This window comes from Triturus cristatus, chromosome 3_1 (assembly GCF_964204655.1).
Source record: "Triturus cristatus chromosome 3_1, aTriCri1.1, whole genome shotgun sequence".
In the NCBI taxonomy this organism is placed as follows: Eukaryota; Metazoa; Chordata; class Amphibia; order Caudata; family Salamandridae; genus Triturus; species Triturus cristatus.
Window position 1 is genome coordinate 366,308,811 of NC_140583.1, and position 576,716 is coordinate 366,885,526.

General features: G+C 45.6%; 2 protein-coding genes across 4 annotated transcripts in view; both read left to right on the forward strand.

Moving 5' to 3' along the window:
* The first annotated feature begins 220,687 nt into the window (after positions 1-220,687).
* On the forward strand, positions 220,688-451,190 carry PRTG (protogenin). Of its 2 annotated transcripts, XM_085644135.1 has the most exons (20): positions 220,688-220,854; positions 226,463-226,765; positions 339,984-340,128; positions 342,449-342,582; positions 343,010-343,147; positions 344,891-345,049; positions 345,461-345,620; positions 347,553-347,800; positions 351,720-351,884; positions 352,783-353,088; positions 361,950-362,138; positions 408,798-408,893; positions 409,830-410,016; positions 420,301-420,428; positions 427,789-427,959; positions 439,797-439,979; positions 440,930-441,050; positions 441,799-441,964; positions 449,489-449,593; positions 450,323-450,866. In XM_085644135.1, the coding sequence occupies exons 1-20, from the start codon at positions 220,794-220,796 to the stop codon at positions 450,713-450,715; spliced, it is 3,558 nt and encodes a 1,185-aa protein (XP_085500261.1). In that variant the 5' UTR covers positions 220,688-220,793; the 3' UTR covers positions 450,716-450,866. The 2 variants fall into 2 exon arrangements, with proteins under 2 accessions (XP_085500261.1, XP_085500262.1); XM_085644136.1 differs by lacking the exons at positions 220,688-220,854; positions 226,463-226,765 and adding an exon at positions 276,678-276,775 and having other exon boundaries at positions 450,323-451,190.
* Positions 451,191-531,836: 80,646 nt separating this feature from the next.
* The window catches only part of PYGO1 (pygopus family PHD finger 1), a 243,699-nt gene continuing 198,819 nt past the window's right edge, over positions 531,837-576,716 (forward strand). The window contains exon 1 of one of the 2 annotated variants that reach the window (XM_085644137.1): positions 531,837-531,983. In XM_085644137.1, the coding sequence (XP_085500263.1) occupies positions 531,959-531,983 (25 nt within the window). In that variant the 5' untranslated portion in view covers positions 531,837-531,958. Of the gene's footprint in view, positions 532,097-576,716 lie in introns of both variants that reach the window. The other variant, XM_085644138.1, reaches the window with a different exon arrangement.

Genomic DNA, 576,716 nt, shown 5'->3' on the forward strand with positions numbered 1-576,716 from the left:
CACATAAGGGAGGGTTGTTAAGATATTCAACCGTTCCATCAACAGTGCAGGAAGGTCCTCTCCTCCCATTATTCCTTCCAGCATTCGTTTCGCCCTGTTACTTCCTTCGGCCAACCAACTGGCTGCATGCTGCATTGTGGCTGTAAAATAGTAATACTCTAGCTGTGGTGCTCCTAGTATGCCCTCCTCATAAATCCTCATTAATGTGTCTCTGGCCACCCTACTGTGCCTGCCCACCCAGAGGAGTGAAGTAAGGAAGTAATCCAGCTACCTAAAAACTCTAGAGGGCAGGGGGCAGCAAGAGTTCTGTATTGTGTAAAGACAACGCTGGAGGAGCACCATCTTGGAGACAGCTATCCTGCCTATAAGCGACAGCTGTAGTGTATTCCAAAATTTTACAGAGGACTGTAGTGAGTCCAGTACTCTGCTCATATTATATTGCATCCGCTTCTTTTTTGAGTGGGCGACCAAGATTCCTAGGTAGTGAAAACAATCCAGCTCCCACCTGAATCCCAAATCCCACAGAATATCCCTTGGGATCCCCACCAACACCGCCAATGGGAACAACGATTTCCTATCTAAGGGCCTGATTACGATCTTGGCCGATGGGATACTCCATCACAAACATGACAGATATCCCGCCTGCAATATTACAAGTTCCATACGATATCGTGGAATTGTAATTTGGTGGACGAGATATCCGTCATGTTTGTGATGGAGTAACCCTGTCCACCAAGATTCTAATCAGGCCCAAAGTCTTATTATTAATGCAGTTGTGTGTGATATTTTAAAGGACAAAACGAGGTTTTTCAAATTACCACTACTTTCCCAGATCCCTGTTTAGGGACTGGTAATAACCTAAAAAAACTTACAGCATTTCAACTATGTAAAGAATGGGGTTTTGTGGGGCTACAACAACCTGCTTCTTCATATTCAGTTGCTGGTGTATTGAACTAAGTTTACTCGTTGCACCCGTGGGTGTGAAGGCAAACCTTGTAGAACTAAGCCAGAATCTTAGTTTACACAACATTGGTGCCCATCATAGGACATGATTTATTTTGTTGGACCCTTGAGCAGTTTCTTTTAATATTCTCACACAAGTGAACCATCATTACATCATTGCAAATACGTCCACAGTAATCATGGTTATCCCCAACAGAGAATAAGGGAGCGTCTATTGCAGTAGGTTTGTCACCATCTGTGGGTTTCCATTTCTTTTTATTCCAATGCACTTGAATCCATTTGGTTGACATGGCAGCACCTATTGCGATAAGAGTAAATTACTGGAAAGTAGTTACCCAGCATTTCAAAACGATAGGTGTCCCTTTTGTTGGTGGGGCAGTTATATTTGTGATAGCTGCTCACACGGCATGTGCCTTTGAGACATTTTACTCGTGGGTGGAATTCATGTCTATAGACACTTTCTCAGGGCATTTTCAGGTTATAAACTTGCAGCACCGCCGGCACACTAGAGGGCATACCAGGGTGTGGAAATCCTTTTAACTTACCAAGAGCACCACAACTGGTTTTCTGGTGGTTACCACATACACACAGGAATGTCTGATTAGGACACCTCAGTAATGAAGGGGCTACATGTCCAGTACTAGCTGGATAAACACACTTTCCATGTAAGGAGACATTAGCACTCACTGATGTTGTAGGGATTTTGAATTGTACAGTCTCCTAATACAGGAAATTACTGCAAATCCATTAACTTTAGAAAAGCTCCAGTGACTGGGCCAATAGTTTAGGACAAGTACAATCAATCAGTTAGGAGACGATAAATGCTATCATGGGAAAGATGCCGCTGAAGCATGATAAGATTGCGTTCTAGATTGCTTGAAAGACCAACCAGTTGGAAGCAGTCTATCCACACACAACACCACAAGACAAACATAGAATATTAACTATGTGTTTTCCTCTTTTGATGGTACCACCTGAAGAGGAATGTAAATCTGGGGAAGCATATTTACATGCATCTATGCTAGCACACATGGCACACCATTATTGGCAGTTCTCCCTGAGGTACTGAAACAAGTACAAAATAAGCACAGGCTGCTCCATCTTAGGACTTGGGTATGACGTTGATGGCAAACTTCTCTAAAGTTTCCTCAATCATCCTGAACAATGTTAAGGGAGAAGCTTTGGTTCTGATGATACGTCGGAGACTTGAAACAGTTTCCGTTCAAAATTGTGAATGAGAATTTCTGAAAATAATTGCATACTTTTATACCTCTGTGGGTCGTAATTCATGGGTACACAGGTTGTTAAGCCACATTTAAAACCTAAAAGTGACATTAAAGGTTCCATTAAGGAGAAATCTGCAATAGCAGGTAAGAAGAAACAGAGGTAGTGGGAGCAAAGACGGACCGGATCTACCGTATTTCTAGAATCCAGTAGGGGTGGTAATAATATATGGGTCCGCAATAAGATTTAAAAACCTGAACGGTACCAGTATTCTCATAGCTGCGCTTCATGTTCTTTTCAGGACTCTGCCCGTAAACAAGCAGAGAGAGGGAGTTGATCCAAGTACAGAAGAAAAGAGTATGGCAGGCAAGGTAAAACTGGACGGGAGACAGAAGTCAGCGTAAAGAGGGAAGAGAAGGGATTGGAATCTAAACTCCAATTAAGAAGCAGAAAGTAGAAGGAGTTTCTGAGAAACATGCTGATACAGCTACGGACACTCCTGCAAAACAGGACTTGGGTGAAAGCTTTTCTAGACAGTGCAGCAGAAGCCACTTTAGTGCATCAGACTCTCCAGAGATTTCTGGTGGCGAGTCCACTGATCCAGAGATAAAGATTGAGGGGAATATACCATGCATCATTAAAGCAGTCTTCTGACCACATTTATCTTAAGAGCTGAAGAGGATTCGCTTCAAATCTTTATTAGGGAAGCGCCCTGGGGAGGAGGTAATTAGAGAAGCTTTTTCTCACATAGTACCTGAAGATAGAGAAATATATACCAGTGAATGGGCTGTTAAGCCGGCTCCAGCCTTATACAGAAACTAAGTGTAGTGGGATCAACACTCTGTTCCACGTGTTATTACTTTATACAGTACACCTCAAGTGAAGGCTCAATACCCTTTACAGCCAGAAGCATAGCACAGTATAAAGGCAATATTAGATCAACTGCAATATCACAGCATTATAGTGCCTTATGTTTCACCAATGAATGTGCCCCTTTTTCCCATCTCAATCGGACAGAACCTATAGGATAGTTTTAGGCTACAGGAATTTAAACACACATGTGTGGTGTAAAATGCGCATAGCACAGGTTTAATGACAAAACTGGTGCGGAAATTATACAAAATAACCTTGGACATCTCTAATGATTTTTGTAGTCAGAGCATAGCACAGTACTCATTTACACGCTTGCTTATGGGGTATAAGAACAAACCTGGCTTAACAGCACACATCATGGAGATCTTACAACCATATCAAGAAGTATCATCATACATTGATGATAGATATCTCACTGATGATGATTTAGATGTGCACCTAACTAGGGTGGACAGAGTTGAAGCAATATTATAATCACATGATTACAAGATTAACTTTAAAAATCTAAGATTGCCTACCATAAGGTGAGCTTTCTCAGATATGAGTTATCTAATGAGGACAAGTGCTTGCTATCTGATTTCCTTCAGAAATGTGCTAACTTGCAGCCTCCTGACAAACTGAAGAGTTACAATCCCTTTTGGTATTCCTTAATTTTGTATGCACATATTTGCCGTACTATGCTGAGGGATTGTATAACTTGACTTCTCTCCATGTTTTCATCGAAACAGCGAACGAACAAACGCACTGATATCTTACAAGCAGATATTATAGACAAAAATATTTACGTACTAGGGGCCTCATTTATGAGCACTTTTGTGCCAATGAGACGTAAATTTTTGACGTTCCGGTGGCGCATTGAGCCCTGGAATATTTATAAGGCCACATAAACCCACTTTATGTGACTGTTCATGGTCTTGTAAATATGTACTTCACGCAGAACACTGCCTTAAAGGGGCGTTCCTTCCCTGATTTACAAGAAATCTTAGGGAGGCGCAACGAGGACAATTGTTTCAATTTCTCCTCGTTTTTTAGGTCTCGCCTGACCCAGCGCATGCGCTGGTCTGGCGAGACTTATTGAGAGGGCTCCAAAAAGTGCTACCAGGCCAGCCTAGAGCTACAGTGCATGTGCGCAGGCGCGCGCGCCGCACTTTACCAAGATTACTTTTGCGGCCGCACGGCCCCTTGGCATAGCCAATAGGTCTCGCTTTTGGGACCTTATAAGTATTTAGTTATGCAACTGTTGCATGGCTAAACACTTATAATGTCCCAAAGGCGAGACCTATTGGCTATGCCAATGCTTGTTATCTTTTCCAATGTGTGCTGCATTCTGCAGCACACACAGAAAGAGGAAATCACCTAGATTGATTGGTTGTGTGCAGGAAGGTGTCCCTTCCTGCACAAAAGCAATCAGCCAAGCATCGCAGGCACCTTTGCAGCATGGCGCAAGGATGCCTGCATTGGCGCATGGCAGCCCACTGTGCGCCAGCAGGGAAAAGGACAGGAATGCGCCCTATATCCTATATATGGCGCATTCCTGTTCTTTTGTTTTGACGTAGGACAGTGCAGCAAGATTTCTTACGGTGCTGCCCTATGTCAAAACCTCCTAAATGAGGCCCTAGGTATAGTAAAACCAACCGAGTGTTCAGCGTCATACTGTTCCACCACTGCGGTGCTTCCTCGCCCTCCCGCCCCCGGCACCAGCAGTGAACGCTGACACGGGGTGGGGTGTTTTGCCACAGTGATTCGTGCTTCACCCATTGCTATCAGCTGGAGAAGCCCACCACCGAAGGGGCGCGTTGCTGCCTCTGGGTCTTGGGGGAAACAGGGAGAGCCAGCGCGCTGCCTCCCTTCATGAGACTTACCTTTCGGCGGCTGGCCCGCCGGTGCTGCCATCCAGCTCGGCATTCCTCTCCCTGGGGCTATGTTAGGAGACAGGTTTCCCTCCTCAGAGCTTCCTCGTACCAGAGTGCTTTGCTCGTGTCGCTGAGAAGATTTATAATTTCCCAATGCAGATTAAGAAGGAGCATTAAGCACTTTCTGCTTTTTTCCCCACATAAGAGACAAACGCTGGTTACTCGTTACGTCTCAACGCTTTGAGTATCTAGTCTCGGTGTTTTTGCTCCTTCTCCAGCGGTGTGGCGATTGCTACTTTTTTTTTTAACCTTTGTTTTAGTCGTTTCTGAAAGTAAACACAAAGAAACCTACAGTGCAAGAGTACAGCTTCACCAGTGCTTTAAGTGGGAAAAAAAAACTGGGGGTGATCTAAAAGGGGTGTGGTTAATGACTTGAAGGGGCGTGGCCTATCCGAGTAGGGGCGTGGTCTAAATCAAAATAACTAGCACTGTGTGCTTAAGAAAATCATGAGTACCGGCACTTCTCTGTGTTCTCCCATTCAGTACCGGGACTTCTCCTTGTGTTAAGAGTGTACCGGTACTCCTAGTGGCATGCTGTGGTCAGTCTCTAGGTTATGGGTGCTTGACAGTTAATGTCGAGTGGATTCCGGCGCTAGGTTGCGGCTGCAGCCCTACACTCCGAGCCGGCATTTGATAAGATAGCGCCTTAGGCGGAGAGAAATTTGGCGCCCTTGCTAATAGAGACTGAAATGCGGCAGCAGGGGGTCCTTTTTGAGTTGAGCTAAGCAGTGACTGCCCCCTGGCCTGAACCCATATGCCTCGGGACCTCCCCAGCTCACCTAAATCACTGATAGTTTAGCTGCCTCACGGTGATGGGTCTGTTGGTGTGTGTATCAGCAGGGGTGAGACGGTGAAAGGAGCGCGAAGAAAGGGACAATGAGGTGTTAAAACAGGCCGGCCCTGCTCACACCCTGACAGCGCAACAGGACAGGAAGACACCTGTGTTTTTCTAAGCTAGAGGTCTCGACATTGGAACTGTCGCGCTGTGAGTTATAGGGAAAGTTTGCAGATCCGTTGTTTGTCAGAGTGCCTTGAAAAAAAAAAAAAAGTCTGCTTTCGCGTAAAACTTCTGCTTCTCATGTTAATGCCCTCGGGCTAAGTTCACGCTATATATAGTTACAACAAACGCTAATTACACCCTGCAGCTATGGGCAGAACTTGGCCAAAGGCACTTTGAACAGTGAAGAAGAAAATGCTGATAGTGTACAAGGCGGCCTTGAAGCCACGCCCCCAGACACGCACCTCCCAGGCTCACCCCTATCAATTTGGTGAGTACCGGCACTTCTCTTTTTCCATTTAAAGCACTGCCTAACAGTACAGCAACAGTGGGCAGAGTCTGAGCACCGGCAGTTTTTTTTTGGGCCCTCAAAACGGGTCCGAAAAAAAAAAAAAAAAAGAACGGACTACCTTTAGTAGCCACGAAAATAGATCCCGATAGAGACCCGTTTCGAGGGCCCCAAAAAAAAACTGCCGGTGCTCAGACCCGGACAGACCCGGCCCACTTAAAGCCCTGAGCTTCACACATATTATCCCAGCGAGTACAAAATACAGATGGTTACAGACATAGAATCACGTCAACCACAGATGCCCCAACTGTAAAGCATTACATACAATAAATAGTGCACATAGGAAATCAACCAAGTCATCAAACAAACACATTCAAGAGGGAATACCTTAATTTCTCACTCGCTTGCCATAAACTCAGGAAAGGTGACATTGATCAGTACATTTATCCCTCAGTGTCAGAGCTGTTATCTGCGCTCAAGTCGCCATCCTCACTGAATTCTCGAGCAATTGGGCCAGATCAGTACCTCCTCCTCCGCCCCCTCATCAGTGCGTGACTTCCTCATATGTTGTTCCTCCGCCACACCCCATTCCAACAGGTCCCTAAGCCACTGAGCTACCAACTGACCTTTAGTGCCCAGCAACCCAATGACCATGCGATGATTCACCAGAAAGAGGTTCAGGTGTGCAAGTTTGTAAGGAATCTTATGTCCCTGAAGACTAAACAGCACACCCAGTAAGCAAGCGAACAGCATTGGTGGGATCACCACTCCAGTGGCTACTCGGTACTTGGCAACACCTGCCCCCAGTAGGACTGGACCCAACAAATGTCCAAGGCAACTGGAGAGAGGAAGCACCCACACCTCCCCACTGCCCACACACCTAGCTCCCCTAGTAGAGTTTATTTTATTCAGTTTATAAGGTATCACATAGGTGGGGTGCAGAAAGTGAAACAGTTTCAGCTTGAATCTGTTGTTACAAGGCACTGTTTGGACCAAGGCAGCTGCCTGAGCCCAATAAGTGTCAGAAACAGGCTCTCACAATCCTCTCTACCAGGCCCCTCGCGCTGTGATTGACTATTTATGACCGCCCCCAAGGGCCCTGTAAAAAGCAGATTAAAAGCCACCCCTACTCGATTAGGCCTTCTAATAGCTCCAAAGGCTGTGGCGCTGCAGGGAAGTCACTCCACATCTCCCTCCCGACACTCTCTAGTTTGGCACAGTGTAAGAAGTGGGCAAGTCTGGCCCCAAAGGTGTCCTGAGCGTCTTGAAAGGAGATAAAGGTTTCTCCAGGATAGAGATCTCCTGCAACCTGACACCCTCCAGTCTTCCATTGACATGTCTGTGTCAATAGCTTGAAAGGGAGCTGGATCCCACAGCTGCAGCCTCCTGCTGAAGGGGACCTTATGGATAACCCTCTAGTTTAGGCCACCTTTTCCCAAATCCCAGCCATAGTTCTGATAAAATACAAAACTTGATGCTGCAACCGACCCCCTCGCATTAAGGTGTCCCCTCCCTCCATCGTCCCCAGAAGTCGTTTCTCCCAGTTATCAGTCTCTGTCAACCATCTGGCGGCATGCTGCAGATGTGCTGCATAATAGTAGAATTGCATATCTGGCAGCCATCCGTCCTCCATGTCTCTCTTAAGCACCACTAATGCTACCCTCCTGCGCTTCCCCGTCCATATTAGAGAGACTAACAGGCTATCTAGTTTGCGAAAGAACCCGGCCTTCAGCTGGAAAAGTGAGTTCTGAATGAGGTACAGACAGCGCAGGAGGAAGACCATTTTCGTTGTGACGGCCCTGCCCATTACAGAAAGAGCGAGGCTATTCCAGAACATAATGTAATTTTCAAGGCTGGATATAACCCTATCCCTCTCCATATTGAGCTTGCATTGTGTCTCGGCTAGTGTGACCCAGATCCCTAGATACCAGAACCCCTCCAACTCCCAGCAGAGTTCCACAGCAGACAGTTGTTCCTGATGTTTCCTAATCATCCCACCCAGGGGAAACAGGAGCAAATTGCGAGCATATACCCAGAGGCCGGAGACCTCACTGAATGATACCAGCGGTCGCATCAAAAACAGAACAGACTCCCTGGGAGATTGTACTTAGACTAGTGCGCCATTCGCATATAGAGAAACAATATGAGTGAAACCACCCACCGGATACCCCAAGGCTCCACCTCTCTACACAATAACAGAGCAAGTGGCTCATTTGCCAGTGCGAAAAAGAGGGGGGAACCCAACCTAGGCTGGCACGTGTTGGCTGTTCTAATCATTCAATTATCATTTGATGTATGTTACCATGACTACGCTTTAGATCTGACATTTGACAAGTGAATAGATTCTATTCACTGATGATTACAGACTCACTATTTTGAGCAATGAACATTTTTCTCAAACCATCAAGATTAAACATATATGTTAACAAAAATCCAGGCAACCATGAAGGGTAGAAAGCGTATTGTGGCATTTCTTCCTAAGTATTCTTACACCCCTAGTTCAGACAAGACTCCTGTAGTTCCTTTACCAAGAGTGTGAGATAAAATAATCCCTAATAAAATGTCCAGATTAAATTTAATCAGGGAAGCACATGAGGGGTTGGTATCTACCCATCCTGGTATTACTGCAACCGTAGCAGTGCTACAGCAACTCTGCTGGTGGCTCAGTTTATATAAACAAACTGAAGTTTATGTTAGACAATGCAATATTTGTCAACAGATCAAACCTTCTACTGTTAGAAGACCCTGCCAACTTCCCTCCCAGTCTACAACATCCCATTCAGGATGATTTATTTGGACCATATCGGGCCAATATATTTTGTTAACCAGTATAAGTACATATTGGTAGCAATTGATTCATGTTCTCGATTTTTATGGGTGTGGCCACAGAGAAATGCAAGTGCTCAAGTAGTCGTAAAGGATTTGCAGTGTCTAGTAGTGATGGAAACAGTTAATTCCTCCCATTCAAATAATGTCCCAGCATTCACTTCCAAGCGAGAGGAGTTGGCCTAATGGCTAGGGCGCTCGACCTCGGACCTCGGACCTCGGACCTGGGGAACTGGGTTCGAGTCTCGGTAATGACGCTGAACATCCTGTGATTCTGGGCAAATCACTTAATCTCCCTGTGCCTAACAAAGAATGAATGTGTGTCCTAATGTAACGTAACTGGTGCTATGTAAAGCGCTCTGATACCCGATTGGATTCGGGTCAAGTTCGAGCAATATAAAACTCTGAAAGAGAAAAGAAAGAAAGCCTTACAGGGATGCTATGTCTGCTGTTGGCGTGTGCTTGCAATTGCGATTCTCCTATTAACATGACTAGTGAATCTGGATTTTATTAAAGACACGGAGGCTATCATTATGTATTAATCCTTTAATACAGTCACAAGCAGCCGCACTACATCACAAAGAAAGAAACAGTTCCAGAATGTAGTGAGCAGGGTACAAATGGCATGAGGCACAAACAGACTGCCTCTTTTAAAAGCGATGAAGTAAATAAAGTTCAGAGATGAGGTCCAACTTGATCTTGAAAATGAAGGTAGTGAGAAGCCCGAAGAGAGGTAAAGGTGAAATTAGGTGTTCATGCGGGATTATCTGAAAGAAAGAGAAGAATCATAAGAGAATCATAAGGTAAGAAGGATAATAAAGTCATAAGTTAATATTCAATGCAAAATACACACAGAAAAAAAATATATATAGTTCAAGAATTCCTCCAACCAAAGGGGGGAAAAAGGGTGGGATAATGATAGCCTCCGTGTCTTTAATGAAATCCAGATTCTCTAGTCATGTTAATAGGAGAATCGCAATTTCATTACAAGACCGGAGGCTACATTATGCATGTTGGTAGCCTTGAAGTACAACATCAGACATATGTTCAATAGGTTTACAGTAATGGTGAGCGAAGGTTGAAGCATTGGACCAATCGGCCGCTTTAAGAATATCATTCAACTTACCTCCGGACCAAAAGGATTTGCTTGCCATAGCACCTCTGAGAGAATGAGCTTGGAATTTAGATAGGTCAATTCCAGCTAGATTCATTACTTACTTGACCCATCTAGCAATGGAGGAGGAAGCAACTGGTTTAAAGGGTTTAACAAATGCGATAAGGAGTTGTTTGGCATCTAAAGGACGAACGACCTTCATTCTGAAGTCATATTCTCTCATACAGTCTACGACACACAACCTTTTGCAAAGATCAAAACGAGGATAAAAAATAGAATCCAACATGGTTTTAGTCCTTCTAAATATATCAAATTTAACTCCAAACATATCATAAGATCTATAAGAAATATCCATATCGGAAACTCTACGACAAGAGATTAGACATAAAAGAGTAGCAAGTTTAAGCAAGAGGCATTTTCTGTTAAGATAAGCATTATCTGGACAAGAAGAGAAAAGGTCTAAGATAGCTTTAACATCCCACATGGACTGGTATTTGGGTCTGGGAGGTCTTTTAAGTTTAATGCTTTTCATAACTCTACAAATAATATTGTTCTTACCTACCGTCTTACCATTGACGAGGGAATGTCCAGCGGAGATTGCTGATCTGTAGCAATTAATAGATCTATAAGATAATCCCCAGTCAAATTGTTCGACAAGGAAATTAACTATATCGACGATAGGAGCTTCCAAGGGATCCACGTTCCTCTCCAAGCACCAACAAAACCATTTTTTACAAATGTTATTGTATCTATAGTGCGTTTCAGGTGCCCATGATTCTCCGAGGAGAGAAAGAGCTGATGACGAAAGGCCAGACAGTTCGTTGGATTGCCTGACACTTTCCAAGCAAGAAGGTTCAAATTCCCTGAAGTGATTAGGTGGTGATCTTCTCCGTCTGCGTTTGTGACCAGACCCTTGCTCGCTGGAATGAGGAAGGGAATGTCGCAGGAGAGTTCCAGAGTGGTCGGGAACCATGCCTGAGAGGGCCAGAATGGGGTTATCAGAACCAAGGAGCATTGGTCTATTCTGACTTTCTGTAGGACCCTTTGTATCATAGCAAAGGGAAGGAAGGCGTAACCCCGAAGGTTGGACCAGCATTGGAGAAAGGCATTCACCGCTAGAGCTCCCGGGTCTGGCATCCAGCTGAAATATTTTGGGAGTTGGAATGACAGTCTGCTGGCGAACAGATCCACGTCTTGTGGACCCCAAAAAAGACAGAGAGTATTGAAAATGTTCACGTTGAGTTTCCAATCGGTACGGTCTGAAAGGAATCTTGAGTTCCAATCTGCAGAGAGGTTTGACTTCCCGGGAAGGTATTCCGCCTTCAGAGAAATGTTGTGTTCTAGACAGAACATCCAGAGTTTCTTCGCTAAAGCGGATAGGTCTGCTGATTTGGTACCGCCAAGGCGGTTGATATATGATACTGCAGAGATGTTGTCCATCTTGAGAAGGACAGATCTCCCTTGAAGAGAGTGTCTGAAGCTCATTAGGGAGTATAAACCCGCTGTAAGTTCTAAGAAATTTATGTGGTGGGAAGATTCCGCAAGTGACCATGCCCCACCAGTGTTTTGTTCAAGGAAACGAGCGCCCCAACTGTGGAGGCTGGCGTCTGATTCCAGAACGAATTCCGGGACAGAACCAAAGATTGCTTTCCCATTCCAGGCATCCAAGTTCTCCAGCCACCAGGAAAGTTCCGATCTGGCCTCCTGGTCCAGGGTCACGGAGTCTCCGTACCAGAGACCAGACTTGAGAGCTTTCCCTTTTAATCTCTGAAGGGTACGGTAATTCAGGGGGCCCGGGAAGATAGCTTGGATGCTGGAGGAAAGGAGGCCTATAAGTCGGGCTAATTCTCGTAGGGTTATAGAATCTTGTTTTAGAACGTACCTGATCTCTTTCCGAATTTTGGCAATTTTCTTGGTAGGGAGAAGGAGAAGACAGCTCGAGGTATCTACAGTGAATCCGAGGAATTCTAGAGACTTGGAGGGTGTAAGGATATATTTCTCCCTGTTTATAATGAAGCAGAGACTTTCGATAAGATGGATGGTGGTATTGAGGTCTTTCGTGATTTGGGAGTAGAGTTGAGACATGATGAGGATGTCGTCTAAGTAAATAATTAGGCGAATACCCCTCTCTCTCAGGATAGAGACAATGGTCCTCATGATCTTGATAAAACACCAGGGGACAGAGGAAAGACCGAAGGGAAGAGCTTGGAATTGGTACAGACGTTTTTTCCAGGTGAATTGGAGAAAACGCTGGTGTTCTTGTGCCATAGGAATGGTAAAGTAGGCGTCCTTTAGGTCTAGTTTTACTAACCAGTCTCCTTTCAAAAGAAGGTCCCTCAGAAGGTGAATACCTTCCATTTTGAAGTGTCTGTAAACTAAGTATTTGTTCACTTCTCGAAGGTTTATCACTGGTCTCCACCCTTTTTCCTTTTTTTGAACTAAGAAAAGAGTGCTGATAAATGTTTTTAAAGACCAAGGTACTTGTATGATGGCTCCTTTTTTGAGCATTGAAGAGATTTCCTCTTCGACGATCTTCTGATGTTCCTCTGAAAGAGTTAAAGGATTTGGGGGGTGAGATTGAAAGGGAATATCTATAAAGTCTATTTTGAAACCCTGAACGGTCTCTAGAACCCAAGGGTCTTGAGTTAGGGATTCCCATATATGGTAGAAGAGTTTTAGTCTGCCCCCTACTTGGGAATAGGAAGAAAGAGGAGGAAGACTTACTTGGAAGGTTGGAGATGTTTGGATTTCCGCGGGATCCGTAGCCTCTGTTACGTGGTCCTCTGGCTCGATGAGAGTAGAATTGTTGATTGGAGGGGCAGAAGCCTCTACCAGAACCTCTGAAGGATGAAAAGGGCCGCTGGATACCGCGGCCGGAAGAACGGCCCCTTCTTTCAGCCTGTCCAAAAAGGTTGGTGTTGAAAACACGCTTCATATTTGTTTGGGCCCTATCGAGGGCGGTAAAGGCGGCGCCGTATTTGCCGATTGATTTGATCATGTCCTCTCCAAAAAGAAGACTTTTAGGGTTGTCGGATGGTTCTTTTTCGGCTAGGTTACTCAGTTTAGGGCTAATCTTGGTAAGGATAGTTCTCCTTCTTTCAATGTTTAGGCTCGAATTCGCATTTCCAAGAAGGACAATGGCTCTTTGGCTCCATCCGCGGATGAGGTTGATATCGAGAGGTGTATTAGAAATGTGTGATTCTTCAGCTAGGTCTAGAATCCTAGTGAGGGGGCCGAGGATGTCGAGCAGGCGGTCCTGGCAGCCCTTGAGCGCTCTCTCGAGACCTCTTCTAGGGTCTTTCCCTAGTTTAAATAAATAAAAGTTTTATTAGGTCGGGGTCGAGGTTAGGGGTTTGTGAGACCTTATCATGAATAGAGGGTCTTGGGCACTCTGATTTAAGAGTATTCCTTGTTTCTCTTTCGAGAGAGTTTCTTAGCCATCTCTTAATGAACTTAGAAACATGTTCCTGAAGGAACCATTTCGAGCTATTTGGGTGGGAGATACTGAGGGGGGAGAACATTTCTTCTCCTAAGGGATTGAGTATAATATTATCAGAAGAGGAGGGAGATTCTCCTTCGCCAGGATTATTAAATTCTAGGTCTTGGTTTTGGTCGTCTAGATCCAGAACGAATTCGTCATAAGGATTATGAAAATGTTCTTCCTCTGAATCAGAGTCTGCGTCATCCTGAGCACTATAACGAATTGTACCATGAGGGGCACTAGTCATATTTGTGCCGCTAGGGACACCCATCAAATTTGTGTCGCGATGGACACCCTTTCCATTTGAGGCGCGAGGGCCTCCCATCGTAGATGAGGTGCTAGGGCCTCCCAAATCTAATGAGGTGCTACGACCTCCGATAGTGCAATCAAAAGGATGTTCGCAGTTTTTTGATTTTTTATTCTTTTTGCCAGGAAGTTTGAGGTCATAGATGGGATCATCATGATCAGAGGGGAGAGATCTTTTTGTAGACATGACTTCTTTTAGAGTAGATAACATGCAAGATCGCATTTCTTTCTGCAAAAATTGTTTAAAAGAATCATTGTTGTGAAGGGGAGAACTAGCAGTGGCATCATCAGAGTCAAGGTCTGACATTTTGGCAGTAATTGTGTAAGAAAATAAGTTCAGAGGGAGTTATATTAATTTATGGTAATCTTAAAAAAAAATTTTGGTTGGTAATATTAAAATTTCCCCCTTTTTTTTTTTTTTTTTTGTGCTTGAATAGAAGTAAATGAAAGGATGGCAAGTGTAATAGCGCCCTTTGAGATAAGGAGCTTTTAGTAAGGATGTAGCTGAGAGAGGGCTAAATCAACTCTATTTTAGCCTGTTTATGAGTATCTCCTTGAGTTTGAAGCTGGAACAAGGTTTCTCCCTTTAAAAATAAATTCACACGCGATCTCCGGCAGCAGCTGATCGGAGCAGAGTAACTGAAGCTCTCGCTCGAGCTCAGCTGCTGTCGGAGAAGGGAACTTTAGAAGAAAGTTCCTAGTGCATAAGCTTACGTGGCGGCACCGTTGCTAGGGTGCTTTCGTATAATAGGCGTGACGCGCTCGCTCCGATTTGGCGAGCGCGTCGAGGAAATACCAAAAAGACGCGAACATTAAGGAAAAGGGCGAGAAATGAAATCTCTCGGATTAGAAAGGGAGCGCGCCTTAAGGGGTTTAGAAACAAAAATGGACAAGGTAATTTAAATAGAATTAGATAGGTACGGGGGAGATAGAAAAGGGCGACGACCTAAATAGGAAGTCGGTGGGGAGGAGGTATGGAGGCCCATAGTCACCCACGCGAAGGAAAGCGAGGAGCTGTGAAGTAAAGAGCCTTAAACAAGCTATAAAAATAGGCATAACAAGCAGTAAATCGTTAGATACAAGTATAGCATGTTATTCAGTAGATCGTTTGTAAATCAAGTAAGAAGAATTGTTACAAAGCAATTTCTAAAACAGAGAGGAAAAGGTGTTGTTACTTATCTGCCTGTGAGCCGCATTTAAAAGAGGCAGTCTGTTTGTGCCTCATGCCATTTGTACCCTGCTCACTACATTCTAGAACTGTTTCTTTCTTTGTAATGTAGTGCGGCTGCTTGTGACTGCATTAAAGGATTAATGCATAATGTAGCCTCCGGTCTTGTAATGAAATTCAACAATCTGTTTTGAGCTGAGTCCAACAGATTATTTGAGCATGCTAACGATGTGCTTAAACAAGCCTTGACTGCTAGGGCACTAAATTCAGGTCTTAGTTGGTACCATATCTGTATGTATAAGTTGAATAACTTGCCAAGACGACTATTGGAAGGTCACACTTCATACAAAGTAATCTTTGGAGGGCCTATGTACGTATCTGGCCTAGATAATCCCAGGAAGGTGGCTGATGTGAAAAAGCCTGCCCAGTAACGTTTGAATGTTGTACAGAGTGTCCAATATGCCAGAGTCAAGCTGTCTAATGTAAACCATTCTGAAGCCGCTTTCAATGAAGAGAAGGTTCTAACACATGCTGAGGGGTGGGTCCTTAAAGTATTGGATCTAGTTAGTGAAAAGAACCACCGCAAACAAGCTTTGAACCATCCTACAACCCACCCATCCAGTCTTTGGGATAAAAGGCAAATGAACTGTCCATTGTCTGATTCAATGAGAAACCTACCAATGTTTATTAACCACATGAAGAAGCACTATGTTTCCACCACCACTACGGCTACACCAAGTCGCTTCAATACAACTTTCTTTGAATGAGACTGGGCCCAGCTGAGAGTAAAGAATATATTGCCAACTTCGAGATAATCCCTGAGAAACGTTTAGCTGAAGAGGAAACCTCCAAGGGATTCATATGTTTATTGGTGGCCATATAAGTTTTTTTGGAGTCTAGTCACAAGAGGTTACATTTCCGATATTCACCAGAAAGTATAGCATTGGAATCATAATGCCCCCTCCACCTTGCACCCAGCTCTAAAGCCTGGGGAGGTTAGCTGATTCAAAGCAAGAAAATACCCATGTTTCAGCATATCCAGAAGCCTAACTAAATGGCTGGTTACATGGCTGGACATGAACCTGGCAACATTTTAGTGGGTGGTTGATGCTCTTCCAAAGATCACAGCCTACAAAAAGGAGGAAGGAGAGCAGTTTGTGCATGCTTTATCCCCTAATGTGATTTTGGAGCATTCAGTCTTGAAGAGTGTAAGATTTTTCTGAGGATTTAAGCAGACAGTGTCATGTGCCATATGCTAAAAAATAAACTACTTGCAGGACTTTGGGTAGTGAGGGTCCCAGAGATCAAATTAAGGCTCACCATTAAGATCTAGAAAGTAGGAATTATTTTAAGTGAGAGAGCTCTGACAGGAGTGTGTGCCCGACATGGTAGGCAGTGGTGGTAAATCATCAATAAATTCACAATGGGAGCTAACATTCACATCCAAATCTTCCTTGGAATGGCTCTAGTGGCATAGCAGAGTATAATGAATTTTTAAATTAGCAGAAGGGAACACTATAGAAAGTTGGGGAGGGTGGCTTAAGTTGGACAGGTCAACACTTTTTTAATGGCAGAGATAAGATTTTCTGTATTTAACGTACTGATGGACGACCCATGGTGTGATCACCAGAAGGTTGCAAAGATTGCTAGGTTGAGTATCAATAAGACCAACTTACATAGTGTCACTATGCTCCCTGTATATAACAATACTTAAAGGTCCTGTTTCCATTCCTGACACACCCTCCCAAAGTAAGTTGAGTTCTCTCAATGCTTTTAATGAACTCAGCTTCTTCTCACTTTGTACAGAAATAGAATGACAGAGAGGTGGATTTTGACTGCATGCAATATGGCAGCTTTCTGTTATAGATCCAAAAGTGAGAAATTCTAGACAACATCAATACCATCCAGTGAGAGTCTCTGACATCGGTAGAGTGACAGGTTCACAACTCAATCATCACTACCCCTAGAATACCTTATCTGCAGTGCCTTCCCTTTGTTCTGCTTAGGGTGATGTTCACTTTACCAGACAGCATTGATGCAGTGCCCCAAGAACACATATGCTACAGCCTAACTATTAAGATGCACTCAAGAGAACTTCATCTGACTTAAATGTATGGCTTTTTCCACTCTATCTGAAAGGTGGTCTGTTTAAAACTAGCTGTGTGAAATTGCTGAAAATTGTTGTACCAAAATAAGGTCTGGTAGTGCATTCTATAAGGTATTGCCAAATTACAACTCAGGCCCCAGATTGATGCCAAACGTTTGTGGTTTATTCGATGTAATCATTCTACAACTACCTGTGAGAGAGGTGAGGGGAGTGACGAGCTGAAAGACTAGCACCTAACAACTACCCACTCCCATTGTCTTCATCCCAACCAACATGACAACTGCTTTTATGGTGGGAGTGAATAAAGGGAAGCAGCTGTAATTCACTTACTCAAAACTTAAATTGGTTGCGGCTCATACAACTAGAAACAATTATAAGGGTAATAATGGCAACTGAGTATCGTTCATACTAGATTGATTAAACTGACCTCTGAGATCAAATCATGCATAACAACATGACATTCTTCCATGCTATACTTGCAACCCTGGAGAAGAGGGCAGAGAAATCACAGGAGCATCTGCCCAAAGTCCCAGACTGGGGCCAGAAAATATGACATCTACGCCAGAAGGTGGTGGACCGATCTAGGTGGCACAGCACTCACTTCTGTGGTGTTGCGGAACAGCCAAGAGAGAGAAGACATAAAGAGCCGTCTGATGAATCTCTTATCATGATTGCTAAATATATCCTTTGACCTGCCACTGGAATTCCACAGAGTACAAAGAATTCAACCAAGAACACCATTTGACTCTTCACATTTTATACCATAGTAGCCTATTTCTTGAGACACAAACAAGCCCGACAAGTCAACCAAGCGGCACATAAGCGTGGTCCTTATACCTTGGATGGCCATACAATTAATATAGCAGCAGGCTTTTTGTTAGAAACTAATGTTAACCGAAAGGCATTCTTAGATCTATGGCCCAAACTGCAGTCATCAAATATAGCCTTCTGGAACCGGTAACAAAGTGGATCACCATTGATGTCAAATCTTTAGACTACATTGACCTAAAAGACTTTAAGAGGCTCCACAACCATCTATGTCTGGGCTAAAATTCCCCCATGCAATCCAGACTGACCCAACGTCCTGCCTGATAACTTCCCAAACCCTCCTTGACATACTGCTCTTTATTCTCTACCAAGCCCCTACCACACAGATATTCACTCCCTACTGCACAGTCACTGATCCATCATTGCCTCTGAGTCCTACACTACATGCTTGACATGCCCTCAATCTGACAGACTTCAGAGCTTTTGACTGTCAACATGAGTGGCTTGTCTCATTACATTAAGAGGAAAAAGATTCTACACTATTTGGAAACTAAGTAGACTAACATTATTCTCATACAAGACACATATCTACCCCCAAAGGACACTTACAGCTTAAAGCAACACTAGACGAGAAGGTTGATGTTTGGCTGTTGAGCAGCCCCTCCACAAACAGCACTACAGATGATACCGCCCCCAGCACCAGAAAATGCGAAGTTCTCATCCTTATCAATAAATCTCTGCTGTGCAGAGTCCCGAAGACATGGTCTGATGCGGAGAGAAGATACAACTTTGCTAAATTTGCTATTCTCAATCAATTCTTAATAGTCTGCACAACCCACCCACTTAACCATCTTAGCACACTATTCCTCTCTCGCATCTCCAGATTGCCTGCTGAATTTAGCTGTACATGGCTAATCATGGGAGACAACAGGAACATAGCCACAGACACTGTCTTAGACAGAGGTGGCCCATTCACCAATGTCTTCTCTTAACTACAGGATTGTGGATGCATGGTGACTCCTACATCTTCCAGATCAAAAATACTCATACTTGTCAAAATTGCTTGCATCTGACTCACGACTAGACCATTTCTTTGTCACATTATTATCGTTGCCATTGATGACTAATTTTTCACATCTTATATCACCCGATATCACTGTCCCTGGACTATGGTTTGCAAGTTGTTGCATGCAAACACAAACCCTGGTTATTGAATGTCTCATACTGCAAGTTACTTTCGGAAAGTAAAAAACTTGAAGACCCCATCAGGTTGTAAATGTCAGAAAACAAGGGCTAAGTGACATCCATGCAAATGCTGTGGGCCACTGGCAAGGTGTAACCCTAAGAGGTTCACTAATGATAAATGCAGTCATTCTGAAGAAGCATACTGAACTGAAACAAAAAGACCTGCAAATGACAGTCAAAACCCTGACTCAGAAATAACTCAATCATCAACAACTGCCAATTGTACCCTTCTAACAGGCAAACCTTATAGAAGGGTTCCAATGGGTACCAGCAAGGTCCCAGCTCCATATCAAGCTTATGGAGCTGAGGGCCACCCACTTGGAGTTAAGAGCCTTTCTTCCATCCATCAAGGGAAGGCTGGTACATGTGCTCACGGACAACACCACCAACATGTTGTACTAGAACAACCAGGATAGGGTGGGGTCACAGACCCTGTGCCAGGAGGCCCTGCACCTCTGGAAATGGCTGGACCACCAAAGAATTTTCCTGGTGGTGAACAACCTGGCAGGATCATTGAATGCCAGGGCAGACGAGCTCAGCCATCGGAGCCAAGCAGACTAGGAGTAGCAGTTACAGCTGAAGGTAGCACAAGGTCTGTTCTGTGAAAGGGGGGAACCTTGGCTCAATCTGTTTACTACTACAGAGAATGTGGAATGTCAGCACCTTTGCCTGTTGAAGTTTTTCAAGGAGTCTTTTGCTCAGAGACACATTCCGCCTCAAGTAGAACTCTGGACTTCTATAAGCCTTCCAGCAAATATAACTCCTTCCCGAGTTCTCAAGAACATCAGGACCGACTGGCCCAAGTCATCCTTGTTTCCCAAGACTGGGCACGGAGAGTATGATATTCAGAACTCCTGGACTTGAAGATCTGCCCTCTGGTCAGGCTGACCCTCCGGGAGGACCTTCTGTTGCAGCAACAGGAAAGGGTTCTGCACTCGGGTCTTCACAATCTCCACCTTCATGCTTGGAGTTTTCGTCGCAACAGCTGAACATCTTCGACCTTCCTCCAGAGGTGGTTGATGTCATGATAGCAGCCAGACGCCCCTCGACAGAAATGGTATACTCCTGATGCGGGACTCAATTTGTGGCTTGGTGCTGTGCTTGGCAGAGAGACCCCCACAAGGCAGAGTTATCCGTTGTTATGTTGTTGTGCGTTTTTTAAAATGTTTACATTTGTTTCCTCCCTCTGCCTTTGTGCTGCCACAGTAGGACCTCGACTTTTGAGGAAAGCAAATGTTTACGCTTTTAGTAACAAATTAAAGTGCGAGGAGTTGGAGGCAGACTTTATAAGCCATTTATTATGCTAGCGGGGACAATACACAACTCGCACTCCTCAGGCAAGCGTACAAATGCACAAAGATCAACATTTACTCTGCCATATTTATACACAACTCAAAGCAGAGCTTACGTGACTTCATACAAAATTGCTTAGCAGTAGAAATTCCTCATATCAGCTTGAGGTCAGTTCCAAAGTTGCATCCCCGCAGATAAGAATTGAGTATCAGTGGAAAGACCTTCTAATTCTGTGGTCTATCAGCTACATGTCATAAACAGAGGCGCAAATTAGGGAACAAGGTTCATCTTCCAGCGTGTACCAAAAAGAGTTGCATAAATGAACAAGGTTCGTAGCTGACTAAAACAAACTTAGGAGCAAAGAAGCTTTTCTTCTGAAGGAGAGCTGTATTTGAGTTGAACGACTTTTGTAGGCCTATTATATGAAATGAATATGCTTTTGGTTCACTCTATCATCCATGTCCTAAAACCAATATTTTACACTTTGTCCTCACATTCCTGATGTGTGCCCATTTTGAGCTACTTCCCAGCTGTTTCTTCTGGCTTCTTACCCTCAAGATAGTGATTCTTATCACCATAACATTGGTGCAGCATGTGAGTGAGCTTCAACATCTTTGTGTGAACCTGCCAGACACCACCTTATTCCCAGATAAACTGGTCTTGCGGACAAGGGCATCTTTCTTGCCTAAAGTTGTTCCACGTAGGTCAAAATATCATCTTGTGGGTATTCTGAGCTCCACCCATCCCTCTAACAAGGAGAGACTCCATCTCTTAGACCCTAAAAGAGTGTTGAGTTTTGACATTAACCGTACCAAAGAACATCAGGTGGGTGGTCAGGCGCGAAAAAGGGCAAGGTGGTGCAGAAGAGAATCATCTCCAGCTGGATCGAGCTCTGCTAAGCACTGGCTAAAAAGCAGCATCTGGAAGGACTGCGTGCCCATCGTACCAGGGCCATATCTTAAGCCACTGTATTATCACGCAAAGTCGCTAACCTGGACATTTGCCAGGCAGCTTCATAGGCGTCCCTCCATACATTCACATGTACCGTTGTCTGGACAGTTAAGTGGCATTTTGTCTGCTCAGTCCTGCAGGACTTTCTGATTTGAGGCCATCCACATACTCACCTCCAAATAGACACTGCTTTGGTATCTATTCAGAAGTTGAGGAACCTGCGGCTAGAAGTCTCTATCAGAAGAATGTGTGTCTTACCTTTGGAAACGCTCTTTCTGGTCGAGAGTCTCTCTAGCTGCAGATTCCTCACCGACCCTCCCATCCTGCCCGATCTGTTAGTGGCACATACATATAGGCTCTTAATCTCACTTTTGGAGCAGAACGCCATCAGTGTGGACCTGCACAATGCCACCTACTGTTGGGAAGAGGTACTGCTGAAACGTTCATGGATTCAGACTGTATTCTGGGAAATTCAAAATGTGAGGAATCTGCAGCTAGATCATGTCTTGATTAGAAAAAGTGTTACCTAAGGTAAGTAACTTGTTCTTTACTGCTCCAACATCAGCCAGATGGGGCATTTTGTTGCTCACACCATGGACCATGAAATCCTTGCTACACTACAGGGGATAATGATGTGATGCCTCATATGACAATAAAAATATGGATTGAAAGGAGTTACTGCGGTGTGGGTGAGGGGTGAATGGGATCATCCTTGGGACAAGCTGGTGAGGGCTCTGGATTCTTGCTCTTCCAATTGGACAGTGACTAGTGTATCTGCCACCTGGTATGGAACTGGAAAATGACAAAGTATGCACGCCTGCCAAGTGGCACATGTAAGTGGCAGCCAAAACCTAGGAGCGTAGCAGTGACTCTGTCTGCTCACCCCTGCATCAGAGCTAGTACTGCCCTACGTTGCTGTCAGCCCTTTCTAAGTAACCGCAGATCCTGCCCTGCCTCTAGCTCCACTCAAGCTGACCTTCAACTGGACCCACGCTTGCAGCCCCACCTGCTACTAATGAAGGTGATGCCGGATTCCCAAACAGGTCATCGAGCTCAGGTGTAAGTAGTGCCCTCTTGGAGCTTCAGTCCAATCACCAAACAGCATGTGGCAGGTAACCAGGGTGCGTGTGTTCTGCGCACCCACCCTGAATGTCATTCAATTAATCAATCAATCATAGTTTATATGTTATGTTATAAGTTTGTTGAGCGTGACAGCTGCCCCAGCAATGGGGCGTCCCGGCGCTAAGAACCCTAGCACAACCTACTGGGGGGGGGGGGGGGGGTAGGGAGAGTAGAGGCTACAAAGGTGGGAAGAGGTGAGTTTTTATCGCTTTGCGAAAAGCGGACAGAATGTCGAGGCGGCGGATGTGGAGGGGTAGGGAGTTCCATAGTTTTGCTCCCAATAGTCTGAAGGAGCGACCCCCGATACGGCAGAGCTTCGTGCGGGGGACCACTACTAAGTGTTGACCCATGGAACGAAGATTGCGTTGGGGGGTGTAAGGTGTTAGCAGCGATCGGAGAAGTTCGGGGCCATCAGTTTTAAGGATTTTGAAAGCAATGGTAAGGGCCTTAAATTGAATGCGGGCTTCCACAGGAAGCCAGTGGAGTCTCTGTATGGTGGCTCTAGCAGAGCACCTTCTGGGAAGGCCTACAATTGCCCTGGCCGCTGAGTTCTGAATTCGCTGAAACCTGGTTGTCTCGGCTTTGTTAGCGCCTAATAATAGGACGCTCGCATAATCCAACCGGGCAAGGATGGTGGATTGGACAATGAGCTGCCGTGTTTTGGGGTCAAAGAAGCCTAGAATGGGGTTGAGGCTTCTCAGCAGCCCAATGCATGTAGCTGCTACTTTTTTGGTGTGAGTTTGGTAGTTCAGCGCGGAATCCAGCCATACTCCTAGTTTTTAACCAGAGATTTGGGAGGGGGGATGGGGCCCAGCAAGGGGGGCCACCAGTGATCATTCCAGCAACTGGTGTTCTTGCCCAGAAGTAGCACCTCGGTTTTCCCTGCATTCAGTTGTAGGTAGTTTGCAGTCATCCAGTTGGGGACTGCGGCCAACCCATCCCTAAATCTTGTGGCAGAGGTAGAGGGCACCTCAGTGAGGGTGATTACCAGCTGTGTGTCGTCGGCATACGACACCAGCGTGAGATCCCATTCTTTGGCCACTGCCGCAAGAGGCTGCATATACAAATTAAAAAGGGATGGACTGAGGGCAGAGCCCTGCGGGACTCCTTGGCCGATAGCATGTGATTGGGAGATAAATGGGGGGGCTGACACGCGAAAGGATCTGCTCGTGAGGAACGAACGGAACCATTCAAGTGCCAGATCACTGATCCCAATGCTTTCCAGGCGGCTCAGTAGGATATTATGGGAGACCGTGTCAAAGGCTGCACTGAGATCGAGCAATATCAGCGCAGCACTCTGACCGGTGTCCATAATCCTCCGGAGGTGTTCAGTGGTGGAAAGAAGGGCGGACTCCGTACTATGTCCAGGCCTAAACCCGTGTTGGGAGGGGTCCAAGATGTTATTTTTTGCCATATGGTCAGTGAGTACGGTGTTCGCATGGGCTTCTGCTAATTTGGACACCCAAGGGAGCAGTGAGACGGGCCTGTAGTTCTCCGGCTTTGTGGGGTCTATATTGGGTTTTTTAATAATGGGAGTGACCCAGGCCTGTTTCCAACATATGGGTACTGTGGCCGATGAAAAGGAGAGATTAAGGAGCGTGGCCAAAGAGGGAAGAAAGAAGTCCAGAGCTCCTAGAAAATGGGCTGGTCTCATGGGATCTGAAGGGGCACCGGTTTTCACCTTTCTGCAGAATTTAGCTAGGTCCTCAAGAGTGATAGCTGGCAGATAGGTGAGTCTGGAACCTTTGAATGAGAAATTGGGGGAGCTAGTGCGGTCAGAAGGGATATGTGAGAAGGTGTTGTAAATCTTCCTCACCTTTTCTGTAAAGAAAGTGGCGAGGTCCTCGCACCGCTGAGTGGAGGAAATACACGAGGCAAGGTTGCCACTGTTTTGTAGTTTTTGGACCAGTTTATAAATTGTTTTCGTGGGGTTGGGGCTGGAGTCAATTTCCTTGGCATAGAAGGATGCGCGAGCAGTGCGTATAGCTTTATGATATAACTTGAGTGTGGCCAAATAATAAGCTTTGTCCTTGTCCCTATAGTCTTTCCTCCAATAACGTTCCGCTCTTTTGCATTCCTTTCTAAGAATTTTCAAGTTCTCGTCATACCATGGGTTAGAGGGGGTTCTCCGTCCTCTAGTCCATTTGGCTGGTATGATAGTGTCGAGTCGAGCGTGACTACTCACATGTGAGGCTCTCAAGACGTTGAAGGGGGAGGGCTACTGATCCGTCTGGGTGCTGGGGTTCAGTCGAAGAGTCAGGTGTTGAGATCTTTCCTGATTTGGGTCAGCGACGGGGCTTGCCTGAGGTGGAGAGGTAGGGTGTTCCAGGTCTTAGTGATGAGGTAGGAAAAGGATCTTCCTCTGGTCCTGTGGATCCATGGGGGGTGGACAGGGCCAGTTGGGCAGAGCAGAGATGTCTGGTGGGTACGTGGAATGTGAAGCGGTGATTCAGATATGCTGGTCCTGCATCGTGGAGGGCTTTGTAGGCATGTGTGAGGAGCTTGAAAGTTACTCTTGTTGACTGGGAGCCAGTGGAGTTCTCACAGGTGTTCGGTGATGTGGCTGTGGTGGGGTACGGTGAGGATCACTCCTGCTGCAGCGTTTTGAACGTTCTGTAGTTTTCTGAGGAGTTTGTGGGTGACGCCGGCTTAGAGTGCATTGCCGTAGTCCAGGCTGCTGCTGATGAGCACGTGGGTGACCGTCTTTCTAGTTTTGTGGGAATCCATCTGAAGGTCTTTCAAAGGAGGCGAAGCGTGTGGTAGCACGATGAGGAGATGGCGTTGATCAGGTGGTTCATTGTGAGCGAGAAGTCCAATATGATGCCGAGGTTTTGTGCGCGGGCCGTGGGTGTTCCTAGTGTGGTGAGTCGCCAGGAGTCGTCCCAAGTAGAGGGGGTGAGTCCCATGATGAGGACTTCCGTCTTTCCCAAGTTAAGTTTGAGGCAACAGTCTCTCATCTAGGTGGCGACGGCCTTCATCCCATCGTGGAAGTTGTCTGGTGGCTGTGGGTTCGTTGGTGAGGGAGAGGATCAACTGGGTGTCGGCAGCGTGGGAGAATATGTTGAGTCTGTGGATTGTAAGAGGTGTTTAATGCCCTCTTTGGCCGGTGTACAGGCACATGTCCAAATTCTAGATGTGTACATCTAAATAATCAGGGAAAGTGACATGTATTTCCAATATTGTAACACGGTAGCAGCTCACTGATATTACGGCAAATAATTCTGTGACACCCTCTCATTTTTCATCTGTGAGGTCCTGTTTTGATCTATAAGAAACTTTTTTTATGGATGTTGCATTAAACATAATGACAACATTTCTCTGCAAAATGTCTGTAATAGACTCTTACACATCACCCATATTAAAAATACATTTATTGAAAATGGTATTTAAAAAGATCTGTTTAAGAAGTATTCACGGTCATTTGGGCAAGACTCTCTGCAGAACAGAGCTGGCTCTGTCAGGAGGGGCCCCCTGAACGGCTGGGGCCCTGGGCCAGAGCCCACTTTGCATATGCCTTAAAACACCTCTGCTCCAGCATTCTGAAAAGTGCACATTTCAGAAAGTAAAATTGATTTAGCTAAATAATTCTAGACAGTAATTCCAGAAAAAAAGCATAGCGGGAAACTATGAAGTATATGCGCATTACCAAACTTTTCAAAAATCTTTCTGTTTAGATTATTGGGAAACGTTGAACATTTTGCATGTATGAGGTCTGTAAAGATATATTGTATTTTTGCACATCTTGGTTTTTTTCAGGGATGGCAGTGCTAACTTCTTTAGTTGTATCCAAAATAAACGTATCACTGTAATTCTTTACAAGTGGAGCATCTGCCTGCTGTACTAGTAATGAGCGGTCTCTAGAATTGCCATTGCGCTGTATTAACTGCGGGCCTACGCACAATTGATCTAACTTATTTTGTGATGAAATAGTAAAAACATTTCAGATGCTTATTGTAGGATCAGAAGATCTGCATCTTAAGTCAACAACACTTGCATGTTGGAACAGATAAGCCAATTCCTTAAATGGGAAAAATCGGGTATCAAAGAAAGCAATGTGCTGTGCAAAAAAAACCAGAACTGGGAGATATCAAACGCTACCTGGGGTCACTTGGCTGCAATTCTTTGACTCCAGGCCAAACTAGCAAGATGGATTTTCTGTTAGGTTTCAAAGCTTGTTCCATTTGCGGAATTGTTACATAACTTCTAATATGCAAGGAGTGCTGCTCAATATTTTGTCTGTTTCAAGGAGATATATTGTATAACTGGTTATTTGAGTGATTTGTGGAGATGATATTGATCCAGCGCAAAAACAGGAAATGGGGAACAACTTATATCGATATCCTCCCTGCGTCGCAGACCCATCGTCACACACACTCATTCATACATGCATTCATTGGTGGGGCCCATAACACCAACACTCACACAACCTATTCAAGTGTCCGCACACAGGAGGGATGAATAATTCATGCACTGGACATGTGGGGAAAAACACCTTATAACCTATAGGGAAGGAAAAGTCATTTACAAAATATACATTAATGCCCTTTTGCCTATAGATCCTTAATCCTAAACATCAAGGCACTCCTCCCACTTCAGTCAAATGGAACAAATTAGTTGGATTGGTTGATGGTGATTTAGAACCAGCTAAAACACATTTAAGACCTCAGAATCTATTTCTTAAATGAAACTCACAACTCATGAATTCTCGTTCATCAATAATTGTTTATCTAAAATTTCATAATGATTTAGTTTGCATTTGTCTCGTCAAAGTTTAGAAAGTTTTATATCAAAATTTTTTTGATCAGCACGTTACAGTCCCAAAGATCGGCAAAGGACCAGAGACGTGCAAGCGTCTATCATTGCCCATAGATTTTAGGAAAGGTTCGCAGTAATCAGATGATCAGGCAGCATCTGGACCTTCGTAGATGAAGCAACATGCGATCGTAAGTGTTCGTGGGGTTCGTTCGTTCGTGAGCGAGTGTTCGAAAACAAGCGAGTGCGCCTGCCTATTCTATCACCCCCTTTTATAAAACAAAGAAGTAAAGATGATATAATTTAATATTTTAGGACAGTCGTGATTGGCTGGTTGAGATCGTTCGATGTCAGTTTTTAAGTTTTAGTTCAGTTCCAGGGGTGAGGTCATAAGTAAGTCCAAAGTCGGCTTGTTCCGGTTTTTTGTAAGGTTGGTTGTTCTCTAGTTTTTGGCAAGAGTCCCATGCTACATCCTTGACCGGGAACATTCAGTACAGAGGTTGTCACAAGGTTTAGGAGTTTTCTTTGTACCTGCGCAGCTCACTCCGTGCCTCGTGGAACAGTGGCCACTTCGTCGTGTGGTGTCAGTGGCCATCTTGGATTTAGGCCCAAAGGCTAACTTAAGCGAAACAAACACAACAGAGTAATTAATACATATAAACAATAAATCTAATGTTAACTCCTTACTAATCCCTTTATGTGCTTGTATTTATCTAGCATATAGCAACAATTAAAGCCATTATATTCACCTTTTCGGTCCTCCTCTTGGGCAACATACAAAAGCGACATATATCATGCAGTATTCTAATTACCGCTTATACTACTGTTAATATTTTGTACAAATTTTAGTCATAAAGGTTATTTTAGCCATGCAAATGCAAATCCCACGTGTAATTTTAATATTAATAATGTTGATTAATAAACATGCAAACTTATTTAATAATATTATAGTTAATAGACTATTTAATTAGTACTTTCATGCAGAATAGGGGAGGTATACAAAATGTTGTACTACCCACTCCATCAATCGCCCCTTTGGTGATTTTTATCACCACACCATTAAAATTGTGTATCAATTTGTCATAAGAAGCGAGATGAATTCTTTAGTTTAGTTCACATTTCCGTTTCCCCAATTTCTTCTCTTCTTGCAGTTTTATACATATTATCTTTTGTTTCTTCTAATTCTACTTCTTCAAATTCCCTTTCTTGTCTCTTATTTTGTCTTCTTTTAAAATGTTCTCTTTTTAACTTTTTCTGAATTTTCTTCCTTTTATAACATAAACATCCTAATCTTAAAATTAATACTAGAAAAATCACACATGTTAATGGAAATAAGATCCTACCTATAAATGTACCACCTAAGTTAAATAAGAAATATTTAATGTAAGAAAGTTTCTTTCCAATCTTTTCCCAAACACTTTCAACCTCCAGTGGTGTAATTTCCTCATGCAATTCAGTTATATTTTTAATGTAGATTTTCAGCTCTTTACTTTCGTCCGGAATGTAAGTACAACAATGTTGAACTTTCAGCATTCCACAGACTCCACCCCGTTTTGCAAATATTATATCAAGGGCAAGTCGATTTTGCATCACCATGGCACGCATGGCAACCATTTCAGTATTTACCAAAAAGAATCCTCTAGCGGTGCTTGTTGACAAGCGATCCACTACTGTTGATAATATTCTAATTTTATGTGCATTCAGAGATATTCCCACTGCTGGTATCAATGCTCCAAAAATGTCTCCTACAATTTCTGACCAAAATTATCTCTTTCTACGTGTTAGTAGACTTCCTAACTTATGTACACCATCTTCTCCTCTTCCCATGTGGAATATCTTTGGAAAAACCAGACCTACATAACATGTGCCATACCAATGATCTGGCAACCGATAATATGCCTTGTTCCCGCAGATAAAATATAATCCAGGAAAAGCTGGATCATTTCCGCCTTCAAATCCACATCCACCCATGATTTGATATGTATCATGGCAATCACTGTTACCTACAAAGTAATTATCATATGCAGTTTGATTCCTTCTAATACACAACTTCCCTTTCTGAGGCCAATCTAAAGCCATTGTTGGACTAGCTTCTCCTTTCAAGTGCTTTTCCATTTCAACATCCCAGACTGTCTTTTCCTCTCTTCCCTCAGGTACTTTCTTTTGCATTGTTAATCTCCTTTCTTCAACCATATCCAAGAACTCTTTCTCCTCCTTCTTTAAACTACAAGTTAGATTATTCCTAAATATAGATTCTAATGTTAATTCTTTAGTTTCTAAGAAAAATTCACCTAATACCTTTGCAGGTTTTACTTTATTCAATTTGTTAATTACAGGTACTTGTGAAAATACGTTATCTACATCTGAAAAGTAATATTATAATTTCCCTATTTTGTAAAATAGACTAGCTATCACACTACATGTTGTTATTCCATACGTTACTGGGAGGTGATGATAGGTCATTCCCTCAGATACAGATGCAGGTAACTGCATGCAGACGTAGCAATCCCTCACATCCATTGTCTTTACATATTCATACAGTTGTTTCGAAAATACATTGTTAGAAAAATCATTTATAGACCTGTCTTTATGAAGATAGTTTCTATCTATTTTTATCGGATATACTTTCTGAATCTTTTCTATATTAGTTTTATTTTCACTATGTCCTTCTATTGTTTCTAGCATAACTTTAAACGAGATCATCAACGCTAATACACTCCATAAGAGCATTATTAATCCTGTACAACAACAACACATTTTAAACCACCTTCTAAGAAACGTACACCTAGCTTTTCTACTTTCTGTGTTTGCCATTTTCATAAAATGATCAGTGTCTTTTGACTTAGCCTCTTCTACTTCACAACTAGTTTTGTCTAACCCAAGGCTCTAAGCACCTACTTGGTTCTATCAGTTATCTCTTTCTCCGTATTTTATAGTCTTTCCATTTACAGCATTTTTGGCGTATTCAGTTTGGCATTTGATCGTCTTTCACTTTTCTCTCGTAATCTTGATACAGAACTTCCTGAACATCCGTTTCTTCCCCAATATCGGACAAGATAACTCTCAGGATTTCCGATTCTTCGTCTTCCTCAACTTCTTGTACAGTCACCTCTGGGTTTTCTTGGCTATCTGCCTCTTCTTTAATTTCAGGCAGGGCCACATACGACCATTCCGCCGACTTATACTTATGGTTAGGTTTTCTCGTTCTTTTGTTTTCCTCTTCTGTAGTTATTTTCTCATTTTTCGATTTTTCTTGACTAGATACTTCATTCACTTGTTCTGCTCTTGGTGAATTCACTCGTGTCAGTCTGTATCTCAATCTCTTTATTTTGTTTGGCCAAATTTCATCTCTTGCTGATCTTTTCGATTTATTTCCTTTATCATTCTTTTCAGTTCTCCATGCTCTTTTTCTCAAGACTCGACCTTCTGGTACTTCTTCATCATTATCCTCTGATTCTGTTACAACTTGCTTTTTACTTTCAGCTGTTCTTCTTTCCACCACTTCTTTAATTTTTCCTACTTCTGTCCCTCATCGTGGTTCTTGCACACAATTTTCCTGCTGACTAACTATCCCTTCTTCTAACTGGGTGTTAGAATTCCCTACAACTCCTCGGGGGTCTTCCGCAAGAATCTTTCCCTCACTTTCTGTATCTGGCACGTGTCCATCTACTTTTGTTATTTGAGGTGGAATTTCTCTCTGTTTTCCATCAAAAACATCCGTTTCAACAATTTCTTTGATTGTCTCTTCACTGCTTTTCTCTTTTCTCCAATGTACCTGTGCTTGTTCAGTCTCTCAGTCTGAGCTGGTATCAGAAATCTGTAATTTCCTTCTCAAGAGAATATTTTCTGGGGCAATAGTCAAATCTGGTTCTGAATCCCCCCTTTCAGGATTTTCTCTTGTTCTTGTTTCCTAAGCATCCGATTCAGAACCAGTCTCTGACTCTTCAAAATATTATCCTTCCTTGTTATCCACTGGATTTGGGATTCTCAATGTGTCACTAGCATGTATCCAGTTCTTTATTCCAGCACACTTTACAGCTGTTGTTGTGGTCAAAATCACTTGTCGTGGTTTTCTCCAACGTGAGACCAGACAGTTCCTTCTTCTGTGTACTTTAATTCTCACCCAGTCTCCTGGGCTCAGATCATGAGCTTGCTTCTTTTCAAGGGTGGTGGCATCCGGTCCAACCTGATGAAACACAGAATGAACTGCGTCAGCCAGCCCCTTACAGTAATCCAACACCAAGTCATCAGTTATAGGCAACAGCTTGTTGACTGGTATGAAAACATGTCGCATTGCTCTTCCCATTACAATTTCATGGGGACTCAGACCTGTGTTCCTATCTGGAATAGATCTAATAGTCATGAGTACCAGAGGCAAGACATCAGGCCATTTCAAACCTGTGGCTAAACACATTTTTCCTAATCGGTTTTTAATGGTGCCGTTCATTTGTTCCACCACACCAGAAGCCTCTGGGCGATAGGCACAATGTAGTTTCTGTTGTACATTCAATGCTTCACTAATCAATTTCATGATCTCATTATGGAAATGTTTTCCTCTATCTGATTCAATCGTGACTGGGAACCCAAATCTAGGGATGAATTCCCTCAAAAGCAGTTTTGCTACTGTGATTCCATCACTCCTTCTTGTGGGATATGCTTCTACCCATCTAGAAAACAAGCAGACCATCACTAGAACATACCCCAACCTGTTACAAGGAGGCATTTCAATGAAATCAACCTGCATTCTGGTGAAAGGCCCTCCTTCTCAACCTACCGTTCCTAGACTTACCACTGTCTTCCTTCCAGGATTGAACTGCTGACATATAAGGCATCTTTGACAAAGGCTCTCAGCTACAAGTCTGAATTTTGCATTATACCATGTTTGCTTAAAGGACCTAACCATCGCGTCTCTCCCTATGTGTGCTTGTCCATGATACATCCGTGCCATGGCAGACACCATGCTATCAGGCATGACTGGTCTTCCATCTTGATAGATCCACACATCATCTGTTTCTCTGGGTGCACACCCCGCTTTTACCCATTGTCTCATTTCCTCATCTCCTGCTTCTTCCTGCAATTGCCTCACTTCTTCCCAGGTACTCACAATGTTAGTAAACAGTAGGGGACAAGAAATCATCTCCCTTTCTGTTGCCCTGTTGATCGAATTCTGATTACGAGCACAAAATTGAGCCACATCGTTGGCATACTTATTACCAATTGCGACATAATCTCCTGTCTGAACATGCGCAGCACACTTCACAATGGCCAATTGCTTAGGCAGCTGTATCGCCTCAAGCAACTTCCCAACCACTTCAGCATTCTTTATAGGAGTTCCACTTGAAGTCAGAAATCCTCTCTGCAGCCATATCTGACCGAAATCATGCACAACACCAAAGTCATACTGACTATCAGTTACCACAGTCACTCTCACATTCTTTCCCAACTTGCATGCTCTAGTCAATGCTATAAGTTCAGCAACCTGGGCTGATTTTACTCCCTTTAGGTAAGATGCTTCCATTACTGCTGCAACTGTGCATACTGCATATGCTGCACTTAGAATTCCTTCATCTGTTCTCAAGCATGACCCGTCCACAAACATCACAAAGTCACTTTCTGACAATGGTACATCTTTTATATCAGGACGTGGATTGGTACAGAAATCAAGTACATCCAAACAATCATGATCCACTTCATCTTTGACTTCCACATTCTCAGCATCAGGCAGTAACGTCGAAGGATTCACATTCAAGCATCTCGTAAGGCTCACATTTGTTGCACCTATATGACCTTCTCATATTTAGTCAGCCGACTATGTGTCATGAACTGAGTGCGGCTCCTTGTTAAAAGGATTGCCACATCATGAGGTACAAACACTCGCACAGGATATCCCATCACAATTCCTTCACTCTGTTCCAGACTCTTACAAGTAGCAGCTACTGCTTTCAAACAACCTGGCAACGCTACAGCTACAGGGTCTAGCATAGCTGAAAAATATGCAATCGGTCCTCTCAATTTTCCATGTTTCTGTATTAGTACAGAGAGTGCACATCCATTCCTTTCACTGCAGTACAACTCAAATTCCTTATCATAATCAGGCATTCCTAATGCTGGTGCTTCACACAAACTGTCTCTCAATTGTTTAAAAGCGGCTAATTCTTCCCTATTTAAGTCAATGGGGTCTTTATATCACTTCTGGTCAGGCGTACCAAAGGTTTTGCCATTAGGGAAAAGTTACTTATTCACTGAAGACAATATCCAACCATTCCAAGAAACATTCTCACTTCTCTTTGGGTCATTGGGGCTCTCATTCCTTTTATTATCTTGATTCTGTCTGTAGCTATTTTCCTCAGTCCCTTTTCAATTTTGTGGCCTAAATATTGTACTTCTTTCTGACAAAATTGTAATTTCGATGGGGATACCTTAAGTCCTCCATCTGCCAAGTGGTTTAGCAATGCTATGGTGTCCATTACACAAGCTTCTCGAGTCTTTGACGCCACAAGTAGGTCATCATTATATTGAACTAGCACTAAATTCTCGGGCATTTCTAGGTCTTCTAAGGACTTTTTCAATATCTGATTAAATATCGAGGACAACATGACACAACAATTTTGTTTATCTTTCGCAAATCTTGCACTATTCTTAACTTTCCATTAGGCTTTTTAGTCCCATAATTGGTGAATCACATGGACTACTCATTATTTCTCTCAAAATACCTTGTTTAACCATTTTCTCAATTATAGGAGTAACTCCTTCAATAATCTCAGGTGTCAATTTATATTGAGGAACATTTGGGTAACTTATTCCTTCCCTGTTATTTTTACAGGATCCACATTTTTCATTAATCCTACATCTTCTCCTGTGAAATCCCAGACTTCTGCTTTTACTGTCTTTTTCCATTCTTTTGGTAGTTTGTCAGGGTTGAATACAGCAAATGCTTCAGTAATCTCAAATGCTATACCATCAGGGGTACAAAATATGGTGCAATCCATCTTGCACAGTAAGTCTCTCCCTAATAAGTTTACAGGACTTGAATCGCACACAACAAAGCGGTGCATTTCTGAAAATGTCCCTATTGACTTTCACTGGTTCTGTGAGATACGTTTTAATCTGTCTGTCGGATACTCCAACCACTTGGATTGTTTTGTCCGAGAGAGGAAGATTCTTAACATCAGCTGACCTAACAGTTGATCGAGTAGCACCAGTATGTACTAGGATAGTAATATTTTCATCATTTACCTTTCCGTCCACAAAAGGGCCTGTCTGGTCTACTTCTAGAGTTGCGCCAAGTATGCACTCTTCTTCCTCCCTTTGGCACTGTCAATAACCTTCTTCTGACTCACTCTCATCGCGTTTTAGCCTATACTGCGAAACAGTGCTAGTGCGCGGCAGCTTAGTTACCTGTTCTTCGTTGTAGAATCCCCGTCTCATTACTGTATTTCTGTGAATTTACGCTCTGTGGAAAAGGCGGTTTTGGCGCCTGATTCTGTTGGACAACAACCTGCTGCGGTCGCTGTGGTGGACAACTCACCTCTTTCTGCACCTGCGGATTCAATGACGCAATATCATTATTAGTATTCGGGGGAAACTTACACTCGAATTTCCAGTGCCCTATTCTTCCGCAATTATGACATGGCCATTTCTTTTTGGCTTCTTCTATATTAAATTGTCCCTTTCCTTTTCTGCTATTAAATTTTTGTTTCATATCTGCACCAATTGAGCTTCCTGTCTTTCTGCTACCTTGAGCTGTGCCCACATGGCTTTTTCTTTCAACTTACACTGCTTGGCTTCAATTTCATCACTAAAATACTTTGCATGTCTCAGTACTTCATCTATTTTCTTATTTTGCCAGTCTACTGTATGCTGTTTAATAATTTCACTTATCTCTGGACGCAGTCCATATACAAATCGGTATACAAAGTGACTTAAATCCTTTTCACTAAAGTTTTCTTCACCACTAAACTGCTTAAAGGCGAGGATCAACCTCTCATAATAAGCATGTATCGATTCCTTAGCTTCCTGATGAGTCCTGTCGATTTTTACCCAATCAGTCTCTTTGGGAGTTATCTTATTTTTCAGCAAAACCATTACTTGTTCATATTTTTTCATGACTTCCGGGTCAGGGGCTCCCGTTTTTGGGTCTCTAGGGTATTCTTGTGTAGGCCAATTTATCATTAGTTTACACTCTGTCCATAGATCTGCTGGTACTATTATATCAAATAGACTATTTAGATCAATCAACAAAACTTTCGATAATTTTACAAACCTATCCACTTGCCTATACCACTCGACTGGTTTTTCGCGTAGTCGAGGGAAATCATTGGTAAATGACAAAATATCTTGTCTAGTCCAAGGGACATGTACATATCCCCCTCCTGGAATTTCTCTCATGGGACATTCTGTTACTACCTTTTCCTTTTCCCTTACGGGGAAAGCAGCAAATGTTTTGTCCGAGACATCATCTCGTTTTCTAAACATCTACTTTTCCATTTATCTACATCTCCCCATTTTCTCAACAAAATGATTATGTCTTTGATCTGAGTTGTTCTTCCTGTGGTATTCAGATTTTCGATATCCTTTTCAGAAAAATCTACTCTATATGGCTTTTGTAAAGCTTTTACTCTTTCGAAGTCTATACCCATTTCGTTTGCCACTTCTTCTAGTCTTTCATGTAGACTCTTTGCTCTCCATGTTATGCTTTTGCATAGAAATAGTAATTCTTCATCCTGATAATGTTGTAGCTTTTCTGTGGGGATAGTCCCTACTATTAATTCTTCCAAAACCATCCTTAGCTTAGCCACATCTATAGATTGGGATTCTTTATCTTTTTGCTACAAACTCCTTAGCCATTCACTTAATTCTTCTGAAGTAGGACCTACACTATCTTTCACAGTATTTTGTTGCGCTAATCTCTCTGGGGTTTTCTGGGACCGATTCTGTCGTCATTATTATCCTATCCACTAAACTTTGATTTACTGTCAAATTTTTAGGTGTATTCTGTTCTAATATACTTGTTGTTTGTCTCCATGGGTTCTTGTCTATATTCTTTTCTGGCCTCTCTGTTTGTTTATTACTGTTATAAGGAATCGTCAGACAATACTCACTATCCTTCTGTTTATCAAAAATAGGCATTACAGGTCCTATGGTCACTGGAACAGTTACGGCTTTTAAGTTTTTGGTTAATTCCCTAATCTTCTCAGTTAATTCTAAAGTGGTTTTTGCTAGTTCAGTTGAATTTTCATTACCCATTTTACCATGTTGTGTTTGCTCTAATTCTTTAAAAGGATTGTTCTTTCCTGTCTCTGGTAATACTGATTCAAATTTTATATTCTGTGAAGTCTCTCTCATTGGGGCACTTGGTGTCAATATGGTGGAATCTGACTGATAACGGGGTGGATTTTTATAAAACATGTCGTCAAGAACATCATCCTCCGAATCATGCACACCATACCCTTTTGACTCGACATTATTTCTCTTTTCCATACATTTTCTACTGCTAGCTTCTTCAGTATGTCTCACAGGGAACAAACCATCAGCCATATTTGCACTTCGCTATCTCCTCATTCTATCATCATGATTCTCCTGTCCATATGATCTACCAAACATGTACTTATACCTTCCGCCACTTCTCTGTATCTCTCTGTCATGCATCTCATCTTCCAATTCTGTCAATGCTTCAAACTGGGTTGGTCTAGGTCTCGGTTCTAGATTCATCATTCTCTCTCTCAAATTTCTTAAAACCGCTAAATTAAATGAACCATGTTCTGGAAATTCCAAGACTCCATCATCTTTTGTATACTTTGCCCAATTGTCCAACCAAATACAAGTGTGATACCCATATTTCGCAACCATAAAGGATGCGGGCGATTTCGGTGGAGGAAGCAACTGTCCCTCTCTAGTCTTAATCGGTTTGTCCTTTTTAAATAAACTCTTGATCTTTCCAAACCAGGACTTTTTCTAGTGGTTCGTAATACATCATCTTGTCTTCCGTGTATCGCTAGATTTTCCCTATGACTATTCTGTTGTTTTAACCAATCGTAGCGCGACTCACACTAACGCACCAATCCGGAGCGTCTACGTCACCCTGTAATTCTCCACTCTCAGCGCGGCATACACTAACGCACCAATCAGGAGCGTCTACATTTCTTACTGACTGGCCAATCCCAGCGCGGTCTTTCTGACGTAAGCTTTTCTCGCTACTCCTGCTTCTGCTGACCCCTCCTTTACAAAAAAATTTGGCAAACTCTTTACATTCACTGTTTACTAAAATGCTATTAGTAACGACATAAAAACGCCACCATTATCTGTTTCGCTAACAAAGGAATAGTCAATTACCTTTCGTACAAGAATTCCGTCTTTCCCGAGAGCAGCGCTTACCTCTGCCCTACTACGGAATCGTTACTTCCGTTGATAAAGTAGCACATCCCTCTACTTTACCCTTCTAGCAAGCATTAGCTAACCGTTTCTCCAGAATTAAGACACCTAGTTGGAGACGCTCTGCTCCTGAGAAATAAAACCAGAGTTTCACAATTAACCTGAATGCTATTTCATTCACGCACTTTCATACGGAAAATGTAGTTCATTCACTCAGAATTCTGTCTTTCCCGAGAACAGCGAACAGTCTGTCCTACTACAGAATTATGACACACGTTAATAAAGTAGCACTTCCCTCTACTTTATTCTTCTATCAAGCTTAGGGAACACCTATTACTTTTCCAGTGATAAGCGTAATCAGAGTACCTTTTGGACTCCTGGTACCTAAGACCAAAATTTCACAGGTCACCTTCGCTATCCTACATTTCTCTCATACAGAAAATGTCTCTAGCAGTAACACACGACGATGTTACCAAATCGAACCCAGACAATGCATTGTGCAACTTCAATCATCACACGTTTTCCCTGTGTACCTATAGGGCAACAACAATTCCGTCTTTCCCGAGAGCAGCGTTTACCTCTGCTCTACTACGGAACCGTTACAAACTTCCAACTTCCTACATCCCAGAAGCCGTCAAACAACATAGAACTCGACGCGACTCAACATAGAGTGTTAATACATAAGCCAATTCTTATCCACAATCAATAATCAATAAGCAATTTACAAGCAATAATCACCAAACCAAAACAATAAAAACCATAACTCTGCTACCAGAAAAACTGATCCAGCGCAAAACCGGGAAATGGAGAACAACATATATCGATATCCTCCCTGCGTCCCAGACCCGTCGTCACACACACTCATTCATAAATGCATTCATTGGTGGGGCCCATAACACCAACACTCACACAACCTATTCAAGAGTCCGCACACAGGAGGGATGAATAATTCTTGCGCTGGACGTGTGGGGAAAAAACACCTTATAACCTATAGGGAAGGAAAAGTAATTTACTAAATATACATTAATGCCCTTTTGTCTATAGATCCTTAATCCTAAACTTGAAGGCACTCCTCCCACTTCGGTCAAATGGACCAAATTAGTTGGATTGGTTGATGGTGATTTAGAACCAGCTAAAACACATTTAAGACCTCAGAATCTATTTCTTAAACGAAACTCACAACTCATGAATTCTCGTTAATCAATAATTGTTTATCTAAAATTTCATAATGATTTAGTTTGCATTTGTCTCGTCAAAGTTTAGAAAGTTTTATATCAAAATTTTAGTAAATCGCAGAACTTCATATTTACCTAATCTGGCTATTTGGAGTCCTCTAATTCATTGGCTCTTTGTCATAGATCGTCCGAAAGCAAGCCAAAGCTCAAAGTTCTTTGCTCAGCACGTTACAGTCCCAAAGATCGGCAAAGGACCAGAGACGTGCAAGCGTCTATCATTGCCCATACATTTTAGGAAAAGTTCGCAGTCATCAGATGATCAGGTAGCATCCGGACCTTCGTAGATGCAACATAGTGCGATCGTAAGCGTTCGTGGGGTTCGTTCGTTCGTGAGCGAACGTTCGAAAACGAGCATGTGTGCCTCTCTATTCTATTACCCCCTTTTATAAAACAAAGAAGTAAAGATGATACAATTTAATATTTTAGGACAGTCGTGATTGGCTGGTTGAGATCGTTCGATGTCAGTTTTTAAGTTTTAGTTCAGTTCCAGGGGTGAGGTCATAAGTAAGTCCAAAGTCGGCTCGTTACGGTTTTTTGTAAGGTTGATTGTTCTCTACTTTTTGGCAAGAGCCCCATGCTACATCCTTGTCCGGGGACATTCGGTACAGAGGTTGTCACGAGGTTTAGGAGTTTTCTTTGTACCTGCGCAGCTCACTCCGTGCCTCGTGGAACAATGGCCACTTTGTCGTGTGGTGTGAGCGGCCATCTTGGATTTAGGCCCAAATGCTAACTTAAACAAAACAAACACAAAAGAGTAATTAATACATAGAAACAATAAATCTAATGTTAACCCCTTACTAATCCCTTTATGTGCTTGTATTTATCTAGCATATAGCAACAATTAAAGCCATTATATTCACCTCTTCGGTCCTCCTCTTGGGCAACATACAAAAGCGACATATATCATGCAGTATTCTAATTCCCGCTTATAATTCTGTTAATATGCGTACACATTTTAGTCATAAAGGTTATTTTAGCCATGCAAATCCCACGTGTAATTTTAATATTAATAATGTTGGTAAATAAACATGCAAACTTATTTAATAATATTATAGTTAATAGATTATTTAATTAGTACTTTCATGCAGAATAGGGGAGGTATACAACATTTTGTACTACCCGCTCCATCAATATTTTGTTTGACAAACTGATTGACATGATATCTATTTATGAAACGGTAGATCAGTATTTTGACCCCTTGCAACCATACCCAAAATGTTCTCACAGTTCAATCCTGGCAGGGCCTACTCTGCTTTTCATCCATCCAAGATCAATAAAATAATTTCTTTTGACTAAAAAATGTCTACATTTAACATTGACATTAGCGGAGAGGGAACGTGTGAAAGGAAAGTGGCAAGTCCATCACAGAGCTGCCAAATAGCCCCACGACCAGTGTGACCAATACATTTGCCTTTTCCGCCTTTATAGTTAAAGTCACTCTGTATTCTGAATTTTTATTGGCCAAATGTAGAACTTTGCATTGCCCAAATGAAAGTTCTTTCTGATCTTAATCGTATTACATCTGGACATAACTGCTTTATTCAAGGCGCAAAGAAGTGCCACTACAGTGCCACACCTCACATTCAAATGTCACACCTAAGCACACCGAAATGATGAAAATATCTCACGTGGTGAACTAAAATCTTGGCAGTGATGCCTGTTTTGATGCAAAGAAGCAGATTTAGCAGGCTAACTTGATCGCGGAGCGTGTAACTTCGTTGCCAGTCATATGGTAAACCGGCCGCTACCCTAAATCCGTCTCTGCCTGTGCTGACCCGGAAGTAACTCCCCTCGACCCGGACCCCTCTCCGGAGTCAAAGTAGCCATGTTATGCTACCTGCCCATTGGCCAAGCACTGGTAATCCAGAGATGCTGCTGCCCGTGTTTCTGCGATCAGCACCATCTTCGAGGAAAGTGCTTTTATTTTCGGGGATCCTTCGCCGTAGTATGTAAGTATGGGGCAGCCGGCCTCAGCAAGATGTGCTGTTCTCGCGCGGTCACACTGTTTCCCGCACCTCGCGCTTGTTTGTTAATCAGGACAAGCGTGCTGGAAATCTGTACTACCACATGTGAGAGAAATACACTGCTAGTGCTATGCCACATCAGCCGCAGGTGTGGATTTGTGCAAACCACCTTATATTTCTAGCATTCGGTGCCTGCTGTGCAGGCTTGCTTCTGTACCGAGTTGGCTCTGGTTGATTCCATGAGCTACGGTCTCGGGGCTGCATACATCTGAAAACCTCGTTTCAGCAATGTACAGGAAGTCCCCGCTTGTTATCGCTACGGCTTAGAGTCATAAACCCATGCCGGTGCTCTTAACAGAGTCATTACAGCCACTTACCCGGACTTACATATGTCCGTGGTCCTCGAAGGGCACCTAATGCGGGGTTCGCAGCATCCTCTCCAATATTCTCCTTCTCGGGGACAGCAGTCGATCGAAGGCGTTTGGTTAGCATGGGAGCCTGCCTCACTGGACGAGCTTCATATCTTCCCTTGGCAGACCTATGAACTACCTACCTTCCCCTGCGGAATCTCGAGGCAAAAGAGACAAGTTTCGGGCGGGTGGTGATTTTTTATAAATAACTTAATTTGCATTTTCATATTTGTACAGTTTACATTTTCTCTCGTGGATACTGTAGCGGTCTAGTTGTTAGCGCGTCACGTCACGTGACGCGGGTACGCAGGTTGACGCCAGGAGGCGCGCGAAGGAGTAAGCGGCAGCGGGGAGAGAGGCGTGCGCGGCAGCGAGCGGACAGAGAGAGGTGGCCGGCGCTCCTGGGTGTAACTGCTCAACTGTTGTGCCAATAAACATAGCGGAAAGATAACACTTGTTCCGAGTGCTCATTTACCAACATTACAGTGGCGACGAGGTCGGGACGGAAACCGGACCGACGGGGAAGCGCAGTAGAGGGCAACACTCCACGTGGCCCCACGAGTCGAAGGAAGACACGCTACCAGGCCATCAAGCCCGAACAAAACACCGCACAGGCCGCCTGGAAGGGGGAAGCCACGGGACACGCCCCGGCCGACTGCAGAGATCGACCCCAGGCACAGAGCACCCGAGGAGCGTGGCAGTGCCACGGTACGATAACCAAACCACAAACAGGCCACAGAGACGACGCCGTCCACAACCAACAAAAGCACACGAGCGGCCCTCGCACGTAATCAAGCACAGTAAACGCTGCACTGGCTACCAAAGAGGAGGAAGTGGGGTCCAGTGACAAGAGCCCCCAGAGGATCAAGCACACAAGAAACAACGACAACACCCCAGGCAGCCCCCCGAGCAAAGCCACCGACGAAACGAGCGCCAAGGAAGCAAAGATGAGTACCCCGGCAGGGTATGCGATTGCACCGGTGCAATTCCTAACGAAACCTGGTGAACCAATGATGAAATGGGAGGACTGGAAGGAATACATAGACAATTTCATAGGGGTTTTGGAGGACGAGAACGAAGAGAAATTCACGCCCCAGAGGAAAAAACGCATCCTGCTACTAAATCTAGGGCCTGAAGGTCTGAGAATATACAAGAGCCTAGTGCCCACGAAGAGAGAAGACACAGACGATGATGTGTATGCGCACGCGGTGGAGGACCTGGATGAGCGGTACCGCCCCACCGTTTGCGTTTCGGTAGACAGATACAATTTCCAGCAACGGAAACAAAAGGTGGGAGAATCCATCGAAGAGTATGTAGCAGCACTGAGGAAGCTAGCAGCCCCGTGCAGGTACGCACTGTGGGAAGACGAATTTATAAAAGATCAGGTGATCATGCACACCACCAGTACAAACGTGCAAGACAAGCTGTGGGCGAGTGGGGACACCACACTCAAGGAAGTAATGGTCATAGTGAAGAGGGCGGAACTTTCAAAGAGGTGCGCCGATGCTACCAGAAAAGACACAGGCACCCCAACCATGGTGAACAGGATACAGGAGGGAGATCACCGCAGGGACCAGAAACTCAAGCCTCCCACAACCAAAGGGACCAGCAGATGGCAAGGGAAACAAGCGGACGGTGAGAGCAAGAAAACGTGCTACAGGTGTGGAAGTTGGTCCCACGAAGCCCACGACAGACGTTGCCCGGCCTTCAGAGCCAAATGCATGCACTGCGGTATCATGGGCCACTACGAGAAGGTGTGTCGGAAGAAACAACAGAAAGGAGTGGTGAAATACATGGACCAAAGCGCGGAAGACCCGGAAGACGCCACGGAGGAGGAGGTGGTCACCGTACTGTGCATATATGATCAGGTACTGAGCGTGGGTGCCAAGAGATCAACCAAACCGGTCCTGGAGATGTCCATGGGCGGCATAACCATCGCGGTTGTGGCAGACACCGGATCCCCATTCACCATCGTACAGCGTGCAGTGTGGGTGGAACAATTCCAACCCAGGTTGGGCCCTGGGCTGGAGAAACTAGACATACGACCGGTAACATACAATGGTGATCGCATCCCCATGCTAGGGTTCCGACGTCTGTTGTTCGAATTCAGAGGCCGTGCGGCGTGGTGCAAGCTGTACGTGGCCGAGAAAGGACCCTCGGTCCTGGGATGGTTGGACCAGGGCGACCTGGGCATAAAACTCGACCCAGGAGGGAAGGAACAGATCCTGCTCACAGACCAGGTGGAATGGCTAGATACAGACAGATGGAAAGAAAATTACCCGAGAGTGTTTGGGGGCGCAGTAGGAAAAATGGAGAAATTTCAACACAAAATAGTACTGAAGGAAGGAGCCACACCAGTAGCACACAAAGTAAGGAATGTGCCCATTGCAGTAAGGGAAGCTGTCCAGACGGAACTCCAAGACCTGGAGAAGAAGGGCATCATAGAACCCATAACCTGTGCCGAATGGTTGGCGCCTTTGGTGGTCGTGATGAAACCCAACGGGAAGGTCAGGCTCTGCGTAGACTTGAGAGAACTCAATAAGAACATAGTGGTGGAGAAATTTCCCCTTCCCAAGATAGAGGAGATGCTGGCACGAACCAGAGGAGTCCAGTGGTACTCCACCATCGACCTTACATCAGCTTACCACCAGGTAGCCCTACACCCGGACAGCAAAAGTCTCACGTCGTTCATTACCCCGTTTGGGTGCTACAGATTCTGTCGCATGCCGTTCGGGCTGGCCTCGGCGGCGGCCGTTTTCCAGAAGATGATGCACCAGCTGTTCAGAGACTGCAAGGACGTGCAGTACTTCCAGGACGATATACTGGTGATGGGCAGAGATAGGAGGGACCATGACCGGACACTGGAAAAGGTGTTACGGACGCTGGAAGCTAAAGGTCTCACGGCGGAATGGTCGAAATGCCGGTTAGGAATGCAATCGGTGACCTATTTAGGCCACGAAATAGGGCAACAAGGGGTCACCCCCAAGAAGGAAAACGTGAAGGCCATTGTGGAAGCTCCAGCCCCCAAGAGCAAGGAGGAGGTCAGGTCCTTCCTGGGGATGGCGGAGTACTACAGTAAATTCGTGGTACAATTCGCATCCAAGACCTATAACTTGAGGAGGCTGACCAGAGAAAGCACGGTGTTCCAATGGACACCGGAGGCCCAAGCGGAATTTGAAGTCATCAAAAAAGGGATCCTAGAAGCAATGCCTCTCAAGGGTTACGACCCGCAAGGCGCCACCATACTCATCACGGACGCCAGCGACAAGGGGTTGGGCGCTGTACTCATGCAAGACCGAGGAAGTGGAGAAGTGGAGACAATAAGCTTCGCCTCCAGAGCACTGACGGAGACAGAAGGCAAGTACAGCGTCATTGAGAAGGAGATGTTAGCGGTAGTGTGGGCCATGACGAGATTCCGGCAATTCCTATGGGGTACCCGATTCCTGCTCAAAACGGACCACAAGCCGTTAGTGAAGGTTCTGACATCGTGTGGACACGCCAGCGCCACACCCAGGATATCGAAAATGTCCCTAAAATTGTTGGACTACAGATATGATGTAGAGTACATCCCGGGAAACAAGAACCGAGTGGCAGACTACCTGAGCCGAGCGGCGGCCATGGAGCCGGGAGAAGAAGACCCGGCGGACAGAGGAGAGATGGTGGCTCTCATTGAGGATCAAGAGAAGATCATCAGCAGACAGGAGTGGACAGCTGCGTATGACGAAGATGCGGACCTGATGGAGGCAAAAGCCCACATCACCCAAGGGTGGCCGGACAAGAAAAAGGTGAAACCCAACCTCAAACCTTTTTATGAAGTGAGAGAAGAACTGACCGTGGGAGATGAGGGCATATTCATATATCGGGGAGACAGAGTAATCCCCCCCACGAATCTCATCAACAAACTACTGGACCTCTTGCATGAAGGCCACCTGGGTATTGGGAAACTCAAAGCTAGATCAAAACAGAATTACTGGTGGCCAGGCATGGACATGAGAGCAGAGAGACATGTCAGGGAGTGCCCCCAATGCCAAGGGGCTGACAAAACGTTGAGGCCATTACGCCCGGCTCTGGGGAAATTCGACACGCCCGCAAACCCATGGGAAGAGTTGTCCATAGACATTTTAGGGCCGGTGCTGGATGACCAGAGCGTACAAAAGTACGTGTGTGTCCTCATCGACCGGTATTCCAAGTGGCCAGAGATAAAGGTGAGCGAGACGATGGACACGGAGAACATCCTGGAGTTCCTATCGGAAACATTCACCCGAGAGGGAATCCCCAAGTCCATCTTAAGCGACAACGGGCCACAGTTCACATCAGAAAAATGGAAACACTTCATGGGGAGGAACGGCATCGAGGCAAAGCACACGGCCATATACCATCCGGCAGGTAACGGTCTGGTGGAACGATTTAACAGGGTGGTGATGGGGGCCATTCAAGCAGCCATCACCTGCAACAAAGACTGGAAGAAGGCGGTGGAGAATATGGTATGGGCCTACAGGATAACGCCCACAAGCACAGGGTACAGCCCGTTCCAAATATTGAGAGGACGTGAACCTTTCACGCACGACAACAGAATCTGGAAGGAGAAGGTAGTGACCAGTGAATGGTCTCCGGCAGTCGTGAGAGCAAACATGGAGAGGGCCCAAGCCATCTACACCAAGAACTACAACAAGAGGAGGAGTGTGAAGGACACTCGGTTAGTGAGAGGAGAATGGGTGAGAGTAAAGTTGGCTACCCTACAAAGGAAAGGAGACAGCAAGTACAGCAAGCCCATGCAGGTCAAGGAAGTGTATGACAGAGCGGCTCTGCTCAGTGACGGGAACGTGTGGTCGCAGGACCGCATGGCCCGGTGCAACAAGATATTGAGATGGGAACATTGGGAGACGGAAGGCGAAAGCACGGGAGATGTGGATGAAGAGAATAAGGCGAGCGGAAGTGACGAAAGGGAAGAAGCAGGTGCAGGAGAGGAGCAAGGAGGAGAGCAAGGGGGTGAGACCCCAATGGCAGAGATGGACAGGCCGGGAGGTAATCGGAACAGTGGGGGAGCGATGGCCGAAGGGACAGAACGTGAGGAAACACAGAGCCAAGGGGCTCGAGGGTCAAGCGGTAAGGTGACCAGGAGCGGAAGACAAGTAGTAAGGCCTTCCAGGTTCCAAGACTTTGAACTAGACTGCGAACTGTAAGTGACTTATTGTTGGGTCGGTAAAAGGGGGAGATATGTAGCGGTCTAGTTGTTAGCGCGTCACGTCACGTGACGCGGGTACGCAGGTTGACGCCAGGAGGCGCGCGAAGGAGTAAGCGGCAGCGGGGAGAGAGGCGTGCGCGGCAGCGAGCGGACAGAGAGAGGTGGCCGGCGCTCCTGGGTGTAACTGCTCAACTGTTGTGCCAATAAACATAGCGGAAAGATAACACTTGTTCCGAGTGCTCATTTACCAACATTACAGATACAGTATTATTTATTTTTCAGCCACTTAACGTTCACTCATTTCTTTACGTTACATTTTTTTGTTTACCTGTGACTTCTCTCCACGGTGTTTTATGGTGCTGGGGCCGTTTCCTTGTGCACTTAGCATGGAGCATTAACGCTTTAAACATTGAACTTCCGCCGACTCACGCTTACTCCTGGAAAGAGGACTCTTTCGCGTCTAGCTAGTGAAATTAGGTGGATGTATGTTGTGGAACCGTGTGGGTGCGGTCCCCTCCCCCTATCAGTGATTTGTTATTTAAGTATGTATTTCATGATCGCCAGCCAATCCATTGAAGGCATCTCCTGTCAGTGGGACTGGCGTGTAGATATGGCAGTGGAGTTTCAGTATTTTGGCGCTGCCATCCTCGAGCAGACCTATCTATCATCCATATTTCCATCTGTTTTAAAGGTGTGAGTTGTCTTAGCCTATAGTCCTCCTAGGGTTTTTTGCGCAGTCTCTTCCATTCTGAGTACCATGGTTCCAACTTCCACCCGGTTCCAGTTTCTGGTGCAGGGGGGCCCAGGTGCCTTCCATCTCATGGTGATGGGCCTTTCAGTTTAGCAAGACCCCAAGATCAGCGGACTATTGTAGCCACCTTATATGTCTTGGGTGGTGCGTGTTTCCCCAGCAGGCACCTCTCGATGCTCCCCGTGCCGTCCTCCCTCTGATAAGACGTAGTTTATCGCTCCCTGTGTTCTAAAAAATGCGCAGCACGGGGCAGTAATTCCTACGCAAGTCCACCAGTCTCGACCAAGTAATAATAAGCACAGAAATAGGAATCTTCCACCTATTCATTTGTAAGAGGGAAACATGGGGATTGGAACAGAGAGAGACAAACATGCTGGAGTAGAAGTCAAGTCTCTCAGTCATTTTAGACGTTTCACAACTTGAGCTTCCACATTCTGCCTAAGTGGTCTGAAAGGTCTGACTATAACGACAAAAGCAGATAGTAAGTAATAGTAGTAGTGCCAGTATACTGGTACATAACAATCCCCAACCCTTTTGTTCTTACATGATGCTGAATAAGGGAAAATAATAGAACCCATGAAGTACCCGGTTATCTTCACTGAGCTTGGAAGCACCAGGAGACGATGAGAAATGGTGGTCATATTGAATAGCATATTGCAGGTGTAAGTTAATGAAGTGCAGGTCTTAAGAGGAATGCAAAGAGGCATACAAAGGAACAAAGAAAGGAAACTCAAGAGAAAAGAATAGAACAAAAACAAAGCTGCAGGAAAACCTAAAGATGTGATCGAACTAGCAAGTGGGAGCCATACAACTAAGCAGCTTTAAGACACATTGCTACTGCTACCCGGCTACTTAAATTATGTGGGATGTGATCCTACTGCAGTCTGATTGGCTGACCTTTTTCTAATACGGAAGACCAGGCTCCTGTCCCTCAGTGTCCGTCTTCCATGTACAGGCTCAACAGTCTCTACGCTCTTAGGGTTCTCATTCTGCTCTTCACCCTGATTCTTCACCTTCGAGTAAGCAAACCTTGCCTGTTCTTTCCCTGAGTCAGGACAGTACCACTCAATCTCCTCTCCCCTCCTTAAGACACCCCCTACCCTTTGGTGTTGCTAGCTTATTGTGGATCATTCTCTAAAACTCTTTAATCAAACGGAGGCGTGTACAAAAGAGGCATGCTGCCATAATCTAGCCAAAACATCATAACCGTTCCAGGCTATTAGATATTGTAGACGGTCTTTTCTGATTAAAAAAATGAAGATCACCTCTACTCCAAATTCCTGTTGACCCTTGGCAAAAATGATGAGAGGTGGTTTGGTCCTTTAATTGCCTTGAGCTGGTTTGATTCTAAAAGTATGGAATCATGAGAGAATCTTCAATTGGTCTGGTCTCTTCAGTTGAGCTGAAGAACCAATTAAGATTAGAATGGGTAAAGGACCTACAAAACAAGGCACAAATTTGGGATGTGATCGAAGAACTATTAAATGTTCTGTTGATCACTAAACAAAATGTTATAGTTTTTTTTTTGTGTGTACGAGAGATTTTAAAAAGACCATTACAGAAGATACCTCGTCCACTCATTAATTAGAAGGCCATACTTGAGGATGGGAACCAACTGTACAGAAGAATGGGGAGAATCCATTGTAGATATGCAATGACTTGTTATATGCAAACTCAGGTAATGGTATCCAATAAACCTAATGTTATTGATACTCTGCTATGAAACAACTCAATATTGCTTCATAGTCTGATTGAGTCTCTCATTTTGCACATCCATCTAACGGTCATAGCTGGCGGATGGAAAGATTACAGTCCCCAATTTGTTTCAACAATGGACATAAACTGCCTTCCTTTATCAGTTATGATGACCCCTGGTAACCCTTGGAGGCTGACTACTTCCTAGAAAAATGTTTAGTAAATTCCATTGCTGTTGGAAGCTTAAGCAATGGTAACATAGAGGCAAATTTGAAAAAGTAATCTACAATAACCCATAACACGGTGTTTCACTGGGATTCCTTTCCTATTATTTTATTTTTAATGAAGCAACATATACATCATATTGTAGCACATGAGTAGCCACAGTAACACCATCAGTTTCATGAAATTGGAGGTGACAGCAATACACAATTGTAAGAATTTGGTTTATTATTTGGGCTGGGTGGCTAACCACCTCGAAATAATTGCACACTTGTCAGGGTGAACCCTCAAAGTAACTACATTAACCTGAACTCACACCCGGTAGCTATGGCACAGAACAGATAGGCTTAACTCAGGGCAATATGTGAAGTATTTATGCAGTACTGACACAGTAATAAAGTGATAGTACTAAACAAAAAAAACGAAATTAGAATAATAGTCATATTTAAATGACACCAAAATGACCACAATCCAATAGGGGAACACAAAATATGATTTTTTCACAACAAACTTTACTGAGTTTTCTGTTGTAATATCCGGACCAACATGTCCCACTGTTACAGAAAAGACATCATAAATCAAATGTCCAAACACAGCGAATCTGTTTTGATATGCGCAGATCAACCCCATTTCCCACCCCATGTCCCACAAGTCATCAATGACAATATTGTGCTGAACAGCCCAGATTTACCCCAACGAAATCTCAAGAGGGGCCGCCATATTGTTGTATTTCTGCATCAAATAGGGATTCAATAGTGGAGACAAGACCCCTATAGTCAGTCCATCGTTGCCAGATCTTGTTGTGTTTTGGTGGGCACCCACGCGCCCAATACACTGCAACTTCCATCCCCATACAGTGGCCCATCACCCTCTTCCAGGTTCCTACTGTGGGTGAAGCTGTGTCTTTCCATAGTTTTGCAATATCTCTCTTCGCTAGGGTGAGGCCCAGAAATAGTAAGTGTCTTTTATATCTATTACCTCCTATCCCTTCAGTACTGTGGACTAAGAACAGCTTTGGATCCGACGGGATTACCCAAGACAAAGACTACTCAAGGCACGACACCTCACCCCACCAGAAGCCTGCCAGGGCTGTACATTCCCACACTGTGTGAATGAAAGTGGCCTCACTCATGCCACAACGGAGACATACAGCTAAGCTAATGGTGCCTATGTGCTACAAGAAATATCTAGTAAAATATACTCTTTGGAGGTATTTCAGTTGGATTAGACGGAGTCAGGATGGGATCACTGCCTCGTATGGGGCCGGCAGGGCCTTTGTCCAATCGTCCTTGTCTAGCGTAGGTAGATCACTCAGTCATTTTACCCTAAGGGCGGGCAGCGTGGTGTGACTGTGTGTTATCAGGGATTGCTAAACCTGTTTTATTTTGTGTGTGCCTAAATCTCCCATTTGAAATTTGCCTTCTAAGTATTTGAACTCTGGTAGATCTTGGAGATCTCGAATATATGGAGAAAAAGCATGGTGCATCTGTAGATATTTATAGAACTGGTTACAATGTAAAGAGGAGAGGAGTTGGCCTAACGGCTAGGGCGGTCGACCTCAAATCTGGGGAACCGGGTTCGAGTTTCAGCAAGGATGCGCAACATCTTGTGATTCTGGGCAAATCACTTAATTTCCCCGTGCCTAATAAAAAAGAATGTGTTCTCATGTAACTGGTGCTCGTGTAAAGCGCTCTGATACCCCATACCTTAGGGTCAAGTTTGCACTATATAAAACTCTGTAAAAAGAAAACTGTCTGGAGCTCCTGAAATGACTTCAGGACCTAGCCCCGCATAACATCTCCTAAGGTTGAAATCCCTATGGCGTCCCACTGCCAAAACCACGGCAGCGAGGCCACCTGACGAAGGAAGCCCTCCTTCCACAAAGGCATCGTCTGAGTCAGCCGCTGTCACCAGCCCATCCGTCGGACAGATCGTTTACATATATGAATCACTACCTGGGTCACCGGAGGAAGGTGATTTTATTTTATCTTCCCTCCATAAAGCAGGTCTAATACTGGGGTGTCCCTCACTGCCAGCAATCTATCACGTATGCCGGATTGTCCTGTGAGGTATACCACCAATCATTTATGATCAATAAGTGGGACACAGCATAATATGAATATATGTCTGGTGCGTCAATGCCACCATTATAGGTGGACTAAAAGCATGTCCAAAGGGCGATGCGTAACACCCCTCCTCCCCAGATAAACTGGGTTAGCACTGTATCGACTTTGACATTTTGGTGGAAAGGAACCAGGCAGCTGGAGCGGAGGTGAGGCTCTCAGGGGAGATCTTTCCACAGACAACTTGTCCCAGAATGCTGCGCAGGAAGGTTGGGACAAGGGTGGAGTGGTGATGTGGCACCCCAGGGCTGCCCAATGGTGCCTGACTTCTAGAGCTTTCCACCCCACTTAAAAACCCCTGCGCTAGGGAGCGACAAATGAAAAGACAAAGGACCTGGGAGCAATGGCAGCAAACAATTTCGAGTTGGTAAGAGAAGCCACCTGATGCCCTGCAATGCTGGACTTTGGAATTTTGGCTCAAACGAACCCCAGGGCAAGAATGTGTCTCTCCAGGGCCAGTGGTGCTCTCCCCCACATGCCCCATGAGGAGCTGTTGAGGAAATGGGAATTGAGAAAGATAGAGAAAAGCATGCTGGTGTAAATTTGACATCTCTTATGCGTTGCAGATGTTTCACAACTCTGGCTTATACGCTGTGTGGGAAGTCTTAAAGACTTAAAGATACCACTCACACCATTGGTACAGCTCGTCTCACTATAATGACAAATGCAGATGGTAAGTAATAGTAGTGAAGGTAATGCTTTCTACAATGTAGGATAGAAGTCCAAGTTATGTTTGTTCAAGGTATGGAAAAGAAAAAAGAGGATTCCTGTCATAATCACTGTAAGAAGCAAGATTTTTTTTGTTTCAACTGTTATATTTTTTTATAGTATAAATCTCGTTATGACGATTCACAAATTATTTTCTTCTTAACAATATTTTGCCTTCTAAATGCAGTGCTATGTGACTATGACCCCAGTTTGTACTAAATCCTGCTTTTCATGTTGCTTTTAGTTTCAGGCAGCATGGAAAGCCAGACATCCCTCAGAATAGAAATGGAAACGTGCCTTTAGCTGTGACTCACTGAAAGCAGAAGTATATTAGTATGTGGGCTAATTGAAAATGAAGCATTTTGACTGTGGGGATTTATTTCAACCACCACACAGTGGAATAACGCCATAAACATGTGAGATTAGGGTGTTGCTAAAATTGCCCTGCTGCCCCCTTCCGTGGCAATTGCTCTGTAGCAGTCGTGGCAGTGAGGGGAGAGACCTCCGGTGGGCAGAAGAGGAGAGAGAAGTGGGGACTGGTGGGGGGCTTCATCCTCCCAGTACAATGCAGTGCATCTTTACAGCATGCTGTGGGGGATGACCATGTGCCCGTCAGTGATAGCCCTCAGTTCAGGAATGAATGCAATTCTATGTCCGGACCGGAGGCTTAGATTATGCCTTCTTCCTTCCCTTTATTTTTCACAGCAGCATATTTTTAAAACACAATAACAACTACATTTCCCATGAACAATGGGGAAAGCAAAAGAGTTCCAACAGGAGTCCTTCCTCGCTGTACGCACTCCATCCAGCCAGCATAGTCCCGCTACACTGTTTCATCTTCCTCTTTCTTCACTGCTCAGCAGCAAGTTAAGTCAATCTTTTTTCTTCTCCTGGTTTGGGGGTGAAATTTGTTGGTTTTCATGGCGTTTCCTATGCGCTTGGTAACATTTGTATTTTCAGATTCTCTGTGAGTCGCGGGACGAAGTGTGTGTACCTGACGCGACTGTAAGTGCGGTGTTGTCCTCCCAATGCCAGGGGGCGTTGTGCGCTCTCTAAGGTAAGCGCGAGTCAGGCGCTGAAATGTCAGAGTCCTGTCAAGCGCGCTGCCCTGTGCGAGTTTGCCTGCTTCCTGCCACCCGGTGTGACGCCCATGTAGGGTCTGTACTGTCCCCTTTCTTTGAAAACTGGTGAACGCCCCTCCTGGGGTCTGAATTTCTTCTTGTTTAACACCCGTAATTGCGCCAAATTACCTGGTGCTGCTGGGACACTATCCCGGGTGGTTGCCCTGTGAGCTGAAGGGCTGGCGTGTCCCAGGGGCTCTGCCTGTTAACTGTGGGCCCTCGGCCACCCACATTTGCCTGGGCTCCATCCCAGCTACTATAATTTTTGCCTTTTAAGGCGTTTTGAAAGTGCGTCTGCACAACGCTGCCTGTAGCTCCAGTTTGCCCCTGCAGAGCCTTACTTACCTCAGCAGGCAGGTGGAACAGGAGGAGGACCACCTAGCCTACCTGACCTGGTATGATGACTTCTACCAGGCAGTGGACGACTCCATTTATAGGGCTGTGAACCAAGCCATGGAGCCTTTGGAGCAGCTTTATCTGCGCAGATAGCTAAAGAATGCGCTAAGTGGGCTGCTCCCACGCCAGCTGCCCCTAAGTCACCCCCCATTCCTCAGCCTACTCCCCCCTACCAAGAAACCACACACCCAAGGGGTTGATGTTGACGCGTTTGCGTGCCTGAAGCAGGCTTTCTTGGCGCAGGTGCCCCCTCAACCTGACCCACCACCCCCCGCGGACTGCACCCCAACGCCTCCGCGAACTGCTTCCCCAGACCCCCTTGACAATGGTGACACAGATGAGGAAGCGGGTTCCTCCAGGTCCTGGCTCCCATCCTCCAATCCTGCCCCTGCAGGGGCCTCTGACATGTTGGACCCGGTCGACATTGTGCACCCTAGATCTACGGATTGGATCCCCGGGAATAAGGTAGCCCAGTATTTGGTCAGCTGTCTGCGCAAGCCAATGGACAAGGACGCTCACAGCCGCCTTCGGGCGGAGTGCCCCCGCCCCAGTTTGGAGGGGAAGGTTGCCCTGACGCCCGAGATAGACCCTTAAATGGAAACCTTCCTGGTGAAGTTTGTGAGGGACCCTAAAAAGGGCATTGATCGTTCTTGGCGCACATGTCAAGACAAACTGCTGGATGCAGTGGGGCCGGTCACCAAAATTCTTGACATCTGGGCCTTTATCTCCCTGGAAGTTCTCTCGAGCTGGGCGCAGCGTGCGTCGTGTTTATTGGGAACGCGAATTGCGCGCTCTCCACAGAGAGAATGCGATCTCTCCTCATTAAGGTTGACCTCAAGTTGGTTGACCTGGCCTCTTTGGAGGCGGGCGCCGTGGCCCAAGGGAGCTTATTTGGTGACCCGTTCGTTAAAGAGTTAGGAAGGTTTGTGGTCACTTTCCCTTCACTTGATAGTTCCCAGTCTAACATCAGGAAGGTCTTTACCCCACGAGTTTTCTAAGGGGCCATTCATGGCAGGGCCCCCACGATCGGCTGATTCTCCAACCCTGACAGAGGGTAAAGCTCTGGGCGCGGGCAGTACCAGGATAACGCCCGCTTCAACAATTTCTATGCCACCAGAGGACAGAAGTTCCGTGGTGGCAAACGAGGCCAGCATCCTGGTGCTAGAATAGGTGAAGGTAATACCGTCAGCGAGCTTGCAGGTAGGGGGGCGCTTAGCACTGTTTTTCCCGGCCTGGGCTTCCCACACAAGCGATGCTTGGGTGCTGCAGACGGTCCAGGGCTTCTAGCTGGAGTTTCATGGCCGTCTACGTCAGCTAAACCGCCCCGGTCCTAATTCCTTCTCTCAATGAGATACTGAGCTGGTGCGCGAAGAGGTCTCTGCCCTCCTTCAAAAAGGGGCAATTTGGGGGGGCGTGGCTAGCGGCCGACGAGTATGGCCGCTGCTTGAGTGAGCTCCTGTATCCCCGTCGACAAACCTGCATAATCCTGTGCCATCCAGACCATTAAACTCGCCCCAGATCTGCCGCATGCCGACTGGGAGTGTTTGAGTGATTGCGATGTCTCCGCAGATGTGGCTCCATGGACCCATAAGGCTATGAAGATATCTCCTCAATGGCGGAGCCCGGACGCCCGGGACTGAGGGTCGAGGCCCCGTGAGAGTGGCTGCGTCGTCTCCCCTCCGGGAAGAGCTGTGGAGCAGGGTCCGAGCCCGCGATCGAGGCGGACCCGGTGGGACCGTGATTGGACTTTCGTAGCAGGTAGACGGTGGCTAGTGGCGTGGAGCAGCGGCTCCTCTAAATTGAGGCCCCGGCTTTGGAGGCTTGTCGGGCCTGGGCTGGAGTCCGGTGTGCCCTACCCCCTGAAGTGAAAGCGGAAGCGGAGAGGTAGCCTGCGGCTGCTCGTGGACGCCGGTGTCGGCCGGCGGTCGTCGAGGGGACACCCGGAGGGGACGACCCGCCTTCCGATGCTGCTTTAGACCCAGTGCGTTGTGGCAGAGGCCTGGAGGTGAGGTGCCGGGGGTCCCGGGGCGGCTCCCATAGTTCAGTCCTCGGGCGCTGGAGGCCTGCCAGGCCCGGGACGGAATCAGGTGGATCGACCTCTGGGAAGTGGAGAGCAAGGCGGAGGGGCGGCTCGGGGCTGCCCGCGGCATCAGCACCTGCCGGGGATCGCGGAAGTGACATCCGGATGGGGCGACTTGCATCCCAGAGGTGCATAAAGGACGGCGCACAGCCTTGGGGACCCAGGGGCGGAGTGCTGGGCGCTCCGAGGCAGGTCCCATAAACAGGGCCCCCGGCTTTGGAAGCCTGCCGGGCCCGGAGTGGACTTTGGTGGGGTCGAGACACTTTGCTGAGGGGAAGACGCGGGGAGGGGTTTGATGGCACCAAGGGATTTTAGTGACCACGGGCGGGTGCCAAAGTAGACCTTCGGTGACAGTGGCAGGCCTTCCCCCTCCCCGCTCACCCTAGTGCCCCGGTCGTCCCTCATCTATCAGGGCGGACGGACCAGGAGATCAGGACATCACGCCCGGAGTGGAGACCCGCTCCCTACCTGGACGGGGCGGTTAGTAGCTGCCGTTTGGGACGGGGCCAGTCCACCCCCGGGGATAATTAGCGGTCAGTGGGGGCCAAGTTGAGAACAGTGGAAGCCGTTGTAGCGGCTGCGCCCTGGCAAGTCTATTGCGGAAGAGGTGCCGAGGACTGGGCATTGGCATACAGTGGGGGAGCTGGGGTGGAGAAGTCTGGCGGGCCCTCCCAGCCGCTGGGAGGGTGAAACATCGGTACAGAGGCCCCCTACACTGGCCGCATCGATAATCCCTCCCGTACACAGGAGCCGACTGGCAGTTGTGCAGCAATGGCCACGGGCGGTAAAGGTTCCAAATCGAGTGCCCAAAAACAGCTGGCGAAATTTGCGTGGTCTAAAACGCAGGGAGCAGGGGACTCGCCGCCTTCGCAGCCGGGTTGAAGGGCGGCGGCGGAGGTAGCCGCTTCTGGTCACTCCCCGGAGCCTACACTTCACGATGTTATGGCGGCTATAAATGGGGTGTGGACTTCGGTGGAGTCGGTCACGGTGGAGGTCTCTTTGGTCCGAGCTGATCTCAGGAAAATGGACGACAAGGTCAAAGAAGTAAAGGTGGTCACCGGGGCCCTTAAATCCGACATGGCAGACCTCCAAGTGTGGATGCCTGAGATGCAGAAGCAGCAGGACAGAATGGCGCAGCAGCTCGATGACTATGAGGGGAGGGTCCGTCGCAACAACATCCGAATTCTTGGGATACCGGAGAGAACTGAATGCCCAGCGGCGGACCTCTATGTGGAGGACCTCATTACGAAGCACCTAAAGCCTAAATCGCTGTCTAGTTATTTCTCTATTGAAAGAGCCCATAGGGTTCCGGGGGGGAAACCGAAGCCGGGGGCCCCCCCGAGGTCCATCATCGCTCGAGTGTTTAACTTCCGAGACAGGGATGCAATTCTACAGGCTGCAAGGTCCAATCCCCCCCTTCATATAGATAACTTTGAGGTGGCCTTCTTTCCGGACTTTACGGCCAAGATCCAGGCCCAACGGCGCAGCTTCCAAGCAGTAAAAAAGGAACTAAGGGATCACGAAGTAAAGTATGCGATGCTCTTTCCTGCACGTTTGAGAGTGGGCAAATCCTGGTTTTTTGACTCTCCAGAGGCTGTATGGGACTGGATGGAAGGATGGAGCTCGGTGGGCACCCGCAAAAGAGATAGACCGAACAGACCCGGTCGTTATAAAGAAACTGGTAAAGAAGTCGGAAGGGAATGCTCGACGGAGGAAAAAGTCAGCTTAAGGACAGAGACCGAGCAGCTCGGGTGATGAGGTGTTCGAGGTGCAGCTTCGACGACAAGTACAGGTGGGGGGGTGGGGGGTTCCATTGAAGCGGGTCTGCGGTCTAGATGGGGACTGTTAGACAAAACCTGAGTGATATTTTCCATTAATGTGACCTGTGATAAAGTAGTGGATGGCTTATAAAGCAGGATACAAACGACCTGATTAGGCGGAGGGGGGGGAGCTGAAACACCCCGTGTATATTTCAGAATGTTGGGGGGGGAGAGAGGCACTCTGCCAAGTTTGGGAGTGGGTAGTTTGAAATCCACAGGCAGGAGGGCAGGGAGGGGAGGGAGGATCGGGGTTGGGGGGGTACTGGGTAGTTGGGAGTTTTATTGGTCTACTAGGGAGAGGCACTGCTCAACACTAGGCTGGAGGTATATATGTTTCTTTCTGATCGGATTAACTCATGGGCTTATTGCTCACGTTGGAATGTGGGATGGAGGGGGGTAGAGAAAGGACGCTTTCAGTGTTGACATGGAATGTAAACGGCATGGGGGACAAGATTAAGAGAGGGATTGTACAGCAGTTTCTGAAGAGGCACTCTCCGGATGTGGTCTTGCTACAGGAGACACACTTGGTGGGACAGAAGACTAGGGCTCTCACTAGATGGGGGTATAGGCTCTTGGTCCACGCTGAATATACGTCGGGGTCCAGAGGGACGGCAATTTTGGTAAAGAAGTCTGTACCCCTAATAGTTAGGGAGGTGTGGGCGGATCAGGCGGGAAGGTTTGCCAGAGTGGAGGCCAGCTGGGAGGGTAGGGACTTCAACATAATCTCGGTTTACTTACCACCAGCCCTGGGTAAAATAGCTCTGGGAGATCTTGGGGGCAGACTGGCGAGACTCCACGAAGGTACATTAATTATGGGTGGGGACTATAACATGACACCGGATGACACAGTTGATCGTCACCCGCCTAGGCCGCAGGCAAAACTTAACACGCAAATGCCTGACTTTATGACGGCGATGGGATTGACGGACGTAGGCCGAGCGCTCCACCCGACAGACAAACTATTCACTTCCTTTCCAATAAGCACCACAGTTTATCATGCATTGACTATTTCCTTACGCATAGCTCGTCAGTAGGGAACTTTGTTGCGTTCCGCATTTTGCCACGAGGTATTTCGGATCATTCCCCGGTTTGGGTGGATTACACACACTGGGAGAGACAGGCACGCTCCACTATCGTTATAAACCCATGGCTCTTACAAATACCTGATATTAGGGAGGAACTCAAAACGCAAACAGAGAACTATTTTGCTGAAAACAAGGGCTCGGTCGCGTCGGCCTCGACGCTGTGGGAGGCATATAAGGTGGTTGTGAAGGGGCACGCGCTGTCCTTGAAGCTGGGATACATTGGTAAGAAACGTGAACTCCTGGCTGAGGTGGAAAAAGACCTCATAGACCGAGAACATGAGCATGCACGGGGACCGTCCCCTGAAACCGCCCACAGGCTTCTATTGAAGCAAGACGAGTATCGAATAAAAACCAGGGAACACATGTTGGCGAAGTATAGGCATACCCAGCACAGAATCTATTAAATGGGTGATAGGACGGGCAGAACCTTGGCATGGCTGGAGAGGAGAGAACAAGGCTCAAGATGGGTACATAAGTTGACCACCTTGGGGGGGAGACACTAAGACCCACCCTAGGGACATTGCAGAGGAATTCGCTGTACACCTGCAAAAGATATACTCCCCCTCCACCTCTTATGAGGCGGAGGAGTCACGCCAGCTTCTCCGAGACAGCGATGTCCGAATCCTCTCCGATGCAGATCGGAAAATCCTCGACGAGGATCTTTCAGTCGAGGAAATTGGCAAAGCTATAGGCCAACTTAAGTCGGGTAAGGCGATGGGGCCTAATGGTATTCCGGTCGAATTCTTAAAAGCTATGGCACTGCGGGTGACATTGCATCTGAAGGCCATGTACGAGGAGAGTTTAGAGGTAGGTCGGCTGCCAGAAGATCAGCGACTGGCAACTATCGTAGTGATCCATAAGTCGGGCAAACCGAAGGACGCTTGCGGCTCCTACAGGCCAATCTCGCTAATTAACACCGAAGTGAACGTATTGGCGAAGGTCCTAGCCGAAAAGCTGGTGTCGGTACTCGCCTCATTGGTGCACCCAGATCAGTCCGGGTTTATGCCTGGAAGGAATACCTCCCTTAACCTCAGGCGTCTGCATAATGTAATGGCCCGAAGGGATTACATTGAGGAGGATGTTGCGCTGTTGTCACTCGACGCCTTGATGGCCTTTGACTCAATAGAATGGCCATACATGTTCGCAGTATTGGAAAAGATGGGTTTCGGCACCAAATTTATGGCCTGGGTACGGCTGTTGTATGCTGATGTCTTGGGACAGGTGAGGGTGAATGGGTATACGTCCCGGATATTCAGGCTGCAAAGAGGCACTCGGCAGGGATGCCCATTGTCCCCGCTGATATTTTCTCTCCTCCTGGAGCCCCTGGCGGCGTGGGTACGCCGGGATGGAATGGTCCGAGGGCTAAGATGGGCAGATGGAGTGGAAGACCGAATATCTCTCTACGCAGACGATATTCTGCTGTACTTGGCTTCCCCATACACCTCTATAAGAGTGGTGCTGGATATATTCAGGAATTACGGGAAATACTCGGAATACTCGATTAATTGGCATAAGTCCGTGCTGTACATGTTGAGAGGTCAGGTCCCCCAGCTCCCGGCGAGTTGCTCGATTGAGGTGGCGGCAACGGGATTTCGATATCTGGAGGTCTTTGTTACGCCAGATCCAAATCTCTTTTATGAGTCCAATCTGGCCCCCCCTCTGGCCAAATTACACGCAGATGTGAAACATTGAAGATCCCTACCGCTGTCATTGCTGGGACGGGCGGCGCTTTTTAAGATGCTGGCTCTACCCCGCTTCCTATATATCCTGCAAAATTGTCCGCGCACGGTTCCAGATTCGTATTTCAGAGCGATTGATGGAGAGGTCCGTACGCTGTTGTGGGATGGGAAAGCACCGAGGGTGGCACTAAAGAAAATGACTAAAAGCTGGTATGATGGCGGCATCGCTTTGCCGGACCTGCAGCTGTATTATTGGGCGGCGCAGCTAGCAACCATCAATCAGTGGATTTACCAACCTCCTGAAGACCCGGCATACGCTTTGGACCGTTATCAAATGGATAGGTCAGGTTATTGGGGGGCATTGTATGCCAGCGGCAGGAGAAACAGGGGCCGATTCTTTGGACTAACCCTACATACCTTTGAGATTTGGCGTAAAGCACACTTTCGCTTGGGCTGGGTGGATATTCTCACGAAGGCAACGCCCCTATGGCAGACGCAGAAATTGGGCACACTGTGTTATCAGCCTGGTTTCGACAAATGGGATCTTATTGGCATATCAATGGTGAAAGACTTGATTAAACAGGGGGCCATAATTGAATTTGAGGAACTACAGAGGCAATATCACCTGGCGAGTGGGGAAACCTTTCGTTACTTGCAAATCCGACATGCTCTAAGGGCGGCCTTTCCGTCCCTGGTGGACATACCGAAATCCAGGCCTCTGGAGGATAGGCTCTTAGATGGGCTCCTAGCCTCGAAGAGAATCTCACTCACATATAAGAAACTGTGTAATAACCTCCCTGATAATTTTGCGAGACTCAGCGAGAAATGGCAGGAAGACCTGGGGTTGTTGGATAACGAGGACTGGCAGGAGGGACTTATGTCCCCCCGGGAGGCAGCCATCACGCAAAAATTCAGACTGATCCAATTCAGGGTACTTCATCGCTCATATATGACTGGACAGACGCTAGCAAAAATAGGTTCCAGATCAGATGATCTCTGCTTGAAGGGGTGTGGCCAGAGGGCCACGTTCTACCACATCCTCTGGAGCTGCCCGGGGGTTCGCGCCATATGGGAGGAGGCCTCGAGGCATATGCAGACAGCCCTCCATAAGGAGCTTGTTTTGACGTCGAAATTGGGCCTAGTAAACATTTGGGAGGATACTGACCTAACGTAAGAGGAGAAACAATTCATGACGTTAGGATACACGCTAGTTAAATGGGAGATTGCTAGGGGATGGGGGGGAGGTAGTGCGCCACGGCCCAGCGGCTGGATGACAGAGCTTGATAGATGTATGCTGGCAGAAACGGAGGTTTATATAGCTAGGGGATGTCCAAAAAAATGGGATAGGAAGTGGGAAAGGTGGAACAAATATCGAGGGGAACCTGTAGCATCCCCCATGGCGGAACTGGAAATGCGTCAACAGGCAGACAGAACAGGTTGATTGGAATGTATATTTTGTTAATGACTTGGCACATAGGAAAGTGGGGTCAGAAGAGAACTTATCTTCAGTCTACAATATATAATGATGTTGTTAAACCAATAAACAAATGTAAACAAAAAAAGGGGCAATTTGCCACGTGGCGGAGCACCCCAGTGGTTTTCTCAGCAACTTTTCTTAGTCAACAAGGACAAGGGCGGTCGGCGGCCAGTCATCAACTTGAAGAGTTTCAACGAGTGGGTTGTTTACCGCCACTTCAAAATGGAGGGGATACACCTCCTGAGGGACGTGCTGAGACCACTCGATTGGATGGTTCGGCTCGACCTGAAGGACGCCTACCTGACGGTCCCTATCTTTCCCCCGCATTGGCGTTTTCTGCAAATCAGTTGGGAAGGGCAGGTCTTCGAATTCACCATGCTCCCTTTTGGGCTATCCTCTGCTCCATGGTGTTTCACAAAGGTCCTCAAACCAGCGGTGGAATTCCTGCACGCCCAGGGTATTCGCATGATTGTCTACTTAGACGACATGCTCTTTCTGGACCAGTGCCCCAGGAGGCTGTCCAGCCAGTTGAGGACTGCGGTCGACCTCCTTCAGGGCCTGGAATTTGTCATAAACGAACAAAATTCTCTATTGGTTCCTATCCAGTGCGCAACCTTTTTAGGCTTCAATGTAGACTGTTTGTCTTCCACCCTGAGTCTTCCCCACAGGAAGATGGCGAAGATTAGGCACGAACTGCGACAGACCTTGGCGAAGACGCACATTTTCTTGCACCAGCTGGCACGGCTGGTAGGCTCAATTCAGGCCATTTTCCCCGGGCCCTTGCACTACCGAGCCATGCAGCGTCTGAAGGCGCATCACCTCAGGAAGGGTGTGACGTACTCCCAGTCAATACCTCTGACGGACGAGGTGAGGGACGAGATGGAATGGTGGCTCACCCACATGGAGGCGTGGAATGGCCGAGCGATCTTCGGTTCCGCCCCAGACATCGTCATCGAGTCTGACACCAGTCGCTCCGGCTGGGAAGCCCGGTGTGGAGAGTTCTCCACTGGTGGAGCCTGGTCCACTCACGAACAGTCATTTCACATCAACTGCCTGGAGCTGCTGGCAGGGTCATTTGCAGTGCAATGCTGGCCAAAGAACAGGGTTCAATCCTGCATCCTTCTCCGGATGGACAACATCTCTGCAGTCCAGTACATCAACCACATAGGTGGCACCAGGTCCAGGATGTTGGCGAACCTGGCCTGGGACCTCTGGCACTTCTGCCTAGACAGCCAGATTTCAGTGACGGTAGAATACCTTCCGGGATGGGAGAACAAAATGACCGACTGGCACCCTCGTCAACTCCTGAACGCCAGGTTGTGGAAGCTGGACCCTCAGGTATTCTCTCAGTTGTCAGAGGGATGGACCCCTTCTCGGTCGACCTCTTTGCATCGAGGCTAGATCATCAGTTACTGAGATACTTCAGTTGGTGGCCAGATCCTCAGGCGGAGGCGACAATTGCATTCCTCCAGGACTGGCAGCAGGAGCACGGCTATGCCTTCCCTCTGTTCTCCATGATCAGGCGAGTGTCCGCGTTTCTTCACCGGCAGCAGGTGGAGGTGGTGTTGATCACACCCTGGTGGAGGTCTCAAGTTTGGTTTCTGGTTCTACTTGAACTTTCAGGGATTCTCCAATCCGACTCCCCCACTTTCCTCACATTCTCCTCAATCCCAATCTCGTCCCCCATCGCCTGGTGGCGGAGGGAACGTTGAGGATGATGGCCTGGCGGATCTCCGGCGTTGCAGGTCGCTTCCAGGCCTTTCGGGAAAAGCTGATGACTTGCTCACCAAGGCATGGGCGGACAGCACGACCAAAAGATACCGGTCAGCCTGGCACAGATGGCGTCGTTGGTGTGTGCGATGGAGTGTCGATCCTGTGGGGGCAGATGTAGTCCAGGTTCTTAATTTCCTGGCGAGTTTGGCAGAGGATGGTCTGGCTTATAGGTCAATAAATACCTTCCGTTCCGTGATCTCAGCCGTGCACATGATGGTGCCGGGCTCTCCGGTGGGAAAACGCCCTTTGGTTTGCCGGCTTCTCAGAGGGATTTGTCTCCCTCTTTCTCCGGAGCCTCGGTATTCTGTTCTTCGGGACGTGAACCGGGTGTTGAACCTTTTCCTTTCTTGGCAACCAAATAGGTTTCTGTCTCGTAAGGAGGTCACGGCCAAATTGGCAATGCTATTAAGTCTGGTCTCGTGCAGGGCGTCTCTGACATGAGGGCCTTGGACATATCAGCCAGAGTGTTCTCCCCGGAAGGGGTGTCATTCACGGTAAGTAGACGGACCAAGTGTAACACTTGGGTCATTTCGTACCCAGCGTTTCCGGACTCCCCGAAGCTGTGTGTGGGAAAAAAGTGCCTCCGTGCATATGAAGAATTGACTTAGGAAACTCACCCTCCGGGTGTGCGGCAGTCGCTCATTGCACTATTTAAACCGTACAGAGCAGTCTCGTCCCCGACCATCGCAAGATGGGTGTGTTGGGTTATGCAGGAGGGGGGGTTTGATACTAAGCAGTTTGGTGCTCACTCGGCGAGAGGAGTGATGGCCTCTAAGGCGTTTTTATTAGGTTCGCATTTGGAAGATCTGATGCACGCAGCAATTAGTCCTCTGATTCCACCTTTAGGAGGTTTTATTTCAAACTGGTACTGGAGGTGGCAAGGCCAGTAGTCGACAAGCTTTGAACTGGCATAATCTGAGCCTCCGGTCGTGAAATAGAATGAAAATTTGCCTAGCTATAGTGCTGGTAAGTTTCAATTCTATTAGAATTAGGATTATCCCGCCCAATGACCTCTGAAAATGTGGACCCTCCCTGTTCTAATGTAAGTAAGCCATTCATGGGTCTTTAGTACTGTAGTAATGAGTTGATGACGTTGCTCATCTGCTTGTGTATACTGCAATTAGTTCCGCTCCAGTCCTATGACACTATACATTTTGCAGGAAATGATGGTTCCAAACAAGAAGCGTGAGATCTGACAGAGATGGTTCGCGCGAAGAAAGAGGAAGAGGAAACGGTGTAGAGGGACTATGCTGGCTAGATGGAGTGCGGCAGCGAGGAAGGACTCCTGTTGGAACTCTTTTGCTTTCCCTGTTGTTCAAGGGAAATGTAGTTGTTATTGTGTTTTAAAAATATGCTGCTGTGAAAAATAAAGCGAAGGAAGAAGGCATAATCCTCGCCTCTGTGTCCTTCATAGAATTGAACCTTACCAGCACTATAGCTAGGCAAATTTTCATTCTTTGCCTCCTCCTTACACCGTGGCACACATATTAAAGGACAAGCACTGACAAAGTTAATACCTCTTGGCTATTACAGAGGTGTTGGCTTTGCCAATGGCTTTAAATCATGTTGCAGAGCTGCGCGGCTGCTGCACATTATAGCTAAAAGTCAGACAAAAAAGCGCTGTGAGCGGGTACCGCTGGCCGCATGATAGTTATTTTTCTTCCTTTGGTGGGTGGGGACAATACAAACCATGGGAGAGTGGGGGGACGGATAATCAACACAGATAACGGAAGGGTGGGAGGGAAGCAGATAAAGGGGGAGGAGAGCAGCGGCAGCCGGCACCGGTAAGCGTGATGGGGCAGTGTTGCGGCGAAGGGGCGGGTCAAGGTAGGAGGGGGGCGAAGTCGACAGAAGTTGGAAGAGGTATAATTAAAGAAATAAAGAATTCCTCAGGGAAGAAGATAAAGAGGGAGAGGGTGTGGCTTAACAGCTAGGGTAGCCGACTTTGAAGCTGGATAACCAGGTTTGAGTGTGGTGGAAAGGTCAAACATCCTGTGATTCTGGACAAATCACCATCTCCCCATGTCCAAAAGATGAATGTATCCTTCTGTAACGCAACTGGTGCTCATGTAAAGCGTTCTGATACCATTGGGTCGAGTTTGCCCTATATAAAACGTAAAAAAACACGAAAGTAGCAACACAGACAAGAAGAAAGAAAGAAGCAGCAGCAACATTGACAATGAGATAGAAGGAGGAAACGGGGTCTGGGCAGTACTTTTGAAGTGGACTCGACAAACAGTCAAATTCCAAAGAAAATAACATTAGAACAACACTCACTGGAATAGCTACCCCTCAATAGGGAAGGCAGAAAAGAGATGTTAACCCCTAAAGGCTGTGAAAATCACAGACTAAAAGTGACAAAAAAATGTACACAGATCGGTTAATAATACCGCACTGGGAGCAGTTAAGTTAGAGTTGGTACATGATTTGTGCCGCCTACACTGGCCCCCTGTCTCCAGTGCCTGCACACCTTCCTGTTTATTAAAGCAGAGACACCATCTTCTTATCGGGCCCAAGAATATACACCGCTTGAGAAGCACACACATTTCGAAGCAGTTTTTACCTCATACACAACAGGATGACAGAGCAAGGTACAGAAGAAAATACTATATGTGGATCAGAAAGAACGATACACAATGTGTCGTGGGAGGAAGTATCATTCTCGGTAGACATGGGAGATGTGCTCTTTGTTTGACAAAGAAAGCGAGGGTTAATGTTTTGCATTCTCTCACTTAGTTTATAGTAGTGGGATAGTGTTTTTTAAACACGCAGCATGCACAGAAGGGTTAAAGAAATCTGTTTTAAAGAGATCCGTTTGCAGTAATTCAAATGAACATTAGATCTTTTCAGCGACCTTCTCACTTAAGGCAGCAAGTACGGATCAGGATAATCTCTTCATGAGATCAGACACTGATGGAGGGAGTAGTACAACATTTTGTATACCTCCCCTATTCCGCATGAATAAAATTAATTAAATAATTCATTAACTATAATATTATTAAAGGAGTTTGCATGCTTTATTAACCAACATAATTAACATTCGAATTACACGTAGTATAAGTGGTAATTAGAATATTGCATGATATATGTTGCTTTTGTAATGTTGCCCAAGAGGAGGACCAAAAAGGTGAGTATAATGGCTTTAAATTTTGCTGTACGCTAGTTAAATACAAGCACATAAAGGGATTAGTAAGGGGTTAACATTAGATTCATTATGTCTATGTATTAATTACACTTTGTGTTTGTTTCGCTTAAATTAGCACTTGGGCCTAAAACCAAGATGGCCGCCGACACCACACGACGAAGTGCCCACTGTTCCACGAGGCGTGGAGTGAAATGCACACGCACATGGATTCCCCTAAAACCTCATCATGACCTTCGGTCCGAGATGTACCCGAGCAAGGACAGAGTGGGCTACCAGCCAAGCCTGGAGAACAATCGACCTTACAATAAAACCGGAAAAAACTGACTTTGAACATTCTCATGACATCACCCCTTGAACTGAACAGAAAACTTTAACTTGACATCGGACGATCTCATCCAGCCAATCAGGACTGTCCAAAATTATTATATTGTATCTTTTCGATTTCATTTTATTATATAAGTAGTAGAATAGAGAGGGACATAGGCTACCCCCTATCTTCTTTTTCCTTGATGCTGACGTTCGGGCTGACGCTGAAGCTGACGTTTGGGACTGTAACCTGCCAAGCTAAGAACTATTGAGCTTTGGCTTGCTTTCGGACGATTTACGACCAAATTATGCAGAGCCAATGAATTAGAGGACTCCAAATAGCCAGATTAGGTAAATATGATGATCTGTAATCTACTCAAATATTGATATAAACTTCCTAAACTTTTACGAGACAAAATGCAAATTTAAATTCATTATGAAATATTAGATAAACAATTATTGATTAACGAGAATTCATGAGTTTCATTTAAGAGATAGATTCTGAAGTCTCAAAATGTGTTTTAGCTGGTTCTAAAATCACCATCAACCAATCCAACTAATTTGGTCCATTGACCGAAGTGGGAGGAGTGCCTTGATGTTTTAGGATTAAGGATCTATAGGCGAGAGGGCGTTAATGTATATTTTGTAAATTACTTTTCCTTCCCTATAGGTTATAAGGTGTTTCCCTCACATGTCTGGAGCTTGAACCACTCATCCCTCCTGCGTGTGGACTCTTGAATAGGTTGGGTGAGTGTTGGTGTTATGGGCCCCACCAATGGATGCATATATGAATGAGAGTGTGTGACGACGGGTCTGCGACGCAGGGAGGATACCCTTATATGTTTGGTCCCCGTTTTCCCAGTCTTCCGCTCCAGCAGTTTTTCTGGTAGCAAGATGATGGTTATTATTGTATTGGTTTGGTGATTATTGCTTGTAAATTGCTTATTGATTATTGACTGTGGATAAGTATTGGTTTATGTATCAACACTCTATGTTGGGTCGCGTCGAGTTCTGTGTTGTTTGACGGCTTCTGGGATGTAGGAAGTCGGAAGTTTGTAACGGTTCCGTAGTAGAGCAGAGGTAAGCGCTGCTCTCAGGAAAGACGGAATTGTTGTTGCCCTGTAGGTACACGGGGAAAACGTGTGATGATTGGAGTTGCACTGCGCATTGTCTGGGTTCGATTTGGTAACATCGTCGTGTGTTGCCATTAGAGACATTTTCTAAATGAGAGAAATGTATGGTAGCGAAGGTCACCTGTGAAATTTTGGTGTTAGGAATCAGGAGTCGAGAAGGCACTCTGATTACGCTTATCACTGGAAAGGTAATTGGTGTTCTCTAAGCTTGCTAGAAGGATAAAGTAGAGGGAAGTGCTACTTTATTAACGAGTGTAATAATTCTGTAGTAGGGCAGAATGTTCGCTGTTCTCGGGAAAGACAGAATTCTGTGTGAATTAACTACATTTTCCGTATGAAAGTGCATGAATGAAATAGCATTCAGGTTAATTGTGAAACTCTGGTTTTATTTTTCAGGAGCATTGGGTCTCCAACTAGGTGTCTTAATTCTGGAAAAAGGTTAGCTGATGCTTGTTAGAAGGGTAAGGTAGAGGGATGTGCTACTTTATCAACGGAAGTAGCGATTCAGTAGTAGGGCAGAGGTAAGCGCTGCTCTCGGGTAAGACGGAATTCTTGTAAGAAAGGTCATTAACTATTCTTGGTTAGCGAAACAGATAATGGTGGCGTATTTATGTCGTTACTAACAGATTTGTAAGTTTAAAGAACATAAAAAAAGCTCACCGATAAATTTTGTAAAGGAGGGGTCAGCAGAAGCTGGAGTAGCAAGAAAAGCTGACGTCAGAAAGACCGCGCTGGGATTGGCTAGTTAGTAAGAAACGAAGACGCTCCTGATTGGTACGTTAGTGTATGCTGCTCTGAGAGTGGAGAATTACAGGGTGACGTAGACGCTCCTGATTGGTGCGTTAGTGTGAGTCGCGCTGGGATTGGAGAAATACAGAAGTGACATAGACGCTCCGGATAGGTGCGTTAGTGTGAGTCGCGCTACGATTGGTTAAAACAACATAATAGTTGTAGGGAAAATCTAGCAATACACGGAAGACAAAATTATGTATTACGATCCACCAGAGAAAGAGAAAAAGACCTGGTTTGGAAAGATCAAGAGTTTATTTAAAAAAGACAAACCGATTAAGACTAGAGAGGGACAGTTGCTTCCTCCACTGAAATCGCCCGCATCCTTTATGGTTCCGAAATACGGATATCATACATGTATTTGGTTAGACAATTGGGCAAAGTATACAAAAGATGATGGAGTTTTGGCATTTCCAGAACATGGTTCATTTAATTTAGCGTTTTTGAGGAATTTGAGAGAAAGAATGATGAATCTAGAACCGAGACCTAGACCAACACAGTTTGAAGCATTGACTGAACGGGAAGATGAGATGCATGACAGGGAACGACAGAGGAGTGGCGGAAGGTATAGGTACATGTTTGGTAGATCATATGGACAGGAGAATCATGATGATAGAATGAAAAGATGGCGAAGTGCAAATATGGCTGATGGTTTATTCCCTATAAGACATACTGAAGAAGCTAGCAGTAGAAAATGTATGGAAAAGAGAAATAATGTCAAGTCAAAAGGATATGGTGTGCATGAATCGGAGGATGATGTTCTTGACGACATGTTTTATAAAAATCCACCTCCTTATCAGTCAGATTCTACCATATTGACACCAAGTGCCCCAATGAGAGAAACTTCACAGAATATAAAGTTTGAATCAGTATTACTAGACACAGGAAGAAACAATCCTTTTAAAGAGTTAGAGCAAACGCAACATGGTAAAATGGGTAATGAAGATTCAACTGAACAAGTAAAGACCACTTTAGAATTAACTGAGAAGATTAGGGAATTAACTAAAAATGTGAAAGCCGATACTGTTCCAGTGACCCTAGGACCTGTAATGCCTATTTTTGATAAACAGAAGGATAGTGAGCATTGTCCAACAATTTCCTATAACAGTAATAAACAAACAGAGAGGCCAGAAAAGAATATAGACAAGAATCCATGGAGACAATCAACAAGTATATTAGAACAGAGTACACCTAAAAATGTGACAGTAAATCAAAGTTTAGTGGATAGGATAATAATGACGAAAGAATCATTCCCAGGAACACCAGAAAGATTAGCACCACAAAATACTGAGAAAGACAGTGTAGATCCTACTTCAGAAGAATTAAGTGAATGGCTAAGGAGTTTGCAGCAAAAAGATAAAGAATCCCAATCTATAGATGTGGCCAAGCTAAGGATGGTTTTGGAAGAATTAATAGTAGAGACTATCCCCACAGAAAAGCTTAAGAATTATCAGGATGAAGAATTACTATTTCTATGCAAAAGTATAACCTGGAGAGCAAGAAACCTACATGAAAGACTAGAAGAAGTGGCAAATTAAATGGGTATAGACTTCGAAAGAGTAAAAGCTTTACAAAAACCCTACAGAGTAGATTTCTGTGAAAAAGATATTGAAAATCTGAACACCACAGGAAGAATAACTCAGATTAAAGACATAGGGCCATATGTAGGAAGCCAAATACCGGTCGGTAACGGCCGATTTTCGGTAAATATACCGTTACTGACCGGTATTTTGGCTTTTGCTATGTAGGGGGCACATTTCAGGATTCGGTAATTTACCGAATCGGTAAAATTACCGAATCGGTAATTTTACCGATTCGGTAAATACCGAATCCTGAAATGATATGTAGGGGGAGTGTCTCGTTGGTGTGGGGATTCGTTATTTACCACCAACTAAAAGTTGATGGTAAATGACGAATACCTGTAAAAAAGCATTTTTGTGCAATTTGAAGTGTGCCATGTGGCAGACATACATGCCCTTAGGGCATGTATGTGCGCCACATGTGCACACATGGACGAATCAGGGGTGCAACAGGGTGTCAATGTGACACCCTGCCACCCATGATGATGCCTCCCCCATTACCGATTCGGTATTTACCGAATCGGTAATGGCAACTGGCTTCCCATTCATTCCTATGGGCCTCCAGGCCCATAGGAATGAATGGGAAGCCAGTTGCCATTACCGATTCGGTAAATACCGATTCTAAAATACCGACATTTACCGAATCGGTAATAATTTACCTACATTACATTTACCGATTCATAAATACCGAATCGGTAAAATTCGGTATTTAAGAATCGGTAAATGTAATTTACCTACATATGGCCCATAATCATTTTGTTAAGAAAATGGGGAGACGTAGATAAATGGAAAAGTAGATGGTTTAGAAAACGAGATGATGCTTCAGACAAAACATTTGCAGCTTTCCCCGTAAGAGAAAAGGAAAAGGCAGTAACAGAGTGTTCCATGAGAGAAATTCCAGGAGGAGGATATGTACATGTCCCTTGGACTAGGCAAGATATTTTGTCATTTACAAATGATTTCCCTCGACTATGCGAAAAATCAGTCGAGTGGTATAGGAAAGTGGATAGATTTGTAAAATTATCAAACGTTTAGTGGATTGATCTAAATAGTCTATTTGACATAATAGTACCGGCAGATCTATGGACAGAGTGCAAGTTGATGATCAATTGGCCTACACAAGAACACCCTAGAGACCCAAAAACAGGAGCCCCAGATCCGGAAGTTATGAAAAAATATGAACAAGTAATTGTTTTCCTGAAAAACAAGGTACCTCCCAAGGAGACTGATTGGATAAAAATAGATCGAACTCATCAGGAAGCTAAGGAATCAGTACATGCTTATTACGAAAGATTAATTCTTGCCTTTAAGCAGTTTAGTGGTGATGAAAACTTGAGTGAAAAGGATTTAAGTCACTTTGTATACCGATTTGTATATAGTTTACGTCCAGAAATCAGTGAAATGATTAAACAGCATACAGTGGATTGGCAGAATAAGAAAATAGATGAAGTACTAAGACATGCAAAATATTTTAGTGATGAAATCGAAGCCAAGCAGCGAAAGTTAAAAGAAAAAGCCATGTGGGCACAGGTAAAGGTGGCAAAAAGACAGGAAGCTCAGTTGGTCGAACAAGCAAATAGTGCAGGATCAAAACCTACATTTAATGCTGGAAAAGGTAAGGGACAGTTCAATTTAGAAGAAGACAAAAAGAAATGGCCATGTCACAATTGCGGAAGAATAGGGCACTGGAAATCTGAGTGTAAATTTCCCCTGAATACTAACAGTTATAATGCATCATTGAATCCGCAGTTGCAGAAAGAGGTGAGTTGTCAACTGCAGCGACAGCAGCAGGTTGTTACCCAACAGAATCAGGCGCCAAAACCGCCTTTTCCATAGAGCGTAAATTCACAGAAATACAGTAATGAGACAGGATTCTACAACGAAGAACAGGTAACCAAGCTGCCGCGAGCTAGCGCTGTTTCGCAGTATTGGCTAAAACGCAATGAGAGTGAGTCAGAAGAAGGCTATTGACGGTGCCGAAGGGAGGAAGAAGAGTGCGTACTTGGCGCAACTCTAGAAGTAGACCAGACAGGCCCTTTTGTGGACGGAAAGGTAAATGATGAAAATATTACTTTCCTAGTAGATACTGGTGCTACTCGATCAACTGTTAGGTCAGCTGATGTTAAGAATCTTCCTCTCTCGGACGAAACAATCCAAGTGGTTGGAGTATCCAACAGACAGATTAAAACATATCTCACAGAACCAGTATAAGTCAATACAGGGAAATTTTCCGAAATGCACCACTTTGTTGTGTGTGATTCAAGCCCTGTAAATTTATTAGGAAGGGACTTACTGTGCAAGATGAATTGCACCATATTTTGTACCCCTGATGATATAGCATTTAAAACCCCTGCTGAAGATGTACTGTATAAAATGACAATGGCTAACATGGAACCTGAGATTACTGAAGCATTTGCTGTATTCAACCCTGATGAACTGCCAAGAGAATTGAAACAAACAGCAAAAGCAGAAGTCGGGGATTTCACAGGAGAAGAAGTAGGATTAATAAAAAATGTGGACCCTGTAAAGATAACAGTGAAGGAAGGAATAAGTTACCCAAATGTTCCTCAATATAAATTGACACCTGAGATAAGTGAAGGAGTTACTCCTATAATTGAGAAAATGGTTAAACAGGGTATTTTGAGAGAAATAATGAGTAGTCCATGTAATTCACCAATTATGGGACTGAAAAAGCCTAATGGAAAGTCCAGAATAGTGCAAGATTTGAGAAAGCTAAAAAAAGTGTGTCATGTTGTCCTATTGTACCAAATCCATCTGTGATTTTGTATCAGATTCCACATGATGCAGAATGGTATACAGTGATTGATCTGTGTCATGCTTTCTTTTCCATCCCGTTGCATCATGACAGTCAACACATTTCTGCGTTCCGTTTTGGTGAATGTATTTTGGCATGGTGCTGAATCCCACAGGGGTATACAGAAAGCCCCTCGATATTTAATCAGATATTGAAAAAGACCTTAGAAGACCTAGAAATGCCAGAGAATTCAGTGCTGGTTCAATATATTGACGACCTACTTGTGGCGTCAAAGACTCGAAGCTTGTGTAATGGACACCATAGCATTGCTAAACCATTTGGCAGATGGAGGACTTAAAGTATCCCCATCAAAATTGCAATTTTGTCAGAAAGAAGTACAATATTTAGGCCACAAAATTGAAAAAGGATTAAGGAAAATAACTACAGATAGAATCAAGATAATAAAAGGAATGAGAGCCCCAATGACGCAAAGAGAAGTAAGAATGTTTCTTAGAATGGTAGGATATTGTCGTCAGTGGATAAGTAATTTTTCCCTGATCGCAAAACCTTTGGTACGCCTGACAAGAGGTGATGTAAAAGACCCAATTGACTTAAATAGGGAAGAACTAGCAGCTTTTAAACAATTGAGAGACAGTCTGTGTGAGGCACCAGCATTAGGAATGCCTGATTACGATAAAGAATTTGAGTTGTACTGCAGTGAGAGGAATGGATGTGCACTGTCTGTACTAATACAGAAACATGGAAAATTGAGAAGGCCGATTGCATATTTTTCAGCTATGCTAGACCCTGTAGCTGTACCGCTGCCAGGTTGTTTGAAAGCAGTAGCTGCTACTTGTAAGAGTCTGAAACAGAGTGAAGGAATTGTGATGGGATATCCTGTGCGAGTGTTTGTACCTCATGATGTGGCAATCCTTTTAACAAGGAGCTGCACTCAGTTCATGACACATAGTCGGCTGACTAAATATGAGAAGGTCATATTTGGTGCAACGAATGTGAGCCTTACGAGATGCTTGAATGTGAATCCTTCAACGTTACTGCCTGATGCTGAGAATGTGGAAGTCAGAGATGAAGTGGATCATGATTGTTTGGATGTACTTGATTTCTGTACCAAACCACGTCCTGATATAAAAGATGTACCATTGTCAGAAAGTGACTTTGTGATGTTTGTAGACGGGTCATGCTTGAGAACAGACGAAGGAATGCTAAGTGCAGCATATGCAGTATGCACAGTTGCAGCAGTAATGGAAGCATCTTACCTGAAGGGAGTAAAATCAGCTCAGGTTGCTGAACTTGTAGCCTTAACTAGAGCATGCAAGTTGGGAAAGAATGTGAGAGTAACTGTGATAACTGATAGTTAGTATGGCTTTGGTGTTGTGCATGATTTCGGTCAGATATGGTTGCATAGAGGATTTCTGACTTCAAGTGAAACTCCTATAAAGAATGCTGAAGTGGTTGGGAAGTTGCTTGAGGTGATACAGCTGCCTAAGCAATTGGCCGTTGTGAAGTGTGCTGCACACGTTCAGACAGGAGGTTATGTCGCAGTCAGTAATAAGTACGCCAACGATGTGGCGCAATATTGTGCTCGCAATAGGGCCCCCTACTGTTTACTAACATTGTGAGTACCTGGGAAGAAGTGAGGCAGTTGCAGGAAGAAGCAGGAGATGAGGAAATGAGACAATGGGTAAAAGTAGGATGTGCACCAAGAGAAACAGATCATGTGTGGGTTTATCGAGATGGAAGACCAGTTATGCCTGATAGCATGGTGTCAGCCATGGCACGGATGTATCATGGACAAGCACACATAGGAAGAGACGCGATGGTTAGGTCATTTAAACAAACATGGTATAATGCAAAATTCAGACTTGTAGCTGAGAGCCTTTGTCAAAGATGCCTTATATGTCAGCAGTTCAATCCTGGAAGGAAGACAGTGGTAAGTCTAGGAACGATAGGTCGAGAAGGAGGGCCTTTCACCAGAATGCAGATTGATTTAATTGAAATGCCTCCCTGTAACAGGTTAAGGTATGTTCTAGTGATGGTCTGCTTGTTTTCTAGATGGGTAAAAGCATATCCCACAAGAAGGAGTGATGGAATCACAGTAGCAAAATTGCTTTTGAGGGAATTCATCCCTAGATTCGGGTTCCCAGTCACAATTGAATCAGATAGAGGAAAGCATTTCCATAATGAGATCATGAAATTGATTTGTGAGGCATTGAATGTAAAACAGAAACTACACTGTGCCTATCGCCCAGAGGCTTCTGGTGTGGTGGAACAAATGAATGGCACTATTAAAAACCGATTGGGAAAAATGTGTTTAGCCACAGGTTTGAAATGGCCTGATGTCTTGCCTCTTGTACTCATGACTATTAGATCTATTCTAGATAGGAACACAGGTCTGAGTCCCCATGAAATTGTCATGGGAAGAGCAATGCAACATGTTTTCATACCAGTCAACAAGCTGTTGCCTATAACTGATGACTTGGTTTTGGATTACTGTAAGGGACTGGCTGACGCAGTTCATTCTGTGTTTCATCAGGTTGGATCGGATGCCACCACCCTTGAAAAGAAGCAAGCTCATGATCTGAGCCCAGGAGACTGGGTGAGAATTAAAGTACAAAGAAGAAGAAACTGTCTGGTCCCAGGTTGGGGAAAACCACGACAAGTGATTTTGACCACAACAACAGCTGTGAAGTGTGCTGGAATAAAGAACTGGATCCAGGCTAGTCACACATTGAGAATCCAAATCCAGTGGATAACTAGTAAGGAGAATATTTTGAAGTCTGAAACTAGTTCTGAATCGGATGCTGAAGAAACAAGAACTAGTGAAAATCCTGAAAGGGGGGAGTCAGAACCAAGTCCGATTGTTGCTCCAGAAAATATCCCCTTGAGAAGGAAATTACAGATTTCTGATACCAGCTCAGACTCAGAGACTGAACAAAAAAAGGCACATTGGAGAAAAGAGAAAAGCAGTGAAGATACAATCAAAGAAATTGTTGATAAGGAAGTTTTTGATGGAAAACCGAGAGAAATTCCACCTGAAATAACAAAATTAGATGGACAGGTGCCAGTTACAGAAAGTGAGGTAAAGATTCTTGCGGAAGACCCCCGAGGAGTAGTAGGGAATTCAAACATCCAGTTAGAAGAAGGATCAGTTAGTCAGCAGGAATATTGTGTGCAAGAACCACGAGGAGGGACAGAAGTAGGGGAAATAAAAGAAGTGGTGGAAAGAAGAACAGCTGAAAGCAAAAAGCAAGTTGAAACAGAGTGAGAAGATAGTGAGGAAGAAATACCAGAAGGTTGAGTCCTGAGGAAAAGAGCATGGAGAGCTGAAAATAATGATAAAGGAATTAAATCGAAAAGACCAGCAAGAGATGAAATCTGGCCAAACAAAATAAAGAGGATGAGATATAGACTGACACAAGTGAATTCACCAAGAGCAGAACAAGCGAATGAAGTATCCAGTCAAGAAAAATCAAAAATTGAGAAAATAACTACAGAAGAAGAAAACATAAGAACGAGAAAACCTAACCAGAAGTATAAGTCGCCGGAATGGACGTATGTGGCCTTGCCTGAAATAAAAGAAGAGGCAGATAGCCAAGAAAACCCATAGGTGACTGTACAAGAAGTGGTTGAGGAAGACGAAGAATCATCGGAAATCCTGAGAGTTATCTTGTCCGATATTGGAGAAGAAACGGATGTTCAGGAAGTTCTGTATCAAGATTACGAGAGAAAAGTGAAAGACGATCAAATGCCAAACTGAATAAGACAAAAAGTGTTGCAAATGGAAAGACAATAAAGTACGGGAAACACATAACTGATAGAACCAAGTAGGTGCTTAGAGCCTTGTGTTAGACAAAACTAGTTGTGAAGTAGAAGAGGCTAAGTCAAAAGACACTGATGATTTTTACGAAAATGGCAAACACAGAAAGTAGAAAAGCTAAATGTACGTTTCTTAGAAGGTGGTTTAAAATGTGTTGTTGTTGTACAGGATTACTATTGCTTCTGTGGAGTGTATTAGCTTTGATGATATAATTTAAAGTTACACTGGAAACAGTAGAAGGACATAGTGAAAATAAAACTAATATAGAAAAGATTCAAAAAGTATATCCGACTAAAATAGAAAGAAATTATCTGCATAAAGACAGGTCTATAAATAATTTTTCTAATAATGTATTTTCTAAATTACTGTATGAATATGTAAAGACAATGGATGTGAGGGATTGTTATGTTTGTATGCAGTTACCTGCATCTGTATCAGAGGGAGTGACTTATCATCACCTCCCTGTAACGTGAATAACATGTAGTGTGATAGCTAGTCTATTTTACAAAATAGGGAAATACACTTTTCAGATGTAGATAACGTATTTTCACAAGTACCTGTAATTAACAAATTGAATAAAGTAAAACCTGCAAAGGTATTAGGTGAATTTTTCTTAGAAACTAAAGAATTAACATTAGAATCTATTTTTAGGAATAATCTAACTTGTAGTTTAAAGAAGGAGGAGAAAGTGTTCTTGGATATGGTTGAAGAAAGGAGATTAAAAATGCAAAAGAAAGTACCTGAGGGAAAAGAGAAAAAGACAGTCTGGGATGTTGAAATGGAAAAGCATTTGAAAGGAGAAGCTAGTCCAACTATGGCTTTATATTGGCCTCAGAAAGGAAAGTTGTGTATTAGAAGGAATCAAACTGCATATGATAATTACTTTGTCGGTAACAGTGAATGCCATGATACATACCGAATCATGGGTGGATGGGGATTTAAAGGAGGAAATGATCCAGTTTTTCCTGGGTTATATTTTATCTGCGGAAACAAGGCATACTATCGGTTGCCAGACCATTGGTATGGCACATGTTATATAGGTCTGGTTTTTTCAAAGATCTTCCACATGGGAAGAGGAGAAGATGGTGTACATAAGTTAGGAAGTCTACTAACACGTAGAACGAGAGAATCTTGGTCTGAAATTGTAGGAGACATCTTTGGAGCATTGATACCAGCAGTGGGAATATCTCTGAATGCACACTAAATTAGAAAATTGTCAACAGTAGTGGATCGCTTGTCAACAAGCACCGCTGTTGGATTCTTATTGATAAATACTGAAATGGTTGCCATGCGTGCCATGGTGAAGCAAAATCGACTTGCCCTTGATATATTATTGGCAAAAGAGGGTGGAGTCTGTGGAATGCTGAAGGTTCAACATTGTTGTACTTAGATTCCGGACGAAAGTAAAGATCTGAAGATCTATATTAAAAATATTACTGAATTGCATGAGGAAATTACACCACTGGAGTTTGAAAGTGTTTGGGAAAAGTTGGAAAAAAACTTTCTTCCATTAAAGATTTTTTATCTAACTTAGGTGGTACATTTATAGGTAGAATCTTATTTCCATTAACATGTGTGATTTTTCTAGTATTAATTTTAAGATTAGGATGTTTATGTTACAAAAGGAAGAAAATTCAGAAAAAGTTAAAAAGAGAAAAATTTTAAAGAACACAGAATAAGAGACAAGAGAGGGAATTTGAAGAAGTAGAATTAGAAGAAATGAAAGATAATATGTATAAAACAGCAAGAAGAGAAGAAATTGGGGAAACAGAGATGTGAACTAAACTGAAGCATTAATTTCACTTTCATGACAAAATTGATACACAATTTTAATGGTGTGGTGATAAAATTACCAAAGGGGGGATTGATGGAGCGGGTAGTACAAAATGTTGTATACCTCCCCTATTCCGCATGAATATAATTAATTAAATAATTAATTAACTATAATATTATTAAATGAGTTTGGATGTTTTATTAACCAACATAATTAACATTTGAATTACACGTGGGATTTGCATGGCTAAAAATAACCTTTATGACTAAAATATGTACGCATATTAACAGTAGTATAAGTGGTAATTAGAATATTGCATGATATATGTTGCTTTTGTAATGTTTCCCAAGAGGAGGACCGAAAAGGTGAATATAATGGCTTTAAATGTTGCTATACGCTAGATAAATACAAGCACATAAAGGAATTAGTAAGGGGTTATCATTAGATTCATTATGTCTATGTATTAATTACACTTTGTGTTTGTTTCGCTTAAATTAGCACTTGGGCCTAAAACCAAGATGGCCGCCGACACCACACGACGAAGTGGCCACTGTTCCACGAGGCGCGGAGCGAAATGCGCATGCTCAAGGTTTCTCCTAAAACCTCGTCATGACCTTTGGTCCGAGATGTACCCGAGCAAGGACAGAGTGGGCTACCAGCCAAGCCTGGAGAACAATCGACCTTACAATAAAACCAGAAAAAACTGACTGAACAGAAAACTTTAACTTGACATCGGACGATCTCATCCAGCCAATCACTACTGTCCAAAATTATTATATTGTATCTTTTCGATTTCATTTTATTATAAAAGTAGTAGAATAGAGAGGGACATAGGCTACTCCCTATCTTCTTTTTCCTCGATGCTGACGTTCGGGCTGACGCTGACGTTCGGGACTGTAACCGGCCGAGCTAAGAACTATTGAGCTTTAGCTTGCTTTCGGACGATTTACGACAAAATTATGCAGAGCCAATTAATTAGAGGACTCCAAATAGCCAGATTAGGTAAATATGATGATCTACAATCTTCTCAAATATTGATATAAACTTCCTAAACTTTTACGAGACAAAATGCAAATTTAAATTCATTAGGAAATATTAGATAAACAATTATTGATTAACGAGAATTCATGAGTCATGAGTTTCATTTAGATAGATTCTGAAGTCTTAAAATGTGTTTTAGCTGGTTCTAAAATCGCCATCAACCAATCCAACTAATTTGGTCCATTGACCGAAGTGGGAGGAGTGCCTTGATGTTTTAGGATTAAGGATCTATAGGCGAGAGGACGTTAATGTATATTTTGTAAATGACTTTTCCTTCCCTATAGGTTATAAGGTGTTTCCCTCACATGTCTGGAGCTTGAACTACTCATCCCTCCTGCGTGTGGACTCTTGAATAGGTTGTGTGAGTGTTGGTGTTATGGGCCCCACCAATGGTTGCATATATGAATGAGAGTGTGTGACGACGGGTCTGCGACGCAGGGAGGATACCGGTATATGTTTGGTCCCCGTTTTCCCGGTCTTCCGCTTCAATGGCGCATCACTGCTCAGTCCATCCTGGGTCACAGATCAGTACAGCATTATACCCGTGGGCCTTGGAGTTCGTGGGCAAACAGCCTGCCTCTCCCCGACCCTCCAGCAGGGAAAACTTATTGGCAGCATCTCATCAACACAGATGCTCATGGTTCTGCATCACGCATCCTTTTAAAAAATACACAACCAATGACGAAGGAGGGAGGCAGCAACAATGAAGACAGGGTGGGGCAGGGTGCATGGAACAAAGTGGGAAGAGTGCTGGGGAGGAGAGGAGATGGCCTGCAGATAGAGTGCTAGATCCCATATGAAACAAGCATTTGCAATACAATCGGTCTAGCCTTTGGGACCTTATATGTATTTAGCTATGCAGCACATTAGCCTGGGTGCTGAAACATTTACTGTTCTTTAACAAGGAGAGAAAGTAAGCACCAAACTGTGTGACACCATTCCATAGCTCTGTTTTTAATATAAAAGTAGGGCCTTCCGTGGTCATATCACTGAAAATACAAGATTTGAAAAAAATATTGTCTACGGGTGCTCGGGGAAGACATGGACTGGAATCTAGAGAATGCTAAAAAGATTCTGGTATTTTACTGACCTCTACTGGTCGTTTTCTATCAAGAAAGTTAAACAGAGGCAGTTGAACAGAAAAAAGTCCCTAAGTGGAAGCAGACAAGTCCTAGGGCCGATCTCCAGAGCCCACAAAGTACATACACAGATAAGTATATACTAAAGTATATAATAAAGTATATGTACTAAAATATATACAAAAGTATATAGAAGAGGTCTTGAATGCTTTTACCTAAAAAGCACCTTCAGAAGTGCATGTCCAGAGGAAGGACACTGACCGGAAGCTGCACTTGGGCCATGCTGCATGGAATGGACGTAGGCAGAAACACAAATACAAAGTGGAAGCACAGGAAGACAAAATGTGCTGACCAATTAGAAGCATGGAAAGCAGAGCGATGTTGATTCCAACAAATGGTAAGTATGTAGGCAAAGCCCTTATTCAGGGACAATAGATCGATTCCTGCGCGCATGCATTGCCTACAGGCTCAACGTAAAAAAAGTAGCACAAAACAAAGGTGCAGGGAAATACCAAAACATGTATCAAACTAAGAGAGCGAGAACCATACAAATAAGCAATTCTAAGGCAACCTGCTACTGCAACTTGACTGCTATGATTACCCAGGATGTAATCGTACTGCAGTCTGATTGGCTGATCATCTCTCTTGATCTGAATAGCCTGGCTGCTGTACCTCAGCCCTAGCCTCACTTGAACCAGTCTCCAAAGTCTACCTGCTCCTAGCATTTATTTTATTCATTTATTTGGAGCACAAATCATCCCTGAGGGGATCTCTAGGCCCTTTACAGATTGGATGTCACACAGTACGAGATGAAATTATAGGGTGAATAGCCAGGTTTTCAGGAGTTTTACACATTCTCGTTCTTCACATTTTGGGAAAGCAAACCATGCCTGCTCTTTTCTCGAATCATGACAGAAGTGCTTTGTAGATTATTCGAAGGACTGATATCTTTGATAGCCTGTCTCACAGAGGTGAGGACATCTCTTGATGTCTGTGCATGGTGTTGGGTAGTTGTGGATCTGCTGGTGGCCCCTGCCTGCTGAGAGAGGGGAAGGAGCACTTGACCCTACAGGAAGAGGCTGTCTGAGGAGGAGATGCCCAGCCTCTGTGTCCAGAGTGCGGGCGGCCCAGAGGAAAAGGACAGAACATTGTAGAGTAACCAGTGCCAAGCTGAGTCTGTAGACGGTCTTCCAGCCTGCTCATGGGTTTACAGAGCAGGTCAAGTGAACCGTATCATTCTATGGCCCCAGTAGATGTCAGCCAGCACAAGGATGACATGCCTGTTGTCTGCCAGAGGCTGGGGCACGGGTACAGACTCTACATGGTGCCTTGTGATCAAAGACCAGAGACCGCCATGGTGGGAGGATTCATTTTGGTGAGTTTTTCCGGTGCTGCTTCACCTGCACTACTCCCACCCTAAGCTCACACACCAGAACCAATGTCAAGAAAAGAAGGGGATGGTGGAGCCGCCAGCCTATATTATTGGGAGCTTATAGCAGGGTCTTTTGCATGTGCTATGGTTACCAGCCGCTGTGTGTTTCTGTGTTCCAAGAGCCCAATCCACCATATAACTTAAGCCACATGAACTTAAACATTGACTGTGTCTCCCTCTGCTAAAACTCCAACAGAATATTTAACCGGGGGGGCGGAGGGGGGGTGAATCACCCCGAATAACCTTAGTATACACATATACAGACTAGCCTACAAGTCGCAGATCCAGGAAGCTCCGTGCACCATACTGCAAAAAGCTCTCACCTGTGGCAGATTTACACCTGAATTTCTGTAGCACCCATTTTAGGACTGTGTAGCTAATTTCCTATGTTTTGTATTACATTTTGGTGGGTGAATAAATAGTTTTGCAAAGAAAACAATATGTATTGTGTCTGTTGTCTGAATGTTTGAGTTATGATTCTCTAACCCCACTCCACCTTCTCTGAGAAGCCTCGTACTGCTCACCCTTGCTACCCTAAGTGTAAACTGCAGAAATGGTGCCCTTGGTACCCAGTCTGCAGTGCAATCGTTAGTCAGGCCCCAGTACATCTGTGGTAAAAAGCCCTAACCCCCAGAATTATTGCCCAGTAACCCCTGCATACCCTTTGGCCCTCGGATGGTTCTGACACATAGAATGTGCAAACTGTAGTTGGCTGTGAAAAGGTAGGCAGAAAATGGCCCAGCAGTGAATTCATCCCACTTCCATATGCAGAATTTAGATGAACAAGGATAAGAAATACAAAGAAGATCACACCACAAAGGAACCCAAGCTCTGATATAATGATTCACAGAAAAGCAACAAAAGAATTGCTGCAGTTTTCAAAACTCTGAGTTCAGCCATTTATAAAGCATGCAAATTTCACTTGAAAACAAGATATCTTGCAAGCATGAAATACATTTTGTGATTTGAAGTCGACAATTTAAGAAATGTTCCAACCTGTGTAATCTTGCACATGTGTATGATGTGCCATAAGCAAGTTGCTCCTACACCTAAACTGTGACTATTTTGTTAATTAAGCATCATCTTGAGATGCATCTTCTGGTTGAAATGCAAACAGTTATTTTGTCACTAGGAGCCCTCCTTAATTTGGGGCATTGTTGAGCATTCTTAGGAACTCCTGGTAGTGTTCCTCCCGACAGGCATAAGGCCCAGTTTTACTCGTGGATCCAGAAAGTAAGACTAGATCAATGTCAGGAGGGCACACTAAGTGGATGGGACATGAAGTTATCGCGAATGAGGCGGGGGGGAGGGAGTGCACAGTTGTTGGGTAAGTGGATAGTGAAGGCCATTCCCAGAGGACTCGAGAGACCTTTGCTCAGCTCTGCATTTAACGTTCAGACTTAACCATTCAAAAAAGCTCCGCATGTTTAGTAGATTATTTCAAGATGGCATTTGATCCAATAAAAACCTATGAATAAATACCACTCCACCTTGTTGGATCAAACCACTTTCGGAGACAAAGGTTGGCAAGAAATTATGCATCCAATGGGCAAGAGAGGAAGGACTCATTCTCTTCTCTTGATAGTTTATGGCAAAATGTATGGCTTACCGTCAGGACTCTGCTGACGTGGGGCGTAATACCCCAAAACTGCTCCTTGAACTCTCACATAGGTTTTAAAAAAATATATATATATTTTATTATTGCAAAGAAAGAAAAATAAGTCTCAATACAACACAGCCTTTCGCCTACAACCCATAAGGCCGGCAGACCGCTAATCCACAATTGTGCACACAGCTTTTCAGCCAACAACCCAAAGGGCAGCAGTAGTCATGGTGCACCAAACCCCTGGTCATAGGTAACTTACACTGTGTACATAAAGCCTCGTAAAACAATACTCGCGAGCAGCGCCCTAATGACGAAGATATGCACTGATATCCAGTAGATGGAAAATCCTTCCGCTCGTGTGAAGCTAAACCAAGCCTCTCTCCCTGAATTTCCCGCCCAACGCACCAGGTGAGTAGTGTCCCGTTCAGCTGATTGGCCAGGTGAGTGCCTCAGTATGTGTCCCTGGTGCAGTAAATTAGGGTCCAGGAGCTTGAGTGTTAGTGTCAGTAGTAGCCTGGGTTGTGTTATCCGTGGAGACCTCTTTGGTGTGCAGATAGGAATTGTATAATCCCCAGAAGTTCTTGGGTCTACTCCTGGGGGGAGCAACTTACTAAAGGTCTCAGTTTGGGTACTGCAGTAAAGCATGTCATGTGACCATTGCGCCAATGTGGGCACCGGGCCCTTCAGCCAGCACATTGCCATCCGTCTCTTCGCCACAAGCAGGCCCATGTCCACCAATCTGCGGACTGCCTTAGGTAGCCGTTTAGAGTACCCCAGGAGAGCCAGGGCCGGGTCCGGTGTGAGTTCCGTGCCCACCACTCTTCCCAGTTCCTGAAAGATCGACTCCCAATATCTATACACCGCAGGGCACTGCCAAGCCAGATGTAGAAAGTCTGCTAGCTGCTCATGGCACCTGTCACAAAATGAGTCCTCTCGTAGCCCATACCTGCATAGTCTCTCTGGGGTGTAATACGCTCTGTTCAAATACTTGAAGTGAACAAGTCTATGCCTGCCGTGCAGCGAGATTCGCCGAGTGTTGGTACAGCAATAGGAACACATAGAGTCATCAATCTCCAGTTGCAAGTCTCGTTGCCAGGCTAGCCTAGCTTTCGTGTAGCGATGCGCTCTATGAGACATTGCTAATTTGTAAATGTTGGAAACCGCCTTACGCGGCGTTTTAGCTTTAATAATATAAGACAGTTCCAGCATCTCAGGTGGTTCCTGTAGGTCATCCCCCAGTACCTCCCGTAGAGCTCTCCATACCCTGTCAAACTGGAATCTCTGTAGTAATGTGAAAACCCCGGCTGTACCCTCCACATCCTCCCACGCCTTTACCGCACCATCACGGAACAAGTCCCCCACAGTTAGGACGTTCAAGGCTTGCCACGCGAGAATCACCCCTTTATCCCTACAAGGAGCCAGCCAAAGAGCCCATTCTATTGGCATAACCGGAGAGTACAACAGGGCCGACACCTGCCAGTTCAGTAAAGTATGCCAGGCATGGCGTGTCTATTAAGTGAGTAGAGTATACCCATCTTGCGGTCAGTGGGTTCAAAGATCGTGGCTGGGAAGGGTAGCAGATCAGCAAAGAGTCTTTCCATGCGGAGGAACGGGACATCTGGTGAGCCGTGCATCCAATAATTAGCCTGAGCGCCCTGTGCCACCCTGTAATACAAATTCAAATCCGGCGCGCCCAGCCCACCCATGTGATATGGGAGAGTTAGTATCTGCCAGCGCACCCTCCCTTGTTTGCCCACCCTGGCTAACTTTATCAATAATGTAGTGACCCTCTGAAAAACGGAAGCTGGTAAGACAATGGGGATATTTGTGAATAGAAACAGAAAACGGGGCAGGATCACCATCTTCATGATGGACACCCTTCCAAGTAATGACAGTGGTAACTTAATACAGGCCTCTATGTCATCTTCCAGCTTGCTGACCGCTACACCATAGTTTTCCCTAAACACAGTCTCCGAATCTGTATGGAGATGTATGCCCGGGTAACGAATCTCATCAGTAGAACAGCATAAAAGGAAATCTGGTTCAAAACGCTCTGTAGCAGGGGTGAGCGGGAAGATTATGGACTTGGACCAATTAACACGTAGTCCAGACAGCGCTCCAAAATGTACTACTTCTCTAAGGATAGAGGAGAGATTGTTCTCTGGGTCACGGACGTACAACAACGTATCATCCGCGTACGTGGATACAACTATCTTATAGTTCGGAAAACTGAGACCCTCGTGGCTATGATATTCTCTCAGCACACACACGAACGGGTCTGCGACCAGAGCGTACAAGACTGGAGATAACGGACAGCCCTGTCTGGTACCCCGAGTGATGGCGATGGGATCCGTTTCCAGATTACCTATTTTTATTCGTGCTCTGGGGGAGCTGTACAGAATTCCGATCAACTGGAGAAAGACGGGGCCGAGTCCCATCCTTGTGAGAACGTGACGCAGGAAGGGCCACTCGACAGAATCGAAGGCCTTTTCCATGTCGAGGAAGACCGCAACCGCCTTGTATCCTGCTGAACATGCTGAAGGGTTCCGAACACCGTGCGGAGGTTATACGTAAGATTCCTATCAGGGACAAACCCCGCCTGTTCGGGAGCCACCAGCAACGGCGCCAGGGGGGAAAGACGGTTAGCTAACACCTTTGCAAAAAGTTTAGTATCAACATTGAGCAAGGAGACCGGTCGGTAGGACCCACACTCACTAGGCGGCTTATCTGGTTTAGGGATGGCGACAATCACCGCCTTCCTCATTGATGGTGGCATTGTGCCCGACACGCACATGTCATCAAAAAGCGTAGCGAGGTGAGGAAGTAGTAAATCAACAAAGGTCCTATAGAACCCGATGGTTAGGCCATCCACCCCTGGGGCACGAGTTGCCCGCATTCCTGCCAGGGCTAATACTATTTTGTCTTTTTCAATAGGCCGCATGAGGAACTCACGGTGCATATTCGTAAGGAATGGCAATTTGATATGCTCGAGAAATTCTAGTATTTGTTCCTCCATGCCGGAAGAGCGGGATGTGTATAAGTCCCCATAAAATCTCTTAAACCTATCTGCTATTTCCGCTTCTTCAGTTAACAGTTCTCCCTCCTCTGACTGGATCTCTGTGATCAGCACTCTGTTGTGCTTGGCTTTAAGAATCTGCGCTAGGACCGACCCAGGCCTGTCGCCCTCCCCACAGGTGTGTGCCGTCGCATATTTGCCCATGTGTTTCAGTTCACTGTCTGCTGCCTCATGATATTCGGCCAACCGATCTTTAAGGGCCTGCGCGGTGTCTTCATCCTGACTTACTAGCTGACGTTGTTCTAAAGCGCCCAGTTCCATTTCCAGGGCAGATAATCTGCTGCAAATCAAGCAGAGGACCCCCGAATGTTTGGCCATGGCCACTCACCGAAAATAAACCTTAAAGGTTTCCCAAACCACTTGAAAACTGTCCACTAAGCCCTCATTAAGGGGGAAAAATGTTTCTATGGCTTCAGCTAGTTCTTCTTTAACCCCTTCGACGCGCATGACGGAGCGGTTCCGTCATGCACGTCGGTTGCGCTGTGCGCATGACGGAACCGCTCCGTCATGGCCCGGCCCGCGCACAGAACCTTCAGCGTGGCGCGGAAATCCGCGCCGCGCTGAAGGGGTTAAAAAGAGGGTCGAGCAGTAAATGGGAAGGAAGCGCCAAGTGAATGGCGGTATTGTCTTCTTAGACGTGGTAAGAACCAATAGGAGGGGAGAATGGTCTGACAAGGTACGCAGAAGCACCAAGCACTCCCGAGTGTGATCCACAAGTGAAGAAGAGGTCAACCAATAATTTATGCGGGTGTGCAAGTTGTGATAGGCAGAATAATGTGTATAACCTCCCTTGGCTGGGTGCCGCGTGCGCCAGACATCGCAGAGGTCCAGGCTCACCATAGCACTGTCCAGCGCCCTCGCGGCCACTGATGCCTTCCTCGTTGGGCCCCCGGATCTGTCCAAATTTGAGTTTCTGACCAAGTTAAAGTCCCCACCCCATATGTACTTTGCAGAGGGGAATCTAGCTACTGCGGCAGCAAGTGTAGTGAAAAACTCCGGGCAATCATAGTTCGGGCCGTAGACGTTTTTATGATGAAGTCCATGCCCCTGCCCTGACACCTAGAGATCACATAGCGACCATTCTGGTCTGAGTCCAACTGGGCCAGTGTATAGGGAGATTTAGGGTTAACCCATGTCAGCACCCCTCGGGCATGCGTAGTGAAGCCTGATACGTTAATATGATCCTTCCACCCTCTGCTTCGCAAAATAACACTATTCAGTGGAAGGATCGTCTCCTGCACTAGGGCCATATCTATATTCTGTCTCTGCAAGTAGTGCAAAACCTTCCGCATTTTACGGTGGTTGTTAAGCCCCTGTACATTCCACGTGAGCGCGCGGAGAGAGTCTAATGGCTTTGGCACAGGAGTTGCACTAGGTTCTGCCATCTGTAACTACTCTGCGTGAGATGCAACCTGACTTAAGCAACCTGTGGCTAGTGTGCCTACCTGTCAGAGACCTGTTTGAGACTTTAACCAACAAAAACATCAAAACTCTCCCCTCTCCCTAGCCACCCCCCACCCATGACAGACCTCCCCCAACTTGGTCGCGAATCGTTCCCCAAAACCTCCATACCACCACCCACCACCCCACCCCACCCCGATACAGCATTACCACCCTCGTGTGATGCACTCACGGGCAGATGTTGCTCTTCTGTGCAAGGAGAAGCAATATGAACAGCAAACAGCCCCCTCCCTGCACATCGTCCTTAACATAAACCTCAGCATCGCAGTTCCAAAAGTCCTAGACCTTTATAGACGCGTAGAGTAGCAATTGAGCAATAGCATCTATAGATCTGGGATCAAATAATACTAGATTCTGGGACAACTCACATCAGGAAAAAAAGGAGAAAAAAAACTAGGACAGGGTTTGTGTGTTCTCCGCTAGAGCATCCCACTAAACGACCTACCCAGACGGTGAAGACTTAGTTATTGGTTGGACTCCCAGCGCAAACTCCAAGGATAAGGCTGTTCTAATCTGCTGATAGCCCCATTTAGACATTGGCAGTCCCACCGCCACCGGCCCCAGTCAGCCGAGCCCAGAGTACTCAAACACCCATCCGCCCCTGCCCTGTACTCCCAAAGTCTTACTTAGCAGAGTGTGGCCACCTTCCGCAGCTAGTCCTGTTCGTCCAGTTCACCCCCTGCCGCCTCTCCGAGCTGCTGCCGTTCTGGGCTGCTACGTAGCTCTTTAGCCCAACCTTTTAGAGCCTTCTGGAACGCCTTTGGATCAGTGAAGATGTGGGATCGGCCTTGCCTGTTGACACGCAGCTTGGCAGGGTACAACATGGCATAGTCTACGCCCAGATCCCTCAGCTGTTTCTTCATAGGTATAAACTGTCTGCGCGCATCCTGGACTCGAATTGTAAAGTCCGGAAATAACGAAATCTCAGAGCCCTCATAGATCAATGTCCGCTTGTCCCTTGCGGGGCGCAGGGCAGTGTCTCTGTCTCAAAAATTGAGCAATTTGGCAATGATCGGACCCGGCGGTGCCCCCTGGTTGCGGGGGAGGTCCCAGGGAGCGGTGCGCCCTCTCTACCACAAACATTGAGGAGAAGACCCCTTCCCCCAGCAGCGCGACCAACAGCCTCTCGATAAACTGCTCAATGTTGCCAGTTTGAGTGGTCTCCGGCAGACCTATGATTCTCAGGTTACATCGACGAGAGCGCGCTTCCAAGTCCTCTGTTTTATCTTGTAGGACACGCATAACCCTACCCAACTGCTTATGTTCAGTATCAAGCGAGGTATGCGACTCTTCAACTTCAGTGAACCTCCTCTCTGACATGTCCAATCGCTCCGCGTGCTTATCTAGATGCTCAGCCATTCTGTCCATCCTGTAGGAGAGAGCGTCCATTTTCGTACCAAGAGAGGTGATGCCGCCCTGCAGGTTCTTTTCCATGGCCAGTAGCATGCTCCGAATATCGATACCAGGGTCGGCTGGCCCTGGGGTCTGCTTCCGCGACGCATCCTCCATGGAGGCATCATGCGACTTCGACCGCTTCTGATCAAAAGTGAGTTTAGGCTGCACCTTGTCGACTCTGCCCATGCTTGTGTTTGGTTAAGTGCTCCCTGCAGTGGCATTTTACTGCGCAACACCGGATCCCCAGTAATCACACCTCGTGAACAGCCATGTGACACTACAGACCTCTGCTCCCGATCAACACAATAAGCGTTGCCTGCTCCAGCATGCGCCAGTCACCCGCTCGTGGGTGACAGCACACTCCTCCTTTATGCTCCACAAGAGTGCATGTCAGTTAGCCGTGGTCGACCTCCACTGTGCATGCTCTATGCAGGACGATGTCACCAATATATGCAGTCGATGCTGCTCCTCGAGCAACCCCCAGCTGTGCTCCTTTGAATAGTGCCTCAGTAACCCACGTGTAGGAGACCGCTCCTGCAACCGCTGGTAAGCGCTAAGGGGCACAACAACTCGTCGACCTCCGCTCCCCTACCGGGCTAAGCGCATGCACTGGTCCTCGCTCAGCAGGCATATGCGGTTGGCCCCCAGGACAATATGGCATGGTAGGCCCGCTCACTCCACCACTATCTCGCAGGCAGCACTGATCCGGTACGCACTCACCCGCCCAGTGGCACGCTACTTCTGTGGCCTCACCTCCAGGCGTAGAGTGGTCGATCGTCCCTCCGTGCGGCAGTACCCAGCGATACGGGGCCCGTCTGCCACACAGAGGCAAGACGGACGCTCTCAGAGCCCGCTGAAGTGCAGTCAGCCCAGCTCCCATCAATCCCAGTGCTCAAAAGGCCACAGGGCGATGGGGGGGGCGTCGGCGTTGCGCAGACCAGGCACCGCTGCTCTCACTGCGTATCAAGGATCTCGCCGCCCCTAGCCAGTGTTTGCAGCCTTCGCCACTCAGGGGTGCCACTATCCGCCGCACTCCACGTCAGTCAGCAGCCGTTGACTCGCGCTGCACTGAGAAGTGCCCGCGTCTGCCGGCGCTGCAGGAAGCCGGGAGGCACCTAGGGGTCTTGCAGGGCAGCACTCACCCCCAATGGTCCGCCACCCCTTAATGGGTCGCCACCGCCGCAGCTGCCGGCTCAGGGGGCCGTCCCAGTCACTCGCCGGGCCAGATCACCGCTGCTCCATGTAAACCGGTTGTTACGGGCTCCTCGCTCCAGTTCTCCGCCCTCGCCGAGCCGATAGTGAGCTCCAGCGGGTTTCAGGCGGCGGCGCCAGCAGCAGTCCATCTCCCCGAGGCCGAAACAACGCCTCAGTGCACAACAGTCCGCCAGTGTTCGTGCACCGCACGTCACCGCTATTCCGCACTTGCCGCCACAGCGCCCCTTACACCAACGGTGTCTTCGCTCTCCAGCACCACTCGAGCCCGGGTCTGGCGGCCTACGTATAAGGCACCCTCTGGCTCTGATATCTCCAGCATGCAGCGTGAGAAACGGACGGGAAAGCCACCACCATGCACACAATAGCTCCCGGAATCCAATCCTCCCCAATGCGCCCCTGGGTGGCGAGCGATGCTGACGGATCAAGGCCGGATTATCGGACGATGTATGGAGCTTAAGGCTCAAGCGGCCATCTTGGTCGCGAGCAAGCTCCGCCCCCCCCAACTCTCACATAGTTTGTAGAAGTCAGCGGACTCTTTGACTCTTCAGATATACATGTTTCATGACTTAGGAGGGCGTTACTTCCATAAGAGATTGCTGAAGGACAGTTTAGAACACAGAGACGTTTTCAGCAATTAATTTGGGTTGAGAAAATAAACTTCTAACTATTTTTGAAAATTCATTTTAGTGCAGTTAAAAACTTTAGAAAGATTCTTTCATATGGCCCTTTTTCTAAAGACTAAAGAAAGAAGAAATATACATAATCTGCGTTTGTATTGGGGAAGATCAGGCCACTTTGCTAAGGACTGTGGAAAAAACTGATTATTTAGGAATTCACATTGGTAACATGACCAACTAAACAAGCATTTGCAATGCAATCGGTCTCGCCTTTGGGACCTTATATGTATTTAGCTATGCAGCACATTAGCCTGGGTGCTGAAACATCTACTGTTCTTTAACATGGAGGGAAAGGAAGCACCAAACTGCGTGACGCGCCAGATATGGGAACACATAGAGAGAAATATTGCCTTTCAGCAGGAAATGGTATAGTCCAAAGCTCTGGGTTTTTAAAAAAAAATTTTTATTAACATTTTATATCTGGTATCAAGCATTACATAGTATTCAGCTTTAATGGTACATACATGGTGCATTGAGGAATCATAAAGCATTGTTATAGACTTTTTTGACTCTTTATCATTTACATGTCTCTTATGCATTGACAACATGGCTACCACGTGTTATCACAATCGTCATTGTAGCTTTTGGTCCCTGATCAGTTATTTACTGACGTCCGATGTCAGCTCCTCCCATGGGGGCTCACATATGTTGCCCCGATAAGCATTCCATTTTCCCCATATCCGAGTCCATTTCTTGGGGCACCCTCTCTATACATAGACTGCTTTCTCTGCCTCCATTACTACATCCATGCAAAGCTCTGTTTTTAATATAAAATCAGGGCCTTCGGTGGTCATATCACTGAAAATAATATTATTGTCTACGGGTGCTCATGGAAGACAATTTCTATGGACTGGAATCTAGAGAATGCTAAAGTGATTCTGGTATTTTACTGACCTCTGCTGGTCGTTTTCTAACAAGAAAGTTAAATAGAGGCAATGGCTAGAAAAATTTAAAAAAGAAAGTCCCTCAGCAGAAAGTAATTCTGGTATTTTACTGACCTCTGCTGGTCGTTTTCCATCAAGACAGTCAAAGAGAGGCAGTTGAACAGAAGAACAGTCCCTAAGCGGAAGCAGACAAATCCTAGGGCTGATATCCAGAGCCCACAAAGTACAGACACATATACGTATATAATAAGTATATACTTAAGTATATACAAGAGGTCTCGACCTAAAAACAATATCTGACAGAAAACTAGATTCCTCGAGTGAAAAAAGGTCAGTTCAAAAATGGGTAGTAAATACCATGTGGTCAGCTGTGTCTCAGATGATTGTTATCATGAAAGTATTTTGTCAGATGGTCAGGGAAATATTTTTTCAGAACTTTTAGATATTGGAGCTTTTTAGGAAGCCTTTTGAAATTAAATCTACTCAATCTTTACAAATATCTCAATTTAGAAAAAAGTTCATGAGGAGGTCAAAGCAATTGATGGTTTAATTGTTTTGTTTGACCAGACCAAAAATGCTAAAATATTCAAATGAGCCTACTCTCTAGTCAGAGTCTGAGAGGATGACAAAAGAAAAACATTTTCACACTAGTTTTAGGTTGTTTGTATACCAGGCCATAAAGTTTGCGCTCTGCAATGCTCCTACTGTGCTTCTGTACTTTATTGATAAAGTGTTGAGAGGATTCATAGATGAGTTTTGAATTGTCTACTTCGATGATATTTTGATTTATTCACATTCCTTAGAAACACGCATACAGCATATTATTTTACAACAATGAGACATCACCATTCTTGTGGCACAATGGGTAAATGTGTATTTGATAGCACTGTAGAGTTTTAGAAATACATTATCACAGTGCAGAGCATTTAGATAGATGAGAAGAATGTACCAGCAATTGTTCATGTGCCCACACCAACAACAGTTATGGCCATTCAACATTTTTGGGTGTGCAACCTTTCTGACTCTGGGACCAATCAACAAGCTGCTACACAAGCTGCTACTCAAAGAGGCTGATCAGGTTGTTAGTTCCTTAAAGGGATGTTTTTCTTGTTCCCCTGTCTTGCAGCATCCTAATGTTGAACATCCCTTTATTGCTTCCTATTGTGCCATTAGTGACGGTTACCTCTGAGAATCCAAACACTGGACAAGTTTAACCAATAACTTATTTTTCTAAAAGGTTTTTATGAGCAGACTTAAACTACCACTCTCTGATAAGAAACTTTTGTTTTCTAGGTCTTTGGAAGAGGTATATTATGTTATTATGTGTATTTGTATAGCATCCCTCTCACCAGGGAGAGTATCCTAGCGCCTAAAGAAGGATGGTGCTGCTATGGCGGCTCTGATGTGTAGAGGGACATCATTCCAGACTTTAGGCCAATAGGTACGAGAAAGTGTGCCCGCCAGCTTTGGGTTCTTTGGTGGTGGGGGACGTGGACGAGTAGGAGACTGGCCAAGCAGAGGTTTCTGGCCGGGATATGGAATTTCATGTGGCTGTTCAGATAAATAGGGCATTGTTTATGTATGGACTTTTATCTGTACGTAAGGAGTTTGAAGAGAGTGTGTTTGTGAACTGGTAGCCAGTGGAGGTCTTGTAGGTGTATGGAGATGTGAGTGCGTGGTGGGTGTTTGATTGTGAGTCTGTCTGCTGCATTTGGAATGACCTGTAGTCTCTTGGTGAAAAGTGTGGTGCTATTGACCTAGAGCGTATTTCTGTAGTCCCGCTTGCTAGAGACCAGAACTGTGACGGTTCTGCGGGTGCAGAGCGGGAGCCAACTGAACATTTTTCTGAGGAGCTTGAGGGTGAGGAAGCAGGAGGAGGTGACTGTGGTGATCTAGCTGGTCATTGGGAGTTGGTTGTACATTATTATCCTAGGATGTCTGGCTTAGTTTGACAGGTCGGTTGGTGGTCCTAGTTCGTCAGGTCACCTGGCATGGGTCTACAGCACGTGTCCTTTTCGAAGAGTACCACCTCTATCTTGTCAGATTTGAGCTTCTTTAGGCAGCAGGTCTTTATCCAGTTGGTGACTTCAGACATGCTGGTGGTTAACTTCACCCGGGTGTTGGGGGTGGCGTAGTTGAAGAGAGAGGATAAGCTGGGTAGCGTTGGTGTTTGAGATGATGTTGATTCCATGTGTGCGGACGATGTTGATGAACAGTGTCGATAGACATTGATAGAATAGGGCCGAGCAAGGATCTATGGGGTACCCCGCGTATGCCGTTGGTGGCAGCGGAAGTGTATACTACCAGGCTGATAGACTAGGGGCGCCCTGTAAGGAGGATCTGATTCGTGAGACTGCAGTTCCTCGTATGCCTGTTTTGTGAAGGTATTCTATGAGGATGGGGTGGGAGATTATGTTGAACGAGGCTGAAAAGTTGGGCAGGGGGAGTGCAGCTGTCTCTCCTCTGTCAATGATCATACAAAGATCATAGGTGGCGGGATGAGGTCAGTCTTAGTTCTGTGATTGGACTTGATTGGGCAGGTTGAGAGAAGTCCAGGAGGTGGTTGTTGTTGAGGTGGTCACTAACCGTTTGTTGACGAGAAGGCAGCCCTATTTTTTCCAGTCTTTTGGCTAGGTAGGGGAGCAGGGAGATCGGTCTGTAGTTTGCCAGTGTCTTCAGGCTGTTGAGGGCCTCTTTTTGTATGGTCACCCCAAAAGGTTTGGACTGATGCTGCTAGTTTTTTTGGACTCTGAAGTTCACTGAGACCTGCTAACCATACCTTAGTGCCTGTTCCCTGACCTTAAACTGTGTGTGTTTGATTGGCTTATCCCAATTAGCATAAGCTAACTTGCTTGTAAGTCTCTAGAATATGGGCATGTACATTGGAGGGTCACCCCAGAGAATGCAGCACTGATTTCGCCGCCCTGGGTTTGACCAAAGTAAACATGGCTCATAGTCTGTCACTGCAGACATCTTCTGAGCATAAATAGGACACCCCAGGCACTCTGGGAATCTTCCTCATTTTGTCGAGATCTGAGATCTCAATGGACTGGGGAAGTGGAATGAAGAAGCACTGCCCTGCTGCATCAAGGAATGGGCAAAGGGAGGCTGTGCCAGCGTGGACTGTACCTGCTGAACCTAGTAGCTAGTGAAGAGACTGTTCCTGCTGTGTTTTGCTCATGGAGAAGTCATCTCTAAAGCCCAGACAAAGTAAGAGACTCTAGGGGGGTCAGTTGGCTGACCTGTTAACAGTACTGGGCCTAAACAGCCTAAGAAATCCACTGTTGTCGCACACTTGCTAGAATTGAACCACAATTGACAGAAATAGATTGGAAGGATACTCGCCCTGTGGACTCCTACAGGCTACAGCGCGCAGCCCTTCTGGCAGAGTTTCGGGAGGCAACAGAGCATGAGGCGCACTCCCTTGGCAAATATGCAACAGCCAGGTGATACGGGGAGGCATAATGGCCGGGTCGGACCCTTGCTAACTTACTGAAACAATCCCGAAAACCGACATACATAGCGGAGCTGACAGGCAGAGATAACTCGCATATAACTGGCATTGTGGGTATCCTTAGGGAGGTTCTTGCATACTACACTACATTGTATTCCTCCAGAACTACTGCACTACCAGGGGCCTATACTGACTACCTTGACAAGGTCTCGATGGTCTGGATGGACAAAGCACACCAGGAGTTCCTGGCGGAGACCTTTTCGAAGGATGAGGTGATTGACGCCATTGATGTGCTGGATGGCTCTAAGGCTCCGGGGCTTGATGGGGTCACCGGATGTTTCTATAAAAATTACAAGACCGTCCTTGTGCCTTATTTAGTAGATGTATACCAAAAGGCCGTCGATACCCGAGTGCTCCCACCCACCTTAAGAGAGGCGGTGATAATCCTGCTTCCGAAGCCGGACAAGGACCCGTTGGGATGTGGTTCCTACAGACCACTGTCACTCTTAAACTTCGATAATAAGATTCTAGCAAAATTATTAGCAACAAGACTAGCACTTATAGTAGAAAGGCTGATCTCGCCTGTGCAATCAGGATTTATTCCTCATAAATCGACAGCACTTAACCGTCGCACATTATTTGCAGCTCTGCACAGAATAGATCCGTCGGTCCCGGCAGCCGCTGTGCTGCTCGACGCGGAGAAGGCCTTCGATTCGCTCGAGTGGCCCTTCCTTTGTGCCACAATGCAAAGACTTGGGGTGCCAGACTGGTTTTTGGCAGTTGTGCAGCTGTTATACACACATCCTAATGCGCATGCGACTCGATGGTACACTGTCATCTGAGTTCCTACTTACACGGGGAACCCGGCAGGGCTGTCCGCTTCCCCCTTATTGTTTGTACTGGCCCTAGATCGGTTGGTGCGCCCCTTGCAGGAGTGGCACAGTCATAGGGGCCTACAGTTTAATACTGTCCCCCTGTTGCTCACGTTATATACGGATGACATTATACTATACGTGCGACACCCAGATGATAACCTGGTGCCGCTGCTGAGTGAGGTTACCAGATATGGCAACTTATCTGGTCTGTGCATTAACTGGGGAAAGTCGGAGGTGTTCCAACTGACAGAGGCACCATGTAGCAAATCGATGGACTATCTACTGACATGGTGTGAGGATTCCCTTAAATATCTTGGGATTCATATACATAGGGAGAAAGATCGTATCCTACAGTTGAACTATGGTCCAGTACTTGAAAAACTGGGACAAAACATTGAGAGATGGCTATCACTCTCTTTGTCAATGGCGGGTAGAATAGCTATTGTTAAAATGGTGGTTCTCCCACAATTTCTGTATTTATTTCATACTATCCCAATCCCACTGTACAACGGCTTCTTTTCTAACCTTCTTACTATGTTGATACGTTTGGTGTGGGGTAGTAAACAGCCTCGCATTAGCTGGGATGCACTCATGCTGCCATTTGAGAGGGGAGGGATTGGGGTACCAAATTTTCACATTTATTACCTGGTGGCGCAGGCGAGCTTTGCGCGACACTGATACCATGCAGACATTAGGATCCCCTGTTACAGGCCAGAAACAGATTTGGCTCTTCCTGCATCTCTCTGGACCCTGCTGCCAGTTGGTTACCCGCGGGATCCACGGGATATTCAAACGCTTTCCACGACTAGCTGGGTATGGCACAAATTACTAAAGATCACAGGCTCACATATATTGTACTCACCTGAAATGCCAGTAGCGGGTAACGGCTGGATCCCCATCCTGCAGGAAACCTTTGTGAAGCGCACACTCGCCAAATTCCACCTGGCAACATTTGGGGACCAATTCCCTAAAGGACATATATTCTCACGCATGGAAGATCCTCACTTTCGTGAGGCCACCAGCATGGATCAATTTGTGCTCCAGAGGCTACAGGGTTCCCTGAAAGCCAACATGTACAGCTATCTGCTTGAGCCCCCCGAGTTCACTCTGCTGACGGGAATTATCAAGGATAGGGATGGCACGCACCTCATGGCTAGAATGTACAAGGCTACATTGGCCCTGTTGCCTTCCCGCAACGTAGGGGTACGGACGGCCTGGGAGTGGGATCTTGATAAACCCATTACAGACACACAATGGAGCAGATGCTGCACACAAATCCGCCGGGTTTCCCCTAATCAATGGCATAAACTGTTACACTTCAAATTCCTTTGGAGGGCATATAAGTCGCCAAGTGCGCTACATCGCATAGACCTGTCTCGGTCACATTTATGTCCTAAATGTCGCTCCCCAGATGCGGACTTCGCACACATTACATGGACTTGAGCAAAGATAGGCAAATATTAGCCAGCAATATTTGTGGAAATTTCCAAAATGATAGACATGGAGATCACACCCACGCCACTAATGGCGTTGCTTGGGTACACACATGGCCTCCCTAGATTCAAACAATGGTTTGTCGCCATTAAGTTGCTTATTGCCAAGCTGCAAGTGGCCATCAACTGGGGCAGCAAGCGCACACCAACAGTAAAATCATGGCTATGAAGTATGACATATTGCAATACTAACAGTGACACCTATGCACAATTACAACCACTCACGGCGAGGCCCATGAACATATCGCAACCATTTCACTCCTATTTGCGAGATACACTGGACACGGTGGGTACGTCCACACCATTACAGCCTCACGATGTAGCTCTTAGGACCGGGATCGATACACTAGAGGTAGATGGGGCATTGCATCCTTTGTAATTTTGATAAATGGGCTTCCGTTCACTGCAAGCTATGTAAACAGTGTGCTGTGTTGGCCTGTATATATATACCTGTACAATGTATAGCATCATTATAAATGTGGATTACCTTATACTGCACTGTAACTATGGTTATAATTGTAAAAATCAATAAAATGAATTTAAAAACAAGCATTGAAAATGCAATAGGTCTTGCCTTTGATTAAGTTAAAGCCATTTGCTTTGCTAATGGTATTGTATAGCAAAGCAAATGGCTTTAACTTAATGAAAGGCGAGACCTATTGCATTTTCAATGCGGGGGATAATTGAGCGTTGCAGGGACAAGAGAGTGGCAGCTGATGAAGGACGGGAAGAGGGGAGGAAACAGATGCAGGAGTCCCGGAGAGGGAGACCCACCAGCAGGGAAAGCATGGAGTTGTTATTGAGAGAGGGAGACAGAGACTTGGGAATGCTGAGATCCCGAAGTGGAGGGGGGCAGGAGACCACGGAAGAGAGAGTCCAAGCGAGAGGGGGAGGTTAAGAAAGATGCGATGGCGCCGGACAAGCAAGAGTAGAGAAAGGGTGAAGGGAGGAGACACGGACACAAAAGGGCCGGGAAAGAAGGGAGACATTTACAGCTGTTGAAAGGGAGAGTAGATAGGAAGATTGGGAGTCAAAGGATACGAGAAAGAGGCAGATAACGAGAACAGAGAGACATAGACGAGAAGGAAGAGACAGAGCGAAGACAAGCATTGAATATGTTGTTGACTAAGTCAGGTGCTGCTGCCCTGAAGCTTGTCATGAGTCCACTAGAGGGCAGCACATCATAAGTTAAGCCAACGCGAAATAAATACCAACGCACCAACGTATACATTGCTTTTACAAATTCATAACCCGTGTTATAAACATGCGGGCGGTGCCTTTGAAGAAATATTACATAATAGAAAGTTACTTCTGTAATAAAGAAAAAAAAAAGCGTACCTTTTGTTTCTAACCATGCGCAGCTAAGCCAATGTAGCACGAACGTACGTAACTCTGGCAACAAGCTGCATGCCTCGTGTGTCAACAAACGTGAATTAAAAAAAAAACAGTAGCACGGCTTGGTTTCCATGACAATACAGAGCGATTGCCACAAGCTTCCAAAGTCCTTATCGACTACGTCTCCGTTTACAAAACAAGATGGCGTGAGCTTGTCCACATGGGCCGTCCTTAAAGTGGACAAGGCGGTAACCTGAAAGCCCGGTTTTCAATCACGCGCCAATTGAAAACAACGGCGTGGCTTTAAGTCAGTTTGGAATCTGTATCAATTACAAAAGGCACTCGCATGGCGAGAGCAGCGCATGCGAGCAGCTAACGCCAGACAAGACCTAAAAAAGAAACCTGCTGGGGTGAATTGGTAGCCTCAATCTTCAAGCAGCCGCTTCTCATCGTCATGCAGCACTTGAGACCAGGATCCAATGCTCAAGTTGCACCAGGTTGGCTGGACCCGGGAGACTCATCGGAGTGCAGATTGGTCGCCCAGAAGCCAAGTTATCTCCAAGAGAAGGATTTGACTGTAACCCTAATACTGGATGACTGGTAGCCCAGTGGCGACTGGACTTCTGCAGGACCAAGAAGACTTCAAGGACATTGTCCCCTGTGGCCAGGACTGCCTCACCAGCTTCGCAAACTGCTGAGTAGCTACAGGAAGACCCCCATCAACTGCAATCCTTAGTAGTCTTGAGCATCTTTGGCATCCTGTATCCCTTGCATCTGGACCACTTCCATATGAACCTATAGCAGAGGGATAAAAGTTCCTGGAACTTCCTGAAGACAGCTTCTTCCTCCAAGGTTACTGTTTCTTAGGACCATACTGGCCCCCTGACTGGCTCCTTACTGGAGCTGGTCGCCTAGAGTAACTCAAAGTATCTCCATTGATACCCAAGTGTTTCTTGAAAAAGTTTCTAAGTGTACATTGTTTGAATTTGTCAATGCTTGTTTGCAGTTAGATGAACAAGTGCATATTTATGATACATTCTAATTGCTTTATCTTCTGAACCCTCCTCTAGATCTTTTTCATTGTGGTGTCTAAAAATACAGTCTATTTTTATAAATTGGTGTCAGAATTCTTGAGTGTCTCGTTGATTTCTTCTGCAACTGTTTTGGTGCTGTTTAAATGCTTTAAATGTTTCCATTGTGAAGCCTTGTTACTCAGTGCCCCAGCTACCCATGATTGAGCTAGAGAGTTTAACAAACAAAATCTACTGGCCCTAAAGGGGTCGGTAAGTGTATTGCATGGTGAGGTCACATAACCACACCATATAATACACCCCATTTCCCCACACTGGTGTCTAGTGTGGGATCCAGAACTTGAGTTTGGCAGTACCATACAGATGCTGAAACTTGGGACCACTGAGAATACGTCACGATGGACACCTGGAAAAAGGTTCTTGTGCCTCCCAAGTAATTGTTGATTTACTGTTGACTCCAGAAGACATTTTCTGAAGAATTTCTAAAACTTTTCAAGGAGCTGAGAAAAGTTTGAGGAAGTTGTGGCAAAGTTCCTAAAAAGTTTGAAAGTTTCAGAAAGTTTCACACAAAGTTTGAAAAAGTGTAAGAGGCCACTTTTTCAGCAAGGAAATGTGGAAGTAGACATGGTCAATCTGTCCAACCTCAAAAGGGGTGACTTGAGAGCCTTTTGTAGAGACAGGAAGAATGAACTGATCAAGGCCCTCAGAGCTTGAGAGGCAGTCAACAGAGTACCATGTCTGGAGAAGAAGGGATTGCCCCACGGTAGTGGGGAAGAAAATGGAGTGGAGGGAGATGGCCACAGAGCCAATGACCAAGCCAGTGGGGGCAGGTGGGAGCCTATCCCCGTACACCAGGCCAGAGATGGACTCTCAAGCAAGGAACCAAGCAGGCTCCATCACCACCCATAAGTCCCTCCAGGAGAGCATAGCAGCTTTATACCTAGAGGAAAGAGTCATTGCACTGGCTGAAAAAAGATTGGCCCTGTTAGAGGTAAGGGCCAGACTGAGCCTAAAGCCCAGATAAGGCGATGGCAGCAGAAAAATAACTGAGGGTTCTGACAGGTGCGCCCATGAAGTCAGATTGATCAAAGGCATTGTCCCTAGTTATGTCCAGGGGGATGACATAGACAAGTAGCTGGCCTCCTATAAGAGTGCTGAGGAAAAGGTGGGTACATAGCACTTGGGGACACTACTCTGGGAGGTAGTGGCAGTAGTTGGTAGGAACAGACTGCTCACAATTAAATAAGAGATAGCCAAGTCCTACCCACACATGAAGTCAGAACTGACTGGACTCTTTGGGCTGACCCCTGAAGGGTATAGGCAGATGCTGAGGACAACAACGAAGGCAACTCAGACATGGGCTGACTTTGTTGACACTCAAGTTCAGACACTAAATGGTTGGATTAAAGGCAATAAAATAGGCATATTTGAAGGGCTGTACAATTTGATTGTCAAGGAGCGCATTTTAACAAATGGTCATTCAGAGGACTTGCCCCAGCATTTGATGGGGCTCTAAGCTGTCCAGCCACAGGGAACTGGGAAAAGCAACTGATGAGTGGGTGTGTACAAGAGTCCTTGGGAGGTGACCAAAAGAAAGGAGTTCCGGCCCCTCTTTAGGGGAAAGAAGGTGGTAGGACTAAAAAGAAGGAAAGACCCAAAGAGTCCCGAAAAGATGCCTGAGAGGGGAGCCAAGGGCCTCATCCCACATCCTACTCAAAGGGGAGGAGGTATCAGGTAAAGAAGTTTGACGTTTCAAAGGCTGGGGTTTGTTTTGACGGTAATCAGCCAAGGCAACACAGGAGAGAAGATTCAGTGTATACAATGAAAGCACCCACTGGTGACCAGTCCAAGGGGATGGATAGTGTAGGGATGGGGTGGGAAGTTACCCCTAGAGATCCCAAACATTAAACAAAGACCACCTTAGTGCCCCTGGTTGGGGAGAACATTGAAACTTTGGCTCACTGACTATGGCTCTCCACGCTCCTGGCCACCTTCACCGTTTCCATGCCCAGCAAAGTTCCTGACAGTCACTCCCTGGTCAGGTATGATGGCCGTTGGGGCTGTGTGATGTCACTGTTTCCCCACGCTTGGATGCATGATTTAAAGGCCATCTGCCATTTCCTTACACACCATGTTTCTGCATGACCTTCCCTTCCACCCATACTCATGTGCTGTTCCAAGCTGTACCTCTCAACATGCATGGTTAACATGTCCTCAGCCCACATAGCTTCCTGGTAGCCAGGGCTGTGCAAGTAACATGCGCTGGTACCTGCCTTATGCTCTGCACACCTGCAGGTTTCTTGCTCCGTGGTTCTTTTCTCAAGCACATTGCAGTTAAGCGCTTATGCTTCAGCACATTGGGTTTCAGCACTGTGTCAATAACATGCGCTGCCCTTGCGCCCTCTGTACATTCCATTCCTAAGATTAGCACTGTGCCTATGAACATGTGCTGACCCTGTGCACATGCACACTCCAAGCAGGTGGGTTGTGGTGGTTTCTCTCACCTTGAGGAAGGAGCGTTTTTGATATGCCCATGTTACAGTCTCTCTTTCTTCTAGGATATCGAGAACTCACTGCCACAAGTTCTCGCGAGTGGGGCTCTCCAAGTCTTGGGTGACATTTTGGATTGACCGCGCCTATATTAGGTAGACGATCCCGGAAGCATGCTCCACAGTTTGGGTTCTGGACAGACCACTCAATAAATCACCATCTTCTCAGAGTTGTAGACATCATTAGCCATGGATTCAACATCAACAAGTCTACTGGAGTAGTCTTTTTGGATGTAGCCAAAGCATTTGACCGAGTATGGCACAAGGGACTGCTTTACAAGCTTATCAAGTTCAAGTTTCCGAGCTACCTGGTTAAGCTACTGACTAGCTACTTGTCAGAATAGACCTTTCACGTGGCGGTACGAGAAGAATGTTCAACATCACGCCCTATTCTTGCTGGAGTGCCTCAGGGATCAATTCTTGGACCATTCCTGTTTAATATATTCACAAACGATATCCCCACAGACTTAAAGAAGACTGATCTTGCTCTTTACGCCGATGATGTTGAAGTCATCTCCCAATACTTCCGCGACAAGGAAGCGGCTAAGAACCTTGAGACATCACTCAGCAGACTCTCCGAATGGTACAGCGACTGGAAGATAACCCTGAACATTATTCACCAGAAAGCTGAACAGGAAGTATCCCCAGATCCTCCTCAATGGAGAGGAGATCAAATGGGAAAACAGCAGCTCCTACCTGGGCATGACTCTGGACTCCAAACTCAGCTGGAGAAACCACATAGAGAAGACTTGCCAGAAAGCAACAACTAAACTGGTCGCATTGTAGCCACTCCTGAGGACCAAGTCAATGCCTATGCAGAGCAAGGTGCGGGCAATCAACACAATAATTCGACCAACAATGAATTACACTTCACCGGTTTGGAGCGGCTGCCACCCGCAGTATTGGAAGGACCTACATAGACTGAAGAGCAAGGCCTTACGGATTGCAGCAGGTGCTCCTATCTTCACAAGAACAGCAGACCTCCACAGAGACCTAGGCGTTGAGATGTTGGACGACCATCTCCGCAAACTCAACAAGACATTCTACAGAGGATTGGATCAAAAAGAAAACCCACTGATCAGGAAACTTGCTGACATTTCTGCAAACCCAATTGACAGCTACCCGCGGCCCATCACAGTGCTGACCTTGTGAAACTGAAACAGAAACAAAAAAGCTCAAAATGAAAGTGGAGCAGTGAGGCTACCACCTTGGCAGGCATCCAAACCTCATTACTGTCAGAAGGCTACCGCCTCGGCAGGCACCCAAACCTCATCACTGTCAGAAGGCTACCGCCTCGGTAGACATCCAAACCTCATCACAGTCAGAAGGCTACAGCCTCGGCAGGCATCCAAAATTCATCACCGAAGACAAGACTCTGCGATAGAACTTGCTAACATTTCTGCAAACCCACTTGACCGCTATCTGCGGCCCATCACAGCACTGACCTTGTGAACCAACTTCAACTGTGACAAAGTGTCACACGCATCAATAAGAAAGTCAAAACAGCACCTAAAAAACTCAAAATAAATGTGGAGTAATGAAGCTACTGCCCCGGTATCCAAAAACTCATCACTGTCAGAAGGCATCTGACAGATGAAGACAAGAGTCTCTCTAAGCATGCTCCAGTTCTTAGCGTTCCAGCCTCAGAGTAGCATCCAGGACGTCTTCGCAAAACCCAATTGGATATTGGGTTTTGCTTTCAGGTTTGATGTGGGCGTGCTGCACATCAGACCAGTGGTAAGTGTAAATCGAGTCTGGGCCCTAGGATTCACTGACAGCAGAAACCCGGTAAGCCGTTCGATATCCATTACGCACAATTAATTATTCTGAATTCTTGCTGCTCAGCTTTGTTGTCAAATTACCCTCATTCTCGAAGATACAGTTAGCTTGGAATTAAGTCCCACAGTGGCTTATGGCAAAGCCAAAGAGAGCGACCCATAAGAGTAAAACAATTTATGAGGTGTTTTACTATATGAGACTTCACTTTATAAGAACTGAGACTATAGACTCTGCTTGAGTAACTACCGGGGAGCCAGGATACATAAAGTGAGATTATACATGTGCTACTATCGTAGTGCTTCGTGTACCGTCTTGTGTCTTGGATATTATAAATACCCTCATTGTACCTCTTGTAATCGTATTTACGTATTCACACAACTTGTAAAGCACTCTGATACCCTTGAGTCCAGCTGGCGCTATAAAAAACTCAAAAGAAATGAATAAATAACCCTTTCCAGGCAGTTTTGACTCATCTACAGTAGTTCAGAGGGTTAATATATACCTGCTGTAAGGGACGTGTGCCATGCAGATCACAAAACAGTATTTTATGTGCACAGCTTAGTGGTTTACTGCTTTTGTCACAGAGACCCTTTTGTTACAGTTCATAAGTTACAGTCATAATTATGATTGTAACTTATGAGTGACCATGAAGTGTCATCAAAGAGCTGCATGCAAATTACATGGTAGAGGTTGGAAAGTTGTTTTTTCTTAGTTTTTCATTATCCTTATGTTGTTTAAAAGGGTTTGTTTGGGTAGAAATCAGTCCTTATTAGTAAAGCCAACACCTAACCACTGTGTTACGTTCTGAATCCTGAGTTTGTGCTTCTCCAGACCAAGCACTCTTAAACAAATGCCTAGCAGCATGGGTGACGTGACTACTACACCTCGTAGTCCCTTTGCCTTATGAAACATTTTCTATACAGTGATTTACAAACACATGATTTATTGTCTCTGTATTGTGTGTGATGTAAAGTGCTCCAGCACTCTACACTGGTATGAGAGGCGCTATAAAACAAATGAAACACACGTCAGAGAGGGGCTATGGACTAATTAGAGGTGCTGCTGGAGTGTGATAATGAGGGAATCATTGAAGAGCCCCAACTACGATTGTTGAATACCGGTACACTGTAAGGTCACCAACTAATATGCATTAAAAGCGAATACAATTGAATATATAATGAAAAATGTGTTGTAGAATGTGCCATTTTTGCCCAAATGTTCCTAGGGGAGAACCCCCAAACCCTCTTTGTAGTGGTCAGGCTTGCTTGCTGCACACACTATGCACCGTGCAGGGACTGGTGTGACAAAATTAGCCAGGGCTGCTTTGGGTTTTAAGTATGGCCTTGTTCCTCACCCAAATCCATCTCTAATACATGGTGCGCCCTGCAGCCTCCCCAGGCACACAGTCACGCATAGCTTTCCTTATTTCCTATCTCAGTGGTGATGTCGCCATGTGAGCAGTTCCCCTCATCAATTAGGATGATTCTTTTCTATACAATTAGAGGGGGTTCAAGAGGGAATTTGAAAAGATGTTTAATTGGCAAGCCAGCACAGGGTCAGCAGACAGAGACTTACTGGACTTGAAACAAGGAAACAAGGATCTACTGACATACCTAACTCAAATCAATCAATTAACTGCCAAAACCAATTGGCCCGAGGCCAAAAAGGTAGCAGTTTATTATTGTTGCCTCAGAGTGGAATTAAAGTACATTCTAGCTCAGATCAACCACAACCTGTAACTTGTAGAGACTTGATATACATGACCTTGCGGCTGGACAACCATCTGGCCAAACACAAAGGTGATAGAAGAAAGATGGACCAAAGGCCATTTATCCTCCCTAAGGAAAAGAAAAGAACAAATTCCTACCTGGCGATGCTCCTGAACCAGTCGAAATTGGTCGGATTTGAGGGCCCTTGAAAGACGAAGAGAAAGAGCTGCGCAAGAAGAACGGCCAGTGCTTCTATTGGGGCAAAAAGGTCAGGGAATGCACCACAAAACCTAAAACCATCAAATGCATCAGTATGACCATAGCTGAGAAGAAAGCAGGAAACTAGCCAGCTCAAGGACTACCTAGGAGGGTCCAATGAGCAGGAAGCAATTAACTCCTGATCGATCAGTAGCAAATACATTACAGAATTCTGCTCCCCATCTTATGCTCACCGTAACCCGTACCATTCAGCAGCAGAAGGCAGCTTTAGTGGTAATGAGTGACTCTGGGACTACCGAGGACATTATAGGTCCTAAGTATTGCAAAGATTTAGGCATCTCAATACAAATAAAAAACAACTAGAAGTAGTGAGAGCTGTTGTTGGGCCCCTGCTCAGATCTGGACCCGTAACTCACCAAACTCATCCCATGCGGATGACCTGTAATTAAGGTTCCCAGGCACATGGTGAGGAGTTATCTTTCGAAGTAATTGATGCACCTCAGTTCGGCATAATTCTGGGCCTGTCCTTGCTCACACCTCACAATCCCAGGATAGAAGGGTCAGTCGGAACATCAGCTTCACCTCATCCTGGTGTCGTCAAAATTGTCTTACCCCCTCAACCACCTCCAAAAAGAAAGCTTACATGTGTGCGTGTGCTAGTAACAACAGCAGAACAAGACACAGTATTACCACCTGAATTTACGTTCTTCCTCAACTGTGAATTATAGATTTGGCTCCTGGTGCAAAGATACTATGCAGTTGAATATATGCCCTTACTGAACAAGATAATTAACATCTATGGGAGTAAAATATCTCAAGAACTGGTTTGTTAAACCCTCAAATCCCCGACTGTCTCTTCCTTGTTCTTTGCCCCAAAAGCCAGTGGAGAACTGCACCAATGTATTGACTGTATACTGAATAATACTATGTACTAATACTAATAATATGACTGAATAATCTCACTATCAAATATAGGTTTCCTCTTCCCCTCATTCCTGTGGTACTAGATCAGGTCAGTCCTCCAATATTTACACCAAGATTGACCTAAAAGGGGCTTACCACCTAGTTCGAGTTTGTACCGGAGATGAATGGAAGACAGCATTTAGAACTTACTCTGGGCTAATCGAATAGTGCGTCATGCTGTTTGGTCAGTGCAATGCTCCACCTGCTATTCAATTCCCAGTCAATTACGTATTTCAAGACTTTTGCGGCAAATTTGTCATTATATAGATGACATTCTGATCTATTCCTGAACCCTAGAAGAACATGCGGATCATGACAATGCAATTCAAGCGACCCTACACCAACATGGTCTCTATTGTAAGCTCACTAAGTGTAAGTTTCATATCACAATCGTGAATTTCTTTGGCTTCATTTTAATTTCTCAAGGCATCTAGATGACAAAAGGTAAGATTCAAGCTATTGTTGAATGGCCCCAACCACAGAATATCAAGCAGGTTCAACGATTCATAGGGTTTGCCAATTTCTGAAGGAGATTTATCGACGATTTCTCAGCAGGTTGGTGATTGGGGTCACCAAGGATGAGAAAAAGTGCACCCTTTCTATGAGGCAGAGACCAGGATTTGGCCTTCCAAGAGCTGAAAAAAGAATGCACCTCGGCGCCCATCTTGAATCACCATGACACCACGTAACCATTCATTGTCGGAGGGAGTGATAGAGACAATCCTTTCACAACACAAACCCCAAAATGGCTTGCTACTCCCAGTAGTCTATTTGCTCCCATCCGAAGTAAATTACTCTATAGTTGAAAAAGAACTACTGAACATCCGTCTCGCATTTAAGGAATGGAGGCACTATTTATTGGGTGCCCAATATTCCACATGCACATAGACAATCATTCTCCTCAACGCAGGCACCCTTGCACTATGGTGCAAGGGTGCCTGCATTGGCGGTAGGCAGCTAAATTAGCGCCAGCGAAGGGGTAAACAAAAGGCTGCACCATATTCTTGGAATACGGTGCAGCCCAGCATTTCAGAAGTGGTGGAGAACGGCATTAAGCCAAGGAGGCTAACGCCGTGCTCCGCCACTTCCTTGTAAATATGCCCTAGTATGGAGACATACAGGCAGGGCCCAAAAATCAATAGGTTGGAAGTGAAGGCTCAGCTAGTTGTCAGACAGGAGCAGGGGGATACCAGTGGTACCCATAAGGTATAATGGGATGAGGGACTCCTGTACAGCCAGACAAGGAACCCAAGCCAGGGGCAAGGAAAAGATTGGTGGTTCCCCAGCAGTACAGAGAGTTTCTCCTGAACCTGGCCCATGATATCCCCTTAGTTGGACACCTGGGGAAAACCAAGACCTCAGAGAGGCTGGTCAACCACTTCTACTGGCCTCGGAAGTTTTGTCACTCCTGTGTCACCTGCCAAGCCAGTGGCAAGGCAGAGGCAAATCAAAGGCTCCTCAGATACCACTACCTGTGGTGGAGATTCCCTTTGAGAAAGTGCGGATAGATATTGTTGGTCCCCTAGACATCCCAAAAGCTTCAGGAAGTAGGGTTATCCTAGTGGAAATGTACCAGACCACCAGGTATCCTGAAGCCGTTGTCCTCAGAACAGACACTGCCCCTGCAGTAAGTATAGCTCTCCTTGAAATCTTCACCAGGGTTGGATTCCCTAAGGAGGTGATCTCAGATAGAAGCTTGAATTTCATGTCTGCCTATCTGAAGGGTATGTGGGATGATTGTGGTGTAACTAACAAATTCACCACCCCCTACTATCTCCAATAAAATGGTTTTGTTGAAAGGTTCAACAAAACCGTAAAAGCAGTTATCATGGGTTTGCCTGAAAACTCAGGTTGTTCACCTCTAGGAATGTCCCCCAAAAACAAGTTGGCTTTAATCCCCTTTAGCTGCTCTTTGAACACCCTATAAGGGAGTCACTTAGCTATGTGAAAGAGGGTTGGAAGAGGCCCCTCAAGAGCCCAAGCATGACGTAGTTGACTATGTGCTTGCCCTTTGCTCTAAGATGGCTGAGTACATGAAGAAGGCAAACAAAAATTTGGTGGCCAGCCAGGAGCTTGTGAAAGACTAGTCTGATCTAAAGTACTCAGTGATGGAATACCTTTCAGGACAGTTGGTGTGGGACGTTTTGCTTGGGGCACCCAGAGCACTACAAAATCAGTGGACTGGTCAATACCCCATCCCAGAGAAGAAGGGAAAAGTTACCTACTTGGTAGACTTTGGTTCTCCCAGGAGCCCTCAGAGGGTCATCAAAATGAACAGCCTAAAGCTACATCATGACAGGGCAGACAACACCATGCCGTAGGTGACAGATGGAGGAGAGGAAGAGTAGAAAGAGCCTTTCCGAGGCCTCCTGTCCTCCAAAGCCGAAGAAGGAACTGTGGAAGGAGTAGTTCTCTCTCCCACATTGACATACCAACAGGAAAGGGACTGCTATCAATTGTTGAGGCAGTTTGCTGGACTGTTCTCCCTGACTCCATGTCTTACAACATGGTGTACCTATTGCCTGTCAAGAGTAATATATATAGGCTGTCTTACCAGGTCAAGGCCAACATCAAGGCTGAAGTTGTCATGATGTTGGAGTTGGGGGTGATAAAGCCCTCTAGTAGTAAATTTAGCCCAGTGGTCCTTGTGCCCAAGTCCAATTTCAAAAGAGGGAAGCCTGAGAGGAGGTTCTGTGTGGACTACAGGGCCTCAATGCAGTTCCTAAACCTGATGCCCATTCCCATACCTAGAGTTAATGATTTGATTTCATTGATAAGTTGGGAGCAGCTAAATATCTAAGCACTTTTGACCTGACTTCATTTTATTGACAGAGAGCCCTGAACCCTGAAGCTGAGGAGAGGCCTTATTTTTCTACACCTGAAAGCTACCTTCCAGAGGTTAGTGAACCGAGCACTTTCAGGTCTGGAACATTTCAGTGCAGCTTATCAGGATGACACAGCTGTGTTCATTAGTGGACGACTGCTTAAAGTTTAGATTGTTGGTCATTTTATTTCCTGTTGTTATTCCACAAATAATACGATCCTGTGCCTACCATTTGCAATGTACCATAATTACTCTGTATGACAAGCACATGATGTAATCCTATATAGCCTCAATGTTCTTCCATGCTATGTAATGGCAGAAAACTCAATCAAGATGTTTAAAAAAATAGCTGTATTCATTTCCAAATAGGAGGATCACCTGGCCTCCTCAAGGAAGTGTTTCAGGCCCTCCAGCAGGCAGGCCTTACTATCAAGGCCAATGCCAGATAGGGTAAGGCTCTGTTGTGTATTTGGGCCAACAAGTAGGTAGAGGCATGTACAACCTCTTCAACCCAAGATCCTGACATTTCTGGCCTAGGGAGCTCCTAAGACTCAGACCCAGATAAGATTCTTTCTTGGTCTGACTATGTACTACAGGAGATTTGTGAAGGGTTATAGCACCATACTGGCACTACTAGTTTAACTCACCTAGAAAAGTCATCTGGACTGAGCAGTGTCAAAAGGTACCCTCAAGGAAGCTCTGTGCTCAGCACCTGTCCAGTAAGGAATTCTTTGTTCAGACAGATGCCTCTGAACATGGGATTGGGGCAGTGTTGTCACAAGTGAATGATTTAGACCAGGATCAGCCAGTTGCCTTCATTAGCAGGCAACTACTCCCCAGAAAGCAGCATTAGAGTGCCATTGAGAGGGAAGTCTTTGCTTTGGTTTGGTCCCTGAAGAAGATGAGACCCTGACTGTTTTGGACTCACTTCAGAGTTCAAACTGACCACAGATCTCCCGATTGGTTGAAGCACATTTAAGGAGAGATTTCCAAGTTGTTGAGGTGTTCCATTTCCCTCCAGGGTATGGACTTTACAGTGGAACACAGACCTAGGACTGATGACCTTTTCAGGTTCTTCAAATTAGATAATGAGAGCTACCTGGATAAAGGTTAATGTCTTATCACCTTCCGTCTGGAGGGGGGACGTATAAGGAAATGCCTCATTTTATATGGTTATCCCCAAAGTTTTGGACCGATGCTGCTAGTTTTCTGACTCTGAGAGTGCACTGAGGCCTGCTAACCAGAACTCATAGCCTGTGCCCTGACCTTAAACTGTGTTTGTTTGATTGATTTATACCCCATTGGCATTGGCTAACTTGCTTGTAGGTCCCTAATATAGGGTATTAAGGTACCCAGGGCCTGTAAGTTGGAGGGTTACCCCAGGGACGGCAGCACGGAATGTGCAACCATGGGTGTGACCAAAGTAAAGCATGGCTCCTAGTTTGCCACTACAGACTGGGAGGGCAGTTTTGAATTGCTAACTAGACTTTGTCATTAAAAGTCATGACAAAGCCAAATAATCCCTTTTAAAATACATAAGCCACTCCTAAGGTAGGCCTACCGAGCCATAAGGCAGTAAAAAAAACAAAATTGTCATTTTTACTGTGGAAAAGGCTAATAGCCCCATTGGCGAGTGCAGAGTGGCAGGCTGCCGCCTCAGTCCTGCTGACGTATGAATGGGCATAATATAAACAATGGTTCCAAAGGGAAATAATTAATTTAAATTGCAATAAATCAAACAGCAAAGATCAAAAAACACACAAAAAACACAGCATTGATAAATCAATCAAATAATCAATATTAAACAATGAATTACAATTCGAAAAACAACAATTTATTCTTTGTATTTTCAGTTGGATATCAACTCATTTGAATATCAACAAAAATGAAAAGGCTGTATATACAATATTTTAGAAAAACGACGCAGTGGCAAAGTGAATGAAGTGACTGAGTGCAATAGTGAAAGTGTAAGTATTTACAATATATGCACGTGATTATCAATAAAATCAAAGTATACACAAAATACAAAATTTACAAAAAACGTTTTGTTGTAAAGAGTCCTCAACTTCGTTATGGATATAGAATAAACCTTGTGAGACACATTTCCTATCTTTTTATGTTATACACAAGGAATTCCAATTGGTAAGGGACTGTGGAACCGTCAACGTTTCGACCCTATATCAACCAGTCATTGTAAATAGTCATATCGGGTCTTCTTCAGGACACAGGAGGTGTATAACAGCCTAAACAAAATAAATATATATAAGTAAATATCTATGCTGTGTTAAAGGCTTTGAGACAGGGAGAACGAGAGTTTCCCCATACACTCACCTAGATTGCAGGTGATGGGACAGATGTTCACCCAAATGTCGCAGATGCCACTCGTTATCAATCGGAAGGGCCTGCCTGGTGACATGTATGCACAGTAATAAGAATATAGTAGGGACAAGAAATAATTTAAGACATTGAGCCCATAGATGATTAATTACCAGGATCGTAGAGAGTCTTGACTGTAAGGGAGATTCGTCTTAGTCTAATCAATAGATCTCTATTTTCTGTCTTTTTACGCATCAAATAGCGGGAACTGTTGTGGATTACTACAAATGTAAATCCAAATAGAAATAATCAGAATACTATTCATATGACAAATAATTAACACCATTATAGGTTAATAATAACCCACGTGATGGCTCACCTGACTTCAAGGTAGAGACTTTACGTGTACCACTGCAAGCCTACACACAGCCATCAGGACACGAGTTCAACTAAAATGCATAAGGCAAAACATATTTAGTTCCGCAGATGAGGTCTAGTCTATTAGAAATTCACTGACCTCGACATTAGGTCATAAAATACAAATGACAAAGTGTGGCTCAATTCACTAAACTAACGAATCAAGCTTTGCATCAAAACAAAATGTCTTCACACTATCAGGGTGAAAATATCCTCCCCAAATGATGTAGCCTGGTTTTGAATAGATTTATTTACCACCAAAGCCCATCATCCAATTCATAACGCACAATATACAACTGTAGTTCCACGGGCAACCCATGTTTATATACTGCAAACGAAGTACTCGATTGGCAGTCTGTTTATCGACAAATAGGCTCACGGCCTACTAAAGACATTAGAACAGTTGTAAAACAAACGATTGAGATGCCTCCTACCTGATGCTTTCCAGTTATTTCCCTCACTCAAGGGGGGTCCGTCCACTCAAAGCAGCGAGCCCGGGAGACGCGTGTGCAGCAGCTATATTGTTGCTGTCAGAGGACATAGAAACAAGACTGTTGCAGGCCACGTCAGCTGACCTAAAACACGGCTCTCTCGGAACATGCTAATTCTTAGTGCGCGTAGAATAACAAACACAGTGCCAAGGTGCGGGTGCTCTGTATTTCAAAGCAGGATATCTCAATCGTGCAGATATATAGGGGCAGATTTATGAGCCCCTTGCGCCACTTTTGCGTCACTTTTCCCATGTTAAAAGTGACGCAAAAGTGGCGCAAGGGGCTCATAAATCTGCCCCATAGTATTTTGGCAGACGATGCGGGTTATTAACATTACATAGCTACCCATGTAGAGTGAGTCATTTCAAATTGTACCTTCAGTTCCGAATCTCTAATAAACCTTTCCTTGCTTTAAAACAGTTTTTTATCCGAGTTGGACAAACAAACAGCACTGACATGGGGTACCTAGCCAAAGTCATAACTCAGGAGATATTAACAGTTCTAATTCATAAACATTAAGACACAGTGTATCAACTCAAATAATTCAACTAGGCCAGTTTGAACAGTGCTTTAAACAGTTCGTGTGGATAAAACATGGCTGTTTGGGAAGATGTTGATATTTATTCCACATATGGAATACCATCAAGGTGGTTTCACTGGGCACAAAGTGTGTATACCATATATTTGTCTCGAATGAACAGAATGAACAAGACAAGAGGCCATACATAAGTATAAGAGAAAAACAAACTTATCTCAGACAGGCAAAGTTTCAAATGTATCTCTACTTATCCAAAGCATAACATGCCTAGTTGTTTATTGGTCTCCTCATTTTCGTTTAGCCCTGTCTTTACAGAGTCCAGAGAGTGGATCCATCTACACTCCTTATAGTTGAGAATGGAATGAATGTTACCACCTCTCGGATGCAGCCGCACCCTCTCAATTACTGTCCATCTCATACTATCAGGTAAATGGTTGGAACAGAGAAAATGATCCACCAAAGGTGCCCCCTGCTGCACGCGCGTCTCCCGGGCTGGCTGCTTTGAGTGGACGGACCCCCCTTGAGTGAGCGAAATAACTGGAAAGCATCAGGTAGGAGGCGTCTCAATCGTTTGTTTTACAACTGTTCTAATGTCTTTAGTAGGCCGTGAGCCTATTTGTCGATAAACAGACTGCCAATCGAGTACTTCGTTTGCAGTATATAAACATGGGTTGCCCGTGGAACTACAGTTGTATATTGTGCGTTATGAATTGGATGATGGGCTTTGGTAGTAAATAAATCTATTCAAAACCAGGCTACATCATTTGGGGAGGATATTTTCACCCTGATAGTGTGGAAGACATTTTGTTTTGATGCAAAGCTTGATTCGTTAGTTTAGTGAATTGAGCCACACTTTGTCATTTGTATTTTATGACCTAATGTCGAGGTCAGTGAATTTCTAACAGACTAGACCTCATCTGCGAAACTAAATATGTTTTGCCTTATGCATTTTAGTTGAACTCGTGTCCTGATGGCTGTGTCTAGGCTTGCAGTGGTACACGTAAAGTCTCTACCTTGAAGTCAGGTGAGCCATCACGTGGGTTATTATTAACCTATAATGGTGTTAATTATTTGTCATATGAATAGTATTCTGATTATTTCTATTTGGATTTACATTTGTAGTAATCCACAACGGTTCCCGCTATTTGATGCGCAAAAAGACAGAAAATAGAGATCTATTGATTAGACTAAGACGAATCTCCCTTACAGTCAAGACTCTCTACGATCCTGGTAATTAATCATCTATGGGCTCAATGTCTTAAATTATTTCTTGTCCCTACTATATTCTTATTACTGTGCATACATGTCACCAGGCAGGCCCTTCCGATTGATAACAAGTGGCATCTGCGACATTTGGGTGAACATCTGTCCCATCACCTGCAATCTAGGTGAGTGTATGGGGAAACTCTCGTTCTCCCTGTCTCAAAGCCTTTAACAGAGCATAGATATTTACTTATATATATTTATTTTGTTTAGGCTGTTATACACCTCCTGTGTCCTGAAGAAGACCCGATATGACTATTTACAACGACTGGTTGATATAGGGTCGAAACGTTGACGGTTCCACAGTCCCTTACCAATTGGAATTCCTTGTGTATAACATAAAAAGATAGGAAATGTGTCTCACAAGGTTTATTCTATATCCATAACGAAGTTGAGGTCTCTTTACAACAAAAAGTTTTTTGTAAATTTTGTATTTTGTGTATACTTTGATTTTATTGATAATCACGTGCATATATTGTAAATACTTACACTTTCACTATTGCACTCAGTCACTTTATTCACTTTGCCACTGCGTCGTTTTTCTAAAATATTGTATATACAGCCTTTTCATTTTTGTTGATATTCAAATGAGTTGATATCCAACTGAAAATACAAAGAATAAATTGTTGTTTTTCGAATTGTAATTCATTGTTTAATATTGATTATTTGATTGATTTATCAATGCTGTGTTTTTTGATCTTTGCTGTTTGATTTATTGCAATTTAAATTAATTGTTTCCCTTTGGAACCATTGTTTATATTATGTTGATGAGGCCCAGGTTCCTTGGGTTATAGGGTTACCCCTGTTTATCTAACTCTTGTCCTGTGCAAGCGCTGGCTTGCGAGGGTTTTTTTGTAAATTTAATTTTCTTTGTTCTATTTTTGAAAATTATTTCAAATAAAATATGTCAGATACTCTTTCCTATACAGAAGAGTATATAGCGAAACTGATAGCTGAACAAGGTGAAGTAAATGCTTTTGGAGTAGAGTTATCTGCTATTAATACGACTCTAAATGACAAATTGGTAAAATTGGAACGTTTGGAAAAGAAATTAGTAAGAACACGATTACATGGACACTTCCTGACTAAGTATCTGCAGGCCAATATTATCCCGAAAGGTCTCCAAATCAGAAACGAACCAGCCATTTTCATTGACATCCCTAAATTTAGAGAAGGTTTTAGTTTTATTTCAAATAATTGCTCCAGGTACTGGATGGTACTTGGGGTTGAAACTGCATTGGAATATTCTAAAAAACTAATTCAAGAAATCAATGACCTTAAAAGGGAAATAGTGGGAGACAATACATTGACAAACGCTAAAGAAGCTTTGGAAAAGGCAGAGAAAACACTTGCTGAATTCCATACATTCACGTTACATAAAAAGGCAGACAAACTGCAGAAGGATATACAGAACTACGATAAAAAGATTACATATCCATATATCTCAGACGACTACTACCAACAGGATAGTCAGGGTTTTTATACCAATCGTAGCAGACAGGGACCACGAAGGTTTACTACTCTGTCCAATTCCTCTTTTGGGAGCAATTCTGAAGGAGAAACTGAACAAGCCTCGACAAGTACAGCACAGAGATCCCAAGGTCCTCAACAACAGTCTTTTTTAGGGGACGGACCATGGAGTTCCAACAGAGGAAGGGGCTATCCCAGACAGAGAGGATGGAATCGTGGCAGGGGAGGGAACCAACAGGTTTATTCTCACAGGGTAAATCAGAATCCCCCACCCCAAAGGGGCAACCAAAAAGTGAGATTCTTCGATCAGGGGAATCATGGGGAAATTTCAACGAGACGTCAGACATACCGGTGGTAATTTCGACCCCCCTAAATGCAACGTCTGATACTTTACCCTCCGTGTGTATCAATGTAACGTTGCCACATACAAATGCCTCTCCCCGAGTTGAAGATACTAGAGACGCTCTGATTGCTAACAATGCTCACAAGGAATCTCTGGTTCTGAATGATAGTGACCCTATTATCAATCTTTCCAACTATAGTTTGTCACAAGAGGAAAATAACATTCTTTCGAAGGGACTGTCTTTTGTGCCCACCCAAAGAACTGATCCTTTTATGGTAAAACTTGAACTTATGCAGTTTTTCAGAAAGGTCAGATTAAAATACTTCTTTGCGCAAAGAGAGCCTTGTCTTCGGTCGATTGCAGCAACACCTTTCAAACCTGACTCTGTTTGTACACCTTCTATACAGACTATGAGCCAAAAAATTGTAGCCTTTGAGCAAATTGTAATACAAGAGGTGTTGTCCATATTGGACAAACCTAGATTTGTTCCCTACAATATCTCATTAAGAGAAAAATCGGCCCTTCAGTCCCTTAAGAACAACGAGCAGATAATTATTAAAGCTGCCGATAAAGGGGGTTCAATTGTAAAACAAAATCGGATTGATTACATCAATGAGATCCAAAGACAACTTAATGATCGTGACAGTTACCAACCTATCACAAAGGACCCAACATCTGAAATAAAGATTCTGATAGACTCCCTAGTGACACACGGTCTTGAATTAGGCTTTTTGAGTATCCCAGAGTCCAAATTCCTTTTGAAAACTAATCCTAGAATTCCCACAATTTATACCTTGCCAAAGGTCCATAAGAATCTTGATAAGCCACCAGGACGCCCAATTATATCGGGCTGCGGTTCTTTATTAGAACCTCTTAATCAATACATCGATTATTTTTTACAACCATTTGTGACCTCAACTAAATCTTATGTTCGGGATTCAACACAAATGATTCAGTTCATAGAGGATTATCCTTTTCGACAAGGAGAGACAACTGTTAGTAACTTTAGACGTGTCCTCCTTGTACACGAGCATTCCTCAGCACGAGGCACTTGCTGTGGTGCAAGAGGTACTCAATACAAGACCTACTCCCCACAGAGTTCCCACGGAATTTTTAATAGCTATGTTGGACATTGCAATGACAAAAAACTATTTTGTTTTCCAGAATCAATATTTTTTCCAATGCAAGGGCGTTGCTATGGGTGCGAGCTATGCGCCGTCCCTGGCAAATCTCTACAAGGACAATTTTGAGTGGGAGTATTTGTATGATGAGAATAACCCGTACAGAGACAGCATCGATATGTGGAAAAGATATATCGATGATGTCTTTATGATCTGGACCGGTACAACTACGACCTTGACATCATTTTTTGAATGGCTAAACGAAAGATCCAACGATATAAAATTCACAATGAGTGAGAACAATGAAGCCATAAGTTTTTTAGACCTCAATGTGAAAACGATGGATGGGGTATTGTACACTGGGCTCTATAGAAAACCCATTGAGAGAAATGCTCTTCTCAGATACAATTCCAATCATCCCCGCAGTCTCCGCGATAATCTGCCCTACGGGCAGTTTCTCAGACTGCGTCGTAACTGTACTCAGAGAATAGATTATTTTGCTGAAGCAACAGTTCTAACACAAAGACTGAGGAACAGAGGCTATCCCAGTACTCTTCTGAAACGGGCCAAAAAGAGAGCGTGGTATTGTCCACGAGAGACTCTACTAAAAAAAGTGAAAAAGTGAATGACAGAATGGTATGTGTTACCACCTTTAACCCAGACAGCCAAGCAATCAAGAAAACAATAGTCAAATATTGGAACTTGGTAGCTACAGAAATTGGAACTTCTGAATTACCATTGTTTGCTTTTAAACGTGGCAAGAGTATAAAAAATGCTGTAGTTAATGCCTACCTTCAGAGTCCCCCTATACCAGACTTACATTCACAATTATCATTACCACCGATCTTGGGTCACAAAAAATGTGGCAATTGTAAAGCCTGTGTGTCCACAATAGAAGGCCCGGTATTTGCTTTTGGTACAAAAAGTTATACACGACCTGCATTCACTAACTGCAATAGTAACAACGTAATTTATGCAATATATTGCCCATGCGATAAAATCTATGTAGGGCAAACTACGCAAAAAATAAAGTGCAGAATTTTACAACACATGAGCAGGATCAAATGTAAAACACAAGGGGCACCTTTGGTGGATCATTTTCTCTGTTCCAACCATTTACCTGATAGTATGAGATGGACAGTAATTGAGAGGGTGCGGCTGCATCCGAGAGGTGGTAACATTCATTCCATTCTCAACTATAAGGAGTGTAGATGGATCCACTCTCTGGACTCTGTAAAGACAGGGCTAAACGAAAATGAGGAGACCAATAAACAACTAGGCATGTTATGCTTTGGATAAGTAGAGATACATTTGAAACTTTGCCTGTCTGAGATAAGTTTGTTTTTCTCTTATACTTATGTATGGCCTCTTGTCTTGTTCATTCTGTTCATTCGAGACAAATATATGGTATACACACTTTGTGCCCAGTGAAACCACCTTGATGGTATTCCATATGTGGAATAAATATCAACATCTTCCCAAACAGCCATGTTTTATCCACACGAACTGTTTAAAGCACTGTTCAAACTGGCCTAGTTGAATTATTTGAGTTGATACACTGTGTCTTAATGTTTATGAATTAGAACTGTTAATATCTCCTGAGTTATGACTTTGGCTAGGTACCCCATGTCAGTGCTGTTTGTTTGTCCAACTCGGATAAAAAACTGTTTTAAAGCAAGGAAAGGTTTATTAGAGATTCGGAACTGAAGGTACAATTTGAAATGACTCACTCTACATGGGTAGCTATGTAATGTTAATAACCCGCATCGTCTGCCAAAATACTATATATCTGCACGATTGAGATATCCTGCTTTGAAATACAGAGCACCCGCACCTTGTCACGGTGTTTGTTATTCTTTTAAAGCAAGGAAAGGTTTATTAGAGACTCGGAACTGAAGGTACAATTCGAAATGATTCACTCTACATGGGTAGCTATGTAATGTTAACAACCCGCATCGTCTGCCAAAATACTATATATCTGCACGATTGAGATATCCTGCTTTGAAATACAGAGCACCCGCACCTTGGCACTGTGTTTGTTATTCTACGGGCACTAAGAATTAGCATGTTCCGAGAGAGCCGTGTTTTAGGTCAGCTGACGCGGCCTGCAACAGTCTTGTTTCTATGTCCTCTGACAGCAACAATATAGCTGCTGCACGCGCGTCTCCCGGGCTGGCTGCTTTGAGTGGACGGACCCCCCTTGAGTGAGGGAAATAACTGGAAAGCATCAGGTAGGAGGCGTCTCAATCGTTTGTTTTACAACTGTTCTAATGTCTTTAGTAGGCCGTGAGCCTATTTGTCGATAAACAGACTGCCAATCGAGTACTTCGTTTGCAGTATATAAACATGGGTTGCCCGTGGAACTACAGTTGTATATTGTGCGTTATGAATTGGATGATGGGCTTTGGTAGTAAATAAATCTATTCAAAACCAGGCTACATCATTTGGGGAGGATATTTTCACCCTGATAGTGTGGAAGACATTTTGTTTTGATGCAAAGCTTGATTCGTTAGTTTAGTGAATTGAGCCACACTTTGTCATTTGTATTTTATGACCTAATGTCGAGGTCAGTGAATTTCTAACAGACTAGACCTAATCTGCGGAACTAAATATGTTTTGCCTTATGCATTTTAGTTGAACTCGTGTCCTGATGGCTGTGTGTAGGCTTGCAGTGGTACACGTAAAGTCTCTACCTTGAAGTCAGGTGAGCCATCACGTGGGTTATTATTAACCTATAATGGTGTTAATTATTTGTCATATGAATAGTATTCTGATTATTTCTATTTGGATTTACATTTGTAGTAATCCACAACGGTTCCCGCTATTTTATGCGTAAAAAGACAGAAAATAGAGATCTATTGATTAGACTAAGACGAATCTCCCTTACAGTCAAGACTCTCTACGATCCTGGTAATTAATCATCTATGGGCTCAATGTCTTAAATTATTTCTTGTCCCTACTATATTCTTATTACTGTGCATACATGTCACCAGGCAGGCCCTTCCGATTGATAACGAGTGGCATCTGCGACATTTGGGTGAACATCTGTCCCATCACCTGCAATCTAGGTGAGTGTATGGGGAAACTCTCGTTCTCCCTGTCTCAAAGCCTTTAACACAGCATAGATATTTACTTATATATATTTATTTTGTTTAGGCTGTTATACACCTCCTGTGTCCTGAAGAAGACCCGATATGACTATTTACAACGACTGGTTGATATAGGGTCGAAACGTTGACGGTTCCACAGTCCCTTACCAATTGGAATTCCTTGTGTATAACATAAAAAGATAGGAAATGTGTCTCACAAGGTTTATTCTATATCCATAACGAAGTTGAGGACTCTTTACAACAAAAAGTTTTTTGTAAATTTTGTATTTTGTGTATACTTTGATTTTATTGATAATCACGTGCATATATTGTAAATACTTACACTTTCACTATTGCACTCAGTCACTTTATTCACTTTGCCACTGCGTCGTTTTTCTAAAATATTGTATATACAGCCTTTTCATTTTTGTTGATATTCAAATGAGTTGATATCCAACTGAAAATACAAAGAATAAATTGTTGTTTTTCGAATTGTAATTCATTGTTTAATATTGATTATTTGATTGATTTATCAATGCTGTGTTTTTTGTGTTTTTTGATCTTTGCTGTTTGATTTATTGCAATTTAAATTAATTGTTTCCCTTTGGAACCATTGTTTATATTATGTTGATGAGGCCCAGGTTCCTTGGGTTATAGGGTTACCCCTGTTTATCTAACTCTTGACGTATGAATGGGAGTATTAAAGTTGATTCTGTAAGGTATCATAAACAACCAAGGTGAAACAGCAAGCCTACAGAGCAACCGAACCTCCCTCAATGTTCCCCCACTGTTAGTCATAAGTGCAAAAATATCCAACTGTTTGACGTGCACTTCCACCACTCCCGCTGTTTCCAGAGAGTGATCCAAGAGACCAAGGGTAATTTGTTCTCAACTGTGAAGTGCACCACTATGAAATAGCTTCCAAAATGATATGGTCCTTCTGATCATATGCCCAATCCCTCCAAAGTCCAGGATCATGTTCAAAGTCACCTTATTTAGTAATACTGCAACGGTGCCTTGATAAACACCGGTTGCTTCTAGGGCGGACGGCGTTTCTTCCGTATCAGACTGTAAGGTATCAAACAACTCATGTAAATTGATACTTGTATAGCGCACTACTCACCCGCAAGGGTCTCAAGGCGCTTGTACGAATACCGCTGTGGAACCCATCCTGGCTTTCCCTGTGAGGCGTCCACTCCTGGGCACCCCCAAGGTGGAGGCCAGGCATCCTTAGCGTTGTGGGGTCCGTTGTGGAGATTAAGCAAGCTATTGCCCAGAGTTGCAGAGTGGGACTCCATGACTGGAATGGCACCGAGGCGAGAATTATCAGGTCCGTGGAATTTTTTGAGCCCCAAGACCCGCCGAGGCGGGGAATTGAACCCTGGTCCCGGGCTAGACCTCTGCATCAGGGTCTGCCGCTCTAATCATTGAGCCACACTTCTCATGCAGTAAGCCTGACTTGATGCTCAAGTCGAAATTAATGTAATTTGTTATAGTGTGCAATTTTTACAAAGTTGCCACTTTGTTGCCCTAAATCCCCAGGTCTCATTCATGGCTGCATGCAAGGTTTCTCCTTGAAACAGCTTTCTGCCCTCCTGCGGAGACATGGAAATGACTCCCGAGAAGGAAGACAAAATTAGCCTGTGTAGGAGAGAGGTGTTACATCTCCCTGGTTCGGAAGGCACACAGGTGTTTGCCCAAAAGGCGAGTTTCAAAGGTTAAGCTTCCATAACCTTTAAAGAGCAAATGGGGAGAGGGGCCTGAAGTAGACAGGCTGGTAGTTCGGCACTTGGGAAGGTAAGGCGCAGCCAGTTACCAAAACGGTATTCCAGGGGCGTGTAGCCAAAACTCTAGGTTGGGCTAGTGAGCTCTGAACGACAAGAAAGGGCTTCTGCCATATTGGAAGTGGCAGAATGGTGCATCCTGACATAGCTAGATGCTCCACTTTGCAGGAAGTGGTCATCGGGATGGGGGCCCCCTGATGCCCATTGGCTACCAACCACATCCTACTTTGAGGGCATTATCTGAGCATTAATAGAGCAACCCTGGCACCCAGATCTCAGATCTCGATGGACTAGGAGAGAAGGACCGAAGAAGGACTGCACCAAGGAACTGCCAGAGAGGCTACACCGGCGTGGACTGCACCTGGTATACTTGATGGCTAGCGAAAGAGAAGGGACTGTGACTGTTGTGTCCTGCTCGTAGAGTATTCATCTCAGGAGCCCGGTCAAAGCAAGACACTTTTCAATTTATTTTATTCATGTTCGATTAATTAAAATCATTACATGTATGGAACCGTGAAGTGTAACTGCGCTTGAATACACTATCAGACAGTTAGTGATAAGAACTTTTGAAAGAATATCAAATACAGTCTGTAGTGTTTCTTAAAGAAGCACATAGGCCTAAAAACAGTGATGAAAAATTATTTAGGTATGTAAAAAGATAAAAAAATTAGACCAAATGGTTTAAGCAATTTTGTGCAGAGAACGTAGCATCCAGAAAGTGCAAAGTGCAGACCAGTTAGTCCAGGTGCGATGTTAAATCTTAAGTGTTAAGCAAGTGGACACATCAGGATTATTAGTCTGGACAGATTTAGTGTTCCGGCCCCCACAGAGTGAGGCACACAAGGGTGATGCAGTGAGATGGACAGTGTGAGACAGACATCCTGAGGTGCACAGATCGCTGGTATTTAGGGAGCTTTACATGTGGTCCTTGCTGTGGTCAGCAGAGGGTGGCTACAACTCGTGGGAGATTGATGAGCAAGTAATACACTGCCAAATGCTAGTGTCACCCTTCAGGGGAATCGAGGAGTGCGAGACCGATGGAGTCTGTTAATTTCTCCAGTCTAGTTAGGGTTCTTGGTGTGTTGTCCAAATCCACAGAAGCCCACAACAACTTCAGAGCCCTCACCAACGCCCACCACCAACTCATCAGAAAAACAATGAAAAAAGCGATTGGTGACAGAATCTCCACTCATGCAAACAACAGCAAAGAACTCTTCAACATCATCAAGGAGTTCGCCCCACCCACCAGCGAGTCCACCGCCCTCCCGCCCTCACAAGACCTCTGCGACAAACTCAGCACCTTTTTCCACCACAAAATCAAGAGCATCTACGACAACTTCGACGAAGACAACTAACACACTGAACCCTCACCAACCACCCCGACACCCTGAAGCCAGCGATCGACAACAGGACAGCCCTCACCACCGAAGACACACTGAAGACGATGAAGTCAATCCAGTCTGGGGCCCCCACGGACCCCTGCCCCCACCACATTTTCAACAGAGCCGTCGACACCATCGCACCCATGCTCTGCCACACCATCAACCGTTCCCTGGCAACCGCCTTGTTCCCTGACGACTGGAAACACACTGAGATCAACCCCATCCTGAAGAATTCCTTGGCGGACCCCACCGACCTCTAAAACTACAGACCCATCTCCCTGCTCCCGTTCCCAGCGAAAGTCATCGAGAAAGCCATCAACAGCCAACTCACCACATTCATTGAAGAGCACAACATCCTCGCCTCCTCCCAATCCGGCTTCAGAAAAAACCACAGTACGGAAACCGCCCTCCTCGCCGCAACAGACGACATCCGTACCTTACTGGAAAAAGGAGAAACAGCAGCCCTCATCCTCCTCGACTTCTCAGCAGCGTTTGACACAGTCTCTCACCGCACCCTAATACGCAGACTCGATGACGCAGGGATCCAAGACAAGGCCCTCGACTGGATCCGCTCCTTCCTCTCCGGCAGAACGCAGCCGGTCAGACTCCCCCCTTTCCTCTCAGACCCTACACCTACCACCTGCGGAGTCCCCCAGGGGTCCTCCCTCAGCCCTACACTCTTCAACGTCTACATGGCTCCGCTCGCCCCCATCGTCAGAACCTACAGACTCAACATTGTGTCATACGCAGACAACACCCAACTTATCCTCTCCCTATCCAACAAACCCAACACCCCCAGACATAACTTTCGGGAAGGCATGGAAGCCGTCGCCAAATGGATGAAAAAAAGCTGGCTACAACTAAACGCCAATAAAACGGAAGTACTCATCATGGGCCTAAACCCAGATGCCTGGAATGACACATGGTGGCCTCCTACGTAAGACCTTCAAATGGATCCCCCTCGAACACAGAAAGACCGCCACTCACGCCCTGGTCACCAGCAGGCTCGACTACGGCAACGCACTCTATGCCGGAATAAACAAAAACCTCACCCGCAAGCTACAGAACATCCAAAACGCCGCCACAAAACTGGTCCTCAACCTGCCAAGACACTGCCACATCTCCCAGCACCTTCGCACACTCCACTGGCTCCCCATCGCAGCTAGAGTCACCTTCAAGATGCTAACCCACGCTCACAAGGCCCTCTACGACACCGGACCAGCATACCTGAATAGACGACTCAAGTTCCACGCACCCCAAAGGACCCTACGAACAGCCCAACTCTCCTACGCTGTGGTCCCCCGCACCAGAAAGACCAGAACGGGAGGCCGCTCCTTCTCCTTCCGCGCGGCCAGAGCTTGGAACGACCTTCCGCTCCACCTCAGACACATAACATCGCTCCCCACCTTCGCAAGAGACCTCAAAACCTGGCTCTTCGACAGACCCCCTCCTTGATGGACTGGAACCTGCGAACAAGTAACCCGAGTGGCATTTAAAATGGCCGCCAAATACGTGGGATTTTCACTGCGCATGCGTCTACTGCAGCTACACAGTATGACGTTTCTATGCTTGGAGGGAAATTCTTTGCAGCTGCGCAATAGCTTCTAAAATGGCCGCTTAAAACAACATGTTAATGCGCATGCTATGCTGAAACTAAAACCTTGCAGTTCTACTAAAATGCTAATGCGAAAGATTTATATAGGTAAATGGGGTTAGTAGAGATAAGTGGTATACAGTAAAATTGTTTGTTTAAAATTCTAACACGTCTTTTTCTGACTTTATTAATAGTTCATATTTGGGCCTCGGAGGGTGACTGAAATCCCTACCCTACGTAATCCGTGCGCAAGCGCTCTCAAACCTCCCCGAAACCATAATGACACCATTGAAACACAGCCAAGGCCGCACCAGCAACAATTTCATGGGAACCTTACTGGTCGACCTATGAAAGGAAAGAGAAGAACTAAAATGTGTATGCAATGTATTGATCAGAACGTGAAATGCGGGTGGGAAATAAAGCTTGGAAAAATAAAGTAAGGGGCGGGAACATAGAACAATAGGTTTTTAGAAAATTATTACATCTAGCATGGTGTGATGACCTCTTCCCTTGCCCTGTCCAGTCAGAAGTAGGGATTTACACGATTTGAAACATTTGGGGGTGGCACATGAACATAGAATAGTATAATTAAGACAGTTTTAGTTAGTTAGACACACAGAAGATACCACAGATGCCGGAGGCTCTGCGCGAGCATGCTGAGAGACTGAGATACCGACTGTGCAGCTGATCAAAGAATCCAATCATACTAGAAGGGCATCGCGGTAGAAAATCGAGGAGACACATACTAGAAGGGGTTCGCGGAAGAAAATCGAGGAGAATAGTGCCAGAGAGGGGTGTGACGCAGGCGTTGCACTTAGAAGAGGCCACCTTCCCTGTCCTGGATCGGTCCTGATCCGTGTCTTCCGAGCTGTCTAGGGGACTCTATTTGACTCCTTGGCCAGGAGTTTGGTCCTCAAACCATTCTAGGTAACTATAATTCAGTGAAGTATGTCCTTGTACTTTGCTTTCTGTTCCTCCCTTCCAGGTTCTGTTATCATTATATCTGTGATTGAGATTTGATATTGAATTTTCTGATTCTTTTCTTGAAGAAACGGTGTTTGAAATGTAATTGGTATCTTTGACTCACAAAATTATTGATTAGATAAAACTTTTAAAACTCTTTGAGTCTGTGGTTATTGGAGAACAAACGTTAATGACATTTCTACCTATTCATCTAGCACCTAGATTCATTGACCAGAGGAAATGTATCATCAAGGAGATTGGGTTGGTAAGAATTTGGTAAATATAAATACAATCTCGCAGGTAAATCAAAATTGACTCCAGTGGTACTACTAGCTTATGTATGAATGTTTATGGGCCCAGGTGAGTATTTGGTGTATGAGTAACCCAAGCTGGTATCCCGCTGGATCAGTTTTACTTGGTAGCAGAGCTATGGTTTTTAGTTCTAGTCAGTTAGATAGAAAATATTGTGGATTGAATTATTGATTTATGTATTTACCAAACCTGTGTGTTTTGTTTTATGTTGTCTGGAAATTCACGGGAATATTGAATAGCGGGTGGCAAATGGACGCCACACTGCAGTGAGGTTACTTGTCATGATTTAGAGAAGGTGCTGAAAGTTATGCAGAACTAGAAGCACTGATTTAGGGATTATTTCTTCGTATGAAAGTGAGAGTAATTGGTAGCAAAGGAGTTTGTTGGTGAAACTTTTGTCTTATATCACCTAGAAAGGGTAATACTGAAGGAGTAGCAGGCTCTCTGATGCTTGAGTGAAGAGTAAGCGGAAAGGTTTTACTAGTAGTGTGTGAAGAGTACGCGGAAAGGTTTTACTCCCAGCAAAAGAAATTGACTATTCTTTGAAATTTAGAGAATCTGACAAAGTAGCGAATGTTTCTACGTTGTTAATGAATGATTTCATAAGTGAAAGTTGTGAGAAAATACGTTTTCACATTACCCTGTAAAGGAGGGGTCAGTTGCGAGTGCTGCACTGACGTCACAGAGGGCCGCGCTGGGATTGGATGGAACAGCGAGCGTGTGACTGATGCGAAATTGTAAATGAGGGGTCAGTAGTAAGGAGTGATACTGACTGACGTCACTGAGAGCCGTGATAGCATTGGCTAAACGCATAGCGTAAAACAAAACCTGATTGGTTATACAAATAGAAAACGCACTGGTATTGGAGAAGCATTAGAGTAAAAGCAAACATCTGATTAGTCATAAACATAGAAGCCCCAAGAATAATAATAGACAGTGGAGTTTGTATGTACGATCTGACATTAAAAGGGAATCGCCCAGACAGAAGGTATTTAGGTTTTGCCCAAGAACGGTTCATAAAAGGAAGATCTCACACAATCTACAGAGAGAAGAGAAAAATGTCATTTATGCATAAAATTAAAAAATATTTAAAAAAGGATAAACCCATTAAAACTAGAGAAGGGATTCTTATCCCTTCCCCGAAAACGCCCGCATCATACATGATGATGGAGAGAGGCAATCATACCTGTGTAAGGTTAGAAAATTGGATAGAATATACACAAGATGATGGAATACTAGCTTTTCCAGAGTTTAGAACATTTAATGGGAGAATCTTACATAACTTACGCACTAGAATGAACAAATTAGAACCCAGACCCAGATTAACACAGTACAAGGCATTAGAAGAATGGGAGACTGAAGCATTTGAGCGCGATAGATCAAGAAGTAACAGAAACTTGAGCAGATTTTATCCCAAATTTCCACACGAAGCCCAGATGAAACAGTGGAGACAAGCCATAGTGGCTGAAGGATTATATCCTGTATTGATGCCTGAGGAACAGAAGGAGGCAAATGCACAGAGAAAACAAAGCACTTAACAATGGCAGGTAGTGGAGACTCAGAAGATGATTATTTAGAAGATATTTTAATGAAAAATCCTCCACCTTATCAAGAAAGACCTAATAGAACTACCCCGAGTGCCCCAAATCTAGAAACACCTTTAGTTCCACAGGTTGTAGATGAGAAAACAATGGAGAGGGTACTTCAAGAAGGAGAAAGGGAAGCGATAACTAAGAATAAAAGCGAATTAATACAGAAAAAAACCCAGTTAAACACGCATCCTGAAGCTCTGACTATACCAGTGACTATAGGTCCTGTTGTCCCATTGTATGGGGATAAATCAAATTGTCCTAAAACACCCGTGATAACTACTCCCATCATAGAACCTAGAAAAGAAAATATAGTAATTGATGACCAAGACAGTGAATGTGAGTCAGTGATTTCATTAATGGACTTACCGATAAGAGGGCAAATAAATGACACACCCAGAAGAATCACACCAGGTTGCTCGAAAAAAGTACGAATAGAGACATCCACAGGAAGGAAGAGTGCCACAATAGTAACCCCCGAAGAAATAGAAAGATGGCCACAAGAAATAGAAAAACCAAACCCACCACCGAAAATATTAGACATTAGACATTTTCAAATTAAGAGTTGAATTAGAAGAAATGATAGCTGGAAATGTAGGACTGGATAGGTTAAACCCCTATAGTGAAGAAGAATTGCTGTTCATTTGCAGAAGCATAACCCGAAACACGAAAATATTGACAAATTTAGCCTCTGAATTGGGAATTGAGATAGGGAGATTCAAGGTGTTGCAGAAACCCTATAGAGCAGAATTTTCTGATAAAGATTTGGAAAACATGAATATGTCAGGAAGAAAATTGCAGATTAAGGAGTTGATTACAATATTGCAAAAATGGGGAGATTTAGACAGATGGAAAGTTAGATGGACAAAAAAAAAGGAAGAAGCACAGACCAGTCGATCGACATCTGAATATTTGATGAAAGAAACAGAGAAAGCTGAAAGATTGTGCCACATGAGAGAGGTCCCAGGAGGGGTATATGTACATGTCCTATGGACCCAACAGGATATTTTATCATTTACTAATGATTTCCCTAAATTGAGAGAAAAACCAGTGGAATGGTACAGGCAAGTTGAGAGGTTTGTGAAGGTTTCAAAGGTTTTGTTGAAAGATCTGGATGGCTTATTTGACAAAGTGGTGCCTGCTGATTTGTGGACATTATGTAAAATTACAGTTGATTGGCCTAGTGATGAGTACCCGAGGGATGTAAAAACCAGGAGCCCCGTCAGAAGAGGTTCTGAAGAAATATCACCAAGTAATCACTTTCTTAAAAGGGAAAATTCCACCCAAGGAAACAGATTGGATAAAGATAGATAGAACAATCCAGGAAAAAGATGAGTCTGTACATGCTTACTATGAGTGCCTTTTACAGGTGTTCAAACAGTATAGTGGATTTGAAAGTATTGGGGATAAGGACATGACTCATTTTGTGTATAGATTTGTGTCAGGGTTAAAGCAAGATATATCCCAAATGATTAACCAGCACATGCTGTGCTGGCAAGCGTAGCCCATAGATGAGATCCTCAAATATGCAAAATACTGCGGAGATGAAATTGACAATAAACAAAAGAATTTAGAGGAGAAAGTGATGTGGGCCAAGTGAAATTAGCAGAACAGCAAGAACTCCAGCTAAATAATGAGGCAGGAAACACAGGAACAGGGCAAAGTCATGGTGAAAATAATCGGGGTAAACCGAAAAGGCGATTAAGCAGAGAAGAGGCAAAGAAAAAGTTTCCCTGTCATGGGTGCGGAAAATTGGGGCATTGGAAAAATGAGTGTAAAAGTATACAGAATAATAATGGCCCAAATCAAAATTTAAATCACAGAATGAGGTGATAATGAATCAACCGCAGCAGGTTGTAAACCTACAGAGTCATTTGTCACCTGCCCCTATGCCAAATTTTGTGAGTCAAGCCAAGTGCAGTACGGACACCGGATTTCAAGAAGGAAGTGGTAAGAAAAATGTTGTAACATCACAGTTTCTTTTACAGGACTCTTATTTTGATGACAATACCCTATGACGGTGCCTGAGGGGGGAGGAAGAGGAGTGCGTACTTGGCGCATCCTAGCCGGTAGATCAGTCAGGCCCATATATTGATGGTAAGATAGAAGGAAATGACATTACCTTCTTGTTGGACACTGGCGCTACCCGTTCTACTGTGAGAACAGCAGACATCACAAACCTACCCTTCTCGAGAGAAGCGTTCCAAGTTGTGGGCATTTCTAATAAACAAATTAGAACTCCTATTACAAAACCAATGGAGGTACGCATTGGCAAATTCAAAGAGATGCATAAGTTTGTAATGTGTGACTCCAGTCCTGTGAATTTATTAGGTAGAGATCTACTGTGCAAGATTAATTGCACCATATTTTGCACACCGGATGGTGTTGCAATTCGACCCCAGACGAAGACGGAGTATACAAAATTATGCTAGCCAAACAAGGAACAGAAGTAGATGAATTGTTTTCCATGATGACAAAGGATGAGTTACCAAATGAGGTCAAAACAACAGTAAATCCTGAAGTGTGGTATTTTACAGGAAAAGAAGTAGGATTAATGACAAATGTAGATCCTGTGAAGGTGACTGTGAAAGAAGGTGCAGTTTATCCAAATACTCGACAGTACAAAATGAGTCCTGAAAGAAAACCTGGTGTTGCAGCAGAAATTGATTGAATGGTGAGCAAGGCATTTTAAAAGAAATAATGAGTAGTCCCTGTAACTCACCTGTAATTGGCATTAATTAACCTAACGGAAAGTATAACAAGATTGTTGCGCCATGTTGCCCTATGGTACTCAACCCTGCAGTGATTTTGTACCAGATACCATGGAAGGCAGGATGGTTTACCGTGATTGATTTATGCCATGGCTTTTTCTCCATTCCATTGCATTCTGATAGTCAGTTTTTATTTTTTTCAAATTTGAGGATCATATTTATGTTCGGAATCACGTTCCTTAAGGGTATACTGAAAGTCCTTCGATTTTTAACCAAATTTTGAAAAAGTGTCTTGAAACATTAGTGCTGCCTAGGAAGTCAGTCCTGGTACAGTATATTGACGGCCTATTGGTCGCATAAAAAACAAGGGATGACTGTGTTACTGATTCCATTGCTTTATTGAACCATCTAGCCAAAGGTGGACATAAAGTCTCCCCAGAGAAATTACAGTTTTGCAGAACAATTGTTAAATATTTGGGACACCAGATAGAACGAGGCATAAGAAGAGTAAACTCTGAAAGAATAAAAATAATAATACAAATGCAATTACCACAAACCCAAAAGGAAATAAGGATGTTCCTAGGGGTCGTAGGATATAGCAGACAATGGATTGTAGGGTTTTCTGTATTGGCAAAACCACTGATACAAATGACAAAGAAGCGAGCAAAAGACCCAACAGAGTGGGATGATCAAAGCATGGAAGCCTTTGTGAAATTACAAAATTGTTTGTGTGAAGCACCTGCCTTAGGTATGCCAGACTATTCGAAAGAATTTGCAATGTTTTGGTGTGAGAGAGATAATTGTGCACTCTCAGTCTTAACACAGAGACATGGTTTAATGCGACGTCCCGTGGCATATTTTTCTGCTACCTTGGACCCTGTAGCATCTGCATTGCCTGGTTGTCTAAAAGCTGTAGCCGCAAAGTGCATGAGTCTGGAACAGAGCAAGTCCATTGTGATGGGACACCCTGTAAAAGTGTACGTCCCTCATTCAGTTGTAATTCTCTTAACAAGAACTCAAACTCAGTATCTTACCCCTAGAAGAATGACAATATATGAGAGAATTATACTAGGGGCTAAAAACGTGACCATAGTCAGATGTACTGTTCTTAACCCAGCTACCTTGTTACCAGATGCATACAATAAAGAAGTGAAAGATGAAGTCGAACACGAATGTCTTGACGTGACAGAACTCAGTACCAAACCCCGTCCAGACATACAGGAGAAGCCCTTGAAGAATGCCGAACAAGAGCTCTTTGTAGATGGCTCGTGTATGCACCATGAGGAATGAGGACTGAGTGCTGCTTATGCTATGTGTACATTGGCTGGAATAGTCAAAGCATCCTATTTACCAGGAGTCAATTCTGCACAAGTAGCCGAATTGATAGCTTTAATCCAAGCTTGCAAAAGTGGGAACAATTGGAGAGTAACCATTTACACTGATAGCCAGTATGGTTACAGGGTTGTGCACGACTTTGGCCAGCTCTGGATGCAGAGAGACTTCCTGACTTCTTCAGGGTCTCCCATTAAAAACTGAATATTTGTGAAAGAATTGCTTGAGGCAATACAAATGCCAAAAGAAGTGGCAGTGGTCAAGTGTGCTGCACATCAGTCATGAAATGACCATGTGACTGCAGGTAACCGATATGCTGACCAGGTTGCCCAACACTGCGCCAAAGATAATATAGTAGTAAATAAGAAAATTGAAACATATGGAAACAGCTGAAAACTTATGCTACTTTCAGGATTAGAAACATGGAAAGAAGTAAGAGAACTACAAGATGAAGAGGAAACAAAAGAAAGAGAAGAGTGGGGAAAAGTTGGTTGTCAGAGAAGGGCAGACGATGGTGTATGGGTCTATTTGGATGACAGGCCAGTTATGCCAGAGTGTATGCTTGCACCAACGGCTAGGATGTATCATGGAGACACCCACATAGGCAGAGATGCTATGATTAGACTTTTCAGACAAGATTGGTTTAATGCAAGGTTCAGGAATGTCGCAGAGAGTCTTTGCCAGAGATGCTTGACATGTCAACAAATGAATCCAGGCAAGAAAACAGTGGTCAGTATGGGGAAAATTAGAAAAGCAGATGGTCCATTTGTAAGGCTTTAAATAGATTTCATTCAGTTGCCATTTTGTCGAGAATTGAAATATGTACTTGTCATAGTTTGTTTATTTTCAAGGTGGGTGGAAGCATACCAAACCAGAAGAAACGACAGCTTGACAGTGGCCAAACTCCTATTGAAAGAACTCATTCCTAGGTTCGGTTTTCCAGTGATTATTGAATCAGATAGAGGGTCTCATTTTAATAATGAAATAATTTGATTAATTTGTGAAGCATTCAAAATTGAACAAAAGCTGCACTGCGCATACCGCCCAGAGGCTTCTGGGGTGGTAGAACAATTGAATGGCACAATTAAGTCAAGACTTGGAAAAGTGTGTGCATCCACCCCACTGGAGTGGCCTGATGCTTTACCTCTTGTTCTGATGGGACTCAGAAGTATTCCAGACAAAAATACCAGATTGAGTCCCCATGAAATACTCATGGGAAGAGCAATGAGGCAAGCATGTATACCAGGACACAAGCTGTTGAATATATCTGATGATTTGGTACTGGAGTATTGCAAAGAGTTGGCTGACCAAGTGCGTTCTATCTCTCACCAGGTCGGAGAAGACGCAGGGCAGCCGAACCAAGCGCATGATCTGAACCCCGGTGACTGGGTAGTTTTGAAGAATCACACTCAAGAATCGTGCCTAGCACCAAGGTGGGATAAACCACATTAGGTTATATTGGTTACAACAACAGCAGTAAAATGTGCAGGCTTGCCTAATTGGATTCATGCAAGCCATACCAAAAGAGTACCGGCACCTGACAAAGAAGGACCTCAACCGACTCAACAGTAGGGGCTGCTGAAGGTTGTACAGCTGAAGGATCAAGAATAACAGATCCTGAAATAGCTGACCAAGAACAACCAAGTATCAATCAGGATGATTGGATCCCAGTAGTAGACATACCTGAAGTGATTGTAAGAACAAGAAGCCAAACCAGATTAGTGAGTCAGGAAAAGAGTGAGGAACAGATAGGAGCAGAAGAACGCGCTCAGGTAAATGAAAATACAACTGTTAGGGAACCTGAGCAGGACCAGATAAGGAGAGAGCAATCTACTCAGACAGAAGAAATTAAAGTCACAGGTCCTGAGTCTGAGAAGGGACAGATGGGTCTTAGAGAACACGTTCAGGCAGAAGAAAATCAAGAAACAGAAAGACCTGAGCAGGACCAGTCAGGAAAAGAAAAACGGGTTCAGGAAGAAGAAGAAAATCAAATTGAAATAAAAACCTGTTCAGGGTCAGATTAGGGAAGAAGAACGCATCCAGGCAGATGATACTAAGGCGATAAGCCCTGGACAAGGTCAGATAGAGAGAAATTCTGAAGGCGAAAATAACCAAGTTGTGTCACAAAATAATGAAAACAAAAGAACACTTGAAGAAAGTGAAAGTGCAGTGCAAGCCAAAAGAATCAGAAAAGGCGATAATTGGCCTAGTATTATCAAGAAATTGAAATACCACCTTAAACAATAAGTGAAGAACCGGGCCAAGTAGACGAAGTATCCAGTCAGTCTGGACCATCAACTGAAAACCCCAAACGAAGAAGCTCAAGATTGAAAATACTGAATAATAAATTCAAAGGTCCTGAATGGACGTACGTTATTCTTGAGTATTTCGAGAATCTGGAAATAAATGAAGAAAGTGATGAAGAATTAAATTCAGAACAAATTGACGAAGAAGTGAGACCAACCTGAAAGACAATTTCGTTTTGTTCCCCAAAGATTCTGTCACAGATTAAGATTCTAAATTGAAAGAGACAAATCTTCTTATCCAAAAGAAAATGGCTAACAATAGGGTTGCTGGAAAACCGAAATGAAACTGTGTAAAGAAATGTTGTAGAATATGTATATGTAGCATATTTTTAATGCTTATAGTTTGGTTAGTATTGACAGTAGCCATCCTTTATTTGATGTTACAAAGGAAAAGAATAACACCGAGATAAATGAGAAAGTCGCTAACATTGAAGGAAATAGGGTAGCATTAGAAGCACCAGATGAGAAGAAGGCAAGACGAGACAAAGTAGACTTAGAAGCACCAGATGAGTTAGACATATCGCACATTGTGACAGATAATGACACTGCTTTAAATGTATTTACAAAGCTATTAGTACAGTCTGTGGACACTATGGAAGTTAGTGATTGTTATGTGTGCATGAAATTACCGGCATCAGTAGCAGAAGGTGTGACATATCATCATATTCCATTAACATATGGTATATCTTGTAGTGTTTTACCAAGTTTGTTTTATAGAACATGAAAACTACTTGATTATTCTAATGTAGACGTGATATTTTCCGAGATTCCTATGCGAAAGAGCATGAACCCAGTTCTTAGTACTAGAGACGCACAGTTTATGGGAGAATATTTCCTAACAATGAAGACAATAGATATAGCCGAAGCACACAAGCACAATTTAACATGTAAATTATATGAAGAAGAAAATATATTTTTGAATTTACTTGAGCAATTGAGACAGGACTTCCAGAGAAGGGCTTCTGAACCGAAACCACAGATACCTCAGTGGGCAGAGAAAGATGAAATTTATAAAACTGGCAAGACTCATGTTGCTATGTCCCTGGATTTTGAAAAGAAAGGGAAGATCTGCCTCCATAGATTAAGGACTGAATATAACAATGTGTTTATTGGTTCCAGTGAATGCGAACATAATTTCTTGATTATTGGGTGATGGGGACTAAAAGGTGGAACAGATCCAGTATTTCCTGGAATTTATTATGTTATGTGGCAATAAAGCTTATTTCATATTGCCTGATCATTGGTACGGGAGTTGCTATTTTGTAATAGTATTTCCAAAGGTGTACCATGTGAAAAGAATCACTGAAAGCAATGAAGACGCAAAGGAACTAACACGTATACAAAGAGCTAGTTTTTCTGAAATAGTAGGTGACATTTTCAGTAAATTGATACCTTCAGTGGGAGTTATTCTGAATTCCCGGAAAAGATTTCAGCTGTCTACAGTAGTGGATCGGTTATCTACTGACACTGCTGGAGGGTTCTTGATGATCAATACAGAAATGGTTGCAATCAGATCTATGGTTTTTCAAAATCAACTTGCTCTTGATATATTATTGGCAAAAGAGGGCGGAGTCTGTAAAATGTTGAAAGCGCAACATTGTTGCACTTACATTCCCGATAAAAGTGTTGAAATTGGAGGATATATTAAAAATATTACGAAATTAGAAGAAGATTTAAAACCACTGGAAGCTGACAGTGTATGGAAGAAATTAACAAATAGCATTTTTACCATAGGTAGTTGGTTTTCTAACCTATGTAAAGGTATTTTAGGCCAAATAATACCGCCAATAATGGGAATAACACTATTAGTATGAGAGATAATGTTCTGGCACAAATGCTGTAAAAAGAGAAAGAGATATGAAGTGAATGAAAAATGAAAGAAAAGAAAATACGAAGAAATACAGCTGGAAGAAATAAAGGGAGATTTTTACTAAAGAATGACGGGTTTACAGCACAAAAAGGAGAAATAAATAAATTAAAGGGTTGTGGAAGAAATTGAGGTGTGCTAAAGTTGGCATCTGATTTAGTAGTTGAAAATAGTGATGGCATAAAATGCCATCAGAGAGGGGATTGATGAAGCAAGGACTCGTATAAAAGAGACTTGCTTGAATGCAATCCTCTCAAATAACTCGTAATTTTGAAAATCAATATGTCTGTGAATACTAAAATTGCATTTCATTCATTACAATAGATCAAGGGGAAGCTTGCCTATGTGTATTACTAACAAGTAACCACAGTGACATTAAAAGGGCCGCCAAAAACGCGGAGTTTTACTGCACATGCGTCTACTGCATCTACGCAGTATGACGTTTCTATGCTTGGAGGGAAATTCTTTGCAGCTGCGCAATAGCTTCTAAAATGGCCGCTTGAAACAACATGTTAAAGCGCATGCTTTGCTGAAACTAAAACCTTGCAGTTCTACTAAAATGCTAATGCGAAAGATTTATATAAGTAAATGGGGATAGAGTAGAGATAAGTGGTATACAGTGAAATCGTTTGTTTAAAATTCTAACATGTCTCTTTCTGACCTTATTAATAGTTCATATTTGGGCCTCGGAGGGTGACTGAAATCCCTACCCTACGTAATCCGTGCGCAAGCGCACTCAAACCTGCTCGGAACCATGATGACACCATTGAAACACAGCCAAGGCCGCACTAGCAACAATTTCATGGGAACCATACCGATCGACCTGTGAAAGGAAGGAGAAGAACTAAAATGTGTATACAATGTATTGATCAGAACGTGTAATGCGGGTGGGAAATAAAGCTTGGGAAAATAAAGTAAGAGGCGGGAACATAGAACAATAGGTTTTAAGAAAATTATTACCTCTAGCATGGTGTGATGACCTCTTCCCTTGCCCTGTCCAGTCAGAAGTAGGGTTTTACACGATTTGAAACATTTGGGGGTGGCACATGAACATAGAATAGTATAATTAAGACAGTTTTAGTTAGACACACAGAAGATACCACAGATGCCGGAGGCTCTGCGCGAGCATGCTGAGAGACTGAGATACCGACCGTGCAGCTGATCAAAGAATCCAATCATACTAGAAGGGGATCGCTGAAGAAAATCGAGGCGGCGCATACTAGAAGGGGTTCGCGGAAGAAAATCAAGGAGAATAGTGGCAGAGAGGGGTGCGACGCAGGCGTTGCACTTAGAAGAGGTCACCTTCCCTGTCCTGGATCGGTCCTGATCCGTGTCTTCCGAGCTGTCTTGGGAACTCTATTTGACTCCTTGGCCAGGAGTTTGGTCCTCACACCATTCTAGGTAACTATAATTTAGTGAAGTATGTACTTTGCTTTCCGTTCCGCCCTTCCAGGTTCTGTCATTATTATATCTGTGATTGAGATTTCATATTTAATTTTCTGATTCTTTTCTTGAAGAAACAGTGTTTGAAATGTAATTGGTATGTTTGACTCACAAAATTATTGATTAAATAAAACCTTTACAACTCTTTGAGTCTGTAGTTATTGGAGAACAAATGTTAATGACATTTCTACCTATTCATCTAGCAACTAGATTCATTGACCAGAGGAAATGTATTATCAAGGAGATTGGGTTGGTAAGAATTTGGTAAAGATAAATACAATCTCGCAGGTAAATCAAAATTGACTCCAGTTGTACTACTAGCTTATGTATGAATATTTATGGGCCCAGGTGAGTATTTGGTGTATGAGTAACCCAAGCTGGTATCCCGCTGGATCATTTTGAATCGTTCCTGAAGCTGGTGACTGCACACACATTCAATTTTTATATTAACTGCAGTATTTCTATTCAAATTCAACAGTACGAACTTAGGTATTACTTTACTTGCTGGTAAGACCCACACCTGTACCTGTGAGAGTTCTGGTATTTTTTTATACTTCACTGATTTACAGATTTAAAGTACATCGCATTGGACTTGTAGGTACTGTCTACATTGAAGTCCTTATTCACTAGATGTAAGTGGCTTATTATCATATAAAATACAATTCCAACAATACAATTCCAACATCGCATTGGACTTGTAGGTACTGTCTACATTGAAGTCCTTATTCACTAGATGTAAGTGGCTTATTATCATATAAAATACAATTTACCATTGTTGGATTTTCCAAAAATCCCATAATGCAATATAAAACTGTAGCTATGTATTGGGTGCAAGCACAATATGCATGTAAGTATATTTATACATGTAGGTATATCTATAGTCGGTCAAACACTTGCTTACCACCTATAACTCTCCTTTGAAAAGCATTCAGAGACACACAGCCTTTTGTTGCATAACGCACTTTATTTGACCACTTTTGATTATGTGGATTGTATGGTGTGGTTGCAGTAACGCACACACAGTCCAGGCATGGTTTTTTTCTTGCACTGATTTTGAGAAATCTTTAATAAAGAGTTGTTCAATTTTCTTTTAAATGGTCCTTTTAAACAAATATAGTCCTGAAGATGGTCTCATGGATGTTTACCGTTTAGAGACTGAAACGTCAACAATATACACACATCAGCCCATATAAAGTAGAACTATTTGTATTATAATCCTTTATATTTTTACTCTGAAGATGTTGGTTGTTTAGGCTGAAATGTATTCTTCACCATATAAAACCTTTTGTGGATTCAAATATATCGGACACATGTAAGTCTTATCTGCTGGATCTTTGTGTATATGTGGCCTTTCATTTGTTCAGTTTGTACTTCCTTGTCTTGTATAGAATGTATATATACATGTTTTCCTGTTATTTTTTAAACTATGGATTTTTCATCCGGTAGCACAGAATACTTACCAATCTTTTTTCTATGACCTCAAAAGATTCTTTCTACATAAATGATATTTATCAATTGAGTTGACCTTATTGGATCCTGAATGACCAATTTAAAAGATAAAACAAAAATCAATATAAAATAATTCCTCTGGAGTTTCTTGATGTTCACATTATTAACCTATCTGAGCAAAGATTGGGTTACCCTATTTTGTTCTAGTTGTATTAATCCACTGGAAATTACTTGGGGGCGGCATCTCAAGCCATAATTGTTTTGATCACCATTCCAGCTCAGATTACACCCAACAACATGCAAATCGGTTTCGATCCTGCTTCAATAAGACTAGTCCAGCCCTAACTGCCAAGCCAGATTATCTCTGAACCAGAACACAAGCAGATGGTCCACACAATTCAGGGTGGACTGCTCCCACTGGAGCACAGTCTAGATTGTTTGCATATGAGAGGCGTGGCCAGAAACATGGCAGAGTAGCCGCGTTAGCTGGAGGCTCCGGCGGCCCGACCAAAATCCTGCACTGAATCCTGCCTTCATGTCGGCACTAATCAAGAAACCTACATTCATTTACTAAGAAGAGATCACAGAGGACGACGAGGCTAGCGGTGTACCAGACCGCACACCAGAGGCCCCTACGGTGGAGCGGGAGTGACACCAGGGTGGAGCCCAGCCACCTAAAATGGCGGCACCCAGAGGCTGAAAGCACCCGCAATAAAGAGGAGAGCGGGTGAGGTTGGCACCCGAGCAGCATCTCCGGCATTACTGGTGGGGACACAGAGTTGGGCTTCATGCCTGGCCGGGCCGCTTCCCTGACGCCCCTTATTTGCCCATGGCTGCAGGCGGAGAGGGTGAAGGGGCCACCATGGGACTGTGAAGGCACCAGGGGCTGCACAGCTAGTGGTGGGTCGAGGGGGCCTAAGACCGCTGACGGTCCTCACAAAGCACTGCAGGCGACAAGGGCTGCACTGCTGGGGAGGTGCGGGAGGGCAGCTGCGGCATGGAGACCTCAGCTGAGCCGTGCTGGAGACAGGGGCTGTGCGGCCTGCAAGGGGCCTGGAAAACAGATGAGGATGAGACCAGCCCACCTCAAGGGAGAGAAGACCCGAAGTCCAGCGGGAATTGTCGGGGTGGCCTAGCCGGTGGTGGACGGTCGGCCCCAAGGTGGATGGCCGCAGGCCTAGCTGGGCCCTACAGGGAGGCATGCAGAGAGAGCCTCCCGAGGACCGGCTGAATAGAGGCACAACTAGCTGACTGCAGGGCTGAATCGGGTAGCAAGTGGGAACCGATGGAGGTCCTGAGGGAAGAGCCCTTTATAAATAGTGAGTTTTGGCGATTTCCCCTTCATACCCCTCACACAATGGAAGACCCTGGGGTGCAGCGGCTACGGAAACACCCCGAGGGGGGCCCGGAAGAGGAGACACCCGCCTGACTGGGCCGGCACTGTATGTATTGACCGCTGCACTCTGCGGGAGGACACAGAAAGTGGCCGCAACGATACAGAAGTTGGACCCTGCTGCTGGAGAGCCGTCTTAAGCCACGCTGCAACGCTGTGCCTGGACATTATCAGGGACCAATGGGAAAGCACATGGGTCACCACGTGACAGAGGGAACTGAGCAAAGTTTAAGAACCCAAGACACGGGCAGCGCTGACCCAATAAGTGCGGTGGGGGGCACCCCAGGGGTTCATACTGGCCTGTTGGGAGCACCGACGTGCCACACGCAGTGGCCCCCCTGGGGGAGGAACGAGAAGCAGGGCACTGATCCTCAGCAAGACTTCAGTCGAGGAAGAAATATACTTGGGGCACCCAACATCATTATAGCCCGAGCCGTGACCAATGGGTCCCCCTGTTGCCCCATACGGAGGACTAATCCATGGGGGCTATAGAGGCCCATCTGAGTTCTGAATCGCAACCTGACAAGACGATCAGCCCACACCAACCTGAACATTTGCGTAGACAGACTAGTGGGCTGGTGCCCAGAACCACGCTACTGAGCTGCACAACGTTACATCATAGTACCTCTACAGGGGGGGAATCAAGGCATAACCACCCACCATGGCCAAAGATAAGGAGCCGAGACTGCCAAAACACGGGAAAATCAACAGATATGCGAAAGTCATGGGGGGGGAAACTCCACCCCTGTAAGATAATGCGATCCTCCTGCAGGCGATACAGAGGCTCTGGAGGGGAGAATAGGTGAGGTTTGCTCTGAGGTGACCCTACTACGCCAGGACATACGCAATGTATCCAAGAGGGTGACTCAGGTGGAACATCGCATATCGGAGGTAGAAGATGTGTCGCACACCCTGCGTGAGGAAGTTACAGGACTTGAAGCCTCCCTAAAAGAGGTCACATAGAAAGTGGATGAAGCGGAAAACCGAGCGTGCAAGAACAATTCGCGCTTCATTGACTTCCCGGATGGAATTGAGGGATCAGATGCGGGAGCCTTTCTGGACAAGTGGCTCAGAGACTCCCTCCCGATTACACAGGTCTCGTCCTGTTTTGTAATCGAACGAGCCCATAGGATGGCCACTTTCAAACTGCCGAGGGAGTACTCTCACGCCCTTTAAATTGCTTGCTCCCTAAATTACCAGGATCGAGACCTGATAATCTGGGAGATGAGATGTATTGTAGAGGTCAGGTAAGCCAATGTCAAAATAATGGTCTTCCCCGACTTCTCCCGAGATGTCCAGAAACAATGGCGAAACTTTGACTCAGTCAAAGCAAAACTGCAAACTCGCCACATCCAATATATGTTGCTCTTTCCAGTGAAACTCAAGGTTATCTTTCAAGGTAAGTCACTCTTCTTCCAGACGCCAGAGGAGGCATGGACCTGGAAAGAGGACCGCTATGAGAGAGAGATTTGAATCAGCGGGGGCCTCCCACCCTGGCGGGCGGATAGGTACAGGTCCCAGATAACAGAGGGAGAAGAGGAGCCACCGAGCGGCCCAGACTAACAAGAAGCACAAGGATACACCACTTCAACCACAATGGTGCCCCACGGAGGCTGCGCAAACCTCGGATACAGAGGATGAACTGCCACAAATAACGAACAGGAGAAAGCAACCTAGGGGTCGAGGACAAACTACTCCGGACCCATCAGACCAGGAACACTCAGTAGAAATGGACAGTGACCACCCACTCCTAAAAAAGATCACCAGAATGGATGAGAAAAGTCTAGACAATGTCGCCCGGGGCCCCTCCACCAGACGGTAAACGTTGTAGGCCAGGAAGGATTTAAAAAAAAAATCATTTTGGTTTATTTTTTATGTTTGAATATCGTTACATACTTTTGTCACCTAAAACTGCATGTGATATATAAGAGGTACAATAGTACATCTGAGTCATATCATTGCACACAATAGTTACAAAGCAACCATCAGGGAGCAACGATGAAGCACCCTGGAAGTGGGAGCCACCCCTGAAGAAGGTGCTGCCTTCTGTTATCGTACTCAAGAGAAGAACTTTAACTGGTAACTTGGGGAGCAAATACTGGGATGTGCAGTGAGGGGGGGCGTGTTAATGTTATATAGATGGCGGGGAGTGAAGGCTCTGGCACATGGGAGGGCGCTGTGGTGCTTCTGTGGTATTAACAGCAGCTGAGGCACTTACAAGTTTGGGGGTCTCATAAGGAAAGTGGGACTCGCCCCACAGGAGGGTCACTCAGCGAGGCACTCCATGTGGGCCTTGTGACTGGAGTGGTGTAGCATCGTTATCAATTCTTTGCCGGAAGCGCATGAGCAGCATGGCCTATTCGGGGGAAATGGGGCTTTAGAGGACTCAGCGCACTTCTTTGTTTCGGAGTGCGTCTTCCTCTGCAGCACCTCATTTGTGTACTGCTGCTATCCAGACCGTCAAAGGAGAGAGAGCCTGCAGGCGCGCGCCAATGTAGTGTGACACTTTACTTGGTTGAAAGGAGGGCCATGGCTGGGAAGCATGTCTGGATCTTGTGTTGTTTTCTACGTCTAAATGCACATAGCGAACAGGCTCCCTGGGAATAGATGTAAAGGAGTCATGCAAGCTCTCGCAATGTAGCGTGAATAGTGAGCTAGTAATGCTGCAAAGTTGAACAAGCCCAGAACATTTGTAAAAACGATGCATTAGGGGCTTGACAGTGAGGACAAGTGAATTGTGACTCCGGGAAGTGGCGATGGAGCTGTGCCGGTGTCATACAGGATGAAGAACTGTATATCTTTGAAGCAGGAGTTCCGGGAGACCTTCTTTGGATATTCTAAAGCTCGCTCCCATCTTTATCATGCAGCGGCTTCCCGTATTCCCATTCTTGGCATAGTAGGGCGAATGGGACAAACGTCATTTCTCGGATGGCCTTATACAGCCAGGTGATGAGATGACAGCCAGGTCCATAGTTAATACAGTGTGAAGCACTGGATGGGTCACAGGTTCACCTCAGGTAGGTCCCAGAAGCGCTGGCAAACGTGTATGAGCTGCCGTTGAAAGAGTAGCTGCCCCAGAGGGAGTCCACTCCTCTCCATCAACTGGTCAAAAGGGAGAAGTAGGAGGTGAGGAACGATGAGATGCACAAGCCCGTCAGAGGCCGGAGGACACTAAGAAGGCACAAGGTACCCCCTGATACTTAAAAGTCACACCCTGCAGATGTCTAGTTTAGTGTTCAGTAAACGCTTACTTCTTTTCTGTTTCTTTTTTTTGGGGTGGGTTTGTGGGGGGACACAGACTTCTCAGGCTTAACATATGACACAGTCGTCATGTTGACAGTTGGGGAAGCATGCATGGGTAGGTGGAGAGAGCGGAGAGGGAAGGGCCTATGTGGGGGGCCTGAGATTCAGAGCCGAACAAGGGGGTGGGTAGTCCATGGTTTAAGGTTGAGCGAAGAGACAGTGTAGCCAAACGCGGAGATTGGAGTCATAATTCTCTGCATCATGCTATCTTGGGATACCACAGCGAGCTTTATCACATATACAGGGTGAGGGGGGATACTCCTTAATGACATAGAAACAAGATCAGGAGGGGGCTGGTTGCCAAATATTTTAGGAGAATAAAATCTGACATAGTCCTCCTCCAAGAGACACACCTCCGAGGCACACAATGCGCTTTTCTAGGGAGAGGAGCATACACAACCCTAGCTCATGCTGGATTCTCCTCAGGATCCAGAGGGGTCGCCATTCTAATTAAAAAGACACCTCCTTCTGTACCAATAAAACCTGGAAAGACCCCAATGGTACATTTGTCGTAGTCCAGACGATGTGCGGCCGAAGGGAACTCACCTTAGTCACTGCCTGTGCACCTCCACGACTTCCAAACAACACTAGACAAGGTAGCTGAGATTTTGCTGGAGTCCGACTCCTCAACACAAATAGTGGAAGGGGACTTCAGTGACATAGTGGATCCACACATAGATAGGAAAAGTGCTACGCCCGTGCAATGGGTGGCCACACTTCTCACTGGGTCTCTACACACTGAGCCTGACCGGCTTCTGGCCCCAACAGCAGCCTAATGACCATGTATACTCATACTTCTCTAGTGCACATAAGGTGATCTCCAGTCTGGACTATCTCCTTGCTCCAGCAGTGGAGATAGAGATGGTTGAAAAAGCAGAATATCTTGCGAGGGGATTGTCGGACCACTCACATGTTTGGCTCACAGCGGGAGGACTACCTCGCTGACTGCAGACTGTGTGTAGGCTAAACGTGTGTGGAGCCTGCTAGATGAGGTGGTAGTCTGCAAGATTAGAGTAGACTCTGGGCTATACTTCCATTAAAACAAGAACTCTGTGTCTTCAGCGGTTGTCCTGTGGCAGTGGCGGCTCCTCCATTGGGGCATTTGGGCGCCGCCCCACTGCTTTCTCGCAGTGCGAGAAGGCAGAAACATAAATGGTAATAACTACCATTTATGTTTCTGCTTCTTGCACTACGAGAAAGCAGAAGTGCCTGGTTGGGGGTGGGCGGTCCTGCTCGAAGGCAGGGGGGGAGTGGCCTGGCCACTGTTGTGCATACTGACTGTTTGGCCGGCCCTGGGGCTGACCAACCAGTCAGTATGTGCAACAGTGGGCAAGCCACTCCCCCCTGCCCTCGAGCAGGACCGCCCACTCTCCCATTTTCTCTATGTAGGCTGCTGCATGCAGCAGCCTACATAGAGAAAATGGCCCGGGTGGGGCGCTCTCAGAGTCGCCTCACCAGTTGTGATTGGAGGAGGGAAGGGAGGGAGGCTGCCTTACCTGATGACGCGAGGAGAGCTGCAGCCGGCAGGCCTGGAATTCGAAAACCCAGGAGTCAGGACTGGACCGGACGTCGGGAACCTTCCAGAAGATGGCGCGGAGCGGCGGGACGGTAAGTTTTATTTTATATTTTTTTCCCCATTAAACCCCTTCCGCCTCCATCCCATCCCCCCCGCGCGGCGCGATGACCCAATTTCAAATTACACCCCCCCCACCCGTAATGCTGGCCGCGACTTCTGAAATGAGTGGCACACGCAGACGTTGTAGTGAGTTATTATAAAGTGTTCTGAGGATGTTGCAATCAGAGCCAGTGCAACATTAGGACAAGTGTGGGACAGTGTCTGGGGGTGGTCGCACATAAGACCACAGTAGGGCACCACAGTGCAAGAGGTAACCTCAGAAAAGCCGTTGCTCAGGGTAAGGGCCCAAACAGCAAAATATCATTTTGTTTGGAGCTCCACAAATCCTTACAGCCGTGCTGGTTGGGTGAGATCTGGTTTAGTAACCAGAGCTGCCGACGTTGGAGTCTGTGGAGCCATGTTTGAATCCTATCCTCGGCGCTTGGGTAAACATTGTGTGATTCTGTGCAAATCAATGACTCTCCCTGTGCATAAAACAGTGTGAAATGAAATATAATTTCCACCTGATGTGCAAGTTCCCCCTGCCTCCCCCCACAATTAAGGTACAGTGCCTCCTATCTAGGTTAGCACTACATACATACATGTTTTACAAAGAGATGGCTTTCGAGGGGTGTTTTGGTTTGGCGTTTCGAGGCCATGCACTGAACACAAGAACTGCGGGTGGGCACTTGTCACAGGAAAACTGAGGAATTATAGTATTTTCCTTTGACAACTGTTGGCAGATAAACACAGTTATGAGAGTATTGTGTTCAATGCCTAGATATGTATAATTCCGTAACCCCAGGACCCGCTCTCTCCAATTGTCCTCACTGTCGCCAACGTGATTTCATCTGTCACCTTTGGGCACCGCTTTTCCCTTAATGATCAGATTTTCCACAACCTGATCAATGCCACTGATCTTCTCATCAAGTTTATGGGCAGCGTCCATGGAAGGGTGAGACAAACAACCTTCTTTTACTGTTAGAAATAAAACCCTATGATCCTAATGGAATGGGTCACCCACATTGCGCTAAAGGGGCCATCTAATGTAGAGAAATATAAAAGTTCTTTTTAACTTGTCCTGCCACACTAACAATCATCAATAATATTCAACCTAGAATGGTATTTTGTTTGATGTTTGATTGTATTTTGAGTCCTATTATCACATCATTCACTGGTTGATCCCCAATGCATGACATGTGTATCAATGTATTTAGAACCTCGAAACAAGTATTATACTCTTGCATGGTTGTGTATTGCTAGGTTTTGTGAACATTTGCACTAGATGGAGCCTTTTATGCCTGTTCACTTCTTTTTTCGGTTAGTGGAAATACATGTACATAAGGTTATGACCGTACATCCTGCCAGCTGCTGCCTTCAATATGTTCCTGTATTTATTGTTAGTAGCCTGCATGCTAAAAAGGCTTTTCTGCAGAGGGGAATGAAACATCTGCTAAGCCGAAACAACACGTTGCTGTAAGTTGTTTCCATAGTCTAAGCCATAGATGGACGGGTGGGCGTAAGAGTTGCAGGACAGTTTGTCCAGAAGGATGGGAGGATATATAATGAATGAACGGACGAATGCTCCATATGATGGACCAATGAATGGATCATTTTCTAGTATATGGATACATGGATGGGTGGGTGGATGAGTGAATGTGAGAGTCTCTAGAAGGATGGATGGATGTATGCATGAACAGATGCTGTGAATGATGGAAACATAGATGAATAATGGGGGATGATTTGGTGAATGATGAATGGGCTGAACAACCTTACGTCGGCTGGACTCTTTCGCTATGTAAAATTAATCGCCAACTTTTACGCCCTACCACTTTGAAATGTCACCAGCCGCCACTGTCCTGTGGGAGGATTATTAAACCGTACTCCGAGACAGGGCACAAAACATCATAGCACAAAAGAAAAGGAAAGAGAGGGTCAGGAGATTGAGGCACAAGAGAGCAAGCTCTTAGACCTGGAGGGGAACATAGGCTCAGACGTAGACCCGCTCATATTGCACCAGATCACAGTCACTTGCAGGAAATATCAAGCACTGGCACGACAGGAGGCAAAATCTCTGCTCCTGGCTACACAACATTGCATGTACGAGGCAGGGGATAGAGCTGGGAGATTGCTAGCCTGTTTGGACGGGAAAGAGAGAGAAACAAGGTGGGCAAACTCCATCCTAGAAGAATATATACAACGGCCCAGAACATAGCAGATGTATTCGCAAGTTATTATGCAGATTTCTACAAGCCCAGGACATTAACAGATGACTGTCAAATTCACATTTACTTATGTACAATCACTACCCTCACTCTACCTCCAGATGATCAAGCAGCCCTAGAAAAAGAGCTCACCCTGGAAGACGTCACGACAGCGATAGGTAAACAGAAGTCAGGGAAAAACCTGGGTCCTAACGGGCTGACGGCTGAATTTTTCAAGGCAAACGCCAGGCTGCTGAGCCCCTACCTATTAAAAATGTACCTTGCGGTGAAGGCAGAGGGAACACTTCCACTAGATCTCCGTAATGCCACCATAGTGGTAATTCACAAAGCAGAGAAGCCTGCTGCCTACTGTTGGTCTTACTGGCTGATCTCGTTTCTAAATGTGGAAACAAAAATATTGGCCACTATCTTGGCCGCAAGGCTACTGCCCGTGATCGCCTCCCTTATCCATCATGACCAGTCTGGAATCATGCCGAAGAGGGTGACGAGAATTAACCTCAATCAGCTTTCTAACTGATTAGACACGGTGAAAGACAGAGCCACCCCCACATATTCTCTTCCTTAGATGCTGCAAAGTCATTTGATGCCGTCTACTATGAGACAAGCCCTATTGAAATTTGGCTAACATGGATAGACCTATTGTATACCAACCCACGGGCTCGAGAGCGGGTGAACGGAGCGATGTCGTCAGACTTCCCCATGAGCAGGGGCACCGGACAAGGCTGCGCGCTATCCCCATTGTTATTTGCCCTAATACTGCGACCATTAGCATGCATGGTCCGAGCACACCCCCACATAGGAGGCTTCAGAGATAACCTGAGGGCACTTAGGGATGAACGGATTTCACTCTACACCGATGACATCCTTCTATATGTTTCCAGCCCTGGCATGACACTTCTCATAATACTTTGGATATTCGAGGAGTACGGGGCCCATGCAGGATATATAATTAACTGGGACAAGTCTAGCCTTTACCCAATAGGGGCACGCTTAGACACGCAAGACCTCACCAGACACCTCCGCATAGACAGAGAGGCGTTCTGATACCTAGGCCTCTATGTCATCACAAATAGCACGGTGAGTCTGATCCATAACATCTGGAGGGTACTGATGGCATGGAATTCCATGGGGACATTAGAAGGTGGAGACTGCTACCCCTGACACTACTAGGCAGAGCCACCATATTCATAATGGTCACGCTCCCGTAGCTGCTTTACATCCATCAATACGTACTTTAGGATACCAGAGTACATCTTTATGGCAATTGACAAAGAGATACGCACGCTCCTATGGAACGGGAGTTAGCCGAGGGTGGCGCTTCAGACCCTCCAGTGCAATCAATACAATGGGGGGATTGTGCTCCCAGACATACGATCACACGACTGGGCAGCCAACTTGATTGTAATTAAGGCTCCTAGTTTTCTGTTTTTACTGATTTTTTAAAAATAAATACAGACAGAAATCAATGTATTTCCTGTCTGTATTTATCTTTAAAACCAGAAAAATACCGAAAATTGTGCTTCTAATGAGTGACTTTTCAACTGTCTGTTGTGAATTCCAAGACAAAAGATGAGCAGATAGATAGCATGGGGAGTTAAAAAACAGGTTGAGGTATCTTTAAATGCAGTCATATGTTAAAATGTATTTGTTGTAAATTGCTAATATTTACCTGTGTGTAGTATTTTGCTATGTTTGGCTGCTGAATTTGCTAAAACGCGAAAAGCATCAATGTACGAGTGCATGTTTATTAGTTAAATATATGAGGAAATGTACCAATTTTGATTCCACTTATTTTCAAACCATAAAAGAAATATGGATAAATACTATTAACTGATGAGAGGTACTTGCAAGCAGAGGGGACAGAGTCTATGTCACTCAGGAGTGACCAGGAGACTTGGAAGACGACTGCCCTCCGATGTCGGGTGTTGCAGGATGGATGACAATGACCTAGACTCTGCAGCTGTGAGCACCAGGCGACGCTGAAGAAGCCCAGTAGCCATGCACGAGCTTTCCCACGAAGGATATCAAATCCTGAGGGGTCGGTGTCTGGCGGGAGCACCAACAAGCCTTGGCAAATGCAACCAACACAGGAATTGAAGAAGGACGAGCAAGATCCAGGGGACTCACCACAAGCAAGGGAGTCAGGGCAGGCACCGAGCAATCAGGGGAGCCCACCAGAAACAAAGGTGACCCACGAATGGGCCCACAGGCTGGAGGCACTGGAGTCCCGAGAGGACCTCAAGCAGCTCACCAAAAAATACAGGCCACGATGCACACAATGCCGTGTGGCTGAAGATTCTGGTCACTGGAGGTGCTTGAAGTTGGGGCTACTTTGAGCTCGACGAATAAAGCGACCCACCAACAGGTAAGCCCTTACGTACCTTTAAGGAAAGGGTTGGGATGATTCATGGGACCCTCACAGAGGAGGCTCTGGACAGGGGGAGGTTACTCCCATGTCCTTTGTCCAGTTTCGCACCAGAGTGGGAGCCAACGGCTCCAAGAGCTGGCTTGAACTGGACTATGCATGGGGACACAAAATGTGCCCCATATGCAGACTGAGTGGCACTGGTAAGTGCACCCACCCTGCCCCACTAAATCCTGTTTGGGAGGTGGTTACACCTCCCTGTGACAGGATGCCTATTGTTCTGCTTTTCCCTGCTCGATCTTGGCTCGGCAGCAGGAGGGCAGAATTGTGTCTCTGTTTGGCAGCAAACATTGTGTGCTGTCCGGGTCAAGAAGGCTGGTATCGGGAGCACTGAGAGACAAACAGAAGCCTCTTCCAGTGCTTGGAATCATACCCCACACTGTTTATGGTGTGGTGGTATGATTCCAATATGTTTGATACCAAACATGATAGGTTTTGATGCAGCCATTTTCGAGATGGGCATCGAGTAATTCTGCGGTGCCCCTCTATATAGTATATGGCTGCTTCACTTACAACCCGGGAGAATGGACTCAGTAGGCTGTAGGGGTGTCCTGCTCATGTAAGGGCACCCTCACACTTATAACCAAGCACGCTGCCTTCAGAAATAATAAGGCCTGCTATAGGGGTGACTTATAGGTTTTAAGTGCAGTGACCGTAGATATAGGAAACCTATATCTTAAGTAAGTGGTGGTAGCACCTACTTATACAGGCTGCAATGGCAGGCCTGTAGTTCTCTTTTGAATGGTCTCCCATGGGTGGCATAATGCTGCTTTAGCCCATGGGGACCTCTTGGGTACCTATGCCCTGGGTACCTTAGTACCATATAATAGGGACTAATAAAGGTACCCCAGTATCCAATCTGGGATGTACCTAAGTACTGAAAATACCATTTTTTTAGGGAGAAAGCAGATAGACTGGGGTCCTGATTGGCAGGATCCCAGTCAGACTAGTCCAAAACAGCTTAGCACCAGGCAAGAAGTGGGGGTAACCATGAAGAAGGATCCTACCTACCTACAATGCTTAAGTGTTTCTTTGGTCTCTCTGCAAGAGGGGCATTGCCAATCTACCACTCTGAGATCATGTGCCCATTTAGCAGTACAGGACTAGAGCGCAATGTCCCGTGGCAAAATTGCAAGAAAAACCTCCTGACAGGTACAGCTTCAATCTCATCCAGGAAGAGTTCTTCTACGAAGTTGTCTTTCAGTGCAAGGAAAGCATCAGATAATGTACCAAGATTAGACTGCCCATCTATGGTTCCCATTGTGTATTGCCAGTAATTAGACCTAATGGATTTATTGCAGATCACACTGGCCTCCCCTGTGGTAGTCCATAGTCTCTTGCTCCCAATCTTTGCAAGGGTTGTTTTTACATACTTGATCCAGGGTATATTACTTGACCCTGGAATGCTTAATATGTCTTCTAGGCCCTGACGATAAGAACACAGTTCGTGGATAACCAGTTCTTCCCCAGTATAAGACAGAGGTAATCTGATGAGAGGAGGACAGTTTGTCATATATTTTTACCCCTTGGTTTCTGGCTAATGTTGTGGCCCCCGGAGGGTAACAGAGACCTTGTAGCCAACATCTGCGCAGCACTTCTCCTTTGGAGTGATCAAACAGGAGAATATCTGTTTTATCCGCGTTGCAGAGGGTTCTTTCTCAGCAAGCGCAAGGTGGCAGAGAGGGATGCTTTAAATAGCTTGACTGTAGAAGAGGAGGAGGGGTCGACTGTCAAGAGAAGCTGAGTGTCATAAGAATAGGAGACAGTCTTGATGCCAAAAGAGTCTATTAGGTTAGCCATGCGAGCCAAATAGATGTTAAAAAGATCTCAATGCAGAGCCCTGAGTTACCCCAAAGGCAAATTTCCTTACAGATGACACATAAGGAGCCATCCACACTTCTCTGTCCTCGAGGATAGATTTGAGCCACCCCCAGGCCATCCCACCAATGCCAACATCAGTGGGAGATCATATTAAACACAGATGAAGGTTAGAGAGAATAAGGTCTAGGGTGTCCCCAGCTTGGTGAGTACCCATTGAGTTAAAAGGATTGAAATTAAGATCCTTGCATAAATCCACTGACAACCAACCATCTCTATTTGTTGGTACATACACATGAAGATTCATTAGTGCTGCTTGCAGCCATCTTTTCAGTATGTGGACATTTGTTTGTTTGTCAGAGCAACCGTTTGTGGAATAAAACTGAGGTTAAGTGCAGAAGTGCGCTTCATTCAGGAGACTTGAGATTATGCTCAGCAGCTGGATAAGAATTTCAAAATTGTGGGAAAAGAGGACACTTTGTATGATTGTGCAGGAGTGAAAGCAGAAGTAAAGTATCCATCACACAACCAGATGCAGAAGATGCTCACTCTGACATCTTATATGTCTGGAAACAACGGACGGGTTGGGTAGAAAACAGACACCGTAAGCTCAATTCAAAAGTAGAGGTCAAAATGTGAAGCTGATGGTCGGCTCTGATTCACCATACACTATCGATCCCATGGATCTCTTCCTTTCCACTTGGTCAAAGAATAAATTGAATCCTGGAGACCTAAACCCCAAAGGCTACCAGACACCCACAATTGATGTGGCGGGATGTGTGTAGGCATCAATAAAATTTCAAGCTTGTCAGATTTCTGGAAAAGTATACGTTGCCAAAGAAGGACCACAAGTATTGTGCTGGGTACACCAGTATGACTTGGAGATAATCATAAATCCTAGGTCCCCAGACTAGGTGCTTGTGATAGAACACGAATGTCATGATGACATCTTGAATACGTTTGCCAACGTTTTCGAAGACAGACTGGGGATTGCACAACAAAATGTCCATTAGATTGTGTTGAAAAAAGGGGCAGTGCCAGTGAGGCATACTCCGAGGAAAGTACCCTTGGCAATTATGGAAGAAGTCAAAGGAACGCAAGAGCAGATGGAATCAGAAGGGATCATAGAGTCAGTTAAAGCTCCCGAATGGATGTCACCAGTGGTAATCACAAAGAAGGTCAATAGAAATTTGTGATTTTGTGTGGACCTTCGCAACCTCAATGTAAATGTTATTGCAGATTGTTTTCTACTGCCCAACATAAACGAGATAGTTTTGTTGTTGTCAGCTTGCATGTACTTCTCCAAGTTAGACTTGAGAAGTGCTTACCGCCAAATGAGATTACACCCACAATCTAGAGCTTTGACTTCTTTTATTACAACTGAAGGCGTTTTATCAATTTTACTTGTTTACATTGTCAGATGTCATCAGCGGCCAGCGTCTTTCAAAGGTTAATTATAAATGTTTTGGCTGGCCTTAAAAATGTAATATTTTATCAAGATAACATTTTGCTCTTTTGAGAGATTCATGAGAAACATAATGAAGTGCTGCAACAAATACTCAGTCATTTAGCCACTTCAGGTCTCAACCGCAAGAAGCAAAAATGCAGGTTTTTGCAGAGAGAGCTAGAATACTTGGGATACTCTATCTCTGAGGATGGGTTCGACCTAAGTCTAATCTGGTTAGCTCCATAATTATTGCTGCAATTCCAGATGATAAGGACACATTAAGGTCATTTATGGGGCTAGTTGAATATTATTCCAATTTCATAAGTAACTTTTGCAGATAAGACTGACATGTTAAAAATAATGTTAAGAAAAGGAAAAATGTTTGAATGGGGAGAAAGAAAACAGAAGGCATTTCATGAGGCAAAAGTGAGATTACCAATGGGGGTGTGTTAACTCTTTCTAAAATGGGTATGAAGACAACAATCAGGGTGGATGCCAGTGAGGGAGGCATTAGTTCAGTACACACAGATACATGGCAATATTGAAAAGACAGTTACCTTTGCCTTGTGTTCAATGTCGAATTCCGAGGCAAGAGTCACTGGCTGCTGCATGGGCTAACAATTATTTCTGTACTATGTTTGGGGACAACAAATAATATTAAGGACTAATCACAAACCTTTACTCAAGGTGTTAAAAGCTGGGGGTGCTGGTAATTGTTCTGCAAGGTTATCCGGAGTGTCTGCCAAAATGCAGTAGTTTAACTACATAGTGGAATATGTTCCGTGGTGGAAAAATAAGGTTCCAGATTTCTTATCCATACTGCCAGATGTACAAGAAGAGGATATTGAATTAGAGATGGAAGACATTGTAGTAAACGTAGGTGATGCGGTGGAAGGGTGTCAGGATGTTATATTGGAAGGAGACTAGAGAGATGCCATGGTGAAAGATCAGGCATTGTTATTGCTTTACAGCTTATAAATAAGGCTTCCTGAAGGGGGAGTACCCTTCCCCCAAGGTGTCAGGCTGTAGTATGAACTGTTAGATGAGTTGTCCATGCATAATGACATTGTGATAATGGAAGGTGATAAATTTGTTCTGAATGTGGGTTTGAGGACCAAGTTCATAGTACTAGCACGTGAGGGCCATCTTGGACAAACTCTAACTTGCTGTTGGTATTATGGCATTGATGTACAAGTGAGGAAGCAGATTTCTGAGTTCAGTCTCTATATTAAGGCAGAGAAGTGGTTGAAAGAAGTACTAGATGAGGAACAACACATCATAGGAAATGCAATACCCTTTGATAAGATTTGTCTTGACTTTATTGGGCCTTTTTATTTTCATCTAGAACAATAAAGAGATCTTGCTGTTTGTGTAGATGTTTATTTGAAATGGATAGTAGACTTTTTGAGGAGTATTACCACTCAGTCCACTGTGAAAATATTAAAGGAGATCTTTGGAATGGAAGGTTTACCATGTTATCTTGTCGCTGATAATGGTACTCGGCTCACATGTGATGCAATGAAGAGCATCCTTGGAAGATGTGAAATAAAACACTTTTGCACTACCCTGTACAATCCTCAAGGAAATCTATAGATGGAAAGAGTGAATAGATTGATAAAGGGAACCATGGAAATGGCATTGAAGTTTGGTCTCAATTTGGAAGAGGTGTTGAAGGATATGTTTATGTTGTGGACTCATTGCACCACTGTCTCTAGTTCTTCAGGGAAGAGCCCCTTTGAGCTGACGAGAGGTAGGTCGGCAGGTACAAAGTTGAATCCTAAATTGATAGAAAGTTTTAGACATAGGGACATGTGTGAATTACCTAAAGGAGAAATTGTAGGTAGGGGAATTTAAGAAGGTGATTGGGTGACGGTGAAGTCTGGTGCATTGTGTGCAGGTTTCTCAAAGTGCAATCTGTGTGTGGAAATTGGGTTCAATTGGAGAATGGTCAGCCCTGGAATTTGAGGTGTGTTCCCCTGTATCAGACAGTAGAAGAGTGTGGACATAAAGTTGAGGAAACAGAAAAATATGGTGAATGGTCCTTAATGTCTGACTCTGAATTGTTGGGAAGAACTTTGCCAGAGCGAATACAAGTAACGCATGGAAATGTTGGTCAGTTGAGCGTGTTGAGTTCCAGTGTTGACTCCAATGCAACTAACACATATTCTACTGGTACGGAATCACAAAGGAGACAAAGTAATCCACTATGTTGAATGGGTGATTTTGTTAGCAGGTAATCGCCCATGAAGTTGGTATTTAGTAAGTTTACTTTTTAGTCTTCCAAGGTGTTTAGTATTGTTGAGTGGTTTTCAATGGGTGCATTTATGTTTAGTTTAAGAACGTTTATCTCTTTGGTTGTAGGTGTATAGTTGTTGGTGTGCTGTTGTCATGTTCCTGTTTCAGTATGTCTAAGTTTGTTTGTTTTCAGTTATTTGTTGTAGGTGTATGATTGTTGGTGTATGGTTGTCATGTTCCTGTTTAGTTATATCTGTGTTGTTTATTCTTTGTTATTTGTTGTTGAATGAAAGATGTGTTTTATCTGTAGATGAGCCAGCCATTTACAGGTTAGAATGTAGAATGATTATGTGTTCTGCTTGAGAGAGTTTACATCTTAGTATGAGGCAGTTGCTTATTGGTGATGGCGTAGTGACTGCCACAACTTCTTGACAGAGAACAAAGAAGATGTATTAACACCATGATGTCAACAGTGTCCATCTGTTGCTACTACAAATTGTTAACTGTTTCATAATTTTGAGAAGTTTTTAAACACATTTCCCATCATGGAGAGTTGAGCTGTGAAATTGTTGGTTGTTGCATGGTGGCATGCCAAGATGTGCTGTGACCAGTTAAGCTTTGAACTGGATACACCGCATTTAGGTGTTTGTGAAGTGAACCTCACTGTGATTGGTTGATTACGTCATTTGGGTGCCGCTCTAGGATTGCTCAGTGGTGTCAAGCACAGCGTTGAAATTGGGTGGTTATCGCTAAGTGCTGCTTTGGGATTGATAGATTGCTATTGTTGTAATATGTGTTTCAGTAGAGTGTGTTTTCAGTAAGTAAGATGTCTCATTTTGTGAGGGCTCACCTGTGTTTACTGCAGGGACAGCATTGATGAACACGACGCTAGACCCTAGCTTCCCTCACCCACCTCCTTAGCCCAACTATGTAAAAGCCATAGAGGGAAGGTGGGAAAGGAGGGAAACAAAACAAGGGAAGAGAGAAGGGGTAGACGTCCACTGGGTCTTCTGAGAGGGTCTTCTACAATCCTAAAAAGGAAAACATAACGTGAGTACTAAGTATGGGTAAGGCAGGATATATATATTGTCCTTCCTAGTTCCTAAGGGATACCTTAGATAGGAGATGCCAACTATGTGCGAGGAAACCACTCCGAGGAACGATAGGACACCTATACTGTCTAGAAGGAGGGACACCGGTCAATAGGCAATAGGACTGCGGCAGTAAGCAAGAAAACCAAGAAAATAAATAAGGTACAGACCTGGGTGAGAATCAATGTAGGAATAGTAAGCCCCACAAGTAAAACAAACAATTGTTCCCGTTACTCCTGTAAGCAGGAAAAAACCAAAAAACTAATTTCCCTTCTCAGGAGGGGACACGGGACAAAAGGCAACAAAAACAAGAAAGGCAAAAAGGCAGGGGGCGAAACTATATAATTCTTACTAGTGTAGAGCTACGTTACTTCACAGCTCTAATAATGCTTTCTTACTTCACAGAGATCTGAGAACGAGAGGACCTCATGAAATGTGCAAGAGAACATGGAACGATCAGATAAGTGCTATTCCAACATAAACATAGTGTGGAAATGTCCAAGAAACAAAGATACCGTGATGCTTTAAAACCCCTTGCCTAATTCTATATTTTGCAGAATCAAGACGTTAAAAGGTTAAGCCCAACAAGAGCTCTGGAGCTACAATGTATCCTGACAACCAGGAGCAGCCTGCAAGCAGCCCTGGAAGAACACCCAAGGACGCGTAAGCAGAGAAACACAACTGAAGCCAGCAACACGAAGAATAACCGAAGACGACAACCGGAGGACAAGCCTAAGGAACAGGTAAGCTGGGAGATCCGAAAAGCGGTGGGAGGCCTGGCGAGTTCCGAACTTGAATGCGAAGCGCGTTACCAGCGTGGATCCCGTTCTTTTATCTTTCAAACGCCGCCCACATAACATAACATAACAAGATGAGAAGAAAAGGAGTGCAAGTGAGCCTGAAACTAGGGTGACTACTGAGTTCCCTTTGAGAGTAGTGCACATAGGACCATTTGTGCAGGTGCCTGGTAGTTGATCTGATCTTCTTTCATTTACAAAGATTTCCTCAAAACTTAGGGAAGAGCCTAATAAGTGGAATACAAAGGTAGCGGGATTTTTTACTATTTCCAAAGTACTTTTGGAGGACTTGGATACCCTATTTGAGAGTGTGGTTCCCCAAAGCCCTCTGGATGGAATGTGACAGGGTTATGAATTGGCCAACATAAGAACTGGCAAGGGGTGCCCAAAATGATGGTCCGTTTCTGAAAGTGATGAACAAATACAAAGCATTATTGGTCATTTGGAGTCAAAGGTTCTGCACAAAGGGGTAAATTGATCGAAAATCACAAGGGCTCCACAAGCGCCAAATAAGTCAGTGCATCCTTTTATGAGAGGCTAATGCAGAACTATAGACAGTCCAGTAGAGTTGAAGACCCAGCTCACGAAAGCCTTAGTGGATTAATTTCAATGTTTGTGCTTGCTTTGCTCCCAGACCGTAGTTCTCAGAAACAGCAGAATGTGATGTGTTGGCAGACCAAATCACTTTATGAAATCCTGAAGTATGTGAAATGTTGTAGTGACACTTATGAGGAAAATTAAGGAAACGTATATGTTGTCGCAAATGAGAATGGCTCTGAGGAGTGGGTAGAGAGGTTATTTTGTCTCAGAATCAGGTTTTGATTCCCTTTCTGGCTCAAGCGCAGGTACGGATGTGCAATGACTTGTGTTCAAGGTTGTGTGTATCATGCGCAAATGGGAAATGTTGTTCCTCAAGGAGGCCAGGATCGGATTGGTAAGGCGGGCACTCAGGTAATGGCCGAGGGGCCGGTATCCAAGTTCCAGCTGTGGGCCGCTTTTTGGGGAAGCCTGGGAGCCTATTTGGGCGGTGTCTGTGTTGTTCGGATGCTGCCAACGGCCCAGTGGGTGCCTGAGTGGCATTTCTGGTTGGGGTCCATCACCTAATATTATCAACGAGCAGAGGTGCCAGTCCCTTTGTCTTGTTGGGCCAGCCCATTAATAAATGCAAATTGAACGGGCGGGCGGCCTGAGCAGAAGTGGCCATTTTGTTTTATCTAAGTAAAGTTAAGAAAACATGCCTCTGTCAGAGCAATGTTTTGCGGAAAGGCAATATGCAAATGTAGGCCACTTGTTTTTTAATAGCGTGCCCGGGCCGACTTGAAATCCCACTCCAACCCTGTAGGAGGCAGAGGTTCTGGTGATAATTTAAATGTAAATGTGAGCATTAACACCCTGAAAAGGAGCACACTTTGCAATTATTGTAACAAGATTGGACATTGGAAACGAGAATGTAGACTGCACCCTGAGAGATACTGAATGATGCTCAGGTGAAGTCTCCATTTCAGAACATGAATGTGATATCTCAGAACAGGGTAATGCAGTCAGCAGTCCCAGCCAGACTGACCCCATTGTAAAATATGCAGAATCAGATACCATACAGTGCAAATATGTCAAATGCCCCACTGATGCTACAAAACACACAAAATAAAGAATTTCATTTTCAACCAAATCCTAAAATTCAACAGAATCCTTTAATAACCAGTCTGTCCTCATTTTTCATCACCTCTGAAAATCCTACTGGAAGTGGCCCATATCAGTCACAATTACAGTGCCTGAGGGGAGAGGGGATTCCATGCTTCAAGTTTTTGAGGTAAACCAGAGTGGCCCATATGTAGAAGGTGAATGGTCATCAAGAGCCCCTAGTTACTTGCACACAGTTTGCTGAGGTTTTCCCTCGCAATCAAGGCTGCCACATCTATGGTTGTGCATCTCTGTACTCCAATCCTCTGCTTTTTACTCACAGTTTGCAGAGTCTTTCCCATGCAACTAAGACTGATACATCTACAGTTGTGGGTCATTGTACCCCAATCCTCTGGTGTCTCCTATTATTTTGTCCGGATGATGATCCTGTTCTAAGTAATTGTGTAACGGGGTTGAAACGTCAACAATAACATATGAGGACTGATTTTAAATTTTGATTGAAGTTTTTGACACTCATAGTATGGGTGCCATGCAAAACAACATATCATCCCAATCAGTCAAATGTACATATATTTATGTTAAGCACAAGTGCACTTTTATCACATTATTTACTTTTCACTGTGCCGGCACCTTGCAGGAGCACTTTGTTTTTCTACTAAAGTAAATAATGTGTCATATTTCGTGAACTGTCTCTGCACTATTTGAATGTGATTGGCAAGAATAAATGCATTTACTGCATAACTAGGAAAACTTGAAGGAAAAATTATTTGCAATAGTATTGCTGTGGAAGTCTAAGGCTACACATCCCCTATAGGAACCAACTTTTTAATAATAATTGGCCACCTAGGTCCCTGGGTTACTGGGTTTGTGGCTCCTCCGCTAAGGCGGAGGAGCGTCGGCCTACTGCCAGGAGCAGCAAAAAAAAAAAAAATAATGATAATAACAAATGATATTATCATTTTATTTTTTCCTCCTGCCATGCGAGACGGGGCGGGCGGAGCTGCAGGGGAGAAGTGGTAGACACTCCAGTGCGCAATGACTGTTTGGTCGGCCCTCTCGGGACGTACAGAACTGTCATGCACACTCTCCTGTTATCCATGCAGGCTGCATTGCAGCCTGCAAAGGGACATGCCCACCCCTACAGCCCCTGGCTGAGTGCCGTGTCACAGTGCTCTGATCAATCACAATGCTCCATCTGATTGGTTTAGGGGTGGGAGCCTGGCTGCATGCCTCCTGTTCCTACCTGGAGTTGGATACAGGCAGCAGGAGAGAAGACCTGGGACCTGGCGGCAGCAGCAAGGTAAGTTTTAATTTATCGTTTTGTTTTGTTTTTTTATAAGCATCCTGCTATCCCGTTCAACCCCGTGACGCCCCCCGTCCCCGCACCTGTCCTCCCCCCCCCCCCCCACACGAGCCATGCCTGCCGGCCCTGGCCCCGTTGTATAAATACTGAGGAGCAAAAGGGTGTCAGTATGGAGAAGGGCACCACAGCAAGTGCAAACACTTATTTGTTAATTTTTATTTATTGTGGTTCTTGAGAACTCACCAAGGCCCCAGGCAAAGGGCGGCAGAGCTCTACAGTAAAGTTTACAATAATAATAAACAAGCAAATCAGGTCATAAAACAAAAGTTTGAGGGAGATAGAGACATCTTTCTAGTAAAAGCTCGGGAAGAATAGGTACAATTCTGATATTTTAAGGTCAAATTAGCACAAACATTTATCAGCTACTAGTTCAAGCATTTATCAACTACTCATTGGTATAGAGTGGATGCTTAAATAAGGTATAATTCTGTAATACATCTGAATGGATACATTGAAATGAATTCTATGGCAGTAGATTTTAGAATGCCATGCCTAACCTTGCCTTATTTGCAGGCACTGGAAGAAGACAAATTGAACAGAATATTATTACTTCAAAATCTAGCATACTGTGCATTGCATAATGCAATAAGAAATGGGTCAGGAAAGAATTGAATATGAGGAATTAAAAACTGCAACATATTCAATGTTAGGTCTGGCCTTTGAGTCAGCTTTAATTGTTTCACCAGACTTTTGGTTTTCAAAATAATTCATACAGAACATACATATTAAGATGGGCTTGCAGTTAGAGGTCACCTATTGGTCTGTTGAATTGTCATTCACGTTTTCCTTCTGCCCACCACAGCATACAGCATGGAGTAATAATGGGTCAGCCTACTATATTATTGGCTCTGAGTGGCTGCACAAAGTATTAACTTTAAATCCCAGCTAATTTATTTGACAAGTGTATGAATCGGGTGACCATTGGGTGAGAATCAACATGTGATGTGGTATCTATTTATAACAGTTAATGTTGCAGTAACTGCTGTAAGTGTTGTTATGTCACAAAGCACGCAAACTACATGATACTTCGTTCTACACTATTCTGCTGTTTGCTTTTATGTGCCATGGCAAAGTGTATTTTTGTAATGGTACATAAATGCACAGAGTATATTTTTCAGATGCTCTTTTGCAGTCCAGTAACTGCTGCACCAGTTTAAACTAAAATCCACATTAGCAACATGGTTTATTCTCAGGAAGTACCTGCTGATGAAATGGTGTTAATCGTTCCAGCCACGATTTGGGAAAACGGTACGTAAAGTGCACAGACTCATTTAGGTATAATTTGATTAGTTTTTACATCTGCTAAGCGTATATGCTTGCATTAGAGAGATGTATGTCACACTAAAAGCCAAATATTTACAGCCACGCACATAAGAAAATTAAATTAGAAATGCTCGCCTTCTGCAGAGAAGCCAGTTGCACACTCATGGTGGAATGGATGATCTGAACTTCGAAATGGCACAAAATTATTGTTAAACTTCATTGATTACGAAAAGTGATTGGTCTGGTCTGCTCGAAGTGATTTGATAAAAAATATTTTCTTAAATGCTTAAAGTTTCTTGGGCATTGCCTTCTATGGTTGTATAGCATTTACAAGGTAATTAATTCCTTAGATTTGTTTGCAGATTCAATTTATTTTCATGTCTGGTAATTATCCACGAGTCATCAGGGATTTCTAATACACATGTCTCTCCATTACCCCAATCTGCATGCAGAGATCATAAACTCAAATAAGTGAGATTTGAAATTTTTAGACCAAATCTTAATGGTTTAACGTGTGAAAATATAAGTCTTCGTGCCTGTTTTGTCTGGCAGTGAGTAAAAGTGAGGACAGGTTTATAAGGTAATGGGAATGGAGGAAGGGAAGGGTTAGAGAGAAGGAGGGGGAAAGGCAGGGAAGGGGTGTGGAGGAATGGGGCAGGAAGACAAGCCGTGAAAACAAAAAAGAGAGGGGTGTATTTTCGTCTTCTGTTTAATAAATCTGAAAGAAACAGTTAGTTATAGATTTCTTACCTTAGAAAAACCCACAGGCGTCAGATTGGATCCAGAAAGTTTTTCATCAGCAGTACCTCTGAGCGTTGGAAGGTGGCATCGGTCGACTCCGCGTCCATCGTTGGCGTCGTGGTCACCGGGATGACGTCGCGGTAGCTACATAGACGCCGCCTTCGCGGGCTGACGTCAGTTCTGTACACGACTTTCCATGCCAGCAGTGCAGAGCCATGCAAGACACTGACCACTGGTGCACAAAACTAGGGCCCTGTAAGGAAGTCCTTAACCCTAGAAGTCAGTTCGCAGAACGGGGAGGATGGGTGGGGCGGTAAGGAATCTATAACTAACCTATGTTTCTTACAGATATATCGTTACCGAAGGTAAGCAACTTGTTGATCTGAAAGAAACAGTTAGTTATAGATTCCTTACCTTAGAATAGATACCCCAGCAATACCAACCCCAGTGGTGGGTCTGCGAACCAAGTTCACACCAGAAAGTCCTGGAGAACAGAACCGCCAAAGAAGCTGTCACTCCAGACTTGGCTGTCCAGGCAGTAGTGTATCGTAAACGAGTGCAGCGATGCCCCCGTAGCTGCCTGACAGATGTCATTTAGGGGGAACCCTCATCCCAAAGCAGTAATAGCTGCCGTCGCCCTAGTGGAATGGGCGCGCAGCCCCACTGGAGCCAAAGAATAGCAGGCTTTGATTCACAAAACGACCCAACTGGAGATGGTCCGTTTGTGCACGGCCCGACCATTCTTAGCCCCCACGTAACCCGCAAAGAGTTGGTCCTCCACCCGGAATTGTTTTGTGCGATCCAAGGTGAGGTAGCTTCCTTTCTGCTATTCCTGTTCTCTTGGGAGCCGGGGGTAGGTTATTTGTATGTGAATCTGTTCAGTGGATTTCAGTGGGGGGGTTTAGTTGTAGGACAGAGGGAGCTAGTTGCTGGTCAGGAATGGCCTGAAGCTGGGCGGTGAGTGATATGGTAATGCAATATAGATGGGGCGGGGTTCTATTAGGAGGCTAGCGCACCGTGAACGAGGCATGACAAGTTACGACACCGTAATTTGGCTAATGCGGTGTAAGATAATGTCCCCCGGGCAGGGATGCTCTAGAGAGAATGGAGAGAGACCAGTATCTGAAGTGTGCAACGTAGGTAGTGCACAAGTGGCATTTTGGTGCATAGTGCATGGATGTGGAACAAGAACCCAGTTTCAGCTGAGGTAAACTAAGGCTTAAGTTGTCTGTGTAGGTACCTCTGTTCTCAGCCAGAAAGGTTCCCCATGTCTTCTCGTATGCCAAGCTTGTAAGTGGTCTACTCATGGAGTGCCACTCTGTGGAGCTCTATAATTCAGTCAGTAGAAGTAGGACTCATGTGTTGCCTCCAGTGATGTAGCATGTTGTTGGCAGTGCAAGGATATGGCCAGCCATCAGTATATATGTACATCCAGATTGGGGGTATCAGACACGTCATGAAGAAGTGTCAAGTAGACAGATGGCTAGAGAGAACTAGGGTGATGTCTTTTTTAGTGGGACCATACCGTTGCCCAGTAGGTTTGGAGCCCTGGGATGAACCATAATATGGTATAAGTTACAATCCTCTGCATCGCACCTCCACAGCCACTGCGTGGCAAAAGACCCATCCAATTCAGTCTCTGCTGGGTCCAGTAGTATTTGTAGAGAATCTTGAAGTATAGAAATTTCTTCCTGTACTCTCAGAGAACATTGTCATGGTCTAAGAGTAGTGCTGAACAGTCTTCAGGGGAGTATTCTCTGCCTAGGGTCACCTGCCACTCAAGTCTAATATTGGCGAGTGTGAGGCCCAAGTGTGCAATCCTTAAATTCAACTCCTAACAGGCCTGAGTTCATGCCCTGATAACGGCTTCAGAGTCGTAGCTGCTATAAAATAGGGGACATTGGGAAGACTACTGGAGGGGAACAAAGGCCGCCCTAGGGCACATGTCTTCTGGCGGTGTCTCCATTAGTCCGCTTGGGTTAGATAACATTTACTTCTAAGTGCTCAGAACAGTTTAAGGGTTTCTTTATTAAGTAGCTGATCTGTATAGTGGATCTGTTTTGCCTGCAGTGACTCCTCTGCTATGGCGGAGGAGCGTCAATACCCCCTCAACCCTCGCCAGCAGCAAAACTTGACATATAAAACGATAATAAACCATGTTTATTATTGTTTTATTTTTCTCCTACTGTGGAGTCTTAGGGGCAGGGGATGACAGGCACTGAGGAGGTCTGGTGGGCACTGTTATCAGGGCGCATGACGGTTTGGCCGACCGTCTCTAGCCTTCCAAACCGTCATGCACACTGAAACTGTCTCCAACCAGAGCTGCGTTGCCGGGTTGGAGACAGCAGGCACAGGCTCCCAGTTTCCCTAGGAGTGCAAATCTTTGGCGTTCAGGCCAAACCTGACGCTGCTTTCATGCTGTGGAACAGCGTCAGGATTGGCCGCAAATTGTTTTTTGTTTTGTCCCCCTCTTATTCACCGTCCCCGCCACTTTACCCCAATACCAGCCACAACTGCGTTTTGTATGCCACAAATCACATTAGAAAGGTTTATTGGCTATGTATTTAGCCACACTGCATTACAATGGGGCTTTACTGTGTAGAAATGGAAGAACAACCATTAGTTTATGTGCAGTTCTCCACACTGTGGCAGAAAGGATGGGATTTCCTTCCAGGGGCGATGTGAGGGTGGAGGTAGCTCCCCAGGAACACTTGCGATATGAATCTTAATCTGAACCTAGGTCGAGGCTTCCTTGGGGTTACACATGTAATAGGCCAACTGGGAGAGGTGGAAAGCCACGTTATATATGATTACATATGCAGCAGTCGCAAACCCCTGCCACTGTGTCGTGTCAGAGTTTAGAAGCCTACAGTCAGGGCTTACAACCTCTCCAGATGTAGAATCTAATGTCTGCTTCAGTGCCCAAGAGCAGGGCACGGGGGATCCTCAAGGGAAACGTACTGGAAACATAATTGTATCTAGGTTCTACTGTCATTTTAATAGTTTGCATGTTCCCCCAGAGCAAAAGGTTAAGGTGTTGCCACTTGAGGAAGTCCTGTTCGAAACTTGATATTAGGGGGAGAAGGTTATCTGCTACCATTTGCGTCAGATCTCCTTTATCAACGTATCGAAGCCCTTTAGGCAGCCACTTCATATAACATTTGTGGAGACAGGTCTTGGCGGTCACTCTCAATAAGGGGAGTGCCACACACTTGGTTCAGTTGATCTTGTAGTTGAAAAGGTGTTCGAATCTGTCAATAATGGTCATCGCTGCCTCTTAAGAAGAGTCAGGTCGAGATAGAAGAACCAGGCATATTATGGTTTTCTTCATCCCACAGAGTCAGGCTTGAGGGCCAGCCACAGTACGGAGTCAGCCCTGCGTGGCGTCACCGAACAGCTAAGGCTCCTTCTAGACAATGGAGCTACTGCAGCCCTGATCTTTTTAGATCTCAGTGCTGCATTTGATATGGTCAACCACAATATATTGCTTCAAAGACTGGGTGAGATGAGTGTGCAGGGTCAAGCACTGACCAGGCTAAGGTAATTTTTGCAGGACCGCTCATTCCAGGTTTACACTAAACAACACTGCTCATAACTTTATCCACTTCCGTTGGGCATTCCACAGGGTTCTACACTCAGCCCGACCCTCTATGATATTTATGTACGACCATTGGTGGAGATTGTAGAGAACTGCTATCTCGCTTTTTTACTACTCTGATGACACCTAGATTGTGATATTACTGTCATCCAATGAAAGCCACAGTGCTAATGCTTTAAATAGATGCCTCGTTAAAGTGGTTGACTGGATAAATAGTTTTCCTTCTAACTGAACGATTTTGTGGCTGGAGGCTCTAGGTGTAACTCCTAACTCAGTCCATGTAGTTAAACATCTTGTTTTTGGCTGGATAATAAGCTCTCAATGAGTCATCAGATTATAAGGTAGTGGTCACCTGCTCTGGAGTACTGAGATGAAATGAAGGCTGCCTCCCTGCTTCGGCTCAGAGAACAGTGATCCAGGAATTGATTCTTTCCAACCTGGATTATGGGAATATCCTCTACTTAGAGATCACTAAGGCATTACTGAGGTAGCTTCAGATAGTTGAGAACTCAACTGCAAGACTATTAATTCACCCCCCCAAACATCCTATTACTGCTAGGCTTCTACAAGATCTCGAATGGCTTCCAATTGAGAAGTGAATCCACTTTATGCTTTATGCTAAATGCACAAACTCATGCCGAATTCAGATCCCCAATACCTCAGATCTCTGGTGCTGCCTTACAAGCCAACCTGCACCTTGTGCTCTTGTCCACAGTCCCGAGAGTGAGGAGAACCCTTCAAGGGGGCCAGTTTTACTACTACCTGGGTCCTAAGCTGTGGAACTTATTGCCGATCTCTTTGAAATCATGCCAGTTGTTCTCGGGTTTTCGAATACTGTTAAACCGCTGGCTTTTTTTTAGATGTGCTTAGCATTAGTTTTCAGGCACATATACCTTGAAGTACTTAGCGCTGGGAAACCCTGGTCTGGGTATCCATGCGCGCTACAAAACTTCAATAATAATAATAGCACCTTTATTTCTTCTCCACCAATGTGACTTCTTTGGACCTCTGCTGAGAGGCGATGGGCAGTAGACAGGGATTCAAGAGCCAGGAGGAATAGGAGTGGGGAGAGCAGGCAGCCCTGACAGGTTCCTCTATGTATCTGGAATGTAGTAGATATGTAACCCCCACAATTGACAACTGCTGTGAGGGAGTCATAGAGAAGAAGGGCATTTTTAATGAAATATTCTCCCCATCTAATTTTTTTTAAACGTTTTTTTAATTCTTTTTTTATTAAGGTTATGGCATATCAAAGTCATACAACAGTAACACTTATTACAATTGGTTGGTTCAGTTCTTTCAGAATGTCTACCCATCCCTACTACAATCGGTACATAAAAGATCACATTAATAATTCCACACAATTCTGTACAGTTCTTGCTCATTTCAATCCGAGATGTCCTCACTTGGCAACTCAGGGGGGTCACATATAAAGCCCCTATACTTGTTCCAGGCCCCCCACACCTTCCCCCATTTTCGGGGACAGCCTCGTTTGACATATACTGCTTTCTCTGCGACCATGGCCACATCCATATCTGTACACCATTCCGCGAGTATCTGCAAGTTCCCAGACCCCCACAGTCTGGCTATGTTTCTCTTCGCGATCATCATTCCCAAAGTCGCCCAGTCCTGCGCTGGATGGTTTAAGTCACTGGGTTCCCATATATTTAACACACATCTTTTGGGCTCTGGCACTACCGACACCCCCCCGTTTGAGATATGGTTCTCATCACTGCTGTCCAGTATGACATGATCTTCGGACATTGCCATATGGTGTGGTAAAATGTTCCCTCATCCCCACATTCTCGCAGGCAATACTGATGCTGTGCCCTCCCTATTTTGTGTAGGGTTATTCTAGTGTAGTATACCCGGTGCAGTATCTTTAACTGTATTAATCTTGATCTTGAGGGTATTGCAACTTCTCGTGGCGATGATAGTGCCATCTGCCAGCCTGTCTCGTCGAGATCCCCAAGGTCCGCAGACCACTTTTCCCTTAGTGCTTGCGTCGGATCAGGTAGGTTATTAATTAATTTCCGGTATGTAAAGGAGGTGGCCTTTTTGGGCATATAGTCAGTCAGCAGCCTGTCCTCTAGGGGTGAGGCCTCCGGCAATGTGGTGCTGGGTGGTATAGCTGCCTGTAGGGCATGCTTAATCTGTATGTATCTAAAGTGCTCAGAGGGTGCCAGTTCGTATTGCTCCTGTAGGAGCTCAAACGCAATCACCCCCCTTTAGCCCAGAGGTCGCCTACCGTGGAAATGCCTATTGCGTCCCACCTATTGAATCCCTTACTTTTCCTAAGTCTCCCAAGTCGCTGTGTGTCCCAGAGTGGTGTGAGCTGTGTCATGACCCCGTTCCATCCCAGTTTCCTTTGTTCCAAGTACCATATGGCCACTGTATGCGCCGTCGGTCCTATCAATGGGTTAGGTCGTTGTTTGTTGTAGGGGGCCGCCATAACGCCCCCCTCTCCCAGCGCGCATCTGTCCGCCTGGAAAGCCGGGTCTGTTTGCGGGGCGTGAAGCCATTGATTTATTATTTTTAACTGTGCTGCCCAATAATACAATTGTATATTTGGGAGTGCTATTCCTCCATCATACCAACCCCTAACTAGTTTATCCATTGCAATACGCGCTGGCTTGTTCTCCCACAGCAGACTTCAGACCTCCGCCGTTATTGTTTTAAAATACCTCGCCGATACCGGAAATGGGGTATTTTCTAAGGCATATAGAAACCGTGGCAGCGCCATCATTTTAAAGAGTGCTGCCCTACCCAGCAGTGATAAGGGTAAAGCGCGCCAGTGCGCCGTATCTCGTTTTAGACGTTCCAGGGGGGCATAAGGTTTTTTTTAAGGAATTCATCCGGTCTAGGCGTAATATAAATACCCAAGTACTTGAAGCACTCTGCTGTGATTAGGCAATCGTAATTTTTAGGAAGATGCGGTGCTGGGCCAGAGAGTACAAACATGACCGATTTGGACCAATTAATAGTGTAGCCAGACACTCGCCCATAATTCTCACAGACATTCAGTAGCACTAAGATTGAACGCCTGGGGGAGGCCAGGTAAAGCAAAACGTCGTCAGCATATAAGGATATGCGGTCTTCCCATCCCGCAGTCCACTTAAGTCCCCGGATAGTCGGTTCCCATCGAATCACCGCCGCCATTGGTTCCAACACAAGTGCGAATAGCAGTGGGGATAGGGGGCAGCCTTGGCGGGTTCCACGCCCCAGCGGGAAGTCCTCCGACATATGACCATTTGCTGTGATATGTGCCAAAGGTTTCGAGTACAGCAGGTGCACCCAAGCACAGAATTTAGGGCCAAAGCCCAGATGTTGAAGGACCGCAAACAGGAAGGGCCACTCCAGCATATCGAATTCCATACGTGCATCCAACGAAAGGATCACAGCTGGTTCTTGGATATAGGGTATACGGGCTATCACCCCGTGAAGGCGTTGCAGGTTAAGAGCCGTGTTACGACCTGGCATAAATCCCGATTGATCTGGGTGTATTAGGGCCGTCATATGCGGGATTAATCGAGTCGCCAAGAGTTTAGCGAGTATTTTTGCTTCAGCGTTAAGCAATGATATTGGGCGATATGAGGTACATTCCTCAGGAGGTTTCCCAGGTTTAGGAATCACCATTAAAGTGGCTGTTCTTTGGTCCCGCGGGAGTTCTCCCACTTCTAGACTTTCAAGATACATATTGAGTAGGTATGGGGAGATCACTGCCGCCATACTTTTGTAGTGTTCGATGGGTATGCCATTCGGTCCCATCGCCTTCCCTGGCTGCAGGGAGCCGATCGCTAATTGCTTCTGATGTTAACGTAGGCATCTTGATGTCTTTAAGGTAAGCCTGCGTCTCCTCAATCGTATTCGTAGCAAAGGGCGCATAGACCTGGGTGAAGTGAGTTGCCAACTCTCTTACTATAGTTTGTGGGTCCGAAACTGTAACTCCTTCTCGAGTTTTTATCTGCGCTATCCAGTTCCGTGCTCATTCTTTTTTGTCCAGCCAGGCCAAAAGCTTACCCGCCTTATCCCCAATTTCATATATCTTATGGAGCGTTGCCTTCAATCTGGACCTCGTCATCTCTTTTAAGTTTTCTCTATAGTCTCGCTGCATAATACACAGGGAGTGGGACGTTTCCGCCGTCGGGTTTTTAGCATGACTGTCTTCAGCCTGATGCAGTCTCAATTCTATGTCAAGTATCTCTTGTCGCTTTTCGCGTTTATGACCTACTATGGAGGTGATAGCTTGCCCACGAAGAACCGTTTTATAGGCCTCCCAGAGGGTGACCGAAGACCGGACCGAAACTTCATTTTCTTTAAAATATTGTTGCGTTGCTGTGCGTAGGTCGTTGAAGATTTTGGGGTTGTGTAGATACCCTGGATGTATGGGATAAATGCGCCGTCTAACCGTGTGGCAGCGTGTGTATGTCAGTAGCACTGGAGAATGATCCGATATCCCCCTGGGCTTAATGTCTATGTCCACTACGTTTTGTAGGCTATCTGCAGTTGTCAAAAAATAGTCTATCCTAGATAGACTATTGTGTACTCCCGACTGGTACGTGAATTGGCGTGTCGTGGGGTGGTGGCATCTCCAGACATCCACAAGACCAAGGGCTTCTAGGAGACTCTCCATGTGGGAAACTATGTTGGTGAGAGGCTTGGCAGGATACCGGTCAAGAGTACCGCTGATTGCTACATTGAAGTCTCCCCCAATTATCATTTCCCCCTCTGGCAGGTCGAGCAGGAATCTACTGAAGGCCGGAAGGGCCACTGCATGAAGTGCCGAAGGGATATATACCTATGAACAACAAAAGAGAGTGCCAATGCTGGTGGCTATTTGACACAGGTGAATGGAACGTAGAAGAGAGATACAGCGACTACGTCAGTACTAATTAATAGTATTTTATTCACAAAATGTTTTTTATTTAATGATTCAAAGAATTTTTAAAGGAAACATTTGACAATCGGTTAGACCCCAAAGGATTACAAGCACACTTATTGGAGAAGGACAACAAGTATAACAACAGTGTTAGAAAATATCAACTAGAACTGTCAATGTGGCTAAAACGCAAATTTGTACATTCATTCAAGCGCCATTCCTCATTCAACAACACAAAGTGCCAATGGTTACGATTTACTGGAATTTTAAACAACCAAAGGACAACTCCAACAAATAAAAAATGCAAAAAAATGGGACCGTTTGCGCATGCAACGTAATCTTTTCATTACACAGCCAATTTAAAGGAATTAACGCTGCACCAAAACGGACTGATTTCACCAATGATTGGAGTAAACAACAAAGACGGTCTACGCGTTTCGAACCCCGTGTGATTAGGCATGTGGGGTTCTCGTCAGGACCACAACTCTAAACAGGAAAGAGAGGAAAAAGAATGTAAGGCTGGACTTAAATCCGGAGTGCTGAGAGAACAACCAACATAGTTTCGCCGCCTCAAGATGGCAAAACTTACCAGAATGGCAGGGAGAGTCTAAGAACAATTCAAGACAGAGTGGAACTGGAAAAGAATGGACGAAAGTATGAATAAATCGGAGGTTCACGATCAAAGAGGACAATACGTCTCGTGGAAGCTATGAATAGAAAAAAGGAAAACTTACTTGGGGAAAGAAATCGCAGGCGGGCACCTGTGGGCGACACTCTGCAGAGAGGTTCAAGTCATCTTGCAATTTATGTGGAGAGCGGAACAATTCGCGCTACCAAAGGAAAAAGAGGGGGGACTTTAGTTTAGGCGAAAACAGGGAAAAGAGCTTAAATGCGGCTGCAGCGAAGCGACGTATACGAGAAGGGCCATACCTTGTGGGAGACTTAACGCTGCGGGCGTCCGGTGCTGACAGAGTCTCGTCAGACGAAGGGTGAATGATTGCCTTAGTCGTCTACTCTGGAAACAATGGATGGAAAGGCGTTAATCCAAGTAGCTAACGTGCATGGAATCCTGTCCAGCGCACTGGGGGACGCAGCCTACCTGATTAGTAGAGGAGGACACGTTACTTCGTTCTAAGCCGGAAGCTTATGCTCGGGGGCCAATCCTTCCGTAAAGGAACTAAATGAAATCGTGGGAGGTTGTTCTGCTCGACTTTCCTGGCCTTCTTGTGTTAACAAGTGATTGAATGTGACTTCAGTCTCTTACCATTCAAGCCTAAGGGTTAGAGTAGTGGATGGAGCCTATTTACTAGGCACTTCGACATGATTCTGTGCTCTTCCCCATAGATCAGGGCTTGCACATATAGCCTAGGGGATAGATTCGTTAGTATTAGGGATAACCTGTCCTGTAGTGAGGGTATTTCATGGAGCCGTGCTGAATGCAGGCCTGGTAGGCCTCAAACGGGAGAGACTCCATCTTTCTTTCTGCTCCGGCAGCTTGGGATTCTTCTAGGTCAAATGCAATGTTTTAGTTATGAGGTGTTATTCGCTTGGAGAGAACCGGTTCAGGCCGGCCCTTATCGAAGGATTGTATTTTTCTTCATGCCGAAGACACTACATCAGGCCGGCCGGCTGGGAACGTGTCCTTGGTACGGGGAGGTACAAGAATTTGGTGGGCGGCAGGTTACGGGTCGGAATTTTCCATGAGGAAATGCACCTCTATATTAGTGAAAGTTTGAGGCAGTTACATGTTCAGTCCGTAGGCGGCATCTAGCCGTTAGCAGTAGAGCTACTACTTATTCCAGGGAAGACAGACGCCATCTTGAAGGCGGAGAAGAACTGAGAGACAGATGCTTTCCTAACAGAATAACCAGAGAGGAGAGAGTAGCCGATAAGGAAGAGGTCCCAGTGACTCGGAGAAGGGTGATTCCAGGCGAGCCGAGACACAGACGAGAAGGGAGCCTAGATGACCACTGAGTGCAGGCTACATACTACTAAGGTGATGTCGACCCTTTCTTATTAGAGTGTACAACTTAATCTTTCACTTTTCTTTGCAGGTTATGTGTTATATCGTAATGTTATGTAATTGTATGTGTAATGAGTAATAAAGTATCCAGTTTGTAGTGAACCAACATATGCTGTGTGTTCTTGTATAAGAGGGTAGTCTATTCTTCTAGTCAGCTGCGGCTACATGAACAGATGTTAACCCTGATCAGGTAAGTGGTAACTGAATAAGGGAAAGAGGAGCCCCTCAAACCTGAGAACAGGCTATGCCCGAACTGGCAATCCTTGTGTGATCTGATGAATAGTGAGACTGATTCCCTTTTTGTATGTTATGGTGATCATAGGATGAACTGTCGTATGAGACTGCCGTCTGGGTAGAGAGGTCTGGGTTCGTATGGGACCGCGAGGCCGCCACTTGTGATACTGTCGTATGGGCAGAGAGGTCTGGATCCGTATGGGATCGCGAGGCCGCCGATTGTGCTGAGACTGCCGTCTGGGTAGAGAGGTCTGGGTTCGTATGGGACCGCGAGGCCGCCACTTGTGATACTGTCGTATGGGCAGAGAGGTCTGGATCCGTATGGGATCGCGAGGCCGCCGATTGTGCTGAGACTGCCGTCTGGGTAGAGAGGTCTGGGTTCGTATGGGACCGCGAGGCCGCCACTTGTGATACTGTCGTATGGGCAGAGAGGTCTGGGTTCGTATGGGACCGCGAGGCCGCCACTTGTGATACTGTCGTATGGGCAGAGAGGTCTGGATCCGTATGGGATCGCGAGGCCGCCGATTGTGCTGAGACTGCCGTCTGGGTAGAGAGGTCTGGGTTCGTATGGGACCGCGAGGCCGCCACTTGTGATACTGTCGTATGGGCAGAGAGGTCTGGATCCGTATGGGATCGCGAGGCCGCCGATTGTGCTGAGACTGCCGTCTGGGTAGAGAGGTCTGGGTTCGTATGGGACCGCGAGGCCGCCACTTGTGATACTGTCGTATGGGCAGAGAGGTCTGGGTTCGTATGGGACCGCGAGGCCGCCACTTGTGATACTGTCGTATGGGCAGAGAGGTCTGGATCCGTATGGGATCGCGAGGCCGCCGATTGTGCTGAGACTGCCGTCTGGGTAGAGAGGTCTGGGTTCGTATGGGACCGTGAGGCCGCCACTTGTGATACTGTCGTATGGGCAGAGAGGTCTGGATCCGTAGGGGATCGCGAGGCCGCCGATTGTGCTGAGACTGCCGTCTGGGTAGAGAGGTCTGGGTTCGTATGGGACCACGAGGCCGCCACTTGTGATACTGTCGTATGGGCAGAGAGGTCTGGGTTCGTATGGGACCGCGAGGCCGCCACTTATGAGATCTTGGTATGCATAGTAGGAATCCCCTGTCCTTAGGTGATAGATATATGTGGTTGTAGGATTGTAAATAGGTTCTAGGGAGGGGGTAACGTTCTGGCTGGGTTAGTGAGGCTCTGATGAACGGGTTCTATCTGATCCGAAAACCCAAGCAGAACATTTGGCGTCACGAACCGTTTACGAAACCTGTGTGCGTTGTGGTTGTATTGTGTTTGCCTTTGGCGCGTGCGTGGTTTTGTTTGTATATTATTTGTATCTACCTGCGTATAATTTTCTTTTCTCTTTCTTCTTTTTCTTTTTCTCTTTTTCTTTCTTTTCAAAAATGTTTTCTAGAAAGTCGAAATCTGCTTTTAAGTTGCCCGTTGATATTCCCGGTTGGGATTCAACGCCTTATGAAGCCTTAGCCTGTGAGTGGGCTGATTCTACTGGTTTGAGTGAGAATTGGAATTCTTTTTTGGAGCTGGCGGAGCCGGCTAATGTGATTACTTGCTTACAGAAGGCGCCGGTATCTAAGGGTGATGAGCTTCCCGTTTTAGGGCGCAGAGGTTGGATTGTTCTGTCTGCGTACAGGCTTCTCCATGAGAGGTTGTTGAAGTTGCAGAACTTGCATAAGGATTTGGAAGCGAACTTTGTTGAGATTCAGAATGCTCATACTTTGTTACGGTGTCAAAATAAGTTGCTTGCTGACAAACTTGAGACGTACCAAACTATTGCCGAGAGAGCGGCTGTGCGAATTGCTCGTTATAAATACAAGAATCGGCGTGGTCGGGTTTCGACGCGGAAGGTGCGTCTGGTCGTGGCGAAAGCCGGACTGGATTGGAATCCTGATGAATGGGATGGTAATATCTGGAACTCGAGTGATTCTCCTTCCTCGGGTGAGGAGTCTGCCAAGCGCGAGTCCTCTCGCTCCGGCCGTGCTTGTAAATCTGCTTCTTGCGCCTCTGATGGTGCACCCCGTGATTGCGCTCGTCCTTCGAGCGGGGTCGACGCTTCTTCCACTGATTGTTCCTCTACGTGTACTGGTCGAGCTCCTTGTGATGCTCATCCCGCGGTCTCGGCGCATCCAGTTTTTCGACGGAAGGTGCAGCAGGCTCCCGGTGCTCCGAATGGTATTGCTTTAGACTCTTTGGAGGATTTTACTCAACAAGAAATTAGTGATATTTTGCAGCGATTTCGGCAACGAGTTGGTGAGCCCTTGCTCACATGGATGGTGCGCCTTTATGAACTGGGCGCTGCTGGCATTATGTTGGATGCTGGCGATTGTTTGAAGTTTTGTTCCTTGAGTTCGGATTCTACTGTACAGGATCATTTTCGTAACTTTAATGGTGGTGGTCAAATTTCTTTGCTTCAATTGGCGACTGAGGGTTGTAATCAAAAATATCCTACTGAGTCTGACTGGCCTGTGAATGACAAACCGTGGTATACTTTGCGCGATGCTGCGCAACTTCTCAAAGAGGAGGTGATGAAAACGGCAATTTTTCTGAATACTGCTGACCGGTTGCTTGATGCTTTCTTGACATCTTCTGTGCGGAATCGTATTATTCGTTCTTCCCCTGTTGCTTATAAGCAGGTCATGATGACTTTATTGATTAATCAGACTGGTAACATGTTATCTGTGGTGCTGGAATCGGTACGCCAACTCGGTGAGTTGGGTGAGTGGTTTAAACCTGAACGGCAGTCCCGGCCTGACACTCGTACTCCTGGTGAAAATAAATTTACTAGACGTGATATGTTTCTTGCTCTTCTGGCTGATGGTGTGCGTAAGGAGGACATTGATGGTGAGACTACTTCTCGTTTGTGGGAAATGTTTCGCAAACGTGGCTTGGATCGAAAGGAGGGTGCCCGGCGTGTTCGGACAACTGAGTGTGATCGTGGTTTTTCTGACGGTAGCGGTGATGACGACCGCCGTGGGCGCTCTGATCGTCGTGATGATCGACGTTATGCGCGTGATTTGTCCCCCCGTCGTGAGAGAGACAGGGAGAGAGAGGGGGAAAGAGAGAGGGGGAGAGATGATTATGTTAACAGCAGACGTAGAGATGATAGGGATCAATCCCCTGAGTTGAGAAGGAGAGAGGATCGACACATATTGGCCGATCGAAACCCGCAGTACAATGCAGGGAACAGTAATCCATTTCGTAATGGAGATGGATATGAACAGGAGGTATCGATACCTAGGAACCGTGAGAGTCTTTATCCTGATTTATCCTGGTACACAGAACACAATAAAAAGGACTAGGAAATAGGTCAAGCTCCAGTACACAGATGGGCTCACAGAGATAATAGACCCTATGTAGATATTGATATTTATTGGAGACATCGTAATATCCAAAGGGCCCGAGCATTGGTAGATACAGGAGCGGAGGCCACTCTTATTCATGGAAAATCAAAGAAGTTTAAAGGTCAGCCTTTTACAATTACCGGATTAGGTGGAAAGGAAACTCCCGCAGTTCAAACCTTACTTGAAATGAGAATAGGTAGAATTCCTAGAAAAGAATACTCTGTATTAGTGGTGCCACTCTTAGAATTCATAATTGGAATTGATATTTTGAAAGGAATGACTTTGCACTTAGATGATGGATGTTACCAATTTGGAACTAAACATTATATATCGTCCAGGCCTGTACGGGTTGGTCGTTTAAGAATGCCCCCCATAAAAGTTCCTCAGGCGACAAAAGTGGTTCGTCAGAAGCAGTATCGTATTCCAGGTGGTCATGAAGAGATAAGTACCACTATTCAGGAGTTGGTGGATGCAGGAGTTATAACCCCAGTTACTTCTGCTTGGAATAATCCTGTTTGGCCTGTACGTAAGAGTGATAATTCTTGGCGCATGACTGTTGATTATCGAGAATTGAATAGACACACACCCCCTTTGACTGTTGCAGTACCGGATGTTATTACCCTAATTGAAAGAATCCAAAAACATCCAGGTACATGGTATGCGTCCATTGATATTGCTAATGCTTTCTTTTCGATTCCGATTGCCCCTGAGTGTCAGGAACAATTCAGTTTTACGTGGAACGGGCGTCAAATGACGTTTAGAAGTCTTCCTCAGGGCTATGTGCATAGTCCTACGATATGTCACCGGCTGGTGGCAGAGCATCTGGCTAAGGTACCAGTTCATCCACAAATTCAGATATGTCACTATATTGATGATATTTTGATCCAAGGTGAATCACAAGAGGATGTTCAGACCCAATTGGATAGAGTCATTGAGTGCTTGCGTGAGAAAGGTTGGGAAATCAACCCGGATAAATTACAAGGTCCGTCCCAGGCTGTGAAATTTTTGGGTATTAATTGGCATGAAGGGCACCGAGAAGTGATCCCTCAGGTTAAACAGAAAATTCTTGATTTTGCAGTTCCGGGAAATAGGAAAGAAGCCCAAAGCTTCATTGGTTTGTTTGGATTTTGGCGCCAGCATATTCCTCATTTGAGTCAAATATTGGCCCCTTTGTACCAGGTCACTCGTAAAAAGAATGCATTTGAATGGGGTAAACCACAGCAAGATGCGTTCAGTCTGGCAAAAGAAGCAATTCAACATGCTCTGGATTTGTGGCCTGTATGTGATGGTGATGTGGATTTGAATGTGTCTGTACAAGGCCTTTATGCGAATTGGAGTTTGTGGCAGAAACAAGGTAAGAGTAGAGTACCGTTAGGTTTCTGGACCAAAAAGTTACCTGATGCTGGTGAGCGTTATACACCTTTTGAGAAACAGCTACTTGCATGTTATTGGGCTCTGGTGGATACCGAGCAATTGACTTTGGGACATGATATAGTTTTGCGACCTGAAATTCCTATCATGCAGTGGGTTATGAGTTCGCCGAAAACTCACCGAATTGGACACGCTCAAGAGGCGAGTGTGATTAAATGGAAATGGTATATACAAGACAGGGCACGTGTGGGACAAAAAGGAGTTGCATCTTTGCATGAGCAGGTGGCACGGGCGCCATCAACTGAAACTGAGAGTGAATGTTCCGTACCCTTAGTACAGGAGTCTCCTGTTAAGTGGGGTAAACCTTTTGATGATTTGTCTGCAGAGGACAGAAACCATGTCTGGTTTACGGATGGTTCAGCAAGGTTCATAGGGACGAAACGGCATTGGAAAGCAGTGTCCTATAATCCGATCACACAAAAATTGCTGAGTACAACTGGTGAGGGTAAGAGCAGTCAATTTGCTGAACTCTATGCTGTTTATCAAGTTCTGAAACAAGAGTTACCTGGCACATGTCATATTTTTACCGATTCTTGGTCTACTGCCAATGGACTGGCAGTTTGGTTACCGACTTGGCATTCCCATAGTTGGAAAATCCATTCCAAGGAATTGTGGGGAAAAGAATTATGGCAGGAGATTTGGGAAATGCTCCCACAGAGTACTGTTACAATCTTCCATGTGGATGCTCATACCCCGATAGACTCTCTTGACAAATTCTTTCATAATATTGCAGATGAGAAATCTAAAATTGCTTAGGCAGTGGTGGACACGCAAGATTCTGATATTGCGGGATTGGCGAAATGGGCCCACCAGAAAGCAGGACACTTTGGAGAGAAAGCCACTAGCAGGTGGGCTGCTGATCGAGGAATTTATATTCCCCTAGATTTAATTAAAAATGTTATTCTACATTGTCCCATTTGTCAGCATATCAGGCAGCGCAAAGTGCCCCAAATTGTTAAAGGTCATTTACATCGCGGGAAATTGCCCGCTCAAATTTGGCAGATTGATTACATTGGTCCACTTCCTATGAGTAGGAATTGTCAATATGTTTGCACCATTGTTGATACATACAGTGGCCTGTTGGTGGCCCTTCCCTGTAAGCAAGCTACCCAATTGAATACTATTAAAACATTGGAATTGATTATGATGTATTATGGTGTGCCGTTCCAAATTCAATCTGATAATGCATCCCATTTTCGTGGAAGATTGGTACAGGAATTCTGTGTGGAAAACAATATTGAATGGGTATTTCATATACCTTATTATCCACAGGCCTCGGGTCTTGTGGAGAGGTTGAATGGCCTGCTAAAAGACCAACTTCGCAAATTAACAGATGACAAGTATAAGAATTGGCGAGATTTTTTGCCTCAAGCGCTATTGATTTTGAATAACCGCCCTTTTCTAAATGCTGAATCCCCACTTATGCGTTTGTTTCCTCCGAATGTTGATGCTAAACCTAACGAGATCAGAGAGACTGTGATGTACTGGGAGATTACTCCCGGAGCTTTGGCTCCATGCAGAGCGACCCCAGGGTCGGCAGGTTTAGACTTGCATGCCATGGATGACACCATTATAAAAAGTAAAGATCGAGTCATCATTGAGACAGGTGTTGGTGTTCAGATACCACCTGGAAATTTCGGATTAATTGCCCCTAGATCGGGGCTGGCTGTAAAAGGCATTCAGGTGCTTGGAGGAGTCATTGATAGTGATTATCAAGGAGAGATTAAGGTGCTCCTGCTGAATAGCAGTGAGGTTGACCTACTGATACATAAAACTGACCGAGTGGCTCAATTGATAATAATGCCTGTCTTCAGTGGTGAGATGGTAAAAGGCACTGCCCCAACGTTGCTAACTGTACGAGGCCAGAAAGGTTTTGGCTCCACCGACAATCCTGGGGCCAGAGTTTGGGTGCAGTCGCCTAAGAATCCCCCTGAACAAGCAGAGGTCATTGCAACCGGTCAAGATAATACCATTTTAGTTATGAGACCAGGGAAAGATAGCTGGGAAGCAGTCCCGGCTGACAAATGTTACTTACGAGAATGAATAATGCCTGTATTTGATTGTCTTTCAGATCATTCTTTGGACTGTTGCTGCAGGATGTGTCGGCGTCGGACTGTTTTCGGGCTGGTGCGACGAGAGAGGAGGGATCCCATCAACCCGGGATGAGTTGAAAACCCGAGTGTCGCGTTCCTTTGCTGCGTGGGATTTGTCATCGAACTTTTGGACTTCACTAGCGAAACGGGTGACTAGTGCCCCTCATTTCTACTTGACACCGATGAGATCAGTAAACGACATTTTGGCAACTTGTTTGGTTGCTGTCCCTGCATCGTTGGAGACTTTGACTCATATTTTCAATATATCAGCCGCTCGCCCCAATGTTCTTCTGGGCGATTTCGCTACCAATCAGTATTGCCCCTTGTGTACTGAACTGTCAGATCCGCTACCCCCCATCCAGTCCCAAATAGTTACTTATAATATCACACAAGGTGATTTGTGTTTCTTCCTTACGTGTAATCCTAGTGCAATTTCGGAATGTATGCGTTTAAAATTGAAAGGTGCCACCTCATTCACCACTCATGAACGGACTTTGTGCTTTCAAAGGACACCGAAAATATGTACTTCTGTTCAGAATAACATGACTTGCAAGAGTATGGTAGTTGCCCCCAGTCATTATCGCACGATGTTACTACCTGCCGGATGGCTTTTCTCATGTGGTAATACTTCCTGGCCATATGTCCCCGCAAATATTTCTGGAGGCCCTTGTGCCATTACTAGACTAAGCTTGCTCATGTTTTCATCACATCCGAATGCCAACTCTCGTGTGATTCGAGATACAGTGAGGTTACAGGAGGATTGTGACTCATCTTTGCATTTATATTCTAAGTCCGAATACCTTAGCCTGGCTATTTCAATTATTGGTGTTCCTGCTTTGGCAGTTTATAATGCAAAATCTATTGAGAAAATGGCCTGCTGGATGGTGAAATCCATTAATAATACTTCTACAGTCCTGTCGGACATGCTATTAGACGCCCAGGGTGAACGAAGGGCTATCTTGCATAATCGAGCGGCCATTGATTATCTTTTGCTTAAACATGGACACGATTGTTCTGATTTTGAGGGTCTTTGTTGTTTTAACTTGTCTGATCATACACAATCCATTCGAGCTCACATTAATAAGCTACATGACTTAACAGAAGAAGTTACAAAACACATTGACCAGGGCTGGTTTGACTGGCTCTTTAATTGGTTACCTGATTTACATATGTTACGTCAAATATTAGGAGGTATTCTGATTACTATCGGCATTTTGATTTCCATCTGTTGCTTTATTCAGTGTATTCCTTCACTACTTCAATTCTGCACACCTGGTAATAGACATAGATCAGTTAGTTTTGTTTCATATTATTCTTCCACAGATGTTAGTTCTGTTTAATGAATGTATAATAGACTGAAGTCAAGGGTGAAATGTTCTGCTCGACTTTCCTGGCCTTCTTGTGTTAACAAGTGATTGAATGTGACTTCAGTCTCTTACCATTCAAGCCTAAGGGTTAGAGTAGTGGATGGAGCCTATTTACTAGGCACTTCGACATGATTCTGTGCTCTTCCCCATAGATCAGGGCTTGCACATATAGCCTAGGGGATAGATTCGTTAGTATTAGGGATAACCTGTCCTGTAGTGAGGGTATTTCATGGAGCCGTGCTGAATGCAGGCCTGGTAGGCCTCAAACGGGAGAGACTCCATCTTTCTTTCTGCTCCGGCAGCTTGGGATTCTTCTAGGTCAAATGCAATGTTTTAGTTATGAGGTGTTATTCGCTTGGAGAGAACCGGTTCAGGCCGGCCCTTATCGAAGGATTGTATTTTTCTTCATGCCGAAGACACTACATCAGGCCGGCCGGCTGGGAACGTGTCCTTGGTACGGGGAGGTACAAGAATTTGGTGGGCGGCAGGTTACGGGTCGGAATTTTCCATGAGGAAATGCACCTCTATATTAGTGAAAGTTTGAGGCAGTTACATGTTCAGTCCGTAGGCGGCATCTAGCCGTTAGCAGTAGAGCTACTACTTATTCCAGGGAAGACAGACGCCATCTTGAAGGCGGAGAAGAACTGAGAGACAGATGCTTTCCTAACAGAATAACCAGAGAGGAGAGAGTAGCCGATAAGGAAGAGGTCCCAGTGACTCGGAGAAGGGTGATTCCAGGCGAGCCGAGACACAGACGAGAAGGGAGCCTAGATGACCACTGAGTGCAGGCTACATACTACTAAGGTGATGTCGACCCTTTCTTATTAGAGAGTACAACTTAATCTTTCACTTTTCTTTGCAGGTTATGTGTTATATCGTAATGTTATGTAATTGTATGTGTAATGAGTAATAAAGTATCCAGTTTGTAGTGAACCAACATATGCTGTGTGTTCTTGTATAAGAGGGTAGTCTATTCTTCTAGTCAGCTGCGGCTACATGAACAGATGTTAACCCTGATCAGGTAAGTGGTAACTGAATAAGGGAAAGAGGAGCCCCTCAAACCTGTGAACAGGCTATGCCCGAACTGGCAATCCTTGTGTGATCTGATGAATAGTGAGACTGATTCCCTTTTTGTATGTTATGGTGATCATAGGATGAACTGTCGTATGAGACTGCCGTCTGGGTAGAGAGGTCTGGGTTCGTATGGGACCGTGAGGCCGCCACTTGTGATACTGTCGTATGGGCAGAGAGGTCTGGATCCGTATGGGATCGCGAGGCCGCCGATTGTGCTGAGACTGCCGTCTGGGTAGAGAGGTCTGGGTTCGTATGGGACCGCGAGGCCGCCACTTGTGATACTGTCGTATGGGCAGAGAGGTCTGGATCCGTATGGGATCGGGAGGCCGCCGATTGTGCTGAGACTGCCGTCTGGGTAGAGAGGTCTGGGTTCGTATGGGACCGCGAGGCCGCCACTTGTGATACTGTCGTATGGGCAGAGAGGTCTGGGTTCGTATGGGACCGCGAGGCCGCCACTTGTGATACTGTCGTATGGGCAGAGAGGTCTGGATCCGTATGGGATCGCGAGGCCGCCGATTGTGCTGAGACTGCCGTCTGGGTAGAGAGGTCTGGGTTCGTATGGGACCGCGAGGCCGCCACTTGTGATACTGTCGTATGGGCAGAGAGGTCTGGATCCGTAGGGGATCGCGAGGCCGCCGATTGTGCTGAGACTGCCGTCTGGGTAGAGAGGTCTGGGTTCGTATGGGACCGCGAGGCCGCCACTTGTGATACTGTCGTATGGGCAGAGAGGTCTGGGTTCGTATGGGACCGCGAGGCCGCCACTTATGAGATCTTGGTATGCATAGTAGGAATCCCCTGTCCTTAGGTGATAGATATATGTGGTTGTAGGATTGTAAATAGGTTCTAGGGAGGGGGTAACGTTCTGGCTGGGTTAGTGAGGCACTTGGACTTGGTCCGGGTGGTTTTGGAGTGTGATATCAGCCTGGGGATGGAGAGTTCTATCCTTCCTAGGTATTGGCCTTCTTATACTATTCAGTTGCTGCTTATGCCTGCAATGTGGACCAGCGATTTGTGGCCTGTGTGCCACATCGTGTATTCCACATCAAGGTTTTCACTCAAGATCCCGGAAGAAGAAAGAAGAAGAAATGATGCTCCATGAACTAATCGATGGATTAATGAAGATTGATGTCTCTTGATGGGCAAGTAGGGGACAAGGAGGGAATGTGGAAATATGGATTTTCATGATCAGTTATGTCCCCTATCTTGGACCCCAACGGTTCTATGTGCATGTTACAAGTACATGTATGTTCCCTCCAGTTCCAGTTTCTAAGACGCAAACACATGTGCGTCCACCGTCAACATGTCCTCTGTCAGATCCGCCATGAATGGGCTGGATATTCGATTCCTAAGTATGAAAGGCCACCGACTTTATATGGCTCAGTTACTCCATTTTGCAGTTCAGGCGAGTAGGCCCTGATTCTGCCATCAAGCCTTTCCTTTTTTCTCTGCCTTTGACAGCTTCAGCTTGAGCTCGCATCTGTATCCATGAACTTTGTCCTACTCCCTGTGCGGCTAACGGTGCCTGCCTCGGCCGGTTTCGCCTGCCTGCCAAGAAACCGTATTTCACCTTCGAATTATCTACTACGCTCCTCAGCCGATGCATTCCTGTCTAGTAGTTTAGGTAAACATTTCCTTCAGCTACCGAGCAAAGGGGCCGGCCTCTCTGTCCTCATGCAAGTAATTCATAGCCCTGTTACCATGGAATATTCCTACCCCCTCACATTTAGTGTAGACACTTAGACGCCTGTACACGCACACACAGTCAGTATAGAATAGATTCTGTCCGAGAGTCCTTCCTTTGTGGATAACATAGTTCTTTAAACATAGGATGTTAGATATGATTTGGGATTAGGTTGACGTGACCCCCCAGACTTTTCGTCTCCACATGTAGAGCTAAATGTCAAGTCCCCTTCACCCCCTAGTTGCACGTCAATCACACGTCATGCTGCTGCGCGCGCATCTATGCCAAGTATTATCTTATAGATCCACCTATATATGACATCATCTGACTTCATAACCAATTATGTTTCTTTTTACTCCTTATTACGCCCATTTTTGGTTACGCATGTAAATTGTCACTTTTCTTATCAATTGTTACGCCTTCTGCATTTGTTTCATTGTAATGTACATTCTATAAAAACGATTGACTGTCAATAAAATATTGTACTTCACTTCCTGAACCCCCGTGGTGACGGAACATGAAGGCCGCGACTCGAGTCGGCCATTTTGAATAAAGCCCATTCAGAAACCTCTTATACCACGGATTCTGCCTCTTATTTCACTGAGCTGTTTTATTTAGATTCCGTATTAAATTCAGTCCCGGTAATAAAATATTTACCACATGATGAGCGGGTTCTATCTGATCCGAAAACCCAAGCAGAACAGAGGTCCACGGAATTCTGGGAAATGTAGTAGTGTGAATGCACTTGAACCAGGAAGTGGTGGGAGTACTGATTGAAGATGGTGCCACAAAATAGTTAGACTGAGTCACACGGTGGTGGAACCAAGGTCCAAACAACAAAGCTAGGAAGGATATCTCGTTTGAGAAAATATATGAAATAGTACAGACTGGTCTTAATAAAAATGATACGCTTCAGAACACTTTATAATCTGTAAATCTCTGATAGTTTGTTTAATCCAGATATTGCAGTGTCGAATTTTACGATTAACATCGCTTCACGTTGGGAGAGCTTTAATTCAATGTCGCCACCTCTTGGGTCACGTTCCACTTTGGAAATGACCGTCCAGCGGAGATCTTTCTCCGCATGCATCATTTTGCGCCAATGGTTGACCAGTGGTGCAGATTCGACATTCTTCCTGATTCGGCATTTGTGTTGGATTATTCTCTGTCGGACTTCCTGGTTGGTTTTTCCAATGTATAGTAGAGAACAGGGGCAGATTATTCCATAAATCACGTATTTGGTTTTACAGTTCGAAAAAGTATCATGGAGGGATATACACCGACACCACATTAAAAGATCTCCCCTCCCACTGGCATGATATAGCCGCAAAGCGGCCTTGGTCATCTGTCCATGTCTGATTAACTATCAGCGGAAACTGCTTTCTTACCAATATACCCACCCCGCGTGATCCAGAGGAGAACTCGGAGTGCACAATCATTTTAAACCCCCACCGGTCCAGCGCCCTACAGGTTGCCCCGTTAAGTGCATCTCCTGTAGGAGGGCCACCGCCGGTGCACATCGTTTCAGATACTGTAGGACAAGACCTCTTTTGATCTTATCCCCCAACCCACGGACATTCCACGTGATCAATGATAGAGGAGTAATTGGGGACACAGGGGATGCTATGGATTCAGCCTGCGAATGATCCTGCACCATCAGTCCTGCCCCAATTAAAGTGTGTAGTCAAGGATGTAGATCGCATGTATTTCCTGCAACCAACCCTCATGAACCAGTTTGTAGCCATTACTCTCAACAAAGTATTAACCAATAACATCGAAAACTGTGTTAACCATCCCTCACCCCCCACCCTCCTCCCTGCCTCCCTGCTTGACGGACTTACAACTACCCGCCACCCCAACAGTGCAGAGTGCTTCATGCCCCTTCCTGTTACCATAACTTGGGGGTGAGAGCAATCGTACGCTGCCCGTAGACACCTATTGTCCCTCTTCGTCTCTATCGGCTCTTCTCTCTCTCTGACGGCCAGTGCAATTAAGTAATTGAAGGGCCTACACCCTTTCCAATGGGCCGTCCCCATCCCGACGAGCATCCTCAAGTCCTTAATCGCAGTTTGTAGTGCAGCTACAGTATCGTCGTTTCGGGCAATGAGACTGGCCAGATTCAGGGCCTCCGTTATATTGCATGTCTCTGTCTTGTTCACCCTATCACCTCCGTTCAGTCCTTCTGCACTCCCTTAAGTAAGGTGTCTCCCCAGTAGGGCCGGCTATTCCAGTTGTTCTTGTCCGTCAGTTCCCTCATGGTGTACTTGGTCTTCCCTCCGGCGATTCGAACGTGGGGTCCCTTTCTCATTTTTTACATCATCTGAAAGAGATAAGGCCATCTCACACAGTCAAATGAAAGAGAGAAAGAGAGAGAGAGAGAGAAAGAGAAAGAGAGCAAGTCGTTCTTCTGAATAGTCACACACATGCCATAGTACATGGGCCAGATTGCAGGGGTGGCTGTGAGAGCTCCACCTCTTTGTGGATTACTTGGGGAATTACCTTTCCTAGTCTCATTGTTAATATCTTGGCAAAGATTTTATGGTCAACATTGATTAGTAAGATTGGACAGTAGCTGGTGCATTCAAGGGGCTCTTTTTTTCTTTAGAGATGATGCTAATGGTGGCTATTGGATATTGCTTCTAATGAGTCCACCTCCGCCACCTCCTGATATACCCACGACAGTGGAAATACCAAGAGAGGTGTACCTGTTTTCTAGAATTCACTGGGTAAGCCTTCCTCCTTGTGAGATCTACGCATAAGCAGTGCTGATATGTCCTTTGCCACCTACCCTACTTTGATATCGCCCTCTAGAATGCACGGACATCATCCATTAGGGAAAGGAGGTGTGGTAGTACCAAAAACTCGACATATAGAGAGGAGTAAAATGCTGCTACCTCTGGTTGATGTGTGAGCAAGGTACCATTCATATGTGAATGGCTGGAATGGCCATCTGTGATTCTTGTTGGCTCAGTTCAGTGGCCAGTAGTCTGCCTTTTCCCCTTGGTCATAGTGGCACCATTTTAGTTTCACAAATGCTTTTTCAGCAATATCAGTGAAAAATGTCTTTAAGTGTAACTTGGCCAGCTCAAAGTCTTTCCGGTGATCAATAGTTTGAGAGGCTGTGTAGCGGTGTTGCAGGTCTCTCTCTTGTCCTGTTGTGGGTCAGCGCAGGCATTATGTTTCGCAACAGTGGAGTCCTGCATCAGTGACCCTCTTAGTGTTGCTTTACCAGCTGCCCATCGATTTCTAGGTGAGGTCACAGAGCTCTCGTTGCCTGTCAGGTAAGAACAAATGTGGCTTCGGAGTTGCTCTTTTTGTTTCAGCAGTTTATAGGCGAAAGCCCTTCATTCACCAGTGCACCAGCAGAGGTGGGGATAAACCCAGGTCTAGTTCTAATCGAACCGTGCTATGGTTGGAGATGCCTGCCTCCAGTATTTCACAGCAGGCAACGGAGGGCAGTAATGGATTTTGGTGGAGGAAATAGTCTATGTAGGCTTGAGGTCTATGTGGGCAGGAGAAAAATGTGTGTTTCCTATCCACAGGGTGGTAAAGGTGCCACACACCTACCAATGCATGGTCTGATAGCAGGTCTTGTAGAATCACTTTGTCTACCCTATTGTGAATTACAGGTCTGCTTGTTCTGTCTAGGATTGAGTCTGGGGTCAGATTCCGGTCACTGCCCAGAAGCAGGATGGTATGGTGTACTTCAGTGTTGGTACGGGGCAGACAGTCTAGAAAATGGGCCTTGTCTGTATTGGGAGCATAAATTGAGACAATAGCCATGATTCTGTTGGGAAAGCAAATCTTGGTGAAGATCCAGTGGCCCTCCACATCCATACAGGGTTTAAGTATCTTGTAAGGGAAGTTACATTTGTTGAGAAGGCCTACACCACACTCCCAGCTGCCTACTGCTACTGGAGACAGTACCCACCAAGCCTTGTTTGAGCTTTTGGGATTCCATGGGGAATAGGTGGGTTTCTTGATTGAGTACTATGTTGATATGTTGTGTGTGTAAATAGTACAGTACTTTCCCGCACTTCATATTGTGTGATAGACCATTAATGTTTAACGTCGGCAGCGATAGAGATGTAGACATCTCCCTCTGTAGGTTAAGGGTAGGTTGCCATCGGCTAGACGTAAACCTGTTAGGAGTTTCAGGTCGGGAGGATGGGGAGGGGGAGATCTCCCTATATATTGTAAGCGAGATGAGTAGTGGGATCGGTTTGGGTATGTGTGGGTTCTGATACAAGAGGTGAGGGGGAAGAAACCTTTGAGTCTCAAGCTAATTCTTGTGTTTGATGGTGCCCACTACCTCTCGGACAGTACCAATGTATATGCAGGAAGGGATCTGAGTCCTCCTCAACCGCCAGTGGTTTATCAAAAGGGATAGTATTGGGTGCCCGGGAGAGGGACAGGTGCAAGAGCACAGGCTAAACCTGTGTTTGGTAGTTGGTGTGAGTGTCAAGGGGTTGATGCATCAAGTGAACCGGGTAATGTTGCCCAATTCGCTAGTCAGTTGATCTAGATATGTAGGTTTTTGAGGTGACTGAGCTTCTTCAGGCAGTCTTCGTCTTCATCTTCATCTCATGCTCTTCAGCCTTCAGAGGCTGCTGGAGTGCGAATTTGACTTGTCTTTATTTCTGTTTTTACCAAGGGCCTTTACTGTTTGATTTAGACTAGGGGTCCTAAGGGACTGGTGGCTGATGATACAATGTGAGCTGATGAGGCAGCGACCAGGTTGTGGCTGTGGTGGAGGTTGTAGAGTTCTGAAACAGTTTTAGAGTTCGCATAGCCATAGATGATTCATCAAGGGCATCCAGAAAGTCCTCCAAGTCATTTTTATCAAATAATTCTTTGATCTTCCCGTCTATGGTGACAAACATACCTGTAGGGTTCAATTTGTCATATTTATGGTCCCAGGATCGAAGACGTGGTCGGAGAGCCAGGAGTTGTTTTCCGTTTGGTGTTAGTGACTGTGGAATAGTTAGCCGAGAAGGGAATTTGTTGCCCTTCAAAGAACGATGGAGATGGTGAGCATTTTGCCACTAAAAGGATAGCCCTGGTGGGCTGGTGTCGAAGACCGCAGGCGATAATCGGTCTGGGTGAGCTTGTTTGAGTGATAGAGCAGGCCTGGACATGGTGCGCCCTTTGGAAGTTCAAGGAGGTGGAGGTCCAGTAACGTGGGGGGTAGATTTAATAGAGAACCAACATGTCACCTTTCTCTGCATCCTCCAGGATCCCTTACATGCGAAAATTGTCTCTCCATGCTCTGTCTTAAAGGTTGGTGACTTTCTTTGTCAAAACACCAGTATCTCTGCCCCTGTCTGGTATGGCCTCATAGTGAGCTTCCAGTTGATCTAGTCTTTTAGTCCACTGTGTCGAGGCGGTTCTGAAAAGAAGTTATTTCTTGTTGCAGTGATTTAATTTCAGAGGTGAGATCGTTCAGTTTTCCGTCCATATCAGATATGGTGGTGCCTATAGCATGCCAGCAGTTGGTCCAGTGAAATGCCGCTTGAGCTCTTGGGGAGTGTAGGTATTAGCTGCTTGGCTCCTCTTGGGTGCAAGAACTACCATCTAGACTTTATATCTGGCGTGGCCATTATGGACGCCTGTGGAGCAGTTAGAGTTCTCGCTGCTTTCTAGTTGTCTCGAAGTTACGGAGGAGGGCTGGAAGTGAGTCATTGTGTGGTTAGGACTATGAAATCAATGTGCTCTATCTCCGGGGGTATAGCATGAGTTTCGTAGGTGTCAACCTTAGGTGGAGGTAAGGGAAGAGAGTGTGTTTTGATGTGTGGATTCTTTGAGTCTGGATGTGGACTCTACTCGGATACAATGCAAGGGCCAAAGGAAGGCCCTCTCATTTAAAAAAAAAATATCTTTATTACATTTTTTCTATATGTTTACATACATTTCAAATGACAGTACACATTACACCAATATCGATATTATCCATTTTTGCCACTGCGGACAAAAATCAATATATTACTTTCGCACCATTCCTGATATATTGTGTACCCACGGTGCGAAACTATTTGTACATTTATAAAGTATCATTAGTATCTATCACCTTTACATGCTGTCATCTCCAATCGAGGGGCGGGTTGTGTCTATCGATTGCACCCTTTCATGACTGCAGCCATTTACATATAAGTATTTCAACGTAAACTGAAACATAGTGTTAATACGTCACTGAGCATTGAGTCTATCATATACAGTGCTACATATCAGATATCTGCTTTCCTTTTCTTTTATAAAGATAACATTTGAACCACATCTAATAAAACCTAAAGAAAAGACAAATAAAAAACTTTTTAAAGAAGAGATATCAATCATTTGCAAATACAGGCAGCTAGTATGTCGATTGTCATGAAGTGTGATCCTGACTAGGTCTGCGCGTGGGCGGTGAGTGTGGTTTGCTGTTTCTGTTGTGTATTCTGCTGTTGAGATACTAGGATATCGTGCGGTGAGAACCATGCCTATGTAATGTTTTGTGAGGAATGCGAGGTCTAAGGCTTGACCGGCTTCTGATAGTGAAGTCTCATAGAGCTGTGCCGTGTCTTCTATTCCTGGGTGACATGTCAGGTGTTGGTTCCCATGTGTTGCGTAGGTGCCGTCTGCAATGTAATATCAAAACGTGTAAGGACTTTAAGCATGTCATCCCAGGTATGTGCAATGGGATATTTTCGCAGCCCTGCCGTTTCTTCCCTGTGCAGGGTGGTGCTCTCTGCCTGTGCCCAGACCACTAAGGACTTCACCCAATGTGAGGCTTCCATTGGGTCCTTGCATTTCCACCTCTTAGTTATCAGCCGTTTTGCTGTTATAAGGCCTAGGTCTCGAAGTCTGGAACTTACTTTGTTTGCTTTGGTGCGTGTATATAACCCCAGGATACAGACCTCCCATGTAGCAGGCACTACAACCTTAGTGCAAGTTGCAAGTGTATCTAATATTATGCGCCAGTAGGGCGAGAGCAGGCGGCAAGTCCATAACATGTGTAATAAGTCAGCACCTAGTAGACAACATCTCGAGCATTCAGATGTATTGATGTTAAAATACCTATTAATCTTATCTGGTGATAGATACGCCCTATGTAGTATATACGTCTGGATACGTTTAAATCGTGCATTTCGTGGTATGTGTGTAGCACTAGCCTGGACGCGTTCCCACTCCTTATCAGTCCAGGGATAGCCCCTATCTTCAGTCCAACACATGCGGAGTCGCTGTAATGGTCATGTCACGTGGGTGCGCAAAGCCTGCACTAACCAGTGTATCACATGCGATCCCTCCCCCATTACATGTAAATATTGCAACAGTTGATGCGTTGGCGGCTCATTAGTTAAGTTTCCCCATGCTAGTGTCAACGTCCGTTTTATAGTTGCATGCAGAAGGAACTGGCCTGCTGGTAAATTATTATCTGCCACTAGTGCCTCAAAAGATAACAAGGTACCCTCTGAATATAGGTCTCCTAGTGTCTCCAGAGTCTCTGCCTCTGGGTGTCCCGACGATCGGCAATATTGGGGCATATGGGATCGTACCTTTTGTGAGGTGAAGGCTTCTCTTATAGCATCTGTGAGCCAACTCAATATGCAGTTGCACTGGGCGGCGGATTTTCGCCAGTGGATGAAACAATCCATAAATTTGGTTTTGTGTCCATATTGACGACTCAGTCGCCGTGTCTGTCAAGTTTCTCCCACTTAACCACTTAGTGACCCACTGCAACTGTGCAGCTAAGTAGTACAGCTTCAGGTGAGGAACTGCCAAGCCTCCATTTTCTGGTGGCGCATATAGCTTCTGTAATGCTATCCTGGGCCTCCCTGTATTCCAAATTAGACCCCGGGTTAATCCCTCCAGTTCCCTAAATAGTCGTACTGGGACATATACCGGGAGGTTTGCAAAATAATACAAGAGCCTTGGCAGTACTATCATCTTAGTTAAAGTTATACGGCTCATTACATTAAGTGGTAGAGTCTTCCAGAATTGCATCTGCGCCATAAGTGCGGAAATGGCACGCACCAGGTTGCCTTCTAGTATGTCTGTTGGGGACCTGTAGATATATATGCCCAGGTATCGTAACGTGGTCCGATACTAAGCAAGTGTAGTTTCGTTAAAAATTATGTCCTTCATAGCCACGTCCTCGTTGAAGGAGTAGGCACCTGATTTAGCCCAATTCACCCTAAGGCCTGACACGTCCTCAAAACTACGAAACAGGGCAGATATCTCCGGCGGTATTGCATGCAAGTCTCTTATGTACAACAGCAAGTCGTCCGCGTATAAGGACACTGTATGAAGTCCATCACTCAAGGGGATGCCCCAATCTGCACCACTCTCTCGGAGACGGGCCACTAAAGGCTCCATGGCAAGGGAAAAAAGTAACGGGGATAGAGGGCACCCTTGTCTGGTGCCTCGCCTGACCCTGATGGTATCGGAGAGGATCTTACCCGTTTGCACTCGCACTGTAGGGCGTTGATACAGTAGCTGCACCAATTGCAAATATCCATCGCCCAACTCGTACTTACGCAGGACAGCTGCTAGATAGGGCCATTCCAGCGAGTCAATGGCCTTTTCCAGATCCAGCACTAAACAGCCAGACCGAGGCCAGTTCACCGTAGCATATTTTTGAATTCTGAATAATCTGCGGATGTTTAGGGAAGTGCTCCTGGTTGGGACAAACCCATTTTGGTCAGCGTGTATCAAAGTCTGCACAAACGGGGCTATTCGTTTAGCTAGGGTGGAAGCAAGGATCTTATAGTCCATGTTTAACAAAGGCAATGGGCGATAAGAGCCCAGGAGTTCAGGACTTCTGCCCGGCTTTATAAGAGAAATCAGCGTTGCCTCATTCTGCGTAGGTGTAAGCGTAGAACACTCCAGGGCCGCATCATATACCCGTAGCAGTTCTGGTATTAATATATCTGAGTAGGCCTTGTAAAATTCCACCGGTAGTCCATCTGGACCCGGCGCTTTTCCGTTCGAGAGGGAATAGATGCTATCCCTTATTTCCTCCGACAGCAGAGGAGCACCCAGTTCTTCTCGTTGGTGGTCTGTCAGTTGTTGCAACGTTATGGCAGAAAGAAAGTGTTGTATGTCTGCATCGGTAGCCATCAGACAAGATATGTACATCGCGGAGTAATATTCCACAAAAGCGCTATGTATTTCACTCTGAGTGTACACCAGGGCTCCCTGTATATTTCATAGTAATGTCACCGGTGCAATGGCAGCTTCCTGTCGTATCAGCCAGGACAACAGCCTACCAGGTTTATCCCCCATACGATGGGTGCGTGCGGAGTGTGCGGCATAATTTATATTACGGAGCCTGTCCGGCAATCTGAAGTGCTCTTCTCTAACGTGCTCCAGAGGCTCAGCACAGCCCTCTAACGCTTCCTCTTCTCTTTGGAGTAGTTCAGTTTCAATGCGTGTTAAGTCCTCTTCCAACTGCTTCCGCATACCCGCCTGTGCGAAGGCAGGCCCTCTCATATCCTCATGCTCTGCTTTGTACGAGTTGACTGTTGGCCTTCCCGTCATCTTCCATCAGGCCTTAAATGCTATCCCCACGTAATTAGACTCCTGTCTCCCCGGATGTCTAGGAGGAGATGGATCATGCTAGAGGGGCGAATCATCTGCAAGTATGGTGTTTGAGAAAGTCTCTAAAAAGCTCTAACAACAAAGCTTATCCCACTGCTACTTTATGCTTCGATGGTCTTCAACCACAAGATGATAATAGAATTGGAAAAATGTACATGGCCAGTATCAAACGACTTTTAAACTTACAAGCAGCTAATCTTCAGAGCAAACTAAGGCTGGAACCAAACTTGAGTCTTCTGGTCTGCTTTCACTATACCGCAACAATAAAGTAGACGCGTAAATCTAGCTATGTGTCCCAGGATGTGCATTGTTTTAGGGCCCCGGGAGCAGGAGACTCTTGACCCAGGGGTCCAGAAACATGTCTGGTGGTGGCTACTGAAAGCATCCACTCAGCCTGAACACTAGTGGTAGGTCGTTTTTCAGGGTGCATCTCTAAGATGCCCTCTGTGTGCATTTTTCATTAAATCCCACACTGGCATAAGTGGGGTTTAATGTGCTGAGACTTCTCAGTTTTCAGTGTAGCCATTATGGAGATGTGGAGTTCGTAATGACAAACTCCCAGCATCATATACTCTGAATGGCAGCACTGCACTTACAATGTCTAAGAATGGACTTAGACACTGTAGGGATACAGGGCTCATGCACCGGTACCCTCACCACTGGTATAGTGCACCCAGCTTGAGAGGTGACTGATCTATGCTAGAGCAGCGGGTTGTAGGTATGGCACACAGGGATGGGTGCCATGTTGACTCTTCATATTGTTCTGCACCAAGACACGCAGCCTGCAAAGGCAGTGTGTGTGTGTAAAGGTACAGGGCCTCTAAAGGTGGCAAAATAAGTGCTGCAGCCCTTGGAGGTCTTCCCTGGTCACACTGCCCTGGGTACCTGTGGTACCATATACTAGGGGCTGACCTGTGGCAAGAGATGACAATTAGGTTTGGGTTAGTTTTGGGGAAAGAACACAGGCCCTGGGAACCTGATTGGTAGGGACCCAGGGTACATCAAGTCAAAGTGAATCAATAGTCCGGCAAAAAGTTGGGGGGTTACTGCAACAGAAACCCAGCTTCTCACACAAGCTTTCCCTTCCCCCAGCCCAAAGGCTAGGAGACTACCCCGAACCTGGGAGAGTCTTTATAGTCTTTCAGGCGAGGACGAGTAGAGGAAGTAGGTTGAAAGTTGCCGGGCCTACTCTGCCTTACATCCTTCTGTCCAGGTCAGTTCCTTAGGGGAGCTGGCAAACCTCAACACTTTCAGGACCTAATTCTCAATGCTCCTTTCCCAGCTCTTTATTGTCTTCACCCCATCTTTTTAGTGTGGGTTCAGAGGTGCCTACCTCTGCAAACTCTAGTTCAGCTAGGGCAAAGTCCAGCTTACCCACAGAGGTTACCCACAGCTTGAGCAACCCCACCATGACCAATAGGGTCAGGGGGTCTAACTTGCTATTTAGCAGGGGGCTAAGCAACCATGCCAAGGGCAGTGCTGCCGTCCATGCTAACACCCAGCAGAGGCCACTAACAGCTGTCAGTACCCAGAACCACACCCTTAGCTCTTCTCTGGCAGGTGAAGAGGCTAACTTACATGCTTCTTTGGGTTCTGGGGGCCTATCTGCTGTTTTAGGGTAGGGGGTCACTGCACTTGGTAGTGAACACCCTCTTCCACCGTCTTTCTGCCAACTGAGGAGCAACCAATTCAGGCTGGATAGTTGCCTGACTAGTCAGGTCCTTTTGTTGGCTAGGGGGGACTTCACCAGTGCCAATTGTAGAGTTCTCCCTTAATGGGATATAATCTCCCTGGCCCACTGGAACTGTGGCTAACAGTTGTCTGCCTTGTCTACACTGTCTCTACTTTTTCTTTTGGGGCTTAGCTGCACCAACTGCAGGTTGAGCCCCCCCAGGTTTTTGGGGTGAGGTCTGGCTCAGACCATCCTCTGGGTGGTCATTACCAAGGAGACAATCAAGTGGGAGGTCTTTACTAACTATCACTGTTCTCCATCTATGGGACTCAGATATTTCTAGGAGCACTACAGCCACAGGCCTAACAGTGACACCCCCTGGGACAGCCCTTACTCTTTTTGTCTCCCCTGGGACATACTGGTTTTAGAGAACCAACCTGTTATGCACCACAGTGTGACTGGCACAGGTATCTCTCAGGGCAGTGGCCGGGATTCCATTCACAGTAGGTGTGGACGTGTCTACTCCCCTCTGGAATCTGCAACTCACCTTTTGGGCCCAGTTTCCAGTTGAAGGCTAGGAGGACTTCCTCATCTAAGAGATCACCCTCCAAAGCTACACTGGGAACCCCTGGAGCTATACTAGGGGCTGTAATTCTTTTAGGACAGCTGGTGTCTTTGGTGTGGTGTCCTGCCTTTAGACAGTTGTGACACCATACCTTGTTGGGATCTCAGCTCTTACCTGGGTACCCAGTTTTAGTTTGTGAGGTGTCTTTGTGTCCACCCTCCTGGACAGGTTTTTGAGGGGCTACCTGGGACTCCTTACTTTTATCTTTACGAGGCTCACTGTCTTTCCTCTGGGGAGGCTTTGTAACCCCTTTCTGTTGGTCACCCCCCGTGGACGTCCTAGTTACCCTTGTCTTGACCCAATGGTGCGCCTTCTTTCCCAATTCTTGGGGAGAAATTGGACCTAGGTCTACCAGATACTGATGCAATTTTTCATCAATGAAATTACTTAATATGGATTCCTTCATGAACAAATTATAAAGCACCATCATAATCTTGCACTTTACTTCTAGTCAACCAGCCATCTAGTGTCTTAACTGGGTAGTCTACAAATTCCACCCAGGGCTGACTCTGGGTTTTCTGAGCCCCCCTGAATCTAATTTTATACTCCTCAGTTGTGAGTCCAAATCCCTCAATCGGAGTTCTCTTCATGAGGTCATAAGACCCAGCATCTGCCCCACTAAGGTTCAGAAGTCTGTCTCTGCACTTACCAGAGAACAATTCCCAAAGGAGTGCCCCCAGTGAGATTTCTTCACTCTTCTGGCTTCACAAGCCCTTTCAAAGGCTGTGAACCACTTGGTGATATCATCACCCTCCTCAAATTTAGGGACAATCCCTTTGGGGGTTTTGGGAATCATAGGATCCTTCCTTTTCTATATTTTTTTAATTTCTACCATCATTGATGGGCCCTAGGCCCATCTCTGCTCTTACTTTTTCTAGAGCCAGGAGTATGGTCTCTAGGTCTATTCTTTTGGTAAACCTGGCTAGCAGGATGTCCTCCACATTGAGGCTGTCCTCCATGTCCTCGGTGATACCTGATCCACCTAAGTGGGATCTAGGTACTGAGAGGTTGATTCTTGGAGTCAATGCGGCTGGGGCCCTTTTCTCCCTATGAAGTGGGGGGGAGGGGGTTGGTCTACCTGCTCGTCCCCTCCTTCTTCTTCACCATTTTCAGATGGGTGGTCGTTAGCATACCCAGCCAACAGCTCCTGGAGATTTTGTTTGGTGGGATACGGCCCCATGGTTATATTTTTAATTTTGCATAGGGACCTTACCTCCTTGAAAGACAAGTGAAGGTAAGGGGTGAGGTCGAGCTCCTCTCCCTGGTTGACCTGGTCCATTATGGTTATTTTCACTAATAGCTGGGTTCTTGTTTTGAGACATAGTTTAAAAAGTTTCTAACTCCTCTTATCCTAGCTAAAGTGACTTTTTATTTTTCTAAAATTATAAAGGGACTTAACCAAGGCCCTAACAAGACTTTTAGTAATTTTGCTAAAATGCCAATTTGAAAAAATCCGAATTCAAAGACAATTTAAGAGTTCTGTTGTGTGATCAGGTGGTAACCAAGTATTCCAACAAATGCAAAGTTGTATATCCCACTGCTGATCCACCAATGTAGCGGTACAAAAGGGGGTGGTGATGGACGGAGCGTCAGAACCAATCAAACACTCACACCCAGTCAACAGATCTGGGTTTGATCCATCACCGTTCTTTAGCCCACTCTGCCACCCCAGTTCAGACATGGCCATATGCAAATCAGTCTGACCCTGTGCCTCATGGGAACAGTCCAGCCCGAACTGCCAAGCCATGTCTTCCCTGGACCGGAAACAAGCTTCCTAGGACCGGTTTCTGGCATTTCAGCCGTCTTCAGCCAGGCTTGCTTGAATCCAGTGGCAAAGTGAGCAAGGGACTCACGTCTGAGCATACCCTGCCAACTTATGGTGAACAAAGCGGTACAAAAGGGGGTGGTGATGGACGGAGCGTCAGAACCAATCAAACACTCACACCCAGTCAACAGATCTGGGTTTGATCCATCACCGTTCTTTAGCCCACTCTGCCACCCCAGTTCAGACATGGCCATATGCAAATCAGTCTGACCCTGTGCCTCATGGGAACAGTCCAGCCCGAACTGCCAAGCCATGTCTTCCCTGGATCGGATCCACCAATGTAGGCAGCTGGCTCTGTATATACTATACCAAAGTGAGGTATAGTGTGCAGAGTCTAGTGGAACCCAAAAGGTAGGCGGAGGTAAAGTACTTAGCACCTTACTCTCTATTTGTGGTAGTGTGGTTGAGCAGTAAAGCTTTATCAGAGGATAGTGTTAAGCATTTGTTGTACACACTCAGTCAGCAAATGAATTCACACACTCAAAGACTGAACTTTAGACCAATTGTTTTTGTATACAAATATTCTTTTAGTTATTTTATTTTCTAGAACCAAGCAAGCCTGGCACAGGTAAGTGATTCATAATTTGCAGTAAATATACAGTTGTAACACAGTTTGGATTGCAATTGTAAATGTACTTTGATTTGATTACAGTAGTGTTACTGATAATGCAATACTTTTCAGAATGCAGTCCATATACTTTGTATAGAATTTTTAGCAGAATCTCATGTAAGTTACTTTTTAGATTACTTTTCTTACACAGTGCAGTATACCTGGATACTGCACTGGGACATTTCCAGTAAACAGGTAAGTAAAAGCGTTTTGGCTATTTAGTTACAGTTTAAATGGATTTCTTAGATTTTCCAACTCCACACAAAAACCTTTCATAGAAAAACAGTCAATGTTATCCTATCGAGGAAAATAGTGTTATCGGTTCAAAGGTAAGTCCTTTGTTGTGGGGGTTGGTATTCTGGGGTTATACTTAGGGGCCCCCAGGGTAAAAAATGCACTCTTGTTACACCCTCCGCGGCACTAGGGCAGCCTGGTGCAGAGTGCTGAAGCCCAATGTTATTCAATGGGGATAGGGGGGCTCCGGTTGGTGGCTGCTGACGAGCAGGCCACTGGGTTGTGGGAGCTAAGCTCCTGGACTTAAGCTCAGGGAAAATGGGGGTTTAGGCCAGCACAAAAGATGCACCCTCAGTGGCACTGGGGCGGTCGGGTGCTGAGTGCTGTTTTGCCATCAGAAGCCCTGTAGCTTTTAATGGGGAGTCTCTGGTTTGCAAAAGCACTGAAGACAACGTTCAGGGAACTAACGACGCTGCCCGTGTGATACTGCAGGAAACACGCGCAAGATATAATGATGCACTAAGCAGACTGAGATGCTACAACTACAAGGACTACCTGGACAGGGTGCAGAGGGAAGAAGGGAAAGTGGGTCGAGTGTTAGCAAGACTAATCAAACCAGAGCTGGGGGGAGCACCAATCACACAACTCAGCTTGGAAGTGGGGTAAGTGGTGCATGATCCATATGCAATCAGTGACTCCTTCCTAACATATTATGAGGGACTGTACCCAGCTCCGGCCGCGGCCCCCCTGCCCGACATAAGAGGCTTTCTGGACCCTCTACCGCTCTGTATCTTGGAGGCTGCGGTGCGGGAGGAATTGGGAGACCCGATAAATCTGCAGGAAAACAAAGTAGCCATCTCGGCATTGGGGCCAGGCAAAACGCCGAACCAGACAGCCTCCGGGCGGAATTCTATCAACGCTTCGCCGACACATTAGCACCACATTTAGTCAGACTGTATGCAGAGGTGTATGCGAACGAGGGAATGCCATGCTCTACCCAAACTGCACTAGTGATCCCTCTCCCAAAGACCAAGAAACCAGATGCTGGAGTGAAGGATTATAGGCCTCTCTCCATGCTTAATCTGGATTTTGAAATCTTGAGTAAGGTGCTGGCATGTAGGCTACTTCCAAACATGATGTCCATAATCCACCCTGATCAGAATGGGATCCTCCCCTCTCGCAGTACTTCCTATAACCTCCGCAGACTCTACTCTATACTCTACCATGTGGAACCTCCCACCAAACATCAGGCAGCGGTTCTGTCAATCGACTTAGAAAAAGCTTTTGACGCAGTGAGTTGGGAGTACCTGTTTGAGGTTATGGTGCGCTTGGGCCTCTTGGGGATTGGGTGCGGTGAGTGCGGCTCCTCTACGCTTCGCCCAGAGCAAGGGTTAAAATCTGTAAAACGATCTCCAGGCAATATAAGATCTCCCACGGGACCCAACTGGGGTGCCCCCCCTCTTCCCTCCTGTTTGCTCTAGCAATAGAGCCACAAGCGAAGAGGGTCCGTCTAGGATGGGGTAGGACTGTCCATAGGGGGCAGCAGTATCACATCTCTCTATATGTAGACGACTTGCTGATATACCTGGCTGAGGCAATCATGGGCACCCACATGGCTAAACAAATCCTCGACGGCTTTGCGCTGCTCTCGGGCCTTTGGGTCAACAAAACCAATAAATATCTGTTCCCAGTAGCAGGCCTGTCGCATAGGCCCAAGGCATTGATGGCTGACATACTCTGGGCTCAGCATATAAATAGGTACCTAGGTATACACATTTTCCTCTCTTTAGATGATTTGAAGGATTGGAACCTGGACAAGGCGCTGCGTTCACTCAGATCTTGTGTGCACTTTTGGCGCACGCTGCAGTTGCCCATCATGGCCAGGATTACCCTTTCCAAAATGGTCATGCTGCCCCAGCTGTTATATTTTTTTGTAAACCTCCCAGTCCTAATGCCGAGCGGATGGTTCCGACCCTTGAATACCCTCTTAAGAGATCTGGTGTGGGGGGATGGGCGCCCGAGGGTGTCCCTGAAGACACTACAACGCCCTATGTCGGAGGGAGGACTAGGCGTACCGAACTTTGCATTTTATATGCTGGCTGCCCAATTACAGTGGTTGGCGTAATGGGTAGAGGGAGTGAACGAGGAGGGCACGTGCCTAACGGACCCAGAATCTTGTCCTAGTCTTGTGAAGGCAAAACTGATAATCCCAGCAACGCCTACCCCTTATTGTTCTTTATTGGTACGCACGGCCCTACAGGCCTGGAGAATGTGTTAGAGTAAAGAGCAGTGACCCCCAAATACACTCCCATGTTACCTCTTGTGGGGTTACCACATGGCGACCCTCAGACTGTTTTCACATGCGAACAATTAGTTCGCAGGTCAGATGCAGGGTTGGATAATGCTGGGGATCGCTACCTAGATAAGTAACTGATCCCATTGAAGAGTTAATAGATAGCTGTGGGCTCCCCCCAGGTCAGTTCTTGCAGTATGAGGCACTGACACGTACATTTGCACAACTATGGGACAGAGAGAGGGAAGAACCAGAGACGCACACTGTACTACATGCCTTATTCACCCTTGGAACAGCGGGACACCTAGTGAAATAGTTATATGCTACGCTACAATCAGCGTCAATCGGTCCCTTGAGTGGGCTACGGGCAAAGTGGGACAGAGTCGGGGATGAGAACTCACGGACACAGAGTGGCATAAGATCTTGCTGTACCCAAAAAGATCTTCCGGAACACACGCTTACAATTCATCCAGTTTAACTATATACATATGTCCTATATGATGCCACATCGACTTAATATGACCTATGGGGGAAGTCCGACAATTTCCCTGATGTACACACCTGGACGCAGACTTTGGACACAGGACCTGGGACTGCCATTACTTGCGCCCTTTCTGGGAGGATGTGTTGGGTAAGATCAAGGGTGCACTTGGTAGGGTGTTGGCCCCCACAGCACAGGTATGCTTCTTGGGCCTTTTCCCTAGGCCACCAAAGCGTAAAGTTAGGAACAGATTGATATATCTCGCACTGGGACTCACTAAGCGCAGAATAGCGATGGAATGAAAGTCAGCGAGGGGGCTCGAGTTCGAAACTTGGAACAAAGATGTCATCACGTGGGCTGGGGCAGAGGGCAGAGTGCTAAGCTGGGAGGAGGCCAAGGGAACGAGAAAGCGCCCAATGGCTGAACAGTGGAGGGAGGCGCTGGTAGCATGGGAGAAACCAGAGGGCACCAGTACTGTGGAGGAAGGGCCAGGTCAAGGGTACCAACACGAAGCGCTGAACATAACCTCCCGCATCCTCCAGGGAGCCAAGGGGACTGGTTAAAGTAGGAGATGTGTACAGACCATTGATTGTAAGAGACCCAATAACCAGGAGAATGGGGAATAGCAGCAATGGGAGGCCCCTCCCTGCCCACTTCCAGGCTATCCTGACTGAGACCCTCTTTAGGTTATACTGTTCAAGATCGTTTACACCACTCATCTGCACAGGTTTTTCTTTTTTTATGTTATTTGGTTTGTATTAAGTAGTTAGAGTAGCATTTAAATAACCATGAGTGGTATGCTTCTATACAGGACTGATGTTGAAAGGCTACCCACTTTAACGATATAGTAAAAATGTAACAGTGGAGCAAGTACTAGATAACGCAGTCACTCATTAAGGATGTGAGCAATTTATTGGACTACTGCTAAAGTCTGCTATGTACTGAGAAGGTTAATAGATGAGTAGAGAGTTCGCTGTAAGAAATCATCAGTAATGATGAACACTAGTAGTACCTGAAGACAAAAGACTGAAATCGTTTATTGTAAATTCTGAGCATCACCAATATAATGTCTTTCCTCCCTTTTTTCTCTTGTATGTGTGAGGATTTATACAAAATGCCAATAAAAATATGTTTAAAATAAACAAATAGGATGCTTTAGGAAGTAGGAGTTACTAGTGCTGTTGTACCAACTAATAGATTAATTGGTTGTCAACGAGTGAAAGATTTTTAATCCAATCCTTCTACTTAATGTCGTGCTATGAAAATGAGTATGCCTTCTGTCCCTAAGACATTATAACAGATGTGTTATTTTAGAGAAGAGACAGTTGTTCTTCAGTGATCATTTGGACTTTCTTGGGAAAGGAACTCTATGTCAGTCTATGTTGCAGATTTATTTAGATACTTATTTGTGTTTAAATTCTTTTGATTTGAAAATTACTCTTTGTGCTCTCTCTAATTATAATATGTTTGAATAAACCCATAGGATTAATAACTTTAGAATCTTTTCATGTGCAGGTTTTATTAACCCGGTTGATGTGGGCATCAGCCAATTTCTGACATCCGCACCCCCTTCTCAGTGCATCTGTTGGCCATTAGCCGACACTGGGGAGGGCTTAAAAGAATCCTCTGGTGTTTGCACCGGGGAGCTACTTTTTTTCCCCAAAAGGCAGATGAGATGCGGAATCGCTTCTGCGTCAGCCCACGCCCATTTGTGAAGTCTGACGTCAGAGATTCCTCACCGGAGCGGCGAAAGCAGCATGGTGAGTTGTCTCTACCACTCCAATGGAAAGAAAATGCCTAAAAAGGCCTCCCCATTTTTCAGTGAGGCCTCATTGGAAAGGAGAGAGTCTCCCCTTTCCATTGAGCACTCCCTGAAATAATTTCCTGCCGGTGGATCACCGTCACGCCACAATCCACAGCCAGGAAACCCACTAGACCACCAGGGATAGTGATTAGGGGGTATTGGCCCTTGTGATGAATGGGCCCCCCACGCCCCTTGGGGGGGAAAAAAAGTATTTTTACCTCTGAGGGCCGTGATTGCGCCCCCCTGGGGAAGTAAAAAAAAAATGTTTTAACTAAATTGTGTAGCGTGGTCGGCTGTTGTGGCAAATGGGCCGACCCATTTATTTATTTATTTATATTGAAATTGTACAGGAGTCAGCCCTCCTGACATATTGGCTGACCCCCTGCTGGGCCCACATTTCTTTGGAAAATGTGTGTTTTCCTTGGGGGCCAATTGCACATATTTCCCCAAAAAATATAATAGAGCCGTGGTGGTTTCTCTGCTATGGCAGAAGAGCATCACCCCACTGCTTTTAGGCAGTGCCAAGTAGAAACATAAAATTATAATAATCTAGAGTTGCTATCATTTTATACTATGTGTCGTGCTGCTTTGTGGGAGGGTGGGTGGATGGGCAGGTCTGCTCTACTCTCAGAGCAGTGGAGGAGTATTTTTTATTAGGGGGTGGAGGTGGGAAGCCTATTTAGGAGGGGTGGGGGCTGGCTAACTCCGCTCCACCTCGGGGTCGGAGTTTTGCCCTATACTCCGTGTTCTCAGCAGAGCGCAGAGTAGGCAAATCTCTGCACACTTTGCTGGTGGAGCAGAGTTCTCTGCCCCCCCTTAGAAGTGACTCCTCCTAATTGGCTCAAAAAGGGTGGAATGACCTGCCCCAACACATATGTGCCATCAATAAAATGATTGCATTCTGCACAAAGCAAAACACTTGGCTCTTCGACGACATTAATCCATGGATTAGCCCTGACTGCTCCTGCGTCGGCGACAGAATACCTTCCCAGGTGATATGCACTTTACAAAAAATCATAACATTACAGAGAACTCTGCACCCCATGCTACAGTTATGGGTAAAATGTTTGTCCTGCTTGCGATGTTCATCCTCTGTCACAACTTAGTAGATGTTCAATTTGCTGTATGACGTGCATTACAGTCACAGCACCGCACATAACGGTGGATGGGACATATGCGATGTTCTCACTGACTACCCTGTGTGTCAAAAACGAATGTTCTTCGTAGTTTATCCTCTTCAGCGCTGCGCGGATTCCCGCGCGGTGCTGAAAGATCTGAGCGCGGGCGGGGCCAAGACGGAACGGTTCCGTCATAAGCACAGCCCAACCGACGTGCATGACGGAACCGTTCCGTCATCGGCGTCGAAGAGGTTAAGATGTGCTCTTTAGGAAACTTAGAAAGTATTCCATTGCATGTTTGCCTTCGTTTCAAAGGTAGATATTCTCACTCAGTTCAAGGAACGTAGGCCTCAGACGACATTCTTGGACACCCCCAACTTGCATCCACAAACTGGAAGGAGTTGGATTCACCACAGTGGGTGCACTAAAGACACATGTAAGACATCTTCCTGAGCCTCATTTGGCTGTCATGTGGCTGTCATGGGAGCCATTAATAAAGGTTCACTGGGCAGAATGTCGATGGAGGTGGGTACTTGACAGCTGGTAAAAATGTAGTCAAACAGTTTATTCATTTGTGAAGGTTGTTAATGCACCAATCATCAACATGACTGGACATATGGGTTTATAGAGGTTTTTTTGTAGTGTGCCTGTGTGCAATTTGTTTGATGACATGATGAGACGTTGTCTTGAATGGGAATTTCGCCCTGTGGCGTATGAATGTGATGGGCCCTTGAATGGCAGCGGTATGTTGATGTGAGTGCACTGATCTGTTGGATTGGGCGATTGGCTGGCGTATGAAAGTGCTGTGTATGGTGCATGAATGGAGTGTAAATAGACCATAAAGCAGTTGGTGCCTTGAAGTGGTTTTATGGCTCACCCTCAATAGTCTTGGTTTTAGTATTCAAATACTGTGATAAATATTTATGCTTCGATGCTAGCATTCTGGAGGTGCTAATACCAACCAGTAAGTGATGTATTAACTTTAAAAGAGAGTTTCCAGATTTATATTGGTGGCGGTAAAGATACTCCATCAAAATGGCAACAGAGTTTCCTTACTGAGAAGATAAGCGTCTGCCTACCTGATGCAGATGGACCATTGGTGTAACCGCAGAAAAGACTACTCCATCCCTGGCATGGTTGCACCGCTCCCACAGCAGGACTGGGGCTGACCTCTATATTCGCCCACCAAATTTAGATGTGCGGACATACAGGTAAGTTTTCACTGTCCATCACCACCTTAAAAATTAGTTTGGTAAGGGGCAGTCAAAACGGTCTGATGGCCAAGGGCCCTCTCACCATGGGAGATGACTCCCATTGAGAGAGAGGCATTAAAAAAAAAAAAATATGAAAATCTGGCTTTGGGATTTTGTTTTTGATAATTAAAACAAACTTTTGATGGATGGCTCCGTCATGTTGATGGAGCAGAGTGTCAAATGTAAAAAGGCACTGACAGAAACAGCCATGACGACGGCTCCTGCCAATGTTTTTGAAATGACTGCCAGCTTGGCGGCCATTTCTACATTTGGCGGGTAGAGTAGTCTCAGCATGGCAGACGTTCAGTCCTTAGCTAGGGTGACGGAATCTTCTCTGTCAGCCAAAATGAATTTGGCCCCTACAAAGAACTACCTATTAGTTTTGCAATCTAAATACCTGGAGGTGTCCATTCGGTGTAACTTGCATTGACTCAGTTAACTTTCCCATAATGCCATACAAAACTTGAATGTGCGTACATGGCTGAGAGGACTCATTTATTTCATTTGTGTCGGAAATTTTTAATAATCTGTTAAAATCCTCAAATTGACAACCAACCAGCGTTCCCACGTGTCTCCACATCAAAACTGAACCCAATTTTTGTGGGTGGCCCTAAGTGCCCACAATTGTAAAATGCTAAAAATGCAAAATAGACGCATCACATTTATGCAGTGAAAATGCGCCTTTTTTTTGCAAGGTGGGTAGCTGTGTATTTTGGGCCCTAGCTCAGGCGGCACCTAGGCAAACCTGTACATTTTTTAAAACTAGATAACCAGGTGAGTCCAGGGGTGTGTGACTTGCGTGGCTCTCACCAGGTAATTTTACCCAGAAGCCCTTGCAAACATCGATCTTAGATAAGAAACACAGGAGTATATTTACAACTAAAGTGACGGAGCACTGCGTTAAGCCAAGAAGGCTATCTCTGTGCTCTGTTTTTTTAGAAACTCAGAGCTGCACCGTATTTACAACAATACAGTTCAGCCCTGCGTTTCTCCCTGTGCTGGCGCTAAATTGAGCTGCCTAGTGCCAACCCTGGCAACATTGCACAATAGTGCAAGGGTACCTGTGTTGTGGTAAATTATTGGTTATGTGCAGGAAGGTGTTCCTTCCTGCACATATTAAATCATAAATGGCGATTTGTAACGTTTATATGTGCTGCTTGTGCAGCACACATAGAAGTTGCAACCAGTCATTTTTAAAATTATTGTTTATGTGCAGGAAGGGACACCTTCCTGCACATAAACAACCATACATGGCATTTTGCTGTTTCTATGTGTGCTGCACAATGCCCTGGTCTTACTTTTGGCGCTGCCCCATATTTAGACCATGCTTGTAATTATGGGGCAGTGTCCAAATCAATGGGTGTTGCTGCTGAACACCCATTGCCCACCCATTTCACACTAAGGATAGCGTGAAAGTGTGCCTTATTCACAAGGCAGCGTTAAGTCACGTTAAGTGGCTTAACGTTGTCTTGTGAATAAGGCGAAGACCCTATCGCCACAAGAATGTCAATAAAAGTGACGTTAATGTGGCGATGGGGGCTTGTACATATGCGTCAAATTTCTTCCACACATTTCTGTGATGGAACATTCTGGAATCTGCTGGGAGACGCACATTTCCTACCACCCAGGATTCCCTCATGTCTCCCAATAAGAACTATACCTGTGGGTATGCCAAAAGACTGCAACACAAAAGGCCCTAATGCGCTATGTTGAGAGATAAGCAATACGGGTAGCTGTGCTATTTGGGGGTCGTGCTGTGGCACAGCCCATGCAAACCTATGAACCACAGACATTTGTGAAAAATAGAAAACCAGGGAAGTCCAGGGTGGTGTGATTTGCATGGATCTCGTTAGGTTTTCTTACATAAAATAGCCTGCAAACCTCCCCTCACCAGGGGACTCCCATTGACCTTGGTTTGGTCCGTTTCTGTCGCTGGCACTAGCACCAGCCACACAAACAGGGCAGCGTTTTTATCCGCACAGGTGGGTTAATGCTGGGTGGTAGGAATTTTGTAGATTCCTGTGGATTCTGGAAGTTTCCATCACAGAAATGTAAGGCAATGCGTTGTTTTAGGCAAAGTTTGAGATTTGCAGGGCATTATAGGTAAGAAAACCTTAACTCACCTTGGCATACAACCCTGGACTCACCTTGTTGTTTATGTTTCAAAAATGTATGTGGTTTGTAGGTTTGAATGGGTGGCACTGCAGCACGAACCCCAAATACGGCAGATATCCCAATAGCTTATCTCTCAAAGTAGAGCTTTAGGGCCATTTGTGTTATGATCTCCAGAACCACCCACACATGTGGGCTACTGTTCTTATCGGGAGATGTGTGAGAACTCAGGGTGGTAGGAAAGTAGCGGCTCCTTGCAGATTCAAGAAGTTTCCGTTGCAGAAATGTAATTCAAATGTATGCTTATTATCAAATGTTTAAAGTTTGCAAAGGCTTCTGGGTAAAATTACCTGTTAAGAGCCAAGCAAATTACGCACCCCTGTACTTCCCTGGCTCTCTAGTCTAAAAAAGTGCTAGATTTGCCGATGTTTGCTAGATTTGCCTACATGCCGGCTGAGCTACAGCCCAAATTCCACAGCCACCCACACTGCAAAAAACAGTTCTTTTTCAGTACAAAAGTGTGATGTGTCTATGGTGCTCTTGGAGCCCTTTCCTGTTGCGGGCCCTAGGCCTACACACGTGAGTTAGCAGTTTTATTGTGAGACTTGTGGTTCTGCTGGGTGGTAGGAAATTTGTGGCTTCACACAGATTCCAGAAATCTTCCTCACATCAATGTGTGTGTGTTTTTTTGTTGAATTTTGTGGTTTGCCAAAGCTTCTGGGTAAAATGACCTGGTAAGAGCCCGCAAGCCACGCACCCTTAGACTCCCCTAATTGTTTGTTTTACAAAATGTGCATGCTTGCTACGTTTGACAAGGTGCTGGCTGAGCTAGGGCCCAAAATTTACCCACATTGCAAAAAAGGGTCTGTTTTCAGTGTAAAAATGTGATTGTGTCTTTGTTGAGCTTGGGGCCTTTTTATGTCGCAGGCGCTAGGCCGACCCACATAAGTGAGGTAGCATTGTTATCGGGAGACTTGTGGGAATGCGGGGTGGTGGTAGGAAATTTGTGGCTTCACAGAGAGTCAAGAAGTTTTCCTGCCATTCATATGCGTAAAATATGTGCTTTTAGTCATATTTCGAGGTTTGCAAAGAGTTATAGGTAAAAACAACCTGGTAAGAGCAACGCAAGTCACACACCGCTGGACTTCCCTAGTTGTCTAGTTTTCAAAAACATGCAGGTTTGCCTACGTGCCAGTTGAGCTAGAGCCCAAACTCCACAGCTACCCACATTGCAAAAAAATGTCTGTTTTCAGTGCAAAAATGTGATGTACCAATGTTGCGCTTGTGGCCCTTTCCTGTTGCTGGCACTAGACTTACCCACACAAGTGAGGTAGTATTTTTAGCTGGATACTTGGGGGAATTCTAGGTGGTAGGAAATGTGTGGCTCCCGTCAGATTGCAGAAGGTTTCCTCACAGAAATGTATGGAAAATGTGTGTTTTTAGTCTAAATTTGAGGTTTGTGAAGGCTTCTGAGTAAAATCACATGGTGAGACCCATGCAAGTCATGCACCTCTGAACTCCCCTGGTTGTCTGGTTTTTACACATGTGCAGACTTGCTAGGTACTGGCTGATCTGGGGCCCAAAATCTCCAGCTACCCATATTGCAAAAAAAGAGTCCGTTTGCATTGCAAAAATGTGATGTATTCATGTTGCGCTTGGCACTGTGACTAAAAACACAAATGAAGTAACATTTGTATCTGAAGACTTGGAGAAATGCTGAGTGATAGGAAATTTGTGGTTCCCTGCAGATTTCAGAAGTATTTTTCACAGCACAGACATGTGTGGAAAATTAGTTTTTAGTTGGAATTTGAGGTTTGCAAAGACTTTTTGATAAGATGACCTGGTTAGAACCACACAACCTGGACTCGCCTGGTTGTCTAGTTTTTAAAAATATGCAAGTTTGCCTAGGTGCTGGTTGAGATATGGCCCAAAATCTACAGCTACTCAACTTGCAAAAAAAGTTGGCTTTCACTGCAAAAACGTCATGTGTCTAAGTTGTGTTTTGGGCCCTTTCTTGTCAGGGGGACTAGGCCCACCCACACAAGTAAGGTAGCATTTTTATTGGGAGACTTTGAGGAATGCTGGGTGGTACGAAATATGTGGCTCCGCGCAGATTCCAGATGTTTTACACACAGAAATGAGTGGAAAATGTGTTTTTTTTTAGTACAATGTTGAGGTTTAAAAAGGCTTGTGTGAAGAATTAAGCAATGAGAGCCACCCAAGTCGTGCATCCCTTGACTTTCCTGGTTGTCTAGTTTTCAAACTGTGCAGATTTGCTATGTTTACCAAGGTGCTGCCTGAGCAATACCCAAAATCCACAGCTACCCACACTGCACAAAAAGGTCTGTTTTCAGTGTAAAAATGTGAGATTGCTTTGTTGTGCTTTGTACCCTTTCCTGTTGTGGGCATTAGGCCTACCCATACAATTGAAGTAACATTTTTATCAGGAGACTTGGGGGAATGCTGGGTTGTAGAAAATGTGGGGCTCTCCACAGATTCCAGAATATTACTTACAGAAATGTGTGAACATGTGTATTTTAATTGAACTTTGAAGTTTGCAAAGGCTTCTGGGTAAAATCACCTGGAGAGTCATGCAACACATCCCCTCCTGGATTCTCCTAGGTGTCTACTGTAGGACGCTGGCTCTGTATGTACTATACCAAAGTGAGGTATAGTGTGCACAGAGTTTATTGGAACCCCAAAGGTAGGCAGAGGTAAAGTTAGATAGAACCTTACTCTCTATTTGTGGTAGTGTGGTTGAGACGTTAGGCAGTATCAGAGGACAGTGTTAAGCATTTGTTGTACACACTCAGTCAGCAAATGAATTCACACACTCAAAGACTGAACTTCAGACCAATTTTTTTTGTATAACAATATTCTTTTAGTTATTTTATTTTCTAGAACCAAGCAAGCCTGGCACAGGTATGCAATAAATACTTTACAGTAGTAATGCAGTTTGTAAACAGTTTGGATTGCAATAGTAAATGTACTTTGATTTGATTTACAGTATTGTTTCAGAGAAATGCAATGATTTGTAAATACAGTACTTGGACGAATGGGATTTTCAGTGAAATACCAGGTAAGTTAAAATTTGGATTACCTTTCTTACTCAGAGTAGTATGCCTGGATACTACTCTGGGACATTTCCTGCAAACAGGTAAGTAAAATCGTTTTTGTCAAACAGTGTAATTGTAAAGAATTTCTTTAGGTTTTCAAACTCCATTCTTGGAAAGTTTTTCAAGAAAAACAGTCAATGTTCTCCTATGGAGGAAAATTGTGTTTACAGGTAAGTTACTTTTGAGATTACTTTTCTTACACAGTGTAGTATACCTGGATACTATACTGGGACAACTCCTGCAAACAGGTAAGTAAAATCGTTTTTGTTAATCGGTACAATTTTAAAGAAGTTCTTTAGGTTTTCAGACTCCATACTTAAAAACTTTTTCAAGAAAAACAGTCACTGTTATCCTATGGAGGAAAATATGGGTATTGGTTTTGTGGTAAGTATTTGGTAGTGGGAGCTGAGACTCAGGGGTCCCCCCAGGGTCAGTGATGCACTCTCGTTACACCCTCAGCGGCACTAGGGCGGCCGGGTACAGAGTGTTGAGGCCCAAAGTTATCCAATGGGAAATAGGGGGCCTCCGGTTGGTGGCTGCTGGCGAGCAGGCCACTTGGTTTTGGGAGCCAAGATCCTGTTGTTAGGCTCAGGGCAAAGGGGGTTCCGGTTTAGCACCCAAAGTGCACCCGCAGCGGCGCAGGGGCAGCTGGGTGCAGGGTGCTGTTTTGGCCTTGGGTGCCCTGTTGTTTTCAAAGGGGATTTTCGGTTTTGGTTTTAAGCTGCAGACTTGGTCCACGAAGACTTCCGGGAGGAACCAACAGCTGGGCAGATAAGTTGGAGGGCTTGGGGACGTAGGTGCACCTCGGGTTCTTTGCTCCAGGGTGCAGGGCGGCTGGATGCAGGGGTGTCTTTTGAGGTCGGATTTCATCTTACTGGCCCACTTGCGGTTGGGAGCGTCTCCGTGCAGAGGCTGCAGGCGACGTCTGGGAGTCCGGGAGGGGTCAACCTACGGTGGACTCGGACTCAGGAGCGCTGGGGGACCTCGCTGCGACTGGTGGGCCACTCGAACTCGGGCCGTAGGCGACGGGTGCAGTGGTAGTTCCAGGCGTCGGGTTTCTTTGTCCTCAGCAGGCTGAGTCTGTTTTCGGAGTTTCTTTTGAACAGGGCTGCTGTTTACAGGAGGTTCGGTCTTTGTTGAAGGCAGTCAGTCCTCCCAGGGGTTCTGGAGGTTGCTGGCTGCAGGACAAAATGATTTTTGGCGCAGGATCTCCGGAAACTGCAGACGGGCCGATAGTGCTGGGGCCAAGTCAGTTGTTCTCTGCAGTCTCCTCTGCTGGGCATCTTCTTTCATCCTTTTTTTCTTAGGCTGCAGGAATCTCCCTTCTTGGTTCAGGGCTGCCCCCTAAATTCTGTATTTAGGGGGAGTTTTAGGGGTCTTGAGGTCAGTAGCCAATGGGCTACTGATCTTAGGGTGACTACACCCTTGGTGTGCTCACCCCATGTGGGGGAGTGAGCACAATCCCTAATGCTGATTGGGGAGTGCCTGCCATCTGTAAGATGGCGGGCACTGAAGAGAGGGCTTCACCTTGCCTCCCCCACCTTAGGATTGGAGTTGGCAGAGGTGGGCACACCTTCTGGGCTGGCTAGTTTTTCCAGCCTGTATTCCCGCCGAAAAGGAGGGGAGACAGGAAGGGGGCCTGCTCCTGATAGCAGGAGAGGCTGGGGGTCGCATTACAAAGGCTGCCAGGCCTTTGAAGCTCCCCTGATACAGATAGCTCTTCCTGGCCTGGGGAAGGAATGAACACCTCCACTCAGGAAAGGCTTTGTTTCTGGGCTAAGGGAGCGAAGGGGTCCAGAAACATGTCTTGTGGTGGCAGGCTGGTGTGTACCAGTCATTGAACCCACCAGAGGCTGGTCGTTTTTCAGGGGGCATCTCTAAGATGCCCTCTGTGTGCATTTGGCATTAAATCCTGCACTGGCATCAGTGTGGGTTTAATGTGCTGAGAAGTTTGATACCAAACTTCTCAGTTTTCAATGTAGCCATTATGGTGCTGTGGAGTTCGTAATGACAAGCTCCCAGCACCATATACTCCCAATAGCAGCACTACACCTACACTGTCTAAGAATGGACTTATACACTGTAGGGGTACAGGGCTCATGCACCTGTACCCTCACCACTTGTATAGGGCACCCAGCTAAAGGGGTGACTGATCTATGCCAGGGCAGTGGTTTGTAGGCACAGCACACAGGGATGTGTGCCATGTCGACTCTTCACTTTGTTCTGCACCAAAACACGCAGCCTGCAAAGGCAGTGTGTGTGTGTGTAAAGGTACTGGGCCTCTAAGGGAGGCACAATAGGTGCTGCAGCCCTTAGAGGCCTTCACTGGTCACAGTGCCCTGGGTACCTGTGGTACCATTTACCAGGGGCTGACCTGTGGCCAGAGTGTGCCAATTGGGTGTACAAGGTACAGTTTTAGGGAAAGAACACAGGCTCTGGGAATCTGATTGGCAGGGACCCGGGGCACATCAAGTCAAAGTGCATCAGTAGTCTGGCAAAAAGTGGGGGGGTTACTGCAACAGAAACCCACTTTCCTACATACTTTTACAAAATGGATAGGTTTGCCAGATTTCCCTAGTGCCGCCTCAGCTATAGTCCAAAATACACAACTAGTCACATTGCAAAAATATTGTCAGTTTTCTGTGGAACAATGTCATGTGTCCAGGTAGCATTTTGGACTGTTTCCTGTCGCAGGCACTAGGCCTACTCACCCAAGTGGGGTACAGTTTTTATAGGGGGACTTGGGTGAGTGCTAGGTGGGAGGACGTTTGTGGCTCCTCATAGTTTCCATAATTTTCCACCACGGAAATGGGAGGAAAATGTGTGTTTTTAGTCAAAGTTCGGGGTTTGGAATGGATTCTGGGTAAGAAAACCTTGTGTGAACCATACAAGCCACCTCACTCTGTATTCCCCAGCGGTGTCTAGTTTTTAAAAATGTGCAGGTTTGGAGGTTTTCCAGGTTGCCAGCTGAGCTATGGCCCAAAATCTAAAGCTACCCACTTTTCAAAAACCACTGTTAGTTGTCTGTGGAAAACAATGATGTGTCCATGATGTGCTTTGGCCGGTTTCCTGTCGCAGGCACTATGCCTACCTACACAAGTGAGGTCTAGTTTCTATTGGGACATTTGGGGGAATGCTAGGTGGGTGTAAGTGTGTGGCGCCCCACAGAACCCAGAACTTTCCAAACAAAAATGTGAGGAAAATGTTTGTTTTTTTGTCAATGTTTAAGGTTTGTGAGGGATTCTGGGTAAAACAAATCTTGTGAAAGCCACGCAAATCACTCCAACCATTCTCCTGGGTGTCCTATTTTTTAAGATGTACAGGTTTGCTAGGTTTCCCTGGGTGCTGTCTGAGCTATGGCCCAAATACCACAGCTATCGCTATTTAGGTCATTTCTCAGTGGAAGATTATGATATATACATGTTGCATTTTCTGCCGTTTCGTTTCGCGAGCACCACGCCTATCCACACAAGCGAGGTACTATTCCTATTGAGATACTTGGGGTAATGCTGGGTGGAAGGAAGTTTGTGGCTTCTCACAGATACCAGAATTTTTCATCATACCAACGTGCGAATTTGAGGTTTACAAGTGATTCTGGATAAAAGAATATGGTGAGAGCAACGCAAGTCACCCCACCTTGGATTTCCCTAGCTGTCTAGTTTTCAAGAATGTTCAAGTTTGCTAGGTTTCCCTCGGTGCTGCCTGAGCTAAGGCCCAAAATTCACAGCTAGCCACAATGGGAAAAAGAGTCAGTTTTCAGTGCAAAAATGTGATGCGTCCATGTTGAATTTTGGCCCACTTTCTGTTGCAGGCAGTAGGCCTACCCACACAAGTCATGTACTATTTTTATCGAAAGACATGTGGGAACATAGAATAGTAGAACATATGTTATTGCCAATTGCATTTTGCTGCATTTGTGCCTTCCAAATGAAAGCCAGTGTGTTAGAAACAGAAGATATTTTGAAAAATACCCTCTAAATTACTCACAAATTCAAAGATGTACAAATAACCATTGCTCCTATACTCCATATCTTTTGCCCATTTCAGATGTACGTAGGTTTCCTTGATACCCATTATCTACTTTACATATCTCACTATATGAATTGGTCATTACTTGGTACACAACAAAAAACCAGGTACAGTGCAGCTCAGTTGTTGGCTCTGGGTAAGTCGGATTCCTGGAGAACCATAAACAACTCTATATATTCCCACAATCGGAAAGGTCTAGCAGACGTAATGGTATATTGCTTTTGTAAATCGGTCATTGTGACAAAACGTTACAGATGGAAATGTTGTCACAAATGTCTATTTTTTCATACTCACTGTCCATATTTCTTTATTTCAACACTTAGGGCTTGATTTAGATCTCGGCAGACGGGTTACTCTGTCACAACAGTGACGAATATCCCATCTGCCGAAATATAAATCCCATAGGATATAATAGGATTTCTTTTTCGGTGGACGGGATATCCATTACCGTTGTGACGGAGTAACCTGTCTACCGAGATCTAAATCAGAGCAAACACAAGGAAATGATGGACGGAGCTCTGAAACTTTTCAGACACTCACTCCCAGTCACAGATCTGAGATAAATTCATCATCGTTCTTTCGCTCACTTCGCCAACCCAGTTCAGACCAAGCAGTATGCAAATCAGTCTTGACCCTATGTTTCATGGGAACAGTCCAGACCAAACTGCCAAGCCTTGTCCTCCATGGACCGAAAACAAGCATCCTGGAACCGGTTTCGGGGTAACACCCCTCATCAGCCAGGCTATCTTTAATCCAGTGGTAAAGTGAGCAAGGGACAACGTCTGGGCATACCCTGCCAACTTAGGGCGAACAAAGCAAACACAAGAAGATGATGGATGGAGCACTGAAACTTTTTAGACACTTACCCCCAGTCACAGATCTTGGTTGAATTTATCATCATTCTTTAGCTCACTTCGCCACACCAGTTCATACCCAGCCATATGCAAATCAGTCCTGACCCTGTGCCTCATGGGAACAGTCCAGACTGAACTGCCAAGCCAGGTCTTCCCTGGACCGGAAACAAGCTTCCTGGGACTGGTTTCAGGGTAACACTGCTTATCAGCCAGGCTATATTGAATCCAGTGGCAAAGTGAGCAAGGGACCCACGTCTGGGTATACCCTGCCAACTTAGGGTGAACAAAGCAAACACAAGATCATGGACAGAGCGCTGAAACTTTTCAGAAACTCACCCCCAGTCACAGATCTGAGTTGAATTCATCATCGTTCTTTCGCTCACTTCGCCAACCCAGTTCAGACCAAGCCATATGCAAATCAGTCTTGACCCTGTGCCTCATGGGAACAGTCCAGACCGACTGCCAAGCCAGGTCTTCCCTGGACCGGAAACAAGCTTCCTGGGACTGGTTTCAGGGTAACACTGCTTATCAGCCAGGCTAACTTGAACCCAGTGGCAAAGTGAGCAAGGGACCCACGTCTGGGCATACCCTGCCTACAAAGCAAACACAAGGAGATGGTAGACGGAGCGCTGAAATTATTCAGACACTCACCCCCAGTCAAAGATCTGGGTTGAATTTATCATCGTTCTTTAGCTCACTCTAAATCAGGCCCTTAGTTTACTTGGGAAAACCTTGAGGGATCTACACATGTGACACCTTGCTGAATTTGGAATTGTGTCTACTTTTCAGAAATCTATAGCTTTCCTGGATCACAAATGGGCTTCACGCTGGTTTCCAGCACAAACTGGAAGTTGGATGAAAGCACATAGATTAGGAAAATGGACTTCCCCTTTGAAAAATGCCAAAACTGTGGTAAAAATTGTTTTCGATTCATCTGTGCCATGTTCATGAAAGTGGGGAGGATGGTAACTTTAGCACAGCAACCCGTTTGTTGATGCCATTTTCAGGAGAACGAAAACAGACACTTTTATCGGGTCCACTTTTTTCCTATTTTTCACAAATAACTCAGAATTTAGCTATATTTTGCCTATTTGCTCAGTCCCCTCTAGGGGAATCCACAATCCCTGGGTATCTTTAGAATCCCCAGGATGTTGGGTAAAAAAGGCCGCAAATATGGCGTGGATACCTTATGAGATCAACAACGCCTAATAGCCAAAAGAAGGTCCAGCGCTGGGGAGTGGGAGCCAAGCAGTTTAGGGGTTAATAGCCTTGGACTAAGTCTACGAGAGACTTAGATAGTCCAATTTTCATACCTAATGACACTTTCATTTCTTAATTAAAGCTTTCACAGGGGTCAGCAGGAGATGCACAGTCAACCTTGCTGGTTTGGGGTGTGCTCAAGAGCCACTGCTGCCCTGTTCTATGGGAGTCATAAAGAGTGTTTCTTCTGCTATGATCTATGGGACATCAGCATGACAAGCGCCACTGTTCTGCACTCTATGGGTCAGCAGAAAAGGCACTGCTGTCCTTGTGATTGGTGTCTGAGCAGTAATGTATTTCATTGATATTAGAGTATGTGGTATATGTTGAATGTTTTCTTAGTGATTTCTACAGTCAAGTCCTTTTTATCTAGAACATTCAAAACACTCTTCAATCTGTCATCATGTTTTCTTTCTTGTTATCTCCCATGACCAAGATACCATCTTGAAAAAATACTAAAGCTAGCATATCACCAAGTAGCTCTGACATAGGCCTCTGAAAGATTACAGCAGCAGATGCCAGTCCAAAAGGCTTAGGACTGAATTGAAAACAGCCAAAGGTTGCACACAAAACTCAGTTAAATGTCTGCTCGCAAGGTGTAAAGAAATTTGGTGATATGCCAAGGATATATCTAAGGGAGAAAACCATTTGCTGTGTCTGGCAATCGAAAGCATTTCATCTATTCTTGAAAATGGAAATGGATCTACAACAATGCTGTTATTCAAACATCTTAGGTCAACTTTTCAAACTTATAAAAAAACATGTTATGTCAACACATCTCTACATTGGGCCACCTGGTGACAACCACATGAGAAATACACTCTGATGTTTTAGATGGTTCAATGATGTAAGTGTGTTATTATAATTTATTACGTTTACCCTTAACTTCATCCCTAACAATAACGGAAATATTGCGTGTTTTGTTTATTTTAGAAACAGCATCAGCTTTAACTCTGATTTGATGTGTAAATCTTTTCAATGTTCCTAACTTACCATTAAATACACTAGGAAACCCCTTTGTTCACTGCCATACTCAACCAAAACTTATTCTGGGCTGTTATGGTCTAAAATTATATCCAAGGCACTCTAATATTCCCATCGCAAAACTGACGGTCCATCTGTAGCAAAATAGTACTCACAATTGGCCTGCTTTTTTTTTATTTAAATACACGTTGTCTAAAACCAAGCATATCGATTTTATTTCCAGTGCAGCTCTCTGGACTAATGTCAGTCGGTTCCAAATGAGATGCTATGACTAGTACATTTAAGAAACACAATTCTCCAACATTCTACATTATCTATATAACCTAACATCAAGGAAATGCTGTGCATTACTCCAGTGTGCATAACAGGCACTGCTCTATGGGGTTCCGGAGAAGAGACACTGCTGTCCCGCTCTATGGGGTCTCTCAGAAGAAGATGCATTGTTGTTTTACTGAGCCTGGCCCCTTGCAAAGGTGCTACTACAACCGGAGCGGAGTAATTGCATAAGAGACACCATTTACAGGAGTTTGGTAGAGTTTCAAACACCACCCTGTGCGTGTGGGGCTCAATATAGACGTACTAATGTATATCATACTCTGCAAACGAAACTCTGTCGTGTCTGTGGTTCTTAGGAGCAGGAACCGCTGCCCCTTCCGAAGAGTAGGCGCGCTGTAGGTGCGTACTGGGAGAGAAGACACTTTTATCCGGGACACTGTGGAAGAGGCGCCTCGGGGCAGTTGCATCGGTCTGCACATCTCTGCTCTCCTCCGCTGCACGGGACTGGAGGTTGCGCTGCCTCGCTCCCTCCTTCCAGTGTCCAGCGCTCGCTACTGGCGGACGAGCAGGATGAGGAAGGGGAATGCAGCAGGGACTGGGATCATGTGCACGTCAGCGGGAGGAGGCCGCCCCCAGGTGCCTGGTCCGGAGACAGGACTCAGCCCTTCCCCCACCCGTTTCTCAGGGGTCAAAGGGGAAAGAAGTCCCGGCCAGCGGCAGCCCCCTCCCCACCCTGCTCCCTCCGCCCCAATTGATCGCTCCTGCTGTCCATGCGCCGGAGCTGCGGAGGGGGAAAGAGTCCCCAGGGGAGCCTGAGAGGCCAGCAGAGCACAGGCTGGAGCTGGGGGAGCTGGATGTGTCGGGCAGGACATGCGAACAGGAGCCCGGTAAATGGCGGACCTCAGGCGACAAGCGTGCGGCCGAACCTTAGGGATATGCCTTCTGCTGTCAGGTGAGTGCGGGCAGCAAAGTTTGCTGTTAGGGTTGAGGGCAAAGGCAGAGAGTGCCGGGCCGTGCATGGTTCAGGTTCGTGACCGGAAATACCCAAATAAACGTATTCTCCGATACTGTCCCCTGACGTCGTGCTGGCGGCCGACAATGTGAAACCAGGTGCAGATGTCTGAGAGCGTTACTCGTGCCGACCCCATGCAACGAAGCTAAAACACAGGGCATGTGCGCCCATATCTGTCCTAGATAACTAGCCCTGTGCAGTCACCCTCACATAATGTATACAACTCTCGTGCAAGCACCAGATAATAGAGCTACCGGGCACAAGCCAGGGAATGCGTCCTCGTGCCCAGGACGGAGAACCCTTGCATCCCCCAGAGAATGGGGATTCTGTGCAAAACCCATGCAATACGGATCTTTTGCAAGCTCCAGCGGCACAGCCCGCAGATAACAGGAATCCCGTGCAACTCCAGAGATAGGGAACCCAACCCCAGTGCTTCATGCACAATCCGTGCAGCGTGCGTCTCATGCAGCCACGGGAAATGAGCTTTCCATTCTGACCTCATGGACGTAGCATCGTATAGCGGAGACCCTGATGGCTGTATCCGAGGAGGCACTCCATCCTAGACTTAAAACACGAGCAAGGGCTCCGCAAACCACGGGAAGCCCACCAAGAGCCTTCCTAATAGCCCCCTTGCTGCCCAGTGCTTGCGGTGCTCACTGACACTACTCCCCCTCGGCTCCTCCGTGTACTCGTCTGCACCGCGTCCCGCGAAGTCTCCAACTCTCTTCTCCCAGGAAAGAAGATATTCCACACTGTATGATAACTCGAAAACCCCAAACATCCGGAGCATCTTAGGGTCTCGTTGAAATGTCTGGAAGTGCCTGGGCTGGCCTGTGCATCTGTTTTTGATTTCAAGGCCCTCGTGGGCGCATTATATATCTCAGCGAGCTCCAGTCATTGTATAGCTTCTGAATTTGCTATTCGGATTTAATCTTACTCACGAGTGACAGTTTTTATAGTCATTTTCTGCGCTGTAATGTGATCTAGGAATGCATTGATTTTATTTTCGTGGAATGCTTGTTTTGATCCAGCAGTAGACGCATGTCAAGAGTGTGTGGTTGAACTGTTTTTAGCGATGCCAATGCTTTGTTCCTTAAAGTACCACTGACACGCTTGGTTTGGTACTCCTAGTCGAACCCTCCAGACGGGCTACCCCCACCCCGGCTTTAAACCCGTTTATGGCCCTTTCAATGTTAGCGTTTCTGCCACACATTGAAAACTTGGTTGTATTTTCAGACCATCCCACTTTAAACAGCATGCTTGTTACCCTCTCTTTTAAAGTGTTGGAGTAGTTTGAAGTAGTTTGAGTGCTCGTGTACCCAACTTCTCCCCACTCACCCCTTACAGTCTTCACGTCTAGGTAATTTAAAAAGCTTGGCATTGCCTCTTCCACGTTGGTTGCCGGTAGTTTGGTTTGAGCCATGTGATGGGAGTACATACATGCCCCTACCCAAAGGCTGTGGCTTCATTTAATCAAATCAGCAGTTACTTTTGTTTTTTGTTTTACTTTGTGGCTGTGTTGCGTTTCATCCTTTCGGTCACTTAGTTCTGTGGAGCTCGTGCGTTTTTGAGATCTGCAAGTAGTTCCAAATGAAGCGTGTGTTGCTGCAGAGGGAGTCTGCAGCTTGAATATTACGCATTGGTTGATGCTCGGACTACTTTCTGTTGCCCCGGGTTCCGTTGGAGATGTGCTGTGTCTAACTTTAATGAGATCTGTCCAGTCTGTGAATAAGGAATGTTGAAGACCTGTTAGTGTTGTGCTACCTTTTAACAATTATCGCTGGGGTGCCAAGAGAAAGATTTGAACCCTGGGTGCGCTATGTAAATTAGGAGATGGGTCCATTGCAGGGGCATGGGCCGTGTCACTGTAACACCTCATGTCCATGTGTTTTTAGAGTCTGTTGGGAAACAAACGAGAAAACACTTTGCTCATGGTCTAAACATTAAATGTGATGCAATTTAATAAAAAAAAACTTTGGGGGTTCTTTTCATCGTGCAGCTCGTGATGTTGTACAGGTATGGACGGATTTACAGTGCGATGCATTGAACTGATGATTGTCATAGAAGTATGCATAGCCTCAGTGTCTTCGGGGGCCTAGTGAAAGAGTTAAATGCACAGAAAAACATGTAGCCCGAGGCTCCGTGTGAAACGATTTGGTTAAGTAGTGAGTATTTTAAGAATGGGTTCGAGCCCAGTGGTTAAGTTTCCGGCTTTTGAACCAATAGAGTCTATTCCCGAGGTGTGATCTTTGCTTGCCAACTCGAATTTTGTGACTCTGCCCGGGGTGTTGCATGGTATAAAGTCGGATATCCATAACAATTGTTAATAGTATGGGAATACATACAAGCCATACGCTGAATTCTGACCGGAGAGTACCACTTCTCTTGGAAGGAGTATCATTGCTTCCAACTCACTGCGAGCTGGTCTTGGGGCTTCCGAAACGGAGTCTGAGAGATGTGTATTGGGCAATTAACCTCCCCCCCCCCCGCCCCATTGGACTGTAAGCAGCCCATTAGTTACGCATTTCTGAAAACGATGGCAATACACAAGTTGGAAGGAAGACTGGCTAATCCCTGCGCTCCCCACAGGCCCCGATGCAGAGCCCGCCCGGCTTGTGCTTTCGGAAAGGCCTGCTTGGAGTGTAAACAGTGCCCAGTGAGACTGACATGGAGCCCAGCAGCCCACCGCCCCTCCCAAGAGGGCAAAGGAACCACGAGGGAATTACTGCAAAATATCTTAAAACACTAAAACGGCCACATAAACGGCCCTCTTCACAAGCGCAGGCTCCTGCTAATGATTTCTTGTAAAATCAGCCTTTTATGACTTTCCCTGTTCTACATCTTTTTTGACAAGCTTGTAAAATTAGCAGGCGGCTTCTACAATGTGCCTCACCTCCGGGATGGTCATAGAACACATTTAGTTCTCCTCTGTAGTTTAAAAAAATATAAAAAATGTTTTGCAATCACCTTTCCTCATTGGCAGGAAGTTTGTCATTTATTCTCAAAGAGCAGTTTTCGACCCTGGCAGTTGCAGCTGGTTGAAAATGTGATATTTCCACCGTGTGGTTTTTTATGGGGCTATTATGGCTTTGTGAATGGGCGTTTATTGCTGTGTGTAGTATCTGAAAAGGAGGGCTTGGGTGGGACATCCGAATCCGTAAGAAAAGCGCCCCAGTCTCCATTTGTGCTGCGTCCATTGAGTCTGAGGTGCACCACAAAATGACCAAAGCTCCACGGAGCCACTCACTTCAAGTGGATGGGATGGGGGCACTTCTCCTTAGAATGTGGGAAGTTTATGTCTGAATCAACGATAGTAAAATAAATCACAGTGGTGGTTAAAATATCGAAGGTTCTGAGAGAGCAGCAGGAACACCGTGATTTAAGCCACTTTTTGCACCGTTGGCAAGCAAGGTGCTGATTCTGACTGGTTTGGGCCCTCTGAGCCATCTTCATGATTTTGAGCCCGAATTACTATATTAATAAGTAATAAAAACGGAGTTCTGGTTGTCAGTCTCGATTCCTACTGTCTGTCCCCTCTTGCTCATTTGCAAGAGTTACTATTCTGTTTCTAAATACTTCAGTTGTTTAAATCTAGTGTGTAAAATCGTGCTTCGTCTCATAGTGATAAACGATACGCGTATATCAAGAAACACACAGGTGTTCACGTCTGACCATCAGCCAAGGCCTTAGAAGACTTGGCCTTCACCCTGGTACCCTGCATCATACCTCTCCCGTTGACATCGACTCTATATCAGCTCGTTCTCCTGTGCATGGTCAAACCCTTTTGTTCTGCACCAAACCTTATGGCCATCGTTTTAGTCCTTGTTCGCCATCCTCCTCTAACGCGTTGACATGGGCCATACCCTGCTTACAGGGTATTGGACTCCACCTTCAACCCCATAAAGTAGTATTGCACTAAGATGTTCACTGATTAAATACCAAATAGAAATGTTATCCAGTCAGACAGCATTGTGGTTCAACAAATAGGTATCAGTTTCAAAGATCTGATCACAAAAAGATAGGTTACCTCTCTGAACAAAACTAAATATCAAAACCAAGCGTGAAATCCTGGCAAACCCCAATGGCCGTTAGTACAATGGCAAGAGACCTCAAATCAAGACTTCTCAGTGTACACCCTGAGATTCTGGAACCAGCTCTCCATTGTATCTCTTTGGCCTATTCTTTCTAGGGAGGAAACTGCTGCAGAGCACATCTGATTAGTCAGTCCTCCCACTCTCCAGCATATACTAAGATCCACAGGCATGTCCATGAAAGTGTCCAAAAGTATCCAAAGCATAGCAGCAACACACCCAATCGCTGGCTGCTCAGGTCTTTTTTCAGACTCTGGTGGCCAACCTCCACCATATTGTCTAAGGTGTGAGAAGTGATCCCCCCCTCCCCCTCCGCCACCCTCCTTCACCCAACAATGCCCAGGACCTTTACAGAACACTTTGACTTCCACTCTTGTCCATTACACTTCATGGCCATCCCTGAAATGTGGATATATTTCAATATTTGTACAACACCAGCAGCCCTATATATTGACTATGACAAATTCTCTCTCCACCCCCCCCCCCCTTGAAAAGACTTTGGAGTTGATCTCCTCATCAAAAAACCTGTCGCACCTCATCCTATTACACCTGTCCCATGCTTATTTTAATTATCTTCTTGTTTAAGTAAAGGCCCACCTCATAGATCATATAATTGTTATGTATCGCCAACCTGGCCCAGTGCAAACTGTCTTTGACAATCTTGACTTCATGGTGGAGCATCAAAATTCACTTCTTCTGCCATTCTTTTTTGTGACTTAACTTGACCCTTATTATACCAGGACATCCTATTTTCACAAGTTCTGTCAGACATTCTGTCTCTCTCTATAGCACTCTTACCTTACCCACACACCTACACAATAACCCTGTCAATCGTGTTCTCATCCTCAGTACTCACCCACTCAACACCAATAATAAGTTGTTCACCCTCCGGTCACAACCAACTCATCTTCCCCTCCAAGTTTGCCCTCTGCACCCACCATCTGGTGTTACATTTATACCAAGGTGAGCCCCTTACTAAACACCCCCCTGGCTATATTCACCAAGTTCAAACAGATGTCATCCACCTGTCTAACTCACAATTCTTCCATTGCTTCAATCGCACCCTTCACGCCAAACTGAAAACACACTCACCCTTTACTCACCATCAGCACCCGCACACTTATATCGACACTTTGATCTCCTACCAAATTAAAATAAAATTGCAAGTACATACTCTTTATGAAAATGACTCCATGTACCCATCACCACGCTGCCTGTGCTGTGCTATTCTCTCTCTTTAAAGCGATTACCTGCTTACTGTAGAGGTCTATAAATATTGTAAATATATAGAGTAGAAAAGCACCCCCTACTTGTAAACAAGGAAGTACTGTGATTTACAGTGATTGGTTCCCAGAGCAGCCCCATGTCTTTGAATTATGTTGCAGACAACTTGAATGTTAACTTGTGCGAGGTTCTTATGATTGACAGCTAAACACACTTGTTCTTCTCTTCCCTAGGAGTGTGCTGCTTTAATGAGCTGTTTTTTGTGAAAGAGCCTCAGGATGTTACTGTTCCAAGGAAGGATACTGTGGTTTTAGACTGCCAGGCCCATGGAGAAGCTCCTGTTACTATAACGTGGCTGAAAAATGGACAGAAAGTTTCTGAGAATGAGCGAATCTACAGTTTGTCCAATGGCTCCTTGTATATCCGTGAGGTGGAAGGCAAGCGAGGCGAGCATTCCGACGAAGGGTACTACCAGTGTCTGGCGTTGAATAAGTATGGTGCCCTACTGAGTCAAAAAGCTCACCTCGTACTAGCAAGTAAGTCCAGGTTTCTTGCTTCCTTCTGATAATTGTCTCTGGAATGCCAAGGCGGGCTCAGCCTAGATCCACGTTTATTTTCATGCTGCACTAAGTGTTTCCTGTTTCCTTCAAATCTGTCCCCTCATCCATTTAACCTTACAAAGGGCAAAGGCTTCAGTATTTGAGAGTTGTAGTGTCCGAGTGTGCCATTTTATTCTCAGTAATACTACAGTAAAAGCAGTGCAGCCTACCTTGTAAAGAATAACTAATATCCCACACAGCATGTTTAGACTTTAAAGGAAAGTTGTAAGCACTTTAAAATACACAGAGGAAAACTAGGCCTCTGCTGTTTTTCTTTATATTACATGTTTTGTTTAAAGCATAAGACTAGATGCTGCATGGGAGCTGGAAAAAAAATCAGCTTTTCAAAGATAATTCAAAATTCAATTAAAAAGCCTTACCAGCTCCCCAAATTTAAATAAAGGTGAAATCTAGCCCACAAAATATACGGTATTACTCTTTTACTTACCTCCCAGTGCCCTTCTTTTTGTGTACCCCTCTGCTCTCACTCACTTTGATCCCACGGTAAAAGGGTGGAGCATAGAGAACCACTTTCTATCTGAGAAGGGTGACAACATCATCAGTGACCAGGACTTCCTATATATTCTTTGCCTGTAGTAGCTCATATTAGTTCCTGGTGCATCTCCTGGTCTTTGAACCGGACAAGCACACCACATTGTACCAAATATAATATGCCGGAGAAGAGCCTTCAGAGCCAAAGCCACAATACAAGTCTTGAGCTATAAATACAATTACATTTAGCAGCCCTCACACTGAGTTAGGAATATTTTTTAAGTGAATCTTCAACCTCAAATGGACCCCAAGGAGGTGAACTGGGTTCCGGTTCAGTTTGTAGTAGAACCATATGTTCTGCAGTTTGATGCCATTGCAGTTTTTGCCATCATACGTCAAGCCCAAAACACAGTTACATTTCCCAAGAGCTGTCAAGAACGCAGTGTAACTAATAAAATACTTGCTTGCTGGACTGTTTCTGTTGTTCTATCTGGTTAGGGTGTCTGGCACTGTTTTTCTTCGAGATATGGTCGCTTTCTCTTGGGCTGCATTGTACTTGTGTTAAACATATCAATGTTGTGAAACTGTGTTGTGGGTGTCTGTGGTAGGCCTTCCTACTTTGATTGTCCATGGATTGTTTGAGCATCTCAATCATGTTAGTAGGTTACATGGAATATCTAATAAGGGAAACCCAGACATACACAACTAGAAATGAGAAGTGAATTGTACCTACCTGTGTCCTAACAATCTTTGTGCTTAGTTGGGCCTTGCTGGGTAGAGAAACGTATGCGAAGGAGCAGCACTGTGATAAAGTAAGAGCCTGGAAACTGGGACTCGAGTGTGCTGGGTCTCTCAGCCTCAATCCACTGGGCACTTCTCAGAGACCTAAATAGATCCTGCAGGACGCTGCGTGATGAAGTCATAGTGCAGTCCCGCAGAGCTCGGCTTCCTCACGAGGGAGTGGCTGGACCAATTGGGTAATGCTTCTCGCTTCCTATGAGAAGTAGGGCTTAGCAAACAGCACATTGGCCTCTAGGGTCTTTCTAGAGCCATTTAGCTTTATAGACTGCTCAGTCAATAAGCTTGTAATTCGCTGATGGTAGGGTTCCTGTAACTCGGTAGTCTGGTATAAGGTCACACCATGAGGTGGGATTCAGAAAGACTTTTACATCGAAAAAGTAGTCTGACCCAGTGCTTTAAATGGAAAAATAGAAGTGTGGGTACTCTGTGCAAGAGTACCTGCTAGTTTCTGAGAAGTGCCAGTACTCTCCAATTCAAAAGTATAGCATTTCTCTTGAGATGTGCCGTACTCGCCCTCTCAAAATAAAAATGTGCCGGTACTCCATACCAGTCAGTACTAGCCCATTTAAAGCACTGGTCTGACCCCAGATGATTAAGTCAAGTGGTCCGGAGGTTTGGATTATACAGGAAAATGCCTAACTTTGATTAGTGGACCCTTCTTTTCTAATGGTTTCTAAATTTTCTTCTAAAAATGATTACATAATAGAATTACATAAATTAGCTTTATATACAGCAACAATTGAAAGTCTGAGTCTCTTAACTATCCATACTTGTACATCTAGGACTATATAAATACAACATTATATGTCTATTGTTTTCCATAATACCAAACAAAGCGAAGGAGTACTCCCAATCGACAGAAAACTGTCTTTGGGGTATTGGAACGTAGAGCAGAGGAAAGAGATTATCTTTCTTAAGAAGACCCCTCACTCACCAACCTGGTTGGTGACATGCTTCATCATCAGGTTCCCACCTGGACAGCCGAGTGCCATCCAGGTGTGCTGCGACACCTGACTACAGTGGAGCTGGTTTTTGTGTGAAGGTGAATAGAAAATTTAGGTAAAAAATTGGCCAAATTGAACCCAATCCAAATAATTTATTCTAGGGCAATTTGGACAATGTTAAAAAATGATATAGATACCGTGATAGGTTAGATTGACCTATAGGATCTTCAAGTAAATAAAAAGTGAAAAAAGGTCTACATGTTTCAACCATCTGTTGTTATTACCGACTTTTCGTCAGGACCAGTGAACGTGACCCGGGGGGGTGTACACTCGCTAAGGCGTACCCTGCCCTTGGTCACTTTTAGAACCTAACCATCTACTCACGGTTAGGACTCCCTTCCTTCAAATCGTCGAAAGGGAAAAATTGAGAACGCGGTATTTGCATGCCTCATAGGAGTCGGGGTCGTACGATTTGTTACATTCAAGATTCAGAGGAGCAAATCAGTCCGTGGTGTACCTAGCGTTGAGACCGGCCGTATCTCCCTGTAGAGACTCTACAGGGAGATACGGCCGGTCTCAACGTTAGGTATTTATAAGGGGACTAGGAGTACCCCCTCCAATGGTCTTCCATTGCGAGAATCCCTTTCTCTCTATTTTTGTTTTGGATTTATTGTTTTCCATATACATGTATTCCCTTCTATGTAGTTATGTATCTATATATTTATTATTTACTCCCAGTATCGGAGGGGAAAACCCTTCAACTTTCTCCAGTTCACTACTCTGTTTCTTATTCTTATCCTATACATCTTTCAATATATCCTCTATCTCCGAACTCTTAACTCATCCACCTCATTCTATTACTGTGATCTCTCTAATAACCCTATTACACCCTTCCCTCCTCTAACTCATCTAAAACCTAATTTTACTCCTATGATCTCCCTAATAGCCCTGTAAAGATTCTTTCCCTATCCTTCCTTTGACTCATTATAAACCTCATTTTACAACTATGATCTCCCAAATAACACTTTCTAGATTCTTCCTTCCTCTATCCCCCTTTATCCTTTTCGATCCAACTAACAAACTAACATGTCCACCGCTCAAAGTAAAGACATTTTTCTTATACTAATTCACTTTGTGTTCAAGAGTAGCATGCTACTCTCCAAAAAGCACTTCTTCGCCTCGTCAGGGGTAATAAGCATATAAATATAATTACAGTGCAGTCCTCTGCAAATAATGCACAAGGAGTATTCTAGAGTAAATCAAAAGACAGCAATGGTACTGTGAAAACAGGGTAAAGATGGAGACCTAGGTCTTTGGGGATGGGTGGTGTGCATCTGCCACCACATTGTCCTTTTCACTTACGTGCTGCTCATTTTGAACCATCTGAGCTCAGCAGTCAGGCTTCCAACAAACATTGCTTTAAAAAGGCGCTTGTCATGCAGGTTAAGTTATACTTTGAGCCCGGAATAGGCCACACTGAAGTAGTCCTTTCCTCATTCACATTGTGAATGTTTAGTTGCCTCACTTCCTCAGCTCTATCTATGCACAGGAGAGGTCCACTACAGTTCCTAGGTGGATTAGGTTTCTGTAGAGTAGATAGTTTAATCACGTCTTTCAGACGAAAGAGTCTCTTGATGACTTGTATGTTCAGTGAAGTTGGTGTTCAATATCTCCAGTGGCAGGCTTTTTGCATTGGTTGTGTGATGGAACCACCCATGCCAGTTCAACGCGGTCATGACCACGCAAGTCTTCACGTATTTGACTTCTACAAATTATGCATTTTTTTTAAGGCATTTATGGCAAAGACATATGCATGGTTAAAACTTACCTATATATCTCAACCCCTGCCCCAAGCCCTAAAATGCCCCCAGGGCAAAAAATCTACTCTGAACCCAGCACCCCACCCCCTGCCTCGACCCCTAAACATCACCCTGAGCCCTAAAACGCCCCCTATGCAAAAATCTGCCCCAAACCTTGCCCTGAACCTTAAAATGCATCCTGGGCAAAGATCTACCTTGACCCCGGCCTCCAAAGCTCTAAAAACGAACCTGATCCCTGGCCCCCTCCCTGAGCCCTAAAATGGCCCCGTGGCCAAAAACTAACCCTTCCTTTCCTTCCGGAGACCTGAGACTACCCCTTCCCTCCTGAAACTTCCCTGATTTCCCGCCCCAGCCCTAACAACGTCACCGACTACCCCCACACCTCCAATACCCGGCCTCACTTACCTCGCCACGTCCTCTGCCAATCCTTTCCCTTTTGCAGCTGGTCTATTGTGACGAAGAAAACATTTGTTGAACTTTTTTAAAAAATCCAGCTGCTGAGAGTTCACGTTTTCCTATACAAGCTGTGAGTGAATATCCACGCCCTTCATTTAAAAAAAAAAAATCATTTGCATTTTAGTAGTTGCAGTTCTGCTTATAAGTTTATGACAGCACGAACAAGAATGCAAAAAAACGAAATGACTGGTGCACTTATGACTTATAAATGTCACGGGGTTGACTTGGCGACTCTGCAATTAGGAATATTCTGCCATGAAGTAGAAGTACGTGTGAATCATACAGATAGGCCCCAAGTCCTGTTCCTTGGGCATACCATACTGCTTTGAAGAAAGTTGTCATATGCATATCAGCAACTGTAAAACTCTTCCTGGCAGATCGTCGTCCTGTAGATTCTGGGAAGCCGTGGGTACAGCTGGGCTCGGGGGGGGGCGGGGGGGGGCGTATGCTGAAGACAGTAGGCTTAGAAATGAGCTCGACTAATATTGACATGTCTTTGGAGCAGAGGTTCGTTTTGTCGTATCTGAAATTGAAGAGGAGCCATTTTTTCAGGAATTAATTAAAATAGAGGGGGAAGGGAGTTCAGGGCACACATCTGTGATGGGGCTAATGTATTCAGTGGCACTCGGTGTGCCTGTTTCCAGGAAGCAAAGCTAAAATGTCAAATCCCTTGGCTTTAACTGGCACACACACACGGCTAATAACGCCTTCAAAGCATGTTTTTGTTGCATCACTTTGTAGCCGGAGTCAATGGAAGTAGCTTCTTTATTGGCGTAATTATTTAGTTTGAAAGTATTCGATGTAAATTGTTGTGAACCCAAAATGACTTTGTCTCGCGGCTCAGGGGAAGGCAGAAGCTATACATACTAAACAGCGGAAGAATAAGCATTAAATGGCCATTCTTTCCTCCCCCAGAAGCACAAAGCTCCCCTGGTCGGCGCTAGCAGCAGGGTGCGAGGATGTGCTTTTTATGCGGCCTGAGCGAAGCTCTCGGCCCTAGATTAGCGTTCGCCTCAGAAGTGTAACGCGCCGCGCGCTGCTGGTGCAAGCCACGCACTTTCATGTGCGCCACAGTCCGGGGCCTGGACACACAGGGAGATAAGGCCTCGCTTTCTAAAGTTAGGAACTGGGAGCCCAGGGTTACCCTCCAGGCAAGAATTCCTTTATTCGTTTTTAAATGAAGAATCCGCCGGGGTCAAAGGTCAGAAACTGGCCGGGGTGAGGTTTACCCTCGTGATAAAGAGCAGGCGACCTTCCCCCATTCATGGGCCAAGCCTTTCAGGGGCTCCTCTGCTGGGTTAGCGATTGTTTCTCCGGAATGCTAGGTTCACATGTGCCCAGCCAGGCCCTTTCTGCCGTGTCGCTATGGGGCCTTATCTCCTGTGTATCTCAGAGCAGGCCTTGAGGGACCGGGCTCCCTCCAGGGGCCCCATGCCTGGCAGTCCTGCTGCTCGGCAAGGCAACAAAAGCATTTTGGAGCGTCGTCTTTTTTTTTTCTTCTTTTTTTTAAATGAAACTTTTGCAAATCTCTCTGTTCAGGAGGGAGATTGCCACTTCTTTTTTTTTTTAACCTTGGATTAAACGTTTGAGATGTTAAAATGTTTGTTTTACTTGTTTCACTCTTACTGTGCCGGGCTGGAACCAACCAAAATTCCCCCCTCCCCTTTTTTTAAAGTTTAAAAGCTCCTTCTTGGGTGTTCCCAAATGCCAGTATGTAAGGTTAAGTGGTCAGGTTTAAAACAGCCCGGCTCTGGAAGTGGATTTTTTCACTTCGAAAGTGATAAGGGAATTGTTTTCCAGGTTTATCTCTTCCTGGGGGTGAAGGGAGTTGGGAACTGGAAAAGGGCGATGCTGCCCATGCGAAGCTTTGTGTGGCTCCACGTGGGGTTAAAATGCTGATAAGTGACGATCTAAAAGACATCTCCCCCCCCCCCCCCAAAGTGTAATACTCAGCCGAATCCCTGCTGGAGGGTGATGTGAAGGGGATACTATTAGCTGGAATCATAGGATCATGTCTTGTTTATCTTTATTCCCACATTAAATAGCAATATATTTGCTGCCTTATGTATAAGCAAAGTCGTTTTTAGTGTCAATTGATGCAGATATTTCACTCCTGGAAAATTTCGCATTCTTGATTGTGTCTTTGTGATTTGGAGGCAAGTGGGAACATGCATTCCAGAATGAATGCCCTAACACAATTGGTTGTCCTAGTACACCATTATCAAGCAGGAGTAGTGTTGTAGTGTGGATCTGTGTGTTTTGAACCGGCTTATCCTTGGTGGGATAATAAAAGGAGAAATAAGTAAGGATTCGCCAGCAGAGTAGTGAATTATAGGGTACAGGAGATAGGAACAGAACAGGTTCAGGTTAATCGGTGTAGGAACAGGCCTGTTAGGTAATTAATGCACTTTTGTATGTATTGAAACGGAGGGCAATTAAAGTTTCTCATAATGGATATCTTCATGGACCTGGGGTTTAAATAATGCAATACAGTACTAAATATATCACATTTTATGTTTGATAGGATATTAGCAATAATATTGCCAATTTATGTGAAGCATACCGTATATTGATCTGGCCATTTCCGCTTAAGTGGTAGATGTTATAACGTAACTCGGTCTTCTCTCTCTTTTTTTTATTTACTTTTTGTGAAGGAGGAATCTGCCATACTGAGCATTTGATCATGTGATCTTCAGGTTGCACGCTGTGCTCTCTGTGTCTCAGAATCACTCAAAATATCAAATACATTACCAGGTGCAGAAGTTTAATTTAAATTGAGTGAAAAAAACACCTACATAGTGCTGCAGGCACCAGCTGTCACAGACTAGGCTCTATACTGCAAGGAGGTCATTGACTTCAGTTAGAGAAGCCTGGCTCGGATCCTGAGTGGTGGTGGTCTTCGGTGTACCTGAATAAACAAATCACTTGAGCTCATCCATTTTTAATTAATAGCAGTAACATTATGATAGAAAATTACCTTTTACTGTAAAAATGAAAGGGTTCCTAAATATGGCAAATTGTTTCTATTGCATGAGAGACCTTTGATTTTGAAGATGTGAGCAGGGGACCTGTGTGGCTTGTATCGTTTTTAGACATATATGGCCTGAATTAGTGTATATCTGTAGGTCTCGTACCCATGTGATATATGAGTGAGTTGTATCAGTGTAAAACCTGTGTCGCTCGAATCTGCTTTGGGTATGTGTGCCCATATTGGCGTTGGATCTGTGTGGATTGTATCAATGTTGGGTCTCTGTGGCCCATATCTGTGTGAGGCATGTGGCTTGTAGCTGTAGGATGTCTGTGTGGCCCATACTAGCTTGTGTGGTCTATATCGGTGTAGGGCCTATTGGTTGGGCCTGTTCTACTTGTTTCGGTTTGTGTCCTAGGCAGCTCGATTGTCTTATGGCCTGTCTGGCCTATATCTGTGGGGGGGACCGTGTGGCCTGTATTGGTTGGGGATGTCTATGTGGCCCATATCTTCATTATTGGTAAGAATGGTATTGTTGGTTGGACCATTGTGGCCTGAATCAGTATGTGAACAGTGTTCCCTGTGTCAGTTGTTGAGACCAGTGTGACTGAAATCTGTGGGAGGGCCAGTGTGCTATCAGTAGGATACCAGAAATGCCTATGTTGCTGAGTAAACCAGTGTGGCCAAAATTGTTTCAGGTTTGTTTGCCTGATATTGTTGCTTGACCAGCTTGGTGGCAAATCATGCGGTGCCAGCATGGATAGTATTTGTGCTAGATTCTAGCATGGCCGGGATAATTTTGGCTGATATTAGCAAAGCTGGTGTAGCGGGGAAGCCAGATTGGCTTGTGCCAGTTGAAAGAACAGTGGGGCCTTTGTCAGTTGGGTAGGACTTGCATTAGTCTTTCGGGTGGGGAAACTGGTATGAACTGTTTTGATTGAGGAGACCAATGTGGTTTATATCAGTGTGTGTGAGAGTGGACCACTCACTGTTATGAGTGGGGACCAATGCGACTTGTCAGTGGAGGACTAGCGTGTCTGCTAAGTACCAGTCTATCTTGAATTTATGGTGCAGACTAGTGTATTGTTTATTAATTAACTGTGATATCAATTTGGCTTGTATTTGTTTTGGGTGGGAGGGTGCTGTGTGTGGCTAATAAAAATGGTAGGACCAGTGTTAATATATTGTTTTAGGGTTAAAAGGCAGTGAATATCAGTTTCATGCATTGTGAAAGGTGGATTGTTAGATGGGCCAAAGAAAGGTCATCAGCATTACCATCATGCACACAGCAATGCAGTTACTTTACAGTGGGGGTATAGAGGGAGTTGGGTAGAAAGAGGGAGGTGTGGATGATGTAGCTCTTTCATATGGAAAGAAAGCCATAACCCCCTTTTTCCTTTGCATTCACTGCTAAGTAGCCAAGTAGATACTCACAAGATAAAGGCATCATCGTTCTGCTTGTGTTCAGTTTTATACACACAGTGGATTTTGGTGGCATCTGTGTGTAGAAGAATAAATCCTATTTGAAGCTGCTACTTACTGCACAAGTGACACTATGATTAAGAAAAACATAAATGTTTGTAAGTGTTGTGTGCCAGACCCGTTATCAGTGAGCTAAGCTACACCAACAAGCTTGATTGAGGTAAAGAAAGAGAATGAATATGATTTTGACCTCACTCAGTTTGAAGCACAAGTGAAATTCAACTAACTTTTAAAAACATTCTGTATTGGTTTAGTACACTAAAAGATATGTATTAAATATAGCAACATAAAGGAATCTCATAAAACCCAGAAATCACCCCGGTACCATTTCTGTCTCGGTACCCTCTAGTCCCATTCAGGACTACAACAATCATGTACATGTATGCACACTTGTGAGTCAAGAATGCATACGATGACACTCCTTTGTTACACTGTATCAGTCAGAATTTATATCAAGACGGTTTCATATCCAACAGCTATATACCACAGAAGTAATTAAATTATTGTCGACTGTGTAGAAGGGGGCAACACTCCTGCCCATCATCTGAGCTTTCAAAATAATATTTTTAACCATTGCACACGTATACAAATTCATACATAAGGCTTCTAAATCAGCATTCACTGAGACTCCCAGGGATGCTCCAACAAAAGATTAATTATGTTGATATTTAATATATACTTTATCAAACAATGTGCCTAGTCTTCATTCTGGCTGGTCGATACTGTATTTCATCTGCACTGCCGGGACATCAAAAGCATGTACAACTCCATATCATAATCTTCCAGTCTTTTGCTATGTAGCCCCTTGTTGTGTGGAAATTATATGACCCCTGATTTTAAGATTAAATGTCCCCCACACCTCTTGTTGGGTTCTTTGATTGAGCTTTCATCTCTAGTCTGTTATCTCAGTTTATTTCCAGCAGTTGAAACCTTTTTGTTATGCTTTAATAGCCATTTCCCTTATCTTGTCTTTGTGGGGAACCATAATGTCGAAATAACAAAGAATTTACTTAAAAGTTGTTTGAGGTCTTTGTTGTGTGGTACCATGTTTGTTTTGCGATTCATCAATGTAATTCTTGATGCTCTCTGCCGTTTTGCTCATTTCATTAGTCCCCTATGTTGTAAAACGACTCTGTTTTGTTACATTGCAGACATTAACGAAATATAGTTATCAAGTAGGTGGGGATCAGCACTGTAAGGATCTTTGCCGGTCTGAAGTGTCCATGATGCTTGCATTAATGTATACTATAGCGCAAACACTGTTGAATACCTATGCTAGAACCTATACCGTCATGATCCTCCACTATGTATCCAAGCACCACAAAACAATTTGCATACTGCCACCCCCTGAGCCACTGTAGCATACAAGTGGCAATATATAGTCCAGCCCAGGCCACAATCTGCTTTCATTGACCCACTAAACAGATTCATCATTTCATTGCTAATGTTTGGATCCTACTTAAATTGTACTTCAGTTTTACTCTGTACGCTAACAGCTAGAATTTGTATTTGCTGGAAAAGCTAGACTCTTCCAAGATTGCCTATATTGTTTATTTGATCTCGGCCCAGATCAAACTCTTGAGTAGGTCTTTCTCTTTCCAAAGTTCCTGGGATATAGTGAAACTGTCTCCATTCCCTTCCACTCCCTCCCCCGCACTGAGGCCCACAAGACAGCCTGCTTCCTGCCATGGTGAGCAATAACTCCAGAGTCTGTCACACTGTCTGCTAAGCACCAGAAAACTACCTCACCACCTCCAAATGGTTCTGTCCCATCTTGTTGATTTCATAGCCGGAAGCATTGACTTACTCAGGACCCTTATATAGTCTACTCCCAAGGGCCTAACGGGTAGCACACAAAAACAGGACAGCACCTGCCAAAATAATCTTCAAGGCCGCGTCATGCGAAGCTCTGTGTTATGGCCACAGCCTGCCTAACAACCTCTTTAACTACTTGAAGATATCTAAGCATATCAATAGAAGGCAATGGGGGCATCGACACAAAAGATTTGCATAAAGGCAAGATTTAAAATTGATGCATGTTTTTGGTATAGGGAATCAGTGGTTTTGAGCTGTTACCTGCGCCATGTTTGTTAATAACGATTTCTGTCCAATACCACCATCCGCAGACAAACACGAGTGCACACACACACTGCAGAAGTGTGTATGAACAGACACTTTACCCAATATCAAAAATTAAGGAGCACTTCCATTGAGAATAACCAAGATCACTATCCCATATTGTTTTACAAAGTCATTTTATTTGAATTTTAGTATCTCCTATTTGAATTTTAGTATCTCTTCAAATATTATTTTCTAAAATAAAACTTTTAAAAAGGATTTACACTTAACACAAATCCATGAGATGCCATTTTATTAGTTCCAAAAATAGTCCATCAAAAAAAGACATATCCATTATTGCCTAGGTTTTTATCCCCATCCTTGGAGCCCATATTGACTCATTTAATCTTCTTTGTTGTTTGATAGATTGAGCCAAACTATTCTTCCACAGTCTTAATTTGATAACCCTCCCATCAAAAAGTTTTTCGATTCATAAACCATTTCAAATTCCTCATCAGCGTTTTCAACTCAGGACCCAAAAAGTCACACAATTATCAGCAAGAGTCATGGAACGCGAATTGAAATATCTGCCAAGGAGCCAACATGTGTTTCACTGCATTTTTCTGCTTCTTCAAGGCTTGCTTATTATCCCCCTCAATTCAGGATCTTCTTCTGGCCATTCATACCTATTCCATATTATTGATGAACTCCTCTCCTTAAATCACAATAGTTATGTTTACACTACCTCATGTCTCACAGTCGTTTCCTCAAACAATATGACAAAACCATACAATTATAGTGCCAAAGTGCAGGTGTATGTGCAGACACAGTTCAGCAAAGCAAAATAAGGTACTTGGCAGGAAGGTTTGTAAATGCACATCTTCACAGTTTTAACCAAACAAGCATTGGCATAGCCAATAGGTCTCGCCTTTGGGACCTTATAAGTGTTTAGCCATGCAACAGTTGCATAACTAAATACTTGCAAGGTCCCAAAAGCGAGACTTATTGGCTATGCAAAGCGGCCGTGGGGCCGCGAAAGTGATCGCGATCACGATCCAACATCAAAGCGGCCCTGCGGCCGCGTTAGTGAAAGTAATCGCGGGAAAGTGCGGCGCCCGCGCACATGCACTGTAGCTCCAGGCTGGCCTGGTAGCACTTTTTGGAGCCCTCTCAATAAGTCTCGCCAGACCAGCGCATGCGCTGGGTCAGGCGAGACCTAAAAATACAGTGGACAGATAAAAGCCATTGGGCATTGGGTTGAGGTAAAAACAGAGCTGGAGACTTTGTGGTTGTCGGTGGCATTACAGCAGCCTTAGTCAGGGGCTCACTGGAGGAGCCATGGTTGGTGGTCCTTAACTGCTGTTCAGTATCCACCCATCTGTCTAGCTGTAGTCTCGGGCTGTGCTTAATATTGAAAAACTAACCCTGGGTGTTATGATGTGCCTAGCTTTAGTACTGAGTTATAGTGACTGCCTGCACTATAGAGTAGTGTAGTAATCTCTAACTTGAACAGGGATAGAATCTGCCCAGACATTATTTTGCTCTGATTTTATTATTATTTTTTTCTCCCACATCGTCTAACTTTGTAGTATGGAGCTGAGATGAAGCTCAGCGTTGTCTCAAAAGAGCAGCCTTTCTCTTTTTCATATCACACAAACGCTTGAAATGTTTGTAGGTACCAAAGAGGCGCATTATTTTAAGATGTTACTGTTAGTTGAGGGGTTATTAAACCATCCGGGTGACCTGCCAAGGGTCCATCACCCTCTATTTCAGCCACTTTATGGCAGAGCCCAGCACTAAAGCAGAGGGTGCCTCGCCCCCAGCCATTGTCCCTTTTCTGCATGGCTTAGCCCAGGGATTGTTAACGGTGCATTCACCGTGCCCTCTTTTGTCCGCCTCCTCTGATTATCCAAAGAAAGGGATTTCACTTGTTTGCCGGAGATTTGCTGTCACGTCTTCACAAGTTTAACAGCTGGGCTATTGATGGAGATCAGGACAATCTAAAATCGGGACAAAAGACGAGCTGCAGAAACCTAAATTCTTTTTTCACAAATACCTCTGAGAAACAAAATATATTTTTCTAAGGTTAGTGTTAGTGAAGCTCTAGTGAATATTAGGTGACTTTGTAACTTTTGTTTTTCTGCTTCCTGCTACCCAGAGGTGGTTCCGGCCATAGGCAATTTGGGAATTTCCCGAATTTCTATTGAGGCCCCTGCGTACCTAAGCGGAATGTGGCCTCCCATGAGGACCCCACACTTGCCATCAACTTTATTTGACCTTTTTTGCTCTGCTGTCCTTAAGATTATAAAGCAGAACTGTAGACGGCTCGCACAAAATCCCAGAAACCGCTTTCGAAATATGCAAATATATAACTTATCATGAGACATGGTGACTGAGTCACTGATCTGTTCTACATCTACGAGGATTGTGTTCAAAAGTTCTGCATATTTTCTATTGTGATGCTAATTTACTTAATGGGAAATGCTTGCTTTAAGGGGTCGCCTTCCTTCCTTATTAAGTTTTCTGGGGCTCCTCTGGCGATGCCAGACCATCGGACTCCGCTGTCTCGAGCCTCGTCGACACGTGCGAGTGGAGCCCCCCCGGTTATGTTGTGTTGGGGGTTCGTTCCCGAAAGGCGCCCTTGTTTTTCTGCGGGTTTACTTCCGGCCCTGATAGCTCACAGCATATGGACTGCTGATCAGTTGTCTCTGCCCTCTAACAGTCGTGGGTTTGATGTGCTCCCATTCACGGCTTCAACTGTTTATTGCTCGTGTGCGGGTTACAGGTCCACTTCTGTGTTTGTGAACTGACAACATGTGCGCGAATTTGAAGAAATATTAACATTTCCAAGTGGCTTTGGTTGTTTTATACTTGTTTGAAAAAAATTGCGCTATGATTTTGGAACACGTGTAATCGCATAGTTGCTGGTGTGTGGACTTTTTTTTTTTAAATCGACAGCATGGAATGGGCGGGAACACCATAAATGAATCTGTTTGTATAGTGATTTGCGTGTACTGCGTGCTAAAGTGCGCACTAGGCGTGTTCAGCGTGCCACAGTGGTGTACTTGTAGTGATTATACAGCGTTCTCCCTGAGAGACCCCATCACCCATCCGCCTTCCGCTGTGTACCTCTTTCTCACCCGTGATGTTTGGTTATTTTATTTCCATGCGAGTAATTCTCGTTAAGAGCACAATTTAGAATTGCATCAGGTTGGCATAAATCCGCGCTATATGAAATAACCATGTGTGGTACACTGACCACATGGGAAACTTTGGAGACCGTTTCTTGGTAGTTGTTGTCTTGGTGAAAATGGCCCGAGGGTTCCACCTTCCAAGCTCCCATTAACAGCCAGGAAGCGCCTGACCCAGAGGTCATTCTTCTATTTCTTTTTTTACATGTTTTTCTTACAGCTTCTTGCTCTGTTACCAGGGTAACTGTTTTCTTATCAGATAACGTTCTGCTTTCTGGGCCTTTGCCAATCAACATGCCCCACTCAGTGGCTTTACCATACTCAGGCCACGCTCCTGGCTTAGAATCAAGGCTATGTGAGCTAGAAACACACAAAACTGTGACCCAGTTAAGAAAGTTGAGGGTACTCTGTGATCTGCTGCAGGGGTGGTTATTGGACTCGGACCATGTCGGGCCTTGCAGGGCCAAGTGAGTTGGGCAATATGAGGCCCCTGAGCACTGTTTTCTCATTCGCTTTTAAAGCCAATATTTCTCTATCATTTTAGACGCTTTTAGAGGCAGATAGTTCTGTTTTTAAAAAGCACAGGCCTTTGATACATTATAAGCTCCAACGTTTAAAAGTTAAGTCCCAAATGCACACCTCCATATTTTTAAACTGATCTTGTTTGTATTTCATGTCTTTTCAGCCAAATGGTTGATATCACGCAGCAGTGTAACACCCAAATCAAAATGTAAACATATTTAGATATGTAGATTTGTGGTGAACTGCTCGGCATTTGAGGATCGAGGAATCCTTCAGGCTCCGCCCACAGTTCGTCTCCTCATTAGAACGTGCTGCTGGGCGATGCCTTCTGCAGAACCTGGGCATTCTTGAACCAGTACATCCCCGGAAAGGGGGTGAGGAGCTAGTCACAGATTGGTAAATGCTCACAGCTGCTACTACAGTGCAGGAAAACACAAGATGATGGACGGAATGTTGCACATTGGCAAAGCATTCACCCCCAGTCACAGATCTGGGTTTTTAATCGATTGTTATTTTGCTCACCACGCCGCCCCAGTTCAGACATGGCCATATGCAAATCAGTCTTGACCCTATGCCTCATGGGAACAGTCCAGCCCGAACTGCCAAGCCATGTCTTACCTGGACCGGAATCAAGCATCCTAGGACCGGTTTCGGGGTTTCAGGATAGCTTGACTCCAGTGGCGAAGTGAGCACGGGACCCACATCTGGACATACCCTTCCCACATATGGCGAACAGCAAAACACACAAGATGATGGACGGAATGTTGCGCATTGGCAAAACATTCACCCCCATCATGGTGAGCAAAAAAACGATGGATTTAGGCCCAGATTTATGTACTGGGGTGAATGTATGACATTGTTCTGCATTCTGTCCATCAATAGTTCTTTTTGCATTTGTCGCCCCGAGTGGGACAGGTATGCTCAGACGTGAGTCCCATGCTCTTCATGCCACTGGAATCAAGCTATCCTGGCTGAAGAGGGGTGAAACCCCGAAACCGGTCCTAGGATGCTTGTTTCCAGTCCAGGGAGGACCTGGCCTTGCAGTGCGGGCTGGACTGTTCCCATTGGGCACAGGGTCAAGACTGATTTGCATATGGCTGGGTCCAAACTGGAATGGCATGGTGAGCAAAAAAACGATGGCTTTAGGCCCAGATTTCTGTACTGGGGTGAATGTATGACATTGTTCTGCATTCTGTCCATCAATAGTTCTTTTTGCATTTGTCGCCCGAGTGGGACGGGTATGCTCAGACGTGAGTCCCGTGCTCTCCATGCCACTGGAATCAAGCTATCCTGGCTGAAGAGGGGTGATACCCCGAAACCGGTCCTAGGATGCTTGTTTCCAGTCCAGGGAGGACCTGGCCTTGCAGTTCGGGCTTGACTGTTCCCATTGGGCACAGGGTCAAGACTGATTTGCATATGGCTGGGTCCAAACTGGAATGGCATGGTGAGCTAAAAAACGATGGATTTAGGACCAGATCTCTGTACTGGGGTGAATGTATGACATTGTTCTGCATTCTGTCCATCAATAGTTCTTTTTGCTACAGTGCAGGGGCACTTTGTGCAGAGTGCTGTGCTAGTCCAGCCAAAAAAGTCTAAACTGCCCTTGTGCTTCGTATTGGGTGGGTCAAGTGATCCATACTAAGCTGGCATAATGTATAGGGTTCTGCATACCAGAAACTTCTCTGTCATGTGTATGAGACAGAAGTCTCTGGCACTTTTAGAATCTTGTGCATTGTACTATTTCAGCCTAGAGTTCTTGGTTGGTCCACTGGTACAGTATGCCACAGCCTAAGTTTTCGTACAAGTATCCTGTGACAAAGAGACTGTGCACCAATGGTTTTATTATTGCTTCAAGGACCACTTGAACAACATAATGTCATTGCCCTACTCCTTCCTGTGGTCATGATCGCAGCCAATTGTATCTCGAAGTAAGTGAGCGCTACGTAGCGGCAGAGGAGTTCCCTCCTTGTGCCTCACATTTGGTAATGGAGGACTTGGGGTGCCACTGATTTCTTGTTGCTGTTACCATGCAGAGCACACGCCCTCGGATCAGGACTGAAATTATACATGCCCCTTCTAAATAGAGCTCATTGGCGTTAAGAGGCTCTTGACTGAAGGTGATCGGTTTCAATATTAAACTCATGTGACAGCCAGCAAATCGATGTTCATTCGAAAAATAGCGTGGAACTTTTTCTACGACTGTCATTTTGTCTCAGAATGAACCACTTCACGCACACTTCACAGTGCATAAGTAAAAGTTCCTCCTCCAGCCATGGAAGAGAAGGAGGGACAATACAACTGCCATGTTTGTACCCAACTAAACTTCAATAAAGTGTAAATGGGAACGTGTGCCATGAGTTAAATCTATAGGCAACTGGGGTACGCTGTTCTAGGCAGCCAAGGGTTAAGTGAGCCGCCTTTGGTACATCTATAGCAGTGATGGTGACTGCAGGTTTCATTTTAGCACTAGCATTTGGGTATTGCAGTGTCAGTCCCATAGAGCATTGGGCACATAGTGCACGCAGTGGTCATGACCTACTCAGTATGCCACCACCTAGAGATCACAAGAACATAAGATATACATTGCTTATGTTAAAGGGTTTTATGGAACGTTGGTACATTGCTCAGAATTCTTCAGTTAACCTGTGGATTCTCTTTATGTGCACAAAAAACAGACATTGAAATTCTCAGTGGATCTCATACTGCAAACATACAAATTTAATATTTTCACAGTTTAGGTTGACTTAATTGCAGAGGGTGATTTGTCTGTTCACTATGTCTATGATCTCATTCACGTTACAACAAACAAATGATGGACGGAATGCTGACAATGCATACATTCTCCCCCAGTCAAGAGATCTGGGTTAAATCCATCGTTCTTTTGCCCACTACACCACCCCAGTTCAGACATGGCCATATGCAAATCAGTCTTGACCCTGTGCCTCATGGGAACAGTCCAGCCCGAACTGCCAAGCCATGTCTTCCCTGGACCGGAATCAAGCATCCTAGGACCGGTTTCTGGCTATCAGCCGTCATCAGCCAGGATAGCTTGACTCCAGTGGCGTAGTGAGCACGGGTCCCACGTCTGGGAATACCCATCCCACTTAGGGCGAAAAGCGTTACAACAAACAAATGATGGACGGAATGCTGACCCTGGGATTCTTGTGTGTGTATTGTTGAATGTTCTGTTTCGCCTTGCACACACCTCTGATTGTAAATACACACATTCAGGACTCAGATTGATTGGTTGTTGTGATTGTGTGGCTGGCTAAAGATTAAATAATCGAGTGTCTGAAAGAGACCGATCAGCCATGTGTTTCTAGTTGGTGATGCCTAGGCTCTCATCAGGAGGGGTTGTAGTATGGTCGGTTGTGGGACACAAACGCTACAACAGAAACAGTATCTACAAAAAGTGACATAGCTCTAGGATTATATCCAGGGAGCATAGGGTAATATTTTTTTTTTTTTTTTTTTGAAAAAGTTTTTATTGAACAGTAATTCGGTTACAAGTATGGGCCTACAACCACCCGGGCCGGCCGCTAGGTACATAAGGAAATATACACATATCAAGGCTACAGTCAGTTCCCAGGGCACTGCCCCGCAGTGGCTCAAGATAGTTCTCGAAGAACAGCAAGCGTCAGTCCAACAATAACAGAAACAAAATGAAAAACAATAAAAACAAAAGGCGAGTTATGAGGGATACCAGTGCGGCTCAGGCTCCCCCCGGGAAACTCCAGTCAGAACATTTGAGCAATCCGCTAAAGAGAGGAGTACCGGGAGGCCGGGGACGGAGGGGGGGGTGGGGGGGGGGAAGGGGCTCAAGGGAGATGAACGTCCATATGTAGTTGTTACAAAAAGCGCCAGGAGCCGCCAAGGGTCAGGGGGACATGGCGATATCAGTGTCCACCAGGGGGGGCGTACAGATGCCTCCGCGATACGCATTCCATTGACCCCAAATTCTACCCCATGCCCCCGGCTTGCCACGGGCCACATACACTGTCTTCTCCCGAAACATACACCAGTCCATATTCTCCTTCCATACTGACACGGTGGGCGGCCGTTGAGCGCCCCAAAGTTGCGCTATATCCCTCTTGGCAATCATGTTCCCTAGGGCCGCCCACCGAGTCTGAGCCGCGTTGTAGTCATTGGGCTCCCACACATTCAGGACACAGCGACGCACCTCCGGCAGCAGCACAACCCCGGTGACCTGTCCCATAACCGTGTGGACCCGGCGCCAGTAGTCCGCCACCTCGCGGCACTCCCAAAGGATATGAAGAAAGGTGGCGCTGAGCCCACAGCCTCGCTTACAGAGCCCGTCGTCGGAAAATCCCATCGTGACCAAGCGCGGACCCGTCACATACACCCGGTGGAGAATCTTGAGCTGTACCAACCGGAGACGAGCCGGAATGGCAACCTCCTTGGGGGACGACAGTGCAGACTGCCAGTCTTCGTCGTCCAATTCGACCCCATCCCCAGTCCAAGCCTCCCGAAGGCGCACCAGGAGATCCGCCCGGTGATTAATCAATTTTTTATAAATTAAAGAAATAGTACTATCAGGGACATGTCCGTCAAGTATGCGGTCCTCGAGGGGCGAGGAGACAGGGATCTTGGTCCCCTCCCCGAAGACCGAGAGCAGGGCGTGTCGAACCTGGGCGTAGCGGAAGAACTCCCTGTCGGTCAGCTCGTATTCGGCCTGGAGCACCGCGAAAGTCTTGACCGCGCCCTTGTGCCACAGGTCTCCCACTTTGCTGATACCAATCGTGTCCCACTGGTCAAACCCCTTGGTGGTCCACAAGCTGCCCAGGCGGTCGGAGGCAAACAAGGGAGTAGCACATGTCATTCGCTCACTCCAGCCCATGGCCGCAGTGGCAGCCCTCCAGGTCCGCACAGCAATCTTAGTAGGACCCGTAAGGGTCCGGTCAGCCAGGTGGGAATAAAGTGCCCTGTTGTAGTTCCCGCCGGGAAGCAGGAACTTGTCCATCTCATACGCCGGATTCAAGCCGGGCGCATACGTGGCGTGGTTAATGGCAGATAGCTGCGAGGCCCAATAGTACCTGCGAATGTCAGGAAGCGCGATGCCCCCGTCATACCAGGGGAGAGTGAGCTTGGCAAGAGCAATACGCGCCCGGCCGTTCCACACCAGTCTCCTCTGCAGGCTCTCCACCTCCCGAAAGTAGGCCACTGGGATAACGTCGAAGGAGTTCTGGAGTGCATAGAGGAACCTGGGAAGGGACATCATTTTAAACAGCGCGGCCCGACCCAGCGGGGACAGGGGCAGCCCGCACCACCGGGCCGTGTCCTCACGCAGTCGCCGAAGTGGACGCAGGAGATTCTGCTCATAGCGAGCCACCGGGTCCAGCGAAACGTATATCCCCAGGTACTTAAAGCCGTTCAGAGATATTTGAATCGGGAGCCGAGGCGGCAGGAGAGGAGGACCACCAGAGATGGGATAAACGCAGGATTTAGACCAATTGATCGTGAGACCCGAATTGTTCCCAAAGGAGGTCAGAACGTCAAAGAGGACGTTGAGTGACTGCCGCGGTGAGGTGAGATACAGGAGAATGTCGTCCGCATACAGCGAGACCCGATCTTCGAAGCCCGGGCCCCACCGGATCCCTCTAAGCGAGGGCTCCCAACGGAGCCAGGCAGCGAGTGGCTCCAGGGCGAGAGCAAAAAGCAACGGGGACAACGGGCACCCCTGCCTCGTGCCCCTGCCAAGGGCAAAGGGCCGAGAGACCCGCCCATTCACCACCACTTGAGCCATGGGTCCCGTGTAAAGGAGCCTTACCCAGCCAATAAATCCCTCTCCAAAGCCGAATTTATCCAAGACGGCCCAGAGGAATGGCCACTCAATAGTGTCAAATGCCATCGTGGCATCCAAAGAAACCAGCACGGCCGGTTCGGTGAGGAACTTCGCCCTGGCGAGGACCCCGTGCAGACGACGCAAGTTAAGAGCGGTGTTGCGGTGCGGGATAAAGCCGCATTGGTCCGGGTGAATAAGGTCGCACACGACACTCAACAATCGATTGGCCAGGACTTTCGCCAGGATTTTAGGCTCCGCATTGAGCAGTGAAATAGGCCGGTAAGAGGTACAGCGGTCACGCGGCTTGCCCTCCTTGGGGATAACGACTATAGTGGCCAAGCGCTGGTCGGCCGGAAGGGAACCCGCCGCAAGAGAGTCGCGGAACATGCGGCTGAGGAAGGGCGCAAGCCTATCAGGACGCAATTTGTATAGTTCAATGGGCAGACCGTTAGGACCCATAGCCTTGCCCGAGCGAAGGGAACGAATCGCGGTCGCTATTTCATCCGACGATAAGGGGGCGTCCAGCCGCTCCCGGTCCTCAACGGACAGGCCGGGCAGAGCAATATCTCTCAGTAGGAGGCGAGAGTCATCCTCGTCCCTGTCAGTCACCGGGGAGTACACCGCCCGGAGGTGGTCAGCGAAGCATTCCACAATCTCATCCGGCTCAGTCACACACACACCATCCGCAGCACGCAACTCGGGGACCACACGATTCACTCTCTCCTTTTTGTCCAGCCACGCAATCAACTTTCCCGCTTTGTCCCCCGCGTCATACAATCGGCCCTGCTGCTCCCTATACATAGTTTTGGCCGCGTCAGTGACCAGGGACCTATATTCGAACTGTTTCAGGCTAAGGGCATGTAGCCCGTCCGGAGTAACATTCGCCTCCAAGGCCGACTCCAGCCCCGAGATGTCAGTCTCCAGCTTCACCACCGCCTCGCTCCTAACCTTCTTGGCCACCACTATCTGGGCGAGGGCGTGTCCGCGTATAACAGTTTTAAAGGCTTCCCAAAGGGACAGCGCAGACGACACCGACCCCTCGTTTTCACTGAAGTATTGGTCCATGGCCTTAACCAGGCTGTCACGAGTCACAGGGTCCCGCAGGTACCAGGGGTTAATGGGAGCTATCCGCCCTGCGGACCGCGACCCGGTGTCAAAGAGAAGCCACAGCGGAGAATGGTCGGAGATACCACGCGCCAGGTGTCTGACCTCTCGAATCCGACCAGTCTGCGCCGCGGGCATAAGGAAGTAGTCTAACCTGGAGAGACTCCCATGCGCCCCCGAATGAAAGGTGAACTGGCACTGGGTCGGATGCATTAGTCTCCAACTATCCACCAAGCCGAAGGTCTCCAACATCCCACCCAGCCATGACTGGGCAGCGGGGAGGGTCCTCGGTGGGTGACGATCCAGTTCACCCGAGACCACAGAATTAAAGTCCCCGCCCATGAGCAGGAGGCCGTCCGGGAGGTCAAGCAGCATTCGACCCAAATCAGTAAAGGTGGAGTTCTGGAGGCCCGGGGGGACGTAGACTGAAACCAGGGTAAGGGGCTGCCCCTCCCACCTCCCGATCAAACACACATAGCGCCCTCTGTCATCCGAGACTATCCTCGTGATCTCCACCGGAAGGGAGGTTCGCAGGAGAATGCCCACCCCCCTGGAGCCAGTTGTGAAACCAGAATGGGCTACGAGGCGGTATCCCCCCCTGTTCATCGCATGGCAGACATTGCCGACCAAATGCGTCTCCTGGAGAAACACCACATCAGGAGTCAAACGACGCAAATATTGCAGTACAACACCCCGCTTAATACGGTCCCCCAACCCATTGACGTTCCATGACATAAACCTCAACCCGTCTCCCCCCATCCCCTCCAATAGATCAAGAGGCCCCCAGCCCGCAGCACCGCTCCCAAATATGGATAAAAATCAATACCTCGCCCTGTAAACAAAAAACACACAACTAAACAACCCCTCTTCCCCCCCAACCCCACCCCAAGTCCAACGCCCCCCACCCTGCACCCCTGCGGGCCGAAGACCCCCCCCCAACTTGCAGTGTGCCTGTCGCCCCACTAACCCCATTCTACAAAAAGACCCCGGAGGAGGAAAGGGACCCGAACCCGCCCGCACCCCTCACGGGTCCTGGTAAAACACAGTATGCAAAAGAAGTAAGACCCAACTGTACAGTGCAAAACCGCAAAAGCAAGGACCAAAGGTCAGTCTAAGGGGACCCGTCACCTGCGGTGCCCCCAGAGGGCCCGGGCCGGCCACCCACGTCCGGCAGCGAGTCCAGCCAGTCACTTGCGGCCACAGGAGAGTCAAAAAAGACTGTCCGCTCTCCATGCTCCACTCGAAGTTTCGCCGGGTAGATCATCGAATACTTCAGGCCTAGCTCGCGGAGACGGCGCTTCACTCCTTGGAATCCCATCCGCTGTTTCTGGACCAGTTGCGTGAAGTCCGGGTAAAAGTTGATGGTCGAGTTCTCGTAGCGGACCGGGCCACGGGTCCGTGAAGCCTGCAGAATAGCATCGCGGTCCCTGTAGTGGAACAGTTTAGCCACGATAGGCCTCGGGGGGGCCCCCGGCCGCGGCCGGCCGCCCGGAACTCGATGGGCCCGCTCCACAGCGAAGAATTTGCTTAGGCCAACCGGGGACAGCTGTTGCAGGATAAGTTCCTCGACCACGAGGTCCACCGGGCGGCTGTCGGAGGACTCCGGTACCCCAATGATGCGGATATTGTTGCGTCGGGCCCGTCCCTCGAAGTCCTCAAGCCGCCGGGCCATATGGTCGTTGACCAATCTAATGTCCCCAAGCGCGGCCCGCAGATCCGACACCTCCGCACCCAGGGTGGAGGTCCGTGTATCAAGGGCCTGGACCTTCTCGTTGGTTTTAGAGAGGTCGGCCCGGATCAGGGTGACGTCGATCGCGACAGTGTCGATTTTACGGGCCAGGGCCTCATATTGCGTCGCGATAGTTTCCCTGATGCCCTCGATGGCGCCCATAATGTCCTGTAGGGAAGGTTCCGCAGAGACGGTCGTGCCTCCCCCTGCAGCATCCGGGGAGAGGCCAGCAGCGCCAGGGGACCCCCTGCCCTGGGTATAGCGGTCCATGTTGTTGCTCTGGACCGCTCCCCCGCGCAGTGAAGCCTTGGTCTTGCGCCCCTCCGGACCCCCTTTGCCCGCCATGTGAGCGCAGTCTCTCAATGGGACCTCCGATCAAGGGGAAAGGACCACAAACTGTCGGTGTAGGAGGCGTTAGGCCCGCCAGTAGCAGATGGAAGCAAGCCTCGGGCAGAGGCCCAGGAGGCACCTCGCCACCTTGAGCACGCACGCCAGATGATCTCCTGAAGGCCAAAACCGAAACCGAAAGTGCTGAATCGGTAACTGGCACCGCGCTGAGGCCGCTGTTGTTCAATTGCAGCCCGGCCCCACGGGTCACCTTCACCCCGGCCACCTCCGTCGGGTGGGTCCCAAAAGTTCCGACGACGACAACTCAGGATTCCCAGGTCCGATTAGAATTTTGAAAAGAGATATATGATCAGCTGGTCTTCATCTCCCAGATTCCATACACCAAATCAGGATAGTCTCAGGATATATTCCGAGGAGCAGAAAGGGTCCGGGGAGCCCTGTGCTCACGCGACCATCTTGGATGCGCGCTAGGCTCCTCCTGACATAGGGTAATATTGAAAAATAATTTGGGTTGAGAGGAATTGCTGTCTAAATCTGCTGAAATCAGCAAAGTTAAAATCCTAATTGTTGAAGAAATAAACATGTTAACCTAGGTGATTTTTGTGAGTGTGACTTTGAATTTACTGATAAAGTGGGCATGTTGACTTTTTGGGAGGATGGGAATAATATTGGTAAAAAAATGCAGGCTTGCTAAAAGAATCTTAAGTGAGTGCACCTTTGGAAGATGGCTGTTATCTTGCTGGTTTGGCACTGTGATAAGTTTCAGAAGGTTGTCAGTTGGGTTCTGAAGTTTGCAAGATAAATTCATAATCTGATGCATTAAGTGTCCTTACTTAGTAGGAATAGAGACACACACACTCACTCACTCTCTAATCTCATTGGTGCTACAGTATCTCGGGTAGAGAGACCCACAGTAGTGCTCTTCCTAGCATTTTTGGACAGGGCCCTACAGTTTTCCCTTGTAAAGAGCGCCCTCTGTCCGTTTAAAGGCAGTTTTAAAAAATCTGACATGTTTGCCCTGCAGCTAGGTGTTGGCCTAAAAAATAAAGTACAGTATCCTCAAAACATAGAAAACATAATGTGCTGGTGAAATCCTGAGCAGGCAGTTGATAGGAATGAAATTAAACACTTTCCCTCAATAGCAAAGATGAGTCTGGTCTGGTGTATTTTGGTAGAGGGAAAGCTCAAATCTGTAGATCAGTGAACCCGACACAAGCTAAAGATTTTACAAGGGTTGGTTTGGGCGGTTGATGTTGGTTCTTGAGACTGCTGTGGCGTTCTCATTCAGGTTGCTAAAAACACTGCCCCTAACTCCTCTGGGCGCCTTTGGTTGTGAGGATACTGTGGTCATTCTTGTAAGCACCGTCCCTTTCATGTGATACTTTAGCTGAAATGTTGGAGACCTGCTTAATGTCCTCAGCTTAGGCTTCGATGTTACTTGGGCGTGCGTCTGATGTACAGAGTGCCACCAGGCAGCTTTCCCAGTTCAGCAGCACCATGGTAGTCCTAGCCAGTAGGAAGGTCTCAAGTTGACTGGAGGTCGTTAAGGAGGATTATTGCAGGCACCTGCTTTCCTTTGTATCCTTGACTCTCCCTATAATGAGGTGTTTCTTAATGGGACTATAGTGTACACAACGAGATAAATACATTGAAGGATTTAGGTTTATTTACAAAAAAATGGATAAAGCGTGTCTTTCAAATGATTAGTTTGTTAAATTTGTTTTGATTTGGGTGATATGTACAACACTTTTTTTGTTGTTGCATGAATGAGGGTTTATATGGTTATAAATAAACTAAATGGGATTATCCCTGTTACATTAAAGACATTTACCGTCCTATTTTGGATCCACAAGCTGCAGGTTCGGTTTATAAAGTTTGTGATTTTAGTTGAAGTGTAGGCTTTCCTCCATCTGCAATACTACCCTAGTACTTTGAAAGGAGCAGAAACAAGAACTTATAAACCTGAGATTTGTGGCCTAATGCTGGGTAGTAGGCGTTTCACTTTCCCTGTCCATCCTTTATTTCTGTGATCACAAACCAGGTGCAAGCACAGATACATATATGTGTTCATTAGAAGTGCTGATGCTTACTTGAGCTTTGTCTTCTTTGTAAGCAAACCTTTAAGGGTTGTTCAGAGACATATGTTGCATCCCCTCACCGTGGAACCTCCGAGGTACCACGCATTTTTGCAAAGTACGAGTAGATATCCCGCAGCTATTAATGTTGTTTTCTCTGTGGCATGTGTTGTGCTCTTCGGATGCCTGTTTGGTGGTCTTTCGCCAAATATCTGTGCCTCATTCACTTCAGTTAGAGGTTTGTCCGTGGATATGTCCTCAAATGCAATTCTGCCTCCAAGGCTTGAGGCACGGCAAACGGGACTGCTCCCTGCTGCCCCTATTGCCCTAAGCATCTCAGCTAGTCAGACACTGTAGTAGAGGTAATGGCTGCCGTATTCTGGTAGTTCATGTTGCAAAAAAACATACAAATTCGACGAGAGCATTCGTGTATCCCTAAAACTAGTGTTTTATTCTTTCCATTAAAAAGCTAAACAATAGCATGCCATACGAAATGGGCCAATTGATTTTTGACTCCTTTTCATCCACACTTGCAAGACCTTTATTTAGCCCTACAGCCCCAGGTCAAAGGCCAGCACCTTCTTCAGCCAAATAGGAAGAAAGGCCTGAGGAGGGTGCATCACTGGCTTTTGTGTACATTTGTACAGCTGATTGAAAGCCACCTAAGATAGATTGCAAATGCCCCATTGTCTCTGTGCATCCAAAGGACAACTGGCCACATATGAAAAAGATTCTTTCTTGGAGCTGCTTTTGCCTCCATCTTAATCCCCCTCAACCGTTTTTTTCTAACATTAGCTGTATTACATCCTAATAGTTTGAACATCTAAATGTTCCAGGTGATATATTTTAGCACGTTGCCTTTCATTACACAGAGTACTAGCGTACACAACACTATTTCTTCATCCTTGGCCCTTATTGTGTGATTTGTTGTGACTGCCGAAGAGACTCGTGTGAAACATTGTCGACAAACTTCTGTTGTGGGTGAAAAGCCTTTTACTAAAACGTTTTCGATTAAAAAATGTGTGCTTATCATATAATAGCACTATTAGTTGAACGTTTTTGTTCTTGTAAACTTAGTTTGAAAATCATATAAACTAGCCTCAACGTATAGCACTAGACTATCTGCAGTCCTCGAATAATTAGAGCAAGGCGCTTGTCACAGATCCTTGTCATACTACTATCAACAATAAAATAATAGTTTTAACATAATTGCCATAATACATTAATACTGTTAAAATTTAAATATAGTGCACTGGATAAATTACTATTACAACTACAGTTCGATATTTGAGGCTCAATGCATGCCACAGATCCTTATCATAGCTAGTTATTATGCAACTGGAATGTAAAATTAAATATTACATTTATTAAAACAATTTTTAATATTGCTGCGTTAAAAAGTGTTTTATCTAACCACAACTTCTCACCTAGTTTTGTTTTCCAATCAGTATGTTTTTCTACTGACAGCAGTATGCCACCATAAGGTCTAATGCTACAAGCTCATAGCTTCCTGTTTACAAGCACACACTAGTTGAGTGTTATAGAGGCGACAGTAGGGCATAAAAACAGCCCATGAAAACCAAGAGCTGATGAAGGATGTTTCTGACTAAATAATTAAACTTTGTAACCAAAAGTAAGAATGCTGCCTATGAACTCCAACGAAAATTCTAAGAATTTAATGGAATGGGACTACCCTTATTTGAGTTCCTGGATTATAAAATACTGCTGCAGGGAAAGTGTTAAGCTGGGAAGTCCAGAAGCTGCCTATGTGTTTTGCGTCTACTACGAAAGTTTTTTTGTGAGGGAGAAAGTGAGATTGCAGACGAAGGCTTGATAAGTTTGAAGCGAAGACAGTGCACACAGGTTCTTGCTTTCTTACAACAGTATTGCAACCGTTTTTATAAGTCACAAAACAGCTTGCATATGAATATGTATGTCTCGCCGGTTGTACACTGGTTGTAGATGTGGCCTGTTGGCCAAGTTTTGGGCTGAAAAGCCTGCAGACCCAAGTACTGACTCCTACCTTCCAACTTGCTGTACACCTCACTGCATATTTCTGTGCCTCAGATCCAGTCTCTGCGACAATTGGGAGCACTTACGACCATATTAAAAAGTGTAAATTCACCGTGGCTTTACTCAGAAGATAAGCGTGACCATAAGATAAGCGTGACCATAATTTATGCCGTCTGAAGTTCTTCTTTGAGGCAAGCTTGGGTCAACACAAAGTGCCGAGACAAAAGGGAGGACCGCTGACAGCTGAAACAATGATATGTGCACGGGAGATTTCAGGGAACTCTTAAAAAAGCAGTGGGGACCTTTAGAGGGGCACATGGGTGACCCCGTGGGCCCTGTGCTGGGCTATTCAAGGGAACCAGGCCTTTGTCCTATGGTGGCCAGTGGTCAGTGAACTCTGGCCAGCCGCCATGCCGCCCCCAGACCAGCAGCTGCTGATGGATTCATGGTGGCTGTCAGGGTGCACATTCTTCACTCGAGGGCTTGTGGAGAGAGGGGCAGCTCTATGGAGAGCCTTTCAATTTGAGGAAAGAAAGGGCAGGCATTATATGATTGAGTGGATTATGTGTGAGTCAGAGCCCTCTGTGCGCTGGCAGGATTTCAGTGTATCACTGCGTCAAAGGAAGGTTGGGTAAGAACTAGGCGCTGTGCGATTGACCCTTATTTTTGAAGGTTCTTGCAGCGCTGCGGACGGAAGCTTGCCTGAAAACTACTTTGGACGCTTGCTTTACAAATCGATACAGTACCTGGCTTAAAATGTGAAAACTATAACCTTCGAAAACAATCACCTCGATCTCACGCAGAAGCAGTCTATATGGACAACATAATTTTACCCCAAGTCTGTTATGCGCATTTGTGTTGTGCATTTCTACCATTCTTTATGAATCTGGGTGCTATTAATGATTTTGGGATATTCTTTGACCTGACTCGGTGATCTTTGTCCATTGTATTTGGTTGTGTATTGCGCGTTTTGAGATAGTCAAGGTTTAAATATATTGATTTGTTGTTTAGTAATGGATTATATTTGATATTGGCCGACTGTTCTTGTTTCTATATTCATCTCCCATGGAGGACATATGAGTATCACTCGGGTTAGAGCATTCCTTTGAAGTTACCTTGTCTCGCTAATGTGCATGAATTAGGTCTCATTAAAAATGAACGTATTCATCTGATATAAATTCCAGCACTGCAGATTTTTGAAGTAATTTCTCAGCAACCAATAAAAACACACAATGAAAGGCTGTAAGGGAAGAACTAAAAGGTTTCCTATGACATACTAGGCCCTTAATGTCGCCATGTACGCCTGCAGAAGTAGACCCCTCAAGTTTCTTTTATCGCAGCATTCCAAGGCAGGGGCCACTGTCCAAATTGCTGCCACATGCTGCTGACTGCAGTCCTCATTTGGGCTACAGGATGTTCACTCATTAAGATATGGGGATTGAATAAGTGCAGCAATAAAAAATTCTGGTGTCTTGGGTGCCATCCAGGGTATATCCCACGTGCACTGCACCATTAGCACCAGCTCTGACATGGCCGGTTTTATGTTTGAGAGCTGAGTCTCGTTTAGCGTTTTTAAATTTTCCCGCCCCATCAGACGCATTACAGTATGATGTGAGAGTGAAGCTGATGGACGAATATAACCTCAGCACATCCGTCAAATTGCAATTCCTAGATGCACTGTGGCACTTGTATGCTACATAAGCTAGTGTGATTAAAATACATTCTTACAAGAGGTGTACCGTATGTGGGCCTTCTTTACTTCCTCTCTTTTGTGCTGATAAGATTAAAAGTGGGTTGATCACCTGCTACAAAAATGTGTGTTTGAACTGCCTGCAACGATTTTGAACCAGATAGGTCACTTGAGTAGTTCTGCGCAACCCTAACCCCGAGCGTTGGACACATTTGTGGGAAGCCAAGCGTGTAGTTGTGGAGTTCCATTGCCCTGGCTTTTATTTATCCTCTGCGCATGTGCAGATGCATGCGTGGCAGCCGGTTTCTACCTTCAGAAAGGAGAGAACTGCCCCATCTGTGCTATGTCAGTGCACAGATCTGTACATAAGTGGGTAGTGATTTTCCTGGCCCGATCACCTTCTCGCCCCCCCCCCGCACCCCCCCCCTAGAACGTATACGGAATAGTTATGAATAGTTTTTTGGGTGAAATAACAGCCACAGAAACACTTGACACCAGTATGCGTGGAAAAGTCCGCTTTAATGAAACTGGTGTGCTTCACAAAAACCATTATTACTAACATATTAACCCCCCCCAATAACCATCCTAACAAAGCTCTCACCACAACCATATTTATATTCTTGCAACTGCAAACCTCAAACGTCCTGTTCGGACTGAAATGTCAACCTTACCTCTCCCACAGCCCCCCTTTTGCAGCTGCCTTTCCACCCTCAACTTGTAATGAACTGTTTGACTGTGTTGGCAGGAAAAGGGATGGCATGGATTGACATTGACTAGGCTTTTCCCAGTCAATAGACCCTACGACCGCACTAGTTCCGTGGGCAACATCAGGGGGAGACGAGCTGGATAAAATAGTATGTGATGACAGAGGCAGGGAACTGGGCGAATTGCAACGCTACTGTACGTTTCATGTTGTTATTTTTGTGTTGGATTGTATCTACACCTTGCTTTACATTGTATGTACTTGCGGAGTCCGCTTACTCTATAGGTTTATGGAAAATCAATAAATAAAAGTATAACAGAAATGTGTTCCGCATTCTCAAGTCGGCCTACACACCAGGTGAAAGCCTGACCCAATGATGGGGAAGTGACAGTAATGACCATGCAAGACCCACTCTCATACAGAACGTCATACCTGTCCTCATTACTCTACAGGCAAAGTTTAAATGTCCTAGTTGCACCTGTATCTCCCTCACCTACACTTTCTTACTCACCAACACCCAACACCTTCTTCTTCCCCTCCGGTAGCCTCACCTACATCATCACTGAAGCAGTCTATATTCCCAGGAAAGATACCATGGTTTCTGGACCAACTGTCTTCTCCTCTGCCAGTGGCACCCCTGCATCCTCCATCAACACTGTAATTGCAGCCAACATACCTTCACACTCTCTTGATCCTGGTGCAACAATGAATAAAAAAATCATCCAGGTAGTGCATCACCAATTTCAAATCAGTCACAAACTTGAACAACTAATGTGAAAAGTGACTGCATTTTTCAAAATGGGGCACATGGCACCAAACCTCCCACAGGCAATGCCTTACCCACAAACCACTTCATATCCATCATATCCCTCGTACATTCCCCACTTGTCCATGGTAGCTGTCCATCATTCACCACTCTCTCCATCCAGTCCTCAGGGACATTCAAAATGTAATGAGACAAGGAAGCCATGCCAGACCTTCCCAGCACCTCTGCAGCTCTATCCACCTTTGCAATGCTGCCAGCCTGTTAGCTGTGCCTTCTCGTCACCTCGGGGCTGCGGGGGTGAAGAGAGCCCTCCCAAGTCAGCTCGCCAAGCTGCTGGTGAACGTGTGGAGAAAAATGAACAGTCCAGCGTGTCGGGGGACATACCTTTCCTGGGACACGCACACACCCAGCTCCTTAGCCTTTTTTAGGTCTCGGCTAGCGAAGGCTGCGCTTGCGCAGTCTCGCCCGCGAGATTTAATGACTTGGAGAAGAGGGGCTTGAACCCGCCCTTCTTCTCCCCTCTTCTCCATTGGCTGGCCTCTTGAATGCTGGCCAGCCATTGGAGAAGAGGTTTGTCTCTCCGAACAGGCCCCGTCCTTTTCGGGTTCGGGGGCGTGTTTTTTGCTACTTTTCTCATTATCTCCTCCAGCCAATGGCAAGAGGAGAGAAAAGAAAAAACGCCCCCGAATTCGAAACCGCCGCTGCCTTTCTCCGAGGCATTTCTGCTTCGCCTCGGAGAAAGTCAGTGGTGTGCTCGTCCGCTCCCCCTGCTCTCGGCTCCCTCGGTGCTCCTGTGTCCGGCTGCTGATCTGGTCTCCTAACCCTGTCCTCTCCGGAGCGGTGTGCAGTCAGCTGTACATTCTCTACAACTCGACTCTCACCCGGACCGCAGGGCGCCTAGTCTGAATTCAGGAGGTATGTTCCTTTCTGGTAGTTACCCTTCACACGAATGTAATGTTCTTGCCTATCTAGTGTTATTCTGCACACTTACATTAGTAGTACGAGATATACCTTTTTAGCCTGTAAATCGGAGCTGTGTATTCGGCAGCACGTGTAGGACAGAACCGCTTCGTACACGTCACACGTTTGCAAGTAACCCTCACAAAATCTGTTCCGCAGTTTGTTTGTTGTACTAACAAACAGCTACTGTTCGACAGCAGAAACTACCACTTTACACTCCGCAATTACACATAAGAAGTGTTAATTAACGGCCAGTCTAATGTGTAAACAACTGGTTCCTGACTAATTATATCCCCCGTTCTTATCAGTCTGTCTCGCCTTACTTTATTCTTGCGCTAGAAGGGGGTGTGACTCCGACATGCTAGCCGTTTAACCCTCCCTGTGCCAGGAGTCGCGCAGCTGTCTTCCTCGCAGGTTGATTAATGCCCGGAAGCTGAGAATGCCATGCTTTGCTCGTGCCAATGAGCTTCCCCAAGCAGTGCTCTTCTCGGTAGTGGCATAAAACACCTCAGAGTCAGTGCCAGATGTTTACTGTACCAGTGCCAGCTGCGACAGCATGTTGGGCTTTATCTTTTTCATGAGCATTGTGGCACTTTTTTTGGGGGGGGAGAGGGGGGGCAGGAGTTATTTTTATAAGGCTCACTAGACCCGAAGGTATCCGAGCGCTACACATGAGCACCAGTTGCGTGACAGACGGACACATTCATTTTGTTAGGCACAGGGAGTTTATGGGATTTGCCCCAAATCACACGTTGTTGAACATCCCTGTCGAGACTCGAACCCGGTTCCCCAGCTTAGAGGTCGACCTCTCTAGCCTTTAGGCCAGATCCTCTCTTCTGTAACAGTGCCGACAGACAATTTAACATCGTTCCATAGTGCTGGCAAGCATCCTCGTGTGAGATTCAGATGTAAGGTGTTTTCGCTCATGGCCTCCAGTATGCCGCAGACATGGTTACCATTTCTGGCCACCTGGAAAAATGGGATTTCCTGGAAATTTATGGATTGGATCTCAAACTTCAGTCGGACAACTTTGGGAATCCTTTCTAAGAACCAACACGACTTACTGAACCACACAAAGATATGAAGATGACCTTCTTTAACCCCTTAAGTGCTGAGGTTTCGCCTTTGCCCCCTCCCTCAGTACTCAACTCTGTTTTGCTAATTGAGGCAGTTCGCACTTAAGCTTTCATAATTTCATTTCACAATAGGCCGGCCACGTTCGCATTCTGTTCCACCCTCATGTTTGGTATTGTAACGGCACCTAGCATTTGGGGTAGTTCTCAGAAGGAAATTTTTCTTTTTAGAAAATGGAAAAAAAGTGAGAGTGTTTTTGTTACTAAAATGGCATCAACAAAATGGTATCTGTGCCAAAATCGGCACCTTGTCAGCATTCCAAACCAGGAATAGTTGTTAAAAAAAAAATCAACACAGTTTTCGCAACTTTCGACGTGCTGGGCAATATTTCCTATTTTGTTGTTTCTCCCTACTTGCAGATTGTGGGGAGAAGTGTGAAAGTCGTGGGTAAACCCTTAATGCTCAGCTTTCTAAAAAGTTGACAAAATTCAGAATTTGTGAAGGAGTTATTTGTGTTGCTCACATGTGGTCTTCCCAAAGAATCTAATTGCTGAAGTCATAACATAGTGAAGGTAAGTTTTAAAAAATAGAAATGGGTTACAATGTTTTAATCTGTAGGGATTTACATTGAAGGCGATGTACAAAAGTAAAACACCGTTATATATGTTAGACTTTTCCAGTTGTAGATGTATACATTGTTTGTTGAATATCCAAAAAGCATGTGCTACACAGACAGCCACCGAGCTGTGGCTTATTATGAAGTTCATTCTGTTTTGACTGTGCATCAATCTATAAGGTGAAATGTAATCTGTCAAATGTGAGCATGAAGGAAAACTGTGCATTTTTGGAATATGCCCAGAACTGAGATTAGAAATAGGGGTTATGTATACTTCTGTAAATATGAGCTTAATCTATAATATCTGGTGACTTTGCAGGTGTTTTACAAAATGTGTGTATTTATGCACATTGACTTAGGTTTGGTAGGCAAAAATGTAGCAAAAACAATTGATAATATAAATAATAACAAAGATTCTTCTGTTCTGCACTGCCACCCATCTGTTAGAATCAGTACCTCACGTGTGTAAGTGGGCTTATTGCAAAAGGCAGGAAAGGCCTAAAACACATGGCAACATCAAGATTTATGTTTTTTATTTGAGAGAGATTAAGCTATTGACATTGTAAATAACAATGCAGTTTCTTTGAATGTTTTAAAAACATAAACAAAAATAATGTCATGAGCAATGCCAATAGCTCTAATTTTAACAATGCCGAGACCATTGCATTGTAAATGCTTGTTCTCCATTGAACCCCTTCTTACTGCACAGAGTACTCTATCCAACCCTTATTTCCTCCCCACCATCTTTTTTTTTATTGTTGCCTGTCTCTTGTTCATGGCATAAACTCTCATAGGCCTACTTCTGCCTTCTTTCCCTGTCAACTCCTGCAGCCTCCCCTGACTCTTCCAACTCTGTGTCCTCATCGCTCTCTCCCTCCTACCCTCTCCATTTCAACATTGCGGAGACAATTGCTGATGCTATTACCCTATGACATTTGTCCGACTGGCTCCTCGGCGTGCCCACTTTTATTTTGTATGCCCTGCCCCACTCCTGCACCTTCGTCCTAATATCTTCCGCTGAAACACATCCAGGGTGAGGGGGATACTAACATCTCAAAGTGTACCTCCCGGACTCCAAATGCCGCAACCACTGTCCGTCCAACGGCTGCTGAATCTCTCCTGAGCCTACCCCTCCCTTGCGGCCATTCTCCTGTTTCCAAATGAATGGGTACAGCAGCCATAACAGTTCAGTCCGCATTGCTTCCCACCCAGCGTGCTTCTTGTAAGCCGCCTGCCCCTTCGCATTGCGTCTCCCACTCCCCAACCTCTTCTCGCCCGCCGTTGGATCTTCTGATGCTCCTTGTTGGATGGGCCGGCATGCTACTCCTAGGACCTCTAAAGCAAATGGGCCCAGCAAATCATCTCTGCCTGTCTTGCAGAGAACCCTGCGGTGCCTCCTCAATGCACATCCCACCCGCAATTATTACTGCTGTACCACCCAAATCGAACTGCCCTGCCTATCCTAACCAATTGCTACCCTTTTCTCTATTGCTGTACACTCTCTTGTACTACTCCCAAACCTCGAGGTACATCGAATGCCAACCCCAAACTAATTGAAGAAAATCTGCTTATACGCCACCGCTCTGTCTCTGTTAAATCTAAAATGGCTCCTACCCTTGTGTTGCTCACAAACCAAACCCCCCTTTTAGCCTCTAGCCATTTGGGTTCTGACCCAATCAGGTCATGCAGTCCCTGGACTGCACAGCTACACCCAAACAGCTGGGTGGCGAGGGAGACCTTCAAAGTCATCTACCCAATAAGCTCCCGTTTCAGTAGTAAGAAGTATGGTAAACTAACTGCTCACAATCAAGATCAGTCAAACTCTACAGTTGTGGAGAGTAATCGAGCAATGTCCCCAAAGATCACATTACCAGCAGCAACAACGCCATTAAAGTGTGGTTTATTCTGCACATTTGTTATCTACTAAAATTTTACGTTAAAAACAAACATATGACTTGCTATGTTGGCGGTGAGATTTAATGAGTCCAGAACTCTGGTACGATCCTGCCTGCATCTGTGGGCAAATTCTGTCGCTGATCCAGGTTGCATGGAACAGTGGTAGACTCCTGTTTCCACCTCCCTCATGCTGAAATGTGAGTGTAGCTACCAGTAGCATAAAACAGGATCGGCCTGCAGGCATCCCTCGTCACTGCCATTAACATGCGCTCCATGAGACCCTCACTTTCAACTTAAAACGAGGGGCCTCATGCAATCGTTTCCACCCCAAGCATCTTACTTCGTGAGACATTATGAATCATAACTTTTGAATTTCCTTGTACAGACAAATTCGCCAAAGACCGCTTTGAATAAAGGTCACTTTAAGTTAATAAACATATTTTCGTTATAGTTGGCTTTGTACGAGCAGCATAGTACCGCACACACTCTAAACGGATTATTTTATGCTGTGTAAGGGACATCGAAGGCAAAAAAGAATAGTGGCTGAGCAACGAAGATTACTTGGTTTTTTTTCTGTCTCACTGTATGGTGTAGTATGGTATTGAGTTGAAAGCCTTTGTACCGGAAGTGCGGGACATACAGAGAAAGTAATGATACCAAGCAAGGCGTGGAAGAAGATAGTACAGTACATTCCGAAAATATGTACACAGCATACAGATTTACACCTGCAGGACAAGAACTCTTTCTCAGCTTCTATGTTTGCTGCCTCATTACTATTCGACCCCCCTCTGAAATGCACGTTCGTTTCGAAGCTACATAACCAGTAAGTATGCACCGCTGCCTTTTTGTACTATCTTGCTTTCTAAATTTCCAAATTGAAATTTTAAAATAGTCCCTTAAAACTAAAGTTCCAGGCATTTTAGCTGGCACTGAGAACAATCTTATCTCTATAAACGAATTTAAAGTGGTGCGAAAGCTTAGCTGCAACCACACGTATTCCCGAACGGGCATCTTCGATTTGGTGTGGACACAAGCCAGGGATTATTTTGGCGTCTTCAGAGGTACAATAACGGGTGCCCCATTTATTGGGGGTTGCACAGTACCTAACTCCTATTCGACATTTGTTAAATAATTCGCATCATGAAACATGCTCTGAGGCTAAAGAGATTTTACCTTTGCTGGCTGAAGGTACGTGACAATGCTGGCTATGATTTTTTTTTTTTTTAATATATTGTTAGCAGATGGCAATGTTGGGAACCGAAGTCTAAAAAAGTTGTGAAGATCCTCTTGGCCCAGTGTTTAGACTATGCACCTGGCTGAGCCATTGTCACTGACAGTTTATTTCTGGGTGTTTGAAATATGCCTGGCTTAAGCCATACATGCGGATAGGTATTCAGATGGTAAACTGAAATGTATTCACATTGTTGAGGGAGAGGAGAAGCATCGTGAGCCACTCCCCGCTTCACGTTTCCTGAATCCTGACCCTCCCACACTCAACAATGGTAATGAAGCGCACATATTCTGTCCAAATAAATATACAGGGTACATAACGTATAGCTGTGTAATATGGTCCTATATTTTTGTCTACAGCGACATCATGAACCCTGTCGCTAAAGGTCGTAAATTACACCAGCACCCAGGATGACAAAGTTACATGCTAATGTATTTTTATATTAAATATTTTTTGAGTAGACACCTTGAAAAGTAATTTTTTTATGTGAAGCAGTGCGTGTTGTGATGTAATTCATAAAAGTGCAAATATTTGTATATTGTCCATGTAGAGACTTCATAGGATCTGTATGCAGTTTATGGCACAAGCATTCTATGATGTAAAACTGAATGTAACGATCGCGAGCAGGAAGAAGAGCTGCGCAAGCAGATCACTTCCTGAAGTGCTGGGGCCAGTAGTGACGATAAAGCTTTTTCTAACTAATTACGCGCATCGTTTTCTCTACAAATTTTGGCTACGACTGGCCCTAGCACATAAACCCACGTTGGCTGCAGATTCTGTGTGTTACGTATGGATGGTTGGCACATTGAGGTGCTAAAATTGAGATTTTAAGGGTAGTGCTGTTTGTTCAAGGCACTTTGGAAGCTACTATGGTGACGGTTTTGGGTACAAGTGAGCGTCGTATTTTTACAATTTAATGCAAGGCTGCCTGAGTGGTAATTTGCTTCAACCGCCGTCTCCAACAGGGCACTGAGAGGCACCGTAAACTGTCATCCCAGCATGCACAGACTAAGTATCACCTTTGTCAGACGTTTTGCTTTTATGACTTTTTGTTTTAAAGCCTTGATTGTTAGGTCTCGCCTGACCCAGCGCATGCGCTGGTCTGGTGAGACATTTTGTGAGGGCTCCAAAAAGTGCTACCAGGCCAGCCTAGAGCTACAGTGCATGTGCGCGGGCACGCGCGTCGCGCTTTACCGCGATTACTTTCACTGCAGCACGGCCGCTTTGATGTTTGATCGCGATCACTTTTGCGGCCGCCGCACGGCCGCTTTTATGTTCTCCGTGAGGCTTCAATAGATTGCTGCAGTTAAAACAAGCATTGGCATAGCCAATAGGTCTCGCTTTTGGGTCCTTATAAGTATTTAGTTATGCAACTCTTGCATGGCTAAACACCTATAAGGTCCCAAAGGCGAGACCTATTGGCTATGCCAATGCATGTTTTTGTTCATTTTGTCATGCCTTCAAGCAGTGCTTTGAATTTAAGCCCACCTCCACCTTTTATACCAACCTCTGGCGAGAACGCACTTAAAGGCAAGCGTGAAAAGAATACTTTCTCAATTACATTTCTACTCTAGATGAAGATGATGACTTTACTTCTGATGGGAAGAACAACATTCCTTTACACTCCGTGGGTCCATTGGGATTGCGAGTTCACAATCGTATCGAGAGAAAAAAACATGTGATGGTGATGTTTTTGTAAATGCGATACAAGACTTAGATGTTTATTTTGCCCACACTGTATGTGTGGGAATTGATACAAACTCTACCATAGGAAGCAGTTGAAGGAAGAAACGATTAAGGATTATGTCTTAGCCTTCAAAAACCTAGCATTGACTTGTCGTTTTGGCTCTTTATATGACAAATTAATTAGAGACCAAATCAATATGCGTGCGGTGAATTCAGCGATGCAAGACAACCTTTGGGCCAAAGGAGAGGCTCTGCTAACCGATATCATTGAAATTGTCAAACATGCTGAATTATCTGGAAGGTGTGCAAAGGCTGTTTGGCTGATAACTAAAGAATGTCAGAAACCGACAACAAACAAAAGGGCAAAGATATCGTCAATAGGATAAAATCTGACAGAAACCCAAGTAGTACAGGAGAAAAGAAACCTAGTAAATCAAAATCTATCCACAAGAAAAAACAGTCTGATTACAGTAATGACTGGAAGTGCTACAGGTGTGCACTGGTTGGTCATATAACCAATGATAAAAAAGGACGGCCTGAAATCAGAAGGGTTCTCTGACGTAATTGTTCATTTTCAAAAGTTGTGCAAGCGGAGAAAGGGTAGTAGGAATGTGACTGTAAAACTATTGGATGATGATTCTGATTCGGAGACGCATGCCACTGATGGTGATGATACCAATATATGCGTTTTGAGTGTAGATTCCGATTCTGAAGTGTTGGGAGTGCGTGGTGACAGGAAAAAATCGAAGTGTAACCTGCTGCTCAGCCAGTATGAGTGTGCTGTGTGGAATGTTGGTGCATGGTGATGGGTTAGACTGTTGGGGTGGTTGAGAGGTGCCGAGTGTCAATTGGAGTGTGGGCTGAGCCGCAGGGAGGCTGCTCCTGGTGGGGCTTACATTAGAGCTTAACATCTGGCCTATCATTGAAGCTTACTATTGGAACTTTTACGTACCAGCAACTAGACTAATAAAGCATCTTTATACAATATACACCTCGGCTACTGGACTCTTGATTATTACAGTGATATAAATATGGGATGGTTTTACTGGAGAGCCAATTGCTCTGTTGGTTTATAAGAAATTGCTGTTTGTATTCAAGAACCATGAGGCTGTGTGTAAGCTATATGTCTCTAAGGCGGGTCCATCAGTATTGGGGTGGTGGGATCAAGGGGATCTAGGTATTATCTTTAATCCCAACAGTACTGATACTGTCCTGGTGGGCCATGGTGCGGTTGAGGGAGATGAAATGATCCTGGAAGAGTATCCTGGGGTGTTTTCAGATGGCTTTGGAGAACTCAAGGGATTCCAGCATAAAATAATCTTTAAGGATAATGCTGTACCTTGTATTCACAAGACAAGGAATATTCCCATAGCTTTTAGAGAAGAGGTATACAAGGCATTAGAAAAGTTGTAGGAATAATTGAGTCTTCAGACTGGGTCACTTTGTTGGTTGTTGTGCGACGGGTCAATGGTAAACGTACAACCTCAAGTAATTTTTTGTGTTATTTAGTGATGGTCACCCCTTTCTTGTCCATGAGAGAATTTCTGATGGATCAAAAGTAAATTCACCACTTTCCTGCTTGTCCATGAGAAGAGCGCTGGTGGGTGAAGAGGTGGGATTTCTCTATTTGTTGATGAAAACATCTGTTCGGGATGAAGAGCGGACTCACCCGTTCCTTGTCCACGTGAGCCAATAAGGTGGATGGAGAGGGGACCCACCACTTCCTTACTTGCTCACGCGGGCAGCTATGGTGGGCTAAGAAGGAGCTCACTCATAATGCTTGTCCATGAAAACTATGCATGTGAATGAGAAGTACACATGGGCTGTATATTTAAAAAAATATATGGTACATGGGTAGGTATAAACAAAAGGCAACTTTCTATTATATGGTTCTCAGTAGCGTGTACAGTGAGAGTAAGCTCTTGTTGTACATGTCACCCGTGACCCCTCTCCACAAAACATCAGTTTTTTTTAATGCTTACCTATGTTGAATATAGTATCTGCAGACATTTATTATGCAAAAAAAGTGTTATCGCTGGTGTAAGGTGATGTTATAGGATGCCAGTACGCAGTTAAATTGATTGCTTTTCTATTATACTGTTCTAGACTTCTAGTGAAAAATGACCACATTTTAATATTTACCCAAATAGAATGCCATAGAATGCGTATAACATTCAGTATTTTTTTTCAAATTTCCCAAGTTTCTTTAATGTTCTACGTTTGGGCGTATTTTCATATATTTTTATTTTAATCCCAACTGTCAGCTTGGGATTTCCTTCCACGTAGCAGCAGCAACATTGTGTGATGGGTTTCCACTCCTCTGTCTTTTTTTCCACCTACTTTTTAGCAGTGGCGGCGGGTGACATTTGAAAGTGGTGGGGCGTATAGTTATCGTGGTACTGCACTGTGGCTAGCGAGCGAGCCCAAACAACATAAGTTCGGGGAGAACATTTTGCAAAAAAGACTGGATAAATGGAGCATTTTCAAGCAAAAAGTTTGATAAAGCACTTGCGAAAGTATTATGACAGGATCTGTAACAACATCCTCATATCCATCAACTTCACCCCAACACTCCTGCAATGTATGAAAGATTTGAAGACACACTTCTTCAAATAATAGTACATCACAATGAAGTAACAAATCACTGGAGGAGCCACTGATTCATGGTGCAAGTAAGAGAGGAGAAAATGTGTCAGAATGATGGCACACATTTTAATAGACTGAACAAAGTGAATTTTCTTAATCAGCAGAACACATGCTAAGCTACAAAAGTGTATTTCTAATGCAATCTGTTGCACCAGCCTTGGCACGAAAGCACTTCATGCTCCTTCTACAGATATTAAACAGAAGAGAGGTGCCCTCCACGGCACTTGATCGAAACAGACTGTTCCCAGGTGCAAACCGCTTTATTACATTTTAGGCAAGATACTCTTTGCAGTCCAAGGAGACTCGACTGTGGTATGTACTCAAGTTGACCATGTGTACTGAAACGGAAATAAAATCTCAAAATGCATCTTTTATGACATCTTTGTACACCTACTCCAAGACAGACATAACTTAAGGCAAGCCAGTTTTCAAGATTTTGCTAGACAACTCTTCATATACAAGCATCAGACTTGCATGATCTTTAGAATGGGCCAGAGTGCATCCTCATCATTGCCAGGACCCTACACAGTAAATCACCCCAGGCGAGGGCTGGTAAAATGCGGGCAAGGGTGCCACATTTCCACACGACACTGACCTCCGCATCCCCCTGATCAATCACTCCGTGGTTGCCCCTTCTTGGTTTACTTTCTGTCCCTCCATGTTTAGCGCTCTAAGACCGGCCATACCCATGTCTTGATTTTATATCTGGCCTCCCCTCGAAGGACAGCACTCGGCGTCCTTTCCCTCTCCAGGCAGCACCGACTGGCCTCCAATGCTGGCCCTCTCCTCTCCTGCAGAGTGCTGCTTGGCTGCCGCTATTTGTTATGCCTTCCATCGCTCAGTCTGCGGTGTGCCTGGGGCCCGCGCTTGCTCCTCGAGGCACAAGCTCTCCGTGCTCTGTACTCCTAGCCCCCGTCCAGCACTGCCTTGTCTCTATAGCACTCATGTCCTACCTCTTCCCTGGCACAGCAGTCCATGCCCGCCCCTTTGTCTCTACACCACTCCATGTCCGCTTCCATGCAGTACGATCTTCCATGTCTTAAAATGCTGGTCAAAGTTAAACTTTCCGTTCAAATAAATTAAGAGTGAATATTTTGGGGTCGGATAAAACATGCACTTAGCCAGCAGTTGCGGCTCGTGTCGTGTGGAGGCCCGGGGGGGGGGGGAGGTGTTTAAAAAAAAAAAAAAAAAATCCTACCTGTCCTGAGCAGGTCCGGGTCTGCACCGCCTCGGGTCCGTTACTTCTGGCGCCTACACACTCACTCACTGGAACAGCCCATCAGTGCTGGACCCCTCAGTCTCAGCCAATCCTGGTGCTGGAGCAGCACCAGGATTGGCTTAGAGCAGGCTTACGCTCCGCCCGCCTACCCATTAGGAGACCGAGGTTTGAGCCTTGGCTCAACCCTCGCTCTCCTAATGGGCATGCACCAGCCTTTGGAAACACTAATGCGCATGACTGGGCACGGTGCAAAAATCGCCCTCCGTCCCCCCTCATGCGCACTTGTGTGCTGCTGGCTGCCTGTCAGTCAACATGACGCCAGACCGCCCACCCCCTTCAGACTCTGAAGGGGGTGGGCGGTCCAACGTCATATTACTGACTGTGACTGACAGTTCTCCCTCAGCGTCTCTCTGAACTTAAGTAAGATGAGAGTTTACTTAAGTTCAGAAACGCCGAGGAAGCTGCGGGCGCGGGGCGGGGGGGCAACGGCCCAACGCCCCCAATGGACGGACCGCCACTGCTTTTTAGGCTTTAACATACTCCCATTTATTAACCGAAGCAGGCTAGTGTAGCCTGAACGTGTGCAAATATTGTAAAATGTCAGGAGAAAAGGTCTTTCGAAAAAAGTGCTTCAGTGAAGATTGCTTCCTGCCTCTCCTGTGTATACAACATGGAGGTGCCCTCTGCAGTATGCCCTGTGCCCTCTCTGTTATACCCTGCGTTCCTGCTTTTCTAAAAATAGGCTATTAATAACACACTATGCCAAGGATTCCTGAAGGCACATGAATTGAGCGGTTTGGTAGATGCACCTCTGAAAACCTCAGCAGCTTTCTGCACTGGCTTGTTATATTTAGTGCAGGCTTCATTTTGCACACTTTCATCTTGATATATGGTAACTAAAAAAAATCATGTATTAGGTGAATAATCAAAAGGGTGGTGTGAGGTAACATACACTGTGGTACGCATAGAACTAAGAAACTAACTTCCCAGGGCCAACCACACATCTTGCAGTTCTGTGTTTTTGCGTGTAACTTGTGGTATGATGTTTATTATGTGGTCTTTATATGACCTTTACCGTTAGCACTTTATCAAGGTGAGAAGGTAGACAGGCGTAATAACACCTCTATAGGTTTGAGTCTGTTGCAGACAGTGCTTCTTTGATGGCGCCCCTTTCTCTTACCTCTCTTTGTATTGGTATCAGCTCAGGTGATTCCTGAAACGGGCCCGCTTCACTCTAAGCCTAGGGACTGACATTTTCCAATGATGAATTCAGTATGGTACATTTTAGGAGCACACACAGGTTTTTATTAAATGTTTTGCCATGAGATGATAAATGGTACATATTTCCCCGACTGTCTCATTTTGCGACTTATCATTCAATATGTGCATAAATATTTCTTTTCTTTTTTTTTTGTCTAAACTTCATAAATGATTTGAGTCTGCTGTCCTTTTTCTAGGGCAAAGCCACAGCTTGTGGTTAGATTTCTCTGGTGCTGTCTCAGGATGAGGTTCTTTTTAGTGTTGTCACAGCCCGAGTTCAGATTTCTGAGTTAGGGTCATAGATTGAGGCTTTAGTTCTTTACTGATGTCAGAGCCTGAGCTAATTTTTTGGTTTGATGTCACAGCCAGAGATCATTGTTTTCTTTAATGATGTTACAGCGTGGGTCATATTTCTGGAATAATTTCGTAATCTGAGGCTTGGTGAGCTCCAGCAACTTGACATCAGCCCGTGATCCCAAACATGTTGCTTTGCTGTCTCTTTAAGTGAGATATTGTCTTTGGCTCCTGATGATCTGGTTTCTACACACCTTCACATACCTATATGGCACACGTCTTCAAAGCTTGTTAGGCCTCGCCTAGCAAATGCAGCGCAGTTGCTTCGCTTGGCGAGACTCTATTGTTGTGGCTTTTCCTAGCAAAGGGAGACAAACCATGTGCGCGCACGGACATCCGATGTGCACGCGCATGGTGTCTCCTCTGCTTCACACGCTCCCACCGGCGCGCCCGCATGGCGTCTTCTTCTCTGGCTCCCACCGCGCGCTCACAAGCGCATCGTATGCTTTCACTTTCCGTCCCCTCCACGGAGACAGCTTGTTCTTTTTTGGATCCATTTCACTGGGAAGCAACTAAATGAAAGAAGGAAAGAGAGGTTGTGAACCGTTTCTTCCAGTCACGGTTTTCAGTAAGTGAGGAGCAAGACAGAAAGAGAGGGAATAATAGAAAGAGGGTTGGGGGGGCAGCTGCCAGCACAGAAAAGAAGAGGACATTGTCCGTGTCTTCGCTGGGCAGTAAGGCGGGGATGTCCGTATCGTGCCGGCTTTGCTTTACTAGTCATTACTACCTCTTGTTAGCAGACTCTTGCAATTTAATAGCAATGTTAAAAGGTGTTTTCCAGCTCGGGACGGCTTACTGGTGATACAAGAGTTTAGTGTACATTCTAGAGCCTGGAAGGCCCAAAACCCTCGGTATAATTATTACTTTGTTGTGGGAATTCAGAATATTACGAAACTAGCCCGCCCGATTCCCTTATGTTTCTCAGCTGTTTTTTCACACGGACGTTTTCGATTCTTTGCGCAGATAAACCTCTCAACTTCAAGTCGTGATATCTCCCCAGGAGTGGCAATCTCAATGCAGACGGTATCTCTCATGAACAGTAACATCGGGATTACTGCGCCACTCGCAGCCCACAGCGGTGCTAATTTTGATTCCCTAAAAGAATGAAAGGCTGACTGAGTTACAAAATTCAAGCCTTCAATCTTCAGGCCCCTGTTTACAATAGGCACCCTGACCACCTAGCTACCAAAACCAGCTCTACCTCTACTGGACAACCCTATCTATTGGTTTTTGCGTGTGTATGCAGGTATGTCTGTCTGTATGTATGTATGTAGGTATGTCTGTATGTATGTAGGTATGTCTGTATGTAGGTATGTCTGTATGTAGGTATGTCTGTCTGTCAGTATGTGTGTGTATGTAGGTATGTCTATGTATGTATGTATGTATGTAGGTATGTATGTCTGTAGGTATGTTTGTATGTACATCTGTATGTGTGTGTGTGTGTGTGTATGTATGTAGTATTTCTATAGCGCACATCTAGCCAAAAGCCAATGAAGATGATGTAGGCCCTAACTCACATGAACCGAAGATGCATATGTTTTACGTGTTTGTTACATTCCACCACCGATTTGGCATTTTGCCTTGTGCGAGCAAACAAGTTCTTTGAAGGGGGTGGGGGGCTAAATATATGGAAACTAAGTTCCTGTTTGCAAGTGGGAGGATGTAATTTTCAAATATTGAGGCTTTTTAAAACAAGCATTTGCAATGCAATAGGTCTTGCATTTACGCGAGTTTAAGCTATTGGCATTGTAAATGACAATGCCTTTTATTTATGTTTAAAAAAAGGCATTTTCATTTACAATGCCAATAGCTTAAACTTGTGGAAATGCGAGACCTATTGCATTGCAAATGCTTGTTTTATGAAGGCACCACTTATCCAGAACATCAGATCTCTCATCATCCCCATCTCAAATGCATCCCTGGCTGCTCCAATGTAAAGAATGGTGCCTGGCTACTCCTCGGAATTTGTCCTAGCTGTATTAAATGCCGACAAATACTACTCCTTGCATTTGGAATGTTCCCTGCAAAAAGATACACACCATCCCTTGGGCTCTGAATTTTCTTTCGCCCTCTCTGGCAGAAGAAATTTCTGAGGTGGCGAGGTAATATTTGCTGCTGGTCTGAGTGCTGTAGAAGCTGTGCTGCTGGGGCATTGGGTACTGACAGTGAGGCTGCTGCTGGCGCATTGGGTACTGAAAGTGAGGCTGCTGCTGGCTCGTTGCATACTGAGGAAGATGGTGTGCCGATGGCTCGTTGTATAGTGAGGAAGTAGCCTTTCTATGGATCACTAAGTCCTGAGGAAGAAGCTGCCTGGTGCTGTTGGGTCGTTGATCGCTGGTCAAGGAGTGTTAACAGGATTCAGGCTCTGCTGGTGGTTCTGTGAGAAGAACCTGTGATGCCGGTACTTGGGAAGTAGCTGCCTTTAGCTGCTGGCTAATGCAGTGTAGATGAAGCAGCAGTGTCTCTGGTTCATGGTATGTCAAGGTAGAAACAACCGTACTGTGCTCACTGAGAACTGAGGAGGAAACTTCACTTCTGGATCACTGAGGATGCAAGTATAGCTGCCTCTGTGGCTTATCAGTGCTGACTATGGACTACTCCTGGCTCTTCGACTGCTGAGTAAGTGTCTGCTGTGCTGTGCTGCTGGGTCATGGAATACCGGGCTGTGCTGCTGGGTCATGGAATGCCGTGCTGTGCTGCTGGCTCATGGATTGCCTGGCTGTGCTGCTGGCTCATGTCCATGTCAATGTCAGACGTTTTTGTATAGCGCACATATCACCAGACGGTCTCATGGCGCTTTGCAGCCAAGGACAAAAGGAGGGTACAGTGACTCCTAAGCTAAGCCTGAAATTGAAGGGCAAAAAGCCAAGTTTTAAGTTTTCTACGGAAAAGTAAATGATCGGATATGGACGTTAGTTCCACAGGAAGTTTGTTCCACAGTAACGGGACAAGATATGAGAAAGAGCGGCCACCGTTACGTACTGTCCGGATACGAGGCTGAGCAAGAAGGAATCGAGAGCTGGACCGGAGAGAGTGTCCAGGAACATACCATTGAAGTTTTTTAACAAGATACAATGGACCTGCTCCATGCATCACCTTGTGGGTGAGACTGAGGATTTTAAAACGCCCTCTCTGGCGGACCGAAAGCCAATGCAAGATTTTAAGAGTAGGGGCAGAGGGAGAGCGAGAGGGAAGATCTAGAACCAGTCTGGCGGCCGTATTTTGAAGAATCTGGAGCTTACAGAGCAGATCGTGATTGATCCCAGTGAACAGGGCATTGCCGTAGTCCAGACGGCTGATTATAAGACCCTGGTCCAAAGGTTTCCTAGCTTCCAAAGGCAGCCATTTAAAGATCTTCAGTAGCATTCGCATAATCCCAAAACAGGTCCCAAGCACTTCATTTATATGGGTCTTCAGAGACAAAGAGTTGTCGATCATGATGCCCAAATTACGCACTGCTTGCTTAGGCTGGGGACATATACCCAACTCTTCCGGCCACCAGTCACTGGACCAAAACTGTTCTGCTTTTCCGAATAAAATGACCTCCGTCTTATTGCCATTTAGTTGAAGCTTGTTCAAGTTCATCCAATCATTAATCCGGAGCATACAACTTTTAAAACGGACTTGCACATCAGCTTGGTCTGACTTACAGGTGATAAGCAACTGAGTGTCATCGGCATAAGAAATTGTTTCAAATCCGTACTTCCTAATGATATTAGCTAAAGGGGTTAAGTAAACCTTAAATAACATGGGGCTAAGGATGGAGCCCTGAGGAACCCCAACTGTGACTGGGTACGTGTTGGAGGCAATGCCGTTGACAGATACCGTAGTAAAGCGGTCGGTCAGGTAGTTCTCAAACCAATTGAAGGCATTCCCTCTGATACCCACCTCCCACAGACTAAGTTTAAGAATGCTGTGGGAGATGGTATCGAAAGCAGCGGACAGGTCCAGCAGGACCAAAATTGCAGATTCTTGATGGTCTAATGCTGACCTGATATTATCCACTGCTTCGATGACTGCAGTCTCAGTACTAAAAGACGCACGAAAGCCAGATTGTGAGGGATCAAGTAGCCCATTCGTCTCGAGAAAAACCGTCAAGCGTTTATTCACTAGAAATTCCAGGACCTTCCCAAAATAAGGGAGCAGGGAAATGGGGCGATAGTTGACAGGCAGACTGGGGTCGGCTCGGGATTTTTTAAGTATAGGCTTAATCAGTGCGTGTTTCCATTTACGAGGGAGAGTGGCTTGATTCAAAGATAGGTTAAAATTGTTTGTAAGAGCATCCACAAATAGAGGAAGAATTTTGGTACAGGCCCGCGGGGGAAATGGATCGGCTGGGGAGCCAGATTTAATCCTTCCTAGACTTTCAGTGACTTCACAACTTGTTATGGGTTCGAAATTAGTAAGGAGAGGACTATTTGATTCCATAGGCAAAGGCAATTCACTGGTATTGATTATAGGGCAACTATGGGTGGCATCTGCAGACGGAAATGATGCATAGATAGCTTTAATCTTATTATCAAAAAACAGTGAAATGGAATCAACCCACTCCTGTGTAGGCACACAAGAGGATTGTTCAACCGTTGGAATGGTGAATTCCTTCAAAATCTTGAACAATTCTTTACTCGAGTGGCCCGCCTTATTGATGCGCTGTGTAAGGTAAGCCTTTTTTGCGGATTTAATATTGTTGATATAAATTGAATGGAGCTGTTTATACTTCCTGCGATGTTCATCAGATTTGGACTTCCTCCACTGACGTTCGGCTGCCCGACTTTGTTGTTTATACTTTTTTAAGGAGGCAGAAAACCAAGGTTATTTGCACCTTGGTAAGTGGAAGGGCTATATCCAAGGCTTTTAATATAGAAGACTCCAACTTGACAGCAGCAGATTCCACCGCATCGGTCTTCTCGCCAAGTAATGAGAGCTCGAAATGGGAAGAAAAGGAGTCTATAGAAAGTTTACGCCAAGGCCGAATCCGAAAACTCCCTTTAGGGCTCATTTTGCTGAATGTCTTTACGGGCATGCTGAATGAGTCCCAGAGTGAGCATAGTACTGACAAGGAGAGCAGAATCTGAATCAGACAATAATTCTGCGTGATAGTTAAAATCACCAAGTAGAATGAAATAATCAGCTGTTAGTACATGAGGTGCAATAGCTTCTAACAGCAGGTTGGTAAAGTCCGCCTTAGAACCTGGCGGTCAATAAATCAGGGCCCCATTCCAGGATTCAGGACCAGGCGTATCAATAGAAAAAATTAAAATTTCTAGCTTGATAGAGGAGAGGGAATCTAATTCACGGATCTTTAGAGGGGCGGCTGTTGCAACCGCGATGCCGCCACCTCTTCCAATTTTCCTATCAAGTCGAGTTAAATGATATTGGGAAGGAAACGCAGTGGCTATACTAGCTGACGAAGAGTCATGGAGCCAGGTCTCAGTAATAAAACATATCTCCGGTTTCTCTTCTTCTAAGAGGCTCCAGAGTTCAACAGCATGTTTGGGTAAAGATCTTGCATTCAGATAAAGGGCAGACACAGGGCTAGTACGGGAGTCGATGTCGTGGGGCAGAGACTTACCAACTTTCTGGACATTGATGCTCGAAACTACTCTATTAATGGGGGCAGTTTCAGAGTTCTTGATGCGCACAGAAGAGTGCGAGCACCTATTGAATGAGAGAGCTTTATCAGGATTTAAAAGATGGAGTTCCCTACTGGAATAGCGCAACATAATGACGGGCCAACGTCCACCACTTACTTCAAGGCGACAGGCTGTCAGGCGGTGACCAGGCGCGGACGGGCGCAGATGGGCTTGCCTTTGGCGCGCCGCTGCGTGCGTCCGCGCCCCGATCCGCGTTAAAAAGACAGGGTGGGCGTGGCCAGCGAGACTGAAACACTAACCAAATTAAGGACCGGAAGTCGCTCTATGACCCTGAGCGTCCGGGATAGGCTGAATCGTCCCTCCGCAACAATCGGCACAAGCCGTGGCGGAACGGGGATCAGCCGAGGAGAAAGATGGTGGGAGCAGCAAATAATCAGCAGCAACAGGTATGAAGGATAAAAGGATGAGAGAATTCTAAATAAACACAGTCAAATACACAACACGGCAAAATTACACCGCATTAATAGAATACAGAATTCTAAGATCAGGCAAAATTTAAAACTTATTTTTTAAAAGCACAAGACAGGGGAGTGCAAGCAGTAACAGACCAGGAAGGATGTCTGAGGCTGCGCGCGTCCGCGCCCCGATCTGCGTTAAAAAGACGGGGTGGCCGTGCTGTGCTGCTGGCTCATGGGAGGCCGTGCTGTGCTGCTAGCTCATTGAATATCGTGCTGTTCTACTGGCTCATATAATTCCGTGCTGCTGGCTCATGGAATTCCGTGCTGTGCTGCTGGATCATGAAATGCCGTGCTGTGCTGATGGCTCCTGGAAGGTCGTGCTGTGCTGCTGGATCATGAAATGCTTTGACGTGCTGCTACCTCATGGAATGCCGTGCTGCTGCCTCATGGAATGCTGTGCTGTGCAGCTAGCTCTTTCAGAGGTTGAGTGCGATGTACTGACTGCTGGTCCCTGCCCCTGGAAGAGATATTGAGAGCAGCTCATGCCAGCTCCACACCTTCTAATTTCCCACCCGTTTGAGTGAAGGCGACAGGTTGCCACTTCTGAAATATGACCTCGAGTTTCTTTTACCCCACTCCTAGGAAGGCTGACATGTTTTGATTTGGCTTATTGAAAGCATTATAGGGATTTCCAACTGGCTGTGGGCCAGGATGTCACACTTCACTAGCAGAGAGATTCACTTTAAAGAGGGCGTGCGAGGCGCCGCGGTGCTTCTTTTTCGGGCTCTCATCCAAGCCAGTGGGTGTTTTGTTTTTACAGTGCTAACAGCACCGTGACGCTGCTCTGAAGTATAGGCAGGCGAGAGACGGTCTGTGGCTCTTCTCTCCTTACATCTAGTAACCCTACTATGCTGTGTGACTTGCACACAATGCATGATTGCAAGGGTGGGGTAGGTAGCTATATAAAGGCATTTCAGTGGCCATCTCCTTTGTTTGATCCGACCATATCGTAGAGAAAAAAGCAGTTCTCTTTCCACAGTCTGGCATCTCTGACAATCGCCAACAAAAGCCATTCAAGAATGTTACTTCGTTGCTGATGTTTGCTGGGGTTATGAGATGTAAAATGGCATAATTTAGTTTCTTTACTTTTCGATTTTCTTGAAGGAATGGCCCTTTTAATTCCCATGGGAACATATGCAAATGTCTTGTGTGCATAATATTGTATCCACGTAGAGAGCAAGTATTACTTGGATTTCTTCTCGGTAAGCTTCCTCTCAGAATATCGTGAATGTTGGGTTGCCGGATGGCTCCATCTTTTCAGGTCACCTTCATTACCAGCCGTAGACTTTACCTTCACACATCATGACAAGGTGCATCCGTTCCTATGGTTTAAGTGACTCAAGTAAAGAGTGCAGTTCCCATAATGCACTGCTTTGTTAAAGTTCTAGGAAGGAAGTGTGGTGTCCTGCAGGCATGTGGCAACGCTTCTTATGTGGTTTAGTAAAGCTGGTCATGCATTCGTCAATGTGTGTAATTGTAGATGCCAGAAATGTACACATTAGACATTATATTCTACATTCTTTATAAGTAGGTTTCGTCTAGCGGCTAAATTACCGCATTTGGAACTGAGCCACACGATCCCCAAGATAGCTGTGTTTTTCTGTCATAGTAAGAACCTTGCAAGTTTTTCAGAAGTAAGCACTGGCCATTTAAAATATTATATTTAAATTAAATATACTTTAATGTACCTCGGAGACATCTTGAAAACCTGGTGTGGGTCTTACCCGAGTTGTGGCCCAAGATTGAGCAGCTTTTATGGCCAATGCTCACTTTCTATTCTACAGAATTGAGAGTTCTTAAACATAGGTAGAACAGCAAAATTAAACCCTGTTTAAAAGAAGCTTGATAACACCATTAGGCCATGTAGGAAAATGTCTCTTTATGCATGGTCACCCCCATCTTTTTGTAGACTGGTGCTGCTAGTGTTTTTTTAGTATGTGCACTGGGACTCTGCTAACTAGAGATTATTTACTGTAAGGCAAACAGGAACTCCTGAGATAGTGGGCATAGTTATCCCCAGGAATTTTTTCCCAATTAGTCAGGGAGGGGCAGGATTCTCCCCCACCCATTAGCTAGTTTCGGGCACCCACTGGGTACCCAATTCAGAACACTCTGGACCTGTTGGAGAACAAAAGAAGGACTGCATCTGCTGTTTAAGACCTGTGATGAGACCTGAAGTGCTAGACCTGCTCCCACCTGTACCAAGGACAAAATCATGAACCCCAAGAGTAAGTTGGGAGAACTCCCTGTTAAGCTACACAGCCACAACAAGCTGCAAGAAGCTCTTTTCCTGAAGAGCCCAGCTGACCCATTCCAACTGGACCTGCCCAGGACTCTGGTGCTGGCTTCTGCTGGAGTGAGTCTTTTTTTTAGTTTTATATAGCGCAAACTTGACCCGAAGGTATCGGGTATCAGAGCGCTTTACATGAGCACCAGTTCCTTTACAGGTGGGCACATTCATTTTGTTAGGCACAGGGAGATTAAGTGATTTGGCCAGAATCACAGGATGTTGAGCGTCCCTGCTGAGACTCGAACCCAGTTCTCCAGCTTTGAGGTCCACCACTCTAGCTGTTATATACCACATCCTTGACCCTCAAGTGCTGTCTCTGAGGTCCTGGGACCCGTGGCGGTGTCCAAGTGTACTCCTAACATACTGAAAAACCTGGCACTTAAATAACTCTTTGGCTCCAAAGACCTGTGGAGGACTGGGACAAACCTAACCCGTCAATTCGACAAAGGTGTGTTGCGCTTGGCCGAAGATTCAGGTTGCTTCCGCTCAGAGCTTTTCCGCCGCAGCTATCTATTTCAGCGGGATGTCACGGAGAGGGTTTCCAGTCTTGTGGAGCCTTGTTCAGCTCCGGCGTACAGTATTGCCAAGCTGGAGAAACCTGAGCTCCAAAAAAATGATGAATTCCCAAGGTGAAATCTTCGAGCGAAGGCGCCAAAAGTATCAAGCGAGGGACCTTCCTTAAGCGTGAATTTTGAATTTCTTCTGCTCTGAGCTTTCCAGACAAATGTCAAGGGCTATCTGGCCTCATGGAGCACTTGATGCGCACACCCTACTGCCTTGTCCCGCTCAGGATTCTTGATTTCGTTACAGATCCTAAGTCAGAAGATAAAACTTCAACACGGGTCACACCTGGGTTTTGTATCCAGTCATGCTCCATCGCAATCGGCCTTAAATCACGCCTAAGTACTGGTAAAATGCAACCAGATGACTGCAATTGGCGCTATTTTTAAAACTTTTTTAAAATCATATATCCGGTTCCTCTTATTGGTTTTTTTTTTTGTATTATTTTGTTAATTAAATTATTCTCAATTTTTTTATAAATTGGAGTAAGATTTTTATTGTGGTGTATTTTTGGCTCATTAACTGATTTGGTACTTTTAAATGCTTTACACATCTTCTTAAGTTAAGCCTGTCTGCTCTGCACCATAGGTACCGGGAGTTGAGCTCAGGTTTAAATTACTGAAACTTTTACTGGGCCTAACAAAATAAGTGGCATTATTACTAGTGGTGGATTTGCATTCGTACCCCCCTCCCCAAACCAGTAATTCACTTGCTCACCGACCTCGATTGCATTTTGACTAAAACATTTTTTTTAAAAGCAAGCGGCATTAATAAAACAAAACAGTTGCATTTGGGACCTTTTGGTTTTGCCACTGGTTTTAGCCAAGCTGTACAGCACCCTGATGCTGTGGAGCATGACTAAAAAAGAGAAAAAAAGGCGTATGGTGTGGTGCCTGCACCTTCAAATTAATGCAAGCACTTTTTTGTTTACTGATCCGAGTTGGATCGGTAAGCAGAAAGGAAAAAAACGTAGTACGTATGGGTGGGAGTAAGCAACGCTGTTAGCAGGACAGGAGTGGGAAAGCAACAGCAGTGCGAAGGTGTGGAAATAAGAGGAGGAATGGGAAGCAACAAGGGGTAGGTGGAGGCAACACAGGTAGGGGAAGCAACGCAGTGTGCAGGGAAAGAAACAAATGGTGAGTGAGGAACATGGAGCAAGGGAAAGCATATATGCGAGAAGGTGGGGATGGGAAAAGCACACAAGCGAGAAAGAAAACTGGGAGAGAGGGCAAGTGCCTCACGGAGGTGGGGTTAGAAGTAGAATATGAGAAGAGAAAGAGTAACACTAGCGTGGGAGAGGAGGGAAGCACACGAGAGAGACAACTGAAAAACACATGCACTCTCATGGAGTGCCTAAAACAAAAATGAAAAGGTAGTGCCTGAAAAATCAGCAGTAGAAGGACACAAGTAATGCTTTCATGATCCGGAGGAGGGACAGACACAGGAAGAGATAGTAAAGTCCACACAGGCTAACAAAGAAGAAGCAAGCAAATGAGTGACAATGAAGGCAACTAATGAGAAGCAATGGGTGGGCTGTAATCCCACTATAAGCTGACTATACATTGACTCCCCTATCCCCTTTCTGCAGAAACTGAATTCACTATGCCTGTTGCAAATCTTCTGATTTCTTCGCAAACATGCTTTCTTTCATTGTGCAGTTTATCAGCTAAGCAGAGTGTCCTTGGCTTTGCTTTTCTCTTTTGTGAAAGATGTCTAGGCCAGAACTCTATGATCTGTGATCTTCATGAGAAATTACCTCCAAGTCTTAGTCTGCCCAAAAAAAAAATGATACTTTAATTGGCATGGCCAGCTATTCATCTCCTTGCTGCTTATTAATACCATAGCATGAATTTCTTGAAAAGGAGAAAAGATCTGGGGGACTCTTCAAGGACAGCAAAAGGGTTTGGATGTCCTAACTTAGTAATGATTCTACCAACAATACCAACAAAATTTGTGTCCCACTCTGGGGATCTTATAATAGTGCATACATTGTTGAAAACCTCGGCTGCAGGCACCAGTTAACATCATAGGTGGGATATAGAGTATGAGCGATAGAGAAGGAGTGTTCTCAGAAAGTGTGAATTCAGAACTAAATCGTAGATGGTTTCCAAAGTGATGCTTTGAGTCTAGCCCGTGTGACTTTTTAAGCATCCTCATTACATGTTATGTGAAACCATTTTTTTTTTACATCTTTTTTTTCTAGACTATCAAACACTGTTTTTTGTCAGGAGGGTGTGTGCGTTTAGAAAGCCTGCCATTTCTTGAAAATCTTTAGTGTGGAAGTTCAAAGAAGCCACTAACCTTCAGAGAAATCAACTAGTGTCTGTTGTCAGAATATTCAACAAAGTAAACCAAGATGTCACGCGCCCTTAAAAATGAGTGCGCACCAGCTGTGGTGATTACGCGTTTTTTAGGGAAACCTAATCTATTCAACACATCTCAATGGTACTTCCTGTGCTTCTTTCTAATCAATCGATTATTTCATATCATATCACCAGACCATCTCCTCTCATCGGCCGAGGTTCAAAAGCAGGTTAATGCAGCATAGGTATATTTTCCTGTACCAAAAAGTTAGGTCACACGTATTAGAAATGCAAGACTCTACTTGTTGGCCACCACCTGATGGCTCGGATTATGAGGAAGCCCCTTTTTGCTTAGGACAGTCTCTGATTTCTACATAATGTGATTTGTCATTTAGTAAAAGTGTTTTTTTTATTAGTCTTGGTTAACTTATTCTGTACTTATTTAATGTTTTATTATTACGATGATTGTTATTAGTCTTACTGGTTATTATTATTTTTTTTTCCTTGCCTGAAACTCTAGTTTTGTACCATTTCTTATTGACCATACCAATTAAAGTTAAGGAAAATCCTCTATAAAGAAAGCCAGGTTAAATGTTTAGGTACCATTAAGTGTTCTGCTATAAAATATTCCATTGTGGAGAAAGGACTTTTCACCTTCCTTCACCCAAACTAACCATAATATTGGCCCTAACTCGGACTCCTACAATTCCTCTAATCCAGGAGAGCAGCCCTTTTGTGAAACCTTGAAAATGGTAATACCAATGAATATGTATTTTCTCTGTTTATTTTTAGGCCTTGCCTTTAGACTGCTTTTAGATGCCTGTTGTTGAAGACATACTTTACAGCGGGCTTTGGGACAGTCTATTACTTACTTTTGGGTTGGCTTTCTTGACAGTCTCATATGCTAATTGGAAAACTATCTTTCCTCATCTTGTATTTTTCTTTTCCCTGGTGCATAGCTTCTTTACCATTCTTTTGATTGCATGGCTTGTAATCTTTAACAGCGCTTACAGCAGGAAACAATTTACTTTCTTTTCACCACTCCACAGGAGTTCATCTGTTTTCTAGCTTTCTTTTCCATGGGCAGCTTTCACCTATTCGTTTCCTACCTATTCCCTCGTCTGATAATATTTTTTCTTTTTATTTGAAGTTATTTTTCAATCCCACCCTACCTCCTCCATTTCTCCCACTATGGTGTTGATTTGTACTTCCCACACTCCTCCATTGCTCTCCAGACCCTTTCATTTTTTCATTTTTTTGTTGTTGTTGAAGGCCCGGCAGTTGTAATTTTTTGCTGGGTCACTCCCTTTACTTGAATAGCTGAATAGCCTTTTCACATTTTTTTTTCTTCTCTGCATTTGAAGCTAAATCTGAGCACCAGTTGCGTTACACAAGGACACATACATTTTTTTTTAGGCACAGGAGATTAAGTGATTTGCCCAGAATCACAGGATGTTAAGCATCATTACCGAGACTCAAACCCGGTTCCCCAGATTTGAGATCAACCTCCCTAGTCGTTAGGCCACATCCTCTCCCCATTCATTATACTGCTCTACGTTTTTTTTTATGATGCTGTTCCGCATTGGCAAACAAGTATTTTGTTTTTAGCAAAGCCAAAAGGTCAGCTCATGACGTTGAAAGGCAGGTCCTACTGACTTTGACAATACTAGAGTTTCATTATTGCTACTTTTCACCATTAAAATGCTGTCATGAAGTAATCTTCGTAAGAAAGAGTTCCATAACAGATCTACCTTGAAAAATTGGATTTGAAACATTCCCTATTCCTTGTGATATTTGTTACTCAGTGCCTCACGTGCCCTGCTTTCAATTACACAGCGCATCCCGCTGCACCCAAAATTATGACCTGTTTTTGTATTTATTGCCCAAACCATCACATCTTAAACTCTGACTGGACTAGATCTGTAAAATTTGTAATTTATTCCTATTTATCAAGAAGTGTTCGTCCAGTATTACTTCATAATCTCGCTTTGAGTGTGGAGGAGCACATGGACACTGATCCGAAAAAAAGACAAACTTTGTCTTTCCTGTTCTTTATAACTACAGTTACAGTACCACAGAAGAATGCTTTACCCAGCTGTCCTCTGCCAACCCGTCTGGTGCCGCTGTGGCCTAATATATTTACAGTGTGTGTGTAAATCTAGAAAACGGCTTTATTCCCTTTTGGCAGGAGGCTTGTAAACAAGCATTTGGGGCAGCGGCGTGCCAGCAGTGAGCCGCCTGCACCGAGGGCCTGGTGGAATGCTCGGTGCCTCCCCCGGGCAGGGTCTGTGTTTGCGCTCAGCTCCCCCACCCAGTGGTATTTCACAGATGGCCGATGCCAGCTTAAGCCGCCTGGCCTTGGTGTGTTAACATGGCCGATTGATCCCGCAGCCGCAGGCGGCCCTGTCATCCGAGGTGGGCTCAGGCTGACCCCAGCTTGGAGATTTCCTTTTCAAACGCAGGCCTCCCTCAACTGAGCCCAGTTCGTTGGCAACGATTCCACCGAGCAGCTTTTAAATGCCACCCTATAAACAGAGCGAGATAATGAGGGCACAGAGAAATCTACTGGAGCACGGGGCCAGTGTCATCTTGAGTATGTTGGGGTCACACAAAGTAGAGCTAGGCAGAGCGAAGGAAGAAAGTTGAGATTCAGATATAAAGGCGATATATAGAGAAAAATCACTTTTGTTTAGTCGGTGCCCTTGGTAGATGGTATTGCTCGGTAATTCCCACTTTGCCATCCCCTAAAAGGTCACTGCTCAGGGCAAGTATTTGATGGTGTAAGGAGTTGAAAGGACACATTTGACCAGACCTACACACTCGATAACTCATTTGCTGCAAAATATAGAGGGACTCTTGAATGAGACACAGTCGGAAGGTGGGGTGCACACATTCTCGTCTGCGGGCGACATCTCTCTTAGTACTGAATAATGTCCTTATTTATATACAGGTAGTTATTAAGTAAAATGTTTTCCATTCCAGCCTTGCACTTTCATAGCACTCAAAGTAAAAGTACTACTCCATCATCGAAGGGTGGTTTTACAAGGGGAGACTGTGCTATTGTTTCGTGTGACTGGAGGGAGAGGAATAATTCGAAAATGTAAAAGGGCCATGAAGGTTTGGATGCCAAAGCAGAACACTGATGCACACATTGCAGGCAGCCTGGACCAGACCCAGTCATACATAAAAAGCCAGCTTACATCTGGAAACACTGTGATGTTGTCTTATGTTACTAGTATGTGTGTATTGCACAGGCAGCCAGTGGCCCCTTAGCGTGGTTGGCTATCCACATGGTTCTGATGTTTTCTTCGCAGATTGGTGAATTCGATTTTTCACAATAATATGCCATCCACTATGTCCATGTTACTCATTGAGGTGTACGTGGGAGATTTTGGTGACCAGGCTGTTAGGCTGGAGGGCTTTACTGATTGGTTACGTAACTCCTAGATCTGAAGTTTTCCAGTTGCATGCAGTTTAGATAGATTAAATGCTATGTTGCTGGCTCTGCGGCACGTCACAGCTGTATTGAACATTTGCGTAGTGTTCTGATTGGGTTTTATTAGGTCTGTAATGCATGTGGGCGATTTGTTTCACTCTAATGTGACCATTGAGTTGGAGGCATACATAGTGGCTTGTGCTGCTGCACGGTGGGTGCGTTGGTGATGTGTAGTGAAGAAATGTGCGTGGAACATTTTGTTTAATGTGTTGAAGGTGCTTGGGTGCTGTCGCATAGTGGCTAGTGGATTAAGTAGCACTATAATAACCCATATCTTAATTCCAACTGCTTTCGTAACTAAATGAGAGCTTACAATAAGGCTTATCTGGGCCCTGTTAAACATTATGCAGTATGCTCTGTTTAATGCTTTCAGCTGGATCTTGGACTGTCCTTCAGGTCTAGTGCAAACAATACAAACGTTAGTTAGGCTGATTAGATGAGATGCCCATGGCTTAGTAACCACAGGGATTGAATGAATGCCAGTAAAAAGTTAATAGCCCTTCAGTGTAAAGTAGATTCATGTGAGCATAGACTAAGTCTCCCTCAACGATGATACTCAATGGCTATAGCTGTTCTGGAGCTGGGTCAGAGTCTCGGCATGGCTCGCTTCAGGTGATTTCTTACAGGTGAGGTAGATGATCCAGAAACGATCAATGGATTGATCACACTACAAGGGGCCTCTTGTGGCCCTCCTGACTTTCAGAAGTGGTCCCCTGGCGAGCAACAGTACTGGGGTGCTGTTTACTTGAGGTAGCACTAACATTCAGAAGGATGTTAAATAAACGGGCAAGCATATATTTCAACGCTAACTAATTTAGATTTTTTTAATGCCTGCACCTGTTTCCAACATGTGCCATGTAAAGCGCTCTGATACCCGCAAGGATCTTGTTCGCGCTATATAAAACCTTCAAATAAATAAATGAAATAAACATTTTTTTAAAAAGCAAATTAGGTGTGCTGCACTATTTAACTTTGAATCATTATTCATTTTTAAAGACATCTTGCAACCAATGTGTAAAAATATGAGAAAGTCGCTTCAGAATTAAAAAAACTGCATTTCATTAACATACAAAAGCTTTCACCTTAGTACAACAGATTATATCACTGCATTGAGAAATGTTTTTTAAAAGTAAAAGTTCTCAAAAATGAACGTGGAAACATTCATGCCTCCTCCCACCCTGACAGCAATGCCAATTGTGAACTAAGAGGCAAGTGAGTTGGCATGTGGACCTACCCCTCCAGGTGGCCTGAGTTCTTATTATACAAGGACAACATTACAGTTTATTCCATTAAGCACAAGAGAGTTTTGCATATGGCACATCCTGAATTAATGTATTTCAAGGTTCTCTTGTATGTCGCAATGAAGAAAGGGGGGCAAAGTGAAATAAAATATGTGCCTAGGATCACCCAAATTTCGTATAAAGTGGGGAAGCCGGGATTGCTCATGTTTTTGTTTTTTCGTTCGAATTCAGTATTCAGAGTTACTTATTTTTACATTTGACTCTCACAAGGTAGCTATAGCAAGCAGGAAAGGCTTACCCCAAGTTGCAGTAGAAGGGTGGTGATTCAGATATAGGCTATAGCCTAACAGAGTATTGTCAAATCTAATTCTTCTAGAGGCTAAATTCAGAGGGCAGTATGGAACGAAGCCCTCAAAATATCTCCATTTCTCAATGTCCATATCAAGTTCATGCTTCTCTTTTCCTATGCCCACCTTTCAGCCACCCCTACCTCCCCCCATCCCCCCCCCCCCCAAAAAAAACACTCCCACCCTGCTGGCATCAGTGCAGCCCTCTGGCGCAAAACAGACCATCCTTTTTGGCCCCTGGGAAAATGTTTGCGAATGCCCTGAGCATTGTTATCCGTTGTCGGGTTCAGATCTTTCTTCTTGAATTGTCCCTTAGGCTTTCACAACAAGCATAGCCTTTTTAAGCAATGGGTCGAAATTTCTTAATCTTCTGCTGTGGCTTATTGTATGAAGTAAGGCATATACCCAGCATTTCTTGGTGCTAAATGGAACATTATTAACTATAATGACTTCAAAGAGATTGTTTAAGGGAAAGGTTGGTGGCAGAAGATCCCAGTGATTTGCAAATCATGTCCCCAACTCGGCCTTGTAGCAGATAGCTAAACGTTTTAATTTTAAAAGTATTACATGCGTGGTGAGCCAATAACTTTAAGAAGCAAGAATTTGTTATTAAGAGTGCACATTCCCATGTATTTGAGTGATTCGCACGGAAATGTAAGCAATTTCAAATCTCTTGTCATCCGTCTGTGAAATTAATACGACTGCTTAAAGCGTGGCCACCATAGAAGCCAGGACCCCTGCCAACTTTAGCGTTCAGCCGATGGTTTCTTCTAATGCTGCGGACTGCAGATTACTTGGAATAGTCTACATGCAACTGTTTAAGCTGCTAAGCAGAACTAATTCTGTATGGAATTGTAAGACGCCTTGAGAAAGGCATCTGTAGGATTAGGCATCAACACTACAAGGTAATCACTTGGCAAACTACTGAAGGGAAAGCTCCGCTGGCATGGTGCGGGGCAGTCTGCCCTGCTGCCCCATGTCTCAGCCAGCCACACAAGAAGCATGGCTTTGAAAGCAGCCAGCTAATAGTGCCTTGTTTGAATGCCACCTCTGTTGTATAGGTCTCTGCTGGAGGGAGATCAAGGAACTAACCTTATGATAAGTTCATTAGCGTGTATTGAACATTTCTGTTGCCAGCCATTGCTGCTTCCAATGACCGGATGCCGGAGGAGGGAAAAGGCCATTTAGAATGCTTTAAAATGGGCCAACATAAAATCTTATCGCACAACAGAATAGATGGGCAGCTCTTTCGGTTAAGTGAGTAGACAGCCCACTTTCATGCTCTCCTAAGCAGCATATCTACCTCAGAAATCTTGAGATTCGTTTCGTTAAAGGAAATCTAGTTTGTTGCCGTAAAATGAGAGCTAACCCGAGGCTGCCTGGTCTAAAGGGAAATGTGGATTTTCCAGACAGGCCAAGGACTCTGATAGCCCTGTGTGGTTGAGACCACTCTGTTAGTTTTGCAGTGTAGGCTCCTTTGGTTCATAGCTGGGCATGCGCCCAGTCTGTCTAGGGCCAGTGTTATCAGACTGTGGAATATCTACCCCTTCCTACAGTCTCTACATTCCCCCAGACTTTCCGCACCATCTGTCCAAAACCACTGTGCTCGATGGATATTTCCATGTGTTTGTGCAAGCCATTTGCCTCTGAAGAAGAGGGGTTTATATGTTTCCCGCCTTTGGCTTTGCTTGCACTGCAGTACCTCTGCAAACGCCAAGATGGCGCTTCACACCTTATTTGAGGCCATGTGTAACTACTACGTTTCCAGTGGTTCCAGTCCGTGCCTTGTGCTCAAGTTGGTGTATTTCTACCCAATTAAGTAGAGCTCATAAAACGACCCAGGAATACGTAGCTACTGAAATATTTCTCATAAATGTCCGCCCAGGAGGCTGGCGGGGAAGCGCTGTCACAGGAAGCTGTGAATCACGCGTAAGGAGTTGGAGGGTAGAGGAGGTCGAGGGCCGCGTTGCTGGCCCATTTCTGACTCGGAGGTATGCGCTCACTAATTAAGCAAGGCACATTCAGGAAAAGGTGCTAAGGGGCGCTCAAGTCAGGGTTGAGAAAAAGAAATCAATGTGACAGGAATGGTGCAACATTCTCACAGTCGCCTGCAGTCCTCCTTTAGAAGGCGCTTCCCGCCCCTCTGTGAGATCTGAGCCCTAGTGCCTTTGCCTGTCTCTAAATTGCAGCAATATATCACCGACTTCAAAAGCTTGTAGCTTGACTTTTATTGCGGAGCTGCATGCACTGAGCCCCAGCAGACTCTACTGAATGGCGAAGTAAAACGCACGTAGACCAGCAACAGCACATCCCGTAGGCCTGGCCTTGGCAAATTTGTGCGAGGGTAAATTGTTATTATTTTATTTTTACAAACACATGCCTCAAAGAACTATATAGGCCGCCACATACTTGTAGTAATAATTTCAGATTTATCAAAATTCATTGATGTGGCTAGTTTACTAGATAGATATTTAAAACGACAAGCTTATCAGTTGTGCCAATGACACGTTAAAATTGCAACATTATAAAGGAGACAGAAAATCAATTTCCATGCAGGCAGGGAGAATAAAAAGCCAGCATTTAAAGTTAATGTAATAAGTAAATAAAATTAAAAAGCACACTTCGCACCGGCTTTGTTACGAAAGAGAAGGAACTATTTTTAGACAGGTTTACACAGGTTTTGTACAGGGACCCCTAAGTGAAGGGACCTAGTGAGTAAAGTTGGCTGGCTGGTTGCCACATGCTGCATGCTTTGGTAGGCGGACCCAAATGTGATTGACAATTAAACAGATAAGGAGATAAAGCGCGTTGACCAAAAGACTCCCTATGTATGTACATCATTATGTATGCATTATTTTAAAAAATAATAGTCCGGCGAGTTTGCTGAAACTGTTTCAGTGGGCAGACCTGAAATGATAATTTTCCAGCATACAAACTCCTTGCTAAAAATGCACCACACAATTATGAATTCTTTGGTTAAACTTGTGTTATGCTGTACATAAAATTCAAGCTTCTATGTTCTGCTTTCTTAAAATAACAGAGTTGTAGTTTAGGACGAATTTATAAAATTAGTCTTAATCTAGTTGCAGTACACTCGCTTCATCCTGTGCAATGTCTGTCTAATGAATAGCAGGAAAACATAGCTGCACATTGGAGTGCTATATGCATTTTAAATCAAAGATCAAAGTGTTTATGTACTTTGATATGTGTTTCTTCTTTTTTCATATCTCAATGACCATCTTCTACCATATTTGCCTGGTTTTAAGTAAAGGTTTGATTGTAACACTAAGGTGCATGGAGGTGCAGGAAGTGCTCCTTTTCACGATGGCTTGTGCTGCAGTCCTTCTCTGGAACGGTAACACAAGCCACAGTGTAAAAAGAACATTTTGCGACTGCCAGCCCGGCAGTCTCATCGTTATTGGGCTGTCAGATCGCTAGCTGCACGTCGGGTGGTCTCCTGACTGCCGCAATAGCAGTTGGCCATTCGACTGCCCAATATCGTAATCTGGGCCTAAATTCCCTGCAGCCAACCCTCCGAGTTCCTGCCTCCAGAGCCTTGTGCATAGGGAATGTGATTCTGGATAGCTCTAGATTACAATTAGGTTGTATCTCCTATGATGATCAGTTGCACGCCAGCCTTATCTCTTTGCAAAAGAGTGCAAGGTTACTCTAAGGTGCTCAGAGGTCCTGGATGCTCTGACAGACTGTCAGAAAAGGCCCTCTTACTTCAAAGGAGTCAGTTAGGGCAAAGCAAAGCTTTCCCTACTGCTAGATCTTAATACTGCTTTCCGCTTGGCCATGAGATCCAGGGTCGTACTGAAAATCAAAATCTATCCTAGCAAAAATATTTAAACTAGTTCAAACCAGTAGGTGACAACTAATGTAGAGGCACGATTTTGTCATGCCAGCCTATCTTACTCTGAAGCAGCCTTCCTAGCCCTCAGCGGCCAGCCAGGCACTGATTCTGCTCTGCAGTTTTTCCAGAGCAGCAGAAGACTCAGCCTCTCCTCTGGCTCTGACTATTAAAGCAACTGAACCCTTTTCTTGCAGGTCATTGAGGGTCTCCCTCTAGGATCATTCTGACCCACCTGTACTTTGAAATAGCTACCTCTACTTACCATTAGAGACAGGTGCAGAATGTCAATAGCCTTGGAACGTGCATGCCTATTTTTAAAACACTTGTTGCCTTGAGTGTTTTGAAATTAGAGGGATTCAGTGCAGAACTACTGTTTCTCATCTCTAAATGCACCACCAGTCTCCACGGTGACAACTTCTTCCTCTAATCTTGGCTACTCAATCACCAGGTCAAAAGCCTACATGACATTTACTTTAGAGCAATGTGGATTATTGTGGTCAACTACTGGCACAGTCTACTTTATTACATCTTCCCCTTTTCTCTCAAAAGACAAACTAGAAGCATCAGCTAGCACCATCAACTGTCTCTCCTTCAACTAGCCAAACCATATTTTAGGGCTTCAGCTGGAGAGTGATGACGGCAAGGGCACCCAAGGACTCATTAGTAATACATGTCTTGGTGGACAGATAAGTGAGTTTCTGCTACTAGATAGCGAAGCAATTTTGTATGATGTTTTCTCTATTCCCTACATATGCAAATTGGGAAAGACAATGTTTGTTGAAAAAGGTTGCTCACAACTTGGTAGATCAACCCATATCTGCTCTTCAATGCTCAGAAGCTGCCAGTCATGGCAGTAGCAATGGATTGGGGCTTGGATCTGCTCTTCACCAGGGGATACCTGTTATCAAGAAATGATCTCAAATGTTCATATCAGCTTTTGCCTGTAGGTTTTAGTCAAGTTTTTAGGATTGCTGTCCTCTTTCTATAAGATTGGTTTGCAGTCATGCTCGCTGTGAGCCCGATGTCATTGGTAAAAAGAATGCTTGGCCCAGGGTACATGAGGTTCGCTCTGTCCTTCTGTTAAGTATTTCATAAACATATTTTATCTTTGGTATGAAACTGTGGAAGGAATCATTGGACCTACCCAGAACCCACAAAACACAATAATATTTGTAGTAAACGATGTGCAAATTACTTGCATCTGAAGAAGTCCGAATACAAACCTGCACCTCTGTATCTAGGAACATGCAAGTTATGTGTGCCCATTTCACCTCGCTGTGTGATCCAGGCAAATTATTTACTTTGATTGTGTCTTAGTTACCATATATGGCAACACTGGGAGTATTTAAAAACCGGTAAGGCAATGTTAGTTAGCGCTATGCAAGAACGACAGTGAAGATCAATAGTGTAAGTTGTTGTTTTTGTGATTAGCAAAACACCAGAATCGGGTTAGGAAAGGGATTGCCTGCACCGTGGTTTCTAAACCACTAGGCTTTTTAAGGCCCAGGTAGACTAAATAAAGAAAACACTTATTTGTTTGGTAAGACGTTGCACGGAGTCTTGCATAGGTATTGCATAGTTATTTAGATGTTTTTAAAACAACTTTACAGTCTTCGATTTAAAGAAGGACAAATTGTTGTCACAAGTCCACTCATTTGCCAGATACAATATCACACGATGGTGTTCTGCTGGTATTGTATGGTTTTAGATCTGTTTTTTTGAATGGTACCCTGTGACCCATGTAGTAGCCTTCGAGTTAAAGAGGGCCACATTGTTGGTCCAGGTGCATGTATCTGTACGGCCGTTCTTGATGGGTTTATTTTGCTATAATTAAGCCTATCTGTTATCCCTGTAAGCACAGTGTTTGTTAGTTTGTCACGTAGCTTCATTGTGTCTCTCTGTGTTCTTTAGTTTGGTCCAGTAAGAAGGCTTCACACAGTTGGTGGCAGCTAAAAGACCCAAAACTGTTAAGTGCCCCCATTCCTCTCAAGTTGTGAAGCAGAGGACAAATGTATATGAACACCGCGGCTGGTCTGCATAGCTGTCATAGGCAAAGTGATTTAATGGATAAAACATATAACTTACAGAGATCAAATAGGACTTAAAACTATTCAGCTTTTAGTCATGTACTCCGGATTTGGAGGCAGTGCTGGTTTTTAGATCACAACAACAGACCCCGAAGCGATCACGGTGGAGCAGAATTATCAGTAATCGATAGTCTATTTTAAGTGTTTATACAATGAGTTGCTTGCAGAAGGTTCTTTCTGCGTGTGTGATGGTGTGGAAGCAGAGCCTTGTCATGTGCTGCACAGCAGTTGGTGCCTTACAAACCCACTGGACCAGATGTGATTGATTGTCAGGATAGTGGAGGCTGGAAGGCCCCCTCTGCCTATCAGGTTGTGGAGAAAGCCCACCCTTTGGTTTTGTTAGCGAGGTCTCTGTCAGGGCAAAGGTGACGGTTCCGGGGCAGATGGCCAGAACCCGCTCTCATTAGTCCATCTCCAGCCTCGCTCCGTCCCTGCGACTGCCGGTACGTGCGGGTGGACGTCCCTTCTACCCGCGCCTGCAGGCATTGCAGTGCAGAAAACTGCGGGCATTGGGGTACAAAGCGAACATTTCAATGGGAGATAAATAAAATGCATTCTCTATGTCGAATACTACAAATATCACCGATGAGTCCTTTCAGCCTCCTTAGTTGAGGCTACATTCGAGCCTTTTGCCAGGGGTGTAGTGAGATTTTATAGCCAGGTTAAATCTCATGAACTGTTTGCATTCACTGTTTGTTTTCCCTGGAGTTTACTTGTTTTGCCTGGTTCAGATAACCCTAGCTGGAGCAGCGCAGGCGAGGGGCTATAAATGGAGTTAGAGGGTGTTTGCTCAAAGTGTATAGGAGTCGAGGCTGACATTCATGAGATATTGCCCCCACCCCCTTTGTCTTGCCACTGCACAAAGAGACAATAGGGTCACAGAGGCCAGCTTGCCCCTCTCTTTCCCCCCCCCCCCCCTAAGGCAGCCACCCAAGGCCTTCAGTGGCCGCACTGGCCTTTGAATGCCCCCGCAAGTGGCCTGGATATTATAAAAGGGAGGGGGTCATTCTTTCTGAATAGAATACAGTCCTGTCTGCCACATTTAGGATTATATATATATATATATATATATAACTCCAAACTTTTCTTTATGCAAAAGTAAACACGGACTCCCAGGAGATTTGCAGTTCTAAAGCTTGTTTAATAGACTGCACACAACAACGCGTTTCAGCTTTCGCCTTGTTCACGTCGTGAACAAGGCGAAAGCTGAAACGCGTTGTTGTGTGCAGTCTATTAAACAAGCTTTAGAACTGCAAATCTCCTGGGAGTCCGTGTTTACTTTTGCATAAAGAAAAGTTTGGAGTTTTATAATTGGGGCTGCCGATTACCCCAACTCGGACCGCCCTCTCTGACAGCCTTCTCCATTATCGGGACTGTTGGTTATATATATATATATATATATATATATATATATATATATATATATATATATATTCTTTTTGTCTTATAGTTTTGTGTATTTGGAAAAGTGTTGAAGGACTCCATGTTTGTAGGTACCATTTTCTTGATGCTTCTTCCTGGGCAAATATGGCTCTGCTGCCGTTAACTTTGTAAATCAACACATTGAGACTTGAAGCCTCACTGCTCCCATGTTTTGCTCACCCACGTAGTCCAGCCCTCATTTTATCCTTCGATTCTCCCAGGGATTTTGTTGTTTGGTGGGAGGAACGAGCATCATCTTTAAAAATCTACTGAAACATTTGCATAAACCTGATTTTTCTATTTTTTTGTTCACTAAACTTGTATGAGTTGGCTACTGTGTTCCAGTCGATCAAAGCGGTTCCCAATGTCTTGCTGGGCCCACTTGCCCATGGATGAGTCTCTGTTATAAAGTTCGGCTGACTCCATAAACTCTAGAATCCTGCTCACTTTGTGGTTTTCCTTCCTTCTCAAAATGGGAGCACTATTTTATTTAAATTGTAAATGAAGTTCTTTTAATTTGGGATTAAAGGGTATAAGAGGCGCAGAGCAGGAACCTCACAAAGGACTTGAGGAACCACTGTGGCGATAGTGAAGTTAGTTTGGCTAATGTTCGTCTTTATATGTGGAACCTAAAGCTTCTAGGAATAAATTACTGTACAAATGGGACTTCAAAGCCATTCATTAACCTAATAAAAAGAAACTATAACTGTTTTATCTACTGTACATTGTCAGGCTTTTATTCACCCACTGGTAAGTCCGAAGGCTTGGTGGGTTTAGGTATTGTTTCCTCTAAGAAGCTTTACATGACCACAAATGTGATCAAAGACTAGGACTGTGAGCTGTGGCTCTCAAAATGGCAATTGTGCCTCAGGATTGAAGCCTTTAAAGTGCCCCACTTGCCTAGTAATGGAGGGGATTGGGCTGCAAAGAGTCTGGAGAGCAAGTGTACGGGCACATTGAGGAGCACTTGTTTGACGAGGTTTAGCTTGCTCTGGAATTAGAGATTTGTAGTTTTCTCATGAAAATGTAGATGAATGGGCAATTTAATTTTTTTCTACAAGGCTCCTCGTCCCTTCTTTGGTTGTTTGTGCGGTGTTTGTCACCGCCGCCGCCCCTCCATCCTCGGATGTCCCTCGCTACCTTCAAACTGCTTGGACCTGAGAGCGTGCCTATTAGCATGACTTGGGATAATGGAAAGTTGCTATGTGTGTGGAGGGTGGATGGTTCGTCCATGCACTATCAGTGTTACAGTGCTGCACGAATCACAAAAACATCAGGGTTTATTGGCCTTGACAGTAACAGGGCAATTTTAAGTAACGGATAGAGTATCTCCTGCTGTAGATTATAAGAATATTGCAAGCCACCGATGAGTACCATAACCATTCAAGTTATGGTACTGCGAGTTGACTTGCAATATCCCTATCATGAACGCCAGGGGGTACTTTTATCCCATTTAATACATGGGCACACCATCACCTTTCTCACAAACCACTTAAACCCTCAGTGCGTAGCTCTTTCATATATGAAGGAGCAAGCATGCGTGCAAACATGAAGAATACAAATAAAATATCAAGCGCAAAATTAAACACATCAGAAACTTCTTAGATATTTGTTGCAAACAGATATTAGGAAAAGTTAAATACAAGTCATTTTAAAAATAAAAAAGATACAGTAGCTCGGAATGTGTAGAAACATGCAGAATGATTTTAGCTTTTCTCTAAGGAGTGCAAAAAATAAACATATTATGTATGCTTCTGTTAGACCTGGCATCTTTGGCCGTAGTTTCTTCTCTTTGGCTTCTGACCTCCTGTTTTTGACTGTGTGCTGAACTTTTTTGTTGTTGCTGGTTTTAGAACTCTGGGCACTCTACCACTGCTGACCAGTGCTAACGTGCACGTGCTCTGTGTATAAAATGTAATGACATTTGGTTTCACCTTGATAGGCATACATATTTACTAATATGTCCCTAGTACAGTGCACTATATGTGCCCAGGGCCTATAAATCAAATGTACTAGTGGGCCTGCAGCACTGATTTTGCCACCAACACGAGTAACCCTGAAAAACCTATCTCAGGTCTGCCACTTAAGAGCCTGTTTGTGCAGTTGTAAACTGCCATGTCAACCTGGCAAGTTCACCTATTTGCCAGGCTCAAAGCTTACCTTTTATTACATACAAGGCACCATTAGGTTAGTCCTGAGGCAGCCCCTTGGGCAAGGTGCAGTGTATTTGAAAGGTAGGACGTGCTTTGGAGTTTTACATGTCTTGGTAGTGAAAAACTGCTAACTTCATTTTTTCACTACATCAAGGCATATCTCTCCTATCGGTTACCATCTGAGCTGCCTTGTAACACTTTACAAGTGCAACTTCCAGTTGGGATCTGATAGAAAATTAACCATTCAGTGTCTCTGCCTGTCCCTTGATTACGTGTCTGGGTTGGATGACAGCTGGGCTTTGTGAATTCACTCTAGACAGTCACACACAATAGGGAGCTGAGGTGTGCACTGCTTATCCTGATGGCCCATCACCTGGCTGATGGGTCTTCCTGAGCTAGAGTGGTGGGAGGAGTTGACACCTGCACCTGAATAGGACTGTGCCTGTCCCCACACAAAGAGCTGTAGTGTGTCTGGAGCCAGGGCAAGGAAGGGCACAGACTTGTGCACTACAAAGACATTGTCTTGAAGTATCCCTTCTTCAAAGGCTAAAATGGGTGGAAGTACTGGATTTCTGACATCATATACTCAGAACACTTCTGGACTGAGGACATTCTGCCAGGAAGAAGAGATGTTGTGCTTTCAGAAGACACTGTCACTTTGCTGCTTGCTTTGCTGTGTTTGCCTGCTGCTTCTTGCCTGGGAGTGAGAGGATTGGACTTTACTCTCTACATCCTGCTTTCTAAGGTTCTCCAACGGCTTGACTGAGCTTGCCTCCTGTTGCTGAAGTCTCAGGGACATCAAAGACTTCACCTGCATCTTGCTACCAGCACCTGGCCTCCTCTGCTGTGAGTCCTGACCTGCCAAGTGATGCCAAATCCAGTCCTGGGCTCTTGGAGGTGAATTTGATGCTGTAGCCAAGTAATCGACTCATCGACCCAAAGCGTAATTTCAGAACCCACGCATCCACGCAAAACCGACGCATCGCCGTTACCTACACCAAAGCTGTAGATACCGCTTGCCGAGTGCGCAACACGACAACCTTGATTTTCAACGCTGCGCCTCCAAATAACCGCCCCATGTGAGCCTAAGACAAACGCACCACCAACGCCCATATTCCACCATCCCAACTCTGATGCATCCCCGGCCCTGCATGGCTTCAGCCCAGCAGTTCAACTTTGACGCTGAGGAATCATAGCACCATGCTCTTGACATTGCCGCGCCCTTGACCCCGTGTAGCCTTCAGGAACCAAGGCCTCCCACCCACAACCAACATATCACCTCCTCTGCACAACGCATTGTCCCGGAGTGGTAAAGCTTCAAAGTCCTTTAAACGCCTTCAGAAACTGTCGGATCACGTGCATCTCAGACTCCTCACCTCCTCTGCCCCACGCATCGTCCATGATTTCTGATGCTTCCAAGGTACTGTAAGTGGATCTGCGTAACCTCTGTATCTGGCCTGTGATCCATTGCGGTTGGACTGAACGTTTTGATTTGTCCCGATCAAGCGCGACCAGATAGCCCCAGTTGGAGCTATAGACTTCTAAGCACCGCATTTTGATATAATCTTTTAAAATTCATATCTTTGTGATGTTGAATTTTTGTCATTTTGGTCTTGTTTTACTCCGATAAATATTGACTATTTTTCTAAACTGGTGTGGAGTTCTTTTGTGGTGTTTTCACTGTTACTGTGTGTGTGGGTACAAATACTTTACACATTGCCCCTTTAGTTTAGCCCGACTACTCTGTGCCATACAACCAGAGTGCGAGCACGTGAAGCTTTTAGTGTGTACACTAACTCTGACTAGAGTGTGGATCCCTACTTGGACAGGGTGCATACCTTTGCCAACTAGTGACCCCATTTCTAACAGCTTGTCATTGTAAGTTATTAAAATAAAGTAGAAGTAAGAAAAGCCACTTTACATTATTGTCCATTATTGCTGTTTTAAACAGCTGCTTCAGTTATGCTCTGTGACCTGACCTGACTTCCCACTCAGCTGCTGGCTCTGGCAGCAGGCATTGTGACATCAGAACTGGACTGTAGTAACTTATAATAGTCAATTTCTGATGTCTTTTTTTTTTCTTTTTTTTAAGTGGTGACTGGGTGCGTCATCAGTCGCCGATTATTTAAAAAAAATTAGAGACTGCCATTTATACAGGGATCACAGATTCTCATGCATTATATATTGGATAAAGATAAAGTAGCCGTTCTTGTACATTATATGGAGTTTGCAAGTCATGAAGGAGTTTCGTGACCATATAAAGGAATGAGGCTAAAGGCTGAGTTCCTTTATTAGGCTTGAAACTGCACGGATAAATTGCAATATCCTTACAATGTATAGCATGGGGTTGTAGTAATGTGGTATTTATATTGTTATACTATGTTGTAATGGTAGAGTATAGAATTGTAGAATGTACTGCCGTTCTGTATTCGATGTAACCAGGGAACGTGGGGAGATGGCAGAGAGGCGGAGATGAGTTATGAGCTGTACTAGATTGCTGACGGAGGTTATCAAATAAATATATCTACTATATGAGACTACTGGAGTGATTACTACAGAATATGGCGACAGGATGGTGGTAACTTCCAACGAATCCGCGGATTTTCCACTCGGAATCGGAATTGGTAATGGAATTTATTTAAATTCAGCCAGCGTCTGAAAACGGCTCGGAAAACTCATCTTACAAACGAACTGTGTCCAGCTTAAACAGGGAAAAAACTTTCCACGAAAGAAGAGATATATCAAGGTATTTGCTTGCCTGTTCATGGTACGTTAACTGTCTCAGCCTAGAGTTGGTTACTTTCAAAGACGGACGTTCCAAGGGCTCGGGAGGCATCGTTCGCGAGCTCATTACAGTGACGTTCGCTACGTAGGCTGAGACATACGGGCTGACGTCATTACGAAGGTCGTAACCTTACGTGACGCCATCTTGGATTTCACCAGCTGCACAGTGTTTCGAGGCCTCGCAACTTGTTGATTTACCGGATCTTCATGCAATTGATTTACCAAGTCATTTTTATTTAAAAAATAAGAAGTAGTAAGTACTTTTATTTTCCTTTCCTCACAAGTTCTTTTCTTAGTAACAACTATGTCTACTGAAGACAACACTCGGAGTGAAGCTCCCCCACGTGGTGACTCTATGTTACACCTTAATACACCTAAAGAGTTCTTGTCATCGCCTGGAGAACCCATTATTCAATGGAGTGAATGAAAGGAATATTTTTAAATTATATAGCTAACTTGGAAGATTGCAGTGGATTATTTACCCCGGAGAGAAAAAAAAGAATTCTTATGTACTGTCTTGGTCCAGAAGGACTTCGCGTTTATAGCCAATTACAAAAACATGACAGATCCGGTGATACAGATGCATTTAAAGCAGCGTTGTTAGACTTGGATGAGCATTTTTCTCCTGCGGTTTGCGTAGGTGTAATGCGTCACGCCTTCTTTCAGAGAAAGCAAGAAAAGAACGAATCCATCGACGACTATGTTTCTTCATTGAGAAAATTGTCCATAACTTGCAAGTTTGGTACTTTACATGAAGATTTAATTAGAGACCAAATAGTTATGTATGCTAGTAACAAAGCTATCCAAGATAGACTATGGGTAGAAGGAGAGTCTAGTCTTAAGGATATTATTGCTATTGTTAAAAAAAGCTGAGTTGTCAGAGCGCTGCGCTAAAGCCATTCTATCTTCAGAAAAAAAAGATAGCAGTGAATCAGTGAATAAGATTTCTGATGCTAAAAACAAATCTTCACGCAATGATGACTTTAAAAGTGGAAAAAAAGATGTAAAGAAAGGAGATCGTTCTGTGAAGAACAAACAATATAAGTACACATGTTATCGTTGTGGCAGTAATTTTCACGCTGCTTGGTATGACAAGTGTCCCGCTAAGTCCGCAAAGTGTTTAGAATGTGGATTAGTTGGACATTTTGCTCGTTCATGCAGACGCAAGAATTATAAAAGAAAGGGTAATGTAGCTTGCGTGAAAGAAAGTGATGTTGAAGAGTATTCTTCTGATGATAGTGAATATGAGAATAACTACAAATATGATTCCAAGAAGAAAGTGGTTTTAAATATATCTGGTGATGGCGAAAATAAACCTTTGTGTCAGGTTTCCTTTGGCAGGGTTACGTTGCAGGTCGCTGCGGACTCAGGTTCGCCTTACACCATTATAGCTGAAAATGTTTGGTCACAACATTTCAAATCCACCATTGGGTGTCATTTGGAAGGACCTGACATTAACCCTGAGAGTTATACAGGCGAAAAGATTGACATGATTGGGTTCAGAGAGTTAGTTTTCAGGTTTAAAGGCAGACATGCGTTGTGCAAATTGTACGTTGCCAAAGAAGGACCATCTGTTCTTGGGTGGAAAGACCAACGTAAGTTGAATATAATTTTGGACCCCAATAGTCCAGAACAAGTTTTGGTAGCGTGTGACGCTGAGGATACAAAAAAGTGGGTATTGGATGAATTCCCTAATGTTTTTAGTGGCAAAATCGGCAAATTAAAAGGCTTTTTGCATTCTATCAGGTTGAAAAGTAATGCTGTCCCAAAAATTCATAAAGCACGAAACATCCCACTGATTGTTAGGGATGAGGTAAAATTGGAATTGATAAATTAATCAGTGCTCATATAATCGAATCTATTGAATCGTCCGAATGGATCTCTTCGTTGGTCGTCGCCAGGCGCTCCAACGGAAAAGTCAGTTTGTGTGTTGATTTAAGGGCATTGAATGATAGCATCATAGTCGATCAGTTTCCTTTACCTCGCATTGACAAAATGTTGTCTTTGACTAGGGATGCTAAGTGGTTTTCCACGCTTGACTTATCATCAGCTTATCACCAAATAATGCTCGATCCTGAATGCAAGCAGTTAACTGCGTTCTGTACACCTTTTGGTTGCGATCAATTCCGAAGAATGCCTTTTGGATTAGCATCGGCTGCGGCCGTTTTCCAAAGGCTCATGACCCAATTATTTGGTGATATCCGTGATGTAATATTTTTCCAAGATGACATTCTCATCATGGGCAAAACTAAGAAACGTTTACCACAAAAAGCTGCTCCTAGTGTGATAACCCAAAAGAGTTACGAGAACGTCGTGAGTGTGGGCATCTCACAAAAAGTTACGGACTGGTCTCACACACCACCTGGTGTCATGCTTCATCATTGACCAGTCCTCGCCCTCTAAAACCTTCGTTTGATAGAGGGCGGGCATACACTTGACGACAAGGATGCACTTCTAAATGACTAAGTGGGGGCCCGTGATATTGTGAGTGAATTTAAAAATCATTGTGGTTATCAGGAGTGTTTTTTAATGTGACTGATAACTATATGATATTAAAAATATATATGCGACGGTGAATGGGGTAGTTAGTGTCCCCTAACCGTCTCGTAAGTGGTCAACATGTGTCTGCCGTGCCTGCCCGGTTGGGTCCAAGGCATTCATCAGGACCTAAAATAACAGGGGGCTCCGTTCTTACCGACTGGTGGCAAGATACTAGCACTGCGCGGGTGTGGCAAAGGCCACTCTCCACTTCCTAGATGGCTTCCGACGGTGAAGCCTAAAAAGAGTATGGAAGAAATCAGAGTTACTTCGAACATATTGGGTCAAAATACCTGTAAAGGAAAAGAGAACAATGCATGCATTGATTTCTATAAGTGAGTGATAAATGTACGTGACTTTGTGACACTCTATTTGTGTACACATGTGTGAGATTTCGAGAGGTGGTAGTAGCTGAAGCTACCACCAGTCTTACCCTAATTCTATGGACTACTTGCCCCATGGGGGGAGGGGGAGGAGAGAAATCCTGTTTGTCCGCTCTGCGAAAGGAAGCATAAAAAACCATAGTTTCCATCAAACAAAGTAGTGGAGCAAGGTCTCCAAACATTCGGAACAACATCCACTCATGCACCCGAGCGAGTATGAAAAAACTTGCATGTCTCTCAGTTCATTCGCACTCTTACTATGACAGGTACTGGATTCCTCCTGGGTCCTATGCGTCCGCCCCTGGTCCTCCCGAATGTAGAAATGAGAGGGAGCGGTCGCCGTCTTTTATAGTGTGGCTGTGTCACTTAGTGTGTGTAATTGGCGTTAATTGAGGGAAGCAAAGTGTTGTCAGGTGTGCGTTCCCCGGTGTCCCGGGCGCTAAGAAAAAAGTTCGCCTGGACCCAATATGGAGTTTATGGGCGTGTCTACGATGATATTGCGCAAAGGAAAGTGAGCCCATTCGATGTGAGGCTGGGGGCGATCCTCGTGGTTGCGTGGTTGGCTGGAGTACCAGTGGGGGCGTAAGCAGTTGTGAGGCAGAAGCCGCATGTGTGGAAAACAGGGCTCGTGCTTAGCCTGGGTGCGTCAATGCGTGCTTGGTTGGCATGGTGACGCTGCGCGCGCCGTGAAAAAAGAAACGCTAAAGGCACAAGATCCAATCTGCCTAAATTGTATAGTAAGAAGGAGGCCAACGTGTGCCATAGGCACCCGCCCATGATGGGAGTGCGAGAGAGCGCGCTGCTGACACAATGGTGCATTGTAGGTGAAACGAGTCCTGATTGGGGCTCGTTCATGAGGGAGACTTGCAAACATGCTTAAGCGCAAGTGAGCGTGTGCCGGTAACCAGGTTCTATTGCACGGCATCAAATGATAAATTTAAGGGGAAAAAAAACAGTCTGCAATGCGTAGTAATCATAATGGAAACTCCGGCCTTGTGGTATAGATGCGTGCATGGTGTAGCTGTGTGCCACACAATATTAATGTACGGGGGTGTCGATGGTATTGAGGAGGTCATAGAGGTAATGCCTACCATTAGTAAAATACGTTGGGTAAAAGTGTTCAATAAACAGATATACTGGGAAGGTGTATTTGTATATACCTCTGGTCCAGTAGAATTTACTGTAGGTGTGTGACCCAGACATGGTTGCGAGCGTGTGGACGGTGTCAGTGTCTTATTGCGTATGCTCTATAGATGCTGAACATGCTCTTTATGTAGGTATGAATGTTGAGTGGATTTTTAACTGGAAACGACAACTGCCATAATAGTGAAAAATTATCATCGCGCTAGCTGCAGCCATGGGATGTCGTCATTGAGGCCCCTCTCGTGGGATTTTAAGCGATAGACCCATCGTTGCTCCCTCACATGCAGGGCTTTGGTTAGGTCGAATTTGCTTTTTTTCATGACCTCGAGGATGGTCCAGCTTAGATCCGTGTCATTGTGGTTTTTCTCAATAAAATGCCGTGTCAACCTTGTGTTTGTTTTTTTACACCTGATCGTGCTCCGGTGTTCATTAATGCGGGTTTTTATCTTCCTTGTTGTCTTTCAACTAAGAAACACCATGATGAGACTTTACGCATGGTTTTGCAAGTGCTTGATAAGAAAGGGTTAACAGGTGAAATTAGTAAATGTAAATTTGCGGAATCCAAAGTTACTTATCTAGGACACGAAATTGGTTGTGATGATATTAAACCCAAGAAAAAACTGATTGAGGCTATTCTCAAAGCTCCACCGCCTCAGAACAAAGATGAACTTCGTTCATTTTTGGGTCTTGCAGAGTATTACTCAAAATTCGTTGATACATTTTCTGAAAAGACACATGAAATGCGTTCCTTACTTAACAACAAGATTAAGTTTGTATGGTCTGAACCATGTCAAATTTCCTTTCTTGAAATTAAATCTGCTATTGAAAATTCACCCACTTTAAAAGGATTTGATCCTTCTGCCAGAACTTTTATTACCACCGACGCAAGTGGAAAAGGGTTAGGGGCAGTTCTTACTCAGGTCAACGTTAAGGGTGGTGAAAACATAATTGCATTTGCTTCTAGATCACTTTCTCCTACTGAAGAGAGATATTCAGTTATAGAAAGGGAAACTCTGGCATGCGTTTGGGCTCTTGAGCATTTCAGGAAATTTGTTTGGGGAAGAGCGTTTGTAGTAAGGACGGACCATAACGGACCATAAGCCATTAACTAAGGTACTTACCACTGATGGTTTATCAATGGCATCTGCCAGGATCGCTAGATTATCCATGAGGTTGCAAGACTTCTTATATAAAGTGCAGTATGTTCCAGGAAAAATTAATACTACGGCAGATTTCTTGAGTAGAATGTCTTTGCCTCTGACTGAAGTTGACTCTAATCCTTGGAATGAGATGTGTGTTGCGGGCATTTTTGTGAGCGAAAATTTCCAGGGTTTACAAGAAAAGGAATGGGCTGATGCTCAGTCTAATGATGAAATGTTACAAATAGTTCAACACAAAATTGAGAATGGTTGGATGGATTGTGAAAAACCCGAACTTTTAGGTGAATTGAAAGTATTTTGGGAAGTACGGAATGAGTTAGGTGTTGAAGGAATGTTTCTTGTCAGAGGTGAAATGATCATTCCACCCTCTGAGCTAAGGAAAAAAGTCATTGCTCTTTGCCATGAGGGTCATCCTGGTATTGCCCGAACCAAACGCAATATTAAATCCTTATACTGGTGGCCTAAGATTGACATTGAAACTGAGCGTTTTGTCAGATCCTGTGTAGATTGTGAAACAGCTGATAAATCACCAAAAACTTTAAATCCCCCTTTAAGTTCTCTTGCTTGTCCTAACTTACCGTGGGAAGATATTGCTCTAGATATTATGGGTCCTGTTTTGTGGGATGATGGTTCCCAAAAATTCATCATTGTTTTAATGGACATGTTTTCTAAGTGGTTAGAATTGAAGGTTGTAACGAGAGTTGATACTCGCACTGTAATCAAATTTCTTGAGGACATTTTTGTCAGAGAAGGTTTTCCAAAATCATTACTCACTGATAATGGTGTCCAGTTTAAATCATCGGAAATGAAAACATTTTTAAGCTGTGCTAGCATTGAACATAAATTCACAGCACTTTATCATCCCAGGGGAAACGCCATTGTAGAGAGAATCAATAGAGTTATCAAAGGTATTCTACAACAAGCTTTACAGAGGAAAAAAAATTTGGAAATTGAATTAACGAAAATGGTGTGGAGTTATAGAGTTACAATCCATGATTCAACTGGTTTTAGTCCTTTTGATGTCATGAGAGGAAGAGTTCCCCTTTCCAAAGTTAACCCTGGATGGATGAATAAAGATGGCAAAGTATTTTGGCAAGCTGTTGACATTAACCCCTTCCCTGCTCATGACGGAACCACTCCGTCATGAGCCGCGGGTGCCGTGTGCTCATGACAGAGTGGTTCCGTCATGCTGCGGCCGTTGGCGGCCGCTCCGCCCACGCGGCGCTAATTCCCCGCCTGAGTCATAACGGAACCACTCCGTCATGAGCACAGCTCAACCGTGACTCATGACGGAGTGGTTCCGTCATGAGCACGGGGCCACCGCAGTGCCCCCAAACCCCCCCCCCCCCCCCAGCGCCGCGGCGGAATTTTCGCCGCAGCGAAGGGGTTAAAGAACGCATTGTAAATGCTCAGAAGAAAAACATTGCGTACTTTAATGAAAAAACATGGTGTCAAAGACGTCACTTTACAGTAGGTCAATGGGTACGAGTTAAATTCAGCAGGAAAATCCCTAAAGGAAGAAGTAGATTTAGTTTACCCATGGAAATTGTTAAGGTAAATAAAAATACTGTACAGTTAGCAGATGGTTCTATTCATCACATGAGTAAACTTGCGTTAACTAAGAAGCTGGATTCTTTGGAAACCATACCTGACAATACGTGTGTAACCTATTCAGATAAGTATTGGTGGATTACTCCCAACACGATGTGCAATCAAATTTCTTCTCCTTTTCCGTCTACTCATCTTGCTGATCTTGATAATACTGTCTCTAATACTGTTAGCCTTCCTGAGACTCAGTCAGATGCCAATGAGCCTAAAGTTAGCAGCTTTGGGAGGAACATAGTTAAACCAAAGAAACTTGATGATTACGTCTGTTTCATTTAATTTCATTTCTTTATTTTTAGTTATTTCATTTTCTTTCCTGTTCTTGTTTTTCATCGAATGGGGATGTGGGTATTGCTTTATTGAAGAGAAGGGATGTGTAGTAATGTGGTATGTATATTGTTATACTATGTTGTAATGGTAGAGTATAGAATTGTAGAATGTACTGTCGTTCTGTATTCGATATAACTAGGGAACGTGGGGAGATGGCAGAGAGGCGGAGATGAGTTATGAGCTGTACTAGATTGCTGACGGAGGTTATCAAATAAATATCATATCTACTATATGAGACTACTGGAGTGATTACTACAGAGGTACATAAATCCCTTATAATTAAGGGTTCCGGTTTTCCGTTTTTACTGATTTTTACAGATAAATACAGACAGAAAACAACGTGTTTCCTGTCTGTATTTATTTTTAAAAGCTGAAAAATACTGAAAATGGTTCTTCTTGTGAGAGGCTCTCCATGCTGCCTTTCATGAATTCCAGACAACAGCTGAGCAGATAGACAGCATGGAGAGTTAAAACAGAGGGAGATTTCCTTAAATACATGAATATGTTAACATATATTTATATTTGTAGTACAATGCTAATGTGTACCTGTGAGTTTAGCGTTTTGTTATACATGGCTGCTTAATTTGCTTATCGTGACAAACATCCATGTACGAGTGCACGTTCAATAATTAAATAAATATGGAACTATACCATTTTACGGCTCCATTTATTCTCAAAACACAAAATGAATATGGATAAATACCAATAAGATGGCCAAAATATAAATCTGGATAAATACTGACGGAAATGTTAAAAAAAAAAACTTTTTTAATCTGTGGTGCATTTCTTTTTCCTGTGAAAGATACTTTGTTCACTTGTATTCTTCATGTTTGTGGAATCTCTAGTGTAAACTTAAACACCAAAAACCAGTTAAATGCTTGATGCAAATAAAAAGTGTCAGTTTAATAGAAGTCAGATAAAAAAAAGTGCTCTACATCACAATATGTAGAACCACGCAGAGAGATTCTGTATTGTCTATTATTACCTAGTGCGAAAAGTAAACGTGGCATAAATGTCTCCTTTTTGTTTATCACTGGTCATCTAGAAAAAAACAGCACGAAAAGGAAAAGCTGTGTTTCAGTTTCGTGTCTTATAAACTGCAGTCTTCATTATGCTTTCCGAGCAGCCTTTCCCCATGGCTGCTGGTTCTGTGATGTTAGAACTCAACTGTAATAAGTTATTTCTGTTGAGTGGATGTGTCATTTTGTTATTATTGGTGACTAAGAGCGTCACCAGTCGTCTGTAATAGGAAAATTAAAGACTGTTTTATTTCCTGCAGTATCCCACATATTATAATAATTATGATGAGCTCTGCAAGATGGGTGGAACCTTACCCTGGTCTTCGATTGGTTGGATTATACCAGCTATAGCCGAGCACAAGGGCTTGCACTATTGAATAATACATTCGCAGAAGTATAGGTGTGTAGGGGAACCCCTTTGCTCTTTCGTGTCAGAGGTATTATTATTTGACTATTGATTTTGGAAATGATCGTGTAGCCTGACAGCTTCTTCGGCGTGTTAGGTATGTGTTTGTAATATTTGATTTACAGGGGTAGGAGTCTACAGTAATGTTCCCCCTATAGACATTTGATTAGTCTTGAGAGAGGTTTGTGGTTGGCAGGAGAGCAGGGGGCTGTCGCCGGAAGTGCCCGTGTTTGTGTTACGTCTGGTGGGAGTTGTTATGGTGTTTCAGGGTTGGTATTCCGTTGTGTCTCTGGGTCCTTTAAATAGGCGGGGCCACACACCCGTGCATGGAGTGGATTCCAGTCAGTCCCTGCTGCCGGCGCGTCTCTGCCGAGCTGGAAGCGCGCGCCTTGGGCTCGCGGGCCTGTGGAGTCCGTTAACGCGTGAGGGGAACTCCCTCGACCCGTTCCCTGTGCGCCTGGCATTTGAAGCCTCGGAGAAGCTGTGGGCCCCGATGCCCCTGATATTCCTGAAAAACGCTTAGTGCTGCGTGGGGGATCTTTCTTGCAGCTGTGAGGGTGCTCGCTTTATGCACTTGTGAAGATGAAAGGCGGGGAGGGGGGGCGATCGGTAAAACACGATAGGAAGGCCCTCGCTCTTACATATTTCAAAAATTCCCGATCGAAATAAAGGTTTTGGTCCCGACCGAAATGGAGAACGAAGTAATTACACAGAGAGCGTTTTCGTTAGACCACAAGTTGGAATTCAAAAAGTGAAAGGAGTCATACTGACGGGTTTTAAATGGAGTAATAAGCTTCAGAGTTACTCCCCACAAAGTTGATTTTGGAAACAAACGTTGGTACGTACCTGAAATGATGAGAAGAGTCAGCGTAGGTTAAATACTTTGAGTATTCACGAAGTAGATGCTTGCAGCACAGCGGAGTCCATTTGTTTGAACCCAACATTCTATACCAGCTCTGTCGGAGGGTTCCATGGGAGAGACCACTCAGTGTAGATAAGGAAGGGGGGGACAGGTGAGGCATAGCATCTAGAGTACATTAAGATTCCAACACTTCCCCCCTATATAATAAATGAACAAATATAAAAAGAAAGAAACATTAACACTTTATCATGTACAACTCTACACCATTTCGGAGTACGGTAAACTGTTCTAAAAAAGAAAAGATAGGTTGCAAAATGCTGTTATGTCTAAAAAAGACTAACGACCTAAGACAAAAAAGCATTATGCTACTTCAAAGTCTTTAAGCCATCATGAAGGATGGTGGAGCTGTCTTTTACCTCTTAAACTGGAATTGATGCTAGTAGAAACCTTTTCCTCTACCACTTGGCATTCATTGGAGAAGAGCATGCTTTTCAGACAAGATGTCAATCTATTCAACCTTCACAGTCTCCCACTTTCAAGAATAACTTCATTGTTTTTGACTTCCTTGGTGTTCTCTAGTTGTGAAATTTACCAAACGTATTACTTCTATTGCTGCATTTTCTGACTAAAAGCCATTGCCCTATTTTCCATTCATTTTCCTCTTTCGCCATTTCTTATCATGCCAAACCTTGTATTGGGATTGATGTTTCTCCAACTTATCGTCCATCACGTCTCAGTTAACAGAAATAACTATTTACTTTTTTGGAGACAATTTCGTACCTGCTTTCTTGGCTCTCAACTACTCAAACATAGTAACCGAATTAGTGGTGGTGTGATAAGACCACAGCATATTATTTACTGTTTGTTCTGTGGATTTAGAAAAGGCTATGGCTAACTGGATTGATTCTTTAATCATCCTGTTGGCCCTTCCTACCATTCCATTAGCTTTAGGGCACTATAAAAGAGTTCTAATGTGCTTAATGGATAAGTCTTGAAGAAAATTCTTCATCTCCTCCTACACAAATAGAACCCCATTGTCGGTGAGCTAAGTGGCTGGAATCCCCTCAGAAGAAAACCCTTCTTGTCAAGAAATTTAAGAGTGTCTTGGTATTGAAGATATTTACAAACGTTGTTGTAATCCAATGAGAATAGTAATCTATGAGGACCATAATATAGTTTGCCTATATACTAAGCCTATGAATAGGACATACAATATCCAAACTCAATTTGTTCCACTGGATAGTAGGAACCTAAATGGGAATCAAAGGAGTCCTCTTTATAATCTTGGATATGTCACTCAGGCTACATGCATGACAACACTTAACCTTTTCCTCCACTAAATGATCCGTGTAGGGAAACCAACAATTTAGTGACATTTCTCCCCAAATGTCCCTCATGCACTAAATTGGCAATCTGTTCCCTTAACACCAATCTTGCCAGATCTTAAGATAATGCCCCTTTCCTGAGATATTTCTTCCCTAACATTCCAAAAAGGCTGTAACTCCTCTAGCAGTTCCTTACACTTATTGGGCCAACCACACACAATACAACATCTTACTGCCTCCAGTGTGTGATCCCTTACCATCTGATCTAACCACTCTGATTCAAGAATAGCTGGAATAGTGACTTCAAGAATAGTTCCTTCAATATCTTTGGAACTTTCAGTATTTTCCAAAGGTAACCTTCAAAAGAAAATCCACTGCACTGTTTTTAGATCCCGGAACATATTCAGCCTTGAAATTGAAACATTGGAGCTTAAACCCATTTAGATATCCTGGGAGAGTTTTTTTTTTTTTTTTTTTTGTTTGTTTTTTTTTTTAATTTCTTTCTTTGACAACAGAGGTAGCAAAGGTTTGTGATCTGTCCACCACTCAAAGGGCAAAACCCAAAGATCAAATTTAAAATGATTGATGGCCCAGTAGCATATCAGCTTTTGCCACAGTGGAATAATTGGCTTCAGAGCTTACCAGAGTCCCAAAGGCAAATACCACAATTTTCTATTTTCCCTCAAATCTCTGCGAAAGAGTGGCACCACGCCACGGTTAGTTGCATCTGATATCCATATAGTTTACCTCTCAACCTGAAAGTTCCCTATATGTGGTGCATTGATAACTTTCTTTGTTGTTAAAGGTGATGGTATGTTACTCTTTCTAATTAAGATACCCCTTTTTTAACAAATCCCTAAGAGTACATTAAGATTACAAATAACAATAGCTTTTCCACAAGCTGCTGTTTTCACGGCGATTGGCTTCGTACATTGTCCGGTAGGAGAGAACCTGATTGGTTATTTCCATTGTCATTCAAAAGGGAGGCCCACCTACATGTTCTTGTACTCTGGGTGAGGTGGAATATGGGGGCAGGAGCCATGGATAGAGCTGTATCCCGCATGCACCTCACTGCAGCCGGCCCAGTTCAGTGGGCTCTGTGACATGCTCTGCAATAGTGCGTGGGGTCAGATTGCAAAGTCCAGAAGAGCATTGTAGAACTCATCAGAGATGGGAATATTGTCATATTTCCAGTAGTCACACCTGGAAAACTGAGATTTTTTTCTAGGTGCATCTTCATCAAGATGTTGTTAACACACCACATTTAAATCCACTAATATTACAAGAATTTTGAAGAAAAGTGTTTTACAACTGTGGATAGAAGTAGCGTCCACTGCCTCAATTCAGGATTCATCTCCTAGTAATTCCTGATTTGACAGTAACTATTGATTTAAGGCCTCTTTGCTAACTTGGGATTAGGTGGTAGTAAAGGCATGACGTAACCCAATTAACAATTGTTATCAACAGTATTACTTGTACATACAATTACAGATTCATTAGTTTAAGAAAAAGAACGCATTCTGAAATGCTCCATCTTTGGACTACGCCTTTCCAGCTTTTCATATACCGTAAGAGCCAGCAGGCATCCATCACTCCCGAGACACCGGCAGCTAATCTGCCAACACTACAGCGATGGACTGACCTGATGCCTCTGGTTGGCCATGATTGCTGGGGGCCAGTTAGTTGCATGCCTGACCTTGAGAACCCCTAAAAATGGCCTGCCCTTGTCCCACATGATCCTCTACTTGTTGAGGGATCTCCCAATGTTACTTTTTCCCGTCCACCGTGGTGATGCACCAATGGACCACAGTGTGATCGAGACTTGAAGAAAGTCTTGTTAACAAACTCCTTTGAGCCAGTAATTATTTGTTTGAAAAGGAATCTAACGAAGTGGGAAAGGGTGTGTGCTCGTCGTAGATACAAAGTGGAACATCACGAAGGTGCAGGTGAGGGAAGAGCTAGTGAGGACAACATCTAGCCAGTTAGTAAATTCACTGAGTTGAGAGCCTCCAGCACAGAGAAGCAGATCTGCAGTTGCAGGTTTGAACTCTGTTTGGGCACACATCCTTTCAACCTTCTAACTTCAGCAGCATGAGTAGTATCGAGCTGGGTAGTAATGGTACCGATCAGAAAAATGCCAAAAATGGATTCTGTTTGTCCTATGCTCTATTATTTTTTATTATTAATGAATATCTGGTGGATGCGTATATACTTCTTGCTTCTTTCTTTTGTGTGTAAAAGTGTGTTAAGAGAAGTTGTAAAAGTGTTAATCGTGTAGCTGGCCTACTCTGTCAAGGTCTTGATTCTTTCTGTTGGACCAGGTCATACATTGTACCAATAATGCGTCTGGTATGGAGACCACTTCCCCCTTCCACATTCTGTGTATTCTAGCAGGTTCAGCTTATTTAGGGTACATTTTTATGTCCTTAATGGAACAGAACTCATGTTAAAGTATCTCTTTATCATCAGAAAAATACTTCTTGGTAAGTTGATATGTAAATAAAAGAAGTCTTCGGTCTGGTCTGCATCAAGGAGTTGACTGTTATTTTCGTGTACAAGGGGCGCTTCCGAATGCGCTGTTTTGGGTTGTATGTGCGGTTCTCATGTCGCCTATAGATTCCTCTGTTAGGTAAAACATTGGCTATTTCTCCTTTACCCTTCATGCTGGTCAGCCCCTTCCTTCTGTGCCTAACCACCCAGAGATCTCTCCTACTGTGAATACTGGGCAGTAAATACATTAGAAAGTAATAGACCTTGACAGCAGCCTCACTGTGTTTAACTTGCTTCTTTCTGACGCGAAAATTATATTAGCATGTTGACGGAAGGGATGGTTTAGTGCAAACGAGATCCAATCGCCCGCCCTTTAATTAAGTTTAGCGATGGGCTGTAACCAGGTTGGAAGCTTTCTAGGTTGTTTCTCAAGCAGGGGGAAGAAGGGCGGGAGGGGCAAGGGGAGGAGGGGGTATTTGGGCGGTGGGCTGTTTTTTTTGCAGCTTTGTCCATGCATGCCTTGGGTTCCCAGAACTCCTCCGTGTAAGTAGGGTGTTAAACCATGGCTTTTTGAAAAGTCCCCTGTACATGCTCACCTGATGTGAGAAAGCAAGGTTACTACTGTCTCTGGTTGGTTAATACCGAGGGGCAGTTTGACAAGCTCTGTTTGGCTGTGTTGTGTCTGTGTTCTTTTAATGGAACTCTGGACTCTGGAGGGCTCTGTCCTGTACATCTCATCAATAAACGTTTCTCTCGGGCTCAAAAAGCAAAGAAATAAAGCATTTCTGCCCTTTTCTCAATAGGTTTATCTACTATTCTGGGGTGCACTCTGGCAGCCAAAAGGGTGTTGGTGTGTACGTTTAGTTACACTAATTGGTATTCATGAGTGCCCTGTTCGTAATTTTCAGAGCTGCCTACCCAGAACTGTAAAGTTCACTTTCAAACACTGAAAGTCGTAGAGAGCCTTATTTTGGAGATTCATCCATTAAACCTACACCGTTCTACTTTCCACGATTCATTATTTTATATTGCAGGGCTTCTATGGTCGTGGTGAAGTTCTATGAACAAATTTCAGAAAGCGTGCTCTTTTACTGGGTATTCTGATCCTAAAATCGGAATATGCTTTGGGTGCAGGCCCGGTTCCAGGAATTTTGTTCCGGATGGGCCAAGGGTTCGTTTAGGTGGGCCAATGTAGGCCCAATTTTTTGTTGATTCTGTAGGTAGCCTAGAAGCTCAAGATTTACATCATATCTTCTTCCAAACAGGCGTACATAGCACCCAGAGAGTTATTGGAGAGTAAGAGCTGATGCCTATTCTCAACAGCCCAACTCTTATAATTTCCAGTAGGCTAGGCTTTAGCACCAGCACCAGGATTCCAAGCAGATTGAATAATTTCCAGTAGGCTAGGCTTTAGCACCAGCACCAGGATTCCAAGCAGATTGAATAGTCAGTCAGTCAGTGATAACTTTATTTCGGTCTTAAGACCATAAAAGTACACATAAGTACATCAGCAAGTACAATAAAACAATAAATAAGCATAAAAGTTTAAAAAAGGAATTAAACTACAAGTTAATAGTGAAAGAGGAATAAGTACAAAATTTAGTTAAAAAAAATTCGTCTCCTACGCCACATGCTATATAGATAGCGAGATACTGCAAAGACAATAGGGGGGTGGGTGTCATAAGTTAAAGACCTACAAGCCTGCATAAAATGGTGAAATCCCAAGTTCCTGCAAATGGGAATCAACCAACGTTTTCTGATTACATAGTAGGCAGGACAGAAGAACAACACATGTGCAACAGTCTCCGTTTTATAATTACATGCAGGGCAAATTTCCTGGTTCTGCGTCTGCCACTTGGTTGAGAAGGACCTAACCGGTAGGGTACCATGTCTTAACTGAATGTATAGTTTTCGGGCAAGCGGAGGTTCAATTTGGTCCATAAATTCCTCAAGTTTTGGGTCTGGTTTAACCATGAGGAACTCTGAAGTCAGCCTACCCACCACTGTAGAACTCGAAAGTGATTGAGAATTCTGTATACATATCAGGGAGAGGAGTTCTTTCTTTGATAGCCCAGAACAGTAGGTTTCCGGGGTTACCCACAGCTCCGGAAGTCCTAAACAAGTACTAACTGCGTTAATATGCTGGAGCCAAGGGATCTTTTTATGTTGAAGGACAGGCCAAATCTCAGCAAATTTTGCTCTGTATGAGGCCAGTTCAGGGACTGACCACAACCTCTTCCAATACAAGATTGGTCTGGCACTTATGATCTCCTCTATTGGGACTAAACCAAGGTCAAATCTAAGGGGGATCAAAGGCGTGCTAGAAGGGAGCCCTACAAGAGTTCTTAAAAAGGACTGCTCAGCCTTTTTGAGGGTCCCTATCTGCTTATGTCCCCAAAGTTCAGCCCCATAGATTGCAGCCACTCTGGCCTGCCGACAGTAGATCTCCAGAGCAGGGGACACTGGTTTGTAAGTTGATTTTTTAAAAACTTGGTTTAGACCCCCCACCAACTGAGAGAGCTTGAGTGTCGACTTAGCAATCTGCGCATTCCAGTTAAAGTTCTCAGTTAAAGTAATGCCCAGATAAACAAAGGTTTTAACCCTTTCATGTGGAGTGCCAAATAGAACTGGGTTTGGGCGCACCCGCTTCGGGGGGTTGAAAATCATAAATTTTGTTTTCCCCAGATTGATTTCCAATCCCCGCAGGTCGCAGAACTTCACAAAACCATCCAGTGTATTTTGAATGCCCGATGATGTTCTAGACAGCAACAAAGTATCGTCTGCAAACATCAGAGCGGGCACTCGACCTGTAGCCAATTTAGGGGCATCATTGTTTACCACGCAATTCAGATGGTCCAAAAGACCATTAATATAGAGGCTGAATAGTGTGGGAGCCAACACGCACCCTTGGCGGACACCTTTTTGGACAGGAAATCGGTCAGTAAAACCGCCATGCTTGCCACATCTTACCTGGGCGAAATTATTTTCATGGAGCCTAGATAGGACGGCCAGTAAATAGGGCGGAAGACCCAAGTCTGCTAAGACCTGCCACAATTTAGCTCGTGGAACTAGATCAAAAGCTGCCCGCAGGTCCACAAACACAAGGTAGAGGCTGCCACCCTCCACCATAGCTGTTTTCCAGTGCAAGACCTGCAGGCGAAAGATCTGATCAAGAGTGGAGGTACCAGCCCTAAAGCCTGCCTGGAATGTAGACCGAATCTCATTCTCCTCAATCCACCCCAGGACCCTGTCCAGGAGAACCCTCCCCATTAGTTTTTGCGAAGTATCAATTAGGCTAATGGGCCTATAATTAGAGGGGGTTAATGGGCAGCCCTTTTTTAGAATGGGCACGATTTTTGCTCCTAGCCATGTGGGGGGCACATCATCCCCCTGCAAGATACGATTAAATAGGACGACCAAATAGGGGGCCCAAATCTTTGGTTGTGCCCTAGACAGGTCCCCTGGCAATTTATCAAGGCCAGGAGCCTTATTAGGGAGCATTTTTCCAATTGCTGTTTCTACCTCAACCAGGGTAAAAAGTTCGGATGGAGCACAATATACAGAAGGTGGCGGAGGTTCAGGAGTGCTAACAGACGAACCATCATAATCAGGCATGCCATATAGATCACCAAAGTGGCTTTCCCAGGTTGAGGAGGCAATATTGGGGGCAGGAGCGTGGAATTGCCCACTAACTCCAGTTGCTACGATGAACCAAAATGATTTGGCGTCATTGCGACTAAGCGCAAAACCCAACTCCTCCCACACTGCAGCGTCCCTTTCCTTCTTCGCATCGCTGATTGCCTTTTTATATAGGGAGCGATTTACTCTGATGGCTTCTCTGTCGTTGGTTTTTAGGGCCAGCAACAGAGCCTTTTTGGCCATGCGACAAGTCGTGTTGAACCACCGAGCTGTTGCGGTCCGGAGCTGGATTACCCTCTTTACTGGATACAGAATATCTTTTAGAGCAACAACCAGTTGGCCATGAATGTCAGTTGAGCTGCCCGAAGGACCAACTCTACCCATCTCTTCAATGAATGGTATGATGATCTCATACAGTTCCGCAAGTTTACTGTCGGACATTTGAAATTCTGGCCATTTGACCCTCCTTCTGCAGTTTGTAATTATCAATGGGTCAATGACTTGATTCTCATCCGGGGGAGGGTATTTTAGTCCAAAACTCCCCGGTTTAAGGCTCAAAGCTAGAGCATTATGGTCACTGTCAAACCTCTCAATGACCACAAACTCATAAAGCCTGTCCCAATCCCTTGCTTCAATAAAGATGTAGTCAATTATCGAGGTATGATTTAATCTATTGAACGTTACTTTCCCAGGTCTATCTGGCTTCACCCTTCCATTGCATGCTCGTAACGATGCGGCTAAGGAGAGCGACTGCAGTTGCAAGACAAGGGGGGTCAAGACCTTAACCAAAGGGGTCAGCGGGTCTGGGATGTTCCATAGTAAATCCACTTCATCTGAGACTCTTACATTTGGATCCCAGAGGGGCTCAAAATGACAATTAAAGTCCCCACCCAGGATTAACACGGTGGAGGAGTCAAGTGACTGTATGAGGTTAGACAGTACAGTAATAGCCTCAGATTCCAGTCCCCGCTTAATTAGCCTTAAGTAAACATTTAGCACAGCAATATTTGGGCCATTTATTGGGTCCAGCAGAACAAATTGTACGTCCCGACAATTAGTTGGAATTTCTAGTGCCTTCACTCCTAGATGCGTGCCAACCCATATGGACAGCCCGCCCGAGGGCCTGCCCCTACTGCTCATACTTGCCAGGATGTCGTATGTTGCAAAGCCCAGGGCCACACTCTCTTTGAGCATCCAAGTTTCTTGGAACATACAAATGTCAAATGAGGCAATAAACACACCCCACTCAGGAATGGGCAATTTATTCTTGAGACCCGCCACATTCCAGAAGAGAATTTTAACATATTCAAGATCAGTAGCATGCTTAGGTGTTAGGGAGTCCAAGGAACCATGGGAATCGCTCAAGGTGAAGGACCCAGCACCAGCCCCCTGCTCAGGTATGCAATTTGAGAGAGAACGAAAAAGAAGGGAAGGAATAGATACGGACTCGACAGATAATTCTGATGTCGAGATCCCCTCTGATGGTCTGAATCGTTCAATTGGGTCGGATTCTCCAATATGCAGTGGTCTAAGATTGTTGATTGGGTCAGATTGGACAGTAGCGGGGGGTAAGTTGGTCAATGGCCACGTCTGTCAATCACAACCGTCGAGGCCAGAAAGGGCTTCAAATCTATTTAAGGCATCAAAAGGCGTGAATGGTACCAGGTGGTCCATCCTCCGGTCTCTACTCCCATAACTCCTGGGCGGTACAATATCCCACCTTGGGACGTTATCAACGGTCAATGGTTTGAAATTAGGTTCAAACGCTGAGTGCCCGTTATTGTAAAATACACGTGGGTTAGTCTGTGGGAAGACAAGAGCCCCAGGGTACCCAACTCTGGTCCCTTGTGTTCTGGGGTAAAAATAGGTGAGTTCAAAAGGGGCGATAGAATTTCCAGGATTCCCTACTGACCAGTTTAAAATATATCTAACGGCCTCGGGGTCTCTACTTCCCAGCCAGGAGAGTCGGCGAACATGAAGGATCTCGCCATTAATGTTATAAGGGAGGGGACGATTTTGACTCAGCCAATGTACAGTTTTATTTTTAAGCTGAGAAAACCCTTCCCTCTTACCATCCTGAAGTATTGGGACTCCCGCTAGTACAACCACATAGGGGACAGCTTCTGGCGGTAGTTCAACTTGAGGCTCCTTACGTTTCGCGACCTTAGCAGTGCTAGAGCTCCTACTCTCATCACCCATATTTCCTGCGCCCTGTTTTTCCCCAACCCTCTGGGTTTCGCTGGCAACAAGCAAAGCCGATTGCCTTGCAAGTTTAGGGGGTATTAGCCTCTGTTGTTTAGAGTCTGTGGCCGTGCTAACTTTGATTGGGCCTTCACGCGCAGCAGGAAAAGAAGAAGACATGGTGGCTACGGGAGAATGGGCCAGGACCCCTTGGTCCTTAACCTGCCCAACTTTACTACTAATGGCCAGCTCTAAATTCCCAAGCCTTTCCTCAACCCTCTTCAACCTCTCAATAATTGGTAACATGAATGACCTTATGAGATGTTCAATACTTTCCAAAGGGTCAGTAAACTGTACTTCCTTTGGAGGACAGTGCAAAAGAGTGCCTAATTTCGCTAATGTTGATACTATAGTTGAAGCAGCCTTTGGGGTTGGTGGAATTATTATGGGGGCCTTTGAGATAGATACAGCTGGTTTGATAGCCTTAGTGTTTTTCCCACAATCAGAATGGCTGATCCTGGGTCTACATGGGTCTCCGCCCTTCTTCCTCCTTTTATTTAGTGATGGGCCAAAAGCTTTGGACAACAATAGTTTCCTATTCTTCTTTTTCCTGCTCTCCACATTTGGCAGGGAAGGGTTAACTATCGCTTCTACTTCTAGTAGGGAATCACTAGGAGGAAGAATGGTGGTTGCATGTAAACTATCAGACGAATTAGGTAAAGAAAATGAAGGTGATAACTCCCGCACAAGTGCGGGAACACTATCTATAGAGAACAAATCATAAATTTCAATAGAGGGGCTTACATCAGGCACCACGACTTGTTGTGATAGATCTATAAGGGGCCTATTCTTCATACATTCGACTGACTGGCGGCGCTCGGCCCGGCGCTCAGCTAATGTGTCCTCCCACCCTAGATCCATGGAAACCTTGCTAAAATAACCATCTAATGTGCCTTTAGTACAATCCCCAGCCTTAGCAGATGTCAAATGTTCATTACTCACGGCCATAGTAGGTTAATGAATGAATATACAATAAATGTCCTTCACGTAGGCAAGGGGATGGCCCCAGCCCAGCATCTTCTGGCCTCTGAGGGCAACAGAGGGCTCGCCCTTTGCCCGGGCTTAGCCCGGCGCCGCCCGCGCGCTGTCCCGCGACGTGGGAGGAAAACTGTTATTTAAAGCGCCTCCAGGCGCTTGGGCGGCAGTTCTTGGTTCCGCCCTCGGATCGCTAGGAAGCCTGGGAGATGGAGTCCCTCCAGGCTGCGGCCGCGGTGATTTGGCGGTGCGGCGGCGGGAGGGAAAGAAGAAGAGGGCTGCAACACCCAAGTCAGCCAGGCAAAGAAACAGGTAGGTGCAGAGTCCGCGCTCACGTTCAACAGGTAGATTGGTAGAATAGTAGTTCAAGGTTAAGGAGATTCCTTTTACCACACCTAAGCCTTGGCATTTCGCACTACGAAGGCTGGCACTGAAAGCTTGATCCGGGCTTGAGCCTGAAGCCTGGCTCTGGCTCAGCTTGAAGTCCTGTTGGAACTTCGAGCCCATAATGAGCTGAGCTTTCAGGTACCTTCTGCCTGCCACCCTCAATCTACCCAGGATGTGATGTTAGGGCGAGGGCTTCGAGCTTTGGAACTGAACAAGCTAGGTTCCAGTCTCCGCATTGGCTCGAATATCTTGTGACTCTGGGCAAATCTTCAGTGCCTAACAGAAATGAATGTGACCTTGTATAAATGTAACTGGTGTTTATGTAAAGCGCTTTAGTATCTCCAGGTCGAGTTCACACAATATAAAAACAGCAGAAAACCGCACCTAGAGGTAAAAACAAAGCACTATCATGAAAAGGAGAAACAAATAGCCATTTAGTGACTGATTCGTACGAAGTGAAAACATAAAACCTGGATAAATTGCAGATTGTGTGAGCCTGGGCAAATATTTTATTTCACCAAAACTCATTTTTCTTCATATTTGCACATGAAAGGACATTCAAATACAAGAATCAGAAATCCAATTATACAAAAACCTGTTGTGTTTGATTAAATAGACTAATGTTGCTCTATAATAATCTGGGCCACATACAGCGTCCACATGACAACTGCCTTGCCTGTTGGTTCACTATGGCACTGTCACCGGTGTGATGACGGGGCCAAAATGACTCTGAAATTTACGTTTTAAAAACTATCATTTGGAATAAATACTTCTTGGTGCCGGGCCGTAGCGGACCGGAGACTTAAGGGAGGCGAATGGCGCCATGGTTACAACCTGTTGTCTATTTGACAAATACGATTGCAACCATTTCAAGGCACAGCCCTTCACCCCCAATCTCTCCAGCCTTGCTATCAATACCGCATGGCTAACTGTGTCGAATGCGGCCGACATATCCAGTAACACCAGCTCCGAGGAGTCACCGTTGTCGGCTCGCACTCTTAACTTGTCCAGCACGGTTGCCAGGGCTATTTCCGTTCCATGACCTGGCCGGAATCCAAACTGGTCCCTGTCCAATAGATGGTTTTCTTCAAGATAACGTGACAGGGACTTGCTAACTGTCTTTTCCAAGATCTTTATGGGGAACGGCAGGAGGGATATAGGCCGAAAATTGGCTGGTATTATTGGATCCAGGGATGGCTTCTTCAGCAGGGGGGTTACCACTGCCTGTTTCCAAACCTCAGGGACTACTCCTTCACTCAGGGATTGACAGCATATTTGTCGCAACCATGGGAATAGTTCAGGTCCATGCTCCTTCCAGATCCTGTGGGGAAGTGGGTCGTGGGGTGATCCAGAGGATACCTCCTGGGCTAGACTGTTAAAGAGCTCTGCAGTAAGGGGTTGAAAATGCTCAAAAGATATATCAGTCTGGGCTTCCTCGTCGAGTGACTGGGTGCTAGTAATACCCCGATCAAGCCCCCCTACAATTTTGACGATCTTGTCGTCAAAGAAAGTGGCGACTTCGTCACATAGATTTTGTGATGCCTGCACTTTATTAGCCAGACATACGGGGTTAGAGAAGTCCCTCACGATATTAAAGAGAACCTTTGTGCCATTGGATGCTTGTAAAATGGAACTGGCATAAAATTGTGACTTGGCCCCGGTGATAGCCTGTTTATACTGTGCCTGTACTAATTTCAGTGATTTACTATCTATTTCTAAATATGATCTACGCCACCTCCTCTCGGCCTGTCGGCGGGCAGACCGTAACGATTTCAGCTCCTCACTAAACCAAGGGGCCGAGGGTTTTCTCCTATTCTTAATCTTTTTCATAGGGGCATATCTGTCAAGGATGTTGGTGATATAATTACTATAGCTATAGTAATTCTTATCTACTGAATCACCTGTGTTAAAAACGGTCTGTTTAGGGAAAAGAGGGTCTAGACTGTCTTTTGGCAGTTTCTACCAATATCTCCCCCACCGATAGGTAATTTGGCCTTCCCTATTCGTTGTGACCTTGGGTATGGTAATCCTAAAGTGGATTAGGGAGTGATCGGTCCAATTTTGGGGCAGTATGTTGATCACTTCGATCTCGGACTGATTAGCAAACACAAGATCAAGCACATGGCCTCCCCGGTGTGTTGGCTCTTGTATTAACTGGTGTAAACCAGAATTCTCACATATTTGACTCAAAGCACGCAGGTGGTTCCCTAAGCTCCCAGTATCCCAAAAGTTGAAGTCTCCTAGGAATAACAATCTGGAGTGTGTCAGAGTCAGGGCAGCAATGGTGTCGAGTAGTGCCTGGTGCTGAGAGTCTAGGCCCGGAGGTCTATAGCACACCAAGCCTGTCAACAGCCTTCCCTTTGGTTCTTGCAGTGTAAAGCCCAAAAGCTCATATCCTGCAATTTCATTTACCTGCAGCGGTGCAAAATTCCATCTCTTCTTAAAAATTACCCCAACCCCCCCTCCTCTTCCTGTAGTCCTTGGTTTATGGAAGATTTTATAGCCTGCTGGGCAAGCAAAGCCAATCTCCACGGAAAAGTCCAAGTTAGTCCAGGTCTCTGTAATAAATAGTGCATCCAAATCCATATCTTCCAGCAGGCTAGATATCTCTTGGTGATGTTTTATCAGGGACCTGCTGTTAATCCGGCCCCACATTAGAGCCATTTGGTGCCCCTCCTGACTCCCCTTACCAATACTGAGTAATGTCTCCCTGGAGTAGCAAACCCTGCCATTGTTCAGCCGGACAGTATTGCTGGCGCTGGGCGCGACCGGTGCGGGGAAGGGTGCAGAAGGGCTTGCCTCTGGCGCGCCATCGGCGCGCCCGCTGCACGCTTGCATTACCCCACCTAAATAGGGATGATTAGTGCTCCGGCCAGCCACTAGACCGCTGACCAAGATGGCGCCCGGTAGATAGCGCTTGAAGGGATGGGTCTTCCGGTTGTCCCGCTAAAGTAGCGAGGTGATGTGCCAGGTATTTTATAGTGCGGGTAAGTGGGCAAAATTGTATTTTATCACATTTAAAAGCAGGCTTCCAGCAGTAGCAATGATTAAAAACAACACTTTAGACCCCCGTAATCTAACCTCGCAGCGGCGATGGGACGCAGTGCGGGCGTAGCAGGTGAGGAGTGCTCCTAAGTTAAAAGATCAGCGCGTTCTGTTTCCTGTAGATCTCGTTCTAGCTATAATATCATCGGTTTGTGTATGCCCTGAGGCTAATTGTTGTTAATATTTGCAAATTTACCTAATATAGGAGTGACTTGCACATTCTATTTTTTTGATAGTGCGAAATAATTGTACAGTTCAATACAAAGCATGAAGGCCAAAGTGCAGGGATTTATCATTGCCTGACTGAAACTAGGGGTTAATCACTCAGTCTGCTTATTAGAGAATGATTATGACATATTTATAAAGCGCTACTAATACCCTGAGGTGTCTAGGCACTGCCTTCAGACAAACCGATCTTGATTTAATAATTGAGACTCACACTTGAGCCAGGCTTTTAGGCCCTTTCTAAAGTCAAGCAGATTGGTTTCTTTTTTAGTGAGCGTGGCAGGGAATTCCAGAGTTTAACCGTAGTGATGGTAAAACTCCTGCCACCCCAGTTGGCCCTGCACACTCTGGGGACAACAAGGTTACCCTGCTCGGCTGATCTGAGGGGTCTTGCCAGAGTGTATGGCTTAAGAATGCTTGACATCTGTTCTGGTCCTAGTTTATTCAAAGATTTAAAAGAAAAGCAGAGGGATTTGAACTGGATCCACTTTGCCACCGGTAGCCAGTGCAGTTAGGACAGGGCCTTAGAAGCAGAATCAAATCTGGTGATCCTCAGGAGCACTCTAGCTACCGCATTTTATGCAGTCTGTAGCATTTGGATACTGTGTTTTAGTGCGCTGGTGAAGAGGGCATTACAGTAATCCAATCTGTATGATATAAGTACTGATACCACTGTTTTCCTAACATCAAGTAGAATAGATGGGATTATTTTCCTCAAGATTTGGAGGATTTTGAGTATGTGCTGTATTGACGCCTGGCTCCCAATATTAACACTAAATACTCATCCGGTTTGTCAGTCGCAGTCCTAGCTATAGACTTGCATGGTATCTCCTTACAGCAGAGTGCGATTGATCTCATGGGAAATTGGGGATTCCGAGACAAGCTGGCATCAAATAGAAGTGTATAGATAGACCAGTGGCAATTGAATAGAGTCTGTCACATTTGAGTGATCCCTACCCTGCCTCATCACACTTTAAGAGGCCTGAGCTGTCAGGAAATCTCCACATTTCTTCATAGGCTAGCCTCAGTCCATGTTCCAGAAGACCTAATTTTCATTACTCCTATGTGCAAATTCTCACAATATGCAAAATGTGCCTCGTGTCCATGCTCCACAGCACCCACTGCCAGAACTTCCTCCAATTCGGACACAAATCATATATTTAGATGTGATTCAGGACTTGGTGCTAACCAGCGGCGACTGCAATGAGGTTGTGGTGGTCGGGTGGGCGGGGAAGGGGGCAAGCGGGGAGGGGGTTTAAAAAAAATAAAAAAGGAAAATGCCCTTACCTGGCAGTGGGAGCCTGGGCATGTTCCCCACCCAGGCTGTAATGCAGCCTGGGTGGAGAACATGCAAAGTGCGGATGACTATTTGGGCTAGCCCGAGACGGTCGTTCCAAATTGTCATGCGCACTTAGGTGCACATACCACTCCTCCCCCTGCTTGCTCACTGCCCAGCCCAACTCCACCCCGCCTCTTAATCAAAACTGTGGCAGTGTTGTCAAAATAAAATGATAATGTTATGTTATTAACATTTAATTTTTCATATGGGGCGATGCGCTCTCCGCCTATGCAGAGGAGCCGCCACTGGTGCTAACCAGAGTTTGCATGCATGGTTTGCAGAGCATATAGTTGGAATGGGATCTCTCAGGGTTATTAGGTGTGCTTATGATTTTGAGTGTTGCTCTGAACTTGTGGATTGGTCCAACATTCAAAAATGGAGCTAGAGATACAGGTTTGCACACTTGTATGCTCCCAACTAGTTCCTCTTTTTTTCATTGGCCAACTTCTCCAACTCTAGCTCCCATGCCTTCGTACAGTAGAAAACGTTAGCTCTAGCCTCTTAATGTACAAAATGAAGAGATATTCTTCATCTTCCACTGTTTTGCAAAATATTCCATTTACTGTTCCTCCTCCGTTGCTGATCCATTAGGGAACTCATGTCTCTATTCTAAGTAATGCAACCCATTTTCTTCCAAAATATAAAGCTAGATTTGTAGGTGTTAGACTCTGGAACCTGCATTTCTTTGTACAAGTTGTCCGTTCTTTTACGCTGTTCCCGTCGCAGGGAACAAATGTGGAATACCTGTAATTAATTGGTCTAGATGGCAAAGTGAAAAATCAGATTTGGAGGCTTTCTTCACTAGTGCTACAATCCGCTACATCATTACTCAAGAATCTCTGCATAGTGCAAAATTAAGTCAATTCATTATGTTAGAAAACAAGTGCTCAGTTGGTTGTTTTTCTGTACTTGTATTGCAAAGAAAGTGCTTCTCAATATCCAGAATAACTACCTACCCGTCAGTTCAACTCTGTTCTTGTCAGAATTCTTCTGGACCCATCTAGGAATTTTATGTTTGCAAATAATCAAAATATATATCTTGGAAGTTTACTAAATGTTTTTTTTTTGGTAGTCAAACTTGTTTGTATCAGTTTGAGTAACATTTTCATTTTAAGACATGCGATGATGCAGTTAAGCTGTGATATTTAATTTTTTTCTAAGTGTTTGATCTCTAATTTGTATTTGTTCTTAATTTGTGAAATATGGAGGCATGTAGTGACCACCTCAGTTGTATGATGTACAGCTTTAATAATTGAAATTAATGTGTCTTATCCATTTTCTCTCAACCAGCTCATTACGCCTATGTTGATATTTATATTTAAAGTTGATTTGTAAATATAATTACAGCAGCTTACTTAACTACAAATATGTATAAATAACGTAAAGGAGGCTACCTGTTACTAAAGAGGTGTGGGCCCTCCGGCACTAACCCCAATGACCTTCTAAAACCCATAGATTTTGAAATTCACGTCTTGGACAGATCAGTAGACTCCAGACACTCTCAGTCGGCAGAAATGTTGGTGTCAGAAAGAGAATTGTACCTTCGCTAGAGACATTATTGTGAAGGACACTGAATTCTCCATGCTTCGTTCCCTTGGAAATAGAAGTTGGAATGTGCTATGTTGGCTCTCATATCCACTAGGTAAGCGTGCAGTTTAGCAGGGGATGAAGCCCACAGCAGGACTCCTTTCAGAATGAAGCTGAGTGCAAGCACACACTGGAATTCAATAACCTCCATGCAGCTGGCTGATTGGCAAGCCGGAATTAATGCATTCATAGACCTGATCGCACGCAGCTTTCGTAGTCAAATAAATTAGTATCAGGTAAATAGGATTAACAAAATGGAGATTGTTCGATTAGATCAGTGGCTCCACACGTTTGCAGGAAATATGTCAACCCTGAGAGGTGACAGTAGACACTAGCAACCAGCATTGAAACGTCAGATTTCTATCTCTATTTCTGTTCCAGTCTTAGACATAAACACATCTTATAGTGGCATAAATGCATCCTATAAGATAACCGCGTTTGAGCTTAGACTGTGACTACTTTTACACTCGTGATGCATAGACCCATACAGCTTGCATTCCTAAACACAGTGGTTAACAAACCTTCCTCACACGTTTTTTTTATCCAATTGTGTGAAATATCCATGCAAAATATTAATGCCCCGCCGCTTTCAAAACTGTTTATCTAAACTCGTTTTTATAATGGACAGACAAGTGGAGGCTGACAAGTGCTTTTAATACATTACTCAAATTGGGCATTAACGTTCTCTACCATACAGAATGATCTGTGTGTACAAGGGAAATTCTTTATTTTTAGCTGAAATCCTTTTTTTTAACACTTTTGTTTTGTTTTTGATTTTTGCTTTCATGTCGGAAGTGATAGAGCAAATGCAACTCACCCTCTTTTCCACAAAATATCACTCTGTCTTAGATAACTGTTTCCATAGTGGTCTTCCTGGAAGGCAGTTTTCCAAACTTGATCTGTTACTTCTCTAGTAGGCAGGGTTTTATGGAGAACAACCGACTATGCAAATGAGCCTCATTTAAATTCATTATATGCGCTTTTTTTCTCATGACTATTCCGGCGGGATATCCTGTACCTTTTTGTTTTTGTGTGCGCATTCTGATGTACTCCCCAGGGATTTTTTTACGTTTCACTGTTTCATTTTGTTGGTGACGTTGCCTCAAACGTGACTTTTTGATCTGCCTGTCTCCACGATAATGATGCAGACAGCTGTGGACTCTTGAAAGAGAGCTCTCGCTGCGGTTCTAGGTTAGAATTCAGAGGTGTTCACGAGCCTCCGTCGGCTACGCTTTCCTCCAGTGTGACGTGCTGGACGCACGTGAGACGTGGTGGACGCACGTCTCACGGGAGGGAAGCGTCAGGGGACTCCTGACGCCGCATTGTAATTTTGGTTGGTGAATCATTTAAGAGTCAAATACCAGTGCACTAACGTCTACAGTTGATTATCTACCGGAGAGGCCTTCTGCGACGTAGTTTTAGCTCTTAATAGTTGATGTAGAAAGGTATGTCATCAACCTGGTATGGACCGTACCGGGCAGGGCTCTGGAAACCTTGTCACCTGGGCAGTTATTTGTTGCCAGCTCCAGTTTGCTTTCTGTCGCTTGCTGTGTTTTTATCGCCCGTACAGTAATGCCAGTGGCTCTCTCTTTTAGCAGTAAATGGAAGAATGACCTAGGGGAGAGGGCCGAGAGAATATTCTGGAAACAGTTGGCTTTATTGCCATCTCCAGGGTTGTTTGCGAAGACAGAGCAGGCCTCTGAGCACATTGTGCTTTGCGGAGTTTATGGAGCACGGCAGGCCCTCAAACAACTGAGTTTTAAGGGTTGGGGGAGGAGCGAGGAAGTAGTCGCCATCATCACGAGGTGCTTTGTGTATAAAAAGGCAGTGGCATGAGTAGCCCGCCTTTCTACCAGCCCTGGCAAAGCTTGTAGATCTGGCTTGAATGTGCTAATGCATTAAGTCTATTTGTGCGTGTCGCTACCATATTAAAGCCAAACCGTATGCTTGCAAGTGTTTGTGTGACAATATACATACGTACATGTACACCTGTCAGCTGTTACATCGCAAACGGAGTCACTGCATCATATATATACACACACACTGCAGTGACTCCATAATGGCTTGTACTTGTGTACGTACACACACACAACCCACCCCATGCGTCATTCTGTGGTTATGGCTCAACTATTTTCCATTGGAAAAACATTTTTGATTTACCTATAATTAATATTTATTAACTATTCAATTAACTAAAACCTTAAAGTTGTTTTTTGTTTGAAATATCATTTTTATTGGCATTTATAGTAATTATCACAGAACGATATATGCATTTCCAGATCAACAGCTGGCGTATGGTTCTGTGGCCGGAAACAGTCTACTTCAAATTATGAAAATCAACAGCAATTAACATACAATCAGCCTTCCCCAGATTTGAATGCGTTCCAGTTAGCAGTTCGTCAGCCTGAAACAATCCTTGTCTATCGACTATGGTGATATAGGCCCATTGTAGCTAGGTATTCAGTGGGCAGTCTCCAAGTCTGGCCTCTGTACATTCACTGTTGCCCTACCAAGCCTTATACGTGTCACATTTGTCTCAATATAAAGCCATGTATGCAAAGGAGTAAGAAAATATCCAGTACAACAAAAACTTAAGGCATCTAGAAAAACTTAGATGTCTATCCCAACTTAGGCTCAACTAGAGCAACTAAAGCAACTAGGGGTCCACTATCCATAAAGTAGTTCACTGCAAATCATTTCCTGTCCGTGGGGGTGGGGTGGGGGGGGCGGGGTGCCCCACCACTGGCGAGCCGGACACTTCCGGAGGAAGGGGGGGGGGGGGTGGGGAGGCAAGGAAGGGGATCTGGGAGGGTGGCGGGGGCTGAAGGAGAGGGGAAAGGGGGTGAAGGACTAGTGAAACCACCCAAGGCATCCCCGTCCCCCAGCGGGCCCATTCTCATCTCGTCCTCTTGGCTGCTCTGTCATTTAAGCACTTAGCGGTACCTGGGCGTGCACTAAGTCATCCCTTGCCTCTCGCGGCATGTCAGTTTCGGAGTTTTCCTTCTGTCCGTCTGAGTCAGTTAAATTACGTGCTTCCCACGCCTTCAGTATGTCAGCCCACGGATCTGCTAATGGCTTATGCCGTTTCGTGACCCTGTCCTCTCGAAGCAATGCCCTCTTCTCTGCTCTAGCCCAACATGTGATGTTGTATTCCCAGTCCACTATTAATGGGCACCCTGCTGCTCTCCACCTCAGTGCTATTCTCTGTTTCGCTAGTAAGAAGGCCAGGTCTACAACTCTATTCCGCAGTCACTTGGATTTGGGCCTCGTAAATAGTCCCAATAAACACGCCTCCGGGCAACACTTCAGACTTCGTGAACACCTCTGAATTCTAACCTAGAACCGCAGCGAGAGCTCTCTTTCAAGAGTCCACAGCTGTCTGCATCATTATCGTGGTGACGGGCAGATCAAAATGTCACGTTTGAGGCAACGTCACCAACAAAATGAAACCGTTAAACGTAAAAAAATCCCTTGGGAGTACATCAAAATGCGCACAGAAAAACAAAAGGTACAGGATATCCCGCCGGAATAGTCATGAGAAAAAAAGCGCATATAATGAATTTAAATGAGGCTCATTTGCATAGTCAGTTGTTCTCCATAAAACCCTGCCTACTAGAGTGGCAACAGATCAAGCTTGGAAAACTGCCTTCCAGGAAGACCACTATGGAAACACTAACGTTATCTAAGACAGAGTGATATTTTGTGGAAAAGAGGGTGAGTTGCATTTGCTCTATCACTTCCGACATGAACGCAAAAATAAAAATTAAAAAAAAAAGTGTTAAAAAAAAGGCTTTCAGCAAAAAATAAAGAATTTCCCTTGTACACACAGATCATTCTGTATGGTAGAGAACGTTAATGCCCAATTTGAGTAATGTATTAAAAGCACTTGTCAGCCTCCACTTGTCTGTCCATTATAAAAACGAGTTTAGAACCATGCTCACCGTCTCCACAACTGTGGTCCAGAAGCGGTAGAGCTCCGGACATGACCACACCATGTGCTCAAAATTGGCGTCCACTATTAAGCACCTGGCAAAGGTCAAATCATCTCTCTTATACTTAACATTCAGTTTGTGCGGTGTGAGGTAAGTTCTATGCAGGATAATAAATTGGACCAGTTTAAAGGCTGCATTTCTGGATACCTTCTTAGGGTTGCCTAAAACCTTCCCCATTCCTTCTCAGTTATTGGTCTACCCAATGTGCCTTTCCATCACTCTTGTGTCTGGAGCAACAGTATCCGCGAAATCTCAACTATGGCCTGATACAGCCATTTCACCAGGTGTCCTGCAGATCTCAACGTCACCATTGCTTGGAGCACTGCATGCGTGGCGGGCTCCCCTGTTTCACCCCCCCACAGTGCCGCAATTGCCCTCCTTATTCTATGATAATTTAAAAACTGCCCTGGCGGTAGGCCGTGATATTCCAAAAAGTCGTCCAGCGGGAGCAACACCCCATCCTGGTAACAATTTCTGACCGATTGGACTCCTGCCTGTTCCCAACCCCGCAACTGATTTTGTGTGAGAGAAGGGCCCATTCCCCTTTGCGGTATCCCTGTGAGTGGTCGGTTTGGCACGTATAAGGGAGCTTCCGGAGTCCGCCTCACACATCTGTCCCAACACGTCATTGCTACCTTGAGAAGCACGCCCGTATGTTGGATTTTCTGGCGAGGATTGAGCATCCTGGCAAGTAGGGTTCCCCGAGCTGTATGAATCGGTAACTGTAACGTCTCCAATCCCCGGCCCTCTAGCCACCGGGCCAGCCACTGTAGCTGCGCCGCCAAATAATAGGCCTCAAAATCGGGAGTCAACAGCATTATAAGGGTCCACATGGACACACTGTTGTGTCCACAATCCCACAACAAATCCCTCAACAGTGTATCCAGGGCCCTAAACCTGCTCCTTGGAATCACCACAGGAAGGTTGACAAAGAAATACAAAAGTCTTGGTAGCACCACCATCTTAGATAATGCAACCAGGGCCATAACTGGTAATTTAAGTGAGCGCCAAAGGGACATATTTGACCGCAGGACTCTCAAAGCTCCTCCCAAATTCCCCTCCAGTAGATCTAGTTGCCGGTGGTAAACCCGTTTTCCTAGGTATTTAAAGCTAATCGGTGCCCACTCGAGTTCAATTGGGATGTCAAACGGCCTAGTAAAGTCAGGTCGCAATGGGAATACACATGTCTTTTTGGTATTGACGCGTAGTTCCGAAAGCTCTGCAAATTCTTCCAGGATGCGCAGCACTGCCAGGACCCCCTGGGATGCGCATCAAAAATACACAAGATGTCGCCTGCATATAATGTAAAAATATGCACCGTCTCCTCAAGCATTAGGCCAATGTTCCTACCCTCCTGCCTAAGTTGTTCCGCCAATGGCTCCATTGCCAGAGCAAAAAGCAATGGTGACAAAGGGCACCCCTGACGCGTCGCCCTATGTATAGGGTACTGAGCCGATACCACACCTCCTGTACGTACTCTGGCCCTCGGACTCGTATACAATAGGCGGACCCATTTCAGCCATCGACCCAACCCCATACATTTCATCACCGCCAAAAGAAAGTCCCACCTCAGAGAATCGAAGGCCTTTTCCAGGTCCACAGCCATTACTACTGCCTCTGGGAACATCGCTAAGTCTCGATGGTATAACACATGGTACAACCTCCGCAGAGTATTAGATGTCTATCGTGAGGGAATGAATCCATTTTGATTGGTGTGGATCAATCTCTGCATCGGGGGCAGATGCCGGGTTGCCAGCACCTTGCTGAGTATTTTAAAATCAAGGTTCAGCATGGACAACGGCCTAAAATCTGTTGTGTTCATGACCTCTTTTTTGGTTTTGGGCAATGGAATCACCAGCGCCTCCCTGACTGATGGTGTAAGTTGTTCTTTTCCAAACACTGCAGCATACATTTGCTCTAATTTCGGGGCCAAGATATCTATGAAGGTGTCATAAAATGCGGCTGGGAGGCCATCTGGTCCCGGCGCCTTCCCCCGCGCCATATCTTTAATGGCAGATCGAATTTCCTGCAAGGCCATTTTTGGCTCCAAGGTCTCCTGTTCTGTGCGATCTAATGTCTGCAAACCCAAGCCCTCCAGATTCGCCACTGTCCTAACCCTCTGAGCTTCCCCTGGGTCTCCGTAAAGCCACTCAGAGTACATCCGAAATACGTCGTTGATGTCCCTCAGGGAGTGAATCACTTGATCAGCAGAGTCTCGGATATTGGGGATCGGGGTTCCGCTGCACTCCGGCCTAATCAACCATGCCAAACGTCTCCCTGCTCTGCCGCCCTCTACATGCTGACGCTCCTGTAAAGCTTGGGTGTCCAATATCCTCCGCCTACCCCAAGCAGAATTATAAGTGCTCTTCACTGCTGCCAAGTGTCTGGGTGTCAGTCCCTCCCTCAGTTTCCCTATCTAGTGACAATATCTGGGTTTCTAGAGATTCAAGTTCGCGTTTAATCTCTTTCCTGGCATGCATTGCCCCCTGACCACCACCTTAAAAGCGTCCCACTCCACAAGAGTGGAGCTGGCCGTCCCCTGGTTTGTCTCAAAGTAAGCCGTTATTGCCCCGGAGAGTGTTTTGTCTGAAGCCATCGTCCTCCAGGAGTTTGGGGTCCAGCCTCTACAGCATCATGGGGGCCCTTTCAGGGGTGGGGGCAAATTGCAACAGTAGTGGGCTATGATCTGAAATGGATCTCCCCAAATATTCTGCCTTGGTCAACATCGGGGCAAACCTGTCGGAGCAGAGAAACCTATCTAATCTAGCATGAAAATTGTAGAGTGTGGAGTAATAGGAGTATTCCCTCTCCTGCGCATTATGGGCCCGCCAGATATCTAACAGATCCCACCCCGTAATCCATCTTTGCAGGCCCTTAGCTGTTGAGGCTGCTGTCGTATCTCTCAGCGGAGGGAACGGGGGGTGGACCTGTCTGGACCCAAATCACAAATACAGTTAAAATCCCCCCCTAGGATCAGGTCACTCTCTGCCAGCCCCGCAAGAGGTTTGGAAAGAAGCGTCAGGAAGGCAACTTAGTCCTGATTTGGTGCATAGACACTTTCCAGCGTCACTTCCCTGGCCTTCAGCATGCCCCGTACCAGCACATACCTCCCATCAGGATCAATTTTACGGGATGCCTAAAACGGGACCTCATGCCTAACCCAGATAAGCACTCCACCCCCTTGCATATGCTGTAAACTTGGTTGCAAACAATTGCCCCGCCACCTGCGTTTGCAATTGCACCACCTCCCCCTCTGTAAGATGAGTCTCCTGCAGCATCACGATGTGCGCAACTCCTTTAATGTAATTAAGGATGCTATACCGTTTTGAAGGAGAACCCATACCTCGGATGTTCCAAGTCAGGAGCTTAAAATCCTCAGCGTAGCTGACGTTCCCAGCCATAACGCAAGACTATCTTGCCACCCCCCTCCCCTGCCCCAAGGCCCCCCCAGCAGCAACAGCAGTGGACCCCATGCTACAACACAACAAACCCAACTGTAAAATTCCCCATCCCTTGAGCGGACTGACAACGGTCAGCTGCCCAAACGTATAAGAAAACATCACGTCTCTCAGAAGGCCGCCACCAGCTCAGTGACGGTATTCTCGGTGGGGTGGGGGTGGATACAAAAGATAAGTGGAGCAGGTGTGCCGCGTCCCAGCCCTTCTACTGGATACAAACTGCTGTCTGCAAAAGGCAAATTCGAGACCAAATCCGTAGACTAGACTAAGGCGCCCCCTTTGTGAGATTCTTCGTGTCCATCTTCTGAGATGTGTATGCCCAGGGGGGCCCAATAAGTATGCCAGAGCAGAGCGTGTCCCAGATTCCTACTACAGCTAGGCGATATCATCTGCAGATTGTGACGTAAGCTTCGGTAGCAGGACATCGGACTCCAGAGTCCCCAGATTCAGCCGACGCATCCACCGATGCGACCGATGTCCCTGGTGTTTCATTTTGGTGCAGAGGTGAGAGCATTTGTGTCACAGCCTGTAGTGCTGCATGTCTATCGTGATGAGTTTGGGAGGCTGCGTGCCTAATTCGCCCGGGCTGCTGTGTGATTACGCTTAGGTCTCCGTCTGCGCGGTGGCAGTCCCGGCTCTCAGTACGCTGTGTTTTTTTAGGAGGTGGCACACCCTGCTAAAAGGCTTCCATACAGTTCCAAACCTCCTCCGGGGTGTCGCAGAAGTACGAGTTGCCATCAACAGTGATCATCAGCCTGGCAGGGAATATTAGGGAGTACTGTATTCCCTTCTCCCCGAGTGCTTTTTTGGCTGCAATAAAGGACGCCCGCTGAGCCTGCACTTTTGCATTGAAGTCCGGGAATATTGACACCTTACTGTTCTCGATCAATACGGGCCAGGAGTGCGGGAGAAGTACATCTCTATCACTAAAATGTAGTAGCCATGGAATCCCCGGCCGTGGGGGGCCCGGAACCCTACATGCTCTATCCGGCGCAAAGAACCTAGACAGGAGCTCCAGGGGTACTAGGGAACGTAACCAGTTCTCCAGAAATTCCTCCATGTTGGACCCTTCTATCCTTTCTGGCAGCCCTATGAGTCGGACATTATTCCTACGATTGCGGTCTTCCGCATCTTCAGCCCGCCGCTCAAGGATCGTCACCCTGGTGGAGAGGTCATACATCTTGGTTGCCTGTAGTTTATGTTCAGGCTGTAGGTCTTTAATCGCTGATTCCGTTTCCCAGACCCTGTCTGCCAGCTTCCGGTGTTCCGCCTGGAGCAGTCCCAGACCCACAGATACCGCTCCAATGTCTTGTTGCAAGGCATTTTTAGTGTCCGCTATGGCCACCAGCACCCTATCCAAGTGAGAATGAAGAGAGTCATCGCCTCAAGGGGTTTCTCCAATACCTCTCTCCTGTGCCACAGGAGAGGGCTCCTGGTAGTGGGCTTGGTGCCCCCGCCTTCTTCTTCAGTCCTTGTCCAGCATACAGGCTCCCAGTGGCACTCAGGTGCCAAAGCCGAGCACTCGGTACCACTGCAAACTTACGCTGCCGCACTCAGCAGCGCGCCATGGGTAAATATGTTAATGGGGCAGGCCCCCGCTCTCCGGTCGGTCAGCAGGCTGCGGCCGCCTACCGCAGTTACCCAGAGTTTGTGGGTGCCGAAAGTCCTGGGCACCAGGCCACACCACAAGGCCTTCCAGACCGAAACGCAGCACCAGGCAGAGGTCGATACGTGGTAGAGTGCAGGGGTCAGGGCCTACCTGCAGGCCACCTGCCCCGCCCGTAGTACTTCCCGTAGGCCACCGTCTCACTCACCAGGACTTTCCAGCGGGAATCCATGCCTACGGCCTGGACCTCCATGCCTCACGCTCGGCTCTGATCGAGCGGCGCCTACTGTGTCGCAGCCCCGGTCCCGCCGGCACTCCGGGTGGCACTCTTCTCCCCCAGGGAGCACAGAGCAGACGGGAACAAGGGCCAGCCGAGGTGCGTCGCAGTTCAACGGGCTGCGCTCTCCCCGGTACCGGGTTGCTGAGCAGAACCTACATGGCAACAGGATACCGCTAAGCTCCCTTCCTGTGTGGGATGCCGGGGGGTCATTTTAGTGCCCCTGCGGCAGCCGGTGATGTTTTAGCTGCAGGATATTTAGCTGGCCGGGACGGAGCTCCGAGCTCACACGTCCGCCATGCTTGGAGTCTTGGCCACGCCCCACTAAAACCTTACAGTATGAGAGAGACCGGTTGTTTAAAACAATTCAATTGTTTAAAACGATTCCACTCTGCCCCTTACTCCCTCCCCGCCCCTTCAGTCCCTTTGTCTTTATAATTGGCTTGTCACCCTTAATTCATTTCAGTGAGTTCTTGTGAATTACTTCTAAAAAAACAATTAAGAATTAGAAACTGTAGCATTAAAAGTGATTTAAAATAATTGTTGCTATGAATATTGCAATGAGCCTCCATGATGACTGGCTGAGACCACTCTGCTGCTTTCGACATGTTATAAAGCGCGACATGCCAATGTGGATGGGGTCTTTCGAATGAGACAGGAGTGACTTCTCCGTGCGGTGCCTCCTTTATGGCAGTCCTAATTAGGTGTGTGAATTTCCCCAGTCTTACTGGAAAAATACTTGCAGTTGAACCGGAGAAACACAGAGCTGAGGCCTCCCTGAAAGTCCTTGCTCCGTTTGCGATGAGTAGCGGGTGAAGGAGGCGCAGGTGCCGATTTTTTAGTTTGGGGCAACAGCACCGGAGATGTAACCAGGATTCTTTAGCAAACAAACATAGTCTGCACTCAATATTTTCCCCCTTACAAACCCACGCAGGGTTGAAATCTGTGATTCCTAGTGTTGGATTTATCTATAGCTTTTGACCGCATTGACGGATTTGCACTCAAATTGCCTCTCTTAGTGTATTCGCTAATGTGCGGATTGATAGTTTTTGTTAATTTCATTAAGATCTATTGCAGGGGAAAAATAGTTATTGGCAGTGTTTTAAATTGGAAAAATCCAAGTACTAATACTTTCCCATGAAATGAATTGCAGTAGTTCTGAGAAGTGCAGGTACTTTCCATTTCAAATTAAAGAAGTGTAGTTACTCCGTACCGGACAGTACCTGCTTCGCTAATTCACTGATTAATAAGAATCAAAAAGTTTCATTCTCCCATTTTAGCTTCTTTAGGAAATTTTGCTTACACCTACAGCCAAAACCGCTCAATGAATTTGTGCTAAACTTGGCGTGAATTGATTGCAAGTTTCATTAGAATCGTGAATTTAGTGCAGCAAACTCATCTTTTTAGATCGAGCCTAGCGCACCGCACATGCGCTGCTCTAGGAAATGACCTTTAGAAATCGGTCTGCACTTTTCCTCACACTCGTGCTTGTGGTGGCATCCACCTTGCGGGAGCGGGCAGTGGCGCGCGCAGGGGCCATCTGTTTTCTAATTAGCTTCCACTTTTGTGCTCGTGCTTTTTCGAGCAGCGGTGCGCACAGGGGACATCTTTTTTTTCCTTCTAATTAGCTTAACCTTTACACGTCCGTGCCGATGCAGGGACCGTGCTCCCAGCCCCCTCCCCATTGGAGCCCGCGGTTCGGCCAGACTCCCAAGGTGAAGTCTAGCAGCTGTCTCCATAAAGACTTCCATCCCCTCGGCGCACCACGGCGCGGTCTATAAACGCCTCAGATGGGCTCTGTAAATGTGGTAGTGTTCATTGATTTAAATGTTAGTGAACACATTCATTAATTCATGTTTCTACAACTCGTTTCCTCTTTCATCGGAATGAGCTGCAATGTCAGTTAAGGAGCGGCGTGTCACGCTGAAAAACGAGCAGGCTGATAATCTCATACCAAATAAATGCATTTTATTAAACAGGAAACTAGAATCGCAGAGATAGGCGCAGCGAAGCTACAATCTACAAGGATGTACCATTAGTTCTCCGTAAGCGTTTCCAGATGTAGCCGTGGTGCTGGGCATGGCAGCCTGCCAGGGGATTGCCTGCAGTCGGAGCTGCACTCTGTCCGCAGTCAGCACTGCAATGCCAGGCCCCTGCAAAGGACGGCGGAGGCACCGCGCATGAAGGCTGCGGGCAGCGAATTACGTGGCCGAAGGGCAGTGGTTTCACCCTCTTGTGGAGTCTTACCTGTGACGTGGTCTGCCACCTGCCCCCAGACGAAACAGTCTGTTGCCACACTCAGTCCAAAGAAGTTATCCCCACACAAGCTGACCAGCAAGACACCAGCCGCCTTCTAAAACTCCAGAAAAGTGCTGCGACAACTTGGGCAGATGCACGCGCAGACACCACAACCAATCAGCAATTCATAACACCTTGTAGCGTACTAGGATTGGCTCAGATATACATTTGAGGCTTCAATTCTTGATCATCTTACACATGAGCAGTACCTTCCTCTCTCTGATGACTGCCAGAGTATATTCTACCATGAGATTGGCTGGCCCCCTGGACAAATGATACCCATTAAATGATCAACAACGGACGAGAGAACCTCTGCTGTGGTTTTTGGTCACCATATACCTATTGGTGGTGAAGTATATTGTGTTCTATTGTGAGAAGTAGAATGGCGTCACCAGCAACTCATAGAAATAGGCAACTGAATAATGTACTGATTGGATCCTGTCGGTAGCTAGGTCTTACTTTGTCGTCTGGGCATTCAGTTAGTGAAACAGGGACTGCACCAGGCTGCAGGAAGAATTGAAGATAGTGATTATTTTGACAGATTGCTGGATTAGTTGTTTGGGGAACAGAGAAAATCACCGTCAGTCTGAGGACGGGTGTTGTTTTTTAGGGGTGTATGATTGAACTGGAGCGATCATCAGCTCTCCGCTTGGCAAGTAATGAAGAAGCACACAACGTTTTCTTGTACACTTATGTATATGTTGCCCTCCGAGTTTTCCCTTACGCCGACTCACTTACTATAGGGGCTGATATGAACACGTACCTACCAGTAATCTTTCTATCCTCAGTGCTACCTGTTCTCACCTAAATCAATACTTTTGAGCTATACCCTCCTCCGGATTACAAGCATTGGCATAGCCAATAGGTCTCGCCATTCGTACCTTATAAGTGTTTAGCCATGCAACAGTTGATGTTGTTGAACCAAGGATATTGTGCTGCATAGCTAAATACTTATAAGGTCCCAAAAGCAAGACCTATTGGCTATGCGAATGCCAAGGGGGATTGTTCACTTTACAAAAACATGTATGAATAAAACGTGTGAGGATTCAGTTTACTTTTCATATGTAAAATATCCCTCATGCATTGTAATGCAAGCACTCCATAGGTGATAAAATGATACATAAAACAAAATAAGGTGGGAGGAATAATCTGGGAGGAGCCAAAGTCCACTCTATGTATATCTGAAAGACTCTATAACAGTCATAACAGATATGGAGACAGCTGCGCTTTTAAGCCGGACATAAAAATCACATGTTTTACGGTGTTCAAAAGGTGAGAAGATCTTGGTGATATAATTATATAGTGTCCTTTTTTTAGCTGCTAAATGCTCCAGTTCTGTTTAACTCATGGCTCCCAAAGACGTGCTCTGATCATGCGCAGTGTGACGTATGTATTCCTTTGCTGCTGCTATGGTAGCGTACTCCACTTTGGAGATAATACTCTCCAACAGTTGATTTCCCAGCCCAGAATATGGAGCTTCTATCGATGGTGATAATCTATTAGATGTATCTGACTGGTCAAGGAGTCCATATCTTCAGTCTGTATTATATGGTCGGTTTCACCGTTTGAAACCTTAAACTAATCATTCACTGCATCATTACTACAATTTGCATTGATCTCCGCTACATCAAGGGTCACATACTGGTAGTCCTTGCGACTTACGGCAGGCAATAGACGCAAAGTATTTTGTTTCCTACATATTCTCATGCGATAAAAGCAGTGTAGCTCATAGCTCGATACCGATTATCCATATAGTGCTTTCTGCATTATGAATTAGTACAAAACTAACAGCCCTTTCTTCCTTTACCTAACAGTGTAGCTTTAAAAAAAGAAGTACACTTTTTGAAGATGTTTTTATTTTAAAATTCCTAATTGCTGGGTTATTGTGGGTGGGGCAAGTGGTCTCCACTCTGTCAAAAACAGTAAGTACTTGTACACGAACCCACTCTGAAGTTCGCCCTATTCTGCGAGGTGAGGTAATGGTACTACTTTTGTTGAGTGGGTGGAGACCCAGGCCCTACAGGAGCCTTTCAATGGAGGGCCTCCCGATGCAACAAGGATAAACTAATGTGTCAGTCTATGTGCGGACCACAATGAAACACCATCACTTGGTGATGCCTCGTACTGCTTTTTTTAGCTCGTCTGTCTGACAAGAAATTCAACCTGATTCCGACAGTTGTATGTACAAAATGTTGTATAAATCCTGTTTCCAAAAGTAGCATCTGAACCATAATTTTTAACTGCAGCAATTTCCATTTTTTCCTAGGCATGTCCGCGTTTGAAACGCAGCCAGTTTCCATCGAAGTCCAAGAAGGAGGCGTGGCACGATTTTCTTGCAAAATAACTGCAAACCCTCCCGCCATCATCACCTGGGAACTGAATCGAACAACTTTGCCTCTGGCCATGGACAGGTGTGTAACAGAAATATCGTTAGCCCACCCCTTCAGAAATACCGCGGGAATATTTCCTAAGCAGTCCCCCAGACAAACTGGAGACAAACTCGTTTTGTTCCCTTGCACTTGTTTAGAATTTGATTGGCAAACATACCAAATTCAGCAACTTCTTTGTATCCATACTTTTTACAGAAATGTACTACAATTTGTGAAAATAACACAGGGAAAGCTCTCTACTGTGTATTAAATGTACTGGGAACGATGTGTCTTGGCTCACAATCATTTTTGATAATTACGATGCTCCTGAAAGTGAACGTTTAGCAGGCGCGCAACGCCCATTGGGCTCAAAGGGCTTCAGACACCTCCCCCTCCCCCATCGTGTGTGGCAGCCCGGGCTGAGACAGCTTCCCGGGCACGCACACAGCCGCACCCGAGTACTTCACAGGTCTTTAAAAGACCATTTACTTGCTAACGACGCTTTGTTGTGTTTTCACCAGATGCAGAGCCCCTGCATCTCCACTCTGCATATTGCTGGAAGTATCCGCGCCCCCCCACCCCCCGAAATTTTTAGTAGCCCTCCCCTCCTTGAAGTGTGGCTCTAGTTGCGCCTCTGACGTTTAGTGCTGTTACCACCCCATGACGGTATTGCAGGACACTTGGACATAAAGGATGAAAGTATCGTTCCATGACTTCTCGTATCACCACCCAGGCCAGTCCACAGAAACACGTCTATGGCTCATTGGTCACCCACTGAACACAGACTGCGACAGGGCCTGCGACCTGTCGGAGGCAGATTCTGTAACCATGAGCACCTACTTCTCTCGCGGGGCATGTTTGTGGTGTCGCTTGTGCGCTTCACACAAGCAAGACTTTGCCGGCCAGCACAACATTCAGGGACTGATAGGGCGAATAATGTCTCCCCAATTGTTTGCAGAGGGAACACCACGCACCATTGTTTATCAAACTCTCGGTAATTGTGTAATGTTTTTGGTGTCAATGTGCATTCATAGCCCGTCAATGAAATGACATGGAGGGGATTGTCACTGTGGCATCAGTTTGAGATAGTGTAGTCCTGTTCTGCCAGGTGACATGGCTGCCCGTTGGTATTCATTGGTGGCTCAACGAGTCCGGTGCCTGGGAGGCGAAAGCTCCATATGACACCTATTTTCACAAAGGGCAGGTGTTAGTGGGAAAGCCTTGGAGGATCTAAGCCTGCAATCTCCGGTTTGCAATAATGGGGGTAATGAGTACTGTGCGCTGTTTGCCTAAACTGCAACTTTTCTTAAGGTGCCAGGCCAAGTGCAATATAACAGTATTCAGAAGAGATGAGTTATGCACAGTATCCCCATAAATGATTTCCTGCATTGGAAGATGGTGTTATAGTGTGCCATTTATATAACTGACCGAGACACTGAACTTGATTCCCTCGAGCTGCTTTTGTGCAGCCGATCACATGGTTAAATCATAGTGAAAGAAGTACTGCAACGTAACCGCAATATAGTTCATTATTTAGTTTCTTTTTTGCATTGTACATCACGGGCACTTTTACCCTGTTTTCATTAATGGGACCGTGTTAAGTATTTTTGGGCTAAGCCATGGAATACGTTTTGAGTAGTTGGGTTTTTGTGTTCATATGTAATTTTCACCTGAAATAGTGCTCTCAGCAGCTGTTCATGATCATAAGACCGTGTTATTTATAATTAAAATTACAAGAGGCTTAAAAATAAATAAATACAGTGAGCTTAAAACTAATTGGGGCACAGCCGTTTGCAAACTTCACCCTCATCCGGGGAATGTCGATAGGGGTGCGAGATTCTGCGAAGCATGAAATCTCAAACTGACTCAGTCACTTTCCAAGTGTCTCTGAAAAGCAGTAGCGTTTTGTCAATATTCTTGGTAACATGTTCTTTTTAAAAGAAAAATGTACGTTTCAGCAGCGTGTGAAATTTTTAATAATGAGAAAATAAAGCCATGAACAGTTTTTGTAGTACACCTCCATATCAATCTAATGCCCCATTTAAAGACAATGTGACTCTTTTGACATGTTAAAAATATGGCTTCAGAGTCATAGGTGGCTTTGTCGGCTTTCAACTGTGGTAACATTGTAAATTCATAGCAGGTTGCACCACTGCAGCCTGTTATGCACCAGAACGTAGGACAGAATTTCTTCTGAGATACATGTTTTTTCTGAGATTGGACCTACGTTACTGGAAAATGCAGGCTTTTTTGTTAGTGTTATTTACCTCTCTGTTAGCATTGAAAAATCTACATTTTCGATCAGGTGTCGGCTAAATATGCCTCCTCTGGTAAAACATTTACATGGGTTTCTTCCCGACAGGATAACGGTCTTATCAAGAGGAGTTCTCCAGATCCATGGTGTTGACCGCAGAGACGCAGGGAATTACCGCTGTGTTGCTACCACTATTGCAAATAGAAGAAAAAGTGTTGAGGCAGCGCTCACCATCCTTCCAGGTAATGAGAATACATTGTGCACTTAGCATAAGGGAGTTATTTAGGGACAGGGTTACCCAGCGCCGGGTGCTGCGGCTCCAATTTTAAGGTGCGTGATAAGTGGTAATAGCCCAGCTCTCCTTAGGGCATGCAGACGTACCACCAGTACGCTTTCTTGACAGTCATAGGAAGTACCTTTATTTTCCTCATTGCAGCTGCAAATTGAGGCATGGGGGGGCTTAGCATTGGCATAATTGTAGCAGTTCTTGTTGCAATCTGCTTCTGTAATTCTGTAATTTATTGAATGCCCCTGACGTTGCAGTGATAGAGGACTTGGAAGTTTGTGTCACACCTGCTTATACTCCCTTTACATTTGGGTTCCTATCTAACGAGGATATTGACAGCCTGGCCTGGCTTCTTACAAGTCTTTTTTTTCTTTTTTTAATAGTGTCTGATCCTGAGTCTTTCCAGAAGCCAGTCATCCTTGCTGGACCACAGAATATAACAGCCACTCTGCATCAAACAGTCATCCTTGAGTGCGTGGCCACAGGAAATCCCAGACCTATTGTATCATGGAGCCGGTTAGGTATGACTGTTCTCGAAAGGGCATTGCACACTGCAGATGAAGCTATTTGATGTGCTGTGTTTATTAACTTAAGAAGCACAGGATTCTCTATTTTCATCTCCTTAATGTGTGTTAAGATTAATGAGGCTTAAATTAAAATAAATATACCCTAAACTGCTGGCCCTTAAAAAGGACTGTGAGAGAGATCATGTGAATTCGATTAGTTAAATAGAAAGTTAGGTGGATGTCAACTAATTATTGAACTTTTCTCTCGATTCATCAAGGATATATTAAATGTAGGGTGTATCTTGGTAAAATGAGGACACAGGCTATGATGAGAAGCCTGGGGAGAACCATTGTCCTTTAGTGATTCAATGCTTTCCTTAGGTGCATGAAGATGGACAGAATTTTACACAGGTCACACCTCTTTAGGTAGATGGCAACTAATTATTTAGATCCTTTCTCTTGATTCACAAGGGACGCTAATAAAATTAGGGTTTTTAGGCAGGTAACAATGACATGAGGTAACATAGGTCATTGGCTGAATCAAGGCTTTGTTGTCGGAATGGGCATGAGATGAGTAGGAAAGGTGTGTTTTGGTACAGGAGACAATCTGGTCTTTCACTGGTCTGCTGCCTACATTCATTGACATCCAGGGGAACGGTAGGCTGCTGTCATGCTAATCAATAACTTTGTTTTGTGAGGGTATTGGTTGAGTAAGCAAGCACCGTTGAGCTTCTTGGCGCTAGCAGCTGAGCAAAACTGATGGTAAACGGATATTGAGCTACAAACAGTTTTTAGTTTATTTCTAAATGTAAGAAAAAAGGTCTCTCCATTCAGGAGGAAAACTATTTAAGGCATTGGAGGACAGCACAGAGAAATAATCCCCACTGTCCTCCAGCTCTAGTGCTTTGTACAAAGAAACTATTAGAGATTCTGATGAGAGGAGCAGGAGTGCAGTCAAGAATACGGGGCAGGAGAGGAGTTTGGAAGAAAAACAGGGGCAGTCCCATGAATTGTGCAATCTTGTATGAGCAGCCAGTAGGGATTGCAGATATTTTAAAAGATTATTAGGTTTTCTAAAAGATTTCACACTGTTCTGAGAGCCAGGATTTAAAAGACTTGATTACGAATATAACTTGTGGAACTAAAATAAATACCATTGACTAACTAAGCCGAAAGGTCTCCTAAGCAGTAAAAGCCGACTTCTTACAGAGTAACCGTAGGAAGAATTTTCAGCAAGATCTGTAGATGTAAAAAAAAGAAATGATGATCTAATTGGAGACTTTGTGGGGAGAGTGAGTCTCTGTGGACCGATGATGTTTGGTCTATTGCACTTTGCTGCACCACAATAAGTTTCTTGAGGTGGCCAGTCGGTTGGGGATGTTGCTGTGAAGGCAGGCAGCAGTTTGATTCTCAGAAGTGTAAAGTGGTTTGAGGTGGTACTTGCATGTATATAATGAAATGTTAACTATTGTTCCAAAAGAGACAGAGACCTGGAACCAGAAGACATTTTGTATTCTTTGTGAGATTTCATTACATTACCAATAGCGTATTGCTTGTGCAGAGATAAAAGGTATCTCTATAGGTGGTTCCAATTATTGTATACATGGCTGTTCAGGTTTTATTGCTGCACCAAAAGTCTTGGGCAATTTTGTGGAACTATCTGTTTAGAGGTTCCATCTTGTTCATCCTAAAATGACTGTAATTTAATATTTTAACTTGCCTGATGGGTGTTTCTAACTCGGCCCTTCTCTCGAACAGATCACAAGCCAATTGATGTATTCAACACTCGAGTGCTGGGAAATGGAAACCTCATTATATCAGATGTAAAGCTGCAACACGCTGGCGTATATGTATGCCGTGCCTCCACGCCAGGCACGCGCAACTTTACAGTTGCATTGGCAACCGTCAGTGTTTTAGGTAAAGCTATTTTTAATGCATTGGGATAATTAAAAATTCATTAGAGTTCAAATATCGTTTTATTTCTTCACTGTGGTCATTTTGGGGTTGGATTTGCCAAAATGGCGATTATGTGTTACATTTCACAACCAATTAACACCCTTTCCTTTCCGAATGAATACAATTTTCCTTTCTGAATGAATACAAGTACACAGTGTAATCTGTGTTGGTCCTTTACATTTCTGCATACGTCAATTCAATGCTGGTGTGATTCAATAACTGGGAAATCCTTTCAGGTTAATTACACGCAGAGGGTGGAAAGGACAACGTGTGTGTGTGTGTGTGTGCGTGTGTGTGTGTGTAAAATCCATTCACTTTGCACAATCTACTGACTTGGTAAATTTGATGTCTTATTGCGTTTTCTGTCTCCAGCTCCCCCTTCGTTCATCGAGTGGCCAGAAAGTTTGACACGGCCCAGAGCAGGCACTGCTCGATTTGTGTGCCAAGCGGAGGGACTTCCAAGTCCCAAGCTGTCCTGGCTGAAGAATGGGAGGAGAATACACTCCAATGGAAGAATTAAAATGTACAACAGGTAAATATTGTCCTGGCCACAGAGTTTATCTGAAGGATTATCAGTTTTTGCATTGAAGCTAGAGAGACTTCTGTTTGTGCCTGGGTTTGGTGGAACCTTTGGCTGGGCAGAGCTATGAGTGATAACCGAAAGCAGTCTTTTAGGAGATGATGAAACCTGTGGCAAAAAGTGTTTGAGGTGAGAGGTGGTAACAGGCTGGGGTATCTGGGGAAAAGCAGGAAAGAGAAAGGACTTGCCTGTTTATCCAGTGGAAAAAGTGTACCTTGATCAGAGAAGTTGCAAGTCCTCGCCCGTTCATATTTTCAGTATTGCTTTTACTATATCTTTTTTACAATACAAAGTGAGTCCTCTCTTAGCTCTTGTTCGGCCTGCACCCCCAAAACCAGTCAAGATTCTGTGGTTTTTTGGGGCGGCATGTTTTATGGATGATTTCAAAATTAGTAAATATTTACGTGCTCTGCACTACAATTTTGAAAAGCCCTATATTGAGAATTTTTTTTCCTCAGTTTTAATGGCTCTTTAGGTTTATTTATTTATTTACATATTTCATTTCATTTAATAAAAGTTTTATATAGTGCTGGCTAGACCCGGAGGTATGAGGATCAGTGAGTTGCAGGTTACAAAATAACATCAGTTACAGTTACAAAAATTATATCAGTTACAGTTATAAGAAATTACATCAGTTACAAGTATAGGTATAGGAGAAGAACATGAGATGCACAATAACAAAAGGTTATTAGCGCGAAATATATCCAAGACAGCACGTTTTATGAGGAATGGAAGGAAAAGGGAGAAAGGTAAACAGGGGAAGGAATGCTGAGAGAGTCAGGTAGACCAGAAGGGGTAAAGTATTTCAGGGGAGACAAAGCAGTCACAGCAAAAACAGAAACAGACAGACAAGACCGTGAAGAACCGTTAAAAACAATGTCCGACTGGGTAGATGACGGCTGAAGGGTGAACCAAAGCCAGACTCCTCTATAGCTGCATAAGTCAGCTCCACTGGGCAACGGCCAATGATTCTCGGACTCCGCAGAACGCTAGCGCTGGCTAGACCCAGGGGTAAAAAAGCGCTTTACATAAGGAAGTTAAAACATAGCGCCTGAATCACCCCCGTAGGGATATATCCGCGCTTGCGGACGAGTAGCAAAATGCTAATACTGTATGAGACGTCTTAGAATAGAAAGAAATGTTTTCAAGGACTTTCTAGAATGGAAATATCCGTACACTGCCTCAGTGTTAGCGGGAGTGAATTCCAGCTCCTTGGAGCATGGTAAGAAAAAGCTTGGTTCTGGTTTAATATTGTTCATATTTATTATACATGCAAAAACAGTATGGCATAAATCATACATGCAGATGTGCGGCGAAGAATACGTTAATATGATCCAATATTGCATCAAAGGATTGTGGTGACATAAACCACAAGACTGAAGCCCTAGAGGTTTGTAAACGTCTCCAGAACCCTGAGATGGCAATATGGGACCACATTCCACGTGCTACTCCTTCTATATTTTTTTATATTACTTGTTTATGTTGTGGTAGTCAGCTTGGAAGAGCTGTTTTCTTCAAAGTGTAGTTTACGTTCATACAATAATGTACACTGATTAGGACCAGTGGATGTATATGTTTTTGTGGCTGCAGAGTTAACCACAAATATTCAGGAGTCACAGCACTTCTATCCCTCAACAGTGGGAAAACATAGCATTTTATACTCTTTGCATCTACATATATGCTTTATGTGTGTGTGTTGCATTGTCATTAATGCTTACAATTCCAGGCAGTATTAGAAACGACGACCCTCTATAATCATTAAATGTCTTTGGTTTGTCCATATTATGTGTCCAAATATGTGTCCTCCTTAACATGACCATGGTGATATATTGTTGAAGAAAAGAAATGTGAACTTAGCTATCTCCTTTTGTTTTTGCTTTTTAGCAAGTTGGTGATTAACCAAATTATTCCTGAAGATGACGCAGTGTACCAGTGTATGGCTGAGAACAGCCAGGGATCAGTCCTGGCCCGGGCCCGATTGATTGTGGTGATGTCCGAAGACAGGCCCAGCGCCCCCCGCAACATTCGTGCAGAGACTATGTCAAGTTCTGCCATCCTCCTGGCCTGGGAGCGTCCCCTCTACAACTCTGACAAAGTCATTGCGTACTCTGTACACTACATGAAAGCTGAAGGTGAGTGATACAAACAAAATGTATTTTAATCCGCATTATGCCCCTTTCCCTAAATATATCAAAATAAGGAAGATTCATACTCTGACTTCCTTTTATCCCCATTGCTGGCTGTTGACGATTCATTTTACAATACTCACAAACACTGGCACTACTCACTATTGTGCTGACAAACACTGCAAAAATCCTAGTTTTGCTAACACTTAGCAATTTACTTTTTTTCATATTTAATTTATGTGAACGTTTTTGAAAAATAGGGGGTGTATGACGCAAAAGTTCACCTTCGGTCAGAAGAGGAAAATCTGCTCAGTAAAATAATATGATGCTACAGAAAATGGACCAAAAAAGCTTCAATTTCTATTGCCATGATGGTGGAATGCTCTGCCTGATAACATCAGACAGGAATATCAGTACCTTAAATTTGGCTCTTTCCTTAAAATGTGCCTCTTCAATTTATCTTGGTGGTGTTTCAATCTGCTATCGGTGACACAATGCAACTCAGCACTACAGTATAAAGAGATATTTTGTAGTGTCCTCTGTAAAAGTCTAGGGTCTAGGAGTGGGCTGTGATGCCATGGGGTGCACCAATTCCTAATGATGCCAGTTGTGGAGCACCATTTCTTAATAATGCCACATAATGCATCATTTGCTCATGGTACCATGCATCACCGTGGCACGCTGCTATCTGTGCCTCTTATGTAGGTTCAAATTTGTCCACCTAAGTACTCAGGAAGATCCTTTGCATGTACAGTTTGAAGTCTCTTCGATGAACATATGTCTAAGATCCTGTCCAATAATTGGCTGGACTCTTTCAAACCAGGGCATTAGGGTAAGCCTCTTCAATAAAAAGAATTGTGCCTGTGTAAATGAAACTAAAGACCACCCTCTTCTTTGAGCTTTGTGCAGCTGTCCGCTAGTCAATGGCCAAACTGCTTTTGTAATTTGGAGTTTAGAAGTTGTTTTCTTGGAAGTTTCTGTCTCAAATTCGTTTTCAAATACTAATTCAAGTAATACGTCTCTGTAATCTTTCCAAAATGCGATCATCACATTTGATGGCAGATACACTAATGCCACACCTGCAATTTATGATACTGTATGATGTGGAATTATGCAGATGCCCAATTACTGCACCATTCAAAGACTCATTCCTTAGAAGTGGGTAATGTGGTAATTGTACATGTTTGGTCCATTCCAACGTGCGCAGAATCCGAATTTGCAGTGTTTACTTGCACAATTTGCTCCAGCCTTTTATTTGCTAATGTATGCAATTAACATAGAAACTCCTGTGTGCGCCCAAATCGGGATTTGCGCAGGACATTGCTTTTCCAGTATGCAGAAAGTGTTTCCCCGGGTGATTTTATTTATCCTACTCTTCTCCTACTGTTAAAAAAAACTTTTAAAATCTTCCTAAAAAATGCAGGAAAGGCTTGTACTTTTAAAAAAGACAGTTGTCTCTTACCGTCAAATACAGCTCTGAGGTCAACTGTTATTTGATGATGCATAAACCAAGGCACCTCCTTCATTCTCCCATTAGTTTTAACTTGCTGTTTGTTTCTTTTTGTTCTTCTGTCACTTACTGACAACTTCTTTGCCCCTCTCCTTATCATTTTTGGGAGGGGGAAGACCATACTGATCCTCTATTCCGAATTGCTTCAAATTCTAAGCGACTCATTGTACAAGATCCAATTCCCTCACATAAATGATTAAGATAATGGGTGGGACAATTTCGACTTCAACTTCGAAAACACGGGCTATGACTGATCACATCTCAGCCCCCCCCCCAACCTCCTTTACGCGACCATTCTGTGCAAACCTCATGTGTAGGCAATTGGACCGCCAAACTAACTTCTTTCCACTTGCTCTTATGCCTATAATATGGTAGAGTGGCTCCGCAGCCATATCGCTTTCCCAAACAAACTTATTTTGCTTGAGTGTAAGGTATATTACACATAGGATCACTGTCTAGGGACCAATTTTCTTTGTAGTTTTTAAGATTTTTAAAACTCTTTTTGCGATGACCGAGTCTGCCCGAATCCTGCTGCCCTTTCGGAGGCTAAGCTGACATAAAATATCTCAATTTTCGAGCGTGTTCACTTTCTTATTTTTGTAATTTTTTTAAAATCCCAATATTTCACTCCAGAAAAAAACTTTTCTGGGCATCCTAACTGAAAGTGCAATAGAGCAGGATTTTTGTGGGGTGACCCCTTAGGAATCTCTCGTTATTTCATCCTAAAACTGCTCCTCATACTCTTTAAATTCGCTATTAGAGCTGTTTCAAAGCGCGAGATGCAGCAGAATAAACAGTCTTACGTTCATTTGTGTTCCATCTTAATGGTCGTTTTTTAAACCCGATGAAACAAAAGGGTATTGCACAGAAGCGCCTAAGCCCGCTTCCCTTAGCAAAACGTTCCCATTACCCATACAAATAGACATGGGGGTGTTTTTTACAAGGTCCCAAAACGTTCACAAATGTAGAACAACGGAAATATCTAAAAGCACTAATTATGCCCCATTTCAAAAAGTTGTAGTATCTTCGGTTTGTTCCAGGAGGTGATTAAAAACAAAAGGCCACGTTTCTTAATTCCAGACCCTTATGCCCAGATTTGAGAATTCGCTGGGAATCCTTGGCAAAACCCAGACCCCACCGTGCCCTGGTCTTGCCCGCCATGCACACACACAAACAAACAAAACAAAAAGATTCAGTGTTTCATAAAGTTAGTCAAAGAAACCAACAGGTGGGAGCTTTGTTAAAGGGATATTTTGCATTTTAATCGTGTGGTCATAGTCCTCCCACATAATGAGGGCCCGGCGAGAGTGCATGTTGGAAGCGGGTTAATTCCTTGTTAGGGGGTTTTGAAACGGGACAAAAGGAACCCTGATTGTGGTGGAAGGCCGGGCTTGTCCTCTTTTATGCCGGTTTCATTAGGCCTCGGCAGGAAGCCCCATGGATTCATTCAGGCACCGAAGAAGCCCTTTTAATTTGAGCTCAAGGGTGCCGTTCGGCAGGTCAGAAATCACGCCACGCCAGTCCTAATTAACAGGCCATCACCGGCTCTGTTGTGAGGTGCTGGTAATCTTGTCTAATTAAAATGCTATCAAGTTTATTCATAAATGTGGGAAAACCTAATAGCAGAGTTTGCCTTTGGTTTTGTTTGTAAATTCAGTTGTCGAGAGGAGGGTCTGGGCCCTTGCAGGGTTTTGATTAAGTGGGCATGCCTCCACCGTGAAGCATGGCGGCTTTCAGGCAGGCTTGTTCCACTTTACAAGTCTGTTCTATAGGAATTAAACCCGACAAAGGCAAGCACCACTCTATACATCGCCATGCATATTTTAATATGAATTGCGCTGAATTGTTTTTTTAGAGGACGCTCATTATAAAGCAAGCAATTTACAGAGGAGCATTCTCTACCAGTCCTATTGACATCTTTTAATCCAATATCATAATGGGTTTCTCAGGGGGAAAATAAGATCTCTCTCAGAATGGGTTCATTTTGTTTGTTTTTGGTTTTTTGAACAGAGTATAGCCTTCACATTGCCCATAGTCCATCATGATGGCTCCCTAAATAGGCTTTCATTGAGTCTGGGTTTAAATAAGTGGAATTAAAGATGCCTTTGAACGACAAGACCATTAGAGATATCTGCTGGATTAAGTCTCTCCTCCTTTATTGTGACTGTTTCTTGAATGAATATTGAAGCAGCAGATTGCGAGGGTTCTGCAGTTATTCTGAGCCACTCGTACGAGGAGTAAGACACAGTAACTGTAGGGCACGCTAGGTGGGCTACGCTCCAAGGGCTGACACAAAAAAACACACAAGACCGCTGTGGGTGATCTGGCCGCCTGCCTCGCCTGCTTTGGCTGTTTTTCTAAAGGGCGGATGTTTCATTTTTCTCAAGTGCCTGTGTTTTAATCATCTTTGTCTAGGTTTGAACAACGAAGAGTACCAAATAGTTATCGGAAATGACACCACCCATTACATCATAGACGACTTGGATCCTGCCAGCAACTACACTTTTTATATCGTAGCCTACATGCCTATGGGGGCCAGTCAGATGTCCGATCATGTGACACAGAATACCCTGGAAGATGGTAAGTGAACGCATTACTGTGAATGATCTTGATCATTTATTTTAAGAGCAGAGAACACAGTTCTCTCATTCTCTGTGCATCTTTCAATTTACTTAATCGGGTCCTTACTAATAAGAAAGGATCTAATTTTTCTGCTGTTTAATAACACTGGCTTGGATTGGGATTGGTGCAAGTAGTTTGGCCTCTGCATACTGTCTGAAGTCTTGCTAGGCCCATTACTGATAAGACAGTATAAGCTTTCAAAGTCATTTTGACTCCTTAGAAGATAGTACCACCCACTGGGAGTGCACAATGTGATTTAGTTTATGAGAAGGCATAGGGACCTGGAGGATTTCTATTTTGCAGTAGTCCTCGGTGCCTTGACGTATCCATTAACTGATATGAGACTAGGCAGAACAGATTCAACAGACTTTAAAAAAAAACATTTTTATTACCGTTTTGCCGTAATTGGTACACATTACATAGATTTAAAAGTGTAGGTACGTACATGGTACATTGATTAATCGTATAGTGATTGTTTACATTTTTATGCTTTTCTTCATATTCTCTCCCAATATACATTGCCAACATGACTACGTAGAGTAATAAAAGCGTCACAGCGCCCCGACCAATGCCTATAGACCTTTTTAATGTACCACTTTGTAAACATCAGTCTGCAAGTTGAGCATTGGATTCCTGGCATCATGCTTTCAAACGCAAAGATTTCTTGGTTGGTCATAATCCATTTTCTAGTACTTTCTAGATAACACATTTATTGCTAAAATTGGTAATATGCATAGCGAATAAGCAACCACTTGGGTATTCTAGATGGGCACCTCTGTCACTAATCTGTCTTTTCTACCATACTTGCTTGTAACTTGCTGTTAGATAAGGAGTGCTCTCTCTTTTCTGTTTGCAGTTCCCCTAAGGGCGCCTGAAATAAGTTTGACCAGTCGAAGCCCTACCGATGTACTCATCTCTTGGCAGCCAATCCCTCCAAAGTTCCGAAGGGGCCATGTGGTGCTTTTCCGTATCTCATTTCGCCTGAGCGCAGAGAACTCCATCCACATTCTAGAGCTTCCAGGATCCACAAATGAGTACCTCTTAGAAGGGTTAAAGCCAGACAGTGTCTACATGGTGCGAATTGCTGCTGCAACAAGTGTGGGCTGGGGCGAATCTTCTGTGTGGACTTCCCATAAAACCCCAAAAGCCACAAGCATTAGAGGTATTTTATTTCTTCCAGTACTCATCAAGCAATTGCAAATTTTGTGTTTAATGCATGGGAAATAGGAATCTTAGCAATGGCAAGTAAAGAGAAATAAACATTCTGTTCGAGGCATATGAGCTGCAGATTACACACTTTTGCATAGATCGCCATCTGGTGTTGGGCCCGGATGTTTGCAGTTTGTTTTTCCTCTTGGAAAGTCTTTGGAAGTCACGAGGTCGGTGACTCCTCCTTTGGATCGTATTGCGCATGGGCTTCTGCTCCATCCTCAGATTGTTTTTTTCCGCCATCGGGCTCGGATGTAATCTTCGCGCTCCGGTTCCGAACAGTTTCCAGTTCGACGATCGAAGCGGAATCCTCACCCCAAATCGCGGTATTGTTTCGATCGCGATCTCTTCAATCAACGCACCTTCTCATCGGCAAACCTTCGGTTCCAGTCGTCGACGACGGCCTTCGGGCCTACCCAAGCTCCGGTCCCGGCTGATGGAAAGAACTCCATTCAAGAAGTGCCCTCGATGTGGGTCCAAATTCCCCCACACCGATCTTCATGAGGTATGCAACCTCTGCCTCTCCCCTGAACATGAGGCTCGAGACTGTCTGGCCTGTAAGTCTTTTCGATCGAAAAAGACTATTCGGGACCGAAGAGCCAGAAGAAACATGGCACACTCCTCGACCTCCGTCCCAGTCGATATCTTCGGAGACGACATCGAAGATCCGGGACAGCAGCGCACCGAAGAGGACCTCGTCAGTGCTTCCGAGGCAGACGAGTCAGATGTGGAAGACATCACTCCGGCGCAGAGGGTCGTGAGTACTATACCCCCCCCCTCCTCCTTTCCCCCACACACACACACACCCACGCCAACACCCAAAAAGGCTTCGGTCACGCCTTCGCCTCCGGGCCTAAGCAAGACCAGAGACACTGCTTCACACACCCCACCTTCGGGCCCGGTGAAGAAGCCAAGTAAGCCTTCCGGCGGCTCGGGCTCGAGCCAGCCTGCCAGCGGTGCCGAGAAACATACTTCGGCACCGAAAAAGAAACCGGCCTCTACCTCAACACCGAGCTCCGCACCGAAGCCCTCCGGGTCGAAACCCAGTTCTTCCGTACCGACGCCATCTTCGGTACCGACCAAACCCCATAAGGCCCTCGGCACCGACACTTCCAAGCCGAAGCCCATCTCGGCGCCGACCAAGAAATCGGAGGTTCCCAAGCCCGGTGCTAAGCAAACTGGCACGGACAAGCCTAAAAAGACATCGGCCACGACGCCTTTGGCGCCGACGGACCAAACACTTTCACAGGAAATGTTTACACCGGATCCCTTGCAAAAAACTCTCACCAAGGATCCAAAAACTGGACATCTGGCACTCTCTTCCAAAAAGAGACATTTGGATAAACCGGCTCCGCCTCCACCTCCAAAGAGGAAGGACTCTTCTACCTCTCCTTTCAGAATACCTTCTCCCACCCCTCCTCCGCCCCCACCTCATCGCTCTCCGAACCCGTCTCCAGACGATGATGATCAGGGGGACCCATATCCGGATATAGGGGATGTGCCCCAAGACCCCACCCCTACAGGATCCCCAGACCCATGGGACGACTACAATAACCCAGATATCCCCGACGTCACACAAGATGACCTTTACCCTTCCAGGCCATCTCCACCGGAAGACTCATTAGGGTTCCACCATCTACTTCAAAGGGCGGCACACTATCACGGGGTAGACTTGCACACTGACCCAGTGGAGGAGGATATCCTCCTCGACACATTTGATACCACACATAGGTCTACCTCCATATTACCTATGCTTAAGGGGGTGGTAAAGCATGCGCCAGAGGTTTTTAAAGACCCAGTTAGGGCCAGGGTCATTAACCCACGCATAGACAAAAAATACAAAGCTGCCCCCACAGATCCCTCCTATATCAAAGGGCCAGCGCCACTAGATTCCCTAGTGGCTTCCACTGCACGAAAAAGAACAAATTCCCAGGCGTCGGGCGAAGCACCTCCACCTGACAAAGAGTCAAAGCTACTGGACGCGTCAGGAAAGCGCACTGCGTCACAGGCAGCCAATATATGGCGTATCGCCAACACCCAAGCGCTATTGGCCAGATATGATAGGGCACATTATGATGAATTAGAAAACATAATGCACCACCTCCCTGAAAAATATAAAACTAGGGCCAATGAATTAATTCAAGAGGGTAAGACAATCACTAACACCTCTATACGCTGTGCCTTAGATGCAGCAGACACAGCCTCCAGGGCCATTAATACTAGCGTCCTCCTCCGTCGCCATGCTTGGCCAAGAATATCAGGATTTAAACCAGAGGTACAAGCCTCCATCCTTAATCATCCCTTTGACCAGGAACACCTATTCGGCCCAAAGGTAGATGAGGCCCTCGTAAAAAATGAAGAAGGACACGGATACGGCGAAGTCCATGGGAGCCCTACAGTCACACCCTCCTAGGCGCTCTCTTCGCCGCTCTTCCTTTCGGAGTACATCTCAGTCTACCTTCACAAGGGGTTATCAAAGAGGCGGCTATAGGGGCAACAATAATAAAGGCAGAGGCAAAACAAATACCGCCCGCTCTGCCACACCGCCTACCCAATGACTTCCCCACGCTCCCTCCAGACCATCCCACTCCGGTCGGGGGCAGACTTCAAAATTTCCTACATGTCTGGGAGACCATCACCTCAGACAAATGGGTGACCCAAATTATTCGGTCAGGATACTGCCTGGAATTAACATCTACCCCCCCAAACATTCCACCCAGGCAACGCCCAATGTCACAAGAACATTCCACATTACTAAAGCAGGAGGTAATCTCCCTCCTACAAAAACAGGCAATAGAACACGTTCCTGTCAATCAACAAAATTTAGGGGTCTACTCCCTATATTTTCTAATACCAAAAAGGGACGAGACTCTACGACCTATTCTAGATCTCCGGCCCCTAAACACATACATACACTCAGACCATTTTCACATGGTAACGCTTCAGCAGGTACTTCCACTCCTCTCCCAGAACGACTTTCTCACCACACTGGACTTGAAAGACGCATACATCCACATTCCAGTACACCATGCTCACAGAAAGTACCTCAGATTTGTAGTGGACGGACAACACTACCAATTCAAGGTGCTCCCATTCGGCGTCACAACAGCACCACGGGTATTCACCAAGTGCCTAGCGGTTGTGGCGGCACACCTCAGAAGACAGCACATTCACGTCTTCCCATACTTGGACGACTGGCTGATAGAAGCCACTTCATACAACCAATGTGTACACCACACCGCCACCACAATCCAATTACTTCACCAACTAGGCTTCACGGTGAACCACCTAAAGTCCCAGCTAACACCATCCCACATAAAACAATACCTCGGTGCCACCATAGACACCTCAAAAGCAATAGCCTACCCCAGTACGGCCAGGATTGCAAGCATTCAGGCTTTGCGACAAAAATTCGTACTTCAACACTCCCTTCCAGCAAGAGTGTTTATGCAACTGATGATGGCCTCTTGCATTTTCATAGTGCCTCACGCAAGACTCCAGATGCGTCCACCCCAAGAGTGCTTAGCGCGCCAATTGAACCAGGCCCAGGGGCAACTGACTGAACTGGTGTTAGTAGATGGTCGCACCCATAGCTCTCTGCAGTGGTGGAACACCACAAACCTTTCCAAAGGTCGACCGTTCCTGGAACCGGTTCCCCAAATAATACTAACAACGGACGCATCGCTCTCCGGCTGGGGAGCTCACCTATTACACCTCACAGTGCAGGGCACATGGACGCCTCAACAAAAGTTACTCCATATCAACCATCTGGAGTTACTAGCAATCTTTCTAGCCCTAAAATCCTTTCAACCACGGATTTCAGGCAAGGCAGTCCTCATTCACACAGACAACATAACGGCCATGTATTATATTCAAAAACAAGGCGGCACACACTCTCCACAGCTCTCTTAATTAGCACAGAGCATATGGAGATTAGCAATTCCACACAAAATCTTTCTCCTAGCTCAACATGTCGCAGGAGTCTAAAACACCATGGCAGATCTGCTCAGCAGACAGACACAACAGATCCACGAGTGGGAACTTCACCCGCAGGTTCTTCATCCGTTCTTTCAAATGTGGGGGCATCCACAGATAGACCTCTTTGCCACCCACGAAAACAAAAAATGCCCAAGCTTCGCCGCCAGATACCCACACCCATTGTCCAAAGGAAATGCGATATGGATGAACTGGTCAGGCAAATTTGCGTACGCTTTTCCACCTCTCCCACTCATTCCATTAGTGGTGCGAAAGGTACAATAGCATTCCCTCACTGATCCTAGTAGCTCCAACGTGGGCCAGACAACCGTGGTACACCATGCTGCTGGAACTCTCGGTAGTACCACACCAAAAGCTACACCTCTCACCATGCCTCCTAACCCAGAACCATGGAGAGATCAGGCACCCGGACCCAGCTCAGCTCAACCTTGCGATCTGGCTCCTGAAATCCTAGAATTCGGATACCTAAACATTCCCCCTGATTGTATGAACGTCATCAAAGAAGCTAGACGCCCTACCACTAGAGCCTGCTACGCTGCCAAGTGGAAAAGATTTGTTGTTTATTGCCATAACAACACAATCAATCCTCTAGACGTGTCTATACAACACATCGTATGCTACTTACTCCACCTACAAAGGTGTAATCTAGCCTATACCTCCATTCGGCTTCACCTCGCAGCAATTGCAGCTTACCTACAAAACAGGCAGCACCTATCACTTTTCAGAGTACCTGCCATTAAAGCCTTCATGGAAGGCCTCAAAAGAATAATTCCCCCCAGAGTACCACCCTCACCTGTGTGGAAATTAAATATCGTTCTCACAAGGCTAATGGGGCCTCCCTTCGAACCTTTGCATAAATGCGAACTGCAATTCCTCACATGGAAAACAGCTTTCCTTGTAGCCATCACTTCCCTTAGAAGGATCAGTGAGATACAAGCACTTACCATACAAGAACCTTTTCTTCAAATGCACCAGAACAAGGTTGTTCTCCGTACCAACCCAAAATTCCTACCTAAAGTCATTTCCCCTTTTCACCTAAACCAATCTGTAGAATTACCAGTATTTTTCTCGCAACCTCAGACTGTTGCAGAAAGGGCTCTGCACACGCTAGATGTCAAACGAGCCTTCCTTTACTATATCCAAAGAACACAACCTTTCAGAAAGACCAAACAACTGTTTGTCTCTTTCTCTCCACCCCACAAGGGCAACCCCATCTCAAAATTAGGGATAGCTAGGTGGATTGTAAAATGCATCCAGATATGCTACCACAAAGCAAAACGAACGCTATCCGTTCCCCCTAAAGCCCATTCTACACGGAAGATAGGGGCTTTCATGGCTTTTCTAGGGAACGTCCCATTAGATGATATCTGCAAAGCAGCTACATGTTCAACACTGCACACTTTCACTAAACACTATTGTGTAGATGTGCAAACCAAGCAACAAGCTAGTGTGGGCCAGGCTGTACTAAAAACATTATTTCAAACCACTGCAACAGATACCGGTGGTCGCTGCTAAGGTTGGGAACTGCTATATAGTCTATGCAAAAGTGTGTAATCTGCAGCTCATATGCCTCGAACGGAATATGCTACTTACCAGTATGCATCTGTTCTTGGCATGTAGAGCTGCAGATCTACACACGCCCACCCGCCTCCCCGGCTACCTGTATCTGTTCCAGTCTATCTTATTTAGATACAACACACATGGGTTTCTTCACTGTTGTTACTACGCTCCATCTTTCCCTGCTGGCGAAAAACAATCTGAGGATGGAGCCGAAGCCCATGCGCAATACGATCCAAAGGAGGAGTCACTGACCTTGTGACTTCCAAAGACTTTCCAAGAGGAAAAACAAACTGCAAACATCCGGGCCCAACACCAGATGGCGATCTATGCAAAAGTGTGTAGATCTGCAGCTCTACATGCCAAGAACAGATGCATACTGGTAAGTAGCATATTCCTTATTCTTAGTGGAAAGAAAAAGACACAGCCATGAACAATTATTGAGTGATTAATAGATGCGTTTTGAGCCGTCATAAGGTATGCATTTTCTAGCTGTCCTCAAATGCCTGTATCTCAGGTTTCCTTATTTTCTGCGTTTGATAGGCTTGTATATACCAAATGGTCTGGAATAGAGTCCGTCAATTAATTTTATTTTCAGAACATCAACATAAGCCAGTGCGTTTTGAGCCATTATAATGTATGCATTTCCTAGCTGTCCTCAAATGCCTGTATCTCAGGTTTCCTTATTTTCTGCGTTTGATAGGCTTGTATATACCAAATGGTCTGGAATAGAGTCTGTCAATTAATGTTATTTTCAGAATATCAACATAAGCCAGTGCTTTGATTTTGTATAAAATCAACCATTGCCAGTAATAGTTTCTAACTGGTGCAGCTAATTGTTTACATCATATAGAATTTAGAAGAGATCTAAAGGAGATTTAGAAGACCGAAAATGTTCATGGTGACAGGTAAGCCATGGAACTTGGAATACTAGGCCACGCATCGTACCTTGTGTTCCTACAGCTCCTGCAATATCCTGTTTTCAGACAGCATTGTGGTTAACAGATTTGAGATTGCATAACTTTAAGGCTGTTGGATCAGGGTTTCACGATCAAGCGGGTTTTCAGAATTTAATTTGTATCTGCATGGAGCACCTCTATTAAATTTTAGTAAGATATGTATGTTTTCAGTTTGGTTTTAAGTTTCCCCTTTTAGGGCATCCTGAGGGGAATACTTTATTTGCTTTCTTGAATAGCTGCTGTTAGGAAAGAAAATTCATGGGCTAAAGTTGAAGACTCAGACAAGGCATTCTAAGGCATATGGAGGAACACATAGTTCCAGCCAAGCAAAAACAGGGATTGGATTCTTATTGAACAATTAAGGGTCTTATTTAGAGTTAGCAGATGGGATGTTCTGTCAAAACCTGATGGATATCCTTTCTGCTGTATTAAGTTTCATATGTTATAATGCTTCTGTAATATGGTGGACGGGCCAATGTGTAAATGAGGCCCTTAGTGTTGTGTTTACATACTTTCTTGCTTATCACCTTTGAATTAGCCGTATAAGATTCCTATGACATATAGATTTGGTAGGTTGTTCAGATTTAGAGGACATTCTCGGTGTCTTCTGTTACTTAGATCAGGCGGTTATGCACGTATGTATTTATGCTTTGATGTTTATAAAGCTCAGATTTAGCTTGAAATCTGTACCATGTTGTAGAGAATTTGAGACATGTTGGCTGTCAGAAATGCACCTCTTTAGTATAGGATCTTTTAAGTGTTACCAGCGTTGGCTAGATTTTGTTCTCTTCCCTCGAAATCTTTCTGGAAAATCTATCCTCTTGGACCGAGTGGCAGAAAAATGTACTTTGTTTCTTATGAAAACCAGCCCTTAGTTCGTCTATCAAGCATTACAACCAACGCCGGGGGCTAAGGATTTAACATAAATAATGGCATAATGTGTAAAGTAGATATCTGTGCTGTTTATACATATCATGTAGCAGATTTTTCTGTCTTAAGAGGAAACAATTCTGCCAGAACTTAGAAATAGCACATATATGTGTATGAGTGTATGAAATGTTGCTGCCTTTGTCCGAGATAGTAACTTCGGTCAAAATAGACAGTTGTTAGTAGGTGTTTGTATACTTTAATTTTTTGGGGGCTGCAGTATGTATTTTGCCTAAATTGAGTGAACATCCTCATAATGAGTCTGCCTGTGGTACCAAAGAAACCTTTGCACATTTTCTAAAGAACATCAAAAAAGTTGTTAAATGGCCTGGGAGTGCCACGTAAGAGACAGAATGAACGATAACTCGATAAGCATGTGCATGCTTTCTGCTTCTCAGCCCAATCCTGAGAACTAACCGAGGCAAATTTCAAAAGGTGTTTATTTGAAAAGGAGAGCACACAACATTCACAGGTAACTCTATATATACAAGTGAGACCATTTCACAAGGGGGGAGACTAGGCTAGGAAAAGGTCAGCATTGCTACTTTCTACCACACAAATAAGCACATTATTTTTCCCCCATAATATCTGTACTCTAAACGTCAGTGGTGTATGTCATTTATTGCATTTATATAGCGCTTGCTCCATAGTATACACGTTGTGCTGTGCTCTGAGGATATGATATTAATAATTCTGGGAAGGATTGGGAGTTTGTCATGCTCTTGCCTGTGGAAGACCAGTTGGTCTGCGCTGGTGCTGCCTGGCATGTGACTTGCTTTGGCCTCTCCAACGGTCACTTGGTAGGTCCAGTCCACCTCTGGAGGTAACCCCTTTTTGGCATCTGTAAGAAAAATGTTGATTTATCGGTGTGTGACACTTTTATAGAAAAGGGTCGCCATAGGCCATATTCGAAATGTACCTTTACTCTTGGTGAATATTTTCAGTGAGTGCTTTGTTTTAGATGTAAGGCATATGCTAACCGTAGACTAATCTCTCTTGTGCACAAAGCCTTCCTTCTGTACAGTAAACACCCAGAAAGGCTGGTTAGGTGCTGGCAGTTGTTTTATGGACACTTCTCAGGTGTAAGCACTCGGGGCTGAACTTTTCTTCTACCTTGAGACTGTACGCACGCCAACACCAGTTTACAAAGAGGATTTCCAGAGCACTGTCTGATCAGAGGATTATCACAATGAACTTCTGGTCTGATCCTTTCTCACCTATCGACTACCGTGTCTTAATTTGTCGTTCTCTTCACATCAAAGCTATTTGAAGCGACAGAAGCACAGCATAAAAAGCATTACAAATATGATAGCATCAAAATATTTTTGTGCTGTAAAGATAGTAGTTTTGATATGTGTGTTTTTTTTAACTTTAGCACCGAGGTCTCCAGAACTTCACCTGGACCCCCTAAACTGTTCAACTATTGTGGTGAACTGGCAGCAGGACCCTGCTGACCCTGCAGCCGTGCGAGGATACAAACTTTTCTACAAGGAGGAAGGGCAGTTGGAGACTGGGCCCTTTCTGTTGGATGCCAAGAACCTCAAGTACACAATTGTGGGACTAGGTAGGTCATGTTTATTATGGTCTTACTAGGACAACAGTGGGGGGAAAAACAATTAGATGGTTTGACGAGGCTCACAAAACAGCAGAATATTGAAGACTAGCCTAATATGTCAGAATGAGCCAGTTTCATTTACAATTGTAAAATGTAAGTTTAAACAGGCTTCCTTATGCTTTAAAGGTAGGCTGATTTGTATTTGGAATTCTGTCTAAGAAGTATATCGTTGCTTTGCTCCGAGGTGTTTCAAGACTAGACAGGCTCTGCGATAACTTCATTATGGAACAAATGTCTGGTTAGCACTAATGTTCAATGGAATCCTTTGGAAGTAGTGGATAGCTTCTTAAATGCCAAATCACGACTTTTCCATGGACTGTGCCATGCAGACGATCCCATGGCTGTCCCTATAAGCTGTATATACTAGGTTCTTATATCATCCTAAGGCCATGGCAGCTTGACTGGTGGTAGTTTGGGCATCCTCTTTCTTAGTAAATCTTAGCGTACTGCGTCTGACCTGATGTGCCTTTCTGATAGATACTTCTACCCACAGATTCCTCACCTTAGAGTACTCCCCAGGTGCCAGCCTGGATCTGCAAACTTTTCTACAGCAATGCTCTTTCATACCACTTGATTGCACCGTTCAGCTCGCCACTGGCTCTGTACCACCCCTGAAGTGCCAGAGCAGAGCCTCATGTAAGCACCCCCGCCCGTTCGCTGATGTCGGTTCCTGTTTTTTGCCCCTCTCCCTTCTATGACTATCGGCCTCGAACTAGCACAATGTGTGTCTGTGGTGTCTGAACTCAGTCACAACTTGAAGTTGTGTGATAACTGCTCTCACAAGTGATCCAGGAATGAGAAATTAAGCTGTATGTCGCCAAACATAAGAAAAAGTTTCAGCTCTCGCGAAATTCACACTCCCACTCAAGATCCTGTTCTTTAGGCCACCCCTGTGAGCATTTCGGGGATGGTGTAGAGCCAGCACCGAACCGTATTCCTGAGGTCTCTTTTATTTTGCAAGTCTGAGCTTCCCTTCTCCAGACTTTTGACGAAACTTGGCATCTGGGACCGTCTGAACTTCACTAAATTTACCCACTTTTCCCCATACTATGTATTCCTTGAGTGGAGAGTAAAAGCTCTTCACGGTTAACCTAGTTCAGGGATAGAGAGATGAACAGTATAATTTAACATTAGCCAAAAAAAATTGGGGGCCTTTCAATAACATTTCAGGTCTTTAAAGTAAGAAATAACTTGAATATTCAATGGAATCAAACAGAATGGTTGTTACAACAACTCTTGAACTTCTCTCACAAATCAGATTTTCTAACCGATCCGTTGTGGTGTTGGTTAACAAGCCAAGCTTACTGCAGCTCTCAAACCTATTTTTATTTAAAATGGGACAAGCCTACAAGTGTTCTCCATTTTGAAGAGATATTTAGCCGTAAATGTATCCCGGTACTAACGCAACTAAGATTGTCATCATGAGGTGACCAGGTACCACTGTATCAGTGGGGCACCATTTCTTCACCCGGTCTGCCCTTTTACAAATGATTGTTGCGAGGTGCATTGATGAGCACAGTTGGTTTATGCAAAGTACTCTAAAATCAGAACTTCCAGAAGACACTAGCTGTAAATGACAGGCCCGCACTGGACCCATGGTGGATGACGTGGAATCACGTGGCTCATTTATGCTAAAGCTGCCTGAAGGAGAGGAGGAGATTAAAAATATGCCGAAGGAGAGGAGGAGATTGAAAATATGCTATATCAAGGCTCATTCACTTTTTTGCCAATATATCTAACAAATCTCTGCTGTTCCTGCTGTTGTTTGTTAATATCCAAACAAAGTTAAGGGCAGGCCCTCATAAAGTATTCAAATGCATCTGTGGGCAAAGAGTAGGGGGTGGGCATAACTCGCATAATTTCCTTGTAATGTAATTACCTAAGAATTGCGCGAGATTATGCAGAACTATATGAGAAGAGAAATTCTGCGTTTAGAGCCATTTCTTAGTGCAAATATGCCCCTTTGCGTCCAAAATGCATGCGAGGATGCATTTTGCTCTAAGAAGTAGCGCTAAGTTCAATAGAGCGTAAATAGCGAGTGCAGGCATATGCTTGCCAAATGTGCTCTTCGGGCAGGATTTTCCTCCAGCTTACGAGCCAAATTAAACACTATTTTTCTTAGCGCAAAATGCACACTTGCATCCAAAATGGACGTGAGGGTGCATTTTGCACAAAGAAACCGCTCTAAATACAGCAGAACACTAATCGCAAGCAGCCTCTCACTAAATGTGGGCCCACATCATGGCCGCTCGGAGCTGTTGCTCCGTGGTGAACCATCTTTTCAACTTCTAGCGCGACGGTGCGCTGAACTGTTTTTCCACCTAAAAACAACAATTCCGCCACCGGAATGCAGGCGGATCACCTGGAGATAAATCTTGCACCTCACCGATCGAGCATCGCAGAGATATCCGAGCAAACGGCAAAGATGGTCTCAGACTGATTGAGCAGCTGCTGCCGCCAGCCTAAAACCCCACAGCCATCTGTCAGAATCCGGCCAAATTTAGGGAGTCGACCTACCGATGGGCTGCACCGAGTTGCACAAGGGAATGAAGCCGCGAAGCCAAAAGCCAAGATGGCGGCTACCGTGTGCTGAATACAGAAGGAACGCCCAGAGAGACCAATCTGGACTAGGGCGGGTGACTCAAGAATTGTGGCGGAGTCCGTGACATCGGCAAATGCGTAGGTCGTCTTGTGCGGCCCATTCCTGCTACAGCCTGAGGACACCGGGCTGTGTGGCATCAGAGATGTGATCCCCCCCACCCCCTGGGGCAAGAAAGTGATCGGCTAAGCGCAAAGGTGAGTCACGCCAGCAGCAGGACGTGCTTTATGAGAGCTAGAGCTCCTGAACTGTGCCAGTCGGGCCGAGAGGGACATGCGGTTACAAGGGTTCTGGGTAGGAGGGTGCGAAGGTGCAGTGGGTCCAGATCGGGGATATCACCGAAGAGGAAGTCACGATAACGTGGAGAGTGCTTCTTGGGCTGAAGAGTGTGCAATAAATGGTAGGAAGATGCAGGAAAAACGTGGTGAATGTTTAGATCATCTTGCGTTCCCATTCTGCTAAAAAGGCATGGCTACTGCTGGAGAGGGAGGGGCACTTGAACACGACCGGCAGTGTCCTCCGCTATCCACAACGGACGCCCTTCATAGGCGGTGAGTGGGAAACAAGAAACTGCCACATTCGATCCCAATGTGGGCTCTGTGAACCATCTGGTGCCTTATTTAATCCCCTATTTTAACTCGGCAACTACTTTTTACATTGGAACTCTCTGAGCCTGACCCTAAAATGGCGCCCACCAAGGTATTCTCACCGGTGAGGGAAGTTGTCCCATCAGATAATGGGGGTCCCGATACACTACCAGGATAAATGGCATTGCTGAGTTATCTAACCACTGAACTTGAGGCAAGCCCAGCTAAAGAGCCACGGAGGTTAACAGACTCAACCTGCCTCACTATAAAATGGCAGCCAAGAGACATTCCCTTTACGATCCTTGCCTTCCTCGCCATCTCCTTGCGCCTGTCTCTGGACTCAAAACCTTCGGTCACTTCCTGATCTTCACTCTAATCCGGCGGAGCCCGAATCCACTTGGCCGATTGCCGGTTGAGCTGCACCGACAGCTATAGGGGCGATTGGCACTGGGACACCGCGATGGCCGTCACCTACCCAGCCGGACTTCAGACATTTGTCTCATCGTTTTCTCCGCTCCTGTCTCCTTCATATGCAGCTACAGAGGAGTCTGGCTTTGGTTCACCCTTCAGCCGTCACCTACCCAGTCGGACATTGTTTTTAACGGTTCTTCACAATCTTGTTTGTCAGTTTCTGTTTTTGCTGTGACTGCTTTGTCTCCCCTGAAATACTTAACCCCTTCTGGTCTACCTGACTCTCTCAGCATTCCTTCTCCTGTTTACCTTTCCCCCTTTTCCTTCCATTCATCATAAAACGTGTTGTCTTGGATATATTACGCACTAATAACCTTTTGTTATTGTGCATCTTATGTTCTTCTCCTATACCTATACTTGTAACTGATGTAATTTCTTATAACTGTAACTGATATAATTTTTGCAATTGATGTTATTTTTGTAACCTGTAACTCACTGATTCTCATGTAAAGCGCTCTGATACCTCCGGGTCCAGCCAGCGCTATATAAAACTTTTATCAAATCAAATGTGCTCTTGTAGTAGAAATTTGCTCCAAAATTACTCTTAATTACGTGAGTAGGAGTATTCACATAATTTCCGGTAATTCCACGTCCGAGTAACACGGAATTCCCGAAATGAATCGAAATTCTGCCTAGGCTTAGTAAAGAGGTGCTGTGTTCTCGAAGCATTTTCACCAAGTCTTCCCAAATCCCCAATAGCTGTAGGCTTTTCCACCAACCAACACAAGAGTGTGTGGTATGAGGGGCGCAGGACAAATTCTGGGCAGAGGGGCCCGCTTCTCGCTTACTAACAGCGACGCCCGTTTCCAACTTTAACGAAAACACACAGCTCCGAGTTCTTGAGAAAATGTTACCCCACGCTTCTCTAGGCCTTTACATTTAAAACCTACCAGGCTTTTATGAAAATCTACTGTAATAAAATATGACCTCGAGCGCAGACTCGGTCATACGTTTTTCACCATAACAGTCGCGAGGCGTATCAATCTTCCCAGAATGTAAACGGTTTTCCTAAGTGCAAAGAACTAGTATCACACCGTAATTTACGTTTCCGTTTTTTTGTCAGTGCATAAAATAGGGGGGATTATGTTTCCGGGGCAGCCATAGCCTTTTATCTGGTCTATGGGGGTCTGCGACTCAGACGTATTTGTTTAAGGAGTTAACGGTGTCCATTTCTTTAACATATTATGGCCGAGTTATCACCGTTGACCTTTAACCTTAACGCGGTACAGTGTCATCATAAGCTGGAGACAGATGTTCCTTATTTACTGTCCTTGTAGCACGCTGCTGAGGCACGCTTGGGGGTAGAGGGGGGACGACCCTCCATCTGTACCCACCACACTCGCAGCAGGTGGAGGCCGCTCGTGGTTTTAGGCGGGTTCATATTTCCACATAATGTGTTCTGGAGGCTGAAGACCAACATGCACGAATTACACGTTGTTGCAGAAATAAAGCCATATCTGGGTGTACATTTTATCTTCTGGTCAGTCATTTCAAGCCTAAAGATCTGATAGTTTTGTGTTTTTTAGAACAAAGCTTCCCTGTTCAACTTTCATTCATGGAGCAATCAGGGAAAGTGAGGGTAAATCGAACGTCCTGTTTGGCTAAAATCTCGGCAGGAAGATTTGCAGGAGCTGAACTGCAAGTGGCCTGTCTTTTCAGTTATCTTACAAAGCGTTTTGTGGGTTCAAATCACCGGAGCTGTGGTGTTCTCTTCCCAGGAGACCAACTGCTCCCAGCCACGGATTGTGAGATCTGGCAACGATGCTATGTCATTTTGTGAAACGATGTTCGGATGGGTACTTTAAATTCCAGAATCCTCACCTTAATCCCCAGGCACCAGACTAGTTCTGGAAACTCGGAGGCCAGGCTCCTGCGATCCAGTTTTTTTCAAATTTACCAGTGTGCAAGGACATGTCACCCCCTAATGCTTAAACTTTGCAAGGACTGTTGCATGTAGATGTCTGTGACAGATCCCCAGAGGTTTGCTCCTGGTGCCTGGGCTTGAGACACTACTCCAAGGCCTTAAATGCCTGAGCCTAGATGAATCCAAAAGCTCTCCAAGAACATGAAGCTGTACGTGGCAAAGCACTGGAAACCTCCATGCCAGTCCTGGTCGAAGTCAAGAGTGTAGACCTGTTCATGCTCCCAAAGCTTTTCCGATGGCACATCTTCTTCATGATTTGAAATTTTTGGGTATGTCAGAGAAGAAAGAGAAGAAGTCCAAGTGGGACATGCTCCTTTTCCGCCACTCTCGCTCCTCAGAGATTGTGCTCCGGCACACTCATGCATAGACACTACACCTTCATTTTGGGTTGGATTCAGACCAGAGGCAACAACCATATGGAGACGACAGTGATGGGGTTAGAGAATAGCTTGCCTCACCTTAAAATGTCAAGTGACAACTGGTACATGGACTTGTAGGATGCCAGCAGGTTGGACATCTCACTCAGTACTGGGTTGGTGTTTAAAACCCATCCACCCCCCTGTACAGCACTAGAAGAAAGTAAATCTTTCACCGCTGTGATTATGAGGGCTGCTCTACACCTATCCACAATGGAGTTGAAAACAAATGTGCTGATCGAGGTCCTGCAGCCAGGCCAGGTATCGACCGAACCTCTCGTGCCCTTCGATGGGGCTCTGACTGATACACTGTTGGCACTTGGCCTAAACCCTGCCCTGCTGAAGCATGCATGTGTGGTGGCGCTTTGTGCTTCTGCTCGGTACTACTGGAGTGAAAAGACATTGATGCAGAGTCACATAGCGCTCCCTACTGGCGTGCAGGAGCACTGCTTTTGAGTTTCCGGACCCAGTCTGGCACCTGAGGATAGTCACAGGGTGAGGAATCTGCGATTAGTTATTTACCAGAAAGAACATAATAAAGGTAAGTAACCAGTGCTTTATGGCTGAAAAAGCCTTTGATTATGTCTGAGAGGAAAAAGGAATGTTGGCAGGTATACATGAGTTTAATACTACGGATTTCTTCACCGCAAGTGTGGACAAATGCACAATTGTAACCCATTCAAGGGCTGGGAAGTTAGTGGAACAAGGAGAGGTTAGATTTATGCGTTTATTAACTCTGACAGACTTGTAATTTTTTGGACTTTTACAAACTCTGATCCGACCCTCTTTCACCCAGGGAAAAGCTTGGAGTTTTACTCCTGCAAAGGGCGGAATTAATTTGCATTGTAGAATGGAAAAGTAATGGATCACCTTCAAACTTGGAGGAGATGTAAGGAAAGGAATTTTTTCGCTAGGGATAATGTTATTACTCACGGAAAAAAAGAAAGGAGAAAAATGTGCATTTATACATCGGGCACCATCTCTCCAGTGACTAAATGTGCTCTATGTAGTATTACACATTGGGATAATGGGAGGACCTGCCACATGACATTTGCAGTAGAATTCCTGGAATCACGTGGCTTGCACAGCTCCTCATAGATTCTAGTGGTAGTCAAGGGTGGCGAGAGAACACCGGCCTTCCCCCCCCCCCCCCCCCCCCCCCCCCTTTACACCAGTTCGGACATTGCATTCTGGTAGATGCAGTTCATAGTGATTTTGGATTAATCACAAGTAGGTTCTTGATGTTCTTAAAATGCCACTTTCAGTATGTCAGGTAAAGTACCACTCCAAGTATGCTGGTGATGCTGGTGCGCGCTGTAGTTGGTTCTCAAGTACATGACTGCTGGAGGAGACTGACAGTCAAGGGGGTTAGTGGCATTCAGTCAAAGAACCCCCATTGCATTCTGGCACATGCATTGCTGGCAATATTTTATTGATTTTTGCATGGTAAGTTAGTACATCATAGTATTTCTAAATTAGAAGAGAATCTGCACTTATTTGTTCTGGCAGTGCTCCCCTTGAAGTGCCCCAGTGTGTCTCCCCACCCCCCTCCCCCTCCCACCCCCCCAAGGAGTTTCCAGTCAGGTGTTGGCTATGTAAACTTTCAATTAAGTGATACATGACCTGTGGTGAAAGGGCTGTAGACCAGCATTCGTTAGTCATCTTTTGGTCTGCGTACGAGGGTCCGTAGGGTAAGCTGGACACTCACTCAGTGTGGAGGGCGGGAACCTAGGGGAAGCTCTTCCACCCATGATGTATGAGCCATTGGGTATCTCTACATGAAGGGCTTCACAGCGAACGTTGCCATTTGTGTCCTACTCTTCTGTAGAACATAGGTTAGGAATACGTTTTGAACGAGACAACGGGTCAGTATGGCCTGCGTTGGGCTCACCTGCAGAGATCTATTATGTTTTTAATGGCTCTCCATTGTCCGTTTTTTTCACCTAGCAGAAATATTGCGTGATGAGGGTTTAGGTGTTTCTGTGACTCACTTCACTGGTACTAGTATTAACTTAAGGAGAAAGGTTGAGTGGGCCCTACTAGGGTTGAAACTTATGACCATTCACTACATGCACTTCTCAGTGGTGTTTGCTCAGTGCTACTAAGCTTTTTTTTTTCATCCTCGAAGATTGCCATGCTTCTATTATAACTTAAAGGCAAAGGATCAGTATCCATGCTAAACTCTTTTACATACATAGGCGACTACTGGGCAGCTGGACTGTCCAATCGGCAGTAGACAATCAAACACATCTTACTCAACTGGGCAACGGGCTGGAGCTGTGCATGGCAGACCTTCAGCTGGGAGTCTCGCGATACTCCACCGGATCTTTGAGAGGATGGCATCCCCTGCTGGGAATATTTATTCAAGCCTGTCAACATCATGCCGTTGTTCTGTTGTGAAAATAAACTCCCAGTCTCTACGATTGCGTTTGTGCAAGGGTCAGGCAAGGGCACTGTTTTTAAGCACCGATAATCTGGCAACCTTAAAGTGAAGTTAGTTGAGGAAGATGGTCAAAGCTGGGCAAAGATGGACGTTTGCCCATGAAGAACATCTTTAAAAGGAATGTTCCAAGGGAACGATCTGAACTTTGAGCGTACGTGTACATGCCCACTTCCAATTTCTTGGCTGTGCAATTAAAAAAAACTGCTCTTCTGGCAATAATAAAATAAAAATACATTAATTAAAGAACACGTTATCACTGCGTGTAAAGCAGCGTTATATTTCCAGTATTGATAGATAGCATACTTTATTTTGGACTATTCAAAGTGTATTCACGAGGGCCAGAATTTCAAAGTATCCACATCAATAACATTTCTAAACTAAGAATCAAAATCGAAGTTTCAGTAGTCCTCTTGAAAAACTAGCTTTGATCCTTCCCTGACCATTGTGGGAGGCAGTGGTTAATTTGAGCCAGTGGTTTCCGGTGCTCGGCACCAGCACTTAATTGTCAACACCAACGCTTGTGACAGTCTGCCACAAAATGGTGCTGTCTGAGATAACCTCAACAACAGTCAATTATTAATTAAATATACATAAATGATTATTACCTGCCTCACAAGCCATTCTTATAGCTTTGGATGTCTGGAATAGTCTGATGTGTCTCACTTGTAGAAGAGTGATGGTTATTAGTTGTGTTTGTACTATAATTGGCAGCACTGCCAGGGGCAATGCATGGTGCAAACTACAGTGGCCTCCTGACGAGAGCCCTGGCACTTATTGTTTTTACAAATTAAGCACTGCTTCCCTGTTTCAAATCCATTCCCATCATTCTATCCCTACCCTAAACTCTACTAAACACACGAGAAATCAAGAGCACAAACCTAACAGAAGTAATGCACAAAGAAAAGAAAAACAAATTTACTAATCTACGAACTAACCCTGGGCGGTGAACTTCGTTTGCGGAGTTTTCTGCACTCCGCGTTACGCGGAAGTCACAGAGTTCCCAAAAGCTCCGTTTCGCGTTGCCGAGCGGAGTTTTTTCCCTTGCTCTCGTTCATCAACGTCATGTTGGCAAGCGCGAACGAGCAAAATCCACCTCCCTGCGAGATTTTTTCTCATTTGCGATCGTCAACATCAAGTTGGCAAGCGTGGAAAATCAACCTCCCGGCGAGATTTCTCAATGCGCGGGGGGGTCGGTGATTTCTCATTGCGAGTGGTCGCGTATGCTCGCGACTGCTCTCGTTGAGAAACTGTCCATTTGTGTTGAAGGCTGCAGCTCGAGTAAAAATCTCAAGTGGCAGAAAGGAAAGCAGCTCCCGCTTGCGCTGTGCATGGTGCTCTTCGCGATGATTGCACAGTGCGGACAAGCATCAATCACCGTGAACAGCATTTTTCTATCGCACTCCGCTGCTTGCAGAGCTCCACTTAGCGCGGCAGAGTTTTTTCCCCACTTCGTGGAGTTCCGTGTGGAATTCCGCGAACTCCGCCTAGGGTTACTACTTACCTCTTTAATCTTGGGTACCGAGTAGCGTGCTGTTGGACAGAAAGTGCTTCAATGCCTCGTCAGGGGAGTAAACGCAGTTTAAATACAATTTACGATTGGAATTGTTGGCAACCGACTGTATACTTAAATATTTTGATTTTAAATGTGAGTGCATCTCTTGTGGTTACTGCTGCAAAAATCAAGAGAAGTCGAAATGACGTTCACAGGATGTAGCAGAAATATAAAATAGAAATAGGAATTATATTGGTAACAATAGTTTTAAGGCGGAAATTTTAAGTTTCTTATGAGAACATTGGCTGTACTTTTCTTTTGATGTTATGGGAAGTTTGTTTATGAAGACAGAACTTTGTGCATATAAACATTTGCATAAAAGTTAATAAACTAACAAATGTGTTAAAACCACATATTTCATTTAATTTTTCAATAGAGAAATCACATTAAAACATGATTTGCTGTAAAAAGCTACTGACTCCTGTATCAGCCGGAATAGAAGCAACAGTTCTGTGGCCATGCTTACAGTTCTTATACTGCCCGCTTCAAAGGCTGGAGATCTAATTTTGCAATTGCAGCATAAATCCGGTACCAGCCAGGTCTTTGCTGCTTTAAGAACAATTTTTGACTGTAGTGTCTCCAAGCTGGGTATAGTTTATGTAATGATGGGATGATTCTTATTGCTGCGTTAGAATGGGCTGGGATAATGTGTTTTTTTTGGTAAAAGCAGAACACCGGACTCTTTCAAGACTGCTCTGTCCAGCCCAAACTTTTAGCTGTAGGAATACTGGGCAGAGCACCATGTTCAGGATGTGAAGAAGTCTCTACTACGGAACTTACCAATGAAGCATGAGGTTTTGTCTAAAGCATAAGAATTTGTATAAACTGCTCTAAATATCTTGCATTTTAAATTGTAATGTCACTGCTTACTGCAAAAGTGAGCCTTTTTCAGGTTGAGGATGACTATGGTGCATTACCGCCTCTTACTCGCAGCTCAAGATTAGAATTCGATTATTCAGGTCTCTTTGTGTGCAGTTACAAAATAAGGTGTGTTGTGTTCGTGTAGCTCCTTCAATACCCACTGCACACAGGAATGTTTTGACTAAACATAAAATCTTACCCTGCATGCAGATTCTGTCTTCAACTCATCACGTAGTAAACAAAACCGTTCTTTAATATTGTCTTTTTTATTTATAGCCTTAGAAGGCACTTGATTTAAAATAAATAATGCACATGATACCCAAAGGAAGGACTGGTGAGGTCAAGTTGCTACGATAAATTAAATGATATAGCCAGCCCTTCCAAAGATACTGTACAGCTCCGAATGGTGACGCAGAGGAGCAAGGAGTATCTGATAAAGATTAGACAAACAGAAGTGTTTTCAGGGAATTTTAAAGTCCCTGAATTATTTTTTTAGGTCTAGCTTACTAGACAGCACAGTTGTTTGATTGAAAAAGATTGATTGTTAGCTTACCAAGAAGTTACAGTGGGCTTAAAGCTAAGGTATTGCTTACCATTGGTTGGCTTTGGCACTCTCATTTGCTTGCGTCTTCTTCGATGGCTTGCCTTGTTCTTCTTGTGTTTGTCCCTCCCCTGGAGTGTAGCCTCTTTGCTGTGTCCTTCCACTGCTCACTTTTAGTGAACTGCTTTTAGTTTTTGTTCAAGTGCTTCATGAGAGTGCATGTGTTTTACCTGTGGTCTTGTTTCCCAAAGCACTCCTTGTTCCTCTTTCTCACTTGTTGCACTCTCTCACTCGCTCTCCCCCGTCCTCTGTATTCCTCTCCTTTGTGTACTGCTTTTCTCTACTGTCCGTTCCTGCCCCTTAGGCAGTCCTTATATTTTTTATTATTTTTTTCATTTTTTGTTTTAAAGCTCCTGCGTACCTTTGTAGGCGTAGGAATGCGTGATCATTCATGGGCTTTTGCATGATGCATTTGCGCACATACATCATCATGCATATATGTGCATGCAAAATGCTACTGCAATCAGCAGCTGTTATTGCGCCTTTTTTTCTTATTATGTCCATGCTGTACATTATTAGCATTTTCGCTGATGCTGTAAAGCATGAATAAAAGGCATTAGATCCAAAATGCTTACCCTAGTTGGGAAATTTTGAGAAATGCAAGGAGTGGTCTAAGGTACAGGATATGTGTCTAGAACATGTTCCACTCTATTTGGGAAGATGCAAGTTCGAGCCTATGCTTTGACAATCACTGCTTGATTTGATTGAATCAGCTTTATAGAGGACTTAGATTGGATTGCTCTTCTGTGCACTTGTTGTAAGACAGTGTATCGTCTTTACAAGACTACAAATTCAGCCCAATGAAAACCGGCCAAGCTCCAATATAAATCCCATTTACATTCATTTTCTTATAAAGTGACATACCTGGCTCTCAAATGTTGCCAGTTTATTACACCTTACCTTAACTTAACATAACGTGTGTATTTGTTAAACACACATTCACTCAGAAGGGCCTCTTGGCTCTGAATACCAGATGTTTCCCGTTTTATCGACCTCCAAAGGATGAAAGGCTGAGTGGACCTGTCGGGCTTTGAACCTGTGACCATGAAGTCAAACACAGGCCCCTACAGTGGACGCATTAGTCCACTAAGCCACCAGACCTGGCTGAAGGTACATAAATATACTACCCTTAAGGTGTATAAATATATTACCCCTCCTCCCCCACACACACGTAGCACGTATCCTGTAACATAAAATGACATGAATTTTTGCCTGCGATTCCTTGATAGTTGGTGGTCGGTTATGAAGTCAAGTGCCCTCGTGGCTGCCTAGTGCCAAGTGCTTCAAGTTGCTGCTGGTTGCGTCTACACTCCAGGTAACATACTTGAGTGGCTGCAACCACCCTGCTTCACAGGTCCTTTGTGGCTGTAATGTGTAGATCTATTCTTTGAGGAGGAAGTGAAAGATGTAGTAATTTTCTTGAACGATTGCGAGCGGTTATCGATCCAGGATTTGGTGCATCTCCATTACTGGAGAGTGGAGTATCATTTGAGGGGGCTTTGTCTCCGAGGCCTATTGTGCGCTTGGTGTACTCCATTGCTGGAGAGCGTAGATCCTATCTAGGGGGTTTTGTCTCCAAGGTCTATTGTGCGCTTGGTGTACTCCAAGTCGAGTGAGGAAGATAAAACTCGTCCCACATTAGAGTGATCGCTCAACGTAATTTCAAGCATTTGTTGTTGCTGGTTACAAATGGACGCTGCTCACTGTTGTCCGCTGGTCAGATGGAGCCATACAGAAGAAGGCCATGGCACTAGAGATCTTGTCAAGGTTACAGGCTGCCTTTGGCTCTGCAGCCCAAGACCTCCAGTATATGATACGTTTTATCCCAGATTGGAGAAAGGAAACTTCAAATGAAGGCTTTTTTTTATTTTAGAAAAATTGAGGATAGTTTTACCCTTAAGCACAGTGATAACTGCTGTGTTAGTTTTTAATTTTAGCTAAGATGACCACATGCATGCATCTGAGGATCATATGGGCTTCCGTGGCTCGGCTCCTAAGCAAAGCCGAGCGTGAGAGTGAGCCTGCCACAGAGAAACGAAATAATCCTCGGCAAAACTGGTAATTACAGCTTTCTTGAAATAATGAGAATGTTTTTCTGGTGTCGGTGTTCTCCGTAGAACTGGCTCTGCATGAGCTGCTCTGCAGTGTTGCTTCTCGGCCCCCAGTAGGTAGCAGTGCAGTCTTCATTAAACAAACACACCACAGGCGACAGATACAGAAATGAAAACAGCAGTGCAGGGGTTTTTAACTCTCACAGAACAGGTACAGTGCAGCCAGCAGCAGTGGAGGGGTTCCTGCCTCACACACAGCGAGTCCAGCAAGGACCCCCGAAGGCCAGGCCCCCCTCACAGCAGCGGTACAGCACCTACACACTCAGCTCCTTCACCATCACTCTGTATCTTCTCCACCTCCCTGTCAACAGAAAGAGGTGCACTCCGACCAGGCCAGGTGCGCAGTCTGCCTGAAGCAGCCATTGCTGCCGTAGGTCGTGTGGCGAGCCTGACCCTCACTACCTCCTCTCTATGACACGATGTCCGCCCTGGTAGGTTTCCGGGGTGTCTGTTGTGCGGTTTTTTTCACAGACCAGGGCTACTAAGCATTCAGAACGGTTTTGTATTTCTTAAATATGTTTAACCAGTGGACAAAAAAGGAAAAGAGAACTTCTGTCTATTAATTCTGTACATATTGCAGCTCTCCCTCTGGTCTCTGCTACCACTGTTTTACTGCAGGCGAGTGAAAGACCAGGCCTAAACACAGTATGTCATGCAGTGCTAGAGGGCTAGTATGCATCCATTTTCTTCCTAAGAAGTGTATAATAAGTAGCCTACAATCGAATGAATAAACGTCGTAAGCTGGAACATTTGTGTGGCAGTGCTCACTAGGGAAGCCTATGTTCCTTTCGAGTCCGAATGGTGGGGAGTCCCATACTCCCTGGACACTGTTAGCAGAGCATCCCAACCTCCTACATGGACATGTCAGTGTAAAAGATACACATTTATTTAACAAGCACATGTCCGCTGCGTCCTGGCTATGACCAACAAATTGTATTTTCGTAACCGTTTTGTAATTAGCCGTTCTGGGGCTTGCACTATAATCTTGTGATTAACCTATGGACGCCAAAATGTAAATACTGCCGTGACAATTCCCAATCAATATTTGCCAGCAGATTTATGAATTGGATGTGGTTCCAGATAATCAATGTTGGCATTCATTTAGAGAAGTTTAATTTACAGGGAAGAATAGTAAATTGGGAAAACGTGCTGTTATTCATGTCGGGTTTAAGTACTATTGCGGCTCTTCGTGCATTGATTCACACAGCGAAAGGAAGTGGGCCACGGTGCCTGATGCGTAGTGTAGAAATAGCTCTACTCAATTACTAGTACTTAATACACAGCACCAGGCTTTCAAATGCAGCGTCAATGTGTAGGAATAAATATCCTTCCATCGTGTTTTCTATAAACTGAATTGCCTATGTGTGCTAATATTAGCAAAGTAAGTGATACAGACCCCCCGACCCAACAGCGGCGGACGCTCCTTCTACCAAATGTCTGCCAAGACATGGAACACCCTTCCCCTGCACCTAAGGACCCCCCCATCGCTCCAGCAATTCAGGAGAGAACTCAAGACCTGAATGTTCTAATGAGATACGACCATGCAATAGTACAAGCGCTTCAAGACCCAACCGCGCAATATAAATGTCTGATTAGCGTGTTTTTTCAATTGTAGAAGGGCATGTATTCCAACCTTTGACCTTCTTGTAACACACATCCCTGGAGTAGGTTCATTAGGTCACTGGATTATCTCGTATTAATATACGGAAAAAAATATTTTTATAATATATTTTTATAAAGAAAGGGTACCTTCGAGAAGAGGGTCACCTTCAAACTCCTCACCCACGCCTACAAATCCCTCAACATCGGGCCCAAATACCTCAACAACAGACTATCCTTCCACGTACCCAAGAGGAACCTCCGCTCCACCAACCTCACCCTGGCAGAGGTTCCTCAACATCCGCAGAAACAGAACCGGCGGGAGAGCCTTCTCCTACATAGCGGCCAAGACCTGGAACGAGCTCCCTGTTAACATCAGATGCTCCCCGACCCTGCACATGTTCAGGAAGGACCTCCAGACTTGGCTCTTCGACAGATCTACATCTGCTTCCCCCCTACAGCGCCTTGAGACCCTCACGGGTGAGTAGCGCGCTCTACAAACCCCCTGATTGATTGATTGTAGTGGCTAAAACGGGCATCAGTTCTCATTGTGAGGGTCATGTAAAGTTATTTTAGATCTCCCCACCTCCATTGTGAGGAAATAACAAAATATTACTATCCCCCTTCCCATATATTTGATTTTAATGGCCAACATACAAAGTGTAGGTCACTATTCTCGCTCCAGTTTTCAATTTTAACCTCTTACAATTTTGAGGGTTCCTCTGTTCAAACCAGTCTGTTAGAACCAACGCTCTGCAACTTAATGCCCAAATACCTTCTAGGTTAATTTCCCATTTGACCCCCATAACACCCACCTATTCCTCCAACATCACTTTTGGCAGCGCTCGCCTATCTTGCCAGTTAATTTCTTCCTTCTTCCTTCCTGGGCACGTCGTTTCTTGGTGTATGTTGGTTCCTTTCTCACTAACAGTGATACTAAAGTCCAGATGTCCTCATCAATGGAGAGTTGTAGCAGGAAAAGGAACACCTTTTAAAGGAGACTACTTGTCTCTGTTGTAACAGTTTAAAGGAAACTGTCATAATGCAAAAAGACACTTCTTTGAGATCTACTGTAAGTGGAACTGGAAAAAGCAAGAGTCAATGACGTAGTAGATGCGCTTACTCCCAGGTGAGCACTTGTTCTACATCTACTACTGCTTCACTCTCAAGGCCAAACAAACGGTCCACTCAATATGTGAGGATATGCCGAACCCAGCTGTTAAACGAAACAAAACATGTTTTACCCCAGCGGTGGAGGATATACTATTGTAATGGGACTATGAAATCCAGACGTCTACCCAGGGTCACTGTTACTGGAGCTTCCCAAATCCCCACAACCCCTGGCTCCAGAGAATCACCAGAAGTAATCCTCTCCTCACCCCTTGATAAAGTTGAAAAGTCTGACTCTAGGAGAAGTCAGGAGACCTTCAGAGATCCAACCGATATGTCCCAGGGTGGTCAGTGACCCCATCACCCATGAGCAAACCAGGCACCTTCCACCCCAGGCTGAGACTTTGCAATGTAATGCCCACACTCCTCCTTGGTTAACCTCCCATGGGACCCCCTAAACCTCCCCTCTCACGTTTGGTGTTACCTGTCCCAGTAGCCAATCTTTGTCTGCTGAGTGGGAGAATGTTCAATGGTGCTCCTGCTGCTTTTGTGAATGCCCCACACCAGATTCATGTACTACGCTACCCAGGACTCCAAGCTTGGTAGCTGAGCAAATAAATGGGGGGGTGACCACTTGCGGACAGTAAGTACAGAGCACACCAGTAATGTGCTGCACTAAGCCCCCCTTCACAAGGTCTTACCTAGGCCAACACTGTCTGCATACTACACCCACATAATGCTATCCCTTCGCACTGGTTCCCACCTGGACTTCTGATGTAGGGTGACCAGATTCAAAAAACCAAAAACCGGGATAGTTCACAAAAACAGAAGTAGGGCTATAATGTTGCATCGACTGGAGAATGGGCGGTGGCGTATGAGGATCCATAAAACACATTTGTCTTTGATACAATTTGGAACCTATAAGAAAATATAATGACCTTTTTCGAAACGTAGTATTGCATTGAAGTTTGCAAACTTTTCATTTTAAATTGAAACAGTGCAAATAAGCCTTTCCTTTCTCCTACAAGTTGTGCTGACGCTGAGGGAAAGCTTGGGCGTCAGCTGAGGCTTTCTGAAGTGCTGGTTTGTCCCTCCTTGCATCCTGGTGTGGGCTTCACCGAGACACTAACGCCCAGCAGGGGTCTTTAAAACCACTTTATAACAATTAACAGGTCTACCCGCGGAAATGTAACTGGAGAGAGACCTAGAAGATGTAAGCCTGGAGTCTGGTTGAAAGCTAACGTGCAGGCCACAGACCCTCTCCACAAAACTGGGGCATGAATTACTTTTAATTAAAACTATCGGGACACTGGGACTCGATGGACATGAGAAACCGAGGCTGTCCGGGGGAATCCGGGGCGCGGGGCCACCCTATCTGTATCAGTGATACCTTTTCTATGAGCCCTAAGCAGCAACAGAAAGCACTTCATGGAAACTCAGGCCAGTCCCTGTACTGTGCAGCCAGCGCACACCGTGACCCCACCTTTTCAAGTGGGAGCAGCGTTTTATTAACCGCTTTAACTCCGTGGACAACAAAATTGCCCCTTGCCTTCAACAAAAATTGGTGTTTAGATGACCAAATTCAAAAATACTGATCTTGTAGACCCCAATACCACGTGGTACTGGGTTGACACTGCGTGCATTCAGAGCTGGAGCAGGAACATTGCGTAAAGGAAGCACCAATGGCATGCCTCCAAACTCTGGATGACTGCACCTCCTCCATGCTTCCGTTTCTGCCCAGCTGGTTGTGAACTGTGGTGCGCAGCAGGCCTGATGTATTCCAGGGATCCAAGCCGTGGCTGTTACACGGGAAACAGCCTTTACCACGAAGCATTTTCTACGCGTTACATTTACAACGGAACACTTACCTCGTAAATGTCTTCACAACGCGTATTGCTTCAACGACGTCTTTACCACGCAAGCAACGTCATCACGGAACAACGTCTTCCTCATCCGAAAAAAAGCGTCAGTCCTTCTTTAGTGTCGGCGAAGACCTAAGAGAAAGGAGAAAAAAAAAAGAAGAAAGGGGGCTTGGGGGGTGTCTCCCCCCCCCCCCCAAAAAAAAAGAAAAAGCGGGGTAAAGGAAAAATCGAGGTAAAGGCAATGCGAAGAAAAACATTCCGTTGTAACGCATGCGTGGTAAAGGCATGCGTTGCAACGGAATGCGTAGTAACGACATATATTCCTGTTACACAACTGAACGGGAGGTAGTATGTGGCTAAAAAAGCCAAGCTTGACTAGCCTAGGCAAAGCCAGTCGGTGCATGCTGTATTAGCACACGAGAGGGCGGTCCAGCGCTCGCACTTGAGCGGAGTTGAAAGGATACACCCCAACAGTCAACAGCATTAGGTGAGAGAGGAGTATTTCACTCCTCGAAGACGTCATAGACATAGTCTCAAGTCATTGGCTGACAGAGACTGGTCAAATAAAGCCAGTAGCCGAAAGGGGTGGGCCCAAAACACACTCTTTGTATATTGTTAGCGGCATTTCCGTCAAACCCCAGTGTTAACCAGTTTATTGCACACCCGGCTGGGATTACGTGTGTTGGCTTCGTGTAGCACACACTTGCCATCTAATAACCTGAGTAGTTTGATCCTGTGTTAACACGTCCTTCCCCCAATGCCCGCAGTTGTAGAAGGAGCATCCTCCTGCCATCATCGGCTAAGCAAGCTATTGTATTGTCATAGTAAAGTGGGCACAGTACCTACTCGAGACCTGCTTGGCATAGGTTCCAGTTATGTTGGGGCTGAGTTTGTCTTTCATCCTTTCATGGCTGATAAAACCCCATTTAATTAGTGCCTCCTCAAGTAGATTTGTAAGTAAGGATCCCAGTTTTCGTTTCTAGTATCTTTTTACAGATAAAAACATCTATATTCCATTGTACATTTATTTGTAAAATATGGGTAAAAACAGAAATTGTAGTTTTTTGAGTGTTTCTAAATGCTTCTAGTCGTGATTACCAGACAGAGAGCGGAGTAAAAAAAAAGAGAACGTTTCATAATGAAGGTTAAACAGCTAGCGAAGTGCACAAGATTGATAGTAAAATATGCATGATTTCATATAAGTTTATACTTTTAATCATCTGCGGATGGTCATATAATTGAAACCTGCCAGGCAGTCAAATACGAGTGTGAAATCCTAGGTTAAATAAATGAGGAAATATAACAGTTTGTCAATTCGTTTTTCCAGAAAACCAAAGTAATTCTGGCTAAACACAGATAAAATTAGCAAAAAAATTAATCTGGATAAGCACAGACGGGAATGCAAAAGCAAAAAAAAAAACACAAAACCGGGAGCCTTAGTTATAAGCATGTGCTAATCGAACTGTTTTACAAGTTCCTAGAAAAAATTCAGCTGGAGTTCTGCGCTACACAAGTAGTCCTCAATATTATATTGTGAAGTAGCCAGCGACCCTCATTCTCAATTTAAGGCAAATATTTGAGTAAAGAAAACTGTGTTAATTTAGCAGTCAACAAAATCAAGCGCTGTACTTTATTAAAGCAACTTACTTCAGGTCAGTGAAGTATTTACTTGCCCTGCTTATGTCCTTACACTAAACCTCTTATCTAGCAATTCTCCTGATTGGTTATAACAGACTTGTCCCTATTACTTATCCGCTAAAACATGAAGGATTTGCAAGGGGGAGGGGAGAGCTGGTCGATTTCTTTCCCTCTCGATAAAACCAAGAGCAGAGGGACAGATTGGAACATTTAAAAGGGCTCTTTTCATCAGCGCCTTCTGTGACCTCTTGATCTCCCAAGGACCTGAGCCGTTTTAATGTATGCATGCAGAAAGAAACCCATAGGTCCCACCATAACATGTATGCATGTACTCCCACGGAGGAACAGAAACGTCAAACATGGATAAAAAAACACACACCTCAATTAACTGAGAGAGTGAGAGATAGTATGCGCACACAAAATATGCAGAACGTTTGTCGCGAGTTAGGTTCGCACAAACAAATTGGGTGCCGAGTAGGGGCCATATTGCAGGCGAATGACCCACTAACTCATCCGTAGATGCATCTTTCTTGGAGGTATGTCCTGTAATGGCTGAATGAACACATGGATGGATTTGTAAAGCACACAGAACCACAAACTGAATATTCTCTAACCTCTCTGCACATAGAGCCCGGATCCCCCTAGGACGACCCCCGCCCTACCCCCATGCAGACCTACAATCAGTACATGATACTCCAAGAGTGTGGGTATAAACGGCCATGTTTAATTACAAACACACATAAACATGACAAGAATTGCATTTATATATTTCACATTTCAATTCAACATTTAACACTTTTTCATATCTATAATCACAATCACATATCATAACCACTGGTTATGCGATATTCACTTGCTCCAGTACCAAGGGGCCCTCTGGCTCGCATCTCCTAGTCTGAGAACCACGCAAGGCGCAACCCACCTGCGTCCTTGTCCGCCATTTATGGGGCCCACCCGTCTACCACCAAGCTGCCAAGGAGGCTCGTAGGAAGTGACCAGGGGCCGCTGCCCCATGCCCTAGTTCGTAACCTGGCGCCCTTGCCTCCCCAGCCGGTGTCCCCATTCTCCCTGCGGAGACCTTACAGTCTCTCCCCTCAGTGCTGGCCTAGGAAGTATGTGTGAGAAGTGTAGCTCACTGGTTAGAGGAGGCATACCCTGAAGCAGAGATCAGACCCGGGACCTGGGTTCGATTCCCGACGCGGCAGGGTCCAGAGCCCAATCGTCCACGGACTCGATAATTCTCGCTTCGGTGCCCACTCTAAGCACGAGTTCACACTATGCAGCTCTGGGCAACAAGCCTGCTTAATCTCCACAACGGCCCCCCGCGGCGGGATGCCTGGCTTTCACCTTGGGGATGCCCAGTACGGGTTATCTTACAGGGAAAAACCAGGACGGGTTCCCAATGCAAGCGCCAAGATGCCCGTAGGGTGATAGCTGCGCTCTATAAGTACATCAATCAATCAATCGACTCCCGTTAAACCTGCAAGTCAATGTTCTGTGGCCTCTTTTCCACCACTCCCCTCTCCTAACTTCGCCCCCAAAAAACCTAATCTCAGGGACGGGTGGGTGGGAGATTGAGGCCCTCGAATAGTCCTGAGGCCTGGCGTGGGAAAAAAGAAGAAGTTCGCATGTGTCCCCGGGCATAAATAGCCCCTTGACTCCACCCCTCCCGTGCCCGTTCCCCCACCGGAAACGTGTCACTCTTTGACCCGGAATTAATTACTACGGCCGGTAGCCAATCGGGCTACCTGGCCGGACTATGTGGGTGGTGCGTGGGTCCAGGGGGCTGGGCCCTAATGGCGCGCTTGTTGACTATCGCGCTTTCTAGAGGTGCAGATGAGCCCCAAGTTAACCTCGTGCCCTCTCGTCCTGTGGGTCGAGAAGCCTTTCCATGAGGTAAAACCGCTGCAAAACTTCAGATTATAGAAAGAAAATAAAATTGTTTCACATTTTAGTTTTTGTTTGTAGACCGTAGAGAAAAAGGAAGCTGGATGTGTCTTAGAAGTATGAGGCTCTATTTCCAAAATGGTCTGCACTGCAGGGTGCAGAGAAATCTTTTTCTCCTTGTGGAAAAAATTGCATGTGAAATATTTTAGATGAGCGAGAAAAATAAGAGATGCAAATGCACATTTTTGCCGCGTTTCATTGTGTTGGCTATTAACACTGTAGCCTGCCCCCAGGAGTTAATGCACGAGTTTGCATGGAAATCTATTGACTGACCGGTAGCACATGTATATCTCACACCACCCAACTTGGTTGGTGTGAGGTATTCTGTGCTGCACCCGTTTACAAGCCTAGAAGCATGCAACATTTCCATGCATGTTACAAGAGATTTTTGTGGGTTCCCGAATATATTTATGGTAATTGTAGTCGTAATTATGCGATGTGTAGATTTGTGTCTCGTACCGCATGACTGTCTACATATTCCGTATAATTTATTATTTCACCATATTCTGGCTCTTGTATCGAGCATAGAACACTTTTTTTGTTAATAGTCTCTTAGGAGTCCTCCGCTGCAAAATCTGATGTGCCTCCCAGTCTTTCTTCTCTCTTCAGTCTTGCGTGCAAGTCATTTCATTCGGAATTTGGCCAATAACTAGCCACTATGTTAAACATTGCTGTTTAAACTGTGATATCATGTTAAACGCCACTTTTCCAACGCGTCACATTGTTTGCTTTTTAAAGTCCTCTTTGTCTTATCCACTTCATTTATAATGGAGTGGTTTTAATTAAACTTTAATGTATTTGTCAATTTTTGAATTACACCACCAGGCCCTTCAATAATTTACTGGCGCAGGCAGTAATCAAGTTTAATAGGCTCCTAAAATACTGAAAGCCATAACATCTCGATGAGTAACATATCTGCTCATCATTGATTCAGATGCTGCACGTGACAGAGCACCACCATGGCTGATAATAGGAAAAATCGAGTGGAGCTCCAGGCTGCGTAGAATTAAATTCTGGATAATGGTTTGGCTTCAGAGCTGTCTGAGTCACTTGCACGTGCTGCACATGGCTGAAATTTGACTCTACAGAGGGAAGAAAACATTGTCTTTGCTCCCTCTTACTGCTTTCCCGTCCCCCCATTTTAACGTGTTTCTGATGCCTTCAATGAGGAGAGGCACTCGGTTCGACTGATAATATCCAAAATGTTGACCGTATAATCCATTGCACTGAGAGCAGAATGTGGAACTATTAAAGTAGACTGACCCATCCTCCCTCTTCTATTCAAACATATACCCGCACAGACACTAAACTCTTTCTACCTCTAACTAACCCGTGTTTAATTTATGAATACCTGTGGTTTAAAACATGTCCACAGTTACGTAGATTTCATAATGATACTGAGAGCCTCTTAGGTCACCCCTTAAGGTATTTGCGTTTGTATAGCGCTAACTGCCATTATTAGGGCATCAGAGCATATCAAATGCAGATCGTTAAAGGCTGAGAGATTTTCCTGTTCTCTTTTGTTCTACTGCAAACTTTTACTTTTCACAGAAGGCACTACTCCTTATTGCTGCCAAAACCTGCAGCTGAAAGAAGCAAAACAGCGCTCGCTTTGTGACTCACATGTTCCTTGTGATCCTCATTTCACCTCCAAACCTTATAATGGGCATCAGTTTGTGATACTTGCACTTGTTTGCTGCTGCCACAAAGTGAGTAGGATTTCTATTAACCTGCTCCTGCCTAAACAAACTGAAAGTATTTTTGTACGATTGCATCTTTTAATGAACAGTGGGGTTTGGCGTGTTATTTTGGAGATGTTGCATAAAGGACTTTTCACTCAAGCAAATCCCTTCTACCATGGCTTCGTAGTTCCTGCAGTTGAGAGCGCAGCATCAGGATATCATTACTTTTGTGTGGTCCCTCCAAGCTATGGTTTGGGTTGCATGGCCGCACAGGTTGCCCGGATGCACATTGCAGTGAGTAGCCGAGCAAGTGCACTGTTGTTGAGCCCTACACTGACTCCAGTGGGCGCTTGATGGAGAAAAGCACAGAGTAGGTGAATAAATTAGACTACCAGGATTCGGTTGGTGTGTTGAACATGGATAGGGGAAGAGTTCTATTCACAAGAGTCAGAGCAAGGAAACAGTACAATAAACGAGAAAAGAGTTAATTAAATATGATTTAATTAAATTATATACTAAGCAGGCCTCAAAAGTTGTGTCGACACTGGCTTTGGACGCCAAGTCCAGCATGTTCCTGTTCAAACTCGACAAGTAGCCGGAGGAAGGGCTAGGCTGCTGGTAATTAGAGAATGGCTGGATATAAATTCCCTGCTCATGCAAACACTTGAACTGACCGTGGACTCACTGGACCGGTCAGCCCCTTGGAGCCAAAGCAGGTTTGCCAGTGGAGCAAATATCACCATTACTGGAATACAACAATGGCAAAATGTGTTTTTTAAAAGAGTGGGGTTAAGTGGTCTAGAGCAGTTGTTTGGGCCATGGTCCTTCAATGTCCTTGAAAGCGCTGAAGCCACTTCCTGAAAATCTTTCAGACCCTGACCAGTTTGCGCCAGGACCAGGGTTTATGTCTATTACCTTAACAAAGGTCAGTTTCTAGGGAAATCAACGGCTACTTAGAGGCTTCCGACTGCGCACAGACTTCTTCAGAGAACAGGACCCACAGCAATGGTGGTTTCTGAGGCATCACACCAACACCATTATCCACCAAACCATCACACCAGAAACCAGTCGCTCCAGGTGCACCTATTTCCTCCTTTATTACTTTTCTTTATCTCAATACAAGTAACCTAACCTCACAAGTATGCCTTGAGGGTATCCCAGTATGCCTATCTTGTCTCCACTTCTTGCAGTACTAAACTGAGCCCTGTGCTTCCAGATTAACTTGGAGCAGACTCACCAGTTGCGGGCTGTGTGATTAGGCAGCGAACTGGCATCATACCCATGCACTGCCCATTGATGTTGGTCGTTAGCCATGTTGCCAGGCGGGTAACTTTTGGCCCCGGAAGCTACTGCCAGGGCTTCTGGTACGTTAGCTGGAACTCTTATGGAAGGTTTCCAGGTGCTCCTGTGCGGAGAAAGGTGCAGCCAGTAAAGACTTGTCTTCAGTTGGCTACCCACCCACAGCACTACTACTTAAAAGCGCTGTTCACATGACTTTTGCTTGGCTGTCTCCTTTTTCTGTGAGAAGGATTCTCAGTTCCCCAATTCTGACCAGATGTCCGAAGGATTCTGTGCCTCCCCACCAATCCTGACAAAAGCAGAGAAGGCTTATCTGGTGCCCCTGTTCTGACCAGATGTAAGAGTGGCTCACTCTTGCGATCAGCTTTAAGTAGTTTTTGTTGCCCTCTTCTAATCAGCTATCGCATAGCTGTCCGGTTTTCTTGGCCCGAGTGGGTGTGATGACTGTCTGGTTCTCTTCTTTTAACCAACTCTCGCAAGTATTGTATGATCTCAGCAAAATACTCCTCCTGGCCCTAAAATTGAGTGTCCAATTTTTATTCCATTTGGATTTTTGGGAAAGCCCATTGAATCACTTTATGGTAGGCTCTGAACATTTTAGGGTATTGGGACATATAGGAGAGGGTGTAGAATTGCAATATGGGATCTTTGCACGACCCTGGTTTTGGGGAACCAGCCGTTTAACTGGGCAGTTGTCAAGAAACGAGAATGTCAGTGAATACCCACATTCTAATGTATTCCTAAATGACGAATAAATCGTGAAGATGAGCAAGAGTTCTGGGAAGCCTGGTGAGGAAGACTGTGCCGGTCATTAAGTGTATACGCGGATTAGACTAAGATTGTGAAAACAGACCATGAATTTGGTGAAAAGCACAAGCCAACCACGCTCTGAGCTCAGACTTGCTGTGTGCTATATGAGTAAACATATGCAGACTAAATTTCGCCAAGAACTGAAGCACACTTAACATTGTCATTTGTATACACGTGCACACCATGTAAACACACTAAACACCTGGTTATGTTCGGAGCTGAACCTCAATTCATAAAGTTAGACTAGTAGTAAAGCTACGAGTAGACTGTTTGCTTTTGAACAGGCAATTCTCTTATTAAAGCTGAGATCTACCCAACCCCATTCCAAACCCACAAGTGTGCAAACCGTAGAGAGCTGAGCCAGTTCATAAAAGGTTGATCAACAGGTAGGACAACCTCTTTGTGCCAAGGTTCCCCACGTCACGTGTACTTGCTTCAGTCACTCGCAGCTTTGCACTGCTAGACTTTTCACACCAAACGTGCAATGGAAAAGCAAAACTATAGGCCCAAAGTGCTGATAGCGGTAAATCGAGGACTTACTGAGTTGTCACCTATGACTTAAAGCCAAGCTGCAGCTATGGAAGCACCACATTTTCTGTCAAACCATGGATATTTTTTCATTAGCAATTGTCTCTAAATGTAATATTAATGTCTGTCTTAGGACCGCAATACACGCTAGGAATAGATGCTTCCAGGGTCCCTAATATTTTCCTTCTCTAATGTGCTCTAATGACTGGTGTCAGGTCCACTGAAGAACACAGGCATACACTTTGCAGACCAGGACTGCCATACTCAAAAAATCTACTTGCCCATCTGTTAGCAATCCATGTTGACCTGTTACAGTTGTCTACTGGAACCACTTATACCATTTCAGTTTTAGGAGACTAGACTATATATGACAGTCGGATAAACCAATAGAAACTCAGCCTGGTACATTAAACTAGAAAGGGATACTCAGATCAAAGATGCTTCAGACATTTTTTGCGTCGCAGCTCATCAGATGCCCAGTGGTTCATATGCCGGTGTCCGCATCCTGTAGAAGCCATTTGTAACTGACCCAATGGCATTCCACCACAGTCAGTACTTCTGTGCCATTTGTCTGTTCTCGACCTTCGTGAACTATATCCGCGTTTCTTTACCAAAAAATGAAATGGATTGCTTCCCATCTGTGAAACCCCTTATCCAGGGCCTTGGCATTTATTTTGAAAGTTTTATATGAGCGAGATCAGGTCCTCGGAGGGCATTAGGGCACCCCACATTGATGCAGTTTAAAAGTCCAGTAAATACAAGAAATACAAAAATGCCACAGTTTCAAGTATTCATACACAGGGGAGATAATGCCGAGCAAGACACAGCAAGCAACCTAGTGAGCTATAGTCAGAGGGTAACAGCAATGAAACATTGCATCTTTCTTAAATGGCAGTGCCTTGAGTATTTACTTGGTTAAACACCAGTAAAAAAAATTACAAATATTAAGTTGTATCATTCTGAAAAGGTGCCCTACATTAATTGTATTTGCTTGTGAAAATAGAGAACAAAAAATGTTGTTTGTGAAAGAATATCAGCGGTCTGATGGACGCTGGCAGGGAATGCCTCCCCCTTGGGTGCAGCAGCGGTCTGATGGACGCTGGCAGGGAATGCCTCCCCCTTGGGTGCTTGTCCTGAGAAGCACTGTAGCAGGTGAGCGTTTTCTTAGGTGTTTGCTCTAAAGGTTGGTTTTTGCTTCTGGATATAGGTAAGTCCCTAGAAATGGTCAGTTTTTGCAAGAGATACTTGAGGGGCTTCCGGTGCACTGCCCTTTAGATATAACGAGCAGTTTTGTAAACGAACCCTGCCTCACTTGCCATTTGATTGAGCAGACGGTGTGATAGTGTCATGCTTGTGAGAATTGTGACACAGACGTGCCTGCAGCATGCAAGGCCGTCTTTAGAGGTCCAGCGAGCATGTCTTCTTCTAGCTGGACATGGCTTGTCTCGGATACTATGTGTTCCCCCAGTGGAGTGAACATCTCTCCTCATACTTCGAGCGAGCAGAGGTGGCGTGTAGAGCTGTCCTTGGGACTGCTGTTAGGCTGCCACCCAGTGTTGCCAGCACGCCCCTGCAGATCTGGCCTGGCAGTAAACATGGCCCCAGGCCTGTGAGCTGGAGGAGGGGGTGGGGTGCGAGAGGCAGAGGTCAGAGTTGGTCAGGTCACAAACCCACAGATGTTTTTCCAATGAAACCGCGCTCCTCCCAGGGAAGTCACTGAGCTGCGGGAGGTGATAGATGGTGTTTTCATTTTGCTACAAAAAGAGGTCAGCATGGCATGGGGAGCCTGCGACAGAGGGGTAGAGAAATGTTAGTTCTAAAAGAAAATGTGTTTCATAGCCTGGGGAGAGGTTTCTTCGCACCATATATATAGATAGATCGTGTCTGTTAGTGTGTAAAAATGTATTGTTCGCAGGAGGCTACCGAAGACAAGGCCTTCGATCGGCTGCTTAGCCCCAGATATTAAATCCAATGTGGAAGAATTAAAGGTTTGCTTGCTTCGTTTGGCTTGCGAGTGCTCGGTGTGTAAAAGGCTGCCAGTGACCCTTCCTGAAGTTGAAATCAATTTCAGCTGAGAGGTGCTCTGTAACTAGGATTGACCCCAGTATGAGACAATGCCGCAGCACAGAAACCAGAATCCCATAAAATGTGTTTCTGAGCCCGATGAAGTGACTGAGCTTAATGCTAATGTAGCTCGTTTTGTGGTCAAGCCAGTTGGTGCACCCACTTTTGGCAACAATGTGAACTGAACAGAGGGAGAAAGTAATTTACCCAAGATCATGCAATTTTGGTTAAATGTGAAAAGCTACGATTAGTTGATATCGGCTGGTGAGAGGAAAGGGACTGTTCCCCGTTTTAGGAAGGCGAGATGGGGTGAGCGTGCATTCTCGGTAGCCGGTACTAGGTTATGGAACACTCTCCCTGTACACGTTGCTAGCCTTACAAATTACTCTGTATTTTGCAAGAATGTGAAGACTTGACTCTTCTGACAACTATAATTGTCATTGTTGGTCATCCACGCAAGTCCTGCCGGATATACCGCTGTGATGCCTATAGTTTAATGGCTCTACAAATTTAAATTACATTTAAATCCATTCTCCTCTTCCCAGAGCTAGCACTTTGGTACCAACTTCACTATCTTTAGTTTGTCCTAAAAAAAGCTCTCCAACCCACCACCTATTGCCCATGGAATCTGTAGTCGTGCTGGCAACCGTCCGTATCTGGTGCCCACAGCAGGCTTGCCCCGTTATCCACACCAGATGTGTTCCGATTGTAGTGGACAATGCTACAGGAAGTGAGTCTAATTCACACACTTGTCTCCTGTTCCTCACCTATAGGTGGAGAAAATGCCAGTGGCTTGATTTTATGCTGGTGGACCACACTTCCTGGGTTCCATTTTGTGAATGGGTTTATGGACGGGACAGGAAGACCACAAAATAAATTCCAATCATCGGTGCCGATGTTTCTTTTGTTGTTGTGTGAGCGTTAGCTCGGCAGTGATCAGGGCTTGTGTTTTTAATACATAACTCACTTGAGGGCTTTCAGTGTTAGGGCTGTGAATCCTTTCCCAGTCGTTGTGGCTGAGGATGTGAGCAGAGAATCTTTGCCACCTTCACTGTTTTGTTAGGTTCCACCGCATCTCAACCTCCCCGGGTTTATACTTTGCATCAGACTGTGGCAGGTTGTGACGTAGAAGGTTCCTCGCGAGTTTGAAGCCAAGCATGATTCAGCTATTTAAGATGGCCTCACGCTGAAGACCCAATGCCGTGTCAGAGTGTTGGCTGCCCTTTCCCACCGCAAAGCATGACACCGCGTTTCTTTGCAGGTCAAAAGCTGTGTGTATCCTTAAGACACAGATTGCCAACATTGGGGCACATGTGGGTCATTGAGGAGTATCTGCTGGGCTAAAACACGATTACCTGTTTAAAACACCCCACGGTTGCTGGGGTGGGCGAGCCGGGAAGGTGGGGGCATTCATGTGCACACTGAAGAATAGCTAGCTGTGTGCACTGAGGCGGTGTATACTCAAACGTGCACTGCCCCATTGTGGCCGGTTTACCTTTCATGGTATGTGTACGCATGTGTGCTTTTACACGTATTGTAGTTGGGAAGATAGGGATGCACATGTTTATGTTCGTTTTCATTGCATAGTTTTAGATCTTGTTTGGACTCTGGCCATTGTACCTTATATGGACAAAAGCGTGTTTGCGTTCTTAGTGTGTGTGCGGGCTGTTTCGTTCAAGTTGACGAGTTTATTTGCTGCAAGATTAAATAAATGATACAGGCCGCACTGCACTGTTAGTTTACTTTATTTGCATCAAGATGAAATACACGATAAGGCCGCACTGCACTGCGGCCGGTGCAGGTGCTTGCTCGTCGCCTTGAGTAAAACGGCTTTCGTGGTTATCTGCTAAATGTTTATTCCAGCCCCTGTTCGTTTTGGGGGTGAATAACTTTCGGCTGTGTCTCGCTGTTCCCACCCTTCCCCCACCCCTATTTCCCTGGCCCTCGCTCTATTGCTAGGACAGGACTTTAGCCAACCCCAGATTTAATGTCAAAGGTCACGACCCAGATGTCACCCTGGCCCGGGCTGCTGACCCGTTCCCTGAATAATGGCTGCGAGCTTATTGTATTGAGGGGACCGGCTGGGGGGCAGAGGGAGCCGGACCAATGGGCTGCGTGGCAGGCACCCTTCAAACAATGGACTTGGGGGTTACACAGAAATCCCGACACAAAAGAATACATTAGAAAGGACATTTGGCCGGAGCGGCGCTGTCCCTCCTGCACCTTATTTAGGGTCGGAGACTTGCCTCCATCTTAAAGGAGATATTGGAACGGCGTTTGTGTCACAGAGGGTAAAATGAGTCTAAAAGTTCTCCCTGTGGCGTGTATTCCAGTTGTGTGTGTGTTTTTTTCCCTCCTTCCCGCGGAGACACTCGTGTTACTGGGCTTCGGGGCTAATGGGATTATGTTTGACCCCGTTAGAAGTCAAATCACAAGTCTTCTTTTTGGCTAGAGCGCTGAATTGCATTTTTGGGGAAGTTCACTTCAAAGAGAGCAGTTATTATCACATCTTGAGTTTCAAACTGCATTTTCACTTCGGGAATGAATCCAAAAGAATTGAACATCTCGGTGTGGTCTGCCGTGCCTTCATGCCCTGATATTTGTAGCCACTTCACGCACAATAAGCTGGAGGACGCTCGAGTGAGCGCCATAGTTACATGTATGCTGCACCCAGGGTTGACAGATTTTCTACCAGCACGGCCGATAGTGTAATGCCCACAATGCAGAAATAAGCAAAATCACTTAAAGGCGCCAATTTCCCCCTTATCACTACACACTTCAAACAACAATAATAATATAAGAAGAAAGTGCTTTAAGTCGTGATATGGAGCTGCCTTCAATCCTAAAGTAAAAAAAAAGAGAAATCCCACATTACCAATGCAAATCGATAATTTTTATAAAGTTCTATATACATATTACTTCTGAGTCTTTGCAGAACCTTAAAATATGAACAAAGTGTAGCATTTTTTTTTCTTTTGTAACTGTGGCAACCCACCCTGCACTCAAAAGCTGGCGTGGATGCTGGTCTTACCTGAAAGGGGTTGGGGAACATGTCTGCAATGTCGGCACTTAGAATGAAAAATGAAGCATGCGGTGCCACTCGCCAGGGTCTAACATGGAAAAGGCAATACATACCGTCTAATATCCCATATTGCCTAGCAACAGCGTTCCATATAAATGCACTATTATGCTTATTACCTGTACTTGTTTGGAAGGTAGTGAAATACTGCCTCGTTATTGTGCCTCGCTTGAATAGGGCTGGACAGCCTGCTACGTATGTATGTATGTATATCTGTATGGTATGAAAGCTACTCTTCACCACCCAATGCCTGTAATTGAGAAAGGCAATAATTCCTGTGTAATATCTTAGTTTGGTGAGGGAAAGGCTGTGCTTGGTGTGTGAAAAGCAGCCACATTGCCCGCCATGTCTGCCCAGGCATGAAGGTGCCCTCCTTCCTACACCCATCCAGGGCCTTTTCCTGTTGCTGGAGAGCTGTCGTGTCCTCCTCGGCCCATCTCCGGCCTTTTCATGGCTTCATTGAAAGCCTGCTGTGACCGCGGCCTCTGGGGCTTGAAAGGCCGTTCTTTCATGGTCCTGACCTCGGATTACGTGATCATTCTATCTCTCGCTGACCCGGTGGCTCCGGCTCGGCTCCTTTCAAGGTCCGTGTACAGCTTCACACGCACTGCTGCAGCGCACAGAAACAATGGCTGGGCGTTTAGGAGCATTACAGCCGGTTCTCCGTCAGCGCAGCCAGCACTCCGTTCACGACTGAGGGGGCCTGAGCAGAGGGCGAGCGGTTTTTAAACATTGCTTCCACTAAAGGCTGGTAGGGCTGGTGCTGAGCCAGTTACACTGCACAGTGCCCGAGGTGACTGATGTTTTTCTCCAACCCTACTAGCCCACCTGATGTAAACTGTTCCTATGCCAGGCCTCCTCGAGGAATTTAACACCCGTAAACCGGCTCTCCGCACCCGGCTGGAGGCCCATTACTTTCTGCTTTCGTAGCCAGGCCTGAATCGATGCAAGCGCGCGTGAAGCCTGTTCCTTCGACGCTCGCATCCCCCGTCATTATTATCCAGAATCAGCATGGAGGGGGAAGGAATGACGGGGGTGGGGGGCTGCCCATGTACAGACTGGACGGCTCACGAAAACCCAATGGTCTTCTTTTGTGCCAGAGCACAGCGGAATAGAAGCGGGGAATACAAGCGAGGGTGTCCCGGAAGCGCTGCTGCGAGCGTATACTGCGCTCTCGCCGATCCTAACTTAGTCACCCTTGGTCATTTGCATCACTGCCCTGCATGTGCAGAGCGAGTGGGCCATGATGGGGCACAGGGGCGTATTTGAGGGCCTCTGCCTGGCCCAGACCCTCTGCCGGTGAACTGTCTTGGTGCAGGGTGGATCTGTTATGAAGATCTAACGTGAGTGGGTGGGGAAACAGCCTTTACCACGAAGCATTTTCTACGCGTTACGTTTACAACGGTACACTTACCTCGTAAACGTCTAAACAACGCGTATTGCTTCAACGACCGTCTTTACCACGCAAGCAACATCATCACGGAACAACGTCTTCCTCATCAGAAATAAATGCGTCAGTCCTTTTTTAGTGTCGGCGCAGACCTACGAAAAAGGCAAAAAAAAGAAGAAAGGAGGCTTGGGGGGGTCTCCGCCCCCCCCCCCCCCCCCCCCCCCCCCCCCAAAAAGAGAAAAAGCGGGGTAAAGGAAAAATCGCAGTAAAGGCAATGCGTAGAAAAAACATTCTGTTGTAACGCATGCGTGGTACAGGCATGCGTTGCAACGGAATGCGTAGTAACGACATATATTCGAGTGGGTGAGATGTTCGCGGTGGCACGCCAAGAGCGAGCGCATCTTTGGTGGTTGCTTTCTCCCCAGAAGACAGATTTGAGAAGCCAGCCCTCAGCTCCTCGTTTCAATGTTGCCGGATGCAACGTGCTGGCTCCCCCTAATGGAGATGAGGGCGCAGCATAGCCATTTTAGCTTGCCAGGTTGCAGTCTTAATCTGTTCCAAATCATATGCTTTTCGAACTCTTGCCACCACGTGGCTGAAGCCGGAATTCTTTAAAAAAAGATTAAAAAAGGCCAACGACCTCCCTCCTACCCCCCCCCCAATCACACCCCGGTGTTGGCACAATGATGTAATTGCAGTCGCGGCTCGCAATATGGGAGGGGGGGGTGTAAAATAACTCAAAAATAACTTACCTGACCGGCGGTGACCTGTTCCCGCGCCGCGTCTGCTCCTGGACAGGAACAGGCTATGCTCCCTGCCCTCCTGTAAGCCAATCACAACGCTGCAATGTCAGCGTTGTGATTGGAGGGGAGTCCCGGGCGGCACCCAGCCGGGCGCCAGTAGGGACGCCATTTTCTCTATGTAGGCTGCTTACATAGAGAAAATGTAGGGTGCGCATGATTGCTTTGGTCGGCCCCAGGGCCGACCAAGCAGTCAGGGCACTTAGAGTGGTGAAAGCCACTCCTCCCCGACCCGCCCATCCTCCCTCCCCTAACCAGGCATACGCTCATGCCCGCCCCAAAACAGGCATACCCCTGCCATCTGCTTTCTCGCAGCGCGAGAAGCGACAAATAAAATGGTATTTAAAATGCCATTTTATTTTCTGCTTCTCGCACTGCGAGAAAGCAGCGGGCAGCGCTCCGCTCCAACGCCCTAATGGAGCGGCCGCCACTTTAAATTGTAATCACCCCTTTTGAGAGATCAAACCGAAAACGTGCAGCGGGTTAACGCCATTTACGATTTTGCGGTTGTATAATGTATTGTAATATCATTTATATAGTGGTTATTCAACCTGACGAGGAGTAAAATGAAATTACTTTTTCTTTGACAGGTTTTTTTTTTAAGACCACACTTCTTATCGTTTTTGCTTTGCCGGTTTGCCCTGTTTTTGTTGTCTGCTCCTTTGTCAGTACAGAGGTTCATATCTTGCTCTACACTGTTTATTTTACCACATGGACCTTTTCTGTAGGAAAATGTCAAGCGTTTTGTAAACGTCACTCTGCTCCGGTCTATTTAAGTGGGTGTCCCGCACTATGCTGGTTAGTTAATGCTTGGATCATAAGTGGCTTGCTTAATTCCCCACGTAGGCAGGATGCAACATACTGAAGGAGAGCAGGATTCCAGGAGAGGCGCCCCGCTACCCCGGCCCACTTCAGCATAATCTGAGATCAAGCTGTGTAGTCACGTGCCTCTCCTCCCTGGGGCACTGGCCTATCCTGATAGAATAGGGACTGTCGTTCTGGCTCCCGGGAAGGATACCTGAAAATCCTACTTATTTATTTATTTATGCAAGTTTATATAGTGCAGACTTTACCCAAAGGTATCAGAGCGCTTTACAATAGAACCAAGTATGTTACATGAGAAGATTTACAAACTTACATGTTACAGATACAAACTGGATAGTTGAAGAAGTAAAATAAAATAAGACGTGGCACCCACAAATGTTTTTAAAAAAAAATTAGTTTTAGTTTAGTACAGGCATAGAATACATATTTACAGCAATGTAAGAACTTACAACATCAGGAGAATGCCGAGCGGCCTTGACGGACATGAAAAGGGATGTATTAATTCTGAAAGTGTCTGTGGGAAGAAGGGATTTGAGGTCTGCTTTGAAAGTCCGGGTAGAGGTGGTGGTACAGAGAAATGGAGGAAGCCAGTTCCAGATTCTAACTGCATTGCCTGAGAAGGATTGAGCCATCAATCTTTCTCTTTTGAGCAGTACGTTTTCAGCATTACGTGAAGGCCTAGAGCCTCCAGAGATTTTAAGTTTATTCGCCAGGTGTCAAGGGGAGGAAGTGTGCAAGGCTTTGTGGGTGATACAGGCAGTCTTGGAGATTGACCTTGCTCTGATGGGAAGCCATCGAAGAGAAAACAGTATGGGTGTGATGTGATCATTTCTTTTGGCTCCATAAACAAAACAAGCCGCTGAATGGAGTACGGATTTAAGAGGGGTAAGGTGGGATTTGGGGAGGCCAGCAAGGAGAGAATTGCAATAGTCCAATCTAGAGAGAACCAGAGATTGGACCAAGGTTTTTAGGTCTTGCGCCGGAAAGAAACATCGAATACACCAGAGAAGGCGCAGTTGGTAACCTGCATTCTTAAGAAAAACAAAAGGAGTACATCCAGGAGACCGATCAGAGTCTCCAAAATACTGGGAAAAGCGCGCACGGCACGAAAAATTCTATTTTCTCTTCTAAAGAAAAGAGAATTTTTCGTGCCTTGCGCGCTTTTCTCAGTATTTTGGAGACTCTGATCGGTCTCCTGGATGTACTCCTTCTTTTGTTTTTCTAAAGTATCTCAAGGGGACTAGGAGTATTTCCCTCCATCTTTATGACAATTCCCTTCTCTCTCTCACTTGTTTTGTATAACGTGCATTCTTAGCAATGGAATTGATGTGGGAGTGTAGATTAAGCCTTTTGTCAAATATGACACCAAGGGATTTAGCGCTGTCTACAACAATTGGTTTGTTAAGTAAATTCAGCTTATCCATCCAAGATTGAACAGGAGGAGGAGAAAGTGAGGTAGAGAGAAGGAGGAATTCAGTTTTGGAAGGATTCAGAATGAGTTGATGAGCTGACATCCAGTTTTGGATAGGGTTGAGAATGGTGTTGACGATAGAGATGTGTGCGGAAGACACCTCAAGGTAGATTTTTGGTTGTCATCAGACTAGTGGTGTAATGGATCCCAGATTTACGTAGGAGATTTCCCAAAGGTTCCAAATAAAGATTGAACAAAGTGGGTGCAAGGATAGAGCCTTGAGGCACACCATGACCTACCGCCATTGAAGACGAAAGGCTGTTAGATATTTTAATCACTTGAGATCTGTCCAAGAGGAATGAAGCACACCATTTAAGCACTGTGCCTTCCAAGCCCATTCTATGTTTGAAAGTGTTCAGAAGAGTGTTGTGATTAACCGTGTCAAAAGCTGCAGAAAGGTCTAGTAGAATCAGAAGACACGACTCCCCTGAGTCAAGAACACGCAGGGCGTCGTCGATCACTTGCAGCAGGGCTGTTTCAGTGCTGCAGTTTTGCATGAAGCCAGATTAGAATTCGGTGATAAGATTGTTATCCTTGATTTGTAGGGAAAGTTGTTTTGCTACACATCTTTCTGAGAGTTGAGGTCATTCGCATCTGCGGAGGGTTTTTTAAGAAGTGGGGTAACCTGACTTATTTTAAGGGCAACAGGAAGGGAGCCTTGGCTGAGGAAGAGGTTAACCAGACTGGTCCAGTAGGAAAGAATGTGGGTGTAGAAGTCAATGGCGATGTTACTAGGTATGGGGTCGAAAAAATCGTTAAGAGGGTTTTTTTCAAGATTGCTTTTAAGGAGGGCATCTTCAGAGATGACGTCAAAGTTCTGCCAAATAACTAAGAATTTGCGCTCCTCTAGGAGGGTAAGGTGAATGACCTGATCCACCAGTAATTTCACTTTTTCATCAAAGAATATAGCGAATTCTGCTGCTTTCTTTGGAGGATCGTTAGGTTTGATGGTTGAGGGAGAGAAGTTTGTATTTTTAATGAGGTTATATAGTTTTTTGGGTCTGTTTTTGGCTGAGTCGAGGAGGGTTCTGAAGTGTGACGCTTTGTGTGACGCTTTTTCACGGATGATGTGATTGTGGTATTTTGATCTTGCTGAACGTAGATTAGAGAGATTAGTTATTGGATAGAGATTGTCTCCATTGTTTCTCCAGGAATCTCAAGTTCTTCCTTTCTTAATAAAGGGATTTATTGAACCATGATGCAGAAACAATAGGCCTTTTTTTCTTGCTTTGAAGAGGAGCAACATTATCAATTGCTTCAAGGAAAGCCTGAAATGAAGAGGCCAAGACCGCCATATCCGTACCGAGTCAGAGAGAAATTTTGTCAAACGACTAATAAAAATAAGCTTGTTTTAAGTAGTGTTTCTTACCACACTCGTTTCTAAGAGCTTTAAATAAGAGATTATTATCACCCATTTTTTGCCAGGCTAGAACCTCTGGGGTAAGGTAACTAGATGACTCAGCGTCGCCAAGGGTGCCATGTTCCAGTCTTGGGCTTTTGTTCACCATCCAGATGCATTCTGGTATGTCTGATTACCCGGACTTCATTGGCCTAAATTACAAGGCTACAATGACCAGAGAAAAGCAAACCTGGGACTGGAGTACTGTCTCCTTGGTGGCCTAGTTACTCATTTTGTAACCTTAATCTGGAAAATGTAAGACGTGGCTGATGAGTGTCTGACTGCCCTGGCCCTGCCTTCTCGTCCTCCAGAGGCTTAAACCTGTCTGCTATTGTCCAGTGTTCCTAAGGCCACTACGCCTCCGGTAAGACCTTGCACGGCTGCTTCACTCGAAGTCTAATAATTATAAAAACCAAGTCTTTCCTGGCTCTACCTCTGCCCAAAGAGGCACAGACCTCTTTGGTTCAGTGTTCCAAAGGCCACTCTTCTTCTGGTCATCGCTCTCTAAGCCCTCAAAGTGCCGCCCCATATAAATAAATGACATAATTTACTAATAAGGCTTAGTAAATAACTTAATCATATTTAAGTTGCCCACACGACAAGAAAGATATATTGATTTATGTTTATATAATTACAGTATTTGTAAAGTTGGGAAATCCATTTTATGATAAAGGATTACACACCAAAGAAAAATACACAATGTAGGTAGAAATAGATCAACCAAATTAAAGACACAAATCCTAAATGAAGTAACTACAGGCTTGGATTGCGCAGTGATGTTTAAACCTCAGATTAAAAGACTTTTGTTTGGTGCCCCGCGTCTAAGATGTGAAAGTAGAGAGGGGCTGTGTAGATGCATGGTCCTAAAAAGGAAGTAGGACTCGTACCCCCCAGGATGGCTCCCGGCCCTGCCCCCAACCAAACCCACAAAGCAATGCTTGACGACCAGAGCTGTGGGTTAAAAAGGCCATGTTTATTACAAATCATCACACAAACATGACAATATATAATTCATACAATTTAATACGATATGGATTTATCAAATTCAATAGTTAATTAATATTTATATTTAAGTTGCCCCTATCTTCATGCTCCATCCGCAAGTCGGGCAGAACTCAATTTATTTACACTAAGAACGTTGTCTATTGCTCCAGCACTAAGGGGCCTTCTGGCTCGCGTCCCCCAACCAACTGAGAACCACGCAAGGCGCAACCCACCTGCGTCATTGAGGGGTGAGCCCCTGCCATCTGGTCCTTGTCCGCCACCTGAGGGGCCCACCCCTCCACCACCAAGCTGCCCATCGGGGCTCGTAGGGAATAACCAGGGGCGGAAGCCCCATGCCCTATTTTAAACTGGCGCCCTTGCCCCCAGCCGGTGTCCTATTCTCTCTGGGGTGAGCTTACCGTCTCTCCACCTCAGTGCTGGCCTAAGGAGTATGCAGGAGGACTCCCCTTAACAATGTAAAGGCAATTTATGTGGCCTCTTTACCGCCGCTTAGAATATTCCACATGCAACACCTCCCCAAGCTCTAACTTTAGGGACGGGTGGGTGGGAGATTACAGGAGACCCCTGCATACCGGGGCCGGCGCAGTCAGAAAGAGAGGGCGAGGACAAGGGCAAGTTGCCCTAAATAGGCCCACGCCCTCTCACCCCTCGAGGCGCCGGCTCCGGACAGAAGTGACGTCACGTCGCCGCTGACCCGGAAGTACTTCTTGCTGCAATCCCGCTTTCTCCAAGGACGAGAACCACCAAAGGGGAGGGGCACGACCGGGTGCCCGGGGGGCCGAGTCCTAAGTGCGCGCTTCATTATATTTCGCGCTTGGCATAGGACTCGTACCCCCCAGGATGGCTCCCAGCCCTGCCCCCAACCAAACCCACAAAGCAATGCTTGACGACCAGAGCTGTGGGTTAAAAAGGCCATGTTTATTACAAATCATCACACAAACATGACAATATATAATTCATACAATTTAATACGATATGGATTTATCAAATTCAATCGTTAATTAATATTTATATTTAAGTTGCCCCTATCTTCATGCTCCATTCGCAAGTCGGGCAGAACTCAATTTATTTACACTAAGAACGTTGTCTATTGCTCCAGCACTAAGGGGCCTTCTGGCTCGCGTCCCCCAACCAACTGAGAACCACGCAAGGCGCAACCCACCTGCGTCCTTGAGGGGTGAGCCCCTGCCATCTGGTCCTTGTCCGCCACCTGAGGGGCCCACCCCTCCACCACCAAGCTGCCCATCGGGGCTCGTAGGGAATAACCAGGGGCGGAAGCCCCATGCCCTATTTTAAACTGGCGCCCTTGCCCCCAGCCGATGTCCTATTCTCTCTGGGGTGAGCTTACCGTCTCTCCACCTCAGTGCTGGCCTAAGGAGTATGCAGGAGGACTCCCCTTAACAATGTAAAGGCAATTTATGTGGCCTCTTTACCGCCACAAGGGGGACCAGGGCAGACCGCCCTTCGCCCTCCCCACCACGAGGCAACCCCTGGATCCTTCATTTCCTACCAATCCTCCGGCTCGGAGCCATGTCGGATTCAAATGCCTGGATTCCTTCTCCTGGATCCCAGGTGTACCTGTGCCCACCTTTGCAGTGAACCCCACGATCCCCATTTTTCGGCTGCATCAACAAGCAGGCCCCCTACCCAGGGCAACGCTAGGCCATACCAGCCTTCCCAGCACTTGGCCGAAATTTAACAGGGCATCTAACCATAATTGTGGCTCTTAGTTTCTCCCTGGCGTCATGAAACCACGCTATCTTGGCAAAAAACATACCTAAGTATGGGCAAAATCAGGCCGATCTCCCTCGAGGCCCATTGGCCTAAGTAACGCAAGATAAACCAACTCAGGGGACTGTAGTCCCACACGGCGTCATTTGCTAGCTGCCAATGTGTGGGTTCGGAGTCACCCCCCGACTGCAACTCGCGCAGCTGCTTGCAAAAGAGCCTTGCTGACCCAATGCGTGGGCAAGTGGCCCCATATCTACCTTGCTTTTGGCAAACATACCCACTCCCTCTTGTCTGGTGTACTATCTGGCTTGTTGCGCATAACGTGGCACCACTCCTGATTAGAATGACCAACTACCCCGATCGCCCAGCTGCAGGAAATAATCCAGCACGCAATATGCACTCGCTAAGCACAAGTCCGCACCTGTTAATCGAGGGCCTGCGCGCCCCCCTGGGCATCCACCAGCCACTACAGTTCCGTACCTAGTAAGCTCAGGTCATAACCTCCCCCAGGGAGTAAGCTTGTACCTCACAAACCCAGTGAGCAGGAACTGCAGACCCCCCCATTGACAAGTTTTTGTACTGCTGATTTGAAATAGAACAGGAGGGTGAAACTAATAATGCCGATTTGGATTGGCCCAGTCCTATCTTTCTAAACAGCCTTCGTCATCCTCCCAGATGTGTCACCCAGCAGGTACCTGAGTGAAACCGAAAAATAGTGATGCCTTATAAAGGAAGGTGTGCTGAAAAGCCTCCTTTTCCCCAAACGTCTTTTGTCCGAGTTTTATATAGCGCGAAGACCCGAAGGTATACGCGCGCTGCACGTGGGCCCCAATCGCGATATAGACAGACACAATAAATTTGCTATGCATGGTCACATGGACACTGTGCCGTTTTTTGGCGTCATTTTTCCAAGGGCAATCAATCTCATATGACGAATGGGTCACCTGCGGGTCCTACCAGTGCAACGCTACCTAAAGGGAAGATTCCCAGCACTTAAGTCAAGCCATCAATCCAGTCAAGACTGAGCCTGACGTAAGCTGAGTAAAGTGCAAAAAATTACCAGACCCTGAGGAGGTGTGGCTACTTACAAAAGGGGGGGGGGGGGTTACAAGATGCCTACAAGGGTGGTGTTGAAAGGACACTTTAACCCCCTACCCCAAGTATCCTAAGGAAGGTACGCGGCCTACTGGACTTACTAAGGTGAACTCAGATGAATCCTGTTACCCGAACAAGCTATCCATAAGCACTAGTTTTGCAAGCATGTTACCTGGCTGTACACAGCAGACAATGGGACACATGCTAGACCCCGTGAAACGGGCAACTGACTTATGACGGAAAAAAGGAGAGATTCCTCCAGTCTTGCGAACATACCTGTGTAAGGTATACAGCCCCACCCCTACCCCATGTACGCTCTCCCCTGGAGGGAGCAATGCAGCAGAGGGAGGGGGGGGGGGGGGGCAAGGGACCCAGAGATGCTACCCTAGACGGTCCACTGATGACCTATTGTCTCTCAAAATGACCACTTTGCTCCCATCATGCGCTCATTCCGTCCCCACCTCCACTAGGCAGGTACCAACCTGACCCCAACACAGTGTCATTTCTCAATGTAGTCATGGCGTGATTTTTGGGCCCACACCCTTCATTACCCGTATTATAAGCCCCCTTGAAGCGTACATCTAGGACATTATCACCCCCTTCATCACTCCCGGTCTGTGTTCTAGTACACCCCCCTAATCCTACCTGTCTTCTAACTTTCCCCACGCAAAGTTCATGAAGCACCTCCACTTCCGCACACGCAAGCCCCTAGTGCCCCTTTCCCCTACTCGTGTGATAGATGCCCCCATGCTGCTGGCGACGCCCCCTCTCCGAGGTCTAAGGACACAGGATGCAACCCAATCTCTTGATTAATCATGTGAGCCTCAGCGCACTACACCAGAGCTCTAATTGCGTTACCGGAGAACTCACGCCATGCTGTCATTAAGCGAGTCTGGCAGTAACCTCCTTGTACCCCATGTTTATCCGAGCTTTTTTCCCCAACCCAATTGCCTTACGGAGGAACCCCTAGAAGACGGACTTAAGTGATTTGTCGTCTAATCCCCGACTGTTGGGCGTCCCCGCCGACACTCAAACCCAAACGCTGGGTCCTCCACCATAGCCCCTTTAACACTATCACTATGCAGCCAAGCCGCCACCCCCCCTAAATGCACCGAGCCTAGAGCAGCCCACTGGGGCAACCCATCAACGGTGTGCCCAATCCAACCTCAGCACAATGAACTTTGCCAAATCACCAAAATCAGCATCGATGAGCGATGTGGGCACCGAAGCCCCCCGCCTAAGCACCAATCGCGCCACAGATAAACCCACCCAATGCATAATTGAGTGATTATTACAAAGACGCTGATTCCCGAGCATTCCCGCCGAAGCTCGAACCCGGCTATTCAGCTTTATGGAAAAACGAACTGCCCCTAATATTGCGCGTCGGGACCACCGGCACCTGTATGTCCCCACCTCCGAATCACAGCCGTCGGTATCATCCATTGCTACATCCCCCACAAGGATGCAAAGTCTGTATTTAACTTCATGTCTTCGCCGCAAAGGATCAAAGTAATTGCGCGAATAGCTCCTTGGACACCAAAATCGAGAGGAATGAAAGTTTCGTCATTACACAAATAACGAAGAAGGGGCACTTTTGCATTGCGGCTGCCACGGACCTGAATCCCTTATTCTATGGGTAGGTATTACATTCATCAACCTTAAATTATGCAAACACTAATTAAGCAAGCCATTTATAAAATTCACCCAATCACTGCCTTACACAGAATCTCTTGATTGTTTCTACTAGCCTGGTTGCTTAAGTGTTTTGCCTCAGATAGTGTTCCCTATCGTTACCTGAAAATCCCATGTCGGGCAGAATGGAAAATTTACTTGTGCTTAGGAGCGGTCCCCTGACATTATAAACATGAGTTTGCGTCTATGTGCACAGTGTCGCCCATCTACATTATGCAACGCCCATTACCTGGGAGTCCCGGAAGGTTAGTTTTGGAATAAAATAATTCATTGAATGCACTTGGTGACTTGCCACGGCGCAAAGCCCACCAACGGAACAGATTACAGGAGACCCCTGCAGATTACAGGAGACCCCTGCATACCGGGGCCGGCGCAGTCAGAAAGAGAGGGCGAGGACAAGGGCAAGTTGCCCTAAATAGGCCCACGCCCTCTCACCCCTCGAGGCGCCGGCTCCGGACGGAAGTGACGTCACGTCGCTGCTGACCCGGAAGTACTTCTTGCTGCAATCCCGCTTTCTCCAAGGACGAGAACCACCAAAGGGGAGGGGCGCGACCGGGTGCCCGGGGGGCCGAGTCCTAAGTGCGCGCTTCATTATATTTCGCGCTTGGCAGAAGCAGAGGTGCCCTGTCCAGCATGTTCACTGCTCCCGGATCCACCTAGCTCCTGTTTGCTGCACCCATGCTTCAGGCGAACACCAGCGCCCTATTAGAATGGTCCTCTGTAAACCCACCCAAGATTGTTTCACAAGAAGTGTTAAAGCAAGTGTCTGAGGGTCCGGCCTAGCAACAGTGAGGTCGCTAGTCTGGGCCTGTTTCCTCGTCTTTCTCTCCCTCTGCACTTCGAGGGTCTCATAGGATAAATAGAGTGGACCCTCAATAAGGGTACCTAGACTTGACCTGGTAGTGTTTCCCTACTCGTCAGTACTTTTGGATTGACCCCAGCTCAACCTGTCCACTCATACGACTGAACTTTGTGAGGGCCACACAGAAGATGCAGTGGCGGTTTATGGTGGGAATCCTCTTAGATCTTCCAGTGGGGCTGTTCTCACGAGTCTCACAAATCGTCGGGTTCGCCTCTTGCTCGCCCCAGTGTTTTAGCTGCTGAAAGCCTAGTATTCTCCTTTTAGGACTTTCCAGCCTTAAGACCTGTCAAACACTGTGAGACCCTCTTGAGATACCACCTCAATTTCCTCTCCAACTCCATGACTCTGAAATATCACCTCTTCAGTGAATCTTAACATGCAAGCCTTCCTATGAGATGATGGAGGCTCACCATGCCCGTGTATTTGCGTTGCGTTTCTTAACTTACGCTCATTTACTTGTTCTGTGGGTTGCCATTGGTGGGCAGTTTTTTGTATCACGGCAGCTATCAGCTAGTACTGGGGCCTTATCATTTGGTGTCAAAGGGAAAAGCATTTTCAGAAATTTAGGGTGGGAGCTTACTAAATTCGACCTGCTGTCATCCGTGACTGATGTCACAGTAGGCAGGTGAATGATATCACTGTAGGTGTCAAAGTCCAAGCAGACGTTCTGAAATGCTTATTGTTGGTGATTGTTAGAGATGCGGGACTGCACAAAGAACACTGTGTTTTTTCCCCTCTGCATTGGACATGGAAAATGTCCTGTGTGCCGCTTAACGCCTGCAATCAATACGCCCACACCGTTGGATTGCAAATACACTGAACGAAGAGCGATGTTCTCTAGGGGCGCGATAAAAAAATCATTATTCAACATGACATGGCATTATTTAGCTTGTGTTTTAATTACAATATTCAAAGGGGTTCGTGCTTGTGAATTGTTTTACCGGCAAACTGTGTCAGGCGAGGCGTGGCGCTGTGGGGCACGCGATCGTCCTGCCGGGCCCGCGCTTCTCTGCAGGAGGGCAGGCCTTGTTCTAAACCACCGTCCAGCTATCAGCAGGATTATTGACCGCAAGTGCTTAGTGACACACTGCTGCTTTCTTCTGGCATCACAAACGTGGGACTGCTTGTGTGAAACTCGGTGAACAAGGCTTTGGCTTTGGTAGCCCAGGAGAGAACCCCCGACATCCACCTCGGCTGTACTTCACAGTAAGTGGTCTTGTTCACTGAACGGCTATTTCTAGCAGGAATGCGACATTCTGAAGGTTATCGACATGGTGATAAATCGAAAGACCTGTGGCCTCGTGTCTCGCTGAAATGCAGCAGGAGATTCCCAGGATGCAACTGACAGGAAGTGACCACTGCCTGGAAGGCCAGCTCTTATTCCTGTGCTCCTATGTACAGACTCTGTATCAGAGAAAATCGTTTTAAAGCTGGCTTTTCCCATTGGCTATGTTTGCCGCATTTTTTTTTAGATATTCCTTTTTATTGAAGAGTCTTCCTTCTAGTTTCCACGTCATTGTCTTTAAAAACAAGTGGAGATTTGGAAAAGTAAATATTTTCCACCAGGAGTTCAGTAGTTCTGTAAATCTACTCTTGCCTTGTGTGCTGGATGGTAGAATAAATTCTCTGTTATAGCCTGGCTTTCAGCACCCTCCTCCTCATCGAACTGCGGCAGGAACTCAGCGGGGCATAGACAGTCCTGTGCATGCTGCCCGATGCAGGGTGGCTGGAATACCTGGCTTCGCTCACGGCTGTGTTGCACTATTGGCCGTGTTAGGCTGATCAGGTGGCCTGCTGTTGAGCAAGGCCTGTTCCTTTTGTTGTGCCGTTTTGTACACAAAGCAATCCGCATCATAGTTCTAATATATTCCATGTCTTTGTGATTTTGTTCTGCTTGAACTTTGCTCAGTGTTTCTTTATCCTCGCATATTTTAATATTTTGTGTTTTTTAAGATATTCATAGCCATCTCCAGAGGTTTTGTGAAACGAAAACGGAGATTGATATTTAATCTCCACTCAATCCCTCAATAGAGACTAGCCAGAAGGAAAAAGTCACAGCTTTGTGTTGTAAATGCTTGTTGATGTAAATAACATAGTTAGTACACAAATTAGGCAGCTTTGGCCAAAGTGAAAACCCAGCACACCCCAGGTTTGTCCACTGTATACATTTTGCCTTCACATACCCCTTCTCCCGGTATTCAGCTGCTACAAATACCACTGAAACAAAGTGCAGTAACAGTGCAAATATCCAGTTGAGGAAAGGCATGAGAATTGCCATGTGCAATATGTTCACATGATAATAAAGTCACATGTTCTACATGATGCCCGTCATACTTTTGACATTGTGTGTGCTCATTGGACAAATAACTAAAGCTAATGTGAGAAAAACACATGTTCGTTTGCCCCGAAGAAGTTCTGTATTGTTGAAAAGGAGCGAAACATGTTGGCTGTTATGTCTTATGTGATGAAGAATAAAAAGAAACTGACAACTGAGACTATTTGTCAGTTTATTACTCTAAATATTGTGCCTTTTTGGATATATAAATAACACAGTTGTTCAGTTCCAATAATTGCAGCATTTCGTACCTTTTATTGAACTTACTACATAATGGCATATGATGGTGTAGTTCATGAGCTTGCAGAGTTAAATGGGCTTCTTTTCTGTTAGTTGCTATGATGCGAAAGCAAAACAATGAACAGTCAACCATTCAGTGGCTTTTTAATATTTAGTGTTAAATATAAATATCATTTAGAGACAAGAGCACAGTGAGTTCTTAAACTCATTATATCTACATGTATACAACTGATTCATTGTTGGGCTTACGTTCATATGAACCAACCCATTTGTAACCAAATCATCATAGCCAATCAACAACCGATTGGAGAGCAAAACTCAGACTAGCTTAGCCACGTCACGCGATAGTAACAGGTACAATGCCTACTGTTCAACAGTGCTATTGACCTCTTTTTTCCTGGCTTACCAGTTGCACACACTTGACACTGCAGGGAAAATTATAGTGAAATAATAAAAAATACTATAGGATCTGGGTAAATCTCTACAATAATTGTACTTTTATGCTCTCTCAGGTTGTGACACATGTAACTGGTACAGGTCTTAGACTAGATCCTTCTAATAACCATTTCTCTCTCCCTAGAACCCAGACGGAAATACCATGTGCGACTACTGGCTTACAATAACATGGAGGAAGGCTACCAGGCTGATCAAACTGTCAGCACTCCAGGATGCACCTGTAAGTAGTCCATGGGCTGGTTGCATGTGCCTTCATAAGAATGTGGGCACAAAGACCATGAGCTGGCGAAGTCCTGCGTGTGAGCATGCTGTTAATAAAATGGAGAGTGGACAACAAGAGCTTTCCTCTTTAAAAGTTGAGGCTCTTCTATTGACTTAATCCTTCAAGGTCAGAGCGATAAGGGTTATAACCTCTTAAATCCTGAAGGACTTGCAATCCTAACAACTTTGCATTAACCTAGATAAACACTTTCTGTGCTTTCTTTTTTTCATTGTGAAAAACGTTATCACGCTTTGCAGATCTTTACGAAATTATGTAATTTACTGCAGAATTAACCTTGTAAAGGCAATATGACAAGACATTCCTCTATAAGTATGGTGTCTTTTAAAGGGCCATCCAGTGAAGATGTGACCGTATGTCTCAAAGCCCAGGTTGATATCATCAAACCAATTTTCTAGAATGCCTATTTCTAGTGATTGTTACCATTGCGGGACTGGTCAAATAACGCTGTGTTTTTATATACACTGATTGGCCCGTTTAAAAGTATGGCATTTCTTTCTGAGACCTGTTGGATATGTGGAAGATGATGTAGATTTGACATTTGGAAGTAGCTCTACCACTTTGTTGTGTTTTGCTAAAATCCTAGCAGCCACGAACCTGATTATGTGGAAGGACCTCTCCAAAAATATAATATGTGGTAAAGTTGTGTAATCCAACAGCTACCGAGAGGCTTTGTATTATAACGGGGGCCCTCTTCAGTCTTCGTTTCTCTTCATGGATGAATAAATAGCCCATTTTAATGAAGAGTAATACTGGCGTTGCACACCACAAGTCATGACTTGTATTAATCTGTACCCTTGCTTGTTTGCCCGTAAACTGGCTATTCCACGACAGATTATCACATTAATAAATGTTTAACTTTGATTCCCCAAACAGCTCAGCAGGATCACATGATACCACCACCCCCACCGCCCCATCATCTGTACGCAAAGGCTAACAGTTCGTCTTCTATCTCTCTTCACTGGGGAAGAGCAGCCTTCACCTCAGCACAAGTCATCAACTATACCGTTCGCTGTAACCCCGTGGGCCTGCAGAATGCCTCCCTGGTGCTGTACCTTCAGACGTACGTACACTGCTTGGAGTCCTTTTGGGGTTTGAACAAATTGCCACGGCAAAAAGTTGGGTTTTGTTTTTACCTTAACCAGCAGCCTCAGGTGACCATCTCTGGTAGGAAACTGCAGCCTGAGAATTGCTGTTACTAAGTCTTGGAAAGTGGACAGTCTAATGTGCTTCCATGGGAGTGGACAGATCACTAGTTGCAATTCTGCAAAGGCAATTTGGTTGAAAAAGTACTGATTGGGAAACACCTTTGTTACTTGTACTTTTTCGAAAGGGGTGTTTTTCACTACTGTTATCTCATAATTTAGTTTCGTACATTTTAACTGCACTTGGAGGGTCCACATGGCCAGTGCCGAAGTGTCAGGATTGAAAGTTGATAACCGCAGTATTGCTGGCCAAGATAAATCGCGGGCAAGTCATTGGTAAAATATGAACGTTGCATAGGAGATACTTCTCTCCAACGAGAGGTTTCCATTCAGGTTCTGTATTAAGATTGCAAACAATGTCAGATATTGCTGTGCACCACTTACGAAGAGGCAGATTGTTTATACTGTAAGAGGGTCGCATTTAATGCACCGTAGCACCAAATGGAGAAAAACTGTGCTCAAAATCAGTGCTGGAATAATAGTAAGCAGCAACTGTCCCTGCTGAAGGAACTTCTTCATTAACTAAATGAACAAGGATCCTTTAAACATGAAAGCACAGGAAGTGATATTGAAAAAAGAGCATTGGTGATTGAGTTCTCAGTTGCTGGAACAGCAAATGCCTGTGCTTGGGGTGAAGATCGTCATAGCTATACAAGGAGTTCTGAAGAAAGCCACTGCACCCCATGAGCAAAATCTAGTGCTCTGCCACTTTGATTCCTTGTGTCTGCTGTACGACAGAAGTTAAAAAGCGTGTTGCTGTTTACTGCTGTATAGTATACACCTGTGGATATGGGCGGAATGCAGTACTTTTAGAAATGTGCTTTGGCGCTGTCTTGGTATTAAGCTTTCATTGTCAGATGCAGATAGCCTTTACCCTAGGTAAACAAAACCATTTGCTGGCTGTGCTGTTGCAATTCTTCTTATATTCATGTACTTTATGAATTGCATAGACTTTAACCCAACATTCTTGCTGTTCAAGCACATTACCGTGGCTATGCCAAGGGCAGCTGGGCTGATGATTCTCTTTTGCAGAACCTGATAAGCCATGTGCTCGAAGTTGTCTTGGTCGTTATTGGCTCCCTGCATGTATGTAGTTGTACATGAGTGGCACACCCGTAGCTGGGAAGCAATGTGCACTCTATTGTTCTCTGTTGTCCCATCCCCACGTCTGTGGGCCTCTGCAGATGACTAGAAGCAATGATAGTTTTGATACTTTTTTTGGATCTAGGCTTGACAGTGTAACTGACTTGCAGACCTATTGCTAATAATTTACAATGAGTGGAATCCGGATCTCTCTCTTTCATCCCGTGGCTTTCTTCAACCAGCTTCCTGCAGCCATTGGCTTGAGACTGTCAGTCGCATCTTGGCTTGTATTCTTCCACGACCTCACAAGTGCTTGCACTGAACTGCATGAGGGACTCTCTCGGTCTCCCTTCTGTCTTTGAATCAGCCGATTAAACCCAGACCTATTGTCTTTGGTAATGCTTGTTTTGAAGTTCCTATGTGTTTTTGCTAACTAGTAAAATGCATCAACTTTGTGCCGTGTTGGCACACTTCTAGCCTACAGAAACCCAAGACTTCATTAGCTGAATCTATCCAGTTGACTAAATATTTTTTGTGTGTATTGACATTTATTGGTCAAAGAGGGATAAGCTGATACTGTATGGGACATAAACTCTACCTTAGATGGTTTTTTTCCGGTCACCGGGTTAGGGCACATCTTTGGCTGCTCTGATACAGTCACACCACAGTTCTCAAGAACTTTGAAGCTTTTATGTTGGCACCCCATCAGGCCTGCGTGATGATCAAGAGAGACACTGCTAATTTTGCCCAGTAAGGAAGTAGAAACAGTGGCCATCTACCTAAAATGCCTTTTTGGGCTGTAGCCCACAGGGGTGTGGAATTAAAAAAAAATATCTACTTGTCCATGGGGCAGGTTGCTTCATAAATCTACTTCTCCAGTATTGGGGTGTCTTTCATAGATTCACATGCTTGAATATTCCCCGTCGTCGAAGTGGGAGTCCCACGGTATATAAAAAGCAATAAGTGTCATGTATATACATATACATACATAACCACACAATAGCATATACATATCCAAATAAACTTTATATATATATAATTCAAAATAACATATCAAGTGAAAATACCATAGGATAGTATTGACACATAGGAAAGCACTGACATATCCTTGTCGTTTTATAGTCCAAACTCTAGCCAATCAGGCGCAAGCACCCTCTAGAACCTTCTCAGAGGCTCAGGCCCTCAGATTTTCTACCGCACGTCGTGTGAAGGGAGTCTCCCTGAGCTCTGCTCAGTTCTTTGGTCTGGTTTGAGTTTTTCTCATCATGTCTTCAAGTAAGAAGTCTCTTTTCTGTCCCTGTTCATCTTGTGGGAAGTTAAGACTTTTTTTCTGAGGACCCTCACGAAAAATGTATCTATTGTCTTTACCCTGACCATAAGGTGGCCAACTGTAAAATCTGTAGAACTTTCTCCCAAAAGACTTTGAAGGACAGGGAGGGTCGCCTATTATTGTGGCTTCAAAAACTGAAGGATACGGATAACCCCCTTTCGGAGGTGGAGAGCGTAGCCTCTGTTCGAACAGGAGTCTCCTCCAAGCGTAGTAGTGTTCAGGACTTGCCGTCTCCCTTTTTGAAAAAGAAGAGACTTCATCTTGAGGAAGTGTCGGCAGGCCAAGTCTCTGTTACTACGCCAGCACCCCCGAGACCTAGCTCTCAGGCGTCTCTGACTCCGTCAGCGCATGTTTCTAGTCAAAAACGCGCAAAACCGTCTAAGGGCCCCTCCGTCGACGAGATCTGCCACTTCCTCAACCTCGTCGACGACGGTGTCGAGCAGATTTCCTTAATCGTCGACGACGACTTTGTCGACGTTTTCACCGTCGACAGTGGTGTGCGTTTCCCTAAAGACTATTTCGTCGACGATTCCACTATCTTCTTCGTCGACGTCTAAAGCTTTGTCGACGATAATAAAGAAGAAAAAGAAGTCATCGCCGTCGACGCTCACAGCATCGTCGACGTCGTCGGCGGCGGGCTCGGCGGCGGCGGCAGTCTCGTCGGCGCGAGCTTTGTCGACGGCGGCCTCGTCGACGATCGTCTCGACGACGGAGGTGTCAAATTTTGCAACTATGCCTTTGGTGCCAATGTCTACACCAGCGCCAGTGTCGGTGGACAACTCCTTGTTGCAGCGTCGCCATGCTGTGCTGGACTCTGTCATGATGCCACCGGTCACTCGGCCATCTCATCAGCTATTCCCCTCGGTTGATGAGGAAGTTTCGGATTCTGATGACGATGTTCAGTCCTCTTTTCGAGATGCTCGTAGTCCTTCTGAGCTTCATATTAAATGCCAAGATTTTGAGGAGGATGACTATTCGCATTACTGTCAAGAGCAGGAGCAACATCCCCCTGCACAAGTTCCTATGGCGCAGCTCCCTTTGTCGCTCATCTCCAACCTTCAATTTATGTTGGAAAATTACAATCTGCGCTTTCCGACTTTCTCTCATACCTCTCCACGTGAGACTCCATCTGCCGTTCCGTCTACTCCTGTGTTGCCAACGATACCGACACCATCCGCACCTGCATTGGTTCCTCCTGCAACAGATGAGGTTGTGGATAATCTGGATACGGAGGAGGGAGAGCTTCATGATGACGACTCTATGGCGGACTGGGATGACTATCAAATCAATTCGCCCGCATCACCTCCAACATCGCCAGTGAATTCACCACCTATCGACATAACAGGATTCCATCAACTGATGGAAAGGGCGACTCAACGTTTTCACCTTCCCATGGTGGTTAGGGAGGAGGACTGCTTTCTGTACGACTTCAAGTCCCAGCCGCAGAAACGGGTACGAGCCGTGCCCATTATAGACTTTATCTGAAACGAGGGCATTAAACTAATGAAAACGCCGAACTCCATCCCGGCTGTGCGCCCGCGATTGGAGAAGAAGTACAAGGCCCCGGAGTCTTCCCCAGCTTGCTTAGTGTCTCAGCCTAAGCCAGACTCGGTGATCACCCAGGCGGCGCAACGTCGCTCCAAGAATCCGTCACCTCCGGATCGTGACGGCCGCCGCCTGGATGCCATTGGCAAAAAGTTTTCGACCATGGCTTCAACAACAGTCCGAGTAGCAAACTCTTTGGCCATCCTCGGTCGTTACGATCGACAAATGTGGTCGGACGTGGCGGCTTTGGTTAAGCTTATCCCAGAAGATTCTAGAGCGGAAGCTCTAAAGATCCTGCAAGAGAGTGAGAGGGCATCCTCCGAAATAGACTGCTCCGTCGACATTGCCTCCACGGGTTTTCGTCAATTGGCTGGAGCGGCTGTTTTAAGAGGACAGGGTTGGCTTTGTTCCACCTCGTTCCGTTAAGAGGTTCAGGCCAAGATTCTGGACATGCCGTATGACGGAGAATCTTTGTTCGGCCAGCATGTGGAGGACGCTTTGGAAGCCATCAAGAAGGACACGGAGACGGCTCGCTCCCTCTGCACTCTCCAGTTCCGGAAGCAGCCCTTTCGGGGTGCGCACGGCCGCGGCACCTCCTCTTCCTTTCGTGGGTCTTCTTCCCAGTACCGCTCCTACAACCAAGCACAACAACGTTATTCCTCACAGCCACAACAGTCTTACAGGCAGCAGTCTGGCAAATCTTATAGAGGAAAATCCAATTACAGGGTAAACTCTTCCAAAAAACAATGACTTTCCAGTTTTTCCCTTTCTCCAGTTGGAGGACGAATCTCCCAGTTCTTTTCGAATTGGTCCTCAATCACTTCGGACCGCTGGGTTTTGGACATTATTTCAAGGGGCCATGCCCTAGAGTTTATAAAGGTTTCCCCACACACCTCTCCATCCGGACCTCCTCCCGCTCACCTCAAAGAACTTTTCAACCAAATCCAGATAATGCTCAAAAAAGGGGCCATCGAAGTAGTTCCGAAATCACAAAAGGGGTTGGGGTTCTATCCCGTTTTTTCCTCATACTAAAGAAATCTGGGGAGTGGCGCCCCATCCTCGATCTAAGGTCGCTCAACAAATTTCTCAAGGACCTATCATTCCGCATGCTCACGCTAAAGGACATCCTTCAATTCTTCTCTCAGGGCGATTTCATAACGACAATCGACCTTCAGGATGCTTACTTCCATGTGCCCATAATTCCACGCCACAGGAAGTACTTACGTTTTCGTGTAGGTCACAGGGATTTCCAATTCAAGGTCCTGCCCTTCGGCCTCCGCTCAGCTCCGCGGGTCTTCACAAAAATCCTGGCCCCGGTGGTGGCCCATTTGAGACTAACGGGCATACAAATATTCCCGTATTTGGACGATTGTCTCATCAAATCTCAATCCTCCCACCAAGCGGCCCTCGATACTCAGCGCTGTCTCACTCTGTTTCAGTCTCTGGGCTTGTCGATCAACTTGCAAAAGTCTCAGCTCACGCCAGCTCTGTTAAAGACCTTTCTCGGTGCTACCATCGATACGAGCAGGGCTATGGCCTTTGCCTCTGCAGAGCGGCAAACACGGATTCGACAGCTTGCAAGCTCCATCGCAGCAAAGCAGTCAGTTTCAGTCCGCACATTAAAGTCCTTTCTGGGGATGGCGTCCTCATGCATCGTTTTGATCCCACATTGCAGACTGAGGAGTCGTACCATTCAGGATGAATTGGACAAGCAGTGGCGTCAGGTCTCCGGTTCCTTCAACGACCAGCTCGTGGTGACAGCCCGCATGGCTCAGGCGCTGCATTGGTGAACTCGTCCTTCCAACATCGCAGCGGGAACATCTTTTCTAACGACAGCCCCAGAGCTCGTTCTTACCACGGACGCATCCATGGAAGGATGGGGCGGACATCTTCAAGATTTATCCGTCAAGGGCAAGTGGACAATGGTTCAGCGTTCCTGGCACATCAACAGATTGGAGCTGATGGCCATTTTCTTGGCGTTGAAATCCTTCCACCTCCAGCTCCAGGGGGAGTCAGTCCTCATTCAGACGGACAACACCACCTGCATGCACTACCTGAACAAGCAGGGCGGGACAAGATCTCCGCTGCTTTCCCGACTGGCTCAGAGGATTTGGAGTTGGGCCATAGTCCATCGGATTACGCTCCTGGCAGTTCACCTGCCCGGCATTTCCAATAATTTGGCGGATGCACTCAGTCGGTCAACGTCATCGACCCACGAGTGGGGAATTGCACCAGCCGACTCTAGACTTTGTCTTCGGCCTTTGGGGTCGCCCGACTATCGACCTTTTCGCAACCCCACAGAACAGCAAATGCCAGTCCTACGCAAGCTGGTTTCCCCACAAAGGGTCGTGCGGAAATGCCCTTTCGATAAATTGGTACAGGATCTTTGCGTACGCTTTTCCGCCGATCCCTCTGATTCCTCGAGTGTTGCGGAAGATGCGGCAACAACCGTGCCAGATGCTCCTCATAGCTCCACGGTGGCCTCGGCAGGCATGGTTCTCGGAGTTGCTCCTCCTCTCCCAATGCGAACCCATCCTTCTTCACCCGAGGCCGGACCGTCTAACAATGAACGACGGGCGGATATGCCATCCGAATCCCAGTTCACTCAGCTTGTCAGGTTGGAACCTGAGCACCTTGAATTTGCTCATTTGAACATTACACCAGCCTGCAGGGAGGTGTTAGCTAGGGCGAGGGCGCCCTCCATAGTGAAAACTTATAAGCGACTTTGTCTTTGGTGTGCGTCGGTCCACATACATCCAGTGCACGCCTCCCCGGAACACATTCTGCCGTACTTCCTGCAGTTAGCGCAGTCTGGACTGTCACACTCTACCTTAAAGGTCTTTCTAGCGGCAATATCTCGCTTTCGTCCTCTCTCTATTCATCTAGAGTAATACAGCAATTTTTCAAGGGTCTCTTCCGAATGTTCCCGCCCATTCGGCGTCCTCCACCCACGTCGCGTCTTAACATCGTATTGGCTCAGCTCATGAAGGCGCCCTTTGAGCCAATCCATTCGGCGGATTTCAAATTCTTAACTTGTAAAGTGGCCCTCCTCCTTGCACTGACTTCCTCCCGCAGAGTCAGTGACATTCACGCCTTTACAATACAACCTCCGTTTCTTCAATTCAGATCAGACTGTGTAATTCTCCACACTAATCCGGCTTTCATGCCTAAAGTACCATCCGATTTTCATCTCAATGAACCAGTAATCTTGAAAACCTTTTTCCCGCATCCGCAGTCTCCAGCGGAGCAGAGTCTACACTCTTTGGACTTAAAGAGGTGTCTTAAATTTTACATCAGCAGAACACAATCTTTTCGCAAGTCGGATCAGCTGTTTGTGGCCTACGGTCGCACTTGTAAAGGGCAGTCGGTTTCCAAGCCCACGATTGCCCGTTGGGTTTCTTCAGCAATCTCCTTTTGCCATCAAAGGGCTGGCAAGCCTCTTTCTTCTGGAGTAAGGGCTCATTCAACGAGAGCAATGTCCTCTTCCACTGCCCTGTTCGCTGGTGTACCCATTCATCAGATTTGCCGGGCAGCTACGTGGTCCAGCAGGCACACGTTCACGAAGCACTACTACCTGGAGTCGATTAATGAAGCGGACACGGCTGTGAAACAAGCAGTTCTACGGAATCTGTTTAAATAAGGTGAGCCTCTGCTACTTCCCTCCTCCTTGGGTATTCTCAATTGCGTATTAAATACATTGTCATGGTATTTCATGCAATATTAATACGGCCTTGTCAGCCGGTTGCTGCTTACTGCTCACTATTCTATTCAAGCATGTGAATCTATGAAAGACACCCCAATACTGGAGAAGAACAAATGTTACTTACCTGAAAACTGTGGTTCTCCAGTATTGGTGTCTTTCATAGATTCACATGCGACCCACCCTCCTCCCCTCAGAGGCTCTCTTCTCCTCATTAGACTCTTTTGTCACTCTTGTGCTACGAAAATCTGAGGGCCTGAGCCTCTGAGGAGAAGGTTCTAGAGAGTGTTTGCGCCTGATTGGCTAGAGTTTGGACTATAAAACGACAAGGATATGTCAGTAAAGTGATTCTTTTTTCTCAATGCTTTCCTATGTGTCAATACTATCCTATGGTATTTTCACTTGATATGTTATTTTGAATTATATATATATAAAGTTTATTTGGATATGTATATGCTATTGTGTGGTTATGTATGTATATGTATATACATGATACTTATTGCTTTTTATATACCGCGGGACTCCCACTTCGACAACGGGGAATATTAAAGCATGTGAATCTATGAAAGACACTAATACTGGAGAACCACAGTTTACAGGTAAGTAACATTTGTTCTTGTCCTGTAACAAAATCCACTTGTCTCTTTGGTGCCATATAGTGCGGCGACAAATTATGGAAGCATTCTCATTAGATAACAGCTCTGATTATGCCAGGGCTCATACCATAGTAGTGTTAAAATACTTGCAATCCCCTTATGTTACCAAGTATCTGCAGATCTACATACTGTGGCTGAAGGTAGTAGTCGGCAATAGTTCCAGGGTTAGAATGCCCTTTTGAGTCTGTGCAAACCTACTTACTTGCATGTTTTAAGGGTTTTCAACAACTGTTCTCTAATCTTTTCACATACTGAGATATGTTGGCAATTTTCTCCTGACAATGGCAGAAGTAAACCTTCTTCCAAAGTTGGGAAAAAAGTGGTTGGAGGGAAAGTGAACTTGCAAACACTCAGATTTTTGCATGAGCACATCTACACATGCATATTTACTCATGCTAAAATGCAGTTCACAAATATTTTCTAAAAGTACTATTTCTTGTCCTACTTCTGTAAATTCTTGGGAATTCACGAAAGCTGTATAGTTGCACTTAATGCAAGGACATATACCATGGGTGCACTTTCAAGACTTTCTTTAATAAATGGCCCCCTAATTTGGTCTAGCGTTGACCATGACCTTTTGTGTTTATTAAAACTCTGTCTCTCTCTCTGTATCGGCTGGCTTCGCTGTGAGTGACAACATTCTGCTATGTCACTAGGAGCATACTGGCACACAAAGTAGTTTTGTTCAGTTCCAGTAACTACTGTAGCAGTGTGTGCTTTTTTAAACCAATTTTTTTTGCTATTGCCAATGTTTGTTATAATGGTGAGGGCCCGGCAGTTCCCACGCCAATAAGGTTTTACGAAAAGCATGCCAAAGCAATTGACAAAACTAAAAGGTTGACCACCAATTTCAGACCTACTGGCTTTGCCAATGGTTTGTTTATTTTTGTTTCCCATAATCTTATTGGACTGGTTACAATGATTTTTCATTATGAATATTTTTGAGAAATACTAGCATGCATCGACACGTTACTAAATGATGCTGCAAAGAAATGGTACCTGAAATTTTACAGTAGTTTATTGACATTTTCTTTTTCCTGCTTTCATTTTTTAATGAACATTTTATTTTGAAAGCAAAGAATAATCAATCTTGCTTTCAAGCTTTTGCAAATATTTGCATCAAATCAGAGTATTCTAAGAGCATTATACATAGCTTCATATTGCTAAACTTTGAAAACATGTGTACACATTTTTATACTGGAACCACTGTCAATAGTGCAGTCAGAGCTTACAACATTTACTTACAGAGCTCACCCTAATAATAAAGGCTTTCAATTAATGAACCATAAAGACAAGTTTGAACAGCATTAACATATGGACAAAAATATTACCTTAACTGCAGACATTGCCCTTTCCTGATCCATAATGTGGTACTGCAAACTGGTAGCCAAAGGGTTTGTGCTGCAGGAGGTTGTGCCTACTTGTCCCAAGGACAAAATACACATGAAAACGTATTGCCCTTGACCCAATGTCCTGGGCGTCATGGGCTATAGAAGTTCCACATCCATGATCCCAACATATCCAGATAATGTATTTGAATTTTCTCTGTGTTGAATCTCCACTTTGAGCTGGGAGCCATGATAAAATGAAAAAATGCTGAACAACCTGAACACCTTAAAAAGCCATGGCTGGCACAAAATACAGTTGTGTTTTTTTGCCCTTTAATATAAAGTTATTTCATTGAGGATGTTTATGGTCAAACAGCGACGTGAAAAGGGGAGCAACCTATGTTTAAGAGAGCTCCCAGGTTCTATAAGAAGAGATCGGCCGAGAAGTTCAAACCGATTGCAGCTGCCCCGTTAAAATGATTGTTGTTTTTCATTCACAGGTTAGAGACTCACCTGGTTGTTCAAGGCCTAGCGGCGAACACCAAGTATGAGTTTGCTGTGCGGCTGCATGTGGATCAGCTTTCCAGCCCCTGGAGTCCAGTAGTTTACCAAACCACACTTCCAGAAGGTAAGTGGCTCATTCAGCATATCCACGCATTGTGAAGGCCTCGTTATTGGGGCCTTCTAAATATCCTTCATTTACTGCTTTCCTTCTAGATTTGTACATTTTCAAGTTTGATTAAATCTTTGACTTGAAAGTGATAGATTTTCAGTGTGTAGCACTGACCGTTAATTAGGTCTTTTCTCCAGTCCTGGTTGTAAATAAGGGTTACAGGCAGCTCGCAAGTGAATTACTATCTGGATAGAGACTACTAGCTGCAGATTCCTTCACGTAGAATTATCCCCAGGCGTGAGACTGGATCCGGAAACTTTTTGCCACAACATCCCTGTGCGCCGGGGGGCGGGGTGACATCACGCGACTCCGCCCAGGCATCATCCGCGTACGTGACGTCAGCGAGGTCACATAAGACCCACCCTGGCACGCCTACGTCAGTTTTTTTCTTTTCCGCGTGCAACGCGGATCCATTCCTTGCTACGGGCCTGTTTAGGGCCCCCTTTCTTCCATTCTTCTTTGGTGGAACAGTGTGCGAATGCCTTCGGGCTTTAAAACTTGCACGTTTTGTGGGCGTCTTATGTCCGCGACGGACCCTCACCTCATTTGCATGTGGTGTTTGGGGGAGGATCACAGCACCACAGATTGTGCGGCGTGCCAAAAGTTGAAGCCGAAGTCGCGGCAGGAGCGCCGAATGAAACTTCTCGGCGCGTCTCTCCAGGTCGACGTCCTCCCCTCAGTCTGCTTCGGCGGACGGCTTCAGGTCCGGCCGTGGTCGTCGTCCTCACCTTTCTCCGATGTCACGTGAGCGTCGCTCCCCGGTGGGTAAGTGTCGCAGTTCGTCCCCGGGGGCTGGTTTCCGGCCTACTGGGGGCGTAGACTCTCTGCGGGTGATGCGGCCCCGCGTGTCGTCCTATCCACCGTTTCCCGGTGTTGGGGCATCGAGAGTCCAGATGGAGACTTGCGCGGCGGCGGTGCAGGCCTCGCTGGCGGCTCCTCCTCCTTCCCCTCCTGGGGCGTCGGCAGATCCCTCGCCCTGCGCAGGGCCCTCCGCGGCGCCACCAGGATGTGGTGCTGTTGGGGTGCGGCTCCTCTGGGGCACCTCCTTCAGGCCACGGCATCTCTGCCTCGCCGCAAACTCCTGCGGGGGTCCCTGTGGTGTCGCGGGAGGTTGCCGGGGCTCGAGTCGCATCCTTGAGCCCCTCTCGGTCCATTGGCAGGGTGGTCCTGTCTACGGCCGAGGTGACGCCGCTACGGCGCCGGCAGCAGCTGGACCGTACGGAGCCACAGGAGTCGGTGGACTCTCCTCGTCCTGCTCTGGGTCGAGGGCGGACCCCTCGCCCCTCTCTGGGCCTCTCTTGTACCTCCTCACAGGCAGCTGCCTCGTTGGAGGGCAAGTCGGAGGTTGTATCGTCCCTGGCGCCGCCACAGGGATTGCAGGGCGACCTTTGCCTCCTTCTTGGCCGCGGCCGGCGGAGGGCTTCGGGCCTCTCCCCGGGCCCGTCCCATTCCCCCACGCAGGTGGTTGCCTCGCTGGGAGTCGGGCCGGCGCCGTCCCGGCGCCGCTCTGGGGCCGGTGCGGCTCCAGCTCTACTCCGGTCTCCGGTGCGGGGTGACTTGGAGGTCCCTTGCCCTGTGACGCCGGATGGCGCCGGTGTCCTGCCTGAAGCAGCGGACTTCACGGCTCTGCGTAGGGGTCGTAACGTGGATTCGTCTTCGGATGCTCCTTCTTCTCCGGAGGCAGGCTGCATATTGGTATCGTCCTCCCCGGGGACTGGTCACCGTGTGGTGTCCTTTTCACCAGTGTCGAAGGGCGGCTCCCCGCCCTTCCTGAGGCAGAGGTGATTGTCGGAAGAGCGGCAGGTCCCTCATTCTTCGGCTCCTCTTGACTTCCAGGTCTGGCCCTTGCCCGCCCCGCTTGGCCTTGGGGACAGCCGCCTTAGTTTGCAGCCGTCGCCCACGGAGGAGCTGCTTTCTCCACCGCGGGGCTCTACGGATGCGGGTGCGGCCTTCACTCACGCAGTGTCCACGGCTGTGGGTATCCTACGCATGGGTGACCCGGTGGCTCACTTTCCGGTGGACCATCTGTTGGAGGTCTTCCACCAGGGCTCTGGTGGGAGGGAAATCTTGCTTCCCTTTGAAGGTTCGCTCCTTTCTGCCTTGACGGGGGCTTGGAGGCGTACAGCCTCCGGGGACCCGGGGCCTCCGCATCTTCTGCATCGGCACCTTCCGACGCCGTGTGACCCGGCGTGCCTGTCCATTCACCCCTCAGCCGCAAGCCCCCTTTTGCGGACTGCTTTTCCCTCCCTGTTGGCTCCGCCGTCCAGAGAGGCCCGCTGGCTGGACACTTGGGGACGCAACATTTTCGCCTCGACCTGCGGGCCCTTAACACCTTGTGTGTGCTGGCTAGGGCCTCCTCCTGTTTGTGGGACTCGGCTGAGTCACTAGGGTCTGCAGCGTCCCAGGAGTCTGCTCAGGTGGATTTGTGGCATCATGCATTGGATGTCCGGGAGCTTGCGGCGTTTATTCCCCGCTCTCGATGTCTCTGAGACGCTGGGCCGGGCCATGACTTCCTCAGTCGCTCTCCATCTCCATGCTTGGCTTCGGGACGGCGTCTTCCCCGTGAATATTCGGGAGAGGCTCATTGATCTCCCATTTGATGGCAGTCTGTTGTTCCATGCTCCGCCATCCAGAGGCTCGTGGCAGGGCTCCGTCGTCATTCTCCGCCTTGTCCTCCTCCTCCTCCGTCCCCTCCTCAGTGACTCTGAGTTAGGGTTGCTTCTGGGCCTTCTTAGGCCGGCTGTTATGGTTGTGGAATAGGTTTTTCTGGCCGTTTACGTCTTTCCTTGGGACTTTGGCATTGTTGGCTGCTGGACTGCCCTTTTGTTGTTGTGTGTGAGTTTTGCAGGAGTTGTTGCACAGACTTGGCCCTGAGATTGGGCCTTCTGCTTTGCTTGGGCTGCTGTCAAGCCTGCAGGGGGGGGTGCTTTTTTTTCCCCGTGGTTCTTTTGTTTCTTCCTCTGCTGCGGAAGTTCTTCCAAAGAGGGTTCCCATATCTTGGGACTTCACGTGCCCGATGTGGGGTTATGGTGGCTGTCATATGGCTTGCGCTCTACTGGAGGGTTCTGGTCGCCTTCGGGTACCTGTTCTCCATGGTGTTTACGTAGGTTGCTTTTGCTTCCTGAGGTCGTGTGCACGGCCACTCGTGGTGGTGGCCCGGGCCTCTCCCTGCTCCCGCTCTGCGGTCTGGTTTGTCCCTGTGTTCTCCCTTGCCAGGCGTCGCCTACTCTGCCTTCCTGGGGCCTCGGGCTGTTCTTCTTGCTTCTGGCCTTGACTGCCGGCTTGTTCTGGCTGGCAGGCTGCTCTCCATCTGGAATGGGCTCGCCTTCTTCTCCCTAGTTTCCTTGGGCCCTCTAGGCTTCTTTTTCTTCCGTCTTCCTGTCTTGGCATTTGGCGGAAGCTATGTTGCCTTGTGGGGGAGTGAGGTGCTTCGGCCTCGCAGTCCTTGCCCTTGGTTCCTCTGCTGTGAGTGTACGAGCCTCTTCAGCCTTCTTTCCCACCTACGTCCCCTTGGGGTCGGTGGGGTTCTGCTTGTGGGGGTTCTCTTGGCCTGGCAGGGGCGAGGTTCTACCTGGTCCACAGATCTGGTCCCCTGTGGGGCCCTCTGTTCTGCATTGGCTGGTGGGGTCCTTTCGCAGACCCTCCTTCCCAGGGTGTATTGCTTGGGTATCTATTCTACGTGAAGGAATCTGCGGCTAGTAGTCTTATCAGATGTACGAGTTACTTACCTTCGGTAACGATGTATCTGGTAGAGACGATTCTAGCCGCAGACTCCTTCACAGCCCGCCCTTCCTCCCCTATTCTGCGAGGACCCTTGGGTTGGTCTTTGGTGCTCGCCTCCCGGTGGGGGGCTGTGTCTCCTGTGAGTGCCTTCCTTGTTCTTGACGGGTGGCTCCGCCTGGGGGCGGTTCATTCCTCCCTTGGTTCTTTGGAGGATGGGGTTCCGGTGCGCCGGTGCCCTGCTGCTCTGGCCTACTCCAGGTTTGGGGGGGATTGCTTCTATCCTTGTCCTCCTCCCCTCCCTTCCTTCCTTTGCTATCCTCTGGTTTGAAGGTCCTCTGGCCATGTCTTGCCCTTGTCCTTGTGGGTGGTTGCCCTTTAGGTTGGGGTGGCTTGGAAGTTTGTTGTCCCTGTCTGTCTTGGGACTGGTCCCATTCCTTGCCCAGGATGAGGGGGTGGGTTGCCTACATGTGCCATGACTTGTACGCATGTTCTTTGCCTCCGGGGCACAGGGGTGGGAGGTTGTCTATGTGCTGGCAGGGTGACTGCGCAGGGTTCTGCTTGTTCTTCTTCTTTCCCTGCCCTTGGGTTCTGCGGTGTTAGCACTACTCTGGTGGTGTTGTTGGTCACCGTTTCTTTCCAATTTTTCTGCTCTTCGCACACTGTTCCCATGCTTCCACAGTTTTTAATCTGGTGGTTCTGCGTTGTGGTGCAGAAAAGTTCTCCGAAGAAAACTGACGTAGGCGTGCCGGGAGCGGGTCTTATGTGACCTCGCTGACGTCACGTACGCGGACGGTGCCTGGACGGAGTCGCGTGATGTCGCCCCGCGCCTGGCGCGCAGGGATGCTGTGGCAAAAAGTTTCCGGATCCAGTCTCACGCATGGGAATAATTCTACGTGAAGGAATATGCGGCTAGTATCGTCTCTACCAGATACATCGTTACCGAAGGTAAGTAACTCGTACGTCACTTCTGGTGTCATGGGTCGTTGGGCAGTGATGCACTTATGAAAAGGGATACTATTTAGGCTGAGCAGTCAGAGCTTAACCTGGGAGATGAGAATTGGCTAGAAACTGAGATACAGCGCTACGCTATAAAATAGCACTAAATAAACTGGAGTTTTTAGCCAGAGATTTTGTTTAGCACCCGTGAAATTCGGAGGAAACGGAGGTCAAAATTATGCACCATGTTCATTAATTTACGTAGCGAGGAGAGACAAATTATGCTGCATATATTCTGAGCAAACTCTGAGGCACATTGTATGGCATTATTGTTTATATAGTTTGATATTTAAACAAGTGCTGATATAGAAAGGACCACAGCTCAACAGGAAACAGGCATTTAAAAACGTACTGGTATAAAAAGTACCACAATATAATGGAAAATACTTGAAACTCTTTCACCAAATCCTATGCAAAATACTATTCACAATCAACCAATGATTATGTGGCAAGTGCGGCAAACCCATAATTATATGGAAATCTCTGTGGCCACAGAGTTATGCAATTTTAGTGCCCGGAATGTAGGTTTTTATCTTCACAATAGAATATAAATCAGTAACATTAATGATCAAAAAAAAAACAAACGGAAGGCCCAAGCCCCATCTTGATCAGAAATGCAACTCCAGATGTTGATATGATGTTATCTTCTCTACACACTTCATAATATGGTACTTTCTGTGGCCCACATTATCCATAGGGAGCGGGGATCATTCGAAATCTTCTCGCTGAGTGAGTTTACTGAGTTAGTGTGTTTCTTGAGGCAGGTCACTCTCGTACAAAAGTAAGACTTCCAAGTCTGTGACACAGTGGCCATGCTGCCTCTTTCTACTGAACAGGTCCTCCGAGCACATCTCTGTGATTGGGTCTTGAGTATGGTCCACAAAGTTAGTGGTAGGTCTTCTCCTCCCAGGGCGGACCGCTTCCCGTTATTGTGTGATCCTGCTCCTTGTACAACTTGGATAGCAGGGCATTGGAGAGGGGGCTGGAGAGCAAGCACCGACACTGCACTCTGAGCTCCTGTGTTGGGCGGGGGTTCAGGCATAGGTTAGGGCTATCTGAAGCAAACAACTGCGTCTCGAGCAACTCTCTGTGTGGAGCCCTGCTTGCAATACCTGCAGTTGATTATGGCATTTCAGAGCCTCCGTAGGCGAGCTAAAAACAGACTCTTGGTTGCCATTTCCATCTCGTTTTAGCATATACAGCTGAGCCTCTCCTCGCCAGGGCCAGGTGACCCACAACAGCACCCTGTGAGACTTCTTTTTTTTCTCAAATGCAGAGAACTTCTTCAGAAGTGAAAGGGGGATTAAAGAAGTGAAACCCGATGCTCAGGCACGGGACTGCCACCTCTACAATCCAGGGGGAGTATAGTCTATTCAAAGGGCGTCTTCCTGGGCTATCTTCGCGGGCAAGTGGGGGGTTAAGAAGAGCACCAAAGGGCCTGCGATGGCCACTGGGTCCCCATGTCCAGGCGGGCCTTCATCAGGCTTGGCAGGTCGACGTGGCTTTGTACATATCCACAAAAAGAGAGTTTAGGCCCTGGAAATACGGGTGCAGGGGGTGCTGCAGCACCCCCAGAATAACCATGCTGGAGTTCAGAAAGTGAATGAGCAATAAAGATTGTCGCATTTGCAATGCTTTGAAAGGCAGGGATCTAATCTCGGGCTGTATCTTCTCACACGTAGCTGCTTATTCTTTTAAAAGGGATATTGGTGGTGGATATTGGTTTCCTTTTTCTATCTGACTGCATAGTGATAGGATTGTGTAAAATGAACTGTGTGACTAATTTGCTGGAATACGGAGAGTGTGAAAGGAAGTGCTGTAGGATATTGCGCACACAACATTTAAATACCTGTAAATGAACTGTACAAATATTTCAAAATACATCAGCAGCAAGGAAAGCACAAATTAGCCACTTTTTTAATTCTGATGGAAATCAATATTTTAACAGGGTCAAAACAGACCAATACACTTTACTTGGTGATGCTCAAATGATCTATATATTCCCTGAAGCAAGTCTTCGTTCTCAGTTGTGCGCGATATTATTTTAGCATGAAAACTGTGCGCAGATTTGGTGGGTATTTCAATCAAAAATGTGCTGTCTGTAAATTACAGTGGCTACCTCACCGTGATTTGGTATTATATTTGCTAGAGTGTCCTCCAACATGCACCACAGACGCATACTACATAAATATGTTACTCATGGTAGTGATTCAAGACTAATCTAATACAAGGTTCTCTACTCGTGTAAGGCTTTTCTTTAACTCTCATAACTCTGCGTTCTTCTTAAGCAGTCTTTTATCCTCGACATGTCAGTAAATCACAGGGTTGTTTATTCTAGACACCGAAAATATTATTTAATCTAAATGTCAATGACCAGGGTCCCAGACCCAAGGGCGTGGCTGTATGGTTATTGCACAGGCATCCCCCAGTTGCCACAGAAACGCTGTATAGTTGGTAGTGAATCAAAAAATTTAAATAAAATGTTAACAATGTGTTAGCGATAAGGGTCTCGTTACTTCTTAAGACTATGAATCATTATGTCCAGGATTTTCAAAGGATTTGATTTGTAAAGTTTTCTCCTTGTGTGTTCCCGTAGCTCCAAGAAGCCCTCCAATGGCCGTGAAGGTGACTTTGATCGAGGAGGGCACTGCACTCGTCTCTTGGAAGCCTCCAGAAGGCCTGGAAATGTCTGTAACCAGCTACACAATTTTATATGCGTCCAAGAAAGCATGGCTCGGTGGAGAGTGGCAAGTGCTTCATATAGATGGTAAGTTCAGATAGTTGAATTACGCTCAAGCCAAAGTAAAGCATTATGAGTCGAAAGGAGTATTCGAGGCAATCATCCAGCACATTTACTGCAATCCGCTTGAAAGTGGGATATAAAAAAATGCAAAATATCAACCATTCAACTGATTAGAATTGGTGTTCATTTTACACTTAGTAATTTACGTCTTAAAGAAAATCACATTACCTTTGGCTTCTGCATTTAGAGTAGGCAAGTTAAAGAGTTTTAATAATGATCTTTATTTAATGTGCACCAAAATATTATTAAATTCCATTGAGTGGACCCATACCATGTGCACAAGCCTGCAAATCTGCAAACAATTAGAACCGCCACCACTTAACCCGATACCCAGAGCACGATATGAAAAAAGCAAGCCATGCAAATTATAGATACATAATATTATGGTGTCTCATCACCCTGACTCCCCCTCGCCCCACCACCCCAGCCCACCAATTTACTTTAAAGCAAAAAATGTATAGGTCTCCCAGCCCTTTCTGAAAACAAAAGAACCTGGCAATTCAGTGTGTGTGGTGGCAGCAAATCTATTTCAGTTAATCTACATTCATTTTAAGCTGCACATTTCTAGAAATAACTTTTTGAATTTCTTTAATTTCGATCTGTGTCAGACAGCAGCACGGGAGCGTTAGCCATATCGCATGATGCATATCACAGCGAGGGCGACGAGCCCAGAAATATGCAGACGCGTTGACGCTGGCCCCTCGGTGGCCCGTTTCACGGAGGAAGAGATGGTAAACTGGGCCGTTCTGCATGCCACGAACCTTCTCGTTTTATGGGCTCCAAAGCAGGATGGCCCAGCAGGCGACAGATGGAAAGCTATCAGTCTCGATTTATTGAAAGCCAATAAGCATCGCAATCGCTATTCCTGTAGTTTGGCCTGTATTTCATTGGGCAAAGGTCATGGAAAAATTCTGGCAGCCTGACAGGTTTATGGCTAGGGCTCTACCATGCCAAAGGTTATGTCAAAAAGACACGTGATCCAGCTGTTGGGAATATATTGGGAGGTATCTTGTTGCGAACTGCTCAGGAGGACTGTAGAACGTGCATATTTTAAGCAGAGGTGGTACATGCCTTTGTAGAGTGTTTTCATCACAGGGAACCTCTTATTGACACATTAATTGAGGGGAGGGTCGAGAGCTAAAGCATTAGTGTGTTTGTAATTAGTAGGAGCGCAACACGCCTTAGTACTGCCCATTAAGCCAGGTGCAGGGTGTATATTTAACAGTTTGTACATTTTAAAGAACACACGTATGGTCCATCGCTTGTCTTCCAGAGCCTAATATATGGCCAACTGTCTGGATGAATGTATACTAAATATCTAATTGCGTCACTTTCAAGTAGGAGTTTGGAAAATGAAGCTTTTACTTTCTTCTCAGGATAAAGATCACAATGTGAGAAATAATGAGCAATTTTTTAATGCTTAATGAAAAATAAGTGCAGGGGCACAATTTTTCTTGTGAGCCTGCTGTTGACCCTTTCAAATGTGGGTTAGCCGAATTACAATCCAGCCTAGTCGTTATTCCTCCTCGTGCCCTTATTTCCAGCTCTCCACAATTCCTGTTTCTTTAGTTTTAACCTTGCAGGTTCCTTTTCATGCCTGCTTTTTCCCGTAGCCATTGCTTTCTCATACTTCCTTTTCTCCTTTTTTCTTTATTTTATGCCTCTTTCCTGCACTGAGTCAAGGTCTGAGATGAAATATAAGCCCCAGTCCCCAAAAATGATTGGTGCCCACCGCCTACAACCATTGGTACACATTAAGCACTGCAATCCAGCCTACTTAATACATCATTAGCCTGCTACCGACGACTATACCAGCTGAACCCGACTTGTATGCATGAGCCGTAAGCGAGGATCTATAGGGAGAGGGCCTCTAACAACCAGTACAGCTCAAGGCCTTTAACAACCAGTACAGCTCAAGGCATAAAGAGTAAAATGCTTTTAGAACATTCCACTCACTGAGGGTGAGAATGTTGTAAATTTGAAAGGGAGAAACAGAAAACTGCTTTTGGAGCAGAAGGTCTATAAAAGCCATCATTGCTGAAGAAGCCATTTACTACAAGCATACATCTTTTCCTCTACCAGACATATCGGCTACTTCTAAAGTGTGGATTTAAACTGAAACACCAATGTTTTCAAATAGAAATAAATGTTTGTTACATGTATTACTGTAGCACCACATTGTGCATACTCCTACCTTCTAGTGTTGGGATAAGACATCTGTAAGTTGTTTTTCTTCAAAGAAGTCTTTCGAGTCACGCAGTGTATGGTGACTCCTCCCTTAGTTGGCAATGTGAATGGGCATCAAACTCCTTGCTTTTTTTTTTTGTCATAGGGTTTGGATGTGTATGGCCAGGCCTCCCAGTTAGACTCTACTGCTCTGTTCAAGCCCACTTGGTCTATTTGACTTTCATATTTGAAAAAAGCAGTAATCATTATCCTTCTTCTGAAACAACATCTCCCAGAGACCGATCCGCCATCGGCTCCTGAACCGGCTAGGCCTGTACCTAATTCGAGCCCATGCCCCCTCGTATTCAACAACTTTAAAGTGGAGAATGTACAAAGAGTGATGGAACGGATACCCTTTTAGAACTGTCTTCAGTTTCACACAAAGTTTTCTTGGACTGACCACCACCAGGTGTGTAACCTTTATATGTGCCCTGATAACAACGAAACTGCGTGCGAGCCCTGCGTGACCTCCGTTTAAAGAAATCCCTTCAATATTGACGGCAGCGGCTCTAGGCACACCATAACATAAGACAACAGGCTTCCAACAATGTTCCTGACAATTTTGGGGGAACGTCTTTCCCTCAACGATGAAGAAAGCAAGGAGGCCAGCCCTTCAAACAATCCGCACCACCAGCTGACTCCTAGCACTTAGGCCATCTTCTCCTCCGGTTTCGGCTCAGAGTGCAAAGATCAGCAGACTTCTATTGATTCTATGGTTTTTGGTCCTTAAATCAAGACCGGGGCAAGGAGCGTGTGTATAGCTGTAGCGGAGACACACACCATCCCTTCTAAGAAGCCTCGAGTTGAGGCAGAACACCGCCCAAAAGGGTCGGGCGACAAGTTTTTTTTAACAGACGCACTATGAAGGATCTGGCTGCGCTTCTGCTCTCTGGATGGCTTCAGTGTCAGTTGTATAGTTTGCAGGCTTTGCAGAATGTGTAATCATTTAGTTGTGCGCAATGACTTTCAGAGAAGGGGCATGTTCTGCAATAACGGCAATCAGAAGATGGACCAAAGAATATTCTACACTGTACACAACATTATTTGGTCTTGTTTCTTTGACCCCACATAAGTAATGTTGCAGCCTGTCTGCAGACAACAGAAGTACCAGCATTGTGTCTCCGTTCAGGCACATAAATTTACACCGGCGACCCAATGCTACTAGTGTTCACGCACAGAAATACAAACATGGGGGTTTATAGTCGGAGCCAGATCCATTTATCGGCTACAAAGAATGCTCCAGTATTAGGGCTTATGCAGGTCTCAAATAGATGTGTCTTAGGGGTGTGGAAAGAACAGTCTAGTCATTCACAGTAATTACGTTCACATTCTCATAAATGCTCTCATAGGTGTTGTAACAGAGCGGCTGAAATGGAAAGTGAAGTCAGAGGAGTAGATTCGGGTGAACATGCTGCCGCCAATGATGGGCTGCTCTAATGACGTGTCACCGACTATAGCAATGTAAAGCAAACTACATGAACCATTTATTATTTGTATAAATCCAGTGAAGACAAACTAATGCTTCTATCTGTACAGACTTGGAGCACAGTGTGAATGATAAAGGATGCAGTTGTAAGAGTTTGTTCTGGGCCTTGGCTTACACCATGGCATATGTTTTTAACAGTTGTACTCATGCTTGTAGACATCAGTGTTCAAATATTTAGTAAATCTCCGCCAATTCTCTCTCGCACTTGTAGGTAGGTTTATGTGTGCACATTGTAAAATTCTCACAATCGCACCGGGTGGGGATAATGATTCACATCTATCCTTGAGATACAGACCGGGTCAGTCCCTGCGATACATGGCATTAACCTGGGCTTTTAAGGAAAAGGCCTTATGTTGTGAGCTTAGTGAGTGATCCATCCCAGAGGCAAACAGGTTGGCTTGTTGCACCTAAACTCCCCCTTTGCAAATGCGCTTCCAAGGGAAAAGCCCTAATCACTGACTGCCCAAGGTCTTCAGTCAAAAGGACTCGTAACACAGACCACAGAAATCCGATTCCGATCCATAAATGCTAGTAACATAACATAAACAGTATATACGTGTTTGGGCCCATACCTCGGCCCCAAAAGGAACTGATACCTTTTAATATCCATATAATTTTTACCACCATTTTTACTTCCCTGTAAATAAAGGCCAGTAAGGCATTGGTTTTGCTGTCCATTTACTACTTCGCGCCCTATACTAGCTTCTAACCCATGTCCGCCTCTTAGCGTGAGCCGCGGCTGCTCATCTTCTGTAGCTTGGGCAGTCGAGCGCCTGAAAGTGAGTAACTGGTTGCCTAATTGGACTACACCAGTGCCGCGTGTCGTGTGCTTGGGCACCCCTGGTGAAGGTCCGTGCCCACTGGGGACACTGTCCGTATTCGTGGTTGATTCCGAACCCATCTGCATCCTGGAGCTATCGAACATGGCATCTTCCGCTCCCAAGGCTCCGCCCCTAACCTGTCCGAGCGCACGTGCGTCACCCGGAGCGCGCCCTCAGCCGGACCCCTTCAGGCGAGGCCCGGATGCGGTGTCTCCACGTGCAGCGGGAACAGAGGGCTCTCTTGTTCGTCGAAGCGGCTGGTAAACGAGGGACTGTTTGCGCAAGCAGGGCTTGTTTGCAGCAGGAGCCATCTCCGCGCTCCTCCCGCCTCTCGGGAAGGGTTTCTGCCTTCACACATCTTGACGGCTGTAAATCCAGAGCTGCGGGCAGCGGGTTTCAAAGGCGGCATTGAGAAAGGCCTTGCCATATTGGAGCCTGACCTTTGTCTGCTGGCGGTGTAAATATTACTTTTCAGGAGGGACTAATAACTCGTGCTGTGCTCCAAGAATGCAGTATCTTGATGAAGAAACCGGTGCGCTTCAGGAGTTTTAAAACCGTGTTCGCCTGAAACGTGTTTCTTTCAATTTAAGAGGCGCATTTCACAGGAACGCATTGCTGTCTTTCTGCACATGTCCGCTTTATTCTACTGTTACTTGGGGGCCTTGGACTAATGTCTATGTGCCGCGCAAGGCATTACACCCTGCCATCGCGTATTACAGTTTAACTAGCTCTGGGGGCAGGGAAGGCCTCTCTGCCTAACTGCTCTAAGTTTACAGGCTAAACAATTGAGGCTACCCCGCCCCCTAAGTACCTTTAACTATCCAGAGGCCCTGAAACTCTGCCTTCCTCTGTTCCATGGCTTCTCCGTTACCCGACTCACAAGCCTCTGTTGCTCTCAAATGACTCATGCTCTCTAGGTCTCTGTGCTTCATCTAGGGACGTTTTCTTCCTCTATGACTCTGTGAGGAAAGTCCTCTTTTCGGCTATCCTCAAGTTTTGGACTAATGCTACTGATTTTTGAACTCCGAGTGCACTGATGCCTGCTAACCAGACCTCGTGCCTGTGCCTTGACCGTAAACTGATATATTTTGGCTTATACCCAATTGGCTGAGCTAGCTTACCTGTAAGTCTCTATTAAATGGTGCCCAGGGTATGTAAGTTAGAGAGTCCGACTAGCAATTGCAGCACTGGTTGTGCCACCCAGGGTGGAACACAAGGTAAAACGGGACTCCCAGCCCGCCATTCGCAGGCTGGAAGAGCAGTTTAACTGCTAGCCCGACTTTCCCATTTAAAGCAATGGCAAAGTCCGACTTCCCCCTGGTATATGTGCAAGCCATCCCTATGGCAGGCTTATTAAGTCCCAACCCCGGGAACAACATATTCCACAGGCAGAGTATGAAACTTTGCATGTTTTGAGTAAAAACACGAAACTGTTGTTTTTACTGTGGAAAAGCTTGGTGTCCTAATTGGCTAGTGCAAAGTTACACGCTGACCCCTCGGCAGTGCTAACTCTGGAACAGTGTGACCAAAGTGGATCATCCAAGGTATCAAACAATTCGTTACATTAAGCCTTGTTAATGTAACAAGTTGTAGTATACAACTTTAGCAAAGTTGTCACTTTCTTACCTTCATTACTCTGTGTCCATACAAGGGTGTTCTCTGGCAGGAGATGTCATCTCCCTCCTGTAGGAAGCCACACAGGTGTTGGCCCAAAAGGCGAGCTTCAAAGGAGAAACTGCCTTTGACGGGCAAATGGGTAACATATGGAAGAGGGGCTGCTCCATTGCTCAGACAGATAGGCTTGCACTTGGGACAGGTGAGGGGAAAACAATTGTCAAACCGGTTTTCCAGGGGCATGTAGCCACACCTCAGGGTTAGGCCAGGGAGCACCACACGCCGGGAGAGGGGTTCTTGCTTTATTGGAAGTGGATTGAATGGTGCATCCTGGGATGCCCAGATGCCGCATTAAGTTGAAAGTGGTCATCAGGTGAGATGGTACCTGGTAGCCCATTGGCTACCAACCGCATCCTGCCAAGGGCATTATCTGAGCATAAGTAGGGCACCTCAAACTCGGATCTCGACTGGACAAAGGACCAAAAAAGGACGCCCCTACTGTGGAACCAGCGAAGAGAGGCTGCACCGAAGTGCACTGCACCTGTTGAACCTGGTGGAGGTACTGTGCCTGATTTGTCCTGCTCGAGGACATCTCCAGAGCCCATTCAAAGCCAAGAGACTCCAAAGGTCAGTCAGCTGAGAAGCTTGCTGGGGTAGGTTGGTAGCCCAAAGTCTTCAACCGGCCCTTAACCGCCTCGGGCAGCACAAGGGACCAAAACCCGATGCACAAAGTTGCACCCAAGTTTGCTGAGCCTGTGAGTGTCTTTGGGAGTGCAGCTGGGTCCCCCCAGAGGACAAGTTATTAACCCCAGGAAGGATTGGCCCGTGATTGCGATTAGGCAACCAGTAGTCCAGTGGTGACTGGACTCCTGCCAGCACCGAGAGGACTTTGAGGAACGTTGACCCTATGACCAAGACTGCCTCACCCCCTTCGTGGACCGATAAGTAGTCGCAGCAGAACCCCCGTTGTCCCCATCCCATCCACAGAGTCCTTTGAGCATCTTCTCAATCCTTAATCCCTTGCATCAGTACCAGTTGCATAGGAAAGCCAAGTATAAATATGCCTGGACCCGACTGAAGACTACTTCACTTTTTGAGGTAACTGGTTCTGAGGACCTGGTTGAGGACCTACTTGAGTTGGTCGCCTAAAGAGACCACATTACATCTAGCCTCAGCTTTGTGGTAAAATTGTTTCTAAGTGTCAAATTAGTTGAATTTGCCAATGCTTGTTCGTGGTTGAATAAAATAACTTGTCTTGCTGTACTTGTAAAGTCTATATTTTTGGAACTCTCTAGTGGATCTTTTTCGTTGTGGTGTCTAAAAATGCATACAATTCCAGTATATTTTTATAAATTGGTTTTCTTTTGCGTCTCATTGAATTTTTTTCCCCAATCGTATTGGTGCTGTTTGAATGCTTGACAGCTGCTCCTTTGTGTAAGCCTTGCTGCTCAGAGCCACAGCGACCTAGGGTTAGGCCAAAGGTTTAACAAACGAAACCTAAGGATTCTAAAGGGTTTGGTAAGTGGTAGCACACTGTGAGGTTGCACAATCACACCTTATAACACACCCTGTTTCTTCACAGGTGTTCTCACTTTCATAGGGCCCTGTCACTTTTAATTCCTGCAGCTTTACAACTTGGCTCCACCAATCTCACACAGCAGTGAGTCTTTTTAGCATCCTATATTTTATCTAGAGACTCACCCCTTGTCCGGGTAGCAGTGACTCTCCCAGGAGTCTGTCACTTTGTAGAGGACTCTGTCATTATCCCCAGTTTTAGGGCTATGCTAGAAGTCTCTTAATAACTTAGTTCTCTTAGTATCGAATGTGGCTTTTAATATCATATAGCTCTATTGGTATCACAGGTTTTGGTCACTACCTATGTGACAATATCGAAATCTTAAGGATATGCCATTCTAAACCAACTAAGTCAGTAACCTTACTAAGGTTTTAGTTTTGTCAGTGTTGGGGGTGTAACTAATATGTATCTGTCTGTATGGTTATTTCTAAACACAGCGCACATCTTCAGTGGAAGATCTCTTGGCGCTAATGGGTACAAAAACTATTCTCCAAAGACAAGCATTGGCATAGCCAATAGGTCTCGCCTTTGGGACCTTATAAGTGTTTAGCCTTGCAACAGTTGGTGTTGTTGCACCAAGGATATTGTGCTGGATAACTAAATACTTATAAGGTCCCAAAAGCGAGACCTATTGGCTATGCCAATGCTTGTTTTGTTAGTATTCGACATTTTACATGTTACAAACGGAGGTTTCCATTCATATATGTCACTTTTGCTGATCAGAGAATGGGACTGTGACTCTGGTAGCTTTAAGGAAAGGGTGAATCCTAGTCGCATCAGTTGGTAGGAGAAAAATAACCGAGCCTGTGAATGGATATTTCCGAAGGACAAAGACAGTGCAGCCCTCGCTCAATGAGAACTGCAGTTTGCCCCTACCTGCAAACTTTTGTTTGCACTTCAATGGTAAGAGCACCGTGTTCCGGGTAGGCTTTCATCCTCGCTGTGCGCTAATATTTACACACTTAATCGTTAACAGCGACTATGCAAGTAGTTTAATCCCCTTTGGAACGTTTGAACTGTGGGGAATCTCGTGATCTCTAAGGGGTGCGCCGTGATGTTTGGTTCACCATGGCTACTCGTCTCCTCTGTGGACCTGCACGGGGTGAGGGGGCTCAAGGTCAGCGGAAGTGGGGGTGGGGGGGTCAGGGTCAGCAGAGGTACCCCTCCGACTAGGAGCCCTAGGCATCTCTCACTTCACCTGACCCACTACTAGCACACCGGGCAGGGCAGATTCAAAATAACCAGATCTGCTAAAACCCAGCAAGACTAGTTAGTGTCCTCTTCTCGGTTATTTCTAAACTAGCACCCCCCGGGGCTTAACGAACGGATAGCGCGAGCGTGCCACCCTCCCTAGTGGGAACCAGGGCAGTAAGGGCGCCTCGGACACGGTGCCACCACTCTTGTTGATACGCTCATCTCTGAAACACACCAAGCCCGCAGCTGTGTATGTGGGGGGGCAGGATAAAAGCGCGCCCCGTCGCCCGGCTTTCATCCAGGCTGTTCTTTCCATGGCACCAAATAAGAACTGGACTAGAAACAAATAAAACAGCAGCACACACCTCCTCACGCTTATAGCAAACAAGGAAAAAACGCACGCAAAAAAAGCGCTCGCCAGTCAGCCACTGTTTATTTTTACATCGCACTGTCACTGTAAGCACGATGCAAAAATAAACATGCGGCCAGCTTTCCTTCTTCCATGAAAGGTTTCTTGTCTTTAGGGGGCCATGTGTTTGAAACACATGGCCCCATAAAGCTAAGAAAAGCTTTTACCACAGATGTAAACCAAGCGAGCCAGTCCAACTGGGACGGCTCTAAAAGAGAAAACTGTAGGTTACTGGAAGCTCTTTTCCAATGGCTGGCCACCGTTTAGCATAAACGGTGACGCCAGCCAATGGAAAAGAGGGGCGGGGCGTAAACCCCGCTAGTGAAATCTACCCTAACTCATTAAATCTGGCCAGCGAGACTGCGCATGTCTGCGCAGCTTACGCCAGGCGAGACCTAAAAAAGCTGTATTAGGTGTCAGGCAGCGGGGTCTTGGCAGTTTCTGGGGGACATATGATTGGTCTGATTATTTCGTGAGTGTTAAAAGGAGCAGTTACCACAACCTTGGAACTTGCTGCATGTAGGATCTATCACACTACTCGGAGCTCCTCACTCTAGGAACCATGATGAGAAGGTTAGATGAAGACCACAAACTTTGCAAATGCAGATATTTAGTGAATTGTGTTAGCTAGAGAGAAGTAGAAAGGTAAACAGGATACATTAGTCAGGCTGATTTAAAACATCTTTTTTAAGGTTAGTGCATGCAAGCTTCTCATTTTGGTAGAGATGTGGTAAGATATTTCAAACTAGAAAATACAGGCTGTAAAGCTTTGAATATATTGACCATTGTGTTTTGATTTCCGCTTAAAAATGCACTTAGAGCAGAATGGTCAGAGAATTGCGTAGCTGATAGTAAAGTTTTGTCCAACTGGTCTGCCATCCTTCTAACTAGACAAACTAGAGTGGAACAAACACCAATAGACTGAAGTTTTAGTCTTGGGCAGTATTTTCTGTCACTAAGAGCTTGGGTTTTGAGGAGCTAAGCGTAAGTCAGTTGGTACTTATCCATCAGTGCACCTCATTAAGCAATGCAAAAGTGAGTGGAACTGCAGATCCTGTTGGTTCTGAGTGTTAAAAAGAATATGGTTCTCATAGGCATATACCTAAAATGTAAAGCCTAGTCCGTGCAGCAAATGGCCACTGGCAGAAGATACAGGTTAAATAAGAGAAAAGGTAAGAATCCCATAGTGGTGCTGATGAGTAGGTGTCAAGTTGAAGCAGAAGGTAGTCTGAGAGAAAAGATCAGATCCAGTCGATTGACTGTCCCTGGACATAAACACTGACAGTGTCTGTAACAGAATCTGATGCTCAACAGAGTAGTTGCTCATTCTTACAAATTAGCTGGAAAAGGCTCACTCCATATTCAGGTAAAAATCTATCTAGTTTTTTTCGTATCTAAGTTTGGTTTCTTGTGCAAAGGGTAAATAAACAATTTTAAGTATCAAATAAGCAGATAAACCTTCGGTATTAAAAATGAGTTAACTCATTGGAAAGAAAAGGGTCAGCAGCCAAGTCCCAAGCTGTCAAGGAAGCAAAAGGAGATAAGGTTGAGGTTGAAGATAAGCATACCGCTAATTTGGTTAGAGGCCATCTTCAGAGGCAATTACTTCCTGTAGCCCCACAACTTTATCTAGCAAAAAATGTTGCTAATTTATCAGTTAGGTGTAGTTCGTGTTCCACTTTTGCCAAGGTGGCAAATAAATGGGCTAACGTTTTTTGAAGGATGAGTTTTTGAAAATGTGTGAACTGAACCTTTAATCTTCTCAGATTTCTAAATATCTAAAATATAAAAATAAAAAAAGCGCACAGACTTTAATATGAGAACGGGTAGGGTAGTGGTCCCAGGATCAGGCAAGAATGCATAAGACGAAGTAAAACCTCCTGGGAGTCTTGCTAAGCATGTATCCAGTGCAATCAGGAAATCTGTGCTTTCCTTGGAGCACTCTCAGAAGAGTGGGTTTCCGTCTCCACGTTACTCTCCAAGTACGTTCGGATGATCAGTAGTCAGGGGTTCCATCACTACTTTGGTTCTGTCACCTTCATTTCATTCCTGGTGCTCTATCACACTAGTAGGACTTGAATGCTATGTCATACCTCTGGGACACTTGTCTCAAAACTTTAGTCAAAATCCTAAAGTCTTGTCCAAATACCAAGTTCTGTCTGCATTTCAACCTAGGGCTCTGAGGATATTTTAGGGCTATGTTCATATAATTGGCTTTGTCCAAATTTTTAGTCTGGAACTCTTATCTATACTTCTGCTTGTTTGCCCTATAACTATATCCACGCCCTATACCTGTAAGCAACGTGTATAGCACCACTCACGAAGAACATTATTTTTGGGCTCTTGGTAGAGCCAGGAATGTTCAGCAGGCTCATTAGAAAGAAGTTTTACCTTAATGCACTTGTACAGTTATAAGAGTATGATACATAGCCTGTTGTGCAGTTGCTATTCATGCATTAATGTTTCTTTTTTCAGGAGCAATATCCATGGCTTTACTGGAAAACTTGGTGCCTGGAAACATCTACATTGTCAAAATTTCAGCCTCCAATGAGGTCGGAGAAGGACCCTTTTCGAACGCAGTGGAACTGCCCGTCCTGACCAGGGAAATATCAGACATAAGCCAAAAGTCAAAGCAGTTAGATTCTGCTAACAATGAAGGTGAGTGCACAGATACTTGCTGCATTTTGCAAGCAGGAAGGTTAGTGATGTCATGGACATTTAAGTACCTCATGAGACATAACTGCAATGTCAAGCTCTATTGCCCACCTTCCCGCTCCACTTCCCCAACTTCCCGCTCCACTTCCCCCTTGAACCCCACAGATATCTAGCCATTGCATACCCCTCCCAAACTCTCCTGGGGACATCAAGCCATTGCCATTTTATGGATCGTATAGTCTTTGGTCACCATTGGAAACATGTAGCCATTGGCTACCTCTCGGGATATAAATTGCCCTAGTTTGGGAACATCCAGCCATTACCCACCTTTGGGGAAATCCAGCCAGTGCCCCACTCTAGGAACACCCAGCCATTGGCCACTATAAGAGACATCTAACCATTGCCTATCTATGGGGAGGCTATCCAGACATTACTCTCCATTTCAAATAAAAATATTAATTCATGGATTATTCCTATAGAACATATCCATGATGATTCGTAATGGCATTTTTATCCAGTTTATTTTCCATTTTGTATCATTAATAATATGAGGTTCTTCTTGCTGCCAGTCTTTTGCCGTTGTACAGAGTAAGTGTCTTAAGTGGTTGAATGCTCTTGGTTGTGCCTCTTCTTCCAGTGCCAACAGTAGCCCTCATATTTATTCACTTTTACCCAATCATTACCTAATCCAGCGCTGGGATGGTCACTTGTGTGCTTCAAAATGAAAATGCCCGCTTTGCATGGAAAGTTCTTCGTAGCCAGGGGTACTACTAAATTATTTCATTTATCAATGTAATCAAAATGTCAGTATTAAAAAAAACAGGGGCTGTGAGTTAAGTATCCGCCATTTCTTTTGTCAAACTGAAGCCTTTTTGGTGTGTAACTGTGATTACTGTTGTGTAAAAGCCAAGGTGTGTGGCATTCTAAGGTGTGTGCTTCATCTGATATTGCAGTTTTCTCTGGCTACTACTCCTTGGACCAGAAGTCGATGACGGGGATCATTGTGGGAGTCTGCATAGCATTGACCTGCATCATCATCTGCATCCTTATCCTCATCTATCGGAGTAAAGCCAGGTATTCCTTATCAACTGGGTGTCTTTGGGGTTTTGAATCGGGTGGTCTGTAATTATGTTCCTGTACCTGGAACAGTAGAAACCCTCGTTCGCTAAATATGGGTTGTATAATGAGTGTTCCCACCAGTAGTGCTTTAAATGAGGATAAACACACACTATATTTCTTGGAGTAAGACATGCTTACAAGCTATTCCTAGAAATACATTAGTAAGTCGTGGAGTAAGGCACAAATACTCACAGAAAAAGCTTTGGTAATCAGGTCTTACTATTACCGTACAAGTCACATCAAAGAAAGGAGTAAAACAAAACCAACCACCCTTGGAAACAAGTTTTGTGTCCTAAGAAAGGGGCAGAGCCCTACTGCCAAGCAATTCAGTGGAGCACTGCTAAATTCAGTTCTGTGGCTTGTCAGAGAGAATAGGATTCTAACAGAGGTATAAGAGGCTGTTCCATACACTGTCAGGCACTACAGACAACCAAAGTGTTCAGCCTCTTGGCGAGGCTGAGAACAGGAGTCCTTGAGTGGGCAGAATTGAAGCTAGAAACAGGCAGGTCAGTACCGCTAGCTAACATAAAGCACAGCAACTCTCAGCCAGATAACTAGACTTAATGCTGGCAGGGAGACAGTCTTGTACATGGAAATGGTTACAAAAGACTAATTTCAGTTGTTGGCTGTTTTAATTGATTGATTTCATCTTGTGCCATTGATGAATTTATTGAAGGCTGCAATTTCCCCACTTCTTTTACAGGAAAACATCCGCTGTTAAACTGGCCCAGCAACGGAATGAGCCACTTCCCCGTGCTAGAATTGTACTGGCCCATCAGAGCCAACTGGAAAAGACTCTGAGCCAAGTGGAGGAAAACGGTGAATCCTTGATGCCGATGATAGTTGGAAACAACTTCATTGACGCAAAGGTAACGTGACAAGATTAGATCTGCGCCTGGTGCCGCACATGGTTAATGCATATTGTTGTTCTTCATTCAGTAGTGGTGGATGCAGGCCAATGCCTTCTTCTACCTATATCAACGTGCAGTTTATCTTGGCCAACAAGATGTTGTAAGACTTGCATGTGTAGTTGGGCATTTCAGTGGCAGTGACTGCATCCAGAATTGGGTGGCATTAAATGTGCTTGCTTGTCACACTGAGCTTAGAGCGTTAGCCTCTGATCGGCAGTGTCGAACTTATAGAGCGTGTAGCTGCCACTAGAGCACTATGGGTGGTCTCTGATTGTCCCAAGTGATGACAGGCGGAGCGGCATGTGTGATTGGAGAGGTGTGGTTGTAGTATGTCCTCTACTGGAAGAGCTGTGTGTGATTCCCTTTCATCGCAGCCAAGTAATGATAGTATGCGTGCAACTGTTTGCGTGGTAAGGCTCCAGATTTCACACTGTGCGTAATGCGGACGGTGAGCTTGTCTTTTAAGTGCTCAAGATACATATTATAGAACTGAAGATAAAATGTTTTGTCCAGTGCGAACGTCCGGTTTAGACCTGGGGTGTCACTTTGAATGCTAGACCTCATGTCCATGACTCTTTGTGCTCTGAGCAGTGCTCAGCTAGAGCCAGGGGCGAACATATATTGGGTGTGGAGTTCTTCATCGTGGATCGCGGTGTGGTCCACCATTCCTACTAAGGTTTAGTATAGCAATTCCAGAATGCACTTTAAAAAAAAAAAAAATTTGAACAAGAAAGTAGTAAGACAGCGATTATACATTCAAAACACATGACCTCATCTGAATTATACGTAATCAGTAATAACATTTGTCTAATTAGTATATTATATATCTGAAAGAAACACGTTAGTTAGATTCCTCACCTTAGAATATCCCCAGGCGTCAGACTGGATCCGGAAGATTTTTCGTCAGCAATACCCCTTGCGCGTCGCTAGGCGTCGTCTGCGGCTCCGCGTCCGTCGTCGGCGTCGTGCGCCGGAATGACGTCGTCGGAGTACTTAGACGCCGCCCTCGAGCGCTGACGTCCGTTCTTCTTTTTTCCGCGCCAGTAAGCGCAGATCCGGGAGAGCTACCCCTTTAGTCAATTTTTGACTAACTTTTTGATCCTTTTTGATCCTGTCTCGACTCCGGTGCCGGTAGGATGCCTGGTTTCAAAGCCTGTACGGACTGTAGCCGCTTGATGTCGGTTACGGACCATCACCGCCGGTGCCTTTATTACTTGGGCCTCGATCACGACGCGGCGTCGTGCTCGGACTGCAAGGCCCTGACCTCGAAGGCTAGACGGGAGCGGTCCCGTAAGCTTCTCGAGATTCACCACTCGGCTCCGCGCGCCTCTCGATCCCGGTCCAGGAGGAGGTCAAAGGATCGGTCGCGGAGCCGCAGCCGACGTCACCATCGGTCGTCGGGATCCAAGTCTTCGGGTAAGTCGAAGCATTCCAAGAAGTCCAAGAGGCGACACCGCTCTTTGGACTCCCCTCGCCGGTCGCGCGTCTCGGCCGAGGGTCAGGGTGGTTCCACCCCCGCGGCTCCGGCGGAGCCGCAGGCGCCGCGCACGTCCCCATACCCTCCGGTCCCTGGGACTGACGCAACGCCGGCGGAAGTCAGTGCCTTCCTCTCGGCCATGAGGAAGCTGGCTCTGCCGTCGGCGCCCGCTGGTGCGCCTTCGGGCCCCGCGGACCGGACTGGGCTGCCTTGCCTGCCGGTGGCTCCGGCGCCGTTGACGGCTCCGGCCTCGACGCCGCAAGCGCCCGTGGGACCCGTTCTCGAGTCCCCGTCGACGCCGGTCAACCTCGTCACGCCTCCTCCGCCGGCGTCGACACCGGTACCACCCCCGACGCCGACGTCGACTCCGTTTCAGTCCCACTCCGGGCCCGGCGTCGATGGACGCCGCGATCGGCGCCGCTAGAGACACATTTTGTCTACCGCCCGGCTCCGTTACTTTCTCCTCTACACCAGGAGTCTGATGATGGGGACAACTGGGAGGGATCCGAGGATCCTATGGCCGCTCAGGCCCAACTGTCCCAGGACTGGGCAGATGAACTGGGGGAGGCCAGTGGTCTGGATACCTCGCCAGACACTGGATTCATCTCTCCTCCGACTGTGGCTTCGGAGGAGGGTGCTGCTTTCTCTGTGGTGCTGCGCAAGGCGGCCGCAGCCCTTGGGCTCGAGCTACCTGCCGTGGCTGTGAGGACGAACGTCCTCACTGAGGTGCTTCAGTCTGCAGCAAGCTCCACTGAGCCTCTGCTGCCATTCAATGAGGCCCTCACTGACGTTCTACAGGGCACCTGGTCCAAGCCCTCCACAGTTCCTCCTGTGGACAGGAACGTCGCCAGGCGCCACCGCCCTGCTCCAGGCGACCCCAGTTTTCTGTCCCAACACCCTACCCCTGAGAGCCTGGTTATCCAGGCCTCCACCTCCCAATCCTCTTTCCCGACCTCCCCGCCGGACCGGGATTCCAAGAGACTAGAGCAGTTTGGCAAGAAGCTGTTCTCCTCCCTTAGTTTGGGCCTGCGGTCTTTGAACACCGCTTATCTCTTGGACCGTTATTCCCACTCTCTGTGGGATGCGGTGGAGGACGCGCTGCCCCTGTGTCCGGAGGAGGTCCGGACACGACTTACCCAGGCTCTGGCCGATGGGAGGGATGCCGCGCGACATGCTATACGATGTGGGCTTGACACCACGGACTCGCTGGGTAGGGCGATTTCTACCTCAGTGGCGCTTAGACGTCACGCCTGGCTGCGGTCCACGTCATTTTCGGGCGATGTCCAGAGCTCTCTCATGGACATGCCCTTTGATGGCACTCGCCTTTTTGGCGAGAAAGCGGACAGTGCGCTGAATCGCTTTAAGGACTCCCGGGCTACGGCCAAGTCCTTGGGCCTCTCGGCCCCGCGGTCGCAAACTTCCGCCTTTCGCCCCTTTCGTGGCCAAGGAAGGGGTGCCTCCTCACGTGCGCCTAGCCACCAGCCGCAGAATCAACCTGCGCGCGGTCGCGGACGTGGTTTCCGCCGAGGCGGTTCTGGAGGACGACTAGGTCAGCCCACATCCACCCTGGCAGCATCCGCCTCAAAGCCTTCCTAGTCCGAGCTTTCAGGCCCATTCCACGCCAGTGGGCGGCAGAGTTCGCCATCACCTGCTCCACTGGCGGTCCATCACATCGGACAGGTGGGTGCTGCAAATCGTCCGAAGGGGCTACTCCCTCCCCTTCGAGACGACCCCTCCAGCCATGCCACCGCAGCACCACCGTATCTCGGGGGATCATTTGAATCTTCTCCACGAGGAAGTTTCGGCCCTCTTGGCCAAGGGGGCCGTCGAGCGCGTTCCGAGCCCAGAAGTAGGTCGTGGTTGTTATTCCCACTACTTTCTGGTTCCCAAGAAGGGCAAAGGGGGCCTACGCCCTATCTTGGACCTCCGGAACGTCAATACCTTCCTCCGGAAGGAAAGGTTCAAGATGTTAACTTTGGCTCAGGTTCTAGCTGCCCTAGACCCCGGAGACTGGATGGTAGCGTTGGACTTGCAGGACGCATATTTCCACATCCCTGTCCTGCCGGCCCACCGGCGTTACCTGCGGTTCACAGTGGGCCCGGAGCACTTTCAGTTTACCGTGCTCCCCTTCGGCCTCACCAGTGCCCCTCGGGTGTTCACGAAAGTGATGGCGGTGGTCGCAGCTCATCTGCGCAGATCAGGGGTTCCAGTCTTCCCCTATCTCGACGACTGGTTGTTGAAGGCGGGCTCGCCCCAGGCAGTCGTCTCCCACCTCCAGACTACGGCGGATCTCCTGCATTTGCTGGGATTTTCCATCAACGTGCCGAAGTCACACCTGAGCCCCTCTCAGAAGCTCCTCTTCATCGGAGCGGTTCTCGATTCGGCGCAGTTCCGGGTCCATCCACCGGAACAGCGGGTCCGGGATATACAGGCCCTGATTCCCATCTTTCGGCCTCTATCCTGGGTCTCGGTCAGGCTAGTGTTGCGGCTTCTGCGGCTGATGGCCTCCTGCATCCTACTAGTGCATCACGCCAGACGGCGCATGCGGGCTCTGCAGTGGGACCTGAAGTTTCAGTGGGCCCAGCATCACGGCAACCTGTCCGACCATGTCTTGATCTCGGAGGGCACTGCACAGCAGTTGCAGTGGTGGCTCACGGACCGCGATTGGGTCAAGGGCAAGAGCCTCTCCCTTCCCCAACCGGAGCATGTCGTCGTGACGGATGCGTCCCTCCTGGGATGGGGTGGCCATATGGGAGAGGCGGAGATCAGAGGCCTCTGGTCTCCGGCGGAGTCTCGTCTCCACATCAACTTGTTGGAGTTGAGAGCGATCCGACTTGCACTGAAAGCCTTCCTTCCCTCTGTCAGGGGAAGTGTCGTGCAGGTGTTCACGGACAACACCACCGCCATGTGGTATTGCAACAAACAGGGCGGGGTGGGGTCGTGGACCCTTTGTCAGGAGGCTCTGCGCCTCTGGACATGGCTGGAACACCAGGGCGTCACCCTGGTGGTTCAACATCTGGCGGGCTCTCTGAACGCCAGAGCAGACGAACTCAGCCGCCGGTGCATGATGGATCACGAATGGCGTCTGAACTCCGAAGTGGCGCAAGGTCTCTTTCAGCAGTGGGGAGAGCCTTGGTTAGATCTATTCGCCACCGAAGAGAACGCGCAATGTCAGCAGTTCTGCGCGTTGGAATTTCCAAGGCGGCACTCGCTCGGCGACGCTTTTCGTCGCGAGTGGAGTTGCGGTCTGATGTACGCCTTTCCGCCTTTACCACTTCTGCCCAGAGTGCTGAAGAAGATCAGGCACGACCGGGCCCAAGTTATCTTGGTGGCTCCGGATTGGGCACGGAGGTACTGGTATCCCGAGCTACTCAGTATGTTGACCGATCCTCCGATACGTCTGCCCCTTCCAGAGGATCTTCTGTCGCAGCAGCAGGGGACGGTCCTCCACCCGAACCTGTCCAGCCTCCACCTCCATGCGTGGAGATTGAGCGGCGGCAGTTGATGCCATTTGACTTGCCTCCTGAAGTCTGTGATATCATTCTGGCAGCCAGGCATCCCTCCACAAAGACGGTATACGCCTGCCGGTGGAACAAATTTGTGGCATGGTGCACAGAAAAGGCTGTGGATCCCCTTTCCGCCCCTCTTTCTGAGGTTCTCCTCTTTCTTCTTTCTTTGGCCCGGCAGGGCTCTGCCCTGGGCACCCTGAAAGGTTATCTTGCTGCCATCTCTGCCTTCTTGCGGCTTCCTGATCAGCCTTCTCTTTTCAAGTCCCCTGTAGTTACACGCTTTCTGAAAGGCATTACTCACATGTTCCCTCCTGTCCCTTTTGTAATGCCTCAGTGGGACTTGAATCTTGTCTTGACATTCCTGATGTGCGCTCCCTTCGAGCCTCTTCACAATTGTCCTTTTCGTCTTCTGACTCTTAAGACTGCTTTTCTGGTAGCCATCACCTCGGCTAGATGGGTGAGTGAGCTCCAGGCTTTATCCTCAAAGCCTCCTTTTCTGTCTGTTCATCCGGACAAGGTTGTCCTTCGGCCTCGTCCCTCCTTTCTTCCGAAAGTGGTGACTCCATTTCATCTTGGGCAGTCTGTCACCTTGCCCACCTTCTTTCCGCCTCCGCATCCTTCCAAAGAGGAAGAGAGGCTCCACCGTCTGGACCCAAAACGTGCGCTCTCCTTTTATCTGGACCGCACAAAGCAGTTCCGGGTGGACGACCAACTTTTCGTTGGATACGTGGGTGCTAAGAAGGGGAAAGCGGTGCACAAACGGACCATCTCTCGGTGGGTCGTTTTGTGCATCAAAATTTGTTACTCCTTGGCAAAAAAGGACCCTCCTGTTGGGCTGCGCGCCCACTCCACTCGGGCCACAGCGGCTACTACTGCTTTGGGACGGGGTGTCCCTTTGCAGGACATCTGTCAGGCGGCAATGTGGGCTTCGCTACACACGTTTGCCAGGCATTATTGCCTTGACAGCCAAGTCCGGAGGGATGGCTTCTTTGGCCGTTCTGTCCTCCAGGACTTTCTGGTGTGATCTTGGTTCGCAGACCCACCACCGGGGATGGTATTGCTTGGGTATCTATTCTAAGGTGAGGAATCTAACTAACGTGTTTCTTTCAGATGAACAAGTTACTTACCTTCGGTAACGATGTATCTGTAAGAAACATTAGTTAGTTAGATTCCTCACCGACCCACCCATCCTCCCCGTTCTGCGAACTGACATCTAGGGTTAAGGGTATCCTTTTCAGGCCCCTAGATTTTATTTTTGGCACCAGTGTCGGTCTTTGCATGGCTCTGCGTTCCTGGCGCGGAAAGCTATGTACAAGAACTGACGTCAGCGCGCGAGGGCGGCGTCTAAGTACTCCGACGTCATTCCGGTGCACGACGACGGACGCGGAGCCGCAGACGACGCCTAGCGACGCGCAAGGGGTATTGCTGACGAAAAATCTTCCGGATCCAGTCTGACGCCTGGGGATATTCTAAGGTGGTGAATCTAACTAACTAATGTTTCTTACAGATACATCGTTACCGAAGGTAAGTAACTTGTTCTATAACCATAATACAAACTGAGAAAGTGAATATTGAGAGTGCAACTTCTACCCAAAAAGATATAGACTAGCATGCCGTGCTTAAATTAGATACAGACAAGAGCTATTTTAAAGTATGTAATGGAAATAGCAGCAATTCATAATTAAAATGCCAAATCGAGCTAGCATTAAAGCCTTATGTACATCATAAAGACCTTCGGGTAATTAGCAGCCGTTCTTGAATAGTGTGCTAATGCTTAGACCTTGTATAAAGCAGCCTGGAAGTATCATAACTCTTGTATTTGATAAATAGAGAAGCATAAAGCAGTTTGAAGTGCAAAGTGCTAATAGCAGCAGCTCTTAAATAAAATGTCATAAAGCTATTAAAAAGAAGCTATTTAAAGTGCAAAATGCAGAATAGCAGCAGTTGTTAAATAAAGTGCGTAATATTAGAGCTCTATTTTAATCACCTTGCCCCTCTACTATCTCAAGCATAATACTAATATACATAATCTGACCCGGCTTATTTGGCTATGAGAAGGTTGGAGACTTTGGAGTACCTTGCCTTTTATGATCCTTCTCCTTCCCTCTCAGCCAGCTCAAAGTACTCCTGCCAAATAGCTCTAAATCTTTTGGTTGCTCCTACCCGTCTCGCATAGGCCTCCTCAAATTTGAAAGTTCTGTTAATTTTATTAAGCCAATGGTCAATCCTGGGTTGTTTATCTGTATTCCAATTTTGTAGGACTAGTGATCTTGCAACAGCTATGGCAATTAATATAAAATACTGCTGGAGTTTAGTTAACCCTTTCACCTCCCCCGAACAATTCCAGGATGCACTTGAGTGGTAAGATGAAAGGCCATGAATGAGGACGGTGATTTGTTTGCAACACAAGCTTTGTGTGTTTCCTCTTGGTGCTTTATTTCTACAATCGTGGGAAGGTGAAGGAAAGGAGAAATCACAGTTAATTTTTTTCCCCAGGGTGGATCCGAACTGATCATAAACGGCTATGGACCAGTGAAAGGGGACACCAAGCACAAGAAGTGGCTGTTTTTCAAAGATTGTCAGAAGAACAAATCCAACGAGGTACGTGAACTCAGTGTTGCACAGTGACAACCCTATTTTTTTTAGTCCATGTAGCGAGTGCCTTTTACAAATCCAGAAATTGCAACGCGTCCCATTTCCATTTTACATGATGCTGCTGGCTCTTGTCTGAAAGCAAAGACTTCTGACAAAGATGCATACAAAGAACAAACGTGGGTGACTATTTTTACATGCACACTAAATGCACTGGGTCTTTTGCTTATGCCCCAATGTGTCACTCACTGTATGTGTGAAGTTTTATTAGTAGCAAACCCTTGTCTGCTACAGAGCTGTCAGTTTAGTTTGTAACACTGAAATAGTAGCCTGCCACCACACTTCTGTTTACTTTGGCATAAAAATGGGTTTCAAAGCGCTCCACTAAATTTACAGGAACATTTGATTTAATGAGGCATTTGTCTTCTCAGTGGGAATGCCACACATGCATTTGGAATTTCTGATTATGGTGGACAAAGCAATGGCTGATAGATTTACAGAGCACTGCCATGGATTAATAAACCCACTAACATTGACGACGAATAGTAGAACGCATGCTTTAAAAATTATTAACATTAGCTGATAAGCCAAAACATTTCTCCTTCACATTCTGTGTATATGAATTTCAAACATGTACGTTGGCACATTTACATTCTGAAATGTTTTACATTGCATACTGTGTTTGTCTATTTGAGAACAAAACCGCTTTATCTCTTGATTTTATTTTTGTATTTGCAGCCCAAGAGGAGAGCTGTGAAAACGGTGTGTCTGTACCAGGCAGGAACGGCAGTGCTGGTTACTGAGGATGACTCCCCGGTGTCGCCAGGTCAGCCCTCCTTCCAGGTGGGGTACCGGCTTACAGCCGACACAGAGCACTCGGCGAACAGCGATGGAAGCCACGAAACCGGCGACTCCGGGAGATACTCGCGCAGCTCCAGTGACGAGATACACATGTACTCCGTGCTGAGTACGACCCCGCCGACCTCCGGGTCTTTCACAGGCAGCGAGTCTGGGGAGGGCCAGGCCTCCGGTGCCGGTGACCCTACCCTGGCTCCTGAACAGACTACCTCCTCCACTCTCCACACGCAGGCCGCCGAGTCGGCTCTACGGAAGGACGAGCTCCCGGTCTAGCCCGCCAACTCCCGCTACGTCTGTTCGGAGGACAATGAACAACAGCCAAAACTGAGCCCGAGAACCTCGAGCACGCATCGGGTTCTTGACTTCCGCTGGGATGTTCGGTTCTTTTTTGTTTTACTCACTCACCTTGAATGTTTGCGTGTCAGGAATGTGAAAGAACAGTTACAGATTCTGACGGAGTTTCTAGAAATCGATGTCACTGGAGCAAGGGGGACACGTTCACGCCCTTTGCTGGATATCTACCTCACTTAGCCAAGTGGCGAACTCGAAACTGCTGCTTAACCTCATTCGTGTTATAGTTGACTCCAGCTACACAACAGATGATACTTCCTAGTAGTATTTTCTTTTTTTCTTTTTGTTGTCGTCCAATGAATGTTTGCTCCAAGGAATTGTCTGGGCAGAGTGACGAGGCCATTGACTAGGAGCTCTGATTTAGCATTAGACCTTTCAGACACGAGACACCCCCAACAGTGCTTACCTGAGAATACCATGCGGGGTGAAAACTGCACCCTTCCCAAAGCAGGATATTTAAGCCTGCAGGCATTGCTGGTGTAGGTGCTGTGTGCCAAAGGACCACCTTTAAAAAGGCCAGACAGTGCCACTTCTCAAAGCAGTGCTACTATTTCTTTGCTACCTAAGTCTTTATCAGGTAATAACTCATTTTCAAGAGGGGAACTGGGTAATCAGTGGTTAAATCTTGAGATTGTTCTACCTTGAGTGATGTTTCCTTTATAACCTCAAACCTCTGCAAGAAAAGTGGAGGTTTTAGATCTACATAATGGAGGTGAGGGGGGGGGGGGGGGTGGGCGGGGGGAGGGGGCAAGAATAAAATGTCCAGATTTCCTCTAGGAATTTAGTTAAGATAATAATTTTCTCAGTTAGACCTGCCGTAGAGCCCCATCTTCATAAAGACTTTACCGCTAAACATACAGACTCAGTGAATGAAGCTTTAAATATCCGCGTACTTCCCAGAAAACTGTGCCTTCCCTTATGTTAGAAAAATGCAACATTGCCTTATCCTCATTAGTATAAATGAAGTTGCTTCGAAGTGCATAAAGATGCCTTAATGTTAGGTTTTAGCGATACCTCTGGACTTTTAAGTGATTGCCATTCCTGACTGTGTATTTAGATGTGTGCATATGCGTGTGTGCGAGTGTCCATTGTTGTTTATAGTATACTCAGGGTTCTCACATTCCTGGCCTCAGTAGAGTAGGTGTTCAGTAAAGTCCCATGTGCCTCATTCTTCTAGTGCTCCCGACAGTAACAATTTGTTGCAATTTTCCCTGTTTTCTTAGTCAAAGGACAATCAGAGCTCCGAGTGAATGGCCTTTCTGCCTCGTGCCCTTACAACTCCTGTTTTATACTACCTCCTCGTAACGTTATTTTAGTGTTATACTTTTTTTCCTGGACTCAGGGAACATGTTTTTTTTAATTTTTACTTGCGCCCTTTTGAAACTTGGGCAGACTGACAGGGTATCATGTTCATTTTTATTAATAGAGAGATACTTACTTTGGACACAAGTAGTAACTATTTGATATAATTATGTACCAGTACATATTCACGTATTCGTACAGTCTTTGAAGGAATAACCTCATACCAAAGAATCTTCTCTAAAAGGAAGAGCAAAAGAGTTGCATATTTTATTCAGCAAAAATATTGTTTGTTAAAAGTATAGGTTGAAGAGCCTCTTGTATAAATAGTTGATTACCAAAAAATAGGGCTTATACTTAAAGTAGTAGTTGAATGAATAGAATAGATGTATATTCCTGCAATTGTTCCCAGATTGCTTGTTATTAGAACACCTAAAGAAATGTGTACATACGTCCACCAGCAGAATGCTCCAAAGTTTTCCAAGTGTAATTGCTTTGGTTTCTTCTCTTCAGCTTGCGGTCCTTGAACAATACAGTATTAGAGGTCATATTTTTGGAACACAGTAATCCGTTTGTCGAAGAAGAAATCAAATTCCACCAAAGATCTATTTTTTTGGACTCATCTAGCAATATTTTTCGTTCACAGCAAAATACTATTTTGTATTTAGCAATTGCGCGCTTTCTGATGAGCAAAGAATACCTCTGTAAAGGCCTTTGTGCGATGGTAACCAGTTCTCATCCAAAGACTTGTTTGCTGAGGGTTTGGGTAAAGGTTGCTTGTTCATACACAGTGAAGCATTGGAACATCACCCCTCAGCTTGGTGAAGACCAAAGACTAGTTAGCAAGATATAGGATGATCATGAAGCAAACTTCGCTGATAGATGTAAAAAGGGAACTCTCCTTCATCGCCAAAGATATCAGCGACTAACTCTACCAAAGACCTGTTCCAATGGCTTACTGTGTATGGACTGAAAATTCCTTTTATTCAAGTACTTCATCAGCAAAACAAAAAAAAAACCAAAGATATTTATGGTTACCTTTTGCATGGTAGGCAAACAAATCAAATGTTTGTGTTATGTCTTGTGTGTTACTTTTTATGTTAACCAAATATAGTCTACATCTCCAGAGCCTCTGTACATGCCAGATCGTAACACTCCTTTTTTTGTGCCATCCAGCACTGCATCTCCAGACCCTTTTGTACATATCACATCAGATATGCATACATCCTATTGTTGGACATTAAATTCTTTAACCAGGTAACACTGATCAACATTCCTGTGCTTTAGCAGTGGCTGGAAAAATTGACATTCTGGAGACATAGTCCGCTTGGTACTGTGCAATGTCTACTGTGTACAATAGATTAAATACTGCATATTTCAGAAGCGTGTGTTTCTACAACATGTGGGGAACTTTGGTGGCAAACCACATTTGGCTGGTCACCCAAAAGACACATTCCAGTGCAAAGGCACACACAAACATGAAGTGACTGCAATATTGTTTTTAAAAACTGAATCCTAAATTTGCAGATATTTCTGTATGCTTGGAGGATTCCGTGGTGCTTGTTGCTCCTGCTTACAGGGCAGTTGTACAAAACTGTGAACGCTCAATGAACACATTTGTTTGGATCAGCAGGAACTGGGTTCTGGAGATGTACAGGCTCCCTGTGTCTTGTGCATTTACGTACATTTTCAAAGATGAACCTAACATTGGAATTGTTACATGGTTTTGAACTGATATTTACTTAATGTTTTGAATTGCAGACGGTCCAAAGTTGTTGTCATGTACGCATAGAAATGGTGTCAGTCTGTGATTTTCATTTATTTATGAAAAATAACAATTTCCACCCAAATTTCTAATTGTATGCAGTACATGGCTAAGAATACTGAACATGTTTTTTTATAAAACAAGTTTGCAATTTTTTTTAAACTGCAATTTAAGAAGATTTTAATTGTGTTTTGGATAGGTATGGAAAAAAATGGAGCTCATGAGATTTGTCACTGTCTGTTCTCTGTATGACAACTGTTAAATCAATAGAAGTATTATCAGTTATACAGTCCCACCATTTAGATTTCAAAATAACTGCCCATTATTACTGATTAGTGCATTTCTTGTTATTAATTCGTTTTCATGCAGTCTATTCCTTCTGCAGTGGCTTGTGGTGGCTGACCATGGTACAGTCATTTACAAATTGAAAATATTTTACTGACCATGACAGACTTTAATGATTATTACAGACTTCATTTTTATTAGAAGGCCGGGGATATAAAAATATTTTAGTGTTGACTGGTGTAGATATCTGGTGTTACTGTCCCTCTAACCTGTATTATACAACCCTTTTGTAAGCTATGTGTGGTAATATTGAATCCTACACAGTAAGAGCTTTCACACAAGATTGAGTGCAGTAATGCCAGGTTTTTTAAAGCAATGCATGTCAGAAAAAGAAGAGGCCTTGTGATCTTGCATTTCACACTTAATAGACCTGCCTTCAGATTTATAGTAGTTTTAGAAAAGCTCCCCAAGACGCAGGTTGCCTCACCGTGACTTATCAATATTCCCTGAGCAAGTCATGGTAGCATATCTTCCACACCTCTAGTAAGCACTCCACAATAAACTAATTTCTGAAAAGCGATATGATGATGCTTAATAATAAGCCTTTCATTGGAGACCAAGCAAATGAGTGATTGATTTGAAAAAGCAATATATTTTGCTTCTAGTTTTCTACTAAAACACTATCTCAAATTCCCTATAGGGGGTGCCATTTTATATAATAACACAGCAAAAAACGAGCGCTTTGGCTAGATGCAGACTAATAACTGTGCTCTTGTGGCCGAATCGTAATCTGTGTTAAAAATATTGGCCCGATGACAAATTAAAATACAGCTACTCAATTTAGAGGATCTAGACAAATGAATAGGGTGAACCCTCTGTCCCACCAGGGCCATCTGAATTTTTCTAGTCGTGAAATGCTTTTATGCCTAAACATGGTGTCGCATAATAACTCCGGGTCCCATCAAGTAATTGTTATTTGAATTTGTTGGACTTCCAGACTACCTTGTTTGTATGCGTACATAACACCACAAAGTGATTTTAGAGAATTGTACATGAAACATGTCTTTATGTATGTAAACATTTTATGGATTTTTTTGAATTTTTCTTTTTAAGTGTGGATTTTCTTTCAAAAGCCATGTCGGTGTATGGGTTCTCTTGATTATTTCAGATTGATTTTTTTCGTTGCAGCTGCTTATTTTCCTTTTTCAAATTGTGGTTTACTCTCCATAAGTAGTGTTTTTCAATCGCCTTGTGGAAGTGGGCTTTTGTTACGTTTGAGAATCCTGTGAAAATCAAGTGGGATCTGTAAAGGGCAACATATGTTATATATTTAAATAGTATTTTAAAAGGAGAAGCACATATTACTTTATCGCCAGATTGGAAAACAAAGGCTGCATGAATGACATTAGCGTTGCTTCGTGCCTGCCCCCAAACATCATAATCACTGTTAATGGAGGCTGATGCGATTTCTGGAAGTTATAGACACACCGCATAAGGAGGTGACCGGTTAAGTCTCCCCTTGTCTGCAAATCAGCCAGTACTGCTATTGAAGTACAAAACAATTTCTCTAAATTATATAAGGAACACAACCCAGTAGCATAAGAAAAGTAATGTTACTCACAAGTCCAATGTATCTAGTTCTCAACACTGCTGACTAAAACATTGCTTGTTTGATTACACTAGGCAAATCAGAGATGTACAAAGATGTGCCCGCAGTTGGATGTGTTCTGTGGTATCTCCCGGGGCACACCTTAGTCCTTCTTCTTTCCTGGCCCCTCTCTAGAACATAGTGGTTCTGCTGTGGCACCTTTTACAGAGGAAGAATCTGGGTGAGCTCGTACCGTTCATTTTACCACTGGGAAATCGATGTAGAGTTGGGTGAAAGGAGAGTATAGATGTAGCTTGATCTCATCGGCCTCAGTCAAAGAAACATCTCACAGCCTAGTTGAGTGCTTGGTCAGTTTTAGCAGTCTGATGGACAGAAAAAGACATGCCATATTTACAGTGCATTTTTAAGCAACATTTTACTGTGTAAATGCATGGTTTTAAGAAGGAAATTAAGAAGCGGCTGGCTTAGGGCCCTCACCGACTCGCTTAATAGAGCCTGGTCTTCCATTTCTAGGAAGCGGCTTTTAATGGGGAAGAGACACTTGAGAGAAGTGGAGGATTCAGTCAGGTATCTCATATTGTGGTGTTCTGAATTCTCTCACTCCTTATCTCTTTATTTTCTTGTAAAGGATGCAATGGCTGTCTTGTAATGAGGGAAGGGGCTGAATTTTATTAATTTTATATTTAACTCAGGGGATCGGCTCTCTTAGCTCACTTACAGGATGGACGCCAGTGTATTCCTTGAATTTTGAATGTATCTTCCCACTGTCTTTTTTTAACATACTTTTTTCTTTAATATTGTGGGTTGTTTCTTTTTTTATTATTATTTTCTATTATAGTGTTCAGTATATGTTTTCTAACGTGTTTTTAGGGCCGTTTACGTACTGCCCCAGCGATCATGCCAAAAAGAAATAGAAGTTTAAATGCCAAAAAATGTTTATGGAACAGTTTTCAAATTAGTGTGATTATTAATGGATTGCACAGTTTAAATAAAAGTTTTCCTACTTAAAAGTACACTCCTGTATTTTTTCTTATTTGATTGGTTTTGGGTAATTGTGTGTTTCTATGTGTTCATGTACTGGTGCGTGTGTGTGTGCGCGCTTATGCTTGTGGCTCAAGTTTAGGAACTGTTTATTCCTTTAGCTTCCATTTTGACGTCTTTAAGATAAGACACTGATCTTGCTCTTATATCAACGTCCTTGGGTTCCCACTTCCCAAAGTTTTGATTAGCTCTGCCCTGTGGCTCGGGACTGGAATTGTGTGACATCCCTTTCAGAATTCGTCCAGTGCTTTCACCTAAATCGGCCTGCTTGCATAGGTCCCGCCTTTTACAGGCATTCCCACCATTTTGCACGAGATATCCATCAGTCAAAGGACTGGTGCACCTATCTAACTCCACTGAGACACAGTTAAAACCCACCTCTATTAAAGCTTTAGTTAATAACTGCACCATTTTGACTTGGACAACATCGGAATGACAGATGCTGGCTTATTTTAAGGGCACCATATTGCATGTTTCGTATTCACTTCACAACATGGGATGGTATTCCCAGGGACAAAAGGGTAAAATTGCATGATATAAAACAGCTCTGGGAAAAGTCACCATAAAGTGCACAATGTTAAATCTCGGATGTGTTCGCAGATACCTATGATAACGAAAAAGAATCCACACAGATATCAGTCATAGTTCGCATGGCGAGTAGAATGTAATTGCGCACAGTACCTTTTAAAATCTTTTTGCATTTTCAAGGTTCATTAATGTCTTAAAAATTGTTCTTAAGATCATTCTTGAGAGAGGCTGGCAGGCCATTAGGATTGTGAAACAATTCAGGCATGCCCAGACTGTGGCTTAGTTCCTAAATATATCTTGACAATGGTATTTTCTTTGCCTTGTCCGGGCATAGACAATCTTTTGAAATCTGGTGCATAAGGGTGGTTAGGATGTTGGACCAATTTGGCAAACACAATAGAGATGGGTGTAGTTCAATTATATGATTCATATAATCCAACCCCAGTTCAGTATGACACAAAAAGGTGGAAGTACTCTAGGAGAATGATAACAAACGCCTCAAAAATCAATATTCTGTTTTCAGGATGCTGTCGTAGACACCTTAGTCCTACACCATAGGTGGTAATAGAGAGGCACTTGGATTTATACACCATGACAGTTCCCTGATTTGGTTTGTTATCCAACTTTGAGGCAAATTGAAAAAGTGCCTCTGTGCTTCTCCTAAACATAGCTGTCTTGCTGTGGTCTGTAGTATAGACCAGCTGCATGAGTCATGGAAAAGTACTTCCAGGTAAGCAAAAATTAGAGACTGGGCTGATCTTAGTTTGCGTAACAGTAAATGAGTTGTTCTTGAACGTTTTGGGCCCAAGACCATTATATTGGACTTTAACTGGTTTATTGTGAAGTCAAGAACTTTAATAACATTTGCAAATCAATCCAACATCCTCTGGAGCCCAGGTGGAGTCTAAGCCATGAGGATGACATTGTCCCATACAGAAATGCCGGAATAGGGCAGGTGCCAACATAAGGTACATCAACAGGTGGAATTAAAAAGAACATTTTCCAGCCAATTGATGTAAAAAATACATAAAAAGTGTACCAACACACAGCCCTGCCTGACTCCCCAGGCAATCTGAAAGGGCTCTTTCGTCTCCCCATTTGGGCCATATCTAACATTGGCTGTCACCTCGATGTACAATTGCCTTAAATTAATAATATTATAGTCCACACCTACATTTTTCATGATGGCCGTAAGTTTATTCGGATTCACACTTGTGCAGAATCCATCTGATATTTTTGCAGCGTGAATCTTTCTGGATTCACTATGCTGTGCATTATTCCGCGATCTGGTGGTTGGGTCCGGATTCGTAGTCTTTCTTTTTTTTTTTTTTTCTTTTTTTTTTTTCCGTAGCCCAGGTGGGCGTCGACGTCCCACCATTTGGTGTACCTCTCGTGACGTCGGCGTGCTTCCTGCGGAAGTCCCACCTTTGGGGCGCCATCTTCAGATTCTTTTTTCCGCTGTTGGGTCTGGATCGTCAACGAGAAGCTCCAGAGTTTGAACGAAGAAAGAAGAAGAGCACGAGTTTCATCGAAGGAAAATAAAGCAAAGACTACAGAGAGGAAGAACATAGAGCCGGGACACTGAAGAAGGAAGAGAACCTCGAAATCTTCGACGTCCAACAGAGAATGCGCACTCAGGAACTCTGAGCGCAGGAATGGACAAAACACCTTTTAAATTCTGCCGTAACTGCCACCACAAATACGTGCAGAAGGACCAACATCCGGTCTGCAACCTTTGCCTGCCTATCGACCACGAGAGCAAGGACTGCAACGCCTGCTCCGCCTTCACGCCGAAGACCCTCCGGGTGAGAGAGAGGCAGAGGAGAGCCAACTTCAACATGGAAGGCAAGGGTAAGGCCCCGTCTCTGTACGACCTGGGCCTCTCCACCGACGATGAAGACAACATCGCCGAGGGACCTGATGACTTCACGGTCGCAGAGACTGATAAGAAAACGTCTGACAAGGTAGGAGAGAAGTCGAGCACAAAACCCCCGAAAGGGCCCCGAAAACCAGACACTGACTCGAAAAAACCAGAGTCTAAGTCCTCGAAAGGGACCCCGGCGCCGAAAATGTCGACGACTACGAGTGGATCCAAGGACGATAGGCCCAGCGGATCCTTCGAGAAGGACTCCCAGGTGCCGAAGACCGCCGAAAAACAAGGTTCGTCGAAACAGGCCCACGAGGACTTCGAAAGTCAAGGCCGCGTCGACGCAAGCTCCGTCAAAAAGACCAGCGCTCGACGCCGAACATGCCTCCGAAATGGAGAAGAAAAAGAGAAGGCTCGAGGCGGAGATGGAGAGCATCCTTCAGAGGAAGAAGGAGTTCGATGAAAAGATGGAGATTCACAATCCTAGCGAAACCGGCGACGGTTCTCGTCGAAGTCGAGGAGCAGGAAGAGTTCGACGCCGAAGAGCAGTCGAAAGCTCCCGAAGAGGGGGAAGAAGATCTCTATTATGAGGGAGAAGAAGAGGAGGAGGAGCAGTCGATCTACGGCTCGGCACCGTCGACGACGCAAGAGCTGGAATGGCAGGACCTCGATGCCGAACACCCAGAAGAGCCCGTAGAGACATATCCTTCGAGGCCTTCGCAGCTAGATGATATTGGGGCGTACAACATGGTCGTCAAAAGCGCGGCTGCAGCTTTTGGCGTGAAACTAGAGGAGGAGAAACCGAAAGCAGATTTTCTACTCGAGACACTGCTACCCATCCAAACTAGGAGCCAGTTCCTCCCCATGCTCCAGAGTGTGATGAACCAAGGGAAAGAGGCGTTCAAGGACCCAGCAACATGCCGATCCATCACGCCCAGAACAGAAAAGAAATACAAACACTCCTCACAGGACCCTCCATATATCAAGGGATCTGTCACTGCTGACTCCATTATTGCATCCACGGCCAGAAAAAGGGCCAATGTCCAGGCGACCTCGGCGCCACCTCCTGACAAGGAGAGCAGAAGGATGGACCTCACTGGAAGGAAAATAGAGAGGAACGCCGCAATGCACTGACGCATGGCGAATTCAAATGCGCTACTGAACAGGCACCAGTACCAACATTGGGATGAGATGGGGGACCTAATTAAACATCTTCCCGAAAAATACCAACAAAGGGCTGCCCATCTAGTGGAAGAGGGGAAGAATATAGCTAACTCATGCCTTAAGACGGCATTGGACGGGGCAGAGACATCAAGCAGACTGATGGCGATAGGAATCACTGAAAGGAGGCAGGCCTAGCTCAGAATTTCAGGATTCAAACAAGAGGTCCAGAATAATATACTGAATATCCCCTTTCAACGGAGAGACACTGTTCGGGGCACCGGTGGATGAGAAGCTCACCCAACTCAAAAAAGAGAATGAGACGACAAGGTCCATGGGGGCCCTGCAATTCAGGGGGATGCGAAGAGGTACCCCGACTCGGAGACCTTACGGAAGGGGAGGTAACCAGCCGGGAACGTCACACCAAAGTTTCCAGCTAGGCGAGAGCCATGGCCAACAGGGGCAGCAGAAACAAAACTGGCAGTACCAGCCTAGAGGCCAGTCCTTTCGCGATAGGGGGAACGGACGAGGACAAAGAAGAATAGGGGGAGACCAACCCACCTCAAAGTGACTTTGCACGAAGAAGATGGCTCACCCACAATATACCTCAAGGGTGGAGCACAAAAAGAATAAAATGGAGGGGGTACACAAACCAAACGCCTACGAGCATGCAACACCAGTAGGCGGAAGACTGAGGCTTTTTCTCCGGGAATGGCAAAAAATAACTACAGACAAATGGATACTCAACATCATTTAGTACGGATACTGCATAGAGTTGGAAAGGAGCCCTCCAAACAGAAAACCAAAAAGAAGGGAACACTCAAGACAGGAGCTAGCACAACTCGCAGAGGAGGCACTACAGCTGCTCCAAAAGGAGGCCGTAGAACCAGTACCTTTCAAGGAGAGGAACAAAGGTACTCAAACTACTTCCTGGTACCAAAGGTGGACGAGACACTAAGACCCATCCTGGATCTATGGTTCCTAAACAAGTACGTAAGGACGCAAAAATTCAAAATGACATCCCTACAAGAACTACTCCCACAGATGGGAGACGGGGACTTCATGTCCACAGTGGATCTCAAAGACGCCTACCTGCACATCCCAATGAACAGGCAGCACAAAAAACTGTTAAGGTTCACAATCAACAAAGATCACTACCAATTCACAACCCTGGCATTCGGGCTGAAGTCTGCACCAAGGGTTTTCACAAAATGCCTTGTAGCGGTAGCAGCGTACCTGCGGAGGGAAGGGATTCATGTGTATCCTTATGTCGCCTAGGCGCTATCCCCTCCGGGTCTCTGATAAGAACGCCACTAGACGAATTGATAGGGTTGAGGTTTTATTTAGAAACACAGTGTTCGGATATGCTCTTTCTTTCTCCCTCGCAAGATGGTGGAAGGCTGAGGTTGCAGTCACACAAGTAGGGGTCCTGGTCAGGATGGTGCCTTGTTCGTCTCGGTTATCTTCACCTCGGCGGGGTCCCGTTTCTGGTGGGGGTTTGCCTCAGCGGAATGCGAAAAGGAAGGTGAGAGCAGGGGTTAGGTTACTATCCTGATACGTCAGAGATTTGAGGGGGAAAGGGTAGTGAGGGTTCACCGGGGGTCCGTCACCGTAATGTACACACGTGATCAGGGGGAAGCTCTGTGAGTGTTTCGGGTACTAGGAACACACAGAAAAAAGTAAAACCTCCAAACCTCCCCTCAAGACACCCCGTGACCTCCCCACACAAAAACAAAAATCCACCCGCTTTAACTCCCTCCCCTTGTGGCCAGTAGCCCCAGGATCCGGCCCCGTACCTTTCCCAGCCACACTCCTCCGAGCGTGTGGCGGGGCGAGATGCCGTGAAGTTGGCCTCCTGGCTCTGCAGACAGCTCAGCTCCTGCCGCTCCTCCGATCTCTGGCTTCCGTCCTCCGTACTCCTCCCGACTCGTCGTTCCCGTTGCACTGCTCACTCCGTCTCCTTCCCCAACGGCTTTCGCGCTGTCAGTTCTCCGGGCTTCCGCTTTACGGGTCTCCCTGCAGTCCGATTCGTCCGTTCCTGGTGACGTCGTCAGAGCCACACCTTCCTCCCCATCAAGCCAGTCCACGTTAAAGGGGCCGCCAGCACCCTGCATGGGAGGTGTAAAAGTCCCGTCAATAGTGTCTTTCTCGAGGTTCTCCTCCGATCGCTTGACTAGGCGACACCTTACCTCGACGACTGGCTAATAAAAGCAAGTTCACGCAAAAAATGCGAGGAACACGCACAGCGGGTCAGAAGGACACTAACGAACCTGGGGTTCTCAATACACTGGGGGAAATCATCAATGAAACCAGAGCAGGTGAAGATAATTCTGGGGGCACAGATCAACACCATAGACAGAACGGTGATGCCCAGCGACAAGAGAACAATAGCCCTGCTGAAGGAGACGCGCCTCTACCAGAAGGGGCAAGCTCTGACAGTGAGAACAGCGAGCAAGATCATGGGGATTATGGCGTCATGCATTCACCTAGTCCCCAATGTACGGCTTCACATGAGACCATTCCAGGAATGGCTGCAACAGCAATGGTCACAGGCAAGCGGAAGTTGGGAGGATCTAGTGGAGATAGCATGGTGGAACAGAGAGAACATAACTATAGGAAAGCCCTTGACACCACCAAGCCCAACTGTGACCATCACCACAGACGCATCCCAGATAGGATGGGGAGCGCACATGAACAAGCTCAGAGTGAGGGGTCTGTGGACTCCAGCAGATGCGGTCAGACACATCAACTACCTGGAATTGAAGACCGTACTGCTAGCCCTGAAGGCCTTCCAGAGGCAGCTATACAACCAAAACGTGTTGATACAGACGGACAATACTACAACAATGTTCTACATCAACAAGCAGGGAGGAACACAATCGTTTCCCCTTTCCACTCTGGCACAAGAGATTTGGAGATGGGCCATCCCACTCAAAATAGACCTGCTAACCATACACCTACCAGGGAAAGACAATGTGGAAGCCGATTGGCTCAGCAGGCAGACCTCGGCATCCCACGAGTGGGAGCTCAATGGACAGGAAACGCAAAGGCTATTCAAAAGGTGGGGTACACCGACAATAGACCTGTTTGCAACATACCTGAATGCAAAATGCCGAAACTTCGCATCCAGACAACCAGAAAAACAATCCCAGGGGAATGCCCTATGGATAAGTTGGTCAAAGACATTTGCATACGCTTTTCCACCAATACCACTGATACACAGGGTACTCAAGTGCAAGACCAGCAACATGACAATGATCCTAGTGGCACCACAGTGGACAAGACAGACATGGTACTCACAAATAGTGGAAATGGCACAGGGACCTCCACACAAATTCGCAAAAAGAAAGGACTTGCTCTCCATGCAGAACGGAGAGGTTCTACACCCAGAGCCAGAGAGCTTCGGACTGGCAGCTTGGCTCCTGAAGACATAGAGTTCGTACACCTTAAACTACCTCAAAGCACTATGCGAGTGCTGCGGGAGGCAAGGAGACCAACAACACGAAAATGTTATGTGGAAAAGTGGAAAAGGTTCACAATGTGGTGCAGCAAAAATTAACTGCAAAAAAAATTGACAAGGGAATCAACGGTGCTTAGATACCTCACACACCTGCTAAAGGCTAATCTATGCTCATCCTCGCTGAGGGTCCACCTAGCGGCGATCGTAGCTTACACACGAGGTGAGACAGGAGGGAGTTTCTTTACGTCACGAGTAGTAAAGAGATTCCTGGAAGGGGCAAAAAGAATAGCGCCACCAAAGAGGATGCCGCCTCCGGCATGGAACCTCAACATAGTCCTTACGGAACTTATGAAGGCGCCCTTTGAGCCCATTCACAAGGCCTCCCTTCAAATGCTAACAATGAAGACAGCCTTTCTGATGGCAATAACCTCACTGCGCAGAGTAAGCGAGCTGCAAGCGCTAATGCTGCAAGAGCCCTACATCCAGATACACAAGGACAGAGTCGTAATGAGAACGGACCCACACTTCATGCCAAAGGTGGTGTCAGCATTCCATATAACTCAGACAATTCAAATACCAAGTTTCTTTCAGAACCCAGCAACAAGCGCAGAAAGGGCTCTGCACACTCTAGACGCTAGAAGGGCGGTGATGCACTACATCGAGCGAACCAAAGAACACAGGAAAACCAAGCAGTTTTTTGTGTCCTTTGCAACGAGCTTCCTGGGTAGACCAGTGACAAAAGGCACCATCGCACGATGGATTGCACTAACAATACAATTCTGCCACAAACAGGCAGGGCAAGAACTATCCGAGGGGCCACGGGCCCACTCCACAAGGAAGGAGGGAGCAACAATTGCCTTTCTGGCAAATACACCCATTCAAGACATATGCCTGGCGGCAACATGGGCTTCGGTGCACACGTTCACCAAGCACTACTGCGTGGATATACAGATGAACAAGGAAGCACAAGTAGGACAGAAGGTGCTCCAACATATATTCAACGACCAACGCTCATCTTCCACCCAGCCACCGCAGAGATAAGAAACCGCTACAAAATCTATGCACAGCATAGTGAATCCAGAAAGATTCACGCTGCAAAACGAATAGTTTCTTACCTGTCGGTGTAGTTTTGCAGCTTGAAGAACTTTCTGGATTCACTAGCGAACCCACCCACCTCCGCCAGGAAGATGAGGCAGGAGAAAAAGGTGGAAGGACAAAGACTAAAATAACAAGATAATACTGAAAGGATATATAAAAGGGAAATTACTAAAACGCCTAGGGTTAAAAAAGAAATAATAAAAAAAAAGGAGAGGAAGGGAAAAAAGAACCCGAAGATGGCGCCCCAAAGGTGGGACTTCCGCAGGAAGCCCGCCGACGTCACAAGAGGTACACCAAATGGTGGGACGTCGACGCCCACCTGGGCTACGAAAAAACAAAAAAACAAAAGAAAGACTACGAATCCGGACCCAACCACCAGATCGCGGAATAATGCACAGCATAGTGAATCCAGAAAGATCTTCAAGCTGCAAAACTACACCGACAGGTAAGAAACTATTCGTTATTTATGATTTGCTATAGTGCTGCTTTGCCGGGAAAATGTAAGTGTGAAATCTGAGAGACAATATAAAAGAACTAGTAAGAATAGTGTTATGGAGAAGAGAAAAAGGAAAGCATGCTGGATGAGACAGGAGCAGGCGAGGTGGCAAATAGTGGTAATTGTAGGGAGTAGTTCAGGTGACTACGGGAAATGTGCGTAACCTCCACTTTTTGCCTGGCATTTGATGCAAATTTGACTGAGGTGCACTGGATTCCTACCAGCCAGGGTGCCAGTGCTCTTTCCCTAAAAGAAGGTAATTGTTCCCCTATTGGCAAGACCTTGAGCACCTCTGTAAGTCCCTAGTAAATGGTACCCCTGGTACCTAGGACATGGGTTCTAAAGGTGCCTAAGGGCTGCACCATGTATTGTGCCACCCTGAGGGACCCACCATCAAACTCATACAGACTGTCGGTGCAGGCTGTGTGAAATGGTGTTAACAAGTGTGAAAACATGACATGGCACACACCCTGTACGCCATGCCCACAGACACTGCATGCAATAGATGTATGTCACCCCTATAGCCCTTAGGCAAGGTGCCTTATATTACAAGTGAGGACATATCTGCATGAGCTTAACTGAAACCTATGGTGTTTGGTATCAAACACCCTGTCTTATTAAAACCATACTGATGCCAGTAGTGGATTTATTCAGACATGCACCCAGAGAGCACCATAAAGATGACCCCTGAAAAACCTACCACTATCTAGTGTGCTGGCTTAATGGTATCATCCCGGATGCAACCCAGGGGCATAGCTTGGTCAGTTATATTGGGGAGTGTGGGCTTCAGATTTCCTAACAATGGCGCTGGCTTATTATGTTAAAATACATTCTTTGACCAGCAGGGAGCATGAGAGGAGCTAAAGGGGCAATGGAAAGGGAGATGAATGCAGATTGGTGGGGCACTAAGGGCCATATGTAGGTAGCAACACATTTACCGATTCATAAATACCGAATTTTACCGATTCGGTATTTATGAATCGGTAAATGTGATGTAGGTAATGATTCTGTAAATTTTACAGAATCTGAAAAATTCGGTAAATATGAATCGGTATTTACCGATTCGGTAATGGGGCATACCTTCCCATTGATTCCTATGGGCCTGGAGGCCCTTAGGAATCAATGGGAAGCCAGTCACCATTAACGATTCGGTAAATACCGATTCGGTAATGGGGGGAGCATATACAAGGGTGGCAGGGTGTCACATTGACACCCTGTTGCTCCCCTGATTCTTGCATGTGTGCACATGTGGCGCACATACATGCCCTAAGGGCATGTATGTCTGCCACATGGCACTCTTACATCTGCAAAATATTGCGTTTTGCAAGGTATTCGTTATTTATCACCAACCTGTATTTGGTGGTAAATAACGAATTCTTAATTCTAATTTGCACTCTTTTGAGTGCTCCCTACATTCAGGATTCGGTATTTACCGATTCGGTAATTTACCGAATCCTGAATTATGCCTCCTACATCCCAAATAGCTAAATACCGGTCGGTAACGGGATATTTACCGAATTTCGGCCGTTACCGACCGGTATTTAGCTACCTACATGAGGCCCTTAGTGAGATGAAAATTATTTGTTGAAGACTTTCAAAACAGAGGGAAAAGTGTGTATGCGTTTTTGTCTGTGTGTGTGTAAAAATTCTTGTTGAAATCTGACAAACATACCCGACTGAAAGCATCTGTACCCAACAATTTAGCAGAATATACATTTATTGGGGGGTGTAACACTCCGCCCCACACCCCCATGAAGCTACGTTCCTGCTGCCACCACAGATATGTTTCTAACCCCCTGTTGGTGAGAGCCCACTCTCTCTGAGGCCAGGACAAATGCTTGCTCCAGAGGAAGGGGTTCACATCTCCTCCAGCAGGACAGGTAGTGATTTAGCATATCATGGTCAGGGGCTTCAAAACCTCTGCCACCTCTGATATGTCACTCCAGCTTCCTCCAGACCTGGTAGATGCCACCCCCTGCCCGAGGCCCATTTACACCAGGACAGGTGGGAAATTAGCTATGCAAGTAGGCACATTTCACTACCAGGCCAGTCATACCCCTGAGGTTGGCTGCCTGATGTGCTCCATGAATGAAGGATTCCACCATATTGGTTTTGGTGGAATTAGGAACTCTGGGACAGGGTTATGCCCACTCACAACAGAAAGGGGTCATGTAGGGGGTGTAGTGACCCCAAGAGTAAGAAGCCCATTGGCTACCACCCTTTATTACCCTTAACGCCCCTAAATTCAGTATTTAGGTAGCCCCCTGACACCAGGAAGTCAGATTCAACTGACTCCAGTAGAAAACGGACAAAGAAGAACTGAAAATGCGAGAACAGCGGACTAGCAGTGGACATCGGCACAAAATCCTGCCTACTCCTGTCCGGACAATCAACCAGACCTGACTCGTCCTTCAGCTGTCCATCTTCCTAAAGCCTCGGAAGGCTGTCAACATTTTGTCGCTGGGGCACTTCTCTGCAGCCTGCAGGCACTGACCGTGACAACCGGTACACCAATCTGCTGACCACTGGGATCACTGACACAGCAGCCACCCATTAAGAGGTCACTGTGTCCCAGGAGGTCAGATCCATCTCCTTACCACGTCTGGCGACACCAGGACCCCCAGGAGACGCCCTACACCAATACCCTAGGTACTGGAGCCAGTTGTAAGCATCAAGACTGGTTTGTGTAGAGCCCGAACACCACCACCGCCAAAAACGACCTGCATGTTGAGGGTCTTCATCAGAGGCCAACTCCATGCCAGAAGTCGTCTTGCTGTGCTTCTTCTCCCTCTTCTGCAGGAGCACCGAGAACTGTCAGTCTCAATTTCGACAACCTGCTGGACTAAACACCTGTGCACACGAGTCCCCCAGCCCTAGTCCATTGAAGCTGACGGTGTCTCTGTGGCTCTGAGACCTTCAAAAGTGGAGCCCACTTTGGGTTCTGCAGGACTGGTCCCCCAGTCCTTCCTTTTAGCCTCTTTCCTACAGGCACTTCTCCCATTGACTACAGCTTGTAGCGTCCAAGGCTACTACTGCTGAAAGCACCTCTGCACCCGGACACCCCAGAGCAGTTAAAATTAATCAGTAGGTGTTTTCTAGGACTTTGGCCCCCACTCACCTTAAGTCCAGAAGAACAGTCCTGTAGGTCGTTTTAAAGTGATCCTATGCAGTGATTTTTTTCTCCCATAGGATTACAATACCGCGTTCTAGGCTCATCCCTCAAATCTGACAGCCTGTCATTTTCTACTGTTCCTACTGGAAAAATTAATAACATGTAAAGTACTTACCCGATTACGAAGTTTATGGTGTCTAAAATTATCTAAAGATTGTATGTTATTTTTTTAAATTTGTCTTGAGTTTCTTCTTCAGTATGTGTCTCATTTATTGACTCTGTGTGTACCACAAATGCTTAAACACTACCCTCTGATATGTCTAAACTGCTTTCTCACACTACCACAAAAGAGAGCATTTGGAATCGTTAATTTAAGCCCTGTAAGCCAATAAGGGTCGCCTGGACTTTCTTTTTTTAAACTTTTTTTTTTTATTGCCATTTTTACATTAGACACATTGTACATCGTATAGATCATTCAGATAGTTATAACAGATTGTACATTCAATAGTGGTACACATCATCTGCATATATCCGTGATACGTCATCGAAGAGCATGACCCACGTGCAAACTTGATATGAGGTGTATACCCCGGTGTCTCAGGTTCCAGATATGGCACAGAAACTAGGGCAAAACGAAGGCCTAAACTATGGGGGGGGAGGCATGAACAGGCACAACCAATGATATCAGCGAGGATATGTAGCGTCGTAGGGGTAAGGCACCTCTGTGTCCCATGAGTGTCTATCCTATTGGGGGTCGACCTAGAATTACGTTAGCATAATCGATTTTGGGGTATGTAAGGATATCATGTGGGCGGAATGTCGAGAGATTGGTTGGGCGGGGTCTGTGCCTGCGCGTGCAGGGCCGACGGTGTGAGTGGGTTGTCTATTGGATCTGCACCCGGGGATAGCTGCTTGAACTGGTACAATAGCATGGCCCATTCCATTGATATGTGGTGTTGGACTTTCTACATAGTGTACCTAATTTTAGTACACAATAAAAAGCCAGCTTCCTAAAGTTGGTTTAGACAGATTTCCTGAAGGGAAGTTGGTTGTGTCCGGATGGTCAGTGGAAGGATGTTCCAGAAGCTGGTTGCTGCTTCAAAGAAGATTGCTTTTGTGCCAGAGAAGTGTTCAAGGTGGGAGTCTCCAAAATCCCCTTCCTCCACTATGCATGGTGAGGAGAGTTGTGAGGTAAGGAGGGAACTTGAGATGGATGGCCTTGTAGACAAGGCATCTGATTTTGACTTCAGCTCTGGTAAAAATGGGGAGATCTTGGAGTTCACTTAGGACTGAAGTCATGTGATCAAATTTCCTATAGAATGAAACTATCTAGGCAGGTGCAGGAAAGATTACTTTGATGGGGTTAAAGAAGCCTTTTGGAGATCTGCAATAAATGCACTGCCATAGTCAAGGCAGGAGAAGATTAGTCCCTGAGCTGAAGATCTTGGTTGGGGTCAGCAGATGCCTTATTTTTCGAAGCTCACGAAGAAAGTAATTAGCTGCTTGAGCTAGTTTATTGAAGTGCAGGATACCGAATAGGGGGAGCTGTCAATGATGAAGCTTAGTGGTGTTGCAATAGATGAGATAATAAGAGGGGTGTTATTTGAGAGAGAGATTTTGTAGGGTTGGATCCAGTTTGTTTTTGTGTCTGGGAGGGATGAGTTAAAATTCAATGTTTTGCATATTTAGATAAAGAAATTTGATTGACACCCACTGTTGGTCAGGTCGACATTTTTCGGCCTGGAACAGCCGGTAGATGTCATGGATCGGTGACTCATCCACTAGACACCACTTTTTATTTTTAGTCTTATTCCTATTCTATTTTTTTTCTTCCCTCAATAAAGATTGACCTATAGGATAGCAGATAATTTAAACGTATTCACAATTGTCGACACCCAGACAGTCTCCATCCTGGTGGAGGTTTTAATGTCACTTGGAGAACAGGACACTTTGGTGGGAGACCCTATGATGACGCTATCCACCAAACCACACTAAGTGCAGATTATATACACCACAGAATGTGAATGTGTGGTTGAGGGTCTCTGTGATACATTGTCTGAGACTCTGGTATTGAGACTATTGTGGTTCATTCAGGTCTTCATGGCTCCAGGAGGTCTGCTTCATCTCTCAGCTGAGGTTCAAGATGCTAGACCTCCCCCCGGAGCTCCCCTGTACCAATGCCCTGAGTACAGGGGCATTTGCACCAGCAAAGGCTTGTTTCGCGTCCACTCGGGACACCACCACCTTCTAAGTCTTCCTGCAGATCAGGGGACATGAGGTGAATGAAACTCATGACTAAAGAGGCCCTGCTTTTTTGTTTTTCTTCCCACTACAGAACTACCAACAACCATGAGAGTATCAAACACCAGTGGCCAGCAAGCCAAGTAGCTCTGTACCCAAGCTCCACAGCCAAGGTCCACAAATTTTAACTGCGTACCCTTAGCCTAGGTGTCCCCATGACCTAAGCCCCCATTTGGGTTCACCCAGACTGGTCCCCAATCCCTCCTTGGAGCTCTTGTTTCAGTCTCCTTGACTTCAATGGTGTAGTGCTCGAGGCTACCATCGCGACCAACACCGCTGCACCCAGATACCCCAGGTATGGTAAACCGAAATTGCTGGTGGTACTTTGGACCTTGGCCCCCAAGCACCTTAAGTTCCGAAGGGAATCTCTAAACTCCGCTTTCAAGTACTTGTGTGCTAGCTGTGTTTTTATCTCATAGGATAATATTGCACAATTCGAGATTCATGCCTGTAAACTGTTATTCAAGTATTTTCCTATGTTTGCTTTGAAATCGATATCTTGGTTTGCAGTTAAGTTATTCTGAAGATTTTGGAGTCTAAATTCTGATAAAAATCTACAGTATTTTTATAAATTGGTCTTGGATTTCTTATTGAGTGTGTGAACCATTTTCCCCGGTAAGTCCACCACCCTAAACATTCGCTGGCTCCATAGGGTGATGGAGCTTGTACCGACTGTATGGCCACAAGCGGCCAGTCTAGTAGTGGACCTAGAGAAGGCACTCAATACAGTTGATTTGGAGTTTATGTTCATGACACTTTCATACATGGTATCAACGGCAGACTCTAGTGCCTTATTAAACGTTTACGCGGACCCAACGGCCAGTGTGAAGACTGGACAGTGCATCTCTGACCCTAAACAGATAAGTAGGGGGTCACAGCAGGGATGTCCACTGTCCTCCCCTCCCCTTCCTCTATGCCTTGACGATGGAGCCACTGGCACAGCGGCTCAGGCACAGAGGTGGTGCATCCCAGTTGGCGATGAAATACACATCATCTATCTGTATGCTGATGATGTACTTATTTACATCAGAGACATGGGGAGTGGTATAGCAGAGATCAGGGACATATTGTGAGAAATCCGAGCAGCATTGTGCCTGTGGGTAAACTGGTCCAAGTTGTGCCTGTTTCCACTCAGCTCCAATTGCCCACCGCAACATTTCACCGTGGACGAGCATTTACTCAGGTGGGAACCACATACTTTGTTACTTGGGTATTCAGATATACCACGCCACACATGACCTAATTGACGGTAACCTCACCAGAGCTATCACCTCCCTTCACCCTCAACTGACATTTTGGAGCACACTCTCCCTCACTGTACAGGACAGAGTATTGCTGGCTAAAATGGTGATGCTCCAACGACTTCTATATTTTTTCCATAAAACCCAAGTGCACATACCCCACAGCACTTACTGCGCTCTACATGACATGCTTGGGGGCTTTCTCTGGAACAAGAGCAGGTGCCATGTCGCATTGTCTGAACTACAGCTCCCGGTGGACAAAGGGGGCCTTGGCGCCCCCAATTTCGAACATTATTACTTGGTGGGGCAGTTGTAGAGACCTACCTGCTGGAGGAATTCGGGGTGCCTACAGCAGACAGAGCACTGCGCTTGGTGCATGAAATATTCCTTCCCAGGCAGAGGGCCAGTGGGTCTAATTCCCTGTTGCAGGCAGCGCATGGCAGCTTTCGCAGAAGCCTATACCGCACACCAACCTTGACGCCATACAGGTCACAGATTCGTTTCTGATGGATACATCTGCCAGTGGATTCCTCACCTTGTGAATTATCCACTGCGCCAGCATTCCACAGAACTTTTTCCCCAGCTCTCTACGCCGACGTGGACGTCATAATACCTCGGCTCCGCTCGCGACTCCGTATGACGTCACCGGAGCCAGAGAGCCACGTCGGCGTGATGACGTCAGTTCCCTTTTTTCCGAGCCGTCGACGCGTAACGGTTTTCCAGCACTCTCCTGCTACTTTGTAGTCTTGTAGTGGGTTACTGTTTCTGGATAAGCTATGTCTTCGAAAAGGAAGTCGGGTTTTAAACCTTGTAGGGAATGTGGGAGCCACATGTCCATGACTGATCCCCATGAGGATTGTTTTTTGGTGCCTTTCGTCGGACCATGATGTGGATGACTGCTCAAGCTGCAGAAAGATGAACCCCAAGGCCCTGAAGGAGAGGGAGGCGAAACTCTTCATGGTCAAGGCGAAGAAGGAAAGAAGAGGTAGGAAGAAGGAGAAATGGAGGCCGGAGTCGTCGACTTCGCACTCTTCGAAATCGAATAAACATCATAAGAAGAGGAAGCATAGCTCTCGGCGCTGGTCTTCGAGGAGTAAGGCTTTGAGGTCGCTGTCGCCTCGGCGTCGAAGCAAGGAAGTTATATCTCCATCTCCATCTCCTTCTCGAATGTCACCAGAGAGGTCACCTTCACCGAAGCGGACTCCCGCGTGGTCCCCGGCGCTGTCACCGGCGCCAGTGGAGTCTCCAGCTTCTGACGCCGAACCGGATCAGGAGGAAGAGCCTTCTCCAGGACTAGCTGAGCCTGCGGCGCCAGTTGAGGACACTTCGGCTCCGGTTCCTGGTACTCCTCGACCGGATCCAGGGCCAATCCCATATCCGCAGTTCCCGACTCCGGGTGCAGATTCAACGCATTTCCTCAATGCGATGTATGGGATTTTTCGAAGGGCTGCCTTCCCATCCGGCGCACCATCTGGTCCCGTGGGTCCTATGGCATACACTTTGGGAGTGCCGCAGCATTATGCTCAGGCTCCCTTTATGCCCTTTTTGCCGATGGCTCCTTCGTGGCAGTTTCCGGCGCCGTCTGGTGATCCATCCCGGCTTCGTCTGGATCAGCCTTCTTCGGAGCCTTCCTCGACGCCGTTGCCGACTCCTTCGGCTCCACGCCCGGCGCCGCCGACTCCGGCGCCACCGACTCCACGTTCGGTTCCACCAACTCCGCGTACGGCACCGCCGACGCCGGTTCCTCGGATCCATTCTAGAAGAGAGGCCCAGAGGGTTTTGGAAGAGGAGCGTTATAGGGAGGAAGTGGAAGAAGGTGAGGTTGATGGATCTTCTGATGACTTTGAAGGCATTCAGGTGCTAGTGGTCTTGATACTACTCCGGAGTGGGAGCATTCTTCTGCTAGGTCTTCACCACCACAAGAAGTTGCCCCTTATCATTCAGTCATCAAGAAGGCTGCAGAGTTGCAGGACTTACAGTTGCCCTCTGCAGAGTATAAGCCAAACCTCCTAACTGAAGTCCTGCATTCACCATCTTCGATTGTTGAGCCCTTGTTGCCCTTTAATGAGGCTATTTTAGAGCCTGTGATGGACGTTTGGCGCAAGCCACTTTCTTCGCCTGCAGTCTCCAGACAAGTGGCAAGGAGGTATAGGGTGGCTCCGGGGGATCCAAGCTTTCTTTCTTCCCACCCTTCTCCAGAAAGCCTTGTGGTGCAAGCTTCATGCTCGAAGCATTCTTCAGCCGCCTTCCCTCAAACACCTGTGGATAGGGATTCTAAAAAGACTGATCTAGAAGCATGGCGCTTAAATCAACCAATGCCACTTGTTTATTGGGGCGTTATGTTCATGCGCTGATGGGGTCTATTAAATTATTAGCTCCTAAGCTGCCAGAAGAAGAGAAAGCATCTTTTATGGAGGTTGTCACGGACACTCAGGCTGCTGCAAGGCAGGTTATTCAGTCGTGCCTAGACACGGCTGATTCTGTGGCTAGAATAACGGGGTCTTCGATAGCCACTAGGAGGCAAGCTTGGCTTCGTTCTTCCGGCTTTTCGGCGGATGTTCAGGCCACCTTGGTCGACTTGCCTTTTGATGGAGAGAAGCTGTTTGGCAAGAAGGCTGATTCCGCCTTGCAAAGGTTTAAAGATAGCAGGGTTACTGCAAAGTCTTTGGGTTTACAGACTCCTGCTAAGGGATTTGGACTCAGGAAATTTAGAGGATTTGGGAGGTCCTCATTTCGTTCCTTCCGGCAACCTCACCAGCAGCAACAACAGCAGCAGCAGAATCCCCTCTATAGGCCGTATAGAGGAAAACAAAGGTAGGAGAGGTTCTGGCCGCAACCCATCTTCATCTTCAGCCTCCTCTGCTCCCAATGAAGCTTCAGGGAAACAGCCCTAGATCCCCCATCCTAGATCATGTGAGACCGGTGGGGGGGTCCGGTGTCCCACTTTTTGCGAGGTTGGAAATCTGTCACGACCGACCTTTGGGTTTTAAACCTCATGGAGAATGGGTACGCCCTTCCCTTTCGGGAGTTTCCTCCCCCTTACCATCCTTGCCAGGGTTTCTGCTCGGAAGACCATCTGCTTCTTCTGCAGAAGGAGGTCCTTGCTTTACTACAAAAAGGTGCAATAGAGGTGGTTCCGGAGCAGGAAAGGGGTCAGGGATGCTACTCCCGGCATTTCCTGATTCCCAAGAAGGACGGCAGATTGCGTCCAATCCTGGACCTCAGAGTCTTGAATTTTCACCTGAAACAGGAGAAATTCAAGATGCTGACCCTTGCACAGGTTCTTCAAGCGTTGCAGCAAGGAGACTGGATGGTGTCGATCGACTTGCAGGATGCGTATTTCCACGTCCCAATCCTGAAGTCGCACAGGAAGTATCTCCGTTTTATGGTTGGGTCGCAACACTACCAGTTTGCGGTCCTCACGTTTGGTCTTACTACTGCACCTCGAGTCGTCACGAAGGTGATGGCAGTGGTGGCTGCTCATCTCAGGAGGTCGGGGATTCCAGTATTTCCCTACCTGGACGACTGGCTTCTGAAAGCAGAGTCCCCAGAGATGGTGCTACATCTGCAGGTGACATCTCAGCTGTTATTCGACTTGAGTTTTTCAATCAATGTGCCCAAATCTCACCTGGTGCCCTCTCAACGCAACCTGTTCATAGGGGCGGTACTGAACACTACTGTGTGTCGTGCATTTCCTCATCCTCAAAGAATTCTCGACATTCAGGAGATGATACCTTTATTCTACAATGGAGCGGTTGTTCCAGTTCTGAAGGTCCTTCGACTGCTCGGTCTGTTCGCCTCCTGCATTCTGTTGGTCAACCATGCACGCTGGCACATGAGGGCACTCCAGTGGTGCCTCCGCAGACAGTGGTATCAGCACAACGGAGTTCTCAGGGAGTCTGTGAGGATCTCGGGAGTAGCTGCAGCGGATCTGTCTTGGTGGAGCGTGGAGGGCAATCCGTCTCAAGGAAAGCCCTTTCATCTTCCTCCATCGGTGGCCACAGTGATAACGGATGCCTCCACCGTGGGGTGGGGTGTTCATCTGGGGGATCTGGAGATCAAGGGTCTTTGGTCTCCAGAGGAAAGGTTGCTTCACATCAACCTTCTGGAATTACGGGCTATACGTTTGGTGCTCAAGGCCTTTCTCCCTTCCCGGTCAGTCGGTTCAAGTCCTGTCGGACAACACTACCGCGATGTTGTATGTCAACAAGCAGGAAGGAGTAGAGTCGTATCGTCTCTGCAGGGAGGCGTTAAGGCTCTGGTCCTGGGCTCAGGATCATCAGATTTGCTTGATGGCGAATCATCTGGCCGGGGTGCTGAACGTACGTGCGGACAGTCTCAGTCGGCAGTTCTCTGCCGACCACGAGTGGAGGCTCCATCCGGAGGGGGTTCGTCACGTTTTTCGGACGTGTGGGACTCCTCGGATAGACCAATTTGCCACCCGCGAGAACGCGCATTGCCCGTCATTCTGCAGTCTCCAGTTTCCGTTGCAGGGGACGTTGGGGGATGCGTTTCAGTTGAGTTGGGCCTCACAAATCCTTTGTGTTTCCTCCCATACCCTTGATTCCTCGGGTTCTGAGGAAAATTCGCCAAGACCGGGCCTAAGTTATTTTGGTCGCCCCGGATTGGCCAAGAAGGGTGTGGTACACAGATCTACTTCACCTCTCATCGCACCCTCCGCTCCGTCTCCCTTTCAGCGCAGACCTTCTCTCGCAATCTGAGGGGCAGGTTCTTCACCCCCACCCCCAGAGCCTGCACCTTTATGCCTGGAGATTGAACGGGGCAACCTGAGTTCCTTCTCTCTCCCGCCTGATGTGGTGGATATTATTTAATCGGCCAGGCGACACTCCACCAAGTCCATTTACTCATATCGGTGGTTTAAGTTTGTTAAATGGTGTGGAGAGAGATCTGTTGATCCTTTAAAAGCCCATCTTTCTAATGTGCTTCAGTTTGCTCTTTCTTTGGCTCATCAGGGGTGTGCTGTGGCCACGGTCATGGGCTATCTATCGGACTTATCGGCTTTTCTGTGTCTTCCAGATCAGCCGTCATTATTTAAATCTCCTATTGTATTAAGATTTATCAACGGTCTTACTAATAGGTTTCCACCTACTCCTTTTGTAATGCAACAGTGGGACCTTAATCTTGTCTTAACTTTCTTGATGGGGTCTCCTTTCCAGCCCCTTCATAGTTGTCCTTTAAGGCTGTTGTCTTTTAAGACTGTGTTTCTTGTAGCCATAACCTCGGCAAGGAGGGTGAGTGAGCTTCAAGCTCTTAGTTCTAAACCCCCGTTTTTAACCTTACATGCTGAAAGGAAGGTTCTTAGGACCAGGGCTGCTTTCCTTACTAAGGTAGTTACTCCCTTTCATCTGGGGCAGTCTGTTACTCTCCCTGTGTTTTATCCGCCTCCTCATCCTTCCAAGGAGGAGGAAAGACTTCATCGACTGGGCCCAAAAAGAGCTGTGAGCTTTTACTTGGACAGAACGAAAGACTTTTGTTTGGACAATCAGCTCTTCGTGGGCTATGTTGGACATTCTAAAGGAAAAGCTGTGCACAAGCGCACTCTGTCCAGATGGATCATCCTAGCCGTCAAGATATGCTACGCCCTTGCTGGTAAGGTTCCTCCTGAGGGGATTAGAGCTCATTCAACTAGAGCTAAGTCTTCTAACTCGGCTTTGGCTAGGGGTGTTCCTGTTGCAGACATTTGTAAGGCTGCGACTTGGGCCTCCCTCCATACTTTCGCAAAGCATTATTGCTTAGACTCTGAGATGAGGAGGGAGGGCCACTTTGCGCGCTCTGTCTTGCAAGACTTTTTGGTATAAGAAGGTGGACACCCTCCTCTGGGAGTGGGACTGCTGTGGGAATCTATTCACAAGGTGAGGAATCCACTGGCAGATGCATCCATCAGAAGAACAAGTTACTTACCTTCGGTAACGCTTTTTCTGGTGGATACAGTATCTGCCTGTGGATTTCTCACTGGCCCACCCGCCTCCCCGTTGTCCACCTTTGTATACCTTAAAGGATGTCTTGCTTGAGATGTTGTACTTTGTAGATTCTTTCTATCTGGTACATTGGTAGGAAATGCTTATGTTCGTTAGCTTTCCTTTTGTAAATGTACTATGTATATTTGATCGAATGTTGTATACTGTGTATACTTTGAATCTGCCGTTGGTCCACCTGTTCGCCTCGGAAAAATGGGTGGAACTGACGTCATCACGCCGACGTGGCTCTCTTATGGCTCCCGTGATGTCATACGGAGTCGCGAGCGGAGCCGAGGTATTATGACGTCCACGTCGGCATAGAGAGCTGGGGAAAAAAGTTCCGTGGAATGCTGGCGCAGGGAATATTCACAAGGTGAAGAATCCACAGGCAGATACTGTATCCACCAGAAAAAGCGTTACCGAAGGGAAGTAACTTATTCATCAGCTCCATACGTCCCTTCTGCGATTTAGTAGGGAGGGAGGGATTTGCGACCTGGAAAAACCGCCAGTGTGAGCACGCTAGGCGTCTTTTCCAAAACAGTGCACTCATCCCATTCGTACAGAGCTCCAAACAGATTGTGACCTGCCAGCTGGACATTTCCTGGTATATAATAGACTACTGCCCGAAATACGCCTCTGGCAGATAAAGGACACAGAACCACCAGCACATCCCTTTACACATTAACTTCACACTATTGGTGGAGGCTGCCGACTTATTACCTGGCTTACCCTGTCATTGGTGTATACTCCACGGGACCCCTTATTACCTACAAGACCAAAATTAAAGCAGGACGTGGGCCGAGCACTAACCCAGGAGGCATGGGACAAGGCTTTAGAATGTCTTCGTAAACTTCCCCATACAGTCAAATTCCAGTATATCTAATATAATATCATCCACAAGGCATACCTCACTTCTGAAAGACTGCATAAAATCTATGGCTTGTCCTCGCACTGCCCCAGATACAGCGCGCCGGAAGCCCACATGGCCCACATGTTCTGGAACTGCCAGAGTGCAGACACACTATGGCGGGGGTTACAGGAGCACTATCTACAATCACGGGTTGCAGAGAGCTCTACACCATGGAGAATGGGATTCTCAGTCTGTTTAGGCGCAGGAAGGCTGATGGCGCTACTCATAAATGTCTCAATCTGGCGCTGCTCGTACTTCGTAGAACTATACCTATGTACTGGAAAGCCCATGCACTGCCTAACTTAAAACACTGGTGCGCAGCGATTCTTAAAAGGGGCAAGGCTGAATCTGTGACCCTCCAACAGGAAGAGGTCGAAGGATTGCACAGGGTTCCCATAGTATCAGATTGGGATTCACTTCTGCACAAGTTGGAGATCTTTAGGGAGAATATTCATGACCAACGGGTTTTAATCCATCGAAGTACTCTTACACACCTATCTCTAAATTCCAGTAAAGCCAACTGCTTTTTCACTCCATGTAGCAAAAACTCTAGCCACCATCATGCCCTTTCGCCTACTCCGCTCCCGCCCACTGCGCTTATCATTCCTCTGGTGGGCACCTATTGGCACATGAAGGGTGGGGACTATATCAAGAGTTAGCATGTGTATACCCTGTCCTCCATTTCCTTTTTTGTACCTTCCTAAATGTATTAGTATTGACCTTTTTTGTTATCAATGTTGATTTGTTAGTGTATACTTTAGGACAAAGATCTTATGTCGAACTTTCCACGTCGTCACAATGTTGTGTAGTTCCTAGGATCCCCCCCACCCCCAGGACCTGCACGTTTTGGATGACCTAAACTGAGGGCTTGGTGTGCAGACAGACTCTAGACACCCCCACAGAAAGAGTCAGCGTTAGACCTGCTAACTCGTCAGTGCCACAACCATCCCCCTGTATTCTTACAGTGGTGTATTTAGTTTCTGGCAACCACTGAACACGACAACCCTGATTCCTCAGGTATCGTGGAAACAATACGGTATCTTTCGCTCAGTCACTCGTGCTTACTTTTCTCAGAATACGTAGAATGACGATTGGAATGGTTTAATTAATTATTTATTGGACAAGCGTCAGTCTAGTATGAAACATGTTAGCTGCGACAATCAAAAGACAGGAGCAGACAAATGTAATCGCTAGTACCAATATCGTAAAAAGTAGATACATTTCTACCATAGTGCTAATAAGATGAATAAAAGCATATTACATAAAACAGTAGCATTAGCGTACTCCTACGATGCGTATCCTACCTAACCGTGCCTAACCTAGAGGTGTAGGTGAAGCATGTATTTGTAAGTGCTAGGATATGTTCTAATGGAGCCGTGAATTACCCGGGGAAGTGCTATCCCCTCACCTGATGGTTCTGAATGAAGGCCCGTCTCTGCGTCGAGGATGGCACCCCACAAGGGATGTCAGGTCTCTGTCTGTCGAAGGATCAGCCTGCAGAGTCTCGGTCCAGCTTGGAAGGAATTCCCCTCTGCCTGTCTAAGGGGAGTGAGGGTCTTTTATACTAAAGTGGTCACTCTGGGGTTTTTCTAGAATCAATATGTTTTGAAAACATTCATAATCCCCTGCTAATCCTTTTCTAAACAAATATGATCATGCACAGCTGGCTTTTGGTCATGGATGAAAAGTGGTAACCCTTGTACAGAATAAATCTACAGTGCCTGGGGACATGTTTATGTACGTCAGGTACAGGGATTAAGATATAGTACCAAAGCCTGATGTCGGAGAGACCAGAAGTAAGCTACTAGGTAAAAGGTCACCTGTGTGAGACCGTTATGTCGTGTGGATGGGACACTATATATGTAATTGGTATGTACATGATGGGACTAACCTAAAGGACATGACAACAAATGTCAGCAACCCAGAAGGGAACTGTACCATTATGCTATTTCAAGTAATCATGAATATGCCTGCCGGTATCTTGTAGATGTACCACCATACTTGCAAAATCAAGCAAAAACGGTCCAAAAGAAGAAAAGGTTGTGTGAACCATTTAGTGATTGTGTGTGCACAACAAATGCTTAACATTCCTCTCTGATAAGCCTTAGCTGCTCGTCCAAATTACCACAAATAGAGCCCTTGGGATTATTAAAGTAAGGCCTGTAAACCAATAAGGATCGTATGGACTTTTTGCGTGGTGTGCCCTTATGTTGGCATCATTATATAAAAAAAAAGCTTCCTACAGTGTGGCATCTAGGTATTCCAGAGTGCTCTATTCCACCCACGCCCACAATGTCTGAACCCTTCTATTGGTGTTTGGGGCTTGGTAGTCCGCCATAAAGGTGTGGCTACCTGGGGGCTACACGCCAATGAATAAACTGGTTCGTCCAGTGTTTGCCCCTTTCTGTACTCAATGCCAACTTGTCTCCCAAACACAAGAGCAGCCACTCTCATGGTTGTTCATCATTTCTTCCCTTCAAAGGCTGCTTCCCTTTTGAGTCTCACCTTTTTGGCTAACAACCCATGTGGGTTCCTGCCAGGAGGAGGTAATGCCTCTTCCAGCGGCTTGCCTCTATTAATAGTTACCTGTCCTGGGAGTCACTTACACATCTCCCAAAATGAACAGAATACTGTCTCATGGCCTGCATCTGCAAATAGCCAGTGGGAAACTTGGGCATCTGATAGAGACATCTAGCCGCAGATTCCTTACCTTTGAACTTCCAGGCCTCAGGCTAGATCTGGAAGAATTTTCTTAGCAGTACCTTGCCCTCCGGTTGAATCTGCGTGACGTCGCTGGCGTTGTGTTCGTCATCATCAAGACATCAGCATTGTCAATATAATCGCCACTCTGGCGCGCTGACGTCAAATGTTTTCTTCCCACGCCAGACAGCGCAGATCTCTCAATGAGAGTTTACCCCCTGTCGTTTTTGACAGAATTGTTTAGACTTTTGTCGACTTGTTTTGGTGTGCTACGGATGTCTAGCAAGAAGACCTCGGAGTTCAAGCTGTGAGGCACCTGTCATCGTTCCATGACGGTCACGGACCCTCACTTAGTGTGTCTCTGGTGTCTGGAGCACGACCAGTGGTGCAACGCTCCAAGTTTAAAGCCAAAAGTCACACAGTTGATGGACGGAATGCAGAACAAATCAAAACATTCTCTCCCAGTCGAGAGATCTGGGTTAAATCCATCATTCTTTTGCTCACCTTGCCACCCCAGTTTAGACCTGGCCATATGCAAATCAGTCTTGACCCTGTGCCTCATGGGAACAGTCCAGCCCAAACTGCCAAGCCAGGTCCTCCCTGGACTGGAAACATGCATTCTAGGACTGGTTTTGGGGTTTCACCCCTCTTCAGCCAGGATAGCTTGAATCCAGTGGCACAGTGAGCCTGGGACCTACGTCTACGCATAACCGGCGCACTTAGGGCGAGAAAGCAAAAGACACACAGTTGATGGACGGAATGCAGAACAAATCAAAACATTCTCCCCCAGTCAAGAGATCTGGGTTAAATCCATCATTCTTTTGCTCACCATGCCACCCCAGTTTAGAGCTGGCCATATGCAAATCAGTCTTGACCCTGTGCCTCATGGGAACAGTCCAGCCCGAACTGCCAAACCAGCGCCTCAGAGTTTACCCTGTCGATCCCGGCCTCAAGAGGAAGGTACGAGCACCGCTCTGGAGGATGGAACTCCACTTCCAAGTCATCAGGTAAGAGGCATCACAAGAAGCACAAAAAGTAGAGGCATGCTCTGAATTTGTCACGTCCGTTGCGTGACGAGACGGAGGAACCTCGGCGCTCGAGGCCCCACTTTGCGGAGCGGGTGCCTGGGTCGGCTCAGCATTTCCCTTCCTTTCCAGGCACGGGAGCGACCCCTGGCTAACTTAAAGAGTTCTATGACGCCATGTGCATCATAAGGCAGACGATGTCACATCAAGCCGCTGCTAAAAGAGTTGCACTGGCTTCCAGTGGAGCAACGCTCCAAGTTTAAAGCTGGCTGTATACTTTTTAAAGCCTTGCATGGGACCGGTCCTAAGTACATTTCATCAAAAACTCATAAGTACATCCCCCACCGTACTCTAAGATCTATGCTCATGAACTACTTAGAGGTCCCAGTTTGTAGATGCAATAGAACAGGAGGCTCACGCTTAGGACCCAAACTCTGGAACGCCCTTCCGCTCCCATTGAGACTTGAGTCAGACCTCTTTCATTTTAGGAAGATGTTGAAGACCTGGCTCTTCACCCAAGCTTACAGTTAGACCAGGACCATCCTTACCAGTAACTCTTTCTGGAAAGTAACTCCTCCAGCGCCAAGAAACCGTTGGTGACTGAGCGCTATATAAGTTCCTATTAACATAACATATTTGGGCAGCCTGACCCTGCCATAGTGCCCTCGGGCCCGCAGGCTCAGATGATGGAGTACCTGTGGGTTCTGCGCCTTCGGCTCTGGCCACGGCCTCCGACTGGACCGGGTCAGGACCGGCACCGGTCGCACTTCCACAGCGACCTTCCCTGGTGCCGCTTCTGCTGCCATGGTCCTTGGCATCACCCACCGGCAGACATCCTCCCCAATCCTCATTCTGACGACACGAGCCGGTCAGAAGTCCACCGGTGCTGACTGAGCCGCACGTCTCCATGCCGTTTAACCTGCCCTATTCTGAAGGGTTAGGAATGGATGAGGAGGATTGGGAGAGGAAGCAGGACCACTAAGAAATCCCGCAACCCCAGGACATGGACTGGTATGAGGAACTAGGTGATGCCAGTGGCCTGGACACCTCCCCAGGTTCTGGCATGCTGTCTCCCCCCAACTTGGCTACGGAGGAGGAGGCATCATCCGCTATGGTGGCGCGTAGGGCTGCCGAGGTCTTGGACCTATAACTCCCTACGGTAGCAGTCAAGACTAATGTCTTGACAGAGGTCCTGCAGCCTGGTGTCTCCACTTCCGAACACTTTCTGCCTTTCAATGAAGCCTTGCCGTTCTTCTGGGCACTTGGTCCAAGCTCAGCAGAGGGGCTCCTGTTAGCAGAACGATTGCCCGCTGCCATCACCCTGCACCAGACAACCCAGTTTTCCTCACTCCCTACCCCACCCCACAAAGCTTTGTGGTTCAAGCTTCCACTTTCTGTGGTGTGTTCCTTTCCGCACCCCTGTACAGGGAATACAAGAGACTTGGAAACTTTGGGAAGAAAATGTTCACTTCCGCCAGTCTAGCATTGCAGTTGGTAAACACCACATGCCTTTTTAGCTGTTATTCCCATTTGATATGGGACACGGTTGCGCAGGTGCTGCCCAGGGTCTCGGAGGAGGACCGTATTCTGCTCTCCCAAGCTATTTCAGACGGGAGAGATGCAGCGAAGTTTGCCATTCGATGTGGCTTGGACACGACAGAGTCTCTGGGCAGAGCGATTTCGACAACAGGGGCCGTATGTTGCCATGCCTGGCTGAGGACTTCTGTGTTTTTTCGGGGATGTCCAGGCTTATCATATAGACCTGCTCTTTGATGCTCCTGTCTCTTCGGAGACAAAGCAGATGCCGCACTTGAGCATTTCAAGGACTCGCGGGCTACGGTCAAGTCCTTGAGCCTCATCACATTATCCTAGTCTGTGTCTGCTTTTCGCTCCTTTCATGGCTACAGAAGAGGCTACCAACCACGCTAACCCTATTCCGGCCAGAGGGCCCCGCACGTGCAGTAACCTCTACGGGGCCCGATCCCCTCCATCCCACAAAAGTCTCCTAGTCTGATCCCCCGGGATCATTCACGTCCAGTTGGTGGAAGAATACGCCATCATCTCCACCACTGGAGAGACATCACCTCAGACAGGTGGGTGTTGCAAATAGTCCAAAGAGGCTACTCCCTCCCCTTTGAGACTACTCCTTCCATGCCACCAACGTACGATTGGCTGACAGAGTATCACCTTGCCATGCTCCGCGAGGATGTAAAAACTCTCTTGGCCAAGGGAGCTATAGAGAGGGTTCCCAGGCCAGAAATAGGCTGTGGTTGTTCCTCTCACTATTTTCTGGCCCCAAAGAAGGACGGAGACCTTCATCCTATCCTTAACCTCAGAGCCCTCAGCTACTCCCTCAAAAAAATGATAAGTTCAAAATGCTCCCCCTAGCTCAGGTTCTGTCTGTCCTGAACCCGGGAGACTGGACACTTTCAATTTGCTGCACTCACCTTTGGTCTCACCAGTACCCCTCGGGTGTTCACCAAGGTGATGGCAGTGGTCGCAGCCCATTTGCGGAGATCAGGGGTTTCAGTCTTCTCCTATCTTGATGACTGGTTGTTGAAGGCAGGTTCGTCCCAAGCAGTCGTCTCCCACCTTCAGACTACGGCGAACCTCCTGCATTCGCTGGGGTTCACTATCAACGTGCTGAAATCGCACCTGATTCCCTCTCAAACACTCCCTTTCAATTGAGCGATTATTGACACAGTGCAGTTTCAGGCCTATCCTCCTGAACGGCGAGTCCAGGATATTCAGGCTATGATACCGATGTTTCAGCCTCTATCCTGGATTTCAGTGAGAATGACTCTGTGGCTGTTGGGCCTCAAGGCCTCCTTCTGGTGGACCATGCACGGTGGCGCAGGCAGGCTCTGCAGTGGAACCTGAAGTTCCAATGGGCACAGCATCGAGGAAATCTCACCGACCTTATTCAGATATCCGAGGGCACTTCAAAAGACCTGCAGTGGTGGCCAACAAACCGTGATTGAGTCAGAGGCAGACCCCTCTCCCTTCCCCACCCAGATCTCACAGTAGTGACTGATGCGTCTTCTGGGTTGGGGTGGCCATCTGGGGGAGGTGGAGATCAGAGGACTCTGGTCTCTGGCGGAAGCCAATCTCCAAATCAACCTATTGGCGCTTCAGGCAATCCGATTGGCACTGAAAACCTTTTTACCGTCCATTAAGGGACGGCTGGTTCATGTGTTCTCAGACAACACTACTGCCATGTGGTACTGAAACAAATAGGGGGGTGTGGGGTCGTGGACTCTCAATCAAGAGACCCTGCATCTCTGGACTTGGCTGAAACAACAGGGCATTTCCCTGGTGGTTCAACATCAGGCCGTTCTCTGAACGCCAGAGCAGACAAACTCAGCCGAAAAGAGCGTTATCGTTCTATCTTGATCGCACTAAAGAGTTCCGGGTAGATGACCAACTCTTTGTAGGGTACGTGGGAGCAAAGTAGGAGCATGCTGTTCAAAAGAGGACCATCTCTCGCTTGGTTATTCTCTGTATTAAAATTTGTTACGCCTTAGCAAAGAAGCAGCCGCCTGAAGGCCTTAGGGCCCATTCCATCAGGGCGAAGTCAGCCACTACAGTCCTCCAGCGTGGGGTTCCAATTGCTGATATCTGCCAAGCGCCCACGTGGGCATCTCTGCACACATTTGCCACACACTATTGCCTGGATTCTCAAGTTCGCAGGGAGGGCCTGTTTGGCCGCTCTGTTCTGCAGTATTTTCTGGTCTAAAGATTTTCCGCAGTCCCACCTCCGGGGAAGGTATTGCTTAGGTATCTGTTCAAAGGTAAGGAATCTGCAGCTAGATGTCAGCTTGATGTCTCTATCAGATGGACAAGTTCTGTAGTAGGGGATCTCTGTGTATAGTCATAATCTAGTGAATAGTCCCGCCCATGTGCGTGGACCCCGGAGCAATAAAAATAATCTCTTAAATTGTCAAGCCATGCAGACCTGCATCTACACTTAAGAGAGAATTCAAAGACAGATAATGCAGCCTATATCCACAGGCTACACTGTCCAGTACTTCAACTAGAAAATTCCACCAACATCCACCAACAGCACTGCCTGCCCAGCTTTTTTCACAGAGAAAAACCTGCCTCTACCAGCAAAAGCCTCTGGAATGATCGAGAGGGAGGAATGGACAGACAAGCCCCATAGGCTGCCATTATGTGGCTCAGAACAGGATACTGTGCCTTTAAGAAAACTTTCCAGAATTTTTCCAGTATCCCAGAATACACAGCAGGTCCCTTTTACTTTCAGTTCTTTTTTCCGGCTCCTGCTAGCAGGACCCTGGAGCATTGAGCTCTCCCTTTTCAAGGGTTTATTTGGAATTTGTTCACTTTTCAAGTGCTTATTACGTACCTTGTTGCCTTCCTTCTTGTGTGTGCTCTGTGTTGCCAACATGCCTGGCCTGTTTGATAAGTGCCCAGAGTGCGAGAGAAAGAAGGCCAAGTCGGACCCACACAGGGTGTGCATCGTCTGCCTTCCCCAGTCCCATGTTCCACAGGAGTGTGACATTTGTCAATCTTTCTCAGCCAGGACCCTGAGAGAAAGGATGAAGATCAGGCTCCAAGGCCTGGAGGACAGAAGGCTGAGGGCACAAGGTGGGTCAGGACATGCTGAGGCCCCTGGGTGGCTCCCCAGGGGCAGGAAGCCCAGCAAACGTCCCCATTCTCCGTCGACGTCGACTACGGCGTCGAGGGGGATGGCTGCAGTCTGTTCACCGTCTCCCCAGGACTCTGGGGAGAAACGGCGTCGACGCTCGCCGTCGAGGGAGCTGAGCAGTCCGCCGTCGACGACATCAGCATCTTCGTCGACGCCGTCGACTTCTCCGTCGAGTCATCGGCGTCGAGAACAGTTCCGGCGTAGGCGCTCGCCGTCGAGACGAGGTCGCCGTTCACCGGCGACAAAGAGGAGAAGGCCACCGTCGAGGGGATCTCCGACGTCGAGGCGTTCGCCGTCGAAGAGGCGTTAGCCGTCGAAGAGTCGTTAGCCGTCGAAGAGGCTTTAGCCGCCGAAGAGGCGTTCGCCGTCGAAGAGGCGTTCGTCGACGCCGAGGCAGCGCAGGAGGAGTCCTGACGCCGGGAGTCCCTCGGGGTCACAAGGGAAGAGGACGGAGTCACCGGGCTCGGTGTACTCAGTGGTGTATACACCGCCTCCTCCTCCTCCTCCCATTCCACCTCACACACAGTCGGGCCCACCTATGGCCCCGCCACGGTCAGTGTCGTTGCCTAGGTTTCCGACGCCGCCGAAGAGAACTCCGAGGCCGCGGCACCAGGTTACGCCACCGTCGCCTGCGCCTGTGAGGCCGGCTGGGCGGCCGAAGACGAGCAGATCGCGCTCCCGCTCCGGACGGAGAGGAAGATCATGGAGCCGTGGACGGTAGTCATCGACATCTGGGCGACGCCGCAGGAGGCGCAGAGCCAGATCCCGCACCCAATCATCTACCAGGGACTACTCGCCGACTCTGTCGGACTCACCAGTGACGGGTGTATCGCCTGTCGACGATATAGTCTCCTTCCAGGAGGTGCTACTGAGGGTTGCGGCCAAGCTAGGGATCACGGTGACGGTGCCAACACCTACGACGTCCGTGATCTTCGAGACGCTGCACAAGAAGCACCTGTCTCGCCCCCTGCTGCCACTAGTGCCGGGATTGGTGGAGCCCGCTACGGAGTTGTTCCTCACTCCGGCGGTGACTAAACCAGCCCCCTCAAGGCTCCTGAAGAAGTATCGGGCGCCGGAATCGGACCCGACCTTTCTGAGGATGGACCCGAAACCGGACTCGGTCATCGTGACGGCGGCAAGGAAACAGCATGCTACCACTCCTTCCTCGACACTGCCGCCTGATAAGGATAGCCGTTGGCTAGACTCGGCGGGCAGAAAGGTCTGTGGGACGGCTTCTACCACCATGAAGGCGGAGAGTGCCGGGGCTCTGTTGGGGCGCTACGACCGTGCCCTATGGGAGTCTCTCCAGCAGTACGCGGAGCTGCTGCCTCGCGACAAGAAGGAGGACTTTCTAGAGACTGTGCGTGAGGGGATGCTGGTGTCAAATCAGATTATCAGCGCGGCGGCGGATGTGTCTCTGTTAGCGGCACATGGATATTGTCATGGCATCAACCAACGGCGTCACGCTTGGCTTCGCCTTACCTCACTCAACCCGGAGACACAACAAAGAGTGGCCAACCTGCCCTTCTCGGGGGAAACCCTGTTCGGCCAGCATGCGGACCACGAAATGGCCCGCATGAAGACGGAGGCAGAGACCCTGACGGCTGTCGGGTTAGAGAAGCCTGAGAAGAAAAAGCAGTTCGGGGCTGCAGGCAGAGGGCGTGGGCAGGCCTCGGGACAGCAGCACCAACAGCAGCAGCAGTTCCGGAAACCCTTCCAGAAGCGCCAGAAGGGTAGAGGAGGCCAGCAGTCCGCTACAGCGACCAAGGGCCCGGCTGGGTCTCGGCCCTGAACGGTTACTTCCCCTGCAACTGTTACCCACTCCAGTGGGGGGAAGCGTTCAATCTTTTCTGGCAGAGTGGAGAAAAATTACTCAGGACAACTAGGTGCTGAATATTGTTTGCAATGGATACAGTCTTTGGTTCATCAGCCCGCCTCCAGCGATTCCGCCGGTAAGCTCACAGTATCAACTGCGAGAGCTCCAGGCGGAGGCAGACATCCTGTTGAGGAAAAAGGCGGTGGAAGACGTACCTCTGTCTCAAAGGGGAAGAGGTCTGTACTCTCGGTTCTTCCTGGTTCGCAAGAAGGACAAGAACGAGTTCAGGCCCATTCTGGATTTGCGGCAAGCAAACAAATGGATTCGCAGAGAGAAATTCCGCACGCTATCGTTGCACCAGATTTACCCTCAGCTGCAACGGGGAGACTGGCTCTGTGCCATAGACCTACAAGATGCGTACTTCCATGTGCCCATTGCACAGAAAGTTCCTGTGATTCCAAGTCGGCGCCAATCATTATCAATACACAGTACTGCCATTCGGGCTAAAGTCTGCACCCAGGACCTTCTCGAAGTGCATGGCGGTGGTAGCTGCACACCTGCGGAGGAACAAGGTGTTTGTCTACCCGTACCTGGACGATTGGTTGATCAAGGCCTTCTCCTTCTCGGAAGCACAAGCGCACTTCCAGAAGACGTGCGTTCTCTTGAGCAAGCTGGGGTTGCACGTCAACATGTCCCAAGTCTGTCCCAACTCCGGTCCAGTGCATACAGTACTTGGGGGCCTCCATCAATACGCTGTCAGCAAGCGTGTCTCCTTCGGAGGAGAGACGGTTATCACTCCTTCGAAAGGCTCAGGCTCTTATGACCGCTCCATCGACGACAGTGAGGAAGGTGTCTTCGCTGCTGGGATCGATGGCCTCATGTATCTTCCTCACGCACGGCTGCACATGAGACCACTGCAGGAGTGCTTGGAGGATCAGTGGGATCAGAGGACAGGTTCTTGGGACGACAAGATACGGCTGTCTCTGCATGCTCTTCAGTCGCTGAAGTGGTGGTGTTCGGCAGACAATCTCCTCAGGGGAGTTCCCTTCCACAAGGACGTTCCCACGCAGAGTATCGTGACGGATGCGTCTCTCCACGGCTGGGGAGCGCATTTCGGAGACTTACAGATACAAGGAAAGTGGTCCCCGTTGGAGTCGACGTACCACATCAATTTCCTGGAACTCAGAGCCGTTTACTTGGCATTGAAGGCCTTCCATCCGTCCTTCCAGACTAACTCGCTGCTTGTACAGACGGACAATACGACCACGATGTATTACCTCAACAATCAGGGGGGTCGAGATCACGCACTCTGTCGCAGGAGGCGCAGTCGATCTGGCACTGGCTTCTGGCCCGAGGACTGACGATTACGGCCACGCATCTGCCAGGTGTGCATAATGTTCAGGCGGACGCACTGTGTCAAGAATTCCTGTCATGCGAGGGGAGGAAAACAGTAACCAGCGGAAACGGACTACATCTCCCAGGATGCTTAGCGGTTGAGAGGTTATGTAAACAGGAGAGCTGTTACATAACTCAAGGAAAACACGCCCTTATGTAAACAGGAGAGCTGTTACATAACTCAAGGAAAACACGCCCTTATGTAAACAGGAGAGCTGTTACATAACTCAAGGAAAACACGCCCTATAAAGGGAGGAACCGGGAGGTACAACGCTGTCGGATATTGTGTTTACACCGACGTACCTGCTTAGTGAAGAGCAGTGTTCCGGAGTGGTGCTCCAGTAAGGCAAGAACGGAGGTAGGTCGAGTCGTTACTCCCTGGGCCGTGTCTTGCCCCATCGTCACCTGTGAAGGACCCGGAAGCTCTACCGGATAACCATTGAGCTTCGCTTTTTGACTCGGCTGAGTCAAAGCGCAGTGGCGCTTTTGCTGGTTGGAGTCGTAACTCCCAGCCCGACCAGAGATACAGGGACTGCCAGCTGTAACGCACACCAGGAGGTGTTTGCCGCGTTACAGACTCGGAAGTCCACAGGATCGATCGAGCGGCTGCTCTCGGTTCAGTCTTCTTTGCTTGTGATTGGGGTATCGGTGACGCATCACCAGGAGGTGACTCCGCGTCCCGGTGCAGTCTGAGGAAGAGGTTGAGCGGCTGCTCCCTTCAGGTAGAGACCCCGGCTGGGTGTTTCCCTGACTCCTCGATTCTTCCCAACACTCTTCGTGCCCCTCACAGCCTACCGATTGGCATTGTCGGCCATTTCATTTCTGCCCTCTGTTGGCATACGCCGGGATCGGCGTATATGCAGAGGACGGCTAGGACCATCCGTGCTGTGGGCTGGTAACGTACTTAGCCTGGAGGATTCCAGTGACTATAACCTTTGTTTATTCCTTGTATTATTTCTTCATTAAAATAACTAAACCTTCACAAGTGGTTGCGTTCTCATTATCGTGTCTGTTAAACTATCCTGAGACGTTCAGGGCGTTACACACTGAGCAGACTGATTCAGGAAAACCACGAATGGGTCATAAACGACGAAGTACTAGGGGACGTCTTCGCAAGGTGGGGGACTCCAGACGTACATCTGTTCGCCAACGCCGAAAACAGCAAATGCCGAGACTTCACATCCAGGTACTACTAGCGGGGGACGCTGGGGAATGCGCTATGAATCGACTGGTCGAACAGCTTTCTGTACGCTTTTCCACCCATTCCCCTGATTCCAGCGGTGCTCATCAAGCTGTCCCAGTCCGGGGCGCGGATGATCCTGATTGCCCCGGAATGGCCCAGACAGTGGTGGTTCACGGACCTGCTTCACCGGTCTCTCCTTCCTCACATACGGCTGTCGTGCAGGCCGGACCTTCTCACGAAGTTCGGGGGGCAGTTGGTGCACTCCAACCTCTCGTCTTTGAGTTTGGCCGCATGGCTCCTGAGATAGTGCAATATGGCCATTTGAATCTACCAGCAGATTGTATGGATATACTGAAAGAGGCTAAGCAACCTTCCACTAGAACATCCTATGCTTACAAGTGGAAGAGGTTCTGCATCTGGTGCCAGTCCAAGCACTTTGACCCGACGACATGTAAGGAAGATGTCATCCTTCCGTACCTTTTGCATTTGGCGCAGTCTGGCCTTAATTTCCATTCCATTAAGGTCCATCTCGCGGCTTTGACTGCTTACAGGAAATGCCCTTCACAGACTTCCTTCTTTCAGATCCCCGTGATCAAGGATTTTTTGGAAGGCTTGAAGAAAGTGTTCCCTCCTGTCAGACTTCCCTCGCCTTCATGGGAATTGAATGTGGTGCTGTCCAGATTGATAAAGGAGCCTTTTGAACCTATTCACAAGACTTCGTTGCAGCACCTGTCTTGGAAGGCGGCGTTCCTAGTGGCCATTACGTCGGCCCGCAGGGTGAGTGAACTTCAGGCGTTGTGTTGCCTAGAACCTTATGCGGTATTTCATGCTGCTAAGGTTGTTATGCGTACTCACCCTAAATTTCTTCCTAAGGTTATATCTGATTTTCATGTCAACCAGACCATAACTTTACCTACGTTTTTTCAGAATCCTTCTTCTCCAGCGGAAAGGTCTCTACATTCCCTGGACGTTAGGAGGGTGTTGAAGTTTTATCTTGATAAGACCAAAGATATTCGTAGGTCAGACCAATTGTTTATCAGTTATGGATCAGTCAGGACCGGTCTTGCTACCTCCAAACAGTCCATCTCTCGGTGGATTGTGTCCTGTATACAATTGTGTTACCAAAAGGCTAATAAGACCTTAGGGGGTAAACCTAAGGCTCATTCCACCAGGGGCAAAGCTGCCACGACTGCTTTGCTGCGTAATGTTCCGATTGCAGAAATCTGCAAGGCGGCCACTTGGAGGTCGGTCCATACCTTTGCTGCGCATTACTGTCTGGACTCGGATGCCAGGGCAGATGCTCAGGTTGGGCAGGCTTCGCCGCGAAATTTGTTCGCACAGTAGTGGTATTATTTTGTAGTCTTCTCCACCGCCGTTTTGGTGTGGGGATGGGCTTGCCATTCTATTCACTAGATTATGACTATACACAGAGATCCCCTACTACAGAAGGAGTAGTTTCTTTTCTGGAACTCCAGTTCTGTAGTAGGGGTATCTCTGTTATAGTCATAAGCGCCCGCCCTCCTCCCCGGTGGAGAGATAAATGTTAATGTAAGGAATGCTACAGGTCTGGCGTGCTACGCCTTCAAAAAGAACTGAAAGTAAAAGGGACCTGCTGTGCATTCTGGGATACTGGAACAGTTCTGGAAAGTTTTCTTAAAGGTACAGTATCCTGTTCTGAGCCACATAATGGCAGCCTATGGGGCTTGTCTGTCCATTCCTCCCTCTCTATCATTCCAGAGGCTTTTGCTGGTAGAGGCAGGTTTTTCTCTGTGGAAAAAGCTGGGCAGGCAGTGCTGTTGGTGGAATTTTCTAGTTGAAGTACTGGACAGTGTAGCCTGTGGATATAGGCTGCATTATCTGTCTTTGAATTCTCTCTTAAGTGTAGATGGAGGTCTGCATGGCTTGACAATTTAAGAGATTATTTTTATTGCTCCGGGGTCCACGCACATGGGCGGGACTATTCACTAGATTATGACTATAACAGAGATACCCCTACTACAGAACTGGAGTTACAGAAAAGAAACTACTCCTTACTTACCTTTCGTAAATGCATTTTCTGGTAGAGATATGATCTAGTCGCAGATTCCTTACCGACTTACCCATCCTCCCCATACCTAAGCAATGTTTTTAGTGTCAGGGCTGTTCCCCTTCAGGGTCCTAGCTGACTTTTTTAACACACCATGGTCACTCACTTCATGGCACTGAGATTCTGGTGTGGAAAGTCTTGAAATGTACTGATGGCAGCACGTCGGAGTGGTGGTTATATTGATGACACGGACGTCAACGCCAACGACGTTAAGCAGAGTCGACCAACACAATCTACTGGCGTGCAGGGGTACTGCTAAGAAAAATCTACTGGATCCAGCCTGGAAGTTCAAAGGTAAGGAATCTGCGGCTAAATCATGTTTCTACCAGATAAGGTGTTACCGAACGTAAGTAACTTGTCCAACAGAATGGCAACTTTCCAAAAGTTGCATGTAGTAAAAAGATACATTAAATTCGACTTGGAGAACATGTCAGGCTTCATGTAACAAGTTGTTTGATAACTTGAAGTACCAACTTTAGTAGTCCAATTCAGAAATTAGCACAGCAGATTTCTCAGTGTGTAACCCTGTACACGCCGATGGGACTGGTAGCCTCTCTCACAGTAAAAATGTCAATTGCAAGTTTTTACTGTCAGAACATGTAAAACACGTTCTACTCTTTAAAATGCTTCACCCTGCCTTAGGACTCGATAGGCCTGCTGTAAGGGTGACTTACTCTTATGAAAAAGGGAGGTTTGCGCTTTGCCATTTGAAGGAATCTGGCTCTGTATATACTATGCCGATGTAAGGTATAGTGTGCACAGAGTCCAGGGAGTCCCCAGAGGTATAGCAGAGGCTAACAGCTCTCTGTGTGGTAGTGTGGGCGAGCAGTTAGGTTAATCCAGAGGGTGTGTTAAGCATTTATTGTATTCACTCAATCAAGGACTGATACACACACTCAGACACGGAATCCAGACCAATTAGGCAAGTATCAAAAATATATACTGTTCGAGGAAATGCAGTTGTGCTTGAAATTACCATTCTTACATGTTTCTTTCTCTTTTAAATGCAGTTTGTATCATACAGTAAATACTATTAGATTACTTTTGAGTTACTTTAGATTACTTTGAGTACTGGGGTGGTATGCCTAGATACCACACCCTAAGAGTTCTACATATAAGGTAAGTACAACTTTTTATACCTTGCCATTGGATTCACTTTCCTCCATACATTAGCAGTTCCACACTTAAAACAATGTTAGGCCCAAAATCCTATAACATTGGTTCCTATGGGAGAAAAATTGGTTTTGGAGGGAAGTACTCGACTCACAAGGGTGAGCATTGGGGGTTAGGACCAAGGTTCCCCAAGGTCTAGGAGTGTACTCAAGTTGCACCACCAGCTGCACTAGGGTTGGCTGGGTGCAGAGTGCATGGGCCCAATGTTAGCCAATAGGGCTAACAATGGATCCTAGCTCCTTCAGCTCTTGGAGAATTAAATTGATCAGTGTGCAAGCATGAAATTTAATTCTTTTAATGGTATGATCTACTTGAGTGTCCTTTGCTGGTTTGGTGTCCTGGCCAAAGTAATTTACCTTTGATTTTAAGGTCACTTGGTCAAACAGTAGGGGTTAAGGATGAAGGGAGGTATTTTTGATGTTTGCTTTAAGCGCAAGGATAACCTTCATTTTACCTTCATTTATTAGGAGACAAGCCGGACCACTCCACTTTTCTATATCCAGTAAGCCTACAGGGTGTGTATTATGCAGTCCTGGAGTATCGCCCATTTTTTTTTTAAAGAGTTGAATAAAGTCTGTATAGGTCTGAAACAGCATATATTGCATTAAAAAAAGATTCATCTAAGAATTTGTGCAGATAATGGCCAGGTAACAAGTGATGAGTCCTTGGAACCCTGCAGGTGATGGGACTTGAGGGAAATGCCTCATACTTGTCTAATTGGTTTCATTGATGTAGGAATGAAGAAAATAAATTAAGAGAAGTAATAGTAATTCTAACAAAGTCTTGTAGGCTATGGACTAACAGAAGATGGCTACTACGAAGGTCACGGAAAGATCAAGCAAAATCATTATATCAAGGTAAACAAATAAGGAAACATTTACAAGCTGATTGTCATGTCCAATTCCAAAGTTTAAGAAAAATGTCTCAAGCTCAAGGTTAAATCTACATTCATTTTAGGAGCAATGAGACCTATCAAGAATTGGACTTTTAAAAACCGCCGACGTTTCGACCCTAAACAAAGCAGTAGTATGATAGTCAGAGCGGGTCTTCTTCAGAACAATATGCAAGTTAGACAGCAGATTCTTGGGGTATGAATCGATGCCAAAATGGTAATGATGGGGAATTATTGCAGTCAGTCCTGAGATCAAATGGAGTCCTCTGTGGAAGAAACCAGAGGTCCTGTGAGATATACCGTCGACCTGTGACGTTCGGTTTAAAAGAGAATCGATGACTCCAATTTAATGGAGAGTTGAACAAAAAAATTGTTGAGTGTGGTTCACACAGGCCAAGCGTTGTTGCCTTTAACTTGTAGCAATCCACTATATCATTATTTTCATGGAGTGGCTTGCGAAGAATTCTGCTTGTCTGCTCTAACTGTTGCCAATCCAAAGCTAGTCACTTTGCAAAGGATTAATCCAGTTAAGCTGGCAAACCACAATCTGGTAGGTTTCAAGCACAAGACACTACTACTCTCCACACTTAAGGTCATCTTACCAGCAAGCACAGAAACACAACTGACACCGAACACAGATCTGTACACAATAAATTCAGTTAAAAAACTCTATGAATGGCTCCTGGAAGCTTTTGATATCCTAATTCGACCAAAAACAACAAAAAATTCAAAAAGAAAACAAGTATCTTGGATGAATGCAGAACTAAAAAAGATAAAACAACAAATTGCAAAGCTGCAACACACCTTCCACAAAGCAAACAACACCTAAGTCAAACTTCGCCTACACAAACACAACAGAATATACCAGTCATCTACCAAAAAAGCTAAAACAAATCTACTATTCAAATAGAATTCAGAATGCAAATTAAGAATTTCGTAAACCAAAATTCACGGGAGAAAACCATCCTATTTCCCAAGAATTTACTGCCAAACTGGCACATCATTACACAACTAAAGCAGACATGTTGGATTCCTGTTTAAACTAAAGGAAACCATCAACAACAAAGGACCTGTTCTGAAAAACCGGTGAAAACTTCCATCAGTGACCCCTTCAAACATACGTAGTCATCCTAATTGACATGACAAAACAGCGGTTACCTCTACACCGTCTGAACAGGGGGGTCCTGAATCACCTCAATCTTTATTAAAATGGATTGCATCTGTGTATACTGTCTCCCATACTGTCTCCAGTGTGAAGTAACCAATTTTAAAGGAGAACAAAGGTTGTGAAAAAAGTGTAAGAAAAGAATGGCAGTGCCTCACGGGGGGAGTAACACCATGGGAGTTGGCAGACTGGTACTCGCCTGCGTCCTCAGGTTCTCATCATTAGCAACTACCACCCTATAACGAAAATGGTGAAAGACATAGAAATGCTAAGTGTGAAATCTCAGCACAGGTTAAATAATCCGTGTTAAGAATAGTGTCAACCCTATAAGGAGTAACGAGGTCTAGTTAGAAACCACGCCAATCCTGGTTAAAAATGAGCTAGACAACACTAGCTATCTTACTTTATTCTGTGCTGTGTGTCTGCTCACTTAAAAACAAACCAACAGGTTTAATTGCCTCAGGAAACTTGCGGCAATTTCGTCAGGGCAAGGGTTAACTAGCCACACTGCACCATTATTTGTCCTTTTTTTACGTTTTATAAGCCAAATTGTTGCCTTTCATTGGCATACCTATACCCCCTTTATTTCAAATTCATGTTGGTGTCTCCCAGTCCACTCTCACACTGGCTGCCGAATATACTGCAAAGCGTCAGTCTGTACAGCCCGAGTGACCGGCGTTCTCTCAGCCTCTCGTGAGAGTGGGACACACAAACACGAATTTGAAATAAAGGGGGTATAGGTATGCCAATGAAGGGCAACAATTTGGTTTATAAAACGTAAAAAAATGACAAATAATGGTGCAGTGTGGCTAGTTTAATATGGATATTATTAAAGAAAACAAACCTGGACCCTAAAAACCCAAACAACCACAGAGCTATTGTAAACTCGATATTCCTCGGCAAACTTATAGAAAGAGCAGGATTCACCCAGATGTCTCAGTTTATTGAAGATAACTCTATACTTTCTGATTGCCACACAGGATTCCGTTCAGGAACAGGCGCACAATCTTTCCTAATTGCCGTCTGGGATGACCTTAAAAACACAGTAGATCACAATGGGGTCCCTGCACGACTTCTCTTGAAACCTTCAGCTGCCTTCGACACATTTGATCATGCCACACTAATCCAAAAACTCTGTGAGGCTTGCATAGAGGTGCCTGCTCAATACTGGGTCACAACCTACCTTTAATACAGAAAAGATTTAATCAATACTCCTCCTTTTTCATCCAAACCCTACAACTTAAAGCCGGAGAACTACAAAGCTCTAGCATCTCACCCATGCCTTTCAATATCTACATGAAGTAATTACAGGCAATACTCAATGAATTTCAACTCATCTGCTATAACTATGCTGATTACACAAATACTTCTTAAACCGGAGAGTTAAAAAGATATTGGAAACTCAAAAATCTTCAGGTGCCTCTGCGCTGTTGATCAGTGGATGACATGGAGCCATCTCAAATAGAAAACTTCCAAAACTGAAATATTCACCTGTGGCAATATGAAAAATTATGACAGACTCTCCACCTGTCCAGACAATCTGGGACCACTTCCTAAAGTATCCAAGGAAGTAAGAAACCTCAGAATTACCATGGACTATAAGCTATCCCTGAATGCCCAAGTGGATAAGTTAGCAAGATCCACATAAGGTCCAAGCTATTATCTCTCTTGTGCTGTCTCAACATGATTATGGCAATAACCTCAACCATGGATCACCGCTATCAACTATGAAAAGACTACAACATATTCAAAAATCTGCTGCCAGACTACTCCTACATAAAAAGCCACAAGTCCACAACTTCCCTGCCTTAAGGGTCCTACATGGTTACCGGTTGCCAGAAGATCCATCCCATCTCTTCCAAAACTAAGGCATCGAGATAATTCACCTTCTTTCACTGTGGAAACTCATCCGTTATCTGAATGTCCCCCCAGTGTGAGCTGTATCTACTCCTGCGAAAGCCATTACCCCTTTAGCCCATCTATTCAATGTAGTTGACTTTACTGGAGAAAATGGGTTATGCAGAGCTAGTGGGCCCGATGTTCTCATATCTTTAGTCATATGTACAAACTGTTTAAGACACTACACACTAACAAACTAGGGCATAAAGCAAAATGTATAAATTCCACATAAGTAAAGCCATTCTTGATACGCCTTGTAATGTTAAAATGAACACCCACTTGGGAAAACTGCATAGCGGTAATACCCAAAGCTCTAATATCTGACCGCCTCCAAAAGAATACCAAACACAACAATGTCAATAACTTAGCAGATAATGATTTAAAATATAAACAATCGTTGTAATACCTTGACTAAAATAAGTGCAAAACCAAGTTAACATCTCTCATTGTGGAGTTTTAAGGTTTAGGAGGATTCATGTATCTTATTCCCCTAATTAATCTACATATAAAAAGATGTTCTCCTACAGCCTTCCCATCCACGTTTAGAAGCCCTGCTGAAATCACTGATCCATAACCATTGATGGCCCTGTAGGTCTTTTGTCCAAATACCAAAGAAGCTAAGAAAGTTAATATTCCTATTACATCTGCTGGGATCAACACCCTGTTCCACAAATAAGCTATTCCATACCTCCTAGGCTGCCCTGTAGGCCTTGACAGTGCCCCAGGCCCAGGAGGCCCTGATGTATATGGAGGCTGCTTCTGAAAGTCTCAGCACATATGTGAAGGCCTTGAAAGGTTCCACGCCACTGGGCTCAACTTGTCCTGTAGGGCCAGACTGTGATCATGTCCATAAGGGTTGCTCAAACATTGTGGGAAGATTACACGTTGGATCAACAACTCAAATAGAATGGGGTACCAAGGTTGAATCCTCCACCTATGTGTGACCACTACTACCTTTCTGGGCCAGACATCTGGAGATCATAGCAAAAGGCAAAAACACATTATGACTTCCCCCTGACTAATTTTGGAGAAAGTGTGCGCTGCTAAGGCCTCCAGCTGAAAAATGTCTTCAAATGAGCCATCAGTCTGGAAGCAAAGAGATTTATATCGAACGGTCCTCAAACATTGTGTAACTCTCTGAAAATCTGTCCATTCACTATGCACTGCTGCCACACAAGTTCCTCGAGTACCAGTACGCTACGATGTTGGAAGGTCCAAAAAGAAACTTTACTACCAAATAAATTTCTTGCTGGGGACAACACTCTTTCAGCAATTTGGCCAATTCTACTTGTGGATTGACCTTGTCCCTTATAACTTGTTGATATGCTTGACTGCAGTCAGATTGTCCACAGAAAGGAGAACTGCACACCTGATCTTGACTTTTGCTAGATTCTGGATTGCAAAGTAGTTTGCAAGAAGCTCTAAATAGTTTATTTGTATTGACGATTCCTTCTTGGACCATCTTCCTTCAGTCCAACAGGTACCACACCTGCCGCCACACCTCCAGAGACTTGCCTAACCGTTCCATTCGTCTATGTGGGTTAACCACAAGTCCACTTCTTTTGTCTCCAAGTCTAAAATAATCATCTGAGAGTAAGTCAGACCCCTTTGTAACTATCTTTTCTTCAACCTCTGAAGTACCTAGTAATCGAGGGCCCTGGGAAGAATTACCTCAATGTATGAAGAAAGGAGACTGACCAACTTTGCTAGGTGTCTGAGGGAAATCTGAGGCTGAGCCAACTTGTTACTGAACTCTCTCTTCAACACCTTTCGTTTTAAGTCTAGGAGCATCAATACTCCCTTGTCTGAGTCCATCGGGAACCTAAAGAAATTCTGTCTTTTTGTGACAATCTGATTTCTCCATGTTTAATCTCAGAATTAAAACTATTGCCTCCGGAAACTGATTCCGCATGAGCTCATTTACCGGACCTAGGAAAATCATGTTGTCCAGACCACCATCCTCAACCCTGGAGATCTGAGAAAGAAAATTCTGGTTTCAACAGCTTGATGAAACACCAAGGACCGAAAGGAAGGGATCTGAAGCAGTAGATTTGGCTTGCCAAAGGATTTGAAAATATTTCCTGCGCTCGTGAAAAGTGGGTCATGGTAAATGAGTCCATTAAACCTAAATGCATCCTCCAATTCCCTGGGAGCAGAATATTCCACAGGAATATCACCTTTTCAATCTTGAAATGGCAGTAAAGTACAAACCAATTGCGACCCTTCAGGCTTATTACACGCCTGAAGGTTTTGGGTTTTTTTGTTCAAAAAAGATTTTGCTTACAATGCCCCTGGGATATTTGTGGCATAGTTCTATTCCCCTCTTTGAAAGGAATGTCTCTACTTCTAGAGAGATCAACTCTCATCCCTTACTGGTAAAACCGCATTCCAGCAGGGATAGTGACTTGAAACAGGAAAGCATGTTATGATGTATCTGAAACACCCTCACTGTTTGTAAAACCTAAGGGTCATTGAAAATAAGCTCCTACTCTTGCACAATAAAAGACAAACTACCCACAACCTTTGCCAGTGGGGAAGGAAAGTATGTTACCTTGATTTTCTTCTCCTTTTTCGTCCTTAAAAGCCAAAACATACTCCTTTCCTCCTTTGTGGGAAGAACATTGGCCTAGAGTATCTGAATTTGCGGCTGTAGTAGGATCTGGAGAAGCTTCACCGGCCAGAGAAATGTCCACTGCATCTGCCATCCCTGAGGGAAACCCAATCAAATACCTTCATGGGTGAGGAGGGCTCCTTGAAAATGTATACACACTGGCCAATTTCTTTTATAAAGTTGTGCCCAAAGAGAGAACCTTGTTCCATTAGGTCAACCTCTTACACTGTTAAATTCCCCAATTTAGGATCCATTCTTAATAACAATCCTTTACTATTCTCAGCAGACAATCCTGCATTTGCATTGTCAAGGAAACAGATTACCACTTAAATATTATCTGAGGGTCTAGAGCTTCACCTGAATGTTTACTCAGCTAAATGAATAATCCTAGCCAGAGTTCCTAGAGTACCCAACACCCTAATTTCAGAAGTGGACCAAGCTGCGTCTACCCCCTTACTGGGATCCTTATCCCCTCTACTAAGGAAGGTCACAATTTTTGTGTTAGGACCGCCTTTTCTGAAATGGCCGGATTGTGTCCGTATCTTAGCCCTTGTGGCCCAATCAATAGCACACCTAATCCTAGCCTTTATGTAATCATCCACAAAAGGCAGCAAAAACCATTCTGCAGAATTCGATGCTGAAGCAGCCCTGAATCAAACATTGGGTGCCCCTCTATATTCAGAATTACTGTTTGTGGCATATCCACCTTTGCTTTCTTTGATACATTTGCACACATCATGATCATAACAATATGTATTGTCATAATGAAGATAATTCATACATACATCATTTATGTTTTCAAACAGCTTTTTATTTTGACCACCACTTATATTCATATTAGAATCATACCAAAAGAACTTTAAGTCCTTTTCAATTTGCGGAAATAAAGCACTACTAGTTTGATGCTAATGCATGTTATCTTGCACTATCATGTGCTTGCTCTTTATCAATACCCCCCAACCCCAAAGGGCATTGTTAAGGAATTGGATATAGCGGTTTCCACAGCATTGCCAATGTCTGGGCCTCTGTTTCTAAAAGAAGTTGACACCACCTTTGTAATTTCATTAGATACAGATGAAATTCACAGAGGTTCCCTCTAAACGTTTCCTTTTCTGATTCTTCATTATTCACACCACATTCTTGGTCTCCTGGTCTATTCATTGTTGTTGCTTTCAGGGAATTGACCCCAAATATACAGGTTAAACAATAACCCCAACCACTCAGGAGACACACTGCAAGCTGAAATTGAACAAAGAAAGGGATCACATTGCTCTCACTGCTTGCCCCACAGCCAAAGTAACAACAAGGAGATGTGCTCCACAAACAGAAATTGATCAATGGAACCGGACTGAATTGCTTTCTTTTTTTCAATTCTTTATCGAATTTTCAAATATAAAAGAAGAATAACAGCAACAAACAATAAAACAGTATATATGCATTAAAAGCACAAGAAGTGTATAAAACGTATATACAAATAATCAGAAATGGATGGGGGGGTGGGGGGGGGTCATGGCTAGGCTGTCCAACATGGTGGACGTGTTCTAGCGAGGCTCCCGTAGCCTCATATAAATCTGCCATTAATCCTGCAGTATAGGCTTCATCTTCTGTTATCCTGGTCCCCCGCCGTAGCTGGGTCAATCCCGCTGCTGCCTGGCATCCCCTTTGGGGTCGTTGAGCGGAGTGGCAGAAGCAGTCTGAGGTGGCAGTGGTGTTGAGGACTGGTGACCCCTGGCTCCCCGGGTGAGAGCGTATCAGCACGGGCTGCGCTCCACCGAGTGGAGCAGTGGCGATTCCTGGGGGGCCGAGCTGCTGCTGGAGGTCGCCACGAAGGGATGGGGCCTAGCAGAGGGATTGGCTGAGTGAGTACACGAAGAGAACGAGAGATTGACGCTTGAGCCGCTGTCCCGCTCCCGATTTCGGCGGTCACTCCGGGCTGCGGGCCTGCTGACTCTGAGGCCCTTGCTCCCTGGCTGGGAGTCTGTCTGTGGGAAGCGCTGCATCCTGAACCTGGATAGACTATGGATGGGCAAGCCCGAGGCAGGTGCACTGCCTGAGCTGAGGGACGCCTTACCTTCTCGGCGGCCGCATCGGGCCGTGGTGCAGGTGTAGCCGGGCCTGCATTGCATCAGGCACCTGGGGCTGGCACTGACCCGTGGTCAGCCAGGTGGGACTTGTACCGGGCGTGGCCATCGCCTGGCGGCGGCCATAGCTTATTACAGGCAGATTGCTGAGGGCAGGCCCTGGGGACAGAGATCTCGGCGAGGGACCGCCTCTCCTCCCCCGCATATTACTCCTTTGATTTGGCTGCGGTGGAATTGGGCTGCCCTCGTTCGGAGATCCGTCTCTTGAGGTGTGGGACTTAGACGCTTTGGGGGCAGTAGTGAAGTGGGATGTCTGCTGCCACCCCTCCTTTCAACATACTAATTTGGCCGGCTGGCCCTGCGACCAGTTGTTGCCCCTTGTAGAGCAGTAGACACAGCCTACCCCTCGCTGCACCAGCATGCTGAACTATACAGCTGTGTGGCCGAATGCAGATTGTACTATCGTGGCCACCACTCTGGTCTGTGGCCTCTTCAGAATGCGCAAAGAGCCGGACCTGCATCAGAGACCGACGAGGACCACTAGAAACACAATTAAATCATGCTATCCACAGAAGTGTGCCTTCCTTGCCGCTGATGGGTAGACTGCTGTTGGTTAAGATGATAGCATTCCCAGACATGCTATACATCATGCAGACCAGTGGTTCCCAAACGTTTGACTCCTGAGGACCCCCATTGACTCACCACTGGAAGCCGGGGACCCCCCAGCAATTTGTACAATTTAAATTTCAAACATTAAAAGAATAATTCGAAAAAAATAAACACTCAAATTACTAAGGATTTTAGTATTTTATTTTGAAAGAGTTTGCAAAAAATGGAACATTTTAATGGGAAGGTTGGTGCTGCATCTCTGTGATTGAATGGTTACTTTTATTTCGCAGTACAAGGCTCCTGCTCCTGCCAGTGCCAGAGTGGAAACCCAAATCAGCCCTGGCATATGTTTTCAGGTCAGTCCCCATACAGTACACACCAAGTGCAGTGAGTGAGGCTGACCACTACAAAGGGGGGTTTGGGGGGCTCTCCCCTCAAGAAAATTTAGGATACAATGGTGCATTCTACAACACATTTATCATTATATATTGAATTGTATTATCTTTTAACGAATAGTAAATGATGACCTTACTATGCACCAGGATACAACAATCTTTGTTGGGGTTCTTCAATGATTCCCTTATTATCACCCTTCAACAGTGTCTGTCATTTCTCCATAGGACATCTGTCACATGTATTTCATTTGTTTCATAGCATCTCTCATACCATTGTAGGATGTCAGAGCACTTTTATTCACACACATATAGAGACAATGAATCATACTTATAAATGAGCGTAGAGAAAATGTTACATAAGGCAAAGGGGACTATAAGGTGTAGGATTCACATGTCAATCATACTGTTAGGCATTTTTAAAGAGTGCTTGGTCTGGAAAAGCACAAACCCATGATTCAGAACCTAACACAGTGGTTAGCATTGACTTTAACAATAAAAATGTATTTCCACCCAAATAAACCCCTTTAGCAGCATCAGGATAAAGAAAGACTGGGAAAAAACATAAGTTACTAACTTGTACCATGCGGTGTGAAGCAGCTCTTTGAAGACAGTGTATAGGTCACTGTGCTAGATTATGATTTTCTCTTATGAGCTGAAGAGTAACAAAAGAATCTCTGTGACAAAAGAAGTAATCCACTGACCTATGCACATAAAATACTGCTTTTTAAAATGCATGGTACGCGTTCTTTGCAGCAGGCATATTAACCCTCTGTGCTACATTAGATAAGTCGAACCTGCCACTGGACAAAACTCTCATCTCTCTACAGCAGGTACATTAATCACTGGTGTTATCTTGACACTTTTATTGTTGCTCGAAAACTGCGAACTCTACAAGGACTTTTTGAGTGCTTTTAAAACTGCTGCCTGAGGACCCCCTGAAAATGTGTCACGGACCCCATTTTGGGAAACACTGATGCAGACTATCACATATAGAATCCTGTTGCAATTCTTCAAGCAAGTAACCTTGATGGTCAAAATGCCCTCTGGACAACAGGTTTGATAGAGGTCTGGGTTTAGCAGACTTTTAGGCCTACTATCATGCATCCTAAATTGCAATCATTATGATTGCATTTTTAGTACAAGTGCAGACCCACCATACAAGGCTGAAATATGGGCAGTGGGTGGGCATACACCTATTCAAAACTGCCATACATTGTGAAAATTATCTCCTACAGAATCAAGTCCTAATCCTTCAAGCTCCTAAACTTGACAGTCAGAACATTCATCTGGAACAAACAGATTTCCACAGTGTCTATGGCCAAAGGCTGTAAATCAAACGTTGATGGAGGCGTGGGCATAACAATATTTATGGACTACTCTTCTGCATGCCAACTAGCATTTATTAACAATTGGATTTTTAGTAACTGGTACAGATTCAGCATCGAAAACCGAAATAAGGGTGATCGGTGGACATACTCCTATACATCTCTTATACCGGGGGTGTCTACTTGTGGGCTCGTGCCAGCTACTAGGGTGGTAATGGAGCAGTGAAAGATTCCCTATGCACAATGCAAAGAAATCAACAAAGAAAAGCCCGCTTGGGGCAGAACACTCTTGCCTCAGGTCATGATGCTGAGGGATTTGTAAGGTTGGGATGCGTTTGGCAGTTCTACACTAGGACAGTAGTCACCCACAGTTACCTCAAGTACATAGCAACACAGCAGGAAGAATTTGGCCGCCTTCAATCCCAGTTTCATTGTTTTTTTCACTACCTTATCACTTTATCTTACCCAATGGCGTAACAAAACCTTAGCAGGCCCCCTGCAAGAAATGGTGAAGGGGGCCCTCCGCAATGCATATTCCCGCACAGTCGCCACCCACCCTGTAGAAGTACTTCACATTTGCCTCCTGCATCCACATGACATCAACAGGAGTTTTCCATGATACGTTAGCATCGAAGAGAAAAAGTTATCCTTGTAAGATGAGCATGCTCTAGGTGCATGCACACTAAAAATGGAGTCATTGTAGGAGAGTAGGATCTGCACTTATGTTGCCCCCACTTTTCTTCTGATGTATACACTGGTTTCTGGCTATAATCAGGCTGGGTCCCTGCTAATCAGGGCCCCAGTCTCTCTGTTCTCTCTAAACGACTTGGAGTGCATATTCGATGCACTAGTGATTGGTTACTGTGGTGCCTTATGAGCCCCTAGTATATGGTACCTTAGGTACCAAGGGCATAGGTACTTTACAGGCCTACCAGGGGCTGAAGCATGTATTATGCCACTCCTGGGAAGCAGACTAAATCTGACACCTCAGGCCTGCTACTGCAGCCTGGTGAGGTAGCGTTTACACTCCTCACAGAGGTATAAGTTCCTATATCTCACCATACACACACATATAAACCTATCAGTCATCCCTATGGCAGGCCCTATCAATCCTGAGGGCAGGGTGCTTGGTTTACAATGTGAGGGGGTGCCTCTGCCTGAGCAGGGCCCCTCTGCAGCTGGCAGGGTCAATTCCCTGTGGCTGTTTGTGGATGCGGTCAAACCATATACTCTTAAGTGCATTATAACCTCCCGGTTAATGCTATCTTTGGAATGACTGCATCAAAACATATCGTGTTTGGTGTCAAATATCTTGGAATCATTCCCCCACACCAGTAACTGGTGTGGGAGTATGATCCCACCCTTCTAGAGGGGATGACCCACTGTGGTAACACGGTAGAAATCTGAAAGAGCCCTGACATCACAAATTGGATGCCACCAGCACAGACACTGGGCTGCCCTCCTGCTGCTGACCGAAACTCACAGTGGAGGAAGCCCAAAAATAGGCATCCTGTCGCAGGGAGGTGTCACCACCTTCCGGACAGGATTTAGTGTATTGGAGCTGGGTGGGTGCACTCCTAGAGTGCTTTGAAGTCCTGCACTGGGGGAGCAGTAGGCTCCTCTGTGCATATGCCAGCTCTAACCGGTTCAGGGGCTACCAGCCCCTGCTCTGGCGCGAAACTGGACAAAGGGGAGTGGGTGTAACCATCCACCCCCCTGATCCTCCTAGAGGAGTGGTCATAGAGCTAGTCCCTTCCTTTCTTTCACTATAAGATTGGTACACCTTGCCATGGCAAGTTAGATAACCCCTGGACGACGCTTTACAAGAAGAATCCTGGCCCTTCGACGTTCCACTACCTTTGGAAGACAGAAGAATCTCCCTTGAAGTCAAGGAGTGACTCCCCTGCTTGGCAGGCACCAAAACTCTAAACAACGGTCGCAAACTTTCCCGCTCCCACCGGAGTCCGAAGTCCCTGCAACCCCAGAAGCGGATTTCCTGACCTCTCGTCGGCCATTTTGAGTCCCCAGCGCAGCTGTGGCGTCTGGACCCCACGAGTGACGAGGAACTGCAATACCTGGGAACAGTGCACTATTGTCGAGTGCAACCCCTTCACGACGGTCAACGAACTTGTGCTTTGGACCATTTGTGGCCCAAGCCTCCAGCAGGTTTTGCAGCAAAAATCAGAGGCCTACCACGTCCCGAGTGACCGTGGGCTCCTGTGAAGCATTTCCTCAAGAGGCGTTTTCGTGATCCCTTGCCCGTTGGCTAGTGGGTCCCCCGAAGACTTTCTTATCGACTCAAAGGGCTCCCCTGGTTGCTCCAGGCCTGCTCTCACTCACCCTCGCTGGGTGAGACCCTCAGACCTTGCTGGTCTGCACCATCGACTTTCTTCACTCTACACGAGACTTGCTTTTGCCAAGGCTTGTTGGCTCCAATCCGGTTGCCAACATCGCATTCAGCTGCAGACGTCGTGGGACACTCCAAATCCAGCTGCTGGTCATCGTCGATCTCTCCTGGACCTCGTGAGCGAAGAGTCAAAACACCATCGACGACCTGAAATCACCCGACATCCGTGGGCATCCATCTTCCTGGCCCCGGGTCACTGGCAAGTGACTGTGAACACTGTCCCTTCAATTTTCAGGTCTTCTACATCTTGAATCCAGCCTTGGAGTCCACCGGACACTTCTTCAGTCGCCGCAAGCAGCAAGTCTTCTTTGGTCTCCATAGAAAACAGCGAAGCGACCCGACACCAAAAGACACCTATGCACCCGGCTTCCCTGGGTGAGGTAACTCGTGCACTCCGTGCACTCCGGTGCCCTAGTGTGTGTTGGCCCTCAAATTACTTACCTTATAAGTGGCTTGCTTGTAGACTTCCTCGAAGTACCCTAAAACTTTAAAAATCAAACCGCGACTTGCTCCATTGTAATCAATAGGGAACCCGCGTCTGTGTTCTCACACTGCACGCGTCTCCCGTGGGTCTGTTACTTACCTGCTATCACTGCAGTCGTGAAACCCAAGCGATTCTACAGGCCCTAGGCCTTGTCATTCTGCAAGTCGACTTTCCTATACCTCTTTTTTAGTATATGGTCTGGTACGCCCCTAGGGCCCCAGCCATATTTGTGCTTAACTTATTGTGAAACGTTGATATTTGAATGTGTTCCTGGCTTCTAATCTCATAAAGAGATTAGTAGTGTGTCCAGAAATAAATACATATATATTTGATATAAATACCTGTGTGGTGTCCTTTCATTTGGTAATTCAAGAGATTATAAGGTAAAACAAGCTGCTTTACATTCCTCTGAGACTTAGCCTGAAGGCTGCTCTCCACAGCTACCACTAGGATAGCTTTCTTTAAAAGGTCGTCTTAAACCTATCTACCATAAGAGTCGAATTGGACTGGTGCAAGGTGGCCACTATAACTAGTGACCAGCATATGCCAGGCCAACTTCTTACATTGGCGTGTGGGATTCCAGCTTGCCATTGTTTTACCAGAAAATCTCTATTTGAATTACTAACTGAAAACCACTTAAGGTACTCAAGGTACATATAAAGTCAAGCTTAGTATCAATAAGTTCTACTGAACTTAGAGCTGTTTGTGAAGGGATAGCACACCCTTGCTACAGCTCAAGCTAGGATCAGTAGGCCACAAACTAGTGATGGTAGTACAACACTGCACAACACTAGAATGTCCTCAAGGGATGGACCCAGTGGATCCACCCAACCTCAGTATAAGGACATGACCTTCTTTGACTTGAAGGCCATGTGTGTTGCAAGACACCTGGGGTTAGGACAGAGTCCCTCCACATAACACCTGATAAATTTGCTAACCGCAGATGATCTGAAATTAGCTCTAGGACCTAGTGGATCTGGATCAGGGGGTGGGTCAGCCATAGTCTCTGATTATGAAAGTCAAGCTGATCTGGAGTCTGTGGTTGAAGGGCCAGACCCACAAGGGTCTGCAATGGGCAGAGGAATTCTCCCTAAGAGAGCTGACAGAAGTGAGGAGAGGCCTAGGTCCCCTTCAAGGGAATCTAACCACTCATATCACTTTGGCAGAGAATCTGCCCATCAGAGGAACTCATACTTTAATAGAGAGACCTCCTCTGAAAGAAGGTACAAGATGCTCCAGTATGAGGAAGCTAGGCTTGCCCTCAGGACCAAGCAATTGGCCTTAGATAGAGAAGCCTTTGAGCTCCAGAGAGCTTCTAGAAAAGAGTGGTTAGAACCCCCTGGTGGCAGCAACAGTGTCCCTAGAGGCAGAGATTACATCCCAGACCATAGGAACCTGTCCAAGGTTGTTCCTTCCTACCAGAGTGGGGATGATATCACAAATGGATAACTGCTATGGAGAGGGCCTGTAAAGTTCAATAGGTCCCCCAGAAACAGTGGGCAGCAATCTTGTGACTCTCCTTTTCTGATAAAGGTAGAGACAAGCTCCTCACTGTTAGGATGCTGATGATTATGAAGTCCTGAAGAATGCATTGATAGATGGGTTTGGCTTAACCACTGAACAGTACAGGTTGAAGTTCAGAGACACCCAGAAAGCACAGACTCAGGACTGGACTGACTTTGTTGATTGTGCAAACAAGGCTCTGGAGGGTTGGCTGGTTGGTAGTAGAGTTACTGATTTTAAGGGATTGTATAATCTTATGAGAGAACAGATCCTTAATAATTGCCAAAAACAGTTGTTGCATCAGTACCTGGTGGACTCTGATCTGACCTCTCCCCAAGAATTGGGAAAGAAGGCAGACAAATGGGTCAAAACCAGGGTGAGGCAGAAAACCCAGAACCAAGGGGGTGACAGCAAGAAGCAAGATCCTAAAGGCTCTGAGAAAGGTGGGGATAAGGCAAAAGACCAGAAGTCTTCACAAGGGCTCCAAAAATCTGCATCTGGTGGGGATTCACAGTCTACAAAGGGAAAGGGCCAAAAGAAGCCCTGGTGCAAATTCTGTAAACAGAAAGGGCACTGTACTTCTGATTGTACAAAGTCCAAAGACCAAACCACCACCACTCAAGCCCCTAAGGCAACTGTTCCCCCTAGTACAAGTACTGGTGGAGGTGGTAATCAGAATAAGGGTGTAGTAAGGTTGACCCTGGGTTCTGATGTGGACTCTGGCCTAGTCAGAGTACCAACACAGGCAATGCTAGTTTGTGAGGGAGACCTTGATATGTCCTTCCTAGTGAGCCCCAGTAATCTGGGCAAGTACAAACAGCAGCCTATAATAAATGGGAAACAGGCTTTGGCATTCAGGGACACAGGTGCTAGTGTCACCATGGTGGCAGAGAATCTAGTGGACCCTGCACAGATCATCCTGGGTGAAATGTACCAGGTAACCAATGCAAGCAATGTCAAGACCAATCATAGCCTGGCAGTTGTGAATTTCTCCTGGGGAGGGGTAACTGGCCTTAAGAAAGTAGTAGTCAGTGCAGACCTCCCTGTCGAATGTTTGTTGGGCAATGATCTGGAGACTTCAGCCTGGTCTGAAGTAGAGTTATGGACTCATGCTGAGATGTTGGACATACCTTCAGAGGTATTTGCTGTGACCAGGTCACAGGCCAAGATGCATAAAACTGAACCAGCTCTGGATCCTGAAACTATGGACCAGTTGCTACCCAAGAGGAGGAGCAGTAGGGTTAAGGCTGTGCCTTCCCCTCTGTCTCAGATCTCAGATTCCCCTCCTGAGGGAGGAGAAGCAGATCCTGAAGAAGGAACTGCCCCAGAGGGACTTGAGCCTGATCAGGTTGAGCTCTTGGTGGCAGGGGGACATTCCAGGGAAGATCTGAGTAAGGAGCAACAGTGCTGCCCCTCTCTTGAACCCCTCAGACAGCAGGCTGCTGCTGAGGCTGCTGGGAGTGCTAGTGGGTCCCATAAGGTTTATTGGGATGAGGGACTCCTATATTCTGAGGCTAGAGATCCTACCCCTGGAGCCACCAGGAGGTTGGTAATACCTCAGAAGTTTAGGGGGTTCCTCTTGACCCTAGCACATGACATCCCATTGGCAGGACACTTGGGCCAAAACAAGACCTGGGACAGGATTGTCCCTCATTTTCATTGGCCACACATGTCAGAGGACACCAAGGAGTTGTGTCGCTCCTGTGTCACTTGCCAAGCCAGTGGCAAGTCAGGTCGCACAACAAAGGCCCCCCTGATACCACTACCTGTGGTGGGGGTACCCTTTGAAAGGGTAGGGATTGACATTGTTGGTCCCCTTGACCCTCCAACAGCATCTGGGCACAGGTTTATCCTGGTGGTAGTGGATCATGCCACCAGGTGCCCAGAAGTAATTCCCCTCAGGACCACCACAGCCCCTGTGGTGGCAAGAGCCCTCATTGGAGTCTTCTCCTGAGTGGGTTTCCCAAAGGAGGTTATATCTGACAGAGGTACAAACTTCATATCAGGGTATCTGAAAGCAATGTGGAAGGAGTGTGGTGTCAATTACAAATTCACTACTCCCTATCACCCACAATGCAATGGGCTTGTTGAGAGATTCAACAAGGCCCTAAAGGGAATGATTAAAGGCCTCCCAGAAAAGCTTAGGCGAAAATGGGACCTTTTACTTCCCTGCCTTCTGTTTGCATACAGAGAGGTCCCACAGACGGGCGTTGGCTACAGCCCTTTTGAACTTCTATTTGGGCACCCTGTCAGAGGTCCATTATGTTTGGTGAAGGAAGGATGGGAGTTACCTCTCAAACCTCCCAAACAGGATGTGATGGACTATGTACTTGGTCTCCGCTCCCGGATGGCAGAGTACATGAAGAAGGCCACCAAAAACCTTGAGGCTAGCCAAGAATTGCAAAAAGCTTGGCATGACCAAAAGGCTGTCCTGACTGTTACCAGCCAGGCCAGAAAGTATGGGTGTTGGAGCCTGTGGCCCCAACAGCTCTCCAGGACAAATGGAGTGGCCCCCATACAATTGTTGAGAAAAAGGGAGAAGTCACCTACTTGGTGGATCTTGGAACTCCCAGGGGCCCCCTTAGGGTGCTCCATGTCAACAGATTAAAGCCATATGTGGACAGGGATGACATGGGCTTGCTCATGGCAACTGATGAGGACCAGGAGGAGGAGAGTGACCCTCTCCCTGACCTGCTCTCACAGAACCCTGATGATGGGTCAGTTGATGGTGTTGCGTTGGCAAGCAGCCTCACTGAGCATCAACAAACTGAATGCAGACAAGTTCTGCAACAGTTCAGACATATGTTTAGCCTGATCCCCAAGTCAGACTTCCTGGTGCACCCATGAGGTGGACACTGGAGACAGTCAGCCTGTCAAGAGTAAAATCTACAGGCAATCTGACCATGTCAGGGAGTGTATCAGGACTGAAGTCCAGAAAATGTTGGAATTAGGAGTTATTGAGCCTTCGGATAGCCCTTGGGCTAGTCCAGTAGTCCTAGTGCCAAAACCTCACATCCAGGGTGGTAAGAAAAAGATGAGGTTTTGTGTAGACTACAGAGGCCTCAATACAGTCACCAGGACTGGCGCCTACCCAATTCCAAGGGCAGATGAGCTCATTGATACTTTGGCCTCAGCCAAATATCTGAGCACATTTGACCTAACAGCTGGCTCCTGGTAAATCAGGTTAGCTGATGATGCCAAGGCCAAAACTGCATTTTCAACCCCTGGTGGGCACTATCACTTTGTGGTAATGCCCTTTGGTTTGAAAAATGCACCTGCCACTTTTCAGAGGTTGGTGAATAAAGTTCTGACTGGTATGGAAACGGATTGCTTAGCTTATCTAGATGATATTGCTGTCTTTAGTTCCACCTGGCAGGATCACCTGGTCCACCTCAGAAACGTTTTGGAGGCCCTGCAGAAAGCAGGCCTCACTATCAAGGCCACTAAGTGCCAGATAGGGCAGAGTCAGGTTGTGTACCTGGGCCACCTTGTAGGTGGAGGTCAGGTTCAACCATTGCAGATCAAGATCCAGACCATAATGGAATGGGTAGCTCCAACAACCCAGACAAAGGTTAGAGCCTTTTTAGGCCTGACTGGGTACTATAGGAGGTTTGTTAAGGGATATGGATCTATAGTGACCCTCTTAAATGATCTTACCTCTAAGAAAATGCCAAGGAAGGTTCAGTGGACAGCTAGCTGTCAAAAGGCATTTGATGACCTCAAGCAGGCAATGTGCACTGCCCCCATCTTACAGAGTCCAGACTACCAAAAGAAGTTCATTGTCCAAACAGATGCTTCAGAGCTGGGTGTGGGAGCTGTACTGTCTCAACTAAATGATGAAGGTCAAGACCAGCCAGTAGCTTTCATAAGCAGAAGGCTGACCCCTAGAGAGAAACGTTGGTCAGCTATAGAGAGGGAGGCCTTTGCTGTGGTGTGGGCCCTGAAGAAGCTGAGGCCATACTTGTTTGGCACTCACTTCATAGTTCAGACTGACCACAAGCCCCTTCTATGGCTCAAACAGATGAAAGGTGAAAATCCTAAACTGCTCAGGTGGTCCATTTCCCTACAGGGGATGGACTATACAGTGGAACATAGACCTGGGACCCAACATGCCAATGCAGATGGACTCTCAAGGTATTTCCACTTAGAACATGAAGACTCAACTGGTCAAGGTTAGTCTAATGTCCCTGCGTTTGGGGGGGGGGGTTGTGTAGGAGAGTAGCATCTGCACTTATGTTGCCCCCACTTTTTTTCTGATGTATACACTGGTTTCTGGCTATAGTCAGGCTGGGTTCCTGCTAATCAGGGCCCCAGTCTCTCTGTTCTCTCTAAACGACTTGGAGTGCATATTAGATGCACTAGTGATTGGTTACTGTGGGGCCTTATGAGCCTCTAGTATATGGTACCTTAGGTACTAAGGGCATAGGTACTTTACAGGCCTACCTTGGGCTGAAGCATGTATTATGCCACCCCGGGAGGCAGACTAAATCTGACACCTCAGGCCTGCTACTGCAGCCTGGGTGAGGTAGTGTTAGCACTACTCACAGAGGTATAGGTTCCTATATCTCACCATACACACACATATAAACCTATCAGTCACCCCTATGGCAGGCCCTATCAATCCTGAGGGCAGGGTGCTTGGTTTACAATGTGAGGGGGTGCCTCTGCCTGAGCAGGGCCCCTCTGCAGCTGACAGGGTCTATTCCCTGTGGCTGTTTGTGGATGCGGTTAAACCATATACTCTTAAGTGCATTATAACCTCCCGGTTAATGCTAACTTTGGAATGACTGCATCAAAACATGTTGTGTTTAGTGTCGAACATCTTGGAATCATCCCCCACACCAGTAACTGGTGTGGGAATATGATCTCACCCTTCTAGAGGGGATGACATGTACCTACTATGGTAACACGGTAGAAATCTGAAAGAACCCTGGCATCAAAAAATGGATGCCACCAGCACAGACACTGGGCTGCCCATCTGCTGCTGACCGAAACTCACAGTGGAGGAAGCCCAACAATAGGCATCCTGTCGCAGGGAGGTGTCACCACCTTCCAGACAGGATTTAGTGTATTGGAGCTTTGTGGGTGCACTCTTAGAGTGCGTTGAAGTCCTGCACTGGGGGAGCAGTAGGCTCCTCTGTGCATATGCCAGCTCAAACCGGTTCAGAGGCTATTAGCCCCTGCTCTGGCGCGAGACTGGACAAAGGGGAGTGGGTGTAACCATTCACCCCCCTGACCCTCCTAGAGGAGTGGTCATAGAGCTAGTCCCTCCCTTTCTTTCACTATAAGATAGGTACACCTTGCCATGGCAAGTTAGATAACCCCTGGACGACGCTTTACAAGAAGAATCCTGGCCCTTCGACGTTCCACTACCTTTGGAAGACAGAAGAATCTCCCTTGGAGTCAAGGAGTGACTCCCCTGCTTGGCAGGCACCAAAACTCTAAACAACGGTCGCAAACTTTCCCGCTCCCGCCGGAGTCCGAAGTCCCTGCAACCCCAGAAGCGGATTTCCTGACCTCACGTCGGCCATTTTGAGTCACCAGCTAAGCTGTGGCGTCTGGACCCCACGAGTGACGAGGAACTGCAATACCTGGGAACCGTGCACTATTGTCAAGTGCAACACCTTCACGATGTTCAACGAACTTGTGCTTTGGACCATTTGTGGCCCAAGCCTCCAGCAGGTTTTGCAGCAAAAATCAGAGGCCTACCACGTCCCGAGTGACCGTGGGCTCCTGTGAAGCATTTCCTCAAGAGGCGTTTTCGTGATCCCTTGCCCGTTGGCTAGTGGGTCCCCCGAAGACTTTCTTATCGACTCAAAGGGCTCCCCTGGTTGCTCCAGGCCTGCCCTCACTCACCCTTGCTGGGTGAGTCCCTCAGACCTTGCTGGTCTGCACCATCGACTTTCTTCACTCTACACGAGACTTGCTTTTGCCAAGGCCTGTTGGCTCCAATCCGGTTGCCGATATCGCCATCAGCTGCAGACGTCGTGGGACACTCCGAATCCAGCTGCTGGACATCGTCGATCTCTCCTGGACCTCGTGAGCGAAAGGTCAAAACACCATAGACGACCTGAAATCACCCGACATCCGTGGGCATCCATCTTTGACCTTAGCTGACGTGGTAGTATAGGGCTCTCCCTAACTCCCAGTCTTTTTATCTCATATATTCCCCTTCACACACGGTCCTGAAGAAGCGCACTAGGATCCATTAGGACCACAAGGCTGCGCGAAACATGTCGGCCAGTATAGACCCGTAACACACCACACACCCACATACGGGTTGAGAGCTGGCGGGACAACACCTATCCCTCCCCTCCATTTTTAGTTCCTTGAACAACATGTTTGGCATAATTATACTGTTAACAATTCCTATCAACATGCAACCGTCAATTGCACCGCCTCCTTCATTTGTACCTAATCCATCATCATCTGAAACAGATTGGGAGAAGTGGAAGGAAGGCTTTGAAGCGTATCTTTATGCTCTCTTGTTTACAGATAAAGAGAAGTATGCCATTTTAAAGCACTGTTTAAGCACTGAGGGTCGCTAAATTCTAAAAAATATTCAGAAACAGGTGGTATTAATAGTGAATAATGAAGGAGATGGAGAAGAAGATGAATATGCCTCAGCTATCAAATCATTGGATATGCAATTCAAGGCATGTCAGAATGTCACTTTAGAAAGACACAAGTTCTACAATAGGGTACAAGTAGTGGGAGAATCAGCATCAAGCTATATAGGTTCTTTAAGAATTCTAGCTGTGTCTTGTAAGTGCAAAGCTTTTGAGGAAGATACGGTTAGTGACCAGTTAATAGAAAAGACCAACAACAACAAAGTGCAAGAAGCTTAATTGTCTACAACTAATGTAAAGTTAGAAAAAGCCCTGAAAATTGTGACAGGATAGAGAGCACGACATCATACAGATGTTGATATCTGAAACTAAGTTACAGTCACAACCGCAGGGTGTGTTGGCCGTTAAAAGCAAATACAAAAAGAGCAAGAAAAAAGACAAACTAGAGAAGTCCAACAAAAGTGATATGGTTGACAAGAAGTTGCCATTCAATCGATTAGAATGTTACAGGTGTGGGAGCACATCTCACTTTGGGCAAGCTATTGGACACCAATAATATTCATCAACTCATACTAAAGAAAGATTATCAAGAAGTACTAGTAGTACAGGAACAAGTATGGGAGATGTCATATCCTGGGGTATTGAAACACAAATTAGGTTTATTTAAGGGACTCATGCACAAAATAAAAGCTAATAAGGGAGCTCAACCGGTAGTTCATAAAGTCTGTAGCGTTCCATTAGCCTTATGCACAGAGTTGACAAAGGAGCTTGACAAATTGTGCAAAAATGATGTCATAAAATCCATTGGTACTTCTGATTGCGTTGCTCCAATTGTTTTCGCCCAAAAGGCCAATGGTTCTCTGCGAATGTGCGTTGACTTGCTCAATTTGAATGAGCAAATATGGGTGGATCAGTATCCTTTACCGAACATCACAGAGATGCTTTCCATGCTCAAAGGTGGTAAGATGTTTAGTCTGCTGGATATATCATCTGCATATCACCAAATTAATTTAGACTTGGATTCTAGACACTACACAGGGTTTATCAATCCAGAAGGGCTGTTTCAGGTCAAACACATGACCTTTGGGTTAGCTTCACTGTCTGCTGTATTCCAAAGAATAGTGGAAAACATGTTCAAGGGCATAATTGGAGTACAAGCCTTCCAAGACAATCTGTTGGTTTAATGTGAGAATCAGAAGCAGCATGATGAGAGATTGCAACAGGTTTTATCCACATTAAGGATCAAGCGTGTAACTCTTAGCTCTGAGCAGTGCAAGATGAACACGCCCGCTATAGAATATTTGGGTTACAAATGTTCCTCTAAGGGAATTGTACCAAAAACCATTTTAGTAAAGGTCATAGAAGATTTTTGTTCCCCAGACAATAAGGATCAATTGAGATCATTAATGGGTCTAATTTAGTTTTACACAAGATTTGTGCCAAAAAGAGATTTAACATGAGTCTTCTGAAAAAAGATTCCAAATTCGTATGGAGTACTTAATGCGGAAGAGAGTTCCATCAAATCAAGAAGGCAATACCACTCAAGCCTTTTGATACCAGCGATCAGACCATAATGATGACTGATGCCAGTCAAATAGGTTTAGGAGCAGTGCTTATGCAGCCTAGAGAGGGGAAGGATGACGTTTGCTTGTGCCTCTAGGAGTTTGATGGGGCCAGAGCAACCTAATTCTTTTTTTTTTTACAGAGTATTATTTAGCGTGAACTGGACCCGAAGATATCAGGTTTTAAAGCGTTTTACATGAGCACCAGTTGTGTTACACAAGGACACATTATTTTTTTTTGTTAGGCTCAGGGAGATTAAGTGATTTTCCCAGAATCACAGGATGTTGAGCGTTGTTGCCGAGACTCGAACCCAGTTCCCCAGATTTGAAGTTGACCGCCTGTGGCGGGGTGGTGGGAACAGACTCTACAACCAAGCCAGTGCGGTGTAACGAAGGTTTTATTTTAGACAACAGTGTTCGTTGACGTGCTATTTGTCGTCTCGTGTTCGACGCCGAGGGGAGGCTTCTGCTTCTTCGATGGGGCTGCAGATTGAGTATCGGCTGTGTAGTCCGCCTTTCGTAGCTTCGTGGCTTGCTTCCGTCTGCTGGAGGGGCTCCGGGGCGTTCGTCCCAATGAAGCAATGCAAGACAAGAAGAGACCAGGTATTAGGACACCGATCCTTTCCTTTTAGCAACCGGGGCCGGGAGTGAGGGAAACCAAGTGCTACAGTGCTCGTTTGTACCGCAACTAGGTGCCTTCGTGCTCAGTGAGGGGAGGGGGGGTGTTAAGATCACTAGTACGGTGGCAATTACTTTCAAGGCGGTGGCGGCGTCTTCCTGCCCACCCAGCCCGCTACTTTCCCCCGTACCTGCTCAAGCCACGCTCCTCCCGTGGGAACGTGGCGGGGCGCCTCGTAGGATCGTTGGCCTCCTGGCTTGTCGCGGTCGTCTCCACTCCGCTCGGATCTCTGGTCTTGGCTCTCTTCTCCACGTCGCTCCTCTTCCCAACTCCTCGTCTTTCTCCACTGTAACACTCCGTCCGCCTCCAGGGAATCGCCGTCCGCCGTCTTCCAGGTTTCCTCTGTTTTTATCCCGCCCTCTACCAAGACGTCATCAGGGGGCGTGGTTTCGTCCGTGAAGTAAGCCGTCTTAAAGGAGCCCGGTCCCGACTCCGATGTCCAGTCCTGTGATGGGTAGGGATACCACGCGTCCTCTGCTGATCGTTCCAGTGGCTGCTGTAGGGGAAGAGAGGGCGGTGAATCCCACCACTTCCAGTCTGTCGAGGGGGCGCTCTCGTCCCCGTCACACACCTCCCCCCCTGGATTCTCCCGATCGGGGAGAGGAAAGACTCGGGACAGGTAATCCGCATTCCCGTTCTCCTTCCCCTTCCTGTGTCGAATAGTGAAGGCATAAGGCTGGAGGGAGAGGAACCAGCGGAGTATTCGGGGATTTAGACTGCTGTTTTGACACATCCACCGGAGGGGTGCGTGGTCAGTATAAAGAATGAACGGTTTGCCCTCTAGATAATATTGTAATTTGTCTATGGCCCACTTGATAGCTAGACACTCTCGTTCTATTGTGGGGTACCAGGTCTCCCTAGGGAATAGCTTACGACTGATATACAGTATTGGGTGTTCCAACCCATCGCCCCCCTCCTGGGACAACACCGCCCCTATTCCTAGGTCGGACGCATCTGTGGCCAGTATAAACGGTTTGGAGAAGTCAGGTGTCAATAAGATGGGGTGGGTGGTGACAGCCGTTTTGAGGCTGCTGAATGCGTTCAGTGCCTCCGCACTGGGAGTTAGGAGCTCTCGGGGTTTTACATCTTTCCGCAGGAGATCCGTGAGGGGGGCTGCTCTGTCCGCAAAGTTGGGTATGAAGCGGCGATAGTAGCCTATTAGACCCAGGAACGCCCGTACTTCTTTCTTGTTCCTAGGGAAGCGGGTCCCCTCGATGGCTCGAACCTTGTTGAGTTGGGGTGTGATGGTGCCCTCACCTAACACGAAACCCAAATAGTTCACGCTGTGAAAAGCTGCTCGGGATTTTTTTGCGTTGACATGCAGACCCGCCTGTTGTAGAGCTTTGAGTATGGTCTGTAGATGTTGTAAATGTTCGGCCCAGGTGTTACTATAAATGACGATGTCATCTAGATAGGCTGAGCTAAATGAGTGATATGGCCGGAGTATGGTATTCATCAAACGCTGAAACGTGGCAGGCGCCCCATGGAGGCCAAAGGGTAGAACCGTAAATTCGAAGAGGCCTTCGTCCGTGATAAAGGCCGTCTTCTTCCTGTCCGATTCTCTGAGAGGCACCTGCCAGTACCCCTTTGTGAGGTCCAACGTGGTGATATACTTTGCTTCGCCAAGTTTTTCGATAAGCTCGTCCACTCGTGGAATAGGGTAGGCATCAAACGAGGAAATGGCATTCAGTGCCCTAAAGTCCATGCAGAATCGCCTCGACCCATCCGGTTTAGGGACCATCACAATGGGGGAGGCCCAATCGCTCTTTGAGGGGCGGATAACCCCAAGCCGTAGCATGTCATCCACTTCGGCTTTGATGGCTTGTCTTCGGGCCGCAGGGATACGATACGGCCTTAACTTTACTCGTTTTCCGGGTTGCGTTTCGATGCTATGTTCCACCAGTGTCGTTTTCCCAGGGATGTCCGAGAATGTATCCTGGTAGGGTAACAGCGTCTCTTCTAGTTCTTTCTTCTGCTGTTGCGTCATTTCCTCATTGATGATCAACTCGTTCAAGGTGCTTCTCTTGTTAGTGGTGGGGATGAGAAGGTGTAAAGCTTTTGGAGGGGGCCCAATCCATTTCTTTAGTAAGTTTATGTGATACGATTGTACCTTGTTTGCCGTCACCTTCAGGCGGTAGGTTGTGTCACCTATGGTATCGACCACTTCGTAAGGCCCCTTCCATTCGTGTTTCCCTTTTCCTGCGATAGGAGGCAGTAGGAGCAAGGCCCAATCCCCCTTATTTAATGAGCGCAGCTTGGTCCCGCGGTCATAGGTTTTTCTTTGTTTTTCCTTCTGTTTCTCCAGGTTGGAGTACGCCAGGTTTCGCAGTTTACCTAACTTGGACTTGAGGTGCTGTGTATAGTCTAATACGGATCTTTGTTCTTGCTCTTCTTCCCTCTCCCAGGCGTCTTTCGTAATTTCCAGTAAAGACCTCGGTTGTCGTCCATACAAAAGTTCGAAGGCGGAGTAACCCAGGCTACTCTGTTTCTGGGCTCGTATGACATAGAGCGCCAACGGCAATAGCCTATCCCAGTCAGAACCTTCGGTGGCGAGCATCTTTTTCAGGGTTGTTTTCAACGTTTGATTGTAGCGCTCGACCAGACCGTCTGTTTGGGGGCGGTACACTGACGTGCGCAGGTGATGTATATTTAACGTTTTGCAGACTTCCCTCATTAGCCTTGATGTGAACGGGGTGCCCTGGTCCGTGAGGACCTCTTTCGGGAAACCGACTCGAGAGCATAACTCAATGAACTTCTCCGCTATATGTTCCGTTGTGGGAGTCCGCAGGGGAAATGCTTCTATGTACCGGGTGGCGTAGTCCACAAGTACCAGCACATACACGTGACCCCTTTTAGACTTGGGTAGCGGACCTATCAGATCCATTCCGATCCTTTCAAACGGTCGTCCTATGGTGGGCATAGGTCGCAGGGGTGCAGCGGGTGGTCTCTGTACATTCTGTTTCTGGCATATTTCACAGCGCTTACAGTATTCTTGCACGTCCTTGTAGATTCCAGGCCAATAGAAATGTCCAAGGATGTTGTCGGTGGTCTTCTCTTTCCCGCTGTGTCCGGCCGTCAGCTGGGTATGTGCAAAGAACAACACTTGTTCCCTAAAGGACACCGGTACTAGCAACTGGGCATCCCCTCCTTCCTCCCCTTCCCTATACAGAAGGTCCTTAGTGATCCTAAACCGGGGATACCTTTTTGGCTCCTGATCTTGGGTGGCATGTGCGCTCTCCCACGCGTTGACCAGCGTGGAATCACTGGCCTGCGCGAACCGAAAGCTGCGGTCCAACACCCAAGGGTCCGGGGAGAGTAGTGCTGGTACAGAATGGGGCCCGGAGGAGGGGGGGAAGTGACAGGGACCTTTGGAATAAGGACAAGAACCCCGGATAGTCTACTCCCAGTATCATGTCTTCTGGAAGGGAATCCACCAAGCCCACCCTCACTTTGTATGGCTCCTTTTCTACATGAGTCAGGATCACTTGGGCGAGGGGGTAGGGCCTAACATCCCCGTGTACACAACGTATGTAAACTTGGGCGCCCGGGACGTATTGTGAGGGAAGATCCAACCTCTTGCGAACCACAGACTGTCTACACCCTGAGTCTAACAGGGCCTGAACCTTCAAACCGTTCATCCTTACACTCACGTAATAGGAAGAACCAAATTCGGCAGAATACAGAACGGTCCGGGGGAGGTATCCGACCTCCATTGGTTCTTCTGTGGGTTTTCTTCGTGGGCAGAGTCTCGCAATGTGTCCCCATTCGCCGCAGTCAAAGCATTGGGGACCCCGGGTCGGTGGTCCCTCCATTCTCATAGGCCGGGGTCGGGGAGGTTCCGGTGCTGGTTTCGCCTTCCTCTCTGCTTTTACCATGGGTAGCCCTTTTGCATTTTTCTCGGTGTCCCACCCTAGAGTCTTTGGTTGGGCCCGAGCATAGTTAGCGGCCATTTCTATAGCTTGATCTAGAGTAAGTCCTGTGTGCTGTTTTAGCCACCGTTGAGTTGCGTAGGGCAACGAGTCCATGAACTGCTCCATGTATATTCGGTTCATTATTTCCTCCTTCGTGCTGGAGGCCGGGCGTAACCACTTGTCGGCCGCCATATTTAACCGGAAGAACAATGTCTTTGGATTCTCCCCAGGGGAACCCCGTTCTCTCCTGAATCGAAGTCGATAGGTTTCCCCGTCTAGCCCCAGGTGATCTAGGATGACCTCCTTAATGGTCGTATAAGGTGAACTCCCCGTGGGGTTAGCCACCTGGTAGGCGAACTGTGCCTCCCCTGATAAGAGGGGGGCCAGGAAGAAAGGCCATTTATCCTCAGGCCAACCCAAGGCCCTGGCGGCCCTTTCAAAGTTCATGAGGAAGACATCGGGATCCTCCCCGGACACATACTTTTGTAAAGCCATCCCTGATGGGTTTGGAAGGGTCAGGGGTCGGGCCTCCCCAGGGTGCGAGACCGTAGCCACTGGGCCCACCTTCTGAAGACTCTCAATCTGGGCCGTTATGGTGTTTTGAAACTGTTCTCTATCCGCTTGGGCCGATGTCATTTGCCTCTGTACAGCCCATTCCAGCTTTTCTTGCCCCTTGATGAGGTGTTGTATGAGCGCGTCCATCTCGGTACTACAGACAGACTGTGATGGTAATCCCACTTCTGACACCAGTTGTGGCGGGGTGGTGGGAACAGACTCTACAACCAAGCCAGTGCGGTGTAACGAAGGTTTTATTTTAGACAACAGTGTTCGTTGACGTGCTATTTGTCGTCTCGTGTTCGACGCCGAGGGGAGGCTTCTGCTTCTTCGATGGGGCTCCAGATTGAGTATCGGCTGTGTAGTCCGCCTTTCGTAGCTTCGTGGCTTGCTTCCGTCTGCTGGAGGGGCTCCGGGGCGTTCGTCCCAATGAAGCAATGCAAGACAAGAAGAGACCAGGTATTAGGACACCGATCCTTTCCTTTTAGCAACCGGGGCCGGGAGTGAGGGAAACCAAGTGCTACAGTGCTCGTTTGTACCGCAACTAGGTGCCTTCGTGCTCAGTGAGGGGAGGGGGGGGTGTTAAGATCACTAGTACGGTGGCAATTACTTTCAAGACTGTGGCGGCGTCTTCCTGCCCACCAAGCCCGCTCCTTTCCCCCGTACCTGCTCAAGCCACGCTCCTCCCGTGGGAACGTGGCGGGGCGCCTCGTAGGATCGTTGGCCTCCTGGCTTGTCGCGGTCGTCTCCACTCCGCTCGGATCTCTGGTCTTGGCTCTCTTCTCCACGTCGCTCCTCTTCCCAACTCCTCGTCTTTCTCCGCTGTAACACTCCGTCCGCCTCCAGGGAATCGCCGTCCGCCGTCTTCCGGGTTTCCTCTGTTTTTATCCCGCCCTCTACCAAGACGTCATCAGGGGGCGTGGTTTCGTCCGTGAAGTAAGCCGTCTTAAAGGAGCCCGGTCCCGACTCCGATGTCCAGTCCTGTGATGGGTAGGGATACCACGCGTCCTCTGCTGATCGTTCCAGTGGCTGCTGTAGGGGAAGAGAGGGCGGTGAATCCCACCACTTCCAGTCTGTCGAGGGGGCGCTCTCGTCCCCGTCACACCGCCCTAGCTTTTAGGCCATCCTCTCCCCAACGTATTCTTTGATAGAACGGGAGGCTCTGTCTTGTTGGGGCATAGTCAATTTTAGAACATTTTTGTGGAGTTCAAAATGTATTGTGTGAGTAGACCATGAACCTTCGGTACAGTTATTTACCACCAAAGGTGGAGAATGAGCCACACCTTAAATTGCCAAATTGCAATACAGACTTCAAGAGCACAACTTTAGAGTTGAGTATGTGCCTGGAAAAAAAACTTGTTAGCGGACTGTCTGTCCAGATTACCCGGTAATGTGAATGATGAGGTAAAAGAGAAATTAAATGAGGATGACATGGAATGTGCATGCACTGTGGAGAATCACTCTGAGGTTGCCATATTGGAGCAAGAGTGGAGGAATGCTTATGAGTTAGATCAGGTAATTAAGGTAGTCATGAGCAGTATAAGTCTAGGCTGGTTAAGATGGAGTTCTAGGGATGTATCTGGTATGAAATACAGACATGTTTGTGAGGAGCTATTGATTCTCAATGGTCTTTTGTTTCGTGACAGTTTACTTGTAGTTCCAGAAGCTATGATGAACAAAGTGCTTGCTTTGGCTCATGAAGGGCACATCAGCATGCAAGCCATGAAAAGAAGAATTAGAGAGAGCTTTTGGTGGGTAGGGTTAGATAAAAATGTGGAGTACTTTGTGAGGGACTGTATGAATTGTGCAATCAGCGACAAGTCACAAGTGACTGTACCTAGTCCTGTGGAGGCAATTGAGGTTCCAAGGAAAGCATGGGGTAAATTAACCATTGACATTATTGTCCCAATGGTGTTATCTGATGGAATTCCTGAATATAGCATAGTAGAAATTGATTATTATAGCCGTAGGCCTGAGGTCAAGTTTGTGAGGGTTCTCAATACCATGTGTGGAATAAAGTTTTTAGGATCTATTTTTGCCAAGGAAGTGATTCCTGATGAGGTTTTGACCGATAATGGGTGCCAATTCACATCTGCACAGTGGGAGGAATTCTTAAAGTTCATGGGCATAGGACATATCTAAACGTCTCTATATCACCCATGGAGTAATGGTCTTGTTGAGAGATTCAATATAGTTATCAAGGAGAATATAAAACTGGCAAAGGCCAGTGGGTTGAACTGCAAATCAAAATAAAAAAGATTGTTGTGGGCAGTACACACCACGGCAAATGCAGACACAGAAGTTTCCCCTTTAATATTATCGAGAGGACGTGTTCCAGCTTCCAAAACGTTGAGAAAATGGATGGGTCAATTTGATATTATGAAAGAAGATATTGAGGATGTCGGAAAGACAGGGTTTAAGTAAAAGATAAATATGTTCAGGTAGAGCATAAACATTGAGTCACGGAGCTGAAAGTAATGGTTGGTGACTTTGTGAGAGTGAAGCGCTCAAGGATCATATCCAAGGGAGAATTAAACTTTTCTGAGCCTAAAAAAGTGGTGGAAGTGAGGAAGAGTGTGGTGAAGTTGGAGGGAGGCAAATGGTAAAACAAGAATAAAATAGTCATGTCTCACTTGCACCGAGATGATGAGAAGCAAAAGAGAATGGGTGATAGATGTGTGGTGGAGGGAGAAGGTGGGGGGCTCCCACCTTTGTCAAGGGTAACCAGATCACCTAACAATTCTGTGATTATGTTTTTAAAATAGCGATGTTATGTTATATACACTTGTAGCGCGCACAGATACTCCAGAGAGTGTCCCGGCACGAGCCAGACAAAGATCAACACAGCCACAGATAAGAAGAATAGAACAGGAGGGTTTTTAGATGCTTTTTAGAAATCACAGGGTCTTTGATACCCCTCAAAGTCAATGGCAGAGCATTCCAAGCCTGCGCCGCCAGCCGTGAAAAAGAGCAGCCGCCCAGTCTTAGGCACTTAAAACGGGGAGTCTCTGCCAAGAGTTGAGAAGACGAACGCAGCTGCCTTACCGGGGTATAAAAGGCCAACCTGTTCTGTAAATAAATAGGACCCAAACCATACAGGGCTTTATGAGCGATGGATAAGATTTTGAATTATATACGGGCCTTGACAGGAAGACAATGCGAAACGATCGCAAGTGTGAACGCACACTACATCTGCTTGAAAGGCCAAGCAGAAGACGAGCGGCAGCATTTTGGATCACCTGCAGTTTATCCCTAGTAACCCGGAATGCCCGCATACAATGCATTGGCATAATCAAGGCGCGAAAGGATTAGCGCATGAACCACAGTTTCCTTCACAGCCCTGGGCAAAAGAGGAAGGAACTTCCTCAAAGACCTAAGAGTGCTGAAACAGGAGCCCGTTAACTTCTTTACCTGCGAGTTTTAACAATCAGGTTCTCGCTAAACCAGATCCTAAGGTTCTTGACAGAGTCACCCTTAGAACAAGGAAGGGGAAAACCAGGAGGCCATAATCTCCTTCTGAAGTCGACCGGGAAGGCGCCATACAAGAGGATCTCCGATTTCTCCTCATTGCATGTAAGCTGAGCCTGAGCGAGCCACCGAAAAACCGAGGAAAGACACTGTTGAGCAGGGAGGACAGAGTCCTCGTCTCATCCCCAGGAAAACAGCAATTGGGTGTCGTAGACCATCACCGTATCCCCCAAGGTTTCGGCCAGAAAAACAAGCGGAGTAACATAGATGTTAAAAAGGAGGGGACTAAGGGATGACCCCTGTGGAACGCCCGTAGCCACTATCCATGAGGCCGAAGCGCACGTAGGAAGCCACACATGCTGAGAATGGCCCTCTAAGAAAGACCTAACCCAGCCCCACACAGACCCAGAAATTCCAATCTCTCTGAGGCGATCGAGAAGCAAGGCATGGGGCACCGTATCAAAGGCCGCCGAGAGGTCCAGCATAACCAACGCTGCCCTCCCACCGGCATCAAGGCACTCTCTAATTACCTCCGACACCTCCAGTAAGGCAGACTCAGTACTAATAGCCGCCCGAAACCCTGATTGAGCCGGGTGGAGCAGGCCAGAGGCCTCCACATATTCCGTGAGCTGATTGGTGACCACCTTTTCACAAACCTTGGCCAGGCTAGGAAGCAAAGAAATAGGACGATAATTTCCCGGGGAAAAAGGGTCCAAAGATGGTTTCTTGAGAAGGGGAAGAATTTTAGCTTGCTTCCAAGAAGTTGGAACGCAGGCCTCCCGCAATGACATATTAATGATTGACCTCCGGATTAACACTCTCCGCAACGGAAGCCAAAAGTCTGGCCGCACAGGGATCTGTGGGCGAGCCTGATTTTAAGGCCATCAAAATTTTAAGGGAAGTAGAAAGATCAACCACAGAAAAGGAAGAAAAATTGTGGGAAGACTCAGTTGACCGAAAGACAGGGATACAGGGGACACATGTGAGAGTGTTGATGGAAAAGGTAGCTTGAATGTCCAACGTTTTGTCCTGAAAAAACCTGGCCAATATATTACACCAATCCTCTGTAACATGAGCGGGACGCACCAAAGCTATCGGAGACATAAAACTTTTCACAATTGAAAAGATTTCTTTGGAGTTATTATTCGCCTGGTCAATACGAGATGTAAAGTATTGACTTTTAGCCACCGCAATCGCTGCGTAATAGCTCTTTTGTTTAATTCTCAGCGTGAGCTTTGCCAAGGGGCAATAGCCACTAGAGCGCCAGGCCCTCTCCAACACTTTACACTCATGTTTCCGGACTTTCAGCTCCGGCAGGAACCACGGTTTAGAAGGCGATTCCCTGGTAAGCTTGGATGGGCTGGGCGACGAAAAGTGAGGACACTGCATCAGCAATCCACCTCGTGAACGCGGCCACACACCCTGAAAGATCTTGTTGGCGAGGGGGCCTAGAAGCTGCCAGGGAAATCTTAAATTGCAAAGGATCAATTTTAGTAAACGTCGGAGGACGGGAAGAGCGCAAAGACTGAACTGGCCAACTAGTATCCCAGGAGAAACCGATGAGGAAATGGTCCGACCACGGGACCGGCGAAGGGTCATCCACTACCAATAGGAAATTAGAGCAGATAGGGTCAAGAATGTGGCCACCCTGATGCGTTGGTGAAGAAACCCACGGAGTAATGTGAGCAAGTTGAAGAGAATCAAGGAAAGCCACCGACTCTTTTGTGTCTTGTTGGTCAAGATGAAAATTCACATCACCTAAAACCACGAAGTGGGAAAAACGTAGTGAGCGTTCAGCTAGCGCATCCCCACAAGATTTCAGAAACGCACTGGCTGAGCCAGGGGGACGATAAATAAGAGAACCGCCTAATGTAAAATGATCCGAAAAGTGAATGGTGAAATCCAAAACCTCACACCCATCCCATAGGCTAGAAACTTCACTATGAAATATTACGTTTTCTCTATAAAGAATTGCTACACCACCTCCTCTACCAACAGGGCGGTCCACCCTACAGAATTTAAAACCAACAGGGGTGACCAATGCAATAATAGGGTTGGAACCGACGTCCAGCCAGGTCTCTGTAATAAACAATAATTCGAGGGCATTATGCGTCAGCAATTCAAAGACCTCACTGATCTGGTATTTATCAAGGCAGCTTTCACACGCTGCCTTCTCGGACAGTTGGTGAGAGCCGAGCGGAGCTCAGGATTGAAAACAAGGCCACAGTCAGCACACGAGAAATCTGCTCTAAAGGGTGGGGGCCTATAACCAAGACAAGGGCAGTGGGGCGGCCGAAATTATTTAAGGAACTCACTTGACAGCTGGAGGTGGACTCCGACAGTTAGTACAGAACGGGCAGCATAACTAGCCTCTGCCGCTAACTTGGCGCGGACGGGCTTGCCTTTAGGCGCGCCCGCTGCACGTCCGAGCCTCGCTCATTAAGTAGGGATAGAAGTGGGCGCGTGCAGCGTGCGAGAGCTAGAGCGCTACTCGCAAATGACAGACGGCACAGGTAAAATGGCCGCTAAGCCCTATATGAAGATAGTGAGCAGGGCGAAAAGAAACGGAGTAACACACACATTAAAACAGCCAGCGTTTGGTTTAAAAACCGAAGTTGAGGAAGCTCCGAGTGGATAAAAAATAGCAGCGCTTGTTTTTAAAATAACTTCCCCCACTAAATAATGAGCACGTCCCCAGCAACACATAAAACGTTTACAATTCCCCCAATAACCAAACCAAATCCCCCCCCCGCATAAAAATAAGTCTGTTTGTATAAAATCAAAATCGTGGCAAGTGAAAGGAAACCTTGTTGCTTGCATTTGGACCTGGATGAATTTAGAATTTATAGGATACATAGTAGCATTTTCTCATATGCCTCTCATAATATATGGGGATCCTTAAAATTGTAAATATTATGATGTTATTTCTGTAGGTCAATTCAGCCTCTGTTGAACCTCATTTTAGAGCATCATTTTGTTTTAGTTGTAAAGGAGGAAGATGTGCTGAGATGGAGTATATGCTGTCTAGTCATATTGCTGCCATGCTTCCACCATGTTGCCACCATTAGCATGTTATAGAATGTGAAAGGGGAATGGTTCTGGAATCTAAGTACGACAAATGCAGCTGGTCTGGTGGCAGAATGCGCAGAGACAGCCTTACATGTCCTGCTATTGGCAAATAAAATCTTCCAACTTCCCGGGGGTCCAGCTTCTTAATAGTCATATGATGCAGATGATGTAAATTTATAAATTTCCTTTTATCTTACTGCTCTATGTGCTGCCTTCATCAGGCAAAAATTGTGTTTTGCTAATTTATTCAGTTTTTTAGGATCTATGCTCTTTTTATTCTACTTTCTGGCATGTGCATTATATCTCTTGCTCGACTCAATCACAAAGCCAGCAGTTCACGACATAATCATGTCCACTACTTTTATGTCTCCAGAAGTCTTCAGCGTGGCCGAGTGCAGCTTGCGTAAAGCAAAACCTACAATTTGCAAGTCTGTAAGTTTGAGAATACTTCTGGGACTCCAAACTCTTGGGAGTCATAAACCATACACACAATGATGGCTGATTTTAATTTGCCACCATACGCAAGGCAGTGCCAGCAGCGCTGCTATAATTTGCCATAGCCTAGGCCAGCCTACCACACTTAACTGCAGCCCGAGCAAGCAACAGGATGTAACGTCGCGCGGGCCGGCGCCTATGACGTCGATCAAAATGTAATGCCACGCCAGGGGGGATTCATAACATCTCTATTGATACATTCTAGCAGTTTGTAGCTCAGCCATCCCCCAAGAATCCTAGTGCCGTCAGCAGCACCTTAGTTTAGTAAGTTTAGCAGCCCTACCGGCTTGACAGCCCAGACACTATCAGCCTATTATGCGTGACAATGCATTTTAGTGAGGTGATGCAGACCACCACACTGAAATGCATTAGTCTAACGCCTGATGCGTGATACTGGAATGCCTTCTAGGGAAATCTTTGTTTTAATGGGTCATATTTTTGTGAGAGATTTTGGCTTTTCCTGGAATTAAAAAAATGCCATCAAGGACTTAATTGAAGTAATGAGCGGAGTCTTGTCTTTCATAGGAAACATATAAGTGGTAGAATGCACCGTACCATTAGTTACGAAAAGTTATGGTTAAGTCAGTGGCTTAGCAGCAGAGGCGCAACTAGAGCCAAATTTTTTTTGGAGGGGGGCTAAGAAAAAAATGTCAGGGGTGGCTGAATCTTTAAGCAATAGGCAGAGTGGAGCTGATTTCGGGGGTGGGGGGGGGGGCTGAATCTTTAAGCAATAGACAGAGTGGAGCTGCAGGGGCTCTTAGAAGGGGTGAAACAACAGGAAGGTCTCACTAACATGCAAATGGTCTTTTAAAGACCTGTGAAGTGCTCGGGTGCGGCTGTGTGCGTGCCCGGGAAGCTGTCTCATCCCGGGCTGCCACACACGACGGGAGGGGGACGGGGGGGGGGAGAAGGAAGCCCTTTGAGTCCAATGGGTGTGGCGCGCCTGCTTAGCAGCGTGTCATGGGCCACTGTACGAGAAGAAAAATGAAACCCCCGGCCGCTGTTAAACGGCGAAATACAACAATAACCAGAGTTTACCGTCGTGCCTCTAGGTCTCGCTGCAGTGCACCTGCTGCACTATGAAATTACGCCACTGTTAAGGTGTCTCGCGCAATATAAGGAAGTTGAAAGGCGGCAACAAGGAGTGAGAGTTGCAGCACGTTAGGAGAGGGGCTGAAAAGGCGGGTCCTGTTCTGCATCCAGAGGGGCGTGGTCAGGACTAAGCCCCGCCTCCGTTGTCCAAGTCACGTTGTTCTCCAATCAGTTTTATCAGCAACTAGGAAAAGATATGGTTGTCCCGAGTACAGCCTCTGGTAAAAGAAAGCAGTTCTGTTTTTGCCCCTCGTGTATTTTTATTAGGGGGTTTGCTTGATTGACGAGGCGTGTTGGGAAGAGCTTGCCTAGAGGCGGAAGGATATGTCAGGCAGTGAGTATTTGACGGAGTCAGGCAAGCAGGAATAATATGAAAACCTATAAATTGCAAACTATGTGCACGGCGCCAGCGTTTGTTGAACTCCCTTTTCCGGCAGGCAAACGATGCAATTGTGTTTGTATAACACTTTTTGGATCCCATATCTGGAGCAGTCGCTGTATAGAGTTCGTGGTTGTATTTAAACATGGGTGTGTTGGAAAAGCAGCCAGAAGTAGAGGCGGGTTTGATAAAAAAAAAAAAAAAAGTTTGTTTGCCCCACAAGAAGTATGTCGAATGCAGTGGCACAGCGCAAAATGATGAGGGCCCCTTTAGAACGTTAAGAGGGGGGCATTTAATCCCCTTATCTCACAGATATTAACTGGCTGTGGGCTGAATAGAGCCCCCCGAAGCTTTTGGGGTCACTGAAGGTTTAGGGAAACCCTGCACCGCAGGGGCCTGCGTCATTCCCCAGGTTGAAGGGGCCGCCTAGCACCTTTATGGCCTGCTCCCCTCCGTATCTCCCACGGGTGTTTTAAATCCTCTCCCACCCGCTTGTTGTTTTATTGTTGGAGCATGCCGGTTCAGAAGAAAAGAGAACTCGAGCGCAGATACCAGTTCATGCCATGTTGTGTGTGACTCCTGAAGACTATTTAAGCATTGTATCCACTGTCCATGCTTTCTACTATAAAAAGTGGAACTACAAGTCCCAAATGCATTTTGATGTTGATTTAAAAGCCAGCATTTTCTTGAAGTGGCAGCTATGCATTCGTCACAATAACACTTCTATAGCACTTACTACCCCTGTGTGGGACGCTGAGCGCTTGCCTACATCGGTAGCACGCTACACCGTGTTCGGGAGTGTTTATTTATTTATTTATTTTATTTTAAAAGTTTTATAGAGCGCTTTACATACATACTGTAAAGAAAAACAGACGGAAATTGCATTACATAGTAGGCAGTAAGGAAGCAAAACCAGGGATAAAAAAAAAAATACAGCATGAAAGATAAGGTTGTTAACACAGTCCGGTCACCAACTATCCTTGAATGTCAAGAGAGAGAGGGCTAAACTCGGATATTAAAGTCTAGGTTAGTTGACGTTGGTCAGGAAAGTATTTGTTAAGGAGATGGATTTTCAGGTCCCTTTTGAAACAGGAGAAGGAGGGGTTGCATCTGAGGACTCTAGGGAGAGCATTCCACATCCTGGGAGCGTTGCCAGAGAACGATCGGTATTGTGTGGTTTTCTTTTTCAGTTTCGGAGGAATAAGAAGGAGTGAGTTGGAGCTTCTCAGCGATCTGGATTGACCTGCTCTTGCCAGTTTGTTGTTCAGGTAGTTAGGGGCCGGAGAGTGAAGGGTTTTGTTTGTAATGTAGGCCAGTTTGTAAATACACCTCCCTTCCATGGGAAGCCAGTTGAGGGAGTTGAGAGCTGGAGTGATGTGATCAAATCTTTTTACTCCAGATACGAGTCGAGCGGCCATGTTCAACACTGCCCTTAGAGGGGCTATGTGAGCTTTTGGAGTCCCTGTTAGGATGGCGTTCCCGTAGTCGGTTTTAGAGAGAACTAGGGATTGGACTACTGTCTTTAGGTCATCATGGGGAAGAAAAGGTTTCAATTTCTTGAGGTGTTTTAGAGAGAAAAGAGCACTTTTTGCAGAGTTTTTGATGTGGGCCTCCAAAGATATGTTCTTGTCAAGGGTGATGCCTAGAGACTTGACTGAGTCCGATAGGACGATGGGGCAGTTTAGGGCGATCAGATTCTAGAGCCACTCTTAGATTGGACGATGGTTGCTTTTTGGAGAGAATAGGATTAGTTCGGTTTTATCTGGATTGAGTTTTAAGTGGTTAGCGTTGAACCAAGTTTGGATCTCGGTTAGAGTGGCATTGAGGTGTTGGATGTCACTGGGAGACTTGATTTTGAAATAGATTTGGGTGTCATCAGCGTAAAGGTGGTAATTTACTCCAGCTTTTTTCAAGATGATTGTGAGGGGCTCCATGAAAAGATTGAAGAGGGCCGGGGAGAGGATTGAGCCTTGCGGGACCCCAAGTGTGACTTTTGTTGGCTTCGAGAGACAGGAGTTGATTTTAATTTGTTGCGAGCGCTGTTGAAGGAAAGAGGTGAACCATTTTAGTACTGTGCCATTGATGCCGGAGCGCTTCGACATGGTTTCCAGAAGCGCTGGATGATTTACTGTGTCGAATGCCGCAGATAGGTCAATAAGGATGAGTAGGCAGGCATCACCTTCATCTAAAGCATTGTGAATATCGTCAGAGACATTGAGCATAGCTGTTTCCGTGCTATTTTCCAGAATCCTGATTGAAAGGTGTCGAGGAGGTTGAACTCATCAGTGTGTTTGTTGAGTTGGTGGAGAACGCATTTCTCCAATGTTTTTGCAAGGAATGGGAGGTTGGAGATAGGTCTGAGGTTGTTAAGATCATTAGGGTCGGCCCCTGGTTTTTTGAGAATGGGTGTGATTTGTCCAAGTTGAAGGGAGTCTGGGACACAGCCTGAGGTGAGAGAGGCGTTGATGATTTTTGTCCAGAAAGGGGAAATGGTGTGGTTAAGTTCTTTTTTTGATTGTGGATGGGATGGGGTCCATAGTGTGGGAGGAAGGTTTTAGGTTAGAAATTATACTGAAAACCTCATTTTCCGACATTATCTCAAAGTCGGACCAATGCGCATTGTTTTTTTAGCTGGAGGCAGACCTGATTGTCCTTGGTAAGAACTCTTTCTGAATGATCAGGAATGGTTAGAGTGGGGCAGGTTAAGAGGGAAGGAGGGTTAGAGGTTTGGATGAAGGATTGATCAATTTTCGAGACTTTATTAGTGAAGAAGGTGGCAATTTCTTCACAACGCTCATTGGTGGCTTTGATTTCTTGAGGGAGTGTAGTTAGTTTGGCTTTTGACAATGTTGAAGAGTTCTCTCGGTCTGTTTTTTGCCAGATCTAGTTGGCTGAGGAAGAAAGACGCCTTTTCACTGAAAATGTGTTTTTTGTATGCTTACCGAGCAGATCTAAGTTGCGCTAGGTGTAAGATCGAGGGGTTTTGTCTCCAAGGCCTTTCCGTTTGTCTGAGTTAACGCCTTTCCTCATTCAGATCCACGTTAAACCAGGGTTTAGATTTGTTTCGCCTCGATTGTTTGAGTTTGAGAGGAGCTACTTGGTCTAGAACCTCTGTCATTTTTTAGTTAAAGTGTGTAGTGAGGTCATCGGCCGTCGATGATGAGGGTTGGAGTTGAAGATGGGCATGAATCTTGGATTCGAGTTCGGATAAAGGGATTGCTTTGATATTTCAGGTCCAGTGTTTAGGTTTGTCATCACGAATAGGTTGGTGGAAGACAAGTGCATCAATCTTGAACAGAATGAGGTGGTGGTCGGACCAGTCAATGGGAGAAATCACTGTCAGAGAGATCAGATCATTGTTGGTAATGATCGCATCCAGTGTTGCACCTTTGATGTGAGTTGGTTTATTGTAGAGTTGTTTGAGGTTATATATTTCAAGTAGGTTGGATAGGTTCTGGGCAGTGGAGTCTTCTGGGTCTTTCCAGTGGATATTGAGGTCACCCAGGAACACGTCTTTAGTGTCTGTCAAGGAGAACCGTGATATTAGGTCTGTTAGTTCTTCGGAGAAAAAGGTACGCTCTCCAGGAGGATGGTAGATGGTGTGGAATTTGATGGGTGAGGTGACCTTGGCATTGAGTTCGACACCCAGGTATTCAAACAATAGGTATTCTGCAGGTTTCAGTTTGGTAATCTGTATTCCTGCCTTGTGGATGATGGCTAGTCCTCCCCCCGTTTTGATCGGTCTGTCTTGTCTGATGATGGTGTACCCTGGAGGGGTGAGAATGTCAAGAATGGGTGTGGAGTGGATATTGAGCCAGGATTCAGTGAGGAAAGCGATGTCAATTTCTTAAGCGAGTAGAGCTTCAGCAATGTCTGTGGCGTGTTGTACTGCTGATCTGCAGTTGAGGAGCAATCAAGAGAGAGGACGGGGAGCCTCGATGATGGGGGGGGAGTAAGGTGGATAGAGCAGTATTGAGCAGGAGGTCTAGGCGAGTGGACATTTTTAGGGATTCTGTTAGTGCCGATAATAACAGGGATGGGGAAAGGGGCTGGCTTCTGACTCAAAGTGAGGTAAGAGTCGTTGGTCTCATCAGGTTTCGGTATCGAAAAGGGTTGGCGATCCCGGTTAGGTCGAAGTGCCTGACTCGCTGACGGACACGAGGGACGAGGGGTGCACTGAGGGGCCAAGGGAGCGGTATTGAGTGGGGTGGGTGGAAATCTACCCGGGGAGAGGGAGCATGGCGGCTTGGTCCTGTTGAGAAGATCTTGTTGTAAGTATAGGAAATCAGCAGCAAGGGAGTTAATTATCAGCTCCATTCTGTTCAGTTGCTGTGCTATTGAGCTGAAAAAGTATAAGGTTTTAGGCAGGGGCCGGGAATTACTTGGGTCTTTGGAGGGAGAGTGAACAGGGGTAGGGGATTGGACAGAGTCAGTGGGGTTAGGAGAGGGGAGAGGTTGGACGCGGGGAGCCGGATTAGTAATGCTCCCATTCAAGGGGTTCAAAGGAGGAGTCCAAGTGAGGAGGGAGAGAAATTCTAGGTAAGAAGTCAGATTTCCGGGGAATGTCATTGAGATTAGCGGTGGAGGCAGGTTGTGCGACGGCGGAGGGGGAGCGTGTATTGATAATAGGGGGAACGAGTTTAAAGGATTGGTGACAACGTTGGCCATGAGGATGTCGCATGGGTTGTCAGTGAGGTAATCGGTGGAGACCGGTTGTGTCTGTGGATGTGGGACATTGGCGGGCGAGTGTGCAGTGGTAGTAGGGGGGAGAGAAACCACTGGATTGGAGATGACGTTGGACATGGGGGAAGTAAGGGTCGGGGGAAAAGGGTCTGTGTTGGAGGAAGAGGTAGTTTGTGAGGGAGGGTTCAGATTATCACGGGTCGAGCGGAGAGTGCCTGTGGGTATTTCGGTCACGGGAGGGCAGAGGTTAGAGTCCGAGCTGTCAAGATCTAGATCGGTCTTGTGGTTGTTAATTGTGAGTTTGTTGTTCCTGGTGTGCTCAGTAGATGTAATAGTTGTGGGTGTTTGGCGTCGTAGAGTAATGATAGAGGTAGTGTGATTATAGTGAGTGATGGTGGATGTCCATGAGTTGGAGAGAGGTTCTTCAGGGCAGGGAGATGGGATCAGTTCCACATTATTAGTAAGGGTGATGGTGTGTTGGGGAGATATGGTTTGACGGCTCAGTTGAGTTAATGAGGCAAGAAGTGTGTGGAAGTGGCGGTCAAAAGTGGTGAGGTGAGGTGCGGGTTGGTGGCCTGTATGAGAATGGTTCCAGTTCTGTAGATGGAGATGGTGAGTTCCCCTTTGAAGGTCGGGAAGATGGAAGTGGAGATTTTTTCACCATAGGGAATGATTACTGACTTGGCGACTTGAAGGTGAAGAGAGAAGGTGTTTTTCCATTTAGCCGGGCGATTTGTGTTGTCTTGGTATGCTATGTAAGCTGTGTTTTCATGCCCCCTGTGATCACCACCGTGGTGTGGGTATCGTGTTATGGGACACTGCCAAGTGTGAGACACAGGTACACAGTTTATGGCTTTCAGTAAGCTAGCAGCTGTAAGAACTCTGCAGGCCCGTCCATGGTATGTTTTTATGATCATTGTCCTCTTAGCTGATTACTTCACTGGGCTTGCCATTCTGAGATATTTTGCTGAAAGATTATGGGCCTGCACTTAGGTTGGAGTTAGAAATGGCCGCGAGATCTGCTGGGATAATAGCCTTTGTTAATATCATCCCAACCCTGATTGTTGTGAGATGTCATGGTATGTATATCCACTGCACACACGGCAGGATCCGTGTGTTGCATATACATTGTATAAGCACAGCATCCCTGTTCATTGGGCGTTGCTAGTAACATTCATTTTTGGGCACCAGCGCTTATCTTTTTTTCTCATCAAACTTTTACCCAGGACAAGAGAGAGAAAAGCAAAAAAAGAAGAGCATGGCGGAAAAAAGTTACAAAGGGAGAAAGCAGGGACGAAAAAGAATTGCAGGAGTGAGTTTGAGGAGCAGGGAGCGCCTGGTGATAGATTAAAGAGGCTTGAAGGGGAATCAACACAACACAGCTTTGGCATTCATCCCACACTCCCTTCTGCAGTTACTGAGGAAACGTTTGGACCCAGCAGTTATTTTACAAATTAAGCACTGTATGCTCTCCATTCTGACTCACTACTTTCTGCTCAGCGCAGTCGAATCTGCATCTACTCTCTTATGTTTGTCCATTTTACCATGTAGTCCTATTTCTCTTGCTATGTCCAATCTTTCCTATGCACCACAGTTCTTGGCTCCAATCTTGCGTTTTAAATCTGGTTTGATAGTGCAGCTGTCGACAAACCTTGTGTGAGCTACAAAAAAGACCTTTCAGCAGAGTGCTACTGAGGCAGGGGATTAGGCTCCACCCACACGTTTGTCCATGAGTACAGAATTGGATTGGCCCAAAGGTGGGTGCTTCTACTGAAAATAGTGCTTGTAATGCACTTTTTGGCTTCTTGCAAAGCTCCTACTCAAAGCAACAGGATTGAGGGGATTATGGTGGCAAACCATTGATCATGACTATATGCCCGATTAGTTTATTATGAAATTTCATGACAGAGGAAGTCGGTCTAGCTTACTTATTGTGAAAAACATTTGTTAAATCTAGTAGTTTAGAGTGGTGTTATTTCATTGTCTTTCAGGTTATAGGCAGGAAATTTGTAACGTGTATTCTCTCAGATTACCGTAGTAGGCAAGAGTTTTTGTGTTTGCCAGCCACTCTGACAAACCCTAGGGGTTTTCACTGTGATCGTTCGATAGGTGCTATTGAGAGGGGTTGTGTATTGTTTTGCAAACATATTTGTAATTGTATCACTGTATGCACGATAGCTTGAAGTTTAAGTGCACTTGAATAGGCCATTGTATGTTATGGTATCAAGCCAATGGTAACTAGGCCTTATCAGTTTATTGCGAAATGTCATGCAAGATTCTATAGGTTTGATCAGTTATTATGAAACCTCATAATAAAATCAGAAGACCTGACTTATTTATTGTTAGAAACAGGTTTTAAAATCAATAGGTTTTTAAGAATGGATTGTTATTACACTGTGCTAAAGCTTGTAGGTAGATATTTAGTTAGGTATAATCTCACAGGTTACTGTAGTAGGCAAGGACTTTGGTGTCCAAGTCGAGCCCACCGTGGGGATAGAAAATGGGCACCATGATAAACCCTATGTGCATCTGTAAGGAAGGATTTTATTTATTTTTTGCAACTATAATTGTGTACATATATGTAATCTTATTACAGCCTACTTGATGGTTGCCTTGCAGGAAAGTTTATGCTCCATAAAACACAGTGGGTCTGACTTGGTTATGGTGGCAAGCCAATGATCAAGATTATAGACCTGATTGTTAGTAAATGTTACAATAAAGACTGGATGCCTAACCTAGTTATTCTGAAAGCACATGTAAAAAAACTAGATAATTGATTCCGGATTATTATTACTCTATATTCAAGTTTACGAAAGATATTTTGTTACATGGAATTTCACAGATTACCATAGAAGGAAAGGGTTTTGATGCTGGCTACCCCGTCAGATAGCCTGTGGAGAAAGACAATTTGCATTGTGACAATCCTGATTAGGCCCTCTTGGAAGAGGTAGTATTTTGCTCTGCCAACTTTATTTTTGCCTACTTGTGTAAGTTTATGACACTGTGCCTGATGCCAGATTTTTTTTTGTAAGGTAGTTACCCCTTTAGACAAATCTTAAGGGTATAAGATTTTCACTAAATTAATTCTTGCGAAAATTTCTTCATAAGGCCTGATCGGTTTAGCTATCTGCCATGATCTTGTAATAAATAATAATTTAAGGAAACGTGCATAGATGTTAATATATATTCGTATAGCGTGCCTTTCGTTCAGCCATTGGCCTGTCTGCGTGTCATTTACACCTTGCTTCCATCCTTGACAGTGTACAATAGGGAATAATGGTTGTTTAATTGGTGCTTTTGCCCTGAATGACTTTTTCTGATCTCATTTTTACATCTACCAGTAAATGAGTGTGCCTCGGTGTCTGGGTTGGTTGGCCAGTCCTTAACTTTTTTTCCTCCTTTTACAGTGGCATTTTCCATTTCTTTCCTTCTCCTCCTCTTTTTGTTTTTACTTTTTCTTAGGGAGTGGGGGACGATTGCACAGATCACCACAGCATCTTCTCCTCTGTACAGCGGCCGTACCAGGCAATGTTCTTTATTCTTCATGGTAGCCCGCTGCTGTATGTGACCACCGACCTTACTCGGCACATGGGCGTTGGACCGATCAGCAAGGCAGTAACTTCCTCATCACAGTGGCACCCGCTGGAATGCGGGGTTGTGACTTCACTCCGCACACTTGGAATGACCCGATTGGTCCCTTCACTTCAGCTAACTTCACAGTGGCCCCTTATGGCATATGAATTTGTACATGAGTAATGACCTGATTGGTGCAGCAGCCGTCTCCTCACACCTCGCTATGGACATAATCCACAAGGTTCCCCACTGGACCACGCTCCCTCAAGCGCTCTCCTATTCCTTCACAGGGAACACTGGTCTTGGCAAGCAGGCAGTCACTGGTGCTTCAGCGGCAGGCACTCTTGGATTTCCCTGGGCGACTGGCAGACCCTATCCCCCACCCAGTCTTGAATGCAGGCAGAAGTCCTTTAGAGCTTCTCTTTCATGAGATACAGCCCAACTGGCTGCTTTACAGTTGACAATTGTGGGGGCCTTGTGCCCCCTTACAGTCCATTTCCAGACACCAAATGTGATGTAGAGTCTCAGTCTTTTGAAGTTTGTGTTGGGGTGTGCTTCCTTTTGAAGTGCCCACTCCCCCATCCTCCAGAAAGCAGTCTGTCACAGCAGGAGTGACTCCACATCTGTTTGCCCGACAACAGAGGCCATGGGAGTGACTAGAGTTCACACCTGGAAGTCAGTCACAGTGATAATATGCATCGACAGGTTACACGAAGACCCCATCCCTACTCTTTATGATTTCTTATCAGTCCCATCTCCTTCCTGAGATGTGCCCTGGCCCTTTTCCAGTGACCGCTCCCTGAATCAAAGTGCACCCTTAGAAATGTACTGAGGAGTCTGACTCTCCGTCCTTCAGTGTGTGTCCCACCCAACTCTCAGGAATGCAGCAATTCCCAAATCTGTCTGGGGGTAGTCCTTAATCTCCTCATTACCCCTCCAGTCAGCCCTGGATATCCCAAAAGGAACCCTGAGTCTTCCATGTAATGTACCATTCACGGTCACATACCCTCACAGCACAAACATGCAGCACAAACATGCAACCACACATGTTCAGCGCTACATACTAACTGGATGTAGGCCAAGGATGACTTAAGCCCACAGCAATAAAACTTTATATGAGTGAGCCTGTAGGCCTCACTCCAATGACACAAGTAAAAAGGCCTATTCGCTACTACTGATCACTACATGGTATGCTGCCACCAGAGCGCCTGTTCTACTGATCTCCTGGCAAAGGCAGTATCTTTCACCGCTATAAGGGTAGCGCTTTGGCACCCCTTCCGGACAACATAAATCCTCACAAGGGATGTAGACATCGCTACACTCGGGGCAGGGGTGCACATGCATCACTCACCATGGGAGGTGGGGGGGGGGTGTATGTATATGTATATACACATATTTGCGTACAAATATATATGTATGTATGTATATCTATTCATATTCACTGAAAAAAACCTAGGTTTCAGGGACCTTATAGTTAGCGGGACATTTCACTCTTACAAAACCATAGATATTCCACTGTTATAGTTAGTTCAGCTAACTATAACTCACGCACCTGCAATGCACTGCTGATGACGTCACATATTACATCATTCATGACATGGTCAGTGACATCACTGATGACATCAACCAGTGACTTTGTGTTTCTATAAAGTTTAAATATGTATTCTATATATTCCAAGGTGTATTGAAGAATGAGTGGGTGTATAAGTGTCTGGATTGAGGATTTAGTAGGTGCATGACTGACTGTTTAAGTGAGTGATTACATGTGTCTTACTGAATGCATAGGTTAATGACTAACTGTGTCACTGTAACTATTGTATAAGCTGCTGCATGGGTTGGTCAGTAGCTACATGAGTGTCTATATGGGTCATTGATTGGTTGCCCGAGTGTTTGTATGGGAGACTTGAGTGTGTGTGTGTGTGTGGGTGAGTGGGAGGTGTGTGACTGTGCATACATGTGTGAGTGGTTGATTTACTGGGTGATTGAGTTCAAGAGTGCATGTGGAAACAGCTGTATGGGTGGATGAGTGTGTATGGGTGTGTTGGTGAGTGAATGCATGTCTCACTGGTACATGTGTAAGTAACTACATTTGTAAAAGGCAGTGTATGTGAGAGTTGGAGTATATAAATAACTATACGTGAAAGTCAGTGATTGTGAGAGTAGCTGTATAGATGAGTGTGTACTTGTATCACTGATAATATAAGAGAGTAAGTATGCGTTCGTATCTATGAATAAGTGAGGTGGTGTGTGTATAACTGTATAGGTGAGTAAATGGGATTGTGATTGATTCTTTGCATGACTGACTAGGTGTGGGAGTAACTCCATGGATGAGTGGTGGTGTATGACTGTCTGTAAAGGTGTATGAGTGCATATGATAGTGTTGCATTGAAGAGTGACTGCATGTATGAATAATTGTGGGGGTGAATGAGTGGATGTGTGTGTAGACCTAGGAATCATTGAGTGCGTATGTAGTAACTGGTATTGGTGTGTTGATCGTTTCGAAAATGGTAGTCTGTATTTTTTAGTGGGTGTATCAAAGTTTATATTAGTGTGAGGAGGTGAATCAGATTTTTACGTGGATGATGTCATCAGTGATGTCACTGACCATGTCATGAATGATGTAATATGTGGCATCATCAGCAGAGCATTGCGGGTGCGCGAGTTATAGTTAGCTGAACTAACTATAATGGTGGAATTTCTATGGTTTTGTAAGGGTGAAAACCTATGGTTTTATCAGTGAATTTCAAAGGTTTTTTTAAATGCTAATTTCTAACTATAACGTACCTGAAAACTTACGGGTTTTTTTCAGTGAATTTCAATAGTTTTTTAAATGCTTATTTCTAACTATAACGTCTGTAAAACCTATGGTTTTTTCTGTAAATTTCAAAGGTTTTATAAATGCTAATTTCTAATTACAATGTCCCTGAAACCTATATTGTTTTTAAGTAATTTTTAAAAAGATGTGCATACTTTTTGTAGTGAAAAACTAACTGTAACAGTAGTCTGTTATAAGTTATAATTTACCTATATATTTTTTGCAACATTTTCTCGAACATTTAACGGCACGTGCAGGTCAAAAGTTCACCATTCTTTCAAGTTTGAACTGCACCTTCCAAATACAATTAGCAGGTGTGGTTGAGCTGAGCAAATTTTATCCTATAATATGTACTCCACGTATAAACTGCTTTTTTATTGACCAATAACAAAGATGCTTTTCCTCAAAACTAATATATACCCTACTTTATAGGAAACAATGCATTTCATCTCCCAATCGGTTAACCTTTTGTATGTAAAAAAAAAAAAAAAGTAGTTCCCCATCTTTAAACTTATCTCTTATTCTACAAACCGACTGCATGATGAGCTACAGAAATCTATCCATATCTTCCAGCTATACCTTCAAAATGCTAGTGTGGATTGTAGGACATAGCTATGTTTTCTGGTGCAAGAGGTATGCAGAACAGAGACGTATTGACTTAGACCTAGGTTTACAAAATGTGCACATTAAATGGTTTGCAGAGAGAGGATTGAAGTGGCACCAATTGCTGCCTTTGGTTAACACCTGTTTGCATCTTCAACACCCTGACCTCATGATTGTGCACTGTGGTGGTAACGACCTAGACACATTGACTAGGGTAGGTTTGGATTTGCTTATGAAGGACACCTTTGGACAATTGATGTTACTTTTGCCTCAAAATGTCTTTGTATATTCCAATACATGCCAAAGACAGAAGTGGAAATGGTCAAACCAATTTTGTAATAAGATTGAAAAATCTAGGAAGAATGTCAACAAAGCTGTGTCTGCATACCTCAGAGACCATAGAATGGGGTCGATCTGCAACAACAACATATGTTTTGATATGGCTGATATCTACAGAAGTGATGGACTACACTTCACAGATGAGGGAAACAGAGTTTCTCTGAATAACTTGATGCTGTGCATCCGCACTTACATGTAGCTCCAACTAATAAACAGAAGGGCTCTTTTTAGAGCCGCCTTATATTCCCAATATCGGCTCACAGAGTGATATTTGTGGTCCGGCTAGCAGAGGGAGACCTGCGGGCCATCGGGCAGACTCACAAAGGAAGAGCTGCGACCTGTGGGCTCAGCTCGCAGAGGAAGAGCTACAGGCAGTCTGCTCGCAAAAGCACAGCAGCGTACTGGCTCGCAGAGGGAGAGCTGTGGTCTGACTCGCAGAGGGAGAGCAACGGGCCGACAGGCCTGCTAGCAGAGACACAGCTTTGAGCTAACGGGCTGGCTCGCAAAGGTACAGCTGCGGGCCCGAGCTGTGACCTGACGGGCTGACTCGCAGAGGGAGAGCAACGGGCCGGCGGGCCTGCTAACACCGACACAGCTACGAGCTAACTGGGTTGCTCGCAGACGCAGAGCTGCGAGCCGACGGACTGGCTTCTAAAGGCATAGCCGCAAGCTGGTGATGTGGGGAGAGGGACGTGAAAGGGGTATCTCGTACAGACAGAGCTGCGGTATAATTTCAGTGTTGCCTCGCAGAGGTAGAACTACGGACCCGATGCCTTCTAGAGGGAACGATGCGAGCTGACGGACTGAATCACAAAATGGCTGCCAACACTTCCTAGTTTCAACAGTTCGCAGCCAGTGAGCTGCAAGCTCGTGCTCGTAACGCCTCAGACAATCAGATGTCAGAATTCTCAAATATCGATATTTGTAAAATTTGCTATTTCTAAAAAAACTACTGAACGGATTTACCCCTTTTAAACAAAAGCTGCTTTCTGGACCAAGACCTCTCTCCCTGCCAAATTTGTCATAATCCCATTCAGCAGTTTGACCTGTAGCCTTGTCTAAAGTTTCCTATGGAAATTGCATGGGGAAAACACGTTTTGGGACCCCCTTTTTTCTCAGCCCCCCCTTGACGAATCACCCCCAAACTTCCAAGATAGGAGCTGATCTAAAAAGAGAAGTTTTTTGGGAAAATTTTGTAAACATTTGTCAAACAACGCCAAAGTTATAAGAAAATCAAAAAACGCTTTTCCTATATCTATCTACTGGCAACCGTCAGTAGATTATATATATATATATATATATATATATATATATATTACATACATACATATTTGTACTCATACCCCAACAAATGTGAGAGGGTGTTCTATTTCGATACCAGTCTGGAAAGAGATTTACTCCTGCAATTGACAGCGTATCAATCTCTGGCGGAGGGAAATGGGTGGTGGAGTTTGTAAGTACCAGCAAATTTGTGGATTTGTGTTTGATTCCACTGTTTGCATCATTGCAGGGGACTACTGTTCCGGCTCCTTACTCAGCCTTAGGAGGGGCTACAACACTTGCCGTCAGGTGCTGGGAGTGCCATAAATCATCAAGAGGCGTCCCTCAGTGTAGACCCATGCGGAGCGTGCTTGGGCTTGGCCCGGGCCAAGACGGACATGTCTTAGGCTGGAAGAGGCTGCATTTGGACTAGCAGGGGCGTGTATAAGGACATATTTACTTGCAGAGGTACTGAGTGTTTTCTTTTTATGTTCTAATTGTTCTTGAAGCCTCCTGTTTCTTTCGTTATATTTTTTTTTATTGCAGTGCTTTTTGAGTATGAGAAAAAGCAAGGGTATTACCAGAGCTCCTAGTGCCCCACCAACATGTACTTGCTCCATAATTAACTATTTGACACGGGCCGTTGACATGGCCACAAATTAAATTAGATTGGTGGAGCGATGTCTTTCACTCCGGAAGGACTTGCTCCAGCTCTATTCTCAATTCAGGTTAATCATCATGCCTCTGGTGGCTCTCCTGGGCCTTCCTTCCTGAGTCTACCTAGTGCCCCCATGTTAAGCCCATCTGCTGGTCCAACTGTCGACGCACATTCTGGGGAGAAAGGCCAAATTATCAACGATATGCCAGCTAGTCCGGGGAGTGTTCCGCACACATCCGCAAAAGGCCAAGTAAGTGAGCGTAGCACTATCTGTATGTTGGGCGGAGACCAATACAATGATTCCGACCCGGAGAGTGGACCAAAACCTAAGCGTAGGAGAAAAGTCGTAAAACCTATGAAAAATAAACACCCAGCAGCTAAGGGCAAACTGGCGCCATGCAATAGGTCCTCTGACGAAGAAGTCTGTGTTAACATCTGTTGCCACAGATGAAACCTGGAAATACTTGAGTAGCCACATAGGCGACTTGTTGGATTTTAAACTGTGTCCCATTATTGATCGTCTGGTACAAATTGAAGCAAACCTGGCAAAGTCACCTGTTTCCAGGGTAATTACTCACTCAGGAAACCCAGTGTTCCTCTAAGTCTCTACCAATTCAGACCTTTAATCATGGGAGCGTAGGGGCTACCAATAACCGAGTCTCCTCACCAGATACTGGTCTAGATCCAAATAAAGATGCTGGATCAATGAAGTGCATCCCATAACAGACAAGCAGGCTGCCAAGCAGGTAGAAAGATGTCATTCCAGCCTAGTCCCCCTTCCTGTGATTGATCTACCGCTGGCATCTGCTCCGTATGTAATCGTCCTGGCCAATATTCCCAGCTTCCCTGCCGGCAGTTCGGAATCTACACGGGTCCTCATGAACAAAATCATACACTTGTTGAATTTCAATGTGTGTGGCCACTAGGACTTTTCTAAAGAGATTCTGCTGGCAAGACGTGGGAGGAATTGGCGGGATGGGCAAAGGGTACAATGGTGATGTCATAGTGGTCATTTTCCGCAACCCTTTTGATGTAAATGAAATATTGGGTCAAGCGATGGCTGTATTGGTTAAAACTAGTCCTGTTAAGATATTGCCACTTGTTTTTTTTATAAGCATCTTGCAAATTTGCCCCTTAGCATTGACGGGACAATAGCTCCAAAGAGAGATTTCTCTAGACCTTCTTTACACCCAACAGTATCCCTGAAAAATAGATTCACAGGGTTGCCTGAGTTGGAGGACAATGATTGAGGTATAGTGAGGAGCGTGTTTGCATTGGTGCTTTGGAAAAAGGAGGTGAATCTTTTAGCAAGACCCCCGTCACCTATCTGTCTATTTCCCCCTCATTACCAAGCCATGGCAAATTGGTTAGGGAGCAAGACCGAATTAATGTCCTGAAGGGCCTGAAGCAAGAGTGTCTGTGGTAGAAGGTGGTGAAGATCACCCCTGTTAAATACTGACGTAAGCAGGAAGGGGTTCCAAACTTACAGGGGGGGGGGGGCTGAGAGGAAAAATGAAGAAGAGGAGTACACCCTCCCAGGTTATATACTGTTCTCCCAACAAGTACTCCCCACCACTAACTCCGAGGTGAAGTTATGAGTTAAATGTGAACAGACCTAGAATTTCAGATGTTACGACCCCTCAATGAAGATTGGAAATAATCACCACTACTCAGTGGGGAAGGAGGCAACTCCTTTTGTTTTATATTCCCTCACACACCCTAGTGGTGTCATGCTTCATCATCGGGACACCTCGACCCCTATAAGTCGAGGTGGGCTCGACCATATTTCAGGGAGCTCTTATGAAGATGTTTTTGGCCAGGGGGATAAAGATTAAAAGCCACAGCAGTTCCCAGTATCCATTTTATTCTTGGAACTGTCAGTGGTGAAAATAAAATACAATGTTAGGGTCAAAATGGGATATTATGGTCCTAAGACCCTATAGCCAACATGTTTCAGTCCTGCTGGGCACCAGAAAGGGTGCTGGACTTTCTTCAGGGCGGAAAAAGTGCCCCCTGGATCAGATCTAGGCAGAATTCCCTGCACTATTCGGGATAAGGGCGACTAACGCTCCTCATCAATTGTCATAGACTAATTAGTCTTGTATTTCACTCCCTCCCGTTTTTTGAGGGGTATCAACTCCAAGTGGAAGACTACCGTAACTGGGGTAGCCCTGTAGTCAAACAGCCATCAAGGGTCCTGCCCCTCGTCACAACCTATTCGGTGGTGGTTCCACTGCTTGGGGTCAAAGATACAGGGGTGTGGAATTTTATAAAATATCTACTTGTCCCTGGGGCAGTTTGCTTCATAAATCTACTAGTCCTGTAACAAAATCCACTTGTCCTTTAGTGCCATGTAATGCGGTGACAAATTATGGCATAATTCTCATTATATAATGAGATCCAGAATAGCCTCTCTGATTATGCCTGGGCTTCTTCCATAGTAGGGTTTGAATACTAGCAATTCCCTTGTGTTGCCACGTTTCAGCAGATCTACATACTAGCGCTGAAGGTAAGCATCAGTTCCAGGGCTGGAATGCCCTTTTGAGTCTGTGCAAACCTACTAATTTGCATATTTTAAGGGTTTTTACCAACTCTTCTCTAATCTTTTCCCATACTGAGAAAGGTTGAAAATGTACTCCTGACAATGGCAGACATAAAACTTCTTTCAGGGTTGGGGAGAAAATGGTTGGAGGGAAAGTGAACTTGCAAACCCTCAGATTTTCGCATGAGCACATCTACACCTGCATATTAGCTCATGCTAAAATAGAGTTCACCAATATTTTCTAGAAGTACTATTTCTTGGCCTACTTCTGTAAAGTCTTGTAAATTCATGAAAGTCATAAATCTGCACTTAATGCAAGGACATGAGTGCACTTTCGAAACTTTATTTAATAATTGGGCCCCTGATTAGGTCTGGCGTTAACCATGACTTTTTGTGTATATTAAAATTCTGTCTCTCTCGGCTAGCTTCACTGTGAGTGACAGCATTCTGTTCTTACACAAGGAGCATAATCGACACACAGTCGTTTTGTTCAGTTCCAGGAACTACTGTTGCAATGTGTGCTTTTTGAGACCAAAACAATTTTTTCTTTTGCCAATGTTTGTTATAATGAGGGCCCGGTAGCTCCCACACCAATAAGGTTTTACAAAAAACATGCCAAAACAAGTCATGCATTGACAAAACCAAAAGTCTGACCAACAATTTCAGACCTATTGGCTTTACCAATGCTTGTTTATTTTTGTTTCCCATAATCTTATTAAAACAGGATTACACTGATTTTCCATTATGAATATTTTTGGGAAACACTAGCATACATAAACATATTTGACTAAATGATGCTGCAGGAAAATGGTACCTAAAATGTTACAGTAGTTTAGCAAAATGTTTTTGCATTTTTTTGGTGAACATTTTATTTTGAAAGCAAAGAATAATCAATCTTGCTTTCAAGCTTCTGCCTATATTTGCATCTAATCAGAGAGTATTCTGGGAGCAGTATGCATAGCCTCATATTGCTAAATATTTAAAACGTGTGTACACATTTTTATGCTGGACCCACTGTCAGTAGTACAGTCTGAACTTACATGTACTTAGATCACTCACCATAATAATAAAGGTTTTGCATTAATGAACCATAAATACAAGTTTGAACAGCATTAACACATGGACACAAATATTACCTTAACTGCAGGCAAAGCCTTTCCATGATCCATAATGTGGTACTGTAAACTGGCAGTCAAAGGGTTTGTGATGTAGGGGGTTGGGCCTCATTGTCCCAAGGACAATATACACATGGAAACTTGTTGCCCTTGACCCGAAACAATATGTCCCGGGCGTCTGGCTTTAGGAATTCCACATCCCTGCCTGTATTTTTTTAAGCTGGAATGTTGCAGTCCTAGCTTCAAAAGTTTTAATTGAAGGCTGGCAATCCCTCATTTTAGATTGATATAGTATTGTTGCAGGAAACTTGGGAATCGAAGGAGATAGCCTTTGATGGATTTGCATGTTTTAGCTTGCCAGCAGTACCATCTCCAGCAGAACGAGCTAGTGGGGCTTTCAGATTGGTTTAAAGTGAATATTGGCTGTTCTATTCCTCCTTTCGTCTAGACCAGGGGGAGGCACAGGCTTTTTGCCTCACCTGGAATGACAATTCTAGGGCCTATATGGTGAATTTTTATAATAATTTCTCTAGCAAAGGTGATTGTAACTTCCAGAGTTTGTTCTCTGTAATTGATTCGCTAGTAGAAAAAGAGGGCCGGCAGAATGCCCTTTCAACCTGCTGGTGGCAGGTTTAATGCCAAATTAGAGCACCTGCCCTCCTTATCACCAACTATTTTTGATCCATTTGCCCAAGAAGCTAATTACAACATTATGGGCACTAGGGGTTGGTTCCTGTTCTCCCCAATTGGCCAAGCGGGGTCTACCTAATAAGGTCCTCATTTCTGCGTGCTTTGAAATTCCAAGTTTTATAGGGAGGGCTGCTGGGGGCACTATGGATTGTTTTTACCTCCCCTAGAAGGTCATCAACCATTATTAGTAGTAAGGTACTCACACAGAGCTACGGTGACCATAATCCCATTGCAGTGCAACTAACGACCCCCCCCCACCCCAAAATGCGACTTAAGTCTATGCCTCCCCAATTTTTAAACGGGAAGGAAGCAGGGCTTAGAGTTGTTTTGGCTTACTGTGAACCTGAAGCATATCATGTTCCAGGTTGTCTGCAATAGTACGATATTGGTGAACTGTAGCAATTTGGGAACTTGTCATCCAGCTCGTATATTAAATCACTTCACTGACCTCTTAATGTGGATTAAAGAGATGCTATCTAGACCAATTGCCCAGCCACATCTTCATGTTAAAGCTTGGTTTGACAAAGAATGCAGAGCTGCAAATGAATGCTTGTGCTGGGCTTTAAAGCAATCCCCTAGAGACCAGTGTGCTATTATAGCCAGCAAAAAGATCTATCAGCAGGCTTTAAAGAAAGGGAAACTGGCTATGAAGGTGGAGAAATGGGAGTCCATTGTTATAGCTTATCAACTTAATGCTCTTCAAGTCTTCTGGAAGGCAATGCCGTCTGTTTTATCCCCTCCAACATACCAAGATAAAGTAACAGTTCATATCACGGCAGAGGCCTGGCTGGTGCACGTTTCTGGGATGTATGCCACTGACAACTGGGCTGTAGACGTAATGCAGATGGTTAGTCCCTTTTGTCCAAAACTTGATTTTAGAGAGGAAGAGGTTTTTAAAGCGATTGCAGATAGCCAGTGTTAGAAGGCTCTGACTGGATGGTATCCCCCTTGATTTATTCAGGGAGGACTCGGGGTTTTGGAACCCTGCGCTTACTTGTGTATTCAACTTTGTCTGCTGTTGGGTGTGCCCATGTCGTGGCGTACCGCAACAATTGTCCCCATTAAAAAAAGAAAGGCAATGTGCATGACGTAAAGTGTTATCGCTCAGTATCCCTCTTAGACTCCACAGCTAAAACTATTGGAAGAGTAGTCTTGGACCGAATTCTTGTCTGGATAAATAAAAATAACATACTTGCCCAGTCAGTATGGGTTCAGAAAGCGGCTTGGGACTATTTACCAGTGCCTCAATCTCTATCTTATTGTGACAAAATATAAATATGATAAGAGGGGCTCTACCCACCTGGCGTTTATGGATCTGTCAAGCGCCGTTGACTGTATCTAGGTCAAAGCTGTGGTCTATTTTAGAGAACATGGGAGTTTGGTTTCATTTTTATGACTCTTACACTACGATGTTACCGCATCAGTAAGGTTTGGTAATGCTGGCGAATGCACAGAACCCTTCAGAGTCGAGCGCGGGGTGCGCTAGGGATGTTTCCTTGCTCCAATTCTTTTTCTTCTCTAAACAAACTATCTGTAGAGAACATTGGTGTCTGTCGGGGCAGAAGTTCTGTATGTGAAGCAAAAGGCTGTGCCCGTGCTTGTATACGCCGATGACTCGGTCCTACTGATGAGGATGGCCAATGGCCTCAAGTGCCCTATTTTTGGCTATGTTAGATTTATGAGAGATTTGGACCTGGAGACAATCCTTACGAAAACATTCACTTTGGTATGTGGCCCTAGAAAACCAAAAACTCGCACTTTAAATATTGATGGTAAAAAATTAGACCGGGTAGGTTCGTTTTCGTACCTGGGTTTGGAGTTTGACGACAGTTGCACTTGGTCAACCTGTACCAAAAATAGGATATTTTGTTATACCAGATCAGTAGGCATTACTTCCCCGCTCGCCATGTCTATTGGCAGAAAACCTATTGCACCGATCTTAGAGATCTATACCGGAAATGCCTGCCAATTCTAACTTATGGAATGGGAATTTGGGGATGTAGGGATGTTAATGCTCTGCAGATGGAGGAAAATAGATTCTGCAGCTGGTTAGTAGGCATTCCTCCCTCGATCCCCCGCAATTGTCCCTGCACCAGGAGTTGGGTATGGATTATTTGCAGGATATTGTTAATGCCGTCGTCTGGTGCTTAATTTGGGCCAATAAAGAAGCTAAAGTTAATTGGGCAGTTATTAGAAACTGTTTATCTTGCGCTCACGGCCTTGCTAAAATATATTAAAGATTGCTTTTTAGCTCTTGGTTGTGCACCATCTGTTTGAGCACCCCGAGTCCATTCTAAACAAGCATTGACATAGCCAATAGGTCTCGCTTTTGGGACCTTATAAGTATTTAGTTATGCAGCACAATATCCTTGCTGCAATAACATCAACTGTTGCATGGCTAAAAACTTATAAGGTCCCAAGGGCGAGACCTATTGGCTATGCCAATGCTTTATCTAGACGGGGGCGGGGTCTGATCCCAGAGCGGCTTTCTACCCGTGGCCGAAAGAGCTACTGATTTCCATCTATTGATTGCTCTGGTGACCTATTCCTTTCTTACAGTCATAGGAGATGAGGGGGAAAAACATCTGGCCCACGCACTAATCATTTATCCGATCAACGCCTCAAAATCACCCTACTACTACCCCACTTCATGCACTCACTTCATATACTTTACAAACATGAACTGACCTCGAAAGGATTTTAACCTGTGACCTCAAAGGTAGCACGCTCAACTCTGAGACAGGCTAATTTCCCACTGGGCTACGTAACAGCTTTCTTGACTTCACTGTGTTTAAATGTCTCCACTCCCTTCTTGTAAGAAAAGGCATCAGTGTGTCCATACATAGCTCAAACATGAAGTGTTTCTGGCCATTAAGTTCTCCCATGGCTTCAGTGTTAAAGCTGGAGCCTTAAATATAAATCGCACACATTAATCCAACCACAGAGTAAGAGCTCAAATAGGGAGAGGGAAATGAAGTGTTCATCTCACACTCACGGCATAGATACATCCAACTCACAGTGTTCATTTATTTTAAGTTTAAGTACAGAAGGCTTCAAACCCGTCTTATTTAATGTAATTCTTTTCGGCAGCGTACAACTGAAGTGAGCCTTTGTCTTGGGGAAACACGTCAGTTTCATTTAGTAAACAAAATTAATTACCACCATTTTCCCTAGGGCAGTGGGTGGAGTATGCGTGTTTTGAAGGAGGCTTCAAGTGACTCAGTATAGTGGATAAAGCCCAAGATGTTTGCCGGAAACATTCAAATTATGGAATCCGGGAACATTCCATACACAGAAGAAAAAATCAAGCAATGACAGACCATAGTTTAAGCGTGGTCCTAGTGAAGGACACGTTACCACAATCGAGAATATATGAGGGAGAGGAAGAGAGCAAAGAGGGATGCAGTCTTACAATCAGAAGAGGGTCCAGAGGGAAGAGGGAAGAAGGCGTTTGACCTGACAGAGGAGAAGCATGTGCGGGCAAAGGGGGGGCACTGGACCCTGAACAGAGAGATGGGTCGCAGGAAAAAACGGCACTCAGTCCACATCGGTGACCCACGGATCCTGCAGGTGAGGGGCAAAGCTCCGCCGGCCCAGGGGATACTGTGACTCAGAGATCGACACAAAAGGAGGAATGGACAGGCAAAAGGATTAAAGTAGGTGCAGTAACAACTAGCCACAGTCTGAAGGGGAATTAATCCAGAGTGGGCTGCCAATTGGAGCTTTCATGCACGTGATAAGATTCTACTGATCAAGAGCTGTCCTAAGACAGACCAGGCAGCCCAACGGGTTTTCAAGCACTACACCCCCACCCTTGACCTGCTACAGGCCCTAGAGACCACAAATAAGGCATAGCCACCCACCGAGAGCATCACCACTGGTGCCCGTTGGTGCTGTATGGTCTGCTACCAGGATCTCGATGCATGGGTGGCAGGCAGGACTACTGCATGATCTTTTGATGGGTTAACAATATTTCCTTCTTTTTCAAAAGTCCGTTGACCTGAAAGAACACATCGGCTGAAACATCAATGGAATTATATCAGAAGATGATCCACTGCCTCCCGAAAGATTGAGACCATGGAGATATATATATACTGATGAAAACCATAGGTTTCAGGGGCGTTATAGTTAGCTGGACTTTTCACTCGTACAAAACCATTGAAATTCCCCGTTATAGTTAGTTCAGCTAACTATAACTCGCGCGCCCGCAATGCACTGCTGATGACGTCACATATTACTTCACTCATGACATGGTCAGTAACATCACTCATGACATCACTGATGACATCTCAAATGACATCACTGATGACATCATCCAGTGAATGTGTGTTTTTCTGAAAATGACATATGTTTTATATATGTATATCTCAAGGTCGATGGAAGAATAAATGGGTATATAAGTGTCTAAATGGATTATTTGTTTTTGAAAAATTGATGGTATAACTGACTGATTAAGTGTATCTTGGTGAATACATGGCTTAGTGAGTAATGTTTAAATATGTAAATATCTGTATCAGTCTCTCACTTTGTGTATAAGTGGCTGCATGGGTTGGTGAGTAGCTACATGAGTGTCTATATAGGTTATTGGCTGTTTGAGTATCAGTACGAGTGTCTGTATGGTTCGGTGGGGGGTATTACGTAGTGCATAGGTGCATGAATGAGTGACTCACTGTTTGTATGTGTTGAAGACAGCATGTGTGCAGGACTATGGGTGGATGAGTGTGTGCATGGGTGTGTTAGTGAGTGATGGACTGTCTCAATAGTGTCTTTATGAGTAACTACATATGTTTTAAACTAGTATATGTGACTATTGGTGTATAAAAGTGAGTATATGTGAGAGTGAGAGATTGAAAGAGCTCCTGTATGAATAAGTATGTGTTTCTATAAGTGATTGTTTAAAAGACTAAGTATGTGTAAGTTTCTGTAGAAGTAAGTGTGGTGGTGTGTGTGTGTAACTGTATATGCAAGTAAATGGATGTTTGATTCTTTATTAGCATGAGTGACTGTGTGTGAGTAACTCTATGGATGAGTGGCGTTGTGTAACAGGATGTATAGGTGTATGAGTACATATGATGAGTGAGTACATGTATGAGTGTCTGTATAGGACTGTTGGTGAATGAGTGGATGTGTATGTGTATCTTAGAATTACTGAATAGGTTGTTGTAACTGATATTGGTATTTCCATTGTTTAGAAAATTTTAGTTTCTATTTTTGAATGTGTGTATCAAAGGTTATATTAGGGGGAGAGGAGGTCTGCCACTCTATCACAAGGATGATGTCATCAGTGATGTCACTGACCATGTCATGAGTGATGTAATATGTGACGTCATCAGCAGTGCATTGCGGGCGCGCGAGTTATAGTTAGCTGAACTAACTATAACGGGGGAATTTCATTGGTTTTGTACGAGTGAAAAGTCCAGCTAATTATAACGCCCCTGAAACCTATGGTTTTTTCAGTGAATTTCAAAGGTTTTTTAAATGCTAATTTCTAACTATGCCTACAGAGATAGGACATGTGAAGAAAGAAGAAAAAAGGCACAGAAAGAAAAAAAAAGAAATGCAGAAAGAAGCAACAGAAGTCCTCCAAGACGAAGAAAAGTGCAGGAAGAAGGATAACGTGCAGAAAGAACAAACAGAAGAGCAGAAAGAAGCCTTGTTGCAAAATCATCCTGTGCCCTCAACTTTTTCAGACAGATACTGGTGGTAACTGAGTCTGACTAACCTATGTTAAAAGACACTCAGAATACAGTGAAAACACCTACATACACTAGGGAACACTATGTGTTGGGGTCCTCCTGTGATCAGCATGACCTCCTCTGTAAGCCCCTAGTATTTAATAGGGCAGGGGATTAAAACTACTTCTTAAAACGCGCCACAGGGCTTGTTTGCACACGTTAACTCAGGCCCCGTCCTCTCCCTTCACCACTGTGTAAAAACGCCCTGTGGCCGTTTTTAGTTGGGAGATTAAGTTCATTTGAATCCTGAGGGTCTCTAGGGTCCAACTAGCCCACTAGGTACCTCCAGTAAGCGCCACAGAGCTGCGTTGCAGAGAGGTGTAAAAAGTGGCACGACCTGGACCACCTCTCTCCAACGCAGCTCAGTGGCGCTTACTGGAAGCACCTGGTGGGCTAGTTAGCCCACAGGGGCCCTCAGGATTGAAGGGGAATTATTTCCCCAACTTAAAATGCGCCATAGGGCGTGTTTGCACACGTCACCTCAGGCCCCGTCCCCTTCCTTCCCCACTGTGTAAACCTGCCCTATGGCCGTTTTTTAAGTTGGGAGATTAAGTCCCCTTGAATCCTGAGGATCCCTAGGGGCAAAATAGCCCACTAGGTACGTCCAGTAAGCGTTATTGCAGAGAGGTGTAAAAAGAGGCACGGCCTGCACCACCTTTCTGCAACGCAGAGCAGTGGCGCTTACTGGAAGCACCTGGTGGGCTAGTTGGCCCCCAGGGTCCCTCAGGATTGAAGGGGAATTATTTCCCCAACTTAAAACGCGCCACAGGGCGTGTTTGCACACGTCACCTCAGGCCCCGTCCCCTCCCTTCACCATTGTGTAAACGCGCCCTGTGGCCGTTCTAAGTTGAGAGATTAAGTCCCCTTGAATCCTAAGGGTCCCTAGGGTCAAACTAGCCCACTAGGTACCTCCAGTAAGCGCCACAGAGCTGTGTTGCATAGAGGTGTAAAAAGGGGCGTGGCCTCAGAACACCTGTCTGCAACGCAGCTCCCTGGCGCATACTGGAGATACCTATTGGGCTAGTTGGCCCTCGGGGACCCTCAGTATTGAAGGGGAATTAATTCCCCAACTTACAACTGGCCAGGGGGCGCGTTTGCAGAGTGCTGCAGGGAGGGGGCATAGCCTCCGGCGCGATGCCGGTCTTTTATTTATTTAATTTTTTTAAGAAGGAGGGCTTTGTGGCCCCCCTTCTGTTTCTAATTTACTGGCCCTGGGGACCCCATCCCCCAGGGCCTGCACCCTAATTTTTTTTGTTGAAAAAAATAAATTTGGCCCTCCCAAGGTCTTTTTTGGCCCCGGGGACCCCAACCCCCGGGTCATGGCCTTTTTTAAAAATTCTTTAGGACGGGGCTGCGTTGCCCCCCTCCTCAGGCCACTTATGGCCCCGGGGACCCCATCCCCCGGGGCCGGCCTTTGTTCTTTATTATTTTAAAAATATATATATTTATAGAAACACCTAGGACATGCTGGACAAACCGTATGTACCTATCACCATGACGATTTGCGTGATATTCATTAAAAGGCGACTATGCATAGAATGAATCCACATGGAATGCATTTACACCGCTAGTGAAGCTCTGACGTGTCTGACGCCCTACCGTGCCTAATCCCGGAGGCCCCGCCGGTGGGTACTCTCCAAGTAGACAACCATGTCATTTATTTATACAAACAGGGGTAGCTATTGACGGGCACATTTAATATACACTCACACCAAGCCATTCAAAGGGGATTCGACAAAAATTCGACCAAACTAAGCAAGAAACCCCCCCTCACGGTTAATAAAATACACATCCACCGCCGGATGTGTAATACTTTTTATTTTACTCTCTGGAAAGGAGACAAACCTCACTTGAGAGTCACAGCATGCTCCTGGCTGAGCCCAATACTGTGTTACACCCACCAGTACCCGCCGAGTGCCTCACACCTCTGTGTTGTATTCCACCAGCTAGTGCGTATGCTAGGACACTCTCTAGCCCATGTGCACTGTAACACCACCCCGTGAATGTCATGCCACACTTGCCTTCGCAGGGGTTATATTGCCCCATCTAACATGCCTTCCTCGATGCCTATGTTATAACGCACAGCACTATGCCATACATATTATAATCTGGGATCCATATCTTTGTCACAGTGCATATGCAACGTTACACTCCCCAGCACATATTTTATATTACAACTTTAGAGACTAGTTAGGTTACACAACACTGCCCTGTGCATATTACACTCCAAAGCGCATATCGCATAGCACGCGCTAGTGCCTGTGCTATCTCGCACTCTCCAATGAATCTGTCATTGCGCACAATGTATTGCATATTATATTTCACGCCTCGGTTCATCTTGTATCACACTTTTTGGTGCATATTTTATACCATATACTATATCTAGTTTTCATTTTCAATCTTGCTCTCAGGACTGTGTTCTATATAACACTGCGTCCACCTACCCTTTTCACGGGCATTACATTTTGCGATTGGGGTGGAGGGTCAGGGGGTGTTTCTGCCAAGTGAGCCCGTAGTCACAGTCACAAACGTCCTCTTCTTCCTTAATAAAAGTGAGATTATGCTGCATACTTGTTCATATTTTAAGTAGTTCGCACAGACGCACATTTTAAAAACAATAAAGTTCCTAATACCCACCTTCTCTGAACAGTTAGCTTGCTGTCCCATCCACCTCCTCCCTATCCTCTGTTGTCTGAATCCATTGACTAGCCTCCTCCCTCCTGCCATGCATGGTCTGATAAGCTGCCACTGCCCTCCATTTAGCATGATGTACCAGTCAACTCCTCCTGCCCTCCATTGCCCAATTCTATGGCCCATCATTGACCTCCTGCTTAGCCTCTGTGCTTAGCTTGCTGCCCCTATTCACCTTCCCCCTGCCCTCCGATGTCTTTGTGCATGCCCCTGCTCCATCCTTTTTGCCCACCATGTTCCATGGACCTGCCACTCCTATCTACTCTGAGTGTTCTATTGAGCTGCCACTCCCCTCCCAACTGCCTAGCATTGTCAGATGACTGTAACCTGTCCCTGCCACCTCCACCCTGCCTGTACACATTGCATGCCCCCATCCCCTTCCTCCTGTCCTCCATGGTCCATTTTACTGCCACACCCTTCTGCCCTCCCTGGTCTGTTGTGCTGCAACTGCTCCTCCTGCCTGCCCTGCGCGGTCTGTTGTGAGGCCCCTTCCCCTGAACTCTCTTGTCTGTGCCCAGGTCCTGACCCTCCCTTATATCCTCCATGGTCCTTTGTGCATGCCCCTGCACCCTCCTTCTTGCCCATCATAGCCATTGTGCTGCTACTAACCCTCCCGCTTGCCATGCATGGTCTTCTGTGCTGCCATGGCCCCTCCCACCTTCCCTGTGTGGTCAGCTAGCTGCCCCTGACCCTCTCCCACCTTACCTCCATGGTCTGTGTGTATGCCATCATAGTCTCATTGTTGCTCTCCATGGTGTGTCTTGTTTCTAGTGCCTATCCTGCCTGACCTCCATGGTCATCTTGCTGCTCCTGCCCTACCCCCTTACCCCCAGCCCTCTGTTTCCATGTGCAGACCCCTATTCCCTCCCTCCTGGCTTGTCTGTTCCATTGTAATGCCCCTGATCCGTCCCTCCTGCCCTTTATGGTCTGTTATGCTGTAGCTTTCTCTCCTGTCTGTCCATTATGGTCAGCTAGATACCATTGCCTCTTTCCCCTCTGTTCTCTGTTGTCCATGTGCATGGTCCTGTCCCCTCCCTATTGCTTTCTATGGATTGTTGTGCTGCACTCCCGTCCCGCATGCGCTGTGTGGTGTATTGTGCTGCTGCAAACCCTGATGCCTGCCCTGTAGGGTCAGTTTGGTGCACCTCTCCATGTCCCTCCTGTCCTCTGTTATCCGAGTCCATGTCCCTACCCCAATTCCTCCTGCCTACCATGATCCAATGTACCATACTTGCGAACATTTTGAACTTGGTAAGAGGGAGATTTTGAAAAAAAACTGGGGTATTGATTTTCCCCTTTGAGTTACATTGAAAAATAGGAGATTGTAGACAGGAGACAGATCAAATAAAGCCCATTTGAGCTAAAAAACATTGGACGTTTCATGGCCGAAACGGGTCTGTTGGCATGTATGGTTGTACTACCACTGCCTTTTCCTTCTGCCCACAATGGTCTATTATATTGCCACAGCCTCTCTTGTCAGTCCTGTATTGTTGGTTTGTTGCCCCTGCCCCCCTTTCCACTGCCCTCCATAGTCTGTTGTGCTGCCACTGCCCTTCCTGCCTGCCCAGTGTGGTCAAATTGTTGCCTCTGCACTCTCCTACCTGCCTTCAATTTTCAGAGTCCGTGCCCCTCGCCTCTGCCTCTCAACAGTATCCCAATGAACAACTAGATTGCTAACATTCTATATTTCTTACAAAAGTGTGGAACGCCTGACGTCATCTTGATGTAATCAAAACTGTAATACCTAGAGTATTTCCTTTAGAAATTACATATATGAGAGGGTCTTATTTGCATCAAAATTATGGTTAGTGCTCTAAAAAACTAAAATGAGGACATATTGTCTGAGTTTTCAAATAGCGACAAAGAAACTTTTAAATTGTTTGTAATCTTTGTTTTTTTATCCAGTTGACCACTTGATTAAATGTTGCACCTAGGGGAGAGGGTGTGGTGTTACTGCCAGAGCTGCAGACTTTGCAACTGGGGAACCAGGTTGGGGTTTCTGCTTCAGCTCAACATTCTGTGATTCTGGTCAAATCACTTACTCTCCCCATGTCTACAACCAAAATGAATTTGATCTTGTGTGATGTAACCAATGCTCATGTGAAGCACTCCAATACCTGACAAGTCTGCACTATATAAAACTGCAAATACACAAAAAATAAGTGTTTTGCACACTTCTGTCATTTGGCTACATGTGGGCTACATCTGGGTGATATTTGTGCTGCATTTGGGCTCTTTTGTCTCTGGTGGCCATCTTGGGAGATTTATTTGTTATGAAGTTTCCTAATTTTCTCATTTACTGCAGTCTCCTCAGTAGGAAATACAGTCAGATGTGTCACACATTTGCCATAAATTCTGAATGTTAGCACTCTAGTTGCTCATTAGATCACTGTAGTAAAGCTACTGCTCACCAGGGAAGTCTGCTGCTGGTATTCAAAGTGCATGTTTCAGTCTGCATGTCAGAATTGTTTTATGAAATAGAAGAGGATTTGAGAAGTCAAAATGTGCCCTAATTTTTCTTTCTGCAGCACTAATCATAATTTCTATGGCAAAATGAACCCCCTCATTTTGTTCCTTTGTAAATTAAATGTTTTAAGTGTTACCACTTTATTCCAATCAAGATGGCTTCAGGTGTGCCATATTTTTGTCATAAGTAAGACTGTTAGCGCTCTAGTTGTTCGTTAGAACACTCTGGGACATTCTGTCATTGGGCTATACTTGGACTACATCTGGGTGATATTTGGGCTACATTTGGGCTCTTTTGTCTCTGGTGGCCATTTTGGGAGACTCATTTGTTATGATGTTTCCTAATTTCCTATTTGCGCCTGCACACTCACCGCCTTAGTAGCACACAATCCCCGGTCCACCACCGATTTTTCGGATTGTGTGGAGGGATTCTCATGCAACAGGAAGGGCCCGGCACTTCCGGTTTAACCCTCCAATCAGCTGCTGGCAAACATAGTTAAAAGCCAGATGCCAAGCGCAACGCGCAGCGGCCGCGTTTAATGTTGAAAGGTGAGAGTGATTGTATTTACTCAAGGGGAGCGCCTGGAAAAGGGCCCCTTCCTTCTGCTGCATAACCTGATCATAAGGAGCGCCTGGTAAAGGGTTCCTAATTACGTTGTAGTATCGCCTGTATATCGCTCTTAAGTTGAACAGCTTTTAAAAATTGCACCGATACACTTTGTGTTTTTAAAACCTATTTGCGCCTGCACACTCACCACCTTAGTAGTACACAATCCCCGGTCCACCACCGATTTTTCGGATTGTGTGGAGGGATTCTCGTGCAACAAGAAGGGCCCGGCACTTCCGGTTTAACCCTCCAATCAGCTGCTGGCAAACATAGTTAAAAGCCAGATGCCAAGCGCAACGCGCAGCGGGCGCGCCAAAGGCGCGCCAAAGGCAAGCCCGTCTGCGCCCGTCCGCGACGGGCAGGGACCAGGGGCCACATCCCCTACCCAAACGAGTAGCGATACCCGAGGAGAGACGAGCTGCCTTACTTCTTACTCCAGTAGTGAGCTTAGGAGTCTCAACAGTATAAAGGTAAGCAAGTCTGCACTATGTGCACGAATGGGACCATTAAACACCATGGGCCCTTTCTGCTGCCATAACTGCAGATGGGAGAGTGACACCTGGCATGATCCCACTCCGACAAACACCCCAAATCTTGCCCTCAAATGCATCTACCTTAACGCTAGATCCCTACCCAAACACGCGACGGAGATATGGGACATACTGACCGATCTTAAACCCAACTTGCCCTTTATAACAGAGACCTGGCTTGACAACCATAGCACCCCCGATGTCGCAATAGCCCTTCCAGCTGATTACAAAATACTTCATTTAAATAGAGTGAAGGAAAGAGGTGGAGGGGTAGCTTTGCTATTTAAGGACTCCCTCACCTGTAGACAAGAGGTGATCACACAGGCCAAAAGCCATGAAGCAATGGCATTTTCAGTGTCTATAAACACCAACATTCTATTTGGTGGAGTGATAATTTATAACCCCCCGGGCAGTACGTTAGACTTTAGTGTCCAGCTTCTTGCACAAATCATGCCAGTCTGTCTTAAAAACACAAATATCCTGCTGATAGGGGATTTCAATATACACTACGACAATAGCAACAACCCCCTAACTAAACAGCTACTGGAGGATATGGAAATCCTACAGCTGACTCAGAGAATTGATCAGCCTACACACATAGCAGGACACATCTTATATCTGATGTGCTCTAACATAGAAGCCATTGACATCAACGAGATAAAACCAATGATATGGACAGATCATTTTATGATTGTGTTTTCCATTAACCTATTTACTAAACACTCCAAATTACCGGCCTCGGCAGCAGTAAAAACAAGGAGCTGGAAAAACCTTTCTGTAGAAAAATTCCAGCAACATTTCACACATGTAAACACAGGTATTACTAACCCTAACGACGAAATAGAACTACTCCAGAACAACATTAGGAGTGCACTGGAACATTGTTCAGTATCACACTCCAAACACAAACGTAGATCCACAATATCAGAGAAATGGTACGGATCAGAACTAAAGTCATTGAAAAGGAAATTCACATTATGTGAACATAAATGGAGACTCAATAAAACCCAAAAAACTAGAGCCACATACAAAAGAGAACTTACACTTTATAACAAAGCTATTAGGAAAGCGAAGAAAGAATATTTCTCACGTAGAATAACAGAAAATAAAAACTCTTCGAAAGAACTATTTAAAATAGTCAAAGAACTATGTGGCCCTGCGAGTCTCTCATTAGATTTCACTCCTTCACAAGAAGGCTGCAACAAAATAAATGAATACTTTTGTGGGAAAATAGACACAATTTATGCCTCTTTCTCCAATATCGAATTGGAACATACTGAACCTCATGTGCCATTCACAATTCAGGCTAGCTGTCCCAGGTTCGGCCCCTTCTCAGAGGAGGAGGTGGGCAAAGTTATGTTTGAAGTAAAATCAGGCTCTCCATTGGATCCATGTCCACATGAAATTTTCTCGCAACTAACTCCAATAATCTGCCCGGCCGTAACAAAAGCATTTAACCTTTCTCTAAACTCCGCTGAATTTCCAAAAATCTGGAAAAACGCCACAGTCACCGCTTTATTAAAAAAAAGCAGGTTCTGATGTTAATAACCCGGCAAACTATTGGCCTATATCACAATTACCCTATTTATCTAAAGTATTAGAAAAACTAGTCAACAGGCAGTTGTCCAATTTCCTGGAAGCCAATGATCTACTAGATATCTCTCAAACAGGGTTCCGGACCAATAACAGCACCGACACAACACTCTTGGCAGTGATGGATAACATCAGAACCCAGGTAGATCGGGGGAAAACGGTCGCCCTGATATTATTGGACCTCTCGGCGGCATTTGATACCGTACCACACAATCGGTTACTGGAAATTCTTGCAGCAAAAGGCATCCGGGAAAATGCTTTAGGGTGGTTACAGTCTTTTATGCAAGATAGGACACAATCAGTATGGATGGGTGACTTTTCATCCCCTCCCCGGAACATCAAGTATGGGGTCCCACAAGGGGCTTCACTGAGTCTGACTTTGTTCAATGTGTTTGTCTCCTCGTTGGCTGAAACAGGAAGAAAGTGGGGTGTCGATATCTGTTCCTATGCAGACGACACCCAACTGATGATCACATTGGATGAGGAGGATGACCCAAAGGACAGGTTACTAAATTGCCTCACGGAACTAGCCAATTGGATGCATAGCCACTGTCTTAAGCTAAATGCAGATAAGTCCGAAATACTGTTGCTCGGCAGACATACACAGCTATGGGACAGCAGCTGGTGGCCCACAACCTTGGGCACCCCCACCCCCCCCCCAGCCCGACAATGACGGATAAGAATCTAGGTGTGACACTAGACAACACTCTGAGTATGAAAACCCATGTATCAGTAATCTGTGGTAAAGGCTTTGCATTACTGAAAATGCTCAGAAGAGTCTTTCCATGGTTTCCTACTGAATGCAGAAAGATCCTGGTCCAGTCTCTACTAATGAGCAGGCTGGACTATGGAAACTCCCTGTTCGTGGGAATGGCTGACTAACTCTTTTCCAAATTACAGGTCGTACAGAACGCTGCGGCAAAGGCAATCTGCAATAAAAGAAAATACGACCCAGCCAAGAGCTGCATGAGAGAGCTGCACTGGCTGCCAATGAGACAAAGAGCTATCTTTAAGCTAGTGTGCATAACGCATAGAGCACTGCACAATACAGGCCCACGTATTTTAAAAAACAAAATCAAATTCTACGCCCCATCCAGGAATTTACGCTCCCAAACAACAGCAAGAGCAAGAACTACCCGTGTGAAAACAGCAAGGATGGGCGGACGGGCCTTCTCCCACCTGGCGGCGACCAGTTGGAACGAGCTGCCTGTGAATCTTAGATTAACGGACAGCCACCTGTCCTTCAGGAAGCAATTGAAAACATTTCTCTTCCCCAAGCCTGATTAAAATAATGACCCTGTTATCTGCCTACCACTCACTACTGACACTATAGCGCCGTGATATCCTACTCAGGATGATTGTTCGCGCTTTATAAGCACTATTAACATTAACATTTCCTCATTTACTACAGTCTTCTCAGTAGGAAATACTTTCAGTTTTTTACTTTGATTCCATCAAGAAGGCATTCAGATGTGTCACACATTTGCCATAAATTCAGAATATTAGCACTCTAGTTGCTTATTAGATCACTGTAGTAAAGCTACTGCTCACCAGGTAAGTCTGCTGCTGGTATTGAAAGTGCATGTTTCAGTCAGTCAGTCAGTCAGTCATAGTACTTTATTTCGATAAATCAATATCATAAAAAGACAAGGGAACAAAATATGTACACTCAAACAAAAAATACAATTAATACCAGATGAATACTTATCTTATATACATTCAGTCATTATATAGACATAAATAATACTAAAATAGATACATTCTATAAAATTCAATCCTAAATATGCATTAAAAAGAGGTCAGTTAAGATAAAATGAACTATACAAAGCATTTACGTAAAATCAATATAAAAGCCTTTCTTAGAGTGATCACTAACAATGGGCAAAATACAGTTCAACTCGTTTAGGGACCAAAGTTCGGAGTGATGTCAATCGACAACCTTTTCTTAACTCTGATAGCCCCCACTAAAAAATTGGCAACATGGAAGGTTATCCTTGGTGTCTGTAATAACTGTAAAAATAGGAGTGCGGGCTTAACCTGTATGAACCCAGCCTCTTTAAGGATCGGAAGCAAGTATTGCCTTCTTAAAGCCGTGAAATGGTCACAGAACATCAAAAAATGCAAAGTGTTCTGAGTCGAGAAGTTGTCACAATTACATGGCGGGGCGTTTTCGGGAGAACACCAAGTCGGGAAGTGACCAAAGATAAGTGGATCAGGTTCAGCCGAAAACGGGTTAAGAGAAAGCGATGATAAGGCAAGTTAACGATAGTTAAATATGGTTCCGGGCCAGCGTGAGTGCTCAGAATAATGCCCGCCCTTACCATAGGTTTCTCAAATTCTATTTGTTCCCTGTCTGATCGTAACATGTCTCCCATCAGGCCTTTAATCTGGACTAAATCTTTTGCAATTATTGTAAACGGGGATGAGTAGAGGTCTGGTCTCCCTATCTTGGAGAGACTGTTTTTAATATAGGCTAGCCACGGTATTTTGCATGCTCTATCTAGCTGCATGCAATCTTTTAGAATAGTGTGGTTGAGAGGAATTTCCTGGTTCAGCCAGATCCTCAACCAGGCCAAAACAGGGGCCATTTTAATCTGATCAATAATATGACCCATGCCAAGTTCAGAGTGTACGATGTAAGTAGGAGTCGACTGGGGGACGGAAAGGACTGATCTTAAAAATTTATTTTCGGTGATCTGAATACTTTCCGTCGGACAATAACCCCAAATGGCACTGCCATATGTTGCGACAGCTAAACTTTTGGCTTCATAAATTTTTAACAGAGTGACTATCGGTCTTGCTCCTAATTTTTTTTATAAAGCTCTGGAGGGCGGAAGAAGATCTGGCAAGAGCAATATTTCTATTTTTTATGTTGGGCCCCCAAGTACCTTTCTCGTCGAACGTTATCCCTAGATATGGAAAGGTGGCTACTCTACAAAGCTCTTGTTTCCCACATGTGAATGTTTTTGTTGGCCTGTTATTCGTACCCCTGCCCATGATCATAATTTGAGATTTTTTAACGTTGATCTTTAGATCCAGGGTACTCATAAATGCCTCAAAAGCATTCAATAGCCTTTGGAGGCCCACACCAGTCCGAGAGAGCAAAACGGCATCATCCGCGTATAGGAGAACTGGAATACCAAGTTCACCTATACGTGGGACATCGAGAGTTGCCGCTTTAAGGGAGGGTTCCAAGGCGTTTATATAGATTGTGAACAGGAGGGGTGCCAGGATGCAACCCTGCCTCACCCCTCTTTCTGACTTAAAGTGGTTGGTACAGCGCCCTTCCGAGGTAACTCTCACCACAGCTGTTAGGTTAGAGTGGAGGTCAGCTAGAAGACATACAAGAGCCCTGCCCAGTCCTATGTTAAGCAGGATATTCCACAGTTTAGAGCGATTAACAAGATCGAAGGCTGACGAGAGGTCCATGAACCCCAGGTACATGAGCCCCTCTCTGGCCTTCGTATATTTTTCGACCAATAGGTGTAATTTAAGGCTTTGATCGATTGTACTCCTTTTGGGTCTAAAACCGTACTGGACGTTGGATAGTACCCCTTTCTCAATAATCCAATCGTTCAGCCTAGAAAGGATAACCCTACCCAATATCTTCACCGATGAGTCGATTAAAGATATCGGTCTGTAACAGGATGGATCTTGCCTGTTGCCCTTTTTAAAGACCGGTATGATGATCGATTTTTTCCATGAGTCCGGAATTTTATCGGTGGTAAGAACATTAAAAACATTACATAGGATTTTGGACCAGAACTTGGGTGCATATTTAAAAACGTCCCCTGGCACCCCATCAGGGCCTGAGGCTTTATTTTTCGGGGACAGATCAATTGCCCGTTCCACTTCTACCGGTGCAAAAGTAACAATTTGCTTGGCGGGACACAGAACCCCTCCTTCCACTACTAAAGGGGCAACGGTGATATCAGTGCCAATGGGATCTGTGTAGATCTCACTAAAGTGTTTAATCCAACCCTCATCGGGGATGTTAGCCTCAAGAGGGGTGTGTGGGTCCTCCGAAAAAAGTGGCTGATTTATAGTTTTCCAAAAAAGGCCACTGTTTTTTAGTGTTGCTGGGTCCATTAGCTGCTCTAAAGCATTGTCTTTTAGAACCCTCTTTCTCTCTAAAATTGTTTTCTTATATATAGACCTTGTACTCACTATGTTCGCGTGAATTTTAGGTGTAGCCTTCAGGGCTTTTAATAGGTCCCCATGGGCGTTAGAACAATTCTTGTCAAACCATCTTTTTCCCACGGACACCATCGGACTAGGTTTTTTCTGAAGACTACGGTCAATTTCTATGCAAATTTTATTAAAGGCTGCTATGACCTCATTGCATTCAATTCTATTTGATAAACATATTGCAACTTCGTCCTCGGTCCTATGCAACAGCTCCTTTAAAAAACTTTCAGGAACTATTTTTGCCCATTTCAACCTGCGATTTTGATCTTTTGCCACAAGATTTGCTCCCCCTCTACCTTTAGCTGATTTAAGGGAGAATACGTTGGCAAACAATAACTCTAGAAGAACAGGATTATGGTCACTAAAAACCGATACCTCTGTATAATATTTAATAACATTACTCAACAAACAAGAAGTCAAAAATATATAATCTATAATGGTGCCCTTGTCGTTTCCTTTAAATGAAGGGGTTCTATTATTTCCATCCCCACAGGCTGATTCGTATAAATTCCATCTAGCTAGAAAAATTTCTAGAAGTTCACCACGCCTGGTATGCTCTAGATGCACTAGGGAGGAGAAGGGGGGGACATCAACATCCTGACCAGTACATGATAAAGGGCATGGGTGTATGTTAAAATCCCCTAATAATATTAATTCATAAGTATGTACATTAGTACTATAGGCTGACAAGAATTTATCCAGTACTTCTAGATTGTGACTGGTACGATCATTGGCGTTAGAATTATAAAAATTAACTAAAAGAATCTTAGCCTTTTCTTGCGAAACAAGTTCAACAATCAGACAATTTTCAGAGCCAGATAAACGTTGGGTAAGTATCCCTTTTATGTCTAATTTAAGTAAAGTTAACAGGCCCCCCTTGGGTCGTCCAGCCACACTACTGATAGCTGGAATACAAAAGCAGCTATAACCATCCAAAGAGAAACTATTCGTCAAATCCCATGTCTCTTGTAGAGCGATAATGTCAAAAGCTTTAAGTGACGATAGCCATTCCGGGTTCCCCATTTTGTTCTTTATGCCAGCAATATTCCAGGTGGCAATTTTGAGAAATGGAGCTAATGACTCGGGTGGCTTCCTGGTTGCATCAGGGAGTCAATCGTTTTCCTCCAATGAGGACAGAGCAGAGTAACGATTAGAGAGGGGAAAAATGTAATCCCACTGCCTGTTAGCTGGCTGGTGGCCATAAAAATCCCCATCATTTGAATGCATAGGAACTCTCAATGGCATATTAATAGGACAGCCGACCCCTCCCCTAATAGTGCCATTTCCGTGATGCTCGGGCAGTTGGGGCCGTCACTGTTGAGTGCTGGTCAAGTGACTATAGAAATATCCAAGAGATCTAACAGCAACTAAGTTGTCCTGGTTGGGTAAGGAGGCAGCTCTTAAGAGGACAGTAGCCACATGTTGTGGGTATTTGAAGTTGACTATAATACAGTCCCCTCTTGTGGTTTTCCTTCCACACCCAATCCAGCCTACTCTACGAGTGGATATTATGTCATTTGAAAAAGCCAGCGGAAAACCACAATTTTTATTCAGCCAGGCAAGTGATTTATTTTTTAAGGCTTCGTGGGTTTCCTGCCTAGAATTAGACATACAGGAGTCAACCTCAGGGACATTAATCAGTACCACTGTGTAAGGAACACACTGTGGTGGGAGGTTGACAGCATTGTTTCTCCTGTAATTAGTGAACCCCGAAGCTTCTCCCTCGACTAAGTTCTTCTGGGTGTTCTGAGAACATTTTTGTACTAAATGTAATTGTCGTGAGGTAGGTACTAAAACAGATGGGGTAGCCACTGGTGGATGTAGTGATAAAGTGGTTGGCAAGGCATTTACAGGCCAACATGTCTGACTACTACCCCCAGAGCCCCCAGCACCTCCCTCGCTGATGTTGACAGTGGGGTGAAAAATAGATTCCGATAGGCTATGGCCCGAGGGGCCCGATAGGTCGGGTTGAGGGATTATCAGAGAAGGAGGCCGGGTCAGGTGGGAATCCAAGAGACCTTTCAGTCTGTTTACCTCTAGAGAGACTAGATCTAACTTCGCCAACAAAGGGCTAAGCAGTGACTCTAGTTTGGACTCCAAAATAGAAACCAAGTGATCTATAAGGGCCGGGTGGAGGGTACTCCCCTCAGCTTTATTGGTGGGCTCTGGGGTATCATTTAGTGACTCTGGTGTAACCCCCCTACTTGGTTGTACTGAGCCTTGTTTTTTTGGCTTTCGGATTACCGCCCTCTTCGCTAGAACCTTCCTGTAAGCACGCACCCTTCTGTGCGTGGGAGATGGAGTTGGAATGTCCTTTGAACAAGATACTAGACTCTGGGAGGAAATGGAGTCATTTAAAGTTACATGCTCTTCCATACTTTCAACATTTACCAAGTCATTAGTTATATCTATGTTAACATCTACGGTGTTAATGTTATAGCTGCTACTTTCTAGAACAGGTGGTCTAGTGTTAGGAGTGGTAGTCCTTGTTGGTGACATTTCTGGGCTCAGTCTACCAAGGGAGAGTCTCCTGTCTTTGTTAATCTTGTTTACCACTTTAACAAGATAATTGTCCATAGTCCTGTTGTCACTTGTGGCATGTAATTTGGTAGACCTGGGCTTCGACATCAAGATAGGCAGCTGTTAAAACTTACAAGTAAGTAAAGTGACAGGGTCTTCACCTGGTGATCAGAGCTATCATTCAATCAGCGTGCCCTACTATGAACTGTATAAACCAGGACAACACCACTGTTCAATAGGGTAGCTTACTTTACAAGTCCTGAGCCCAGTTACCTTGGACAGGATCCGTGGCCCTGTCCGGCCTCCGACGGCCACAGACGGCTCGCCCTCTGCCCGGGCTCAGCCCGGCGTCGCCCGCGCGCGTCCCGCGACGCGGAGGGAGCCTCGTTATATGTAGCGCCTCCGGGCGCGTTGTCCGGCGGAAGTGGGCGGGGCGGAGGAGAATGCTGGGGCCTGTAGTTCCACCCTACTGCGGCCTCAGGTGGCAGGAGGCGGCGGGGGAAACAAACGGCCACAAAGGTGTAGAAGCTGCTGACAGGTGCCCAGAATGCCAGGTAGTGCAGCGCTATGTCCGCGATTACAGGCTTCGTTGCAAGGACCCCAGTTTCAGTCTGCATGTCAGAATTTTTTAATGAAATAGAAGAGGATTTGAGAAGTCACTCAAAATGTGCTCTAATTTTTCTTTCTGCAGCACTAATCATACTTTCTATGGCAAAATGAACCCCCTCATTTTGTTCCTTTTTAAATTCAATGTTTTAAGAGTTACCACTTTATTCCAACCAAGAGGGCTTCAGGTGTGCCATACGTTTGTCATAAGTAGGACTGTTAGCGCTCTAGTTGTTCTTAAGAACACTCTGGGAAGCTGCAGTAGAACACAAAGGAATCAACTGACAGTCTCTGCCCTTGTTGGATGTACATGTTTTACTGAGAATGTCAGACTTCATTCTCACATGACTGAGAAAGATAATGTGAATTTACAGAAAATATGCTCTCAGTTTAGCTTCTAGATCACCTTCAAACCTCTGTGGGAAAAGCATGAGAAAATAGTTTTCTCTCAAACATGATTCATGATATCACAGCAGAAGGCTTTTTCACATGGTAAAATCACCTTAGAACACACCACAATTCCTAAAATGAGTATGTTACCATCAACAAATGATTCATAATGTCTTAAAACCTTCTATTAACTGCAATGATTTTTAATGAGGTGCTATCATGTATATTGGTCCCAAGATGGCTGCCAACACTTCTTGGCTGAAGAGCTGACCGCCAATCAGATCTCACGATGATTTGTGTGGTTAGGCTCTGCCCAGATATATGTGATTTTACTTTTGATTTTCCCAGGAACTACTGAACGAATTTACACCATTTAAGCAAAAGGCACGAGTCTGAACTGAGGACTACCTCTTTGCCAAATTTGGTGTAATTCCGTTCAGCACTTCGGGCTGTAGCTGAGTCAACAGGTCCTATGGGAAAATGCATGGGGAAACCGCGTTTTGGGACCCCCCTTTTTTCTCGGCCCCCGCTTGACGATTCACCGTGAAATTTTCAGGATAGGAGCGGACCGGAGCTGGCCAAAAGTTTGGAATCTTTCGCAAAGATTCATCAATCTATGCCAACGTTATTCCAAATAGAATATTGCGGATTTCCTATGGAAAATAGGTCCTAACTATAACTACCTACTGGTGACTGCCAGTAGGTAATGTGTGTGTGTGTATGGTTCTTCCGACCATAATAACCGCAATATACAGATTATTCATGAATTCATAGATGTTATGTTTATGTTAACACATAAATTCGCATTCAAGTTAACATTGCCGTTTACGTAATAAGCCAATTACCACCACTTGATACATGAGGTATATATTTTTTCTATGTTTATGATTGTGCAGATGGATGTTAACCAATAGCGATGAAAGCTATGTTACCTCCCCTTTCTTTCTGTTGTGTATAAATACGTCACTTATTTGCAACGCAATCATGTGAGCAAGGCCACACAGTTGGCCGAAACGCGTCTTCCCGTTTCATTTGCACTGATTCTATGATTTAAATAAATACGATACTGCGGCTGCAGTTTTCTACAAAGAAGAAGGTGTCCGTCTCTCTGTTCATGGTGCCGAGAAGCGCTTTGGAGTGGTATTTGGATTTACCTGCGGAAGATTGGCTTGATTTTCCTAAGGCGGACCCCTCCCCACAAGTTGGCTGTTCTTGTTTCAGGCCCTTGGATTGGCAGCTCTACGGAAGCTTTTCGAAGGACAGCCCCCTGCTCGTTGGCTTTGAACGGCGTTATTCGCCTTTCTCGCCTGAGACCGTGACGGAATTCACTTCGTGTCGGAGGACGCGTATGAAGCTTCAGATCTGTAACAGTAAGTCGAGAGTGTATTGATTGCCACACATTGCAGGAGGGGGGGTACATGTTAACTGCAGAGCTACGGGAAATACCGCTTTGATTGATTTTCCCGACTGTTGTGAATTAATCATAGCCCAAACGATTCAGTGCAATGTCGGATGAGGCGTTGCAAGAGAGAGAGAAAGCAGCTGATGAACTCTTTAGCAATCAACCCAAAATCACCGCCAATAGCAATCAGCCATCAGTTGAGATATCGCAGGGATCTGACCTGAAAAACCTGCTAAAAGCTTTGGAAAAACACAAACGAAGCGAACTCACAAAATGGTGGGAGATCAAATCTTTGGAAAAATACAATGAAGTCGGACGAGTGCCGAGGGGACTCGGAATCATGCTGGCACCCAGCTTTGAAAACCCCAACCCGTTACTTTTAAAGGAATGGGCTGATAGTAATTTAGAAGCGTCAATGCGCTTAGTCTGTTTACTAGTGAAATACGCCAAGATAGATAGGGATGTCAACATTTGCGAGATAACAAGGATTCAACAAGAAATAGAAAAACTCAGGATGTCCAGCAACCAAGATTTTATTGATAAAAGCATTACCGATATGTCTGCCCGTCTAAACAAACAAGAAGCAATCATCAAAGCCAGAAAAGCATACAAATTCACAAGAGATAAGAACGATTACGAACAGGGCCAAGTATTCACGTTTGCCAAAAAGTACGACTATATTAAAAAACAAAAACAAAAGGGGACGACACAAGTACCAAGATCTATACAGAACATAGCAAGTACTTCGCATACCCTTTTGTCGTCGACTTCTGACATCAGCAGTATTCCCAGTGATACGGACTCGGAACGAAGTGGCGTTTCGGATGGCAACAACACAAGTAACCTGGGGCCCTTATCTCTAGCTGAAGAAATGGATTTTATCAGGGGACAGCGGAAAATGTCCTTACGACCGAGAAATCCAAATCAGCCAAATGTAACAACAGAAATCGGCGAAGGCGGGAAAGGCGGAAATGCAACAAACGCAAAAGGCAGAGGGCAGCAGAGGAGAAGGAAAAACTGGCATTAACACCTGAAGAGCTAGATCAAACCATTGTCAATCTCACCGACATCCAACTTAACTTAGCCGAAAAACAACTGCTCTCGTTAGGATTGAGCTACTGCCCCGAGAGCAATTTCAACTATGTAGAAACGAGAGTTGACGTATACAAGTTCATACGCAAACTGAAACTATCTAAATTCTATACCATCAAAAATCATGGAAAAATTGAACCACATAAAACAACTGAAGTAACTCAATCAGTACTAACCATCCAAGAACTTCCCACGTTGTCAACACTTCACTCCTTGTTACATGAATCCACTGGCAATTTACAAGTTCCACAGAATACACAAGAAATCGCTGATGCCGAAGGTCTCAATTTAGCAGCTCCTGGGAATAGTCCGTTCAGAGCACCTTCTACCTTTGTTCCCATCATGCCTCGTGACGCGCTAGACATTTTTCATGAGCGCATCACCGACGAACTCAAAAAACTTTATGTTAAAACTAAAAAAAACAAATCAAAAATCTATTCCAAAAAGAATCAAAGTTATTTCCAACTTATGGAAAAATTAAAGTCAAATTCGTCGGTGGTTAACAATGCAGATAAAGGAGGCAATATCGTCCTGTGGGGCAAAAAACAATACAGAGAAGAGGCATACAGACACATCAACGATTTAGAGTGCTACGAACGTTCCAATGCAGCAAATTTTAGAAAAATCATCAAAGACTATAAAGAAGACCTCAATAGTTGGAAAAGAGAGGGTCTGATCTCAAAGGATGAAATGAACTTTCTGTACAAAGATTTTCCGGTTCTACCTAATACCCAAAATACACAAACGGGTGGATCCCGTGCCAGGTCGGCCCATCATTTCAGCCAAAGACAGTATCTTTGAGAACACGTCCCGCTATGTGGATTATTATCTTCAAGAACATGTTGTTGGTTTGCCTACATATCTCAGAGACACTAAGGATTTTTTTATCTAAACTCCATTCCATTCAATGGTCGGGGAATTATTTGTTGATGACCTTAGACATTTCATCTCTTTATACCAGCATTAGGCATCATGATGGACTGTTCGCTGTAGATTATTTTTTGAAGAAACGCTGTATTTCCATGTACAGACACAATGAAATCCTTTTAAAAATGATACATTGGTGTTTACACAACAACATGTTCATGTTTGATGGTCTAATTTACAGACAAAAACAAGGAGTGGCTATGGGGGGCATGCTTCTCTCCCAGCTACGCATGTTTACATCTGGGCTGGTGGGAGGAGCATGTCCTCATGGGCGAACACAGGGATCTGTGTGATCAACATATCATTACAATGTGGAGATATATAGATGATATATTCATCATTTGGGACGGCACAGCACAACAAGCTGAAGATTTTGTAGGAGCTATCAATTGCAACAAGTTAAACCTTAACTTTACCTCCAATATAGATTCAACAACTATCAATTTTTTGGATGTTTCTGTCTATATTCAAAACAACACCATTCAGACTTGCCTATACAGGAAGCCAACAGCAGGCAACACCTTGCTTCACGCTACTAGCTTTCACCCGCAGCACACTATATCTAGTCTCCCCTACGGGGAATTCTTGAGAATACGTAGAGCCTGTAGTAATGAAGAACAACTTCTTATAGCTCAGGAAGCAGCTAAAATCAGGTTTCTACAGAGAGGATATCAAGCTAGCAAACTACAAAAAGCCCTAAGCAAGGCAAACAGTAAAGATAGACAAACTCTACTAGTTACCACACCTAGCCCTAACACTAACATCTCGGGTCCCCCTATTGATAATTGTAATAACACCCACAATGTCAATCAAGACAAAACAATCTGTCGTTTTGTTTCTACTTACAGTAGACAGGCCAACACTATTCGCTCCATTATCAAAACCCAATGGCCTATTGTCTTAACTGACATGGTGCTTTCACAAACTTTGCCTACACAGCCTAATTTCACCTACCGCAGGGCACATTCCATGAGAAGTGATCTAGTTAAAACTAGTCCGGAACTAGACCCTAAGAGCATTTGGTTATCCCCTAAAAAGGTTTTTTTTAAATGCAGCACATGTAGGGCATGCAAATTTGGTATTAACACCAAATCCTATTGCACTCCATTTTCTGATGAATCTATCAATATCAGAGGACATTATACATGCCGGACAGATCATGCTGTGTACATTTTACAATGTGTTTGCGGCCTACGCTACGTCGGCAGCACGAAGTTACAGGTTTATGTGCGCATTTTGCAGCACTTACGAGCCATAGTTAACTCCGACCCTTCCTACCCTGTGGCCCGTCATATAAAAACAGAACATGGTAACCATCTCAATGTTTTGCAATACTTTGTTATAGACAATGTCCCATTGAACAAACGGGGTGGAAACCGTGAAAAGCAACTCAGGCAATTGGAAACAAAATATATAATGGAACTAGATTCTAAGGCTCCGAGAGGTTTGAATTTATGTGAAGATCTGTTTTATTATTTATAATTGTTCTGTCTAAACTGAAAACATTCACTGTTACAAATCATTGTATTCTGATTTAGTTCTTCTGTTGG

What these genes read in the sequence shown, in the direction of transcription:
- PRTG (XM_085644135.1), top strand. Translation starts at nt 220,794, where the DNA reads ATGGCGGACCTCAGGCGACAAGCGTGCGGCCGAACCTTAGGGATATGC. An exon ending in CTGGTGCTGTACCTTCAGAC is followed by an intron (nt 410,017 to 420,300) that starts GTACGTACACTG and finishes TTTCATTCACAG; the next exon opens with GTTAGAGACTCACCTGGTTG. An exon ending in ACAACTTCATTGACGCAAAG is followed by an intron (nt 441,965 to 449,488) that starts GTAACGTGACAA and finishes TTTTTTCCCCAG; the next exon opens with GGTGGATCCGAACTGATCAT.